This window comes from Rhyacophila brunnea, unplaced genomic scaffold, assembly GCF_057557595.1.
Source record: "Rhyacophila brunnea isolate RB1 unplaced genomic scaffold, BYU_Rbru_1.0 scaffold_11, whole genome shotgun sequence".
Taxonomy (NCBI): domain Eukaryota; kingdom Metazoa; phylum Arthropoda; class Insecta; order Trichoptera; family Rhyacophilidae; genus Rhyacophila; species Rhyacophila brunnea.
Genome location: NW_028232763.1, coordinates 13,457,978 through 14,034,693, shown reverse-complemented (window position 1 = coordinate 14,034,693; position 576,716 = coordinate 13,457,978). Strand labels below are relative to the sequence as shown.

The 576,716-nt window shown below is 34.2% G+C and overlaps 10 protein-coding genes across 17 annotated transcripts in view; 4 read left to right on the top strand and 6 right to left on the bottom strand.

Annotated features, from left to right (window-relative positions):
- The window catches only part of Syn1 (Syntrophin-like 1), a 266,471-nt gene extending 122,808 nt beyond the window's left edge, over window positions 1-143,663 (bottom strand). Inside the window, exons 1-3 of the mRNA XM_085959140.1 lie at window positions 142,786-143,663; window positions 98,552-98,749; window positions 52,498-52,715 (exon numbers count right to left, since the gene is read on the bottom strand). Of these exons, the coding sequence (XP_085815266.1) occupies window positions 52,498-52,715; window positions 98,552-98,749; window positions 142,786-143,278 (909 nt within the window). The 5' untranslated portion in view covers window positions 143,279-143,663. The remainder of the gene's footprint in view (window positions 1-52,497; window positions 52,716-98,551; window positions 98,750-142,785) is intronic.
- Window positions 143,664-149,264: 5,601 nt separating this feature from the next.
- On the bottom strand, window positions 149,265-151,752 carry LOC147078394 (uncharacterized). Its single transcript, XM_085960464.1, has 2 exons — window positions 151,238-151,752; window positions 149,265-149,274 (listed from the first exon to the last, which is right to left on the bottom strand). Exons 1-2 carry the CDS (start codon window positions 151,750-151,752, stop codon window positions 149,265-149,267), a joined length of 525 nt encoding a protein of 174 aa, XP_085816590.1.
- A 2,410-nt stretch (window positions 151,753-154,162) lies between these two features.
- Ent1 (Equilibrative nucleoside transporter 1) lies at window positions 154,163-166,968 on the bottom strand. Its single transcript, XM_085956962.1, has 7 exons — window positions 166,654-166,968; window positions 162,773-162,927; window positions 161,350-161,495; window positions 160,198-160,644; window positions 159,470-159,555; window positions 156,180-156,379; window positions 154,163-155,044 (listed from the first exon to the last, which is right to left on the bottom strand). The coding sequence occupies exons 1-7, from the start codon at window positions 166,861-166,863 to the stop codon at window positions 154,933-154,935; spliced, it is 1,356 nt and encodes a 451-aa protein (XP_085813088.1). The 5' UTR covers window positions 166,864-166,968; the 3' UTR covers window positions 154,163-154,932.
- Window positions 166,969-167,431: 463 nt separating this feature from the next.
- On the top strand, window positions 167,432-183,037 carry LOC147078392 (tyrosine-protein kinase transmembrane receptor Ror-like). Its single transcript, XM_085959132.1, has 4 exons — window positions 167,432-170,246; window positions 171,302-171,444; window positions 173,827-173,976; window positions 177,867-183,037. The coding sequence occupies exons 1-4, from the start codon at window positions 167,715-167,717 to the stop codon at window positions 178,261-178,263; spliced, it is 3,222 nt and encodes a 1,073-aa protein (XP_085815258.1). The 5' UTR covers window positions 167,432-167,714; the 3' UTR covers window positions 178,264-183,037.
- Window positions 183,038-189,146: 6,109 nt separating this feature from the next.
- On the top strand, window positions 189,147-201,549 carry LOC147078391 (cell adhesion molecule Dscam1-like). The gene is made up of 13 exons (XM_085960463.1): window positions 189,147-189,223; window positions 189,799-189,907; window positions 190,362-190,472; window positions 190,983-191,224; window positions 192,738-192,893; window positions 194,257-194,267; window positions 195,343-195,475; window positions 195,651-195,760; window positions 196,090-196,249; window positions 196,392-196,534; window positions 196,928-197,010; window positions 199,645-199,821; window positions 201,002-201,549. The coding sequence occupies exons 1-13, from the start codon at window positions 189,160-189,162 to the stop codon at window positions 201,207-201,209; spliced, it is 1,707 nt and encodes a 568-aa protein (XP_085816589.1). The 5' UTR covers window positions 189,147-189,159; the 3' UTR covers window positions 201,210-201,549.
- A 7,253-nt stretch (window positions 201,550-208,802) lies between these two features.
- On the bottom strand, window positions 208,803-220,764 carry Patsas (palmitoyltransferase Patsas). Its single transcript, XM_085959040.1, has 7 exons — window positions 220,657-220,764; window positions 220,123-220,529; window positions 214,897-215,171; window positions 213,859-214,124; window positions 212,779-213,021; window positions 210,289-210,780; window positions 208,803-209,356 (listed from the first exon to the last, which is right to left on the bottom strand). The coding sequence occupies exons 2-7, from the start codon at window positions 220,239-220,241 to the stop codon at window positions 209,165-209,167; spliced, it is 1,587 nt and encodes a 528-aa protein (XP_085815166.1). The 5' UTR covers window positions 220,242-220,529; window positions 220,657-220,764; the 3' UTR covers window positions 208,803-209,164.
- Window positions 220,765-221,578: 814 nt separating this feature from the next.
- Window positions 221,579-227,297, top strand: ATPsyndelta (ATP synthase, delta subunit). The gene is made up of 6 exons (XM_085956950.1): window positions 221,579-221,648; window positions 222,105-222,228; window positions 224,065-224,155; window positions 224,625-224,731; window positions 225,677-225,781; window positions 227,117-227,297. The coding sequence occupies exons 2-6, from the start codon at window positions 222,112-222,114 to the stop codon at window positions 227,180-227,182; spliced, it is 486 nt and encodes a 161-aa protein (XP_085813076.1). The 5' UTR covers window positions 221,579-221,648; window positions 222,105-222,111; the 3' UTR covers window positions 227,183-227,297.
- Window positions 227,298-235,172: 7,875 nt separating this feature from the next.
- On the bottom strand, window positions 235,173-510,779 carry Dscam1 (Down syndrome cell adhesion molecule 1). 6 transcript variants are annotated; one of them, XM_085959122.1, is made up of 39 exons: window positions 510,667-510,779; window positions 507,803-508,055; window positions 383,281-383,459; window positions 364,971-365,109; window positions 351,661-351,822; window positions 332,548-332,697; window positions 327,466-327,589; window positions 313,343-313,491; window positions 312,170-312,353; window positions 311,296-311,399; window positions 310,872-311,023; window positions 309,557-309,661; window positions 308,436-308,748; window positions 294,936-295,220; window positions 287,807-287,926; window positions 286,851-287,024; window positions 285,993-286,289; window positions 283,763-284,062; window positions 283,196-283,304; window positions 282,631-282,741; window positions 281,385-281,626; window positions 279,275-279,430; window positions 278,733-278,881; window positions 277,881-278,013; window positions 277,599-277,708; window positions 277,105-277,264; window positions 276,226-276,368; window positions 275,763-275,845; window positions 275,187-275,363; window positions 274,091-274,257; window positions 265,115-265,318; window positions 259,930-260,100; window positions 255,085-255,201; window positions 253,430-253,623; window positions 249,916-250,029; window positions 247,822-247,963; window positions 246,563-246,736; window positions 240,193-240,253; window positions 235,173-238,281 (listed from the first exon to the last, which is right to left on the bottom strand). In XM_085959122.1, the coding sequence occupies exons 2-39, from the start codon at window positions 507,879-507,881 to the stop codon at window positions 238,206-238,208; spliced, it is 6,009 nt and encodes a 2,002-aa protein (XP_085815248.1). In that variant the 5' UTR covers window positions 507,882-508,055; window positions 510,667-510,779; the 3' UTR covers window positions 235,173-238,205. The 6 variants fall into 6 exon arrangements, with proteins under 6 accessions (XP_085815248.1, XP_085815220.1, XP_085815225.1 ...); XM_085959094.1 differs by lacking the exons at window positions 265,115-265,318; window positions 294,936-295,220; window positions 327,466-327,589; window positions 351,661-351,822 and adding exons at window positions 265,365-265,532; window positions 291,882-292,169; window positions 328,029-328,152; window positions 346,876-347,037; XM_085959099.1 differs by lacking the exons at window positions 265,115-265,318; window positions 294,936-295,220; window positions 327,466-327,589; ... (3 more) ...; window positions 507,803-508,055; window positions 510,667-510,779 and adding exons at window positions 265,365-265,532; window positions 291,882-292,169; window positions 328,029-328,152; window positions 350,493-350,614.
- Window positions 510,780-518,539: 7,760 nt separating this feature from the next.
- On the top strand, window positions 518,540-545,863 carry LOC147078387 (proton-coupled amino acid transporter-like protein pathetic). 3 transcript variants are annotated; one of them, XM_085959150.1, is made up of 8 exons: window positions 518,571-518,659; window positions 521,473-521,517; window positions 533,350-533,650; window positions 535,084-535,261; window positions 537,173-537,533; window positions 539,393-539,571; window positions 540,759-540,931; window positions 542,308-545,863. In XM_085959150.1, exons 2-8 carry the CDS (start codon window positions 521,485-521,487, stop codon window positions 542,550-542,552), a joined length of 1,470 nt encoding a protein of 489 aa, XP_085815276.1. In that variant the 5' UTR covers window positions 518,571-518,659; window positions 521,473-521,484; the 3' UTR covers window positions 542,553-545,863. The 3 variants fall into 3 exon arrangements, with proteins under 3 accessions (XP_085815296.1, XP_085815276.1, XP_085815285.1); XM_085959170.1 differs by lacking the exon at window positions 521,473-521,517 and having other exon boundaries at window positions 518,540-518,659; XM_085959159.1 differs by lacking the exons at window positions 518,571-518,659; window positions 521,473-521,517 and adding an exon at window positions 526,642-526,812.
- Window positions 545,864-551,788: 5,925 nt separating this feature from the next.
- On the bottom strand, window positions 551,789-568,579 carry fy (fuzzy planar cell polarity protein-like protein). Its single transcript, XM_085959183.1, has 8 exons — window positions 568,343-568,579; window positions 568,125-568,246; window positions 563,936-564,209; window positions 563,036-563,233; window positions 557,493-557,692; window positions 556,018-556,150; window positions 555,005-555,216; window positions 551,789-554,523 (listed from the first exon to the last, which is right to left on the bottom strand). Exons 1-8 carry the CDS (start codon window positions 568,418-568,420, stop codon window positions 554,466-554,468), a joined length of 1,275 nt encoding a protein of 424 aa, XP_085815309.1. The 5' UTR covers window positions 568,421-568,579; the 3' UTR covers window positions 551,789-554,465.
- Between the last annotated feature and the right edge of the window lie 8,137 nt (window positions 568,580-576,716).

Sequence of the window (576,716 nt, the reverse complement as noted above, 5' to 3'; positions counted from 1 at the left end):
GCAGTGCATACGCAGCCTGCGCATTGCATGCCTCTAACCGGTTTTAAAATGGCCGATTTTCATGACGAAGGTACTAGCCTACGTAGCTCCATCACCGATGGATTAGCACCACGTCACAAACAAACAAAATAAGCGACAAATATCATATGTCCCGAAGAATATTCGATACATAGTAAAAAAAAAAAAAAAAGTAATAATGATCGCTGAAAGAAAATATTTTGATGTAAAGAAATACGTCTGAGATTTGGATGTTTTCTTAGTGATATTATTATTTTCAAAACAATAGTCTTCAGAAGAGACATGATATATTGTTGTTGTTTTATTCATATCCGTATCAATATGTACATTATTATGTGCTATTTATTTATTTAGATCAGTGATTCCCAAATCAGACGCTATACATCCAAGGGAGGCGCTAGAAAACAAGGGGCGCGCGACTTCTCGGAAGGGACAAGTAAAAGAAATCGATCTTCAAGTTTTGTTGCTAATATGAATCACTGTTATCTGTTATGAAGTCACGAGGCTTCCAGGTCGAACGACAAGCATCACATTTAAATAGTTTTTCTTAGGCTTATGTCATTTAAGGTGTTTTTTTTATTAATGATACATTCTTATTATAATAATATAGTCGTTATATCTTGTAAACATCATAAATTTAAAAAAAGAGACAGTAAAACTGATAAATTGCTGTTTTATATAGAAATTCAAAACTGAACAACAACGACTCGTGTGTTTAAGTTTGCAAAATTCTCCGTTGTATAGGCGCGATTTAGGAAGTTTTTTCGGATTGATTTTTGAAAAAAAAAAGTGTATGCAAATACCTAAAATAAAAATCGATTCGATAACACAAGCATCGAATTCAATGAACATCTAATCAGGATGGTTTTAAAAACGTTACGTTTGAGTTCTATTAGGTAAACACTAATTCAATTTAAAAAAAAAATATTATTGACAACACTAAGATTTATCAGTTTAGAATAAACATAGCATTTAATATATTCCCAATGTTTCTTTGACGGTGGGTGGGACGAAGGGGTGGGCACTGATGAATTATATTCATATATGCTTTAAAACAGGGGCGGCATCAGTAATCTGAAAAAGTATTAGGAATTCTAATTTAGACGTTCAATATTAACAACACCCAATATACGAGTGGCGGCATGGACGTTTTTTATGCAGTGGGTCACGGGCTCTAGTCCCGTGTGTGGATAAATCACATGTTATTTTTTTAATGTGACCTTGGAGCTAAGTATTGATATTTTGCTTGTGTAAGAAGACCAATCGTCAGATTTTGAATATTTATTATAATTTAATTTACAATGATTTTACCGACTTTACTAATTCCAGACATCGATTTAACAACCAATGGGACGACTTTCATATTATTGCGTTTAAACGAATTTTCTAAATCACCTTAAATAAATGTTATCATTAATAAGTATAATCTTGTATTGCAAATCTAACACGAGTCCAAAAAATAGTCTGACATTATAAAGGTTAACGACACTACGTTTATTTCTTATGGCAACATTCAAGCAACCTCCGAGTGTTTTAATTGAGTAATATTTTACCGCAAGATGTATGGATAACTGTTTACTACATACATACATAATTTAAGTTAATAAAAATATAAACTTTGACATTTTGACAAGTTCATGTGACGGCAAGAATGTACAGATATCGCATATGATTACGATCTGATTTAAACATGAAAAAAATCTGCGTGTATGTTAACATATCTAGTAATATGTATCTACATAAATCCACGCACACTAACTTCATTACGTTACTACAAGTTACTTCAAGACAGCGGGCGTGTTCTAGGTTTGTTACAGTCAGACCGTCGCGAGTAATTCAGCGCATACAGACTGATTCAAAAGTTATTTGTAGACCACGGCCGGGTTAACTAGATATAGTGTGACCGTCGTACAAGCGATAATTCTGAACACCTGGCAAACCGTGATACCGGCTCTTGTAATTCATCAACCTCATTTATCATATCATTTATCAAAAATTTACCGTCAAGTGCCGCGCTCCGGGTAACCCAACAAACGAGTTGTAGTGCAACCAGACCACGGAGCCAGCCTCAACAGCATAAAAGGTCAGCGCCTGGCATCCTAACATAACCCCTCCAGCATCCACATCCACCATCATAAGCATTCCATCAAAACCAATTACAGTTCACTATAAAAAACGCAACCAGATACTTATTCAAAATTTAAATGAATACATCTATCTTTCATGGCAGGCACATATGGTAAAAATCTAACAAAAAGTTGTGTACCTACATTATACATGAACTTTCAGATAAAACTCGCCAAAAACATATTAATAATTATTTTAAAACGCAACGAATAGCAAAACCTGATAAATTATAGGTAATTATACCAATAACTGCCGGCCGATATAGTCAATTTTCCTTTTCTGATATTTATTGCAATTAAGAGTTGATCGTCTGACAAATCGTTTTAATTTCAAAACACAATACGATGTAAAAAATATACTAATATTAAAACTATTTACGCTTGAAATACAATCGTTTACCGCAAATATTCAATACTATATTCTATTCGCAGTAAGAAGTCAGATAGTTAAATCGGACCTGCTGTCCCTGTCTTTTTATTTATGTAATATTCATTGTATCTATATCATAAAAGTAAAATTCCATTGACGATTGTAAAATTTAATGTTACACCATATTGCCGAGTGTTGATATTAGCGCGACTGCGGTAAATTCTACTAACCACTGCGCGAGAGAAATTTAAAAACGAGACAGCATGCATATTCCAGCTAGATGCCATCTGAATTCGCATCGATAATAATAAAATACGTTGTCGTAAATTCCCAATTAGCATTAGGGATGCATAATAAAAGTTAAATCGTTATTCCCTGATCTTAGCTACGTTAAAATCTACAACATTTCGCCGTTTGTATAGTACAAAATATGGCCACGCATACAATTAACGTCATCTCCACAATCAGTCGATTCGACGTGTTTATTATCCTTCAGCACCATTAACATCACTATCCCGAAAGCCAACAAGGCAATTATTGTAATTTTATAATATTACTCTATCACAGAGAGGCAAATGTCGCGCGACGGAGACGACAAATATTATAATTCGCCCTGTGACAACGTAAATTACTCTGAAGATCGTAAACAAACCGTCGACATGTTATTATCATTGTTTTATTAATTATACAAGCCTCAGAATTTCGGTGAAATCAAAAGAGCATCCCCGATATGTTTTATACCTACATATTATTATTCAGTGGCGAAGGCTCCATACTAAGCGATTATTTAAAGCTTACCTTCTATTTTCAAGTATTTAATTTAAATAAATAAATATCTATATTATCTAGGACTAGGTAATATAATAAAAATATTGAGTGTCATATATCGTCAGAATTTAGAAGTAGAGCGTTTAACTTAGTCAAGTTTCGATCAAAAATAAATGACTGACAAAATCGTCCCCGTTTTTTCTACCGCTATTGCGTCGCCACCTTTATATATTATGTCTGCATATTTGTTACAGATCTATAAGCGCTACAGGACAAGCTTACACTCTATGTTGATTTGTTTATTGTCGATGACTATCTTTTTAAGCTAATAATAAATAATAAGGACGATTCAAAAAAAAAAAAAAACTATTGTGTTCGATCACATAGAATTTATAAATTGTTATTAAAAATAAATATTTTTATTTTATAATAAAAAATTCAGTGTATTACTGTGTTTTGAATGTGGATAAATTATCTCATATTGTACCGAAATCATTCGTCAGTGCGTTAAATATATAAGTATTTATTAAATTGTCTAGTGTTCCGATTGAAGTTGAAAATTGTTGTACGATCATTCCCGAGTTTGACGTTTCTTCAAAAATAAAAAATTATCAAACCTTGACCTTCCAAGGATTCATTTAGATTTGAATACAGCAAAAACACTTATATTAGACATTTTCACAACAATTTATATGATAAATATTTGTTTTTAATTGGCAGTTATACATTAAACAAACTTTTTTGTTGGCCATGCGTATTGTTTGCTAAAGAAAAGTCTGCGTGGAATTCTACTGGCATAAGTGATTTAAATAATTTGACACATTCAGCGGTGAAACATATTATGACCAGTGTGTTGTTGTCATTAGTGTGCACCTATTCATCAGTAGTAATATCGTACGTATTATCTTCTTATTTGTGTATAAGTGTGGTCTTTTTCTCTGATAATAGTAAATCTACAACACGTGTGAACCGATATATTATTTGTAATCGTAATTGCAGAGCCAGTTTGATTTTTGTTTGAAAGTGGCGCCGTTTTAGCAAGATGTTCTGTCTCCCGGCGAAAACAGTAACATAAGCGCTGGTGCAATGCATAAGGCGCTCCGGGAACTCCGGGTTAGATTCCCAATGAGGTCACAATATATTATTTATGTGATTTTCTCAAAGCCTGGGTATTTGTGCTTGTTTCACTTATATTACTAAATACACTACTGTTTCACAACACTACTGTCATTGGGCCTCTTGGCCTGTCAGTGTTATATGGAATATATATATAAAATTTTAAATGAAATTATGACATGATTACAAAGGGTCAGTTTTCCTTCTACCATGTTACTGTTAGTACGTAGCCGATTCAAAATTATAACTTCCCTATGCTAGTTTTTTTCGGACCGAGAGAGCGTGTTGCAATCTTCAACCCCGCCAAAAAGTTAAAAAATCAATTCCATAACCATGTATAATTACCATATAAATGTGCTTTAGTTTACATTAGTATCAAAATAAATGTGTTTGGTTGGACCCGATGGTAAAATAAGTACATATCCTTCGAACCTAAATCATAAATACAGTTTCCTGTCATTCCTCGTAAAGTACCATAAGCCCTAGTATCACACTACCCAAAAAGACCTCACGTACCATCACTGAATAAAAATATAGGAATGCATTTTAAAGATTGGCATATTCTCATTATAACAAGTTGAGTTTTTTTATTTTTTTAGTTATTCTTTTAAATTGTTGAGGTTTGGCAACTGATATTTCAAACATGAATGTATGTGCATGTGCTTCTCTTTCTGAGAGAATATGGAACATATTGAGTGTTTTGACCTTTTCCTAATATTTTCCCGTCGTCAATTTTTCTTTAAAAAAATCCACGCAGAATTAAATTTGAGAGCTTTTTTTATTCTCCTTGGCAAAATATATTTTTCCGTTCACCCAGCTTTCCAGTAAAAATTAAGAAAATCTGAACAGAACCCAGTCGAGAGCTTTTTTGAGCTCTTTCTCAAAAAAAATCATCAATACGATCGACATTTGTCCCCTTATTGAAGTTTATCATCATTATTAAATTATATGGAAGTAAATATGCACTACATAATATTGTAAATTTTAATTAATACACTAAATGCGATAAATAACAGACAAGGCCGTGGTGATGACCAAAGCAGCTATCAATCCATATATTCGTACAATAAATTGAACTGTCTAAATTTCATTATCTATAGAGAATAAAACATTTAAGTAAAATCGTCTGAGAAGGGTTCATAGGTACATATTTCAAAAGGTGACAAGCACTCTCTCAGAGTCCATTTACTCGAGAACACAACAGTCAAATAAATCAGTCGGTACAAATTTTCAATCAACATACGGAAAGGTTATTCTCAGGTTTTAGTTCACCCATGATGTGATGGAAATCAAATGTATATGGCTCGAAAGAGTCCGTCAGGACTATCTAGTTACTAGTACAAAGGAGGGCTACTAACAGGTGTCACCACAATCGATGCTCATAAATTCACTGTAAAGTTGCTTTTCAAGTCAATTTATCGAGAAAGTATGGTCGATGCCATAACACCTTTCTGTTTAAGAATATACTGAGTTGCTACGATTCCCCTAACAATATACCTACTCTGCAATAATTATACTATTGACCAATTTGACAACTATGCGATGAGTCTTTCATTAAAATAATTACATAATAAATAAATTATATAGTGTAAACCTTGGTAAATTACTAAATTAAATGAGATTTTTAGGAAGAAGCCCGCTGGGGTAAGGTGATAATGAAAAATTACATAATAAACGAATCTATAAGGAAGCAAAGAAGAGAGTATGTGATGTGACAGAGGTCGCAAATTAATGAAATGGTAATGGGCCGGACATGCTTTAGAGTTATCGCATCTCCACCCGCCGTGATTTGATACGGCCGCCTTCCATGACGCTATAAATGTGTCAGAATGAAAGAAAATTGTGCCACACTTCCTTGTCCCGAAATGAAGCCGCACGGGACTGATGTAGCAACCATGTACTTTGGTGCTTAAAGAGTTTTAGAAAATAAAAATGAATCTTAACTTTCTCTGCCGTCATTTACCTTGAATTACATAAAGTGTCTTCTGTACCCGTGAACCGAAACTCTGCCGAAACAGGAGTCAGGAGTTGAAAGTGATGAATCTAAGGAGAGACCGGAATTAATCCGTCCTCCATATGACGGAGCAAATTTTTCAAATGCCACAAAGTTGGCTTTGGTTGATATCAAGTCGGCGTCGCCAACTTGGTGCGCTCCGCAAGTCGACATTTAATAGACAAATGCAGTCATACACTAGTTCAAGGGCCACTAAACGATCAATGCAGACTTAAAACCTTCTGAATTTAACAAACTCATAAAGTTCGGCCGATGTACGTGGCAGCAAAGTACTAAAGAGGAATTGACTAAAGGAGGCCTTCATCCAGCAGTAGATTTCCCCCAGCTGATGATGAATTATATGCCTATTTAAAACAGTAAATTTTATTGTGTTTTGTTATTGTTTATACTGACTATGAATAGGCAATATAATACTATACGATCACAAGTAAGAATTTAAAAACAAATTTATACTTATCTAAGTTAGTACATTAAGAGGGCGTAGTAAAAAGTAACCTATTGTCAATTACGCTGTTATCGCACCAAGGTATTCGATGTTGATAATGAGGGTGGTGGTACGTCCGAAGCGTTTTTGTGAGAGTTTTCGGTAATGCCATATTTCACGATAAGGCGTTCTCGCATAGTTAGTTAGTGTGGCGCGTACCGCGATGTTTGTCATTTCCGAGGAAATGTGCGTCCCGATAAAGAACGAGGTTTACGAAAATGGGCAATAAAACTTCCCAGACGCTGCGGTAAGTTTTTTATAATGACCACGTCGTGTGCGGCGCACTTGAAAAGGTATTTTCGGAATACACAAGTACATACGCCAGACTTATGGGACAAGACAGCCTAAACTTATTCCGTAATAAATTTTACAAAATCAAGCTGTGATAGATATTTTCGTGCAACAACCTAAGGTATTTACGTGTATACAAACCAACAGGAATTTCATAAAAAAACAACGTATCATTATTTATATACCTAATATCAACTAGGTACCTACTGTAAAAAGAAATTGGTATATAAAGGTTCTATACAATGACGCTATATTGTGATCTGTTTGTGAGTGTCTTCGAAATATCTAGGGAAAATACTTTTCAATAGTAAAGACAAAAATAAACCTTTCAGTGGCATAATGCTATTTATAAATTTCATTAGCATGCAATGATTGTGACCGGGTCTACATCGGAAAAACCCTATGGGCATTTAATATTACCTAGAGTTAATGAAAAGCAATCATCATCATCATTTATGGCACTACAACACTTGGCGGGTCTTGGCCTCCTTCAAAGCTTCCCCAACCCTGGATGATCCAGCGCCGACACTCTACAGTTGCTTTGGCCGAGCATTCTTAAATATTCTGTGGCACGGTGCAGTGCAGTCGGCCGTCCAGGTCTTCTCTTACTTTTAGGGGTTGCGTACATAGCGCGCCTTGCTAGTATATCCTCTGGCATTTTATACACGTGGCGGATCGAGCGCAGTTTCTGCTTTTCATATCCCAAGTGATCTTTGCGCCCCTCTCATTACACCTTGTCCTCAAAATGCCATATTCTTGAACAGCCCCAAAGATTTTTCTGGAAGCTCTCCTCTCAAAGATAAAATAAACCATATTTCTCTCATCCTGTTTTCTGAGTGCCCAGCATTCATACGTATTTGGCGCAGGAGAGTTTTATAAAAGGTGTTTTGGTTTTCCTTGAGAGTACCTTGTTCTTTAGAAGACTAATGAAAAGCAATATTATTCAGAATTTGCTAACCGCCTAATCGAAAATTATCATAAAGTGGTCTAAAAATGAAATAATAAATTTAAAAAAATAACAAATAATAACACATTAATTAACATTTTAAACCCTTAATTTAAATTTTTATTACTCTCCACTCACGATTTTCCCATGAAAAATTCCCACCACTTCTACTTAATTATAACTTCATTACATAGCTCCTTTACTATCCCAACGATACAGTATAGACAGCAATTATTGTATTACAACATTACATAAACTCAAATGCAAATGTTGGTAATCATACTTGATAAATTTCATGTGTAAAGAATCTTAATGGGTGGTACCTAATTACCAAGTGACAAACTCACTATATATATATTATTTAAAAAATGTTTCATTTATTACACAAAAAGTGCTCTCGCAATGCATGAATTGAGGAAATATCCATATCCGAGGTCACGTAAACAAGAAAACCTCTTTATACATCCACCTCTATTGGGGTATATCTGTCACTAAATTTGAAATTTATTTTATCATCATGAAAACTGTACTCTACACAGGCATGTCTAACGCTATTTTGGTCGATCGCACCAATTGAGTCGTGAAAATGTAAATATCTTATACGTTCCGGTTGTAATAAAATATTATTTGAAATTTACGCTTACGTGAAAGTAATTTTCAAATTAGCCATGAAGAAGACATACAGCAGGAGTGAGATAATGAGGAAATGTAAATCTCCGCGCTTTAAACTGAGGCGTAGTCTTATCTTACCGTCACGTAGTAAGCTCTTTGCACAGTTGAATAATAGTTTGAGGGTGATTATGTCAATAATTTTATAGTTTTTATAATTTTATTAAAAAGTTGTAAAAGTATGTGTGTGTGTCATAGTTTTTGACACAAACAATTCAGCGCATCTATTCTATACACAAGGCTGCTAAAGGCGGCTATCGAGAGAAGTTTATCATATTTATGTAAGTATTGAGGTATTATAATAATTGTTACAATAAGTTAGCCGTCTAAACTGTCAAAGCTGTTTATCTCGCTCTAAAAGTTAACAAAGCCAAGAGAGGCGCTGTTAAAACACTTTTTGAGAGTTCAGACGGTTAACTTATTGTAACAATTAACCTCCTCAATACGTACATATGATAAACTACCCTCGAGAGCCGCCGATAGCAGCCTTCTGTATGAATAGATGCGTTGAAGGCATATAGTAAATCAGTTATAACGAGTTATAACTAATAGTTATAAATAAGTGGTCGCCACGAACTTTTCAGGTTTTCTGGAAGCAACTATAATTTGTTATTATTGTTACTATACATATAAATTGTAATAACGTTTGTTTAACTTGAACTATGGCGATGTGGGAGTGTGGTAGATCACCCATAGTTTTGATACTAGGAACTAGATTGTAGATCACAGCGTATTTGAAATTGTACATGTCTGTTCTGTGTGTAGGTATATATAATTCTACCAACTCGCTAAAAGGATGGACGACTACAAAGCCATTACAATATCACATTAAGTTGCACTATCGTCGTCGCTGGAATTCAGTTTCGTCAAAATGAGAAAATCCTCAATAAAAAGCAGATAGACGGTAATAAAAATTACAGAATGCATTCGAGTTGGCGTGCGGTCACGAATATCGCCGTCGCTTGATAAGCGAAATAAACAGACAGACGTATTGAAGAGACGGGAGGAAAAAACAGACAAATAAAACTTTACGATGCACATGAAATGACTACGTGCATCGGAAAACCCAAGATGAGATAATTTCTTGCAGTAGAGCTCGTGTGCCCGTCATATAGCGACGTTATACACTATACATACAGTATCGTCTAAATCAGTGGTTTTCAAAATATGTTCTTAACTGGCCACTGAGGTCGACGGTAAAGTGTCATAGCATTCATCATCTGAAAGGAAGCGACAAGCATTAAAGGCAAACAAACACACATGTTTTCCCAGATATTAAATGCCAAATAGAAATTACTGCAGACTCCGGATCATTACACCAGTCGTCAATTATTGGTAGGCTAAGACAAGAGGTCTTGTCCCCCGTCCAACATGTCCATGTGGCGGAGAAATATACGATGCAAACCACATCCTTTGATAATGTCCTGAAATGTATACGGAGAGGAATACCTGCTCAAGTTGATCCCATCGGTCTGTTCTTCGTGCTCTTCTCTCCCATTGGCACACCTAATTCAAAGTAATTAGTTATAGCACACTTGAATACGTGGCGATTTAAATCTTGGCTAACTGTTTTTGATACACTCATAATCATAAAAAAAATACTGATGCTTCACATCAGACGTAAGACTCAAAATTAAGACTCAGTGTGTAGGGGGGGGGGTGCTTGGTTTGGTGGGGCCGTTCAAATTCAATGTCCGAAAGGTTAACTTTGGGAAAATCGTTCCAAATATGGCGGGTGTTTTCAGATCTAACCAATTGGTCAAACAGTGTCGCTTAAAATGATCTAAGTAGGTATATCTCCCGGTTTCAAAAAGTGTAATTCAATAACAATAAATAGTAAGTGAGACATAGCGTTTCAGTTATTGCTTCGTTGACAAACTACCGCCATATAAAACTTCTGAGAAAATATATTATAAACAATAGAAAAAAAATTGAAAAAAATAAGCCACCCCGCTGGAATCGAACCAGCATCTCTTGGGTTTACGCCCCGTCCGCGCTTTATCCTCTATGCTACGGGGCGACATACTAATTGCGACAAATTTTAACTATTGGCCTTATACCTAATACCTGCTCATCAGCGCTTTTCCAAATCAAGCTACTTTGGCAATCGGTTTTTGTTCACTAAATCAACGTAGGTACCTACTACTTCAATTACTAACCGACGTCACGGATTTCTCCAATATTTTTATGATATAACTTACTTGAACTTGCTAATAATTTTTAAGTAACTATTTCTTTTATTCGACGAATAATTCACAAGATCCTAATATTACCATTCAATAGTACCATTCTAATTATTGAACACACATAATTTTGAAAAACACTTCTGAGAAAATATATATATTATATAAAATAATATATATATATATTTCACGGAACTCTAAAATGCCAGTTAGAGAGATGGGTGGGACCTCTGTTCACCACACACTCATATCTGAAATCTTGTAATCAATCTAGAGCTGGGTACCAATGAAGTTACCCCATTTGCCGATCCATATTGAGTTTACAGCGATGTTTAGTTTTTATTATAGCTACTACGGAAAATCCAAATCGACAAAACGTCCTTTTTTAATGAAACGAAAGTAAATATTGAACATTGAAAGATCCTTGAATCCGTGTGAACTTCCCTATATTTTGAAAGTATTTTTGAAACAACTGGTTTCAAGCTAAGAGAGGTACTTTTCAAAAACTATTTTGATATCGTAAGAGAAAACAACTTAATTGCTTTAATAATTGAGAAAGCATTTCCTTGTGAGAATTCCTAGAGGTCACAAATTTCAAAGTTGTTTCAAAAACCTAGCCTTTAATGGCCGACATTTTATAAGATTTATTATTTTCACTACACATTCCTAGACTACGTTCAATGAAGGACCAAATATACTTTGACGCGAGTGCTTGGTTCCCTGTGAATTATACAATAGATTTTGCTATCGCCTGAAGAAAACAGAATTAAGGCTATATTTATTAAAACTTTCAACCTACTTCCCATTTATTTGTGTCCCCCGGTAATAGATAAAGTGGAACAATTTTATTTAACATTAAACATGAGCAGATACGATTTCTTATGCGCAGAAATTATGCCGGACAAATAAATATGATTATTATAACAGTTGCTATTCTCTTTCTTTTTATATTTTGAACAATACAACAGGCCATGGGGTCAAAAATGACAGTAGCAGTGACGAAGGGTGGAGGTAGGCTATGAAGATCCGACATAAATAGTGCACACCAAACATTGTCAGTCATCCATATTTGTTTTCATTCAACTAAGAATACAAATTCCAGATGGTGTTGGTTAGTTTTTAAAATTCAATTCAAGTTTAGTACGCATTATTTACGTCGGATCTTCACAGCCTACATCCAGCCTTCGTTACTGAACAGTAGTGTAAAGAGAAATAATCACAAACACCCAGGCTTTGAGAAAATCACATAAATATTTTGGAAATTTATCGGTAATTGAACCAGGAGCAATCACGTGGAAAGCCAGCGCCTTACGGACTGGATTATGAGAATATTCATTTTAACACTACACTAACAATTTTTCATGTTCACGCCTTGACAGTTTGAGCCTAATTACGACGTTTTTCTTAGCTCGTATTCTTATTTGTCCGGTGGTTCTTTGTCCAGTGCAAATCTTGCAATCGATTTTTCTTCCTGACTTCCCTTCCTTCAACTTCCCGACTATAGCTAGACATTTGAAACTTTTAGAATATATCAGAACACGATGCCAATGCATTTTTTTAATACTTAAGTAGAATTGAATTCATTTTCAGTTAATTCTGTTTTGTATAAAAAGTTATTTCGACACCATTACTGGTTGCCAGGGCCTGGGGTCCTAGCAACTAAATTATTAATATATAATTATGTGCGTTACTATGGAAATCAATATGAGATGTCAAAATGACATTTCAGTATTATTTCTATCAAGTACAATTTTTTTGATCGTTTAAGCTAGTCAAGTCAAGTTTATATGATTCAACAGAAAATTTAAAAAACGTTGTAAGTATATAAAAAAGTTCTTTTTATCTTGTAATTATTTTAAGCTAAGTCTAAGAGCTGATAACTAACGCCTAAGTAATCCTCGTCAAAAAGCTTTTCACCTATGCAACCTACCTACATGTAATGTACAATGTTATGTTGTGCTGTTTATAAGGAAGCTGGAGCCAGAAATAAAAATATGTTAAAAGCTTTTAGGTACATCATTTGACATTATTGTTATAAGCTTCACACTGTATTCGTCACTCTACAGGTCCAGCGCTACCGTTATGTACCTCTATGGACGAAATCCTCAAAATGGTTCAATGTTATCCGCCCAACTTTTCAGTGGACGATCAAAATAGATCGAGTAGGTACCCACTTAAAATATTAATATACAATATTCAAATTATTATTATTATTCATCTGTTTGAGAGACAAAAAAAACATGTGGTACAGAAAGAATATTACCACTTTGAACTTTTATACAATATGTACGTGACAACTCAAATAATATATGAATTGAATCCCACACATTGTGCATAAATTTCAACCGGCAAACTAATCACGATAATTTAGATTCCTATAATGATATATTCCACTAATTACAGACGAAACGAGTTGGATTGTATTTGGCATCCGGCAATTTACCATCACTGATGTTTCCTTTACAATTATTTAATTTGGCATATATAACGTAGGCACACGAATTTATGTTTCCGGCAAATGTGTACTCCAAATCAAACAGAATATTATTTACATTGTGTAGGTGGAAACAACACAACACGAACAATAATCTGGTATATCTACTAATTATTTAACCCATTCAATGTAGTAAATTTAAAAAAATATATTCTAATGCCGACTAATTGTATGCATATAAACCACATTACGCGATCATATAAGGCCACAAGTACATAATAGCAACTTGAGGGTGCGACAAGTCGCGAAACGTGATTAAGCATCCCAACAGTGGTTCTAGCTGAAGCAGTGTTTCCAACGGTATTGCAGGTCATTTTGATTCCGTTCAAATTGATGTCAGGTACCTATAGTAAAAATACTATAATTTTTATATATACTTATACAAGAATGCTATAATTTGTATAACCGTTTGAGATGTTGTACTATAGTTAAAATAAAAACTGAACTGAATCTAAGCACGAAGTGTTTGGGCATGAGAAATGTACCAGGAAAGAGATGAAGTCCGTTAAGGTAATCGGTGAGTACGATCGGTCCACCGTCAGAATGGTTAGCTGTGCGATTTCCGATTTACATATTGAATTGAATCCGGTTGGAGCATGCAACGAAGTGTGCAGATGTTCCATAAAAACATGGGAAATGCGGTGATTAGTGGTCGTGTCTAGTCGCACTGTAAAACGTATGTACATATTATATGTACGGTGACCACTCGTGAAATCCTTCACTATTGTTGAAAATACTGAATACTGCACATATTATATTGGACACGGAGAAAAAAGTCTTGCATCTAAAGTCGTTACTAAAACTTTCAATTGGCAAGTCTTTCATTTGAAAAAAGCAACATAAATAATTCCAAAAATACAATAGGCGGCAAAAAAAGCTTTAAAAAGCTCTCACATAATAAATTCCAACGAGGAAAACTACAGTTCAGGAAAAAAGCTCTCATCCGCACAATAATCACTCCATACGTCGTCGTCAATGATACAAAACTCTCGGCAATTACACAATCAAATTCAAAATTATTTATTTTATATCATCAGCCCGGGTCAATCCACTGCTGGATGAAGGCCTCCCATAGCTTCTTTCAACTCTCTCGATCCTGTGTCGTTCGCTGCCACGTATTTCCGCCGAACTTTACCAGTTCGTCAATCCAGGCTCAGGCACTCCGGCTTTTAGGGCGACCCTGTGGCCGTTTTGTGCCCCTTGGGTACCACTGTATGACGGCATTTGTCTAGCGGCCGTCCTTTCGGCGAGCAATGTGCCCTGCCCATTAACAAATTCCATATAACAAATTCAAAGCTTTCACGACAAAAAAAGTGTTAAGTATGCACTGTTTAAATTTAAAAAAAACTACATTCGATAAAACCTTCACGTAAGTGGAATATATCAATATACGAAACGATTAATTAAATGTTAATTAACTTTATATGTTCGAAGAAGACAAAAAGAAACGGAAATGACAAATTGGATAGGATTTCATTTAACAGTAAATAGACAGTGATTGTTAGCGCCAATCATCGTATTACTACCCACCTACTACATTAATTGTTGTCATCCAGGTATTTTAATCAGTTATCGAGTGACTGTAGACCACGAGAACGTCAAGACTTGCACTAGTTTGAGCGACAATCGCCGTGCGTATAGGGTGACTCTTCTATCAGTTATCTTTCGACCTTCGTTGCCTCCACATCTGCCATTATAGGAGCGAACGTCGCGTCTATCATAAACTCAGTACCATCTTCATCCCAAACAAGTACAGTGTAACCGTGAGGCCGTGAGAGTGATAAACCGAACCGTGATAATACTAGTTATGTGAGTGCGTGAACCTGGAACCAGGTCCAACCATCACAACATCAAAAGTGCCTGGACTGAATCCCTGTGTATCTGCCCTCCCTCAACATCCAAAACCCGCCTTCCTACAGTCCACTACGAATCGTCACCAGTGACTGATGATGATAATGATGATGATCAACCTGCATTACCTACATAAATATTATTATGACACAGCTACTGAAGAGTTTGGTCCAATATAATATATTGCACGACAAAGTGTGTCCTTAAATACTGTTAGTAAATTATTTTCTTAATACCGGCCGATAGATCACTAATGTTTTTAGTCGGCTTAACTTTCCAAGCCCTCTTACTAATTAAACTGGTAATTTATTGCCACTGTTACACTGACAAAGGCATTTTCAGTTTTGGAGTAATTATTTACATACAATATAGCAGTGGCGAAGGCTCCATACTAAGCGATTATATAAAACCTACAATCAAGAAAAATAAACCAAAAACAATATAAAGTTAAAAAAAATAAACAACCATCTGTCGTTAAAATCTTCAAATATTAAATTCAGAATTGGTATTAAATATAAAAAATATGCGACAGCGCTATTTGTGTTTAACTATTGTATTTATACGATTATTTTGTTAGGAATTCAGATTTGTTTTACCGTCATGTCACGTGACGTCAGCCCCGTCTACCGAAATGTATGCAATACGGTAGGCTCGAAAATCGGAGCCTACAACCTTTGTTTATAATATTATTGTCTATGACTGCAGCTTTGTCCAAAATAATTAATAATAAGATAATTTAAAAAAAAAGTATGGCTTTCAATCACATATAAATATGTGTACTTATTTATCAGTAGGTAGTGATATCGTATTATCTTCTTATTTCCCGTAAGTATACCTGACATGTTTGCTCTTTTTCTGTGATCTCCACAGCCTACCCTCTTTCCAAAAATCACCCTTCGCCACTGCAATATAGCTTATACCTAAGTCAGGTTTTGTTATTAAGTTGCAGCGTGCATTATTTTTATTGGGTTAATCATCACGAATCAAACAAACCAAGTTTAATTTTAAGTAGATTTAAAAATATGGCACATGGTGCTAAAAATAGATCAATATAGTGCCGAAAACATAACGGCCATCTCAATCGCGCCTACGTCGAATTTCAATTTTTTTCGAAAACAGATTTTACGGTAGGGAGTTGATTTCCTCGCATGCCCTTTGCCAACGCCTTCTATAACCTCAAAACATGTATTTGTAATTTTGTTTGAACAAAAATCTTGTGACCACGTGGTAAATTCAATTTTTAACTAGACCTAACCAATCCTAAATATACACTCCCCCGCTATTAATCCTACAAAAATAACCTGAAGTCCTCTAGGCTACAATATGTAATAAGGGTTTGTAATGTTGTTCCTTTTCCTGTTCGTAATTTCGATCCTCGGAAAGAGTATGTTTAATATACCTCTAATATCGTAGGCGTGTGTATGCTCCGTCCAGAGCGGAAATAACGAATTCACCTAACATTATGTTTTTATATCTAACAAAAAACGCTTGGCATTATAAATAATCAATGATAAACATAGTTATAAATTTAGGAACTGGGGATTAAATTAATCCAAACCAAATAATAAAAACCAAATTGAATAACATAATATCATCATCGATATTAAATAATATTCTATTATAAATTCTGCATAACTGTTTTCATAACTGTGCTCTGCCTATGTTACTCCAAACTATTTGATATTTTTAGTAGATTAGCGTTTACTTTTCTTGATGGTAATTCATATTTTTAATGTTACATCATTTTACATCATTTTTTTATTCACCGCACATTAAGATTCTCTAAATTATATAAGACACGTGATGCATGGACATCGTAAGATACTTAACTTACTATTATACAGTAAAACTTAGGCCCGTTTCAGACGGGACACCGGTGTCGCGCTCGTATATAATAAGGAGGCCTTTGTATTCTAATAAAGGGGCCTTTGTATTATGTTTATGAACGCCCCAGAGCTAATGAGTCAACGCGTGTCCGGTACACAAGCCGCCGATACACTTGTTTTTATTACCGCAGCCAGATTTATGGTCTAATTTATAACGCTAATTTATGCGTAGACTCATTAGCTCTGGGACGTTCATAAACATAATACAAAAGGCTCTTTATTCGAATACAAAGGCCTCCTATATTATATCGAGCGCGACACCGGTGTCCCGTCTGAAACGGGCCTTACTACTGTCTTGTGCCGAGTGATAGAACACACTAAAATGTTATCTATACCAGAGATGGTGAACCTTCTACGAATAGGTCCAAGCAACCAAAAGATATTTGTAATACCTAATATTATATTAAGCGTAAGGGGTAGGGTGCCAAGGTATTGTTTTAATGAGGAATCTTCCCTTTTTATTTTTTAACTCTACCATTTTTACCACGATGGCCGCGCGGTTTAAGCCTCAGCCTATAGTGTCGTGGGTCCCAGGTTCGAATCCTGGGTCTGACAAGTACGCATATTGTTTTTCAATTTGTGTATGGACCTAATAGGTTGAGCAAGTGGGTGACATCCATTTCTCGTAAAAACAAATTCTGTTAATACAAACCACCACTCTGTGGAGGCCCATATATGATCTTATCAGGATCGGAAGTGGTCGATTTTTTTTCAGTTTTTTTATTTGGTTGCCAACGAGATTTTTCCTGTCCCATCAACGTTACACATAAAAAAAAATATTCATCGAAAATCCGAATGATATTCCCGATTATACCAGGAGCTTTATATCGCCAGTCCTACAATTTCCTTCATGTGCCAGCAGACTTTTCGCACGTTCAATACGTGGTACACGTACCTACCATAAGTTCATCGTCGCTGAATTCTATACGAATATAACTACTACTTATCTCTCTAACAGAACATTTTTTGTGAAAAATAACTTAAATTTACCGAAAAAAACTACAATATTAACTACGAGTTCAGTGAACTGAAGTTTATTTGCCAAGTTTTTTTTTTACATTATCCTATATCCACTGAATATTGCGCACTACGAAACGTTCTGTGTATGCAAAAATATCGTATGGGATTTTTTGTTTAAACTGTTCATTCGTTTTTCGAGATAATCTACAGACAAAACGACAAACACGACAATTGAAGTTGTGCAGTGACGTCCTACAATTAAAAAAAAACATTAATTGCATTAACTATTTTGAAATATGTACACGCTAACATGAATCTCTACCTAATTTCGGCTATTTATATTTAAATTGCCACTGTTATATTTTTTAAATGCATTATAAAAACCATACTAATCTACACCATATTTGAGCCCAATCAAGTGTAACCGACGTAGAATGTGGACATATTCTAGGTCTAAAAGCGAGATGGTGTTGGTATATTATACATATTACCGATATAATAAATTATCGTCTGTATACGCATCGAGTTGTCGAGCAGAAAAACCCCTTCTGATTTTCCGCTACTGCGAATCGCGAATCAGTGACACACGTGCAGACAGATTATTTACAAAAGAGGGGCAGGTGCAACGGTCACCCACGCAGTTTTCAGCGAACGCCGTTGTGTACTTTCATCGTATATCTTGCAAATATTTTCTAACCAAGGACATAGACATGCTTATATTATGTATAGCAATTACGTTTATAGTTTTTAGTCATATGTTTCATATTATAATATAACGCATGGAAATTTTGACACGGAATTAAACTTGACCTCTGAGCTAAACATAGCATGATTGACGCGTCTGACAAAATTCACGCAAAGGATTCTTTTCACGATAATAGTCCGGGCGAATTGCGATAATAATTTATTTATCAGAGATCTAAGTTCATTGAAGTAAATAAAAAGCGAAATAATAATTTTAATAGTTTCGTAATATTATTATGATATACTTAGTAAGTGTACACAGTAAGAATATTCCTTCAATTTCGTCCATTTTTCGACGGAAATTTTATTGTAAATTGGTTAAATTTTAAAATATATAAGTTATAGCTATTTTTTTAAAACAACTAAGTTCTCTCTCACACACACATTTTTATATATATATATAGATCTTTCAAAAGATTCATATTATTTTGTTTTATTCATTAGACGTTGGCTATTTTTGTCTGGTTGGATTTACGTGAAAATTTATTTTTGTATCGTCATCAGCCAATATAATATGCAATTCTGTAATAAAATAATCATGTACATAATAAATAATCCTAAATAAGGTAATACTGGTCATTAAAAACTAAAAATAATCTGAAAGTCGAAAATTATTTCTTTCAGATTCGGGGAATATGTAAACGGGGGGTATGAAAAAGTTAAAGAAGCTCTGCTCTAACCCACGCTTCATAATATTTCTTTCAAAGCGGTCTTGCAAATATTTGCTTACTAAAGAATGAGATGCCCTGCAATTATCGCAGTTAAAAGATTCACCGGCAAAAAGACTAAGCTAATATTATGCATATGCAACAGAACGCGAGTGTATTTCAGGACGTCGCGGCGCCGACGGCATTATTCTGGCGTCGGAAAATTTTACTCTAAAACGTATGACAACAATGCTTCGACTTATTAAGTGCTTTTTCGAAATTAATTCGTGTTGAAAGTCGTCATTTACAATAATCAATTTCGTACATCACATAAAATAGTCATAATTATTACGATGTACTTGTTCTTTTCTGGCGGTACTGCCTGGACTCGATCTTGGTCATCTCAATCAGACTGTTTCATTCTGCTCAATATCCTGCTCTTCTTAAGTATAATCAATCCATCGATGTCACAATCTTCCTATGGCCCATCTTCCTTCTGGGACACTAAATGTAAGGCGCTTCATCGGTGATGATTCACTCTTGAATCGACTAAAAGTAGAAAGGAACTCAACTTCGTTCGATTCAAGTTACAAGTTGATCAACTTGGTTGAAATATTATGACTGCCGCTTATCAATTTATTTTCAAATGTCATTCGACATATTATAGTTGAACGTCAAAAATCGCTATATGAGAACGCGCCACACGTGGAAAAAATTCATAGATATTTTCTAATTTAACACCAATTAGGTATCGTGTATACTGTATGTAACAAAGTCTTTAAATAGCTAGTTGTATTATTTTCAATAATATGGATCTTACATTCTTAAATCTTGCGCGTATGGAATATTGAATAAAATAATAATATTCAACCGTAGAAAAATACAACACCTTTTTCGCCTCGGGATACGGTTGATTAACGTTGCGCGCATACACGAGAACATATAGAATCTAGCTAGACGTTAGGTATCACAAGTCGCAGCCCAGATTTTTCAAATGACATTTCAGGGACGGGCGTGAAAAATGTGCATCATGTAGGTATTTATCATTTCCCGCACTTCACGCCGCTATACTCCGGATCGCATATCACCACCTCACATACCCATGTACAAACCATCCCGTAAATGTAAACACTGGCTGCGACTGAAAACTTTTACCGGTTTGCATGTGCGCATTCGCCAAGACCGGGTGAGATATGGGGCAGATTTGGTCGGAGGGGTTACATTTTGCGGTGTCATTGAAGACTACTAGAGATGAGGCGGTCAGAGCAGAAGTGGCGTAACCCACAAAAATGTGCAAACCGAGTTAACCATTGGAAGAGGTTCCAGAGATAATATGGAACCTCTTCCAATGGTTAACTCCGTTTAGACATTTTTGTGGGTTACGCCACTTCTGCTCTGACCGCTTCGGTTATACATTACTATTTTTTGTTTTTTAATGGGAATTTCTGGACTTATACGTTGGCAACAGTGTGACAATGAATAAACACCATATAAATTGTTCCAAATATTGGGATTCGAATCCGCGAGCTTCTAGCCGCCCATTCGCAAGTGGTAGGTACCTACTTAAATACATAATTAGCCCTATATCGCTTTAGTCTCGTACAGCAGGGCAAACATAAACAAGCAAGCTAGCATACGTAAAGATAATTCTTTGAACACTGTAAATGTGGAACATTTTAACGGGTATCTGCTCTTCGCTCATTTGTATGTAATGCTTTCGTTTACAGATAAACATCGTTACGTTCATTATATCTGGGAAAATCGATTAGACGCAGCCGACAGTAAAATAACATTATTTATTCCACCCACAAAAAAACATTTCCCTTTGGAACGGTCTTTACAAAAAAAAAAAAAAAAAATACAACTATTGAATTTTATTTCCAGCGGGAAAACATGAAATTCAAATTCATAGCGTCACCAGCATAAAAGAAAACTCGACAATAAATCAACGAATTAAATTCGTATCTGCGAAGGTATATGATTACACATGTAATCGGGGCGGTAAAACAAAATTTCGGTTCCGAAAGTGTGCCCAGGCTATAAATTATTTTTATTGCTAATGAATTTGTGACCCCCGGCCTAACACATAACTGGACAACGGACTAATGGCCGATGCTACAATCATTGTACGTGTACCTTTTGCTCCCGACGTCCCCACGTAGCTCCCGCGGTGACTTGCGAAAGGTGAACCCTAATAACAATAACGGTAAAAGACTTGAATAATAAATAACGTTATGAATAAGACAAATGGAACCCAACACGAGTATGTACCTACTTTGCACGTGTTGCAAATAATTACATAGGAATTAATTCCATCGTTTTCGTATGAGACCGGTAGTTTGTTGGAAAACACTCTTACGAACGTATATTCGCCGAAAACATCAGCCCGACTAACAAATGACAGAAAATATTTAAGTCGAATAGAAATTTGCCAAAATGGTAATTTGTACGAATTAAAAAATAAAAAAAAACATATTTTTTCAAATAATTTTCTCAAAAAGCTTCATTTAATAAGAGATTAGAATAAAGAATTGAACAATAATTCGAAAAACATATTTGATTCTCATTGCATGCATTCTAAAAGCCCCCTTGACTATGGTCTTTATTAAAAACCATGCAATTTTAAATCATTCAGGATGGCAACAAATATGTAAGCAGGTACGATGCTCCCCATAATTATTAGGTATTATTAAATTACCCAAATTAACGTAGGTAAAAATTTTTGGTACTATCTTTACGACAGTTCGATAATGAGGTTTCTATACAATCCCATGTCGGTACTGACAACATATTATCATAGAAAACATCCGGTTCTCAAAAAGTATCGCAAGCAAATTCTTTCGGTACCACGTAGGTACTTACTTTTTCGATATAACAACTTTAGCCTGCAGTATATATCATCGAAAATGATAAGGAAATGGTAAGGAATAGTATTTTTGGGCCCAGACAGCATAACTCAGTGTCAATGTGGAAAAAAGCAAATATATGGTCTTATCAAGTGATTGCCCGCACCTTGATGCTCTTAGGTCCGCAACAGCACTTTTGAGAGGGTCGAGAAATTCGTGAACATGGGGTCCTCCATTAAGAGTGAGAATAGTCTAGAAATCAAAATTATTAGAAGAATTGTGTTAGCCAACAATTTTCGCTTCAGTACAATTCAAAGCCATTGAACTGTTATCTAATTGAAATGAATTTTGTACAAAACACTAATAAAACTAATTTAGGCTTGGAGACCCGGTGCATGACTAAAATCATGGAAATAGTGTCTGGCTCATTTGTGCGGAGCATACTGCGTGGTATCTTCGGACTTATCAATGACATCATGACCCCACATCCTGAAGCGGACCCCAGGCCACGATCTTTGGCGGGCCCTCCTACCTATCACTAAGGTTAAAGACAGTCTGACGCTCTACAGTGGCGTTTTCTGAAAGTGGCGTCTTTCTGGTGTTCGAGGTGAATGTTCAATGTATTTTTAGCGATTTTTAACACATCGAATTATGGAGTTGTCGAGTATCAACACATAATAACCAAAAATTGCATCGCACAACCATATATTTTAAAATAGTAATAATTCTGAAGTAAAATAGCCCCGCAGGCGACTTTTTTAAGCTATTAGAGCATATATTTTAAGATGGGTGCTTATCTCAATTATGAGGTCGACCCACCACGCCGGCCCCCCCACCCCTGAACCCGGGCCCTTAGGCTAGAGCCCTGTAAGCCCTCCCCTTGTGGGGGCCATGAATGACATAGTTGGGATGGAGACGAAGATACAATTAATAGCTGCACAAGGGGGCCACATATCGTACAGTCCATCAAAGGCCGCTTTAGATGGTTTGGCTAATTACATGGACGAGTCACGTATGGCAAATAAATTGACATTCAGGAAGCCGGAGATTTTGGGCGTCCTAAACTGGAGCGGCTCTAGACAGACCTGAATAAAGGCAGCTGCTGGAGGATGCCAATAGACACATAGTGTTATAGCGCCAGGAAGAGAAAATAAATGATTTGATACGACACGTTTTTCGCGCACATATTTTTTATATGTAGTGACTCAAATATGAGATAAATAAATTGTATAAAATCATCATTAATTATTACCAAGTAAACGCTGAATATATAGAAATGATTAATTGAAAGCCTTTATAGATTTACGCTGCTAAAAGTTATCAAGATAATCAATCATAATTATTGAATTTCGGTTCACACAGTAAAATCTTTTAAACCTGATTAGTCGCGTAATTAACCTTTTCAGAGACGAAACATTCTTCCTCTCAAGAAAGTTCGACATGGCGCTCGAAGTATTCAACGTATGAGCGAATCAATCAATCGAAATTATACGAATTATAATGCCACGAATTATTATAATATCAAGAGTACGTCGAACACAGCCATTAACCAGTTTAGTATTTTGGAAAGTTATATTATCATATTATAGGCCTACATATTATAGTAGAGGCTGTTTTAACAGATTTTTGTTTTCATGAAAATTAATGTTAGCCACTTGCTCAACCTATTACCTCCATACTCCGGGATGCGGGATTCGAACCCAGCACTATAAGCCGACACGTTACCGCTCGGCCATCGTGGGCGCATAATATGAAAATATTATTTATTGAAGATTTAACAATTTAGCATTTTTCTTAATACACATAATCTTGTTTTAAAATCATGAATACTCCTGATGCCATCATAAATCAACTTAGTAATGTCGTTATTTTGACGGTAGTCGTTTATTAATTTGAAACATCATAGAGCGTAGTTATTAAGAATTATTTTCAAGAGAAAATCTGTAGCGTAATTGATTAAAAGAACTCACCCGGATAATGAAAGATGAGCTTTCGAATTCCACTTCAAGAAGTAACTAACCGAATTTTTTTTTATTTTTTTTTAACGGTACATGTTCAAACACGCGCGTCAATATCATTTTACTTTCTACTTCAATTATAGTTTGTCAATTTATGGCTACGGCCGTATGTTGTAGCTTAACCACTGGGGAATGACAAAAGAAATGGCGTATTTCAAAAAAACACTACCTTATTCTTAGGTCAATAATTATTATAAAGCAATCATTATACGTAGGATGTTTATCAAACTTGAATAGTCAAAGACATAGCTTATAATGAGTATCTTTAGAATTATCTTCAAATGTGTTAATCTTGCCGATTTTTTGAATAATAAAATGCCTAATTCTTGTCAAATTTGGGATCACAGAGATTATCAATATAATTTTTTATCGTGAATATTTTACTAAAATTATCTCGTCATAAATTATACTAATGGTTTTATAAATGCGTTTAAAAATTAATAAATGTAAAAAATATTAACACCACTGCACAGTTATGTCCCGAAATATGACTATATTCTAAAACATTAGAGCAAGAGGTTTAAAAGAATACTATTTTATGTAATAAAAATACTTTATGCAGTCATCAAATGTTTAAAATAAATATAAAGGATAATAAGGCTTCAAACTTATATAAATAGATTATCTACAACGTTTAAGGAATGTCCAGGATCATGGTTTGAAAATACAATAAAAACTCAATTTTGACCTACGCTGAGCATGTGGGTCGTTAACCATTTTTGAAGTTATACTTCTTTTGGGGCGTTTGGTAGAGTGAAATTGAGAGCTGCGCGCGCACACCGTTACGAAAGTGCGCGACAGTATGAAGCTAGCTGCGAATCAGTCAGCTGTAGACAAACGCAAGTTTGATAGTTGACTTGTTCCGTTGCCTATGCAACGAATTTATTATTGTCGCCCATTTGCAATTCCTTACGTAAACAAACGATTAAACGTCAGAGTGACAGTTATTACTTTAAAAATAAAAACAATTATAAATAATTATATAATTTAGTATCTAATAAAAGTTTAAGTGTATAGAAATAAACCAACGCGCTCCAATAAGTGGCCCTTTTTCTTGGGTGTGTAATTTAACAAGATAATTGAGAGCTAGTCGAAGAATCTAGGTTATCAAAGTTTTGTTTTTGTTTTGTTACGCCAAAGAAGTATAACTTCTAACGCGCGTAAGTACACACACCGATTTTTATATAAGTCTTTCTATATTTTTCTATAAAAATATATTATATTAATTTGTATAATATTCTCAGAGGAAGTCATGATGCATTCTGCACAATATTTACAATCTATTAAAAAATGCAAGATCATAAAATGGTGGAAGATCCGTACAGCGAATCTGCCATGCCCAGTGATGAATTCTTTTTGTTTACTCCCTCACTTTTCATCCCTGGCAAATCACAGGTCATAAACGCGAAGAAGATTAAATGCTTTCCACGCATAACGTGTCAAAACAAGATAAGCAACGCATTTCTAACAAAAATCCACAACAGCGAAATACGTAGATACATGTTGTGAAATACTTCATAATGGTTACAAGAAGTCGCCTCTCATGAATCAAACTTATTTATACGTACACCGTGTTCTCCCAATGTCCCTTACATACCGACATTATTTTGTATACTTATTTTAAACATACAGAAACAGCAATAATTTTAATGAGAGGAAAATTCCGTATAACCATTAACAGATCACGATTCTGCAACAAGAAATCTATTTCGGTCTCAAAGTCAATATTTATTTACTCGGCGAGATAAAAAAAAAACATTTCATTTATATTGTGACAGTATATTCACAAAAGTATCATATATTTATTATATTTGATACAATTGTTGTATTCTTCCAATCATGGGAGAGGTTGTTTTGTGACATTTTTTGCGACGAATTGCTATGAGGCGTCCGACATACATCGAAAAAGCAACAAATAAAGTTGACGATGCGACCAGCGGTCTGTTCACTTTTCGTATCAAATCGGCAAAGAAAGTACTATTGATGACGGCTGGTCACGTCGAATATCCAATGTTTGGTCGAAAGAACAGAAAATGCATTCATATCCACTTACTGGCGTGTAAGTTTGGAATTGCTTTTTATAAAAGCGGATACTTATGTACATATATTTGAATAATTTCGTTACGTAGATAGGGACCTATAAATTTTAACGTAGAAAAAATACACAGATCTGTTGTACGACGTAGCAAGATTTATCGGAAATGGATTCAAGGATTTATTTACATTTTTTAATATGTACATATATTTTCATTGCATTAAGGAAAAGCTTTATATACCATGTTATTTAAATATATTAAAATATAATTCAACTCTCACAACAATTAATTTGTGATGATTGTGCGCGACATCCCTTGTCTATATTCATTAATTTTATTGTTGGGAATTGTGGATTGTTTTGAGGATCGTAAATAAGCAACGTAGTTTTAATATACGATTAACTTTATTTATATTAATCTGCATTTATATTATTATACAGAAGGATCACATTTTATATGCGCGTGTTACAAATAACCGATAACAACTATCAACTATCACGCCACACATACAGGTGCGGCGTAAGAGGGGGAAGAAGAATCTGTCTCCCTCTTACAAACAATAGTCGGTATCTAGCTTCGGCGGAGCGAGCGCTAGATGTCGACACGTACTTCTTTATTCTATTATATTATTCTATTAGACGGCAATATCTCAACATTTATATTGTCCCCTAGTCTTAGTTTATAGGTTTATACCTATTTTTTGGTAAATTACACATGTCGTCTTATTGTTATAGATAAATTGAACCTGTTTTATTGCTAATGACAACGTCTTATATCGCTGGGAAGTTTCGTTAATTTTTGATAATTATTTGATAGTCGTGTGATTGACATTAAATAACATGTTTATTATATCAAAAGTTTTTACAGGAAAACAATATGAAAATATCGGATACATTGCCGGGGCGGTGCCTACTCAATCATTTGCAATGATTTAAAAGTGGATAGCTGGGCTTAACTGTAGAAGGCAGGTTGTTGAAGACGACCCTCGCAGTGGAAGACCGCCAATCTCCAAATACAGTCCAAACTATAAACAGAATAGAGACGGGATAGCGGCTCAACAATCACTGTTTTCGAATATGATTAAGTCAATTTCGTCAGCTGGAAAGGTGTCGGTATAAATTTTCTGGGATTGTGTTTGACTACATATTATGTCATATAAAATAATAACGAAGAATGTACTATAAAAACATGGCGCCCACGGAGAATATTCGATATGCCCTTTACAAGAGCCGCCAACACTCGACAAAAACATACCAAGACATTTAAGACATAAAGCCAATTGAAATGAAGCAATTGTTGATTTCCATAAAATATTTTCTCTTAAATCTTAAAAATCATATTTTTTTAAAAAAGATATACGTATTTTTAAAAATCGCCTGTGGAGCAATTTTGTTTGGTGACTACGTAGGTACCTATATTTTTTAATTGTTTAGTTGATCAAAAAAATATATCATATTATAATATAATATATATCGATTATTTATTATTTTGAATATGAATACACCAATACATTAAAGCAGTGGTATTCAAACTGTGAATTCAAACTCTTGAGGGCGCCACGTCGATGTTCGACAAAAAAGTTTTAAAAAAAGCTCACCGTCTCGATTCTGGACGAAGCGAAGCTCATCATTTTGCGCGGAAAAGTCGACAGCTCTGAAAAAAAATTGCTCAAACGGTGCTCTCACTGAGGCATTATTTTGAAGACCTTGACGAATCCTTCCACAGTCCACAAATAATATTATAATATAAAAAATGAGTTCACTCAGCTTTGTCTTACTTTTAACATACGTATTACCCCAGAAACGACATCATAAGAAAAAATATTACATAGTTACGCAGCAAAAAAGAATATAACAATAATGTGAGAAGTAAATTATCATAAAAGATGCTCTAAACACCGTACTCGTAAAACAGAGAGGTATAAAGTAAAGGTTATACGTGACTGCGCGTCCCACATTTTATTTGCGTACGTATAAACACGTGGAAATATTTAATTCGAATGCAGGACTGCGGATGTAAGTGGGTAGTAATTGAAATCTAAATGATCATTGAGTGCCTAAAACCGCACCTGAAAATACGTTCGGGAATGCGAATAAACCTCGGAATTTATCGGGAACGCTTTATGAAGAGGGAAATTATTTATTACTGAGCAACGGAATTACTAATTTTTTTATTCATGATTGAATATATTATACAACTTATTGAAAATACATGAAAACTAATTAATTGATGGAATTTGAATTTTCAATCAAATTGATTAAAGTTTTGTGCGTATACATTTTATTCTCTCTTAATTTGATAAAATAATATTTTATTAGCTTATAATTACTTCATCTGATGATCGCTATTTCCCCGAACCGGGCTATTAACCATTTACATAATCATTTACGTGCACCAAAAATGTATAACCTTCTACATCTAAAGTACTGATTTTATCGGTTAGCATGTCAAACAAAAATCGCAGATATATTAAACAACCATATTTAACAGTGTTCAAAAGAGAATTTTTAATTAAAAAAAAAAAATCACGTACTCTAGTTACAACCAGCAGGGTTATTCATGGTAATATGTTTCCGTTATTTTTCTTGATCCAAAATTACACGGTTATCACACGTGGCATGTCTGTATATAAAGCGATTATTTATAATAATTGGTAAGACAGTCCAATTGGAGATTATAATCGGATATTTTTGGAATCAAGTAAGACATTTCCATTGCAGTATTACGTATTTATACAAATATGTTGCAGTACTACTCACCGATACTTGAGGCGCTAGTATCGCAATAATTGTAGTAATTTTCAAAGTCGCTGTATCTCAATTCTCAATATGTAACTATTGTCGCACTCTATTTCGTTCTAAACCAGTTAACAAAGTATTAAGCGACCGTGTTAAAAAAAACATAACGCGTGACATTGAAGTTAAATTCCCTCCACCAAAACCCGCCCCGTACCACAATCGGTCTTAATCGAGAGTATCACGGGAGTATCACGAGAGTATCACATCCCGGGATAATTAACTTTCTGAATACGATATTTATCAGCGTATTTTTGACTTTGGAGTGATACGTTAGAATAGCCCAGCCGAAGACTGTTATAAGGACGAAATTCCCGCCCTTCCTCCAGCCAATACCAAAGAAGGAAGGTGAAGAGTGGGATCCACGACCACTTCCCGGGCTGGCACTATGACTAGTCGTGTATACTGTTGCATTTGCGCATTTTCCTTGAAGTAGGTACAGAGTTACAGAGGTGAGAAGCGGGAGCTTTTGGAGCTGGTATCATGATTTTTTGTGTATACTATGGTCGTAGGTAGACGAATTGCAAAACAAACTGTATCTTTCAAATTATGTATACTCAGCCCCACTCAGCACCTGGACTATAAACAGTCGTTGATATATTTACGGTTGCTTGATCAACAATAAAAATGCACGTGGATCTGTGTAAATATTCCTTCTTTCCACAGTCACGCCGCTCATGTTTCATTCATAAACTTTACATGGTATTCGAAGTAAAGGAAGGATTATTATAGTCATGCCAATTAACTAAACTGCCCACCATCATTCACCGAATCCACTGTACTGTACCTACAGGAAGCACGGATGATTATTATTATGACTCCATTGCCACACGCGTCTTTTACATCAGCGATTAAATTAATTGCATTTAATTATCGTAACACCGAATATAAACTAGGCATTATAATATATTAAAAACCTGTTTGACGTACGCCCTAGTCCATTATCTCAATAGGACTGCTTAGAAGTAGAGTAACAATTTAATTATCATTTGGTACGCCACTTATTTTCTTTGTCCTCTCTTTTCTTGATCTCCCCTTTCTTTGGCAGAGAACTTTTCTAAATTAAACGGCGTTGCATTGTCCATCGAACCAATGAAAGTTTTCTTTCGTGTCCGTACGATTCGTCAAAAACTCTTCCCAACCGCGCCATTGGCTTTAAACTGTCATCACGTGATAGTATGACACTGGTGTTTGTGTTTTTTTTACTATACGTGTGTAATCGTATGTATGTGTTGTATGCGTGAAGTTTTTAAAAATAGGTAGGTACATGGAGCTTTTTTTATTTTTTAATGCCATGTACCTGTCAATCTGGTTAGGCAAACGGACAATCAATATATAATAGTATATACCTACTTACAGACGATTATTGTATAACATAATGAAGTTATTATTTAAGAGCATACTTCAGTGAAACGGCAAATAATTTTCAACTATAGGTGCGACGAAATTTCGGACTCGCTGCCAATCGTAGAGCGAAAGTCGAGCTGTGGACACGTCAATTTGTTTTGTGATGGCGACGGAGAAATTAATTCTTAAATCGTGTAAAGATCACTAAAAAACGTCACCCATTTACTTGAAAAAGAAAACATGTCAATGAATATATTATTATTACTAATAGAACAATAAACATAACATTAGATGGACGCATGTTGAATTTTTATGACAAATTATGTTTTGTTCTGCACGCGTCGTTTGCAAAATCTTCGCGTCGCGTAGTCACGATCGTTTTAGACCGTGCCCCAGCCGAAGTATAGCCTTAAATACGTTAATAAGCAATTAAAAATATTTTTTCTTAAAAGGTATGCTTTCAAACTTTAAATAATAGCCACTGGTATTCGTGCTGTGTAAACAGTCATGATAACACCAGCGAAATACGGCCAAAGGATCTACTTCTCTTCGCAAAGAGTTTATTCCTCCAATGCAATTTCCAACGTAGCCACAGTCCACTCGACGTCCTTCAAAATAGCGACCACCATTCACGATCGAACTACATATTATTATATACATAGAAAGAGATAGTAAACGTAGGTACGCAAACAAAACGGCGTAGACGATGACACATGTGATTTTGTATGCCGTGTTCATTAAGATTTAGGAGTAAAACATGTTAACAGTGTTAACACGGTGCTTGCAGAAGGACACGATTCTAAAATAGGTAAATCAGCATGCCAGTTACATGACAGATCAGATGAGCCACTAGTGTGTGCAGATTGTGAACATTAATTTATGTGCCTACTGTTTTTTGTTGCCAATACGTGGATCAGTTTTCTAAAGTATCTACTCGTATTTGGTAAAAAACGTAATCAATAAAGCAGACAGACTTAATTATCGTCTATTCAATTCTAAACTATCCTAAACGCCAAATCATTAAATGTGCAGGAAAGCGAAATTAAGAAATTATGAACCTATACTTAATTCGATTTAGTTCTCTAATATCGAAATATTAAAAAATCATTTTTTGTGTTTCAAATTACAATAAATTTTGGGGAATATTTTCCAATTTCAAATTTATGAAAAATTCAATAAATTGGGAAATAATGTCACTTGGGATACTTAAGAAGTGGCATGAAAATAATTGTTTCTTAAATTCAATATAATTCTATGCATTTAGCTTTATACAGAAATGTTGGAAATTTCATAGAGAATCGATTGATGTAAAAAAACGTATTTCGAAAAATTGGCGTTTAGGATAGTTTAGAATTGAATAGACGTTATTTCTTATTGGTGCTCGGCCAAGACGGTTTTTTTGACCGCCCATCTGGAACGTAATTTCAATATTTGAGTTCCAATGTATTACATTGAGGCTATTTCTATTATCAATTTTATAGTAGACGCCTCAGCGTTCGTTGTGAGAGGAGTCTAATAAAATAAGCAATCTAAACTTCAAATATTGACATTAACAAAGAGCAAATAAAGTCAGGGTCATAAAGTCTCGTTTTTTATTGTCATTTTTTACTGTCGTGTATTTTCATTGCCGCCGTAAAAACATCACCGTTATGTTACCTGTGGAAGAAGAAAAAGTAGAAGAAGAGGAAGGAGAAAAAATCCTATTATTTCGCAAGCGGCCATTATCATTCGCCATCGGGTGACCCACTTTCGTTTCCCCGTCGCGAGAGACAATCTGCATACAATGCAACCACTTCCTCCCACATGACATGTCATTGTTGTTTCGTCATACCAACCAAGCGACTAACTAACTTGCCACGCGAATTCGCCAAAGATTTGATCATGATGGATTGGCCATGTGGCATGATAATAATTCAATTCGATTATCCTGTCTTTGTGTGTTAATTGAAAAAGAAATCTTGCCATTTCGTAAAGTACCCCTTAAAGCGGAGAGTAGGTACCTAACGTTTTTAGAAAAACCTGCAATTTAATACACTTTATTAGGTAATGATAATGCATCAAAAAACATTAAAACATTTTCTAGTTAAAAAATAAATTACGAATTAAAACAAACAATATAATATACGAAAGTCCTAACCTAACCTAACATCGTATTTTATTAATATTACGAGTAGTATGTAATTTGATTTTAAAAAGTAACAAATTTATTTTTGAAAATTGCGTTGTTTTACGTATTCTTTTTTTTAATTAATATGTATCGATTTTTATGTAAATGAGTATTATTTTGTTTTATATTTAGATATTATATTTTGATGGGGTCAAAATACCTCGAATCTAAATACATAATAATTACAAGATAAAAAGAACTTTTTATATACAATGTTTTTAAATTTTCTGTCGAATCATATAAACTTAACGGCCCACATCATGCTCGTCATAGGTCAAAATTGAGTTTTTATTGTATTTTCAAACCATGATCCTGCACTCCACCACAACCACACTCCTTAAACGTTTTAGATAATCTATTTATATAATTTTGAAGCCTTATTATCCTTTATATTTATTTTAAACATTTGATGACTGCATAAAGTATTTTTGTTACATAAAATAGTATTCTTTTAAACCTCTCGCTCTAATGTTTTAGAATATAAGTAGTCATATTTCGGTACATGAATGTGCAGTGGTGTTAAGATTTTTTACATTTATTAATTTTTAATCGCATTTATAAAACCATTAGTATAATTTATGACGAGATAATTTTAGTAAAATATTCACGATAAAAAATTATATTGATAATCTCTGTGATCCCAAATTTGACAATAATTAGGCATTTTATTATTCAAAAATCGGCAAAATTAACACATTTGAAGATAATTCTAAAGATACTCATTATAAGCTATGTTTTTGACCATTCAAGTGTGATAAACATCCTACGAATAATGATTGCTTTATAATAATTATTGATCTAAGAATAAGGTAGTGTTTTTTTGAAATACGCCATTTCTTTTGTCATTCCCCAGTGGTTAAGCTACAACATACGGCCGTAGCCATAAATTGACAAACTATAATTGAAGTAGGCAGGTTTCAAAAATAGTGTAAATATAAATCTTTATTATTTTATTCCAATGTTGATGGTCCGCAAAACATTTTTTGATTTTTTTGTGGTCCGCGGATGTAAAAAGGTTAAGAAACATTGTTCTAGAGAAAACGTATCAAACTACATTTTAATGATAAAAATGTTCATAAAATACGATATACTCGTAGGTACTTAATAATAAAAATCTGACTTCCAAAAACACATATTTTATATACTTATTTACAGTTTTTTCTAAATTTTAAGTTTATTTTTCATTTAAAAAAAAGTTACAATCTTTTTAATGTGTTTAAATACACACCTAAGTATAGATTATTTAAACTGAAAATTTTGCAGACAACGTATTAAATCGAAGTTTTAAAAATCACTCGCAGAGGCATTATTACCATCACATATTATTTTCTGAGTAGGTTTCGCTACTAAGCAAACATTAAGGCCTCCATGTGGAGGTTGTATTAAATAATTGTTAGCCATTCATCGAATCTATTGGGTTTTTTCATGAAATCAAATACACATTTAAAACAACAACACACATTTTTTACCAACCACAGTTTCGTACGTAATATTATACAAACACGTAACTTTTAACATACCATTACCAATGCCAAGAACAGATCATTTCTTTTGAAAAAAGATGAGAATAGTAGTAGCACAATGTGTTCATAAATTGTCCATTCTTGGAATTGGCTCAAATCAATGATACTCAAGATTTTTTTTCTTCGGGCCAAATACATATATGAGTACCTTGGTATCAAAGTGGGACAAACGCCACCTCCCACTAAATTCATGTTTTAATTGATTATGGTAGTGCAAGTGATGCTCTTTTTAAAAAATCCACCAAAAGTATCAAAAACGGTGGTTTTCATAGAGATTTTTGAGTTTAAAGTTGTTATGTTATATGAAAAACGGACACTTTTCACACCTGTTTCTGAGTCTCCTGTAAAATTTTGTAAATGGCTTATGTCCCACTTTGATACCAAGGTACTCATATTTGTAAAGTAACGCGGGTCGCATCACTACTGGTGTGACGAAATAAATCGTGAAACACCTCCTTTTTTACAAAACATTTTTGAGATTTTAAAAATTATGCGTGTTTTTTTTAATTAATCGTGTGCAATAGCTACACTCTTATACCAGATCTGATGTGGACCATAATGACAATCCTCTTCGGGTGTCACTATCTGTGCGTCAAAGTCGAAACGAATCTCAAGATATACGAAATTCCTGATAATAAATGTGTTTCGGGCCGCACATAAAAGCTTAAAGGGCCGTAGGTTGAGTATCACTGGCTTAAATTCTCTATGAAATATTGAATAGTATTTCTGTATAAAAACATTTCATTTGTTTATTTACTACGATCACCACATTAATGCGACTAATAAAACGAATATGTTTTTAACTCAATAATCCAAGTAAATATTAAAATAGTTGATGATACTGTATAGCATTTATAATCGACGATAATACAGGAATTCCCAAAATGTGCGATGCTAAAACCTGTTGAAAGGTCATGGTTATTTTCAGCGTAAATTCATAATTATTTTAACTTGTCAAATACGTTTGAATGTTAATCAAGTTGTATAATCATTGGTAAATTTGTTTAAACAACTAGCAGCCTGACCATTAATTTTCTGTGACCTTTGGGTGTTTCATAAAAGCCAATTCGTCGTGTCATATTAAAAAAAGATATACAAAATGTTAATTATAATTACTTACGATGCATAGTAATTTATTTATATAATGTCACTGTTCTGGCAGAAGACACTAATTCGAAAAAATGACATATTGAGTTAGTTATACCAAAAAATGTTCCTTATTTCAAACTTTACCGTCTGGGAACATTTTTAATAAATAAACAGTCTTTATTTTAAAGTCATCCTTTTTACGATTACTTAATAAACTCACATGATAGACCATTTCAAACATTTTAACAACATCAAAGTCAAATTACTCAAAACTAGTATTCTCCAGTTAGTGTATTCTGCCAGAACAGAGACGATATATTATTACATAAAATTCTCTTGCTGTATTCATATGTGCAATTAATCGCATTTCTGTTATCAAATGAGGAACGCCCCTGAATTTATCATGTCATTTTACGCTTCCGTAGTGTACGGATCTATCAATTTAGGTAATTTGATGTCTGGTATAATAAAAATATGTCTATAACGATCAGGAGTGATAGTAAAGTTAATATTAGTAAACTTTTGGTATATTGCGAAGAAGAAGAGTCGCATCTAAACAGAGGGCCGATAAAGTATTTAAACACGCGTTGCTGCCATGACAGGTACGTCATTGAGAAATCTTCTATATGCGACTACATCGATTTTTTCAGACATTTTTCGGTAATTGGACATATAAGAGAAAAATTCGAAAAACTACCCTTTGGTGAAATGCTTCGAAGAAAATTAAATTCATTCGCAATAGTCTCCTGCATCTGTAATGGGTAGGTACACAATGTTTTCTACCATATCGTACTCGTACAATTGTTTTCGTAAAATTTACATGTAACCGTCCCTGCTCATCAAGGTCTTCCCCTGGTTTTAATAATACACTACAATTCTGGCGCAGTGAATGGAATGTAGAGAGTATGTAACCAGCTAACTAACTACAGGCCGCTGTGGGATACTCAAAAACGCTTTCGGCGACCCATTAATTATGGCCGACGAATTTTGAAGCGCGGCGACACGTCCTATGTCAGTGGTTCTCAATGTGTACACCGCGACGATCATGGGCGCCGCAGGATATTTTAGAAATTTAGTAATTCCGCGCATTGGGATAATCAAAATACACATTCCCGTAGGTACAATATCTTAACACCAAGTGGACACTTCTGCAGAATATGCCATAGACTTCTCTCATTTACTTCAGAGTACTGAGCTACTTTCACCATTGATCAAATAAAAAATAACTTTGTTCGGAGGGTGCTGCTGTGAATTTCAAAAATGGAGAGAATCCCTTTTGCTTTAAACCAACCCAAAAATGGTATGTCCACGGTGAATGTACAATCAAAATGAAATAAATATATCGTTGGAAAACTCTGTTACCAAATATTGAAGATGTCGTAAAGACGAAACCGGTCTCGGGGTGATCTATAAAAATATAAATTTTACTTTAGGTACCCACCTACAGTGAAGAAGAATGAAGAATATGTATTTTTCTAATAAACATCTGGCAGGATAGACGTGGGCTCGTTATCAGAATAGAACAATATTTATATTGTTTAAAAATAAACGCTAATTTGCAAGTTGGCCGTACAAATGTAGACAGAGTTCTTTTTTCAACCACTTTCATCTCTATTGATTTGTTTACGGACTCAGGCAGTGCGTGGTCATATATGAGAGGTATTTTATTTTTCACACAGTGCGTCCATTCAATACATCAATAATACAAGGCAATCATCATTCAATGCGATGATATGCTCTGTCACAATGATATATATTAATTAAAATATTATAATACATATACTTAAAAAATAATCTTAGTTTCACAAGGATTCAAGACTCAAATCTGCAGTTAAATTTGCGTAGGCGGAGGAAGATAGTCTGATTGCGTCTGGATATACGTCAAGGATAAATCAAATCCTGGCTCCATCTGTAACGGCTTAACTCTTTCAACAGTAGTTATAATAAAAACAAAATTAGTACCTATCACTCAAAATTCAACATGAAACGAGAAATTAGTATGATTGTAACTAGTTTCATTGTAAGATTTGAGAAACTGTGAAATGTACTCATTCATTCCAATAATTGGAATTGCGGTACAAATACCTTTATATGCTAAGGGTGTCGTGAAACGAAAGAGTTCGAAATTCACTGGCCCTGGTAACACACGGGACAGGTAACACTGCGCACCTTCCAAAGCGTTGCATATAGTTTTTATTCTTTGTATATACAAGAGTTGATCATGATTTTGACTACAAAAAAGCTTGTTTAATTAGACCGTAGGGGAATCACCGGACGATAGCTCTGTAATTATTAAAAATGGCGGCGTTTTGCAAGCAGCCAACTGTAGCGGCCAACATAATTAATTAGTTCACGACTCTAAATTCTCAATCATTGAATAGGTAGTGATAAAATAGAAATTCTATATTATAAGCTAAGACAAGTGATCAAATTTGATAAAAAAAAAATCTTATTAAGTACCTACTCACTCACAGCACTGTAAAAACAACTATTCAGGTTACTACTCCACCGCAGACTATATATATTTGACACTATATTAATTAACCAATGGACCTGATCATATGTGCTTGGTAATAAAAATATCAATAAAAAAAAATTGTGCAATTTTATTGATGTCGCTCTTTTTAGATAATAATGCAATATTAACTTTTAAAGTGTGCAATAATTCAATTGCCATGTATTTGTATTTCTTTATTCATTTCATTTATCTTTACCGACGCCAACATGACAATCGTTCAATAACTGTCCATCGTCCAAATGGCGTCGCCGTATCGTCCCTAGGAGGTCATGATTATTGTACGATGGGATGGTCAGTATTATTTTGAATCCAGCAACATTAGATCACCGTGTTATATCTATGTCTCATTTGATCACTAAATCATCTTCAATTTCACCTAATTTTTTTAATTCTGGTTTTAAAACCGAATAGTTTTGCGCATGCTGTAGGTTGGAAGTGTGTCAACTGTCTACACTTGTACTTCAAATAGATTCCAATTTTTCACGTAAAAAATATAGTATTTTGAAAAAACTACTTATTGTACAAAGAACATTCTTCATTTTGAATCCTTCAAAATTGTACTATTTTTGGCTTATCTGTCGTCAAATTATATTGAAATTTACTATTAAGTAAACCTTTTTCGGGGAATCATTCGGTGTATGACAGAATCTATTGGTATCATTCATCCTACGTGCGTTAGCACTTTCATCACGAAAAACGGTCATTTTGAAAGCGATTTGAGGCAGACAATGCGCGCAGGTTACGAAAGCACTGCGATGCGTTCATCTAGCGAACGAAAAAAATAATGCCCAAATGCAGAGTGCTCATTAGCAATAATCGCAACAAATCGACATGACGGACTTTGTATATTTTTTTATGATAATCATTCCCCAGTTTGAACAAAAAAAAATGCCGCCTAATTAAACCGGAATTATCAAACAATGGATTCGTAGCGAGTCGGCGAACATGCAAACTATCAAAATATACGGAGAACACAATAGATTATTTAAAGAGGTGTTCACCATTATTTAACGTTACCGCATATAAAAAAAGTGTTCAAATCAAGTTAGATAATTTTGAAACATCAAACAGGGGAACAATAATACGAAGATAAAACTTCCCGTATAACGAATGACCAGCCGGTCTTTTCGTAAACACACGGGGACCATTTTTTTTTTTAATTCCAAAATAAACTTACGATTTGAAAGAACCCCGATATAAAGTGTGTTAAGTTAACCACTCGATTTTTATTTATGCAGGCTGTCCAAATTAAAGTATGTTGTGATCTACTATCCAGTATCAAAACTAGCAGTAATCTACCACACTGTCCCAATGCAATTCTAATTTAAATGATAACTTTTCGTCTTCTTCTGGATGCATAGGTATTGTACTCATCGTTAAACTATTATCACACTTACTGTGCAAAGAGCCTACTGCGCGACGGTAGGGGAAAACAATGCCTCGGTTTATAGTGTGCAATTTATCTGCTTGATTTTAATAATCATGCACAACTCCACAAAATTATGAACCTCATTATTTCGTTGTACCCAGACATCCAAGCATTTTGAACATGTAATAATAATATCTACATATAATATTAATAATACGAGATATATCTAGCTTGTCGGCAACACCGAGTTGAGACCCGTTTAATTGTAGCATTCCTTCGATTAAGAATGGAGATGTTATATAATTAGATTTTTACGGCGCATTGGAAACCTGTGTTATGAAAAATCTATACAACATAATATTAAGTATTCTGTAATATTTAATATTATCTTATTATCTTTTTCCTGAAACGTCATAATTCGATTTATCGCAGTTCTGTTTTGTCACCGTTCTGTTTCTTCATGTTATGTTTAATCATGTTCTGTTTTATCATGTTCTGTTTAACCATGTTGTGTTATATCAAAGTATGTTTATTCATGGAACCTACGCAATGGTATCAAGGAAACGGATTGTAAATAGGCTGATTAAAATTTTGATTATAAAAAACTTGAAATTTGAAAGCAAGATGATAATTGGATAACAAGACTTTTACGCCAAATCTCGGACTCGAAATCAAAATAAAGAAAATTAAGCAAACCGATTCCTTTATTTATAGATTATGAATATGTAAAGCCTCTTATCTAATCTAATGTCTGCAATTATATAGCCGGGCGTAGGAGTTACATTTGACTTAGAATAATGAAACCGGACTTTGGTAATACCACAATAGTTATTTAATGACGACTTTAACATACGACCATTCTTAGAACTACATAAGTGAGTTCTTTTATTATTATTTATTATAAACGAATCAAAGCGATATAAAGCATGACTTAGCAGAACACAAAAAAAAACTATTAAACTAACGAGTCGTAATACCTACGAATTTGATTTATATTATTATGAAATCAGTAGGTATACATTACATAAGTTTTAATGCGTACCTATATGTACATAGTAATACTGTATCACTCTAATTCTAATGTTTAAAAAATGCACAAGAATAAAAACGTCTGTCGAAATGAAAAAGGACGTAACGGACGTAACCCTGAGTTTTTTTCAAAATAGATTTTATTGCATAATAACGTTGTACACGACTAAATACACGTTGTGTCCAAAGGATATACATAAGCTGCAAATGCCGATTTATTATCTAAATTTAGCTGGCAATTTTTAAAAAAAAGTAGGAAAAGAAGTGGGAAAAACGACTTAACCACCATTTTTGTTGGTTTTTCTTTAATTAACTCAATAATAAATATAAGATTAGAAATATTAAAACCAATTATCAATTATTATCACGCACTTCAAGGTTATATGTCTATTTTGTATTTTAAATTTGACTGAAAACCATAACAAAAACGTTTTTGTGTCTCCTGTAAAATTTGATTTGTGTGGATTATGTCCTTTTTCTTTTGTAAAGTCGAAATGTAATAAGTGTTTAAAAATACTTGTTTTTGCAGAACAGGAAATTTACTTTAATTGAATTGTAATATAAAATAATAAACACAAATGACAACATCATAAAAACAGTAATTCGATTAGACTCGCCAATTAGACACTAGAATTTTCCTCGTCTATGCCCCACGTAGGTGTAGCTCACAGCGAAGGGTCGAGAGGAGTGTGGCGGAGCTAAACTCAACGTCTGGTGGTTTGTGTCGGCGACCAGTTTAACTGCCCAAAACCCGCTGGAACGACGATCTTATCTTCGATGGAAATACGTGGCAACGAAGTGGTGGGAACTATGGAAGATTTTAACCCAAAAGGACCACGGCCGATGGTGATAATTATTGTAATATGTAATTAGGGATTGCAATACCGAATAAAAATGTCAATACTTGTTTTTCAGTATTTCTTATTGAATACCGGTATCAATACCGGTATCAAAACCGGTATTTCTTAAACATTAAAAAACAAATAGATGCTTATCAATAAATATAGCTATTAAAATCTGTTTTGATTTTTTTATAGCAAAAATCTACATACCTACATTTATGATGTTGACATTTAAAAATATATAATTGATCATAGAACTAGTGATTTTTTACAATTAATTTGAATATATTGATAATTTTAACTAAAGCCCTCAAAAGTTCATCAACTGCAAATAAGTCCGGCTGCAGGAAAAGCTTCTTAAATTCAATGCTTGTTCAGTCATCAATAATTATAGAATAATTGAACATTTTTGTCACGGATGTTTTCTATTTCAAAATAATATTATGATAATTCATCGCGACGATTACTTATATAAAATATATTTGATGAAATCTGTTTTATTATTTTTTCACCTCTGTTGGATTCACTCAATATATTTGCATTTTAGCAGCACATAACTTATAATTCATTTTCAAAAACGTAAACGAGTGTGCTTTCTTAATACCGAAGATTCCGGTATTTTGAATTTTTAAAATCGGTATTGATAAATACTGGAATACCGGTTTTGAAATACCGGTATTGCAATCCCTATGTGTAATCTATTCGACATTTTTTAAACTTTACTATCCTATGTAGATCTTGACACCTCCTATCGAAGCATTTAACTAAACAAACTTTTAAACTAGACTAACTTTTCCCCAATTCAGTCCAGTACAACAGTGAAAAAAGCAATATGTGAATAATTCCGTGAGATTTGGAGCCATCACCAACGGCATTTTATAAATAGTCATTTTTGTGCCTACTCCAGCGCAGGCACCAAGAACCCTGCTTCAAACAAAGCAATCTCATCTAAGCTAAAATTTCTCGATGTATTTATTTATCTTACACGGAGGTGTTGAAGTTGACGTTGGCTACTTGGTAACTAGTAGGTATCCAATTCATGATATTAAAATAAATCTTGTTGTGTCCGTTGATTAATTTATGGATACAAAATCTCAATATGAAAGTGGGCACGTTAGTTAACCAACGCGGCTTTGCAATGTGCACCAATATTGCAGCGTAGATAAAAAACACGTGACAAATAATATATACATATATTTAATATATACATATATTTAATATATATTATAAAAATAATAATGTAATATCGTTCTGACTTACTTGTTCACATTTACGTCTGCAGGAATATAATGGTTATCTAATAGTGCATGGTTAGGAAACCTTTTGGCATACACATGCCAACATTTCCCAAAAAATATTTTTAGACTGTCTGACGTGCCAAAGAGTCGGCTCATTTTTTAGGAAAATATTTTCGCCGCGGGCCGCAAGTTGGTCAATTTTTCACAGTCGGCTCGTTTTTTTTATGTACTTATATATTTTCGCCGCGGGCCGCAGGTTGCACAATTTTCTCAAATGTTATCATTATGTTTTTCATGTAGGTAAGTACGATATTCATTTGTATACCTTTTTTGAATTTTTTTATTAGTTTTCGTTCGCGTGCCGTGAAAATTCATCTCGCGTGCCATAGGTTCGCTACCCCTGTAACAGTGTATATTCAAGGTCGCCATAATGAATAATGTTGCATTTTTTACAATAATACGTATATTATAATTGAATGTAGTTTTGCAGTATGTGTTATATTATAATTATGTTGTTGAGTGCATAATAGTTACAACACTAAAATATATGACATCTAACTAGCGATGGCTGGCGACTTTGTTCGCGTGAAATGTGGAAATAAAGTGTAGACAGATACACAGAATGGAGAAATAGTATTAAATAGTAATATTCTATTTGAATTATTTCAAACCAGTTAGATAGACGACGATTGGATGAAGACGCGCGCCGCTAATATCTGACTAAACAAAGTTAATAACTGTAAAGGTTCATTACATACAGGTAATGATTATATTATTTGTTTAAAAATCAATGATATATAAAAGAATGTAAATATAAATGCCTCAAAGACTAAGTAATAAATTAGCAAGTGCAAGTACGTTAAAAACTAAAAATTTAGAGTGATCCGGGCGTTGGTTAGTAATTAAGGCATTTAATTGATACCTACCTTTATATACACAAAAAAAGATAACTAACATTATTAACGCAATTTGATAAGAATTTCATGCAGAACTACTAATTGAATTCGTCGTAATTACCAAGGATGCCTGTAGTTTCATTGGAAAAGAACATTGGCGCGTATCTTGTGGTTACATGTCCAAGTCCCGTCGGGTGTCAGTGGGTATATACATCAAATTATGTAAGTGTGTTCAATAAATAATATATTATATTTATTCAGTGGTGGATATATCAGGTTTAAGATTGTTAGATTCTTTATTATAGAAAAAAATATAATTTTGAAAAACCGTTAGAGGCGTAAGTATTCACCCGAAAAGTAAACGACGTAAGTTCGAGTCCCCTCCTCCGCCCAAATTTTGTTGTCAGTCAATGATGTTCAAATAGAGCGCGGCAACAACTACGTTTATCTCGGACAAGATAATATGTCAATCAACTGACACTTAGGTACATGGCAATATTACTAACAGAACCAACCCGGTATGGAGCGCATTTGGCGCATGGATAGTATCTATCTTCTAAAGTGCCCCCTCATCATGCAATGTTCAAGCAATATATGCTACGAGTGACAATGTGAAACATGGAACCGTAATGTATGAGCTATCGAAAAACTAAAGGAAATGTACATATTGGGCATAGCGCAGAAATCCAACCAATAAGACAAGAGTAAGCGTGATGAAATGGCAATGGCTAATAGGAACCTACACGTCACTCTACAAAAATGCAATCAGGACCCCAAATGACCAAATACAGTAAATGGACGTGATAACAAATGTCTAGGGACAGAGAAGATTGAAAGGAGCCAAAGGAGGACTTTGTCCAACAGTGGATCGACCTCAGCTGATGATGATATTATATTATGATATAATGAATAAATAATTTCAAGCACCTGGCTACTTATACTTTCATTCATAATAATTCACCAGAGAAGAGGCCAATTAAAAGTTTTCAGTTTCCGCGCAAGAGGATATTATTAAGTATACTTACATACCTGATTCGTTTATTTTGTTTCCCTTTATTTGTACAAACATACAAAAAAAAAATACACAAGATGATCTGAGCAACTAAAAAAAATGAATGTCACAAAATCTGTTTTGGCACCTGGAAATTGATATATTATTTCTTTTAATCGATAATGTCAGGGACTTCCCACAAAATTTTATGATATAATAAAAAAAAAAAAAGCTTAATGCATTATTTATTGAGTAGTTTTAATTCAAAGTCACGTCGCTCCATAATCAGTTAGTAAGTCTTTAATTTATTTATGATAATACTTGTATAATTGAAAACGATTATGTTTGATGGCGAGTCATTGTAACCACGGCGGCGTTGTTGGTAGAGCTCACGTTCAGAAGGGTGGGTCGCAGATTCGATTACGTGACTAGCAAAACATACATGTACTGTATGGCAATGTCTCTATAATCTGGTGCAAGGATCCAATGAATTCTGTCGTCAAAAAGTACGCGGGGTTTTTTACAATATAAATGAATTAGCAGAGCTTTTAAATGTATGTTCACAATACAATACATTAAGTGCAAGTACGTTATGACTAAAAATTAGGAGTGATCTAGGCATGCGTCGGTTGTAATTAGAGCACTTAATTGACACATTGATTTCATACACAAAAATAGATTGCCAAAAATTAAAAGGAAGTCGTTTTGCCGTAAATAGATAGGACGCCGGTATCTTAATTGATAAAGCACATTGGCGCAAATCCAGTGAATACAGGTTCAAGTCAAGATAGATGTCGTTAAACAGATGAAATGTCAATGGGCTGACATGTCGCTCGGCGAGTCGACAACCGCCGGACAAATGCCGTCAGACAGTGGTACCCAAGGGGCACTAAGCGCCCCTTGATAAACAAACTCATAAAGTTCGGTGGATGTACGTGCCAGCGAAAAACTAGGGAACGATAAGAGTGGATGAAGCTAGGGGAGGCCTTCATCTAGCAGTGGATCGACCCATGCTGCTGTTGACGATGATGATAATATAGTAAGTAATATTCAGTATTTTTTAACACTCAATGTCGGTTTATTTTGCAGTAAAAACAAATTTTCAATATTAGGTAGATATAACAATTTTAGATTATAAAAAATATATTATGCAATATACATATAATATATCATTCTCTTTACCACTACAACGGGCCATGTGTCTGATCACAGTAGTTTAGTAAGTAGTATAACCGAAATCATATACACAGGCTTTGAGAAAACCACATAAATATATTGTGACCTCACCGGAATCGAACCCGGAGCCCCTGGATAAGAGCCCAATGCCTTATGCACTAATCAATAAGAACCGCACATTTATCAAGTAAACACTACACGTAGATTATTATGCTTGTAATACGTAGAACAGCAAAACAATTGAACTCCCGTAGGGTTGTTTTTCACAATATTGTCAAAAATCAATCGGGACCCGCGAAGTTTAATTAAAAAAGACAAATATATTTTGCAACCGGATCAAATTCGTATTTATAAATTATGTTCCCGGCAATAAATATTTTTTCTTCCCGAAAAGGTATTCTCTCTCCCCTCCCCGTATTTCACATTCGAATAATGAATCAGAGGGCAATTTAATTATATCGGAGGGAGGGTGCTTATTTTCCCGAGAACCTCCCACGGAGTTGTGCACCAAGTTGTCGGGATAATAAAATATTTAGATTTACTTTTCGCCGGTCCCGGCGCCAGTCGCATTGTGAAAAATTAATTTTTAATTCGAGACCCTCTTCGCGATTGCAAATTAACGAGAAATCAATGTCTTCGAATTTTCCCGAAACGCTCTCTCTTGGTAAGGATTTTGCTTTGTGAATAAGCCCGGGGCTACAGCAGTGATTTTATAAAATTATTTAAGAGATATGTGCATCTCAAAACAAATCCCAAATACATACTTTGGTACAAGAATATACGGAGGAATTTTATCGATTCTGACACACGATATATTCTCACGGAAATTATCCTACTTCTAGATAGTTATGACTCTATATTAGTTATCTATATGTTAATTAGTTAATCAACATAGATATCAACAAGGTTTGTAGGTATATGGCCTACAGACATGAAGCTATGGCAAGGTTTATTGGCCATAGACTCTTTGCACATTAGCGTTTTATACGCTTCTAAGTGGCGTGTTTATCATTTCCATCCATTTATACGATACAGTCATAATAATTAAACACACCTAGGCACCCGCTATAAAGAAGCGCCACGGTGGCAGTCAAACGCGACGACCCGCCCGCCAACTGCAACGACGTTATTGCATTTCCCGTATACATCTTATGCGCAAAACGTTTCCGCCACACAAATACACGTGAACAATAATTTGTCTGAAACTTGGCGCATGTCCAGATCTGGAAACACAGCTATACAATCTAATGTAGTTTGAACAATCCATATCGTACAAATTTGTAGGCTTTATCAAAACAACTTTCTACAAGACTACGCGTCGCTTCTATAGCCATAATTGTGTGCATGTTTGTCCGTATATAATATGATACATGTTTTCATAATTCAAAAAAACAAGCATTTTAATTTTTTTATAAATATTTTTTTTACGATAGTCTATTAATAAAATAGAAACACTTCCGGTTTTAGAATTTATTCAGAGTTCACAGAGATTAATCAACAATAACAGAGAACACTTCAAACGGTATACGAAAATAGATTAACAAGATAATATGACTCGCTCTACCCAATAACCAGATGAACTTGCCAAAAAATTAGTTCAGGTAGGTATCACATATGACAACTAGATAACCACACTTAACACTAGAAACGTATCTCGATAGTGTAAGGTTCTAAGTGTTAAAATAGAGGACCTGTATGATCAAAAGGGTCAGAGCAAATAAAACAGACTAAGCTATTTAGAGAATTTTATAGAATTAGGATTTAACATATAGGGTTAAATCCTAATTCGTCTACATAACGCTTGCGACATCCAGTCAATGGGAAGCGCCGGCTGTGTGTCTCTTTTCGAAGTCATGCCGTTACATTTTTTTAATACTGACGTATTGGAATCTTTATAAAGTTAATATTTTGAAAACTTGTTTTTATTTTATTTTCTATCTGGTTTATTTTAAGCACTTTATATTGTAGAATTACAAATAGTAATAATATATTTATTGAGACATTCACCGTAAATATATATGAAGGTATTCGGACAATATTTATACGACTACCTTAAAAACAATCAGAGTGAAACGTAAAATTGAAAATAGTCGGAAAAATACGTGTTGAAATTATCGCGTAAAAAAATAATAATGTGACATAAATTTACGTGCATTACTTATTAGAAAGTGTTTTATGTCTGTGTAGTTGTGTATTGTGTAGAACTGGTATACGCCACAATGTATTATTAGCATGAAGAGGTAGAGGGGTCCTCTCTAGGGAGCCATGACGAGTATAGTGATGACAGGCATTTAGAAAAGTTAAGTAGGTGATATATTAAATTTATATTTAAAAAAACGAGGGATTTTCCCATGCCACAAGATGAGACCGTTTTTCATTTGCTCTACAGTCTACGTAATATAAAACCGAGTGGCGATAGCTTTTATACATACATACTTATGATAATATCTGTATTGTTAAGTAAATTTTTGAGAATATCCTACTGATTGTTAACAGCGTTGGGGAAAAGGGAGGCACTATAATATCTGTACCTCAGAGGCAGACGGATGCAAATCCAAATACCCAATTGTTCAGGAGAGCCAAAAAACAATTTTTATTTTAAACGAATACTCATAACTTCTAAGAAAATATACATAGAATGATCATAATTTTTTTTATTCTAATTCAATTAAATTACTTCTGGAATATGTAAGAAAGAAATAAATATAATACAATTTTATATCTAAAAAAATAAAATAAAAAACGTAGTGTGGATTTGCATCCTTCTGCCTCTAAAGATATTTTGTTAATGTGGATTTGCATCTTATTTACTTAGCCAAAATAAAACAATTTATAAGTTAAAAAAAATTAAAGTATAAATATAACAAAGCAAAATACATTTTTTTTTTAAATTGTTATTATGTCATCATCACCAGCCTGCATCTATTCACTGCTGGATGAAGGCCTCGCTAATCTCCAAGCTGATTCCACTTCTCTCGTTCCTGTGCGTTGCGTTGCCAAGTTTTTCCGCAGAACTTTATCTTTTCATCGATCCAGCGGCCTCTAGGTCAGGGGAGGGCAAACTGCGGCCCGCGGGCCGCATGTGGCCCGCCGGGTATTTTTTTGCGGCCCGCCATCATTAATTCTACTTCTGATAACGAATAACTTTTTTATATTTTTTTAAAAAATATTGACAATAGATTAAAATTTGAAGAATTTGTTGTTTCGTTAATGTATTATCTCAGTATGTCTTCCTTGCGTCTCGTCTCACACTATGTAACCACTATTTTCTATGTTGAACATCGTGACACATTTAAATACTTTTAACTCTGCGTTGCAAGGAAAAAAAATATATGCCCACGATATGGTGAAGAGTTTGAATGGATTTCAATTAAAACTCAAGTTGTTCCTTCGACAAATATCGAATAAGAACGTGTACCACTTTCCAACTTTGAAGTTGCTGAATGTACCAGAATATAAATTTGAAGAATATGGTAAAATTATTAAAGCTCTAAATGACGATTTTTTACAAAGATTTGGTGACTTCCGAAAAATTGAGATAAGTTTAGCAACAGTACGCTATCCATTTTCAATAGATATTGATAGTGTACTGACAGAGCTACAACTTAAGATTATTGGTCTGCAGTGTGACACTGATTTAAGAGAATTGCATCGTCGTGAAGATATATCCAAATTTTACAATGCCCTTAATTCAGACAAATTCGAACAACTTAAAGATTATGCAAGGAAAATGTTCGTTGTTTTTGAATCAACCTATATATGTGAACAAACATTTTCGATCATGAACCTCAATAAAAATTCTTTACGATCAAATATCTCCGATGCCCATTTATAAGCAGTTTTGAAAATACCAACCACAAAATTAACACCTGAATTTGAAAAAATGTACAACACTTTCATTCTTTTCATTAATTTTTTTGTAATGTTTATTTTTCGTGATAATAAATAGTGTATATCTAAAAATGGTAGTTTACTTGCGGCCCGCCGCTCATTTTGAATTCTTGAATTTGGCCCTCCATCCAAAAAGTTTGCCCGCCCCTGCTCTAGGTCTACCTTGCGGATGTTTTTTACCTCTTGGATATACCACTGGATGACTAAATTTGTCCAACGATTGTCCTTTCTTCGAGCCATGTTCCAGCCCATTTCCATTTGAGGTTTTTAGCAAACTCTATCACATCATTAATCCTTGTCTGTTCCCTTATCCACTCATTCCTTTTTTTGTCCTTTTGCGTTATGCCCAGCATGCACCTTTCCATACCACGTTGTGCTACTCTAAGTTTCTGGATCTCGCTTTTACTTAGGCTCAATGTTTCACACGCATGTGGTAACGGGAAGTACACACTGGTTGAACACTTTGCACTTTAGGCATTTTCGAAGAAATTATTCAGGCGGCCAAAAGCACTCCAGCCTAGCTTTACTCTGCGAACAATTTCATCAAATATAAATCCATCTATAGACACTTATTGTGTCAGATAGATGTAGTTTTTCACCTGTTCGAGCTGAATGCCATTGATGAGGATCTGTTTTTGGCCCGCAAAGCAGTTTAACATGACTTTATTCTTTGATACATTTATTTTCAAGCCAACTCTGTTGCTTACTCCAGCAAGTTACTGCATTCTGCTTTGGAAGCCTTCTGAGTCTTGCAAACTACTATTTATTGTTATCGGCAAAGCGTAGATGACTCACGTATTCTCCATTTATGGGGACCCGTGTCATTCCAGTCAAGTTGTCTAAATAAGTCTTCAAATGTAGCTGTAAATAGTTTAGGTGAGATTGTATCACCTTGTCGGACTCCTTTGCTGATAGGAAATGCGCGATGGTTTATAGAGATGTTGTTGCGCTACTGTATATATTATTGAAAATATTTATATAGCGCCCGGGGATTCCTCGATTTCTGAGTGCATCGAGTATTGAAAATTTCTTTATAGAATCGAACGCTTTCTCATAGTCTATAAAACTCATGGATAGCGGCAGCTTGTATTCCTGTTACCGCTCTGATTTCTCTGATGACTTGGATAATATGGTCCATAGTGCTGTATCCTCCTCTAAAGCTCGTTCTCCTGGCTGGTTCTCGTCTAGTACATATTGCAGACGGTTTGAGAGAATTTTATCTTAGTGGATTATTGGATTTGCATCCTTCTGCCTCTAAGGTAGGTTTGGCACTTGCATCTTTATTCTATGCATATCTTGGACTAGGACTTTCATCTCTCTGCCACTAATAGATAATGCCTTTAGCATGACGATTCTTAAAAAAACTCATTTTCCCCAAAAACGGAGTTGCATCCGTCTGCCTCTGAGGTACAGATATTATAAGACAATTCCATATGCGAATTGAAATGGGAGATTAGTTTAGAAATGATCATGTTGCAAGTCACTGCCGCGCACACAACCGCGACCTACTATCGAAACAGATAACCGTCATTATACATCCGGCAAAGAAGCAGTGATTAGTATGGGCATTTAATAATTTTAGTATTAGCGGAAATATTGGATACATTCATTATCAGTCAAAAATATGCAAATTCATAGTGCACCAATTGTTGGAAGGATATTTCCTAATCAGGAATGTCATTTAAATATGATCACCGCCATTGTCATTTTCGATACTTACGAGCGATCACGTCTACTAGCTTGGAAGGAACGCGCTGTAAAATAGTATTAACTTTTTGAGCTTCTCACAAGAGACATTCATACCGTGTGCATTCAAATGTGTTGCATACGACAGCAGATGATTTGTTCAACCAACAATTTTGCATCCACGCTGTATACGATGGTACATTAAGTTTTGTGAATGCCAGCAAACATCGACAAAGTTGACGTATTTCAGTAAAGACGAGTTTTGTGCGACGCGGCTAAAAATTCACATAGTAGTCCAGGGTCTCATAGACTTTTCGTGTACATAATATGCGGAACGCATTCTGACAATTGAAATAGGTTCTAGGGGTTGAACACATTGAAATAGGTTCTAGGGGTCACAAATTTTGAACACATTGCACTATCCGCTATTTTAATTTTTCCAAATGGGACAAACCGTTCTACGACCATGCCGATGGCATGGTACAATTATTGCATTTTCAATCGATCCGTGGTTTTATTGAAGAACACAGAACAATTTTTGGTGGGTTTTAAAAAAAATTAAAAACTTAATAAAAAAAAATGACCACTAATATTTCCTGGCAACATCGACATTATATATCTTTGTGACCCCTAGAACCAATTTCAACTGTCAGAATGCGTTCCGCATATTATGTATACGAAAAAATCTATGAGAGCCTGGTCTATAGGTACAAAATTAAATATTCTTTTAGCTCTCCGTGGTAATTTTAACCGCTATTTTTTCTTTCGCAAACATAATTATTTCTAACGTTAATATGTCGAAATATTAGTGACATAGCTATATTTTATTACAATTATCCTATCGATTAGTAGGAAACAACGTGTCAAAGTCACTTATCCGTAACCTTAATAAGTACGTCATAAAGCTATCGACAAAAATAATTACGTTTTTTCTTTTAACATGAATGACTGCTGGATGATATGAATATGAATGAATTTAATATGGGGGATATTTAACATATACCAGGGTATTCACAATTTGAAATATTAAAGTAAACACGATAAAAAAGAGACGCTAAGACTAAGCGCTTGGCCACAGTGACGGGCGGGCAACGGCGCGGCGGCGTCTTGCGAAACTCAAACGTATAACCGTGTGTATTATGCCCCAAAAAAGATACTGTCTACGAACATTTGACACACGGTTATACGTTTGAGTTGCGCAAGACGCCGCCGCGCGACCGCTACGTTCTTGCACGAAGAAAGACTCACTTCACGATTTTATCGAATCCATCGTTAATCCGGAGAGCTACAACCATAATCGTCAGACATGGTAATTCCCTAGAATTCCAGTAGCTACTTGAAGAGATTAGACAGGCGATCTAGTACCTAATAAACCAAATCGAATTACACTCGTAATGTATGTAACATATGGCTACGAACAACTGGTACTGTTTAGCTGGGATCCATACCCACACTTCAATATTAGAAACATACCTGTGAATCAGCGTGTCTTCTAGCAAGCCACCCCATATGCCTGAGGTCGCCAACCAGCGGCGCGAGTGCCGTGCGGGCGTGCGCGGCCGCGGCACGTTGCGCGCGTCGCGCACCCGCTGCGAGCGCACGGTGCCATCGCGCTGCGCCGGCTCCGTCGGCCGCGCGCAACCTTAGCGCGTGCACACCGTCGGGTGAGTGCAGCTCTATCGTTCGGCCCTCTGCAAAAATAAAGAGAAAAATCATGTCAATCACAAGTAGGTGGTAAAAAGTTAAAAGCTTCATGAATAAGATGTTTCTTCCATTCCATTTGTATTCCAATAACTAATAATCGCTCATTCAGCACAGCACCCGGAAAATGTAACGCGCCGACAATTTACCGCAGACGATATATTTTAAATCCATATGTTTTTCCATCATTTATTTGTTTACTTTATGTTTGCAGCATTATTCAAAAAAATACCGCGAGGAAAATTCACCGCAGACCACATATTTTAATTTAAATATGTTTTACCGTATATTTGTTTACTTTATGGTAGTTGCATTATTCAGGAAGTGATAACAAAAAATACACAAGGGTTTCTCAATAAATTGGGTATAAACTCAAAATTCTAAAATAGACAGCCTAATCTGTATTATTAAATGTTGTTTGTGGTGAAAGAAAGTCGTCAATATTTAATTAGTCTTTCCTTACTTACTCCCCCCTCCTGCCTTTGAATATCAGGAAACAGCTAAGAACCAAAGATCATCATCAGGATATCTGTTAACACGCCACAATGGTATTCGCGCCGACGTAACTACAAGACGTTGAGTTTTTACCAATCTATGCCCGCGCAGGTTGCTTCCTACACGTCATACGTAGAAGAATTGAGAGACGTGCGACCGCGACGGGGTAAAACTCTACGTCTTGTGGTTTTTGTTAGAGGGGCATGTTTCGAGAGAAAATTATGTTTTTATACATATTTTATATAATTATACATTTTACACAAGATTTAAGAATGTTAAATTCTTTTTGAAATACATAATTTCAAAATACCTCATAAAACATACAAATTTAGTCGGGACGATAGTAGTTCACAGGCTCGATCAGTCACCCGAGTGAAAAAATGTGAGGTTAGCTTAACACGTAATAACGTAATATTTTTTATGAGGTATTCCAAGAATATGTATTTTAATGAAGAAACGTATAAATAATAAAATATTATTGTAAACCATATTTGATTAATAATTAAAATATATTAAATTATATATACAAAACCATTACTCAACTTTGTTAATTACTTATGTAGGATAAACACTAAATATCATCTTAAATAAACAAATATAAAGATTCGTTTCGGAATATTTTATAATATGTACATATTGTACCCTACGTACATAGAAAATTGTAATTTAATAAAATCAAACATTACGGGCCCTATCAATGTATATACAGCCTTCGCCGGGGGCCAGAAAAGTTTTAAATAATTTCGGGATGCGTTAATTGAAATAATAATATTGATATTCGGCCATGCTAACCACACAAAACGTCTTCGCATCCCCTAATCAGAGCGTATCCCTTTATATGATTAAGCAAGCAAACAAACGCTACGTTCTGATACGCCGAACTTGGCGCCCGGGAAAACTTGGAGGGGAAAACAATTCAGGCCGGCAGCGGTGTTGCCAGATACTTTATTAAAAGAAATGTATTTTTTATGGTGTTAACTGTCTGACATGTCCCTTTGAAGTACACGAAAACAGTCCTAACTAATATTTAAATAAGTGTGTTTTATTTTGGTTGGGCCAAATATGGTGGCCGTCATTCCTTTTATTTCCCCACCTACCTCACATCCTTATTTATTATTGTCACAAGACAAGGCAACCGGAAATTACGGGTCATGAGACGACCGTGATTGCGAATAACATTCAGTTACTCCATACGAAATGAATCTGTTTGACCTTCATTGCGCTAAATCTGATACGATTTGAGCGAACGTCGCGTCTATCTATCATCCATCCTGAACTTAAATCATCATCATTCATCAACCTCATATTATCATTCATCAAAAGTGTACCGTCCGTTTACCAGTGCGTGAGTGCGTGAACTCCGAACCGGCCCCAGCGCGCGCCTCTCCCTCTCAACATAAAGGTCAGTGTCTGGCATCCTGTGTAACCCCCCCCCCCCCTATATCCGTAATCCACCAACCAGCATCACCTTCAAATTATAGTACACTGCTAAAAACGCCACCTGTATTGAACTCGACAAGGAACACAGTGGGTCACCTACTGAGTGTGGCTATAAAAAGGTACAATGATTCTTGAAAATGGAGATATATGAGATAAACTTATACACGTGTTAAAGAATCTGCTATTTTCAATAGTTACGTTTGTATCATAATATTCACTGTCAGGTAAACGGAACGCGAGACGTAATTTTTCACATTTATGTATGTATATTGGCATATTACTGCTACTATTCCATGCCTTGTACAAGATTCGGTGGAGACAGCGAACCTCAAAGCGCAAAAGTGGAGACCGGACCCTGGTACGATGCCATACCTAATCTTGACATATTTATCTCATTTTTATTATAAATTTTAACACTTAAGTATCTCTTTTTTTCCATTCTTATAGTATATCATAATGTACCTACGCCAAAAATGCTAAAAATACTTTAAATTAAAAAAAAAAATACAAAAAATTGTACATATTTTTATGATGTCATCATGTAATCAAAATGCAAAAAGATGGCAACACTTGGTGCGGTGGTAAAGTTTGCTTGTCGGCGGTTTCTTAGGAAATGCGCTTAGTACCTACTCGAGCGGCTGTGTGAAATTGCCTAAGTGCATTATTATTAATCTGTACTACGCAGAATAAGCTTTAGATACAGCTGATAACATTATGTAGGTACTTTTCCGGGAAAACGTCGGATGATGTGAAAATTTTAAATTATTAAGTTGACACTTTACAAGGAAACGTCAAACAAACAGCTATAGGTACTGAATTCTAATATTATTCATTTTACATAATGTGTACTGACAACTCCTCCTTGCTGGATCTTGAGTTATAGAATAGTCAAAGAGTCCTTAATTTTTGGGATTAGAGTGAAGGGTGGTTTTTGTAAGAACTTGGATCACATTATCATATCAAAGTGAAGAAAACACAGGGCTTGATATTTTCAGACCTCAACGAGGAGTTGACTCGGTATTTTTACCACAAAACATTGAATACATTAAAATTGTATAAAGATCTGACAATAAAATAATTATACCTACTACAAGCGTGGTATACGGTTGTTACTATGGTTCTGAGCCAACGAGGCATTGAGATTTCCGGTTGTTTCCACGTTCGTTATTTTACACTCACTAATAATTATAGATAATTCATAACTTTACACATGGATATTATACGATTTTTATTTACTATTATTAATTATACGTTCAACCTACTAGATATTGACGAATAACCGCGCAAGCAGTGGCGCAGTCTCGGACCCCAATTATAGCGGTTCAGGGTACATTTCCTATTGTTTATAATATTAGGTATAAAATAAAAATCTCGAGTTATGTAAACATATCTGTTGAAATCGCGTTACGTTTTTGAAGTTATACTTCTTTTGGCACGTTTGGGTAAACAGATCAGATTTTTGGCGAAGTTGCGCGCGCCGATGTAACACATAATTTATTATTATGAGTATATTCATTTCGGTCACAAGGGTACATGCCCATGCGTAGTGTCATTTAGTTAGTCGTTCAATACAACCAAGTAAAGAGCACGTGTTTTAAACATAACCAATATTGTGTCATAATAAATATATATGTTAATAAACAAATTTCTGGAGACTAACATTCTACACTGAATTTATATTCATAAAAATTTATTTATATTGGAGTGTAGGTATATTTATTTTTCATTGTAAAGATTGTGTATCAAGATTTGAGGCGTTGAATTGGTAAATAATTCAAAAAATATATTAAAATTTGATTTTTGGGCACTTCTGAATCGATTATAACCGCTGTATGGCAAATATGAGTTTTGGTCAAATACAACAATTAAATTACAATATTATCATGTGCTATAATATGAGAGACAAATGAATCGCGTACGTTTTCATCAACCTACTCCACTGTAATATTAATAGACTCAGGTAACGGCTTAGTTTGTTTTGTTACGCCATTAATAGTATAATTTTTGTTCCTCGGTACATCCTCGCACGGAGTAGATAGACAGATCTATATCGCCGCCGCATGCAAGGTCATCGGTTTTTCTCTATTATTATTGTTTAGGAAAATATAGTCGTAGGGTGCAAATATTAATTTTTCTATGCACAAGAGACGTACCTACAGGGGATTGGCGTGTTATTGTATTGAAATTATGACTTCGTTTTATATGTATTTTCGATCTGGTTCTGGTTATGTTTAGGTTTGTGGTGGGGAATTCCGGCATTAATTTCCGGGTGTGGATTTAGTATCAATACATACCTACGTACAACAAAATCAGTCGTAAATAATTACAATAACCATGTACGCTATAACGTCGAAAATTTTTGAACACCTTGATAACTAAACTAAATATTTAGTATCTATTCACAGAAATATCTTTCAAGTCATATTATGTGTTATATCCATTAGACTCATTCGAGGTTTAGACGTTTGTTTTACGAAAAACTGTTTCGAAAACCTACATTTTTGCGTTTCATTGAAGTTCATTCACACGTAATTTGGAAACACCTCAAAAACATAGATATTATAAAAAACCTGAAATAAAAAATGTAATAAAAAAAATTAACTGATCAATAAATTAATTAGGTAGGGTGATATGATTAAATTGTTAAAGCACACACAATCCGATTGAGTATTGTCCGGCACCATTTTTTCCGAGTAAGGTATGTTACCACAGAACAGATTAATAAATGTAATTCGGATAAGCTCAGGGAACTCAGAAATAATGGGAACTGAAATACACAACGGGTAAGGCGATAGCAGGTAACCGACTCGAGTAAGGAAGAATCCGGGTTAAACTTACACACGTGTCTAGAATACGTTTTACGTAGAATACTGAAAACTGCTCTCGGTTTATGAATTTACGCTCATTTAATGTTGGTGTATTACACACACTATTGCACGTGCATAATGCGTGCTTCATTTTCGTAGGACACTCACATATTCAAAAGCCTGATTCACCATGCGGCGTATTGAATATAGCCTATCGGTATTCTATTTATTATCTGTTCTGTGGGTAAGCTATATCCCCATACAGTACATTTTGATGCAGGAGTCTGAATGTGTGAGTGTCCTACGAAAATGAACCACGCACTATAGACGTGCAATAGTGTGTGTTGCAACCTTCAATACACCAATATTAAACGAGCGTCAGTGCATGAACCGAAAGCAGTTGTCAGTATTCGACGTATGACGTATTCTCGACACGTGTTTAAGTTTATCCGGTATTCTTTCACACGCGAGGTCGGTTGCCTGCTTCTTCACACCCGTTAGGTATTTCAGTTTCAATTATTTCCGAGTTCCCTGTATGTCACATTCATTGTATTATTATACATACATTCGTATAATCATCCTTGGAAAATACACTCAACAGATACAAGACAATGAAAAAACGAACGAATCGTCTTGGGTGTGATCAAAACATTTCTTCATATAATTTGGACGACTTTTTACCAGTAGATTAACGAAAAACTCGTGTTTACTTCGTCACGAGGTGAGTAAGCTCCTATATAGTAATATTGTATACGCCAGCGTAAAGTAATGTATGGTAAGCGTACGCCTAGTGGCACTCGAGCGAGGTACGGTCAAGTGGCACGTGAGTTTACGGGCTCGCGGTGAATAGTTTCGTCATTCATAGTCATAACCAGAGCTGTAAACGGAACCGGAACCAAACCCTGAAACCGTCTTAATTATTTTAAAACCGGTTCGGAACTCTTAATTCAGAATCTTGAAAACACCTAACCGTAACAGAATCGATTAAAATATCGGAGATTCCGTTCCAAAGATCGAGAAGGATGGAAAGTCTTGGTCGCTCAAAGGATGGCGAAATTTAAATGTGGTCACGACCCTCAGCCATGAGTGCACGACCAAGAAGAAGAAGAAGAATATTAAAAAATAGTAGACAGATACTTTTTGAGTTTTAAGGGTAAGTAGGAATAAATAAATTTTAGCAGCTCGGAAAAATGCCTTATTGAAAACGATTCATTCCCGCAACGGGTATTGCTAATTTAAATTCGGCCGCCAGGGCCTATGAAACCACCTTGCAAAAACCCTGGAAAAATAAATGTCGCATAGAATTAAACTTCTGAGCATATACTTATCCTAACTATGACTGCAATCACTAGATCTGAAAGGCAAGAATCATTGTTATATGTCACCTTTATTATTTTGATTATTTTGATTACATCAAGACAGAAATTAAAAAATCCATTTTTTCCGGCCTCGTTTGGCATGGTCCCCGGAAAATCTGTGATGTCTGCGCCTACCATTTGATAAATTCTTCTTACGATACATTGGTACGACAGCGTTACAAATACTCGACTTCGTTAGCGGACATGGCAGCCCTCGGTGATTGAATCACGAAAAGGCGCTTGACGTGATTAGAACATGTGCTGTAGATGCCGCCAAAGAGTGCGACACTCTGTACCCTTGTGCCACAACCTCAAGGGATCCGTCGCTATGGCCGACCATCCCTCACCCTGCAGCGGTATTACAAAAGTGATCTATACGCTATAGGTCTGACGGCCAGAGGCGCGAGACGTGGTGATGGACTGAGCAAAGTGGCGCGACATTGTGCTTACCCTATGCCGCAATACTTGGGCGTGATAGGGTGAAGTAGTAATAGTAATTGTAGTAGTAGTAATGAATTGATGGAAACGAGCCACGTTGGATTTTTTCACTACAACCGACCAAAGCGAACCTTTTAAAAGTGGGAATTCGAACAGCTCTGCTCACAAGTTTCCGTCATACATAATAATATATACTTAATGTTATGTTGTCGTACACACATGGTATTAAAACATAATCAACGGCGATTTTCACTCAAATTTTAATGTGCGCAAAAAAATCGGAATGTGCACCGTGAAAAGTTCTTGCGTGGTAGGTATATGACATTCATGAAAAAAGTCGTAATTGAATTGACAGAAAAATTTATAAAATGATTTTATGACAACATTTTGTTCATATGATGAACTTTGTTAACCGGCTCCGGCTCTAGGATGAAAATTATGTAATTGGTTGGGCCAAATATGCTAGCCCCATTCCTTTCTTCCCACGTACTTCCAAATCCATTATTTATTATTGTCAGAAGACCAGACGACGAGCAATTACGGGTCATCAGGCGACCGTGATTGAATAACATTCAGTTATCTCAAGACACCTGGTGCGTGTAAGCCTGTTACCGCTAAACCACAGTTTATTGATTAATTTGATTATACAGACTGATTCAGAAGTTGTTCGTGGGCCACGAGCGGGTCAGCTTGATAAAGTGTAACCGTCGTCCAAGCGATACTTCTGAATACCTGGCAAGCCGTGATACTGGCTCTCACCATTCATACAATCTATCATCATCATTCATCAACCTCATATTATCGCGTCGCATCTAGTGTCGCGCTCCAGGTAACCCAACAAACAATACCGCGCGAGTGATATTGCAACCAGACCACGGGGCCATCATCAACAACATAAAAGGTCAGTGTATGGCATCCTGTTAACCAATCCCCCCCCATAGATTCGGATCCACCACCACCTTAAAATTACAGTCCACTGCTAAAAGTGCCACCAGTAATATATTCTAAAAACATATTTTTTACATAATATACCTATTATTATCTATGTATTTTCTTATTACAACATATTATATTCATACAAGTGAATATAATTTGATCTAATTGTATGCGAGGTAATCAGGCAAAGAGGCGTATCAATGTAGTAATAATGAAAAAAGTGCAAAGTTATAAGGCGTACACACTACTACTCAGACTATCGTATATAAAACATATTAGGGTGCCTTTAAATTTGAAATATACAGAATTAGGCAAGGTAAACCATGTCATAATTATTCTTATGACAGCGTGGTGCACCTAGTTATTGCAAAATGGCTGCTAATAAATTATTTCAGTGAGTCAGTGACGAATCGTATTATTATGAATACCTTATACCTATATCTCGCTTATATGACTACAGATTTGTTTCTATTTTCGTAGGTACGAAGTCTCACAAAATTAATATGTCCGCCATTTATCATAATAAATCATCATAATTTATCATTTTAGGATTTTGAATGAAGCGCGTTTATTTTTTTTATATATGTATAAGCAGTAAGTCAAACCAGGTGATGTATGGAGACCGTCTAGCAAAGGCTTCTCTGCAGAGCACCACGTTATATCATTTCCTAGCGTCTCTTAATAATGAAAATGGATGCCATTGTTACAGAATGTAATTAACCTTGCGCCATCTAAGACGTCCCACTCATTTTAATAATTATCGTAAGAACGCTTCTAAAAAACAATAAAAACAAGAGAAAACCACAGCAATAAACAACTATGTAACACACATTAAAATATGCACATTTAATTAAACAAGATTGTAAAGTGTAATCAGTGAATCACTAATCATACATCTGCATGGTTTGTTGAGTGGGCGATCTGTAGCTCCTACAAACTTTTTTTTATTATTATTATAATTATAATAATATAGTATACCTAATCAATATATTATTATGAAAGTATGTAAAAGAAGACCAATTATTTAAAATAAAATACATTGCCTATGATAAATATATTTTTCAGAGTTTGTATAAATAGCTAAAAAAAAAAAACTTTTTGTATCAGTTGAAAACTACGTGAACGAAGTCGGTCTGTTCAGTATTACATTATGTGGATTAATTATAATAGATATACTATGCGATATCTATAGCGAATAGGAAATTAGTCCTGGGACACTCTCAACACAACTTTTAAAGGCGCCTAACGTATGTTACGCCACGTCATACATCCGCATAACGGGTGTGGAGACGTGACGGGTGAAGCAAGTACGTATACATTCCGTTTTAATATGAACAGTTAAACTCTCTCGTTATGTGATGTCATGTTACAATACACGGGTTCTTTAACATTTTATATTTTAATTTATATGCACTTCATTTGCTTAATATTTAGCTATTGAAAGGATCACCGACAAAACACATAGAAAATAATGATGATGAAATGTTTATAATAAAAAAAATCTGACCAAAATTGACATTTCGTACTTGATATTATACTATCATATCGTGAAACTAACAAAGTAACACAATGCGACGACACACGACAGAACTGAATGTATTGCCAGAGTAAGGGGACAGTTAACATAAATTGAGTGCAGACTTTGATATTTCCGATAAAAACGTTGTGTTTCACATAGATTTTACCTCATTTACAATATATTTAGTCAAAAGTGGAGAACGCTCAGACGTCCGCCGAGAAAACGAGAAACTATGTCCAAACGTAGTAGTTGATATTCTACAATGCAAAAATAAAACTAAGTGAATATAAATACCAAAACCGAAAAAAAATAAGTAGGAAGGTAAATAATAGTCTTGTAACATGCACATGATGACGTGACAATAGAAATCGATTATTTACAGATTTAATTAATTGTGGTGCACTTAACTAACCAGTAACTTGATATAAAACGTCACCCACGCCATTTTTACATCCCACTCTTAGATTTACGAATTCTTAATCAACTTGCGAATAGAGCCGAACTCACAAATGTATATAAAAATGTCGAGATGGGTAATTAATTAGTTTGGCATGTAAATAATTTATCATTTTATTGACCATCTCATATTTTTACAGTAATAAAAAGTTGCCGAAAAACACGAGATACTTGCTCACCTTCACTTTTTATGAAATTTCTAAGAAATCTTTTTAATTATATAATTCTCATAAAACACGTTCCGATCATTATGTATTTTGTTCAAAACAGGGCCCACTCAGGTTATAATATACACTTTTCGTAATATTGTATATTTAGTTAATTAGGTGTCATCATCTTTGACGGCAATAGTTTGTCGCCTTTCAGTGTATCTAATTTAACGTAGAAATCAAAATCAATAAGTATTGAACAACAAACCGAATCCGTAGATAATCAGTAATTGAACATACATATTTATTTGAATACACCTCAGAGAAATATATAGCGGGCCTCAAATCCTCGTCCACTGGATTTGCGCCAATATACTCTACCAACTAAACGAGCTAATTACCACGAAATTATCTAAGTAGTAGTTTTTGAAGCAAGTTTTCACAAGTTTCATTAATTTTGACAGTTTCAACGTCAGCTGAATACAGAACTATTCTAACTCACATTTGAAATATTTTAGGTTCTTTGAAACAACCTACTTGCTTAAATTATGTATTACTTCTATTATTCATTGACGAAAATAATGATACATGAATTTGTCTATATAAATAATAAATAACTTTAATAAGATGTTTCAAAAAACGCTTATGTAAAATATTTCAAATGTGAGTTAGAATAGTTCTCCATTCAGCTGACGAACTTATATATTATTTTCAATGAAGAATGTTATATTCTCAAATCTTGTTGATTATTCGTTGATTAAAAAATAGTCTATTAATCTGTATATTTGTTCTACAATATTTGAATTCAGAATATTCGGTTTATTGAAACCGTGAATTGTTCAACATACCATACGTAGGTATATACCACATGTATATAAAATGCGTTCTATAGTCATTGGGTTTCTATATCACACCTCGAAAAATTGTAAAATAACCAAAAGGATATTTCTAGGAGACTCCTTTGGCCCTTTATGGTTTGTTTGGGATTCTAAGCACGTGCAAAGCTGGCTACTATTGCATACTACCAACCTCCTACGGATATATAATACTTCAAACTGTATGCAAGTTCTACTTAACGCTTATATAGTTAACTCAAACAAACGTAATCAGTGATTGCATCCGAATTCGTAACAGATCGGACGGAAGCGATCCAGTTAAAGAAAGGCAAGTTTATCTACACTGAAGGATTTTCCACTAATGTTACACAAACAATCAAGGATCCGACCTGTAAACAATTGGAATTACAGTATACATAAACAAAAGATACTTTGGGAGAAAAATCAAAGAATGAAACTTATCTTGAATTTAGGCGTAAGAGATAGAAACAAAATAAAGGCGATATTTACATGATTTTCCTATACCGATTGACGTAGAAAAATGGCTTTGATTAGACATCCTCAGCAATTGTTGAAAAAATGATGCCCTACTACCATGAAGACGGTAGAGATTTTAGGTTCCCCATTGCCATCTGGCATGTATGCACAGCGGTGGATATGCAGGACCGTCTTCCATGACCCTTAAAACGCGTCTGAATGAAAAGATTTTACATGCTCACTCTGCTATCCCGATACGGAGCCGCACGGGACTGATGCAACCACCATGCACCGTGTTGATTAAAGCAATAATTTAGAGAGAAAATAAAAGTGTTAAATTGGATCAGCTATTCCCGGCGTCCTCTGTATCCGCATACTGAATATGGAGTTTTGAATTCAATGGTGACTTTACGGAGTAATCGGGATCAACGCAGTTAACCTGCTCTCCATAAGACGCTGCAAATCTTTCAAATGACTCAAAAAATGGTAGAGAGTAAATACACACGAATTGTTGTAAATATGTTAAAACGTCAAATCGTTCGACTTCGGCGACACATTTTTCCGCAAAAAAAAACACACCGCTAGTCAAGGTTCCGAAAAGCAACCGGATATACAATTATTATTGTATGAATCTTGAACTTCACGCTGTAGTCACAGCGATAGTACCCCATAAATACCCATCCCTAGCTTAACCAATGCGTTTTTTCGGGAAGACGAAAGGGTTCGTCATTAAAATCTAAAACTAGGTGACCCAACTGGGAACCAAAACGGTAGGTACTTCTCGATCCATGTCCGCGCCTTAGTTTGAGCATAATATGACTACAAAGCAGCGCCTCCAAGAATCACTGTCTTTTTACGTCTTCTCAGGTCATATGGTCCCTGTGGATCGTATGGGGATGATAAATGCCTGTGCTTGTGTCAAATGTCAGGAGCAGCAAATGAAATCACAGAGCACGCATTTGGTAGGTGTCCAACGTTAACTTGTGTGGACTTGATAATCGCCACAATGGCGTGGCAAATATAATACGAAAATAGGTAGAGAAATTTAAAAAAAAATGAGATACCAAAAATCGTTAGAAGACCATTTGTGGTTTTAGAAGGCGATATAGTCCAAAACACACTAAAAAAACTTAATTAATCTCATATTTGGTCCGCTTTTACTTTTTGGTGACACATTTACGAATAATAAAATATTGGGTTCTCGCACTGAATTAAACACGAATTGAAAAAACCAACATGTGTACTTTGTCAGACGCGACATTCAAACCCCTGATCGACAGATCTCAAGACGGACACTCTACCACTACTCCGCATAAAATACATCTAATTAAATAACCTTTCCCAAATATACCTAATTTTGCAGAAAACGGTTCAAATTATAAATAAAATCGGCAAACCCTTTCCTGTTTCGGTCCTGGTTTGGATCCGTTTAGTGACGTTACAGAGTAATGAATTTTGAATCAATTTACGAAGAGATCTTTTTCTGTTGACGAGAAAACCTGTTTAATGGCATTCCAGGATTACAACAAGGTAAACATAACAAAAATCTTACCTTTAAAGACTGCTTGTACCTATATAGGTGTTTATTTTCTACAGGTCAAAATATTTCCTACAAATTGGTGTACATCGAAATATCACCTAGCTTAATACTGATGCGCCTGAATTAAAAGTCACTGTGGAATTTTATAATAACAAAACGATCAGTAATTATTACAGTTGATATATTAAAGAAAACTCAACCATTTTAAGATTATGCAATTTCAAAAAAAGTATACTTTTATGTTGGTTTTTTATTAACAAAATAATGCATTTAACTCTTTTTAATTGCTAATATTAAAACGCAATACTGTATTGTTTTACAAATTATAGATACTATTAGGTATTCAGAATTATTAAATGAACTTTTCAAAATTGATAATATAAATTATATTCAATTCTAGATATTTCTGTTCACACCATTATATAGACTGTAATTTCGATAACGGTAGGTTATCCAGTAACACGGTTTTAGGAGAGATAATCGAGATTAGTACTCTCGAACCCGACCATTCTGTCCGAACAAAAATTATTACATCATTTGTAACAAATTGCCAAGGTAATGACATAATTATTATAATATGTATTGATACAACAAATAATTTTCTTCTATCCTTGATTGGAATATCTTTCATCCTATTTATTTTCCTAATCCACAACAAATACACGAGTAAAAATAAAACGCAATGGTTCTAAACTTTTCTACATAATGAGAAAAACTAAAAATATTGGAAGAACCGTCTAGTCAAATTTTAAACTATGATAAAGTCGACATTCATCATCACCATCAGCCGAGGTCGATCCACTGTTGGATGAAGGTCTCATCTAGCTTCATCTACTCTTTTCGGTCCATAGTTCTTTGCTCCCACGTACACCCACCGAACTTTATTACTCCGTCTATCCAGCGGGTTTTTTTAGTACAACTGTGTGACGTTAATAATTGTCCAGCGGTTGTCCACTCGCCAAACAACATGTCCTGGCCATTTCATCTGCTTAGCGACCTCTATCACATCGCGTACCTACTCTTGTTTGTTTCCAAATCCATTCGTTTCTTTTGTGATCTTTCCGTGTTATGCTCAACATGCATCTTTCCATGCCACGTTACGCTACTTGTAATTTTTGAATTTCCCTTACGGTAAGAATCCATGTTTCACACGCATACATTGGTAGCACACATTGGTTGAACACTTTACGCTTAAGACCATGGCCCCCACACAATGAAACGGGCCCCCAGTCTAGGATATTTGTCGGGCCCCCTACCTATCGCTAAGGTTAAAGGCAGTATGACGCCTTATAGTAGCGCTTTCTAAATAATGGTGTTCAAAGTAAAATTATGGATAATTAGTGTATTTATAGTACTTAAATCCACTTGAATTATGGAGTTATCGAATACCGACACACAATTAAAAATTGCATCACATTACCACATACTTCGACATATTAACATTGTTAAAGCAAAGTTGCGATAAGACTTTTTTTATTGTTAGAGCAAATTTGTGATGTGTGTTTATCTTACTTATCTGGTCAACTCGCCACGCCGGGCCCTCCATGAGACCGGGCCCCCAGACAAGAGCCTTGTCCTTGTGGGGGCCATGCTTAAGACACAGTGGTAGGTCACTTTTGATGATACTATTCAGGTGCCCAAATGCACTCCATGACAGTTTGGTTCTGCGAGTAATCACGTCATACATACCACTAGGGAATCCAATCCCGAGCCAAAATTCTGATCCCGGGATTTCGGGATTACAATTTGACAATCCCGGGATTGGCATTTTTTCCATTGTTAATATAAAAAAATGATATTTACACATAGCGTTGATAAAATAGATCAAAAATAAATCTAGTATAATTAATAATATTTAAGACATTTATTGTTAATATTGTATATCTACGTTCAATCTTGGAAATACATAAGTTTAATGGAGTAAATAATATTAATTATAGGTATATATATACAAATAATAATGTGAATTTAATACGAGATTGCTGTTTGTGATAGTAAAGACTTAACGAATGGATTAGCGAGATTTAAAATAGTAAAGCAAATAATCATGGCGTACCTACTTATGGCCTTTCCGCTTCATAAATCTAATTAGTCAGCCAAATATGAAATTGCCGTAAAACGTATGAGATCATGGTGGAATTACTTTGTTAAAAGTGCGAAGCATTGTTTTTTCCAATCTTTCACATTTTTAATAATTTATGTGAAAAAATAAAATGAATCGGCAACATACACATGGGTATAAGTCAAACCTCATTCAAACTGAGTTTATTTCTGATGTAGTTATTTTTTATTAAAAGTATTTTTTCTATTATATTTTCGCTTTTATTTTATGTTCCATAAAAATTGATAAAAATCAATCCCGAAATCCTGGGATTATGTTTATCAATCCCGGGATTCATAGGTATCGAAAATAGCTCGGGATCCCGGGATTGGAATCCCTACATACCACCCCACCGTCAATTAACATATGTTGTCGGAAATATGCGTAATTCTTGACCCTCTTGATGTGACTACCATCGATGATGATCGTTTTCGGTTCAGCAAAGCAGTTAATAATCTGTCAAAAACTAAAAATATACGAAAACCCGTCGAGTATTTTTTTTTTTAATAATATGATAAAGTCGACATAATTCTACCCTAAATATCAATATGTAAATTGCAATTTTATAAGCAAGCAGATTTTCGTCGAGCTGTTAAAACCAACGATGTGACATAAAACGGGTTTGTAACAACAAAACTATGGTTACTTGTAAATTGTACGTAAAACATTTCACCGTGGCACAGTTCGCCGAGAGCTTTCTTATCGGAAAGACATGGCCGTATACCAGGGGGGGGCAAACTGCGGCCCGCGGGCCGCATGTGGCCCACCGGGTATTTTTTTGCGGCCCGCCATCATTAATTGTACTTCTGATTACGAATAACTTTTTTTTATATATTTTTTAAAAAATATTGACAATAGATTAAAATTTGAAGAATTTCTTGTTTCGTAAATGTATTATCTCAGTACGTCTTCCTTGCGTCTCGTCTCACACTATGTTACCACTATTTTCTACGTTGAACATCGATTTCAATAGATATTGATAGTGTGCCGACAGAGCTACAACTTGAGATTATTGATCTGCAGTGTGACACTGATTTAAGAGAATTGCATCGTCGTGAAGAAATCTCCGAATTTTACAATGCCCTTAATTCAGACAATTTCGAACAACTTAAAGATTATGAAAGAAAAATGTTCGTTATTTTTGGATCAACCTATATATGTGAACAAACATTTTCGATCATGAACCTCAATAAAAATTCTTTACGATCAAATATCTCCGATTCCCATTTAGAAGCAGCTTTGAGAATATCAACTACAAAATTAACACCTGAATTTAAAAAAAAATGTTAAAAAATGTACATCAGTTTCATTCTTCTCATTAATTTTTTGTAATGTTTATTTTTCGTGATAATAAATAGTGTATATCTAAAAATGGTATTTTACTTGCGGCCCGCCGCTCATTTTTAATTCTTGAATTTGGCCCTCCATCCAAAAAGTTTGCTCCCCCCTGCCGTATACTATATGATCTCCAATTTTATCAGATTCAATATGAACATTAATTCAATTTTGAATGAAAACCTAACCTAACAAATAATCCAGTATATCGGCTATTTAAAAAAAATGCTTCCTTCCTTAACTACCTGTACAGTGTTATCTGACAAGAACTGTGTTTTATTTAGACATGGATTTTATGTCAGTACTATACGACCCAAAGCGGTTGGACGGTCTTTAACATATTATGGCCAAATATTTCCGATACAACATTTCACGGTGAAGTGTGATACAGCAAACTACATACCCACAAGTTTCCGGACACGCAAAACTGTAGGTAGACTTTCAATTAAGTATTTTCGTAAGTACCTGAAAAACTTAACTTGATTTATCTAAACTATCTCTAGCGTGGTGTTTGTCATCATCGAATGTTTGTAATAGCTCCAAGACAATGACTATGTCATTGTAAATATTACGGTCCCAGTAAAATGGGGCATTTTACATCGGAGGTTTCCATAATTAAGTATATATATATAGGTATATATACGTTTTGGTGGTAGTGTATAAAATATTTAAGAGGTTTGCAACTATGTGGTTTAACGAAGAAAAAATACATTTTGAAAAAAATGTCACATTGGAGGTTTTAACACCTCGGCATTAGTTTTAAATTCAGAAACTGACAATCTCCTTAAGTGTCATTGTACATGAAAATACGTTATTTTTCACAGACTCCTCTCTCAAAGGCATCTCGAGATCAAGAAATTGAGCGGTATTCCGGAATTCCATGCCCTAGTCCGCATGCCATAGCTAATAATTAATTCACCGCCATGTTCTCACAAAACAATATTAATATTTAACTTTGAGCTCAAAATCATCAAGCATCCACTTGTGATGTTCTGCGCACCGCTTAATAAATACCTTCACTTTGAAGAGTGATTCAATTAAGTCCGACGCGGATTTCAATGAGACTCCCAATGGTGTGCAACTTTATCCCGATCCCCCTACCCTTCAACTCGCGTCTCACCCCCCATAATGAAAAGGATATTCCAATTTGCCGGCATAAAACGAGCATACCTTTGATTGAGTGCCTCCTATTAATAAAATAAAGAGCTTCGACTATCATGGCCGCCCGGGCTGAATCCTAATGCCCGCGCATAAAGGAAAGAAAATATCGTGGGCCGGTATTCCCCATTCATTTTGCGCGCGGTCCTTTCAAGGCGGATAAACGTCCTGCATTCAGGGAGAGGAGAGGCTGTAATTCTGTCGACAACTTTGTAAATTAATACAGTGTACGCAGGGAGAAAGGGCCTATAAACGGGAAACAGTGGCGGGTTGAGGCGGTAAAATATTTAAATTGCGCTCGCGGCTAGGGATGTCACATCGAAGGATACTGGCATCGCGAAGAGTATCAAAAGATTTTTTTTCTGTGTCACCCATTTTTTTCTTTTTGTCCTGTGACGTTTCTGCTATGTCAGATAAGCAGCGCGTAGATCAATATTGTAGCAAGCAGCGCTGCAGGTTTCGCATATTTCTTAATATATATAATACGAGGACTTATAATATATAATATTATAAGTCCACGATTCTGCGAAGCTATTCTATACGCAAGGTGGCTATCGACGGTAGTTTATCATATTTATGTATTGAGGCTGTTAATTGTTGTAATTGTTGTAACCATCTAAAATTCTAAACTGTCTAAAAGGGCTATGCTCCTCAACAGCCCCTCTCTTGGCTGTGTTAACTTTTAGCGATGGCGCACACAGATCGCGTCGAGCGGGCGAAGTCCGCGTATGCAGTGTTTATTCATAACCATAATCACACGTCTCGTGCCGCGCATTACCCTTCACCTATGTAATAAGCGGCCCAAGCAGCACAAAACAATTATTTTTAAAGCGTCTCTCATAACAAAGCAATAAAAATATTATATTATTTCGGGGCTTGTAATAAATATTTACGACGGCATTATTCAACCAGCGATAAACTTGACACGCAATAAAATTAAACAATGATTCTCTGTTATTAAATAATTGCTTTTCGCCCGTCGATCGACGAGGCCTCAAGCAGCGTAATTTTGGTAGCCGTGTTCAATGAATGGACTCCATTGTATTTTCTTTCATTCGTATCGCCGAGAAGCGGTGATTCGCGAAAAAACGATGATTCATGCGGCGGGCGCCTATAATGCGTCGTGAAATCCAGTGGGCGCTGGCGTATTTGATTACGTTGTATTTTCGTTGATTTACGCGCCACTTGTAGAAATTTTGCGCGAGCGCCGCACTCGCTGCGTCAATGGGCTTTATGCCTTAGAGCGATATAGATAGTTTTTACAGTTTAGGTTTAGAAGATTAACAATTGACAGCCTCAATACATAAATACGATAAAATTATTATATTTATCACTTTAGCCGTCGATAGCCGCCTTGTGAATAGAATAGAGTGAATGGACCCACAGTAACGTGTATTAAAATATACTAAATATGAATTGATATTTTTGGTCCGTAGCTCAAAGTAAAAATATTGCCAATGTTTGACTATGGATCAATTAAATTAAATACATTTTAATAATATTTTGTTCAAGATTTTATATCAACAAGAAGTACATGCATCCATGTTTTTGACGTGTTTCCCAATTATGTAGGTATAATAATATGATTATCTCGAGTACGCCTTTAAATTGGAGGATCAAACATTGGGCAAATAAATAGATAAATTGAACATACATAACTTGAAAACACCTCAGATATATATATACCTACAAGAAAAAATCACATTTGAAAAAAATTTGACGCCCGACGGGTTTGAACCCGTATACTTCTCCACTGGTATCGCGCCAATATGCAATAACCAATTAAGCTATGGGCATCCTACTCGATTACGATCATTTTAATTAGTAGGTCGACCATATCAAGATGTAGATATAGAATTTTACATTCTCAGACTTGTGAAGTATTCGTTGATAAAAAAGCAGAGCTCTTATCATCATGTCGAAATCAAACCTTTTTTTTTTGAGCAGGGTGATGGTGAGATGATGCATGTAAATAAAGATTGGTATGGGATGGTTTTCGGTAGACTCTGTGTCCTAGAGAACCATCCATTTTTCTGATAACTCCACGTCAAGAAATGGTAGAGCTCCATTTTTCATCATAAAACATATCATCTCTTGATTTGCTTCTGCAACGAGCCCGAAACGTCGAGTAAAGAAGAAAGAACACACGGTGAAAACCCAAAAATCTACTACGATAGTCCACTGTATTCAGTAATTTAAAGAATGAATCCACAAAGAAATTAAGTAATCCATTCCTTCTCTATACCCGGTGCTCTAGTTAAGACTACGATCAGGTCACACCGTGGATAAAAGATTTGATACTATCTTGGTAAGAAGCCGTTCGCGACTGAATGTGATATGCTAAAAATTTGAGAAACGCGGAGTAGAGCTTAGACTTGCAGATGTCTTTGATAACATCGAGGAACTGAAATGTACCCTTGCATTGGGTAGGACTGAATCGGTAAATTCGTGAAGTTCTTTAACAGAATTGGTTGCAGGGCCTGAACAGCGGATCCTCGTTCAGAGGAGAAGCGGTACAGCTAAAGATGGGACGATGTTAAAAATGTAATTGTGAATAAAACCGCAGACATCCGTCTACCACATCGCAAAACTTAAATGGCATTGATTGGGAACGTTAGTAGAAGGGATGACCTGTGATGAAGACATTGGCATAAGACGACACAGCATTAAGTAAGGCATGGAATCGGATCTGACATAATTAAGAAAAACTGGAATCCACTCTATCCAACTGTTGACGTCTGCAAGCTGAACAAGAGCTTCAAAATGTGTTTTGAGTCAAAAGAGTTTTAACGTGATGAACGAAAACTGAGAAAAAAATATGAGGTATATTGCCTAACTGTCTAGTGCCCTGGTAGATTGCCTAATCTCGTACAATGCTCAATTTTCTTAATTACCTACTGTTATGCGATCGAAAATCCCAAAGGACATTAACAGCAATCTGTGATTAGGTATAAGATAATCAACCTTTACAATGCAGATTGTATAATATTATCTATTAACTAACCAACAGGATATAGTGAATTAGTAATAATATAATTTTATCGTGAAAATAAAGTTACGGTAAATTGAAACATAAACAGTAATTTGGTTTCACACATAAAATTTACGTATGCGATACACTATAATACAGGTATGACGGTTGCAGAAATTACTAACGTGTACACGGGGAAACGGGAATGCATTATTGTGACCATGTATCAATTATATTACCACGTATGTACATCATTTGAACAGGTAATCAACGATGTGCAGAGTGCAGTTATGAATAAGGCCAAATATATTCAGGCTGTGGCACTTAATTGCGAATTACGGTGGTTGTGCTAGTTTTTGATTATTTTTTAATACAATGCAGTGACCTGTTTCCAATATTTCGTTCAAATTATTACCATTTATTTCAATTTGCATAATCATCATTTCCTATATTGCATTCGAAGTATGTTGAGCAATAACTAGCACTACCATCTATGTTTACAATTTCGTGTCACAGCTTGACTATAGTGGGCCTTGAGTTATGAAGAAAGATACGAACTTCGACATAGTATTTCACCAAGTAAAAGACTTATTGGAGACAGGGTGAATTTTTCAGGACCACTTAAAAAGGCACACTGATTACTAAAATTGATGTAACTTATTTTTTATACATTTAATTCAAATAAATCTTTTAAATGTGTATAGGTATTGAATTCTTCTATTATTTATTTATATGTTAAGTTAACTTTGCGTATCATTGGAAAAAAATGTCAAATATAGTTTTTTGTGTTTAACCTTATTTACACAAAATTCATAGATAAAAAGTCCATGATACAAGTAAATAATAAAATAAATATATAGGTATTAAAACTGGAGCTAAATATAATGCTCTTCAAGATGGCGGAAGATGACGGAGGGTCATAATATGTTTTTTACTATCTCAAACACCTCATACCTACCTACCAAATTGATAATTATTTTGACAAATTTAAATAAAAATAGATTTTATAAGTCAAATAATTCTTAAAAAATATATCGGACTGTATATAACTAACATCTAAAAATGATAGCTACATCTATTAGTAAGTAATTTCAACTTTTAAAAAATCAAAATACATATGGCTAAAATTGTTATTTATAGATTATCACCATGTCTTGCATCCTGAACAGCGGCTCCTAATTGACGCCGATTTGGTCCAACATTGAAGTGACAATATTATTTCATTTAAAGAATAAGTTTTATTTTGAGCTCATATTTATATTCAGGCACTTTTTGTCCCATAATTCACGCAAATTTTTCACCGCACAAATAAATTTATCGTTGTCTAAAATACAAGACATACGGCGAGTTCAAAAGCTGACATGAACGAAAAAACATCGTCGCATACAGTAGGTATATAATATTACCCATGCCCCCCATAAGGGGGAGGGCTGACAGGGCTCTGGCCTGGGGGCCCGGCGTGACGGGTCGTCCTGATAAGTGAGATAAACACACATCACAAATTTGCTCTAATGGGGGAAAAAACGTCACATGCGGCGCATCAAAATGTCTAGTTGTGTGATGCAATTTTTGATTACTGTGTGTCGATATTCGACAACTCCATAATTCAAGTGGGTTTATTCAAAAATACAAAAAAATCGCTAAAAATACACTTAATATCTTTAATTTTGCCTGAAACAACGTTTAGAAAACGATACTGTAAAGCGTCCTACCGCCTTTAACTCTAGCGACTCTAACTGGCGGCTCTAGTCTATATCGAGTATTTCCGTGTAGAATGGCTTCATCTGTTTTAATATAAAATCGGTATCCATCATAGAATACCGGTATCGGATACGACATGTATCCTCCATGTGAAACCGCACTAAACGTGTTCCTACTCAATATTTTTCCGTCGCTGTGTTAGCAATGAGCGACTACTGGTACGCCGTCGCATCTATCTCGCGGACTTTTATTGCGGGAAATGCCTCTTTGTTATTTTCAACGGCGAAGGAAGGCTTGGTGGCGGTAATAAAATAATAGAACAATCGCCCCATATTATTATATACGTACTTCTTTGTATGCAAGACATTTTGATTGTTTACTTGACATTTTGTGTAATTCTCTGCGTCATAAAAGATCCGTAAATAAACCGAAAGGCTTATAGTATCCAACCTTGCCAACTTAGCGTTTTTCCTGCGATGATCTAGCATTTTAAATAATACATCTAGCTTGCAAAATACGCACCTGACGTATGGCATTAAATTTAGCGTCTGTCAACACCGCAAACAACTTAAAATTTCTCACAAAAAATCTAGAATATTACACAAATTTGAGTGAAAAATTAACATGCTGGTCTCGTACACATTATAATGTCCAATAATGTATCACACGATATTTTTAAATGATAACAAAATTTATTACCTAGCTGATTAATTTTTGGTTGAATGACTTTTGTATTAATTATTAGTTGCGATACAATTAAATCCGTCCTCAATATATTTTATTCTCGCAATATTGTGACTTCCTTATTTGATATGCAAGTATCAAGACCATTTTTTTAATACAATAAAATCCAGCGTTATTTTCTACCAACTAACTACTTTTCTTACTCTATCTGGCATATTTTGGTCAATGGCAGTTGGCAACACCGCTTATTTCGGGCACGTCCAACCCGTCCATCGCGTGATGGATTTTCGTAATCACGTGGGAATTGAGTTGTGAAAATGTAAAAAAAATGTATACATTCACGTGTCAAAATATTATATTATGATTTCATTAACTTTTTAAAAGGGGGAGCATTAACCATTCCTAATTTCATTAAACGACATTTTTTTTTCAAATTAATCACGAAGCTCGTGTGACTTCGTCGTATCAATTCATTCGTATTACATCACTCACGGCCTTCCGCAGTAGTAGGATAAAGAGAAGACGTGCTTTGAATTGAGGGGTAGTTCTCTATTACCGTCATTCAGTAGACTCTTTGCACAGTGGAAGATTAGTTAGATGATGAGTGCAATGAATGCCTGAAAGAAGATCAAAACTTATCATTTTAACGATTAATGGGAAATTGTGTATTTTTGTGATGGTGTAAAACAGGTAATGTTGTTGTGTGTGTGTCTTCTGCCAAATATATTTTAAGGTGAATAATAACGATGGGCAAAGGCTGACTATGGCCTCAATGATGTATACCGATGCCAATAGGTATACTTCTAAAAAATGTTGAGACGCCACTGTCCAAGAAAATCAGCAAATCCTATCTCTAGCCTCCGCGTGGCGTCCCCCGGGCAATGCAGATAATGTGCTGTATAACGCAACATAATATCTGTAGCTAATAGAGAAGGGTGCAAGGCGAAACTCTGGCGCCTTAAAACGAGAGACCTTTGGCTACGGGAAGGATCACCCAGACAGAAAAACCACACACCAACCCGTCTGGACAGCGTGGTGTGTTATGTCCAAAACCTTCATATGAAAACAAAAACTTCTAAAACCCGGCCCTCATTCTCCGGAGGCCAACCTGATACTGATCACGGCAGCGATCAGCGAAGGAAGGCAGAGGGTGCTAACAATCCCCGGAGACCCGGAAAAGGCTGCCAACAGATGACCATTGCTACATATAACGCAAGAACATTGTCCAGCGATGCCAAACTTGTAGAGTTTCAAGAAGAGCTCCGGAATATCCACTGGGATGTTGTCGGACTCAGCGAAGTAAGGCGTAAAGGTGAGAGTATTATTACTTTACAAAGCGGACATGTGCTGTACTCCAAAGGAACCGATGAAGGACGCACGAGCGGTGTTGGATTTGTTGTCAACAAAGCCTGGAGGGACCGCATAGTCGAGTTCAACTGCATTTCTGACAGGGTCGCAAGCGCGATACTTAAAATCAATGCTAGGTACCGCATTCAGATTTTGCAAGTATATGCTCCGACACAGAGCTATCCTGATGAAAAAGTGGAAGAGTTTTACGAGGAACTAACATCCTTGAAAAATAAAAGTAAATGCCACTTCAACATCATAATAGGAGATTTCAATGCACGTATTGGATCATACCAAAGAGATGACGTAGCGGTCGGACATTTCGGACATGGCTCAAGGGATGGTAGAGGGGACATGCTTGTGGAGTTTGCTGAAACCAACAATCTTCACATCATGAATTCCTTTTTTCAACATAAACCTACACGTAAATGGACGTGGAGAAGCCCGACAGGAAGGACCAGCGAAATCGATTACATCCTCACTGACAGAAAATATACATTTTTAAACTGTAAGGTGATCAATCAGTTTAACACCGGCAGTGATCACCGGATGGTGAGATGTAAGATAAGATTGAACGTCAAATCAGAAAGATCCAAACTGCAGAAGAAGTCAAATGCTCGCGTATACCTGCAGAACAATACTGAATTCCAAAATGAACTCAAAAATGCACTATCGGCTTTCTTAGATGAGAACGAAACCGTTTCCCTATCCAACGCGGAGGATATAACGAATATTATTCTACAATGTGCAGAAAAAACAGGCGTAAAAAGCTCAGAAGTTACACCTTCCACCAAGCTTTCGAAGACAACATTGAATCTTATGGAGCAGAGAAGGAAAACCAAGAGCGATAGACAGGCGCAAAACGATATGGAGTTTTCATCACTTTGCAAAACCCTCCGAAGGAAGATTAGAGAAGACCTTCGTAAATTCAATGTAAACCTCATACAAGCAATTGTGAAAGCAGGCAGAAGTTTAAACAAAAACAAGCAATGCTTGTCGATAGGAAAACGTCAAATCACAGCACTAAAAGCAAAAGATGGTTCTATCGTCAGAAATTGGGAACACTTGTTAAGCCGAGTTGAAGAGTTCTACAGCGATCTCTACAGTGATGACACTGACAATACGACTATAGACTTAGATCTTCAGAGAAATGGAAATTCGGAAGACCATACTCCCGAAATTACATCCTGGGAAGTAACCTATGCTTTAAATTACATGAAAAGTGGGAAAGCCCCCGGGGAAGACGGTTTAACGATAGATATCCTCAAAAAAGCAGGAAAGGATGCAAATGAAGTACTTGCACAATTGTTCACAGCCTGCATATGCAAAGAGGATGTCCCAGAGGTATGGAAAAATGCCAGCATTGTCATTCTTCACAAAAAAGGTGACAGAGAAGACCTAGCAAATTATCGTCCAATAAGTCTACTCCCTATTCTCTACAAGACGTTCACAAAAATTCTCTCAAACCGTCTGCAAAATGTACTAGACGAGAACCAACCGAGAGAACAAGCCGGATTTAGAGGAGGATACAGCACTATGGACCATATCCAAGTCGTCAGAGAAATCATAGAGCGGTACCAGGAATACAAACTGCCACTATGCATGGGTTTTATAGACTATGAGAAGGCGTTTGATTCGATAAAGAAATGTTCAATACTCGACGCACTCAGAAAACAAGGAATCCCTGGACGCTATATAAATATTTTCAATAATATATACAGTAGCGCAACAGCATCTGTAAATCTCCATAAACCATCGCGCAGATTTCCTATCAGCAAAGGAGTCCGACAAGGTGATACAATCTCACCTAAACTATTTACAGCTACCCTTGAAGACTTATTCAGGCAACTTGACTGGAATGACAAAGGGATCCCCATAAATGGAGAATACCTGAGTCATCTGCGCTTTGCCGATGACATAGTAATTTTCTCGCAAGACTCAGAAGACCTCCAAAGCAGAATGCAGGAACTCGCTGAAGTAAGCAACAAAGTAGGTTTGAAAATAAATGTAACAAAGACGAAAGTCATGTTCAACTGCTTTGCAGGCCAAAAAGAGATCCTCATCAATGGCACTCAGCTCGAACAGGTGAAAAGCTACATCTATCTGGGACAACAAGTATCTATAGATGGATGTATATTTGATGAAATTGTTCGCAGAGTAAAGCTAGGCTGGAGTGCTTTTGGCCGCCTGAATAATGTCTTCAAAAGTGACCTTCCACTGTGCCTAAAGCGCAAAGTGTTCAACCAGTGTGTGCTTCCCGTGATGACATATGCGTGTGAAACATGGACCCTAAGTAAAAGAGAGATCCAGAAACTTAGAGTAGCACAACGTGGTATGGAGAGGTGCATGCTGGGCATAACGCGAAAGGACAAAAAGAGGAATGAGTGGATAAGGAAGCAGACAAGGGTTTGCGATGTAATAGAGTTTATTAAAAGCCTTAAATGGAGATGGGCTGGACACATAGCTCGAAGAAGAGACAATCGTTGGACAAATCTAGTCATCCAGTGGTATCCAAGAAGTACAAAACGTCCACAAGGTAGACCTAGAGGCCGCTGGATCGATGAAATGATAAAGTTCTGCGGAAGTACGTGGCAACGCAATGCACAGGACCGAGAGAAGTGGAAGCAACTTGAAGAGGCCTTCATCCAGCAGTGGATAGATTCAGGCTGATGATGATGAATAACGATGAGAGAGCGTAGTAGATAACAGCCTATTTTGATACTGGATGATCACAGCCTAGTTAAAATTGGATATGCCTGGCTTATATTAATAGAATTTACTTACACTGTAAAAGTTTGTTCGCAATAGAACTTTTTGATTTTTTTTTAAATCTTAGGCTTGATAAATTTGTATATCAGACTGATCAAGTATTATGTATGACATAACGCTGTTTAGAAAAATATCACAGGAATTTTAAGTTATGCGTGATTGTATCGCGTAGTTTTATAACAAGTATTTTAATTGTAGGTGTCAGAACTTGGTTTGACGACTTAATATGGCAATATAACGCAAGCCGGAACAGGGCAAATTTACAGGCAGGGCCCCGTGCTGACAAGGCTCCCGCCAAAAACTGAGGAAGTAAATTGCTCCAGTAAAGTAATTTCAATTTATTGATGACTGTAGAATTATTATCTTCCATCAAAAGCTTCTACTGAAGACCATCTTTGAAATAAAATATTTAACAGGGTCTGTAACAAAGCCCTCCATATTGTGCATTTTTTTTACTATGTTCGATCATATTATTATCCATTCGCTCGATCATATAATGGACCTCCACAGAGTCGAGGTTGCATTAAGGCTATACTTCAGTTGAGGCATGGTCTAAAAAGATCGTGGCTAGGCGATGCGCGGATTGTGCAAATGACGCGTGCAGAACGAAATATAATTTGTCATAAAAATCCAACATGCGTGATGCGTCCATTTAATGATATGTTTATTGTTATATTACTAATAATAATAGTATATTCACTGACATGTTTTCTTTTTTAAGTACATACGTAAAGTTTTTTAGTCATCTTTACACGATTTAAGAATATTTTCATCCGACGTCATGACAAAACAAATTGACGTGCGCACACTTCGACTATCGGTCTCCGATTGGCGAGTCCAGGCGATGATTGAGAAATTTCGTCGCACCTACTTTTGAAAATTATCTACCGTTTCACTGAAGTAGGCTCTTAACAGATTTTTGTTTTTACGAGAAATGGATAATAGTCACTTGTTCAACCTATTGGGTCCAAATACATATTAAAAAAATAGCATGTTTTTTTTGCCAGAACCGGGATACAAACCCGAGACCCACAATATTATAAGCCGACAGGTTACCGCTTGGCCATTATGGAATTAAGAGAAATGAATCAATTAAATAGATATTGGGGCTATTGATTTGCATGACATTTGGTGTATAATAATATTAACGAGATGTAGAAAAGTGAGAGCATTCAAATTAATGGGTAGGTACCTTCTTACTCTGAGGATTTTAAAATTGTGCTTTTAAAAAATAATCAATATAAAATACAGGTTTTTACGCAATTCTTAGGTAGATAATTATTAGTCTCTAGTCTATAACCTCTTCAAAATAGTAGGCATAAAACAAAACTTACATATAATACGATTACAATAGTAATGTTTTGTCAAATATCCATAAATTAAAATTGAAAGAAATGTATTTCGTGCCTAGGTCAATTCACTGACTTAGTCGAAAGTCATGAATGTAGATATTATGATCGATTCTAGTGTCTACGTTTAATCAATCAGTTTCCCGCGGCGTAACGATATCGTGGATTACGACGCGAGCTTCCTGCAATAGATTAGATTAAATCCGAAAATAATTGACATCTGAGTACAGGCTGACAAGATCATTAATTAAGGAACACAGAAAGGAGGACGTGTTGGAAATAACAAGGTAGGCGTTCGTACCTCCGTTTTCCTTTCCCGACGACCCGTCAATGCCCTCACTAACGAATACCGAATCCCACTCTCGCCTCAAATAAACAAGGGTTAATTATCGGGAATAACAATACAATTATGTGCGGTTTTGCCAAGAATGTCGTATCGCCCAAATATTGCTAAAACTTTATCATATTTCAAATACTTCCTACGACACTTTCTATTTTAACATAATCATAAATTCTAATATACATATAAGTATATAAAATATCTATGTTTGTATGTTCCTTCCGATTATGAATTTTTACCAGAAACTATAATAAAGTTTGCATATTATTATTATGGATTGAATTTAAATTTGGTGTTCTTTTGTTTGACTTTTACTTCTGTCATTCATTTTGACATACTGTATGCCTAAATACGGTCATTTTGATTTGAAAAATGTAATTATTATTGTCTTGTTAAATAAGAATAATTACAAGATAAAAAGAACTTTTTATATGCAACGTTTTTAAATTTTCTGTTGAATCATATAAACATGACTTGACTAGCGTAAACGATCAAAAAAAATTGTACTTGATAGAAATAATACTGAAATGTCATTTTGACATGTCATATTGATTTCCATAGTAACGCACGTATATATTAATAATTTAGTTGCTAGACCCCAGCTAGCAAACCAATAATGGTGACGAAATAACTTTTCATAGAAAACAGAATTAACTGAAAATTAATTCAATTATACTTAAAGATGGCTAAAAGTATTTTAAAAAAATGCATTGGCATCGTGTTCTGATATATTATAAAAGTGTCAAATGTCTAGCTAGTCGGGAAGTTAGTTAAAAATCGATTGCAAGATTTGCACCGGACGAAGAACCACCGGACAAATAAGAATACGAGCTAAGAAAAACGTAGTAATAAAAATGGATGTCGATTAAGTGCCCTCGTGAAAAGCCACTTACTTCAGCTAGATAAATACATTTATACCTATAATCTTATTAATAAACTATTTTTTAACATGGATTTTTAAGTGATTATGTAGGTACACATAATTTGTCACGTGCCCAAAAAAAAATGGACGTATACAGTAGGCCGTATGACAGTTTACCGTGAGATGTTTTAAGTATTGAAAATAGATGACCGTATAATATTAAAATATAATTATTGAAAAACACATGATAAAAACCACCTGAATATAAGAGAAAGACAGGAAAATATAGTTACTTATGTAAATTAGAAATACAATCATATTGTAATATATACCTACTTGTGTATATAAAATTCTGGTAGGTGCTCAAGTAAACTCTGTATCACGTCGTGTTTATCAAATATCAAATAAATGTTCTGAATCTAATAAAAATGTAACATTACTGTCTGCAATGCCACACGAACAATCCTTATTTTACAACGTTTTTATTAGCTCGTATTCTCGTCTGTCCGGTGGTTGTTTGTCCAGTACAAATTTTGCAATCGATTTTAAACTAACTTCCCGACTAGCTAGAAATTTGACACTTTTAGAATATATCAGAACACGATGCCAATGCCTTCTTTTAATACTTTTAGCCATCTCTAAGCAGAATTGAATTCATTTTCAGTTAATTCTGTTTTGTATGGAAAGTTATTTCAGAAAAATCCGTAAAAGGTAAAAGACTATTATTGGTTGCTAAGGGAGTGGTCCTAGCAACTAAATTATTAATATATACGTGCGTTACTATGGAAATCAAAATGAAATGTCAAAATGACATTTCAGTCTATATTTGTTTGTTTGTTTTTTATTTACTTCATATCAAGAACAAGTTTGAGCATATTGAGCATAATAATTGAACAGAAAATTTAAAAACGTTGTACTTACATAAAAAGTTCTTTTTATCTTGTAATTATTTTATCTCAATGATATACGGCCATCTTTTTCGGTAAGACATCTCACGGTGAACTGTGCTACGGCAAAATTCAATACGTACAATTCACATGTAAGCGGGCGTCGCAAGTAAGTATGACTGACAAAGTTCAGTGTGTACCACTTTTGTCGGATATCCATAGCCTACCTCCAACCTTCGCCACTGAGTTTGGGTAAATGCAAAATGCATTCAAAGCAATACAGTATTGATAGGCCTTCTTAATAGAGCTCTTCACGTGAAGACTGCCTCCTTCTTACGTGTCGATCATCGATAATTCCGCCGACAAAGAGCCTTTCAAATTATTGTTTTGCCTTCTGGTCAAAGAACTGCAGAACTCTATATAGACATATTTATCCGAACAACGCGTATATCTTTACGAGCAAAGATAATTCATCCTCTTTGCCATCCATGGAATCCTTAGCACACAATGAGGAATAAGAATATGAAAATCCCGTTAAGTGCACGCGCATTCCGTAAATCAACGCAGACGCCCAAGAGAAAGAATATAATATTGTCGATCACTTTGATAGGCCATTAACGGCGGTCGGAGAGGCGGAGGACAGGGCCGGGCGGGCGCCAAGATCGCCCACGCGCTCCACAGTAACACTTTACTATCGATATCTCTAAAAAAACGATCACAATCGAAAATCCAGCGAAATGAGACGGCTATCAAATCTGAAAATAATTGACGCGGTGAGTATTTGGTTCGGCAACTCAAATTATTTTTCTCAGTGTCATCACATCATAAACTCATCCATTGCTAGATGAAGGCCTCTCCTTGATGTCTCTACTCTTTTCGGTTCCTAATCTTTCTTTCGATCACACGTGCTTTTTTTTACCCACTATGTATTTATTTAGGTTTCGCACTCATATATCAGTACTGGAAGAACACATTGGTGTAACGCTTTACACTTCAGGGATGTTACTCTTGAACATTTAATTCTGACGTCCAAACATCATAATTTCGATTTCCCGACAATTTCTTCAGAATCATCGCAAGTGAATGATTTCGGTGTTTGGTCACTCAACACCGTCTCGTTTTTTCGCTCATTGAGCGTTTTCGATGTTTGCGTTACGTAACATGCGAGAACCTACTGTCCAACAAGAAGAATTAGGCACAAGCCGGAAGGCGCTGTCGTCGACTATATGGGAGGAGCTTGTTGGTTCACAGTTTTAACACGTAACCAAGAAGATGTTGTTAGAGTATATATGTATATAGGGGAATCTCTGTAGAAATAAGAAGAAGGTGTTTTAGGAACTCACGTGTGGTTTTTCATTCTGACACTAGATTCGCTCCAGTGTGCTAACAATTGAGCCACGTGCCCCCTATATAATCATGACGAAATTAACTATTAGTAGTATTAAAACCGAACAGCCAGGGGAAAAATGAAACATTAATTTTTGTGGAATCTATTTAGGCTAGGTTAGGTCATTATTTCGTTATGCTTAGTCACCCAATCATTTTGAACATAAATTATATTGATTAAGATGAGACATCCTAAGCTTGCCGGCAACACCGATTTAAGTCCCGTTAATTTGAGGCTTTCTAGCGATTAGGAATGCAGAAATTAGATATATAATTTGATTTATTATGTCGTATTGAAAATCTGTGCTATTAAAAATCTATCAACATAATAGAGATAGGACAATTTCAATATTAAAATTATATTTTTCCTGAACTTTTGTCATTTTCTGTTTTGTCATGTTCTGTTTTTTCATGGAACCATTCAAATTCCCTTAATTTTGGCAATCGGATTTTGTGGTTTAAATCAAGGTACCAATAATAGTTTACCTTTAATTACTAGCCGGAATATCTCTAAATGTCAGTTAAAGCGTACTTGCACTTGCTAATAATTTAATAAATTATTTTTTATTTAACGAATAATTGAACATTCTCAAGATTTGAAAATGTAATACCTATTCATTGCTAAAATTATCAATGAATAATGTTACATTTTTGTTTCGACCATGTCCGATCCTGGTAGGATCATATATTATGGGCCTCCACTGAGTGGAGGTTTGTATTGACAGATTTTGTATTTTACGAGAAATGGATGTCAGCCACTTGCTCAACCTATTAGGTCCATACACTGACACACACAAATTCAAAAACAATATGTGTACTTGCCAGACCCAGGATTCGAACCTGGGACCCACGGCTTTATAGTCAAACGCTTAAGCTGCGCGGCCACCGTGGATGTAATGTTACATTACAAAACCATAATGTAACATTATCTATTTATAAGTAACGTGGCCCTATGGTATCCAGTCAGTCGACCCTTTTCAGAGAGTGGGAAGAAGAATAACTGTAGGATCCACATACACCGGTTAATTAAAAAAGTAAACTTTCCTTCTTCCAAAATTCGACCCCTAACCGAAGGTGTATTAATAAATTAACGTTAAATAGTCATTGGCACCAACTGTTATCGAAAAAATATTAAAAATGTTTTAAGCGGGCCCTTAAAAAATGGATGTATCCTGTTGATATTTCGAATAGCGGTTCATTCGTGAAAACGATAAATTCTTTACTCTATGGCGCGCAGGTATACGGAGGAAAGGGAAACAAGGAAAAATTGGCATAATACCTTTTAGCGGAAGTTTATTTATGTGTACGGATTTGTTATCGCGGTGTCTATTCGGGTGTGCAGCGTTGCCAATTGAAGAGGTGGGGCGCCGCCGTGGAAAGTTTGATTTAATCCCGAACCCAACTCAACGTCGAGCCGAACGGGTTTACCTGTCACTATGAAAAACACAAGAATTCCAAAGTGAGCCACAATTAAAAGGTTTTCCGTTTGGCCAAAGATCGGAAAGGCAATGCCGGACTAATTAAATTTTGTGTTTTATAGCCGACGAAACAAATTGCAATTAATATGGGTTTTCAAAGAGAATAGAGAAAATTGTTTTTCACACACACTTATATAATAATCTCTTCCCGAATCGAATGAATCACGACTTTCTCTTTGGCAGAAGTATAATTATACATGCGTAAGCTTTCCAGTATAAGTACAGTGACCATATTTGTATGGGAATAAGGGATATATTAATAAGTTTTTTGATTATTTCTGATTTATTGAACTAAAGTAAAATTGTCCTTTAAAATAAAGGATAAGGTAAAGGTACTAGGTACCTACCTATTTCTGCAAAAAATTAACGCATTGACTGCGGCATATTTAATTACGTTATGAATTTTATGTCGAAAATGAAAAACAAATCCGTCGGGAGCCGAGGTGTAAGTTTTCGTTGAAAAAATGTTTCCATCCGAAACCGAAGACCTGTTTTCTTTTTTATGCACCTCTGCGCTAAGCCGGGTCGCATATCTAAACTCATTGACATGTAGATAAGTCCCTCTGCGACATTTTAGATTTTTTTTAAACAGCTGGTGTCGCAAGCAACAAATTTTACTCGACATGGGACGCAGGAATATTGAAGTTAATCCCTCCAAACCAAAACCCGCCACGCACCACACTCGGACTTAATCAAGCGTATCACGTGGCCCTACATTGGCGATGTGAAGCATCTAGTTCAGTTTTAGGCCGGGAATGCCCTAGGACAGGGGTCGGCAAACCGCGGCTCGCGAGCCACATGCGGCTCTTTGGGTATTGGCGTGCGGCTCTTTGCCAAATTCCCAATTCACATTTTTTACAAAAATGGTATGATTGTTGTCGTTTTAAATCCGCCCATTGCAAAAGTCGACAAATTAAATTTTTCTCCATTTCATATCGACACGAGCACTTTTGAAATAGATTTTTTTTTGGTGAATTTAACAAGAAAGTAAAAAGTTATATAGCTCCAAATTTGTAGGTCTTGCCACCAAAATTGAGGATTTGGAGAGAGAAAATGCAATTAAATTTCACAACACAGCGGAGCGCTCTAAAAGATCTACATAATAAGGTAGATACTTCGATTTTTAATACATGGTATAGCTTTCCGAACTCATGTTCGAGTCTACACAATATGTACGTGAACAATCATTTTCAAACATGAATATTATAAATAGCATTTAGAGAATCCAAATAAGTCCAAATTTGGAGTCGCGCCTAAAATTGAAAACTTCAAGACGTTACATACCAAACATACAGACCCTCTCCAAAGAAATGCAAGGAAGGTCATTGTTCACATTAGTTTTAAGGAATGCGTGAAAATTGTATGTACCTCATTTTCTGTAAAAATTATATTTATAATTTCAACAATAAAAAAACTTATATTTGCGTTAGTTTTATTCGCAAAATCTTCTTCGCTTGATAAATAAACAATAACATTCATCGAAATAAATCGTATTTATAAAAATATATGTATGGCTCTCGAAAAAAAATTTAACCGTTCTGATACTCATATTTGGCTCTTTTAGTCTAAGAGTTTGCCGACCCCTGCCCTAGGAGAAGATACCCAGGACTAAGGTTGCTACGCTCAAAGTGAGCTTTGACTGAGTTTAAAGAATAAATCAAAAATCTCGCATCATCACATCTGCAAGAGGTGCTTTTTATTTGTTTTGGCTAGTCATGTGACGTCAGTATCCCAGCATGGCCTCGCCATGCGCACGGAAGAAAGTTGCAGCGTTGCGCCCAGTTTTGATTTTTGACTATATTCCAGTCGAGGCGATTTTTAATATGAGGCCGGGCTAAGGTTTGCCGGATGTTTTTGTCAAAAAATAAAATACTTAACAGAATAAAATAAAACACCATACTCAAATAAAGAACTGTGATCTTAAATATATGAAGGATGGTCACCGCAACTATATGAGAAGTGTCTTAATAGACTTTTTAGATCAATGTCTGTCATTACGGAGAAAATTACAAGCCCCACTGACGGATTCTGATATACGGCTTGGGACTACGTATCCACATTTGCGCTACGATGGGCGTATATAAAATACACATTATCGTTGTAAATATGGACCTGAAAATTCAAATTGTCTTTATTATACAAGATTAACTATGGAACTAGGTACCTACATGATACTGTTTTTAACAATATGTGTTTGAAATCAGAATATGTATCAAATAGGTTGAGCGAATGACGAAAAAACATTTCTTGTACAAAGTCAGGATCACACCAGTTTGTAGTAGGTATAGCCAATTTACTAAATATATCATTTCCACATAGGTAGTAGATACCTATCATATTTCTCTTTTAAGTGAATATTACTTTCATCAACCCTGTTCACTCTTCAGAACTATTTTTTTATATAGATAATATTTAACAAATCGTACATTCCAAAACATAAATTTCATTAATAATTGAAAATTGGTGGGAATTAATCGCACATCGCGTTAGTCAAAATTCTCAAATAAACTAAATAATACCAAATAAAAGTAACCAACCAAATTTTAAAAATATACTTAAGTAAACTTAGTTTTGACAATATAAAAAGGAGGAAATTCACAAAGCAAAACAATATTTCATCAAGCAAAACAATCCTTAATTTTTGGTGACTATGGTCGGCTATGGTCACGTTATTGCGCGAGACGTCATGTTTCAGATCTGTCAAATAAAGTATATTACTTTAGAAATTGTCGTTATAATAGCCCCATATCAATAAAATAGGATATAAGAGAATATGGATAGATAATAAATTATATTTTTGAAAATATACAATATATCATTTATGCGCTATATCTATATTTATATATGTATAATAATTACAACCTTTCATCAAATTGATATTTTTTTCTTGAACGAGTTTGTTCATAGACTATTATATCTTAATCAGGGAACTCAGAAATAATGGGAACTGAAATACCCAACGGGTAAGGCGATAGCAGGTAACCGTCTCGAGTAAGGAAGAATCCGGGTTAAACTTAGACATGTGTCAAGAATACGTTGTACGTCCAATACTGAAAACTGTTCTCGGTTTATGTATTTACGCTCATTTAATGTTGGTGTATTACACACACTATTGCACATGCATAATGCGTGCTTCATTTTCGTAGGACACTCACACATTCAAAAACCCTACTTCAACGTGCGGCGTATTGAATATAGCCTATCGGTATTCTATTTGTTATCTGTTCTGTAATCTTAATATACTATGTATGTACAATACTATGAAGTATAGTCATATTGAAATATTACTTTAGTTAGTTTAACCGCAAATAAGAGCAAAATATATTTTCCGTCGATACACTTATTCATTTATGAGTGTTACAATAATCCTTTGACAGGTGAGAACTATTTCTTTCCATAATGAAAATCTACCATTTGACAGTAGTTGTCGATCATTTGTGAAACCATCCATTTCCGGTGTGAATTTCATATTTTTAAATGTTATCGGCACTTTGCGAATACAGTCTATTTAATTATGCGAATATAATATATTCCTTACTGAAAATTACCAATACGCACCATACGACGTTATATAAATCAAAATGTTGGTAGTATTAGTACGTACCTACATCTTCAGGGCGTAGAAGTATGGACACTTACTCTAGCCACTACTTAAAGGATAAAGGCACTCGAAATGCGGTGCTATCAAATGGCCCTGGAAATATCCTCTACATGTGGAGAATCCAAAACCACAACATCTCGATTTACAAATATACGAGGGTGGGTCAATAATTCCTTAGAAAAAAGCATTAAAACAGTTTTTATTTTTGTATTTTTTTTTTATTTCTCAACATAATCTCCTTGGAGCTCAATACACTTGGTTAGACGTTTCTCAATTTTTTTTAAACCGTCAGAAAAATAAGTTTTCGGAAGGTCCTCAAAATAAGCATTTGTCCGATCGATGACTTCTTCATTTGAAAAAAAAACGTTGTCCACTTAGCCATTTTTTTAAGTTTGGGAAAAGAAAAAAGTCACTGGGGGCTAAATCTGGCGAATACGGTGGGTGGTCGACCAATTCGAACTTCAATTCTTCAATTTTAGCCATTGATCATAAACATGTGTGAACACGGGCATTGTCCTGATGAAAGAGGATTTTTTTCCTGTTTAAATGAGGCCGTTTTTCTTCAATTTTGTTTTTTAGCTGGTCCAATAAAGATGCATAATAATCCCCTGTTATTGTTTTTCCTTTTTCCAAATAGTCAACGAAAATAATTCCACGTGCATCCCAAAATACAGTAGCCATAACCTTACCAGCTGATTTTACGGTTTTCGCCTTCTTTGGACATGGTTCGCCTTTCGCAATCCACTGCTTTGACTGTTCTTTCGTCTCGGGAGTATAGTGGTGTATCCATGTTTCATCTACAGTCACAAAGCGACGAAAAAATTTATCCGGATTGCGTTGCATGAGCGACAACAGGGCTTTAGAGGCCACCACCCTATTGCGTTTATTGTCGACTGTGAGCAAACGCGGCACCCATCTTGCAGAAATTTTTTTCATGCCCAATTTGTCATGTAAAATAGAAATGACGCTACCTTTTGAGATCCCTGTAACCTCAATTATCTCACTCAACTTTAATCTTCGGTCACTTAACACCATATCGTGGATTTTATTGATCATTTCTGGTGTAGTCACCTCTACAGGACGTCCTGAGCGTGGTTCATCCTTTGTTGATGTACGACCACGTTTAAATTCATTTAACCAGTTATAAATAGTTGCAAGTGAAGGAGCAGATGTGCCGTGAACTAAACCCAACTCATTTTTTATTTCCTTTGCTGTTAACCCTTTTATATTAAAATGTTTAATAACAGCTCTAAACTCAATTTAACGTAATTAAAAGTAAACAAGCAAATTTTTTTAAAAATGTACGAGAAACACACAACAACCCGACCAATCTGATTGAAACTTCGCAGCATACTGAATCGGTAGTGCCGCTGCATGAAAACAAACCGCTTACAGTACTAGTCGCGCCACCTGTCGGCTTTTCTAAGGACTTATTGACCCACCCTCGTATTATAGTCTAGCTACGACAGAATTCTACAAATATTTTTGCGATTTAAATTTAAAAAAACGTGTTCCGGCAACAAATATTTAACAAACGCACATTCTAGCACGTGTATAAGAATTATGATGGTGTTATAAATGTATAAAAATAAGATAACGCAGAAAGGAGCTTGTTTTTTTTTTTAATCTTTTAATAGAAATACACTTTATCTACAACACGTTTCACTAATTACCTCATAAACCGCCTAAAGTAAGCGACGTTCATTTCGGTGGTTAATTTTTTCGTATATTTTTTTATTTCTGCATAGGTCATGTGTCGGGAAACTGCGACTCTTACATGCCGCGTGTGATTGTTTGATACGCGCGCGTGGTTATCCAGAAATATTTAAAGTGAAAATTAAAAAAAAAAAAAAACAGAACCATAAACACGCTTTATTCGCCAGCATTAGGGAATCCAATCCTGAGCCAAAATTTTGATCCCAGGATTTCGGGATTACAATTTGACAATCCCGGGATCCCGGGACTGGTCCCGGAATTGACATTTTTTCCATAGTTAATATATTTTTTTATATGTATATACAAATAACATTGATAAAATCGGTCAAAAATAAATCTAGTATAATTTATACTATTTAAGACATTTATTGTTAATATTGTGTACGTTCAATTTTGGAAACACATAAGTTTAATGGAGTAAATTAATAATATTGTAATATAAATTTAATAATAATGTGAATTTAATGAGATTGCTGTTTCTGATAGTAAAGACTTAATGAGTGGGTTAGCGAGATTAAAAATAGTAAAGCAAATCATGGTGATGGCTTTTCCGCTTCATAAATCTAATTAGTCAGCGAAATATGAAACTGCCGTAAAACGTATGAGATCATGGTGGAATTACTTTGTTAAAAGTGCGAAGCATTGTTTTTTTCCAATCTTCTTCATTTTATTAATATATATGAAAAAATAAAATGAATCGGCAACTTACACATGGGTAATAAATCAAACTTCATTCAAACTCAGTTTATTTCTAATGTAGTTATTTGTTATTAAAAGTATTTTTTCTGTTACATTTTCGTTTTTATTTTATTTTCCATAAAAATTGATAAAAAAAAATATCCCGAAAGTTTCGGGATTATGTTTTATCAATCCCGGGATTCATAGGTATCAAAAATAGCTCGGGATCCCGGGATTGGAATCCCTAGCCAGCATGTATTCTGACGGTGACACAAAAAAGAAGCATCTAATTGGTTCACAAAATATATAAAAAATCAAGTTCCGTATTTAATTAAAAATATATACCAGGTTATTGTAACAGATCCAGTGGCCATATCCGTATTACGGCAACATCTCATTTATTCGTTTTTTTACACAAAATTCGTTTACGGATAACCGCATACAGTTTAAATTAAAAGCTCGTTTTTACCGCAGATTCCTCTAACTCTCTACAAAGCACGGGTCAATCGATGTGCGTGTTTCTGTGAACTTGAGAAAGAGATTAAGATTATCATTGTCATCGTACATACCATTAAATATAACATAAATCCTTATTAACGTAATATACCTTTAAATATTATTAAATATTTGTGTATTATGTAAACAAGTAAGTACTATGTTTTTGTCATGATTTTATATGTTTTTATTTTGCGAATTCCTCGAAATTGCTCGGGAGCTATTTTTTATACAAAAGTCAATCGCAACAACAACACAGTCTACCGGATACAATCTTTCAATAATGTTGATATTACACGTTTTGCCGCGAGTCAGAACGTCATTAATAAAGGAAACATTCCCAAATAAATATAGCTGAACAACTGAATATCGGAATTAACTTCCCCAATAGTTTTAAGTAGAGGCTGTGAGCGAGAAAGCTTGTCTCGAAAATTCGACAATTATCATTTTTCGAGGAATCGAGAAAATTGTCACTAGTAAAACTGCTAAATCTAAAAAGAGAATTTGCCATAATATGTCTATTTCGAGAATCTCAAGAATCTCAAACAAATCTCGAATTCTTGAGAGAACAAATATTATTGATTTTGAGAATTTTTGAATCTCGAGAAATGAAAAAAGTCAAGAAGTGACAAGCTGTAGCTTTAAAGACTACACTCGTGTTTGGTGTATTACGAATAGTTGCACGACACATATCAATTACATTTATTTTGTCTCTCCAGTTTCAGGTGAACTGACTCCTAACACATCCCTTTCGCGTCCCAGATTTCAAATTTAACATTTTGTTTTGATTTCGGTTTTTGTAAAGGGTTCGTATGTGTGTGTGTTTTTTTGCCTAACATATTCTAATAGAATAATAATTATGTGAGAGTTCAAAATCTGCGAGCGAACTGTAGGCATATTAATAACGTAGGCATGGGCAACATTTGTTAATTAAGCCGTGTCGTATTTTTAGCGGAATTTAATAGCAATATTCGCGGATGCCGCTTTTAATCAGTGATCGTAAATATAAAATGGCGGCGCAGGTAACGGATATGAGCTTTTATTGTGCGGATTTTCAAACAAGTCGCGTCCAGTGTGGACAAAAATAATATGATAATCATGGTAAGAAAACAAAACAAATTCGCAGTGTCAAAATACGTTGGATTTAAAGTCATCATGAGCTATATTCGTTTTTCGTTAGTAACTAGCAACATGATACATTCCTTTAACTCTCATTTCTGTTGAAATTTAAAACAATATACTTATTCTTCTACCTGGCGCTACGACCCTACGTGGCCTTGGCCTCCTCCAGGATGTGCCTCAATATAGATCTGTGTAAAACCAGTTCCGTCCAGTTTGGGACGCCTAAGGTCTTTAAATCCAACTCGACATTATTCCTCCTGTTTTTCACATAATTTTATCAAATACTTTTTAATTTACACAATATAATGGTAACAGTATAAATATCGCACAATAATTGAATAATTATCAATTAATAGTCATTATATATTTATTTTCAATAGCTTTATCTGAAGTTAAATTGAATAATTCTGCCCTGCATTCTTTGTATCTATCATTTAAATAGCAACACGTTCTTCACGCCAAACGATGTCCTAACTAACTAAATGCATACAAATTGTTCATTCCAACGGTCTTTTTTGGTTTTTTTCTTCGTAGATAATTGACACCTACTTGATACAATTTTGATTTGACCGAAACTAGTAAACGACATTTCATACTATGATATTTACTTGATTTCTGTCTACATACGAACTTATTTTGACACCTGTCATTATTGTTTCAATTTTGTCACTAGTGACAGCCAGCCACTCGTTATGTGTAATGCACCCAAAAATCGGTTACATAACAATAATCCCACTCCTTTATATAAACATCACTAAGCAAGCAGCGGGCCCATAGAGTCGCTGTGTCACGCCTGAGCTTTTGTGGAAGGATATGTCTAGTACTATCTTTAGTGCTGACAGCAACGATGGTGCCGTAAGGGAAACGTTCCACTTATGATACGCACGGTTGTATTTAACTTTATGATTAGTAGGTATATTTTGAAAGCCTTAAAAAACAATAAATTAGTACAAATTTGTTATATGTGCAGCATCTCATGATATAAGTGTTTGAAACAGTTTTATATATATTATATAATATGAAAACAAGTTAAATAATTCGGCGAAGAATCGCTTGGGATGAAATGTATCTGAGCGATGTGTTCTATTATTGAAATACATAACGGGAGTATATTTTCCATCAGACATGCGCTGATGTCGCTTTTCGTAAAGCGCGGGAAACCAATTCGAACACTGCAATCTAAATGCACCGGAAAATCAGTCCTTTTGCTGTCACTGATGCATTTAGTGAGTGTGTAAACATCCATGACGAGTGATTGATCACCACTAGACTTCTTAGATCACATTTTGTCGCTCCAGAAATTATTTAATATCAGCTGGATTCAATCCTTATCGTGGATTTTATACTCGTGGATTTTATCCACGATTATAGTATCTTTCTGAATTTGATTTCAAAGTAATAACATATCATTTTAAATACTTCGTCATGTCCGGTTTCTAAAGTGCACGTGATGTCGCACCAGAAGTTGACAAAGGCACACCACTGTCCTCAATGTTTAGGATCTCATTGAAAATATATTTAAGTTTATATGCCTCGCATGAAAATAAATGTACCACATACTTTGCATTTCGCACCATTTGCTAACTAAAAACCCACTAAGTATATTAAAAAAAACCGCGAATAAAATAAAAATTAAGACTTGAAGGAATTTGAATTTAGCTGATTTAAGTTTTGCACTATTCCATTTGAGTTCGTGGTGGTATTCATGCACCATGCAAACATACCGAAATGGCAAATGCACACCGACAAAGAATAAGAGTTATTTTTAATCGGGCCAATGCCATGTGTAAAAACCAAATAATATTAATTTAAGCAATATAAAATTATGTTTGCAATTAACTGATCAATGATCACTCAACTTATGAAAATAGCATCATACTTGTGCTAACTATTTTAAAATATCGTTAACGTTATCCCTGCCGACAGACAGGATACGTGAAGCATTTCAGCAAAAAAAATGGAATGAATTCAAACTGCAAAAGTATTTTATATAAAAAAAAATTAAGCACAGAACGCCAGACTTATGCAAATAATACAAACGCAACAGGAATGGATGAATTACTCGTATTGTACATTCGATATGGCGCACCAACGTCAAAATAATTCCGTAAAATTAATGATGTTAATCATTGATTAGACCTTGTTCGAAAAAGCAAGGACATGGTTATTAATTAATAATTCAAAAAAAATCATATAATTAAAACAACATCCACTAGTTTTATCGACGACAACAGTTGGCCAAAATAGTATGTATGCATGTGAAAAATAAAGTATTTTTATACATCGCTATCAGCAAAATCCAATATTCGAGCCGGTATCCCTGGTCGTAACGATTGACAGATTACTCTGAGCAACGTTTGCTCTTAGCTAATCGGATTCCTCTTGACATTCTTAGAGCAACGTTTACATTCACATACCTAAACTACATTTTAATCATAAAACATATCATCTCTTGATAATGGCCTCTGCAACAAGTCCGAAACGTCGAGTAAAGAAGGAAGAAGGACACACGGTGGAAACCCAAAAATCTACTACGATAAAAAACAACCGTGAAAGTCTCAAACATTATATATGTTTATACATCGTTATTAATATTATTTTTACCATCAAAAGTAGTGGTAATCCAGTAAAGATACATTTAAATTGTAAACAATAAAAATATACATCGTAATTACGGAATCTTCATAGATTATATAAATATTACAGATAGATCAATAGATTACAAATAATTTCAGAAATTGACATACTTAAATGCTTAAATAACGTGTAGTCAAAATGCCCTGAACAAAGAAACTTCGTAGTCTATAGTTTATATTCTAATTGAATTGAGTTTTATACCAGTCCATATGGGTCATTTTTTGCGACCCGGGTGTCGCCTTTCGGCATAGGCACAAGAAAGTAAAAACCTTATTACAAGGGTAAAGGATCAGCGCATCTATTTGATACACAATGCTGTAATCGGTGGTTATCGGTGGCTAGCGAGGGTAGTGTATCACATATGTATTGAGGCGGTTAATTGTTACAATAAGTTAACCGTCTGAACTGTCAAAAAGTGCTATGTTTTAACAGCACCTCTCTTGGCTGTGTTAACTTTTAGAGCGAGATAGACAGTTTAGACGGCTAACTTATTGTAACGATTTTAATACCTTAATACATAAATATGATAAACTACCCTCGATAGCCGCCGATTATGAATATTTAAAGCGTTTGTAAAAAACCCCATAGTAAATAACCAGTGACTCAAAAAAAATACTCAAATAGATTTGTACAAAACTCAAATCAATCAGAATTTAAATTCAAATTCTATCGGGCGATAGTATTAATTGTTATGTCTTTTTTGCGTCGATTTAATGCAACGATTTCCAAACTAGGAGGCGGTTGGAGGAGTGTTACAAAGGGAGGCGCGAAAAGTTTAACACAAATGTAGCCACAGGTTTGCAGTTTGCAAGTGCATAGTTTATAAAACGGCCGCTAGTTATAAACTACATAAAAAAACAGTCCTATAAAAGGTTGTTCGCAAACCTGTCTGCAGTAATGTCTGCTGTGTAGACTAATTTTATTATACCTCACTTTTAATACTATTGTGAAGCGCGCTGACTATCTCGTGAAGAAATGCTATAGAAAGGTCAAATCATAATATTGAAATTTGAAGCAAATTTGTTAAGGAACGATAACTTTGTTGTTAAACTTGTCTATTTGGTTGAAATTAAAAAAAAATGAGTGAATAAATCAATGCAAGGACCACTAATGCATTCCCTGATTTAAAAAGACAAAGTGAAGGCATTCATAAAAAATTGGCACTTTTAAATAATAATGATTTCTGCGCCAGATATATTGAAACAAACAAAAATCTATTTACTGAGTTCTTGGATAGTTTGCTAATGCACTTTTCACATTATTTTATTAATAGTGTGAAATAATCTGCGGCGCTACTTTATTGCAAGGCTACTAAATATTTTAAATATTTGATGATCGTTGCAATTTGATGTGATTTCTACCTATATGATGATTGATATACATAAATGATAACTCACGTGTATAATTTAGGTCATTTAGGAAACACTACTTTAGAGCACCACACTGCCCTTAACCTCAGCGATAGGTAGGTGGGCCGGCCAAGGATCCTGGCCTGGGGGCCCGCTTCAGAATGTGGGGTCCATAATAGAATCCATTTGTCAATTAACGATGATGAATTTGGATTGACTACCATTGAAAAGAAAAAATTGATAGAATTATCATGCAATAATTCATTGAAACAAAAACCCTAGTTCGATTCTGGTTGAATCGAAGTGAAGAATAATATACCTAATACTTTGTCAAGAAAAGCAATGCAAGTTGTGAGTAAAGTACTGCACCATTCGTAACATCATATTTATGCGAAAAGGGATTTTCTGCATTAGCTACAATGGAATCTAAATATCGATCCCGTTTAGTAGAAAAAGATCACTTTGTGCTAATAAACAAGCACATTCATCGCATGAAAAACAAATTAATTTAAAAATGAATATAATTTAAGTAGTAAAACCTTGTTTATTTTAATATTTTTTTTCATTTTTGTATTAGTATTTACATTTTTGACTACCTATTTAAAAAGGTGTCTGTATTATTTCATGAAATAAATGGGGGGAAGGCGCCAAGATTGGATTTTTTTTAAAGGGAGGCGTAATATGGATAGATTTAATGAGTACCTACCTACTTAGATATATACTTATCGCAGTTTTAAAAAAATAAGTTTCTTGCTGTTGTATATAGTAGGTAAGTAGTTGTTTTTTTTTTAATTTGATCTTATTTAATTACCTTGGCGGCGCATTTACCTTTACATCAATAAAATAAAGTACATATTTCAGAACATTTTACTTTATCCTTAGTCACACTACGTGAACGTTTATCATTGATCAGTGATCAGTGATCACTGATGTGCGTATCGTTAAGGCCATGCATTAGTTGAGGCACGGTCTAAAAAGATCGTTGCTAGGCGATGCGCGGATTGCGGGTCGCGGGTTGCAAATGACGCCTGTCAAACGAAATATTATTTGTCATATAAATCCAACATACGTCCATTTTATGTTCTGTTTATTGTTCTATTAGTAACAATAATAATATATTCATTGACATGTTTTCTTTTTAAAGTAAATGGGTAACGTTTTTAGTCATCTTTACACGATTTTAGAATTAATTGACCCGTTGCCATCACGCAGCAAAGTGACGTGTCTCTGGCTCAACATTCTCTCACTGAATGCGAGCGAGTCCAAAATTTCGTCGCGCATACAGTTGAAAATTATTTGGCGTTTCACTGATGCGTCACCTTAAATCACCATAATGATGCCGGCATTTCATAAAATTATTTAAATAATTGATATAATACATACAGCTGATCTAAATGAATGATTCTTACCAGGGTCTGGATGGCGAAGCCCTCTGGCGACATAGGCGAGGAGCAGGGGCACGTGACGGGCGTCCGGTCGCCTAGGGGCGCGTGCGGCGGGGGGCGCGGGAGGCGCCGACGAGAGAAACCCCCGCTGAAGCTCCCAGCCCACTTCGCTGATGATACTCGCCGCTCGGAAGTAAGGGGTTACTTCGCGGAGGTATTTCACTGGAATGAAGAGACATTTTACAATGTGGGTCCCGGATTGGTACCTAAGTTAATTAGATAGGTATTTGTTATAGGTATTACAACTAAACATGGAAGCAGATGACACTGTGATATTTATTAATATTAAGTACTTACATAAAAAAGTCAGTTAAAGTGTTAGAATAGGCAACATAAAACATGGCTTAAATAATTATTTAAAGCGAGTAAAATCAACTATAGACCTATACAGTGCAGCCCTCGTAGTCCAGTGCGTAAGGTACTGGTCTTTCATCCGGGAGGACCGAGTTCGACCTCGGTGAGGTCACAATATATTATGTATGTGATTTTCTCAAACCCTGGGTGTTTGTAATTGTTTCTCTTCTATTACTAAATAAACTATTGGTTCACTACACTACTGTCATTGGGCCTCGTGACCTGTTGTAGTGTTAAAAATAAGAAAGAGAGAACACCAAAGTGTCATACAGTGGAAAATATATTAATGTTTAATCCTTCGTATTGTGATACTTCAAGATTTTCAGAACGTACGATTTTCACACATAAAAACACTATTGATTATTTTCCGACACTTTGACTTTGTTTTATTTACACCCGTGAGACCTTTCGGATGATTTGCATATAATTGAAATATTCAAAGATATCACATGTTAAAAATAGACACCTGTATTGGTCTGTCAAAAAATCAGTTTAAAGTAGCTAACTACATTTTCAGACTATTCCACAAGATATGTGTATGACGTATAATATTATATTTATTTTAATGAACAGACGAGTTAAGAGCTTTTAAACGTAATGAGAGACTGGTTTGGTTTATTTTACTGACATTATCGTTGATTATTCATCGTTGAATTCGGTCATATGATTGGAACAAAGAATAATAATCATGTGACAATCTGGAATCTCCAATTCGGAAAGCTTTATAACTGAAAACTTCACTCCATCAACTTCGGGGAGATAAATCGTTTAATCCCGATTATATTATATGCATGCGCACAATTAACTAGTTAATTCTTACTTCTTATAAAATCGTTGAATCGGCATTGTATGTAATAACTTTTAGTATCTATAATTCTCTAAAACATATTGTGATGACTTTCCTAGGTACCTACCGAATTTGATAACGATACTGTATTTATGGGTCACTCTCTGGCAATTAGTATGTACTAGCAACAATTCTGTATTTTAATAAATTTATAATTACTTCACTTCTGCACGATTTTAACAAAATGATAGATCAGTGACTGTGCACATTCTCATTCAATTTTTAAAAAAGCTAACATTATAATTACTGCTAGAAATTTGGATACGGGCAAGGTGATAGAAGTAGTACACCATTAACTGTGTCCAAAATTTGCTGCGAGCATATTATTATGAATTGATAAGCGTTGGTAACCGTGCGCCATTTATGGATGTGCTATTGAAATTGATGTTCTTTAAAAAGTAAAAGAATGTAAATATGTAGATAATAGTTTTTTTAAATTTTAAAATGGCCAAAACACGGTTTTCCCTGAACACTACACATATATAATTAAAATGTCCGATCCTACGAAGTGGAGGTTGGTATTAACATATTTTTGTTTTTACGAGAAACGGATATTAGCCACTTGCTCAACCTATTTGGGTCATACTCTGACTCCAAAACTGACTGCTGACACTGACTGCAACAACTGACACATTGAAAAAAACAATACGTGCATTTGCCAGAGCCAGGATTCGCACCTGGGACCCACAATATTATAACCAGACACGATAGCCGCTCGGCCACCGTGGGGCTGTCATAAAATAACAATTTCGAATTATAATTACATAACTACATATAAAATTCATATTCCATTTTTTTCGGAGTTGTGTTGTTGACAGGTTATGATTCAAAAAAATATCAAAATCATAAATAGAAGTCTTCATAGTTTTTTTGTGATAGGGTGAGTGTTATGCTTACGCGGTTTCGCTAGTTAACATCTATGTTGTTAAAATCGATATTTATTATTTATTTGAATTGAATTGTTTCAAAGAACCAATCAAGCATCCCTAGCAATAACCTATGAACTATCATTCTACGTCATATTAGTATGTTACAAATGTACGGTAGCATCATAGTGCAATAGCATCCATCAATTATTTCGCACGAATCAGAGACCAATAATTAAATTGGCGGCTAGTGGACGCACTATAAACGGAACAGGACCGTAGCAGGAAATCGCGGCCTGTAATTTTGAGCCGGGCAAATTATTTAGCCCGGCTGCCTGGGTCGGTGTATTAATTAGCGATTCCCGTGGCCGTTTATTAATTCCATGTCGATAGCGTAGCATTTGCTCAAAACACAAACCTGCCCCGTGCCATAAATACCTCCCTGGAATACGCAAATAATTCATCCCCATTTAATTAAATTTTATTTTGATATTAAAACCAAATTAAATTTAATAATGGATATAAGCACGCACGGTGTTTTTGATATCGAATTTAATGAAACGAGAAGAAATTCCTAACGAAATTCTACGGCAGAGTGTGAGATATTAAACTAAGTACCTACTCGATTTTTAAATACCCGAGTGCCAAAGTATATTATTACTCCTAGAAGTAAATTATACTCAGGTGCGTACTTTAAAAATTGTAATTACTTACAATACAAAAGCAGCTAATAATAAAATATGCATTAGGTACTAAGCAGCTAATAATAAAATATGCATTAGGTACTATTTATTTGGGCATAACAAGGTCGAAAATTATATTCAGGCCGTTGCACTGAATTGCGAATTACGGTAGTAGTCCTACTATTTTCGAATGCAATATGGTAAAAAGTTCGCAAAAATTGCATTGCATATTTCGTTCAAATTATTACCATTTATTTCAATATGCAACAAGCAACAGAATATTATACGACTAACCACCGATGTAAAGCAAGTATGATCGATAACTAGCACTACCATCAAAGTTTACATTTTCGTGCCACGGCCTGATTATAGTCGGCCTTGGGTGAATAGCTAGGTGCACACTAATTACAACGGCATGCGAAAACGATGATATTTAAGGCGTTTCTCAAGAGAGTATATCTGCAACGAACCCAAAACATTGGGGAAAGAAGAAGAAATAACACACGTTGACAACCCAAAAATCTATTACATTAACAAACTAGCGTGAAAGCCTCAAACATTTATATAACATAGTTTGTATTTTTTTAATATATCTACAGTAGAGCATCGTTATAACGGACTTCGGATATAACGGACAAAATATGTCAAATGTAAAAATTGTTACTTAATTAAAAACATCTTTTTAATGTTAATTATACATGTTTAAATCCAAGTGTCACCACTTGTAAACCATTTTCTGCGCACGATAATCACGGCATACCTCTCGCACTCGAATTCGAGTTATAATGCCATCCTGCTCGTAGGCCGAACATAACACTGACGTTTGCAACAAAGAAAGGCAGAAAACTTTCCTGTGAATAATTAAAGTATTCATACCTACCTTGTCATTGTTTAAAATCACATAATATTTTCAATCCATTTATGGAAACTTCACTAGCCTTGTATTGTCATAAGTCGTTTATTTTATTAATAAAAAGAAAACGCATTGGGAAGACCTACTTTTATATAACGGACTTTCGGCTTTAACGGACACCTCTCACCCGCATTAGTCCGTTATATAGAGGTTCTAATGTACTTTCGAACTAATCATAAATATGAGGGTCAAAAATAATGCATGTTTTGATTTGAAACGTGATTTATTTATATACATACTTATCTGCTATGGAACGTAAATATAATATGATGTGAATAGTATACAATATATTTTATATGAATGGTATATCAGTACACGTTGTACTAAAGTGCTGCGACATTTTACCTTATTTTACAAAACGTTCAAAGGGTTCCGCCAATCAAAAAAAGGTGAGGAATCACTGATGTAAGGTGTGCAGTAACTAATGAATAATATAAACTATACACGTAATAGCTACGGTAAACAATTTTTATAGTGACGCCAGAATCATGATAAAAATGGTAGAACACACCGCAGGCAGTTAGTGAAAAAAAAACAGAATATAAAAACTATAAATAATACGTGGTACGGCCTCTTAAATGAATTTCATTTTCTACAAAAAAAGTACTCGACCACTTACTAATGAGAACATAAATTTAATTGTAAGAAATATGAATGCCGTTTCGGAAAGATTTATTATGTTGAATGTATGAATTAATTAGACGAAAGTTTCGGGAACTAAGTTATACAAAGAACAAAGTTGCTTACTTACTGGATATAAAATGAAACTAAAAAGCACGAAAGCGTTGTTATTATATGTTACTATTTATAGTACATTGTATTATACAACATGGGAATGAAAAATTACTTTTGTGTCACGTAATGGCGAGTAATTTTAGCTGTCATATTAGGATGTTGATACCTAAATTACAGTGGCAAAAACTCTATAGGAAACAATTATTTAATATTTAATATTCTCATTATAATGTCTATTAAAACGCCTCATATATATTATTAGTAATAGTCGTTCGAAATTCGTTGCTCAAGGGCACGTCGCACAGCCTATCATTAATGACCAGCTTACCTTTTCCAGCAGTCCACTAATTTATCCAATCTATGCCTATGGTCAGTGACGTCCCAAGACATAATGCCGCCCCTAGGCAGCGCCAAAATGCCACCACAGTATTTTTAACCTCCTTTCATGATTTAAATATCTAATAGTATACATTACCAACAAAATATATACCTATCTACCACTAAAACATACAAAATTAAATTTATATATATTTTTTCGCTAAGAGTGGGGATTTTTTTGACGTTCGTAATTTAGTGATTTCTTACATGTCATTTTGCGATACATTAATTTGCTCTGTCTTGAGGAATTACGACGCTCTGGTTAATAAGTCTGACTGTATTTATTCTCAAATCTGCACGGGTCATTTCTGGTTAAGAAGGACGTCGAAGGAAGTATACTAGGCATCGCGAACCCGACAAAAAATTACAGTCCTGTTATACATTTTATGTTAGTTAATACTTTTTGTTTTCGTTATTACTTGTTTAGGTAGGTATTTCTATATATACCAAATGATTCTCCCAGATTTGCCGCCCTTCGAGTAACTGCCGCCCACAAGCGACGCGCAATCTGCCTACCCCTACGGGACATCACTGCCTATGGTAAGCATATTTACATGCGACAGGTGAACGACATAATATTATATAATAGAATATAATACATAAACCATTGTTCTAATTATTTAACTATTATTCGGATAACGCAATTTAGAATGTGCAATAGTGAGAATTGTAAAAACCACTAGTTAATTTTGTCAAAATTAGATACATTAGATACGCACATGCCTACATTGGTGCTTAGAGCCATCGAATCCCGCTGAAAGTCGTATTATTTCAAAAAGGTGGTTATATATTTTCTCGAAGATGTTTTCAAATTATATACATATATGTATAATTAGGGAATCCAATCCCGAGCCAAAATTCTGATCCCGGGATTTCGGGATTAGAATTTGACAATCCCGGGATCCCGGGACTGGTCCCGGGATTGGCATTTTTTGTCCATTGTTAATATATTTTTTTTATATTTACAAATAACATTGATAAAATCGGTCATAAATAAATCTAGTATAATTTATACTATTTAAGACATTTATTGTTAATATTGTATACGTTCAATCTTGAAAATATACAAGTTTAATGGAGTAAATAATATTTTAATATAAATAATAATGTGAATTTAATATGAGATTGCTGTTTCTGATAGTAAAGACATAATGAATGGATTAGCGAGATTTAGTAAAGTAGTAATAATATTATATAGCAATAGTAAAGCAAATAATCATGGTGTACTTATGGCCTTCCCGCTTCATGAATCTAATAATTAATCAGCCAAATATGAAACTGCCGTAAAACGTATGATATCATGGTAGAATTGCTTTGTTAAAAGTGTGAAGCATTGTTTTTTTCCAATCTTTCTCATTTTTATTAATTTATGTGAAAAAATAAAATGAATCGGCAACTTACACATGGGTATAAATCAAATTTCATTCAAACTCAGTTTATTTCTAATGTAGTTATTTTTTATTAAAAGTATTTTTTCTGTTTTATTTTCGCTTTTATTTTATTTTCCATAAAAATTGATAAAAAAATCAATCCCGAAATCCCGGGATTATGTTTATCAATCCCGGGATTCATAGGTATCGAAAATAGCTCGGGATCCCGGGATCCCGGGATTCGGGATCCCGGGATTGGAATCCCTATGTATAATATACTTAATATGCATATTATACCTACCTTCTTAAAACCTGGTATTTATGATATTTTTAATAGGCTTGCTAAATGTGTTATGGTGACATATTATGTGACAGATTGTATCTTTGGTAATGTAGTATATTTCCAAGCACTTTCCAATATTTAAGATTTTATACTTAGGTAGGTTGAGGTACCCACTTCATGTAAGCCGATTAAGGAAATTTAATAATATGAATCGTTATTTTTCCTCTTCAAATTAAATCACAATGAAATCATATAATATTACAACTGTTTGTAATTCCTCGATCGACGCGTTGGATATGCCTGTTTTAATTTGGCAGTGGCGAAGACTCCATACTAGGCGATTATTTAAAGCCTACCTTCAAAAATATTTTTTAATTTTATATTGACATATTAAATAATATAATCACATAATAATATATTCAATATGCCCAAAGACATCTATCGTATAATTGTCATAATAATTTTACGATCTTTTCCACTATTTCAATAAGCACCATTTATGGCATGTCTCGAAGGTTTAAAAAAATAAGCGACATCTCGTTTCGCTTTACATATTGTATGGATTACGTTCGCGTGAATCGAAAACTTTTTTGTATGAAGTTTGTTTCTCATAATTTCAAGACGTCTGCGGCGGTCCATATAAATTGGTAAGCTATTTAACGAGCGCTTACGCTTACATATTACGTAAGTGCACATTTATTCAAAATAATTTATAAGATAATTTAAAAAAATAATTTCTAGGGATTCAATCACATATAAATATTGATTGCTGTTAAAAATAATAAATAATTTATCTCGTGATTTTTATTTGTCAGTTAGTTTATTCATAGCCTAAGACAATTTATTCAGCCAATTATGTAAGTTGAAATCTGATATTGTATCTAAGTCTGTGTTTTAAATATATAAGTATTTTAAAATGTCTAGTTTACGGGTTAAATTATAAATTGTTATGGAACAGATTCACAATAACGGATATTTTCAATATATTTTGAGGGTATCTTGCGTTTATATTTAAGAAAATAATTGCTTAATTTTATAACATCAGTGAGCTTTTTAAATTTCATCGGTTTTTGTGTACCTACTTATTCATCAGTAGTTATGTCGGATTATCTTCTTATTTCCCGTAAATAAATCTAACAAGTGTGCTTTCTCCACAGCCTACCTGTTTCCAAAAGCCACCCTTCGCCACAGTAATTTGGTATACCAATAAACGAGAATTAACTATAGGTATTCTGTGTCCGTCTGCATTCACCATTCGTGAGTGTGCATAGTGCATGAAGATGCCGAAAGGCGAAACCCAGGTCGCAATAAACGATTCAAATGGACTAGTAAATAACTTAAATCAATTAAAACCACATTCTATAAAAGGCGTCGATAGAGGGATGGATTTAAGTCGATCTCACCATAGGTTAATATGAATTGAGTCGTGAAGAGCGTGTGCATTCAGTTGCACTACAATATTATTTCAATGAGATTTTTATTTCATTAACCAGCTTACGTGAAATTGTTTTTTTTAATTAACCAAGAGGAAGCCGCATTGGTATCATAGTATCTCTTTATTTATATTGCATCACCCACGGCCTGCCGCAGGAGTGAGAGAAAGAGAATATGTCAATCACAGCGCTTTAAACTGGATTTTTCACAGTAGGATAATATTTTGACGATGAGGACAATAAGAAGACAAAAACATGGACGAATGGGTAATTGTTGTTTAAGTTATGTCCTCGTGAAATATATTACATTCGTTGAAGTTAAATAATGACAATCATTAATATAGTGTAGTAGATCCATTGCCTCCACAAGGGGGGACTGACAGGGCTCTAACCTAAGGGGCCCGGGCGAAGGGGGGCCCGGCGTGGCGAGTGGATCATATATGTGAGATAAACATCTATTACACGGCATGAAGTTGAGCGGTGCAAGTTTTGACTGTCTTGTGTTGATGCTCGACATCTCCATAACTCAAGTAGATGTATCAAAACTACAAAAAAATCGCTAAAAATACACTGAAGGCCCTTACTTTTACCTAAAACACAATTTTGAAAACGCTTGTGTTGAGCGTCACACATGACATTAAACCTATCGATAGGTCCGCTTTGAGATGTGGGGGTCATGGGTAGAACACTGCCTACGTAATTAAAGTACTACACATGCCAGATTTAATGCAATAATGTCAGTACTTACAAACGTCTGCATAAGTACATACTTCCGAAGATTCAACTAGATATTAGTGGAAACAAAGTCGATAATATCTGTACCTCAGAGGCAGACGGATGCAATTGCCAAATACTCAATTGTTCAGGGAGCCAAAAAACAATTTTTATTTTAAACGAATATTCATAACTTCTAAGAAAATATACATATAATGATCATTATTTTTTTTATTCTAATTCAATTAAAGTACTTCTGGAATATGTAAGAAAGGAATAAATATAATACAATTTTATATCTAAAAAAAATAAAATGAAAAACGTGTGTGGATTTGCATCCTTCTGCCTCTAAAGATATTTTGTTAAATGTGGATTTGTATCTTATTTACCTAACCAAAATAAAACAAATTATAAGTTTAAAAAAATATAGTTATAAATATAACAAAGCAAAACACATTTTTTTTAAATTTTATTATGTATTCATCATCATCACCAGCCTGAATCTATTCACTGCTGGATGAAGGCCTCGCTAATCTCCAAGTTGATTCCACTTCTCTCGTCCCTGTGCATTGCGTTGCCAAGTTTTTCCGCAGAACTTTATCATTTCATCGATCCAGCGGCCTCTAGATCTACCTTGCGGATGTTTTGTACCTCTTTTATACCACTGGATGAATAAATTTGTCCAACGATTGTTCTTTCTTCGACCTATGTGTCCAGCCCATTTCCATTTGAGGTTATTAGCAAACTCTATCACATCATTAATCCTTGTCTGTTCCCTTATCCACTCATTCTTCTATTTGTCCGTTTGCGTTATGCCCAGCATGCACCTCTTCATTCCACGTTGTGCTACTCTAAGTTTCTGGATCTCTCTTTTACTTAGGGTCCGTGTTTCACACGCGTGTGATTACGGGAAGTACACACTGGTTGAACACTTTGCACTTTAGGCACAGTAGGAGGTCATTTTTGAAGAAATTATTCAGGCGGCCAAAAGCACTCCAGCCTAGCTTTACTCTGCGAACAATTTCATCAAATATACATCCAGCTATAGACAACTGTTGTGCCAGATAGATGTAGTTTTTCACCTGTTCGAGCTGAATGCCATTGATGAGGATCTCTTTTTGGCCCGCAAAGCAGTTGAACATGACTTTCTTCTTTGAGACATTTATTTTCAAGCCTACTTTGTTGCTTACTCCAGCGAGTTCCTGCATTCTGCTTTGGAGGTCTTCTGAATCTTGCAAACTACTATTTATTGTCATCGGGAAAGCGCAGATGACTCACGTATTCTCCATTTATGGGGACCCGCGTCATTCCAGTCAAGTTCTCTAAATAAGTCTTCAAGTGTAGCTGTAAATAGTTTAGGTGATATTGTATCACCTTGTCGGACTTATTTGCTGATAAGAAATGCGCAATGGTTTATGGAGATGTTGTTGCGCTACTGTATATATTATTGAAAATATTTATATAGCGCCCGGGGATTCCTTGATTTCTGAGTGCATCGAGTATTGAAAATTTCTTTATGGAATCGAACCCTTTCTCATAGTCTATAAAACCCATGGATAGCGGCAGCTTGTATTCATGTTACCGCTCTGATTTTTCTGATGACTTGGATATGGTCCATAGTGCTGTATCCTCCTCTAAAGCTCGTTCTCCTGGCTGGTTCTCGTCTAGTACATATTGCAGACGGTTTGAGAGAATTTTATCTTAGTGGATTATTGGATTTGCATCCTTCTGCCTCTAAGGTAGGTATGGCACTTGCATCTTTATTCTATGCATATCTTGGACTAGGACTTCCGTCTCTCTGCCTCTAATAAATAATTAGCATGACAATTCTTAAAAAAAATCATTTTCCCCAAAAATGGAGTTGCATCCGTCTGCCTCTGAGGTACAGATATTAAGTACGTACTTGTCACGTTATTTAACGATTAAACGAGTCAACAACCATTGGCGTCAAATTGAAATACTTAGCACTAAGTGAAATTATTCGCAGTTGGCACGCGAGGTGCATTCCTATATTAGGTACAGCGTTGACATTGGAACTGCGGAGATGGCGTGCAACGTCTTGGGTCAATTAGATTTGAATGCATGGTACTAATTGGAGAGGTCCTGGCCGCCGGTGGCGGGTTAACAGGGACGACTCAAATGAGAACTAATTGAAGGAACAATAATTGCTGGAGCATGGAAATAAATTAGCCAATCAATACTATATTCGCATCACGAGTTTTTGTACTTGGCATGCATAAAGAAATCAAAGGATAAATTTTAAATATTATCTGTCACAAATAGTCAATTTTCATGTCTAAAATATGCACGTGGAATAATTATTGTTAAAAAGTGTCTAACAATCTTGAACATGATAGATTGTACAAATGCGGTTTAGATTAGTGGTTAATAATCTTTACTAGTATGAAAAACAGCGACACCAGACACCAACACAAATTTTGTCATTAACAGCGAACCAATCGAACGTGTGACCCATTATAAATATTTAGGTACATGGGTCAATGAGAAATGGGACCAGTCTCAGGAAATACAAGATACTACAAACTAGAATTGAGATCGCAAGGAGCGCCTTTCTCAAAATGAGACGCCTCCTTAGCAATCGAGATCTTAACCTAGGTCTGAGACTGCGTATGGTACGTTGTTATGTGCTCTCAATTCTTTTCTACGGTATGGAAGTATGGACGCTAAACCAAGAGATGTCATGGAGACTTGAAGCTTTCGAGATGTGGCTATATAGACCCATCCTCAAAATTCCTTGGACTCACCGGGTGACAAATGTTGAAGTTCTCAATCGAATGGGGAAGGACCGAGAAGTTCTACGTAGTATCAAAACCAGGAAACTACAATACCTCGGCCACATTATGAGAGGACAAAAATACAGCATTCCCCAACTTGTCATTCAAGGAAAGATCAATGGGAAGCGTAGCAGAGGACGGCGCCGCATTTCGTGGCTTAAGAACCTCCGTGATTGGTACGAGTGCAGCTCCACCGAACTGTTCCGGGTAGCAGACGACACATATAAGATCGCCTTGATGGTGGCCGACCTCCGCTAGGGGATGGCACAATAAGAAGAAGAATAATCTTTTTGTCAAAGGACTAATCGAGGGGTGTGGTCGAAAAACTGGACAACCTACAAAAGTGAGAGATAATCTATACAAACTTTTTAAAAAATGTCTTCAATAAATCGAGTGGCATTTTGCTGAAGTTGTATGTGGTTTTTCAATAAAATGTTATAATTTTGTTCGGGGATACAGATAATATGAGTCCTGTGAGAACAAGCATTGTCAGCAAAATCCGTGACATGCGAATCGATCGCAGAAATATTATTTATACATTTTTCACAGGCCGTCAGCGTATCGGTTAATGCTTACTCAGTGAGAAACGTTGACGGCGAAAATAAGACTGTTCAGTACATACATTTTTAGTATACAATTTTCACATGAATCTAACTACCATTTGCAAATAAGAACTTTTACATAAGTAATATGTATTAATATTTATTATGTAAAAATTATTTTCTCACTGAAGGCATGGGATACTCAGTGTCAGCATTATGCAATCTTGAGTAGTTGAATAAATAGGATATCGCGAATGAATGAATATCTCACTCAGCTTTTATTTTGATCGTGTAACAGTCACTCCATATCAGTCATTCAGTATCACCGAGCCTCGGGCTACGTATCTCGATTATAGTTGTATATCTTATATTATTGTACCTATGCAAACTGTACTTCTCAATCAGTAAATAAACTCGCCATCTTCGCCAGAAACTAAAGTCTTCATACTCCGCTCATGCAACGCTCATCATATCTCACATCATTAATCCTCATCTCCACACATACGTCACCCCCAACATATTATTACCCAGTACCTAGTATTATTAAAGTAGTATTATGTTTACTAAATAACTACCTAATTAGTGATAGATACCAGGCGTACTGTGGTATAACTTAATAGTAAGTATAGTAATGCGGAGATATGAGAGCTGACCAGGTAAACTGGTAGAGCAAGAGGATAGCTCGGCCTCTTGAGGCAGAAAATTTCTTTGCTGACTTAGCAGCGGTTCTTCAAGCTCAAGCCAACAGGATTTCGGCATACCGCTAAACACCATCCGAAGAGTATACATACAGCGAAGCTACGGGATGCAACCATGACCTGGGAAGTTTCAAGAAGACTGAGAGTGGCCGAGATTCTTGTAGTGTTGTACCCATGTGCTCCAACTAAGGAGCGGACATGGCGGAAGAAGAAGTACCTACTTACCAGTGGTGTACGGTTAATTTATACTGTAAGTGCAGAGCATCCCCATAAATAATCGATAAAGTAGGTACCTAATATGTATATATAATATTTATTGTACAATCCATATTATTATCAATATCTCCGCAATACTTGGCATTATGCCACTTCATCGGCATTAGTTACAAAAACATAAGTATACAGATGATGTAGGAAATACTGGTTGAATAAATAGTATGGATATGTATTTTTTCAACAGCAGCCCGACAACTAAATGATACCGCACGCCACTGCTACCAACATACAAGATACTCCGACCTCTCCACTTTGCATTATGTGCATATTAACACGATTAAATTTTTCAGCTCTAGTGACATCGCATCGATATGCAATGAATATGTTGAGGTGGTCAAGTCCACGCAGGTGTTTCACGAGGACAGTTGATGCCATTTTACGGTTTGCTCCAATCATTGGCCACAATGATAAGTACAGCACAATAAACACAAATCCACGGTTGAATAGGACGTCTCACTGAAAACCTAGTTTATTTCATATCTAGACAAGTTAATATTAAGTAACAATCAATTTAACTGCCTACGTATAACATACGAGATTTTTATGATTGTTCATATAAATATTCACAATAAGGTTCGGTTTATCAAAGTGTGTATATGTTACGCCAAATGTGCGAAATCGACTATTACATGAAATGGGCTAAATTTTGGCTAATTCATGTAATAGTCAAGCCTGTTGCCTTATTCATGAATAAGGTAAATTTTCTGCCGAGTACATGAAGTCGCCAGGGCATGGAATTCTTAAACTGTCAACATGACAGCAGAAAAAGTAAATTTAATACGGATGATTTTATTAGTTATAATTGGACATAATATAATATTATTAGGTTAGGTTGGGTTAGTGAAGGCCTCCGACTTCCTGACTAGCTCAGGCACTTGGAAGTGGAGGTTCATTAATGTGGAGGAACAGGCAGGAACCTCATGGACGTGGAGTAACCAAGAAGTCACGGGGCACAAAGTCAATTAAACACCAGATGAAATCTTCAGAACTCGTATTTTATTGTTATTAGAATATGTTTGGCCTTATGGCATTCCTTCATCAAGGATTATAGTCCAAAAGTATCATTCACATTGGTATCGAAAGTCCCAAAGTTTATAATAATTAAAAGAAACTCGATTTATTGTTATTATCCATACACCACAATTAGTAAGAAAAAAGAAAAGTCAAATCAATTAATATTCGAAGTTCACAGTTCGAAGACTCAATAAACAAGAGTCAACTAATATCCGAAGTCACAAAAATAACCACATTTATTACTGATTAATTAAAAATTAATTCGAATATTATTATTTAAAAATTAACTTGATTATTATTAACTAATTATTTAACATTAACTTAATTATTTCTAATTAGTTATGCAGACGAGATCGTAAGGGTCCCGAGGCAACAAGGCGTCGCCCGGAACCCACAAAACAGACTGACTTTGGATTTAATAATCTTGCCTTTTTATCTGTTAGGGGTGGTCGTATTTCTTACCAATTCAAAACCGATACCGCCATATGCTACACATTTATATAAGGTTGACGGATGTCAGACTATCAACCAAACATATAGCGATATCGATGTACATAATATGATTAATATTAATATTACTTAAATTACATTAATTCCTTAATTATCTTAATTATTTTAACTACTATATACTACTAACGCCCATCCATAAGTCCCCCTTTATTACCTCGTTAACCCTTGCATTACATATTAATTTACAATTTACAATACCTATTATAATAACAAATCAAATCTTATATTACATCTAATCTAATTTAATTAACCCCTTTATCCAATATATATCTAATTCAAATTTAATCCTATAACACTTTACCTTATATATACATGGTCCGTGACCGACTTATACATCCGCAGTTCACCCTGGAAAGTAGCGGGACCTGCCAGAGCAAACTGCGGGACTTATACATATATGTCATATTTCGTATGTTTTTGTTCGGCCTTGTCGAGGGTCATCATCATTCCACCGGTGGCACATTGACTACCAGGGTCAGACCGAGCGGCTGGGGAGCACTACTCCTTATGGGAGCGCCCCCCACAGGGGCGGAAAATCATGTGTGTGTCATTAGGTTAGGTTATGTTAGGTTTTGAAATTCTGAATTATTCAACTGAATGTCCATTTTGAGGTTAGCTAACAAGTGTCAACAATACAATCGACCATTGCATGTACGATACCCAAGCACGAATCAAATCGCGAAAATATCTTTTAATAAAATTCATCCGTTATCATATTATAGTTCTAGTTTTTTTGCGCATAGTAAATGGACATGAACGTCATTTTAGTTATTGATTGGTATATTTTTATATTATAATCAATGACATTTGACACAAATTTGGTTAGTTTGATTAGTTGCAAAAAATACCACCGGAGCGCGACCACCTATTTCGACCATAGATAATAAACGTATATTTTGACCAATCCACGAGCATTTCACACATTTAGTTTAGTTGCAAAAAATACCACCGTAGCGCTACTATCTAATTTGTCCAAGACATGAAGTAGGCAGAAAAATTACTGCCGATTTCACGCACTCTCCAGATATTTTGTCTAATTCATGAATAAGACAACGGGCTTGCATTTTTCATGATTTAGGCAAAATTTTGCCCATTTCATGTAATATTCAATTTCGCACATTCGGCTTAACATATATACTATTCGACGTGGGTTGTCTTGTCCTTTCACAGACTACATTTACATTATAATGTGAATGTTTTAGTTTTCGTACAAGTCGACCACGTTTCGTGTTCTAAATGCTCAATATATGGATCTATTATTAATAATAATAGCATCCATTGAAAATAAATTCTAGTTTCAGTGTTTATCTTAATAACATTTACACATTCAATAAATTACTGAATTGACTGTGTGAGTGATTCTAATAATTGTATTGAAATACTTACATGTTTTCACAGATGCGGACGGCAATAGTGTGAAGTTTTTAAATGCATATAAAATTAATTTAATTTTCTCATTTATGTTCCCAGTTGACATTAACAGCTTTAAACGCCGTATTGTTTATGAGTATGACTGACCGTAACTGAATTTTAACATTGTCAATAAAAAAAAGTATTACAATAAATATTATTAAGTGTCCTAAACATTTTTCATAATAATGTAAGGACGAATAATTTAGTATCTACTCTGATAAATTAATTACAGAAGTTGTTGGACAAATCCCAACAATGGGCTGCTCTGCAGGTCCCAGAGTATCGAAACAGCTGAGAGCACGCAGAATCGATGGGTACCTACCCAATATTGCCACAGAGTAAAATGTTTCGATGGCCGACCGTGGGCCTTTGATGTAGAGGGCGGCGAAACCACCTCAAAGGTTCGCAGGCTTAATTAAAACGGAGCAACCCTCCGCCCCCTCCTGAAACAGCGGGAATAACTTGCAAATGAAAGATATTACGGAATGAAAAGCGAAAAAAAAATTGAGGTACGATTCGTGAAAAATATCAATTTCATTGAAGCGGTATCCGGCGGTGTTTGTTGAACGCTTGCATTTTGATACGAATTTCAGATCAATATGAGAAAATAATAATATATTTCAAACAAAAACTGCAAAAAGTAGAAAACTAATATAATTCCATTCTGTCTTCATTTTTATAACCCAATCCAATCAAGAACGCTTATTATCCGACCCTTAAAGCAGTGGTCTTCAAACTTTGTCGACTCACGGAACCCTTAGAATTATAAGTTTTTTCGGGGAACCCTATCCCATCCTTAGAAAAAAATATCTTAAAATAATATTCAAAGTAGATCAATGTGTTATAGTTACTTTATGTAAAGACAATTAAAGAAAATTAAAGAAAATTATTGTAGTTTTAATTAAAAAAATTTAACATAAAATTAATGTAATTCACTCACTAGTAGCATCAACTCGTTCCCCAGCTGTCTCCCACCCTTGCATTATATTTAGTGACTAGGGGGGTATGCTTGCATTTTTTACACGATTTGTCGTGTTAGAAAGAGACAGAATATTCATGAAGAAAAAAGCCGAACTTAGGTACATGTTCAAACACGCGCGTTAACATGATCTTACTCACTACTTCAGTTATCATTTGTCAACTTATGGCTACGGCCGTATGATGTAGCTTAACCACTGGGAAATGCCAATAGAAATGGCGTATTTAAAAAAAATACTACCTTATTCTTAGGTCAATAATTATTATAAAACAATCGTTATTCGTAGGATGTTTTATCACGTTTGAATGGTCAAAGACATAGCTTATAATCAGTATCTTTAGAAATATTTTCAAATGTGGTAATCTTGCCCATTTTTTTAATAATAAAATGCCTAATTCTTGTCAAATTTGGGATCACAGCGATTATAAATATATTTTTATCGTAAATATTTCACTACAATCATGTCAACATAAATTTTACTAATGGTTTTATAAATGCGTTAAAAAATTAATAAATCTAAAAAATCTAAAAAATCTTAACACCACTGCACATGGATGTACTGAAATATGACTATATTCTAAAACATTAGATCGAGAGGTTTAAAAGAATACTATGTTACGAGTATGTAATAAAAATACTTTATGCAGTCATTAAATGTTTAAAATAAATATAAATGATAATAAGGCTTCAAAATTATATAAATAGATTATTTTCAATGTTTAAGGAATGTTCAGGCCAATGCTTTGAAAATACCATAAAACCTACATTTTGAACTACGTTGGGCATGTGGGGCATTAAATGTAATAAATAATATGTATCTGAAGTAAGCAATGATGTTTGTAACATCCATTACTGACTACATTCTTTTTGTTATTTCCAGCTAAGTCAAATAAATGCGTACCTATCCTAGTAAAAGAAACTCGTAAAAGATTTGATATATTGAATATCACTTTTATCACGTGATTGGAGTAGAAATAACGATTAAGCCTAACTTATTTATTTTTAATGGAACCTTGACTCCGCTACAATAAATTTATTTATTTTTGGACAACTTTAGAATATGGATTCAAAGTTTGTCAGTAACCCACCTTTGATAATGAAAAAAACCTAATGCTTATCGCATTAGTAGACCTATTTATATGAGAACGATTTTCTAATTGAAGCAAAAAATCATTCAAGCAATTACTAATATCAGTGGAATTCAAAGTGTGCGGTGCAAGAAATTCCTAAGGGCTACTTAATTAACAACCGCTCTAATAATAACCGCTCAAGCAGGATCACAGTGATAGATGTGCAATGATTCGGAGGCTGTTTTCTTTTTCTCCGAGCAATGCCTAACAACTAAACTGCTGAATATTATCGCTCTGGTGACTATTCAGTAGTATTGTATCCCTGTATTTTCTATCAAAACTCCATTTATAGGTACTTACTTTATTTTCATTGAAATGTTACAAAAAGAAAATATACTATCAAAAATTAGCATTAATTGACTCGAAGAAAAAACCCATAATGCCTGACTCTGGTATTCTTTCAAAATGCACTTTTTTCAAGTTTTTAAAAAAGGCTCTCCCCGAGCATGATTCTGAGTAGAAATTTTTCTTTATGCTGCTCATAAATACGAGCGCAGTGAAATCAATAAGTTTGAAAACCACTGACTTATACATTTCTAGCCGGGTCATTACCATGGCAATGAATTCAATCAGAATTAACCGTCAATGTGAAGATACATGTATATATATATATATAGGTATATGTCTGTTATCTATGATGTGGAGACGATCATACCATACGGCAGAAAATAATTACTTGTGTAATTTAATTAATTCATAAATTGCAAATAGGTACCGTTCATGAATTATAAATTATAACATTTATTAAGCATTCAGTTATATGAGTGCAATTCAAAAAAACACAGTTTAATGAACATCACATCCGTGTAATAACTACATCACCATCAATTTCAGTCGGTTCTAAATTTGCTTAGTTTGTACGAAGGAAAAATGGACGAATTCTTTATGTTAAAGATTGGTTGACAGAAATAAATTATTTCAAATGAAAATCATATAAAAGAGTTTCCAGCATTTTCAATACCGGATTTCAGGATCTGCAAAACGATTGGGATCCCGGGAATCGGGTATAGCAAATCCTAATATGATGATAGGCATTATATTAAATAATATGCAATTGTGTTTATTTCTACAAAAAGATGTGTGTGATAACTAAGTATATGGAAATCTTCCGCTAGTATGAATACAACGATTTAAACCCCTACATGTAAACGGTGAAATATGTAAATACTCTCTTCAAATTTTCTTAGTATAATAGCGCATGCACATGTACATGGACTTACTTGCACCAATAGTCAGTATTTTAAACTATCGCGATTATAATTTACTGTTGACACGTGAAAGTTCTCACCGTCTCGCCAATTTCATTCTTCAAGAGTTATCGAGATGCGATGTTGTTATTTTATGGTACTATTTGACAGGTCGTGAAAATCGGTTAACCTCAAAATAAGTATCTGCGCGGTGTAGTTCGTTTTTTTACCGGCAGGTTTTCCACTATCGTTCTACTGCGCAGGCGCAGATATCGCGCAGTCCGATCGTCGCGTGAAAATTCGTAAGCTTCTGAACTTTTTTAATAAATGCATGCAATCTTGCAATTTGCACGATAATATATGTTTACACGTGCATTGTTTTGTTGTGGCCGCGATAATACGTACTATCAGCAGTAAATCCATGCACGTGTAAACGGTGTATTAATCTATATAAACAATAGATAATTAATATACATGGTATTAGAATTTCGATATAAGTGTGGAGATTTACTATTTTTTATGAACCCTTTCGTTTGTAATTAATCCAAAGTATTGCGATAATATTATTTGATGGTTAGTGCAAAAAAAAATCCGATTGTTTTTCTTATTTTCTGGGTTAACAATGATAAATTACGGGTTTAAAGTCTTAAAATGAAAAAAATATCAGTTTTCATTTACTTGACCAAAGAACATAGCATCATTGGAAAAATAAAACAATACCAAAAAGTAATACGCCTTCTGTGCGGTATTCCGAAGTTTTTGGCAGTTTTATTAAAGTAAAATAACATTCATAAATTATAATCTCACTCCAGTTTTCTATTCCGGCGTTCGGTTCGCTCCATATGTTCCAGAAGCACGGAACGGTAACTGGCCATTTTAAGTGATTTCAAAAATTTATGTACGCTTGAAAATTGTTTTTGTTTATTTATTTTCGCCCTCATCCGACCCTGGGCGAAGCAAGAGATGCAATCTACAAAGACCATTAAATACACGCCGTAATAAAATGCACGTAAAGCATTAAAAAGGCATGAATATAAAAAAAAATGTGTATAAGGAAACGCGGTATCGACCATCCAGTCGACCACATAAAATTATGTCGGTAACTACCTAATAAGATGGGGAACAAATTACCACAAACTCTCATAAAAAGCGAACGAAGTTTCACGAAGTATAACAAATTGCGTAGTTCACTTTCAAAAGCCACCAATTCTAAAATGTTAAGTAGAATCAAAGAGTTTGGATGATAACAATAGGGCTTTTAATACCTTTAACAGTAAAATTATGAAACGTTTGAAGCGTGTTTAAATTAAATTAAATTAAACACAGAAAAATTACCTAAGTAATTTAAAAAACAGACCGCCATATTTGGCACTTATATTAAGTACCTACATAATGTTATAACACGGTTTAACCAGGCTGTTATAATTATCCAAAATTAGTAATTAACGATTTTATCGTATTTAAATACTTTATTGGATTCAATTAATTGACAATTACTGTAAAATCAGGTATTTAACATAACTTATCTGTATGGGGTCGGAAACAAAAGTCCTCCTTTCATTAACTATATGCTCAATATATAGGTCCAACACTGCACAGGCATCTATTACCACATACATGGAATCCTTTTACTGGCTCGGGTCATAGTGGTCTCGGGTGAGAATATAGGGATATAATAATCGGTATATGTGGATATAGCAAATGTTCCAGCAACACATCATAAACTATCGATTTTATGATATGAACATTACACTTCATATTATTACACCCTCTACAACGTTGTGGGAATACAACTAGTTCTTAAAATTACACAATAAATCTAGTCTAATCAGTACTTAATCTAAAAGGTATCCCTTATTTATTTATATAAAACCTCCCTTGCTATAATATTTAACAATGGAACAAAATAATATGAGAATTCGGTCAGTCATAAATTTACTTATTGATTCATGTCCTATATCATTCTAAAAATATTTTATAACAGTATAGTATGTATTACATATACACACATGTTTGACGCGTCATCTAACTATTGGTTATTTAGCTGTTGCTATAATAGTTTTATGTAGATACAATAATAAAAAAATAGTCTGTTCTTCGATGGGAGATATAGCAAAATATAGTGTAGTATGTGATTAAAGCTACATTTACATGGTTGTATGAATGTTTTGGTTCGGTACAAATTATATTATGCAATATTGTCAAAATAAATTAATAAAACGATTTATGATTATTTTCCGACCGCTTTTCTTCAAGGCATGCTCGCTTTTCACTCTGTTGAATCGTGTATGTACTTTCTGCTCTTGGGACATTTTTGCCTGCTTTTACGAGGGATGGTTTCCAATCCTTCCCGACGTCCCAACGAATACGATTTTTTTTTAGAATTATTAATAACCATGTCCTTGCTTTTTCGTACAAGGTGATTGTTAGTAATTTTTTGAACATTCACAAACACCCAGGCTTTGAGAAAAACACATAAATATTGTGGGGATACCGGGAATCGAACCCAGAACTCTCGGGCGGAAGGCCAGCGCCTTACCCATTGCACCACGAGAGCCGCCTACGAATATAAATTTATATGCACCTGTCAATTGTCTAAGTGGTCGTAGCCATGACCTCTTCTAGTTCAGAACCGTTCCCTCGTGTCAGGACTGTCAGGTTTGCCAGGCACGAGACAAATCAATGCGATCGCCATAAAAATAAACATTTTCAGTACCTAATATGCTGTAGGAAAGGCGTTGGACCGGATCTCGGAGCAGTGGTGCATTGGGGTTTTACCCGGGAAAATTTGTAGAGTTCCACCGCTCCGAATGTTTTCTTTATTATTAAATTTTCATCCTAAAATCCAATGAAGTATATAGTGAGTAACGAGTCTAGGTTGTGATTAAGAAATCTCGCCTCGACAATTCTCGAGAAATACCCAGAACTTGTGAATATCGCATATTAAATAAAATAACAAATTTGATCTGAAATGAAAACTTTTAATTTAAAGTAATTATAAGTAAAAAAGAGCACTTGACTTTCAACTGAAACGGATTATCTTTTTCGCCGGTATAAACAAATTAGGCATGGAAAGCTTAAAAACTATCGATATGAAACAAAACTGTGCAAATTAACCGGAACTACATTTTCTAAATTCGCCGGTACACAAATTTGTGGTAATTAAAAATTTAAAAAAAGCCTAGAATCTCTGATGATAGATTTGATTGTTAAAAAAAGACGTAGAGATATTTCGCGAGAATTCTCGACGGCTATCAATAAATCGATCCAACAATCTCGAATTCCCAAGAAAAAAGATCTTGAGTTTGAGAATTATTGAATCTCCATAAAAAAAAATTAAATTGATTAACCACAATCTTTAATCGTTGGTTAAGTATAATAATGTGTATCTTCACAGACGAAGGCTTTATTCAACATCGTCGATATTATCCACACGTGCGTAGCAGAGCAGTAAAATTAATTAACACACCTGACTGGGTAAAGTTTTCTTAGCGTAATTATATTAAATTTACTATGCATATCTATGACATTGTGATGCACTTACGTGAGACTTTTGTTCCCAGCCAGTCATTCGATACGGAGTATGCGGGGCGTGAAATGACTAAGAATGTTCGCCAAATTATGCAAGAACATGATAATATTGTGTGCGGACATAGAATAACAAAAGTAGCGCATTGCTACATGTGTACTTTTGTGAACGTATGAAGCCAGTCATCAATTCAACGAGACATGCAGGGTGTGAAATATATTAACAATTTAACAGTATATATTATGCACCACATTAAAGCACATAAACACATATGTTTATAAATTAAATTTAAGTAGTAAGTTAGTATTGTAATGTTTTTTTTTGTTTCTAGTAAATTGCAATAAATTTTGTATATTTTCTTATTTATTGGATAAAATAATCTTAAGGCTATATTTCAGCTGGGGCACGGTCTAAAACGATCGTGACTACGCGACGCAAAGATTGTGCAAACGACGCGTGCAGAACAAAACATAATTTGTCATAAAAATTCAACATGGGTCCATTTAATGTTATGTTTATTGATCTATTAATAGTAATAATAATATATTCATTGACATGTTTTCTTTTTCAGGTAAATGGGTAACGTTTTTTAGTCATCTTTACACGATTTAAGAATTAATTCCCCCGACGCCATCACAAAACAAATTGACACGTTCACAGCTCGACTTTCGCTCTCCGATTGGCAGCGAGTCAGAAATTTCGTCGCATCTATAGTTGAAAATTATTTGCCGTTTCACTGAAGTCTTATGTAGGGATTCCAATCCCGGGATCCCGAGCTATTTTCTATACCTATGAATCCCGGGATTGATAAACATAATCCCGGGATTTCGGGATTGATTTTTTAATCAATTTGTATGGAAAATAAAATAAAAGCGAAAATATAACGGAAATAATACTTTTAATAAAAAATAGCTACATTAGAAATAAACTGAGTTTGAATGAAGTTTGATGTGTAGGTAGCCGATTCATTTTATTTTTTCACATAAATTATTAAAAATGAGAAAGATTGGAAAAAAACAATGCTTCGCACTTTTAACAAAGTAATTCCACCATGATATCATACGTTTTACGGCAATTTCATATTTGGCTGACTAATTAGATTTATGAAGCGGAAAGGCCATAAGTACGCCATGATTATTTGCTTTACTATTTTAAATCTCGCTAATCCATTCATTATGTCTTTACTATCAGAAACAGCAATCTCATATTAAATTCACATTATTATTTATATTACAATATTATTTACTCCATTAAACTTGTGTATTTCCAAGATTGAACGTATATAATATTAACAATAAATTTCTTAAATAGAATGAATTATACTAGATTTATTTTTGGTCGATTTTATCAGTGTTATTTGTAAATATTAAAATTTTATATAAACAATGGAAAAAAATGCCAATCCCGGGACCAGTCCCGGGATCCCGGGATTGTCAAATTGTAATCCAGAAATCCCGGGATCAGAATTTTGGCTCGGGATTGGATTCCCTAGTCTTATGGTCTTAAAACATACTCTTAAATAATTTGTAATATTGATACTATCGACTGAGGGTATTTGATAGAATTTGAATTTAAATTCTAATAGATTTAAGCTTTCTATTAAAGTCAAGGATCAAAATAAAAGATATAACAAACAAATTAAGAATAGTGTTTGTAAAAAACGTCCTATCGTAATACAATCAATAGGCGTATACATCGTCAAAACCCTGATAATAGATCATTAGACATTAGATACTAATCAATCACACTACATTATATTACTACATCCAAGAGATGTAAAATCGTCAATACTGGGAAAACCATAGCAAATGAAAAACAAAGTTATCAGTGATAAGATCGCATCTCGACGATCTACGAATAACATTTATTGACTATTCGTCAGTAGGGAATCCAATCCCGAGCCAAAATTCTGATCCCGGGATTTCGGGATTACAATTTGACAATCCCGGGATCCCGGGACTGGTCCCGGGATTGGCATTTTTTTCCATTGTTAATATAAAATTTTTATATTCACAAATAACATTGATAAAATCTGTCAAAAATAAATCTAGTATATTTTATACCATTTAAGACATTTATTGTTAATATTGTATATCTACGTTCAATCTTGGAAATACATAATTTTAATGGAGTAGATAATATTGCAATATAAATAATAATGTGAATTTAATATGAGATTGCTGTTTCTGATAGTAAAGACTTAATGAATGGATTAGCGAGATTTAAAATAGTAAAGCAAATAATCATGGCGTACTTTTGACCTTTCCGCTTCATAAATCTAATTAGTCAGCCAAATATGAAACTGCCGTAAAACTTATGAGATCATGGTTGAATTACTTTGTTAAAAGTGCGAAGCATTGTTTTTTTTCATCCTTCTCATTTTTAATAATTTATGTGAAAAAATAAAATAAATCGGCAACTTACACATGGGTATAAATCAAACTTTATTCAAACTCAGTTAATTTCTAATGTAGTTATTTTTTATTATAAGTATTTTTTGTGTTATATTTTTGCTTTTATTTCATGTTCCATAAAAATTGATAAAAAAAAACAATCCCTAAATCCCGGGATTATGTTTATCAATCCCGGGATTCATAGGTATCGAAAATAGCTCGGGATCCCGGGATCCCGGGAGTCGGGATCCCGGGATTGGAATCCCTATTCGTCAGATAATGAAATTCAACTATATTACACGAATTTTCGTAATTTTAGTTGATTATCAAAAAACAGCAGACTTCAAAAGTGCAAACAAAACTTAATTCTTTTTTCAAATCAGGATTACCGGAAGCAAGCGAGTCAAAATCGAACATTAACGTCACTCCACAACAGGTGGGTCTGACTATTATCATCCGAAGAAGAATAAACTGGATTTTGTCTGTGTTTTTATATAACGGACTTGCGGCTTTAACGGACACCCCCTCACACGCATTAGTCCATTATATCGAGGTTCTACTCTACTAAACTGTTCACACTCACGAGTAGGATAATATTAAAACAAATCAATGGAACTAGCAGCACTTAATAACTCATGGTCATTATATCGAAGTGCAGACCTGTTGATACATTTACGAAATTGACTGTAGCTAACCTAATCAGTCGACCAGCGCATTTATTCTATACACAAGACTGCTTTCGGCCTTTGCGGCAGCTAATTAGGGTAGGAAAGTATCGAAATATTAACACTTATTGTAACAATTACAATAAGTTAGCCGTCTGAACTGTGAAAACTGTCTATCTCACTCTAAAGTTAGTTATCACAGAGAGGTGCTGTTAAAACATAGCACTTATTGTAACAATTACAACTAACTTATTGTAATTGTTACAATAAGTGCTAATACTTGGATACTTTCCTACCCTAGATAGCGGCCGAAAGCAGTTTTGTGTATGGAATAGATGCGCAGGGGTCCTTTTTTGCTGTTATTTTATACATTTACTTAAGCTATATTTCTATAGAAGGTTCTTTCGAAATGGTTTAAAATTTCAAATATACATTAATTATAATGCTAGCATGCCAATCATTTAGATTCAATACTTAAGGGGGGACATGCTCGTCGAAGGTCAAAATTGAGTTTTTATTGTATTTTCAAACCATGATCCTGGACACTCCTTAAACGTTGTAGATAATCTATTTATATAATTTTGAAGCCTTATTATTCTTTATAGTTATTTTAAACATTTGATGACTGCATGAAGTATTTTTGTTACATAAAATAGTATTCTTTTAAACCTCTCGCTCTAATGTCTTAGAATATAGTCATATTTCGGTACAGAACTGTGCAGCGGTGTTAAGATTTTTTACATTTATTAATTTTTAAACGCATTTATAAAATCATTAGTATAATTTATTACGAGATAATTTTTGTAAAATATTCACGATAAAAAATTATATTGATAATCTCTGTGATCCCAAATTTGACAAGAATTAGGCATTTTATTATTCAAAAAATCGGCAAGATTAACACATTTGAAGATGATTCTAAAGATATTTATTATAAGCTATGTCCTTGACCATTCAAGTGTGATAAAAATCTTATGAATAATGATTGCTTTATAATAATTATTGACCTAAGAAGAAGGTGGTGTTTTTTGAAATACGCCATTTCTTTTGTCATTCCCTAGTGGTTAAACTACAACATACGGCCGTAGCCATAAAATGACAAACTATAATTAAAGTAGGGAGTAAAATTATGTTAACGCGCGTGTTTGAACATGTACCTAACCGAATTTTTTTTTATTTTTTTTTAAACGGTACATGTTCAAACACGCGCGTCAATATCATTTTACTCCCTACTTCAATTAAAGTTTGTCAATTTATGGCTACGGCCGTATGTTGTAGCTTAACCACTAGGGAATGACAAAAGAAATGGCGTATTTCAAAAAAACACTACCTTATTCTTAGGTCAATAATTATTATAAAGCAATCATTATTCATAAGATGTTTATCACACTTAAATGGTCAAAGACATAGCTTATAATAAATATCTTTAGAATCATCTTGATATGTGTTAATCTTGCCGATTTTTTGAATAATAAAATGCCTAATTCTTGTCAAATTTGGGATCACAGAGATTATCAATATAATTTTTTATCGTGAATATTTTACAAAAATTATCTCGTAATAAATTATGCTAATGGTTTTATAAATGCGTTTAAAAATTAATAAATGTAAAAAATCTTAACACCACTGCACAGTTATGTACCGAAATATGACTATATTCTAAAACATTAGAGCGAGAGGTTTAAAAGAATACTATTTTATGTAACAAAAATACTTCATGCAGTTATCAAATGTTTAAAATAAGTATAAAGGATAATAAGGCTTCAAAATTATATAAATAGATCATCTACAACGTTTAAGGAGTGTCCAGGATCATGGTTTGAATATACAATAAAAACTCAATTTTGACCTTCGACGAGCATGTCCCCCCTTAATAGGTACATCTTACGCCATTTATTCTCCGATGTTTTACGATAATATTACATTTTGAGATAAATACAGAATTATAACGACACCTGACAATGATGGCAAATATTGCCATTCTATCATTTCGTTATTCTATGTGTGCAGAGTAGGTATCAAGCGAGCGAGGCATCAAAACGTAATGGAGTGAAACGAGAAATGTGCGAAGGGAGCTTTCTGATATCACTGTTATTATCACGCTTTAGACGCCTTAGAGGGGGTAACTGATAATCGTGATAATACAACAGTGGCGTACGTGGAATTTTAAATCAACAGGTAAAAGGTGAAAACGAAGATTAATTTTTAAAAAATCAAAAAACCAGCTTTATTATGGGAACAGAGTAATTAGAAACTGAGAAGTTTCTAAGCTATTGGTCATTGTATTTAATTATGTGGCGGCAGTTTGTCGATAACACAATAAACAGACACACTATGTCACAAAGCATAGGTACACAGTTTGATGTGGCAGTTTAATTGCTACTGTTTAGGTACACTGACCGAAACCGCGTGACCACGGAGCAATAATAAGTTATCCTTTAGCATGCGCATATGTGATTTCTTCTAGGACGCAACAATAAGTTAGGGCTAGTGTGATTATTGTTACGGTTACCATTGCTCAACTACAATTACATCAAGTCCATTGCATCGCTTATTCATACTCGTCAAAATATAGAGCTTCACACCACGTAATGTGGTATGTTTATAATACTGTTTGTATCCATCATTTACATGCATATATGACACGTCCACGATGGCCGAGCGGCTTATAATTTCGTGGGGTCTCAGGTTCGAATCCTGGGTCTGTCAAATACACATATTATTATTTTTTTTCAATTTGTGTTTGGAGTCAGAGTATGGAACTTATAGGTTGAGCAAGTGCATACATTTCACATAAAAAACAAAAATATGTGAATACAAACATGCACTCTAAGGAGGCACATATTATGATTTTATTAGGATCGGACATCGTCAAAAAAAATGTTAATGAAGAATACTTGCCAAATGTTAATCATTATGGAGCATACTGTGAAACATGAACGTTGTCGACTCAGTTGTTCGTTGAAATGATGGGTACTACTTAATTACGATAGCAGAATAAGTTAAATAAAATACATTTGAAATATAAAATAACGATAAACCCATCGTAAAACGTAATCGTTATACACGAGGGCTGCGCCTTTATTAATGAATAAATGACATATGTATTAAATACTGAATGGTGTTAAATATAGTCCAAATGAAGTTAATGAAGTGAGTAAAATACGACACCATTTAAATTTTAATTAAATTAACGTTTACCTACACACAATAAATTCATATAAGTACATATTAAAATGATAAAAATAATTTTAATAGTCTCATATTTAAAAGTCAACGCTAAATAATAGATAATAATATTACGCCCACGACGGCCGAGCGACTTACGCATCGGCTTATAATGCCGTGGGTCCCAGGTTCGAATCCTGGGTCAGGCAAATATACATATTGATTTTCAATTTGTGTTTGGAGTCAGAGTATGGACGTAATAGGTTGGGCGAGTGGCTAACATCAATTTATCGTAAAAACAAAAATCTATTAATATAAACATCCACTCTGTGGCAGCCCAAATTTTATTAGGATCGGACATAATCAAAAAAAATACGTGATATAAATCTTCCAACCACGTCTTTCATGCATGTATAGTTAGGTAGACCTAAGTGTAAGTGTCTTGATAATGGCCCCTGCAACGAGCACGAAACGTCGAGGAAAGAAGAAAGAAGGACACACGGTGGAAATTCAAAAGTCTACTACGATAAAAAAATAACCGTGAAAGCCTCGAACATTATATATCGGCGAATACTAGTATGTAATTTAAAATTAAGAGGGTATATAATCAAAATATAGGATGAAAGTATTAAAAAAAGATAGTGTACATACCTACTATGTCATTAAATAGGTGTAGGTATGTAAGTTCTGGTTATTTTTATATTTGGTTGGATATAACGTAGATTTGTTCTCAGTTTGTCTTATCTGATCAATCAGAACCTACCAGTCATTTTTGTGCGTTCTCAGACACTGTATAGTTTCAATTTGATAAACTATTATGGATAATGGTTTTGATGTAGGTACTTAGTTATAGTTGGTTATAAATAGTAATTAATTATAAATATAGATGCGTGATTCAGATGAATTAAGATAATTTTATAATTGAACCGCTTTTATAATATGGCAATGGAACTAGAATATACAGTTTATCTCAAAATGAATTAACACAAGGCGGGGGGGGGGGGCACTCAGCAGTTAACACGATAGATGTAGAGATTGTGACTGAGAAATATCGAGAAAAAAAATCGCCGATGAGATTCTCGAGATTTTTTTACTAGGCTAAGCTACCGACCGTAATCGAAATTTTAAAAATGTAAAATGGTAAAAAAAACTTTTGATTCTGACTAGAATTTATAAAATCTCCCGGTGAAAAAATTGACGAAAGAGCAAAAAAAGCTCGTGTAGGCTTTTCTGAATGAAATTTCTTGAAAAACCCCGATGATTATTTTTTTGCCGAAAGAACTTTTTTTTGTTAATATAAAATACTATTTATGTTACGGAAAAGGAGGTAAATCTAAAAAAACTAGTTAAATATCCCAAATTAATCACAATGCATATTATGCATAAGGGATAAAAATGACGAGTCGAAGCGACGCTGCTAAATTAATAAACTTCATAAATAAACGCTGAAGTTCCCATACATTGTATAAAGTTGTCCAAAACTCAATTGGCCCTCCTAGGAAGTATTGATATTACACTTATCTCCTTTGTTTCGCATACAGATTTACTCATTAGATGTAACTCTATGATCGACTATACAGATATTCTTCTTCTTATCGTGCCATCCCCTATCAGAGGCCGGCTAACATCAAGGCGATTTCGCCCTATAATGTTACCCGGTACAGCGTTCGTACCAATCATAGACATAACTTACAGAAAATATGAGATATTCCTTCTTTTTAATGGCTCTACAACCGGGTGTGGATCTTGGTTGTCTCCTGAAAGTGGTTTATAAACAGATTATTTACGAGAAATGCGTACTTATTAGCCACTTACTGAACATAATTAAGACACATTAAAAAATAACATGTGAATTTCTCAGACGCAGTACTGACACTTAACCCCGCGTGAATCACGGGCGCTATCTTCCTTCTTATCCATTCTAATAATTATTATTTCTAGAATACTGTTATGTTACACCCGCGGTAGCCGCGCGGCTTAAGCGTTGAACTATCACGCCGTGGGTCTCAGGTTCGAATCCTGGGTCTGGCAAGTACACATATTGTTTTTCAATTTGTGTGTGAGTCAGGGTATGGACCTAATATGTTGAGCAAGTGGCTGACATCCATTCGTAAAAAAACAAAATCTGTTAGGTAATACAAACCTCTACTCTGCGGAGGCCCATACCTAATAATGAACTAAAACAATTAATAAAATATCGCCTCTTTATGTAAGTAAAGTACCTACCTACGAATGTAAAAATGTTCACCAACTGTTACAATAGAAATACGCAAGTAACTAAAAACTGTATGTGCAAACATTGTTTTTAGTGTTCTATATATTTTTATACGGCGTCGAATCATGGACCCGAGCAAGGCAACCGAAGGCAATTTATGCCTTCGAAATGTAGTGTTGGTGCTGAATCATTCGTATTTCTTTGGACAGAGCACAGGACGAACCAGTCAATCTTCCAGAGACTCTTGGCAATATGTCTGCGATGCTTTCTGCAGTTTTTTATTAGACGCGGACGAGATAACTTGGAGAGAATCATTTTTGGTAGCCTGGACCAAGTGGAGGAGATTTCTGGGGGCAGCTGTCAGTCTGCCCTGCGAGAAACGGAGAACTGTGAGGGGTTGTATTTCAGGGTAGTCACGATACTCGACCATGAGGGAACGACCGAGAAAAATAACTAAAAAAACTAAATTGTAAAATTGAATATTATATTGTGTTCATTTTAATAATTCTGATAACGTTAGCTTATCAAATAACTCATGATAGTAGTGTAGTGTAGCTTAGGTACTTTCATGAAAAATTAAAAGGCTTGAGTTATTATGCCTTGGACCCCACGCAATTGACACAACCTGCGCGTTACTGTGTATTACACCTGCGAGACATCACCTGTCTAAAGCTTCCTGCAATATCTCCATATGGGAGAGCAGGTAAGTAAGCACCTACATCCTTGGCGGAGACCGAGTAATTAACGCCGCGCCGAGGGGGTGCTTCCCGTGTATCGCACCAGCAACCGCGAATAACGAATTCGTAATATTATGAATAATTATCATTTGCAGCGTACCGAAACGGATGGATTCAAGAAGAGTCGAGACGTATCTTAATCCCTCGCGAGTAAGATGGAAAAATTGTTTGTAGCCTTCGTATACGGCAGAACTAAAACTTAAATTTTCTTTTTTTCTTCTTTCGACCATGTCCGATCCTAATAGGATCATTTGGGTCTCCACAGAGTAGAGGTTTGTATTGACAGATTTTATTTTTTACGAGAAATGGATGTCAGCCACTTGCTCAACCTATTAGGTCTATACCCTGACACACACAAATTGAAAAACAATATGTGTACTTGCCAGACCCAGGATTCGAACCTGGGACCCACGGCGTTATAGTCCAACGCTTAAGCCGCGCGGCCACCGTGGACGTTAAACTTTAATAATAACCATTAATAAAATGATTGTTTTATCATATAATTTATAGCAAAAAATGTCTATGTTGAGACTTAACAATTGCCTAATTATCTGTCTTTAGTCACCCACGATGGCCGCATGACAAGCGTCGGCCTATAACGTCGTGGGTCCCAGGTTCGAATCCTGGGTCTGGTGAGTACACATATTGTTTTTCAATTTGTGTGCGAGTCAGAGTATTGACCCAATAGGTTGAGCAAGTAGCTGACATCCATTTCTCTTAAAAACAAAATCGGTTAATACAAACCTTCACTCTGTGGAGGCCCATATGGTCTTATTAGGATCTGACACGGTCAAAAGAAAAGAATTATCTGTCTTATGCTCGTCAATATAATATCGACATATTATGCAGAACCAGATATTCATGATGTATATTTTGAAAATTAATAATGTAACTTATATTGTTGATGACAAAAAACAATCGCAAACAATACCTTCTGACTAAGTAAGTATGTCAATTAAAAAAATTATTTTAATAATCATTGGGAAATCGAAATTTAAAAATAGATAACCGAGATGTTATATTGCCTTACTAAAAGGCTGTCATCCTTTTTTGATATTATGTATGGTATTTTAAAGTTACTTCAATTTAACGCAAACCTACATAGAATTACAATCTATGCACCTCGGCCTAAGATTATAGCAGAGTAACAAAAATGTATACAATAATAAATAATAAAATTATTATTGTATGAATTCGTCTTTACCAGCGTGAGGCCATAATAATAAAAAAACATGTCTACTTCATTTGAATGCTTGAAAGTTTAAGGTCAGTATGTTTTTATAGAATGATTATGCATAAAGAAATAATAATTTTGTAGTTTTTTTTTAACAATGGTACTTAGTTACATAATAATTAGTCGCCCACTTCTTTGTGTTACGTCTGTTTTGCAGTCGCTAATAATTTTATTATTAGGATTATAATGAAATATTTAAATATTATGATAGACGACAGTCACGTTCAACTATTATAATTTTTAATTCTGTTTAATATTTTATTTATATTTTAAACGTTTAAAAGCTATATTCTGTAAAGTGTCCGTCGTGTAAATAAATAAATATATTTGAATACCGGTGACTATCTGGCCCTCGGGTTGTGGTAATTATAGATTTAACCAGGAAACACAAAAATAAGGGAAGTGTGTTACCTTCTGGGAGTGGCTGTGAGAACGTAAAATTCTCGGGAGTGTATAAATTTGGTCAATAGCATTAAAGCATAGAACAGTTCCCTGCATTAAAGTTTGACATGTAAACAAAATGCGCAATCAATATTGGATATATGTGTGGACATTCTGGATGCTACGTAATTCTTGCATTTATGGCCTGACGAACTGCATTCAAAGTCTTGGTCACAGAATAGATAATAAATAGAATTCCGATAGGCTATATACCAATCCATTAAATTTTGATGCAGGGTTTTGAATGTGTGAGTGTAATACGAAAATTAACCACGCGTTATAGATGTGCAATAGTGTATGTAATACACCAATATTAAATAAGTGTCAATGCATAAACCGAAAGCAGTTGTCAGTATTCGGCGTATGACGTAGTCTTGTGTTTAAATTTATTCCGTATTCTTCCTTACTCGAGATCGGTTGCCTGCTTCGCCTTACCCGTTAGGTATTTCTGAGTTCCCTCGTCATGGTATATTGCGTGTCATATGACATGTTCAAATGTGTTAAGTCTAAATCTAAGTAGCTACAGAATAAAAACAATATTTTCGAGAATAACATAAAAAATTTGAAGTTCATTTGGTCCTCTGTTGTGTAAAAACGACGGAAAGGTCGTTTGTGCGTCAAGATACACATATGACAAGACAGCAAATGAAGTCACTACATAAAATTTCCCACATATATATTTATATATAGGGATGATTTCGACAGGGGGATTTGATATGGGGACGTGTGGTACCTACCACATATTATGTGTGATACAAATAGGTACCTGCGATGCTGCATAATGTAGAATTTCCACAAAACGAATAAATTAATAAGAAAGCGGACAAGTTTAGTATATCATAGAGGTAGCCGAGCCGATGAAATGATAATGGATCGGATATATCGCTCGGAGAGTGAGCGGCTGTCATAAAGTGGTGCAATAATCAACCACACGGCCGACCTAAAACTCACTATAGATCGACATCGTGGTAGCGAAAAACTAGAAACCGAGAAGAGTGGAAGGAATTTGAAAGACTTCATCCAGTAGCGTATCGACCCCCGCCGAGGATATCGATGATGAAATTGATGATAACAAAAGGAAACCTTACTTGAGACGAGCTACCCTGTCGGTTTGGACAATCGTAAAATGGGAAAAGACGCCGCGTGGAGACGGACGTAAATTTTAGTGATCTCAACATAATCTCCTTGGAGCTCAATACACTTGGTTAGACGTTTCTCAATTTTTTTCAAGCCGTCAGAAAAATAAGTTTTCGGAAGGTCCTCAAAATAAGCATTTGTCCGATCGATGACTTCTTCATTTGAAAAAAAACGTTGTCCACTTAGCCATTTTTTTAAGTTTGGGAAAAGGAAAAAGTCACTGGGGGCTAAATCTGGCGAATACGGTGGGTGGTCGACCAATTCGAACTTCAATTCTTCAATTTTAGCCATTGATCGTAAACATGTGTGAACACGGGCATTGTCCTGATGAAAGAGGATTTTTTTCCTGTTTAAATGAGGCCGTTTTTCTTCAATTTCGTTTTTTAGCTGGTCCAATAAAGATGCATAATAATCCCCTGTTATTGTTTTTCCTTTTTCCAAATAGTCAACGAAAATAAATCCACGTGCATCCCAAAATACAGTAGCCATAACCTTACCAGCTGATTTTACGGTTTTCGCCTTCTTTGGACATGGTTCGCCTTTCGCAATCCACTGCTTTGACTGTTCTTTCGTCTCGGGAACTTGGTGTATCCATGTTTCATCTACAGTCACAAAGCGACGAAAAAATTCATCCGGATTGCGTTGCATGAGCGACAACAGGGCTTTAGAGGCCACCACCCTATTGCGTTTATTGTCGACTGTGAGCAAACGCGGCACCCATCTTGCAGAAATTTTTTTCATGCCCAATTTGTCATGTAAAATAGAAATGACGCTACCTTTTGAGATCCCTGTAACCTCAATTATCTCACTCAACTTTAATCTTCGGTCACTTAACACCATATCGTGGATTTTATTGATCATTTCTGGTGTAGTCACCTCTACAGGACGTCCTGAGCGTGGTTCATCCTTTGTTGATGTACGACCACGTTTAAATTCATTTAACCAGTTATAAATAGTTGCAAGTGAAGGAGCAGATATGCCGTGAACTAAATCCAACTCATTTTTTATTTCCTTTGCTGTTAACCCTTTTATATTAAAATGTTTAATAACAGCTCTAAACTCAATTTTCTCCATTTTCCATTTTTCCATTTTTCACAAGCAAATTTTTTTTTAAATGTACGAGAAACACACAACAACCCGACCAATCTGATTGAAACTTCGCAGCATACTGAATCGGTAGTGCCGCTGCATGAAAACAAACCGCTTACAGTACTAGTCGCACCACCTGTCGGCTTTTCTAAGGACTTATTGACCCACCCTCGTACTTCTATACAAACATATTCAAAACTACCCTCGATAGCTGCGCAGTCTTGCGTATAGAATAGATGCCCAGATCTCAGACTCACCATATAATTTATAATAACTATTTTTATCGTTGTACCTACCTACCTACTGGTGAAGTGATATTATGAAAAACCATGTGCGCCATTTTGAAAAAAATGGCGGTGTTATTCGTCATGCGCCAAGATCAAAAACTTGATTTTTTTTTATTAGGACCACAAACTATAAATATATACTTCAAGATCCTTAAATAGAATTTATCATTTGAACTCCAATATTACAATATACTCATGTTGCAAAAATATTTTATATCGAAATGTATTTCGACAGTAGAAATAATGCGCGATGGACGAGTAAATAATATCTGCTTTAGAAGCCGTGGGCTCGGTTCGAATCATGCGTCTGCCAAATTCACATGTGGTATTTGAATGTGTGTTTGGATCAAGAATATGTGCCTCCCTAATAGCTTGAGTAAGTGATTGAGATCCATTTCTAGTAAAAAAAAAAAAATCTAATGAGGTGAAGTTGGATTGTAAGACCCAATGAATAAAAAGTATAAATAATTACATAAGGATTTGTGGTGAAAGAAAACTTTAAAGTCAGTTTTGTATGTGTGATGAATCTTGGATTGTGGCAGTTTAGTTGGGGAGGTAGGAAATACGCTTTCCAAATGGGTAAACACAGCAGGGACGCTATAGAACCGGTCGACACAGACCGGCACTGCCAAAGAAAGTGCCACCGACATTATTTTATTCATTTCATGGTTTATCTTTGACACTATAAAAGGGGTGGAAAAGGGAACTGCCAATGAATTCAGAAAAATGTTGTTGTTTCTCTTACACTAACTTTCAACGGTGATTTTAAATTTCTTTTCAATTGACACATACGCTACTTGTACTGATCTTTAAATAAATACCGCGCAAGATATGAACTTCTGCTTGCAGTGGTTTTCAAACTTTTTCGTTTCACGCCCCCTCGTGGTGTAAAATAAGCACCATGTTTACGATGCATTTTCTTAAATCTTCATTCCTCATTTCTCTGAGATCTTGCAGTCATGTAAACTTATTGAAAATATTTTTGACACCAGTTGCTAAGATGGGATAGATGTTTCATTGTAAGTGACGGATATAACAGTGGTGTCTATCACTGTGGTCGTACATCGGCGCATTCAATTAAGTTTGTCTGGAATTACTATTCATTTTTCCAAACAGCCAGCGGCACCACCGGGAGTTGGTTGAGAAGCACAGTTTGAAAATCAACGCATTAAAGGACCTCTCCTCGGCATGCCACAATCTCGGCGTTGACTGGCTGAAAAGATGTATCAATAGAACTACGTATATTTGTATTCAGAAAATGGTTCGACAGCCGCTAGGTAATGATATCAAAAAAAAATTTACAGTCAAGAAAACAGGCCTCGATAACTTTATTGTGGCAGCCATTTTATGCGCATGACTACGTGAAATCTCAACCAATCCAGACGCTTACGTTGTACTTCGTAAACCATCCATCTCGCTAATTTCGCACAGAACCATCCTGAGTTTTATAGATTAATGAGATATAATTAAAATAGTCTAGACCAGCGGTTTCCAACCTGGGAGGCGCGCCTCCCAGGGGAGGTGCGATCTATTGCCAGGGGAGGCGCCAAAATTTAATAAATTAATTTTTATACCATAATATCTACAAATAAAATATTTGGAGCGGAGAAATTTAAAAAATGGCGCTTTTGCAAACGCTCTGTTTCGGTAATGCACAAAACGACCGCTGGTTGCATGAAAACAATAACCTCAAATTTAAATGTCACTCGTAGCTAAAGTGTCAACTGAAGCGTGTAGGCAGGGTGTGATATTGTTTTTTTAAATTGTTTTTGACGTGATTTCTTTAATATAATATAACAATAATACATGTCTTCACTTTTAAATGATTTCTACGCCAGATATATTGAAGCAAACAAAAATCTATTTCCTGAGTTCTTGGTTAGTTTGCTAATGCATTTTTCATATTATTTTATTAATAGTAAAAAAGTCGCCTGCGGCGCTGCTTTGTTTCAGGGCTATTAAATATTTTAAATATATCGGTGAAAGATCCTGGCCTGTGGGCCCTATTCAGTATGTGGAGCCCATGATAGAATCCATTAATTTTTGTCAATGAACGATGATGAATTTGGTTGACTTCTATTAAAATTGATTGTGGTAATAAACAAGCTCATTCGTCGCATGAAAAAAAAAATTAATTAAAAAATGAATTTAATATAAGTAATTAGTAAAAACTTGTGTGTTAAAAAAGGGTCTGTATTATTTAATGAAATAAAGGGGGGGAGGCGCCAAGATTAGATTTTTTTAAAGGGAGGCGTAGTAACATAAAGGTTGGAGACCACTGGTCTAGACTCTGAACATGTGGATATTATTAATACATTTACTTAAATAGTCAATCACTGAGATTAAAAACGACCGTAATGGTAAGTGAAACGACTATGGTATCAAACAGTAAGTAGATAATTATTCTGACAGGGCAGCCCTGATTGGAGCCCCTATCTGTTCAACGGGGGACGGTTAGGAGAAGGACCCGTGTAATTCGACCCCATAAATAGTCCTAAGACGGCAGTAATGAAACTCTATATAAATTTCCGTGAAATGTGAGGGACTGACGCGATAATTTATCACCCCGGAAAACTGCGTTCAGATTTGTGAACTGAAACGGGAATAAGGTGGGTAGTTTTATAACCTAATAACTCTGTCCATATTTTAATAGGGCTAAATCAAATGCACCAGGTCCTAGCGCCTAGGCATCGCTTGATTTCAAGTAGGTACGCTAAAGGTCCTTTGGTAGAAAGTCAAAAGGCTATAATAATGTATACATATAGGTGCCTCTATTCTTATACCTATTTAAACAAAATTTGGGACATGACAGTAAGTAATACACTAATTCTTTACGCGAATCATCCAAAATGTTGAAAAATAAATAAAAAATCTAAGTACCCCAATATAATGGTACTTTGGGGTTAGTTAGATGGGTTCTTTTAATCGATTGGTTAGTAGAAATTGGCTTGTACTGATATAATTGTTAATTGCACCTATATGTATTTGTATGTCATCTAACAAAGAGCCTCTGTTCTACTTATTAAATGACTTAGCAGTGAAGATTCATTTGAAGAGAGCTTCACACTTCTATGTCATTCCACTATAATTTCGCATTCGTCCAAAATGAAGCAACGAATTCTTAAATTCGTGGATATTTTATTATTAAATTCAACTTTGACAAGTAGGTACATTTTAATATGAATAATCATGTAAAACAAATCATGTAAAGAAATGCATACGAAGGTTATGTAAGCAAATTAACAGACTTCAAACCAGAACACGAGCCGCCGTTTTGTTTTGTTAAAACCCCTATGTAGAATCCAAATCGTTTTACAAAAGTACGAATAAATTACTAAGTAGCTAAATATTATTTTTCAGTTATTTTGTTATTACATTTCTAATATTTATATTTTTATTCATTCCACCAAGAATTTAGAAGAAACGGTAAAAATAATTAATCACTTAATTAATTGCAAGTCACGTATTTGAAAGAGCTGCACTGAGATAAATAAAAAGCCCTGTTTAAGTTTTAGCAAAACGGGTGTATTATAGTTAGTATACAATACACGACCATTCCTGAAAAATTATCACCAAAGCTTACTGCCAGCGGCGAAGTGGCGGAAGGGTACCTACTTACTTGTAAACCATATTCATTTAAAACAACGAATTTATTTTCATACCGGTTATGTCCTAAGACGTTAAAATTATAAATAATACAATTAACCCATATTATGTACAAGCAAATTCGCAAATGGAACCCACTTGACAATAATATTTATATTGAATTTCATACTAAATCCAATAAATACAAGGTGTATTCTAATTCCGACTGAAAATTCTGTCCAGGGTTACAATCTGTACTGACATATTTAAATTTAACCCTGGTTATCATACTATCAAATAAGTACCCTGGTTTCAAACCCTTTCGTGTATGTATACCAATAGCTAGAGCCCGAAACTAATATAGAGCATCCATTGTCCGTAAAGCAAGTCTGTTCGATTGTTAAAAGGATTCCATTCGGTCAGTCCGAATACTTAATTAATGAAAAGTTACATCGATAGTCTAAAAATATCAAAGGGTTTCGTGCGGAGTTAGGCCGTTCTGGTTGTGGCGGGTGGTTTTATTGGAAAGGCAAGCGACGGCACGCAACGGGGTTGATATTTTTAAAGCGGCTAGACATCAACTTTGAAATGAGTTCGCGATAGCAAAGTCGTGTCAACACATACAATACCGCTGATAATAAAAAAACATAAGACAGGTTTTCTACTACCTTCTGCAACATGATAGAGAATTTTTCACGATGAAGAAAATTGTCATTGTTATCTATGAATACTTAGTAGGTACCTTGTAACATATTAAGTATACCTAATCCTGTCGCACATGTAAACTCGTCTCGTCTCGTGCAACACGTCGAATATGTCATGAATATTTACATCGCAAATGTGACATTTTAGATTGAAAAAAAAACCTAGTGTCGCAAGGAAGAAATTACGATGGTATAATACCAAAATGTCGCATCGGCACAGGTGTAGGAGCTGCTTTTTATTCGTTTTGGCTAGCCGCTTGACGTCACTGTCCCTGCCTATCCGCGATTGTTCGGATGGAAGACAGTTGCAGCTTTACACCCGATTTTGATTTATGACCATATCCCAGTCAAGATGTTCCGGGTTAATACAAAATTACTCTGTCAGTGGTGAACACGTAGTAAGTATCGAATGGCAATAATTATGCTAACTATAATTATAACTAACTCACATTTATGTCAAAATGGGAAATTGATAATTTTCTATAGTTTAAAATACTGTTTTCCAAAAATAATACTAATTAGTATCTAAGATTGACGAAATAGAAATGCGAAATCCAGTCACCATAGACAAAGACTTTGAATGCATTTTTGGTTTATGACTTAATTGAGCGTACTTAGTTATGCACAAAGCAGCCGAGCCACACAAACTTCAAACGGAGATTGAAGCACTTTTATGTGAATTGTGTTTTTTTAAATCAGCAAAGCCTCTGTATACTGTTTATACTTTTTGAATGATAGATATTATATATATATATGATTTTGTTTAACTTTTGAAGAGATAAAAGCATATAATCTATGAAATTTTGGTGTTTTAGCAGTCCAGGGTGTTTTGTGTAAAACGATTTTTTTAGAATGTTCATTCTGCAGAATGCAGCCATCTCTTATTTTTGTAAGAAAAGTCTTTATTTTTGATTATTTTCTTTAAAAACAGCCTTCTAAGTTACTAAATTATTATGGGAATTGCAAAATTCTGAAAATAATTCGAAAAACTTGTAAATTATACATCAATATTTAGCTGCCTGGCACTATTTTTTATATGAAAAATCTGTATATTATATCATATGACAATGTTATTTATATTATATTATTATTTATATTATATTATAACATATCACATGAAAAACATTTAATGTAATTGAGAAAATAATGTTTATTAATTGAATGTAGAAAAACACACCTTACAGTCACGATTTTAAAAATTAGGTAAGTACATAATATTATCATTTGGCTGCTTTTTGCAGAACGAATATGGCATATTTTTAGAACGCATTTATATGACATTTTTGTATGACAGCAGCTTGGTTGCTTTATACAAATCGAAAATGCCATATTATGCGATTTGCAAAATCTTTAAAACGCATTTATATGAGATTTTTGTATGACAGCAGCTTGGCTGATTTGTGCATAACTACGCTCAATTGCGGTTAGGTCATAAAACGTCATTAAATACTATCGATACTGAATGTGTGTTTCGGTCACCTATGGAACAAACTTAAATGCATACATAATAATTGAGGAGCAAACATTCAAAAAGTGATTTGTCACACATTTTGAAAAATGCCGTTTATTGTCAATTCTGATAGTCCATATTTAAATCTATGAAAGGAAACCAGAATCAGTGTTCAAAGAACCTTTTATCCTATAAAAAAATATAATGCCTTGATTTTCATTCAAATAGTGTTTTGTCCACAAGTTTCATGCAAATCGTGTTTTGTCCAAATTTCAAATCAAAAAATGAACCACTTCCGCGAATTTTGGATTATACAAAATACCAGGTTTAAAATTCTTTCCTTAAACAGTTTTATAATAAAAAAAACCATTTTGAGTACAATATGTTTTTCTTGATTATCTCAGCTCAACATCTGTGTGACAAATCACGTTTTGAATGTTTGCTCCTCAATTATTAAGTATGTTACCGACGCAAATATTGAAAAAAATCTCTAACAAGTGTTTAAGTTTATCCTATATTTCTCCACATTCAATAATTGTAACTTCTTACAGCCACACCCAGAAGACAAGCCACTTCCTTTATGTTGTGTTCCCCGGTGGGTATTTGCAGACATATAAGCCTTTTAACTCCTAATTACCCAATGTAGGGTTAAGGTTAATTCATTTTAAAATGGTAAAATTGTTTAGTTGTTATGAAGCCATTCGGCAGTAGATACTTAGTGTAATGGTAATAAGCAGTGTTATTAGAACTCAGAAGTGTTTTAATTCCTATCTACTCAAAAATCGGGACCCCAGTTCTGGTGTCGGTTCCACTTCCTGAAAACGTAACTACTTAAGTACTTAGTTAGCTATACTAAGACATAATTTTGATGTCATTACCAGGCGAAGCATACACTTTACCACAATTTACAGGAATTCAACAACCTAAATTAAAAAATCTTTACTAAACCATTGCGTAGATATTATGTATATGTGGTACCTATATCTATTTTAGGTAAGTGGGAATATTTGGTGGATTTCTCCAATACAATTAATAACCTACTTACTACTTATTTATTTACCTATAATTCTAATTGGTATATGTACGGTACTATTTGGGTGAAAGCAGTGACGTCCCTAGATAAAATGCCGCCCCTAGGCAGCGTCAAAATGCCGCCCCATTTTTAATACAGTATTTTTATCATCCTTTCATGAGTCCAATATCTAACATTCTAAGAAATGTGTTGTATGGATCCATTACTAACAAAATATCAGAATGTAAATATTCGCAAATCTGCACGTGTCGTTTCTAGTCACCATGGACGTCGAAGGGCAACGGAAGTAATCGCGAACCCGACAAAACCAGTGAGTTGTTTTTTTTAATGGAAAGGTGTTTTCGTTATTACTAAGTTTAGGTAGCTATTTCTATATATTCCAAATGATTCTCCTCGATTTGCCGCCCTTCGAGTAACTGCCGCCCCCAAGCAACGCTCAATCTGCCTACCCCCACGGGACGTCACTGGGTGAAAGCATCGGACTATTAACTAGACAGTGTGGCATTTCCAATAGTAATATGTAATGTGAATAGGTACCTGGCAATGCAATAGGTAGGTACCTAATTTGTGATGTATGGTCATGGATAATAATAGTATGTAAAATGTATGTAAAATCTCCAGTTCATAAAGATTCTTCACATTCCTATAAATATTTTAATCCCATCATTGACATGGGAAGTTAATTTAACCAAACATTATTAATTGAACTAATTGAAGAAGAGGGTTGGAAGAAGCCATGTGGATTATACATGTGTAACTACTTAATTGATAGTGATGAATAAACACTAAGAAACATTGACAAATTCAAAATATCAAAACTGCTTTTAATTACAAATTAATATCTCAAGGCAATGTTAATTACAAATTTGACGAGCTTTTCCCGATGTGATATCACCATTTTCGTACATTCCCATAATCTAGCTCTGTAACTGAATCTAACGTTTGTAATTAATTACTAAAAAGTTCTAATTATACCTAGAGAGAAATATATGATATTTTTTATTAGATACATTAAAAAAAAAAAGACAAAAAGAGTTATGTTTGACTTATAACGTAGTCCAGCAGATACTTAAACAAAATAATACAAGATTGTCGAAATAAGTAACTCAAGATGAATTTTTTTAAATGACTTCTTTTTAATGTTTTGGTATCTTGCTGTAAAGATTATTAGTAAGGGGTTGCTTGATCCCTTGGGACGGGGCTGATTATACCTAAGCTAATTCTCTTGAAGATAATAATATAGGTTTTTACCCAAGCTGAACTTTTGTAAATATCAACGTAAACAAAATTAATACAAACAGAAGATGAGGTCTAACATAATTTAGTCTTTGCCAGTTTGATAATACTTAATATAATAATAGGTTTGTTTTGAAAACAATATAGGTAGGTAGTCATGTTTTTTAATATTTACCTTCAAGTTGGACAACTTTTCCAGCTCTCTTAAGAGCCTTCACTGCCTCCTCGTGTGTTGCATCCTTCAAGTCCTCGCCGTTGACTGAAAGTATAGCATCACCGACATACAACTGTTCAGTCAAGTCTGCAGCCATACCCTTGAATATCTTGGATATCAAGATGGGCATGTTGTTTTCGACACCACCTTTAATAGAAATACCTAAGCCATTATTGTCTGATTTAACCACCTGCACTAGTCTCTTCTGGTTAGCTACAGAATCTGGTACTTCTGTGAAATCACCATTCGGCGTTTCCACATTGTTATTAAGAGTACCGTTGAGGGTGGTGGATGCATCATAACTGTCGTCGAGGCACACGCTCAGGTAGTCGTCTTCGAGAGAACAATGAACCCTGTACCACGTCCCTCTCACCAGGGTTTCCAGTAAACCCGAGTGGACCACGGAGCCTCCTGGACTTTCGCTCCCCCCGCATTCTACCCCGTTTTCAACCATATTCAGGCTGAAAGCACAACAATTAAACTATGTTAAAACGGATGAAATCGTAATTGCTGCCAATTTCTGTATGATAACATCCTCCGATTTACGTTATCTTTCCTTTTCACTCATCCCTTGCCTTATAAAAACACTTTTTACCACCATTTTGAACATAATCAATTAAAAAACATAATTTCTGAAAGATGTCACTATTTTCATTCTTATCACATTTTACACTTATCGTTTACGCACAATATGATGAACATTTGCATTAATTCCTCACATGATACGATTCACAAATCGGCGATATCAAGACATGACATCTGTCAAACAATTCGCAGTACCGAAAGTGCAACACTCGTCACATCACACGACCGAACGCTGCAAAGCGGGCTGTGTAAACATAGGCGTCAAACAACTTGTACTTAACCGCCCACCGAGCCATCGCGCATGCGGCCACAATGTGAACTAATAACTCATTTTTCTTGTGTTACTCTACCTGTATTTCACAAGTTTTGTAGCGTTAGCACATTTTTGCAGGTTCATAATAATTACTCAAAACTATGAAGCTGAACCGATGAAATTGCAATTTAATTCCAACAGTTTTGTATGCATTATCTTGAGTGAGTCAATCCGTGTTCGAGTAGCGTTCTTGTTTCGATTTGGGTATATATTTTTCATTGCTGGCAACACTATAATCTTTTTTCTTTCTGTTCCTTGTCTGAAGACTCCCGCGAAAATTGACTTTTATTGTGACTTTCGTTTGATCACATTAATCGGTGACTATTGGGTATATTACTCTGAAACCTAAAAAAAATTTTGAAACATAAATAGGTACATTCTTTATCAAATAACTAAATTGCGATATTTAACAGAAAAGGTAAACGTTTCGAAAACTAAGTTATGGACCACATTGCAGTCGTGATGTCACCAAAGGATGGATAACGCCTTTCCAATATTAAATTTGCTTATTTTTCAAAATATTGACAATATTGGGTTCATACGTGGCGAAATAGAGGAAAAGAAATATATCTTATAACATATTATTATGTCTTATTTAAATTTAAATTTGTCGGTGCCTACCTATCGAAAACATATTTTTAATAACTCATTTCTATAGATGGGGTCTAACGGGGTAGTGCATGCGTACAGCACGACACTGTATCCTGATAGTGTCGCATAGCCTCTCCTACTCAATTCCTATCTCTACCTTCACGTGGTGAACCCTGGAAACCTGAGCAACTACACCTAAGATCAGGTAGTGAACCCTGGTGGAAGGTGTAGTCAGGGCTAACGGAGAAGGAAGAAATGGCCCTCCGAAAAGGGGGTTGGGCTTGGGGCTAACAATCTCATCCCGTAAAAAACACATTGTTACGAAACCACAACAACAGCCTCGGAAACCGGACACTAAACTCAAACAACCTGGCAAACGCTTTGGCAAACGAAATACGATTTGGAACATGTATACATTATCACTCTATCGACCAGGAGCACTTAAACTCCTTACAGAACAACTCATAAAATACCAATGTGATATTACGGTCCTACAGGAGATGCGATGGATAGGTCAAGGAGTGATGGAGAAACGAGACTGCACTATACTCTACAGCTGCCATGATAGTAAACATCACTTTGGGACTGGATTCATCGTAAGCAAACGAGTGAAACATTTAATTATTGGGTTCGAACCAGTTAACCCAAGGATCATGCGACTGCGAATTAAAGGAAGTTTCTTCAATTACTCATTTATAAGTGTACATGCCCCCCTACAGAGGATAAGTCGGATGAGGAAAAAGAGGACTTCTACGATGCATTAGAAAGCACGTACAACAGTTGCCCAAATCACGATGTGAAAATAATACTCGGTGATCTAAATGCCAAAATAGGACTGGAAGAGATCTACACTGCCATTGTCGGAAAACATAGTTTTCACAATGAAAGTAATGACAATGGTACCCGACTAATTAACTGTGCAGCGTCACTAAATATGGTTATTGGTAGCACAATGTTTCCCCGTAAAGATATATATAAGGGAACTTGGAAATCCCCGGATGGGTGCACAATAAACCAAATAGACCATATTTTGATAGACAACATGCACAGATCGGATCTAATGAGCGTCCGGACATACAGAGGAGCTAATGTAGACTCAGACCATTTCCTAGTGTGTGGAAAAGTTAGAGCGAAGATCTCAAACACCAAAAAAGAAATGGGAGCAAGAGCAAAACCCTTTGACACAGAGAAACTGAAGATTCCGCAGGAACAAGCTCGGTACCAGGAGAACTTGAACACTCACCTGAGTGACATTATTGAGGTTGGAGACCATGAAGAGGTGAATCAACACTGGGAAGAGTGCAAGACTGCCATAGTATCCTCAGCTAATGATACCTTAGGACGCCGAAAAACAGGTGAACGATCAGAATGGTTTGACGAAGATTGCCGCGAAGTCACTATGAGAAAGAATGAGGCTTACTTAATGATGCTACAGAAGAAAACACGGGCATCAGACGATGAGTATAAAAAGCGCCGGCGTGACGAAAAGAAACTACACAAGAGAAAGAAACGTGATTATTTAAAAAAGGAAATGATTTTACTCCAAGAACACTATAAAGCCCAAGAAAGTCGGCTGTTCTATAGAAAGATAAATAATGTTAGGAAGGGTTTTAAGCCTCGTATCACATTGTGCAATGATGACAATGGCATGATACTCACAGAAAAGCACCGTATTCTTGCCCGGTGGATGGGTTTCTTTGATCAACATTTAAATACCCCCCATAATGATGCCGGCAACACTTACATTAATACTAATGACCAGGAATCAGTACAAAGTGGCATGGATGATAACGAAGAACCACCGACATTAAATGAGGTAAAAGGTGCCATTTTAAGGTTAAAAACAAACAAATCGCCTGGAATAGATAACCTACAGAGTGAATTAATAAAATGTGGGGGAGAAAGCCTGCTCAAACATGTACATAGCCTAATCCGCCAAGTATGGACTTCAGAAAAGATGCCAGAGGAGTGGAAGGATGGGCTGATTTGTCCCCTGCACAAGAAAGGAGACCAACTAGAATATAGTAACTACGGAGGAGTGACACTCCTTAACTCTGCATATAAACTATTGTCGATTCTGATATTCCAGCGGCTGGAACCCATTATAGAAGGAATACTCGGGCACTACCAAGGAGGCTTTCGACGAGGGAGATCATGTGTTAGGTACTCAAATATTCACTCTAAGGCAGATTCTAGAAAAGACCACTGAATTCAATATTAATACGTATCACCTGTCAATCGATTTTAAGGCAGCTTAAGATAGCATTAATCGATACCGGTTATACGAAGCAATGCGAGAATTTGAAATTCCGACGAAAATAATTAAACTTGTAGAGATGACAATGACACCAGTACAATGCCGGGTAAAGCTTCAAGCGGAAATATCCGAGCCATTTGTATCACTGAATGGCCTAAGGCTAAGGCAAGGTGACGCTCTGGCATGCCTTCTTTTCAATATTGCGCTAGAAAAGGTGATACGGGATGCAAAGATCGATGCCCGTGGCAGCGGCACGATATTTACTAAGCCTGTGCAGCTGCTGGCGTATGCCGATGATATCGACATCATTGCCATATCAGAATTGGTGCTGAAAAAGGCATTCACAGCACTAGAAGCCTCTGCCAAAAGAATGGGTTTACAAATAAACGAGGCAAATGTATGAATGACAATGAACCGGCAAAGAGAGTGATGTCCAGCAATCCAATAGGACGTAGAAGAAGAGGGAGGCCAAGGATTCGCTGGTTAGATGGAGCTGCCAGTGACTGCTGTATTCTGGGGGTACCAAATTGGAAAGCGGCCACACTGGATAGGGACAGGTGGAGGGAGCTGTTGGAGGAGGCCAGGACCCACACAGGGTTGTCGCGCCCCTGATGATGATGATAGATAGATAAATTATTGTAAAAGATAGTTTTAACATTTTGCTGTTGATTGATTTTGAAACTTCTCATTTCATTACTTAAATATTATAAAAAAACATTGTATTGTGTGAAAAGTACCATGCGCTACAAGACGCTTTGGAATTCATACCTAAAATGCTCGCAACATTCAGCCAAATCACACATTGTGACACTAGTAGCGCCATACATACATAGTGGTCAGTCATTCATTACCTTATAATCAAATGTGTCACAACTGATTCGTGGCTTAACAGCCATAAACCCATTCAACTACCATTCATCATGATCTGACTGAATGATAAAGTGACTTATAAGGTAAAGGCTGAGGAGAAATTTTTTCACATTGTTCTAATTTATGTCCACAGATGGGGAAGTGACTTGTTACGTGAAGTGTGAGGAGAGATTTTGTTCTTCTGACTCAAATTTAATGACTTAATCAATCAGAATGAGTTATGAAATGTAAATTGAAGTGAAGACGTCTTATATTCTCATTTAAGTGACCATGACGCATGACTGTTGTCTACCTTGTCATATATACCTTGCAGTCAACATAATATTTTTATTGAAATTACTATTTTGTGCATCAAACCCAAAAACAAAATTTATAAAATGCAAAATAATAAGTACCTACCAAGTCAAAAAGAATTTCATTTATTGACGGTTAAGAATTAAACCAATTTTTGTTATACTTTAATAATATGTTGTACATATTTTTCTATTTAGTAGGTACCTACTTAATTCAATGTTTTAAAACTTGATTTTTTTTAAAATAGGTTGTTAAAAAAAACCTTCTAAAAAGAAACCTAAACATATATATTATTATATAATATGAGGCAAAAAGGAGCCCCTAGCCAGGGATTCCCAACCCTGTGCCTGCGGACTCATTTCTACATTTTATGAATTTAAAAAATATCTTTGTCTTTGGCCAAACCGCCCCTTAGTAGGAGCATATGGACACCACGAGGCGCCTCCAAGAATCCGTGTCGCTCGCCAGTCTTCTTGCATCGTTCCATGTCAAACCAGCATCCCGTAGTTCCGCCGTATACACTCTATAGATAGTATTATATATATATAGACGCAGAAATCCGGTTGGCTTGAAGAACAGGCAAGCCAGGTTGAAATTCTCTTCTGTCATCCGCAGCACGTGGCCGAGCCAGGTCTAACGTTGCCTCTTCACTCGCAGCGTGATGAGAGGCTGCTTGGTGTGTTCTCTAATCTCCTAAAGTCATACCACCGCACATCCAGTATCCGTCGCAAACATCTGTTTTCGAAACTCAGTATACGGCAGTGGCGAAGGGTGGAGGTAGGCTGTTAAGATTCGCTATAAATAGTGCACACTAAACTTTTTTAGTCATATGTATTTGTTTTTATTGAACTAAGAATACAATTTACAGATGGTGTTAGTGAGTTTTTAAAAATCAATTAAACCATGCCTAAACGAAAACAAAATAGATTTGGTCTAATTTGGACAATACGACAAAATTGTGCACACTTTTTCATTCATAGTTATTCGTTTTCGTTGGATTAAATATACATATTACACATATTGTTGGTTAATTTTTTTAATTCATTAAGCCCTGGCTAAACCAAACTATAATAAAATAAAAAAAATTATTCTATTTACAAAATATTCAAAGTTATGTATGATTTAATTGCATACTTTTAGATATTTTAGAAATAGACATGTATTTTTTGACTATTATCTATTATGGCTTGGTTTCTAATGGTTTAATTGAATTTTAAAAACTAACCAACACTATCTGTAAATTGTAGTCTTATTTCAATGGAAACAAATATGTATGTCTGAAAAAGTTTAATGTGCACTGTTTATGGCGGATCTTAACAGCCTACCTCCACCCTTCGCCACTGGTATACGGTTGCTCTGAGCCTTCGTAAAGTGCCATGATTCGATAGCGAATCATGGCACCTTAAAAAATATACCAATCGTTAATATTTTAAATCGTAATAATTGTAATTGAATGTTTGTATTGGTTATACATATTAAATTTATCGTCAATATAATAAGGTTGAACAAGCAACCTGGTGGATCGTAAAACTAACCCTCTCTAAAAAGTGGAACATATAAAATGAAATCATACTTTGATACAACTTATTTATGCGAATCAATATTTTCATCATAACAAAATGACAGTTTCTTCTTTCTTTTGACGATGTCCGATTCTAATAGGATCATAATATGGGCTTCCATAGTGGAGGTTTGTATTAATAGATTTTTGTTCTTACGAGAAATGGATATTAACCACTTGCTCAAGATACCAGGTCCATACTCTTGACTACATACACAAATTGAAAAACAATATACTTATATATTTTCCAGACCTAGGATTCGAACCTGGGACGCACAACATTATAAGCTGATGTTTAAGCCGAAAAATAGGAAAATCCGGATACATGAAACTATGAAAAATTGATCGAAGAAATCCAATGCCAAAGATCCCACTAATTACATAAATGGTAATTTATTCTTGTTACCTACATATTTTTTCATAATATGGCAGTCTTACATTTTTTTATTATTAAAAATTACACATTTTTAATTATCTGCTTCATTATATTATCTAATATTTTTAAATAATATTTAAAACGTTTTTTACTATAACTAGACATTGTTAACTCATTTAGTGCTGACACCGCGACTGGCACGTTTGCATTAGTTGGCCATTAGATATAATTAACACGATATTTGTGGTAATTAAATATTAATTAACAAGTCAGCAGTGATTGTGTTAAAAAATATAACTAATATTTAGTTATTAAATTTATATCATCATCATCATCAGCCGGGGTCAATCCACTGCTGGATGAAGGCCTCCCCAAGCTTTCTCCAACTCTCTCGGTCCTGTGTCGTTCGCTGCCACGTATTTCCGCCGAACTTTACCAGTTCGTCAATCCAGCAGCTTTTAGGGCGACCCTGTGGCCGTTTCGTACCCCTTGGGTACCATTGGATGACGGCATTTGTCCAGCGGCCGTCCTTTCGGCGAGCAATGTGCCCCGCCCATCTCCATTTCAGCTGTTTGGCAACGTCTATTACATCGCGTACTCTTGTCTGCTATCTAACCCATTCGTTTCTCTTATGGTCCTTTCGCGTGATGCCCAACATGCACCTCTCCATGCCTCGCTGTGTGACTGTTAACTTTTGGACCTCTCTCGTGTTGAGGGTCCACGTCTCGCAGCCATACGTGAGCACGGGTAGCACACATTGGTTGAACACCCTACGCTTAAGACATAATGGTAGGTCACTCTTGAAGATACTATTCAGACATCCGAAAGCACTCCATCCCAGCTTTGTTCTTCGAGCAATTTCATCGTGCATGCTTCCGTCTATGGACACCTGCTGTCCGAGATAGATGTAGCTGCTGACTTGCTCGAGTTGGGTGCCAGAAATACAGATAATCGCAGGGTCCGAAAAACAGTTCCTCATCACTTTTGTCTTTGAGACATTTATCTTTAGACCGACAGTTTGACTGACATCCGCGAGTTCTTGCATTCTACCTTGGAGGTCTTTCGGGTCTTGTGAGAGTATAACAATATCATCTGCAAAGCGCAGGTGACTGAGGTGCTCTCCGTTAATTGGAACACCTTTTTCCTCCCAATCAAGTTTCCTAAATAAGTCCTCAAGAGTAGCGGTGAATAGTTTAGGTTAGTTCAATATATTAATGTAGCGTCTGGAAATTCCTTGGTTGCTAAGGGCGTCTATAATTGAGAATTTTTTGATGGAATCAAACGCCTTTTCATAGTCTATAAAACCAAGATATAATGGCAGTTTGTATTCCTGGTAGCGCTCTATGATTTCCCTGACGACCTGTATATGATCCATAGTACTGTAGCCTCTTCTGAATCCGGCTTGCTCTCTTGGTTGGTTCTCGTCTAGAATTGTTTCGAGACGGTTTGAGTATTTTCGTGAAAACCTTATACAGAATTGGCAGTAGACTAATAGGTCGATAGTTTTTCAGATCTTCAGTGTCTCCTTTCTTATGGAGAATAATAATGGAGGCATTTTTCCATGACTCTGGGATGTTCTCTTCGTGCAGACAAGACGTGAACAGACGTGCGAGCACTTCGCTCACCGTCCTCCCGGCCAGTTTGAGAACATCGATAGTCAGCCCATCTTCTCCCGGGGCTTTCCTACTCTTCATGCTCATTATAGCATATTCCACCTTTGTGGTAGTAACCTCGGGAAGAGGATCTCCATATTCTCCGTTCACCGGAAGATCTGAATTGATGTCAGTGTCATCTTTGTATAGAGCGCTGTAAAACTCTACAACAGTGTCCAGTAGATGATCCCAGTTACGCACGATACTTCCATCTTGCGCTTTTAGTGTCGTGATCTGCCGTCTCCCTATTGACAGATGCTGCTTGTTCTTATGTAAGCTCCTTCCTGACGCAACAATTGATTCTACAAGGTTCATATTGAACTTACGAAGATCTTCTCGTACGTTTTTACGTAGAGTTTTGCACAGCGTGGAGTACTCGAGATCATTTGCAACTTGTTGCTCGCTTTTCGAACTCCTACGCAGCTTCATAAGATCCAACGTTTCCTTTGAAAGTTTGCTTACTCGTTCAACCACAGCAGCAACTGTCTCTTCCGAAGATTCTATTAAATTTATATATTATGTAATATTCTCTAGGTTATGTAAGTTTTATTGAAAAAAAAATGTGCCCGTTATTCCATTTTTAACTGTAAATTTTCTCCTGATAAAAATAAGGTTGTGAGCCCTTGTTCTAGGCCTTTTTTTATGTTTTTTGCATATAATACTAGTGTGGCACTGGAACTTGCTTTGGCATTTTTGTAAAGCACAGAAGACTCCATCTCGAACTAGATTGAACATCTTTGGTCTTGCGACATATAAATTGTCATTATACTCACCAATCACATACCAATTAAGATGTTCAAATAAAGAAAATTATTTTGTTTCAAAGTGTAATTTATTTCCATTTAAATATTTTTTATCATATCATTATTTTATAATATTTATAAAATTCTCTATAGACACAGATAACTGCAAATAAATACTTAAAAAGCCAACAGACAATACTGCCTGCACATTTTTAATCGTAAGTGGTAAATATATTTTTTCTACTTAAAGGAACATAATGATGGTAACATTCGAGTATAAATTTCACACATCATATAAAATTAAAGCCTTTTAAAATACACGTAAATTATTTATAAGTAATTAATATATTTAATAAAGAGAGACAATGAATTGAAATATTATACATTCTTGTCAATAAAATGGGCTACAATGACAATACTAATTGTTATTTTTTGATATTTGTATTATCAGGGATATATAAATCAGATGTACACTTAAGTCGGCTCGTACATCGGAACTCGGCTCGCCTAAAAACGCGTCAAATACGTCAATGTGACGTCATCGTTATTTAACGAAACAACATAACACGCGTTGCCAAATGGAGCTTCGCAGATTGATCGAATGCAACTGTTTCTTCTGAAAAAAACATCTGGCTGTTGCATCCTTCTCGGGCACCGAGTCGGAGGGTCGAAATCACAAAGAAACACCTACGAATACGTTTCGAAGGCTACGCGCGACTGTCGCTAGATAGATGTGCGAGGTTGTGTCATGCAATACTAGCCAGCTGGTCTCGGAAGTTTTCATTTATGGCTGTCAGGCACATGAGGCGAGTTGTGAAGTGCGAGCGGGCTAAAGGATGGCTTTTATTGAAATATATTTTGGCTATTTTTAAATGCCTTAGACGTAAGATAGGGTTACCATATTCTGGTTATTTGAAAAGAGGACAACTAACGTAGTTGGAAGGTTTGATTTTTAGGCTACAACAAAAATAGATACTTTAAAAATATATATTATATCCTTTTGTTTTGGCATTGTTTATTTAGTCAAACAAAAATTTTAGGTCTCAAAAAAGGACATGTTCGAGAAGAAGAGAATATACGGTAACCCTATTTATTAATAAATTAGGTATTCTAAATATAAGTACATAAATGAGGGTTGGAAATGCAAGAAGTAAAATACCGCCGCAGGCAAGAAATATTAAATTAGGGGGCATAATACCTTGTACACACTTATCTAATTATCAAACTCCTTAAATCCAACCGTATAGAATATACAGTACCAATATTTTTAACCCTGTGGTTACCTTTAAGAACAAATCTCTCTTCTCTTCTTATGTAAAAAAGACAGAGGAGCGACATGATGGTTGTTGCTAATTTTACCATAATATATTATGCATTGCTATTTAAGAAATTTATTTATGAAAGCTATAAATATTTTTGTTTTTGGTTTAGTTTTATACATAATACTTTGGAAAATAATACAAATATTGCGTAAACTTACTTCAAAATAACACTGTAAATCGATAATGACATATCAATAAAACGTTCACATTACTCGATGCAAATTTCAGATGAAGTCGTCGTATTCCCAAATTCTAACTATAGCCTTATCATTATATCATGGCTACGGACGTCTTTTAACCGGTTCAATGCCTTCAGCGAGTTATCTCGCTCTATGAAGCCATGATCAACAGGCCGCACACACAAATTTCGTGAGTTATCTCGTCCGATTTTAAACTCAAATTACTAACTACTGTCAATTGATATGCATAATTTAAAAAAATAAACACATGGTGACATCTGTTTGAATAATTATGAAATACTAAGTCTCAAATTATCGGTATTACAGCAATTGTTGTAGTAAGAGCTTTGCTCTACATTCAACATGTGTCGTTGAAAACTATATGTTTATGTACGCCCCGACCTGAGTCTACCATTTACCATTGCATACAGTGCCATAAAATCGCAGCTGAGATATGAAGATTATAAAATAATATCAATCATATTTACTGCGAACATCAGACGTGGTTTAGTACGGTTAACACCTTATACAATTCACATAAAATTGTCATTTTTATTGCCGAATAAAAATTAAATTAGTAATGTAACAGATTTTTGATGATAATACGTCGTTCAGGTCCTCAACTCTTGCAAAGCGAAAACTAATTTTGAAAAACTTCTTTCATGATATTTGTGTTGTGTTGTGTTGTTAAATGTATCACCCCATCTTTCCAATATAGACCCGGATATGTATGTGATTTCTTATGGCGTGGTTATTCCCTTTCCCCACAAATTTAGCATTGATACTTCCCACCCCCTTAACTCAATAGTAACTTAGTTTTTTAAATTCAATTTTATCAGTTGTTCTTATCTCAGATAAAAACAGCATCTTTCTAAAAACTCATTATCATTTTGTAGTGAGATAAACTTGATAAAGATATAAAAGATAACTTGATAAACCTTACCGTGTAAGTGAAACACCAAGTGATTGATACATTATATAAAATGAACAACTTCCCTTGGAGTTTTCGTAAATACTTTGCAAATATAATAAGTAACCAAAGGGTTGACATAATTAAATTATTATAATAAATTAACATTGAGCAAAATAAGATCATTTGGAGATAATAAATATATTTAACTAATAAAGGCTTTTATAATTAACTCCTAACTTATTTTCTTAGGGTACCTTAAAATTAATAATATATACTGTAAACATATCACAAAAATATAAACTTCTGTTTGCGAACGCAAATTTTACGTTGATAATACGGAATGCATAATTGGCTAAATACATTAATAGGACAGGTACTTTATACTTAAGCACTATGCCCCTGAGATATCTTTACGTACATTTAACACTGATATATATTATCTAACAATTGCATTATAATGATTTCACTAGAACCATTCCCAGAGCAGCACCGACACTGATTCCGATTCCGAGCATGGCAGCCATCATTGAAGAAGCTCTTTCCTTTTCGTGATGTTCAACAAATCTGGTGACAAAATAATAGCAATGAAGGATAATGTTAGAATAACAATGGATATTTATTTAGATAGTATTACTAGTAGGAACAATAATTATATGTAAAACCATATTTATTTCAGATGGCAACATTATTGTATCCAAATTATAATAGTATATACGGGCATCCAACTATTTTGGTGTTAACAGTTACCAAATAACTTGCATCATAACAAGATGCCAATTCTACAATGTTTTTGTAAATTGGTGCATTGAAACGTGGTGACATTTTTTTAAAGCCGTTATCTTTGCCAGGTAAATTCTGATGTTTCGATAATAAACATATTACCTAGTTCGGATCAAGATACATAGATTCGGGAGACATTGACCATTGTATACAAATTTTTTGAAAGTTGTATCAAAAATGTAGATACATTTATAAATTCGATTTTTATTTTCTGACACCGACATATGAATAATTTCTCCCATATTGTTCATATATAGATGTTCTTGGTCTGGACTGGGCTTATGGCATACACCAGTGGTAATCAAAGTGTGTAACATCTAAACGCACCATAAGCTGTTCAAAATTAGTATGTAATAATTTCTGATAATCTTAATTCAGTTTTCTTCTGGCAATTTGTCCTTTATTTTATAGCGTTGTGTTCTTTATGTTTTACTTTTCATTTAAAACCTATATTTATTCTTTATTTTGAAATCTTTACATTTATTACGTTGAAATTTTGAAAAAGGTTATAAAGAATACTGCATACAGATTTGACGCTTAGAAAAAAACCTCTTCGTCTAATTCTGATAGGGATACTTTCAGACAAAAAGCTAAAAAGGAAAGGTCCCGAATATAGTTCTGAGTGGTTGAAATTCAATTGGCTGATCAGCGTTGTGAAAGAATCATTAAGCACTAAGGACGATGAAACGGAAATGTTTGAAAACTTTGACATGGTCTGTAATTGACAAAATACACTTACATTATAACAAATAACATAACTAAATGTGCTTTAAAATGTAAATGTTTTGGTTTCCATGCACTGGATCTAAACATACATTGGGGAAAAAAATTTATTTGATCCGACCACCACCTTCCTCTGAACCCTTGGTGATCAGCTAGAATCTAGTGAATGATTGATTGTTAATATAAATATTTATACCTTGCAGCATTGATCATTGATATGTTTGCGACATAACCATTGGAAATGGCAAAAACAGTCAGTAAAATGATATATTCCCAGTCAGATTGTATGATGACAGGTAGGTGTGAGCGCGGCTGAGCATTGCACATCATCAGCAGTGGAATAGCGACCACCCTCAATAAGGCAACAACAGCAATAATCCACGTCTTCTTGGCAGGCTGAAAACAACAAGCAATAATTATTAACCAAGCAAGCAAAAAACCTAAATTAACCTCATTGACAAATAAATTAGTAAGTATAGATGATTTTTATTAAATGTCATCTCAATTTTCACTTGCTTAAGGGGGGACATGCTCGTCGAAGGTCAAAATTGAGTTTTTATTGTATTTTCAAACCATGATCCTGGACACTCCTTAAACGTTGTAGATAATCTATTTATATAATTTTGAAGCCTTATTATCCTTTATAGTTATTTTAAACATTTGATGACTGCATGAAGTATTTTTGTTACATAAAATAGTATTCTTTTAAACCTCTCGCTCTAATGTTTTAGAATATAGTCATATTTCGGTACATAACTGTGCAGTGGTGTTAAGATTTTTTACATTTATTAATTTTTAAACGCATTTATAAAACCATTAGTATAATTTATTTCCAGATAATTTTTGTAAAATATTCACGATAAAAAATTATTTTGAAAATCTCTGTGATCCCAAATTTGACAAGAATTAGGCATTTTACTTTTCAAAAAATCGGCAAGATTAACACATTTGAAGATGATTCTAAAGATATTTATTATAAGCTATGTTTTTGACCATTCAAGTGTGATAAACATCTTATGAATAATGATTGCTTTATAATAATTATTGACCTAAGAATAAGGTAGTGTTTTTTTGAAATACGCCATTTCTTTTGTCATTCCCTAGTAGTTAAGCTACAACATACGGCCGTAGCCATAAATTGACAAACTTTAATTAAAGTAGGGAGTAAAATTATGTTAACTCGCGTGTTTGAACATGTACCTAACCGAATTTTTTTTTATTTTTTTTTAAACGGTACATGTTCAAACACGCGCGTCAATATCATTTTACTCCCTACTTCAATTATAGTTTGTCAATTTATGGCTACGGCCGTATGTTGTAGCTTAACCACTGGGGAATGACAGAAGAAATGGCGTATTTCAAAAAAACACTACCTTATTCTTAGGTCAATAATTATTATAAAGCAATCATTATTCATAAGATATTTATCACACTTGAATGGTCAAAGACATAGCTTATAATAAGTATCTTTAGAATTATCTTCGAATGTGTTAATCCTGCCAATTTTTTGAATAATAAAATGCCGAATTCTTGTCAAATTTTGGATCACAGAGATTATCAATATAATTTTTTATCGTGAATATTTTACAAAAATTATCTCGTAATAAATTATGCTAATGGTTTTATAAATGCGTTTAAAAATTAATAAATGTAAAAAATCTTAACACCACTGCACAGTTATGTACCGAAATATGACTATATTCTAAAACATTAGAGCGAGAGGTTTAAAAGAATACTATTTTATGTAACAAAAATACTTCATGCAGTCATCAAATGTTTAAAATAACTATAAAGGATAATAAGGCTTCAAAATTATATAAATAGATTATCTACAATGTTTAAGGAGTGTCCAGGATCATGGTTTGAAAATACAATAAAAACTCAATTTTGACCTTCGACGAGCATGTCCCCCCTTAATGCCTATCTATATTACCACATAGGAACTTTTTGCAATGGACATCCTGATTTTTTTGCACACTTATGCAACATAAAATTAGAGGAACATTGGTATACAAAGCCTGAAGGTGACGAAAGTCTTTATGGAAAATTACAAAACTCTTATTAATAATTAGAAAATATATTATTATGAGGAACTCAAAAATTGACCCTATACACATTTTTTCCTTTATGAATAATTATACTCAAAGATTCTATTGGGTAGAGTATTTTTTATTGTGCAAAGTTAAAAACAATATGTAAATTTAATTTAATCAAAACATCGGTTTTTCCAGTTGATTAAGCCTCTAAATTAAAAATTGTATGAAGCATTTCCATTTTATTTTATTTAGATAACCTCGATAGGCAACAAATCATTTATTTGTCTAGAAAACATTAATTTAGAATAATAAGATATCAACATAATATTTTCAATATGATTAAATGTCTTTGGTGTCACTTCTTTATCATGAAATTAACATTATTATCATAGACTGGAACAATATTATATGTACAATGTTATAATATAATAAGTAATTATTAGTGGTGACCTACATATCGACACTGAATTATCAATATCAGCTAATTTATTAGATTCACATTATTTTATAAAACTGTGCAAATGTTATTTGATAACTGCTGTTAAAATATGAAGTGTGTTAAAAGATCTTGAATCTATCACTCTTCTAAATATTTATAAAATGCCAATCGAAAAAACTCTTATGTTTCAAATACATTATCATCACGTTATATACAGTCACAGTAAGCTGACGCTACGGGAAAAGTGTATAATGTCGTTTTTCTTAGTATTTAAAATGTTATCAGAGTGATGATCTCATCCAGTAACACATTTTGAAACTTTAAATGAATATTGCCAGCTAGAAAAATCTGCCGTAATCGCCAGAACAACAATGAGGTCACCTCACACCTCACGCGTTTCATCGGCAACCGCATGACTCAATGAACGTTTATTATTATTTTCTACATGGCTACACATTTTCGACTCATGTGAAAATCGCTTATATTTTGTTTTTAGTGATTTTCTCTGTGGATTTTCTATTAAATTAGTATCTATTTATGGTGTTTATGTTTATTAGCTATGATTTTCAGGTTGGGTTCTGTTCAAAATATTATCTATCGATGCAATATTGGAAGTAGTTTTAATGTACGCATACATAGAAACTGTTAAAATTAATTGAAATTAGCATGAATAATGAATAATAATTCAAAATACTAAAATATTAAAGTTGGCACTCTCCATCATTTAATTTATAGAGATAGTGGTCAGTCAAAATATTCTGCAGAATGACGAAACCATAGACTAAATTTGTCGCCGTACCAGCATGTGACAGTATGTGACGTGATCATAATGTAATTGCAGCATTAAGCACAAATATGATAAAATGACAATGCTTTTCTTCCTCCTATAAAATTTACTTCTAAGAAGTTAAGAGATATTGGCAGTTCACGGTCAATATAAATAATTTAATGAAATTTAAAAAACATTAACAAAAAGACCTATAAAGCAATAAATTAAATTATTGAATTTACCTTTAAAATCATACCAGCCACAACACGTCCGGCATAATCTCCACAGTTGAATATGAGGTAATTGACAACTGGCACAAAGTAGATATCTTGAAAGAAAAACATACATAATTATGATATTTAGAAAGAAATTCAATATTATGTAATGAATTTAAGATTATTTGATTTTTGGGATGCAAAACACATATCTCTTGCTGTGACCCAGTATTGAAGTCAAATTTATGGCCTGTATCCATGGATTGTTCGACAATAGCTGACATTGTCAATGTTTTAACAGATATCCTCTTCCGTGTTCACTCACACGCCTGTATGTCATCCGTAAGATCTGGCCAATATACTTCTTCATACACCCACGACAATTTACCTCGTGCACGCCTGCTGAATCCATTGACTGAATGTCCTTTATTGGTTGTAAAAGCACAGTTTCAATTTCGTGGGACAGTATCCTCGTTGTAAAAAAAGCCAATGAAATACACCAGAACCTTGCTAATATTAATAGGTACGATGGGTTACGTTTAATACCTTTATGGTTGGTTAAAATTTTAAATGCCATTCGTTATCATAAAACAAACTTTTTTTGAGTTGTTTCCATATAAAACTAGGTTATCGATATGCTCTGCTTAGGAGCAAAAATATGCTAATTTACTTTTCTTTTCCTGTAAAATGCTTCACTGATTCTATTCAATGACTTACTGATAGAAATATAAAAAAGTCTTGGACATGGTACTTACTGTTCCAGTCGCCGCCCGCACCACTATGATGGGACTCGATCAAAACCGTGACACTCGGATAAACTGCAGTCGTGACGACAAATATACAACCAACGGAGAAACAATAGATCCAGATCTTCTTCAGTATTTGAGTATTGGAAATAAACATCACTCTATTGTTAGTGGAGATTCCGAGGTCTCGACAAGCGCCGTAAATGTAGAAGGTGAAGAATTCAACTTTGGACAGGAAGAAGTAAGAAAGCAGTGATGCTATCATCATGAGATCACCGATGATGAAGTAAATCATGGCACTGTGCAGAGGAGACACTTTGAACGTGAGCGATAGTATTTGGGCGACAGCGGCGATGATTCCTCCTAGAGCCTGACCATTCACCACGGCGGCCATGTACTGTGTTGAAAATTTACCCGCTATTCCGTATAAGCTTCCACCGAATATCGCTCCAGCACCTAGAATCAATTATTAGGTGGCATTTTTATGTTTGACAGTTGACGTTAGGTAATGAATGGTCAATGTGAAATGACTTGCAGCTAAGAGTAGACCATGAGCATTTGGAAATAAACCATTTGGAACAAAAATTATAAATCTATTTATTGAAATTAAATATTAAAGCGGTAAAATATACTCAATACCCTCTACTGTTTCTGGAGCCGGGAACACTCGCCCTGATCCGTTCCGCGTCCAGTTTGGGAAACCATGATTTAAATCAAACGGTTTACCAATTTTTCAAGAGTGAATAAATTAGTTTGCGGTTAATGGATAAAGGTGTCCACCCGTGAATGTTTATTAAACTGAGACAGGATATGATTAATAGAATCAAATTATGACATTGAAAAAATTATCATGACAAAAAAAACCAATAAAACATTAAATAAATTCTTTAATTGTAAATTTACAGTAAGTATTGTATCTTATACAGTAAGTAGTTATTGAATAAAAAAAATGATCATTTGATTATTTAATTTTTAATGACAATAAACTAAGTTAAAAAAAAATCAGTAATGATTTCAATTCACTTGATTCATACAATTTATTTTAAATGATTAATCTATGAAAAGATATAGGGTATAGGTTAAAATCAAAGTGCATCTGGTCAAGTTAATACATAATAGTGATTCAATTTCATTCATTTAATAAATTTGGGTCATATTTACCATTGATAACAACGACTGTGAGCATGGTGAGAATAAAAAAGCCATCTTGCCAGTCATCCGTGTCAACTTGTACCATAACAGTCGTCACTATAAACAACATTGTTATCACAAGCAATGATCCGCCCATTCGAATAGATAGTGGAATTCTGCAAACATATAAATATTTGATTATGATAATATGAAATTATTCTATTACTTACATAATATGTAACCATTATGCTATTAACCAATTATGATACGAGCCTCCTAACATAATATTATTATGTTGGGAGGCTTGTGGCATAATTGGTTAATGCACGGATTGGCGCGACACCAATGGTTCAAATCCCGTCGAGTTTCATTTTTTTTTCAAATATAATTTTATCTAGTTAAGTTATGTACGTTCATAAAATAATATATGTATGTACTCTTATCACAATCTTTCATCAATAATCAGATTTTTAGTCTAGGATTGTAGGTACCCTGAATGGTTGAATTGTTTTCTCATATAAAATATTTAAATTATCGGTAATTCGCGCACTGTTTGCGAATCATAATAAAATTAGATATATGTCTGTGTGTATATTATAGTATACGACAATGGCAAGAGGTGGAGGTGGGCTATTAAGATTCTGCATAAATAGTTCCCACTAAACTTTGTCAGTCATACTTATTTGATTTCATTGAACATTAGTTCAATGAAATATGCAATTGCAAATGGTGGTGCTGGTTAGTTTTTTTAAGCCCTACTTCTATCAAACCATAATCCATAAAAAATATTCTTCTATCTATAAAATATCTAAAATGATGTATGGTTTAATGGCATAATTTTAGATATTTTATAAATACTAAAACAAATATTTTTTTACTATAATGGCTTGGATTAGGCAGCATTTCATTGAATTTGAAAAACTAACAAACCTTATCTATACATTCTAATCTTAGTTCAATGAACACAAATACGTTTGAATGACAAAGTTTAGTGCACTATTTATGTCAGATCCTAACAGCCTACCTCCACCCTTCGCCACTGTTAAGTATAGTATACCAACATTTTTATAATTTTACATTTTGTACTATTATGTTGTTGGAAAAACTGTCATTTTGGAAATCGGAAAGGTAATTTGAAAATAAATCATTGACACAAGAGGAAAAACCGAATAAGAAACAAAATTTTCAGTTGGCATATAAGTAATAAGACCAATTAAGGGCTGATAATCTGTAGTCATCTATGTCTTTAAAGTGGTACTAGTATGTTGTTAGTTTGGTAGATAATAGTAGGATATAAATGAATTGATAATATAATATGTAGGTATATAATATTGTGAGATGCAGCAGTTTGTTCTTTCGTTTTCTTCTTCTTCTTCTTCTAAAACTCGAAATGACGTTTCGTTTACTGTTAATTTAAAATAATATTTACATTTATTATTGACAGACAACTTACAAATGGCTGTAGAGAGAATTGAAAATCAGACAGAAGGTACTGGGAACGGAAGCGGCTACATTTAAATATGAAGTGAATTCTGCTTGAAACTGCGTCTTCCCCAACTGGATAGTGTAATTATGCGGTGACACATCACGGAACTTGTACATCCAATACTGAAATTATTTAAATACACTTTCAGAAACGCAAACATAAAAAAATGCTGTAAAAAAGATACATTATATCCTCACTAAATAGGATAGCATAAATACGAATAATTACAAGATAAAAAGAACTTTTTATGTACCACGTTTTTAAATTCTGTTGGATCATATAAACTTGACAATTCTATGTATTAATAAATACTTTTCTTAAATTTTTTTGATGAATTATCCCATCAACTTGAAAGAAAATGATCAAATGCGTAATAAAGAGGGCAATTATACGAAATTTTCAAACATTTATTAATTGAATAACATATATGAGATTTTTAAAACATGTACTTAAGTACTTGATATGAAGAAAAAAACAAACAAAACAAACAAACAAAAAACAAGAAAGCGAGTTAATTCTTTTTTCAAAATCGTCAAATGCCGTTACGCAAAAGTGCAAGCATTGAATTCGATCGAAGCGCCACCTTGCGGATTTTTTCCGAACTAACTTTCCATACAAAACAGAATTAACTGGAAATGAATTCAATTCTGCTTAAAGATGGCTAAAAGAATGCATTGTCATCGTGTTCTGATATATTATACAAGTTTCAAAGGTCTAGCTAGTCGGGAAGTTAGTGAAAAATCGATTGCAAGATTTGTACTGGACAAACAAGAAAACGAGCTAATAAAAACGTGGTAAAAATTAGCATTTTTGTTCCTAAGCAGAGCATAATATAGACCACTAAATAAAGTGGAGGTTGTGTTAACAGTTGTTTTTAGTATGAACGGTCGTCAGCTATTCACAACATATTCTGGATCGGACAACTAATAAATTTGATCCAGCTACTCAGGGGCGGATTTAACGGTACTCTTGAGTGTGCGTATATTGATAAGATATGTATTAAATTTTCTGTGAATCAACTTTATAAAAATTCCACAAATAGTTTGACACAACAATGATAATAGCTTTAGTGACCACAGTCATTCCAGATAACATTTAATTCAATAGATACAATTTTTTACATTACCTACTATAATTTTCAACGGATTAGATTTCAAAACATTACAAAATAATTATTACCCAAAGTACTTATTTATACATTTTAAGAAAATAATAATTATATGAATTACGGTGAATGGTGTCATACGCCATTTTAGGAAGGTAGCTAATATTATTATTTTGAATATAAATATATATTTTTTCTATAGGAGGCTCTATTTGTGCTGGGACAGGTTAAATCCGCCCTTGCTGCTACGAGATCTGAACCCGTCGCCATGATGTGATTTAAAGGTGGGTGTACAGTCGGCTATTGCTCGACATTACAGGGACTTTACATACATGGAAGTATAGTCGTCAATATGAACTATGGACAATGTTATTGTGTATGTTAAAATTGGCACAACAGTAAGTACATGTTATTTATATCATAATTTTTGAATCAACAATAAATCTACACATGTGTAAAGGCCCCTATTACTCTCTTTAGCCTTCATTATCATTCATAATGTGCACATGGCCTAGCCAGTGCAGTCTCCCTAGCTTGATTGATTGAAAAACCGTGCAATCTATATCCTCCTTTACAATTGTTGTCATCCCTGCTGTATACAATACATAGGTACTATATTTTTATTACATACAATATCTACTATATTTAAAGAAGATTATCTAGTAATTGGCCATTCCCCCGATATGCAGACATCCTAACTAACTCTCCCTCGAAATTCTGTTGCACAATTTTTTTTTTATTACAATAATTGCTATAACAATGGAGGAAAATTGAATACACTCTTAATTTAAGCATATATCAATTGGCATATTCTATTTGTAACCAGTTGTGTGTTTAGTGATATCAAAATACCAGAATGTTATTCTTCAACCCAATTACTGTAGCTGGCTAATATGTAAAAGTATACAAATCAGGCATGGGCAACCGTTTTTGGTTTATGATATGTATGTGGCCATACGAAAATAGACCGAGCCAGATCTGGCCTACAAGCTACATATTACCCATGATGTATAAGTTAATGTATGATGAGATTGATCGCCGGATTAATTCCACTCTCAACCATTCCAAATGCCATTTTTAAAAGTGACGCCCCGTCGTATGCAAAGTGTAGCAAAGTATCATTCAGCCAAAGTGAGCTACGAGTGATTACATCATGTGAAAGATGGATAAGAGATAAAACTTATTATTAAAAAACCAATAAATAGAAGTAGGTACCAAGCAATAATGTGCAATTATGACACTGCTGAAATGGCAGTGCTCTGGTCATATTGGTCGGAAAGTGGAAAACAGGCAGACAAATGCAGTGACATTGAAAGTCAGTGGATAAAGATTATTCAGTTGAAAATGTCCCTTTGAGGCGGACGAAATCGGTCCAGATTTATTTATTAAAAGTGGAAAAAGTACTAAATTGCGTTTTATTAGATTAAATCAATATTTCAGTGGAGAAGGGTTGACACTAAATGATTATGTAATGTTTACCTTGACTTCTATGGATAATTGTATTAAGAAGATTCATTATTCACATTATATTATAATTAGCGCAATGAATAATGCAAATTAATTAAAAAATTAGGCACAGGGTGGGCCAACTGTCAGTCACCAATTTCCATCCATTAAGTACATAATATATTGACAGCAAATAAGGATAAAATATCTTGGTGATTGTGCCGCAGATGCCGTCATGAGCTTTTATATTTTTTTTTTTACGAAAACAGTTTATTCCATGTAGACAATTAATTATTATAATAATAAAACCTTTTTCTGTCGGCGCATAGGCGTTTCGATCCGATAATTGTTAATTTGAAATTTGAAATTTTCATACATTTTGATGCATCATTATCACAAACTAAGATTGTATTAGGTAATATTAGGTTGGGGTAGGTTAGGTTAGGTCTAAAAAGAAAGTTATAAAATCTCATGACGGCATCTGCGGCACATTTACCAATATCTTGACAGAAATCAGATAAAACATAGGGTAAATGTGCCGCAGAGTTGGACATGAGATTTTACAACTTTCTTTTTAGACCAAACCAAACCAAACCTAACCTAATCTAACCTACCCCAACCTAATATTACCTCATATAATCCTAGTTTGTGATAATGGTGTATCAAAATGTATGAAAATTTCAAATTTTTAATCAACGATTATTGGATCGAAAAGCCGATGTGCCGACAGAAAAAGGTATTTAATATAATTGTCTACATAGAATAAACTGTTTGGGTAAAAAAAAATTATTAAAGCTTGAAATGCTCGTGTCCACCTCTGCGGTACAATTACCAAACATATTATTAAGGACTCTCTTGTGAGGCATAATTTATAAAAAAAATATTAATGACCACACTTCTTGTCATAGTATTTTTATCAGTTTACACAATAAAAAATATGTATTCCAATCATTATCTTACATTACAAATTAAATACCATTAGTAGATAATTTAATCAACATCTAATTAACCTTGTGAATTAATATAATTCAGTAAGTAGGAACTAATAGGTATATATAGTGATAATAATTCTTAATCTCCTTCAAATTCAACAAAATAATTAATGTAAGTGTCAATAACTCTAGATAACAAGATAAAAAAAGAGGTGGGTATAAGCGTGTATAAACAAATTGACTAATTAATTTATTAGTCAGAGGGTGACAGATCTGACAGCTATCATATGGTTGAGTTTTCATTGGATTGTGTTGAGTTTTTTTATTGTTTACGTTTACCGGGTGTATTTGAGCTACAAACTTACGTCATTTGCCGTAATGAAGAAATTCCAGGGCATAAGAGAAGTAACACCATACAAATAGAATAGAAAATACACTATTCTATAGTTATCCACTGGCTCGCATGTTATCGGTTTAGCTGACGGCGATGCATCAACCAACTCTCGGTGTTCACAATCTTCATTAAACACATCTTCACCTTCGTTTAATATATCGTTATTTATTGACGCACTCATTTTTCACATTACTCTAAATCAAATCCGACTGAACGACACAATGATCTATCGATTTACATCTATTTTTATTTACAAGCTGATGATTGTCAACCTCGGACTGCCAGTACAACGGCTCAAATTTTCCAATTCCATTCCCAATAAAATTATATGGATAAATTTCCCTATTATTCGATTCCTGCGGTACCGATAGATTGATTTTGGCAATACCTACAGTTCGTATCATTGAACGTTAAGTAGTAATTATCTTATACATATTACTATAATAATTATTATAAAAAAAAGATTGCATGGGCTTGCTGTTGTTAACCATCTGACCAAATGATAATCAAAAAAAATCACGTCGTAGAAAGTAATATTGGAGGATATAGATAGGTAGGTAGTTTTGTTTTGAATTTAAAAAATCAAGATATTACTGTTAAATAATAATTGTTTACAGTTGAACAATTTACACTGAATTATTATCACTATTGTATAATTTCAATAATCTAATTATAATTCAAGAAAATATAGAAATATCTGTTGCTATTATTATAGTCTATGTATATTTTGTCACCGAAAGTAAATAATAATAATGTTGTCTATTATCTGTAGATGTCTACTCTTGTTTCATCAATTTTGTACAATTTTTATGTAGATTAAATACTTATTATACAGATGAGTTTTAATAATTTTACTGTTGGAAATCAGTTTCGCCGCATCCGTAATGTCCAGTGTCTCCTTTAGCACCGATAATTGTGCTAAAACTAATGTTCCGGAATGTGAACAATACCGGTGAAATATGAAGCAATTTCTAATCCATGCCACAAACAGTCATGTACTAATAATTAATATAAAATTATAGTGATATTAATATGTATCAGGTTTACTTTTTGATTATTTTAATCGCTCTTCAATCCACTATATATTGTGACATCTCAGATAGTGACTACGATGAAAGTTATAATGGGGACTTTCTTTCGAGAAATACCTCCGAAAACGAGTTTCAGTATTCGTTCGAATTTACCAAAGAGTTATCCAATACCACCAGAAAATATTCCGGTAATATCTTAAAATTGAAATGCGAGGCGACTGTGTTATTTAATATTAACGGCAACTCGACATTTTCCAATCTGTCTTCGAGAAATTTTGATTCGGTCAGCCCGAGTGATCAGATATTGAAAGATACAAAAGTTCGTTGGCTAAAAAATGAAGCGCCGATTACCTCTGACAGAACACGGGTGACAATTAAGAAGACCGTACTGAACGGAACCATTTCAGGTTCGCTAAAAATACGAAATTTGGACACGCATGACAAAGCTTTCTACACCTGCATCATTGGCAACGGCAAAAGAAAGATAGAGTCAACAGGAAAAGTAATAATTCAAGAAAAAATATCGAAGGATGAGGACGGCAATATACCGACATATAAATCTCTCTACCCGGAAACTGATATCGGGCCGGAGAGTACGCTGCCGTCCGGAATATCAGATATAATATCCAGCTCCACTTACGGATTCACCAGACCAGACTATGTGTCATCAGAGAAATCGCAAAAAGAAGTCATCATGAAAGATAATCGCATCACAAAGAATTTAAAATATGATCTCTCTCTGGACACGACCGGTCTTGAAGTTCCCGCCGTCGGTATATGTCAACTTTACACTGGCTCTATTTGTGCCGAATATTTAAAAAACCAATCAGTATATATACCGTATCCCGGTACACAGAATTCTTTGGAAGATAAACTTATGATAGCGTTCAAAGTCATCAAGCTTTCAAATGAAATAAGTTCTAATTGCGAGGGATACGCATTACCGAGTTTATGTTTTTCAACGTTTCCTATCTGTCGTACGCCTAATGAGACCAATACACTATTCTTTGAAGAGTTTTTAATATCTAATGAAGCGGTGAATAAGATTACCAAAAGTTCCATTAAACGTCTGCCGGGTGAAGATGAAGATGACCTTGAAATACAGTTCCAAAATTTTCCTCGCGGCGGATTACCCCCGCATCTTGATCCGAGCGTGCAGACACCTGAAATTTCAGAACCTCTGTCGCTACATACTCGAAGCCGAATGCGCTACAAGAGAAATCATAATCTCGATGATGTCGAACTTCACATCAACACGAAAACAAAAAAAATTGTCCCAGAACAGAAGAATCCCAAGTTCGATAGGCACATTCAAAAAACCCAACTCGGTAATCGAATATTTGACCAGTCTCGTTCTTCTATACCGCTTCGCCGGGTGTGCAAGCACGACTGCGAGATTCTGGAAAATGAGCTCTGCCGAACCGAGTACGCTATAGCCAAACGTCATCCTGAAATAGGTCAAAAGCTTCGATTGGAAGAGTGCGTCGATTTACCGGTCGATTCGGACGATTGTTTGGAAATAGGCATAAAAAGAAACATCGGTTCCGGCGCTACGTGCTATTGGGAGACTGGAATCGATTACGACGGAAACGTAAATGTCACAATTTTGGGCCACAGCTGCATGAAATGGTCTCAAACATTCAACACAATCAATCGTGATGAACTATCCGGGCACAATTTCTGCCGCAATCCCGGGGAAAAAAGAAACCAGCCCTGGTGTTACGTTGAAAATAGAGAAATACAAGTCTGCGACGTTCCCAAGTGTTCACAGAAACTTTGGATATATATCATCAGCAGCATGGCCGGGGTCGTTTTACTTTTTATACTGTTCACTCTGTGCATATGCTGCCGACACAGGAAATCAAAAAATAATACTGCCGCAATAAGAAACATAAATCTGCCGAACGCCGATAAAAACATTTATGGAAATTCGAGACTGAACTCTCCAATCGAGCTTACGGATTTGCTTGCCACCCAAAACACCTTGCCGACCAATCCAGGCTCTCGTTCGTACGGAATCTTGAGAGTACCGCAATATACTTTATCTCAGATAAAGTTTGTCGAAGAGCTCGGGGAAGGCGCTTTCGGAAAAGTGTATAAAGGTCAGCTGACAAAAGAAAATGAAACCGTCTTCGTAGCCGTCAAAGCTCTGAAGGAAAATGCATCCCATAAAACTCAGTTGGACTTTAGAAGAGAGATTGAGTTGATTTCGGAGCTGCGTCATGAAAATATTGTTTGCATTCTGGGGGTGGTGCTGAGAGAGGAGCCTCTGTGTATGCTGTTCGAGTTCATGGCTAAGGGTGATCTTCATGAATTTTTGATGGAAAAGGCGCTACCGGAAGGTACCGGTCTCTCTCCTGTGCAGTTTTTGTCTATTGCTCAACACATCGCCGCCGGCATGGAGTATCTGGCCGCTCATCATTATGTCCATAGAGATCTGGCCGCCAGGAATTGCCTTGTGGCTGACAATCTAGTTGTCAAAATCTCAGACTTTGGATTATCCAGAGATATTTATAGCTCCGACTACTATAGGGTATGTATTTCAATATATCAATGTTTCCATATCATTCTCTATAATTTTGTTAGTCCCATAATAAATCTAAATACCTATATTATATATTTTATAGTACATATTTATCTAGATCAGCCTCAAAGTTTCCTAATTAGTTTTAGTGACGACACCATTTTATATTTCATTCAACATAACAGAACTCATTAAATGTTGAAGCATATCAAAAAAGACGCCATAGATATATTCTGATTCTTCACGAAAATCCTTGTGTTGAAAAAGTGTCTTAATTTACAGTTTACACCCATACTTAGCTGAGCTGAAATTTCAACTTATGAGACAATGAAAAGATGTTATTTCTGGAATTACAAATATTTACGTTCATTCCTTGGAGTGATAAACATATTTTTCACATTACAAATTTGTCAATATGACAGCGAAATAATATGCAATTATATGGATAACTATTTATGATCCAGAAAATATATCAACATATCTCGCGTAGTTCAAACATTATAATGAGGACTTGATCGCGTGATGTCCACCGGATTTGCAAAAGATGGTGATTACCGATATCATTTGCGCAGTTTTACCGTTGTATGACGATAAAAAAATACTGTGGAGAAATAAAACTTTTAAAAAAAGCAACAATAATGGTAGCGGAACGTATTTGTAGCTGCCATTATATTTTAGTGTATGCATGTTATGTTGACGTTTATTCGATTCAACCTAACTTAGCATTCTGTGTATCTCAGACTTACCAAAAAAAAAGTTAAATTACCATTTTCACTCCTATCCAAAATATTATGACCCTCCACGGGGAGGAGATAATATTATAATGAGTAATAATTATTAAATATTAGCGTAATCTGTTGGGTCCGTGCATATTGAAAAAACATGAAAATTTTGAAAACTAGTTCCCTTATAAAAATACAATATTATCCCATTAACACTCTAGCAGTGAAAGCACTATTAGATAATATCAACTCTTGAATTTTCACCCATTATTCAATAGATCCTGTTCTCAATTGACGTTATCTTAACATTTTACTAATAATATTAATAAACAAACCTTACAGGTTCAATCAAAATCACTGTTACCTGTTCGCTGGATGCCGCCTGAATCAATATTATATGGAAAATTCACGACTGAAAGCGACGTATGGTCATATGGAGTTGTGCTGTGGGAAATATATAGCTACGGATTGCAACCATACTATGGGTTCGTATTTTCCTTGCAATCTTCAAACACTATTCATTTTGTCACTAATAAATCACAGTTAAGTGATTTTAGCAAAGGTATTCAGTGTTTATTCGGTGGTAAGAGATTGTCCATAAAAGACATTGCACGGTTTTCAATATCCCATAATATCCATTAGTTATTAATGTTCTCAATCTGAATTTATAGAAATATTCAACGAATTATATATAAAAAATAACTTAATATGTAAATAGCAGGGTACAATACTTTAACAATAAACTTCAAAGTCCCCTTTTCCCCAAAAACTTTTAGATTCACTGGAAATTTGAACTCATTGAAACAGCAAACATGCAAACAATGCATTTTTTTTGTCTACACAAAGATTAAGGGTGTCAATATATTTTACAGTTTATTACCTATTTGTCAAAAAATGGTGGCTTTTGCGGTTGGTGTGACAACCATTTCGAGGAAACCATATAAAAATAAAACTCTAGAATCAATCAACACAACATAATATTCATTATTATCAGTATGTCTATTCTTTTTATATACTTAATATAAGTAATTGCATTTACCATACAAAATGCTCAGCTATGTATATGCTTATAATTACAATAATTACAATTATGTAGGTAAACAATTACGTATAAACATTTTTTTATTCAATACTGATGCAAGATTCTTTAATATAAAAAATACTTTCTCTATATTTAAGATATGATGTATCTTATTTATACGAGGGTGGGTCAATAAGTCCTTAGAAAAGCCGACAGGTGGCGCGACTAGTACTGTAAGCGGTTTGTTTTCATGCAGCGGCACTACCGATTCAGTATGCTGCGAAGTTTCAATCAGATTGGTCGGGTTGTTGTGTGTTTCTCGTACATTTAAAAAAAAAATTTGCTTGTGGAAAATGGAGAAAATTGAGTTTAGAGCTGTTATTAAACATTTTAATATAAAAGGGTTAACAGCAAAGGAAATAAAAAATGAGTTGGATTTAGTTCACGGCATATCTGCTCCTTCACTTGCAACTATTTATAACTGGTTAAATGAATTTAAACGTGGTCGTACTTCAACAAAGGATGAACCACGCTCAGGACGTCCTGTAGAGGTGACTACACCAGAAATGATCAATAAAATCCACGATATGGTGTTAAGTGACCGAAGATTAAAGTTGAGTGAGATAATTGAGGTTACAGGGATCTCAAAAGGTAGCGTCATTTCTATTTTACATGACAAATTGGGCATGAAAAATATTTCTGCAAGATGGGTGCCGCGTTTGCTCACAGTCGACAATAAACGCAATAGGGTGGTGGCCTCTAAAGCCCTGTTGTCGCTCATGCAACGCAATCCGGATGAATTTTTTCGTCGTTTTGTGACTGTAGATGAAACATGAATACACCACTATACTCCCGAGACGAAAGAACAGTCAAAGCAGTGGATTGCGAAGGCAAACCATGTCCAAAGAAGGCGAAAACCGTAAAATCAGCTGGTAAGGTTATGGCTACTGTATTTTGGGATGCACGTGAAATTATTTTCGTTGACTATTTGGAAAAAGGAAAAAAAATAACAGGGGATTATTATGCATCTTTATTGGACCAGCTAAAAAACAAAATTGAAGAAAAACGGCCTCATTTAAACAGGAAAAAAATCCTCTTTCATCAGGACATAGCCCGTGTTCACACATGTTTACGATCAATGGCTAAAATTGAAGAATTGAAGTTCTAATTGGTCGACCACCCACCGTATTCGCCAGATTTAGCCCCAAGTGACTTTTTCCTTTTCCCAAACTTAAAAAAATGGCTAAGTGGACAACGTTTTTTTTTCAAATGAAGAAGTCATCGATCGGACAAATGCTTATTTTGAGGACCTTCCGAAAACTTATTTTTCTGACGGTTTAAAAAATATTGAGAAACGTCTAACCAAGTGTATTGAGCTCCAAGGAGATTATGTTGAGAAATAAAAAAAAAATACAAAAATAAAAACTGTTTTAATGCTTTTTTCTAAGGAATTATTGACCCACCCTCGTACCATTACAGTTTGGTATTTTATGCCCATATGCACATCTGTAATTTTTACATACATATCCCTGTCCTGCTTTATACCTATAATACATTAAAAATGTAATTTTACAAGTCCCGACCACAATGTGTTAAGTGGGAGTAGGACAGCAACATTAATAGATGGGATGATAGGTGGAGAAGTAGGGTTCCAAAATGGAGACTTCAAACAAAACATGGGAAGACCCACCACTAGATGAATGGATCACATCAGAGAAGCCGCTTGGACTGCGCTAGATACCTGAGGTACAGGACTGGATGTGATAGAAAAATAAAATTGACCGTTGCTTAGGATTCCTTTAATTGGTTGTCTTTAAAGTAATGTTGTGATTTTTGTTCTGTATAGCTACAGCAATCAAGAAGTAATATCAATGGTCCGCGGCCGCGAGCTTCTTCAATGTCCCGCGGCATGTCCCCGTGCCATCTATAATCTCATGAGGGAATGTTGGCACCAGACGCCTGCCCGGAGACCAAATTTTACAGCAATAACCAACAGGTATAGAATGAATTTCCTATTTAAAATATATACTTTTTATCATTTTAATCAACTTATTTATTTAATTAAATAAGTAGCTATGTCTGCCAGATTTTGTGGCAAATCTCTTTCTAGGCAGGAAAACATATTTACTGTATTTTCGAAACACACTCATCGCTTGATTTAATATGCAGTAATTTGTACCATTTATGATCGTTATTTTAAGTACTTATTACCACAGATACCTTCTCTGTTGAGTATATTTTATTTGTTCCATGTTCAAGTTGGTGATTCATAGGATCCAGCATTAAGTACCAACTTCAAATCTGAAAAAGGAGCCAAAATATTTAATTTTTTGTGATGATTTTCTTATGAACTGCTAACTCTATGAAGAAAAAAATATCAGTTTCTTTAGAAACAAGCACATAACGAAAATGATGAATATTATAGAATACAGTAAAACCTCGTTAGTAAGAACACTGATAATTCGAAATTCGCCGTAATTCGAAATTTTCCTGAAAAAAAAGGGCCTTGAACATTATTTTCATATAAAACCATACCATTATTTCGAATTTCGTAATTCGAAATGATTTCGAGTCCCTGGCATATAAAAATATTCAATAAATCGTAAATAAAGTATCTACACTATTTCATGAGCCAGTCATTGAAAATTGCTTCATTACTTAAAACATCAAAAATTACTTACTTATTTTATGAAGGTAATAAAAATAATCCTGACATTTTATGACCCAATTCGAAATCCGAAAAAACGAAATGAAAGTCAAAAAAAAATATTTTTTCAAAATTTTAATATTTTTCCCCCATACATTTCACATTTCATATTTCGTAATTCATTTTTTTTTTTCGATTTTCGGTCCCATGGAATTCGTATTAACGAGTTTTTACTGTAACAATTAAATTATGCTATGTGGTCCTGGGGCATACATAATATCTGTGTGCGATAGGAAGAGGGCGATAAGTCGAAAATCGATACTTTTCAGGAAAGGCAAAACAAAATTTGCGTTTTTGAGATTATTCTTAAAATTGTAATTAAACCGAAAATAATCATTTTTTTTTGCACTTGTCTATTAAAATTGATATACTATGACATAAATATGAGATTTTCAATAGTTATGGATTTTACTATATTTTTTTGACATATCCCTTTCTTCCTTTCGTATTTTTAAACAAAGAATATAAATTGAAAACTTATCTCTTTTGACATGTTGATACAAAAGTTGTGATTTTATTATTGTTTTATCATTTAGTGACAATTTAAATTATTTTTCCACTACAGACGGAGCATATGGATTGTTATAATGTCAATCATGTAATCTGGCATTTATTATTGCAGGTGTAAGATGTAATAGTTTAGTACTTTCATAGGATGTAGGTAGCTGGATGAAGGTTATTATTTAATAAAAATATAGTTTTATTTTAATACATTTATATTTGAAACAATATGTACAAATTTGATAGACAGTTACATTTACATAGTAAATCTTCATCTTCTTCTTTCACCCTGTCACGACCCAGCGTTGAGACATAGGGCAAGCACAAGTTTGCGCCACTTTCCTCGATCCATCACCAACTCTTGCGCCTCCCGCCATTCCAGACCTGCAGCGCGTAGATCGCTTTTCTAGCACCGCTGCCAGGTTGAGAGAGGGCCGGCCACGACAACGGAACCCTTGAGGCTGTGCCACAAGGGTACGAAGTGTCGCACTCTTTTGCAGCATTACATATTTAACAGCAGTTAGAAATAATACCTACAACATATGATTTTATTAGAAATAATACTTAAGTACATACACAAAAATACTACTTGTCAAGTCTTTCATGAAAACTATCCGGATTCATATACGGTACATTTATCTGGGATTGACAAGCAAAACTCATGACAATATTTATCGATTAAATATGTAGAATACTGAGATCTTTGTTCTTCTTCTTATTAATTTGCACTGGACCACTGTAACATTTAGGAGGTTCAAGGATAACATTATTTGCCTTACCTCGGCGACTAAAAGATATTGACTGGAATTGTTGCAAATCATCCAGGCTATTTTTAAAGAGGATGTTATTAGCGTCGGCACTTATTTTTTTAAATTGAAACCACTTCACCTGCTGGATGGACCCTTCAAGAGACTGGCAAAATCTAAAAACATGTCGTTGTACATTACTTTGACAACAATATTATTATCTTTTTTCTTACAATTTCTAACTAGATTGTACCAGTCTCTCGGTCTCCCGAACTTTCATTAAGTAGAAGTGCTTGTGTATTGATCGATGTACTCGCAGCATGTCTGCAATCAAAAAACGGTTTAGTTATTATAAAAAATATAATAGGAAATCTTTTGTCTATCGATAGCTAATACAACGCCTCGCATCTTAAAGAACTGAATAAACGTTGTGTAAAATTAATACCCTGATTGTTTAATATGTATCATCAAATTTACCTTCATTATCAGCTTCTGAACTGTAATCATGTACAAGGGCTCGTGTCGGGGTCAATATGTTTGCAGCTTGAATAACTGCAATCATAAAAAGGTTTTGTTATAATAAACACACTAAGAAATCATTTATCCATTGATAGTGAATACAAATCTTCGCAACTTAAACAATTGAATAATCCTCTAGTAGTCTTGATATTTCTCTAAAATAGCATAGTTGTTGAATACCATTAAATTTACCTTCATTATTATCTTCTGAATCAGAAAATGGCAATCATGGCTTCTATTTCTTGGGCTACTTTCCACTGTTCTTTCGTGCATTCATTATAATATCATAATTAGTAGCCAATTCAGTACCTGCAATAACACATACACAATCAATAGTAAATAAAGATATATAAAGCAATCTTCCCCGAAATACTATTACATAAGTACTTAAAAAATCAATTCATTTCACCCATTGCATGTCGCTTACTACTAATGGAATATAATAATGTAATTTAAAACGATATAATAATACAAAATTTTTATCTCCTGAATCAGAAAATGGCATCGTGGCTTCTATTTCTTGGGCTACTTTCGACTGTTCTTCAGTAAGACTACTGGTCCGAGAAGCATTCATAATTAGTAGCCAATTCAGTACCTGCAATAACACAAACATAATCAATAGTAAACAAAGATAAATATAAAATAATCTTCCTTGTAATACTATCACTTATCACTGTCGCCTTGTAGCATAGAGGTAATGCGCGGACGGGGCGTAAACCCAGGAGATGCAGGGTTCGATTCCCTACCAGGGTGGCTTACTTTTTTCAAAAAGATTTTTTCTATTGGTTATAATATATTCTCTCAGAAAGTGTTTTTCAAAATTATGTATGTTCAATAATTAGAATGGTGCATTCTTAAAATCTCATGAATTATTCGTTGAATAAAAGAAATAGTTAATTATAAGCTTATTTCTTGTTGTATTTAACGTATTTCCGGTAGCCATTGAGTTTCTTCATTCAAAATCCCACCGGATAACATAATGTGCCCCAGGACTAATATGGGCCAATCATTTTTATTATAATTTCTTTTATCCTTCGTGTTAATCCAATTTTATATGAATTATACGCCTAGATTTACTCCCAGATGCTGAAATGTATACTGCACATAGATCAGTGGAGGATCGTACTCTACTTGTGTGCTGATATTGTTTGAACTGGGATATATTTTCGTAGATCGAGGGGCGTATCAAAATGCAATGAGTTATGAGTGATGATTTTAAAGTTTGGTAATAAATATCAAAAAATAAAACACCCGGTCCCCTTGAGAGAGTTTTGAATCAAGTACAGTTGCATGGATCATACGCATAGTTAAAAAAAAAAGACAAATTTAATCCCAATTTATCTCAGCTTCATAAATATGTAAATTTTAATTGTCATCTGCGTACCTTTTCATTGAATCATCGTTTTTCCATAGATTAACGACCTGGCTGCGGCCTAATGGTGGAGGAACGTGTGACACCACTTCGGATTCGAGCGGCGCCAACTGCAGCCAACGAGCGCCCCCCTCGGCGGGTGACCCCCGCGAGAGAATCCCTCTCATCGGGCATCACTCCTCCTCCAATGGGTCTCTGGCCGGCTCTATGCCCAGGAAACTCAGCACGGCTGGCTCCATTAGGAGTCACGCCTCCGCGCGACTCATGATGTCTAGCTCGGATGTCACCTCCGGGTCGGAGGGTGAGCCCAACCTAAGAGTGAAGAAGTCCAGCTGCGGATCGCTGTTGGATGGGCAGCCTTGTCCAGTCCCTGACCGCCGTTCCCAGCGGGATACCGTCGTCAAGATCGCCCACATGTCGCAGCCCTTTGACATTTGAATTTCATCTATCTCGTCACCCGACAGTAGAAGTTTTAGCTTTTTTATTATACATAAAGTGGGACCCTTAAGTTTATCTTTATTATGTCAGTGAATTTGTCCATTTCTTAAATGGCTCTAGTTGTTCAATTATCCTTTTGATTTAATTCGTACCGATTCGTACCCCATGAATGTCTGAAATCAGCTCGAAGAGAGTATTGTTTATACTTGCGTAAATGTCTTGTTTAATATTTTTTATAATTAAGTATCAGTGGCGAAGACTAATTTAATAGGCGATGAATTATTGCAACCTATTCAATGATTTAAAAATACATAGATGCCGGCGGTGACGTCACAATAGTGATAAAGAATAAATTATGCATCTCTCTATAGAAAATGATAAGCAGACTTCGACCAACCTTCTGTATAACAAAACAATCTACTTATCTTTCTGTTAGTATGGTCAGTCTGGTCCGATTTCTAGTTTAGTACAAAATTCAACTTCAAGTCCTGTAAGTATGACAGTCTTACAACTTCTCTTTTTGGTCACCCATTATTTAACCCACTCCAACAAGAACTCTTCGCCACTGCTACGTATCGATAGTGCTACGCCGAAAAGGCATTTTTTTAACTGACTACTCTGTCAAAAAAATAGTTGTGACTTTGTCACAGAACAACTTACTCTTGCTGACCCATTTTTAGGACGCTGAATTTGACATTCTAAGTAATCTAACCCCGTAAATAACTCATTTTTGCTATACCACCCTTTTGTCGTAGCACCCTCGATGTTATGTGAGTAATAAATACTCTATCGTTTCCCTCCTACCTCTGTCACAAATTGAAAAGTATTTCAAACAATTATACAGTACAGATAACGCAAGAACCTCTTTCATTGTCCGTGTTATGAGGCTGTGTTAATGTGCTATGGTAATGTTTTCATTCTGGGATAACTAGTGCAGGAACGCAGTCTTCTGCACGCAGGCAGTGCAAGAATTATGCACATCTTTTCATTCATACTGTAAATTGTAAATAATACTGTAATTTTTTTATGTGAAGATGTAATTGAAGACACAAGTGGATGAAGGTGTTATGTTACATTTTATGACAGTCTTTTTATTGCGTGGATAAAGGTGTTGTGTACCCATCTTTCAAATGGATGTATCAAACATCTTAAAATAATCATTGGTCTGGCATTACGGCAAGGTATGAAGGGACTATGCTACTTTATTTTTTTTAGTTTTAGTTTTATTTTATTTTCTCTAGTGGATGTAAGTGTCATGTACACGTTTTTATAAATAAATTATACATTTGAAGACTTCAACAAACTATTTCTGACGTTAGTAAAATTGTGTGATCCTTAGTTACCACTTGAATACATCACTAGTTAAATCATCCTCAACTGAAAAAAAATACATCAAAAAAACTTTGACCTCAATTTACTCAAAACTTTGATTTTGTAACATAACTCCTTCATCCACTTGTGTCTTCAATTGTGTAAAAATAAAATACGTACATAATATTGTGTGCTCATCACCATCAAGGATTAATGATTAATGATCGACATACCTTTATTTTAGTTTGGCCAATATTCTATAGGGAAACAACTTAAAAGTTCAAGTTTTTAAGTTAATGTTATCATTTGATGTTAAAAGATTTTTTTCTTATAATTCAATAAAGAAATAAGTCATAAAAATCTTCAATAAATCGTCGCTGTAGGATTGGTTTGTCGAATACACCAAATGTCAAATGTTCAGGAGACGAAAAACAAATTTCATAATCCTATATTTAAATACATGGAGGTATTTAAATTGTTGTTTTTACAGCATATGAATGCTGTTTTCATTACAAAGCAATTTAGAGAAAAGGATGATTCTGGTCCATTTAGATACAAAAAATCATTTTGCATTAAAAGGTCGATTTCGACAAAAACAGATATTCGACAAACCAATCCTATAGCGACGAAATGTCAGATTCTGTTCTTTATTGAATTTCTAATTTCTAGTGTATTCCTTCAGGCATAAATTGTAAAAAAAGTGCACAAAAATTTCAAACATCATTATTTTTGAACAAGTATTGTTGAGTTATTTCCATATTGAATCAAAGTACAGTAAAACCTCGTTAATTCGAATTCCACGGGATTGAAAATCGAAAAAAAAAAACGAATTACGAATTATATGGGGGGAAAATATTAAAATTAAAAAAAAAAATTGATTTTCATCAATATCGTTTATGATCATAAATGTGCCTACCAAATTTCCGGCTCCGTGTGTGTTAATGGGTCATAAAATGTCAAGATTATTTTTATTACCTTAAAATAAGTAATTTATATTTTAAGAAAAGTCTTGTCACAATTTTCAATGACTGGCTCATGAAATAGTGTACTTTATTACGATTTATTGGATATTTTTCTATGCCAGGACTTCGAGATAATTTTGATTTACGAAATAATTTCGAATTACGAAATAATTTCTAATTACGAAATAATTTCGAATTACGAAATAATTTCTAATTACGAAATTCGAATTAAAGGTATGGTTTTATATGAAAATATTGTTCATGGGACTTTTTTTTCGCGAAAATTTCGAATTACGGCGAATTTCGAATTATCTGTGTTCTTATTAACGAGGTTCTACTGTACCTATCTATTTGTCAAAATAAATTTATTACTAATCATAACTTGTATGCACAATAATACTTTCAAAGAATAACACATTTGACAGAGGTTTGTTGCTTTTCCTTCCGTACAAAATGCGATTGAAATCTTACGTTTTAAGTCATAACACAAAGCTGTTAATTATTCTTATATTATGATAATTATAAAAGTGTGTAGATAATAAAATTAACTAACATGTTTATTAAATTGTTTTGGTGTGTACGTGTGAATCTGCCATTCTATGTAATATTACATAAATTTTTGTTGTTTCAAATCATTTACTCTCGTAATCTCGATCGTCGGTAGTTCTTAAGCATCATCTATTTAAGGTTATATTATTATCACTAGTCTGTTATGAATAAATGTTTGTTGTTTTATATTAAAAACTTCATTGTGAGGTTGATTTCCACTCAAAGTATATGTGGAACATATGAAAAATTGACATTCACGATTACCGTCTGTCAAAGCTTTGTAAAAAGTAACTGTCGATTGATTTTAATTGACACTATTTTTGGTATTATAGTAGTGTTTCGGTGTTCGTTTTTATCTTATCGCCTTTATTCATTGAAACCTCTTTAACATACTAATATTTTAAAAGAAATCCGTATTCCAGTATTAGATTTATTCCTTTTTGTATATTGATAACATAATTAAATCGTTTTTTTTACACAATATTAAAAATTAGCGTGGGTTTTTATGAAGCTTCGTCCTTATTTATTTGTCAAGGCAATAATTATATTACATATCGAAATATACAATGATTCTCTAGTTTATCGATCTTCATGATTGGTCGTATTCTGGGAAACATAAAAATTATAATATTTATTATCATTGGTATTTTAAAGATATCACAGTCTTGTATTTATTTACACAGGATATTTACAAAATGATATGGGTACTTTTCTGGTACATTTTATAAGCTTATGATAATACGATTATTAATATAATGTATTAAGTCACTATTCTAATTTTGAATTGTGGTGTTATTGCAAGCCGGTCGACATTCATAATAAATGCAACTCAAAACTTCCATAAAATCATTTCAATTCAATTGTTGATACACATCTCACGCACAGCGGCAATGTTTCATAATAATTGCACATATTGATATCTGTCAAATATCTTAATGTAAACGTAAACGCACTGTCATCAGTCACGGTAGTAATACCATGAACATTTATACCAATTATATATGTACCTACACAGGAAGATGGTTCTATTTAATAAATATATTGTGTTTATCTCCATTTGAAGCTTGTTAATACGTGACAATCGATTGACCTCAGTTGCGACAGTGTTTTTACTACAACCAACAGGTGTACAGTGGAGAGGTCAGTTTTATTGCTAGCATATGGCATTGATAATGTTAACTAAATTATTACATGGATGATATTGATGAGTTGCTCATTTAGTTTCCTAATGGCCTATAAATAATAATAACACTTGAGCAATAATTAACCAGAATTCAAACCCAAATCAGAATTTATCTCTCTCATCTCTTATCTCAAGTAAATGATAATCCGCAATATATTTCTTACCGATCAATCAGTTTTGCATTCCATGTTTCTTCATTTTAAAAGACATTCAGACTTTAAGATACTTTTAAAGTCTTAATTTACATCTTACATATTAGTTTTTTCAAGCGATTGCAAATTCTTTTTGTATTTGCTGTCTATTCTATTGATAGGGACATTAGTGTGTGTATAAATATACTGCAGTATAATTATTAAACAAAATATATTAAAAAGACATTATTTTAAGAATAATAAGTTTATGCTAATATGCCAAATATCTATGTATTTTCGTTGTGATGAACCTTCCCTACTGCTACGACTTTTAAATAGAATTTAATGATTTATTTTTAATTTCTCATTAAAATCTATACTTCAATATAATCATAACGGAAACTCACTTTTAATCGAAACTGAGAAATATTTTTTAATATACACACTGGCCAAGGTGCGAAGGCAATAAGGTATTCGGTAATAATTAATATTTAGTACAAATTAAAAATCATAAGCATGTTTCTTTAAAAAATAAATCACATTTTAAGATTAATCAAAAAGTGTTTTAAGCTTTGTTTTTTGAATTTTATTAATAACAGTTGGGTTTCTCATGTTTGCCGTTTTCAACTAATTTTAGTATATATCGTCACCGTTCAGGCAAAAGTCACCAACCCTGAAAATGGCAGTTTTGAGTTGAGTATGTCACCCGAAGCGTAAAATTATGTTCTTTAGGATGCAAAACTCACCTCGGTACATTAGTTAGTAAAATTTTGCTTAAATCCGAATTATTTGTTTTTCACTAAATGACTTTCGATAAAATCTTAACAAGCAAAAGTCATTATAGGTGAATAGACATTATTGACTCTATAAAAAAAAAATCCTTCGTGATAAATATACAAGCAAAAGTCACTATACTATGGATGGTGAGTTTTACTGATGCTTCTTTTGGCTAACATTGTTCAGATTGTTAACAAGCAAACCATAATTTGAGCTACCTTGCCTCCTTTAAAACCTTCCATATGTTTTAATTAGCATCAAAAAGTAAAAGTACCTTAAAGAAATTATTAAGAAGACATGAGAAAATAATTTAATGTAGATAAAACCTTAAAAACATTAAAATCTGATTTTTCCTGCATTTTCAAACTTTCAAATTGCTATATCTCAAAACTATGTTTTTAGGGTTGGTGACTTTTGCCTGAACGGTGACGATATTATATATGTTTTAATATACTATGTATAACTTATGTATTCCTAATAATATTTTGTAGTAATTCAAGTGCAAAAAATGTTTACATAAAAATAGTAAACCTCGTTAATTCAAACACCCATAATTTGAGTTTTGATGTAATTTGAATTTTTTGCACAGCACCCATCAATTCTGATTTGATTCAATCTGATTCCCATGAAAAATTTCAATTCATCTTGTCGCGTTGGCAATGGCAAGAAATTTATTTATACATTTGGTTTTTGAAATGAATTTATATACTCAATATGTATTTACAGGTGATAGCTGTGGAGAAATATTAAAATTATTAATATACAATGCTCATCTCAATAGTTTGTATTGAAAAGTATTTCTAAAATTGACTGAAGATTTTATTTTATTTATTTGTTTAAAATTTATTTACAAAGAGTAAATCGACGTAATTTATTATTATTTTTAAGTATGGGTCACTGTTTTGAGTGATGATGAGTGAGTGACTTTTTATTAAAACTTTCTGCATAAAGTCACTTAATTTTAAAATGTTATACCGATAACTAAACAATAACCTTGTATGTAGTTAAAATATTGATAAACTGGTTTTTTTTTCCAATTGTATTCAAGTATGCCAGATTATAGTTTATTTTTTATAGTTCCTAATATTGGACATTATGACCAGTAATGTAGACTACATATTTTAAGTCTTTAGAAACTTGAATATTTTTCAATGTGTACTCTGTATGGAATTGATCTTTTCTTTACCATTGACTAAATGCTTGTTTACTATACATTAATTTGTTTCGTTATATACCAACTGTATCGATTCTTTATATTTTACTGTACCTATTTTAAGTGGTCTATATTATGTATTACACAAAGATTTTTTAATTCTATTCAGTTTGTCGTATTATGTACCTAATCATTTTTATACTTTTATATTAAATTCTGTTCCCTCAAATGTGTTATTTCATTTAGATTCTAATATTATTTATATGAATAATTATGAAGATTTAATCATGTGTTTGCTGCCAAAAGTTGGTAAGTCAATAATTTAGGTATTTAGAGTTCTTAGAGTATTTAGAGAACAGCAGAGTATATGTCTATTTATATAGATATAAAAATCAAGGTTATCCAATATATAGAACAGGAACATAAAGCACAAAGAAATTAGCATTATGCCTGATTTTAAAGGGCATGTCAAACTTCAAATTACAATTACTCCATATTTCGAGACTTATCTACTTTTGCCATTAATCCCACAATAATACTTATCGACGATACCTGTATACCTCACTATACAACATATTGCTATAACAGCCCTTTTTAAATCATGGCACAATTTCAATTTACAGCACAATTTTTGTCATATATTTTAGCCAAAAAAATTCTTTTAGATATATTTTCGATATTGCAAAAAAAATGTGTCTAAAAATATATGTAATAAATACACAAACAATAATAAGTCGTGGACATCTACATCCTAAAATAACGCGTGACATGAACTACTAGGCCGACAGGTAACCTCGAAGTATTTGTCAAAAGCACTTTCCCATTTCAGGGAACGAATAAACATCCTACTTCAATTTCAATGACAACTGGATGATTGCCAATTTGGTGATGCTAAAGATAAATAAAATTAGTTAAGGAATACAAGTGAATAGTTTTTTTTACCATAGTCGATCCTAAGGTCATATGGCTTCCTCAGAGTGGAGGTTGTATTAACAGATTTTTGTTTTTACGATAATTGGATGCTAGCTACTTATTCAACCTATTGGGTCCAAACACATGTTGAAAAGCAACATGTAAATTTTCCAGATCTGGGATTCGAACCCAAGACACGGCATTATAAGCCTAATGTCTAACTGCTTGGCCATTGTGGACATCGGTAGAACATAAGTATTAATTCTTTTAGGCTCCCCATCTCCACTCGTCATGTATGTACAGCCGTGGATATATGCAGGGCCCTCTTCCATGATGCTTAAAACGTGTCTGAAAGAAAAGATTTTACGTGCTCACTTTGCTATCCCAATACCGAGCTGCACAGAACTGATGTAACAACCGTGCATCGTGGTGCTTAATGAAAGAATTTAGATAGAAAAGAAAAAGGATGGGCTGGTTCAGCTAGTCTCAGTGACATTAAGTGTCCTCTGTATCCACATACTGAATATCAAGATTTGAATTTGATAATGAGTCTATGGAGGAATCGGGATTAACCTGCAAATGCTTCAAAGTGGGCCTCGGTTGATATCAAGTCTGCATGGCCAATTGGGCCTGTGTGCCGAACAGCTCCGCTCGTTCAGAATTAGAACAAATTTTGAACAAAAATGTGGTGCTAGACAAGACTCGAACCTGCATCCGGTCGATGTGCTTTACCAATATAGCCATCTGCACACTGCCTAATTACGATGATTTATTTAATTACGCCATATTTGTTTCTAATGTTCTATATGTTTCTGAGATTGTATTTCAAATTAAAATTATCAGTTAAAAGTAACTGAATTTGACTTACATCGTGATCGATCATGACCCATGGCTAGTGGTCGCCTGGTCTTGCGATAATAACCAGGAATTTGAGATAGGTGGTAACACCTCCGAAGCACGAGGAAGGGTTCGTAGCTTTTCTCGGTATACAAACCCCGTCTTTAATTTGGCCAGCTCAGTAATGTGCATCCATAGTGGTGTTAAAATTATTAGTCTTCTCGGGATAAGGAGTAGTGTAAATGATATCCCTCTGTGTTATTTTATTAACGTTTATTTGCATATATAGTTTTTTTTTCAAAGTTACAACCGTTTTAAAATATTCTTTCGTAATTAAATTTTACAAGTCAGTCGCTCAGAACATTTCAGTTTTCAAACTCGACGCTAACTGCCTCGCTACCGGGGGTTCCCTTTCAAAATTCTTTCGAACCCACGCCGACTCATGAAAGAACTCCCGTGATTGGCCAAATCCGATCGAACGAAGGACTTTACCTAAGAATAAAACATTAAGCAGTTGAGCAAGGAATCAGATTAGGTGTTTTATTGAGCCGTTTCTAGAGGTCAGGATTACGTTTCGGCTTATAATTACTAAATGATTATTTCACATCGGGAGAAGCCTGCCTGTAACAGGGATGTGTCAGTGGGAAGAAAGGATGAAAGCGACCATAATTGGCCCAACCAAGGTATATTGAATTATATTACACTGAAAAATCGATTTTCGATCCGTTTTCTTTAAACTGGCTTTCAATAATTTATTGGGGTCACGGGTCATTTGGCTTCTATAAAATGAGGTCACGACTCCAAAAAGGTTGGGAATGTCTGCTCTAAATCTTTGAATCGTGGATTTACGAATCCCCCCTCTTGTCTAGTAAATGATGCAGAGCAAGGTACCAATGAGTTGGGCGAATAGTGAACAACTATTCCTCATAAAAGACTCAACATCCTATTAATACTATCGACCAATAGTACTTGATGGAATTTGAATTTAAATTCTAATGGATTTAAGTTTTGTACTATTCCATTTGAGTCGTTTTTTGGGACCCGAGTTTCGCCTTTCGGCATCTTCATGCGCTATGTGTAGTCACCAACAGGTAAATACACAATGACTGGCCGTTTTTTACGACCCGGGTTTCTTCTTTCGGCATCTTCAGGCACTATGTGCACTCGCCAACAGGTAGATACACAATGACAATTCATAGAATAGTACAATACTTAAATCCATTAGAATGTATAACATCCATTCTGCAAAGACCTATATGCCTTGCTTAGGTGGGAAAATGGTATTTTTTTTTATTTTCATAGTAGTTGGTGCGATACTATGCTATTTGATAGACTCAAATGTAGTAATTTTAAATGTATTATCTACAACACAAAAATATACTATGTTATGTAAGATACCTTCACCTTGAGGTTATCGTTAATTTTGTTTTCGTATTTTATATTAGATATTGTTTTAATTGGACTTATGGTGGTTGCTTGATTAAAAGTTCATAGGTGTTATTTTTCACTTCCTTGTTATTACCATACATGTACAATATAATAATAACATGCAATTTATTCATATATCACGTATTATAGAGAATGGCTCTGAAAGTAAACTCCCATTGTGGTAACAAAGTGTAAAGTGTTCAATGAATGTGTACTAACGTATGCGTATGAAACATGGCCTAAAATGTATGAGAAATCCAAAAATTATAGGCAGTCCAATGTTGGCATGAAAAGTTGCATGTTGGGTATAAAGTGGAAAGACACAAGGACACCCTGAAACCGCTAAATTGACAAACTCAAAAGTTCAGTGGAAATACATGGCAGCAAAAAACTACGAGAAGAGTGTAAAGAGCTAGTAGAGGCCTTCATCCAGTAGTGGATCAAGCTCGGCTGATGGTGATATATTTTGGAAGTAATCATCGCGGGTGTACTGAAGTGCGCCAGGTCAGCATCCTGGGACTTTTTATACAGGCTTGAACATGAGCGGCCCTGAGTCCAATTCCAAAGGGATTATGGGAAAATATGTATTGCTTATTCTTTTTCTCTGATCTGGCAAAAAATGGTTACATGAGGAATGAGCAGTGGGTGTGGTGGAAAAATGTGGGAAATAATTTTATGTTTTTCGAAAACTAGTTTCTTTTCGCTTTAAGGGGCTTTATCCGGACTTTAAACGGTACATGTTCAAACACGCGCGTTAACATGATATTACTCCCAACTTCAGATTTAGTTTGTCAATTTATGGCTACGGCCGTATGTTGTAGCTTAACCACTGGGGAATGCCAAAAGAAATGAATATGAATATGAAAAAAGAAAGAATGAAAAGTATTTCAAAAAAACACTACCTTATTCTTAGGTCAATAATTTGTATAAAGCAATCATTATTCATAGGATGTTTATCACACTTGAATGATCAAAGACACAGCTTATAATTAGTATCTTTTGAATTATCTTCAAATGTGTTAATCTTTCCCATTTATTGAATAATAAAATGTCTAATTCTTGTCAAATTTGGGATCACAGAGATTATCAATATATTTTTTTATCGTAAATATTTCACTATAATAATGTCGACATAAATTATACCAATGGTTTTATAAATGCGTTTAAAAATTAATAAAAGTAAAAAATCTTAACACCACTGCACACGAATATACTGAAATATGACTATATTTAGAGCGAGAGGTATAAAATAATACCATTTTATGTAATAAAAATACTTTATGCAGTCATCAAATGTTTAAAATAAATATAAAGAATAATAATGCTTCAAAACTATGTAAATAGATTATCTACAACGTTTAAGGAATGTCCAGAATCATGCTTTGAAAATAGCATAAAAGCTGCATTTTGACATACGCTGAGCATGTCCGCCCTTAAGAGAAAATCCAATTTGTTACAATGATTTGTTTACATAAAAATATTGACTAAACAAAAATCTTTATCATAGGTATTATGAACAACTAAAATGTAATAATTGCTGCAGATAGATTAAAAACATTATAATATTAAATATTATGCTGATTATTTTAATTAGACTAATTTTATTAATATAATAGACAAGCTTTTAATGTTGTCAGTTCAGATTAAACAGTCATGACTGCTACATTGTATTATATTTTTATACTTTCATGTGGCATTCTTCATGGCCATGCACTTGGTAAGTCTCAATATTTTATAATAGCCATTTACTAAAAATACGATGGCCGAGCGGCTATCGCGTTGGATTATAATGTCGCGGATCCCAAGATCGAATCCTGGGTCTGGCGAATACACATATTGTTTTTCAATGTGTGTTTGGAGTCAGAGTATGGACCTAATGGATTGTGTAAGTGGCTAACATTGATTTCTCCTAAAAACAAAAATCTGTTAAAACCTACACTTTGCGTAGGCACAAATAATGATCTTCTTATAATCGAACATGGTCATATAATTAGAAACTAGTAATTGCCCGTGACTTTATCATTTCCACTGCCGACAAGTCGTTATACTTTAACAGCTGATGATTTTTGAGCTATACCATCAACCAGCCATGATATTTTTTGAACAAATGAATTAGTGATTGAAATCAAGTAGCAATGAACTCTTGAAAATCCATCATGAAAAGATTTCATGATGGATTTTTAAGTTTCACTTTTACGCTTTCAACGCTTTTGATAAGATGAGGCATATTATGTCCATATTTTGAGTACGCATGTCAATTTGTAGTTTTCATATCTTTCAATTATTTTATAGCCCCGACTACGCCTCCGAGGGACTTGAAAGTGAAACCTTACGATCAACACAGCCTTATAGTGTACTGGAAGGCTCCTCCAATGCAGGACCGGAATGGAGAAATCCTAAGGTATGGTTTATAATTATATTCTAATAAGACATACATTATTACTGTAAGCAAGTTTGAAGAATCCAAGTATTTCATACGGAAAGCCCTTATGGCCTAGTTTAAAGTTTGCCACTATACATCAGTACATTCACATGGGTAGAAAGGAGCTTTCCGGAAAATATTACATGTTTTTAAAGAAATAAATTCAGCGAAAAATATTGTATTTTCAACACTAACTATTACACTACAATTAGTAATTTTTCTATAAGTTTGTACCTATCTGCCAAAAACTAATTTTTAATTTCGCTTACAACCTTCTTATATTTATATTTGACGTGTGATGACCTCTGGTTGTAATTATAATAATTAATATTATCAATAATGATTCATAAACAAAATGAAATATGATGATGATTTTAATTTCATGTGATATTGATTGTTTCTTCATTTGTATTGTACTATTTTATATTGACAGGTATTACTTTGCCATCAAATTGGCGAACAGCGATGAGGAATACAAAAATGATACCGTTGAAATTGGTAGGGAATTAGAAAAGGAACATGGTATGCTAATCAAAGACCTCAAGTAAGTACTCCAAAAATATGTTGAATTACTTTCATGGTTTAGAAGATTTTATAACTATACTAGTGGCCCACTTTTATCCATATCTTTCAACATCGCGGAAAAAGACAAAGCTGAAAACTTCAAAAGTAAAAAATATTAAAAAGATTTTCTTTTTTTAAGTCATAGATAAACTTACAATTGAACAATAGCTGAACAATACACACTCTCTTTATATTATTACTTTAAAAGGGGCAAGGAATCGGCTTTCTCATACAGCTGAATGAAGCAGGCCAACAATAGCCGATGACTTACGAAAAATAGCGACGCGATAAAAAAAATTCAGGGCATCACAGAGGATTTACTTTAGTCATTATAATGTACCCATATAATATAATGCTAACATTCAAATTTTGCCACAAATTGATTACCAGCCCGCCCCACCATACTTTTTCGCCATACTAGCCGGCGTCACCATACTTTCATATAACCTGCTGCCCCTAGCTTTGAGGTTTATATCCTGTTTGTTTTCAGAACATACACTCAATATACAGTGGTGATGCAGGCAATCAACAAGATGGGGGTGGGTCCCATCTCTGAAGAAGTCAATTCTTATACAGGAGAGGGAGTCCCCAGTATGCCACCTCATGACGCCCTATGTACAACCTTGACCCCTCGGACAATCCGTGTTTCTTGGGTCAGCCCCCCTCTAGCTTCAGCCAACGGCATCATCAAGGAATACAAAGTCATCTATGGACCCAGCGACCGCTGGTATGGTGAGTATTAGATTCATTTTATTTTTAACTTTTAAGGAAATTATTCCATTTGACCAGATCCAAATCCTTCTTTTTTTGATTGGATGCTTATGTGATTATTTAGGACGATATAAGCTGCAGAAACTTATTGCTGTCCATTGTTGCTTTATCTCAAGTCACGTGTACACACAAAATACATCGGCCTCACTTGCCCGGCACTGATGTCGGGTCATACATTGACCAGCAACTGAGATTGAGCGGGCCGTGGCATTGATAAGGCCAAGAAGCGGGGGTGGGGAACAGAAACGTACGGTAGTAACAGTACTATGTCAGATATATTTTACACGATAAAGTACATACAAGGCGGTGAATATAATGTATCGGTAGTTGTGGATTTGGACTCCGAACATACACTGACGGATAATCCGCCCTCAGATCACGACTTTCGCTTCGACGAGCTAGGCTGGCACTGAAGTTAATTGAGCGTAACGGGGCTTGACTATCGTACACAGGCATTAAATTTCAAGGCGGCACTGTGTCTAGGTATAAGTTCAAAAAAAAAACCACCGACTGTCAAAATTGGCGGACTCGTACGACGCAGGTCGTCAAGATGGCATCTGCAAATGCAGTGCGCGGCCAGACAAGATGGTGTCTATGCAATTCAGAGGGCGGCCCGCAAGGTGGCGGCGCGTCCTCCGTGGATTCCGATCTTCCGCGGATGCTGCAAATAGGCGGAGCGTCCTTTTGGGGCTCCAGGATGCGGGGCATAGCGCCGGCAATTCCATAAGCTGCTCATCAGGCGGCTGATTTCGGCCGCGACTGCGGCGTAGATATATTGGCTGTATAGGGCAGATTTGGAGTAGGTATGGCGGCTGATAATTCTTAAGGAAGAATTATTTTGCAGAGAAATTGGCCAGAGACGGGATACCCTCAGAGGAATCCATCCAGTTGAGCACGAGGTGCAACGCGTAAGACAAGTATTATAGAGCTTGAGAGAGATGTTGACAGGCGGACGAACGAAGCTGAAAGAAGGGCTGGTCAGCAGGGGATGGCTGCTTTTATCAACGGCTTATGGGTGGTCGGATCTCCCTGCCTGATGGCGGCGTCTCGAGCGGCGTGTTCTGGTAGCCGCCATTTTTCGGCTTGCTCGCGCTACCTCCAGCTCCCACGTGGCGTATAAAACCGCGTGGCGAAAGACATTTTTATTTAATTTTGTTACTGCGAATCAAGAAATTAAATAACCAAATTTATGGAAAGGCTCTATTGTAATAATATTAATGTTGACTGAATTGAATGCTATACCGTATTTTAGAATAATGAAAAGATTGCTGATTAGGGTGGAGGTAAGCGGCGGTGCTTTTCCTAGATGACAAAGTGGAAGTAGGCTGTCTCTATACTTAAGTGTGTTGAAGTAGGCTGCAGCAGGCTGTGGGTTCTGGGAAAGTTGACGGTTCGGTCAGTCCCTTGCGGTGGTCTCCTGCGGGAGACCTTCACCTGGTATCAGTATAACTAAAAAAAAATAATCTTTGGACAGATGAGACGTCTAAGTATACCGAGATTACATCAAGCAGCGAGATAATCCTTGATCACCTCAAGAAGTTCACCAATTACTCGATGGAAGTGCTGGCCACCACCTCCGGAGGAGACGGCGTTCGATCTATTCCCATCACTTGCCAAACTGAACATGATGGTAATTATAAATATTTAATTTATCTGATATTATTATTCAAAATGGTCTGATTCGGTTTGGTTTTGCTTTACAGTAATGAAACATTTTAAATTACATGCATAGAATTGCCAAAATCAATGAAGGCAATGAGCAGCCCTCACGTAAGGAACTGACATCTTAATTAGGGGCTTCGGGTTTGATTCCTGGTTAGGTCATAATACATATGAGTCGTATAGTTCCTATATACGATAAGTCCACTTTGATAAAATGTTGGCAAACTAAATATTTTCATTTAAAACTACTTCTTCTTATGAAAACCTATAATTGAATTTATATTATGGTGGTGTGTTGTTTTTATACAAATATTCACAATAAAATTAACCATTTTCGTAGCAGTAAAGGAGAAATTGACAAAACAGTGATGGATTTATCGGCATTTGGAACTAACTGTCAAATTTATCGTATTTTGGAACCCAGTAGGTGTGACTTATCGGTCTTTGTTTCTCAACGCTAACGATAAGTGGTTGACAAGTATAGGGTAAATAAAAAACAATTATTATTTCAATAAATACAAAAACAATTTGTTAGAATGATTTCATTCATTGGTGATCTGAGAATTTTCGTCAGTAAAATAAAAATCGTATTTTTTTAAATTTATTTATTATCATAAAACCTAATGCATTAGAACGAATCGAACATAAGTTTTGTCTTCTCTTCACCTAATAGACAAATGATTAGTAAAATAAAATCAAAAAAATATAACATGGTTAGGTAACTTAAAAAGATTTTTTAGGTTAGTGATAGTAGAAAAAGATACACAAATGTAATTACCGTCTTCGCTCCTAAGCAGAGCATATGAACCTCCACAGAGTGAAGGTTATATTAACAGACCCTTTTTTTCGAGGAATGGTTGTTAGCCATTCGCCCAACCCATTGGGCCCTTGCACTGGATCAAGCATACATTAAAAAAACAACATGCACTTTTACATAAATGTACCTATTATGTATAATTTTGACCCTTTTTTACTATCAATAATGTAATCACAATATTTTTTTTTTTAAATAAACGTATTCCGAGTAATTTTTAACAGAAAAAATGTTATAAATTTTTTTTATTAAAAACCATTATTTGAAACGAGGGAAGTTTACATTCACACAGATTTTATTTTGTGCAGGTAGAACAATTACAAAAAAGTACGGAAATAACTAAAAAAAAAACAATTGTTTAATTCGAGAGAAATTCTCAATCACCCAGTGTTTGCCAACATTTAATGCAAAATAGTCGTATTTTAAATACTTTTCCCGATGATCCACGTTCTTTTTCCATAATTCCTTATTAATTAATTGATGAATCGTTTCCTTGATGTATTTCCTTCCACTTTAGCAACATTCTGGGTAAGATTAAATCGAGATAAGATCGAAAAAACGATGATTCATGCGGCGAGCGCGTATAATGCGTCGTCAAATCCAGTGGGCGCTGGCGTATTTGATTACGTTGTATTTTCGATGATTTACGCGCCACTTGTAGAAATTTTGCGCGAGCGCCGCACTCGCTGCGTCAATGGGCTTTATGCCTTAGAGATAGTGCTGAAAGAATAATATTCATGAATCTTTGTAAGATTCTGTGAGAACTGTCAGAATATCACACATTTTTAAATTAACACAGATATAATATATTGCATTTTAAAAAAAACACCTCTATGAAAATTAGTACATTACTGATATTTGTACCTACCTGTCAGAAAATAATAAAAAGTAAAAGTCATTTACGACCTTTGATGGGTAGGTACTTCATATTTACTAACTCTTTGGACTTAAATTTGAAACATCCATAACCACAGAAAAGAAAAATACATATTCAAAAGATTGAATTTATGTTACGATTACAATTAAGAAGTATGACAAAATAATGTAAATCGACTATAAGTGGGCTCGCACATCAGAACTCGCCGCATGCGTCTTACGACGAATTCGTCGATGTGACGTCATCGTAAACCAAGAAACAAACGTTATCGATATGGCGAATGTCGATATCGCTAGGCAGATGTGCGAGGTTTTATCAAGGAACACCGCCTGCCCGTTCTCGGAAGCTTTGATTTATGGCGGTCAGGCACACGAGGCGAGTTGTGATATGCGAGCCGGCTAACAACTTTAACTAGAAGGCCAGCCATTTGGGTGAACTAAAATACTCGAGTCATTGCGATACTAGCACAGCCATCCTCGTTGTTAAAGCTGTCGCGGTTTAATTGTAATTGCCATTCGTTTTATTTTTTAAATAAGTCTTATGAATTATAAAATATTTTGTCATTTTGCAAATCTGCATCAAATAAACCCCTTGTTTTCAATGAATATATATAATATATTCCACTGTGTATATGACTTAAATAATATAATGAAATATCTCCACAATCAGTGATAATATAAGATTATCGTGATTTCCTACAACCACACAATTTTTTTTATTTTTAAGGTCTCGGCTCTTAAAATGAGTTACTCTGCCACTGATTTAAACGGAACCCGCTATGATTTCTGGGTGACCGCTTCTACTGTCATCGGAGAGGGAAACCCTTCACTGACTGTCTCCGCTAGTCCGAATACTACAGGTACACTATTTCGTTCTAAGTTTATCGCACACTTCATTCCAATTTTACTGATTTAATAGTGATTAACATATATAATTTGAATGTTTTGGTCTGTTTTGTTTACTCAAAAGTTTTCTGAAAAATGTACTTTCAGATTGCACCGTCAACCCCTCAATTATTTTGTTATCTGTTTCAGTTCCCGCCAAGATCGCTTCATTCGATGACTCGATCACCGCTTCTTATAAGGAAGATGTTAAGTTGCCCTGCCTCGCAGTCGGTGTCCACCCTTCAGATATCTCATGGAAGGTAATTTATTATTTACCCTATACCAAACATATTGAAGGAACTCGACCCTTTATATACAAACGTTGTAAATAAACAAAATAATAGTGGTTTCAGCAGGCCATCATTTATATTTTATTTGTAAAACAATGTCTAGTGCTGTCAATACAGCATTTTTTTATAGTTATCAATTCTGAAATCTGGTTCTGAAATCACTATAAGTATTTTATTACAAAGAGTTTGATAGGCTCCATCTTTATTAGTCCAAACTGTTGGCCGCATATGCTCAGAGTCGGCTATATAAAGTTTATGCAACAATAATTACGGAGTGTAATGCGTTGTGATTTTTGTAGGTGAAAGGCGCTCCCTTGAAACCATCCCACAGACTAGAACAAATGCCTGATGGTTCACTCTTGATCGTTAGAGTGGCCCAGGATGATGCCGGAGACTACACGTGCCGCGTTGAAAACCAATTCGGAACTGATTCCGTTACACACAAGCTCACTGTTAACAGTGAGTTACTTTAAAAATAATAAATTCGGTTGCAGATGTCTGAATTGTAAATAAAATTATATAATTTATATAAAAAATAATACAAATTAATTATAATATCTGTGCATACCTATGAATTGGGGTGTTTTCTAAATACTTTCAGTACCTCCATTCCCGCCAGCTGTAACACTCTCATCCAGCAGCGAATCTGCTCTCTCTCTCCGACTGCAACCTGTCGATACCATCCCCACGCTCGGTTATACCATTCATTACAAGCAAGAATTCGGAGACTGGGAAACTGTTCAAGTAAATCACAACTTAACTTATTACATATTTGATTCCCACATTTATTATCATAATCAACCGGGGCTGATCTACTCAAGGATGAAGACCTCCTCTAGCACCTTCCACTCCTACATTGAATATCATCAATTTGTCAATCTAAGGGTTTTAGGTCAGTCCTGGGGCTACTACTGAATAATGGTAGCCATTCCATGGTATATTCACTGAGCGATATGATATGTGATTTTACCTATTAATTCTTGTTTGCTTCCTTATCTTTGATTTTCTTTTGTTGTCCTTCTATGAAATGTTTAATAGACTGCTTGCCATAAACCACCATAGAAGTTTTTCTTTCTAAAATATATGATACCTACCTTTATCTTGTCAAAAACTTATCGAAATTTATACAATTTTTAGGTTTCACGCCAAACTACAACATATACTCTGGAAAGTTTGTATTGCGGATCAAGATATCAAGTATATGTAACTGCATACAACAGGTCAGCATTATCTTTGATTTATTATGGCATTATGGTACATATTATAATATCTATTGACATTTTATTTGTCAGATAATACAATACCATAAATGTATGAAAATGAAACAATGTATCACAAAACTGTTGAAAAGTAATTATTATACATAATAATATTACGTAAGTAGTTGTATATTTTATTTACAAATATACCCAAAATAAAAAAATATTTATAAAGAGATTTTTATAAGCTAAAAACAAAAGAGAACAACACAAAAGATGGCGGCTGAAACAATTGAATATAAAAGCCCCTGTACACATGCATGGATTTACTGGCACCAATAGTGTGTATTTTTAAATCGCAACAATAACTGTTTACACGTAAAAGTGCTGACTGTCTCTCCAATCTCATTCTTCAAGAGTAAACGAGACGCGATGTTGTCATTTTATAGTATATGACAGGTCGTATTGAAAATCGATTAAGCTCAAAATGAGTAGTTCGTTGTTTTACCGGCAGGCGCAGATCGAAAATAATCTTACTTTCACGTTGAATTTGGAACCTTCCAAACTTGTTTGATTTATGCACGCAATCTTGCCAACTGCAGGATAATACATGTTTCCCCATGCATTTTATTACTTTGCACAGTAAATCTATGCACGTTGTCACCTCCGAAAGGGGGGGGGGGGGTGATGGATGAGTGCTCTGGACCCCCCTGATGATGTATGTCATGTCAAGGTGGTATCGTCTGCTTCTTCTTTCGGGGACATGTTTATGTTGATTGACAACGCGGAAGTACAGGCGAAAACAGGGCGTTTATTGTTCGGAATATAAATACAGTAAAGTACAGCGTACAAATATTTAACAAAAATATTTAAAAAAAATAAATTAATTTAAAATGGCGGCGGACGCCGGCGAGCGCGACACCACGGCCGACGTCACGCTCCTCGAGAGTTCGAAAACCGAATGAATCCCTTTTTGGAGAGCAGGTCAACTCTAGGCAAGAATAAAATAAAACCTATAAATTCTGTCACTGAAAAATGACAAAAACACTCTGCATATTATGTACCTGGCTTATTTCTGAGAATTTCGCTCACCACAGAAAAATAGTCAGCTAGACCTTTTTTAGGTACCTGCTTTGAAAAGGCTGTATTTCTTTGCTAGGTAGGTACATATTTTGAAATATTTGAACTAGGTACAAATACATATTTTTTTTAAAGTAATCTCAAATCAGATATTCTAGGTGCTAGGTACATTGTATGGCTGGGAACTTTGCTTCCAATATTGGTCAAAATTGGATGAAATGTAGGTAATAATATTAAAAAAATGATATTAATAATTACTATTTGCTTATGGGCTAGAAATTTGCCTCGCAGTCGATCTGTTCATGTTTGCATGAATCAGCCCAATGATGATTCAGGCCTCGTGGCCTTGGATCCTCTGAGGATGCCATAGTTTAGGCGGTATCAACGTGTAAACGGGGTATAAAACTCGCTTTACACGTGCATGGATTTACTGTGCACAGTAAGAAAATGTGTGGGTAAACATGTATTATCCTTCAGTTGGCAGGACTGCATGCATGAATCAAACAAGTTTTGAAGTTTCTGAATTTTCAATGGCGAACCTGCCAGCAAAAAAACGAACATTTTTGACATTTAACATATTTAAGTTTTTTTTTTATATATTGAATTATTAATAACCATATCCTTGCTTTTTCGTACAAGGTGGTTGTTAGTAATTTTGAAGAATCACAAACACCAAGGCTTTGAGAAAAACACATAAATATTGTGTGTGCTAACCGGGAATCGAACCCAGGAACTCTCTGGTGGAAGGCAAGCGCCTTACGCACTGCACCACGAGAACTGCCTACATATTTAAGTTTATCGTAGTATATTCTTGGGTTTTCACCGTGTCTCCTTCTTCCTTCTTTACTCGACGTTTCGGGCTCGTTGCAGAGGCCATTATCAAGAGATATGTTTTATGATGAAATGTACTGTATGTATGTGAATGTAAACGTTGCTCTAAGAATGTCAAAATGAATCCGATTATCTAAGAGCAAACGTTGCTCAGAGTAATCTGTCAATCATTACGACCGGGGATACTGGCTCGAATGTTAGATTTTGCTGATAGTGCCGGAAGCCATGACGTTTTTAACCGTAATCCATCATCCCTATTGATATTTTCAGGGTTTCTGTGGATTTCAATGGCCTCCTTTACCAATCGTGCGAAATATCCTTTATTCCGACCCAATATCTTGGAAACGTCGAGTAAAGAAGGAAGAAGGAGACACGGTGAAAACCCAAGAATATACTACGATAAAAAACAACCGTGAAAGCCTCAAACATTATATATTTAAGTTTACCAACTACACCGCGCAAGCCAATTTGACAATATCGCGTCTCGCTTACTCTTGAAGAATGAAGATTGGAGAGACATTCAGCACTTTTATGTGTAAACAGTTATTGTCACGATAGTTTAAAATAAGCACTACTGTCAACAGTAAATGCATGCACGTGTACAGGCGCTATTATAGAACAAATTTAAACATCAGATAAAAAAAGTGTTACCAACCTTAAAAGCATTTTCAAATAAATAATGAACTGAGAATATTATTTAAATTATAATATTGTTTATAATAACTGTTTACTTTTTTTAACCAGTATTGGAACCGGAGAAGCCAGTGATGTTTTAAATGCTAGCACCCGAGGCTCCAAACCTATCCCCACTAGGGGTGCTGATATAATGACAGTCTCAAGCGGTAGTGTCACTCTTCATTTGTGGAATTGGCAAGACGGAGGTTGCCCAATGACGCACTTTGTTGTTGAAAACAAAAAGAAGTATGTCATTATTATATTGTATTTGAAAAACTTAGTTAAAACTTGTTAATATTATGGCAATAATATGAAATGCAATTATATTATTTATCTCAAACCTTAATATTTCACAGTAACAATCACATTAGTTTTGTGAGTTACCAGTTCTGGGGCCTTATGTTAGAACTTGCGAGATGTAGTCGCCCGGTCGACATGACGTCATATGACATCATTGTGACGTACTACCGGAGTGATACCGAGTATGACCGAGAAATTAACGCTGCTCAAACACTGGCGTTATCCATTGTCCCCATACACAAATAGGTGTTTCAGCATAATAATATTTACGGTGAGCCGTGTGCGTTGGGCGGCTTGCCTCGACCGTGTATTGGCTTATGTCAAAATTACGTCATGTCGTCGGGTGACTTCATATCACTAGTTAGAACATAGGGCTGCTGTTCTGCAAGAGGCAACACCAAAATATATTTTAATTTAGTTTTAGGTAAGAGGTTGCTCATAAATGACATCATTTGATTTTGAGTAGGTATTTCCTCTTCTTCCCAATCCATGTCCGCTCTTTAGTTGGAGCACATGGATACCATTCTGCACCTCCAAGAATCCTTGTTGCTCGCTAGTCTTTTTGCGTGTTTCCGAGTCATGTCAGTATTCCATAGCGTCACCATATACACCCTGTGGATGGTATTTAGCAATTTTTCGAGACACTGAAATCTGGTTGACCTGAGGAACAGGCAGGCCATGTCAAAATTATCTTACAGAATCCGTATAATGTAGCCAAGCCACGTCCAATGTCACTTCTTCACTTTCAAAGGGATGAGAGGCTGCGTGGTCTGAATTCTTATCTTCTTATTACTCCTAAACCCCCACTAGTGTACGACCCCTAATGTATTGTCCAACTAATTGGGATATTTTGCATCAACATTTAAATTCACAAATATGCCTATTCATTCATAACAATAATAATAGGTCTTAGCTAGGTCCGTATGCATAGTCAAATTTATGTTAATAAGTGGGCTTATGTGTTGTGTTTTGGGGAATGGTACTTAGACGCTTTCCCATTCCAAGTAATACAAGGTCACTTATTTACATACGTGTAACTATACATGAGACCCATAAATAATATCTTTATTTATTTTATATAATAATATTGTGTACAAGCTGGCTTTTAACACTTTTTCCTTTCAAGGGGAGCAGAGGAATGGAACGAGATTTCCAACAGTGTGAAACCAAGTGGAAAATTTGTAGTCTCGGATCTCGAACCCGCCACACAGTATCTGTTTAGGATTACCGCCCATAATAATGCCGGCTTCATTGTTTCCGAATTTGAATATGCCACTCTTACCGTAACCGGAGAAGATATTTATAATGTGCATCATACGACTAGGTCTTATTAAAATATTATATTAACCCAATGCTTACGGGCCATTTTAATTAATTTTGTAATTAACGTGTTAATTTGCATTTTGAAAAGCAATTAGCAAAAACGCAATTTTGTGCGGCCTGTAAGTTACAAATTATAAATTTAGATTTTTGAATATTCAGATTTAATTTAACAAATATTATTACTGATTCGCTATAACTACATAATGTTTTTGTGGTTAACTTTTTTATTATATTATTATTACCTAGTTGTATGCATACAGTGTACTTACTTTATGTCATGTCATGAAACCTTTGAATTTATAATTTGTCATGTTCATTATATTATGTAAAATAAATAAATTTGAATTTGAATACTTTGTCAGTCATACTGTTTCCATTAAATTAAGCCCTCTTTCAGACGGGATTCCGGTGTCGAGCCACCGGCGTGGCTCGATTCCGCATTTACACATAACTAAATGGGAGCGTTCAGACGGAAGATACTCGTGTTTACGAGAATCGCACACTTTTCCTTTGCCCGCCACAATTTCAAGCCGCTCGAACTCATTATTATTTGCGAGGGCGGTTTTTATTACCTTTTTTAATTCATTGCCTCAGCCGAAACACCGGTGATCGTAATAATAATAATAATTAATGCAAAGACCGCTTTGATGCGGCGACGACACGTGTGTTATTATTATTATTGAAATTGAATTTATCATTGAAACATAATTAATATTAATAGGCATATTGTCAAATTTAAAAAAGGGTAATGATACACCCCTGTTACAGGCGGGCTTCTCCCGGTGTAAAATAATCATTTAGTAGCTATAAGTCGAAACGTAACCCTGACCTCTAGAAACGGCTTCATAAAACATCTAATCTGATTCCTTGCTCAACCACGTAAGTATTTTTTATTCATAGGTAAAGGCCTTCGTCCGGTGTGTGAAAATCGCATATTGGGCGGAGGTGTAATTAAGATAAATTTAATTTAATTTAAAAAGTAAAAATGATGATGGATGAAAGAGATAATTTTAAGACTAAATATAAGGATTCAAAAATAATAAATTCTGCCGCACTTGCCGGCTGCGTGAAATCCTCGCGCGCCGGCGCCAGGGTCATCCTCGTGATTCGTCAAATCGAAAGGATCACGCGATAAAATTTGGCCAATCACGAGAGTTCTTTTTGCTGAACAGCGTGGGTACGCGAGATTTGAAAAAGAAAAAAAAAAGTTAGTGAGCGTCCTTTTTCCAACATGTACGGACCTGCGAAACTTATTGTTAAAACAAAATATGTAAACGTTTAAAGAAAATGTAAAATATAAGAAGACCACGTTACGAGCACGAAAGACCGTGTTTTATTTACACTCCAATCGTTTATATCTCATCTTCTTCTTTTTTGTGAATCCGGGGTTTGATGTACACCTGAGCTAGCCGCTGGAACCCCGGGGATCTCAGTAAACGTGTAATGTAATATCGTTAGAATGATAATAGAAAAGAAGTTTAATAATTGTAATGCACAATAGTTAAACATTGAGTGCCAACTAATTCAATCGATAAAACATGAAATATTTAGTACTATTAATCTCACAGCGTATAGTTCGGCTTTCTGTTAACTTAAACCTTCTGTAAAGAATGCTTTATAAATCATTATCTACCTCGAATAAAATGTCATTTGTAAACTCGTTTGAAATATTAAATTATAATTTTTGGGCGCCTTAAAAGGTGTGTATTTACAAATTAAATATAACAATATAAAAATAAGAACACAGCTTAATCGTTAAAAGTGTTATTTAATCACACACAACCAATTTACATTGAAATTTAAAATGATACGAAAACAAATACAAATTTGAGAAGCGTTCCTTGGTACGGGACATAGAGTATTTCTTTTAAGATGGTAATGATTACTTAGCTTTATGTGTGATGGCTGGAACTTCATCTTGGCTGGAATTATGAACTGTGAACCCCTTCTTGTCCGAAAGGAAGTAACTATAAATGGCGTTGAAACTGTATCTAAATGTTAACCGATAACGTCCGTGCTGCACTGAAGCTAATCCCGGAGTGAAGATCTTGTGGGCGGAAATTAGTTGTTTGTTGACATCACGCTTTCAAAAAAGCGGGAAGAACCCCCATTGGTTCTTTTTTAACCGTCATTGTTTTAGAAACATGGGTTGACACACACTTTTTAACAAGGTTGTGCCAAATTTTGTTGTTAATTAATTTACATTATTTTAAGTCTGCGTTTGAAATGTAGACATGTCACGTGAAATGTAACATGACAATGTTTTTTAGCAAAATAGAAATTTCTTCAAAATAAAATGCATAAATGAAAACAGTGTTTCATACTGATCCAGATTCTGAAAAAAAAAATTAATATTATTCTGTTTTCAATAAAAAAGACAATTTACAGATGGTGGTGTTGGTGAGAAAATTTCTTACGATCGATTTGATGAAATTCATTATTGACAATAGTTTATAATCAAATAGATCAGTTTGGTCGAGCATCTTCAAAATACCTACTTAAGTAGGTATGTAAAGAAATAAATACTAACAAGTTTTTCTCTCAATGTATTTGCCATACTTTGTCATGTAATTATTTTTATTGCTGAAGCCAGGTCTAATTACCTATTGTCTTTTCATTGAACTCCTCGGCGCTATTTATTTTGTAAATTTTAATTTATCATTGACGCATAATTAATATTAATATGCATCTAAAATATCTAAAATTATGTGATTAAATTATAGGTACACAACTTTGGATATTTTATAGATAGGAAATATATTTTTTTATTATTTGGTTAGGATGGGAATAATGAAGTTTGTATTTATCGAGCGTTCATAACTACAATGGACAATACAAAATTTGTCATTGATAGGGAACCTTTTTTTTAACATACGGTAGGTGAATTTTAAACACAGCAAATTTTTCTATGATAAAATTAGGCAATCTCATAATGTATATAAATCAGTAATTTAATAAATAAGTACAAATATCACCAACAAGTTAGTATTAATTTAAGTAAACAATCGAAACCGACGTTCTCTATAAATTATTTTTATTCAATAATATGTACCTATATTTTTTACTGTTATTCAATTGAAAATTTACGCTAGGATAAAAGCGCTTGTATATCAAAATTATGAAATAAAATGTGGAAAAAGTAAAAAAAATAAAAACCTTTTATTTTCTAAAAGTGTTTTTTGAATGAAATATGTAGCAAGGTACCTGCCGTTGCATGTCATGAATCATGTGTCTTTCCACGTTATATATATTTAAATCAAATAATAATACCTCAGTAGCGAAGGGTGGAGGTAGGCTGTTAAGATCCACTATATATATAGTGCACACTAAACTTTATCAGGTATTAGTATTTTTTTCATTGAAATAACACCACAATTTACAGAAGCTGTTGTTTCATTTTTTTAATTCAATTAAACCCTGCGAAACCAAGCCATAATAGATAATAGTAAAAAAATACCTATCTATAAAACATCTAAAATTATGCAATTAAACCATACATAACTTTTAACATTTTAAAGATAGAATAATTTTTTTTTAATATTTTATAGTTTGGTTTAGACAAGGCTTAATGAATTAAATAAAACAACCAACAAAATGTGTAATGATATTTATTTTTAATCCAACGAAAACAAATAAGTATGAATGAAAAGGTATGCACAATTTTGTCGTATCGCCCAAAATATACCAAAATTAGTATGGTTTGGTTAGGCAGGGTTTAATTGATTTTAAAAATCTAACCAATAATATCTGTAAATTGTTCAATAAAAACAAATACGTATGACTAAAAAAGTTTAATGTGCACTAATTATGGCGGATCTTAACAGCCTACCTTCACCCTTCGCTCCTGTAATACCTAAATACATGATTGAATAGAACGGGCGTGTGTTCTTTTAGAAATTAACGTAAGCCTGTTAAAAGTCAATTTAAACCATGTGAAAATCGTTGACAAAGTTCATTGTTGGTGTAATATGTCGTATATTTCAAAGAATAGAGTTTTGTCACCAACGCCTTCCTAACCAATCGGGGAGCTCTATTTCTCATAGTATGCTGTATGTCTGCAACGTTAGGAGTATTAACTAGTAAAACTTGATTTTTGGAATATGTGAGTTATGATTCTAAGCGACTCAAATATTCTACATCTAAATAAATTAACGTTTAGTATATTTTAGTTAGTTATAGTATTACTTTAGGTATATATTAGTTGGTATTTGTATGTATCTATATTAGTTATAGGTACCTGCGAAAAAGCTATTAGATATAATATAATTATTAAACAATGTATTCTATACGCATTGTATAAAATAAATGGTTTGTTATTGTTTGGCTAGTAATTTCTTTATGATTCACTGTCATAATAATAATACATAATAATAGTATTGTATTCGTCGACCAACATGTGATTATTATTATATTATTATTAATTAGAGATTGTAATGAAACCGCACCATTTAAATTAAACCGCCTAACGCAAAATTGGTTTTACCTTTCACATTTTTGTACTGTGTTTTCGAAATATATTTAGAAATTGAATGATCTTTTGACTTATAGATATGAAATTTTCGGTACATGTAGGAGAAGGGTGTACAAAATGGCATAGTGTTTAGTTTAATGAAAAAAAGAATATCAAAACGTATAATTTATTATAAAAACGGAGCATGAATAAAGTAAAACTACTTTAAAAAAAAAGAAGTAAAAACGTGTAGTTAAAAATCATTTCACCCCTCCGGTTGTACAAAATGGCAAACGACATAAATATTTGTCAAAAATAGAAACAAAAATATATTATCAAATAAAAATTTCATATTTTGACATTCAATTTCCACTGGAAAAGTAGTCATAAATCTTCCAAGATGTTTATCTCCGTTTTTATTGTTTTATTTCTATTTAAAAAATGCCTTCTTTAAGTTCTTCCATTCATTTTCACAGCTAAAACTGCCTGATTTATTTTCATTGTATTTCATGTCTCTTACAGAGTTTTACGTAGGTAATTTCGGAACATAATCTTTCAGAAACAATAAAATCATAAATCACATAATATGCCGTTTTAGCCTACCATAATGTATGCCATTTTATCCCAATCAAATGAATTTGGCAAATTCGTTAAAAAAAATGCAGTTTACACTTCAGTAATTATGATAAATTTACATCGTACATGAACACTAATAACGGCTACTTACGCTGGTTTATATATATATATATATATATATATATAGATTTAATAATATAAAATACATGTAATATTACCTTTTGTCGACAAGCTGCAAAAATATTCGTTTGGTTCACAAATCTTTCCACTGTATCTTCTTGTACGGCTGTTTTGAGTAAACTCAATATGGCTGAATATTTAAAAGAAGAGTCATGCATTGTTACTCAGCTAGTTGCATCATGTTAGACTGCACCATTTCGCCAGTAGAGCAAAAGTTTATTTTTCCCCACTGTGCCATTTTGAACACATTTCCCCTACTATGCATGATAGACTATTAATCCTTACAGCGCTGACAGCACAGCTGTTGTATCCTCATTTGGTGACCATTATATATAATTAGCATGTTATTTAAACGTGGTATTTAAATGGTAATTAAATGTTCCGCGGTGAAGCGATTAAACGTAATAATTAACTCAAATCATATAATTTTGCACTTGTGGCGGTTTAGTTGTGATGGTGCGATATGAATTCAGTGGCTGCCATAGCCACTGCAGTGTAGAGTGGCTGGATTCTTCGGTGGCTCGACACCGGAATCCCGTCTGTGAGAGCTCTAAGAGTAAAAATTCATTTTACCCGCCTAACCAAACCATAAATTTAGATAAAAATATTCTTCTATCTATAAAATATCTAAAACTATGTATGATTTACTTAATGGCATAATTTTAGATATTTTATAGATAGACAAAAAAAAATTGACTACTATCTATTATGGCTTGGTTTACACAGGATTTAATTAAATTTAAAAAAAAAACCAACACTATCTGCAATTTGTAGTATTAATTAAATGAAAACAAATATCGTCATTGAAACTTGAAAAATGTGTAACTCTGTTTTAATCGAAAATTGACTTTGAATGTCATCTAGTGATCGTTGTTAATATCCACCCATGTTACAATAATTAATGATGTAATTCCAAAAAAAATATAACATTGTTAAATCTGGATGATTTAACTGCATAGCCATAGACACAACAACACAAAACTATAATGTTTTTAACTCTCCTGTAAAGTAGTGTTTTTGGAATTACTCAATTTTCTAGTTTCAACGACAATATGGCCTCCTCAGAGTGGAGGTTGTGTTAATAGATTTTTGTTTTTACGATAATTGGATGCTAGCCACTTTTTCAACCTATTGGGTCCAAACACACGTTGAAAAACAACATGTAAATTTTCTAGATCTGGGATTAAAACCCAACACATGGCATTATAAGCCTAATGTACCTTATAATAGCCTAATGGACATCGCTAGAACATAAGTATTAATACTTTTAGGTTCCTCATCTTCACTCGTCATGTATGTACAGCTGTGGATATATGCAGGGCCGCCTTCCATGACGCCTAAAGCATGTCTGAAAGAAAAGATTTTACATGCTCACTTTGCTATCCCAATACAGAGCTGCATGGAACTGATGAAACAACCATGCATCGTGGTTCTTAAAGAAAGAATTTAGAGTGAAAAGAAAAAGGTTGAACTGGTTAAGCTAGGTCTCAGTGACATTAAGTGTCCTCTGTATCCGCATGCTGAATATCAAGATTTGAATTCAATACTGACTCTACGGAGGAATCAGGATTAACCTGCTCTCCATACGACACTGCAAATTTCTCAAATGCTTCAAAATAGGCCTCAGTTGATATCAAGTCTGCATGGCCATTTGGGCCCGTGTGCCCTGGCAAACAGCTCCGCTCGTTCAGAATTAGAACAAATCTTGAAAAAAAGCGTGGTGCTAGACAAGACTCGAACCTGCATTTGGTCTATGTGCTTTACCAACACCTGCACGCTACCTAATTACGATGAATTATTTAATTACCTAGTTACGCCATATTTGTTTCTGAGATTGTATTTCAAATTAAAATTATCAGTTAAATATATTAAATGGCAGTTTTCGCTAGGGGCATTTCTCTCACTCTTCATGAAATAGTTCTGTTTTGAATGTAACATTCTTAGTACTACATCATGTTGTATTTTTACTTCAGTACTTGGCATGGGCATTCTCTACAATTTAATAAACTATTTTTTTTTATTCAACGAACAATTCACAAGATTTGAGAATGTAAAATTCTTTATTCAACAAACATAATTTTAAAACATCACAGAAACATACCTACTTGAAAAAATTTTGCATTATGCGCTGCCAATATTAACATAATTTGATAAGCACTTCAGTTATATTATAAAACTACTAGTTCTCGTAATTAGGTTAAATTGCAGGTGGCTCAATTTGTAAAGCACATTGGCCGAAATCCAATGAATGCAGGTTCGAATCATACCTGGCATTGTATATTTTCCAATACCTAAGTATGTTTCTGAAGAGTTTTAAAATTACGTATGTTTTCTTCCAATTCTTGGTTACAATTTTATTATTTTAGGGTCTTAAAATACTTGAAATAAAACAACTGGACGGAGATTCGTAGTTATTGATTTATTGCTTTATTTTTAAGTTTGATCACTTACAGGCAAAAGCATTAATACTAAGGCGGCTTAAGTGTTAATCTCTCTCTTCTCGAAACACCAGTCAAGCAAAATAGCTCGTAATCATTATTTTTACGCAGTCTTGAAAAAAATAAAGATTTCAATATCGTAGTAACAACACAGGTGTAAAGTCATATCAGATTTTATAAAAGCTTAAATATATTATTATTCTTGCGAAAATTCGTGTAGCTGATGTCATTTGTGCGTCAGGCATTGCGTTTAACAATTTAAACATTGTCATGGTAAAATGAACTCGAGCGTATTTTTAATACTTTGTTTTCATCATAAACATCAAAGTTGGTCTTCCGTCAATACGTCTTGTTCGTCATATTTGTCCGGCAGACAAACAAAGAATTCTATTAAATTTAGAATGGGACCCCTTGAAAATGGGTTCTGATATCGCCCTCTTTTGTCTCGAAGATATGGGTATCTCTTGTAATTGAACATTTCATTTGTTGTGAGATTCATACACGCATGAAGTATCTGAAATTTTAAAATCATTGTTTTATTTATTATTATAATTAAGTTTCTTTCATTCTAACTATTGCACTGCAAAATTCAACGATAATTTATCAGTTAGGTATTCATTTAATTCTGATAATATATTTAACTTAAAATATTAGTTACGCATTTGAAAAAAATCATACAATGTAAGAGTTATAGGGTGAATATAATTTAGCGGTTGTTTATAACTGTTATCACACCAAATCAACAATACAGTTCGTCCCCAGTATGAGAGACAGAGTATGGCACACCTTTTACGCGGATTAGTTAGCAACCGTTTGTTCATCCCCATTCAAAGGGAAGCGATTTGAGAATATTTAACACATTCATGCGTTAGATCCAGTTACACATTTTAAAAAAATATGATGTGAATTTATCCCATTCGATTCGAATCCCAACAATCAGGATCTATAAAGCTTAATGCTATCAACTAGACCACAGCAGGTGGGACTATTTTAAATCATATATTATGGTGTAACTTTTAATCAATTATGTACAACCATAGCCAATCTTTATTTGACAAGCCAAACACAAATTTAGTGCCAAAACTTGGTGGACCTATCTGTCTTGCCTTTGATAGAAGATAGATTATAAGATTAAAATAATATCAAAAGTGAATAAAAACAATTGCAGGTCAATCTAAAATTTTATCAGCACTCGAAATGGGAAATTTTACGAAACGGAGCGCTCGTTAATTTTCTGAAAATATTAACATAGTTATCCAATTTTATGTGTGTTTCACATAAATAAGTGCGTTTGATTTTGTTATATGGCCATTCTAGTTCAAATGGTAAAATTATTTTTTCCACGAGACGGAACGACAATGTTGCCGATTTTACGACCTGGAACGGCGCTCCGGTGCGCTTTGGTCCATTCCGAGCCCTGAATTTTGTGTAAATATAGGTACATACCGATGTACATGTCAATATCCATCCTAACCCGCAGAATACGATTGCCTCTAATAGTCCCAGAATATACAGTAGTCCGAAACCTTCGATCATCACGCAATAACAGGCAAAATATATTGTGAACGAGCAATTGATAGCGATACTCATCACAAACAAGAAAAACCACATTCTATTTCTCAGCCCCACACAGTTGTAAATAAATGGACAATGATGGTCAAAATATGAGACGCATCTATTGCAAACTCGGCAATGTTTCGCTCGTAACGGTCTCAGGCACCGACAGCTGTGGCATAGTCTTGATAAGGTGACATTTCTCTTTTTCCACTTGTCGAAGTAAGGAATTTGCTTTATTGCTCTATAATATGTATCTGAATTGAGAGGAATGTATCCAGGATCTCTTCTATTTGCTATCACCCAGCTTAGCCACATCACAATGTTCCAATATATGAAGCAGTAGTGTGATCTTCGGAGACTGTTCCATGTTATCGGTATACACTAAAAAACAAGCGGTCACTATTATAATAAATCTAAATGAAGGAAATTCCCATTATCGCTCAAATGGGAAGCATATGGATTGGTTTTGAAATTGTGTCACTGCCACTTATGGAAATGCCAATACAGGTAGTTCTCGACTTTCTAATAATTCGTTGGTGCTTGGATTAATTCTTAAAATTTAGGCCCTTACAAGTTTATAAATATGAGTGGGAAACGGAGAAACTGCATTCCTGATACTAAAAAAAGAAATTAAGGACTCTTCATACGGAGACAAATATGGAAATAATTAGGTGTTCTGAAAGCGGTGAATCTTTTACTTCAATCAGCCGTTTGGATGACCTAAGCTGGTCTGCAATGGAAATATATATCTTCAAAGATTGTTTCCAAAAGACATGGTATAGTAATGGATGAAACAGAGATATCTTTGTCATCATGGATTGATGATCAAAATCAAAAAGTTATTTCTCAGAGTTTTTCAATTATTTAAACTAAGGCTCTTAAAGTTTGCATAAAGATTGGAAAACTTGATTAAAAGGAATGGAATTTCAAGAAAGTTAAGACTGGTTCGACAAATTTAAACTGAGGTATTTTTTACATAATATTAAAATCACTGAAGAAGCTATCAGTCTGCGACAAAGATGCTGCAAATGAATTTATTTCGTCATTGTCCAAAACACTTTTTGATCGTTTTCTTATACATTGCTCCATTTTCGTACATATTTTCAGGAACCAATTATGTACGAAAATCGAGGACCGCCTGTATTTGTGTAAATTGTTCAGAACCCACTGTCAGTTTTGACTACCAATGAAGTTACCTGATATAAAACCACATTGGCTACAAACCACCCCATCGATGGGACGACCAATGAATAGCCCTAATTTTCTCATGCCAAAATGTTGAAATCATTCTAAATTCGAGGGTATACTGACAGAAAGCATTAAGTCATTAAAACAAGATCTGAGATAATCGCAAAAAGGACTATAAATTTTTTTTCAAAGCGTTCTCCCACGTAGATTTTTTTATGATTTAAAAACATTTTTTCTAAATTATAAAGACTAACCTTTATGGCAAACACAATATACGACATGTTACAAGTCCTGTATGTTGTATACGTAGAACGCATTAGGTCATTATCATGATTTCTATCAGAATAAAAAAATAACAATATGATTTAATAATGTTTCTATTTTCTCACCATTATATCCTATGCCTTTGTGCGTTTTATCAGGACGTAGAGGGTAAAATTGTGTACAGTTTAGCATTTAAAACAGAAAAACAGCAAAAACTGAGTTAATGCGTTCTGTCAGTATACCCTCGTAAATGTCAAATACGTTTTTATTTATTTACCTTTTTCGATCCTAAGATCATATTATGGGCCTCCACAGTGTGGAGGTTGTATGTACAGATTTTTGTTTTTATAAGAAATGGATGTTAGCCACTTGCTCAACATATTAGGTCCATACTCTAGATCCAAACACACATTGAAAAACAGCATGTGGAATATTTTTCCAGACTTGGAATTCGAACCCGAGACCCACGACATTATAGGCCATCGATGTAAAATACTATGAAGGCGTAAAACCTATGTATAATAGCTCTTTAGTCCTCACAGCGTGGAGGTTATTAAACAAGCCTTTTATAAGAAACGGTTGTTAGCCATTCGCTCAACTCCGTTGATTTCTTGCTCTCGATCAAATTCACATTGATTAAAACAACATGTGAATTTACTGATGCGGTGAACCATTCTTCAGAAACAGCTACTACCCCACTACTCCACTGCAGGCGCGTTAAAGAAGTATAGCTTTTTTAGAAAGAATATGTACAAAAGTATAATGATTCATCATATTTTCTCAATATAATGTAGTGCGTGCACTGCAGGAGATATCTTTATTTTATATCACTAAACTAAATAAAGACCAAATCACTATTTGGTCGAAAGGAAAATAAAATAAAACCCTTATAATAAATCTATTAGTACAACAAAGGTATCATCTCACCCGAATGATATACATGGGATATCCCCATAAAAGTACTGATATCAAGAATAAAAGTAGTGGTCCTTTTGAGTCGCCCGCTCCACCAAACATGAGACCCCAAAGCTCGGATATGGGCGGAAGCCATCTGCTTTTCCGTTTCATTTCTGACTGCAGCATCTTCACCACTTCCGTACGTCTGTGGCTTTGAGCTAACATCAGAGGAGTCTTACCATTTTTGTCTCTTGGCTCTAGCTCGGTTTTAATCTAAAATAATTTGAATAATCTGTTACACCTGAATCCATCCTGATTTGTCAGTATTATGATGTAAATATAATAAATCTAAATGTATTTTAATTATGTTCAGGTCAGGCGTACATTTAAGATTTTGTTCAGGAAACTAAAGGCTTTAAATAATAGTGTTTTACAGTTGCACATAGTTTGATCAGTCAAAATTTAAATTACCTACCTAATTGACTAAATTTAATCAGTAAAAAGTGATGTTTTGTATTTTTGTGAACAAACTAACCTGATCTGAGGAATTATGAAAAAATATTGCGATGGGGTATTATCATATCAACACAACTACCTTTGAAGGATTTTTCACTTGATCTTTTAAATGAATGTTTCAATTACTGTATATTATCGATACTTATATTATGATATTGGAAGATAAGTCTGCCTTAATTACGACTAAGCTAAGTATTATTGATACATAGGTAGCTGATTTTCAAAAATCAATAATTGCCCGTTTTCATTAACCGGTTATAGGTAAGGTTACCCACAAAATTTTTTATAATAAAATTATTAAAATAAGAAACTAGAAAATTATTTATTAAAAATAAAAATAAAAACAAAATTAAAAATGGAAACAATAAATTATTATCAATACACTGTAACCCTGATTTTACGTTTTTAAAGAGGCCGACAAAAACACCTAAATTGGGGGTATTGGAATATTTTTTTTATTAAATCCATACAAATTGGTTTGGAGCATATTATGTCAACGTGTTCATTCACCCCTTTTCAAGAATATTTCTTTTCATTTAAACTGACACTGTTTTTCTTTCCTATGACATTATTTTAATTTGATAATTAGCATACCTTTTCACAGAGTAGCTTCACGCATGTAAGGTTTCCAGAGAGACATGCCAAATGTAGCGGAGTAGAACCAAAATTATCAGTTTTATGCAAATCCACTCCGGAATACATCAACAGTCTAATTAAATCGGCGTGTCCTTTGTATGCTGCCCAGTGGAGAGCGGTGTCTCCGTTGATGTCACTGAGGTTAGTGAGAGCACCCATGCCCAGCAAGTATGCTGCCGTTGCTGTTCTACCATACATGCAAGCTGTCATCAGTGGCGTCAGGCCTGAAAATAGAGACACAACTAATAGAAAATTCATCAACAACTTTTAGTTTGAGATTAAGTAACCCTTGTCCAGCAGGGCGCCAATGCTTTGTATATTCTTTGTATATTATTCCAAGTGGTAGCTACGCCACTACCTCGGGAGCACTTGCCTCCTTAAAAATAGCTGATAACGTACTAAATCTAAATGCCACATAATTAACACATTCGCGGACACATGTTAGTGATATGACACATTTCCATTTAAATATGTAGAAATGAGTTAAAAGTGTTAAGATACGACACTATCTAATGAAAATATGTTCACACCATGCCACAAGTAGTAGGGAACATATTGTTTTAATCCAAAATACGACTTCTATAAATGTATTCCGTTCCACAGTACAGGAAGTCAATGGACGTCCTTCATATCACATCTTCCAAAATACGATGTTTATAGAAGTCATGTCCACGAATGTGTTAAGCCACTCTTGTACATAATAATATAAAATTATATATTGTAGGGATATCATATCAGAAGAAAAAGTATTGATAATGGTGTCATTATCGGAACAAAGGTATTGCTATCAATACCAAATATTGGTATTGTATCATAACGTTTATGACATCCCTAACTACTTAAACAGCTTCAAAGTTAGTGGTCATTTAACTTAAGAATTCCCCAGTTCAAGCACTGCTTATATTAGGTCTTTTATCATAGTGTGTCATGAAATAATTTACTTACTCTGGAGTATATTTAGGAATTTAAAACGCAAAGATGGATATATAATAAGACCTTTAAAATCTGCTGCATTGACTGCCACCCCGGCCTGCAGCAAGACCTGCACCACGGCGGCGTGTCCTTTACGGCACGCCCAGTGAATGGGACGCGGCCCCTGAGTTCCCAGGCAGGAGAGGTCCACGGGGGCGCTTCTCTCAACGAGGTGTCGCATAACTTCCACCGATCCATCCAAGGCAGCCCAGTGAGCCGGTGTGTACCCGTGCTTGTCACGTGCGCACAGTGTCTCCGGACCCAGTTTCTCTACCAGCCTCTCGATATCAGTCACATCCCTGTGAAATATTAGTTATAGATTTTCTTACTAAGTGAATATTGAAATTAATTGATTGATTTTATACATTTATACATCCAGTGATACTTTTACGACACCGAAAGAAGTTTCAAAGTAACCTTCTAAGTTTAATTATTTATAACCAAATATTGAATAAAACTTTCTCCAGATGACAGGATATTACTAATATGAAAGTGAACTTGAAAAACAGACTACAATGACTTGCTACCATCTACCATGTCTCTACACCCGATATGTGAGTATATACCGTGGCATAATGAATGTTGAATGTCCTTTAAAGTTATGTGAGAGTGTCCCAAAAGCAACTTCCCAAGCGTGCATGCACCAGAGTGTACATGATTCCTAGTCTGATATAATTATGTAATATACAATGGTCAATCCTCGATGAGAAAATACCTTCACGCTCACGGTACAATGCCACGAATTGTTTGAAAACTGAGAAATTTTAATCTGTGAACGTGTCATCAAATCCAATAACCTTTTAATTAATAAATGAATCATTGTTCAATTCTATACCTGAAGGTCTGGATTGATTCCTTATTGATCTATAAAATTTCATTGAGTACCTAACTATTGCTAAATTCTATCAGACTAAATCAAAATATCACACTTCCTTCAAAAATCAAGGATTTAATTGAAATGGGAGAACAAGGTTTTTTGAAGTGTTTCTGTATTGAAGTAGAGTATTGTTACCTTTCATAATTTTATAAGAACTGTGCATTTCTATCAGCATGGTTCATTTAATTAAATTAACAGGTAATAAAAAAGTTCATACTATTATACACAAATTTTCCTTAATCATATGTAAACAGTGTAATGTCAAAAAGGTTAAAATTAATATCAGTAATATTTATAATAAATGCGTATAATAATTTTTGCATCCTTCAAAATAGCACATTATTTCCAATAATAATATTATTTGTTTTTATCAGCGATGCATAACATTTTTATTAGAGTACATTCAATTTATCCATCTACCGATTTTACACAGGCCGCCGCATTGGGTACAAGTGTCATAATAAAAATCTTCGAACAACCATCATCTGTGATGTGGAAAGGAAGTGAAAAATACTGTTTTAACAATATGTGAATTGTAATTTGCAATTTGAACTGCAATAATAGACACTTGCTTCATGTCATGGGCACTGAGTTTTTTGAAAATATGTTATCAGGTATCATATCTCGTCTAAAAGTGATTTTCTATTAATTGCCACTTTACATATTATTGAATGGGTCATCTTTTACTGGGCCACTGGACTGATCTATCCAGTGGCGCACCCAGGATTTAATATTGGGGGGGGCCCAAGGAGGAGAATGTAAATTAGTCCCATAGGCTCTTTTTCTTCTTCACAGCCTAATTTCTCGTTGTCTATTGCACTCGGTGTACCTACACCATGATCCCCACATCCTGAAACGGGCCCTCAGGCTAGGATATTTGGCGGGCCCCCTACCTACCGCTAAGATTAAAGGCAGTGTGAAACACTACATTAACGTTTTTCAAATTGTGTTTTAGTTCAAATTAAGGGTACTTATACAGTGAATTATTGGCGATTTTCAATACATCCACTTTAATAATGGAGCTGTCGAGTATCGACACATAATAATCAAAAAATAAATTGCACAATTATATAAGCAATTGAAAATGTTCATGGCCATGAAGTATAATAGCGCCGCAGGCGACTTTTTTAACTATTAAAGCTAATTTATGATGTGTGTTTATCTCACTTATCTGGTCAACCCGACACGACGGGCCCCCCACAGCCCGGGCCCCCAGGCTAGAGCCCTGTCAGCCCTCCCCAGCCATGACCTACACCACTCCGGAATTCGGGTGGACACGAGAATTTTTGACAGTTCCATTAGGGATTGGGTTTCTAAAAAAACCTGTAGTGTTTCGAAATTTTTGTGTTAGAAATTAAAATCTAAGAAATTGTTCTAAAAAGGGTGCTGGAGAATTACAAATCATTTTTTGCCAGTGTTTTTATTTGTCTAAGCCCAAAGGTTTATTGGCTTTCAATTTCAATGGTTAAAATCATTCTGATAATTTTCATGTTTGGGGGGTGTCAGGGCCCCTTGCCCCCCCCCCTGGGTGCGCCACTGTAACCACCTCACTTTAGTGTGAAAAAGCAAAGATTCGTATTTAGCTTCCATAGAAATGCAAAGTTTTTTTTAAAAATTCCTGTTTTTAAAGGTCTGGATTTGATGAAATTTACCATATTGGTCTAGTACAGGTTTTAGCACTGCGGTAATGTTTTCGAAACTATAGATTCCCTATGTAAATAAAACAGTGCGTAGATATAATGTTAGGGTTTCTTGTCTTTGCGAGGGTAACGAATCCTTTAAATGAGCCTAACATTGACGGAGCACCATCCATACAAATTCCTCCATGATATTTTAGATTTTTCTAAATATGAAGAAATAGAATCAAAAACATCTTGTCATGTCGTACGCTCGGTGAGTTCTTTGCAGCATAGATATTGATCTACTATTTTGTTTTCATTTATGAAACGAAAACCTGTGAGGCCAACGATCGATTCGGCAACATCGAAATCACATTAGATCTTTCATCGGCTTTCATAATTTCACGAAGGACTTTTCGGTTTTCGCTATTTCGCGGATTTTTCTCTTTTTATCATTATTTTCGCGGTGCACTTGCAACAAGCCAGCGGTGCACCGGTTAAGAACCACTGGTCTAGAGTCACAATATTTATGCTGAATTCCACCGAAAAAATTGTTTTTTTTTTAAATTTACACCACCACCGACTGTGGTGGGCATGGCCCCCACATCATGAATGTTTGGCGGGCCCCCTTACCTATCACCAGGGTTAAGGGGAATGTGATGTTCTACAATAGTGTTCCCAAATGGTATTCCGTGGATTTATCTATATTGTTAAATAATTCCCTTGAATTCTTGATTTGCCGGACCTCATATCATATTATCGATCGTTATCATACTATGAACCACTGGTCGCGACCCCCTCTTGTGGTAGCCAAGTAGCATTCGACCCTTCGATATTGGATAAATAACCATTTTTATCTTTCTAAAAACACTAAAAATAATTGTAATATAAAACGTGAATTATTATCATGTAGTTACGTATATCATATTTTCATCATACTTCATATATTTTATGTTAATTTTGATGAAGTAGTATAGCACCACATGCGATTTTTTTTTATAATATAACAAATTTCTGGTGTGTGTTTATCTCACAATTAGACGAGCCGCCACGCCGGGCCATCTTAAGCCCGGGCCCCCAGGCTGTAGCCCTGTCAGCCCATGGTGGTGGGTGTAGTCGTACTTTTCACCGAATTTTTATCGTCGATTTTAGGTTTTTTAATAGTGAAGTTCCTAAATATTAATTGAAAATGGAAAAAAAAGTATTATTGCATTTAACTTATAGATACACAAACCTACCCAACAGAACACAGCCTAATTTCTCGTTTATCGGACTTACACGGTGTACACCACTCCGGAATTCGGGTGGACACCGAGAATTTTTTGACATTTCCATTAGAGATTGAGTTTCTAAAAAAACCCGACATTAGTGTTTCGAAATTTTTGTGTTAGAAATTAAAATCTAAGAAATTTTTCTAGAGGGTGCTGGAGAATTTCTAATCATTTTTTTGCCGTGTTTTTATTTGTCTAATATATTGGCTTTCATTTTCAATGTTTTTGGGGGGGGCCAAGGCCCCTTGGCCCCCCCCTGGGTGCGCCACTGGATCTATCACATCTGTCGCAGCACAATACGCTTTAAAAGTTATAATTAACAGATGGAAACATGTTACCTAATCTAGTCTAGGCATATGACGAGTTCAATCGTCTTTCTGATAAAGCCGTCTGTAGTTTCCCTATAAAATCACTGAAGCAAGTTCCAATTCGATGAATGTGGTATTTTTGTATTTAAAAAATCATAGGAGTTGAATAAACCTCGATGTGACGGACTAATTTGCACAAGAGGACGTCTCTTCTGTCAAAGTCTGTTTTATAATAAAGTAGGTTTCTCGAATGCATAATATGTTAAAAGATTGACAAATTATTTTAGCTGTTTGTAGTCATATTATGTATTTATTTAAACAAATAAACAATTTTTTAAACAAATTAATGTTAAAATTATATAAAAACACAAAAAATATCAGAACATCAGCCGGCACGCATTAAAACTGGTACAGAAAATCACACCACATGACAATAGACCAATTTCCTTGCCCGATGCTGTGTAATCATACAGTAGTCATGTGCCAAACATTATTTACGGGCAGGAAATGGACCGGATATTTTGTCCGCTAAATTAAGATTTAACTGTGCGTCGTTATTTGAGAGTATATTGTATGAAAATTATTGATCCCAGAAGTCCTTTTCTGTCTCATTGCAATATGTTTTGTCTCCATCTCTATGCAAAAAAGTTTTCCTTAATATTTTTGAGACTGGCTAACTATTTTAACATGCTACAAAAATGTCATTTAGTCGGCGGGCCGCAGTTTGTGTACCACTATTTTAAATAGAATCAAGCTTAAACCAATTGAAACCAGATTCAGTTTGTCAGAGATATTTTCATGATAATTTCAGTCACATTAACATGCAAAGCTTTATTATATTTTCTAAATGAAGTAATAGCCCGTTTACACAAGCATAGATTTACTGCTGACAGTAGGCACCTATGTATTATCGTGGCCATAACAAGAAAATGCATGGATCAAAAAAATTCAGCGGCTTCTGAATATCATGTGATAGTTATAAATTGTGCCATTCTGCTCACGCCTGCGCAATAAAACGATAGTGGCGAACTAACCGCGCAGAGAATTTTGATGTTTATCAATTTTCCCAACCTATCAAATAGCATCATACAATGACAAGTCTCACTTACACTTGAAGAATGAGATTGGCAAGACAGTCAACACTTTTGCTGAAGAAAGTATAATGTAGTACGTACCCTGACTTGACGGCATCAAATATGAGCTCGGAAGTCTGAATGCTGAGCAGGTCGGTGGAATGAGAACAACTGATGATGGCGCTATCGTGGGCTGCTAGATTGTCAGACTCGGCGGCCATGTTGCATGAGGGCGGCTGCGGCAGCGCCCACACCCCGCGCGCCGCCCCCGGGCTGGGGTGCACCTTGCTGCACAGCGTTATGCCACTCGTGTACTCGTTGGATAATAAGCACGCTTCCAGGGTGCTTTTGCCTGAGGCTTCCGTGGTTTAGCCGGTGCAGCACCTCTGTTCACAGTTTATTCCTTCCGCTTTTGAGTAGCTACCCCGACCCCTCAAGCTGCTGACACCATTTTCTTCATCATCTGATAGTTATTTTTTTAGTGGTATATGAGTTTGAATGGATTGATACTGAAAATATTTAAAAAATTAAAAAAATTATGTACTTAGGTATTTTCTATTGTTAGAATATTTTACTGATTTTACATTGTGATGCTGTCATTAAAGAAAGAATTAAACTATGCATTGCTTTACATACCTGAGGGAATATTCTTTGATTTTTTATAAAAATAAAACTCTTTAGAAAAATAATGTAGAATGTTTACCAGTGCCTATAATCTATATCGACTGGACAAAATACGCAACTTAGTAGGTACTCTACTGACTACATGCGGAAGTGCTTATTGATTTTTACGCGCGCATTCACTATGGCGCACTTTTGACCTCCAAAATAAAAATATTTTCTAAACACACGAAAGATGATTGTATGGAGTTAATCTTTCTTTTAAACAAAATATAATAACATAAATAATCATGATGTCTATGATAAATACGTAGTTCAATGTGCAATCAATTGAATGACCTCTTTTTATTTGTCAAATTACGAATAATAATTACGAAATTAGGATAACAATTCGAAAAGTTTACCATTTGGAATATTATGATGTTTTTCACGAATACAAGATTATTTAAAATAATGATTAGATAATTTGATTAATTGAAAAAGTATTTTGAAGATAAATTGAATTACGATTACAAATTTTTGAAAAAGTTCGTGCTGAAAGTTTTCTAGAAATTTAGCAAAAAATATCAATAAAAATGAAATCAACGTTCCTAAACCCAATAAAGTTATAGTAAACGCTTTAAATAAAAGCTCCAACTGCCAGTCTTCGATAAACTTCGATAAAATAATTCACATTTTTAAACCCAATATTAATAGTTATTTAAATTTACTATAATAATATTGTACGTAAGTACTGTGTTATATTGTATTTCGTGAGTGTCTTTTTTAATCTAGAAATATTTTTCATTTTTAGTTTACATACTTTGACTGGGTGGTATTGGCATAGATTTTATAATTATTTAGTTTAATGTAATTTTGATAAATACTACCTTTATCTAGCACTGAAACTTTGAGTGAGGGAAATAACATTTTGATGTCTGGCAACTCAGGTGTGACCACCTTAACAAAATTTAACATTGTCCGACGTCCATATTTGCTGTCACCCGGGTTTTGACGATCGGCAAAAAGTGGGTACAAATAAACGCTATTTTCTAAATTTACGAGAATTAATAATTGATTCGATCTAATAATTTTTGATACAGTGTTTTTCGACTATAATTTTTTGTTTCGTTTTTAGTGAGATAATCAACATAACCTCACATGATTTATATTACATAATTAGACAAAAATCAAATTTTTTGGATTCATGTAATTTGATAATAAATTATTTTTACATCAATAAATAGAAAATATTGTGTTTACTATACAAACTCAAAGTATTGAGGACAACGTGTATATTTGAAGGGATATTGTTATTCCCTTCATTGACATATTTATTTGCTTCATCTCTGACTTCATCCGCTTTCAACCAATTTTTGTGTTCCCTTATTCTTTCTTGTTCGCTTAGAATTTATTTGGCAATTGAACTCTTGGAATATTGCACAAAAAGCATATAATATAAAAATATAATATCTCTCTTTCAGCTGTACAATGGCTTTCTCAATTCGAAGCGCTCGTCTGTTGGCTGGACGCGTGGGTGCGCTGCGTTCTCTTCAGTCGAGAGGGTTCGCAGATGAGATGTCTTTCACCTTTGCCGCAGCCAACCAAGTATGTAACACTTTAAGTGAAACCTTTTTACGTTACCACAATTTCACCGGTAGAGTGGATCCAACGGACGTCGTAGAATCCATACTTTTTGTTGACTGGCAAGAACGTTACTAAATACATCATTGTGGCTGGGAAAAATGTGAAATATTTTGAGAATATTTAGTACACAGAACTACTTGGAGCTGGTGAATTTCTTCGATTTCAAGTTGGCCGGCCACCCGCACAAATTATTTGACTTTCATGTAAATTTTATCAATAACAAAACAGAAATCTTCGGTTGACACTTAATTTTAGCGCCTTATTTCCTGCGTCAATTGAAGCATCAAAGACAAACCATAATACATACATAATATTATTACCTACGTATGTTATGTTATCTTTTATGTATATGTTCAAATATGTCATGAAGGCTATGTAACTGATGAGTGATTTTGTGAGTATGGAAATAACCTTAACGGAAGTGAAGATGGAAATTTTTTCCAGTCTCCGCACATTGACAATGATGATGTTATTCTATGCGCATTCACCAATGGTAAATCCACACTGACAACGAAAACAGTTAATTCTTGCATAGGTATATAATAAATTAATACAATAAACGGAAGTCAAAACCTTATTACCCACTAAGTAAAGGATCAAGTATAAAAACAAATTTTTAATATTAGAAGATAAATAGTCACTATTAATTAAAACATTCAGTAAGCACATTAAATTGTCATTACTTGTAAACAATGATGATGTTAAAAATTATGAAAATGGAGTTAAACAAAAAATTTCACCTGTTGCATGCTCTCGCCGCGCTCTCTTCTTTTTAGTCAATGCAATGTTTTTGAAAGTACCTGAGGTTTGAAAATTTGTCTATTTTGTGGACATGATTTATGAGGTTTTTGAGGATTGATTTTTTTAATTATTAGATGCGTTTTGTATTGGTGTATTTAATAAAAATCCCAATTTTGGTCATAATAGGATTTACTAGTATTACACGATACACCGATGATATGCGGACTTTTAAATATGTACTGATTATCTTACCCCCTTAACACCCACGATGGCCGTGTGGCTTAAGGGCCGGTCTATAGTGTCGAGGGTCCCAGGTTCGAATCCTGGGTCTGGCAACTACACAAATTGTTTTTCAATTTGTGTATGAGTCAGAGTATGGACCTAATAGGTTGAGCAAGTGGCTGACATCCATTTCTCGTAAAAATAAAATCTGTTAATACAAACCTCCACTCCGTGGAGGCCCATATGATCCTATTAGGATCGGACATGGTCAAAGAAGAAGATTATCTTATTTTCCTACTAGAGTGAATAAGACAGAAGTCCTGGTCTTTTACTTAAGCAGGGATAAGTCGTTTATTCATAGTTTTTCTTTTGATAATAATTATTATTCGGCTGCCCTCATTCCATTCCGGATGAGGTCACAACAGTGACTTTCTCAAGCCTGTGTATTTCTGTGATGTGTTTTACTACTGTAATTGGGCCTCAATAAAATATTATGGTGTCAGGAATGATTGGTCAAATAAAAAAATATTTATTAGATTTCATAAAATATGTATTATGTATACTGTAGTAAAAGAAAATTCGGTACTGTTCGGTTATCAGGAATACAGCGGAAAACATATTTGAAAATAGCCGATAAACTGGATTATTTGTTAGTTTAACCTAACCTAAACTAACCCAAAATAACAAATAATCCAGTTTATCGGCTATTTTCAAAATGTGTTTACCGCTGTATTCCTGATAACCGAACAGTACCGAAAATTCTATCCTATAAATGCTAACTCAATTTGATATTTTTAGTATTATGTATTAATATTTCTGATGCTTTTATTTCAGGTATTTTACGATAAAGCCAGCGTAAAACAGGTGGATGTTCCATCATTTAGCGGATCTTTCGGTATTCTCCCTAATCACGTTCCAACATTAGGCAAGTTTTTCATATTAATAAACAAAAAGTTTTGTCACTAATTCAATTTTCATGATAATATCGTCGCTGTTCTGGCAGAAGACACTAATTCGAAAAAATGACATATTGAGTTAGTTATACCAAAATGTTCCTTATTTCAAACTTTACCGTCTGGAAACCTTCTTAATAAATAAACAGTCTTTATTTTAAAGTCATCCTTTTTACGATTACTTAATAAAGTCACATGATAGACCATTTCAAACATTTTAACAACTTCAAAGTCAAATTACTCAAAACTAGTATTCTCCAGTTAGTGTGTTCTGCTCTGGCAGAGAGACGATATAATACTCACATTCGTGATTTTATGACCTGACGAAAGTGATTAATAATTTTAACAAATTTCCTCAATAGAGAATTAAAAAATAATTTGTTTCAGTTTGTTTTTAACTCAAAATTGTTTTTGTAATGAATTTATTTTTGTTATTTACAGCTGTATTGAAACCCGGTGTTGTCAGTGTTTATGAGAATGATGGCAAAGTAAACAAAATCTTCGTCTCATCAGGAACAATTACCATCAATGATGACTCCTCAGTACAGGTGAAATATAATTTATTGACTGAAGAGTTCAGTATATTAACATACATATTATGTGATTGGTATTCATATTGGAAAGATATCACTTTCATAATATAATTATTGTATTTATTATTATCCCTCAGTTAGATAAGTCATTCAACTGAGAAAAGTTACAAATCTGTGAATCTTTTGTATCTGGTGTCACTGATTCATCAATGATCATAACCTCATGTTTATTTTTGACATTTGTAAATAATTGAGTCTGCAATGATTTCATAATGGTCAATATAAATGAAGAAATAGCACAATAAGGCTCCACGAGTCACGAAACGATTCGTGATCCCCCGGCGACAGAAATGTACGATTGTAAAAATGCACATTATTATATGGTTTTTCTTAATCTAGATTTCTCATCCACTTGCCATTCTTGCCTTTATTTTTATGCTGGGTCAAAAATGCTTTGGAAATGAATTATAAGTTTAGCCAAACACATGAAAAAAATATAATACGGAGTTGATGCCCTGCCGTCTTGCAAGACGTATTATGCTAAAATTGTCTCAGAGCAATAGTGTTATTGAAAATAGTCCCACCAGATTGCAATTATGTATGTATCAACTATCTAATCTCAAGTGTATCATAAAATGAAGTAGTTATATAAACAGTTTTACTTTGATATAATAGGTATAAAAACATACATTTGCTTACTGCTATTATTTAATATTTTTCAACTTTTGACATTTCATTTGGCATTTAATAACTAAAAAATATTCAAAAACATAATCTATTATGTACCTACATGTCAAAAGAATCATGTTTTGTTTTATTCATTTGACGTTTACTGTATGAAAAGTGTCTCGATCCCTGCTATTTCGCTAAACGTCCCTTTGAAATAAATACACTCAAATATAAGAACAGGTAATAAATAATAAAAGGTGATTACATGATGAATCATTGTTGTGTTCGAAGGTATTGGCTGAAGAGGCGCACCCCATTGAAAACATCGACAGAGCGGCAGCACAAGAAGCTTTGACTAAATCCCAGCAAGAGCTCAACAAGGCTTCCACCGATATTGTGAGTTTTGTCCATTTTAGTAGACATTGGTAGACATTTGACAGACACTTGGTAGACATTCCAGCATACATTTAAATCTAGGGATTGCAATCCAGGAATGAATTTTTGAGTCCAGCATCTCATGTCTAGTACCCGACATAATATAAATTATTTATACTAACCAAAAACGTATTGGAAAATAGATTGTCAATAATTTAGTTTTCTTGTTAAAAATACTTGATATTGGATTTTTTTCCTGTGTGAAAAATTAAGTGTTTTTTTATAATTAATGTTCCAAGCGGTCAATTGAGAATTTATCCTTCAGAATCTGATTCGATAGATTTTATTTTCCATTTACTACAAAAAAAAAAAAAAAATACGTCACCTCAATACTACAACTAGATAATTTGATTTTCACTGTTTTTGAGTTAGCTATTGAATATGATTCTACATTTCCTTCTCTGCAAAATGATATATATTATGTAACTAGGTAAGCCAGAAATTAATGGGAACTGTATTAATTTTGTGTTCAAAAATATTAGATAACTTTAACACCATACATGCATGAAATAAATAAAATAATATAATATCTACAATATTTTTTCATACAATTGAATATTATTTAATTGTTCCCAATTATACAAGCACAATTTTCCATTTTTATTTTAAATAATAATTATAGCCTAGATTTATGTTAATCAAGTAAAATTTAAATTTCATTTTCCCAACAATGACCAAATCAGAGTTATCTAGTTGTAGTATTGAGGTGACAATACATATTTTTCTGATCGATACCATATAATGCCATGAATGGTATTCATTTTTTTGGTCACCCATTGAAATATTGATAGTGAATATTTTTTTGAATTTATTAGTTGTTCAAACTCTGCATACTATGCTGTTAATTTTCTTCCGTTGAACATTCTTTTCTTCATACTGATGTAGCAAAACTGATATTTGAGGTACTAAGTATTAATGAGTACAAGTAGTAACATCATTTAATTAAAAATTAGTTAAGAGCGGTGCTCACATCACCACTCACCTATTTATGCGTGAAACGGGATAAAATATATATCTGCTTTGTATGAATATAATATAGGTATAACCATTTTATTGCCAACATTGGAGTATATTCCCACGGGCATAGTTTATAAAATGTCTTCATTATTTTCATAGCAATTATAATATGATTTTGAATGTTTTGCCTTGACTTGTCGTCAAATACTATTTACTTATTTACTTAATACTATGACTTCTTCATTCCTCAGAACCTCTTGTCTTAATCTTTCATTTTCACCCATAATTTTGTAATGATGAATAATACATTTTCTGATCTTGTATGTTCGTTATTTGTAGGAAAAAGCAGAGGCTGCCATCGCCGTAGAAGTTGCAGAAGAAATCGTCAAAGCCGCTTCTAATTAAAACTTATCATCTTATTTGCAATGTGTAATATAACTTCAAAACATTTTATTTAATAAATAATTTAAATGATGCTAGCGTACGATCGTAAACAAATATATTATTGTATTGTTTAAAATTTTGTGTTTTAATTTCAAAGAAAACCTTGTGGATTCCTACATTTTTACAAAATTGCATACATAATATAGGGGTTGCCACAATTTTAGGTATTTTTTGACTCCCCCTCCCCTCACTCTTTCTTCACAAAATATTTTACCAATGATCGATTTCAGTTTAATTGGAGCTTATGATTTCCTGACTATTTTTGATTGTCTTCTCAACAATAATAATTGACTAGCTGAGCCAGCTGGCGGTCGCCAGTCTGTCTCGCTAGGTCTTGCAGACGGCTTGGCGGTGTTGGATTTTAATATAATTGTGAAGTATGCATAGATGGCGCCATAGTTTTCCCTTCGGGATGGGTTTTTTATTCACATCAGACAGTTTGACATTTCGCTGATTTGTCAGTTTTACGATTTGCAAATCCTCACTGCCAATATAAATTTGGGCTCATATGCATAGTCTATTCAGGAGTCTGGCCTTCACAATATCGTCTTATACCACTTTAGGCTGTTATGCCTAGCAGAACACCTGGCAATCGCCGATTGCTACCACTGACATTTTAATTTTAATACAATATATGTGTACTGTACGACAACATTATTTAGGCGACAACAGGAAGTCGCCCTTGTCGCGAATAGAATATTTCACAGTGTTGTCATTTTTTGAGAAAACATATCCCGCGAAATTAGGTTTTAAGTTTATATCAATTCTATTCTCAGTAAGTTTATAAGTACATTAATTTATAAGTCTAATTATTGTTCAATAAATATCAATAGAATTTTTTTTTCAAATAATTTCACCTCTTAATTATTACTATTATATTAGGTTAATTAATACAGCGTAATTATTGAATTTGGAAGGAAATGTATCATTGAACCCACATTAACTGATAATATTGCTGCAGGTATTTATTAATTAAATAACTAGAACACAAATTATGACTAAAAAAGTAGAAGTGAAAGATATAACATATTCAATATTATATTGATGACCCAATCACATGTTTTATAATTTACAAATAATGTCTTTATATCGTATTTTTAGTAAAATTGTTGTAGAAACACATACTGTAAAAATAATTTTCTATAAATTAAATTATATCCACCACCTTACATAAATTTTAAAACAATATGTACCTACCTACTTATCGGTTTAAAAATACAAGGACAATTCATTAACTAACTAATGATCATTTAATTATTATACGTCTTAAAATATTTAATATTTCTTAACTTAATTAATTATACGTCTAAAACTTAATTATTATACGTCTAAAAATATTAATAAAATAGATTACGATACACATAATTTTATAATATACAAACATAATTTCCAGTATTTGGGGAAATATTTCTAGTATTACAACACTGAATTTTGACATACCTGACATGACAGGAACCCGTAAAATGGGCTTGTTGAAAGTATTGATAGGCTCGCCTTTTAAATACGACTCTTTTTCTTCTTCGCAATAAATCAAAAGTTTACTGATAATAATTCGAACATCATTTCGTATTGTTTTAGACATCTTTTGAATATAAAAAGCTTCAAATTACGTAAATTGATAGATGCGTCCAATACGAAGTGTCAAAAATGCAATGAATAATTTGGGGGCGTTCCTAATTTGAAACCGGAAGTTCGATTAGCTGTACTGGATGGGATTGTAGTTCACAGATTTGCCACATAGCCAAGATGAAGTTGCCGGACAATAGGTATGTGCAGTTAAATATGATAAATAATTATACATCTCAATTATTCGAATATAAAGTAATATATTATGTGATCATCATAAATAGCGATCCAATATAACGTGATATTAATCTCCTTCGGGTCCCGTTGAGATAATAGAAGAAGGTTAGCAGTGTAAAAAATAAATTTAAACATTATTTTGTTTCATTGTCTATAAAAAATAAATGCTTGCAGCCATAGAATAATATTTAAAAAATTAAAATTTGAATTAAAAATTAAACGAGGGGACATGCTCAGCGTAGGTCAAAATGGAGCTTTTGTTCTATTTTCAAAGCATGATCCTGGACATACCTTAAACGTTGTAGATAATCTATTTATATAATTTTGAAGCCTTATTATCCTTTATATTTATTTTAAACATTTGATGACTGCATAAAGTATTTTTATTACATAAAATAGTATTCTTTTAAACCTCTCGCTCTAATGTTTTAGAATATAGTCATATTTCAGTTATAAAACCATCAGTATAATTTATATCGACGTTACCTAACCGAATTTTTTTGAACTGTACATATGCAAACACGCGCGTTAACATCATTTTACTCCCTACTTCAATTATAGTTTGTCAATTTATGGCTACGGCCGTATGTTGTAGCTTAACTACTGGGGAATGCCAAAAGAAATGGCGTATTTCAAAAAAACACTACCTTATTTTTAGGTCAATAATTATTATAAAGCAATCATTATTCGTAGGATGTTTATCACACTTGAATGGTCAAACACATAGCTTATAATTAGTATCTTTAGAATTATCTTCAAATGTGTTAATCTTGCCCATTTTTTGAATAATGAAATGCCTAATTCTTGTCAAATTTGGGATCACAGAGATTATCAATATAATTTTTTATCGTAAATATTTCACTATAATAATGTCGATATAAATTATACTGATGGTTTTATAAATGCGTTTAAAAATTAATAAATGTAAAAAATCTTAACACCACTGCACATTTATGTACTAAAATATGACTATATTCTAAAACATTAGAGCAAGAGGTTTAAAAGAATACTATTTTATGTAATAAAAATACTTTATGCAGTCATCAAATGTTTAAAATAAATATAAAGGATAATAAGGCTTCAAAATTATATAAATATATTATCTACAACGTTTAAGGTATGACCAGGATCATGCTTTAAAAAAAGAAAAAAAGCTCCATTTTGACCCACGCTAAGCACGTCCGCCCTTAAACAATATAATTTCCCGGTGCGGGACATTCAAATCGAGACAAATGTTGATAAAAAATAATGAAGCAATACATATTATATCTGAGAGGAAAAGAACAATTCTGATAAGAATAGGAATTTATAAGACATAAAGATGTGGAATCAGCTTAAAGAGGCCTTCATCCAGCAGTGGATTGATACAGGTTGATGACGATATAAATGGGTAGGTATATGAAATCACAAATTAAAAAAAATATAGCAGTTTATATGACCAAGAAGAGTAGAATTAGGTTGGGATAACCTTCATCCAGCAGTGGATTGATCTTGGTTGATGATAATGACGATATTATGAATGGGTAAATATAATATCAGCAATTTTGATAAATATAGCAATTCATAATATGACCGACAGAAATTCAATCAACTTAGAGAGGCCTTATCCACCGGTGGATTGATTCAGGGTCACGATGATAATGGAAATATAAATAGATATAATATAATATCACCGATTTTGATAAATACAGCAATTCAAATGACAGAGAGGAGTAGAATCAGGCATGGGAGGCCTTTATCCAGCAGTGGATGGGTTCAGGTCAATGATGATAAGGACGATAGAAATAGGTATAATATAGTAGTAGAATCAGGTTGCGGAACCCTTCATCCAGCAATGGATTGATCCTGGTTGATAATGATGACGATATGAATATGTAGATAAATGTAATATCACCGATTTTGATAAATACAAAAATTCATATGACAGAAAGGAGTAGAATCAGGCTCGGGAGATCTTTATTAAGCAGTGGATTGATCCTGGTTGATGATGACGATATGAATATGTAGATAAATGTAATATCACCGATTTTGATAAATACAGAAATTCATATGACAGAAAAGAGTAGAATCAGGCTAGGGAGGTCTTTATTAAGCAGTGTATTGGTTCAGGTCGATGATGATGACGATATGAATATGTAGATAAATATAATTTCACAGATTTTAATAAATACAGAAATTCATATGACAGAAAGGAGTAAAATTAGGCTCGGGAGGTTTTTATTAAGCAGTGGATTGGTTCAAGTCGATGATGATGATGATGACGATATAAATATGTAGATAAATATAATATCACCGATTTTAATAAATACAGAAATTCACATGACAAAAAGGAGTAGAATCAGGCTAGGGAGGTCTTCATTAAGCATTGGATTGATCCTGGTTGATGAGGATGATGATGACGATATGAATATGTAGATAAATGTAATATCACCGATTTTGATAAATACAGAAATTAATGACAGAAAGGAGTAGAATCAGGCTCAAGAGGTCTTTATTAAGCAGTGGATTGATCCTGGTTGATGATGATGATGACGATATGAATATGTAGATAAATATAATATCACCGATTTTGATAAATACAGAAATTCATATGACAGAAAGGAATGGAATCAGGTTTGGGAGGTCTTTATTAAGCAGTCGATTGGTTCAGGTCGATGATGATGATGATGACGATATGAATATATAGATAAATATAATATCACCGATTTTGATAAATACAGAAATTAATGACAGAAAGGAGTAGAATCAGGCTCGGGAGGTCTTTATTAAGCAGTGGATTGATCCTGGTTGATGATGATGATGATGACGATATGAATATGTAGATAAATATAATATCACCGATTTTGATAAATACAGAAATTCATATGACAGAAAGGAATGGAATCAGGCTCGGGAGGTCTTTATTAAGCAGTCGATTGGTTCAGGTCGATGATGATGATGATGACGATATGAATATATAGATAAATATAATATCACCGATTTTGATAAATACAGAAATTCATATGACAAAAAGGAGTAAAATCAGGCTCGGGAGGTCTTTATTAAGTAGTGGATTGATGATGATGATGATGACGATATAAATATGTAGATAAATATAATATCACCGATTTTGATAAATACAGCAATTCATACGACAGAAAGGAGTAGAATCAGGCTCGGGAGGTCTTTATTAAGCAGTAGATTGATCCTGGATGATGACGATATAAATATGTAGATAAATATAATATCTCCGATTTTGACAAATACAGAAATTCATATGACAGAAAGGAGTAAAATCAGGCTCGGGAGGTCTTTATTAAGCAGTGGATTGGTTCAGGTCGATGATGATGATGACGATACAAATATGTAGATAAATGTAATATCACCGATTTTGATAAATTCAGAAATTCATATGACAGAAAAGAGTAGAATCAGTCTCGGGAGGTCTTTATTAAGCAGTGGATTGGTTCAGGTCGATGATGATGATGATGATGATGATGACGATATAAGTTTGTAGATAAATATAATATCACCGATTTTGATAAATACAGAAATTCATATGACAAAAAGAAGTAGAATCAGGCTAGGGAGGTCTTTATTAAGCATTGGATTGATCCTGGTTGATGATGATGATGATGACGATATGAATATGTGGATAAATATAATATCACCGATTTTGATAAATACAGAAATTCATATGACAGAAAGGAGTAGAATCGGGCTCGGGAGGTCTTTATTAAGCAGTGGATTGGTTCAGGTCGATGATGATGATGATGACGATATAAATATGTAGATAAATATAATATCACCGATTTTGATAAATACAGAAATTCATGTGACAAAAAGGAGTAGAATCAGGCAAGGGAGGTCTTTATTAAGCAGTGGATTGATCCTGGTTGATGATGATGATGATGACGATATGAATATGTAGATAAATGTAATATCACCGATTTTGATAAATACAGAAATTCATATGACAGAAAAGAGTAGAATCAGGCTAGGGAGGTCTTTATTAAGCAGTGTATTGGTTCAGGTCGATGATGATGACGATATGAATATGTAGATAAATATAATATCACCGATTTTGATAAATACAGAAATTCATATGACAGAAAGGAGTAGAATCGGGCTCGGGAGGTCTTTATTAAGTAGTGGATTGATGATGATGATGATGACGATATAAATATGTAGATAAATATAATATCACCGATTTTGATAAATACAGAAATTCATATGACAAAAAGGAGTAGAATCAGGCAAGGGAGGTCTTTATTAAGCAGTGGATTGATCCTGGTTGATGATGATGATGATGACGATATGAATATGTAGATAAATGTAATATCACCGATTTTGATAAATACAGAAATTCATATGACAGAAAAGAGTAGAATCAGGCTAGGGAGGTCTTTATTAAGCAGTGGATTGATCCTGGTTGATGATGATGATGATCACGATATGAATATGTAGATAAATATAATATCACCGATTTTGATAAATACAGCAATTTATATGACAGAAAGGAGTACAACCAGGCTAGGGAGGCCATTATCCAGCAGTGGATTGGTTCAGGTCGATGATGATAAGAATGATAGAAATATGTATAATATCACAAATTCGTTAAACTGATAGTAGACGAATTAGGTTGCGAAACCCTTCATCCATCACTGGATTGATCCTGGTTGATGATGATGATGATTATGATGACGATATGAATATGTAGATAAATAACATTAGCATTTTTAATAAATATATAATTTTAATACTGTCAAGAATACAATCAACGTAGAGATGCCTTCATCCAGCAGTGGATTTATTGAGACTCGTGATAATTATGGAATTATATATAGATAGGTAGATAATAATATAATATCACTGATTTTTGTGTAAGTAAGGTGCAGATCAAGACTGAGGAGGCCTTCATCCAGCAGTGGATAGGTCAAGATTGATGATGATAGGGACGATAAAAATAGGTAGATATTATACAATATCACACATTTTGATAACTATAAGCAATTCGTATTAATTTCTTTTATTGTTTGTTTCAATAAAAAAAAGAGTGCGTGAACAGCCATAAAGTATTTTAAAAAATCAAATTTGGAATATCACGTTATCTATGAAACTATAGCAGTGGCGGACGCGAATGTCAGAAGATAATTTACGTAGTGAATTCTCACCGGAAAAAAGTGCGCCAATGCCTATATTACGATATTTGAATAAAAATAATCAATTCCGTTTGTCAATAAAGGATTAGAAGGTCTTAAGCGACGAAGACGTCATTCTGTTGTGCGTTAAAAGAAATATGGCGAATCGTATACGGTATATGAGAAAATATCGGATATTTTTCTCAAATTTGGTCAATTCAATTGGTAGATACAGAAAATTTAACAAACGGATTTTTTTTTGTGAAATCCTTTGAAAAAACAAATCGTCCAGATTCATAGTCGAGATCTTTTTTCTTTTTGTTAGCAATACTAATTTCAAATCTCATATTTTGTTCGTATTACATTCCTTTCTCATTGATGATTTTTCAAGAGTTAGGAATCTCAAAATTTCCAAAAAGAAATCCCAAGAAACAAGACTTCTCAATCAACTTTTCACATTATTTCTAGAGATGATAATTTTTGATTAGAAATTTCAGGTATAATGTTCTCATGGAAATTATTTTCGTGACATGTTTTACAACCCCGCCTCCCCAGTATCACCTTCATTACACTATTTCAGATCCCCTCTTGGGGCTTGACGTCATAAATGGACAAGATATTTGACTTTTGGCAAACATTAAACTGCAGTTAATATAAAATTTTGGGCATGGACCCAATGGGTTGACCGAGTGGCTAAACAACGGATTCTCATAAAAAAATGTTGAGAAATCTCCCCGGAATCAACTGACCAAGTTCTACATTAGATTGTATAGCTGCCAATTTAAAAATTATATTCATTGATTAAATTAGTATTTTCACTAAAATGGTATAATATATGGAGGCGGAGATCTGTGGCCTAATAGGCCATTAATTAAATTTTACAAAACAGTATACATTTTAAGGTGCATATACCTGTGTCTTGAATATGGCCTTGTCGGGTTACAGCTAACTTGATGTGGTTTTGTTGTGGATTGTATAAATTAAATTGGGAAAGGGCAAAGAAAAAAGATGTACATTATTTTAATCAATTTATTGACACAAATAAAATTACAAAATACTTTGGTACAAATTACATAGTGGTTTATATTCATAATAATTAAATACTTGACAGCGGAAATGGTAAATTCAAACATCACAAACTTGCAACGGACAATCTATTGAAATAGTGCTACATAGTTCAAATTGAAAAATCCCACAATATTACATTTTTTGTTGTCGTGTATAAAGATAGTTTTCATGATTGATACAGCATACAGAAGTATCCAAAGTGGTTACGTGGTTAGTAGAAGAGCAGTAAAGTATGTTTACTAAAAATATTAAGCATTAATTTAAAAATTACTCAAATAAAAACAATATACAAGTAAATATTTTTAAAAGGGAAATAAATATATAAGATGGCAAATTTCATAATCAAATCAACCGAAAATACTGGTTTTTACTGGTAAAACATCAAGCTCCTTATTAGTTCTATGACAAAACACTCATGAAAAACATTTATTTGTGTATATATGACATATTTAGTAGTATAGTTTTACGTCTTATGTTCGATATCTTAACTAACCGCTAAGTAAGATATATTTTTTCAAATAGAACAGCTCAGGATTAATTATAAAACCTCATTTCGGACCTTCAAGTTATTAGACAAGCTAGCTATCGAGAGCGATCGCATCAGACTTCTTAATTCGTGACGGCCGAGGACGCGCCCGGCCCACGACTCAACCTCCAAAGGGATCTGAGGATACGTCAATATTATATCTATAAGTATATATCATAAAATCCGCCTTGACCCGGACGCCTCTACAAAAATAACTAACCATTACTTTTATCCTAAGACATGGGAAAGGTTCCGATTGACCTTTTCCCTTGGCATTCATTTTGAGTGAAACATTATCAATGCTTGACGGATCAAGGCGACGAATAGTACACAAATTGAATTGAAGATTAAATCTTAAGATTTCCTCTAATATTTATTATAATTAGCGAATATTATTAAAAACATCAAATTCGTACATAACTGATTTGCTTCATCGAATATTTGATATATAACAGAAAGATCAATCTAGATTTTAGAGTTTATTGTTGATTTTCAATATTACATTGTGATCTGATTTGGTAATAACGTTATTTCGTATTATAAAATTAAATAAAAACTAGTTTAATGCTACAATATCAATTAAGTTAATATCATTTCTACATTTATTATTCTAAATATTTAATGCAAAAGAATATTTTTATATAAAAAAAAATCGTCATCATCATCATCGTGACTCCCCGATTCCTGGTTGATATACTCTCACTTAAGCGTTCATGAAATATTTATACAACTCTAGAAACGAAAAATCATCAATAAAAAGCGAATTTCACTTTGGAAAATTCATTTACAACAAATAAACAAAAGACACTACGTCGTCTTACAATCTCAGGATGAAAAATATCACATGTTTAATGTTGAGCTTAATGTAATCATATAGAAAAACCGAGCGATCCGTTTCGTATTCGCAATTCAATTAAGCTGAACAAAATATATTTATACGAGAGACTGTCGCTAAATAAATTTACAAAGAGGATAGTCAACGTCTTGGTAAATAATTTTAAAACCCTATCGTGGAAGATACGATTCAATATCAGTTGGCTTTATTACAGTATTGCCAAATACAAATAAAAAATACATTCAACATTTATCCGCATAATAGTCTCAATATTTAATAGCCATAAATATATTGCACCGCCGTCGAACGACAAATAACAGTTCAGTTTGAAGCAATAATATGACTCCACTTCTATTAGGATTTTGAATGAACAATAAACATTCACACTACAAATTGAGATCAAACACAAAGAGTCATATTATTGTGTATTATTATTTTTTTATAAGTGAATTTTAGAAGAATGCTGTTGCAATCATTTCAAACAGATTTGAATGTACAAGTCATTGGTCATTGAATAAATCTTGGCAATGCAAATATAAAATTTAAATATACTTTTGGATAAATGCGAATGAATTTTTCATCAAATACCTTATTATTATGCATTAGTACATAGTGCATAGTATTTTTTAATAATACATATTAATCGTTAAAAAAAAATCATTGATTATTTTGTCAAAAATACATAGAATACAATAGCTGTATTCCTATAAACATATTAAAAGAATCAGGGGAAGCATTATCGACAATAAATTAATAGACTTAGAAAACAAATTGGCCAAATCTTTTCAATATAATTTATCTAGTTTACACACACATTAGTCGAGCACCTGAAAGGAAAAAAATATGCACAAGCGTATACAGTAATAATAATAATTAAACTTATAAAATAATTTTAAAAATTCTTCACGTAAAATACATAATTATATTATGGCACAACTTTCAGTACGAGTTGCGCTTTCACTGAAAAATGCCACAAGTGATCTACTAAAAATAACGCTAACATAAAAATAATAGTCGAGTTATAAAATATTGCTTTTTTAAAGCCTCACACAACCGACTCTCCGTCAAAACACATCTCGCAGGAATTTATTTAGACTGTTTAAATTTCAAATCGAATCGGACGATCCCGCCCGATACTGACAGGACTCGATTTTAAATAGAGAATTATGTGGGTTACATAACAAAGACAAAATGCGTCGCGCAAAACAATGGGAAAGCTAAAACGCAATGTATTATTTTCCTTAGTTATCTATCAGCTTCATTACACCAATGATTAAATAGGTATCGATTATTAATTATGGGAAATATTGATATTCATATATTATTAAAGTTAGACTAGAGATTCAATAAACAACAATAAATACGGATTAAACACTACGGAAAAGTGACTCGGGATTAATTTTAGTTTTGAGCTGATTATCGTTGAGTACTTAATGCCGGTGTTAAAAGTCAGCCTTGCGTAACGTGCGAGAGGGGCCGCGGCATTACGTCGAAAAGAAAATAGGAAATGATGAGTGGCACGTGTGACATCTCTATGTTGGTTTCGGCGGTCGGTGTCGATCAAGCGGAAGGAGCGCAGGTCTTCGAGGAAGGCTTCAGCCCGAGATGTCGGCCGAAGAGTTTCCTCACAGATTACACTGCCACAGTATCGTAGGTTGTGAGTCCCCCCCCGCTTTGGAATTGTTGGTGGGGGCCTGTTGCTTCGTTTCTGTAAAAGACACCCCGCGCGCCCGGGCAGCCAAACATGTATTACCATTTTTTATAACATAACATCCTTCATTTTTCATATTATACAAAACCAGCAGACCGGTATATTAAGGTTAACTTTTTACATTGATATGTAGAATAAATAATAAGTTTTACAATAGTGTCGCTGAGTTTCAAAACCAGCTATAACACTTTTTCATTATGTTAAGAAAATCAACAAAAACTTTATGAACTAAAAAGGTTTTTGAATGTTTCAGTAGTGTTATAGCGGGATTTGATAGACACATTGATTTTGTTTCATAAATTACAGTTAATCGTAGCGGCTTTTGAAAGAGGCGATAAAATTTTCACGTAGAGATTTTAATAACGAATCCAACGATATATATATCTTAATTATTTCAAAAAAGTGTTATACGGGTTTTGAAACTCAGCGACACAATTCTCATATTATTGACGAAGCAAATTATTCGAAAGAATGTTTTTTACAGACTCTTAACACAATCAACAAAAAAATGAAACATCGTTTTTTTAACAAGCATTATTATTTAACCATGATACCGATCCACGGTTGATAAAATGAAAACTTCTGATGTAAAAGATGGCGGGTTTAATTAAAATAAAGTTTCATACAAGAATGATATCTGATTCTTGAACCGACTAAAAATAATATTAGCATGAAATAATATGAATATTTACAACAAACGCCGTGCGTAGTAATGGATAACAATAAGAATAGTTTAATCTATGGTTGGGTGTTAATAAAAATAACCCTCGTTTAAGAGCGATGAAGCTGCAGTCGTAATGAAATACATTTTATGAATCACATCATTAACATTATTGACTTTTATCAAATGCAATTCTTAACGCAACCCGATCACTCTGAAAGAGGCCTAAAACAGTAGCGTTAAATAATATTATTGTCAAAGCTGAATCAGTTCGTGTTTTTTTTTTTTAATCATGGGGATAGAAAACTAACAATCAAAGCTGGGAGTAACATTAATATATTTTTTTGTTCAGATATCTTGAACGGGTAATAGGAGTAATATAAACTTATTATTGTACATAGGAATATATAAAAAGCATATCCATTATTATGTTTCTGGGTAGGGCAAATAGATTGAAAAATCATAATCAATTCGGGTAATAGTCAATCCTATAAATGAACACAAGTTTTATTAAGGAACGGAATTAAAATATAAACTACCAACATCGATCCAAAGACATACTTTTGTTAAAACAGAAAGCGTTTTTTTAAATACCATGCAACATTCAAACTTACGGTTTCCTGCAATTGATGATTTTCATGAAACCAAAAATAACAGAGAAATGACACAAATATTTTATGAGATATTATTACAACATAAAAAAAACAAAACGTTTGAAGCCATTTTAGATTGTTAGAAGTTAAAGGTCTTTAATCTAAAATCAAATTTTCAAACCCAGTTTAAAAATCTCAATTTATTCATTCCCACAAAATTAACTGTGAAGTATATACATAATAATAATATTATTATTTTGACTTTATTGATTTTATTGACTCCATATTTCTAAAAACTGACATCCGTATTGCGTGAATGGTAAAATTCATTTCATGATTGTTAACGTAATATTAAATGAATATAATTAATCTTTCCTGTTAAATACGGTTTAGCAATTCCCCTTTTGCCAACCTTCTTGATAGTCCAATATTTAAATATCAATCGTAAATTGAGAATGGTGGAGGATTGATAAACCAGGATTAATAATATTGTTTTATTAAAAATCAATATCCAATTTTAACGGTATGTTAGAACCATACATCAAATATAATAATATGAAGAATGTTAGTAAACGAGAATCGTCATATTATGTGTTTAGCAAACGGAAACATAAAATAAAATAAAATAAGGAAAGGTTGTCTCGATTGACTGACCTTTCGATAAGTTTTCTCATTTCCTCGGTGGTCATGCCATCCTTGGTATTGTGTGCTCTTACTGCAATAATTACAACACATCACAAAACAATTTCATAACAACACTATAACAAATACAATTACTTCCAAGTATTAATTGCAATCAAGTATGACAGTCTATTAAAAATATATTTCTATCTTGGTAATAAAGCTACATAGTTTTAAAACACATCTCATTTTCAGTAGCAGATTATTCTAAAAACCTAATAGAATATGAAGTCTAGTTGTAAATATTGTGAGGTGAAGTTTAGTATCAACTAAACTTATCATCCATACTCTTATATGCAGCCCATGTGTGTCGACATTTTCAATAGATTGAAGAATCTAATACAAGTTAAAAAAAATATTACATTATGATTAATTTCCTTTTATTTTAGCCATCAAGGCAGGTTCGGATTAGTCGAGTGGTGAATGATTTAGTTACCACTAAATGATTTAGTAACTTAAAAGTGTCCAAACAGAGTACAATATAACAAAGCAAAAAAAAAAAAACTTCATTTATAATAGGTATATCAGAAGAATTAATTGGAGGAAGAAATTCTATGACATCTAATGAAGTTGACTAAAGATAACTTGTTCAGAGTTGTCTCGTGGCTTGTTTGGTATTTAGTGAGAGGTGGTGTTGGTCGCTACTTGACCGAAAAATTTGAACAAAATGGATTGACTCGACTAAAAGATTTTACTAAATTACTCGACTAAATTTGTCTGTTCATACACGTTTAGTTACGAAATTACTCTTCACTCGACTTAACTACTCGACCAATCCGAAATGGCCTTTAGCTCTGATTTACTATTATAGACAATTTGCTGATTTCGGATGCATGCACAACACATATCTCCCGTTTGAAATCTGTTCCTGAGAGGCAAATGCAAGCCAAACCAGACCATAATGAGAGAAATGATCAGATGCTCAGAGGCTTAAACTGATTTCAAGTGTCTTAGAAAACTGTTGCCCACAGCATAATTTTCTATAGCCTAGCAAGGATTTTTTTATAATAATATGTCAAAGAATGAATAAGATTTTATTGTTCTGTAAAATAATCGGTTTGGATAATTGCAAAAAATGCATTTATAAACGCGACCCCCAAAAAAATTTCGGCATTTAATTTAACCTTCGTGAGAAGAAAGGTTGCTCATAGCATATTATTTATAACTAAATGTAAACATAACGGTGAAGATTGTGTAATGACGTAAAGGAGTAGTCATCCATAAATTAGATGCTAGTACATATTTGCCAAACCAATCTAAATTCGGGTACGCAGATCAAAAAGGACAAATTGATTTGCACCAGTTTGAGATTTGCATACAGGAACAAATAACACATAAGAATGATATGAAAGGCTTCTTATATAGTTATTATGCATTCAAATATCAAACATCATGAACTTCTCACAAACAAATATAATAAGTTTCGATATTGAAATTAAACAAATCGACATAAGATAATGGCAGATTTTTCTTTATGCATGATAATAAAATAAGCTTCAGCATTTATGTACATATATATTATTATTATATATCTTCGCTGTTTTAATGCATATTATATAAATAATGCTCATCATCCATATTATTGTTATTTAATTGAATGCACTCAAAATAAAATAATTGTTAATAGACTTCATACAATCCTATAAATTTAATTTCAAATTGTATTACTTCAAAAAGCATCACATTATAATATTGTAAGAAAACATATAAAATATATTGAATGTATTTTCAAAAAATAAACATTGTATTTTCTCATCGAATGTCTAAAAAAATAAACAAAAAGAAGCTCTATATTAAATGAGTAATATGTGGGCATTTTCGCCAAAGTTTGTACATTGCGTTTTTGGCATGTCCCATGACTTTGATTGATTTTTTCATAGTTATTATATTATAAAATGTTGGAAAGTTATGTACTTTTAACATGCAAATTTATTAATTTACTCTATTCAATCAGTTAAATACAACTATCTGACCTGTATATATTTTTAATTGATTATTTAGATCGAAAGGTAGTGCGTTTTTACCATGTCCCACCCATAAATTCAAATAAACAAAGTCTGATTTCGTCATTAATTTTGAGTGTGTAAAATTAAATTCGTAGTGTTTTCAACAGCTTACATTATATATTTTTGGAAAATATATAGTTTTTTCGTAAATTTGTACCAATATTGAAAAAAAATCACGTTTAAAGTGTGTCCCAGGATATTTGAAAAAGTGGAACTCCACATTCCGTTACCACGATTTTAGCATGAAGGCGAAAAATTTTCACTATAAATATGTTTTTTTTTAATGTAGCAACATTTTTGTATAACACTGATCGCCATGTACACTTTAAATTGTTGGTGTGTGTCGGTATCGCTATCGGAACAGGTTGCTTTCTGGGTTGGTCATTTAAGAAGTTCCACTACTGTTACCACGATTTATAAGGTAAGAAAACACATATTTCTATTTCACATACTACACATATGGAGCTTATCTTTCATACTACAGATATAATAAAACATATCGCAGGTTTAACAATAAAACTAAGCTAAATTTTGGCTTCAAACACTTCTGAAACAGAATCCGTTACTTCCACTCCGAAACTATATTGGTGGTAACGTATATGTGGAATGTAAAAGTAACGAAATGGCATGCATAAAGTTGGGTTTACAGTGTGTGTTTAGTTCTTCATAGATTATAAAAAAAATTATTTTGTCTGTTCGTATGAAAAACAAAAATATTTTCATTAAAAAATATAGAAAATAACCTGACTATAATATAATAATATAATAAAGATTAAAAAAGTATGTGATATGTCTGAATACGCAAAAATAGCGCACATAAAAGTATGGAGATAAAAAAAAACAACAGAAGGAAAAGAAAAAACACCAGACTGAAATAATTGCGAGACAGGCACTGGCTCTGTCATACTCTTTCTGTTATACGCCACCAAAATTTTAAAACTTCTCCATACATTTTAGGCATAGAAATTTATAAAAATGTATGAAAAAGTATTTTTTTGTCACGTTTAACAGAAATGTGTACTCGATTAGATTTAATACCTAGAACTGTAGGTATTCACGAAATGTCAGAAAAGTACGTCTTGATTACAATCAACCTGTATAGCTACATTTTATGTTGATGAATACAATTAAATTTCAAGACAACATAAAGTCGAACTTGGTTATTACGAGGAAGATGGGACCGACTGAATTTGCTTGTTATAAGCGTTACTCGTTATATCAGAGAATAGGTATTTTTAAATGAGCATGTCACATTACACAAAAAGCCGAAAATAAAAAATTTGGAAACCATCGTAAAAATCCCCGAAACGAGCATGGCATTCATAAACTACAAAAGAAGTTGTTTATTGTAATTAACGCTGGTAGGTACCTACGGACTTCACAAACCTTGGATTTTTCAACCATATGCGTGGATACTTTTTTATTATTGTCGGTGAAACACCAATAAGGTAGGTACTTAGACACTTTACTAGTGTCATAAACGTAATCCGACCCCGGCGGCATCCTGTCCAATCGGATTTTATTGCTTAGGGTCGAAATGTTTTAAAACGGTCGACACATTAACAGTATTTTAGCTCGGTATATCCGATAAGTTGCTCGTTATAACAGTGAAAAAATTAAATGTATGGCGAAAATCATAAACCAATTGTCAACAAATGTTTCGTTATTACATCCGAGATCTCGCTATGTCAGAGATCGTAATAACCGAGTTTGACTATAATTATTTTCGTAAAAGTTATATACTCCGTGCCGCGCTAGGAACTCGCGTCTGAATCCCTTGCTGATTTTTTTTTTCATATATTGTTAATTTGCTTAAAAATATTTTTTATCTGAGTTACAAATAATATAAATGCCAAATAAAGTTATGGTAATGTATAGTGTGTCAAAATTATTACCTACCTTATTTTACAAGTATTGTGAAATTTATTATAAAATATGTCTATTTTAGTGATTAAGTTTGATTTGTTTTGTTATTTTGACGCACGTTGAATATTTATCTGTCTATCAAAAAATTCAAATAAATTTCATAAAACAAAAATTTGTTTTTATGGTAACATGTAACTTAAGCTTTACAAATTACACTCCGTTACCATTTCGTTCCATTCCGAAAATGTCCCCAAAAAAGTTGAACGTTAACTATTTTTCATTTGATTATTAAATAACGAAACTTATTTATTTTTCCAATAAAATTTAGTAAAAGTGATTATTGTCTTTAAAAAAATAGCAGAACGAACATTGATTGGTTTTTTCAAATACTAAAGGAAAAATGCTCTGCCATTATAGACATAGGGTAACGGAGGGGAACGAAATGTGCCCAAGAATTAAAATTCAATAATATTTTTTGACTATTTGTAGTTTTATTTTGAAGTGTATGGTTTTTTTAATCTAATAGAGCTCTTTTAAGTGATAAAAAGTGTTTCATTCATGTTTTAAAAGCTAAGTTTCGTAGTCACGGAACGGAAACTTATTATGCCCAATTTCATAATAAAAATGATATAAATATTGTATTAATCAATATTTTGCTGAAAAATTGCTATCACCAATTCAGCAATAGAACAAGGAATCTGCTAGCTATATAAAAATGGTTAATTTGAGTGAAAAAATAATATTACCCAAATTTCAAACATGTACAAACTTTGGCGAAAATGCCCACGTACCTTGAAAAACATAAAAGTTTTTATAGAATACTTAAAATTTTACTTTTAGCAAATTTAAATGTAATTTGACAATAAGTTCTGTAAATAAATAATTTTATTATAAATCCAGAAACACAAGGGTTATAATGAATTATTCACGAAACATGACTATTATAAATTATTTATAATATAGAATAAAAAGCAAATCTTATCGAGGCTTAAACATATCCATTCACAGCATGCAAAATTAGTCACAATTCTTAAAAACAAAGAGAATTTAGTAGTATTAAAAACGGCAAATTAAACAAATACTCTCACAATAGTTATAATTAAAAAATATAAAAAGCATTACACGTAATATAAACATAGAATTTTATTAGAAAAATAAATAGAAATCATTTCTCACGGAAATAACATACCCGTAATTAAATAAGTATGTATCAATTTAACACTTTTAATTTTGAGTTCAAGCCATAGAAAATATTATCAAAACGGATCCAACAAGTGGTAAACATTACTTTACACATTCAAGTTACCACTTTGGTAGGTACTGTAAACATACTGTCTTTCCATATTAAGTTTATATGAGGCATATATTTCCAAAAACCGATAAGTCCACACAATTAACAAATTTGAAAAATACATCATACATAAAATAAGGATAATATAATTTTATAGTAAACTGAACAATTAACATTCATTTTGTTCTGCTTTGCAAAAAAAGAATCTACATGACTACCCTGATTGACCCCTGTCTCCTACTTATTATGTAAAATATTTCGATAACTGTTAAATAATCTGATTGTACGCAGTTGATTTTACTCATTATGATAATTCCTGGCACATGGCATATATCAAAATAAATGCGGGACAAAAAAAATATTAGAAATCGTTCATGATATGTAAGAAATCTGCACTTGCCAGGGTCGCAATGAACGAGGATTATCTGTACAACCAAATGCCTTTACTATATCGATTGTACAAAGCATAAAGGTACGTCCTTTTTCCACACAAATCAAATTTTATTAATTATTGAGTTAATTTAAAAAAAAAAACCAATAAAAATGATAGTTAAGTCGTTTTTCCCACGTCACTTCCTTCTTTTTTTTAATTGATAGATAAATTTAGATAATAAATCGCCATTTGCAGCTTGCATCCTTTGAACACAACATGTATTTAGTCATGTACAACGTTATTATGCAATAAAACTTATTTCGAAAAAACTGAGGGTTACGCCGTTTTTCCTTTCTACAGTCGATATATTATGTATATTTGTATTTTGCTTATATTTATGGAATTGAGGGTTGAGTGACTGATAAAAATGGGCATATTATACTAATTTTAAAATACAATACGATGGAAAAAGAAAAACCAACCATTTACGCTTAAACCTCAAAAATGTTATTTTCCCCAAATATGTAATTGTAGACTTATCAGTATTTAGAAATAGATGCCTTATATATTTTTGTTCAATGAGTGTTCATACAGAATTGCACGCACAATTTTTGACTACAAATATACAGGTAAATTGTGTAAATAAAATGTACTTTAATGAGTATCAAAACTAAACTGATATGATCATTGATGCGAACATAGAATAAATAATGCATTGACTTTAAATTATCGGTGTTAATAACAAACCAACCTTTTTATTAGAGGGGGGGAGGGTTGATTGATAAGTACGGGTTATTGTGTTGTTACCTGAGAGGGCACGTGGTTGGTCGCACTCGGCTTCGGAGATCTCGTTGGAGTCCTTGGAGTCGTTGAAAGAGGATCCGTTAGGGTCAGCGCCGTTGCCGTTAGGGGTTGGGTGCTGGTTGCGGGGAGGGGGTGGTGGAGGTTCGGGAGAGGCGCTCATGTTACGACCAGAGCCCGCTAGAACATTACGGACAACTTATTCTTATCTACAACTATTGATTATTATTGATACATCTATAAAATAACCCATTTTTTACTACTTGCATTGCACAATTATTTATAATATAATAAATTTATTTTATATATGTATGTGTGATTTGAAAATGAATGAATCATAAATGCAAACCCTGGGCAATATAAATTAGGTACTACCAAGATAATTTGAAATTCTATTGCTGCCGATAACGGAGATGCCTATTTGAGAAAAAAATGAACATAGCCCACTGTCAATTTTGACTACTGTGAAATTAGCTGCGGACATACGGACCCATGAATGATGGTGGGGAGTGGAGAATTAGGTACAACACGGAACTATACCGCTTATACCAAGATTCCAAACTCTCCACCTTCATAAAACTCCAGAGGGTAAACTGGGCAGGCCATGTCCAGCGCATGCCTGAGTCACGGATACCGAAGACGATCCTCGAAGGAAGCCCAGGGGGGAAAAGGCCAGTGGGAAAGCCACGCACACGATGGGGTGATAACATTACAAAAGATGCCAACTAGCTACTAAAAATCATGAACTGGAAAAGACGTGCGGAGGACTTGAGCTGTAGCGCCATTGAAGAAGAAGAAGAAATTAGCTGCACGATAGCGACATAAAATCTCATCAGCTGCACACCACCTCATATTAATGAGGGCACCAATTGCCATACATAAAATGTCAAAAACATTCTAAAATGTACAAAAAACCATAGATGCGTAAACCATATGTGAAATTAGAAAAATCGTCTACTTTAAAAAAACCTCATATCTAAGGTTTTAACAGCTCAACAACCAACGATATTATACAGTAACGTGTGTTGGGTAGTCCGTATCAGTCCAGACGAAACCCTGAAGGAGTACGTTGGGTAGGAAGGATTTTAAATAATTAGTAACTCCCTTCCCATGTTTAATCAGTGAATTATGTGTTATGATTAAAACTTTTTAACGGGTTATTGATTTTTTTTCGTTTTTATAGTGACTGTTTTAACAAATTTATTAATTAATTTGTTTACGAGAGTTTGTATTATTTAAATGTGTCTAATAAAAAGTGCACTTACCAAAGCTGGGACGAGATCCATAGTGTTCATAGGGTGTGCCGTATTGTCCAGTGTACTGATCGTCTTCAGGGGCGCATGATGCGGGGTCATCGTATTCGGGTCCTCCGGCACGTCCGTACGATGGTCGGGAATAACGATTGCGCTGTTCCAGTCAAATATATTTTACACATATAAACAGCAAAATTTAAATATTGAAACGCTTACTAGGTACCTATTCGGATTGAAGGCTTTTCTTTTTTCTTCAAATACAAAATGTGATGATTAAACTGACTTTAATGTAGTAGAATTTATTATACAGTTTTGTAAAATTAACAAAATAATTTGTTAATGTTGTAATAATATATTGTTTGACTTCAAATTGATTTAAGTTTTGTACTATTCCATTTGAATCATTTTTAGCGACTAGAGTTTCATCTTTTGGCATCTTCGGGCGCTATACACATTCACCTATAGTGAATGAGGGCTCTGGAAATAAAAATGGCAGTCACCATTTTCGCACTATGTTGACGAGTCATTAAGAATGTCTCACATCTTTCTTATAGGTAAAATTTCTGAAAAAGGTATTTTGAAATGTTGTTTGTATACTAATATGTAACATGTTAAATTATACCTATAAAAAAGACGTAAGACATTTTTAATGACTTGCCAACATATTGCGAAAATTGAGACTGCCGTTTTTGTTTCGAGAGCCCTCAAATATACAACGGGCACAGAATATGGTTATAAGAAATAAACAGTAAGTAACTATACTCTGTGTCAGTTGTATATTTACATGCATAGTGTATGATGCCAGCAAAACCTGGGTCACAAAGACGATTCAAATGGAATAATTCAAAACATACATCCTATACACAAACAATAAAGCTGTAATTATTGTTTCATAATAACTTTGTATCGGTTTTAACTTAATGAGTTATGTTTTCAAACTCATTTAAGAAGGTTTATGAGCCTTTTGTACAAATCGTTCAAACATCAAAAAATCATGAAATTTTGTGATATTAAGATTTAGTTTGAGTATATTACCGAGTAAAAATAACAGCATTAGATAATAGTATACCACTCAATGTGGAGAACATGTCAGCGTGTTGTATTTCTGATAGATGGGTAATGAGTTTGAATCCCACTACTAGGGTTAAAATACACATATTAATATGTTGTCAATATGTGTATATTTAAATCCAGGGCACGCGCTCAAAAACCAATCTTCGTTAAAGTTAGTTAAGACACTAATTGATTTTGAATTTACATCACATTCGGTTTGTAATCTATATTAATTATAAATATGTTCAATCATATTATTCCGTATATTTCGTAGATTCTGCATTTTGTTGCAATTTATTTACGACATGTGCTTTGTGTTATGTGATTTAAGTATATATGATTTGGAAAAATTTTATGTCGAATCTATGTTAATGCAATAAAATGATTGTGACCTTAAAAAGTTCTTCAATTCCGAAATGGTTTATTCATCAAATTCACAACAGTGATACAAAAAGAATATATTCTGACCTTTATTTTACAACTTTTTGTTTTTTAAAAACATTGCATACTAAAAATGGAGTTAATAAAGATTTTTTTTATAAACACTTCAATTATTATTCTCATTACTATTTATTCTCTAATTTTTTATTACATTATTGTTTATTCAAAGACACATAACTAAAATATTTATCGAATATAATTATTACATAATATAAAAGTGGATTAGTGAAGATGCTTCGAAACTTTGTAAGATAAAGGTCGAACAGATAATCCTGACCACAAAGCAGGATTACAAAAACAAGGTATTCAAACAAAAATCATCCATCGGCCGATAAGCAACAATTATTAGTTAAATATATAGTTATAATTACGACAAGTAATGATGCAGGTGTTAAAAAGCATAGAATATGTTTTTACAGACATATATAATAATGTATTTAATAAGCCATTACCAAATAAGGTACAATGTTTTTGAGAGTCTGTATTATATGATACAATCAATGGTAGTGCATCTATTTGAATACCTGTCATAGAATTGTTGTCTGATTAACGTCCAACGACTGCAAAGTATACAATGAAATGAAAAAGTGAAGCCATTAAAAAAAGCCTTACATATTGGTCTTCTTCGGCGCAGTTAGCTGGGTCATCGTACTCAGGGCCGGGAGTGTAGATTGAGCTATTACCACCCTGAGAGTTCTTACGTGCGTAACGATTGTTTTGACGAGGCTTTATTTAAAAAAATATATTATAAGATGGTTTCATGTGCACACGCATCAGTAACAGGTGAGTGTTTTCACCTATGCGTCAGTTGTTATTATACAATAAGTATACAAACAAAGAAATTAAAATCTAATCTCAAATAATTTCAACAGAACCATGGCAAAATTAATATAATGCAATTAAATAAATAAATACAAATAATTGTTCAAACAGTCTCTGTCTTTAACGTATAATCAATGTTATTTTAATTGAATTGTCATCTAAATCTAAAGAAGACAGTCTATACATCTCCCGGACTGTCAAAAATCTAACGCAGTCGGTTCGGTACTGTAAACCTTAAAAAGCCCGTCAAAAATCATGTAAGGATATATTAAAAATGAATGGAATGGAAAATTTTTATTTAAAATGAAACATCCACATAAAAGATAATACATTCTATACGTATACATCAGTGGTTCCCAATAAAGGTGGCACCATATTTACATTTTTCCTAAACATGTAGCCCTGTTGTGAGTGCATCAATAATAAATGCATAATCTGTACAAAGTATGATAAAACTTAAGCAGTAGTATTAATAAATCCCCCAGCGGGGTAGTACTAGGAAATGTGGAAGCAGGTTCGAGCCCCGCACCTGATGAAAATAATATTGTGTTGTTTTTTCAATGTCATATTATCATTTGATTCAGAGCGAGGAATCAATGGGGTGGGCAAATAGCTAACAACCATCATCAGTAAAGCCTCAATTACATTGAGCTTCTTTACGAGCTGTTTGTTGGCGAATCTATAATCTGCCTGTAAAGTCGCCCAGTGTAATCATCGAACATGTTAGCTTGTTCGACGATTACACTGGGCGACTTTACAGGCAGATTATAAATTCGCCAACACACAGCTCGTAAAGAAGCTCAATGTAATTGAGGCTTAAGACTGTTAATAATTATAAACCTCATTCTGTGGAGGCTTATTTGCTCCATCAATTAACTCAATAACAATAAACGTTGTTCAATTTAACTTTATCTAGAAATCTCTTACACTGTAATCGCTGGAATATTTTTAAAAGTTTATTTAAATTGAAAATAAAATTTATAAAAGTATTTTTTAAGTCTATTCATTTTTTTATGAATAACAGTTTTCTTTGAATGAATAGACAAGTGTATGAAACTTTTGGAATTATATTTTATTTGATCACTGTAATAACTAAGAAGTAGTATGTGTCTTATTTTGGCTTAGATTTAATAGATAAAAAAAACCCTTTGTAAAAATAATTTAAACAAAATGATTTAAATTAACAAAATATTCATCCGATAGACTTTAATTAAAGATTGGAAGACATTGGAATACAACTTTATTTTATGTATTGATGTATTTAAAATATTTAATGAATGTTATATTGGTAAGATCGAAAGTAGTATAATTTTTAATTTAACGATTGAAATTTGCTAATTTTAAATCAAACATTGCCAGTACCCAGCGCGATAAGTGAAATGTTTAAAAGAGAAGAGAAATCAGATTATATTTTAACCGCGTATGAATGTGTTTTCGGTTTAATAAAACAAGTAATAATGATTATTTGATGTGGCATTGACTGAGTTGTGAATGTTAATTATTATAAAACAAAACTCAACGTTAAGATAATAATCATAAGTATGACAAACTTAACGAATAAAGCTGTTAGAAAATTTGCTTGCAGTATATAGACACAAAGTAAATGGTTGTCACAAAAGCGTCATTGGGGTGCCACAGTCCAAACAGAAAACAAAATAATCGGGACTCACTGATATAATATTATAGAGACAAATTAAGTTACTTCTGAAACCCTCGATAATGAGTACAGTAGATCTGACTCTATTGAGTTAATATCATTTTAACTCACAAAGAATTAAATAATAGATAAATCACAAACAAAATCATTCATCGTTGAATATTTTACATATTTTATTTTTGGGCTTTCACCTTCCTTGGCTGTACTTCTTTCCATTTCTTTCCTCGATGTTTTATTGGAGCTCGGGGCTCAGTGGTAAGGCCACTACGGTATGATGAGAGACTGTGGTAAAGTGTATGGTTAGGTGCATGTAGCGCTATTTTTTTTAAAAAAAAAAAGACAGGATCTAAAATACTAGTTTTCTGAATCCACTGGTAGTGAGGGTTGGGGGTTGTGAAGCTACAAAAAATATATATAATACCATTAATAAGTACTCAGGTACTGACTATTTCATTAATATTTTGGGATGTACGTTTCAAACGCAAATACTATAATATGGTGATTTTATAATTAAAACATGGTAAAAAAACCACGATATTATACACACATATATATACATATATATATTGATTGATTAGAAAATGTCAAAATATTGAATTTAGAAAAATAAATGCTTATACAATAATGGTGCAATATGATCACGTTACATGCTGTTACGGCGACAAATTTAGTCTATGGTTTTGTCATTCGGCAGAATATTTTGAACGATCACTATCTCTCTATATTCAATGATGGGGAGTGCCAACTCTAATGTATTAGCATTTTAAATTATTATTGATTATTCATGCCAATATCAATTAATTTTAACAGTTTCTACATGGACGGACGTTAAAATTAATTGCGATAGTACATCCATAGATAATATTTCGAACAGAACCCAACCTGCAGACCAAACAAACTTTAAAAGTTTTTGCTTCTAACGAAACGTACCTAATGGAACATCATTCTGATTTGTGTGAAGGGAACTTTTGGAGCATCTTTCCGTCTGAAGAATAGCACTGGATGCATGAATACGAACCTAACCTAACCATACCATACTCTTTATCTCATTATCTCTTTGCAATGAGTCAGAAAAAAATACGGAAAAAAGAACACGATGACAGCCTAAAAATTAAATATGACAAAAAATAACTAATAGTCTCAAGTTGATCATATCGATTTTAGTAATTCTGAATAATTTTTTGCTTCGTTCCGTGAACAATATTATGTACAGGTAGTGTAAAGAATACTAAATTTTTAAATGTAAATTTTAATTTGAAAATGAACTAAACTGCCCATTAATCGAGGGTCTACTGTATCAAGATTACTATTTTATGTGATAAGAACTTAATTATAAATTTAATTGAAATCAGTAGCACGGCAGAGAAAAATGTATAATAGTTGCGGTGGAAAACAAACATGGAATAGGTATGTATGTAAAATATTTACACTCTTAAGAGTAAGCAATTGATTTTTTTATATATACGCCCTGATGACAATTAGTTCAATGGTATGAGTAACCAAAACAAATGAATATGAATCTAAATAAAGGATTTTGGACTATAATAATATAAACTCTAATCATACTATGTATGTATATGAATAATTATTAAGTCGTATATATAAATGACTATGTTTGTATTATGGTGAGTGTTAAAGTATAATCACCATGCTTTGAGATCCGGAGCGGGAGTGAATGTTGTGAGAGTTGTGATGGGGCGGGCCCATGGTGCCGGCGTGGGGCATTCCGTTTCCGTGGGGGAACGTCTGGAAGTTGAGACCGGCTTTGGTGGGGTCCATTTCCTCTCGGAAGCCCAGCAAGTGGAACGTGGCGTACGGGCAAATTTCGTCTTCCATACCTGCTTTAATTTCGATGCAAAAAGACACAATCAAAATACGGCCGAATTAAAGTGTTAAATGAACATTTAGATAAGGTTAAGTTAATCGAAGATTGTCAGCGACATAATTCGATGTTATTTGGGAGAGAAAAAAATGATACACAACTATATAATAATTGTTTATATTGTAATCAATATAAAGATGATTTCAAATAGGATTTAAGTGTGATAATCATTTAATTATTTACATAATAATATGTATTCAATTAGTCAAAGAACATCGAGCTATATAGGGTATAGGATGAAATCAAAATAATAACAGTTACACACTATATTTAATAGATGTCTACATAAAATTAAAAAGTGTTCAAAGGGAAAATATTTATTCTGTATTAAATCAATATTTATTTAATTGTTTTATATACCTTTTAAATCCGCTTACTATTTTGTTTGGGGTAATGCATATAATATATAACAGCGAAGAGATAAAAATAAAACACCTAAATTACAAGAGAGATACAAATTATCATTATTGTATACTCACCAGATGTGACTGAAAGTGTATATCCATTTTCACAAGGCTATTGGCTTGTTTTACAATAAAAAAAGCAGTAAACATAATATTACCATTTGACAAAATTATTAAAATTATTTTTGCAATAATAAAAAAATGCTTTCTGTTTCAAAGTCAATTTTTTTTTAAAGATCACACTATTGATGAAAAAAAAGCAATTTATCTCTTATGTACTAGATTTGACTTGTTTTAGTATTTTCATAGGTACTATCAGTAGCGAAGGGTGGAGGTAGGCTGTTAAGATCCGACATAAATAGTGCACACTAAACTTCGTCACTCAAACGTATTTGTTATTATTGAACTAAGAATACAATTTGCAGATGGTGCTGGTTAGTTTTTAGAATTTAATTAAACCCTGCCTAAGCCAAACCATAATAGTTTAGGTATGCTATGGGTGATCCGACAAAAATAATGCACACCTTTTTAGTCATACTTATTTGTTTTCGTTGAATTAAGAATAAATACATGTTGTTGGTTAGTCTTTCTAAATTCATTAAACCCTGCCTATACCATCAAACCATAGTTGACAAAAAAATATTCTATCTAGAAAATATTCAAAAATATGTATATTTCAATGGCATAGTTTTAGATATTTTATAGTTAGACAATTATTTTTTGACTATTATCTACTATGGCTTGGACTAGGTAGTGTTAAATTGAATTTTAAAAAGTAACAAACACTATCTACACATTCTAGTCTTAGTTCAAGGAAAACAAATACGTTTGACTGACAAAGTTTGGCATGTACTATTTATGCCGAATCTTAACGACCTACCTCCACCCTTCGCCGCCGGTACCTACTATCAGCGCTAACCCAAAAATTCAATTAGTTCTGTTAGCAAACAGTGGAATCAACTTGTTGTTATTAGTTAATACTTATTAGTTTTAAAAGCGTAAATGATAAGCGTCACCTATCCTGCGGGTTTCGCCGGTGCCGTTTCTCTTAATTTGACGGCTGGAGCTTCTAAGATCCTCGTACTGGTGCTTTCGTGGATCCCATGAGGAATGTGAGGACCGCATTGAGTTACCTAACGTCACAATAATCAGCAAAAAGAAACTAACAACAAGCGCCATCGATAAACAATAAAGCAAGGCTCAAAACATATAATGTGTTATGAATCTTGTTTACCACCCGAGGCAATCTTGCATCATAACATTACTTTTACGAATTGTATTAAAAGGTTTTATATACCATATATCCTCAATTATTCTAAAAGGCAAAACTAGACATTCTTTTGAATTACTTGGGAGTCAGTACAGTATTAGAACACAAACAAATGATGGAATTTACCATTCATGTGTACGATTCAATTAATTTTGAATTGTTCTTTGTCAGATATATTGATAAGTGCTTCCTTTATAATTTTGTTATTAACATAATCTGTAATAATAGCATGTAGGAAATGAAACCAGAAATCAAAATATTTTCAAAAGAACTGTTTGTGCAAACAACTTCATACATACCACTACCTGAAAACAACAGCAAGATAAAGTGAAGAAAGTCAATTTTTAAATAAGTATGCCAATTGTTTGCTGAAATCTATACCTACATAATGAAACACTGGGGTTATTTAAAGAAAAATTTCACTGTTGCATTTATTAAAATTATTCTGTACAAAGCAAAAGTGTGATAACTGAGATAACCCATTGTTAATAATTTTATACTAAAAAATCTAACCATAATCATCTATTATAAACCGCAGAAAAAAACAAAATAAACAACTATTTCATTTGTATGACACAAACATTAAAGTAATTAGTTAGTTAAATTAGTATTTTTGACTTATCTCACTGTTGCTTTGAGGTGGCGTATGTACCAAGTATGTTAAAGCTATCTTAATGATTATTAACACACTAATTAGATTTCCATAATTCCGTTTTCATTAAACCTAAGCTAAGTAGATATTTATTATTAGTAAAGTTTATAGTAATGTCTGATTGATTTGTGGTAGCTTGCATCGCGATTAAAAAAGTAATAATTGAGGAAATATGATATATTATACTCGCTACATAGAGAGAAAAGGGAAACAACGAATTTATAATGTCAACATGCTTAAAACATTAAGTAAGTACATAATCAAAATGTAGATAATTCAAAAATACTTTGGACCCATAATGCTACATTGAAATAATGGAATTTGGAGGTTAGCTATTCTAATATGAATACTTACTGAAAAATTCTTTAAATAAGTTTAACTCGTAATCATGTTCATACGTAAGTACCATGTAATGATACTATTATCATAAATGGTCCATACAGAGCCGAATTTTTGGCCCAATACATACATATTCGAAGCCCGAACATTGTGATTTAAAAAAAAATGTTTTAAGAAAAATTATATAATATTTCAACAAAATCTACTATTTTTAATATTTCAGAATCTATTGTCATTAGAGCAAGATAATTTAATTGAATTGGGCCAAATAGTGTTGCTTAGATAAGCTTAATTCATAATAATGTGGAGAATGGCCTTTCGCCTTAACAATTAATTAGTTGAATGACTATAATAATATATTGTTTTCAAGTATTGATTAATACAATTTACAAACTCATCCACTAACCCAGGGTTTCCCAAACTTTTTCTGCAATGGAACACTTCGCAAACCCGGAAATTTTAAGGAACACTTAGTTTATTTTGTAGGTTATTTATTAGCGCAGCTAACCGTTCTGCCAATTTCGGCAACTGTCGTTAAACTGACAAGACTTGTCAGCCGGTCAGTTAAAGATAATATACCCCATCTTTTTCATGCGCACGGTGTGAGAGAAGATAGGATCTTTGGCGGGCCCCCTACTTATCGCTGAGATTAAAGGCAATGTGACGATCTACAGTTGCACATTCCAAATGGTGTTTGAGGTAAAATTAAGGGTATTTTTAGCGATTTTTTGTATTTTTAATACACCCACTTTTATGTTGATATGCACAATTATGGACATGTCAAATATCGACAATAATCAAATGTTGTAAGTATGGCAAAACCACATATTATTACATGTTAGCATGCTTGAAGTGAAACAGCGCCGCAGGTAACATTTTTTTACTATTTGTATATATTTTCTATGCATGTTTGTGATATATGTTTATCTTATTTGGCTGGTCGATCTCTCACGCTGGGCCCCCCGTAAGCCCAGGCCCCCAGGCTAGAGGCCTGTTAGCCCCCCCCCCCCCCCTTGTGGGAGCCATGACCTATCTAGATACTTGACATCATAAACATCAGTGGAGATTGATCATCACTTGTCTTTCAATATGAAGTAGATTCTTTAATTATTTTAGTTTTACTTATTTTACTTCTACTTAGTAGAAGATCTTTAAATGTGTTGCAGTGTATAAAACCTTTCCAAATGTTCGCGGAACACCTATTCAGGTTCGGCGGAACATAGTTTGGGAAACCCTGCACTAACCTATGGGTTCAACAGATTTTTTCTAGTCACTATTCTAGTTGGAGCCCCTAGACTATGGCCACTTTTGCCCTATAATAAATCCACCCCTGGATCGATAGATATAGATAGTAAAATTTGAATAGGTACATAAAAAGAAAATTCCATAATAATGACAATAACACTACTTTATGGTGCATAATACGAGTTCGAATAATAAAATATTATAACAACTTTTAAGCAATATTATATCTATGTATTCAATTACTAATACATAAATAATTTTCTAAGCAAAATATATAAAAATTGAAGAGAAATACTAAACAATAATGGTAAAGCTACATTGGGATCGCATATAAATCTTAATTTAATTTAATTTTGAAAATTTAAAAATGTTAAAGTAGGTACAGGAGAGTCCCGATTATCCATTGAACATTGCATTTGTCAGCTGTTTTCATTTTTGCCAATGAAATATGTTTTAAAAATCGGCATTAAATATTATATTTTCGATTTTGACTTCATCGGATAATCGACATTACTGTACGTACAGTCTACGATAATAATATAATACCTATATTAGATCAAGCCTGAAATTAAAAAAAATTAGAGAATACAAAAACACTTAAAGGAAGACATTATTCAATCTTCGTTTCTTTGCCAGTAAATGGAGGTGGCTTTATGCATTCATGGATGAAGTGACATTTTTGAAGGTCGAAACAAAGTTAATTCAAAACCTCTCAGAGTAACATCAATCTATATTTTAGTTTTTACCGTTCTAATTAGTAGGTAACCCAATTATTTTGAACTATATCTAACAAGAAGGTGTCTTGTTAATAGAATGTATTACAAAAAATGATAGCGATACTGCAATATCTTTAATATATTATGTACGTTTTCGTACAAATCTATCATGTTTCATGTCTGACATGGTCATTGTATGTATGTAATAATTATTAAAACAATACCATCCATTCAAATATAATTCAAGTTTCAGGGTTTATTTTGGCAATATCTACTTAACTAGTTTTTGTTGTTCTTGACAGTTAAAACTCATCAAGTACAATGCTGCATCATTGCACTTAATGAGTTTTACCTCTGATACGACGAATGTTACTCGGTCCATTAATGCAAAAAATGGTCAAAATATGTCTGCATGCAAATTAGTTTACCTGGTGATGATGTGGTTCCATCAACACGCTGAATTTGAGTGATTACAATATAATAACCAAATAATTACTAATACAAGACAAAATTCAATTCTAAGTTTACGTAAAGAAAATAATAAAAAGCTGACTAATATTCAATTATTTTATCCTTACTTTCATAATATTGACATTGGCATATAGTTAAATAGTAATTTTACAATTAATTATGGACAGCTTTCATATAAAATGCATATTATTATGACAGTTGATTGATTGCTTTGGGCCAAATGCAAAGATGTCGATGTTTTGTTTTTAACCTAACCTAACCCATTGCATAGTTTATCAAAACGATAAATAACATAGGTACATGAGTCCCTAGCATTGTATGATACTATTCAAATTGAAACGTCAGTCGACCCATGCGTACACAACATGTCGAACTGGTTTTAATAGTTTGAATAATATAATAAGCCATTTTTAATGAACCTACTATTAGTCTTTCATGTTTGCATAGATAATTCGTATTCACTACATTTTAGCTTTGTCGGAAATGAGTATTGTGTTATGCGAACAAAAATCGGTAACCCCACTTATTTATATAATGACTAAGCACAAGTCCTTTAGTAATATTAGCTAAGTTCAATAAGCCAATATCTGATATATGGAATTCATCAGTGAACTTTTTCTAGTACAACACTAGATAGTGATTCCAGAACGCTTTTACTATGGTTGAATTATTGGTAACAATCTAAAAATTAATATTCTCATATTGGCAACATTGAATACATTGTAAATAAAAAAGAAAGTGGCAGTTTTGTTTACGCATTGCTTTTGTTACTTACTTACACACTGTTATAATATGCAATTGTTTATCTAAATAATGATAGTTAATTGGATAATAAACTGATTTTAGAATTGTAAAATTAATAACACTGTAGCTCTGGCAAATATATTGAAAAATAAAATTATAGTAAAGTTTACCACAGATTAATCTGCGATGTGAAGTTACTTGAAACTAATTTAATCGTTAATCTAAATAATCTAATCTAAGAAGTTTTATTTAAAATTTTTGATTGATGTATGACCCATCAAATCTTGATTTTTATTCAATGAATGTTTATGGATGTATCAACTATCACTTGTTGTAGATGAAATTATTTTCAGTTAGCACTTTTAGCTGTCTTAGAATAGTTAGCTAGTTTTGGCATAATATTAAAATGAATAAGATGGCTTACTAATTACTGCGCCTCGCTTGATCCTATCACAGGTGTTATAGTTTGATCCGGGTACGGGGGGAAGCTTGCGGTTGGGTGGAGCAATGTAGCCGAGCTCATCTCGCAGGGAAGGTCGTCGTTTGTCCAAAGTTCCAGCCGGGTTCATCATGGATTGATTGTAAACCACATCATCTGTTGTATAAAAATATTTTATTATTATTATTACATTCACATTAATTACTCATGTTTGCATGTAAAATATTAGGGCTAGATACAAAGTTTTTGCGATTAAATTGACCTATCTGACATAAGAGGTGCCGTCAACGATCAGTGGCAGACTTGAATAATAAATCTGTCTGAAGATGTTATTTAACAGTTGATTTCAGTCATCTAATTTTGTGTGGCAGTTAAGTATGACTAAGCATCTGGGACTTTTTTAAGACATTTTTAAAAAAGTATGAAAGATACAATGCTTAAATACAATATTATATTATCGCCATAGTGTATGAAGTCATTTAGTAACAGTTTGGTTAAACCTGAGTTTGGAATCTCTAATGGCTAAATGCAGAGATGTCGCCAATAACGTTATATTAAAAATACATCAGTTTTTATAAAAAATAAAAATGTGTATAACTTGAAATCCTTTATATTTATATAAAATCTAATTTTGGTATCGTCACTATATTGAAGTTCGATTTAATATGAACTGTATCATACCAAGATTTGCCACGTTTGAAATCTGCGCATAATTATTTAGTTAATTCAAAATCATCTCTGTAAAGAGTATTTATTGGTCATTATTTGCCTCTTTTCTTACAACGTTTATACTTATTTTTACCATATATCGCTTGATCTTTCAATACATAATGCGGTCGAATTTTGATTTATATATCTGAAGATGTAGTGAGATCAGAATACACTGACTATTTTTTTGGAATCACAACATTTACCGTTACATTCAAACTAACCACATTTTTATTATTACATATTACATTACAATTTAATTGTAAAATTCTCACAAGAAATCATTGAATATACTAAGCAGTTTCTATGAGAAACATATCAGCAATAAAATAATTAATCCTGTACTAGTAAAACATTGCATTTTCTGTTTAAAACTTGGTGAGTTACCTAAACAATAAACGTGATTTATAAAATTAAAATTCATTCATGTTTAAGATTAGTTTTACCTATGTATTCTATCTAAGAGATTCATAATAGTAGAAAAAAATTACTAATTATTCTAGTTTAGCACTAATAAGTATAAAAGAAACACATTTAACATTTAGATTGTATAAAGAATGATTAACTAAACGAGAAAGAAAATTAAAGATATCCAAGGAAAGAAATCAATTATGCAATGTAAAATGTAATGGAAGAATAATCTAAAACACATATTTGTATTTACAATAAATTAGATCTATGTTATGACGGCACAAAAAATATTTAAAACACCTAATGCTAACTAACAGATAAAAACAGATAATTAACGTTAATATTCTTGAAAGAATAATTATAACAGCTATAAATAAAGTAATGACGTTAAAATAATACGGAATGATTAAAGTAAACAAGTATGATGATGTGAAATGAGAAATCCTAAAATGTGTAAAATATATTAATAATTAGTAACCCTACCTAATAATCAAATAATATTTTATAACCATGCTTAACATGTTTCAAAAAGAGCTATTGGAGTTTGGTATAGTATATAACATAAACATGTTATTTTATTGTTTTAAAACTGTTTCGTTGATTGGCCTCATCTGGAAGTCAAAAAAACAATTATATCATTTCATTCCCTATTAATAATAATAAATAGCTATTTTTGAAATTTAAAGAAATTATCAATAAACTAGAAACAATAACATTTATTATTTAAGTCCAGCCCACGTTAATTCAGTTAAGTGCGGTAAAAAATAAAGAATTTTTAAAATAAATGCTTTAAAATTATATAACGAAAACTAATCATTTAAATGTACCTATACCGCATGCCTCTAACGGATGAATGATAAAAAGTTAACAAAAACTTAACATAATTAATAATTAGATTGTTACCATACGAAGAAAATCAATTTACCATTTTTAGGTACAAAAATAAACTTGAAAATATCAGAAAGACAGCTGATTAATTGAACATATGTTATAAATTAGTAAACTTTAACATTTCATCATTATTTTGTATCAATATTTTCCACTTATATACTTAATTAATTAAATAAGTTAGTCTGTTATTTATGTTAATACAAATTAATATTTTAGAACATACATCATTCGAAAACAATTCTCAGAAATATAATATTAACCAATAGAAAAAAATCTTATTTAATACTTTGGACGCTGAAGACGCACCTGGCACGTAATGACCAGGCGGCCGATCGATGTAATTAACGTGCATTTTAAAGGTGGTAATTAAAAAACCATTATCTAGTCAGCAGCGAATGAGAAATATGGCACGCCTTTACAAAAAAGATTTTTTCTATTGGATATAATATTATATTTCTCAGGAGTGTTTTCAAATGTTTACATTCTTAAATCTTGTGAATTATTCATTTGAATAAAAAAAATAGTTTTGATATTTTTGAATTTGACTTGCTTAATGACCAATTAGATAATGAAAGTTTCTTTTGGATAAATTTATAAATAAAATATTTTTTATGAGTTGTATAGAATCAAAAGTAGAATTATCCATAAATCAATATTTTGACATTTCTTCGTTTTAGTAATTATTATTAATGGTCATCACACTTTTACATTTAAAAACAACTTTTTTAATGTGGAAAACACCAAAATCCGAATAGTTATATTATAATTGTTATTATATAATAAGTATTTTTTAGTCACGGTGAGTGCTGCATTTGATATCAATTTGTGGATAGTTCTAATTGTATTTTGTTAAGATCTGACTGACATTCTTTATTTTATCTCTAATAATAATTATAGTAGTGATATCATACTTACCAGTGCAGTATCTCATTAAAATAAAGAGGTAAAAATAACAACACTATAAAGTGTTTTTTATGATTTTAATTGAAACTTACTACTACACTAACCTACATATTTACACATTATTGCAAAAACTCTCATTTAAAAATAAACCGTAAAATATAAGCTGCAGATTAATATCATCTTGAGGTTCACCGGTGTTCACATAGCCCAAATCTTATAAATTACCTATTATAAGAATCATTTTTGTGTGTTCATATTTAATAGAATTTAAACTTATATCGTGGAAGCAAAAAACTAGAGGAATATCACTTTCACTTACTTCAAATAGAGCCCAAACCCATGTGTATGAATTTATTATTTTGTTCAATATACCTGTTGTAAACCGTAAATAATTTATACGTAATTAATACTTAGCTGCTATGCAAATTCATTTTTTTACGTAAATTCGTTGGAATATGTTATGTTGTCCATTATTTATAATTAATATGCATTCCTATTCCAATTAACGCATAACACCTCAGCCCAGCCCACTGGTTGATCTCATTCTCATCTCGATCTCAACATTAATCTCTCATTTGCAATTTTTTTTATTGCATACATACATACATAATAAGTATAATACCCCGTTTAAACGTGCATGGATGTACTGTGCACAGTAAGAAAATGTATGGGGAAATATGTATTATCCTGCAGTTGGCAAGATTGCGTGCATAAATCAAACAAGATTGGAAGATTCTAAAATGTGATGATTTATTGCGTGCAAGTAAGATTATTTTCGATCTGCGCCTGCGCAGTAGAGCGATAGAGAACATGCCGGTAAAAAAAACGAACTACTCATTTTGAGCTCCGATTTTCAATACGACCTGTCAGATAGTAGTATGAAATGACAACCTCGCGTTTCGCTTACTCTTGAAGAATGAGATTGGAGAGACAGTCAGCACTTTTACGCGTAAACAGTTATTGTCATGACAGTTTAAAATAAGCACAATTGCCGACAGTAATTCCATGCATGTGTACAGGCGCTATTACTCTATATTTTGTAATTTTTAATAGCTATAATATTTTGGAATGATTTCTGGTCACCTGGTATTTTACTTTGTACTCAATTCTTAATGGTGTATTTTGCTGAAAAATAAATGGTTTTTCTGTACAGACTTAACAATAATTTTATCAGAAGTCATTCAAAGCTTTATTAACTGTGCAATAGATTTCAAGAAGATAGGATCTTGATGTTTTTTGATACAGAAGAATGAAATTTGCATAAATGACACATGCTTAACATGTATGTTCAGCTGTCATGACCACGTCAACATTTAGTTGGGAGACTGTGTGAAGTACCTGCAAAAATGTATGTACGTGAGTAAAAAATAAATTCAATGTAAAAATACCACTTGTCTATGGATTTTACTCATTGTGTACAGTCATCGATATTTACCTTCCAGTTATCACGATTTCTGCTGCTTTTCATATTTGTCAAAATGACCAACTCAGAGTGGCAGTCCATTTAAGTCGATAAAACTATTTCAATTTATAGTTTAATAAAAACTATTGACAATTTTTGTCATATAAGTTCCACATTACGACTATAATAATAACATACTTGGTTCAATTTCGGTATGTATGGTATGGGATAATTCTGTATTTGATTCTACACAACTCATATCTTTGCATACTTTGTATCTTACAACACATAAACATTTATTTTGATTCACATATAGGAAATATTGATACAAAAAGAATAAAAATATTTACAATGAGAATATTATTTTCATGAAGCTTTAGTTAGCACAAAAGCATAGTTAGTGCATTTAAATTTAATATTGTTAATTTTAATTGATTCTCAAGACAGGCACACACTATGCAAACATTGTTGAACGATAACGGTGAAACATTTAAGTTCGCTCATGTCCTTCTGATGGTCAAATCAAATAAGTAATTAACTATTCCCTCGGTTTATCCATTTTTACTATCTGCCATTTACTAGAGAAGGGAATTGATCACTTATAATATGGGAAAAAATGTTAGGAAACTTAAATAAATGTATATATTCAATCGTAACGTTCAATTATGTCTGCATGGAATATTCTTGTCTTTGTAAACAACTGGTGTTTGACATGAAATTTACTCTTTTGTAGATATTATTGACAACTGTTAATTTGTATTGTGGATAATATTCTCAGTGTTTTAACAAGAAACATGTAGAGAGAATAGAAAGAGTAGAAAGAAGCTTGCAGGCGCCATGCCGTAGCATACATACAGTACACGTCCTTCTGACCTCGGAGGCGGTGCGGTTGATGTCTCCTGGCCAGCGTCACGCAGATCACCACGATACCCACCACCAGCACCACCACGGTGGCCAGAATCGGCACTAATACTTCTGGCTCCAACCACGCCTTCAGCCAGACGGGGATCTCCGCTTCGGATATTCCGATGCCGCCTCCGGGTAATGGCGCAATGGTTCCTACACGTTTAGAAACAACAAGAGATTATGAATGCGATTCTCGAACCTTTGTTGTGATCCCGACCGCCTCGTACGACGCAAACTACGACGATAGCTATTATGATGACGAGAATTGCGGCGACAACGGGCACGATCAGATTGAGGTTAGAAAGAAGAAGTCGGATCGTTTCTTCGGCCGTGAGGGAGGGCGCGTCGCGAGCCGGTGCCACCGTACCTGAAAATTATTCAAACCGAATTACATTATCAATCAAAGCCACGTATTTTTTTTTTCAAATACAATTTTTATTATAGTATCGTTTGAAATTCTTTAGATTAAGAAACCAAAATTGTTTGAAAGTCGACGGATGGAAAGTGTTTGTCGGATGAGATTGCTTTGAATTTCCACCATACAATTCTTCCAAGGTATTTAATAATTTTAATTGGCTTTATGATAAAAATTCGGCTTGAATAACTAATCAGGTATGGTGCGCATTAAATTTATAAAAAGCTAAATACTATTTATATACATATATATATATATTAATTTATTGCTAAAAAGCAAATAATTCATAAATATATTATAATAATATTAATATAATATTTTTATATGGTGCAATGTAATTTTGGTATATTTCCAAGGAATTTCAAAGATAAAATAATTTATTATTGTGTATGGGACATAGTATGTAATCGTAATTACAGTAACACTACATAAATAAACAATACTGAGAGTTTTAATAATATCAAAAAGGTTATCAACAAAAAAGTGTGTATAATAAATGAAAACAAGGTCAATTTAAAGATAATACTAATATGTAAATGGTCTAATTAAAAAAAAATTGTATTCAATGTGTATCAAAGTTTTAAATAATCCAATACTACTATTACCCTAATGCTTGTGCTCCATTAGCACGCAAGTCAGACGATTTACAAACTTTGAACTTTTTTTTCGCATGGAGCACCCAGAATCTGCGGACTTTTAAGTCTGCAGACTAAGTTCGTTGGATTTCAAACATGTTTGATAATTTACTCTCCGAGTTGCCAGAATTCATCTGTCAATCACCATGTAAATTAGATTTGACATTAATACGCAACTATTTGGACCGAAAAAAACATGTAATTGTTCTAAACATTTCTATTGATTAATTTGTTTATTTACACATTAGAGAATGATAGATTTATCAATTTCTTTAAAATTGAATTTATGAAATTTTTAAAAGAAAACCTAACATTTGTGTAGTTTTTACTGGTATATTATTTTATGCAAGTCTACATGTAAATAACACAGAATTTTAGGATTATCGGAAGACAAAACGATAATCGTAACTTATGACATCCCGACTTTTTTACTCGTTCGTTGATCAGTAGCATAGCATAGACAAATCAAATAATTTATTGTCCTCGGGCTTTTGGCTCGCCAATGGAGCGCCTGCATAAGACATTTTGTAAAATGCACTAATTTCTCATTTAAACGACACTTTATTTATATTTTTACATCTTCACTTTGATCTGTGGGCTACCGAGTTTGGGTACATTTCAGAATTGTTCAGGTAGGTACGTGACGTTTATATTCAATATTTTCTTACATACCGTATACATTCGCCATATTTACTGTTCACGTCTAACAAAATGACATTTTCGTCGCTTAAGACCTTCTAATCCGTTATTGACAGATAGAACCGATTATTTTAATTCAAATATCGAATGTACGCATTGCCGCACATCATTTTTTTCTTGTGAGAAAACTATAATTTTGGTACAATTCACAATGCTCACATTGTTTGACAACTGGATTTATTCCATGGACTATGGTAAAGAATATTCTAAATTTGATTTTTTTTTAAATACTTCTTAACGGCTATGCACACACTATTTTTTTTATTGAATAATTACCTAAAGATATATGAGGCTACTAATTTCCATAGATTACAATAGTCATAATTTATGCCAAATTTGAATCTACTGAAGTTGCCATTGCAAATAATGAAACAAATTTAAATCTTTATTTTCTGACATTACAACGGGTGATATTATAATATCTACATATTTATATCAATTCACTACGGGATGAAGGGCTCCGCAAACTGATTCTACTCCTATCGGATACATGAATTTGTGATATTATATAATATCTACCTATTTTTATCATCCTTATCATCATCGACCTGGACCAATCCACTGCTGGATAAAGGCTTCCCCAACCTGATTCTACTCCTTTCTGTTATATAAATTGCTATATTAATCGGTGATATTATATATCCATCTATTTATAATACCATTATCATCATGACCCTGAATCAATCCACTGCTGGATGAAGACTTCTCTAAGTTGATTGTATTTCTGTCGATCATATGAATTGCTATATTTATCAAAATTGCCGATATTATATCTACCTATTCATATCTTCATTATCATCATCATTCGGGATCCATCCACTGCTGGATGAAGGTTATTCCAGACCAGATTCTACTCCTTTCTTTCATAAGGATTGCTATATTTATGAAAATCGGTGTAATCATACACCCTATCTTTTTATAACGCCATTATCATCATCAACCTGGATCAATTCACTGCTTGATGACGGCCTCTCTAAGTTGATTGTATTCTCCTTTCGGTCATATGAATTGCTTTATCAACATTTGTTTCAATATTAACGTCCCGCACCGGGTGACGTATATTGTTTTTACGATAATGATGTGATCGAAGACTAAATTTTAGTGCAAATTTTATTTTTAGGGGTCAACAATAGATGACCAGAGAAGGGCTATGCTCCCACCAGCACCAATGAAGTGGCTATTATATATGTAGCAAATCATGAAGGTTTATTAATTACCTCACAAGATAGATGTAGCTGTTTTCGCAGCGTCTTACGTGGGAGAAGTCGATGCGAACACAATCGCGACGCGGTTTGAAACGATATAAAGCAATACGATGCGAAGCGGCGACATTGTCCAACGTTGCCAGTACCTGTCACCAGTCGGCCGGTCGGCATCGCACATTCATCATGAACGGACGCAAGGGCTTTTTATTTGAAAACTCATATATTAAATACAAAATTTTACAGAAATATCTATCTCAAAGAAGTGGAACTAATATTATATATTTAGAAAGACACGTTCATGGAGAATTTCATCATTTATATGAAGGGTTAAGGAGTCCACACATTTTATTCAAAGAGTATGCTCGAATGTTGCCTACAACATTTGACTACATCGTGGACGCTATAAAACCCGCTATACAATTGACATCCACCAATTTTCAGCGACCTATTTCTGTCGAAGAAAGATTGATGGTGACTTTGAGGTAAGAAATGAACAAAATTTTTATTTTGAGTATTTTATTAAATTAAAAAGTGTTAAAAATTGAATCACTTAATATCAATGTATCTTAATATTATATCTGTTAAAATAACCATTTTAGGAATGAGATGCTTGCGGTGTATTTATTTTTGATACCTCCGTTAATAATAACTCTTGCATATGTGTTCTGAAACGTAACTTATTTAATGGTGGTAACTGTTTCATATATGGCAATATTGATTTGAACCAATGAAAGTCTTCATCGTTGTCGTTCACTTGTTCTTTATGAAGAAGTTTTATTTTCTCTCTCTCAATTTCGAGGAAAGCTTCTAACGCAACTCCTTTTCTTTTCCAACTTTGTGAAGACGCTTGTCTGCCTGGTGCTGTTGTCGGGCGTGACATGGAAGGTAACGATGTCTCACTATAGTTGTTTTGTGCGTCTTCGATAAAAGCACCTTGTGTCATGGTCACATCCAATTCGTTTTCCGGAATACTCGTAGAACTCATCATCGATTCCGACAAATCTGTCATATCGGTTTCCACGTTTATAAAAACTGTTGAATATGGTTCATGAATGCTCCCATCTGATTTTCTGGGTTTTATAATGACTTTTAAAAATGACTCAAAATATGGCCAAGTGCCATTATATTCTGGCTGATTTTCGGCATCAGCTCCCGATCGAGGCTTGTGAATTATTTTGTATTCCTTAGCAAACGTGTTCCTTAAGTTTTTCCACTTTTTCTTAACGATGTCACCTAAAACAAAAATATATAAAGGTATTTCGCCACAGGGATACGTACCGGCAGCTCGCTTTCTCATTCAGAATTTCAAAATCTGCTATTTCCACGATTGTACCAGAAGTTTGCAAAGCTATATGGAAAGCACTATTAACTAGGCACATGCCAGAGCCCACAGAAGATGAGTTTAAAAAAATTGCGCAGTGCTTTTGGGAGTGATGGCAATTCCCTCACTGCATTGGAAATATCGACGGGTAATATATTTGTATAAAAAAACCCAATAAATCTGGTTCCATGTATTATAACTACAAATCCTTCTTTTCGATCGGATTATTAGCCGGCTGTCACTGATGCAAATTATAAGTTTGTAATGAACGTGGGTGCCTATGGTAAAGAAAATGACGCAGGAGTCTTCGAAGAATGTCCCTTCCAGCGTGCAATTGAACTGGGAAGATTGAAACTACCTAAATAAGGGCTTTTGCCGTGGTCTAATATTAAGACTCCAGATGTTCTCGTGGGAGATGCAGCATTTCTTCTCAAAGCATGGGAGGGAAAATTTTGAAAACATCCTATACAGTGAAATGAAAATTAAATAATAAAAGTAATTTACTTGTAGTACCACTTATTTTCGAGTTAATAAACGATTATGATGTCTTTTATTTCTTTTGTCCCACAATGCAGGACGTTCTTGAATGCAACTGATTAAAATTTCTACATCTGACATGATGAATGTATGATAAACGTCACTTTCGCCGCGTCCACTTCGCACAAAGATATCAAAGCAACTGATCGCGTCGCTGAAGCCCTGCCCCACTTCGCAACACTCGCCGGGTATTATCTGCACGTAGGCCACTACAGGTGGCCTTGGCTGTTTGATATTTTCGTACTACACCGCATCACGTTGCATTTGCATCGACTTTGCCCACGTAAGACGCCCAGTTATCCAAAAAAAAATTCAAGGTCACAACGCATAAGCATGTTATCTAAACATTTAGATCCTATGGTGTTTCCACTTTTGTTTCCCCATGGAGAATTCGGCTGGACTCCTGGCTTAAAACATATTCTGGTTTTGCTACAAAACAACGTAACACTGTGACCTCTATGCAATTTTATGCCAGTAAGTCGAAATTTATTTAACCCACTTAATTTTTCGGGAAAGCTATTCCAGCAATATTTAATTCATGGTCATGTTGTTTGTGAATCCGGTCACATTAATTAGCTTAAGGAGAACCAAAAAAAACTTAGGGTTGAATGTTATCAAGGCTTATTAGATCACTCTAGGAACCGTACCGGCGAAGGTAAGGCTCGAATCGGCAATATTGCTATTCTCCGTCCACTTTCATCGGAGGGCCACGTCATATGTTTAAATTATACCATGATTCAATGGCAATGGTTCGTAAATTCGGTTATCTAGATTTATTTATTACTTTAACTGCAATCCTAAGTGGCCAGAGATATAAAATGAACTGGCTACTACTCAAACTGCTATCGATAGACCTGATTTAGTTGCTAAAATTTTACAATCAAAGGTAGAGGAATTCATTAAGGAGTTAACTTATTATTATATTTTTGGCAAAATTATTGCATGGGTATATTATGTTATCGAAGAACAGAAAAGAGGATTGTCTCATTTGCACGGGTTGTTTACTTTGAGATAAATTGCACACATCCACACATATTGATAATGTAGTTTCAGCTGAGTTGCCGCATTCAACTGATGGTATTATGTACAACTTAATTTTAAAGCACAATGTACACGGACCCTGTGGCATTTATAATCCTAAATCTGTATGCATGGTAGATGGTAAAAATTTTCCGAAATCATTTAGAGACAATACCGATAATAGTTTTAATGCATATCCACAATACAGAAGACAGGATAACTCATAGTGTACGCCGATTACATGTGGATATATTGTACCTTACAATTCATTTATCTTAGTAGCATATTAATGTCGAGATTTGTTCTTCAATTAAATGTATTAAGTATATATTATATATAAACATATTTCAAAGGGATTTGATTGTGCTCGCATTAAAATACAAGAAACCGTCGATTCATCTGAAAACAATCAAGGTCAGTATGATGAAATCAGTGAATTTATTAATACTGTAGATATGTCAGCGCTCCAGAAGCCGGATAGAGAATACTTGAGAATCCCATCACCGACTATTCTCATTCTGTTTAATGAGGGTGAAGAGGAATCAGTTCTTAGGCGAGTGGTTACTGTTAATACTACTTTAACTGCTTGGTTTAAACTAAATAGTGAAGACAGTCAAGCGCGTCTAATTTACCATCAAAATATCCGTAATGAATATGTTTTTTCAGGGAAAAAATGGAAAAAAGGACATAGAGGCGGTGATAAAATAATTGGGCGCATTCCATTTATTTCTCTGAGAAATGTTGAACTGTATTACTTAAGATTAATTTTATTGCAAGTTAAAGGCGCTACATGGAAACAAAATGTAGTAATTAACCGGTTAAGTGCCCAAAGCGTCTTTGGACGCCCTAATTACACCAATTCTTATGTTAATTACTATCAATTAACTAATTGCGGCATAGAAAGGATTAACATGAAAGGTTTGACAGGACAATAATTTTTTTAACAGGTTCGCGATGTAGGTATTACCAACGTCAAAAAAATCCCACTTTTGGGGAAAAAATATTTATAAATTTAATTTTGTTTGTTTTAGTGGTTGGTATATATTTTGTTAGTACCTAAATGTATCAATACAACACATTTCTTAGATATTTGATTTATGAACGGATGATAAAAAATACTGGACAAAAATGAAGCGGCATTTTGGCGCTGCCTAGGGGCGGCGGCATTTTGTCTAGGGACGTCACTGAGTATATGGAATGATTTTAAGTCTTCTATGTCAGAAGATTTTGCTTCTGATGAAGTGGGTATTAATCTAGCTCTTTTAAATATTCAAGATACCTATACTAAGTAATGAAAATTCATAGTGTGGTAACCATGGGTTAACGGAACCTGATAGTAGTAGTATTATAGATTCAACTACAGCTTATTCAAATTTTCACTCTAATTTGGGTGAAGAAATGATGACATAATTAAATAATGAGCAATGCATTGCCATGCATTTGATTCAATCTTACAGTCCGTATCCGATGAGGAATGTAGCATTAATAAATATTTTTTTATAGATGGGCCAGGAAGCAGTGGAAGAACTTTTCTTTATAAAGCCATTATACACACATTGCAGGGTGAGGCTAAAAATGTATCATCTCTTGCTTGGACAGGTATTGCAGCTCTTTTGCTTCCAGGAGGAGTGACCTGCCATACTGCTTTTAATTTACTTTTGAATTACACAATAGATAAATGTGATTTGACATAATGATTTTCCTGTGTGTTCGACATTTGATGTCGTCATGATATTTTATTAAAAAACCCCTTTAATATTAAAATTCAAGCTGCGGCATAAATTCACGCAGACTTCAGTTACACATTATCATTCTTTATTTCTATTTCATTGTGTGAATATTTCTTTCTTTATAAATTTATAATACATTAATTAGTTTTTCATTTTGGTGGAAAGGGTGAGAGGAAGTGTTTTAATACTCATTCAATCATGCATGAACAGCAAAATTTGATTTTTGTAATGATATTTATCAGGCTATTTATCTTTTTATTTACAACACCACTGTACACAATAAAGGAATACATCAAATTTGCTATTAAATTTAAACGTTGTTTTCAGAGATGCGGCAAGAGTTGTGTAAGTGCAAACACGTTCAACACAAATATTTACTTTTAATTGTTTTAATAACTATGTATAATGTCTGTTAAATATATTATTGAAATAATTTACAACGATTGAAAGAGGATAGAAAATGTTGGGGTGAAGGGCGTTTCTCTCATTTTTATATCGCCACTGTTCTGGCAGAAGACACTAATTCGAAAAAATGACATATTGAGTTAGTACCAAAATGTTCCTTATTTCAAACTTTACCGTCTGGAAACCTTCTTAATAAATAAACAGTCTTTATTTTAAAGTCATCCTTGATCCAAATTCACATGATAGACCATTATTTCAAACATTTTAACAACTTCAAAGTCAAATTACTCAAAACTAGTATTCTCCAGTTAGTGTGTTCTGCCAGAACAGAGACGATATGTTTTAAATATAATTCACACAAGGAATGTTAGTGAAACACTTCATTGTAACTTTCCTCTAAATCTAGGTAGGTACCTTTCTAACTGATATGATTTTATGTAAAGGCAGAATCATCCTCATGTTATTATCATAGAGATATTATATTATATAGAGCAGCGGTTCTCAAACTGGCGGTCCTGGGGAAGCGGTTCCAGTAGGACCGCGAAAAACGAACGCATATATATATTTTTATAATTAAATGTGAATATTCAAATATAATATAATATACTTAATATGTATAATATAATATTTTAAGGGCCCACATGCGCCACGTAGGTCAAAATAGAGATTTTACGGTATTTTCAGAGCATAAGCCTGGACATTCAGACGTGCGTGTTTTAACATGTACCTAACCGAAAAAAACGATTTTTTTTAAAAAATACTTTATGCAGTCATCAAATGTTTTAAAAAAAATATAAAGAATAATAAGGCTTCAAAATTATATAAATAGATTATCTACAATGTTTAAGGAATGTCCAAGCTTATGCTCTGAAAATACCATAAAACTACTACTTTTAAATTTTGACCTACGTGGTGCACGTGGGCTGTTAATAAGAAGTAAGCGTGTGGTTTGGCCTACCTCCGGTTACGGTAAGAGTGGCAAATTCATATTCGGCAACATTGAAGCCGGCATTATTATGTGCGGTAATCCTAAGCAGATACCATGTGGCGGGTTCGAGATCCAAGACTACAAAGTTTCCACCTGGTTTCACACTGTTGGATATCTGGTTCCATTCCGCTGCTCCCCTTGAAAGAAAAAAGTGTTAAAAGCCAGCTTGTACATAATACTATTATATAACATAAATAAAGATATTATCTATGGGTCTCATGCATAGTTATACATATGTAAATAAGTGACCTTGCAATCACGTGGAATGGGAATGCATCTATGTAAATACCATTCTACAAAACACAACACATAAGCCCACTTATTAACATAAATTTGACTATGCATACGGCCCTAGCCTATGACGTATTATTATTATTATTATGAATGAATAGGCATATTTGAAAATTTTACTGTCGATGCAAAATATCCCAATTAAATAGATGCCTTAGTTGGAGAATAGATTAGGGGTTGTACACTAGTGGGGGTTTAGGAGTAACAAGAAGATAAGAATTCAGACCATGCAGCTTCTCATCACTTTGAAAGTGAAGAAGTGACATTGGAAGTGGCTTGGCCACATTCTACAGATGCTTTAAGATAATTTTGACCTGGCCAGCCTGTTCCTCAGGTCAACCATATTGCAATGTCTCGGAAGATCACTAAATACATTCACAGGGTGTATATGGTGGAGCTATGGAATGCTGACATGACTCGGGAAAACGCAAAAAAACTAGCGAGCAACAAGGATTCTTGGAGGCGCTGAGTGGTATCCATGTACTCCAAATAAGGAGCGGACATGGATCAGGAAATAGAGGAAAAGATTTCGTGACGATTTGGGGAAAGAGGATCATGTCATTTATGAGCAACTTCTTACCTGATACTAAATTAAAATATATTTTGGTTTGCCTGTTGCAGAACCGAACTGGTAACTCACAAAACTAATCTGATTGTTACTGTGAAATATTAAAGTTTGAGATAAATAATATAATTGCATTTTGTATTATTGCCATAATAATAACAAACGACAATAGTGTTCAAGTTTTTCAAATACAATATAATAACGACATACTTCTTTTTGTTTTCAACAACAAAGTGCGTCATTGGGCAACCTCCGTCTTGCCATTGCTTCAAATGAAGAGTGACACTTCCGCTTGAGACTTCCATAAAATCAGCAGCTCTGGGAACGATAGGTTTGGAGCCTCGGGTGCGAGCATTTAAGACATCACTGGCTTCTCCGGTTCCAATACTGGATAAAAAAGTAAACAGTTCAATATTGAAATTAAATAATATTCTCATTTCATTCTTTATTTGAAAATGCTTTTTAGGTTGGCAACACCTTTTTTATCTGATATTTAAATTTGTTCTATAATATTCAATCGTTTTAGCAGCCATTTTTTGTATTGTTCTCTTTTGTTTTTAGTTTAGATGACTGTCATCTCATTGAATTGTTTATAAATATTTTTTTTATTTTGGGTATAAGTATTTGGAAATAAAATATACAATTACATAATATTTATTATGTATAATAATTACTTTTCAACAGGTATGTGATACATTATTTCATTTCTATAGACACTTATGGTGATTTATTATTTAACAAATAAAGTATATAGGTATGTCATAACAAATCAAAGAAAATGCTGACCTGTTGTATGCAGTTACATATACTTGATATCTTGATCCGCAATACAAACTTTCTAGAGTGTATGTTGTTGCTTGGCTTGAAACCTAAAATTTGTATAAACTTCATTAAGCTTTTGACAAGATAAAGGTAGGTATCATAAATTTTAGAAAGAAAAATTAAACTTCTATGTTGGTTTACGGAAAGCAGTCTATTCAACATTACATAAGACAACAAAAAAAATCAAAGGCAAGGATGCAAACAAGAGGTAAAATCACATATCATATCGCTCAGTGAATAAACCATGGAATGGCTACTATTATTCAGCAGTAGCCTCAGGGCTGTCCTAAAACCCTTAGATTGATAAATTGATAAAATTCAGTATGGAATGTCTAGGGAAGATCTTCATCTTGGAGTAGATCAGCCCCGGATGATTATGATAATAAATATCGGAATCGAATATGTAATAAGTTAAGTTGTGATTTACTTGAACAGTTTCCCAATCTCCGAATTCTTGCTTGTAATGAATGGTGTAACCGTGCGTGGGGGTGGCATTGACGGGTCGGAGTCGGAGAGAGAGAGCAGATACGCTGCTGGATGAGAGGGTTACAGCTGGCGGGAATGGAGGTGCTGAAAGTATTTAGAAAAACACCTCAATACATATTATGCACAGATATAATAATTAATTTTATTTTTTTAATATAAGTACCTAAATTATATAATTTTGACTTGTTTTGTATAATCACGAATCTTGTATCAGTATGTCTACAAGAGAGGCGATAACCAGACATCTGTATATTAATGTGTTACAACTTGTTGAATAATTATCTTTGAACATGTTTTTACAAATAAAATTCCATCTGTAAAAATAGTTTTGCAATAGATAGGTACTTATAATTGAAGAATTGAGGATTGAACGAATACACGATGAATGAATGGAATATTTAAATATGGGGATGTAAATACTACATAACAATTTTCAACATACTTAAATAATCCATTATTACAACTCTAATAAAAAATATCTTGATGTTTATTGATGTTTTTGATGTCTGAAGGTGGACAAGTCTGGACAAAACATTCGAACTATATATGTTATGTAATATAATTAGGAAGAGATTCACCGTTTATTTGACACACAGACAAATTTCTTATATATTTTTTTATTCAATACTGAGTTATGCATAAGATTTAATTCTTGTTATTGAAAATACTTAATTTTATTTGTCATTTTCATTATATTATGTAAAATAAATAAATTCGAATTTAACCATAAAAATCATGACAATTAATAATATACCTAGAGAAATTTGTATGGTAATTACTACTAATTACTACCGAATTTATTCTTTTTAAAGTAACTGACCGTGAACAGTGAGCTTGTGTGTAACGGAATCGGTTCCGAATTGGTTTTCAACGAGGCATGTGTAGTCTCCGGCATCATCCCGGGCCACGCCAGCGATCAAGAGAGAACCTTCAGGCAGTTGTCGTACTCTGTCGGATGTTTCCAAGGGAGCGCCTTTTACCTACAAAAAAACACATTACACTCCGTAATAATTGTCCCATAAACATTATAAAGATATCTAGGCCGACTCTGAGCATATGCGGCCAACAGTTTAGACTAATAAAGAGGCAGCCTATCAAACTCTTGGTATTAAAATACTTATAGTGATTCCAGAACCTTTTAATTGAAATGGTAATTATAGAAAAGTGCTATGTTGACAGCATTGAGACATCGTTTACAAATAAAATACAAATGATGTCCTGCTAAAAGCACTATTGTTTTGTTTATTTACAATGTTTATATTTAAAGAGTCGATTTTCTTCAATATCTTTGGTATAGGGCAAATAATAAATTACCTTCCATGAGATATCTGGAGGGGGGACACCGACTGCGAGGCAGGGCAATCTAACATCTTCCTTATAAGAAGCGGTGAACGAGTCATCGAATGAAGCGATCTTGGCGGGAACTGAAACAGATAACAAAATAATTGAGGGGTTGACCATGCAATCTGAAAGTACATATTTTAGAAAACAGAGTAAACAAAACAGACCAACACATTCAAATTATATACGTTCATCACCATTAAATCAGTAAAATTGGAAAGAAGTGTGCAATAAACTTGAAAAAAAATAGTGTACCTTTAGTATTTGGGCTAGTGGAAACAGTCGGTGAAGGTTGTCCCTCTCCGATGACGGTAGAAGCGGTCACCCAGAAATCGTAGCGGGTTCCTTTTAATTCAGTGGCAGAGTAACTCATTTGAAGAGCCGGGACCTTAAAAACAACAAATTTGTGGAGTTGTAGAAAATCACGATAATCGTATATTATCACTGATTGTGGGGATAATTTCATTACATATATTATTTTATTAACAAGGGGTTTAATCGAAATGGATTTGCAAAATGACAAAATATTTTATGTTTAAAAATTAAATAAATATATGAGTGGGAATTATAATTAAACCGTGACAACTTTAACAACAAGGATGGCTGTGCTAGTATCACAATGACTACAGACCTACAAACTTATCTGGAGAATGAGATGTGGGAGCCACTGTCAAAAACTACCCAATCACGACTCGTAAATGGCAAAATCTGACATTCGAATGACGTTTTTCAATATGGCGTCCTATGGGAGTTCGTAGTTCCATATTTGGCCATTCTCTAGATAAATTTGTTGGTCTGTACAGTATTTTTCTATTCTGTGGTTATGGATCTTTGAAATTTACATCCAAAGAATTGAAAAGTACCTACCCATCAAAGGTCGTAAACGACACAAAACTATTTTTTGACAGATGGGTACAAATAATATGAGCAGTATACTAATTTTCATAGTTAAATGCAATATTTTTGGCTGTGTTAATTTAAAAATGTGTGACATTCTAGTGAGGGCTCCCACAGAATCTTACAAAGATTAACATGAATATTATTCTTGCAATACTATCTCTAATAAAAAAAAAGATTAAATTTAATGATCGCAAGCTTGTTACATACCTTGTTACTTGTGGGCTCTGAACCGGGACTTTGAGTGTAAACTGTGTAGTGAGTGACGACTCCGTTGGGCTGAGTGGGTGACCTCCAGGATACAAGGATTGAATCTTGGCTCATTACCAGCGCTTTCACTGCAGTCGGTGCTTCAGGTACTGTTTGTTTTAACAAAATCAATATTTAATCAGTACAATTGAAAAGTTAAAAAAAATCATTACTTTCTCTTTTTAGCACCACAATCGGCCAATGACAGTAGTGTAGTAGTAGTAAAACAGCAGTGTAGTATTAGCAATAAAACAATCGCAAAAGCATCCAGCCTTCGAGAAAATTACATAGATGTATTATGACCTCACCAGGAATTAAACCCGAAGCTCCCAAATAAGATGTCAATTCCTTACACAAAGGACTACGAGGGCAGCTCATTGCCTTCATTGATTTTGGCAATTCTGTGCGTATAATTTTAAATATGCCGTTCCTGTAAAGCGAAACCTAACCGAATCAGACCATTTTGAATAATAATATCAAATAAATTAAATATTTATAATTACCATCTTGTTCAGTTTGGCAACTGATGGGAGTGGATCGAACGCCGTCTCCTCCGGAGGTGGTAGCCAGCACTTCCATCGAGTAATTGGTAAACTTCTTGAGACCGTGAAGAATTGTCTCGCTGCTTGATGTAATCTTGGTATCCTTAGACTTCTCATCTGTCCAAAGATTATTTTTTCTTAGTTACACCAATTTATAACTGTTTTGTGTTTAACATTGGGAATACAACTACTATTCTATGATAGTCTATGATACTTGTTGAAATAATATTTCTTTCTCTTAAGTCATCTATGCGAAAGAAAATAGAGATTAGCAGACCGTCTTTCATTTTGGCAACAAATATTCATACAGGACAAGCAAGTGAACATCATATCTTTATAACATTCTTTTGTTCAACTGGTGTCATTTAAATACCTCAAAAGAGGCCCGTAAACGAGCATCAAAAGTTGCAGATTGCCGGCACTATTGCCAGAAAAATGGTAAAACTATTGCCCGGTTGCTGGGCAATGTATGACCCGACATCAGTGCCGGGCAAGTGAGGTCGATGCATTTTGTGAGTACACATGACTTGAGATAATGGCTGACAATGAAGTTTCTGCAGCATATATCGTCCTAAATAATCATATAAAGAAATCAAAAAAAAAGAAGGATTTGGATCCAGTTTTACTTAAACAAACATGAAACAATAAGTAATATAAGCCAGGAATTACATAGCAATTAATAATTATTTATTTAAAAGTGAATAGATTTGTCTAGAAATTATTGCCGTATTTTCGATTGCGTTTGATATTCGATAAATCGACCAACCTTGCTGCCAGAAAGTATGGGCAATACATGGAAAAATTCGGCAGCCTAGACTACTATTTTCGTGTTTTGCAGACATATTAATGGCAACACAATTTCCGTGGTAAAAAGTTTTTCATTTATGGGCCCCTTTAGACAGTATTTCAAGATTCAACAGGCATCTGACATCCTAACTGTTGCACATTAAAACAAAATACATTAAATGTCTTTTCTGCATTCTACTACTTAACTGGAAAGATGAGAAGTTTGAGTTCTGTTATTTAGATGTGCATTTTTATTATTACTGACGTCTGTTGTATTTTCAATGTACTCGATTAATATCTTGTATGGCAACAGATGCCATTTTACGAATGAATTTGGTTACCGATACAAACCTAAATATTTATTCAATACATGACAAATGTACAAGAAGAGGATAATATACATGGTGATAACCATATGATACACCCATGTTACAGGCGGGCTTCTCCCGGTGTAAAATAATCATTTAGTAGTCATAAGACGAAACGTAACCCTGACCTCTAGAAACGGCTTCATAAAACATCTAATCTGATTCCTTGCTCAACTATGTAATTTTTTTTTATTCATAAGTAAAGGCCTTCGTCCGGTGTGTGAAATTCATATACTGGGCGGAGGTGTAATTAAGATAAATTTAATTTGATTTAAAAAGTATAAATGATGATGAATGAAAGAGATAATTTTAAGACTAAATATAATGTATAAAATATAAGTATTTAAATCTAATAAATTTTGCTGGCAACGTTAAAATCTCCGCGCGCCTGCGCCGAGGTGGTCCTCGTGATTCGTCAAATCAAAAGGATCACGCGATAAAATTTGGCCAATCACGAGAGTCCTTTTTGCTGGTCGGCGTGGGTACGGGGAATTTAAAAAGAGAAAAAAAAAGTTAGTAAGCGTCCCTTGAAAACTATGTACGGACCTGCGAAACTTATTGTAAAAACAAAAATATAAGAAAGACTACAAAAATAACGTTGTCCAACTAAATATTAAAATATATAACACTAAGACCCGCACAAGAAAGACTTAGTATTTTATTGAATTTAACAAACATAAATATATCCTTTTTTTTGTGAATCCGGGGTTTGATGGACACCTGAGCTAGCCGCTGGAACCCCGGATATCTCACATAGTACCAAAATAATACAATAGATAGTTATACAGTTATATGCATCTTTATATCCCAACCTAAAAAAATGTTGAATGTGTTTCAAGTGCAATAATCTCCTTCCACGAATTCTAATTAACCACAAGTCATAAAATAGTTAAAAATATAATTAATCTAATACTCACCATACCAGCTGTCGCTGGGTCCATAGATGACTTTGTATCCCTTGATGACGCCGTTGGCTGAAGCTAGAGGCGGGCTGACCCAAGAAACACGGATTGTCTGAGCGGTCAAGGTTGTGCATAGGGCGTCATGAGGGGGTGCGCTGGGGACTCCCTCTGCTGTATAAGTCTTGATGTCTTCAGAGATAGGACCCGGCCCCATCTTGTTGAATGACTGTACCACCACTGAATATTGAGTGTATGTTCTGAAAACAAACAGGATATAAACCTCAAAGTAATAATATAAAGAGAGTGTGCATTGTTCAGCTATATGAAGCCATGTTTCTTGTTTATAACGCACGGTAGAACCTTAATTTTATTATTATTAACTTAATTATGAAACGTTATATCATGATGCTTTTCAGTATGGCTACCAAATTTAAACACAACATAGTTAACCATATTTTCTACTAAATTAACTAAAAATAATTACCACTAACTTTATATTTAAGGCTATACCTCAGTTGAGGCATGGTCTAAAAAGATCGTGGCTAGGCGATGCGCGGATTGCGGGTCGCGGGTGCAAATGACGCATGCCGAACAAAATATAATGTGTCATATAAATCCAACATGCGTCCATTTAATGTTCTGTTTATTGTTCAATTAGTAAGAATAATAATATATTCATTGACATGTTTTCTTTTTCGAGTAAATGGGTAACGTTTTTAGTCATCTTTACACGATTTAAGAATTAATACCCCCGTCGCCATCACGAAACAAATTGACGTATTCACACCTCAACTTTCGCTCTCTGATTGCCAGCGAGTCCAAAATTTCGTCACACCTATAGGTGAAAATTATTTGCCATTTCACTGAAGTATCGTCTTAATACAAAAATATTAAATTTCAGCAATACATGCTCGCAGTTTTTGAATGAATGAAGTCATTCAAAGTAGACGTGTACAAAAAATATTTAATTCAGCTGTAGAAATTATATCTTACTCTACCGCATATTGCGGAGAATATAAGCGTGCCGAATGCTTTCTAACTCGCACTTATGTTTTGTTTTTGTTCAGGTCTTGATATAAACGCATTAAATAGAAAAATAAATCTGTCTTACATTGACTCAAAAACATTTTTATAATAATCACATAGTGATCAAACAAATTAAGCCATGTTGAAAGATATGGATAAAAGTGGGCCACTAGTATTATAGTCATAAAATCTTCTAAACCATTAAGGTAATTCAACATATTTTTGGAGTGCTTACTTGAGGTTTCCGATTTGTAAATGGCGTTCCTTTCCTGTTTCCTTTGAAATATCAACAGTTTCAAATACATATGCCTTGTCGCTGGATGCCAGTTTGTAGCCAACATAATACCTGTCAATATAAATAGTACAATACAAATGAAGAAACAATCAATATTATATAAAACTAAAATCATCATTATATTTCATTTTGTTTATTATTCATTGTTGATAATATTAATCATAATTACAACCAGAAATCACCACACGCTAAATATAATTATCAGAAGGTTATAAATAACTTGAAAATTAATTTTTGACAGATGCGTACAAACTTATGGAGAAATTACTAATTGTCATAGAAATTTGGTGTTTAAAATAGAATATTTTTCGCTGAGTTTATTTCATTAAAAACATGTGATATTATAGGGAAAACTCCTTCCTACCTATGTCAATATACTGATATATAATGACAAACTGTAGAGTAGGTCGTAAGGGCTTTACGTATGAAATACTTGGATTCTTCAAATTTGCTTACAGTCATAATATAAAAGTTTATCTTATTAGAATATAATTATAAACCATACCCTAGGATTTCTCCATTCCAGTCCTGCATTGGGGGAGGCTTCCATGTCACTTTGAGGCTGTGTTGATCCAAAGGTTCCACTTTCAAGTCACTGGGAGGCGCAGACGGGGCTATAAAACAATTGAAAGATATGAAAACCACAAATAATTGACACATGTACTCAAAATATGGAAATAATATGCCTTATCTTGCCAATATCAATAAATATACATAATTCATCAGTTTGAAGCAGGCTTGAGAGTGGGTCAATTGTTTGGGACCTATATTCGTTGAAATATGGCCTTTTGGTGAAAAGGGGCTCAAAAAAGTATTTCTATGACTCCTTTACTTGAGGCTGTATGAATTCTATCCACATCTTTGTACAACTAAGTGTCTCTTGGACATAATAATATAATATGTAAGTACTGTAGATTAAAAGTTAAAACAGATTTTGATTTATTTATATATTTATATATTTATAACTTCTACGTGGTGTGAAGGTGAACTCTGCCAGTGTTACTGTGTTAATGTTAATATCATGTTTTCTACGAAATGAGAAGTATCAAATTGTTTGGGTAATGATAGTGACCTTCTTCAGCTGTAATAATGGTAACTGTGTCAGATGGCTCTGATGTTCCCAATTCATTCTCGGCAACAATTCTCAAGTGGTAGGTGGTGGCAGGGTGGAGGCTGAACACTCCGGCCTCAGTGGTGCTGCCGGGAACCAAGACGCGGTCGATGTCCTTCTCCCAGGAGCCCTTGGATCTCTTGTATTCGATCAGGTATTTCTTGATAACCGAGTTTCCATCGTAAGGCGCCGCCCACGACAGCTGAACCGATCGGCCAGATTTGTCCAGAACTTTGAGACCGTACGCTGCTTCAGGCACCTCTATAATGGTAAAGATTACATTTAAAATACCATGTACTTATTATATTATTTACAATGTAATATGCAATGACATATTAAATGGACAACTCACTTCATACCCGGCGCGCACGAGAAATTGTGCATGAAAGTCATTCACAGATGTATAGGTAGATGTCACGTGACCATATGACGTATCCGTTTCCATTATGCGATATAAGCTTCGAGAATTTATAGTAATATAACCTTTATTGTAATGGCGTATTAGTGTCATGACTCATTGCGTTAGAAACAGATTCTCGGTTACTTACGACTTCTCGGAGATTAGACGCAAGTGAGCCCAGCGCATCACAGGCGACTGTCCAATGGTTTCTGTCATTCAATTGCATTGAATAAACATTCATCAATATCTTAAAATGGCATTTTATAAATATTAAAAAATACTAACACATGAAAAGTGATATCCCATCTTTCTTGGAGTGTTTAGTAGATTTTTTTTAACAATTTTTAACTAGGCACATTGGCATTTTGTAACAAATAATAACGGTGGAGTCGAAACCTGACAGTCAGAAATTTTGTATGGGCAGACCCAGCAGTGTCGCCAGACCGCTTGCAAGCAGAATGTTCATTTGAGCGTAGGATACCGATATTAAAATATGAATTTCGCCATCCGGCAGACCCGACACAAAGTGAGTGTCATTTTATTTTCTAGATGCTTCGTCCATATTAATGTCATTGGTAATATGCATAATTTGATGAATGACAATATGAATACGAAATGACAATAATTACATAACTTGGGGTTGCTAAATCGATAGTTTAGGTATTTAGAGTTAACAACAGATTATGTGTCTATATATAAATATGTATGCTACCAAAAAAAATTCAAAGCCATCCGATATATATACAAGACTTACCAACTTTTGACAGTAACCCCACAATATAAATAAAAATCACAGTTGATAACATAAGCGTTGAAAGCGTAGAAGTGAAACTTACAATTATTTATATAATCATGAAATCTTTTCGGGTCATAGCTACTTGATTTCAATTACTAATTCACTTGTTGAAAAGTATCACAACTTGTCGGCAGTATGGAATGGAGGTATATGCTCTATTGATTGTAAAATAATACTCCTTGGAGGATCACACATTGTCAATGATACAGCTAAAATTACACATTGAATATTATGATGTTGCTCACACATGCGTCTAGACCAGTGGTACTCATGTTCGGCCACCACCACTTTACAGAATAATATTTCAAAAATTTATTTATAAACTTATGAAATTTGTTGAATACACATGACTTAAATTTCTTTCCACGCTCAAATGATCCATAATGTGTTTTTGTGATGAGAGCACATGTGAAATAGTCCGTTTATGAGAATAAAGTCAATTCAAAGAATTGGCAACAATAGCTTTATTAATATTGTCGATTTTTTTCTACTACTGTATACTGTGAAAGATCATTCAGTGTAATGCACTTCATAAAAAACAAATGGGTATCGAAGCCAGTTGACAGATGTAAACTTAGAAGCAGCCATGCGGCTCGCATTAGAAAATAGGAGTATTGAGGAATTTCCATTTGCATTATTTTTAAATAAATAGATATGTACTAAAATGTTCAAATGTCTTTTATTAAATGGACTTGTCTTTAAATAAATTGATCTATTTATTTAGTAAATAAAATTTAGTTTTAATTTTTGCAATCACAAAAAAAGTGAAATTTGGTGCGGCCACCACACGTTTCCATAGAACTGTCAATGTCAATTGTGCGGCCACAGTTAAATTGCACGTGAAAACCACTGGTCAAGACTCTGTGAGAGAGACAGAAATATGTTTTGTCACATTATTTTATGCATATGCATACACACATTTACGTTCCACTTTTCCTAGTAGTTACTTCTCCAAAACGCCTGCAATTAGAAATAAAGTTGGGAGAAGTCATTACCCTGAATAATCATGTTGATGCTAGTGTCATCGGAGCCGAAAGCGTTAGTAGCGACACACGTAAATAGGGCGCTGTCTCCTCGTTCGGTTCTCTTGATGGAAAGATCAGACAACACTCCTCCGGGCAAGATCTCTTCACGGATGGTGTAGCGGTTATCACTCTTGGTGTCCAGACGGTTATTGTTCATGTTCCATAGGATGCCGATAGGTTTCTCGCCTCGTGCTTCGCACTGCAGGACTGCGGGTTCGCTGCGCCGTGCTGTCTGGTTTCGCTGTTTGATTTCAAACTGGGGAGGTGCTGAGGGTGTGCAAATTCAAACATATCATATTAAAAATGTCATTAATAAAAAAATGTATGGCCTCCGCATGGCAGAAGTCTTAAGAAAATTTAATTATGACTAATTATACTATCAACTGAGGATACTTGATGAAATTCGAAACAATTCAAATGAAATAATACATAATTGAAATCAATTAAAATTTGATAATGACCATTAAAATGAAAATTCACTGATTGAAATATTATATTAAATTGTTAATATTAAGAAAATTACAGAAAAATTCTTTTGGGGATCTTTAGGAGATAGAAATCGTCTTCTTGTCACACAATAGAAAGTTTATCACAATAAATATGAGAAAACGTATTATCAATCATTCATGCTCCTTACTCAAAAATTTTCTATTTTTTTTTCAGATCCATTTATCTCAGAAACAAACATCTCCTCGCATATCACGCCGCCCTGATACACTTATTTATGACATTCCTGTCCTTCAGGTGAAGTTTTATTGATATACCATTTTGAAAAACCTCAGAAACATACCTATTAGGAAAAAAAAATCCTAGAAAAAAATTGTTTACCTTGAACACTGATCAAAATGACAGCAGATAATCCGGAGCCAATTCCATTGACAGCTTCACACAAATAATATCCTTCGTTGGTTTTCTGAATATTAGATATGGCCAGAGTGCCGTCTTCAACTTTAATATTAGTGTTATTGGGTTTTAAATCTTTATAATCTCCAGGCGTATCTCCTACAAAGACAAATACAAATTATTAAATATAACACTGCTCCAATTACAATAAAATATATATCACAATTGTTTCATCCATGTTTTCTACTATTTCGATGTCTCTGAATTTGAAGTTCGTCTTATAATCAATGGCCTTAGAATCGCTGCCAAAAAAAGCATCTTCACCAAAGCTTGGAGAATAAGTATCAGTCACTTGGAAAAAAAAAATCCTAGAGTCAATAGTGGAGTACTATTTTCAGAAATGCTACTAGATTTTGAGTAAATATGACATCCAATGTGAATGTGAACTGCTGGATTCCTATCTAATTATGACAAAATTGACTATATAGTAGTTTTAACATGAAATACTTTTTATTAAATTTTAGTTTTTGTGTTTTAAATCAAGGTGTCAATTAAGTACCCTAATTACTAACCAACGATCACTCCAAATTTTATTTTTTGTGTTTTAAATCAAGGTGTCAATTAAGTACCCTAATTACTAACCAACGATCACTCCAAATTTTAGTTATAACGCACTTGCACTTGTTAAAAATTTAATAAACAATTTTATTCAAAGAACAATTCACAAGATTTGGAATGTAAAATTCTTAAATCTTGTGAATTATTCGTTGAATAAAAGAAATAGTTTGTTCTCGTGTTTATTTTAAAAAATGGGTTCGTCTTATAGTCGGTGTCTTATAAGCGATGCATTATGGTAATTTACTGCTTCATTTTTCACTACAGTTTTTATAATAATGGAAAAATTCAAACACCTACTTATGTCATATTGAAAATGATATTACCTTCGGCCCTTTTCCATGTGACTTGGGGCCTGGGGAAGCCATCAGATTTGCATTCAACTTGAGCGTCAGACCCTTGAGCAAAAGCTTTATCGGTCGGCTCGAGAATCCAACGTGGGGGAACTGAAATGTCACACGACTTTATAATACGAGTCTCGGTTTATAATGTGCGAAGTAAGTGAGTGAAAGCATGCAATTACTGGTGATTTTTACAAAGTTAATAGATCTGTTAATTTCTTTTATGCCGATTGTTAAATGACAATTATCTATAAACTCTCATAACACAGGGACAGTGTACATAGTACAAATTTTAAAATCAAATAACTTTGCAAAAATATTAGAAAGATTTAATTGTTTCGATTCAAATTTTAAGAAAATGACTTGACAGTAACATCAAACACAAGTAATACCATCTGTAGTGGCAAAATGCAAAACTAGATTTTCTCATATCTCATTTCTTGACAAACAGAGAGTTGGTAAGCAATTTTAAATTATGTCTGCTTCATATATCTAATTCATTGATAAAAAAATGTTATTTTATTATAATCAGAATTTAATTTTCCAAATTAACCAAGGTACACATTCTGCCACTAAGATGTTTTTTTTGTACTTTTTATAGTGTAAACAATTAATTTTTATGAAAGTGAATTTAAATACTTCATTCCACTATTCTAGGTATAAGAAGTAATCAAAAGAATGTTTTTGAATATATTATTATGTTGTTACCGAGCATTTTTCTGTGAGCATCCGCCACCATTTTTAATATGATTAATTTTATTGAATTAATAAATGGAACCATTTATTCAAAAACCTCCTTTGATTCTTCACATCTAATTTATTGTGATAACATCGAAATTAAAAATAAAACTCATTTTATTATGTGGTGCATTATTAAACAATTTAGAAAATAACTAACAATCTAACGAACATTATGTACAGAGAAAATGCGGTGTATTAATTTAATAACATCAATAAGTGTAATACAGAAATAGATAATTTAGAAATTATTCTACAAAAAAATGTCATGAATACTTTTTCAGAGCAACTTTTATCGCTGTTTGTCTATGATGAATCTATAACATTATTCAATTAAGGTGGAGGTTTTTTTTTAAATTAGGTAATGAAATAATCTAGTCAATTTTTTATGGAATTTTATAGCAGCTTACAGGCAACATAAACAATGAGTTTTATTTATAATATTTTGGTAAAAAATAAATAATTATAAAAGGACGAAACAAAAAAGGAAAAATAATAATACAAACACCTTTAAATTGTCTATAAACTTACTGCATTTTTAAATAATTAAAAAGATTTATGAAACAGTATCCTTGATGATAAAGTGTGATGAATTTTTAGAATAAAAAACGTACATCTGTGCAAGTCTGTTGATAGACAATGAGCATGCAAAATAAATAATATAAAATTAAATGAAAATATAGGAATAGAAAGGAAATGGAAGCCCTGACATCACCTTTAGTGTTTTGAAAGTAATGAATGATCGTATTAGATTATTGAAGAAAACAGATGACTGATTAGTTAAGACAAAACAGCTCTAACTCATAGCAAGCCATGATGAATCTTCGCTCGGCAGATTGCAAAGGGGAAGAGTACTTAGAGGCTTGCAAGCGTACGTACACAAACATTCTTAGAATTCATTACCGAGGCGTCGTAAGCTGACGGTTTAAATAGATTAACCAAAATATCAAAAACAAAAAAATCTAACAACGTTTGCTACTTTCAAGAATACAATGTTGCGCATGTACAGAAAGGCAGTTGTTACCCTTCACAACGAGAGAGGCGGCGGAAATAGAAAAGCCGGCTTTGTTAGACGTGCGACAAGCGTAGGAGCCGGCGTGACGGGACGTCACATTCTGGACTATCAGAAGACTGGTCTGCTGGCCCACGCTCACCGTACTGACCCCGAGCGAGGGAGCGATTTTCTTATCGTTCAGAGACCACTCGAAATTCAATGGGAAGTCCCCTTTCGTCACGATGCACGTCAGTTGCGCGTAATCGCCTTCCGATGCGTAATCAGACGAAAAAGACATGGGCTGCGTCTGAGGCGCTTCTGTGAAGGATAAATAAAAGTCTCCCAACGTAATACACATTCAAACGGAAGTCTAAAAAAGCTAACAAGCAAATTGAAATCGGTGCAGTTATAAAGCGTAACAGAAAGCGGTCATATCACGAACCCTTCACTTTTAGCAGAGCGGAGTGACGGGTTTCCCCCGCGCGATTCGACACGACGCAGGTGTAGTTGCCTGCGTCGGCAAGGGTCACGCGCCGCAGCGACAGAATGGACGTGTAATCGTCAACGCGCTGCGTCACTTTATCGGCCAGAGGAATGGTCTCTTCATTTTTGAGCCAACGGACGCTGAGAGGACCGTCGCCCACGAGAACGGTGCACATTACTCGCGCCGATGCCCCTCCGTTGACGCCCTGGGCGTGGAAGCTAAACGGTTCTATCTCCGGTAGTACTGATTTGCAAAAAACGTTAACACGAAATATGTAATAACTATGGGTACATGTGTGTGGAGATCGCTCTCCGCATAATTTTTATAATCGTACGGAACATCGGGTATCGAGTAGGTATCTAAGATTCTAAGCGGGGGATTGTTTCACTTGATTCGTTTAGTTTTTGTAAAACATTTTGATGCATAATTATTTCTCACATGCGTATGCTAAGCGCGCAAGAATGCCCCACAATAAATAATACTTCCGCGCATCGCGGGACATGTACCGTGGACTTCCAGCGTGGCCGTGAAATGGACAGTCCCCACCGGGTTTCTCACTGTGCAAGTGTAATTTCCGGCGTGGCCCCAGTCGGCGGGGTCCACCAGCAGCAGACTGGCGCGGTCGCCGATTTTGTTGGTGGTGATTCCCGTCTGCGAGCCCCCGCGGGCCGCCTGGAAACTCCAGCTGATGTTCATAGGGCGGTCCCCCTCGGAAACGAGGCAGGTCACCTGGGCCGCCTGGCCCGCGAAGATGGGAGACTCAAAGTCAAACGGCACTATACGAGGCCTCACTGGAAATAAAACCTGACGCTGCACGGTTATCCCTCGTCAGACTGCTGAACTGAGAGTGCGAAGTAAACAATCGCGAATTTGAAAACTTGAGAAGTTTCGAGGGTGAATAGTGAATTTTTGAGTATTAGTTACATCAGTTTAGTTTAGTGTCGGTGCCAGTTTGACTCTAAAATAGATTCAGAATGTGAATGTTAGGTCAATCTGAGAGAGGTTACAGTACAAATGAGAGTATACAGTGTTCATGAATCGAAGTACGTGCCGTTTACGACCAAGGTGGCGGCGTACTCCACCCTTCCGGCTGAGTTTTTGACAATGCAAGTGTAATTCCCCTGGTGGTTGGCCGTAACAGAGTCTATCATGAGGGCACTCGAGCGTGGACTCATGGGCGCGGTCAGAATGTCCTTGGGGAGCGCCGAGTCCATCATGTCGCTACTGAACGTCCACGAGATATCTAAGGGGGGGTCTCCTTTGGTGGCGAGGCAGGTTATCTGCACGGCATCTCCGGGGTTGAATGGGGTTTCGCCAAAGGTAAAGGGGACTATCAACGGAGGTACTGAGAAAAATAAAAATTTCAGACAAAAAATTGAAAAACTAATAAAAAGATGAATCAGCAAAACAGTAATCGGCATCGAACCGTTGACAATTAAATCGGTGGAATGTGTAGTCGCGCCTGCCACATTTTTTCCGACGCACGTATAGTTGCCCGCGTGCTTCGCCCCGATGGAGTCAATCGTGAGCACGCTGCTCCTCGATCCCATCTGACTGACGGTGACGCCTGCAGTCTTAACGATTATCTCTCCGTTTATCAACCAATATATGTTTATGGGCTGGTCTCCGTGGATCATGGAACACTGAAGAGTGAAAAAGTCCCCCAGGAATGCGGGATCCGTGCCGGCCGCGAACGGGGCAATCTTTGGCGGAACTGGAGGACATAGGAAGTTTAAATAGTGGGTCAGAAGAGGGCCGGAAATGGGACTGAGGAATTCGAAAATTGGTATATGGAATTATCTATCAGTAATGATGAGTAAAATTTTGAAAGCGCGTCGACGAACCGTTGACAATCAGAAGAGTGACGTGAGAAACTTTCCCGGCTCTATTTTCACCCACGCATGTGTAATTTCCCGCGTGCTCAGCTGAGACCGCGTCAATTATCAGAGTACTACTTCTTTTCGAGTTGGTGATGGAATATGCGGGGTTCCGAGGTGATATTATCACATCGTTCAAACTCCACGTAATAGTGATCGGGACGTCTCCATGGGTTATGGTGCAAGATGTTTGTAAATACTCCCCCAGATGGGTGGGCTCGTCTCCGAAAGAAAACGGAATTATTTTCGGAGGAACTGGAAAATAGCAAATTTTACTTTATGAATATTCTCATAACGGTCAAATATTTTTAAGATTATTAACTCCCGATTGTCTTGAAATTATGATAAAAAAATCAATTTAAACACTTATTATTTCCAGCGAGTTCACAGATGTTTGCTAAAATCATTTTATTGGAATAAATATGTAATGAGACTGATTTATTCATGGTGGGATAAATTATACATAATTAAATTTAAATATAGAAGAAAAGTATATAAACTAGAAACGAAATCTGTAAACCTTAACTGAAACCGTTCAATGGTAAGAACAAAATTGTTTAAAACTAACAAATATGAAGAATAAAAAAAACCATTGTGTGAACTATTGATGTACCATTAACAATGAGTTTGGATGCAAATTTAGCTTTTCCTGCTACATTCTCAGCGACGCATGTATAGAGGCCGGCGTGCGTATCCGAAACAGAGGCAATAGAGAGAATAGCGCTACGGTCTCCTATATGTATAACCGTCATTCCCGAATGTAGTTTAAAGGCGCTGCCGTTATACAGCCAACTCAGTTTGAGAGGAACGTCGCCTTCAATCACAGAGCACATCTGCGTAACCACCTGTCCCGGATTTAGAGCCTTTTCTCCGAACGAGAACGGTTGCAACGAGGGAGGTACTGCATCGGTAATATTGAAAGAAAGGTTAGGTGATAAACAAACACAGGAAATAAAAATTTCAACGACCTGGGAGGACAAGGGGGTGTATTGACTGTACCGTTAACATGAAGATAAGCCGTGTGTTGAGCCGAACCGGCTGCGTTTGACGCTAAGCATGTGTAATTCCCACTGTGACTGCCGCTCACAGAGTGTACCGAGAGTAGTGAAGTCCTTTGACCGGATTTTGTTGTGTTAAAAATGACCTGACGCGTTGACTTCGCATTACCGCTGAAGATCCAAGTGATGTTAAGAGGGGTATCCCCTTTGGAGACGTGGCAATTCAACTGGATGGACTCCCCTGCGAATACCGATTCATCCAGCTCGAAGGGCATAATGTGTGGTGTAACTGTGTAGGCAGTATAAAATATGAATCAGGACGGATAAAAGGGAATACCAGTGTGCATTTTACTAATACTACCGTCAGGTTTGCCTCGGATGATTACCGTTAACGTGTAGAGTCGCCGTGTACCTGGCCACGCCTGCACCATTTTTGGCAATGCACGTGTAGTTACCGCTGTGGCCGCCCATTACAGAAGCTATCGAAAGAAACGATGTCCTCTCCCCAAGTTTGGCCGTTTTAATTCCCAAGTGCGTCCCCATTTCCTGTCCGTGGAAATTCCAAAATATTTCTAGAGGGATGTCGCCTTTGGTCACGTGACACGTCATCTGAACGGACTCTCCGGCGAACACGGACTCTTCGAGCTCGAACGGCATAATGTGTGGAGCAACTGCCATCAGTCAAAAAATATATTACGGCTGATAAGGAAGGATACTTTAACGGGACGGCATTCGGGAAGAGAAAAACAAACATAACCACTATTGCATTTAGAAACGGGTACCGTTGACACGGAGAGTGGTGGTGTACGTCGCCTGGCCAGCGTGATTTCTAGCGATGCACGTATAATTTCCGCTGTGGCTTCCCATAATAGATGAAATAGCGAGGAGAGATGTCCTGTCGCCCACTTTAGTGGTTGTTATCCCCGAATGCGTGGCCATGTCTCGGCCGTGGAAATTCCACCCGATCTCTATCGGAGTGTCTCCTTTGCTAATGTGGCAAGTCAATTGGACTGACTCTCCGGAGAAAACGGATTCGTCGATTTCAAAAGGCATGATGTGCGGTGCGACTGGATGATGGCAAGAAAATATTACAAAATTATTCAAGGAGTTCAAGAATAAACGAAAATTAACAAAAACAATATGCAACAAAATAAAATGAAACATGATGTGGAATGATAGAAAAATATCCGAAGTGTACCATTAACTTTCAGAGTCGTGGAATATGTAGCCGATCCGGCATTATTTTTAGCGACACATGTGTAATTTCCGCTGTGACTTCCCATTATCGTCGATATTGTCAGAATGGACGTCCTACTTCCCATTTTCGTGGTGGAAATACCCAAGTTGGAGGATGAATCGAACCCGTGAAAGTTCCAAGTAATATCTAACGGCAGATCTCCTTTGGAGATGTGGCATGACAGCTGAACGGATTCGCCGGAAAAGACGGCCTGGTCTATGTCGAATGGCAATATGTTCGGTGCGACTGCGGGAAATAGTAGAGGACATGTAGAGGAAGGCGAAAAAGATACAAGAAACTAAACAAAAATCACTATACACAAATACATCACGTCGGTAACAATGCAAGATAGATATCTTTTATACCATTCACATGTAAAGAAGTGGTATAGCCGATGAATCCGGCTTTATTTTTTGCAATGCACGTGTAATTTCCACTGTGACCGGCGGTGACGGACGAAATCGACAAATAAGACGTCCGATCTCCCATTTTAGCAGTGGAAATGCCCAAATGCGAGGACATTTCCCTGCCGTGGAAGTTCCACGATATCTCAATGGGCGTGTCGCCCTTGGACACATGGCAATTCAGCTGGACAGACTCCCCGGCGAACACGGAGCCGTCCGCCTCGAACGGGACGATGTAAGGTGCAACTGCGGTGAATAAGAATGAGACGCATATTGCTGGTGATACATACAGGGAAGTAAAGGAGGTGAGAAGCGTGCGAGTGCGGTCGACATAGCAGAGGTCGGTTAGTACGACGCCCGTCCCTAATCTCGACGTCAGTACCATTGACTTGGACGGTGGCGGCATGCGTAGCGGATCCGGCCGCGTTGTTGGCCGTGCAAGTGTAGATCCCGCTGTGAGCGGCGGTCGCTGACGCTATGCTCAACAGGGAGGTTCTCTCCCCGACTTTCATGGTGGTTATGCCCAGGTGAGAGGAGAGCTCGCGTCCGTGAAAGTTCCACGAGATCTGCAGAGGGACGTCGCCTTTGGACACGTGGCACTGCAGCTGCACGGACTCTCCCGAATAGACCAAGTCTTCCTTGTCAAACGGGACTATATGCGGTAGTACTGACGACAGATAAAAGGATACCGCATGTTATTATTGTTATCCTTCGAGTCCATTATTATCTTCGTAGAATTAATAAATGTGAGATTTATTTTAAAATGGCGAATTTTCACTAATCTTACTGTAAGTTTGATACAGAATCATTCCTTAACTAATCAGTGAGTAGGTATATTTCTGTTATCTATTATATCATACCACTTTATTTAGATACCTACCTATTATTTTTTCTCGACCGAAGAGTGTGCCTGCCTAGCCTAATAATCGAGGACGATGACGGGATGGGAAGAATAGTGATGTGGCTCACGACGAAAACAAAAGCATAATCGAAAGAAACACAAGACAATAAGAAGCGGCGATAGGAGGGTGCGCTTGTGTACCCTTGACATTTAAGCTGGCGGTGTAGGAGACGGCGGCCACGGAATTGGCAGCCGTGCAGGTGTAGTTGCCGCTGTGGCCGGCCATGACGGACGAAATGGTCAGAACCGATGAGCGGTCACCCACCTTGGTGGTGGAGATGCCCAGGTGGGATGACATCTCTCGCCCGTGAAAGTTCCACGTCAACGTCAGCGGCCGGTCCCCCTTGGATACGTGACAGGTCACCTGAACCGACTCCCCGTAAAAGACGGATTCGTCGAATTCAAAAGGCGAGATAATGGGAGCGACTGTGAACGGTTACAAATGACACTCGGCGTTAGAATAGATGAGTTTTTAAGCATGTTCTGAAGCTGCAGTGGCCCCGAGGAAGAATAAGAATGAAATGGAAACAGGGTGCGATCTGACCGGTCACTTTTAGCACCGCCGACTGATTGGACTGGCCGGCCGCGTTCTTGGCGGAGCAGGTGTAAAGGCCCGCATGTTCGGCTGTCACGTCGCTGATGGACAGGAGAGACACTCGCCGACCCATCTTGGAGGTTTTGATGCCGACGTGCGACGACAGATCCTGGCCGTGGAAGGCCCATGACAGCTCTAGGGGCAAGTCCCCTTTACCCACGCTGCACGTCACGACGACGGACTCGCCTGCGTTCACCTCTTCCGCAAATTCAAATGGCGTGATGACCGGTGATACTTGTTTTCATTGCAAATTGTAATAATTAATTAGACAGTGAAATTGACTGCGAGTGTCCCACCAAAAATGTATAAGTAGTAAAGTAATTTGTATAAATTTAGACACGACTGTTGATAATGCCTGTAAATGCCACTGGTTCTAATATCTAATTATGCGGTAATTGACTTTTTAAAATAAACAAAGCAATATAATATGCCTGAATGGCATAAGCTCTAAGCTAAGTGTCTATTTTACTTGCCAAGAATATAAAAATAGTTAATTACATTGAGGACAAGGACAGTTTGTGGAAGATTATTTCCTTTAAGTTAATAATCACACAGGTACCGTAGAGGGTTGTTAAAAATAAAAATACTAGGATACTGGAAGGTCAACAGTGCAAGATATTACAATATAATATATAAATTACAAAAAAAGCAAAATATAATATATGTATGTGTACTAAGAATCTATTGGTGATGATCTACCATTGACATTAAGTTCTGTGGTTTGAGTGGCTTTCCCTGCGTCATTTTCAGCAATGCAAGTGTAATTTCCTCTATGGTTGGCTTGGATTGAGTCTATGCTTAACATAGAAATTCGTTTGCTATTCCTGCTAATAACTATTCCATCTCCCGTCGATAGAGTCTTATTATTGAGTTCCCATGAAATTTCTAACGGAAGGTCTCCTTTGCTCACAGTACAAGTCGTCGAAACCGTGTCCCCCGCATTTACGGTCTCATCAGCAAAGTAGAAAGGTGCCATTTGAGGACCGACTTAGGATTAAAATAGGAGAAAAAAAATTAAATGTTATGTATATCAATATGACTTATGCAAAAGACTATCATCCAACTGAATTTTGGCATGATTATTTACATTTTTATTTACAATATAAACCCAAATCGCATGCAATGTTTTGAGGTCATTTTGGTTTTGCTTATTTGCTCAGATGGTTTTCATTTGTATAAGTCAATTCGTTCTAAATGTGAAAATAATGAATAAAAAAAACTAAAATAATATAATGCTACATTGAATAACACTTTTGAAATACCATTCACAACCAAAACCGATGTGTGGTTTACGAAACCGGCTCTGTTGGAAGCCACGCAAGTGAAGGAACCGCCGTGCTCGGCTTTTATGGATTCAATACTCAGAGCACTCATTCTTGGACTAATTCTATTCATTGAAATCCCATTTTTCATTGGTACTATTTCTTTTCCGTTGAAAAACCAGTCAATTTTGACGGGTTGATCTCCTTTTGTAACGGTGCATTGCGCAGAAGTCATGTCGCCAGCGTTTGCGGGTTCATCGCCAAAAGTGAATGGCATTATTTGAGGCGCAACTATCAACATTCCATAAACCATTATTGCAGGAAATTCCGGGACATCCGGGAGAAATTTATACAGGACGTAATAGGTTGGTAGGAAATAAAAAATAAAACAAACATTACAAGCAAAGGTGGAAAACATAAGGATACCCAACGTTATAATAATGTTATGGCTGCTATATTTTACAATATTGCATGACGTACCCGGGCAATAATTGATCACGCAGATAATTTCAAGTGTGGACCGATTCACCATTAGCTACTCACTGTGATATTGAATAAAAATAAATTTAAGAATCATAATGACGTTAGAAAAAAATAATTATCTGTTGATCTCTGTTTCACCATAAATAGCGTTCAATAATACTATAGTGATTCCCAACTGAGTTCTGCAGAACTACATACTTCATTGTAATAATATAGTGCCTTTAACTTTAGTTATAACGTTATTTCATCACTATTTACAATCCCAAGCTGCACTTCTATGTAGATACCGTTAATGTAAAGACTAGCGGAGTGTTCGGAAGTCCCGGCGCTGTTACTCGCAATGCAAGTATAGTTCCCCCTGTGATTAGCCTGGGCCGAGTCTATACTCAACACCGACACTCGAACGGCGTTTCTGTTAATTGCAGTCGTGCCTCCGGAAGTTATCTTGCTGCCGTTTAATTCCCAGTCAATGGTCAAGGGAAGATCACCTTTATTCACGGTGCAAACCAAACTGACCGCCTCGCCGGCGTTCAGAGTTTCGTCCCCGAAGTTGAACGGCGTGATTTGTGGAGCCACTGATAACAATACAATAACTAAATATGGAACGAAGGAAACAGAACAACTCGGTTACTAATGATATGACAACTCGAAAATCGCAGTCTAAAGATAATTATTATAACCTCTATAATTATTATTATTATTATAATAATCTAAGCTGACGTGACATAGTAATATATCAAAAATAATAGTATGGTAGTAGAAGATCACAAACAGCTCTATCAGTAAGAACCTAACAACCTTACTATTTAGTGTTTTTGAAACAATGTTTTTGGTAATTCCACAATTTTTGGGTTGATGATGATTGGTATTTAACATTCATTTTTAAGGGTTAAAATTACACCGACAATGACCGCGCGGCTGAAGCGTCGGCCTATAGCATCATGGGTCCCAGATTCGAATCCTGGGTCTGGCAAGTACACAATTGTTTTTCACGTCAGAGAATGGACCTAATTGGTTGAGCAAGTGACTGATATCCATTTCTCGTAAAAACAAAATCTGTTAATACAAACTTCCACTCTGTGGCGGCCCATATGATCTTATTAGGATAGTACATGGTCGAATAATAAAAATAATATTAAGGGGGAGTGCTAGAGGCATCTGGCGGCAGAATACTAATGATGCAATTTAGTACTAAATTATTTTAAATAATCAATAAGTATCTAAAAACTTAGTTTAAAAAAATTGTTGCAAAATGTGCGATAATCGTGAAACTGTTATCTTTATATTAAATATTTTTTAAAATATAGTTCAATAAGTTATTTTGGATACCAGTGAGATTTTTGAAAAATTTATTATTTTAAGCGGTGATTTCGCTAAAGCGATGATCGCTTAGCAGGTAGGTAGGTACATTTGTTAAAAGTGTATGGTACAATGATCGCATGCAATCATCATTTAAGTAAAAACGATCTCATTTGAATGCACATATTTAATTCGGTTGCGATCAATGACATTAATATGGACGAAGCATCTGGAAAAAAAATGACACTCACTTTTTTGTCGGGTCTGCCGAATGGCATAATCTGTTCTAACGCCATTACAATAAAGGTGATATTGCTATAAATTCCCGATGCTTTTTGTTGGGTCTGCCGAATGGTTCGATTCGAACGGGTTCGCTCAAATGAACATTGACACTAGAAACACTGTTCTAACGCCATTACAATAAAGGTGATATTGCTATAAATTCCCGATGCGTGATATCGCATAATGGAAATTGCGTGATGTCTACCTATACATGTGCGAATGTCGCTATGCACGAATTTACTTGCTAGCTACTGTATTGAGTGCGTTGTCCATTAATAATGTCATTGGTTGCGATCAACGTATAAGTAAAATCACACACAGATTTTTTTTAAATTTATAAATATCGATTTTTCTAGAAATTAAAAATGTATGTAATTTAACTTGAAATCCTTTTTATTTATATTGAATCAGGCTTTGATACAAACACCTTAAGCCTTTACAATATGGGGAAGATGGTTATAGCCTGAAAAAGCGACCAACATAATTAACTCAAAAATTGTAGAGTATTTAACAAAAAGTTTGTTTCGAAACCATAATACTAACGTCTTCATAGATAAACGCCGGTTTAATTAATGAGTTATGTAACCATTAATATGAGATAAATGCCTAGACTGAAACGGAGAAAAAAATATCTTCTTTAAAACAAATTCTAAGCACCGACGCTTTTATTTATTGAAGATACCACATCACATCAGGAGTAAGGTATGGTATAAGGGATGTATAAAAAAATGAAATTAAAACCAAAAATCTACAAAAACCATTGAAATAATTTTGCAATCAATGTGTTAGCGGTCTCTCTACCATTGACGTTGAGGCTAGCGGTATGATTGACAGTCCCGGCGACATTTTTCACCGTGCAAACATAGTTTCCTCGGTGTTCCCCTTTGACGGAATCAATACTCAACGTGGACAACTTCTGATTGGTTTTCGTAATAATGATTCCATTGTTCTTCTTGTTGTCGATTATTTTTCCGTTGAGGCTCCAATATATCTCCACGGGCAGATCTCCCTTGTTGACCGCGCACGACACTGTCGTCATGTCTCCGGCGTCGGCAGGATCCGACCCAAACTCAAACGGTAATATCTGAGGCGGCACTGTTGCATTCGCATAGTAAATAGTAACATAAAGGAATAATTTTTATAACTGAACTATACATAATTAAATTATAATCCATTAATATGAATTATGTGTAGAATTGCGGAATACCATAGATAATCTACAAAAATATATAATAAAGAACTATTTGTTAATATGCTATAATTATTTACCGCCAATATTAATTAATAATAAATATTTTGTGAATATAAATATTGAGCCCTAATTTATTATTATTGACACAATTTATGAGAATATAGCAAGGAGATGGAGAGGTAAAAGGAAATAATTAAAATACCACTAAAACAAAACACTAATTTACCTATTAGAATGTTTAAATTATCTACCATTAACATTTAGCTGTGTCGAATGGAAAGCTATCCCTGCGCCATTTTTAACAATGCACGTGTAGTTTCCCCGATGTTTTGCTTCAATAGAATCAATACTTATCATGGATATTCGTTGACTATTTCGGCTGATTATTATACCGTCGCCTGACACTAGAGCTTTATTGTTCAGTTCCCACGAAATTTCCAACGGTAGATCTCCTTTACTCACAGTGCAAGTACTCGAAACGGTGTCCCCCGCATTTAAAATGTCCACGCCGAAGTCGAAAGGTATCATTTGGGGTCCGACTTCAATATAAATTATAAATTATAAATAACTACAAATATGTTTATCGAAAAGACGACATGGTGAATGCATTAAATAAGGAAGGAAAAACATAATCTAAGAAAGAATAAACATAGAGAATATTTTTTTTATATTGGTACCATTGACGACAAATTTGGTCGTGTAGTTTACATAACCGGCTCGGTTGGACGCTACACATGTAAAAGAACCGCCGTGTTCAGCCCTAATTGATTCAATACTCAAAGCGCTGATTCGTTTACTCATTCTGTTGATTAATATTCCACTTTTTTGTCCGTTAATTTCCTTTCCATTGAAATACCAGTCGATTTTTATCGGCTCGTCTCCTTTGTTTACTGTGCATTGGGCGGATGTCATGTCGCCGGCGTTCGCAGGCTCCTCTCCAAAGTTGAAAGGTAATATTTGGGGTGCCACTATTAAAAATGCAGAAGAACTTTCAAACTATCACCCAAACAAAGAGTCGGAAGGAAGGGATGTAATATCTATGAAGGAAAATTACGGGAGGAACCAAAATATGGACTATAATACCAATTATACAAATAAAAATGTATATTTTTTAAAAGTACCATTAATATAAAGACTAGCCGAATGTTCTGCCTTTCCAGCGTCATTGCTAGCTATGCAAGTATAGTTTCCTCGATGTTTAGCTTGAGCGGAATCTATACTCAAGACTGACACTTTTTTGGCAGTTCTACTTATTACAATAGTATTCCCCGAACTAATAATGTCTCCGTTCAATGCCCACGAGATCGTCAAAGGCAGATCGCCTTTGTTTACCGTGCAGATCAAGGAAACGGCTTCGCCGGCGTTTAAAGTTTCATCTCCGAAGTTGAACGGAGTTATTTGAGGAGCAACTGAGCAAAATTTTAACAAAAATTAATGAAAAAAAAGATTTAGATCCCTCGCACACTAACATTTGAGGTGACCGAATCTGAATTCAGAAAAGTAAACAGAAGTGGTGTTTCAATTAAGCACACAGTCACGTTTTAGTTCATAGAACCAAAATATCAAACTCAACTGTGAAACAATTAAAACTTCACCCTTACGAAAGATGCAGTGATTTTATATTGGTGGTTAAAAAATATATGAAATATTTGGAAATATTGGGTTTATCTGTCAATTAGATATAAATACTGTTGAACAGTGTTGCAATTGATGGAACGTAATTTTTCAATTCCTTGAATAAAAAAGATGTTATTACATCATTGGCATTGTTGTGCTATTTGATTTGACAGGCCGATATAGGCAAATACAGGAATTATAGCTGTTTAGCAATAGTTGAAAGCAACAATTCTGTGTACCAACTAGTTGCAAGCGTCAACTATGTCATATCAGGTTGAGTCAACACTGTGTGCATCAGTACATTAAGTTAGGTACATATGTTTTGTAAATGTCAACTAAATCGATTGGATAAAGTTGGCGAGTTGCGGTCACCTTATGTTTGTATGTGCGAGGGGTTTAGATGCTTTTTCAATTCAAAGGTACTGTAAAAAATATGCGAATTGGAAAAGAATCAATAATACATGGGGTGTAACATCACAAGGTGTGCGGGTTCCTAAGGGAAACTGAAGTCTCTAAAGAGAGTAATAATAACTATTAACAATTTAAATACATAATATAACTAAGCTCATATACTTAATACAAAATAAATATAATATACATTATAATAGATATTGAGAGAAAGTTTAAAGGAATCTTCAATACCATTGACAGATAATTCGGCAGAATAATTAGTTTGACCGGCCGAGTTTTGCGCTACGCATGTATACACGCCACGGTGTTCCGCCGACACCGATTCCACACTAAGGGTGCTAAGTCGGGGGCTCATTTGCACAATTGAAATTCCAAATTTGGCCGAATTGAGCGGACTTCCGTTGAGGAACCAGGTGACGTTGATGGGGATGTCCCCCTTAATGAGCATGCACTGCACGGCCATCATGTCTCCCGCGTTAGATGCCACATCACCGAAGGAGAAAGGCATGATTTGAGGAGTGACTGAGGGAATATCAAGGTCAATAAAAACTGAATAATTGCTAAAATAAACTCTATGTGCTGTAAAAAGTGTCTAGCTATCGTGACAGATTTTCGGCTACCGTTGACATTGAGACTGGCACTGTGATTGGTCGTTCCAGCGACATTTTTAACAGTGCAAATATAAATTCCTCGGTGGTCGCCTCTGACAGAGTCAATACTCAATGTGGAAACTTTTTGACTCGGTCTCGTGATAACTATTCCTTCGTTGCTTCTGCGAGTTATCAGATTTCCATTGAGGCTCCAATATATTTCTGCTGGTAAGTCTCCTTTGCTGACCGCGCACTGAACAGTCGTCATATCTCCCGCGTCAGCGGGTTCCGAACCAAACTCAAACGGTAAAATCTGAGGCGGCACTGAAGATTGAATTTTTTTGAAAAACACATCCATAATTTTTTGAAAAAACGCTATTTAAATGAATTCTTTTCGAATATTTTTATCTAATTATTGAAAGCTAAATATACACATTTGGCGGGACAGTTTTTGTGCTATATTGTTGACAGCAGAATGGCGAAATCAAACGAAGAATACGATGTATGTACAAATTCAAGATATCACCTTTCCTGTACTTAAAATATGTAAATCATTGTAGAAAAATTGATGACAAACCCTGAAATAAATGTTTTATTATGGCACATGGTTACATAATACATAAAATATTATTGAAAGAAATGAATATTGTAATTTATAGGCAATCTTTAAATCAAAAAATGTATGTTTTCAATAAAATTTAAGACTACATAAAATATTAATTTAAATTCAGTATTATCTATTGCACTGGGTATCATTTTAAAATTATACAAAATACTATTTCGAATAAGTACATGCAATGTAATATTCCTTTCTTATGACAAATCTGTCTAAAGTTGATTAATCACATTATAATTAATATAGATATTGATACAGCAATTAAACACGGTTTCACTGTTTTTAAAGTTCATAATATAAGTATGTAGTCAAAAAATAAATATATCGTCACTGTACAGGCCAATTGGCGTAACCCTCAAATATCAAATTGCTCAGGAAGTGAAAAAGAACTGCAGGCATTCTGCACAGATTTACTTATTATTTTATATAATATTTATTTATTATTTTATATTAATATTATTTTATTACAAATTGAGAATTTTCTTTTATTTATACACCAGTGGCTTGCATTTAGAAGATTTACAGCATTTGGCTGGAATATTTTTTGTCAAGTTACAAATGGCTTAAAAAATAGTTTTGAATTATTTTGATATGAAATATTTTTATGGGATTTATGATACCTGGTGATACACCCCTGTTACAGGCGGGCTTCTCCCGGTGTAAAATAATCATTTAGTAGCTCAAGTCGAAACGTAACCCTGACCTCTAGAAACGGCTTCATAAAACATCTAATCTGATTCCTTGCTCAACCACGTAAGTAATTTTTTTAATTTAAAATGTATAAATGATGATGTATGAAAGAGATAATTTTAAGACTAAATATAAGTATTTAAATATAATAAATTTTGCCGCGCTTGCCGGCAACGTAAAAATCCCTGCGCGCCTGCGCCGAGGTGGTCCTCGTGATTCGTCAAATCAAAATCAGGCGATAAAATTTGGCCAATCACGAGAGTCCTTTTTGTTGGACGGCGTAGGTACGCGAGATTTGAAGAAAGAAAAGAAAAGGCAGTAAGCGTCCCCTTTCCGATAGGTACGGACCTGACGACTACCACTGTAAAAATCCCAAATATAATTTGTAAAACTAAAAATTAAGAAAATATAAGAAGACCACGTTACGAGCACGAAAGACCGTGTTTTATTTATACTCCAACCGTTTGAATTTCTTTTTTTTTGTGAATCCGGGGTTCGATGGACACCTGAGCTAGCCGCTGGAACCCCGGGGATCTCAATGGCGCCCAAGCAACATGAGGCGTGAAGAATCGCATTAATTCTTCCGAACCCGCGAACGCTAAATAAAAGTTTGAGATCACATACTGTGTATTAAATGTTAACGAGATCCAGGAGCCGGAACAACCAAGAAATGGCTAACGAAAAAGCGGATTCCGACGTGACCCTCATCGAAGAAGAAGTGCTGTCTCCAACATCAAACCGGGAGAGCCCTCCTCTGGTGTTCGAAATGAGGCCGCACGAGGACGTGAATTTGCCGACTGTAGCGTCATCAACAGCCCTGAAGCCTACGTCAGAAGCAGTGCCGGTCATACCACAATTGTATCAACCTTGGGGCTTGAAGCCGGAGCTTGAAGTCTTCTACACGGGACACCCACTATATCAGGTGTCAGATTTTATCAAAGGGTGTGAGACGTACTTCGCCGCAGCTAAGAGCCCGCCCGAAAGTTGGACAGGACTCGCACTAAATAGATTAAGAGATGAGGCAAAAATATGGGGGAAGACGATATCTTCGAATACCTGCTGGCAGTCATTTATTCACCTGCTGCGCCAGCAATTCGAATCGTCCCTCAAACGTCGCCAACAACGGACGGAACTGCAAAACTTGGTACAACGACCGGATGAAGATGTCTTCGGGTTTCTGTTGAATAAGAAGGATCTGGCGACCATATTGCTACCATATATCCCCGGGAAAGAACTTGGCGAGTTATTTTTCGACCTGCTTAGTGAAAGGGATCAACTGCGAGTGGGCCAAGCAGGCTGGTCCAACCTGGACGAACTACTGGTGGTGGCTCAACGCCTTATACCAACTACGATTAGACCTCCCGTAGCGATAGCCACGCAACGATCGGGACGAAAAGAATGCGGCTGCCTATGCGACTGTAATCAAAATTTAGAACAGTCGAGCGCACGCCCGAAACCACGTCAACAAATATTTAAGGCTGAGACACGCCCTGAACCGCCTCCGCAACCGCGGGAATCGACAAATAATAATCAGGCCAGAACCCCAAACGGAGCCTTTCTGGCTCGAGGAGGCCAACAACGCAGAGGTGCCTTCCATGGCGGAAACCGTACGCCACTTTATGACGCAAACGGCGTTCGCAAGTGTCAGTACTGCGAGTTCGGTTACCACCAGAACCATACATGCCCGAACTACCCTGCATGGAGACGCAACCAAGAATGGAGTCCACTGGAAACGGAGCAGGGACATTGATGGGGCGCCGCAGAACCGAGAAGTCGACTTGGGCTCTCGAGGAGACCTCGTGATCCTGCGGATGCCACCTACAATGGCATACGAAAAAATGAAGAAAATAGTGACAAGTGCTTTAATCGGGACCCTCTTAAAGTGCCCGTTAAATCTAGTGATAAGTTTATAGATAGTGACTTTCTTATAAAGCCTATTGTTGCTAGTGTTAAGTTAGATAATAATTGTAAAAATGTGTCGTCAAGCAACACCGATTTTCATTCAGGACAATTTTTCGAAGTAAACTTTCCGGTTAACCATAAAACGAGAGTATTTCGCTCTAAAAATAAAGTTGATGGCATAGGATTTAATAGTACGCCGTACGATAGCGGAGCAATTAATTTGAATCCTGGCCTTAACGATATTCCGCAAAGAGAGAATGAAAATCAGCTGGTGTTGCTCGTCGAAGATATAAACTGTTATCATGCCATGTATTTAACGGATGAACAAGGAATTGGATGGGTGGCCGATGAGATCAGGGCGTACCTTTCGACTTTAATCCAGATGGGGCGAATGATACACCCCTGTTACAGGCGGGCTTCTCCCGGTGTAAAATAATCATTTAGTAGCTCAAGTCGAAACGTAACCCTGACCTCTAGAAACGGCTTCATAAAACATCTAATCTGATTCCTTGCTCAACCACGTAAGTAATTTTTTTAATTTAAAATGTATAAATGATGATGTATGGAAGAGATAATTTTAAGACTAAATATAAGTATTTAAATATAATAAATTTTGCCGCGCTTGCCGGCAACGTAAAAATCCCTGCGCGCCTGCGCCGAGGTGGTCCTCGTGATTCGTCAAATCAAAATCAGGCGATAAAATTTGGCCAATCACGAGAGTCCTTTTTGTTGGACGGCGTAGGTACGCGAGATTTGAAGAAAGAAAAGAAAAGGCAGTAAGCGTCCCCTTTCCGATAGGTACGGACCTGACGACTACCACTGTAAAAATCCCAAATATAATTTGTAAAACTAAAAATTAAGAAAATATAAGAAGACCACGTTACGAGCACGAAAGACCGTGTTTTATTTATACTCCAACCGTTTGAATTTCTTTTTTTTTGTGAATCCGGGGTTCGATGGACACCTGAGCTAGCCGCTGGAACCCCGGGGATCTCACTGGCCAGTTTGTGTAAGAGTATGCAATAAGTCCATTGCCATAAAAATGTCACTTCGGTGAAAAGTGAGGGTTACGACAATTGTCCTGTACAGTGATGATATGAAACACCCTAGTATTTGTTTAAACACGTTATAGTTACAGTTACATTACAGTTATAGTTCAAACTGAAACACTGGGTATGTATATAATCTGTCTACATACTGCCTTATATGCCATTCCATGGGTGGAAATATTACTGTAAAGTGGAATGTACATATACAGCATTCAATTGTATTTTCAAATTATGTAAATACTAAGTTGGATTATCAAAATTTAATTAGCAATAATTTTATTAAAATCTGTAGCAAATAATCTGACCTCAACACTTCATGATTGTAACACCAAGCATCCGCATAAATTAATAAAGAAAATAATTTATTATTCACTCTAGTAATTATTTCTATACTATGTACTTAGGCAACTGATTTAATGTGATTTACTTTAAAATAAATTATTATAGTATTATTTGTCAGAATTGACGTGTATTCAGTTTATTCAAATAAAAACCACATTATGTAGTAAGAATCAAAATTATCAACTCGGGTTCTACTTGTGAAGTTTTATCTTGAATATCATGGAATGCATTATGAGGTTTTCATTTGTATATAGTAAAACCTCGATTTAACGAAGAAAATTTCCGGTCTGTATTTCACTCGTAAACAATGTTCGGCACATCATCACATAGTAATTAATGCACAAGGTAATTGATTCTGTTGTCGTGTGGCATAATTTTCTGCAGCAATTGTAGGTAACGCATGCCAGCCGATGTTATGATTTGTAAATAGGATGATGGTGATCTTATTTGAACATGGTTTATTTATTAAATGTCATTTATCACAAATATTAAGATGTGGACCAGTACATATTTTGAAATGGACACTCTAACCAAATAAATGATATCTCAATTGACTGTATACTTTCTTCCAGATTGTAAAGACGTTGTGGTATTACAATCATCAAGTGTAACATCCTCCTAAAATAAAAGAATATAAAACGTTTGACTCACCCATAACTTTAACGTCTAACGATCCTCTCACGCTGTATCCTTGAGAATTCTTAACGACGCAGTTGTAGGTGGCTTCATCGCTGTTTCTTTCCACGTTTTCAATGACCAGGGTTCCATTGGGGAAGACTTTCTGTTTGCGGTTGATGGGGAGAACTCGATTGTCTCTTTCCCACACAATGGAATCGATGGGATATCCGGCCACGGGACAGTGCACAACTAGGGTATCGCCGGCGACAATATGGTGCTTGTCCATGGTTCGAACGAACGGAAGACCGTAAACATTCAATCTCCCTGAATGTGATGCACTTCCGACCTAAACCGATATTGGAAAATTCACTAGTGAATGATGGTCATCATCAAAATAATTTATTAATTACGTTTAAGTGAGAACTGTCACTAAAGGTTTGTATGAAATAATAAATATACAAACATATTTGTCTGTGAAAGGAAATGGGAATTAAGTCCAAAATCACTATTTTTCAAGAGGGCCCAAAGAAGATATAGATTACCACTGTATTTGAGTGAAATTTACTAGTTCAAAGTTGTTGCTCAAAAACATTGTTGAAAACAACAAAACCTGATCAGTGCCACGGACGAGTTAACTCGCCAAAGCATGTATGTCGCGTCAGGCCACGAACGAGTTAACTCACGGGTTCTTGTAAACATCATAACTTTTGAATGAACTGTTTGTGTATATTTTCCAAACAATATTTATCATTTTAGTGTGATAATATTCACAATAAACTCGAGAAACATGTTGATTTGGTAAATTTTCACAAATATTTATCATTCTGTTCCTAGTTAATATATTTTTTAAGGGATTTATTTTATTCCAAAAATAACTGGCCTACAAGTGTCCACCTAGTAAAAATTGGCTGGCAGTGTTAAGGTTGCATATATTATTATGTATTATGATGCACTATGGATAATTTGGCATAAATTCCGCTCATTTTTTCAATTTACAACCATATCCCTCTATTCCTTTTAGATGTTTATAGCAGTACCATCATTTCTCGCTAATCATTTCTCGCTAGTCAGTGCTCCGTCCTGACTATAGTACATAAACATAGATAAGTATGTGCCTAACATAATATGTAGAGATGTATTATGATTGTATTTACCTTGCTAGTAGCAATACATCTGTAGAGACCTCCATCATTTGTGTGAATTGAAGAGATATTTAAATGTGATACAACATTTCCATCGACAGTTACGTATTGTCCAACCTGAAAATTAATAACAGTACCATTAATAAATGGTCCAAAAGAAAAATAAATGTTTTAAAAAAAGGGGAAGAATACTAAAAAAACTATTGGAGAAGGTAGAGTGTAAAATAAATTTGATACTTTTATGGTCTTAAGATATTTTATTTACAGTAAAACGAAACTGTAATAAATTATTATTTATTTTTGTATGACCATTTAACACATTCGCGGACATGACGTCTATAAATGTCGTATTTTGTGGGATGTGATATGACAGGGCGTCCATTGACGTTCTGTACTCTGGAACGGAATACGACACGACGTTTATAGAAGTCGTATTTTGGATTAAAACAATATGTTCCCTGCTACTTGTGTCACGGTGCGAACATATTTCCATTAGATAGTGTCGTATCATAAGACTTAACTCATTTCTATATATCTAAATCGAAAATTTTAAAAATTAAAATTTATCTGTCATATCACTAACATGACATATTAGCTAACATGTGTCCGCGAACGTGTTAATAATGAAATGCTTTCCACACCTAATAGCATTGTTTTATTCATATTTAAAACAGATTTTTCTAGAAAATAAAAAGGCCTTTTACATGAAATACTTTATATTTATATTCGATAGATCGACTCACTTTTGACAATGTTATTTTAGTAATTTTTGGAATACTTTTATAAATATTGTCATTATATTCGATCCGAATTACGACAGCATGTAGCTGGAATATAGTGCTGTCCCACTGAAATTTCTCTCAAGCAGTGACTAATAGAATTAAGTGTAGTACCATCTGATATCTGATATCAATATTTGTCAATACAATATAACCTATTACATTTGTTGGTAGCATTTTAATTTTAGCGTTTTTGTTTATGATTTGTTTAGATGTCAATTAAAAAAATATGCTATCAAAGGACATTGTCACGAATTCATACTTAAACTACGTGATTGAACGATTTATTAATATGTTATATACGTCAAACACACGTAGATACAATGTTACATACATCAAAAAACAGGGAGTGCATGTCCGTTTTACCTAGCTGACTTCTTACGGCATACAGACTACAATATCTATTACAATATAACCTAACAGTAGGTAATATTATTGAAATGAAAACATGGACAATATTGAATATTTTTAAACTACATTTTATACAGACATTAAATTTGGTTTTGACAACTTACTGTCAAAGAAAGTATTCATATAATATTATTTACCTGGAATCTTTCAGTATTTTGTAGTCTTTTTCCGTCGAGTTCCCAAGAGAGTTCAGGAGTGGGGTTTCCGGAGGCAATACATTTGAGAACGACAGCTGGTCCAGGGTTCAATGTCTGCTCAGCAAAACTGTGTCTGATTTGGGGAGGTTCGACTGTAAATATTTGTTCAAAACCGTTTAACCAACGATATAAAATTAAATACTGACAAATCAGATTCAAATGAATGAGAAGTAGAATGGTCTCAGATTCTTCTAGCAGTGTAGGCGACGCGACGAAGTTGGTATCGTTACATTTAAATGACACAACACCATTACAAAGTGATTTCGTCATGGCCATAATACCAGAAGAATCTGTCTTTCCTCTACATATCATGTGTATCGAAAGATTTAAATCTGGTAATTAAATTTAATAAAAATTTACTAACATCTTCCACCGAGTTTGAGTTCTGCACTGGCTCCAGCACTCTCTTGATCGTTTCGAATAAAGCATTGGTACATTCCTTTGTCTTCCTTCTTCACAGATTCAATCCTATAATAAATTCAACATCCCGTTAATAAATAAGATAAATGACTATTTCCACTCCAAGACTGAGTTTTTCTATACTTCATCGCATCAATTTTAAAGACTTTTTTCAAGCAGTAGTTAACCATTCACTCAAATCCTTGTGCCCATACCCTGGAGACAAATTGAAGTACTGATTGAAAAACCAACATGTGAAAGTTATTAAGCCAGTGGGATTCGAGCTCATGATTCTCCGATCAAAAGGGTCACACGATAACTACTGCCCCATAGAGTGAAAAAAAAAAAAAATTTATTATTAAATTTGTTATAATAGCATCATGGAAAAAATAAATCAATATAACAAGCAAAAGTTATACAATTAATTATTAATTGAACTGGCGTTTACATATCTAATTATTTTGTTAATTCTATGACAATATTTAAATTATCTATGTTGACAATTGTAAATTCATCCTCTATAGAAGAATTTATATAAAGATAACAAAAAAATTAATGGTGTATATGACATATACAACAGTTATGCACAACCCGGACCCGTGCATTATGAGACAAAATGACATATCTAATATGTAACTATTAAATTTAATTAAAAATAATACAATGTATGTCTATATAATAATATATCATTATTTTTCAAAGCTTTTACTCACTGCGGCCTGTGAACAATTATAAAATGGATAAATTGGCCCTTCTGTCAAATAGATTGTGCATCACTGATCTACGCATACCCCATCAAATATTTCTATGTATTTATTGTAATGTATGTATGGGAGAACCTTAAAATAGCATCATGATGGTTGAAGTCCTTTCCGTCTTTTAGCCAGTTGATAGTCTTGATTGGGTTTCCTTCGAATCGGCAAGTGAACACGGCTGGTCTTCCAAAGTCCACTGTTTGTGTGGCGGGTTCGATGGTCGTTTTTAGCGGAGCCGTAACAGTCAAAACAGTTTCAACAGATTCACCTTAAATAAATGAAAAAAGATAAATATTCAATACAAGAGTAAAAATGGAGCGAACATGTAAATTATGTCATCAACTGAGTACCTCTTTTTATTATTATTATTTTTTATCTTATTATTATTAAATTTTATTATTATCTAGTGAAAAAGCATGATAGGATTTATATCTGGCAATTTTAGATTTAGAAGAACTATTTTTTTAGATGCAATTAAAGTGTCCAATTTTACGAAAATAAGCCCATTAGCTACAACCGGCTCGTAGAATTATAACTAAGGGCCGGATGTAAAGATTATGATCAGTATGCATAGTTGACAATTTGGGAAAATGATAAATTTACAATTAGTTTTTTTAAATGTTTTAAATTGACGTACAATGATAAATGTGTGAAATCTGCATATAAATTGAATAATTAATTAATGATTACTTAAATGCATTTACCGCAGATACAGTCGGTGTCTTAGGATCACAGGGACCTAACTAAAAAAAATGCATGTTTCGAGTTAGCCCCGGTTTCACAAAAACCTCTATGTCATACATATCCATTTTCAAGATATAGTTGAGTAAAGTGTGCTTTATTAGAGGAATTTCATAGTAGCAAAATCTTTATTTGCCATTATCTTAAAACTGTGTTATTGTAGATAGGCCCTTGTGATCCTATACACACGTGAATGTTCCTAGCATTTGGATAACACTACTTGAACTGCGAGTATTGCATCACTAAGTAAGTTGATACATGCATACAAAAAATATCAAACTGGTTTGAATAGTTTAAATAATATAATAAGACATTTATTATTCAAAATGATATAAACCAGACTGACATTGATCATACACATGCACCAAATGACCAGTGTCGCAATACTTGGAAAATATTGTCGAAATATTAGGGACACTTGTATTTATTAAATTAACCACTGATAAAGCAGCCATTAATAATGTAAGATTCCTAGCCACTGAAGTACTGAGTGTACATATTAGGTTTTATGCTTACCACCAACAGAGTTATTGACAACGCATAGATATTTGCCAGAGTCTTCAACTAAGGCCTCCTTAATGATAAGGGTTCCGGAGACTTGCTTCACTCTATCGTCCAACATAACTGGCTGCTTTCTGGCAGTGCCTTCGATAAACTTATACCATCTGAAACAAAGAAACAAAAATGTCAATAAGACTTCAGTAAGTTTACAACAACTTTTAGATAGAATTTTGAATGGTTGAGAGCAGTTTGAATTTATAAGCAAGATGACAATAAATTTAATAATTTGGAATAGTATTAGATCTGAAATTTTTCTTTCTATGACAATGAATTAATAATAAATAAAATATATACACAATCTTCCTTATTATAATAATGAGTAGGTACATTATGTACTCAATTAATTTGTATTTTGATGTAAATTTTAAAGTGGGTTTAATTCACTGGTTCTCAAAAACAGCATTTTGAAAATATTTTAATAGGTTTCAGGGTTATGAAGTGACAATAAATTTAATAAGTATAAAAAGGATTTATTAAACTTCTGTAATATTCCTAGATAAAGCCGCGTTGACACGATACAAGTACGATCCAAGTTGACTTGGACCGAGCGCACTCGTATGAGACATCTTCATACTAATTATTCCTATCCAAGCTTGGATAGGAGTAATTTGTATGAAGAAGTCTCGTACGAGTGCTCTTGGATGGCTCTCGGTCCAAGTGGACTTGGATCATGTTAACGCGGCTTAACATGATATTTAAATAATACCACAATTTATTGAGTAATTAAAAAAAAATAATTACCTTTAGCACAATAGAATGTGTAGGTCGGTATCATTCATTTAAATTTAAATTTATGTTTCATAACTGTCAAAATTATATGAGAGCAATGGATCTAGGAACATTCTCCACCCACAATTTATTCTCCGATCATATTTCATCCCGTTCACAATTCTTCGACTAGAATATATTGAAACAATATATTTGATATAAATAGCATTTACAGATTGTTTTATACTATTTATCAAATTTGTATCGTGTAGGTACAATTTTAGTATTTTGTGAAATTGAATTTGAAATGATGTTTTAAATATGTTATTCTTTAAAATGGTAACCGCATGACATTCGTCTTACTCGGGCCATTGTGAAGGGCGGCATTACATAAATAGTGTGTTTTAGATATGTTTAATTAAGTAGGTAGGTAAGTATATAATATAATGATCACATTTTTATCAATATATGGGGCATAGAATTTTCCAGTCGAAGATATGTGGGTTAAGTATTGTGGGCGAAGAATGTTCGAGACTCAGAGAGCAATAATAAATATTGAATAAGTTGTATGTAAACGTAGTCTTCCATGAAATGAAATACGAAATTAGGATTTAAATAACATACCTGTTGTTGATGTTGTTTGTTTCCTGACTGAGCCATTAAATTGTGTGACGATTCCAAATAAACAAAATGTACTTACATGAAGGTAGGCACAGGAAAACCTTGACTTAAGCATAGAATTGTGCCCGATGTATGCAATACGAAGGAGACTTCTTGCAAACGATCGCCGGACAGTTTCGGTCCCACACTGCTGGTGGGTTCTTCAATAATAACCATAATACATCATGTCACATCCATATTAAAATGAAATATGAATGTGTGTGGAAAGGGTACCCTGATTTCATTAATTTTTTTATTAGTTTTTTCTTCACGGATATATTTGTTTTATTAACAATAATTATTGTGGAATCAAACCGCATTTTTTTCAATGGTGTCAATAAAAATACGCTATATATTTAAATACCTGAAACTGGGAACGGGGAATGCTTGGCTGAGACTAAGAATTGCACCGGAAGATGCCAGCCTCATGGTTACATCTTGCAGACGTCCTCCAGAGAGCGTTGGACCGACACTACTTGTGGGCTCTTAATTATAATAAACATGAAATAAATAAACTTTATTTGACTATGTTAGTATACGTTTAAAGAGTATAATAAAAAAAATATATAACAATATTATGCCGTGAATGTTGAGAAACCAGCTAAATTTAAAAGCGAAAGACAATGCCTTCAAATTAGAATATAAATGTTTTAAATTCTTTCTATTTTACCACTTCATGAAATAAGTTTCTAATTAATATCACAAAGCTTTTGTGACAAGGGGCCTATCAAGTATTACATAAGCACGTTTATGTTCATTTTTATTTATTTTTGCTGAGGTTAAAAAATTTGTGTTATATTTTAAATAAATTGGATTTATTAAACACAATATGGGTGAAAAATATAGTTTTTATTTTATTGTTGAACTATAATATAAATTTATGAAAAAAATTTTCAATATCTTATGGCTTGGGGTGGGTGTACACGTTTTACTTATTTGGTTGATTACAGAGGGGAGGGGGGTGTCCAAAATCAACAGAAATGTGATGGCGTAATTTCAATGGCCTCGAGTAAATAATATTATAGGTAATATAGTATTGGTAAAATACAGCAAAAAAACATCTTTAATTTTAATGCTAAATAGACATATACATATTATTATGTCGAATCTATGGAAAATAAATGAAGAAAATCTGCCACCAATAATTAATGATGTTTATAAAGGAGAATTGATTTAAGAAAAAGTCTAGAGATGGATGAGACGAACAGGTTGATTGGTTATAGATACATTAACGATTGATACAATTAGATGAATGATTAATAGAATCAAATTCTGTATGGTAACCAGGCGCGCAACAAGGACCTATTTGACAGTACTGATGACATAGGTCAACTTTATTTTATCAATATGGTATTTTACCAAATAAAACCTTCTTAAAGGGCCGTTAAGCAAAATAGAACCCTTATAGATCTACTAATTTTCATACAGACTCTGAAAAGAAATTTATGTTTCATTGTTTGATGCATAGAAAAGAGCAGTTATGACAGACTGAAACTTGTTTCAGTGATTTTCATAGCGAAACCACAGAAGGATCCATCTGAAGGATAATTAGACGTCTTTAAGTTATATGTTGTGAAAAATTGGCTTATACACACTGACAAATACTTCTACTGACGAATAATTCAGCTAAAACTGATTTTCAGCACACATATTATATGTTGAGATAAAAACGTCTTGCATTAGTATTACAAGTCTAAAAAGAGTGTATTATATAATGAACTACTATTATTTAGATGAACAACCACATGTAAAATCGTAAATAACATTACGTAAGTAAGTAACTACGACAAGACGTCAACAGTAGGCTGCCATTATTTTTTTTGTTTACAAACACATACAATGCTGCCAACAATGAGGGTTTCGGGATCATGAAAAAGTATTGCAAACTATAGTGCGCGCCTGATGACAACACTGATAAATATGTGCAATTGAAATTATCACTACAGGATTGTTGAGTAGTACACATAAAGCATGAAAAGATAATAAGAGAAGTGTATTGACATACAAAAAAATAGCCCATCGTAGGGAAGCACAATTTGCTAAAAAAAAAGCTAAAAGCGTCACCCGTTCACTTACCAGGGGTGAGCTCTTGGCTGTGAAAAAGATCTGTCTATCTCTAGGTGGGAAGAGGATCACCACGCCTTCATCTTATCTCACGGTAGTGTCTGTAACACACCACACAAGATTTAATTCAATTAATTATTACACTTCCTTCAATGTCTTATTTTAATGATTGTGTTTCAAATTGAACTAATACAATTAAAATGAAACATTTCAAAATTTACTTATGTAATAAAATTTAAATATAGCTCCATCATGATAATTTATTATGTATTAATCAAAATTATATGTATTTTATTAAACACTACTTTAGTCTTACTTAATTAAAAATGGAATTCATTTATTGTTTTAAAGTTTATTAAGATAAACATTCTTAGTTAGAGAAAAACCTCCATATACTTTAAGATAATTAAAGATTTCTTGTGTTCAATTAAATAAAAAAAATGGTTGGAATATTAGAGATACATTTATTAAAATGAATACATAATATTAAAATTTATTATAAAGTAATTAACACATTTTCAATAGAAAACTGTTAGACTGCAATAGTTCAATAATGCAAGGACGTTCTTATATTTACAATAACGATTGTTAATATTGAAAATGTGAATTCAAATGATAAGATGAATGCGTGTGATATTAAAAGGGAAAAATAATTATGCTTAGACGGGGTGAAAGGGAGGAATACAAAATACTATCAATAATATATACACCACCTTTCATGTTTTGGATGTATACTGTGCCGTAACAAAGGTTATGCGTCTTGAAGAATTTTGCTGGCAGTGTCCCTCGCTTGGTCAATATGCAGTGATTAGAGTCCGAGATATTTCTATTCTGATTTAATCTGTTATAGTCAAACCTTGATGAGATGTAACCTTCTCGCTACAATATGGAGTAATTTTGTTGAAAGCTGAAGAGTTGTATCCTGTAGAAATCAAGTCATAATATCTGATCTATGGCTAGACATGTGGAACTCTTCTTTTTTAATATATGAAGACCCCCCCCCCCCCGCAGTTCACCGCTAGATAAAAAGATACCATCATTAAGTCAAGTTGACATAATTTTGTAAAGTAACTATTGTATCTGACAACTAATGGTTTGAAGTCAATTTGGTTACTTCCATGTGCAACTTTATATTATTTTATAGTAAAAAATACTTACATTTTGTTCTGCTCATGGATTATTATTAACTACGGTTATTTAAATTCATTTTGAAATATCTTACCAATTTTGTCAGTGGCATTAAAAGTATCTTATTTTCTCCTATTTTCTATAATATTCATATTAAAAATAATCTACGTTCGATAGAATACTTTTGGTTGACATATCATGCGGTCTGCAATAGTCATCTGATATGTCATGAATATTGTTTAATTAACTTATAAACCAAATTATAGCAGGTACATATAATAATAGCCCTCCATAAGCTTACTTAAAAACTATGACTGATATTATTTGAAAACTCTAGTGAAGTAGAAAAGGGAAGAAGAGACGATTGTATTGGAATACCTCATGTTAGGAGCGGGGAAAGCTTGTGCATCGCATAGCATGACCAGCGGTTTGGTGGAATGGCCAACATTCTTATTGAGGCCGTCACCTGTTATTCTTGGTGCCGTACGACCAGTCGGTTCTGCAACGAGGAAACCGATGGTCTTTCGTTAAATAATCAACAACAAAATATCTATTCATCTTATTTATTGACCGTCCACATGTAAACCTTGCAGAAATGAGGATATAAGCAAAAGAATTCTGTCTCTAGGGCACAATCTACGTGTTACAAAAACAACAAATTAGTTGTTGGGCATTTACTCGACTTGTCAATCCGAAATACTTATTTATTGAAAAATAAAATGGTAATTTGACACCGAGCCATACAATTCAAAGCCACAACCCATCGATCAGGACTTTAACATGTTAAATCCTGCTATATAAAAAACCAATAAATCCCACTTGTGGTGGAAATATTCAAGTATAATTTACTGTCAAATATAATATGTAATATAAATATATATTAATATTACATAAAATTAATTGCAGATGCACCAGCTTTAGAAAAATAAAATAAATAAATACTTATTGCGAGAAGTTGAAAGGCTAACTCAAAAATTTATAAGGTTAGTTTGCTTGTCAGTTAACTAACTAATTGTGAATATTATGTACGTTGGATTAACGTGAATTTACACTAACCTAAACAATGGTGCAGGGTAGCTGACAACTTCGCAAGTTAAATAAACAATGCTGGCACGAGCTGCACTCAAAATTTTCCACCCTTGGAAGACTTCCCCCAACTGTTTTTTAGGCGGAATATTATTTGTTGGTTCTGTGGAAAAATGCTCTTTTAGGGTGGAATTCCTCGGACAAGGATAAATAAAATTAATACTATTAGGCCAAATCAACATCAGAATCAACTTTGTTCTGAACATTATGCAGTTGATTTACCACCGAGATAAAGAAACCAGCTCGTTTTACAATTTGAATGTAGGGATAGGTACTCATATATTAGTATTTTATAGACTAGCAAATAAAATTATTAGGAAAGAGGTTTATGAAATAAATATTGAAGGGATCAAATAAAAAAGGATATGAAAATAGTAAAATTGCCAAACATCAGTCATTAACATTCTTCCTATAATATGTATTTTAACCGGTTCTATGCCTTTAGCGAGTTATCTAGCTCTATGAGGCCGTGATCGACAGACCGCACATACAAATTTCGCGAGTTATCTCGTCTCGACTTTAAACTTAAATTACTAGCCACTGTCGATTGATTTGCATAATCTAAAAAATTAAACACACAGTGACATCTGTTTGAATGATTATGAAATACGAAGCCACAAATTATCGGTATTACAGCGATTGTAGTATGAGCTTCATTGTGTCATTAAAAATCTGCGGCCTGTCAGATACTGCCATAGTAATATCGTGAGGCATAGAAAAGGTTAAACCACAAATAAACAAGCCATCACCAATTAGGGCCGCTGTCAAGATTTACATACTCACATGTGGATTGTTCAGTACTACAGCATATGCCAATGATGCAAAGTTGTCGAGTGCAAATTTACCTCCATCGGTGCAAAGTTGACTGATGTAATTGGATAAAAAAATTGTAGCACAAACCTGAAGATAGGAGATGGATATCCGACTACTTGACACAGCATGAAAACATTTTCACCCAAATATGGACTGACAAGTTTTCCACCATCGTATTTGTCACCGATAGCTTTTGGGGCTATATTTGTTGTCGGTTCTGTTCACCATTTAACATCAGGATAACAAAACAATTCGATTATTAAAGGAATATATTTAAAAATACCTTTAACATTCCTGAAGAATTTTTATAGGGTACCCTTTTATTTAGTTCATTAACTTATTTATCTGTTCATGTTTACCTATAAATGGGGGCGGGATATCCAATTACTTGACATAACATGTAAATGTTACTGAAGAGTTTGGAAGACAAGATTTTTCCAAGAGATTTCTCGCCAACGAGTTTGGGCGCAATATTGTTAGTCGGCTCTGAAAAAGTCCACATTTCTAACTATATATTGTCAGACTAAAGTTAAAACTCAATAAGTACCTATATACTAAATGAGTTTTAGTGCAAAAAAAGCAATACACTAATATACAGATACATAATAATAAATAATGGTTTTTGTGGGTACTGTGAGTTTTAATTTTCAATTGACAAGGTACGTTATAATATGCCTATAAATGTGGTGGGCACCTTACAAAATGTTTCGTATAGTAATCTTTACGGTCCAATTTATAATAATAATTCACTAACCTGTATGAAGGAACGGGAAAACCTTGAGCCGGGCAAAGCATAGCGAGCCCTTCTTTCACCAAAGAAATTGTGCTCCAGGATTTAACGGTTGTAGGGACCTTGGGAGACGTTCCGCTAATGGGTTCTATGAAATCATCACAAAGCTAGTATGCAACTTGTCACTGTCTTCACAGTATATGAAATCGCCTGACAAATCAATTGACTTGCCTGAATAATGGGACGGGGAATGCCTGCGCTTGACATAATAAACCGAAAGATTGTCCTATTCCACGAATAAAAGTGCTGCTTTTGGAATCGGTTGAAAATGCCGGTGCTTTTGCTCCGACGGGTTCTGTACATTAAATTTAAATAATAAAAAATAACATCCTTTACGATTCTGTCTATTAGTTCCAAAAGGGTGTATCTGCAGAAACATAGTTTTTAAGTAGAAAACATATTGTCAGCAAATGCAAAATTGTGAGAGTTCACGTGAGAACATACCATGTAAAATAAACATACATTTGGATAGTATTGTGTATTTATAACTGCCAAACTATGATAGTTTTCAAGGTTGGTTGTTTCTTTCGCACGTAATCAGAGCAAAATGAAAAATTCTCGGCCTAACTTTATCGATCAATGAGTTTGCCTATTCAATATTTTCATTATTTAAGTTGGAGGTTTTACTAATAGATGGCACCCATAATTCATTTTTTTCTATAATATGTCTACTGATCAATCAACCATGACTGTTGAACTGCATAAATATTTAAAAAATAAATATATTATGTATTGTTGAAACTGTATTTTTGCCTATGGACACCCTTTTGACACTAAAATTGACTTGCCTGAATAATGGAACGGGGAATGCCTGCGCTTGACATAATAAACCAAAAGATTGTCCGATTGCGCGGACAAATGTGATGCTTTTAGCGTCGGTTGAAAATGCCGGTGCTTTTGCTCCGACGGGTTCTGTACAATAAATTTAAATAAAGAAAAGTAACATCTTTTAAGATTCTCTCTATAATTTGCAAAAGGGTGTATCTGCAGAAACATATTTTGTTATTATCAGCCTGTGCAAAATTGCAAGAGTAATTGTGAGAACATACTGTGAAAAATAAACATGTGATTGGATAGCATTATGCATTTAATCAGAGCTAAATGAGAAAGCTCTCAAACTACATGACATATCAATCAATAACGTTACCAATTTAATTGTTTCATTATTTAAGTTGAAGGTTTCAGTAACAGATGGCATTCATTACTCATATTATTCTATATATTATTGTCTATTGATCTGTCAATCATGACTGCTGAACTACAAAAACGTCTTTAATAACTATGATATGTATTACTCGATACACCCTTTTGACACTAAAATTCCAATATGTAAATATTTGTCAAAGAAATTCAGAAATTAATGTCAGAATGATAATGAAATTCAATTTCTGTGTCAAAATGAACCTTTGCAAATATTTATAGATTGTTTTTGAATTTTGTTGGAATGGTAACTTGCCTGAAAAGTGGTACGGGAAACCCTTGCGCTTGACACATCAAACCGAAACCTGAGCCGATGACACGGACAAATGCAATGCTCGTTGCGTCATTTGAAAATGCGGGTGCTTTAGATCCCATTGGCTCTGTACATAACAAATGGGTGTGTAGTTTCGTGCCTCAATGGATAATAAACATGTAGGGATTACCAATGAAACATAGCAATTCAAAATATGATATAATATTAAACAGAAATCTATTACGAACCCTTTCAAAGGTTTCAATCATTTTTTTTTTGTTCATTGAATGTATTTTGTAAAGATTTTTTTATAACCAACAGGTTTATATAGCTAAAGCAGTTCAAATTGAATAATCATTTTAATACATCACACATTACTCAGTGTAGATATTAAAATTAGAATTAGAATTATATTTTTTTAACTAAAAATCTGTCATTATAAATATTAATTTATGATTTATTTAATAAATAGACACAGTATGTATCTTTTTTATTTATTTACTATTCAACTCTAATCACAATAACCACAAACTTGCGGTATTTAATTTATATACTGACAGCTGAAAAGACATTACTGAACAATTTTATAATATTAAGATTTGTCTATGTTTTTTTTTTCATATTAAACTAGAATGTTATTCCGTTGTGTATTGTTTCTTTGGTAACTTGCCTGAATGAGGGAGTCGGAAAACCTTGAGCCTGACATAGAAGGCCGAAGCCTTGTCCGGACGACTTGCGGAATATACTTCCCATAGACTCAGTTGAGAACGTCGGCACTCGCACACCGATGGGTTCTAAACAATCAATAATGACACTCCATCATTGAATAGGGATAAATAATAAAGACACTTGCCTGAATATCGGTACAGGAAATGCTTGCGCTTGACACAGCATACCAAAACTCTGCCCGATATTTCGCTTTATTCGGGAAAGAGACGAATCGGTTGAGAATGTCGGCGCTTTTGCTCCTACGGGCTCTGAGTGAAAACAAATGGAATTTGTAGAAGATATTAGTCAAAAGGACTAATTGACAAAATACAGTTACCTATGAAAGAATCAGATACCCTGTATGTATGAAACTAATTTAAGATCCAAACGCTAACTTTGCTCTAATTTTCAAGATTATTTTTGGAAGGACAGAAAATTTAAAAGGATAGTGAATCTAAAATTATTTGTTATTCAATGAATATGTAAGAATATGGCATTCGTTATTGAACATACATAATTTGGAACACCTCAAAAACAAAACATATTATGCTTTTCTAATATGCATGATTCTAAGGCCAAAATATGATAGTAGATTGTATAGAATACTTCATTCCTTGCATTTCTTTCATTTTTATTAATTTTAAATTATATCTATATGGTTCGGTTTGATGTGCTTGGGGTGTTGGTTGATAAATTAGATATTTTTATTATAATACTTACTTAGTGTATATTATTAATATTATGATGAATCAGGTTAACTGTCAGAAAATGTTGTAAAACATTAATAAGTATATCTGTGCATCTTACCATAACTTTTGGTTCATTATTGTTATGAATGATTTGTACTATTTTATATTATGGTAGGTATATTTGACCATTCTGAATATCAAATAATTTACCTGAATGCGGGAACAGGAAATGCTTGAGCTTGGCATAACAAAGCAAATTCTGAGGCAGCTTCAAAACTGTATGCAAATATTGTTGAAATACTCTGAAAAGCTGGCTTTTTACTGCCCATCGGTTCTGTCAAAAGATTGTACAATTTAATAAGATGCCTGAATGTTTAGTTCTTACCTGAACACAGGAATAGGTAGAGCTTGCGCCTGACAAGAGTCTTATAATATCTTATACTATGCATCTTACCATAACTTTTTGTCCATTATTGCCATCAATGTTTTGTACTATTCCACAATAATATTATACTTAGTTGATATATGAGAACTGTCCAAAAAGTATCCGACTTTTATTTTTCAGATAGAAACAAATGAAGCACGGGAGGTCTCCTCCATTGGGGAAGGTGAGGTGAAGTGGGGATAAGCACTGGTTCAATCTATTTTAAGAGAGAATGTCCATGCAATTCGTGTCGAAGATGGAATAGAAGCAACTCCAACTGAAATTTTTGGAGGGCAAGCTACACTCCGCACACATCCAACATGGTTACTTGTGATATTTAACTCTTCCTTAAGCCGAAAATGTCACTGCAAGGTATCCGATTTGAGTCACAAGAAGATATTATGCGGAACACGACAGCCCAGCTGTACTTATGAGGCATACCAGATATGCTATGACAGGACCACAGAAAGAAGTGTGTAGTATCCTAAGGACAATATTTAGAAGGTGTTTAGGGTTGCAGACTATCATGTAAATAATTGTATTATTCCCGCCACAAGACGGATACTTTTTGAACAGACTTCATACTTAACCGTTTTGATCCAATATTTGCATAAACCATTTACCTGAATGCGGGAACGGGAAATGCCTGAGCCTGACACAACAGAGCAAACCCTGAAGACGTTTCAACAGTATACGCAAATGATGTTGAAATACTCTGAAACGCTGGCTTTTTACTGCCCATTGGCTCTGTCAAAAGATTGTATAATTTGTGAGTGACAATAATTTAATAAGATGCCTGAATGTTTAGTCCTTACCTGAACACAGGGATAGGTAGAGCTTGCGCCTGACAGAGTAAAGCAAAACTTTGACCCTGGTCTCTAACAAAAATGCTTCCTTTAGAATCAGACGAAAAGCTAGGAGCTTTTACTCCAACCGGTTCTATAAAAATGATCAATAATTCAGTTGGATAAACTGAAAATAGTTCAATACCAAGAATTCTTAGACATACTGAACTATCATCATCTGCCAAGTTCAAATTTGTTACCAAAATGTTGGAATTGTGTGAAATAACATAAAAATGGTCTATCAATAATTAATGAAAATTTGGTGGATGTTTAAGGATTATACACCACCAAAAACTAATAGAATGTAGAATGTTAACACAACTCAATGCTTATGTAACAGGAAGGTAAGACACCATTTTTTGTACATTATATACTATAACTGACCTAAACATGGGTTGTGGGAAACCTTGTGCCTGGCACAAAAGTGACATCTTACTGTGACCCTTTATTGTCTGGGCATAAGTGCTAGCCAATGATGAAAATGCTGGTGCCTTTGCAGTGACCGGTTCTAAATAAAAAAAAACAACAAATACTTTAAAAATACTTTGGAAAAGCTCACCTGAATCACTCATCCGTACAGGCCAAATATGTAACAAAATGTTGGAATCAGGTTTATAATGATATTTGAGAAGTATTTCTTATTATTTTGTCGCATTAACATTACACTTGCATCGTTATTCGTTGTATGTAATCGATACCAACAGCTAGTAAACATGTACATTACTGTAACTAACCTAAATAAGGGTTGTGGAAAACCTTGCGCCTGGCATAAAAGAGACATCCGACTATGTCCTTTTATTCTTTGTGAATAACTGTTAGCGAGAGACGAAAATGCTGGTGCCCTTGCAGTGACCGGTTCTGAACAAAATAATTAAGACATATCTCTGTGTACAAGTTTCAAGGCACTGGAAAGGTACTTTCTGTGCACATCACCAGGAAAAACTCACCTAAATAATGGTACAGGATACCCTTGAGCCTGAGATAGGAGAACAAAACTGTGACCGGCTTCCTTTGATAATGCGGTACTTTTGAACTCAGAGGAGAAAGTAGGAGCCTTTGCGCCAATAGGTTCTAAGATAAAGGTTTAAATTAAAAAATAGAAAGGCATTATGTTGTGTTACCTGAATGAGGGAACTGGGAATGCTTGCGCCGGACAAAACAGTGCAAAGGATAGGCTGAGAGGACGTTCTATCCAAGATCTTTTCACATCGCTTGACAGAGTCGGTGCTTTGCCACCAACAGGCTCTATTCATATTAACAATATCTGTATGTCTCAAATATTTTTGTAATATTAATGTAACATTAAAGCAACACTTACATTACATTGATGTAACCTCACTAGTGATAATGTAACCAATATGTTAATTGAAGATTGGGATAGAGAACTGCTTAACACACCTGAATAGTGGAACAGGAAACGCTTGAGCTTGGCACAATAGGGCAAAACTCTGACCGAGATATCTTGAGATTCCAGAAAACTTTACATCACTTGAGAATGTCGGCGATTTAGATCCTACGGGTTCTATGATGGAAAAAATAAAATAACTATTTGAAATAGTGATAAATTGAGTATTACCTGAATAATGGTACCGGGAAACCCTGAGCAGGACACAAAATAGCGAAACTCTGACCGAAATCTCTTACAAACCACGAGAACTTATTATCGGTGGAAAATGTGGGAGACTTAGATCCAACAGGTTCTATAATGAATAAAATATCCTTAACACATTTAAATGAGACCATGACATTTTACCTGAATAATGGGACAGGGAATCCTTGCGCCGGACATAACAATGCAAATCCTTGGTGCACGTTTCTCACAAACCACGCGAGTTTATCGTCAGTTGAAAAAGAGGGAGATTTCAGACCAACTGGTTCTGTAACGTTACGACTTTGTATGTTTCGGCGTTGTTATTTTTGGATGAAATTTATAGCCATAAAAAATGTAGTAAATGTCGGGAGAAGGTGTTTTTATATTAGTTTGAATTTGTTACCTAAATAACGGAACGGGGAATCCTTGAGCGGGACATAATAAAGCGAATCCTTGTTCCACATTCTTCACAAACCACGCAAGCTTGTGATCGGTTGAGAAAGTGGGAGATTTGTAACCAACGGGTTCTGGAAGAGTAGGAGTTTCTTGCCTTTGTTAACAGTTTATTGGTTACAGACTAATACTAAAACTGCATTTTTTTGTGCAATTAAATGTCGGGAGAAGGTGTTATCAGTATTTTTTTTAAATTAATTACCTAAATAACGGAACGGGAAATCCTTGAGCCGGGCACAACAATGCGAATGCCTGGTGGTTATTTTTCTCAAACCATTGAAGTTTGGAATCAGATGAAAATGTAGGTGATTTAGAACCTACGGGCTCTATAAAAGAAAACATGGGGAAAATATGAATTCAAATATTATTCATGGTCAATTATCTTTGATTCAATGAGTCAGACAATAGACAATTTTTTAACAATGTAAGTGTAGAATGAATGGTTGTATACTACGAAAAATGCTGGGAAGGAGAGCAAAATACTGACATACCTAAAAATTGGAACAGGAAAAGCCTGAGCCGCGCAGAGTAGAGTGCCACTGGAATGTACCGTCAATTCTACCAAATCAATTGTTTTCGAATGAACTTTTGGGGCAGCACTGCTTACGGGCTCTAAGGAGTATAATTATTATATTACTAAAATTGCGTAATTATAAATTTGGTTACCTGAATGCCGGTACGGGATACGCTTGAGACGGGCAAAGCAACGTTAGGCTGGCATTAGCGACACTTTCAAACGTTCGACTTTTATCTCCAGTGGGGAACTTTGGAGGGACGCGACCGATTGGTTCTATATAAAAAGAAATATAATCAAAATGTCATTGACTGTTCGTTACCTAAACATGGGTACGGGATACGCCTGCGCGGGACACAGCAGGGTGAGACTGCTTCCAATCAACGTATCGAATCCACGTGTTTTATCCATCGTTGGGAATTTTGGAGATACTCTTCCAACGGGTTCTGTATTAATTACACATTAATTTAACTGTCGAACATTGGGAATGTCGGGATACTTTTGGTAATAACAAATTTGAACCAACCTGTATGCGGGTACTGGAAAAGCTTGCGCGGGGCAAAGCAACGTTACACTTTTACCATATTCATAGATAAAGCTTCTCCCAACTTCCATGCTCGCAAATTTCGGTGATACTCGACCCATGGGTTCTATTAATTGTTAAAATAAACTCTTGTTAAAGTTTTGGGTCAAGTGTTATGGGTTAATTTGCTACCTGAATGCGGGAACTGGAAACGCCTGGGCCGGGCACATGATTGTTAGGCTGTCTCCTGTCATGCTACGGAATGCTCTGCTGGTATCGCCAGTGGGGAATTTAGGAGGAACTCTGCCGACAGGCTCTACAGAACAAAATTCAAAAGAATTTTGAATTCGTTTCTGAATGTTATTTCATATGTACTTGTGCCAATGATGGGATTTGGTAGCTTATAATGCCGTGTCTATATGTAATAGATTTTTTTTTAATCTAACCTGTGTGCCGGAACTGGGAAGGCTTGGGCTGGACATTGAATGCTCAAACTGTCTCCACTCTTTGTATCAAAGCCACTCGTTTTCAAAACAGAAGCGAATTTGGGTGGCACCTTGCCAACTGGCTCTGTGGCACACAATCCATAAACAACAAAATTAATGAAAGATCCGACCACAGAGAAAATAACTAGAACGTCTAAACTTTCTTATGGTAGGATGTACAAACTAGTTTTGGTGATAACTCTTACCTGAATGCGGGTACAGGGTATGCTTGAGCAGGACAAAGAAGTGTTACGCTCGAAAGATAGGGATAGTCATATAAACGACTTTTCTCCTGAGTAGGGAATTTTGGTGATACGCGTCCCATTGGCTCTGGAAAGTTTTTAAAGAAGCATACACACTAAGAATTTCTTACATAATATTGTAATGTGGGTATACTTTGCACCAATGGGTATACAATGCACCGTATGTTTTTAAAGCTTTGTTTAAATGTGAGTATAAATTCATAAATCGGTAAATAGACATCCTCAGTTTTGACAATGATTACGCACCAGCAGCCTAGTATACCACATCGGTGCAAAGTTAACTAACTTCATGTTAGACTGTAGACTAGTTTCGGTGGTGAGTCTTACCTGAATGCGGGCACAGGGAATGCTTGAGCTGGACAAAGGAGTGTGACACTTGAAAGATAGGCATAATCATACAAGCGACCTCTCTCAAGTGTCGGAAATTTTGGTGATACCCGTCCCATTGGTTCTGTGAAGTTTTTAAAGAAGCAAATTCACTTAGAATTCTATATTAGCTCAACCCTGGCTGGTGGTCAACAGATGGCCCCACGTTGGGCGCCATAGGTTGAGCCAGCCGAGCCTGGTGTATCACAAAATTATATTAGCATAATGTGGATGTACTTTGCACCAATGGAGGTCTATACAGCACCTTATATTATAATAATTGTTAATAAAAAGCGAAGAAGCCATATTATATACAAGGCACCGCGAAAATTGGGATTATTGAGAATATCTTGACATTTAAAATTGCTCAGATTGACAATAATCGTACATCAGGCGCAAAATATGCAAACTTCAGTGCAAAGTTCACTCACTTTTAATATTATTAGTATTTACCCTTTGTATGACTATGAAGAAAAAACTAATCCATTTCCATCTGGAAATAACATCATCTTAAAATCAGGGAAAATGTAATCTGATGGAGATTTACTTAGACTTGATGCGTTTACCTGAATGCTGGAACAGGAAAGGCTTGTGCCGGACACTGCAAGGTAAACGATTCGTTCAGCCTAGTACTGAACATCATTCCGGTGAGGACCGAAGCAAATTTTGGAGGAACACGCCCCACGGGCTCTAAAGGAAATAATATTACGGGAGCCCATTTAATTCAACAGCTCTGTAGAGCACTGGAATATGCCCATTGAATGATTACGAAAACAAAAACACATTCTTACATACTTAAGTCATAATTTGACATGTGTTGAAATTTTGACTAGGCACTTGTTTATTGGTAATGTTAAATTGAATATCTTAGTATTTATGAAATATCACAGGTTATTATATTAAAAATATATTAAAAAAAAAAGCAGCTGGTGGTTGAACAAATCACCAACTGTTTTCGATGCATACTAATCTCCGCATATCGCCACACACACGTCACGCGCGGACGGTCTGTGTGACTTTCTTGGGCATGTGAGGTGTGCAGAAATATCTAGAGATCGGTGTACAATGACAACAATTGGTGGTTTGTTCAACATGAAGATGTTGTGATGCATCACAGTGTAACGTGGTTGAATGTGCGGAAACACTAAAATGATGACACCAAACTGTGAAAAGTTCATAAACGTCGGGATATTCAAATCCAATAAACAATGAAAAACTACAGAATTAAGTTAATGTAGAACATGTATGTAGATAATACGGTCATATTTTTTTAACAAAACTTGGCATGCGGTTTATCCGATTAACTTGAAGTTGGATTTGATAAAAACAATTTAACACAGTATGTATATCAGTTTTTGTTTTTTGTAATAACCAATGAACGGGTGATTTATTATTAGTTTGAAAATTACCTGAATATAAAGATGGGCTGCAGTCTACCATTGCGTATAAAAATAACTGTCAGTGCCTCTATATTATAGTCTTACCGGGACATGGGTACTGGAAATGCTTGGGCCGGGCAAAGTAGCGTCAGGTTATCATTGATCCTTCCTCGGAAACCACTTGTCGTTTGGGCGTTGGGAAATTTTGGAGATACTCTGCCCACGGGTTCTGTTTAAATGTTGGGAGAGGGCATAAAGTAAGTCCATACTTATAACAATCGCGACTAAGATGAAATATTCTACTTACCTTTGGCCAATTTGTGATAGAATATTCCTCAAGCCACTCACCTTACTAATAATAATTTCTCAAATAATGTGTGAACCAAATTGGGATGGAGGATTCAATAGTTACTTGGAGCAAGAGGATTGGGAAGCGATAACAATTTTTCAACGCGAATTACCGTCTCGATTCTGAGACGCCATCTTTTAAAACGGTTGAGTTTAATTTTTAAATGACTGGTGTCAATTTTGCAGGGTACCCTATCCCAACATTCAGGCAACGTTTGTATACAGATGAACAGGTTTGAATAAATAAAATATCCACATCTTAGCAAATATAAAAATACGATTCAATTTACAAACTGTTATCTAAATATTATTTGATTATTATTTGTTCAAACCCATCGAAAACAGTGATAAAACATTTATAAAACTAAGAATATTGATTTACTAATAATTGTGCTTAGAAAATTTAATTTATTCATGATTTGAATGATATTAGTTTAATTCAAAAAATGACCAGTAGAGAGATTTCAGGCTCTATGCATGAGTGAAACAACCAAAACATATTACAATATAACAAAACAAAAAATATTATTATGACACTCTTTAGCAAATTTTGAAAATATAACAAGTAAGTACATTGCTAAAATCAATTTTGAATGAAATTAATCATTCAATAAACATTTTTGACATTTCAAACCAGAAGCATTGTAAAACTTCTTCTTTATCAATAATGCATAAATAGTTGCGTTGATTCTTTCCTTCTGTTATAGAAACTGTAATCTCTCTACAGTTTTTGCCAAAGTACACTGTACATGTTTCATATCATGGAAATAATTATTAAGTATAATAAATGATATTGATTGAAATTTCAAAGAACAGTTAAATCGTATTATGCACTTTGCCAAAAACTGTCACGTATATTTTTAAAACTTTAAAATTTTTATGATAATCCATTTAATTGTGATTTTATAATAGAATAAAAAGTAAATTAAATTTATGAGTGAAGATTCAATTTCTCAAAGTTATTTAGCACAATTCTATGAAAAAGCAAAACTACTTCAATGCATTGGTATTTATATGAAAATAATACAAGAAGAACAATATTATGTGTACATAATAAAAGCTACAAAAAAAAATATTTTTTAAAAATCAATGAGTTATCAAACAAAATTGTTGCAGTTAATTTTAAAGAGGTGTTTTATAATATTAATCTATTTTGTTTTTTTTTTATTCACATCATCATTTTACTAATTATTTAATAGGTACAATGGAAATTGATATTTGATTAAAATCGAATTCAAATACAAATATAATAATTCGAATTATTTATTGCTAATCTATTAAAATAAATCATAAATACCAATGCACTTCTAAAGTAGATTGAAACAAAACACATTAATAGAAAGGAAAACATAATTGATCATATTTTTTAAGCCTAAATTTTTTTCTGTATCTATAGGGTAAATTGGAATGAATATCTGACATGAATATCTAATATATGACGTACTGTGGCATCTATGAAAATATTGACAAACCACTTTTGATTCAACTACAATAAAATATTTACAGAGCAGAGTCAGTCGCTGTTGTTTTAAACTAAAATGGTTTAATATTTTCTAAATCAAGATGGCTGGATATTTAACACCATACATACAAATTGATCTTTGAAACATTATTATAATACATAGGATTAGTCATATTATTATCTTTGTAATGAGCACAACGAATCAATGAGTTACTTTTCAACCCCTAACCCCAAGACATATTCTACGTTCAAACACACTCCTGCCTCCGCGGCGCAGGCTATCACCATCTTCTTTGCTACGTCAAATATACTGAATTTAATTAATTAAAGTAGGTAATTAATAGTAATATGAACAATTTTGTTTTCCTAATGGTTGAAAAGAATGTCAAATTTCAATTTTTTTCTTACCAGTGATGACGAGTCGGCCTTTGGTTGCGCTAAGTCGAGTTTCTCCAGTGAGACGATGGCGAGTGCGGCATTGGTATGACTTGTAACCGTCTTCGGGTCCAACATCTCTAATATGTAATTCTCCAGATGGCAATACTAAATATTTTCCCTCTGTACCATGAAAAAAAATTAACATAATTATTAGTATATTCTGACATTGGCGCCGAGATACTATTTCATTCCGAATTATAACCAAAGATTTATCATAGAAAATTTAATAATTTCTTTTCTTCTTTCTATCATGTCCGATTCTAATAGGATCATAATATGGGCCTCCACAGAGTGGAGGTTTGTATTAACAGATTTTGTTTTTACAAGAAATGGATATCAGCGACTTGCTCAACCTATTAGGTCCATAATCAGACTCATACACAAATTGAAAAACAATATGTGTACTTGTCAGACCCAGGATACGAACCTGGGACCCACGACGCAATAGGCCAACGCTTAAGCCGGGCGGCCATCGTGGGTGGCGATAATTTAATTTAATTTAATAGATGAATTAATAACCATACAAAATTATGCAAATATTAAATTAAATAATGATGGTTATATAATATAAAAAAAACTTCTTTCAGATTTATGAAAGGATGCTATTTTTAAATTGTAATAAATAAAAAAAGTCTAGTATTAATATGAAACACTAGTCATTTCAAAAAAAATTACGTAAAATATACGTGTACGTTTTACTTTTGTCTATGATAAATTCTTTGGTTTTAAGTTTATGATTTAATTACAAATGAAAGTATAAAAATGGGTAGGTACTGTATTATAATATTTCTAACATAATTTGATGGCATAAGATGAGCTTTTTTGACAGTTCCTAACCAATTTTATACATCCATGATTATTTATTAAAAAAATGGCTTTATTTTTTGGGTCACATGATAAAATAGTTACAAATTTAAAATTGATTATACTTAATTGCAACTGAATTATGAAATTTTATTTTATATGTTATCATAAATTAGATGAGATTCTTAAAATATTAATATGTGACCATTCAATTGATTTGATATATTTCATGGCATGCATTTATAAACTAAATGAAGAAAGGAACATTTGAGGAAGAGGTAGGCTGTGAAGCCTATGGAGCCACAGGATTGTAATAAATAATAAAAAAGGGTAAGATAAATTATAAAGGGGAGAAAAGTATCAATGATAATTTGATGAAATAACAGCCAAGAAGATTGTGAAGATCTGCATTTTCCAGTCATACATTTCAGCTAGAAAATAATATAATATACAGTCAATAAGATAATGTATCATTAATTTTAATTGCAGAAGGAATGATAATTTAAAATTATACATAGAGAAAATATGTTGACAGGACAATGAATTATAATATGATTATGTACTTAATTGTAAAAAAAAACATAATATAATAATATAGGTAATAATAATAATAATTATGAGTAAGTCAATAATTACATAAGTTAATAATTACAAAGATGCAGACAGTACATTGATAACGTCATTATAAAAACGTTGTTTATAAAATAAATGACAATATGTATTTTATATTTTAACGATTTTTAAAATATGTAATTAAACCTGTGGGAACACAATATTTGTTTAATTTGTGTACAAGAAGTGGAAATTGTCAGCTTATAAGTAAAAAAACGTAGGTATATACTTTGATTAGATTTGTTTGTCTTGTTAAGAAAAAACAATGCAAGAATCAACACAATAAATGAAACATACTGGTTGAACTCAATCGTTGATTAGTTAAATGTCATATTTCTCTGTAAAAAAAAATTTTAATACTAGAAATCAATACAACATTACATAGAAATAGGTATACGATATATTTAAAATATAGACAAGTACATATTTCAACAGTCCTGGTCTGAAAATGCACAACAAGAAAATACCAAAAATGATAATAATATTCATAGATGAATTAATAATATATGTAGCTGGTAGAGACGATCACCTACTCCAATTAATATTTCTCAGTAATTATGTGGGTACCACCTGGTAACCTAAAATAATCATATTAGATAAACATCAAATAGGCAAACATTACAAAAGAATAAGCTTACCGACTATATTTTTAATTTGAGGATATTGGAATTTATAGGACTCTGTTAAGAGGAAGTGGGACATTAACTAAAAAACCAAAACTTCCTAAACCAAGGATCTTAATTAGATTTGATTATTATTTAATCTAAACTTAAATATTTCTAATGATTGCGTATATGTTCGTATATTCAGTGATTTTAGTCATTTGATTTCGATGATATATACTTATATATTTGTTTTATTATTAACTTTAATTGCATGTTTACTTTGAGGGAGATTTATTACAGTAAAGATTGTTTTATGAAGTTCCGAAATTTTAATTAAATGTTAACTGTCTGAAGGAAAATGATTTTAGAACAAACGATTTACATATGTCAACAAATAATAATGTATAATAACATTACAATAACAATATCAGTTCTTATCATTCTCATAGTATAGGTTATAGGCATCTGTGGCTATGTCATGATTTATTGTTTATTATCTCCGGAAACAGTATAACATTTAATTAGCCATTCAAAAAACAACAAGAATTCCAAAAAATGGTTTATTGGTCGCTAACTTATTATGCCATTTGTCGGTTAGCCTTGACAACGGGGTGACAACCGAAATGGCTACCTAGTTACCGATAAATTCTATTTTCTGGAATTTAATAATATTGCATATTGTTAAATGGGACTCTACAAAGTAAATCTACGAAACCGAATGAAGTATTTTGATGTAGGTCTACGTATTTGTATTCGGCAATATAAATCGCCACCACTCAGTGATAATGTCCACAAAAGTGTTACATTAGAATCGCTCATGAAGTTTGTAGAAATAAGCATAGGAAACAAAAATTATATACAAAGGAGTCCCCTAACGGTTTGTTTAATAATTAAACCGGTCAGACCCTAAAAGTTGGAAAGATAGGTCAGGGAAAACAGGCCGAAATAACTGCGTTACGGCGGCCGTTTTATGCGCATAGCTCCGTTTTGTCCTACGCGAACTTTACATTTTCATTGTATTTTGTAAATTATTCACGCATTCAATAAATAAAACAATTTAAAAAAACATCTATTTTGCTCATTTCACCCAGAATTGTCCTCACTAACAAACGTAGTTCTATATTATCCATAAACTTTCCGGCTTACTTCGATAGTAAGCCACTATGAAGTATGTGTACTTATTACATTATAGTCATTACATCCACGATGGCCACGCGGCTTAAGCGTCGACCTATAGCGTCGTGGGTCCCAGGTTCGAATCCTGGGTCTGGCAAGTGCACATATTGTTTTTCAATTTGTGTATGAATATGGACCTAATAGGTTGAGCAAGTGGCTGCCATCCATTTCTTGTAAAAAATAAAATCTGTTAATACAAACCACCACTCTGTGGAGACCCATATGATCTTCTTAGGATCGGACATAGTCGGGATTACATTCTGGTATTTTTTAATATTAATTTGCAAATCGCCCCACTCAACCGCAAATAAAATGGCATCAAAAAATAATGCAGTTTAAAAATTGTTTTCAAAACCTTTGACAATTGAGCTACAATATCAATAATTGAAGATACACAGGTATTTTTATACATCCCTGCTTATGTAGGTGTATATTATGTATTAATATAATCAAGAACCGTAAAAGAATAATTAATAAATCATATTGAGATCCTGGTTTAAAACACAGATAGCGGACAAACCTTTAACATTATCTATATACATATAAATTACTGCGTTTGTACACAACGTTACCAATATTATCGCGGGATAACCAGTAGACGTATTTGCACTATTAGAGCATTGCGATGTATACAGACAATGAAAAAGTGTTATGTAACCGCTATACATTAAGAACATTGCGTGGGTACCGTTGGGATCTTCTTTAGGGTTAGGCAAAATTTCCCTCGAGTCTTCCCCTTCGATTTCAATCCAGGAGACCACGGCCACATAGTCTGCAACGAAGCTGGGAATATGACATTTTAAGATGGCTGCATTACCACGAAGGACATACTCCTCCATCAGACTGACAGCATACGACTGCGCGACGACTGGAAAAGTGGAAAGCAAACAGGAGAAATTGAATAAATACTTATGTATTATTTGATAAAGTGTTATTCACAGAATCAGTCCACGAGTGATTTAAATACATTCACCTAACGTTTCTGGGATAACACAGGTAAAAGATAAACATAGTATCAACTATAATTACTTACTTAAATTAACAACTTTTTTTAAATATTTTACCGAGGCTTTGACTGCTACCCGCTGTCATATCCACTCCAAAAAATTGTTACAACTTATTAAAGATTATTAATTAATTATACATCGAAATCGCCTCATATAGGTTACTTAAAACATAAATCCAATTGTCACAATGTATTAATATCAACGACTAAATAGTCAATAAGTAGATAAGTACATAATATAACGCTATCGAATATTCTACTAGATTAAAAAAACAAGAAATGCGTTCGGGTCTTCTGCTCAGTTCCAATTATAAAAACATTATTTTAAAATCTATGATAGGTGAATAAAACAAACGACGATAGCGTTGCTGTCGATATCATCATGCACTGAAAAAATGTTATTAATTAATAGTTACATGTGTATAGTATAAATATTGTGGTGTTTCTTTAAAATTATAGGGTACACTTTGCAAAGCACGAATAAGATTTGTTGAAAGCTTTTAGAAAACTTTCTGACCATTTGTATGACTTCATTAATAATTAATTGTAAAAATAATACTTTTAATAAACATAAATAATTTGAAAACACCTCGGAAATATATAACCGCTAGAAAAATCTTTTTGAAAAAAGTACGACGCCCGGCGGGATTCGAACCGACGCCAATATAATATATCAACCTGTGTGCGTCCTATCTAATTGTGACGAAATTAACTAGTATTCTTTTTACAATACTCTCTGAAGCGCTTTCTAAATAGCGTTTATTTTTTTGGCAGTAAGCTTTTGTATTTCAAATTATTTTTTGTTGGATTAAGAATACATATTACACATATTGTTGGGCCATTTTTTAAATTCATTAAACCCTGCCTACACCAAACTATATAGATAAAAAATATTATTCTATCTATAAAATATCCAAAGTTATGCATGATTTAATTACATAGTTTTAAATGAGTATTTTTTTACTATTATCCATTATGGCTTGGTTTTGCAGGGTTTAATTGAACTTTAAAAACTAACCAGCACCATCTGTAAATTGTAGTACCTATCATTTCAATGAAAACAAATACATACGACTGACAAAGTTTAGTGTCCACTATTTATGCCGAATCTTAACAGCTTACCTCCACCCTTCGCCACTAATATAATGCATGTTTATAACGTCAAACGAAACTTAATATGTATATTTTATTATTACTTAATATACAGAGAATATTAATAAAACATAATATTATGTTTCAATTTCAATTTTTTTTCAATTTCAATTTATTTATTTTTACATATTGTGGACATTACAAATTATAAGTTTAAGACGTTCACAACATGACATAAAAAAGAGATAGATAATATGTTATTAAACAAATATGTACATACAAAAATATTAATTATATAGGTACATGGAAATACACCGGATGAGTTAAGCAGACCCTATTTTAAAAATTTATAAAATAACGTCCACCTATACTCATCCTCACGTAGGTGGAATATATCAACACCCGAAGCAATTTCGTTGAACATAGTTATCGCCCTCCCAATTGGCATTACCAGTGGCAGGTTGGTTCTGCACCTTGGGAGAATAAACAACTGATGTTCTCTATTTCTAAGATAGTTATCAGGGACACACAGGTCAACACTGCCCAGAATGGCAGAGTTCTCATTTATACCTCGTATAAGTCGAAAAAAATACATAGCTAAATAAAGATTTCTTCTAAATTGCAAACTGCAGTATGTAAGCATGCCTAAGAGAAAGTCAGTTGGATAAAGCCACGGATAGTATCCGTACAACCTCAAATAAAGGAGTCTCAAGAATTTCTTCTGAACCCTCTCCACCATAAGGCCATACTTCAACTGATGCGGTGCCCAAACAATAGACCCACTCTCAAGTCTGCTTCGAACTAAAGAATTAAATAAAAGTTTTAATAACGTAACATCCGAAAAGACCCGGGAAGTACGCATGACGAAGCCCATTATTTTAAGCGCCTTGTTACAAATGGTAACCAAGATCCCTTACAGATGATATTCGTGACAGAACTCTGCCATGCATCGAGTATTGGAAAAACAACACTTTTGAGGCTCTGGTAAACGACAAAAGATTGCATTTATCAATATTGAATTCTAGTTTGTTACGCCTGCCCCAATCTAATATATTATCTATATCAAGTTGGAGCTGACGACAATCGTCCAAGGTGACAACTTCCAAAAAGAGTTTCAAGTCATCAGCGAACAACAAAAACATAGCATTTTTTATTACCAATGCTATGTCATTTATAAAAATCGTGAACAGCAACGGCCCTAAGTTTGAGCCCTGAGGGACACCAGAAAATGTGTTAAAGGTCTGTGACTGATAAAGGCCGTACGATACGTATTGTTGACGGTTCCTAAAATAACTCCCGAATAGCTTCAAAAATCGATCAGACAATCCAATAAGTTGGAGTTTTTCCATCAGGACATCATGATCGACTTTGTCAGGTCATGTTAGGAATATATACTTACCAAACAATGTAAATACTTGCCATGATAATTATAATACTTGTCAAAATAGTTATAAAATACTACCCGATGAAAATACGCTTAAAGAGAAATGCTATATTTTCCGCAATCGATTTAATCTCGAATACCTGTGTAATATTGAATTGCGATTCGATATCGAATGCAACAAGTGGAAATGCTGCCGGTAAAATGAAGCAGTCAACTTTACTATAATCGACGTCTGTCCGCGTCGAGTTTAATAACCGAATTAGCGTGGAAATAGAAAAGTCGACGCCACGGCAACGCGCGGCCGGCGTCCCTGTGAGTCTGGCGAATTTTCTAGTTTTCAGTATTTCAGTTGTCATCGGGCGGTCGACCGAGACAGGCGGTAACTTCTGATTTCTCCGCAACTTTCGTTTTCGATGCAGTCTGCCATTACCAATACAGTGTACTGTCATGACACAACATTGGCAAACCAATTTAATTAAAATATTTATATTTCTCTATTCGTAAGATGTAATAAAATGAATTCTTTTATTGTTTGTTAATTCATGAATCGTGTTAAAACACGTGTTTCACAAGTTGCTAATGTCGTCACTTAAACGGATTAAAGTCATGATAAATAGCTTAATCATTAGTAGGTAAACTACCAGTTCCTCATAAACAATATAATAATATAAGCATAGCTCCTCTCCCCTTTATAAAATATAGTGTGGTTAGAAATTTTGCAATAGTTGATTGTTGGAAGATCGTTGAACTCATTGGGTCGATGAACTGATTTAAAAATAATTACAAGATAAAAAGAACTTTTTATATACAACGTTTTTAAATTTTCTGTTGAGCCATATAAACTTGACTTGACTAACTTAAACGATCAAAAAAATTTATACTTTACATGTCATATTGATTTCCATAGTAACGCGCGTATATATTAATAATTTAGTTGCTAGGACCCTAGACCCCTAGCAATCAATAATGGTGTCGAAATAACTTTTCATACAAAACAGAATTAACTGAAAATGAATTCAATTCTACTTAAAGATGGCCAAAAGTAATAAAAGAATGCATTGTCGTCGTGTTCTGATATATTCTAAAAGTTTCAAATGTCTAGCTAGTCGAGAAGTTAGTTAAAAATCGATTGCAAGATTTGTACCGGACAACCACAGGACAAATAAGAATACAAACTTAGAAAAACGTTGCAATTACAACACACAAAGCGGCGATTTTCTTTGGCGCAGATTTAAAAGGGGGCCTCGAAACAATCCAAACTAGTCATACAATAAATAATACCAAAATCGTAAAGCTATGCGTATTTATCACAAGTTTATTAGGTATAAGTACAATATTACCCATAGCATAACTAACATCAAACAGGTAGACAACCACTCAAACATATCTAGAATGCTCGAGAAATGATCAGAAAACGCTAATTTCGAATCTCGAGCAATTAATTTTCCGAAATTTTAATCAGCTATGAAATTCTCGAGAAATCGAAAAATTATCACTAGGCTAACTGCCCATGAAAATTTGATATATCGCTTATATTGGTCGCAACAGCCAAAAAGAACCTCTCGATTTGATTATGACTTCCCCGGCTAAAGAATGTAGAGAATTCTCGAGACATCAAAAAACCAATCTCGAATTCTCGAGAAAACAAATATTCCTGAATCTCCAAAAACGTAAAAGGCCGAGAAATAACTAGCTCTACATATACGTAGGCACTTATACACAAAAAAGTAAGCAACTAATATTATTATGTACCATCACTGTCATCTTCAATAAGTACCAATAGATATTTTTAGTAACGGGATGTGATTCTAGGAAAGAGATACATTGATATTTTTATTACGTACGTCCGTAGTTGAAATGGGGGCCTCAAAATCAGTCAGTGCCTCGGGCTTCGGGCTGAAACCCGCTACTGAACACACGTGAATTTAACCCATTTACGGAATACGAAACCTCGATCCTCCAAACAGGAAGGGAACTTGATATACTCTGGCCCGCGGTGCGCGAAAATAACAGCACAATTTTCTTTTTTTTCTTTCTTCGACCATGTCCGATTCTAATAGTATCATATGGGCCTCCACAGAGTAGAGGTTTGTATTAACAGATTTTGTTTTTTACGAGAAATGGGTGTCAGCCACTTGCTCAACCTATTAGGTTCATACCCTGACGAAAAACAACATGTGTACTTGCCAGCCCCAGAATTCGAACATGGGACCCACGGCGTTATAGTCCAACGCTTAAGCCGCGCGGCCACCGTGGGTGTCAAGCACTATTTAACGTAAACTAAAAAATAAATTGTAGGTAGAATCAATTGCCGATAGGTAAATTAATTTAAATATCTATGTATGTATATCTATCGCAGTACCTAATTCACATCTGGATAATGCATACCTATTATAATAGATATCGAGGCAAAATACTGACATCTTACGGTGAAAAGTGGAAGTATCAATAACATTACCGATTGATGGATTTTCCTCTCTATAATAATAATAATAGAAAGCCAGTGCCCAAACATTGCATTTTGCATTCTAAAAATAATCTTCAGTTCAGCACATACTAATGGTTTCCGTTTCAACAGTCGACTCTTTTAAGTCCAGTGTTTATTTTCTTCGATTGAATTGATATTATGCATAATATAATAGATCTACGGTTTTTTGACCTCTCAATTCATAACTCCCTCTTCAGAATCAGATTCGAGAGTTTTCCATAACTTTGCTGAGCTGGTAATCGAAGTTTTTCATTTAAAAACGATTTGTGGGGGCAAAATAAAATAGGAGCGAGTTTCCAAATAAAGCAAAAAAAGTATTTTTTTAAAAGAAAAATTAATCTAAAGGTCACCGTGCTAAAATGAGGGACTCTGAACTGAAATCTAAAATAAAGAACGGCTGGATACCACATGGATAATGTAATATAAATAAAAATGTTGATCACTATGAATGACCTCAGTGGTTCATTATGTAGGTATAGCTTTCAGTAATCGATCATACGATCACAATAATATATTCATGTTATGATGCTATAACATAATTATAGGTACGGTGACTATAGGTTTTTTTAGACTGCGTTCTTTGATTTAGCAAAATCTTTTCAAAGTGGAATTATAGTACAGAGCCTCCAAAATTATAGTATTTGGGGAAAAAATATAATACGCGTTGTCATCTGTTGAAGATGTATAGGTATTTTGTTTCTCAGAAAAAAAATAACGGAGAATTTGTGAAACTCCGAGACTTCTTTTTATTTAGGTATCTCTTCCGACTAAAAATGCTTACCGAAGAATTCAAGGAATTTCGTTTTAAACCAAAGTCAAGGGATTTTTTTCGTTTTTCGAGCACTTTTTTCCCAAATTCTCCAAATCTTCTTATATTGCAAAATTATAGTATTTTGGGCGTACTATATCTGTTTTATATCGCACATAGTACGCGGACCAAAATTATAATACAAATACTATAAATATAGTACGGTTGGCAACACTTGTGTCTTTTTTTTTTTTTAATTTTTTTTTAATTTGTCCTTAAAACCATTTGACCCACACTCATACTGAATAGGGATCCCGAGCTATTTTCGATACCTATGAATCCCGGGATTGATAAACATAATCCCGGGATTTCGGGATTGATTTTTTTATCCATTTTTATGGAAAATAAAGTAAAAGCAAAAATATAACAGAAAAAATACTTTTAATAAAAAATAGCTACATTAAAAATAAACTAAGTTTGAATGAAGTTTGATTTATACCCATGTGTAGGTTGCCGATTCATTTTATTTTTTCACATAAATTATAAAAAATTGAAAGATTGGAAAAAAACAATGCTTCGCACTATTAACAAAGTTATTCCACCATGATACTCGTATCATACGTTTTACGGCAGTTTCAGATTTGGCTGACTAATTAGATTTATGAAGCGGAAAGGCCATAAGTACGCCATGATTATTTGCTATACTATTTTAAATCTCGCTAATCCATTCATTAAGTCTTTACTATCAGAAACAGCAATCTCCTATTAAATTCACATTATTATTTATATTACAATATTATTTACTCCGTTAAACTTGTGTATTTACAAGATTGAACGTAGGTATACAATATCAACAATAAATGTCTTAAATAGTATAAATTATACTAGATTTATTTTTGTCCGATTTTATCAATGTTATTTGTAAATATAAAAATTTTATATAAACAATGGAAAAAATGCCAAATCAAATTGTAATCCCGAAATCCCGGGATCAGAATTTTGGCTCGGGATTGGATTCCCTAATACTGAGTATATATTCACATCATTGCTCAGAAAATATATGAAAAATGTGCCGAATGTTCTTCCGGGTGGAATATTTTCAATTGGCAACACAGAAAAGCTTAAAAAATCACGTAGGTATCTGATTCTGACATTCAATCGCCTGTTAAGAACATTGATTTTGTAGAGCGCTGTAAAAGTGTTGAAAAAACACACCCGATGCCTGTGAATAGGTATGTACAACTAATTATTTCATTTATATAAAATATATGTATCCACATTATTATGCCATTTTAATAATTACAGGTGAGGTTAATGTCTGACCTCATAATTCCAAAGCCTGCACTCTATCCAACGATAACAGAATAAAATAATTATTTAAAAAGCTAGAGATGACATAAAACACAAAACTACAGCAGTTAATATATTTTAATGGCGACATAAAGCAAACCGCGCCCATATTATCTTCCACGTGGAACATAGCGATCTGATTTATTTCACACTTTCATAAAGGGTAAACTATAAATCGGCCAAATATATGTCATCATCATCATCATCAGCCGGGGTCAATCCACTGCTGGATGAAGGCCTCCCCAAGCTTTCTCCAACTCTCTCGGTCCTGTGTCGTTCGCTGCCACGTATTTCCGCCGAACTTTACCAGTTCATCAACCCAGCGGCTTTTAGGGCGACCCTGTGGCCGTTTCGTACCCCTTGGGTACCATTGGATGACGGCATTTGTCCAGCGGCCGTCCTTTCGGCGAGCAATGTGCCCCGCCCATCTCCATTTCAGCTGTTTGGCAACGTCTATTACATCGCGTACTCTTGTCTGCTTCCTAACCCATTCGTTTCTCTTGCGGTCCTTTCGCGTGATGCCCAACATGCACCTCTCCATGCCTCGCTGTGTGACTCTTAGCCTTTGGACATCTCTCGTGTTGAGGGTCCACGTCTCGCAGCCGTATGTGAGCACGGGTAGCACACATTGGTTGAACACCCTACGCTTAAGACATAATGGTAGGTCACTCTTGAAGATACTATTCAGACGTCCGAAAGCACTCCATCCCAGCTTTGTTCTTCGAGCAATTTCATCGTGCATGCTTCCGTTTATGGACACCTGCTGTCCGAGATAGACGTAGCTGCTGACTTGCTCGAGTTGGGTGCCAGAAATACAGATAATCGCAGGGTCCGAAAAACAGTTACTCATCACTTTTGTCTTTGAGACATTTATCTTTAGACCGACCGTTTGACTGACATCCGCGAGTTCTTGCATTCTACCTTGGAGGTCTTTCGGGTCCTGTGAGAGTACAACAATATCATCTGCAAAGCGCAGGTGACTGAGGTGCTCTCCATCCAATGGAAATATATGTAATTAATTTTAAATATCTACCTAATTAATAAACCGTAATAACTAATAAGTTATGATAATGCCTGTTGTATTTTTAGTTATGTATGTATTTCACGATGGCGAAGGGTAGGCTGTTAAGATTCAACATAAATAGTGCACACTAAACTTTGTCAGTCAAACGTATTTGTTTTCATTGAACTAAGACTACAATGTATAGATATTATACACAGCTTGTTAGTTTTTAAAATTCAATTAAGCCCTGCCTAATCCAAGCCATAGTAGATAATAGTCAAAAAATATTCGTTTATCTATAAAATATGTAAAATTATGCTTTTACACAATACATAGGTAATTTTAGATATACGAATATTTTTATCGATTATGGTTTGGGTAGGCAGGTCTTAATGAATTAAAAAAAACTAACCAACACCATTGTATTCTTAGCTCGTTGAAAACCAATAAGTATGAATGACAAAGATTAGTATCCACTCTTTATGTCGAATCTTAGCAGCCTACCTCCACCCCTCGCCACTGGACTATTTTATTCCCAACGGTGGATAAGTAGGTTGAGCACCCGTCTCTAAGGATATGAGTGCGGGTTCGAATCATGCGTCTGGCAAAAAATATTATGTCGTTTTTTCAATGTGTGTTTGATCCATAGCAAATACCCAATAGGTGGGATGAATACAGTAGCGAAAATCATAATTTACTTTTTTATATTGATTAATAAATATTCTCTATCAGCGGTTAAAATTGTGGTTTGATAAACCCGAGGGTTACAAACTACTGACATTGTATTAGAGCAGGAGAGGGCAAACTGCGGCCCACGGGCCGCATGTGGCCCGCCGGGTATTTTTTTGCGGCCCGCCATCATTAATTGTACTTCTGATTACGAATAACTTTTGACAATAGATTAAAATTTGAAGAATTTGTTGTTTCGTAAATGTATTATCTCAGTACGTCTTCCTTGCGTCTCATCTCACACTATGTAACCACTATTTTCTACGTTGAACATCGTGACACATTTAAATACTTTTAACTCCGCGTTGTATGAAAAAAAATATATGCCCATGATATGGTAAAAAGTTTGAATGGATTTCAATTAAAAGTTATTCCTTCGACAAATATCGAATAACAACGTGGACCACTTATAAATATACCAGAATATAAATTTGAAGAATATGGTAAAATTATTAAAGCCCTGAATGACGATTTTTCACAACGATTTGGCGACATCCGAAAAATTGAGACAAGTTTAGCAATAGTACGCGATCCATTTTCAATAGATGTTGATAGTTTACCGACAGAGCTACAGCTTGAGATTACTGATCTGCAGTGTGACACTGATTTAAGAGAATTGCATCGTCGTGAAGAAATCTACAAAGTTTACAATGCCCTTAATTGAGACAAATTCGACCAACTTAAAGATTATGAAAGAAAAATGTTCGTTATTTTTGGAAAAACCTATATAATATGTGAACAAACATTTTCGATCATGAACCTCAATAAAAATTCTTTACGATCAAATATCTCCGATGCCCATTTACAAGCAGTTTTGAGAATATCAACTACAAAATAACACCTGAATTAAAAAAAAAATGTTAAAAAATGTACAACAGTTTCATTCTTCTCATTAATTTTTTTGTAATGTTTATTTTTCGTGATAATAAATAGTGTATATCTAAAAATGGTATTTTACTTGCGGCCCGCCGCTCATTTTGATATCTTGAATTTGGCCCTCCATCCAAAAAGTTTGCCCCCCTCTGTATTAGAGCATAATAAAGAATGGCAACACGCTCTGACAATACAAAAGACACGGTAAGTTGATAAACATTAGAAGAACAATCCATCCTCAGGATAAAGAAGAAATTCCAACCAGCAGCGTTTCCTTTACAAACAAACAAAAAAACATCGAAAACAAAACAACATCGAATAATGAAATAAACCGTTCCATGTTTGAACGAGAGGATAGACATTTGAATACGAAAGGGAGTGTGGATAAAGGAAATATGGATTTGAATCGTTCTCTTTGTCTGGAGTACCATATTCAGAAGGGTACAGGTACTCTCCGCCGTTGGTGTCGTGCCAGGATGCTATCTCCACGTGGTCGCTGACGAAGGATGGAATATGACACTTGAAAACGGCCGCGTTGCCCTTTATGACGAAAAGATCGTAGACCTGTGCCTCGTAATATTGGTTCACGGCTGAAACGTCGAAATTAATCAATAGTAACAAATAAAAATATATTATAGTATCGTCCTGCAAACGTAGCAGAATTACACATTTTCAAAACAAACAATAAAGTACATACATAATGTTAAAAATGTAAAACAATACGTCAACAATCTTGATAATTATTGAAAGAATCAAATTGAGTTAATGTATCTATCACATTGATGGAATTGCTCTTATTTGTCCACTGCCTTGGCGAAGGAAACTTTTTCCAATAGACTATAAATAATATGGCCAAAAATACTATCACCCAAAAAAAATATTGTAGAACTAGTAGTTTTAGAGATATGGATGTTATGAATTCAATATAAATAATGGTAAACTGAATCAATAACTAGTACTTACATTTTTCGATTTCAGAAAAAAGAAAGATTATCGTAAATTGATAAGTTTGAATAGATTCCATAGTTTTTATCATAATGTAGGTAATATCTTATTTTTCGAAATCCGTAACAAAAATTATTAAAATCAATAAAAAGAAATTGAGGTGGTATTAGTACCTACCTAGGTAGGTACCTAATAGAAAAAAAACATAATATTAAGTATGTAAGTGGGTAGGCACTTGTTGCCCTTGTTGGCTATATAAACTAATAATAGGTGCGACAAATATATTTTCTGATCATATTTGATTGGGTATCTTTAGTTAATTTTTCAAGATTAAAATGTCAATTTTATTTGTGATACATGTCAATTTGATTCTTGCTAAAATATCATGAATAAACTAGACAGTTCGGCTGTCAGTTCGTGTTATCATATCAGCTGAAAAACAACAAAATATGCAAATAAAACATGGACATTTTATTATTTACAACAACGTCACGCGAATTGTCGTGTCCTAAATACGTCTCGGAGATTTCCTTCAATCAACAATATTGATTATATTAAAAACATTTTGAAAGGACGTGAGAATACATTGGACAGGGAGAAAGGAAATTAAATGTAACAGCTGATGTGAAGTCGCCATATTGTTTTACCGCTATCTGATAGTCTGTCAGTAGAGAATGAAGGAGTGTAAGATTGGCCATCGTCCATTACCCACTCGATGACCTGAACGTAGTCCGCTACAAATGATGGGATCAGACATTTCACGATGGCTGCGTTTCCTCGGAGGACGTACTCGTCAATCACGCGAGGTTCGTACGTTTGATGTACAGCTATAATGATAGAAATTGTAAAATAATAATTTAATGACTGAACATCTAGGCGTTTTACGGATAGTCTTTGAAATCTGTAATTGTAAAAACAGCAGAAAACAAGTACATAAACACAAAGAACAATGAAAATTATGTGAAAAATGTCGGTACACAATTATAAATGTATAAAGAAAGATTGTTAAAGGCGACTAAATCATAGCTTGCGGCCAGCATCACTGCGTGAACACGCGTGAAACTTTTTTTGATAATTCTACAATACCGTCTTTGGTGCGTTAACAAATAAACTTAGAACTACTAACGTCTTGATCATTTAATAAACAATTTCTTTTGTGCAATGAATAATTCACATGATTTAAGAATCTAACATTATTTATATTGAACATAGGTACATAATTTGTGAAATTAACTAGCAGTTTTTACATGAAATGCTCATCAAACTGCGTTATGTTTGGCTATCGGTTTTTGTGTTTTAAATCAAAGTATCAATTAACTGCCCTAATTACTAACCGACGGTCTAGTGCTTACAGGTTCAACTCCCGTCGGGCGTCGTATTTAAAAAAAATCTAATAGGTACCTATTAGAGATATTTTTAAATTATGTATTGATTATTATTTTTTTATTATTCAATAAGTACTGAATATAGGCAGGTACATAAGGTTAAGATTGTTACATTCTTTACTATAGAAAAAAAACATAATTTTAAATAACTTCAGAAACATACATAAGTATAATAGTTGAATCGAGCGTTACTCGACCTCATGTGTTTCACTTTCCGGTAAGTGTTTTCGCCTCTAAACGAGTCCAATTTTTTTTAGATTTATTTTAATATGTAGATATTATGTTTCTGAGGTTTTTCAATATATATATATATTTATATATATATATAAATATATTGTATCAAACTTACAATGGAATTAACACAAAATATTGTATCCACCATTATAATTCAATACTTCGTTTATAATTGGAAAATAATCATTACTAGCTAAATTTATTGTCGAATACGTATGTAGGTATCTACTTGTATCATAATTCTAATAAATTATACAAGTAGGTATACGATAAAAATATAATACAAAATACGATATTATTATGCCACGAGTGTAACCCGTTACCCTGAAAAGAGGTTAAAAAAGATAACTTAATGTTATTTTAATAAATATTTTGCTTCTATGAAGACAGTGAAATCGCAGTTCATTCATTCATTATTCTTATCGCAGAGTCATAAGTATAACTAAATACGATGCACCTAACATATATGAAAAAAATGTCTGCCACACTGCTGTTTCTTCGCATTGAATAAATTTAATATGCTACGGATATGAGGAAATGGATTGGAGTGGATGGAAAATACATATAACTGTCGTTGTGAAGCAAAATTATTCAAATTACCGTCATTTGCATTGGTAATATTAGACAAAAATGTAGCACCGTCGTCTGTATGCCAGCTAGTGACCTGGACAAAATCTGCCACAAAAGAAGGGACGATGCATTTGAGGAGGGCCGTGTTCCCACGCAAGACAAATTCATCATTGACGCGGGCTTCATAAAATTGGTGAACGGCTGTATGGAAATAAAGACAAAATTAAATGTAACAATGGCGATTTCAGCGACAACGAAACAAGTTTCATTTAAGACAATTCTGATTCAAACAAGTATTAAAAATATTACCCAATGCTGGAGCTGAAATACAGAAAATACCGTAAATTGGGTTATTAATTTATATTAGTTAACACGGGAAAAGACAAAATTAAATCGATTAAAGAATATACAGTCAAAGAAATTGATGCAATAATACTACAGAAAATATTGGTGCAGACAGCCATAGAGAAAAATCAGACGAAGATTGAGCTGAAATAGAAACATGGCATTCAACGACAAGCAACAACGGAACATAAACGGTTTGAAGGAGAAAGGGTTTGTTTGTGGTTAGTACTAGGATTGGCAGTTATTACCGTTGTCACCGCCAGGGTAGTAAGTTCCTCCCTGAGAATCAGTCCACATTTCCACCACGACAAAATCGGAAACGAAACTAGGAACTTCACACTTCATTATTGCAGCGTTTCCTCTTATGACGTATTCGTTATCAGCTTCTGCCTCGTAAGACTGCGCAACCACTGTGTACGGATAATAAGATTAAAACATTTTATAATTAAGTAAAATAATTATATAACGTTTCAGCTTCACCTATAATATGTGTATAAAAAGGATCGAAGGATTCATAAACTGGAGAGGATTCGGAGAAATGCTTTCCATATTGTCGTTGACATTACCATAATCTGTAATGGAATCGTCGGTTCTGGTGAAAATTTCGTTTGTATCTGAAATCCAAGCGTCAACGTAAACGAAGTCGGCGACGAACGAAGGTATTTTACATTTCATAACAGCTGAATTCCCTCTGATGACATATTCATTTTCAGCTTCAGTGACGAAGTTCTGCGATACCACTGAAATATAAGTTTTATTGTGAATATATCAAGGAATTTACATGGATAATATTGGCGTTGTTCGGAGACGGGTTAAAGGACATGGAACATAATATATTTTATGGATTTTACCAAGATGATCAGAGACTTGTAAGATCTCTCCTTTTTCGTCTATCCAAGATTCAACCTTTACAAAATCAGCGACAAATGAAGGAATTGAACACTTCAGTACAGCTGTATTCCCTTTGATGACGTACTCAGTCATAATCTCTGCTTCATAGAATTGATTAACAACTGTGGAGGTAGACAATACAACATCAGTAATAAAATACGAGTTTCAAAGGATAATGTTTGACATGGGATAATCAAAAGGTGAAGGACAGATGAAGAACGAATACATATTTGGCAAGAGAGTTTACCGATGTCTTGCGACGGCAAATATTCCGAAGTATCAGAGCCAACCCACGCTTCAACTTTTACGAAATCAGCCACGAAAGATGGAATATTACACTTGAGAACTGCGGTGTTACCACGGATCACATATTCAGATACCACCTCAGCTTCATAGTACTGGTTAACAACTAAAGAAGAAAAATAAACACAAATAAAGGAGCAAATAGAAAAGTGATTACAACATCGAGGATTTATGTTGGATTTAGGATTGAGTGGACCAAACGCATCGATTGTAATCATTTAGTGTACCGGGTTCAGCTGGGGAAGACGCAGTTTCGATGGTAAAAGTGTTCCCTGCTTCATCTTGCCAAGATAAAACCGACACGAAATCAGCAACGAATGAAGGAATGGAGCACTTTAACACTGCAGCATTTCCACGGATGACATATTCATTGTTCACCTCGGCCTCATAGAATTGCTGTACGACTATATTATCAAACAAATAAAAAAGGACAATCAATTAATAAACCTCATCGTTTTTGAGTTAAAAATATGGAAAACTAGGATTCGATGGGGTAACTGGAAAAAGGATTCACGAAAACAAAGAGATAAATAAACAGACCGTAATTGTCTCCAGGATATATATCCTCTTTTTGGTCAGTGTGCCAGGATAATACTGTAACGAAGTCAGCTACAAACGATGGAACTTGACATTTCAAAACGGCACTGTTCCCAGTGATGGCATACTCCTTATTTACGTCGGTATCGTAATGCTGGGATACAACTAATGATAAAACAAAAGCATTTATGTATACACTGTTATACTCTGAAGACCATAAATAATAATCAATTCAATCAATCCGACAATTCAAAATAATAGACAAGCCGAATCTCTGTTTAGACATGTTACAGTTACAGGAGAAAAATCTATCGTATTGATATCTACCCTGTCAATTGAGTTATCATTCAATTCAAATACTTGTATAATCAAACGAACGAAAAAATACAATTATCATTATATTACGAATATCATTAACATTATCGGTATGGATCCATCTACTGCTGATGAAGACCTCTCTAAACTGATTCCTAAAACTATCTCGTCGATTTTTAAGTTTACTATTCGGACATTTTGTATCTTTGGGTGGTTAGATTTGTTCAGTTCGTCTTCGATTGCGATTCCAATCAAACATTAATAGATAACCCATTTTTTTTATTCAACGAATAATTCGCAAGATTTGAGAATGTAACATTCCATATATTGAAAATACTTCAGATACCCACTAGAAAAAAATCACATTTAAAAAAAATACGACGCCTGACGGGATTTGAACCCGTATATCCAGTGGTATCGCGCCAATATGCTTTACCCAATTAAGTTATAGGCTTCCTACTTAATTGATCGAAGCATATTGGCGCGACACCAGTGGATATACGGGTTCACATCCGGTCAGGCGTCGTATTTTTTTCAAATGTGATTTTTTCTATCTGGTATATATCTGAGTGTTTTCAAGTTATGTATGTTCATTAATAAATATTTCTCTGTTCCCTACCCAGACTTATCAAAGATGTTAAAAATACAATAATTATGGGATTTTACTGATATTTTCGTTTTGATTGTCCATTACAGCCCTTCTGAAGAGTTGTTTATAAAACGTCAAATGTTAGTTTAAAGTCTCAATTGTATGGCGTGCAATTATAGCTATCAATGACATAATATATGTCTGTCAAGTATTAGATCAAGTGTGAAAACACATTGCATCGAGTGAAACTGGTGTAATACACGGTGATAATGACCTAACGCGACCTGAAAGAAAAGCGAATTGATGCCAGTAAACAAAAGTGAAAAAGAAAATAATGCTTCATCGCGCAGCATTCTCCGAGTTAATTAAAACGGCGGAAGAGGGGAAATAACTAACTGCTTGTAACATTATAAATGCCAAGGCGTGGTGAATTAATAAATTAAAGATGCTCAGCGAATCAGCGACAAAAACTGCAATCCTGTTCGGAAAAATGCATATAATAATTATTAACTATCTATTATGAACAACTATTATGGTGTTGCCATAAAAACAAGAGCTATATCCGGATACAAACGTCCTTTTCGTGAGAAAGATTGAAATAATATTTAATATTATTGTAATAACAAAAAACAAACAATTATTAAAGTAATACAATGGTTAACTATTACATTAATTAAGAAAATACAAACATGTTTCCTGGGAATTTCAACAATATTCATACTTCCTTGAGATTCATCAGTATAAGTTGTCCGCCGAGTGAGGGCGCCGCATGCTAACATTTGACATATAATTTATTAGCTTAGTTCTAAATTCGAACACCTGACGATTTATGATGGTATACCCATATAATACCTACATAAATAACATCATAACGATATAATAAATTGATGTACATAAATACATATAATAGTAAAATACTATCGCACTTACCTAATTAATACATATAGTAACATAATATACTATGACTTATAAAACCGCTAAGTTCATAATAATTAATAATATTGTGAATATGGTTGAATCATGTAACTAGAAATTGACCAAGTGTTTACTTATCTGACAGCTCAACAAAATAAAACCAATTAAGTATATAACTGAAATACTTAGTCATTTTTCGGCTCTCCAGGACAACTCGCTGTGTTTATAATAATATTATCTTCTGCTTTTTGTGTGATGACTTATAAAAATTATGGAAACGATTTGGACATACTTTCAAACAAAACAATTTGGTCAATTTCTAGTTACAAAACTCGGTGACTGTATTCGATAAAATGTGATATTGTTATCACTTATCAGTCTTATCACTATCAGAACAATGTCTGAAATTGTTATTTGCTTGTAGAATAGACGGTGGTCACCGTAAGTGCGACATGCAACCATCAAAAATGTTTGCGTGGAAACTATGATAATTTAATTGTTATACCGATCAGTATTTATAAGTGCGTCTTTTTTGTGTCACCCCCGTTTCAAAGAAAGCGGATATTATCGCGCGATACACAGTGTGAATTTTCCGTCAAGTGATTGCAGTGGAACGTAGAACTGTACGGAAGCTTTCACACTACACGTCGGCGAACAATTTATTATTATCGCACGATAATATTCGCTGCGTATTGAACGGAGGTTACAGATCGTCCATACGGAACCATCAACTTAGTCATGAATATTTTTATTATTTGTGTTCTGCGAACGAATGTCATACGTTTTACTATTCAACAATTGAGTTACCATACAAAACTAGATGGTTAGTCACATCAGGCCTAATACTAATTCTTTCGTTTATCAGAATTAAGGACGCAAATTTAGGCGTTTAAAAAATAATAACAATGCGTCAGTCAAATTGGGCCACATCATTAAACAAGTGTTTACTGTAGCTTGATAATTTTCTATACTTACTTAAATTATAATAAAAACAACTGACTCAGTATTATCTTAATTAAAAATATTAAAGTAAATGTAACAACTTTTGTTGGTCTGTACCAAAATTAGCGTATTAACAGATTATAAATCTTATGTCATCATTGAGCAGGTTGAGATGTTAAAAACTCCCATTTGACATTCTTAACATTTTTAATATAGGTACATACGTATATTTTTCTGTTCGTTTTCGTTCAATTTTGTCGTTCGTTTTGTCGTTCAATTTTGTTAATTTTCGTTCAATTTATATATATTTAATATTTCCAATTTATGTGAACATCGCATTAGAGGTAATACAAATACTCGATGAAAACGAGCTCCCACGTTCTCTTATTTATAAGAATCTAGTTATTAAGAAATCTGTATAATAGCAATTTTCAAAATTCTACTTTTTTTTTAATATACACCTACCAAGTACACTTTACAAAAAAAAAACAAAGAAATTGCACTGAAAAAGCAAATAAATAGAAGCACTGCTAAAAATACAGTAAATATTATAAAAAGTATAGAGAAAATACAAAAATTAAAAAGTATAGGTATACAAATAAAATTACAAGATAAAAAGAACTTTTTATATACTTACAACGTTTTTAAATTTTCTGTTGAATCATATAAACTTTACTTGACTAGCTTAAACGATCAAAAAATTTGTACTTGATAGAAATACATTTCATATTGATTTCCATAGTAACGCACGTATATATTAATAATTTAGTTGCTAGAACCCCAGACCCCTAGCAACCAATAATAGTGTTTAACTTTTTACGGATTTCTTCCGAAATAGCTTTTCATACAAAACAGAATTAATTGAAAATGAATTCAATTCTACTTAAAGATGGCTAAAAGTATTAAAAGAATGCATTGGCATCGTGTTCTGATATATTCTAAAAGTTTCAAATGTCTAGCTAGTAGGAAAGTTAGTTAAAAATCGATTACAAGATTTGTACTGGATAAACAACCACCGGACAAACAAGAATATGACCTAATAAAAACGTTGTAATAAGTACACCGATTAAGCTAATTAAGCCCTATTAACAACATCAACTAAAAATTCATCCTCACGCAGACGATTTGATTGAACACAGTTATTGCCAACCGAATTGGCATTACCAATGGCAGATTAGTTTTGCATCTTAGGAGAATAAACAACACTAATGTTTCCAATTTTTTTTAAATATTTTGTCACTTCGGAGGCATAACCAGCTCATCGATGATATTATACAAAATCTTATAGGTACAGAAACAATACGATTAGGTATATTAAAATTAGACTTGAATATATTGTTATATATTCGATCAATCGGCGAGCAATACTGTGGGTTTTGGGCTCGGTATTTTTTTGACAGTTGACTATGGCAAACCCGCGGAACACAATATCGACGACTGGACTCGACGGATTTTAAACACTTGATTTTTCCTATCATGTTCCGCGGGTTTTTTTTATCTTGAATGAATCTTTCACCGCGGTCTTGTGGCTCATTCGTGGATCACCCGCATTATGATTGATATGAACAGTTCAACTTTAGATTGTATTAAGATTCTTCGCATAAGAATGCATGACTGTTTGAACGTTCGCTTATTCAAATTTGAAAAAAGAATAGATTCTTTGGAATTTCTTTTATGTCGTGTCGACCAAAACATAGGCGAGGCTTTTAAAGCATTTTCCATTCAATTTACTAAGACCTTTTAATAATAAGTAAATAGCTTCCGCATAGGTGTTAGTCATGCAGTATCTATGTATATCCTATGATTCTAACACACGCAATCTACAAATGAAAAAAATATATTTCCACTGAAAATTAAGTATAAACTAACTATCCATAATAAACGTTTAAGTGGAATCTAATTCCAATGCTGGTATAACTATTTTTACAATCTACTTGATAAGATTTTTCGCTATATTAACTAAACAGGTTACATGTAAATTGTGCGTATTACATTTCGCAGTACCACAGTTCACCGTGAGCTGTCTTACCGGAAAGACGTGGCAGTAAAGCATTGAGATAATGATTGCAAGATAAAAAGAACTTTTTATATACAACGTTTTTAAATTTTCTGTTGAACCATATAAACTTGACTTAACTAGCTAAAACGATCAATTGTACTTGACATGTCATATTGATTTCCATAGTAACGCAAATATATATTAATAATTTAGTTGCTAGGACCCCAGAGCCCTAGCAACCAATAATGGTGTCGAAATAACTTTTCATACAAAACAGAGTTAACTGAAAATGAATTCAATTCTACTTAAAGATGGCTAAAAGTATTAAAAAATGGATTGGCACCGTGTTCTGATATATTATAAAAGTTTCAAATGTCTAGCTAGTCGGGAAGTTAGTTAAAAATCGATTGCAAGATTTGTACCGGACAAATAAGAATACGAGCTAAGAAAAACGTTGTAATAAAAAATACGCGCTATTCGTGGATCTTTTCAGACTTTAATATACCTACTAATTGTATTAGATTCATTAAGAACATTTATTTGATAGGTATGATTTGATACTTATGAGCACCTACCACAATTGAATATAAATTATACGATATGATTATATTTTTAATTTACCTACTTATTTTCTTATGACTTTCCCTTGAATTCCAGTGGTTTTTATTACATATTTTTTAATTAATTTATTTAAACATGACTTTGATCTACCACTATACAGCCGTATATTTCCGATACAATATCTCACGGTAAACTGCGAAATAGTCGACTGCATAGGTACCTACGTACAAATTTCCGGTCATGAACTAAATACATATGTACATATTATTATGTATAATACAGTGATATTCATATGAATTTTAATTCCACGAAGAGCCACTAATAAAGAGCACGAAATAAAAATTCCGTAGGTATTCATTGTTGATTATAATCTTTAATAATGGATTATGTCTGATTTAAATAGATTATAAATGAAATTATAATAGTAGAAAGTGATTCCTTCCTTCCTTCGACGAACCGAGGTTTACGAATAGTGTTCACGGGTGCAGAAACAATAGACGAAATTAACTAAATAATTTCGAAAATTACGAGCGAAAACACAAAGGAAAACACGTAACATTTTTTATAAACATATTTCTAGGTGTAAATTTTTTTTTTCAGATCTAAACCTTTACAGGAATAGCTTAATAATAAATTGATAATTTTGATTTATTGTTATAAAATTGTCTTATTCTTCGAATTCAATTCAAAACAATAATACTAGGTACACTGCACAAAACGTCATAAGGCTACTACATACTCGATTTCTGTAGAGTTTAAATGTCACGCTTTTACAAACACGGTGTTCTTACCTTGACTCTTTTGAATGACTTTAAATATTATATTTTAGCGCATGAAGTACCTAGCAAGATGGTGATGTAATCAATTGTCGGAGAATATTAAACGTTGCATTTAGCGTTTTTATTTAGTTGAATAACAAATAATGCAGAACTATTAATCGCCACAATTCAAAACAGGTTACTGAAATTATTTAAAATTATTATTTCATACTAAAAAATAGCTTGTTACGTCAACTCGTTATTCACGTTGTTATCTAGTCGAAAGCTATGACTCTCTAACATTAGTCAATCCGTTACACATACAATATTCTATAGAAAGACATAATATAATATTAAATGTAGATATTTATGTTAACTATCCCGAAATGTTGAAATGCTCTATCATTTTTACCATATTATATAATATAGTATCTATAACCTCTATAGGTATAAGTAATTGATTAAAAGATACATTTATTTTTAATTCAAAGAATATAATAATACTTGAACATATTACATAATTTTGAAAACGTTTCTGAGAAAATATATTATAACCACAAGAAAAAATCTTTTGTGAAATAAGTAAGACACCCCTAAGGAATCGAACCTGCATCTCTTGGGATTCGCGCCCATACACATAGACCAATATGCTAAAGGCGTCATACTTAATGGCGGCAAATTTTAACTAATGGGTCTTAGCTCTTAATACCTGAAGCGCTTTCCAAATAGAGTTAATATTGGCGATCGGCTCTTGTATCTTAAATCGAAGTAGGTATTACTCACCGACGCCACGGATCACTCCAAGATTTTTTGTTGTAACTTATTTGAACTTGATAATAATTTAGAATGATACATTCTTAAATCTTGTGAATTATTCGTTGAATATAAAAAATAGTTAATTCTACATGGGTTCTTAATACTTATCGACATATATTTCTGTACCCTAGAACCGAACTGTATTAACTCCAAAATTTTCAAAAGTCACTTTATTGCACTAAACTTCATGATTTTGCCTCTTCTTTCCCATGGTAAACAGTATTAACTCCTGTATCAATTATTTCCTGAGATATTGCGTTTTAAATAATATTAAGTGCACCTTGATTTTGGAATCAAAGAATACTAAAGTCTTTTAATACTCTTTAGTTGTGGGTGTTTTGTTATTTATTGATATTAAGTCCACTCAGTCAAAACAACCAATACAATTAAACAGTATTAAGTGTTATCTTGCGGAGTTAGTGCGAACAATGTTTGACACTTGACAGACGACCGCACATTTTTGTTGTATTAACTCCTTTGTGCAAATGTTTGAAACAGTTTTGCATTGAAAAATTTATTCCAAATAAGATGAGTTAATTACAATTATGTCGGAGAGAAGTAAACGTATTCTGGACTTAGTGAAAATACAAACCAATAATATTATTGATGACTGTGATGAACCACTAGGTACCGCATTGTCAAACAACGATTCAGAAACGAAAGGTAGGAATTTATAATCAGTTTTATGAAATCAAACAATGTTATTAAATTATATGTTAAACCTGGCTGATATTTAAGATAATAGTGTAGCTCGATTATTCGAGTTTGGAAATAGTATTGTTTAATTTTGTATTAGCCGAATGTCATAGTATTAAATCCATTAATTTGATTTGACAAAAGATCCGTGAAACAAAAATACAGTATTCATATTTTTATTTTTTAAGATTGATAATGGGTCATTTTCGTTTTAGATGCAGGGAGTTCATCAATTGAAAGGCAAATAAATGCACCCCTAGATGACTGGATTTATGTCGACAAAACTGTGGCTGATTATCAAGAAATAAGCCATAGTGATATTGTGTGTGATGATAATCTGTATACATTTGGTCAGAGTGGTAACATCGTTTACTATGAAGTGTTGGAAACATCGGTTGAAACAATACAACCCACTCTCGCTTCCGAGACTTCAGATCTTCTCCAATGCGATAACATTACTATTGTACATGAAACATCTATACATATCGATGAAGATTGTATAGCTGACGATCCTGATTACCATCAAAGCGAGAATGGTTCTGAATCAGATGTATCAATTTCGGAAATTTCAGATACAGATAATCAAAATTTGACTAATATCGTGGACGAAGCACAACTGAATGTGAGAAAGGGAAAAAAAAGAAAGAGAAATTCATTAAATTGGAAAAATAACATAAGAAAACAAAAAGTAGCAGCAGGAGAGGAACGTACGACGAAAACACAAACTATCCCAGCACAAAGAGTTCTTGCACCCTGCAAGACAGAATGTCGCCTTAAATGTTCCATACATTTTTCAGCTCATCATAGAAATGAAATTCACAAGGCATTTTGGAAAAGTGAAAAAATATTGACCACAAACGGCAATTTGTTGCGTTAAATGTAAAGTCCGTACCGATAAAAAGGAAGAAAATAACAAATGATAAAAGGGTCAATAAAAGAAATCATACACGTCAATACTACTTTGAATTAGATGGTCAGTCTATTAAAGTGTGCAAAGTATTTTTTTTAAATACCTTAAATATTTCACAAACATTTATTACTACTGCACTATCTAAAAAGTCTGTTGGAGGAAATGTTGAACACGATGAAAGAGGAAAGCAACCGCCATCAACAAAAATACCAGAATTTATTAAACAAAATGTTCGAGATCATATTAATAAATTTCCAGTTTTGCAATCCCACTATTCGAGATTATTATTAAAACATACATTATTTTTGTAATAGTATTAATTAATATACATTTTTAAATCAATATTGAGTGTACTTTAGTCAACATAATATATCCCTTCACTGAATGTTAATGGCACATAATACTATTTGAAGCAGTACTAAAAGTAACATAATATTTTTTTCTGAAAGCTAAATAGTATTAAGTGTTTATTTTCTATATAACTAAGTTAAAACACTGAAATATTCACATAGACTGTGATAAGTATATAAAATAATCAAATGTCTTCTCAAAAAAAATAATAACTATAAAACTTTTGCCAAAACTTTAATACAGAAGAAAAAATACATTTCAATAAACTTAAAATGGCTCTACTGAGAAATTTTGGATATGGCACTTAATATAGTTCAGTTCTAGGGTACAGATTTATTTATTTAGTTGACCATGAAATTTAAGCTAGTTCGACAATCATAAATCCGTGAGAACGTTAGAACACGCTATCTACCTCTAGCTAGAACCTATATCAATTGTCAGAATGCGTTCCGCATATTATGTTTACGAAAAGTCTATGGGAGCCTGGACTAATCGTGGTATTTTTCATAACGATTGATTGCTTTACAGCAGTGCTCCGCAACCTTTTCTCACCCACGGCACACCAAAGGTCTTCCGAGAATTCCACGGCACACCACACGTAAAACAATTTATACACCAAAACATGGACCTCACATCCTGAAGAAGGACCCCAGGCCAGGATCTTTGACGGCCCCCTTACCTATCGCTAAGGTTAAAGACAGTGTGATACTCTAAAATAGCGTTTTTCAAATGGTGTTCGAGGAAAAATATTGGTATTGATTGTATGTTTAGCGATTTTTTATATTTATTAATACATCCACTTGAATTATGGTTAGCTGTCGGGTTGATAACAATTTTATTATTTGTCGAGTATTGACATAATAATAAATTGTATCTTACAATCACATGTTTTAAAATATTAATATTAGCGTAGTAAAATAGCGCCGCAGGCGACTTTTTTTACTTTTCGAGCAAAATTGTAATTTGTGTTTATCTCACTGATCTGGTTGACCTGCCACCCCTGGCCCCCAGAGAGCCCTGTCAGTTCCCCCTTGTAGAGGCCATGCACCAAAATTACATTAGTTTATGTTTTTTTTATTTGATAAATAATTAAATATACAAACAACATAACACACGACGAAGACCTAAATGTACAGATTGCCATGTATTTGTATTATCAATAACTAATTAATGTGATAACTTAGCTTTTTTCAATGAACGTAAAAGTTTTATATATTTTGACTTGATATTTGAAAGAGTAACCCGAAGCCGTCGGTCAAGACCCTTCAAGCAAGACTGCTTATTATTTTTAATTATAACTTGAGTTGAAAAACTTTGCTCACCTAGATATGTCGTATAAAATGGGAGCTGAACTGCGATAGCCTTGTCAGAAATCGGAGGACATTCTTTATTAACCGAAATCCAGAAAATAGCCAATGGAACATCGGCGAAGTTCAGTTTTAGCGTTTCGTCGTTTCTCAATTCAACCAATTCTTTTCGAATTTATAGGGAAAGCGCTTCTATCGAATTTTCGGCATTGTTTGCAAAAGGGTTTCGAATCCAGTCGTATTGATTGTATGAAAGTAATGATGAAATTTCTTTTGCAGGAAAGTTAAATGTTTTTAAAACGGATCCAATTTTTTTTTTTTTGTTTTCAGTGGTGGTCTGGTAGGTCCTTTGGTACATTTGTAGAGATCCTTGTCTTAACTCCTTCTAATTTATCAGATCACGTCAATATATTTTCATTCTGACCTTGCATTGTTTTATTAAGTTCATGCAGGTGCTCAAATATAATATTACTAGCCATGTACGCAAATTTGGCTATTAAGTAGGTAAGTAATGTATAATATACTATAATGCACCGCGGCACACCGGTTGCGGAGCAGTGCTTTACAGTACCCATTATGCCAGTAAATGCAATCGGCATACTAAAATTTGCCTCATTCTCAATTGATGTACCTATAGTCCGAGCTTGCCTGCAAATAATTAAAGTACAACGCCATAAACTAGCACCACATTAACACTATAAAATTATTGAGTCTGTCGTCATAATTAATAGTAAATTTGTATGAATATACCGACATAGTGTAGGGTTCGTCGAAAAAATACGGCATACGATTCTCGCTATTTTTTTCCCCTTTCGTTCCTCTCCCCATCGGCACACTTGGGTCACAAAATCGTTTACGTTCCTATGTAAATTAGGTAGCATTTTAAGCCCCCCATAATTCGTTAAAATATTTTATTTTCAGAAAAAAATAAGTTGACATTTTGTTGTTTTCTGATTGCTCTTACATTTTGCCAGATCCCCTCGAGAGCGTGAAGTCATATATAGACTAGCCCTTATGAGCGCAGTATGAACGATCATTTTCAATGCAAACATATCATTTTAATTAACTAGTATATTAGTTATACTGAATATAATATAGTTACTACATTATATTCAGATAAGTGTATTATAATACAGTGAGCATTACTCATGTATAGGTAAATCGTTTTACAGTGGCACCATGGGTACGGCAAATGCGGCATGCAGTTGTAGTGGTATTGTTTGCTAGCATTGAAACAGGCATTGTCACAAGTAACTCAATACACGCGCGAATCGCCTATGGTGCCACTGTAGAATGATTTACGTATACACTGTGTAGTGAATACCAATCATATAGATCAGTGGTCCCCAACTCCCGGTCCGTGGATCAAATGGTACCGGGCCGCCCAAGGAACATTAAATTATCTCAATTTTATCTACTTTTAATTAATTAATTAATGTCCGCGGCGATAAAAAGGTTGGGGACCACTGATATAGATCAATATTGGCGTAGATACCTACCTATTTTTATGGTTTTAGTGTGTTATATTGTTTTATATTAAATGTTTAATTTATGTTCTCTTAAAGTAAGGTTTGTAATATGAAAAAAATATTCAATGAAAAGTGTTTGTAGTACGTTGAATTTCCAATATTACGTTGAAATTCTGGCAATCCATTAACCTCATCAAATCAAGATGCTTTACCTGATAGTATAACATATACTTACATATAAAATTAAATTGGTCGTTATCATCTGCATATAATAATAAAATTTATGTAAAAATATTCAAACCAGTTGCCGATTCAACGGTTTTTTAATAATAAACAATAAATCTACGTTCGCTATTAATACGAACATAATCTAACTTGAAATTGGCTTTGGATGGTAAAAAAAATCATGGCGTCGACAAATTTATTTGAAATTTCCAAGACGATAACGAAAACAAAGCAAATTAACCATTATATATATACAATAATAATATACAATAATAATATACAATAATAATATACAATAATAATATACAATAATAATATACACTTAATATATAAATAACCATTACATATAGTAGTAGGCTTAAAAGAGTAAATTTAATGCATGGAGTTTTTAACCTGTGAGAAAAATAATTACAAGATAAAAAGAACTTTTTATATACAACGTTTTTAAATTTTCTGTTGAATTACTATTTATTCCTATCCAAGTTAACTTGGATGGCACTCGTATGAGATATCCTCATACTAATTATTCCTATCCAAGCTACTTGGACCGCGTCCTACTCATCCAAGTGAACTTGGATAGGAATAAATAGTATGAAGCTGTCACTTGGATGAGACATCTTCATACTAATTATTCCTATCCAAGCTACTTGGACCGCGTCCTACTCATCCAAGTTAACTTGGATCGTACTTGGACCGTGTCAACGCGGCTTTAACGCCTATTTTTCATCCAAACGTGAATTAATCTAATAATCAATAATATATTATACAATGTGATTTACCCAAAACTTTCGTTGAAAACGTATGACATTCGTGAAAATACATAATAACGCAGAACTTATTATTTTATTACATTTACATAAGTATATAAAGTAACTTAATTTGTTGACGAATTGACAGTAGGGGGTATATAATAATCATATTATTTCACAAGCCGTATTCTAAAAAATACGTAGATATAAACAACTACAAACTTTGTTCTAAAATAATTAATACGAATTCTAGTAGATGTAGGCTTTGTACACTTATACAAAAATCATGTTTAGCGATCCAGTGTTTGTAGATATTACGTTAATTTATCATAATATATGAGGTAATTGGTATTCACCTTATACCTACATATTATTAATATTGTTTTTAAGGCACGTGTTTCGCTTACGTGGGGCTTTTTCAATTATGAGGTGAATGTCAAGGAATAATCCATTTCTTTTTTTTAAATATTTCATGAATTACCTACCACCAAGTACTGCTGAATCTCTTAAAAATAGAGTATTACTGTTTATATACCAATGTTACATATTAAAAAATTAGAAAAGTGACATTATGATTCATAAAAAATGCATTCTTTATGAAATTACAAATTCTGAAGTGTTTTTTTAACATTACTAACCTAACGTAACCACCCCTACTGTCAAAATTTAGATTTTTTAGTACTAGTAATTTCCTCGTCTCTATTTCCTTACCAGCTCTGACATTAACGTCTTTCGAATGAATGGATCCAACGGTGCTTCGCGCCAGGCAAACGTACACCTGGGCGTGAACTTCTTGGCGATAATCCTCAGCTCGGAAGGGCGGGAATACCAGATTTCCGTTCGGCAGCACCTTAACAGAAGGAAGTTTTCATTTAGCAATGTCAACATAAATACTCAGTTAAGTATGGATTTCTCGGCGACTTATAAGTATTTGAAATGATAACATTTGCGCTTCGTTCGTAGACTTGTTTGGTATATTTCTTATAGGATAGTACAATTTTGTATAATTTACTAATCAGCAAACTGGTCGCTCTCACATTTTGAGGGTCGTCAGTGAAAATGGGATTAAGCACCATCATCGTGTACTCATATTGTGTAATTTACATAAAAAAATAATTACTTCCTGATTAAGTAGGTACCTATGTGCTTTCTTTCGCGGCAAAAGTGGAAGTGGAAGGCGACCACTAGATTTCAGTAATACCAAGATACGAAACGCCACCATAATTTACGATAAATTCAATATATTATGTAGTATAATATATAGAATTAGCTATTATAACAAACAAAACAGTTGACGTGTTGATTTATTATGCCAATTTTAATTGGTCCACCTCGCAAACCAAAAATGTGAATTCTAATTCTTTGCTCTCTACAGACAGACACCTGTTGCATTTAGAAACGGTACTGAATTTTCATGTCCCATGTTAAATAGACGAATACAAAAAACAAGGATAGGTATATAAAATATTTTGCCAAAATATTATATAACTAAATCAAGTACAAAATGTCGCGTTTGTCCAACGAAGGTACTAAGTTCCGTAGTCCGGTTCCAAGGCACTGTTACCGATATTTCAAATGCATCTTGTATAAAACATTAGTAGTCATGGTTAGCTCAGAAATCTGATGAAAGACTAAATAAACATTATTTAGCTCATTTCAGCAGAGGGTTGTCGCGCGGTATCTATGAACCCATCAATAACACGATCCGCAATAACGCCTTGTACGCTTTTCGTGAACACCGTGTAGTCAAACGTGATAAATATTTTAAGTGTTAATTAAAAATTAGTTTAAGGGGACGCTCTACAGAATCGGCCTTGAGAATTGAAAATATGATTATTTTACATGTGGTCCATAATAACTGGTCTACTAGTTAATATAAAAAGGATGCCGCCAATGTTTGTCTCAATAAACTCCCTTCAAGTGAAGCTTGTGAAGTGAAGCTATGGGGTGACCAAGAAATAGTACTTTCTAATAAATGTTACTAAATTCAATATGTTTATCAGTTGTTTGGTGGGAAATATTGCAACTGATATGATGGATATGATAACTTTTTTGATTATGTGTTAGCCACGATATAAACTTAATAATATATTAATAACTTTTTAACCTGAAATTGTCCGAGAACTAAACATACGAAGGATGTTGAAATACATATCTACCTACATTTTTATTTCATGTGCTATCCAAAAAACATTACTAATGAATAGTGTTTATTAAACTACCGCCAAGCATACGTTGATTATCTTTTAAAAACATCGTTTATGGAAAAGGTAAACTACTTTCCCACTCATGGAACACATATTAATGGGAACTGAAATACCTAACGGGTGTGGAGTAACAGGCAACCGATCTCGAGTGTGGAAGAATATGGAGTAAACCTAAACACGTCAAGAATACGTCATTCTAAGCTTGTTCTTCGTTCTGACAACTGCTCTCGGTTTATGCACTGACGCTCATTCAATATTGGTTTATTTGAAGGTTGCAACACACACTATTGCACATCTATAATCTGTGTTTCATTTTCGTAGGACACTCATACATTCAAAGCCCTGCGTCAAAATGTAGTGTATTGGAGTATAGCATATCTGAATTACATTAATTAATCTGTTCTGTGTTCCCACTACATACATATTGACAAGAATGTTAATTGAAAAAAATTTATTAGGTACGCGATAACTATCATAATATACCAAGGTACATGAATTGTATAACTACAAACCACAGAACTTCCGAGTTCCCTGCTACAAACCAAAGAATTACAGTTAAAAATAATAAATTGCATAACATCTCAGAAACATTAAGATACCTACCTACCTACAATATAAAAAAACTTTGTTGATTGGTTTAGTTGGCATAGTTGATTTCGTTTGGGTTTTCAATGAAATAATCTTTATTGTAAAACTCTTGTGTTCTAAATATGGTTCAAATAAACATATAAAAGCAATTATTGTACTGTTCTTGTAAAATGGCATTCAACCAACTATATTAGTGACTTGCCTCCACGCTGCTTCAACAACAACAACAAACATAAAATTGATGCCCACATCAAATTAGGTACATATTATTAAAGCATAATTTGTTATTCCACCAGGAGACAGCTTCTCATGAGGTGATAAATAAGTAATGCTAAAAGTTGCAAATGGTACAAATAATACAATAAAAAAAACCATTTTAAAACCATAGTTTGGTGTATCTCTTCGCGTCCCTACAAGCGATTATAATAGATTATATTATACCATAATTTTATACGAGTTGAACCACTTTTAGCGGATTAAATTGATTAATATGACCTGTTTCCCAGACAATGCATGTACAAAAAAGTATTTAGACGAGTTGTAAATTTATGTGGTCAAACATTCTCGGCCAACGTTGATTATCTGAAAAAAACCTGAATACTAACTAATCACTGAATACTTACAAACATTTTATTTTCTCTATAAACGTACTAAGAATAATATGTTGATAATGTTAATAAATCCAGTAGGTACTAAAGACTTCTTAAGGATGTGATAGTTGTACTTTTTACAACGTTTTTCTTAGCTTGTCCGGTGGTTGTTTGTCCGGTACAAATCTTGCAATCGATTTTTAACTAACTTCCCGACTAGCTAGGCATTTGAAACTTTTAGAATATATCAGAACACGATGCCAATGCATTCCTTTAATACTTTTAGCCATCTTTAAGTAGAATTGAATTCATGTTCAGTTAATTCTGTTTTGTATCAAAAGTTATTTAGGAAGAAATCCGTAAAAAGTAAAAATATTATTGGTTGCTAAGTAGGTCCTAGCAACTAAATTATTAATATATACGTGCGTTACCATGGAAATCAATATGACATTTCAGTATTATTTCTATCAAGTACAAAATTTTTTGATCGTTAAATTCTAAAAAAAAAAATATTGTCATATTTCATTTAAATATGCAATTTGCTTTTCACGATTCGGGATTCGCTTTGCAGCATCTTCATGCACTATGCACTTTCATATGTGGTAAACCACGAAAAAAATAGAATTTCAAAACACTTAGCAATCCAAAGGTTAGCGAAGGATACGTCTATCATGGCCCCCACAAAAAGGGGGCTGACAGGGCTCCAGCCTGGGAGCCCGGGCTTAAGGGGGGGGGGGGGCGGCATGGCTAAACACAGACCGGAAGTTTATTGTATTATAAATTATAATATAGCTACATGATAATTAACGTGAATCATTTTACATCATAATTATTTTTAGTGTTTCCTGAATCTCATATCGAAGGGTCGAATGCTACTTGGCTACCACAAGAGGGGGTCGCGACCAGTGGTTCATAATATGGTACCGAGTGCCAACAACTCAATAATTCAAGAGGATTTATTCAAAACACTACTGTAGAACAAAACACTGCCCTTAACCTTGGCAATAGGTAAGGGGGCCCGCCAAATATCCTGGCCAAGGGGCCCGCTTCAGGATGTGGGGGCCATGCGCCTAGTTATAGTTATGCAAACCATTTACTAGACGAGAATCACACGCTCGATATCGAAAAAGGTGCAAAATTTCTCACGGGTGATAAACATTAGACATAAATAGAGCGCAGTTAAACCTAACACATTCTTTGACCACCTTACTTTTCCTAACATAAGCATTTCCGTTGGAATAAATAGTACAAAACTTTATTTTAAATTCAAACCTCATCAAGCATCGTCAGTCGATAGAATTGATTTGGTTAATGCTATCGATTGAGAATGGTAACGTTGACCTTTTGAATATCACACGAATTGGAAAAAAAAATGGATTTCTGTGAATAGTGTCGGAAATTCGAAAGTCTGTACAAAATGTTTTATCAGCCATGATCAAACAATGAGTAGGGATTGCATTACAAGTATCTGTAAAACCGGTATTCCGGTTTTTAAAAATACCGAAATATCGTTATTAAAAAGCAGTAAAAATGAACGCCCACGGTGGCCCACGCGGCTTAAGCGTTGGACTATAACGCCGTAGGTCCGATGTTCGAATCCTGGGTCTGGCAAGTACACATATTGTTTTTCAATTTGTGTATGAGTCAGGGTATGGACCTAATAGGTTAGGTTGAGCAAGTGGCTGACATCCATTTCTCGTAAAAAACAAAATCTGCTAATACAAACCTCTACTCTGTGGAGGCCTATATGAACCTATTAAGATCGGACATGGTTAAAAAAATGGGGGGGGAAAAAACTACAAAATGACTGAATCAACCGACAAAATATGTGAAGAAATAACAAAACGTCCACCATCCATTTGATCCCAACTTATCAAGATCTAAAAAAAGCTTTCGACGTTAGTTTTGAATGAAATTTGACAAGACTTTCAAAAAGCTCTTTCTCAACATCCAATTTTATTATTTATTCAAAACATATTTTTCTTTCATCTTATGCGAAAAAGCTGACGCTCGGCGCCGTCTTAAAATTAGGGCGCATTGAACATTTTTCTCAATATGTTTTTAATGAATACCGTTCGATACATATTGTTACCGGCATTCATATTTTCATTCAGTATTGCAATCCCTAACTATGAGTAGATAGCAGTGAACCGCAAAACTAGACATAATAAATTTAATGAAATATTTTTTTATGTACCTACCGGGTGAATCAGAATGATCTAAAAGTAGGTTAGTCGTTATTACATATTATATTTATTATAAAAATATTATTGTTATAAATTAATGTCTTTTAAATAAATTTCTATAATCTCTTCTTAGTATTGAATTTGACGCCTACGATGTCCGAGCGATATCGTGTCGGCCTATAATGTCTTGGGCCCCGGGCTCGAATCTCGGGTCTGGAAAAACATCACATGTTGTTTTTCAATGTGTATATGGACCAAATAGGTTGAGCAAGTGGCTAACTTCCATTTTTCATAAAAACAAAAATCTGTTGATACAACTGGAGGTTGAAATGGTAAAAAATATTGAAAATAACATATTCTTTAACACGTGTTTAAGTTTATCTCATATTTCTCCACATTAGAGAATTATTCTTTCCGACTACACCCAGAAGGTAAAAGCACTTATCATTTTTTGTGTTCCTCAAATTCGAGTGATGTTATGGCTACATCATTCAATCTAAAATCTACATTGAAACTCGTGTAATAAAAGTTTCAAATAAAGCCACTTTTTGGTGTGCCGTTATTTACCTAAAGTTTGTAAACTTGCTCCAGTGAAAACACAATAAATATAAAATGTGTTATCATCAGTTACTTGTTTATAGGCGCCGATCGACGCACATCAAGCCAATTAAACCCGAGTTCATGAACCGAGTCAAAATTCATTCAAAATTTGAATTCCGTGAGTCATTCCATTAGCGCGAAGAGTCACAGCTAGGAACTCACAAAAATTGGCTAGATCAGGGTTGGCGAACTTTTTTACGTACGCGTGCCAAAGCTTCCCAAATATTATGTTTCAACTGTCTGACATGCCGACGAAAAAATAGTTTTTTTAAAAATTCTATAAAAAAATGACGATGTTCTGGATACCACTCACAGAACATCATAGCTGACATGTAGCTTTTTCACTTTTTTCAATTACGCCATACATTTCGGTCCACTTTTGTGGGTAGAAATGAAATTGTTTGTTACAGTATTAATTAGGTTGGTTCTTTACGCACAAATTGACACCATAATCGCTCCCATCAAATGAGGCATTCTCTCGCTACAGTGGTCTCAAGCATTGTAAATCGATCAAAATTAACAGTTCGCGGCGCGGCATTCCCGCCGCCTGTTGAGGTTAGTGTGATAATATTATATGTGACGCATAAAGTCTAAGGACCGACCTTTGCATTTGTATTTACATTAAACGTAATGCTTATTCTTGAAGAGTATTTACCTGCTATTTTCTATACAATGCGATCTGTCATTTATTATTATTATAGGGATGTTTTTTCTCTTAAAAGAGGGCCATGCAAAATCATCTCGCGTGCCATAGGTTCGCAATCACTGGGCTAGATGGTCTATCCATCGGGCTGTATAGATATAGCAAAAAAGGTTAAGAAATATTGTCTTCTATGTAGATGGAACCGTGATAATATTATGAATGTGATGCAGAATAAAGTTACTAAGGCTGATAATTAAATTACCTGTCAGTAAAGCGAATTGCGTTTAATACGAATACTCTACCTACCAAAATAAAAATCGGTCATGAAAATTGGCGCGGTTCCCGCCTGGCTTTTTGTAAACCGACTTGCACCATTTTTTTATGTTAAGTCTAAGATATACTAAAAATTGTAAATGAATTGGACCCCATCTTATTATTACATACCTATATTTTATGGTCATATTTAGTTTTTTAAGTTTTCTAAGCACCGCCTAAGAAATTTTTGACTAATTCATAGTTTTAATATTTTTTATATATTTTTTTAAAAAACATCGATTTTTATAAAAATATAAGTGTGTATAACTTGAAATACTTTTAATAATAATAATTTCATCTCAGGTTAATCCCCCCCCCCCCTCATAACATTGTGTGCCTACACGACATTCAAACTAACTAATAGAGCCCCTTCAACGCGAAAATAACCATTCGCATACTGTAACCAAGACGCTAAACTGTATAAATTATAGTTTGGCTCTCGTGTTTAATTGTTTAAATTAAATAAATAAACGTGTCCGCGGGCACGATTTCCATAACCGCTGTGTTTTAATACCTACGTGATTTACACGGCGCAATGTTAAAGTCATATGTGGCCCCTTACCAAATCCTAAAAATGAAGGAGCTCCTGAGCTCCTCCCAACCAATCCAGCTAATTATTCATCATCACCATAATTATATAATAATAATAATAAATAGTGATGACAAATCACGTAGAACCGTTAATATCCGTACATAGAAAGTACCTAACCAAAGAATGGCGCCAACCGCAGGCCTCCATTTTATTCTTTATTAATAAATTCAATGTTGCGAAATTTTTCAATAGCTACCAATTCAATAATACATAAAGTTCTAGAATCGCTATCAAGTGTTTTAATACAGAAGTTTGTATAACTCCATATTATAGCAGTTCATTTTTTTTTGCATCAAACGATGTGTATAAGGGATTTGGCCTCATATGGGGACAGGTAATAAAAGTATATATAAATTAAAAAATACTTCTATATCCGAATAGGTAGTCAAACATATTGATTGTAGAACCATTTAAGTATCTTATTCAATCAATGGATAGAGGTAAGACAATATGGTATTTTTATATTATTACCATTTACATTCAGATTTTGACTTAACCCGTCACGAGGCTAATTGCGTGCAACAAATTATCATTTTTTCTCTGAAGATCGTATTTTACTCAAGTAAGTATTTTTTTTATATGTTATTAACATGTTTATCACATAACTGTTTATCTGAATTTTGTTGAAAATTTCATTTTTTCATATAAAATCTTGTTTTATCCATCTGTCCTCATATGGGGACTCAGAGCATGAATGGTAATACCTGTTCAAATGAGCTGAGTGCACATATTATGAGGACAGATGAATTTCATATTACAAAAAATCCTATTTATTTGAGGAATACATACCTATATATTGTTATGTGAAATGTTTGCAGCTATTATTTATCTATTTATTTTTGTTATTACATGATGTCCTCGTGTTCAGTGAATCTGTGGGCCCGAGTTCGATTCTTGGTGACGTCACAATATTTATGTGATTTCTGTTTGTGATTGTTTTTCTTACTATTACTAAAATACAAACCACAAACTCACAACTCAATTCACAAACCTACTGTCATTGTGCTGTAGAGTTAAAAGGAAGAAAAAAAGTATATTGTAGGTATAGACCTCTAACATAGAGTAAGGATGAAGAGATTGTTATGGTACGTTTACATTTGACACTAATATCGTCATATTTATGTATGACACCATATTCACTTAAGTGTAAACAGTAAGTATATTTGTATCTGCCACTTATTTTGCATGTGTCGACTCTCACCTACCACTTATTCAATCTACTTATATACGCAAATGTAAACACCGCGTATTCGACAAGTTCGAACTTGGAGCGATATATCACCGAAGTTGGACCACCGTCTACTTTTATGTCAAGTACCTGACACAATATTCGTAGTTTGACAGGTACCTAGTGAATTTCATATGTATATTTCTAAAACAACGGACAATCAATAATCATAGGTAAACCATGAATGTATGCCCAACGTTTGCGTTAATAAATGTACTGTAGCGATCTGTCAAAAATCATAGACAATGAGAAATAAATCGGATGTGCCGTGTTCTATGGATTTTGTTCGAAAATAAAATATCGCTTGTTCTCGGCACATACGATTAATTCTGATGCACTCTGTGAAGAAAAAATGCGCTTCAAATGGTATTACCTAATTCATTTTGGCCCACACCTGCACTCGTATTAGGTACGATAATATTATATTGAATATGCAATGACGATCAAGTGCTAGATATCGCAATGTTACTGTTAATCGTTCTTCTACGCATTTCTGAATTGTGTGTCTTGTTTTTTGGCAAAAGGTCCAATCTTGCAAACTAAAGTTCACAAATTGAGTTGGATCTTCGATTTTAAACTCTGACATTAAACGGAAGGCACCTAGTTCTTCTCGTCGCTGAATCCATTCCCGCACCCATCTAGACCATTTTTTCCTCCTTTTTGTTGCCAAAAGATTTAAAATAATGACACTCGCTGCTTTCTTTTTTAACATTCCCATATTGACAACTGACATAACGTTTTTGAGAAGTATACAAAATAAGTGTCCGAATAAATTACAATATCATATGTAAACACCGCATATATTTATTCCAATGTTGCCATTGAATAAAGTGTCGAGACTTTATTTCAACGAGAAGTATACCAGAATTTTATGTCAGATCCATGCAGGTGTAAACAGTAAATGAAATTTTATGTCCGACACATAAAATAAGTATAACGGTATACTGCCCTCATAAGGAAAAAAACAGCTTTTCGACAAAAATCACAAATTGAGTTAGTGTACAGATAATGCTCTGCGTAAAATTTTGAACCATTTGACATAAAGTCAAAAACGGTATAGAATTTATTTCAGTATAATAATCGACATATTGTTTTACGTTTTTTTCACGAAACAGTAGTTATTCTAAGCAAAAATACATTATAACGAGTTTCACAAGCAAAAACACAGCATCGATTGAATATATACTGGTTTTTGCTTATACCATATATCAAATGATTCATCCACATTATTTAAAAAAAAAATATTAAGAAAAGCTGTAAAAACGTTAATGTCTCATTATCTCAAAATGTGACTTTGGCAAATAGCTGCCTTTTTGCTTATGGGGGCAGTATAAGTGTCAGATGTAAACGTACCATAACCCTGAGAACTCTGAGGGTGGCAATGTGTCTAATGACGACTATATCATTGATCATGACTGGAAAGTTGTAATATTATGTTATTATTGATACCGATTAGGAAGTTTTGATAGAATAAAAGGAGCATTACGTTATGTGGTTCATATTGTATCAACGTACTGTGGAATCGAGCCCATGCCCCCCACATCATGAAGCGGGCCTCACACAGATGAAACTCATAGATAGAGTATTGTAAAGTACAATAAAAATATGGGAGGGTAGACCTTTTTGATTTCTTCATTACCTTGTACAGTACCTACCTACGCCATAGAAGGAAAGATGGTACTTGCGCATTTTGTATCATATGTTAAATACCACTATTGCAAATGCTTGTCTAATGGCGCTTTGCATAACATGATAGTAAGACATATTTGATGGAATTTCGAAGTGAAGTACCAATGTTTCTTATTTGAGGCGTCTAATTCCAAAAAGCGATAACACATTTGGTCAAAATCGAGAAAAAAATACGCATGTATTTTTTGTATAATTTTACACAATATGTATTGATCTATAAACTCCAAAACGCGACATAACCCTATGAAAAAAATTATTTTAAGTCTCGATTTATTACAAAAAGCGCCAAGTCCGTGTTTCATATTATTTAAAGCTTGGTTGATTTCGCGCGTGTTTAAGTCAACCAATAAGGGAACGTTTAATATTGAAAAGGGCGTCTCCCAAGCTGTAGCATCTGATAAACTCATGACAGTGCCACGGAAATATGTGCCTTATGCGGAGTAAATTAAAAAATGAATTACAAATAGCTTGCTAGCTAAAATTTTGTTTTGCCTATATTTATTACATTTATGAGTTTATCGGCTGAAACAAATTGCCATTTGGTTCTAATTTCGACATACAATACAACGGAAAATATAATCTCAACGTTAATACAAATAATTGAAGCTTGAAACATAAAAACGTTGTTTCCCGAAAATATTCAATTGTGGACTTGTCGCTTTTTGTAATTAGACCCCTCATTTACCTGGTCAAGCACATACTGAGAAGTAATCGGGGACGTTCAAGTTTAACCACTCCACTCCATATAAAGCGTTGTCATGTATTGAAAACACCATTACATTTAAGGTGTGATGATAAAGGCAATTACCCTGGAAAATCCACTGTAAATTTTGCATCAATATGCTTTGAGAAAAATTGCAAGAAGACTAGGTACAATGGGAAAAAATAAAAGGTTGCTTTCTGCTCAGAATGTGTAGAACCTTTTCAGACAGAGTAGACTCTTTATTTCGTTCCAAATATATTATTTTTAAAGATTAGAGAGTATTCTTTAAAAATAAATATAATCCATTAACGTTGTTTACTATTTTAATTGGATATAACTTTTTTACATACAAATACATTACAACCTCAGATGCTCTGAGTCCCCATATGAGGACACATCTTTTTCCAGATTATCAAATGTTGAAAAAAAAAAAAAAATTTTTGTCTTATTCATCCACCAAGCAAATAGAAAAAGTCATGACAAAAATATTTTCTAACGTATTTCATAATTTGCCCCTGAAAGGGATAATATAGAATATATTATTTGTTATTATTTGCGGCTTACACTTTTGTGAATACAATTAATTAATGAGGAATATTATTAAAAAAAAATATATTAATGACACGTTTATTTATGACTTATGATGATGATCTTACCACGCTGCTTTTTAAACTTTCGAGTCGTAGGCGTTCGATAAGATAATAGCCTCGTCGTAAAAGAAATCGAAATAGTTTTAACAGCCGGCATATATGACCCATCATTTCAAGATGTAAACAACCTTAGTAATAAAAATCTGAAAACCACGAACTCACGTTGATTTGAATCATCATCGTAGACAAGTGTTTCCATCTTTTTCTATGCTGATTATAGTACAAAGGTGTAAAAATAATAGTATTTCTGAAAAATATATAGTACAGGAACATTTGGAACACTCCTTTAAAATTGGCATATTTGGCGTTAAAACTATAGTATTTTACATTTTTCGCGAAATTAAAATTATAGTATTGTACTATAATTATAGTACGGTTGGCATCACTGTCGTAGACACGGACATATGAGTACACTCACTCACTTAACCCATCTGTTACCGTATAATGTTACTGTAGGTGACGTAGGTGACGTCATTGATTACAAATATTTCAGTTAATATGCACTTCGTCATCTTCATATTTCAGCTATTCCTATACACCTATACACTATTACTAATACTAAATATAATAATTAAAATGTTATGATTTTGAAAATCGATGTAATTATCCATTAAATAAATACATATAGTTGATAGATAGATATCCGTCAGATTTCAGTTGGGCTTGTAACCGGGCTACTTGTAGGCTGCAAGATTATTTGGATATAATCGTGTGGTTATAATTAAGTTTTGATGCCTTTTAAATCGTTTTATAGATAAAATGAATAACGAATAATGACGAAGAATCTTTATTAGACTTAGATATGTTGGCAAAATACATATTCCCCGCTTACCTAATGTAATATTGTCAATCTCGTATGGTAACCGATGATGTCATCCCCGGAACGGATGGAGTTTTTTATAATCGTAAAGGAAAGGTTAAATAACATATTCTTTAACTCAACACGTGTTTAAGTTTATTCTATATATTTTCCACACTTGAGATGTGTAGGTACCCTGTTATACTACACCACCCCATAAGGTAAGCATTAATTCTGGATTTCCTGTTTTGAACATAGTATATTCCATTGATTAAAAAAAAATCCTTTATATCAAAAAATGAACAGAAAATTTTCAATCGGCACGTCACAATACATAGAAAAAATTTTCGATTGACAGCTTGAAAAAAACTAAAAAAATACTTAAATTTTGTCTGTCAACAGTGGCAATAACAACTGGAAGAAATTTGTTACTTAGAAAACCTGACAACAATGTAGAATTGAATTTTTAAATACACAATTATTAACAAAAACACATTCTTAAGATTTCGTTATTAACTATTTTAACCAGAACTTTAATCAGTTTCGAGAACCTAGTTTGCTTACCGACTTATCTTAATTGTACAAACAAAAAATTAGGTAAGTACGAGTAAGTTTACCCAACTAAAATACATGTCACGTAAAATGCATAATGCATAGATAAACGCGACACTGCGTTTTATCAAAAGTCTTAATAGCGGTTTTTTTATCGTTCGTTCCCTTTTTTCATCTAAGTTATCTTCTTTTCTGATCACGTAATAAAACTTTTCTAACAAGTTTGTAGCTCTTTTAGGATTGTTCTTTCTTTTCAAAAAATAGAACATGTGTTGCCAACGTGAAAGAAAATAAATTAACACAATTACTTTTTAACTCTACTTGGATACAGCGCCGTTTACAGTCAGGCCGCGGCGCTAAATGTCGAGTGCAGATGGCAGTGCTAGTTATTACATAGTTACGAAAGGAATGTGGTAAGCTGTCTGCAATAAAGATTTTCGATTGCATATTTTATTCATATTAATTATAGTATTTCCATTTTTTTTAAATATGAAACAATCATCGCTTTCTTTAAACAGTTTACCATACTGCATTCAAGTATAAGCAATAACTAACGCCACGATCGAGAGTCATAGTTTCGTTCCGCCTGAATTATAGTAAGCATTGAGTTAGTTAATAAGTCTATTGTATTACCGCACACAAATTTTGAAGAATATTGGTGATATGTACCAGATTTTCGGTGTACCTGATTAGATTAAACAATGACTAACAATTTACATAACAATACTTACTTCCATTCACAGAATAATAATTTGACAAGTTTATTTATCTACGCAATGTATTTGCGTACTTTTTTCTATACAAAATTTACTGCTTAGATGACTTTAGGATCTGTACACACAATAGAAAAAATAGAGGGATCGTTAATTAGAGTGAGTTCTGGACTATATCAGAGGCTTGTTATTTTAATCCCTTCCCGAATAATGCAGCATCTATAAAGTAACAAAGAAATGGTTAAAAATCAACGGGCAATTTTCCATGAACTGTTGGATAAAAAAAAAAATATGAGTAAATTACCCATTACCACATTACAAACTCCCACCCCCCGCCACTAAATTATTACTTGAAATTTTACCAACTATCTCATTCTCACATTACGTAACTCTCTTTCTTTCCCTACCACACATAATTTACAATAATTATATTTTTTTTACGTTTAAACTAATACTGGATAAAGCGCACCACTTGTCTCGTCGCGTACAACATTCTTTATACGAGGCGAATCATCCGAATGAATGTGGGTCTTAGGCGTAAAACCCACTTAACGCAGCAAGTGTGGCTCTCGCGCAAAATTTCACAAGTGGCGCGTAAATCAACGAAAATACAACGTAATCAAATACGCCAGCGCCCACTGGATTTGACGACGCATTATGCGCGCCCGCCCCATGAGTCATCGTTCTTTGGCTTCTCGGCGATACGAATGAACGAAAATACAATGCAGTCCATTCATTGAACGCGGCGAGCAAAATCACGCTCTGGAAGCGTCGTCGATCGACGGGCGAGAAGCCATTATTTAATAACAGAGAACTCATTGTTTAATTTTATTGCGTGTCCGATTTTAATTACAAGCCCCGAGAAATTTAATAATATTTTTATTGCTTTGTTATGACTGTTATGAGAGACGCTGATAATAATAATTAAATTAATTAATTTAATTATTATGCTTAGTCACAAAACCATTGAATCACTCACCCTCGACTGCAAGTTGACTTTTCACACACAAAACGTTACTCGAACTTGACAATTCCTGACTCCATGTAGATTTATGATATGGTGTGTGTATCATACGAAATATCCTAAGCAAAGAGTTAAAAAATGAGAGGCGGAGTCTGTATGACAAATGCGTGTGATCATGACTTCCAAGGAAACTGACGCGCTGCATACACTATGAGACTGTCACAGATTGACACAAAATAAACGGATACCAAATTGAGAAATATTTGTACTTTTAATTGTTATATGTCCAGGCTAGGGCGGGCTAATAAAGCTATGATCATGAATCGACCAGACTGGAAAGTTTTTGTTGGAAAACCGTAAGTCACGCTGGTTAGATGGCGTAACCAAGGATGCAAAAACACATCTCGGATTGGAGTAGTATAATGGAAAATAAACCAGAACGGCAACTAAAGGAATCCATCGGGCCACCCCCCGCGATGCTGGGCCACGCATGATGATAATGATTATTTATAACGTAAATAATAATCTTTTTCTAGTGCTGTAAATTGAATAATACAACATGCATTATTCTAACCGAATACTTTGTGAACTATATAAATATCTGCGGTTTTTCATAAGTGCATACTATATAGTGTAGAGATAAGTATACAGTTTTACTAAGCTTGCCTCATTAATTGGGTCAATTTTAACTATTTAAGTAAATGATGAGTATATTTCAAGATTTTTTTATAAAATTTACAATTATTACAGTTTCTATTTTCGGATTTGAGGGAGAAAGTAAAGCTTGAAAAAGCTGTTCTAATGAAAATGGTCTGTTTGGCACTTATCATAAATTGAACAAAGACTATCTGCCCGATATTACTTAACGTCGGTGGTCGGACGAGAACCGGTGCTTTCACAGTAATAATGATGTAACCGATGTAACGAAATGTATTAATTATCGTGTCCGGAAACTTGTACGTATGCAGTTCACCGTGAAATGTTGTATCGGAAACATATGGCCGTATATTAAAGACCGTCCAACCTCTTTGGAGCGTATAGTACCTACTGACATAAAATTCGTGTCTAAATAAAACACGGTTCTTGTCGGTTTACACTTTACAGGAAGGAAGCCAGCAGAAAACAAATTTTGAAAATGGCCGATATACTGAATTATAAGTTAATATAGATTTTCATTCTTGAATTCATGAATTTTGCCAAAATCTGCTATGAAAATTGAAATAATGTTGATATTGGATCTAATAAAATTGGATACCGTACCTATTGTATGCGGTCATCTCTTTCCGATAAGAAAGCTCACAGCGAATTGTGCAACAGTGAAATGCTTTACATACAATTTACACGTAACCATTAATAATTATTGCTCAAGTGTGTATGATGTTCCGTGTGCACTCTGTACAACAAGTGAACACGTAATGTGAGAATTCCGACACAGTTAGCGAGACGTAAAACTAGACTGAGATTTGGTATAAACTATTCAAAAACTACCTAACGATCGCATGTGACAGTTGAATTATCATAATACTACCTGAGAAGCGTTCCTGTGATATATTGAATAATCCATGAGGTAGAAATATTAGTAGGTACAGCAAGAATAGACGTTATTGTTAAAAAAACAATAACAACGGCGATTTTCTTTGACGCAGACGACACAGTCGATTCGTCACAGTTCGTACCACAATACAATTATTAAATTATACCAAAATCTTTAAAAAGTACGAATTTCTCACAAATTGAATAAGTATAAAATATTACCCAAAGCATAACATAACCACTAAAACATACTCGTATACGGACTTGTACACAGAAAAACTGTAATAGATAGTATTATTGTGTCACAACTGTCAATGGGTTTATATTTTATTTTATTGAACGTGATGGTAAATTATACAACAACAAAAAAGTTGACTGTATAGTTTTTTATCGTCGGGGGCCTCAAAATCACACAGTGCATCGGGTCTCCACGTCCCGAAGCCCGCTACTGAACACCAATATAATTATAATTAAGATATTATCTGTCTTTGAAAAGGTAATCATAATAAATGTGATTCGCGCCCTGTACCATGGGACCTCCACTTCCTAGCACCAGCCCTGTCCCTATTTAATAATTAAAATCAAAAAGGTTTCTCCCCATTTTACATTCATAACAGTAATTCTTTGAAATGTTGAAATTAGACTAAACAACAAACTTATTTTTAATTTAATCAATTATCCAAGTAGCTCAGTATACTCTAAGTATTATACTATTATGTAATAGAACTTGTATTGTATCTAAAAACCTCGTAGAACTTACTACTTATATGTCATTTTTATTCGCAAATCTCGATGTGTAAGTAAGTGATAGAAAGAAACCTTTTGCTCTTGCCTACTCATATAATATAATATGAGGAAATGAATGGTTTTATTGCACAATTATTAAATAAAGTAGTTGAATCATAGAAATAAAACGATACTTTAAAGTCAGCATTAAAATTATTATTCAAGGTTACCAATGTCACCATAATGAGGGTAGCAAACCTTTTCATAGTTGGATGCCAAGAAACTCAAAAATAGTTGTGATAACGAGTGGCGTTCCACAGTCATAATAAAATGTTTTTTTAATTACGCTCGGAATCAGAGTTAATACAGTTTTTTTAACTCTTCCGGCAAATATTTTTCCTTCCGTTTTTAACTCATTTGCCGCCAATTATGAAAACTCGGACCAAAGTCCAAAGTCCCAATTTTAACATGGTGTGCTGCGTTGACTGGGAGTGGGACGTTCTGCGTGCCAAGTGGTTGAGGTTTTACATGGTTTTTCATTTTTTTCGCCTGTCAACAGAATTTCCCCGCATGTCAAACATGGCACGCGTGCTATAGATTCACCACTGCTGCCATATACAATCTTTAATTGGGATTTACTTGTGATTGTTTAATTACTAGTTTGTAAAAATTTATTGAGGAAGTATTAAAAACTTGCAATGATTATTTGAATGCCAACAGTGTTTAGTTTTTAATTGTTTTTTTTTGATCAGATACTAATAGCTTAGTTAAGGTATATATATTATAATTTATAATTCTCTCTATAATAATGACCACAGAATATACAGTGAATGCATACGACATCTTTAGAATACAATTAAAGTAATTATATATTGAAAATATTGCTAATCAGTAATCACAATCACGTCCACAGTACAATGCTTCTGTACCGGTGCATTGAATGTTGCCATTCAAAATACGCCGGGAAGGATTACTAGTTTATTAATTAAATTAAACGAACGTTTATAATGTAAAACAACGTTACAATGTTTGGCAAGATTATTATGAGAATGAATGAACTTTTTTTTTCACTACCTACTCATATTTTAAGTGGATGGACTATTACTAAGTCTCTATTTTGTAGGTAAGTAGTAAGTAAGTACTAATGCATGGTACCTAGGTATTTCAACATTTTCAACTATAATTAAAATTTAAAATCATGTCCATTTTGTTATTATAATAATAAAATGTGTAGACATTTTTGATGACAAGTGAGAATATAAATCTCAACCTAGCTTTCTTGAAAGGGTCTAGAAATGCATTAAAACATTATCACTATTAATTAAATTATACTAACTTTGGTTAATTAATGGCTTTGGACAGCTCTATATCTCTATAAAGAGAGAGAGGGAGAGACAATTATTAGAACCATTTATTTTCATACTTTAGAATGAGCTTTTATGTAACCAAGTACAAATATATCCTCATCATGACTCACATACACACACACTGAGGAATGTTAAAAGAGCTGTCAAGAAAAATTATCTTAATTGGACTCTCTTTAATTTCATAGTTAAAATTAATACACTCAGAAGCTATCAGCGACTTTATTCTGACGTTCAATATAACCAGAAAATGACTACAGAAATGGTGAAATAACTTTTTAAGTTCGGACTTAGCGGTAACCCACTTATCACCGATTTGTTTCAGCCAGTCTGTATTCGCAAATAATGCAGTAAAAAAATGAAAACCTAAGTTATATACCTGTCGAAGTCCAGGGACATCTCCAACGGCACTGCCATCGGCGCGGACCCAGATGAGATCGGGAGCCGGAGACCCCCGCGACCTGCATTCCACCACGGCTCCGGTCGTATTCGAGAAGTCCACCCGGTTGGGTGGTTCCTTCACGAATATGGGACCCACCGTTTCGTCGTCGGCATAAGCTGAAAAGAAAGAAGATATTTTATTAGCGAGATAGTTCGATATTTTGAAATTCAATTCCACGAATACTACTACCATTAAAAAAACCGTAATTATGTGTAGAAATACAAAAGATTTTTATGTATAGGTAGCTAAGAAACCTTGAACATCCTCAAAAATGGAGAAATAGTAATATGCTCATTTGAATGGCGTGTGCCACGTGGTATTCCAGGACCCGTTAATAAGACAAGTCGGGATGGACATAGACTATAGAGATACAACGCGCGGTAAGTTTGCATAAGAGTTGTATAGTTTATCAAATTGGGGACATCTTAAACGGCTGAATTCTTTTATAAGCTCTTTCACACTAACAAAAAAAATATTGGGAAATTTAAACAAATTTAGTTCAGAATCAAAGTTGGGAGTTTTTTCGGCGATTTTTTTTATAATTCCAGTTGCGGTCGGCAGCATTCTTATTCCGTTTCAACTTACCTTCCTATGCTATTTTTTTCTTAGTAACAATTTTTTCGATTTCGGGTAAGCTCCAATCGGATTCCTGGACAGGGACTTCAATTACGGGACAATCCTGGTCAAACTGAGACAGTTGGCAACCCTAATAGTGATCTTTGCACCTAATTTACTATTTGATGGAGCCATTTTATATTATGATGTGTGTATTTCCATTATTGTATTACTAAAATCTACCATCACGATAGATATAAATAAACATGTTAATAAATTGACAAATTGGTATGCCTAATCTTGAAAGGGTCAGTACCCACGATTTCGTAAGTTTCCGCATATATGCTGTAACAAGAAGCAGACGTTCAACAAAAAATCACCGCAAGATATCGTGTGCTGCCTGCCGCAGTCTGCTTGCAGTGGTGTGCACGAGAGATGGGAAAACTGGTCGATTTTGAAGACTAGTATACTTACTACCAGTATAAAAAACTACTTAGTATAGAAACTTGTTCCAAAACACTTACTAGTATTTGGAATACTATAGGTATAGAGCATTTGGCGTGCGTATGCGACAAAAGTTTCATACTCGACTGAAACTAAAACCAACTAAATAGTAGTACTTATTTGAAATACGTATCGGCTCAGGGAGCTCAGACTGTGTATCGGCTTCAATAGAATCGCTAAAAATACGCTGAGCTTCGCTTGTCGAAAAGTACAAATTTATTATAAAATTTTAAACATATTTTAAATTTATGAGTTGTTTTTCTGTTAGGTTACAATATTCTTGTTAACAAAAATGAATATAACATTGTTTTTTTTGAAATTTTAAACATGTTTTGAGCGGTCATAAAACAAGCCTAAGCCTGTGCGTCATCTCACCACTGTGCTGCGACACAAAATTTATGACCTATTATTCATACATTCGAACGCAATAGACTAATACATTAAAATATACCTATATTCAAGTACTATCTCGTTCGCGCGCATTTAATGTCAATAGTGTTGAAAGTCTACCAACTGGAGAGTGCACAGAACAGCGACTCGCGATGATATCATCACAAGTTTTTTGGAATAAGTTTATTGGACCATACAAACTGAGTAAGTATGGGTAGTTTCATCCGAAACTTGAGTACACAAACTGGTGACAGTATTTCCAACTCACCTCTAGTGTGGACTACTATGGTATTTTTTAAAGAATTAATTTAGTTATTCGATGATAATAATTAACTTTGGCTAAATACCTACCCACAAATATGGGGAAAAGATCATTTAATTATATACGGACATAGGAAATGACGATTTTTTTAAATTATTATTACGCATGTTTCCGCTAACAGACTTTTGAATGAGCGAGTGCAGCGTAAAGCAAAACACACAAAATGCCATGCGATGCAAGGGGTAAAAAGCATTGTCCTTTTTATTATAAAGCCAAATGAGCATTACGGAAGGGCGCACATAGGCGCCTCAAATAAGTAAGCGGTACTCGGCATTATTGTACGCTTATGACATTTTAATTTGATGAATAATAAAGGTGCGCTGCTCATATACAGGAGCACACCACTTTGTAAACTGTAAACTTTCTATAGTGTTAGTATCCTCGTGCGGTTTTGTGTTTTGTATTTAAATACAATGTGGGTTTGCTTTGAATGATTTTATCTAAAATTGACAAAATAATGAGTATTTTTAAGAGTTTATTTGACCAAAATCACGTAAGGAAACATACCAAGTTTCACATCTAGTAAATTTAGGGAATACATGATTGAACGAACACAAGTGCACAGTTACAATTAGAGTTGGGTATTTCCCGAGAAAATATCAATCTCGAGATTGGGGATTTCCATAAATAATTCTCGGGAATTCTCGAGATATCGGGAACTTTAAAAAAACCTGTAAAAATCCTAAAATCAGTGTAAAAACAGACGAATTCGAAAAAAAAAAATTTATTATTTATGTAAGACAAACAAAATAGATGTAGGAAAACAAAAATAATTCAAAACACTACTTATTAAAATAGACTTTCAAAAAACACAGACTGTCAATCGCTGCGTCTGACAATCGCGTACGCTTTTGAGGCACAAAATTGCCTGATGTTGCAAAAATTGCGCTCATTTTAAGTCGACTAACGGGTAAGGAAAAGCAGGCAACCGATCTCGAGTGCGGAAGAATACGGGATAAACTTAAACACTTGTCAATAATACGTCATACGTCGATTACTGACAACAACTGCTCTCCGTTTATGCATTGACGTTCATTTAATATTGGTGTATTACACTAACTTACACACACTATTGCACGTCCATAATACGTGGTTCATTTTCGTAGGACGTTCACACATTCAAACCCCAGCGCCAAAATGTAGTGTATTGAATAATAATTATATCCTATTTATTTATTAATTTATTCTGTGGATTTTACAAAAGCGAAAAATTCAGAAGTAGGTACCACACTTTTTTCAAATGTGAAAATTTATAATACTATCAATGGTCTAACCCAGCGGTTCTCAAACTTTTTAAAATTTCCTGCGTGGCAGTCCCTTTAAAAAATTTTCGATGGCTCGCGAACCTCTTCAATAAAAAAAGAAAATCTATATTATTTTAAAGAAATTGGGGGCGCCAAATACTTTGCACAAATGTGCCATAACTACAGCTCGGCACTGCTTATAGGCTGTTGTGGATAAAACATTTTTTTACAGACAATTATGTATTCAGAAAATATTACGTGTTATAGTCATTAAATTTAAATAACAATTTTAATGGGATGGATGCATCTGATTTGCCTGAACCAGTGTTTCTATGTTTGGCTTTGTTTTGGCCAGTGCAACTCTCATGTCATTTTCTTGATAGTAAGTAGTATAGAAAAAGCTGTCTCACACTCATAGGTGGTTGGGAATGGAATCAGCAATCAAATCAATAAACTGCTCCTGAATTAAATTGTCCTCCAAAGGCAGATCACTAATGGAGAGTACAAACGGGCTATTGAAACGATGGTATTTTTAAATTCTCGTAGGTCAAGAAAATAGTAAGAAATTTCTTCTCTAAGAACAAATACATGCTGTTTCATCATCTCAAGGATATCGCTATCGACTTCAAGCTCATTTTCATCAATATACCTGTTCAGCTATGGAAATGGGGCAACATTCTTCTTCTGTAACGTTACAATTCATAGTTCGGAAAGCTGTCAATTTATCGTAGCAATCGAGCACTATGATATCTTTTCCTTGCAGCGCGAGGTTGATAGAATTCACAGATTCAAATATAGCGACGGAGTTCAGTCACTTACTTTCCCTACCTAGAATAAATCCAAATCCAAAACCCAAGAAATGATACATGCTATACATATAAAAATATAAATAGTATAAATATGCGTTCTTTTTCGCGGTCCTGCCGAAATCGCTTCGCGGTCCCCTAGGGCTAGGCTAGGGGACCGCGAACGCCATTTGAGAACTGCTGGTCTAAACTATTTGTTCGTGAAACGTGAATTGTGAATTCAATAATATGTAGGTAGACCAGACCACCTACTGCCAATATGACATAAATTTCAACGTAGATTATTGACTTTTAGAATTGTTGTTATGGCATTTTTTTATTGTGTTTTGGCTTGAATTGCTATTATTACACTTAGGTCCTAGAACACACGGGACGTTACCACCGCAAATTGCACTCGCGTGTAAATACAAAATAACATATTATGTGTATAATGTACATGCACTACGATTTACACCAGGGATTACAAAAATTATTCCGTTCTGTCATTTCCATAGAGTTTCATGAGTTTTTGACGTGTGGATTTTGTTCGCCGATAGCAATGCTATAAGTCAAAAAATCATAAAAATACCGACCCTTTCTGCGTATATTGTGAGGGTGGAAGTAGTCCGCAGACAGTGCAATGTGTAGATAGCAGTTAAAACCTAAAAATTACAACATTTTAATAATTCAATATTTTTAATAATCAGCAAAACACTGCCGTGAGAACGGACATATGATCACCTCCCGCCGGCTGAAGAAATGCTTAAGTGCCGGGTGTCAGTTGTCCATCACAGGAATGAACGAGTAAACAGTGCATTCCTGTCATTGTGTCGTGTGAAATCCATTGTTGGACTGATAACGTTTGTACCTTAATCAAATTTCGCAGACAAAATCCCAGGAATCTATCCGCAATGTGGGAACAAAACAATAAATTTACCCACGCTGTGGATAGCATTTTCTTTGTCTACTTTCAATATAAAAACAGACGTGGCAATCCAACAAGGACTCAGTACCTTAAATTCGCTCGTCTTAATAACACGCCGCTCGCTTCAACGTTAAAATAACTTTTATCACAAACACTATCGTCGTAATCTAATTTATAAACTTTGTATTATTCAAGCTGTAAATTGAATCTGTAATTTGTGTTAAGGGATAATAAATTTGGGGAATTACTTTTATACGCATCAAAACCTTCTGATTTTATTCATCACCTACCCCTCATCACACCATCCCGGGCAACAGTGGTGACCCGTAAAGTAAAATTCAATTCATTCATTTTCATTTTACAGACTTCGTTTAATTTTTTATTAACTACTATTTTACTGCGTTTGTGAGAGAATTATTTTTTCGTTGGAGCTCGTTTTCCCGCGCAGTTTTCAACATCCGTTTTCCCGCGTTAATTTTCTTAAATTCACTTGCCTTGTCAAGATGCCCAATGGACAGTTCTCCAGCGGGTATGGCAGCAATGCCGGAGGAGAAACGACAACACCAGCACCAGCCCAGCAGACCACACCTCAGATCAGCCGCGTGGCAGTGAGGATCCCACCATTCTGTCCAGAAGACCCGGAAATGTGGTTCTGCATGGTGGAGCGAAGCTTCGAAGCAGCTGGCGTCACGACTGACGCGACCAAATTTGGATACATCCTGGGAGCTTTGGAATCTCGTTACGCGTCAGAGGTTCGAGACATCATCCTTAACCCACCTCGTGAAGGAGCCTACGAGCACTTTAGGACGGAGCTGACGAGAAGGCTGAGCTCTACCCAGGAGCAGAAGACCAGACGACTACTGGAGCACGAGGAAGTTGGTGATCGCAAACCATCACAGTTCTTGCGCCACCTACGTTCTCTCGCAGGAGCAGCCGTTACTGATGACATCCTACGCACGCTTTGGATGGGTCGCTTACCACATACCATGCAATTGGTACTGGCGACACAGAAGGACGCGGATCTCAACAAGGTTGCAGACCTAGCTGACGCCATGGCAGATTCCACATCAAAGGCATCCATTGCTGAAACCACGATGGAAGACCTGTGCGGCATCAGCAAGCTGGTGATCACCTTGCGGGAGGAAATCTCAACTCTTCGCGAGGAGCTCTCCAAAGAGCTCGCAAGAGGAAACCGACCATCAAGGCCACGTCACCAGTCACGATCAGCCAGCCAAAGGAGGAACCATTCCCGACCGCGAGACCAAAGCCACAGCAAACCTGGCATGTGTTGGTATCATCGTAGATTCGGCCAAGATGCGGAGAAGTGCGTCACACCATGCACCTTCAACAAGGGAAACGCCACGGGCAGTCGCTAAGCGCGGCCAGCGATTACAGCCCTACCTCCAGCCGCCTCTTCGTCACCGACCACGCCACGAAAATACAATTCCTTATCGACACCGGAGCGGACCTTTGCGTTTTCCCACGCACGAAAGTACAGGGGCGCCGACCAAAATCACAGTACGAACTTTCAGCAGCAAACGGATCTGTCATTGCTACGTATGGCAGTATCTCACTGACGCTGAATTTAGGGTTACGAAGAGAATTCACCTGGAAATTCGTGATTGCAGATGTCACCAAGCCCATTATTGGTGTTGACTTCCTAATCCATTTCGGATTATTAGTCGATGTCAAGAATCGCAGACTGTTGGATCAGACGACTCAACTTACAACCTCTGGACGCCACAGCAGCACTGAGATAGCAACTGTCAAAACTGTCGCAGGTAAATCCCTTTATCATGGATTACTGCAGCAGTTTCCGGATCTCACGCGCCCAGATGGAGCTGGTAGAGAAGTCATCCACAACACGAGACATCACATACGAACCACCGAAGGACCTTCTGTAGCTCAACGTCCTAGACGCCTAGCTCCCGACAAACTTCACATCGCCAAAAAGGAATTCGAAACCATGACCAGACTTGGAATAGCACGACCATCTGAAAGTTCTTGGGCGTCACCCCTTCACCTGGTGCCCAAATCTGAAGATCAATGGAGGCCATGTGGTGATTACCGCGGATTAAACGCTCGAACCGTACCTGACAGGTACCCCGTGCGTCATATCCAAGACTTCACACAAACATTGCGTGATAGGAAAGTTTTCTCCACGATCGACCTGGTGAGAGCATACAACCAAATCCCAGTGGCTGAAGAGGACATTCCGAAGACTGCCATCACAACACCCTTTGGATTGTTCGAGTTTCCATTTATGTCGTTCGGCTTGAGGAACGCGGCCCAGACTTTTCAGCGCTTCATTGACGAGGTTCTGCAGGGTCTGGACTTCTGCTACGCCTACATAGACGACATCCTGGTAGCCTCCACAACAGAACAAGAGCATCTTCAACACCTGGAAATTTTGTTCAAACGCCTACAGGAGTACGGCCTGGTAGTCAACTCCACGAAGTGCCACTTCGGAGTATAGGAAGTTAAATTCCTTGGCTACCTGGTTTGCAGCACCGGAACTCGACCACTTCCAGATCGTGTCAGCGCTATTCGCGAATACACCCGCCCAGACACTCAAAAAGGACTACGACGGTTCTTGGGAATTTTGAATTTCTATAGGAGATTCGTCCCCAAGGCCGCAGAAACGCAAGCTCCACTGAACTCACTCCTGCAAGGAAAAACTTCCAAGAAAGAACCTATCATCTGGACACCAGAAGCAATCAAGGCCTTCGAGGAATGCAAGAAGAGTTTGGCGGAAGCAACGCTATTGAAACATCCGAAAAGTGAGGGGACTCACTTAGCGATAATTAGTGACGCATCCGATACTTCCGTTGGCGCAGCACTTCAACAACGAGTTGACGATCAATGGGAACCGCTGGCATTCTTTTCAAAGAAGCTAAGTCCAGCGGAGAGAAAATATGGCGCTTACGACCGCGAGCTTTTAGCTATCTATCTAGCTGTCAAACATTTTCGACACATGATAGAAGCTCACACGTTCACCATATTTACCGACCACAAGCCCATTACGTTCGCATTCCAACAAAAATCGGACAAGTGCTCACCAAGACAATTCAGACACCTCGATTTCATCGGACAATTCACGACCGACATACGTCACGTCGCTGGAAAAGACAACATCGTCGCTGATGCCTTGTCTAGGATAGAAGTCGTTGAAGACACACTGAATTATGCCAACCTCGCAGCCGACCAGGAAACTGACAACGAAATGAGTACATTTTTACGTGACGGATCGGTACTTCAGTTGAAACAAGTACTTATTCCCGACACAGACATAAAAGTATTCTGTGACTTGTCAACACCTATCGCAAGACCTTTCATAACCAAACCGCACCGACAAGCAGCTTTTAATCATATCCACAGACTTTCACATCCCGGAATTAATGCGACCGTCAAACTTGTCACACAACGATTTGTTTGGCCGTCGATTAAAACGGATTGTCGAAATTGGGCCCGCAACTGTCTTCAATGCCAGAAGAACAAGATCACACGTCACGTATCAGCACCACTCGGAAACTTTGCACCTTCAGGACGATTTGAGCATGTCCACATCGACATCGTCATCCTTCCTATGTCTGAAGGCTGCAGATATTGCCTCACCTGCGTTGACAGATTCACGCGGTGGCCGGAAGCATTTCCGATTAAAGACCAAGAAGCGGAAACGATCGCCCGTACATTCTACAATGGTTGGATCGCCCGTTTTGGAACGCCTTTGAGAGTGACAACGGATCAAGGCAAACAATTTGAGTCGAACCTTTTCAGACAATTAAATCGTCTGACTGGTACGGCGAGGATTCACACGACAGCATATCACCCAGCCGCAAACGGTATGGTCGAAAGACTGCATCGTCAATTAAAAGCCGCTATAAAATGCCACGAGAATGAGAGATGGACTGAAACATTGCCGACAGTGTTAATGGGAATCAGAGCAGCTTGGAGAGAAGATTTAAAGACGACAGCAGCTGAGCTTGTGTACGGCGAACCCTTACGCCTACCAGGGGAATTTTTGTGCCATCAAACCAGCACAAACCAAGACCCAAGCAACTACGTCACGATCCTAAAAAAACATTTCCAACAACTGCAACCTGTGAAAAGCCAGCAACACGGCGAAAAACGCGTTTTCATTTTCAAAGACCTTAACAAATCGACACATGTCTTCTTACGCGATGATACAGTCAAAACTCCGCTAAGATCTCCATTTACCGGACCATATGAGGTCATCACGCGCAATACGCGAACATATGTCATTTGCAAGAGAGGAAAAAACGTCACCGTTTCCATCGACCGTTTAAAACCAGCGTACATTCTCAAGGAAAATAAAACAATGGAACAGCCTGAGAAAAATCCTGACACCGTGGGAGCTCGTGTTACCCGATACGGCAGACGGGTCCATTTTCCAGACCGTCTCTAGGTCAATAGGACAAATATCGGTCAACAACATCAGGCACGAGCCGAACAATGCAATCGGGGTCGTGTTTCAAAACAGCACGCGGAGTTTCCGATTTCAAAACAGCAACGTTAGCGATAGCAAGAACACACATCGACCTAGAATGTAGGTCAGTGGTGTACGCAATATTTAAAATGCAGGCATAAACAATTTATTCACAATAAATGCGGATAACTCAACTGGATTATTCAGTATTTTACCATCATCATCACCAAGAGACACCAGCATACGAAAATGGGTGCACAACAGACAAAGGAAGAGATCATCGTCGCACAGACTGCGTCGGGCGGAGCAATTGTCAACGACACGTCGACAGGCCAACTGTCGTGGGCAACGCTTGCCTTGATTATCGTCATCATTGCCGCAGTTTCCAGCTACCTGCTATGGACAAATTGCAAAAAGCACATCACCAAGAGAGTCATCAAGGACATGAGAGCAGACGTCCCGGGATGCAGACCACCGCAGCATCCACCGAGACAGATCTGATTGGACCTTCAAGCGACCACCTCTACCTACTTTCATCGCGATTTGCGTGCCACATTTCGCTGGAAGGGGGGTATGAGGGTGGAAGTAGTCCGCAGACAGTGCAATGTGTAGATAGCAGTTAAAACCTAAAAATTACAACATTTTAATAATTCAATATTTTTAATAATCAGCAAAACACTGCCGTGAGAACGGACATATGATCACCTCCCGCCGGCTGAAGAAATGCTTAAGTGCCGGGTGTCAGTTGTCCATCACAGGAATGAACGAGTAAACAGTGCATTCCTGTCATTGTGTCGTGTGAAATCCATTGTTGGACTGATAACGTTTGTACCTTAATCAAATTTCGCAGACAAAATCCCAGGAATCTATCCGCAATGAGGGAACAAAACAATAAATTTACCCACGCTGTGGATAGCATTTTCTTTGTCTACTTTCAATATAAAAACAGACGTGGCAATCCAACAAGGACTCAGTACCTTAAATTCGCTCGTCTTAATAACACGCCGCTCGCTTCAACGTTAAAATAACTTTTATCACAAACACTATCGTCGTAATCTAATTTATAAACTTTGTATTATTCAAGCTGTAAATTGAATCTGTAATTTGTGTTAAGGGATAATAAATTTGGGGAATTACTTTTATACGCATCAAAACCTTCTGATTTTATTCATCACCTACCCCTCATCACACCATCCCGGGCAACAATTGTAATGCCCCGTTCATACAATGTAGATAAGATAGTATGTACTGACCACAAGAACTGATTAAAAAATGTTTTTTTATTACTAGTAATGTATACTTTTATTGTTGATAATTACGTAGCAATTACGACATGCATGGATAAATTTATTCAAACCCAAGGTTAGAATCATCTTCACATATTATGAGTGTTGCTATTTCAATAAAAGTGTATTAAAACAATAAATCATTCAAGCATGGATTTAGTAACAATAATTCTTAATATTTCATTTGACATAATAAATAAATAAATTTATATGTGAGGTTAACTTTCTTTTCAACATTGTGTAGAAAAAGCAATAATAAATATGTTGTTAAAATTAAAGATTATTGTCTATCATACGGTGTACCTACTAATCATCAGAGCCGACATAACCACAAGACGTTGCGTTTCCCCCTTTTTTACCCTTGTAGGGAGTTTTGCGCCGGCTGTATCCCACACTTCCTACGGGGGACGTGTTGGGGTAGCGCGGCGGGGTCATTCAAACGCGATGGCTAGACGTTGTAATGTACGTACGTAGATTATAATAGTACAACAGAAAATTTTCCGAAAAGCAATTTCAAATTTTAAAACTGTGTAAACTGTCAATAAGTCGTTTATTGTAATTAAACAAATTAAATACCTAGGTACTGACCTATTTATTATTAAAATTAAAAAAATACTGTCCGCTTAAAGGAATCATCATCCGATTCATTTTATATAAATTACTTCTAGTCCCATAAGAAGATTAAGTATCTCAGCATATCACAAACAAAAACTTTAAGTGATTTGTAAGTATCATTGTAGATGTATGTTTTTTTTATAAGATGACAAGATAATAATTTAATGTACAATTTTCTATAAATCCTACGCAGCGAATATTTATGAATCCTCTTAGAAAACCATTAACAAATATATTTTTTCGAATCAAAACCAAGGTAAGACGTGTTGATAGATTAATATACGAACGCGATTTAAGGTGAAACACATTTTTAAATAATTACAAAATAAAAAGAAGTTTTTATATTATATCACGTTTTTAAATTTTCTGTTGAATCATATAAACTTGACAATTCTATTTATTAATAAAAACTTTTTGTTGTACTTGATAGAAATACTGAATAAATATAGAATATTGAAATGTCATTTTGACATTTCATATTGATTTACATAGTAACGCACGTATATATTAATAATTTAGTTGCTAGGACCCCTTTAGCAACCAACGATGTTGGGCTTTGTCTTGCGTACTTCCCGGGTCTTTTCGGATGTTACGGTACTAAATATTCTCTATAACTCCTTAGTTAGAAGCAGACTTGAGAGTGGGTCTATCGTTTGGGCCCCGCATCAGTTGAAGTACGGCCTTATGGTGGATAAGCGGCGTAAATGTGAACTCTGTCATTCTTGGTGGTGTTGGCTTGTGTGTCTCTGATAATTACTTTAGGAATCGAGGGCATCCGTTGTTTGTTCTCCCACGGTGCAGAATTAACCTGCCATTAGTAATGCCAATTGGGAGGGCAGTAACCATGTTTAATGAAATCGCTTCGGATATTGATATATTCCACGTACGTGAGGGTGAACTTAGGTGGACGTTGTTTTATAAGTTTTTAAGATAGAGTCTATCAAAGTTCACTCTGTGTGCTTCCATCTACTTTTATTTTGTTACTTATTTTATTTATTTTCTTGTTTTATTACTTATTCTCTGTATTTTTATTTTTAAAAATTATTAACACTTATTTGTCATGTCATGAACGCTTTGAATTTATAATTTGTTATGTTCATTATATGTGAAATAAATAAATTTGATTTGAACAATAATAACTTTCCATACAAAACAGAATTAAATGAAAATGAATTCAATTCTGCTTAAAAATGGCTAAAAGTATTAAAAGAATGCATTGTCGTCGTGTTCTGATATATTCTAATAAAAGTTTCAAATGTCTAGCTAGTCGGAAAGTTAAAAATCTTCAATCACAAATCTTGGACAAACAAGAAAAAATTTATACTGGACACATAAGGAAAAATCTGTACCTTACAAACAAGAATACGAGCTAATAAAAACTTGGTAAAATACCAAAATCTTTTCAAAATCATGTAAAATGCTGATTCAACTATGTACTTATATATTATAAATTGTTTGGATAAGAGATTAGGTCAGTCGCAAAAGAGTTGAATGCACTTTTGTAATCTGCGACAAAAATAAAGACCATTTCGTCTGATAATAATAAACGATAACATACAATGAAGAAATTATTACAAAACCAAAACTATGCAAATTGTGGGCTACTTTCTCTGTGAGGTAGATACGAATATCTACAACTATTTGAGTGTTTTTAGTCATTGAAAGTTGCAGTTCTCCTGGCACTACAACTAATACCCCGTTTATACGTGCATGGATGTAATGTACACAGTAAGAATGTATGGGGAAACATGTATTATCCTGCATTTGGCAAGATTGCGTGCATAAATCAAACAAGATTGGAAGATTCCGAATTTCCAATGCGACAGTAAGATTATTTTCGATCTGTAGCGAACCTGCCGGCAAAAAAACGAACTACTCATTTTGAGCTCCGATTTTCAATACGACCTGTCAGATAGTAGTATAAAATGACAACATCGTGCCTCGCTTACTCTTGAAGAATGAGATTGGAGAGACAGCCAGCACTTCTACATGTAAACAGTAATTGTCATGACAGTTTAAAATAAGCACAATTGCCGACAGTAATTCCATGCATGTGTACAGGCGCTATTATTGTCATGACAGTTTAAAATAAGCACAATTGGCGACAGTAATTCCATGCATGTGTACAGGCGCTATTTAAGTGTGTAATTCGCCTCCTCAATACGCATCCAAGAATCCTTTCATTCAGTTTTCTACATACAGTGCCTCGAAGTCGGACTAAACATTATTCATCCATGCTATATGTGATCGAAAAATATTTTCAGGCCATCTTTAGAGCGTTCACAACAGGTTTTTTTATGATGAATATATATTTAGTCACTTAATTATATTAGTTTCACGTTCTGAATATAAACACACATTGGAAAACAACATGTGAATTTCCTAGATGCACTCGTTCATTGTGGAAGCAGTCTCCTGCCACCTGGCTTCCAAGATGTAAGTTGTTATCCTGTACACATGGCCCAACAATATGTGATGTATCATCTTACTGGTTTGACAATATGCAGGTCTTTGTATAGTAAGAGTTGTCATAAGAGTTATTTATAGTGTCTCCTTCTCCACCCTGACTACCATTAATAGGTCCTAAAATAAAACGGAGCACCCCTCATTCAAGGGAGTCCAGCATTATCTGTATATTTTTGTTCATGTACCTACCAGGTTTGCGACCAATACACGAAACAACTAGCCTTATCAGTGTCTTGTAGTTACAATATGTATATCATACCTATAGCTGCTATATTATAGCAGATCAAGACATTAAAGAAATGAAACAAGGTTGTGGGGACATTTTGTCACTAAGCGTTTATTAACCGACATTTTATGAATTCGTGCTGTTGACTACTTTGCGAGGCTCAGTTCTGCATCCTATTTCCGTATCCTTTGACACTCTTACATTTGATTTATTCTCATTAACAGATATATCTAACGTATCTAACCAGTTAGTTCTACGAATACATCCTCCATGTCACTTCCTGTTTTACCTATGATGTCAATATCACCTGAATACTGCTGTAATTAATTAATTAAACACGTATCGGCTGTAGAGCAACCATGCATCTTTAATTTAATTTTGCGTGGGGCGATGGCGCTAAGGTCACCTGCGAATAAAATTATATTAGACGTCATAATTTAAAACAGCTTCCGACAAAATGCATTAGTTCAGTGTTGATTAAAAATTACTGTAGGCAGGACAAGTAATATATGCTTTGATGCAAGGATTCAAAAAAAGAATCGTAGTAAGTATAATTATTTTAATCATGGCCCCCACAAAGGGGGGGCTGACAGGGCTCTAGCCTGGGGGCCCGGGCTCACGAAGGGCCCGGCGAGTCGAGTCAACCAGATAAGTGACATAAACATACATCACAAATGCTCTGTAATAGTAAAAAAAGTCGCCTGCTATTTTCCTTCAATAATGTTATTATTTAAAATTATGTGGTTATATTATATAATTATGTAACTCCATAATTCAAATGGATGTATTAAAATATACAAAAAAAAAACACTAAATATACCTACACATTAATTTTAACGCGCACCTACACCATTTGGAAAACGCTACTGTAGAGCGTCACACTGTCTTTATCTTTAGCGATGGGTAGGGGGCCCCGCCAAAGATCCTAGCTTGGGGGCCCGCTTCAGGATGTGGGGGCCATGATTTTAATATCCAACTGCAATATAACAAGTATTAGGAGAAATACAGATTCGAGTAAATTAGAAGCTATAAAATAATTATTAATTTGTTTATCGTTAATACCATATTTTTCTAATGCTGACTGTGAAGACTGACATTTTCATATAGTATTGTAGATATTATATAATTTCTCAATTGCATTGTGTTGTTTTTATGATCGATGTCTACAGTGTTTTGTGGATAGTGTGTCCCAATCCTTATGCCTTATCCGGATTAGTAGTTTTCTCATGAAGTAGATAAGGCGAGCGGAACGTCAGAAAATATGAAAATTTTAAAATAAAATCTGTGTGGAAAGTCGTGGAGGAGGGACCAAATAATCGTGACCACGACCTTAATGAAGGTGTAAAAAATCGTTCAATAATGAAACAACAATTGTGTAAAAAAAGACTATTATAATTACTGTGTCATATTCGTAACGCTCAATGTCGGTTTATCTTTCGGGTATCCAACCCTGTCAACGCCTCAGGTATCCGCGTACCTTAAACCGCCACTAGTTCGGACATTATATGAAAGCTGTTTAAAAGTTTTATAAAAACTATTTACAAACATGTAATTATAATATGTTTGGCCAAAGTATTTCGTATTCCGGCACGATATATTGTTATTTTATTTCATTCTTGAAGTTAGCAGTCAACCACACAATAAATTTGACCATTATGGCAGGAAGCGCACAACGGATAAAGTCTTTTGGAATCCAACCGTGACCTTCAACAAAGAAGAAGCAACACAAATACTAAATTAACTAAATGGTATGTTAGTACTATGCCGCGAAGACTCACCTCAATCTGAGTCACACAGAATTAGTATGGAACGTGATTCAGTCTTACAAAGTGGCAACTACAGCAAGGCTAGGATTGGCGAGGTACTAAAACTAAACACAATTTTAGTCAATAAAGATTGAGTCTTTCTACTGAGTGATTGAACGATAGTATTATATCATGCAATATAATATCTACTAAATTAAATCAAAACAGTCTCGTGGTCTAAACGCCCGACAATTTTAATTTAGTTTTACTTTTTAATATCTATTTTAATACCGTTTTTCATGTAATATAAATATTATAAAAAGCTAACATATAACATGTTTTGTTCAGTAATATACTGAAGATGAAAATATGGCTATGCTATGATTTTTTTTTCAGTTATCAACCACAGCCTACATCATGGCCCCCACAAGGGGGGGGGGCTAATGGGGCTCTAGCCTGGGGGCCCGACGTGGCGGATCGACCAGCCAAGTGAGATAAACACACAAAAAATTGGACTAATAATAAAAAAAATTCGCCTGCGGTGCTATTCCACTCCATACATACTAACATTTAAAATGCTATGCAATTTTTGATTATTGACAACTCCATAATTATTCAAGTGGGTGTATTAAAAAATATAAAAAAATCTATAAAAATACCCTTAACTATACCTCGAACACCATTTTGAATACGCAACTGTATATAGTCTCCACTGCATTTAACTTTAGCGATAGGTAGGGGGCCCGCCAAAGATCCTAGCCAGGGGGCCCGCTTCAGGATGTGGGGGAAATGGCCTACATACCTTCAAGAGGCTGACATCGATCGCTGTGACTTGAGTAACTAGGTATGTACTGAGAAATACAAAATACATAACTTTACTATTGGTCTAAATCAGTGGTTCCCAAAGTTGACCGGGCTTCGACCCATCTAACAAAAATTTCCAATCTTGGGACCCACCTCTTAGCTTACAAAGTTATTTCAATGGGAAGGATGTACTTGTTTCTTATTTTTCTTCATTAGCATCAACTTCAACTTTAGTTACTTTTAATCGCAGTGAGTTTGATATATCCAATTTATTTCGGTATTTAGTTTTAATGTTAACCATAGCCGAAAATCCGACATCACATAGATATGAGGTAGTAAAGAGGAGGAGGACTTTCATAGCTTCATCGAACAGGCAAGGATAATTATCAACAACTGAGAGCCAGAATTTCGTTAACTGTTTACGATTGAAACTATTTTCTAGTGACGTAAGTATCTTCTGTTAAATCAATCAATCGCCACGCTGTCGCCGACTGAGCTGTCAGTATGGCTGGCGCTAGCTCCGGCGCTAGCTGGCGATATTCCGCGACTGTGCTGCCATCTGTAGTGCATTGGCAATTCAAATTATTATTATTTTATCACAACATTTTCCGTAACTTAAGTTTATTTCAATTTTTAGGAATTATAAATAGCTGAATGAAATATATAACTTCCTATTTTTTTAAATTCATGTATACAGTGGCGAGGGCCCACTCAATATTCGCTCGCGACCCATAGTTTGGGAAACCATGGTCTAAATTATTTACATTCTCTTATGAATCATCTCTTGTTATAAATGACACTGTGCCAATAAGTAATTCGCAAATTCGAGAGAAAAAAACTGATCTGTCGACCTAATGGAATCCCACACAACTCCCTAAGTAGTTCCATCCGAAACAATCAAAACGGAAACTTAGCATAATCGAAATTCTGAAGAGCGACTTTACATATTTTGAGAACTGGACAATGGAGTAACCGTAACGGGATAGTTTTAGGAATTAATTCATAAGATGTTTTTAGAAATCCATTGGAGGCTTGTATTATATCGGATAACAGTGATTGCATTTTGAATGCAACGTGAAGTATTTTCTTTGGGAGATTATAATAACTCCGATTCTAATATTGTAAATTGCTGACTCACTGTTGCCTATTAAAATATACATAATGCAAGAAAACACTTTATCATTATTTGAATATACATATACAATTTGAAAACACCTCAGATAATATCGTCACTGTACAAGTAGCGTAAACCCTCAAATATCAAATTGTTCAGGAAGTGAAAAAAACTGTAGACATTGGATTTACTTATTATTATTACAACGTTTTTATTAGCTCGTATTCTTGTTTGCCCAGTACAAATCTTGCAATCGATTTTTAACTAACTTCCCGACTAGCTAGACATTTGAAACTTTGAGAATATATCAGAAAACGATGCCAATGCATTCTTTTAATACTTTTAGCCTTCTTTAAGAAGAATTGAATTCATTTTCAGTTAATTCTGTTTTGTATGGAAAGTTATTTCATAAAAATCCTTAAAAAGTAAAAGACTATTATTGGTTGCTAGGGGGTGGTCCTAGCAACTAAATTAATATATACGTGTGTTACTATGGAAATCAAAATGAAATGTCAAAATGACATTTCAGTATTCTATATTTGTTTGTTTTTATTTACTTTATATCAAGTACAAGTTTGAGCATATTGAGAGACTTAATAATTCAACAGAAAATTTAAAAACGTTGTATATAAAAAGTTCTTTTTATCTTGTAATTATTTTATATAATTTCATTTATTATTTTATATGTATTATTTTATTACAAAATGAGTGGCATACGTTTAGAGAGGGTTACAGCATTTGGCTGGATTTTTTTTTGTCAAGTTACTAATGGCTTAAAAAATAGTTTTGAATTATTTTGATATGAAATATTTTTTTAGGATTTATGATACTTGGCCAGTTCGTGTAAGAGTATGCAATACGTCCATTACCATCAAAATGTCACTTTGGTGAAAAGTGGGGGTTACGGCAATTGGCCTTTACAGTGACGAATAATAAATATATCTAATTACTAGTAACAATATTTGTTGAAAAGGATACGACGCCCGACGGGGGTTGAACTTGCAACCATTATGATTCGCGCCAACGTGCTTTTGCTTTCAAATTGTGCATATTCATTATATTAGGTATATATAATATCACATTCTCAAATCATGTGAATTATTTGTTGAATAAAGACTTAGGGCCGTATGTATGAGATTCCGAAATTCTTTATAAACTATTTAACCGATTTTCCACCATATAGCGTATAGCACTGTTTGTGACGTAAGCAATCTGACGTCACACGTCATTCAAAATGGCTGCTTTATTTGTCACTTTCAAATGTCATTTTATTAATGCATTCATTACAACAAACGTTTGCTTGAAACCCTCGTTGATTTTGTAGACTCTGTAAAACATTTGCGAACTTTAAAAACAGTTCCTAGTCGTGCTGTTTATTCATTTCATTCATTCATTTATTCTTATTCCGTTTTGACATCTCATAATAGAAGTGATTGAAGTGAAGTTAGTCATCATATAACTGTATGTATTGCCACCAAATTGAAATGTTTACTGGGAATACTTTATCATTTCGTACAGTATAATTATAAAATAAATGTGATAAAATAACTAATAAATTATTTAAGTTCATAATAATTATTCATTTAGAATTATTAAATTTATATGGTACCGTTCGCACACTTTCAGACAGATTTACAATTTCAAAATTTTAAATTAATGATCGGGGAATGAAATTTTATAAGCTTTCCATTATATAGATGCCATGACACAATATGACGTCACATCGTGACGTCACCAACCAACGGATTACATTTGCACTCATGCATACAAATGAGCAGTATTTAGCCTATAAAGTATTTGGGAATCTCATGCATACGACCCTTAATGGTTTATTACTTTTCGTTTATTATCCATGGCACTACAACCCTTGGCGGGTCTTGACCTACTTCAAAAATTTCCTCAATCCTTGACAATCCAGCGCCAATACTCTCCAGTTGCTTTGACCGAGCATTCTTAAATTTCATGTAGCGCAGTTCGGCCACCTCGTTTTCGTCCGTCCCAGGTCTTCTCTTGCCCTCGGCGGTTGCGAACATTACCCGCCTTGCTGATACATCATCTTGCCTTCTATGCACGTGGCCGATCCAGCTCAGTCTATCATATCATTTGCCTACCTACCAACATGCAATTTTCGATTTTTTTATCTGACTACTTCTTAATTAAATGAACCTCTTTTAAGAGGAAACCTGGGTGAAATTGCATTGCAAACGACTCCAATGACTAAACCAAAATACATATAAATATTTTGTAAGATAGATGGATAGATATATTTTCGTGAATGCTTAAGTAGGTAGGTATATATTAAATATTTTTTTCAAATTTTCGTTCAAATGTTCAGAAGTTACGAGGGTGGGTCAATAAGTCCTTAGAAAAGCCGACAGGTGGCGCGACTAGTACTGTAAGCGGTTTGTTTTCATGCAGCGGCACTACCGATTCAGTATGCTGCGAAGTTTCAATCAGATTGGTCGGGTTGTTGTGTGTTTCTCGTACATTTAAAAAAAAATTGCTTGTGGAAAATGGAAAAATGGAAAATGGAGAAAATTGAGCTTAGAGCTGTTATTAAACATTTTAATATAAAAGGGTTAACAGCAAAGGAAATAAAAAATGAGTTGGATTTAGTTCACGGCATATCTGCTCCTTCACTTGCAACTATTTATAACTGGTTAAATGAATTTATACGTGGTCGTACATCAACAAAGGATGAACCACGCTCAGGACGTCCTGTAGAGGTGACTACATCAGAAATGATCAATAAAATCCACGATATGGTGTTAAGTGACCGAAGATTAAAGTTGAGTGAGATAATTGAGGTTACAGGGATCTCAAAAGGTAGCGTCATTTCTATTTTACATGACAAATTGGGCATGAAAAAAATTTCTGCAAGATGGGTGCCGCGTTTGCTCACAGTCGACAATAAACGCAATAAGGTGGTGGCCTCTAAAGCCCTGTTGTCGCTCATGCAACGCAATCCGGATGAATTTTTTCGTCGCTTTGTGACTGTAGATGAAACATGGATACACCACTATACTCCCGAGACGAAAGAACAGTCAAAGCAGTGGATTGCGAAAGGCGAACCATGTCCAAAGAAGGCGAAAACCGTAAAATCAGCTGGTAAGGTTATGGCTACTGTATTTTGGGATGCACGTGGAATTATTTTCGTTGACTATTTGGAAAAAGGAAAAACAATAACAGGGGATTATTATGCATATTTATTGGACCAGCTAAAAAACAAAATTGAAGAAAAACGGCCTCATTTAAACAGGAAAAAAATCCTCTTTCATCAGGACAATGCCCGTGTTCACACATGTTTACGATCAATGGCTAAAATTGAAGAATTGAAGTTCGAATTGGTCGACCACCCACCGTATTCGCCAGATTTAGCCCCCAGTGACTTTTTCCTTTTCCCAAACTTAAAAAAATGGCTAAGTGGACAACGTTTTTTTTCAAATGAAGAAGTCATCGATCGGACAAATGCTTATTTTGAGGACCTTCCGAAAACTTATTTTTCTGACGGTTTAAAAAAAATTGAGAAACGTCTAACCAAGTGTATTGAGCTCCAAGGAGATTATGTTGAGAAATAAAAAAAAAATACAAAAATAAAAACTGTTTTAATGCTTTTTTCTAAGGAATTATTGACCCACCCTCGTATTTATAAGCAATGTTAAACAATATTGAATAAGTATATCAAAAGTTAGCGTCCAAATATTGAAGAAATAAAAGCAGTAATCATATTTTTTTATACCTAAGATTTTGTAATAGCACTAAACTATTGAAATGGGTACCAATACTACTACACATTTGATTAATTACTTAGGCCTTGTCCACATGGCGCGTGTCTCATCGCGATATACCGTAACTGCATGTGGACAGTTCAATGAGGTCACATGTACCTCGACCGCGCGCGAGCAGTGGCACTCGGCGATTACATGTGGACGGCTCAATGAGGTCCCATGTACCTGGATTGCGCGCGAATTTTTACGCGCGAGTCAAAACGCGCGTAAAACTAGGCATTAGAAACTAGATCGCAAATACATACATTATTGCACGTGCAGGGACTATTTACAATGCCTTACAATTTAAGAAGTTACTCCGCGAAACATTTATCAGGACATTCACTCCGCAGCTCATATATTTTCACGAGTTTGGTTATAAATATATTAACAAAATGTATTAAAAATAGACATTAATTAGGTATGTACAATTAATATTTGTGAAGACACGAAAATAATGATAGAAAACTTTAATTTAGTAGGAATTTAAATAATCAAAATTTAAGAAATCATAATATAATATCGTGTATTTCGCGACTACCTACTGCTACAGTAAAGTTTGTTGAATGATCGTTCAATTGCGTACCTACAACCTACTAAAGACACACTATTGAACAATGGAATAATAAATGAATGAGTTACGAAAACAATACACATTTGAGCCATAAATAAGAATAAATGTATTCTTTTCCAATATGGACACAAAGGTGAGTACGTTATGGATTCAAATTACTTGCTGCTTGTCTATATGCAGGTAACAAATGACATCGCAATGTACCTATTGAAACTTTGAAACAAGTGAATACGAGGAACATACCTGTTTAAGTTTCTTAAATAATAAATACACTCAACGATGTGAATATTTTGATATGCAATGAGCGCGAAACAATTTAAATATCTGAAACAATTTAAATATCTGAAACAATGACATACTAAAATGGAATAAATACTCGCTTCCCGGAAAAACAAAGACTTTTTATAAGTAAATCATCACCTTTTTAAATCACCGGAAAAGAGTTTAGGCGATTACGGAGATTATTATAGGTACACTCATTAGAATGCCATAGAGTTCTAATTAGTAAAAATAAAATAAGAGAAAATATCTAATCACTTGTATAGGTAGGTTTTGTAAAATATAAATACTGGATTATTTATTTTTAATATAATTGGCCGTTTATATAACTTAGGAATTTAGTATTATTCTGCTACAATCTCACGATAATAATAATAGTTTAAATGTAAGTAGATACTGTTACCAAGTAAGTAGTTCCTGTGATAGTTAAAAAAACTCTTAGGTACTCGTATCAAAAATACTCGCACGGGATTATAAACTAACGTTTGAGTTTTGATCACTTATAAAAAAATCATATTAGATTTCTATTCATTGAAACCTTCCTTCTATTATTATGGTGAAGGAATTTCCAGGTCTCCTTCGAAGAAGCCAGTTAGGAGGGTGTCAATACCAACATTGTGAGAGTATGCTACAGGAACACGCAAAAGTCGCAGCTTTTCGAGATCTCTTCCTAGTTCTTGTGTAATAAACAGGGGTACACACAATTTGTGCTTCGTTTACTAATGTTGGCTCTCCTCATTTATTAATTGAACCATAATTCACAAGGCGGCTTTCATGGTGCTGTGCGTAAGGCGCTCGCCTTCCACTAGAGAGTTCTGGGTTCGATTCCCGGTAAGGACACAATATTTATGTGTTTTTCTCAAAGCCTGGCTGTTTGTGATTGTTCAAAATTACTAACAACCACCTTGTACGAAAAAGCAAAGACATGGTAATTAATAATTATAAAAAAAACATAATTCACACATAGACCCGTATTGGTGCGTCCGTTAAAATTGTTCCGAAGTGTATTCTTACCATGATCAATAATTATAATAAAGGGGGTTTTAATGTCCAGAGAGTTTTTCAACTCGTCAACTCCTGATCAGCGGTCACAATGTATTATTAATTGTATTCCAATGAATGCATTAAATTTGTGCATTATTAATATTGCCAGTTACATCCAAAGACAATATCACCTTGATATCAGTGGCGAAGGGTGGAGGTAGGCTGTTAAGATAAGCTATATATAGTTCACACTAAACTTTTTTAGTCATATGTATTTGTTTTTATTGAACTAAGACTACAATTTACAGATGGTGTTAGTCAGTTTTTAAAAATCAATTAAACCCTGCCTAAACGAAGCCATAATAGTTTTGGTCTAATTTGGGCAATACGACAAAATTGTGCACACTTTTTCATTCATAGTTATTTGTTTTCATTGGATTAAAAATACATATTACACATATTGTTGGTTATTTTTTTTAATTCATTAAGCCTTGCCTAAACCAAACTATAATAAATAAAAAATATTATTCTATTTATAAAATATTCAAAGTTATGTATGATTTAATTGCATAATTTTAGATATTTTATATATAGACATGTATTTTTTGACTATTATCTATTATGGCTTGGTTTCTCAGGGTTTAATTGAATTTTAAAAACTAACCAACACTATCTGTAAATTGTAGTCTTATTTCAATGAAAACAAATATGTATGTCTGAAAAAGTTTAATGTGCACTGTTTATGGCGGATCTTAACAGCCTACCTCCACCCTTCGCCACTGCTTGATATAATATACATATATTATATACCGATCAAATTCTACTACTTATTAGTTTTTCTAAATGTCTGATGATATTTTTTATATATTCAAAGTGCTATACCTCAGCTGAGGCATGGTCTAAAAATATCGTGACTAGGCGATGCGCGGATTGCGGGTCGCGGGTGTAAATGACGCAAGCCGATCGAAATATAATTTGTCATAAAAGTTCAACATGCGTCCTTTTTATGTTATGTTTATTATTATATTCGTAATGATAATAGTATATTCATTGACTTGTTTTCTTTTTTAAGTACATACGTAAAGTTTTTTAGTCATCTTTACACGATTTAAGAATATTTTCATCCGACGCCATGACAAAACGAATCGACGTGCAGACATCTCCACTATCGCTCTCCGAATGGCAACGCGGCTGTAATTTCGTTCCACATACAGTTGAAAATTATTTGCCGTTTCACTTATGTACGCTCTTAATGTTTTAGTACAAAATATTGTATTTTATTTATTTTATTCAATTTATTCATTCCCACCATAGAGAGTAAGCCCATAAAAGAAAATAAACATCCTCAATAAGTTGATTAAGGATCGGGAAATAGATAACATTATTTTCTTTGCCCTTTTCCATTATTTTAGCTTACACTAGTGACTAGAAACATGTATTCTTTTCAGGTAATAAAATAACAGTGTGAATAAACCTTTGCTGGTTCCGGAAAAATATATCTTAACAATTTTGTTTTTTGGAGATTCTGTTGATGAAATAAGTACTTATAAAGAAAAAAATAGTATTACCTAATACTACTTCTAGGGATGTTCATGTATACAGTATCTATGGACCGCAAGCTACTGATGGATATACTTTTTTAATAAATAAATGTTGAAACATATTGTTATTGGCAACATTCGTGACTCGATGCGTCAATCGTCCCATAGGTTAGGAACCTCTGTGATAGAATATGGTGTTCACGTCTTTGGTCGTGACTATGTTAGAGGTTAAAACATCCGCGCGTGGGTGACTGAAAACTATATTATATTTATATACATGAGTAGTGAATAGAAAATACTATTATCTTTGAAACTGCAGACGTAGGTCGTATATACGATTGATTATCACTATTATTCTTAGAAACCTGTCATAATGGTAGAATATCATCGACTATAACAGAATGATTAGGTATGTTATGTTATAATTTATAATATAATAAAGAAAACCAGTACAAATTGATAATACCTAGTTGGTAGTATTCTAATATTCAATAAGTGTGTTCCAGACATACACTGTACCTATTAGGTACATAATATAGTGAGTCTATGTATGTATTTCAAAAAAAAAATATTCGTAAAATAACAACGTAGGTATTAGGTATTTTCTTTACAGAGGGAGAATTATAATATATAAATTTAATTTTGATTACAGTTAAATACGTACGACTTTTCCGCGTACTGTAGTTGTTCGTTATGGACTATGGTATTACATCCAATACTATTAATTTGGTAATTTTACGTCTATTGGGGACACAGTATGCGAGGAACATTATGCAAATGAGTGATTATTTTGTGAACTGCTTGATTGAAAGGTTTGATATCGACTACTACTTATAATCTATATATAAATTAAGTTAATGTCAGTTTATGTCAACTGTTTTTGTGAATAGTAGGTACTTACTTACTTCATTATCGATTGAGAGCGTTAGTTATATTATAATATGTCGATAGATGTTACTATAGTACATTACAAATTTTCCCAGATACTCCAGGGTTTGGTTTTAGGTGGCAGGTTACAGGTGGCTGGCTATGTTGTGCGTAACTGCGTAGGTAGGTATGTCTCGACGGTCCTAGCCGATATATGTGCAGAAATTTAATAGTGACTATGTCTCTAAGGCGTTGCCATCTTTTTATATGCTAATTATAATACGAATGTGTAAAAAAGTAGAATATTTTTTAAAAAACCATAGTACAGGAACATTTTTCTTTTTCAATCTCTCGAAGTTTATACTATAGGCATTTTACATTTTACGCGGAATCAAATTTTAAATAGTGTACCTACTTACTATAATATATTAATTTAGTACAGTTGGCAAGTGGCAACACAACTCTAAGGTGTTATTTCGAATTTCGCCAATCACGTTTTATCATTTCTAAATCAAAGTAACACTGAATCCTTGTTAAAACTGTTTCAGTAAGACTGATAAAAGTATTTCTGATAAAAAAAATGTACTTAATTGAAAAAATTAACAAGTGCAATTATCTAGCCAGGTCAAAGTTAAAATTGCGAGAGCTCCTGATACCGCCATACGAATCGAAGTCATTGATTTCTAATATTCCAATATATATATTCAAATAAATCCAATATTGACGAAATTTTAAATAACATCTCAAAGAAATACTTAGGAATTTCCAACTTGCATATTACTGTTATTAGTTAATTGATAGGCATTTAATCGGTAAGGTGATCACCCGGATTGCTATGGATGTGGGTTATGTTATGGAACGGCGGGATCAACTTCATATACCTACACACCTTTTATATTTAAACTGGCTTTATTAGAAGGTAATCAATATAATATATATAGTAGATTATGTTTTAGAGTTTAAACCAGGGATAGTCAACCTTTTTATACCTACCGCCCACTTTTGTATCTGTTAGTAGTAAAATTTTCTAACCGCCCACCTGTTCCACAGTAACGGTGATTTATAAAGTAGGGAAGTAACTTTATTTTATAAAATTTATGAAGGTATGGAAAGGTATCAATAAACGGGTGATGCGCGAGCTATTCTGGGATGAGGCTCTTTTGATTGCGGTCGCATTATAGCGCCATTCAGTTTTACTTACGTAACGTAAACTAAACTTATGCGAGGGCGATACAAATACCTACGTAGTATATTTTCTGAAATTTAAATTGTCACGGGGAATTTTATGAAATCATATTGAAAATATTTTTAAAACACCTATCGCCCACCATGACAGCTGGAACGCCCACTAGTGGGCGGTAGGGACCAGGTTGACTACCCCTGGTTTAGACGATAACTTGTTAACAGTCTGATTTGATACAGAGGATACAGTGATTGAATCCAATCGATGCGCCCTTCTTTAAGGTTAAATTTAAACTAAACTGAAAAGCTATTTTGATTCTGTATAAAATAAAGGCATTGGATAAGAAAACAATATTCGTTAGAAGGAAGTTTGAAACAAAAAGCGATAAAGATGCATTGTATCCCAGTCGATTAGAATGATAAGAACAAAAGTGCGGTAAAACAAATCTTTATGAAATCCATTATCAGCCATTCATTATGCATGCTTATTAATACTTGATAAGCATACAAAGATAGGCCCCAAGTTGTGGGGCCATAACATTTCAAGTCTCATCTTAATAGGTATTATAGATTACGTATTATAGTTTAATTGATAATGTTATATGTTATATGAATCAAACTTGTGAATTATTTATGAGTCTCGAATAATTACAGAATCCAATTAAATAATGTTCATTATCTGTTTAGTTTCTAGATTCCACAATACACCCACAACGCATCAAGAGAAACGCAGAAGTATAAATTGATATTTCGTGATAGCTATTCTCGCGTTTAGCCTCTTGGTGTTGTGATATTGTATTCAAATCCGAAGAATTTCAGGATCAAAACTAACAATATGCATAGTTATTTAGCAGACCGTAAATTAATGGCAGAATATGTTACTCGTTGCTTCAATTCTGATTAGGAAATTCCAGTAAATGAATGAATAAGGCACATAATAAAACTATAATATGTGGGCAGCTTGGCATACATTTTACTGATTCAATCTAAGTTTTAGATTTGCAAGTGGTGAGCTATGATCATGGGCGCCGGCAGCGTGGTACAAGGCAAGTGCACCACCTTTGGTTCATACATTTTTTAGATAATTATTGAATAATAATAGACGTTGCCAAACAGCTGAAATGGAGATGAGCGGGGCACATTGCTCGCCGAAAGGACGGCCGCTGGACAAATGCCGTCATCCAGTGGTACCCAAGGGACACGAAACGGCCACAGAGTCGCCCTAAAAGCCGCTGTATTGGCGAACTGGTAAATTTCGGCGGAATTACGTGGCAGCGAACGACGCAGGACCGTGAGAGTTGGAAGAAGCTTGGGGAGGCCTTCATCCAGCAGTGGATTGACCCCGGCGGATGATGATATAAATATAACAATATTATTTATTGGAGAAGTTCTACACACAAAAAATCAAAACATAAACTTAAACAAATTATAAACTGCGACGCCTGCGCGAAATATCCAACATTTGGTGGAATAAAAATAAATGTGTTTTCATACATGCACCACCTTACACAAAATCCTGGCGGCGCCCATACCATGATCATGATAATATATTATATGATATACATAAGCGATTGTATGCAGTGTATGCAAATATAAAGTCCCTCATATATTACAATACCCATAAAATCTTTCTCTGACTGGATCCCTAAACATACAAATCTCAGATTAAATTAAATAAGTGGCTATACTTATACAAAAATACTATCAAACAGTTTCCCCGCAGTACATATTAATATGATAGAATGCAGACAGTCGCCATAGCCCAAAATTTTGAAACGATTTTTTTTATGACTTAATGACACTAAGGCCAGAAATTTCTTTTATTTTGTTAACTGTTAATAAATTCACGGTTGAACTGCATTCTATTATTGTTTTATTTAATAAAACGCATTTTTTGTAGTACTTATTCAATAGATTAGGACCAGTTTCGTCCGCCTCAGAGGGACATTTTCAACTATAAGACCAGAAATGCTTGAAATACTAAGTCTCCGGATGTCCTTAAATATTGACAATGTTGAATGCGCGTTTCGATTATATGACAAACTTTAATGAATACCTAGACATAACTATTGACAATAACATATTCGTTAACGCGTATCTAAGTTTATCGGATATTTCTCCAAATTCCAGAATCAAACCTTGTCACTACCACATCCAAAAGGTAACGCATATTCTATTCAACATAGTTCGCCCGAGAATTTTAGCCATTTCCGAGAATTCTCACAGCACTAGTTTGGAGCCACACGTTTACTTTTGTACTAAGCGTCCTACGATTGTACCGGTTAATGTATCTATGATCAGAACTCGATATAAATACAAGTAAAGTAAATTCTATTGGATTTAAGTTTTGTACTATTCTCTATCTTCTTTGTACTGATTTTGTATCTGCTTTGTACTATCTACTATTGTACTCAAATGGAATAGTACAAAACCTAAATCCATTAGAATTTAAATTCAAATTGTGATAATTGGGTAATTCAAGTAGTTGAGAAATTAGCAATAACTATAATATAATATGGGTCAATTTGAAAATCTGCGTTATTTCTATACTTGAACAAAAAACACCGTCAATTTATAAATTAACACTCGCTTTTGGAGCTCTCTGCTCTCGTGAATTGGCCGTTACCTACGCAGAGATTAAGGCACCTGTGTGCAACGAAGTACCTTTATTATTGAAAAACGGCGGGCGGATATTCGTCCGCAGAACAGATGTTTTGAAAGATGCAGGCCTCCGATTGGTCCACTCGGACGACAGCTGCAATGCGCCGGCGCGTAGGTATGTACCTTCAAAATAATAATATTAAAAGACCCGCCAAATCACTGGGATAAAAATAATAAGTAAACGTTTTTAAAAATATTTTTTATTTACGTATGTGACATAGAATTAAATTCTCCATACTTGAGTATTTCAATTCTTAGCCGTCATGTATTATTGTATCAATAAAATTTGACAGATTACTATTATTATAATAATTATGCTATGCTGAATTCATGAACTTGACTAATGAAATAACTAACATTGATATTCTTTACATACAAAATCTGAATATTATAACAATTATAATATATCAGCTGTATATTAAATAGGTACCTACCTATACCTATAGCAGCTTAAAATCTGCGTAATTATTTGCATGTGTTCTTTTTGGCAATAATTATGATACACTGGCTCTCATCTATAAAAAAAATACACAAAAATCTTGGTATGTAGTAGGTACTACGAACAATAATTTACGTAGGTATTACAATGCACTTAAAACAGGGAACTCAGAAATAATGGGAACTAAAATACCGAAAATACCCAACGATCTCGGGTAAGGAAGAAAACGGGATAAATTTAAACACATGTCAAGAATACGTAACACGTCGAATACTGACAACTGCTCTCGGTTTATGCATTGACGCTCATTTAATATTGGTGTATTACACAGTCTATTGCACGTCTATAATGCGTTCGTTCATTTTCGTAGGACACTAACACATTCAAAACCCTGCGTAGTGGTATTTAGCCTATCGGAATTCTATTTATTATCTGTTATGTGGTGCAAAGCGACAAAATTCATAAAGCATATTCACAATAATTAAACGAATAAAGAAATACATTCTTAATAATTATAATATAGAAAGCTCTCAAAATAATTATAAGGTAAATGTGCGCCTGTTATTTTTGTCAATTCAGTCAATAATGATTGTGTATCTAAAGCGAACGGAAAAAGCTTTTGTGAAGCTCTCAGGTAAAATGCATAGAAAAAACATAACACCAGGTGTTCAGTTCCAAACACCCAAAATACGAGGGTGGGTCAATAAGTCCTTAGAAAAGCCGACAGGTGGCGCGACTAGTACTGTAAGCGGTTTGTTTTCATGCAGCGGCACTACCGATTCAGTATGCTGCGAAGTTTCAATCAGATTGGTCGGGTTGTTGTGTGTTTCTCGTACATTTAAAAAAAAATTGCTTGTGGAAAATGGAAAAATGGAAAATGGAGAAAATTGAGCTTAGAGCTGTTATTAAACATTTTAATATAAAAGGGTTAACAGCAAAGGAAATAAAAAATGAGTTGGATTTAGTTCACGGCATATCTGCTCCTTCACTTGCAACTATTTATAACTGGTTAAATGAATTTATACGTGGTCGTACATCAACAAAGGATGAACCACGCTCAGGACGTCCTGTAGAGGTGACTACATCAGAAATGATCAATAAAATCCACGATATGGTGTTAAGTGACCGAAGATTAAAGTTGAGTGAGATAATTGAGGTTACAGGGATCTCAAAAGGTAGCGTCATTTCTATTTTACATGACAAATTGGGCATGAAAAAAATTTCTGCAAGATGGGTGCCGCGTTTGCTCACAGTCGACAATACACGCAATAAGGTGGTGGCCTCTAAAGCCCTGTTGTCGCTCATGCAACGCAATCCGGATGAATTTTTTCGTCGCTTTGTGACTGTAGATGAAACATGGATACACCACTATACTCCCGAGACGAAAGAACAGTCAAAGCAGTGGATTGCGAAAGGCGAACCATGTCCAAAGAAGGCGAAAACCGTAAAATCAGCTGGTAAGGTTATGGCTACTGTATTTTGGGATGCACGTGGAATTATTTTCGTTGACTATTTGGAAAAAGGAAAAACAATAACAGGGGATTATTATGCATCTTTATTGGACCAGCTAAAAAACAAAATTGAAGAAAAACGGCCTCATTTAAACAGGAAAAAAATCCTCTTTCATCAGGACAATGCCCGTGTTCACACATGTTTACGATCAATGGCTAAAATTGAAGAATTGAAGTTCGAATTGGTCGACCACCCACCGTATTCGCCAGATTTAGCCCCCAGTGACTTTTTCCTTTTCCCAAACTTAAAAAAATGGCTAAGTGGACAACGTTTTTTTTCAAATGAAGAAGTCATCGATCGGACAAATGCTTATTTTGAGGACCTTCCGAAAACTTATTTTTCTGACGGTTTAAAAAAAATTGAGAAACGTCTAACCAAGTGTATTGAGCTCCAAGGAGATTATGTTGAGAAATAAAAAAAAAATACAAAAATAAAAACTGTTTTAATGCTTTTTTCTAAGGAATTATTGACCCACCCTCGTACTACAGTAGAATGAACTTGCACAGCACCGACTTGTTATGTTATGAATCCTTTGAATTATTGCTATGCGTAGGAGAGTATTATCTACTACACCACAGCTAGATAATTATTTAGCCATTTAGTTTTGTTAATAATTATATTATTTTTAAGCAATATACCTAACCATCTTATATGTATACCATAATTATCATCAGCCATTAGCCTATTTACGCAATATGAAAACCTACACATAATGTACTTAATTTCAAATTTATCACCAATCACATCTTCGTTAACCAATATAGGTATTATAAGGTATTGCGAAGTGCTAAAAAACCTTCAAACTGGATTGACGAAGTAGCTAGTAGTAGGTACATCAGTCCTATAGGAGTAATGACCAAGAATAGTGAAATTAACTTGAAGGGGCATTCGTCCAGTAATTTGTTAATTCAGGCAGACGACGATATCTAAGCTACTTTACGTGATTTTGCTTATAAGGACTATTCATCACAAATACGTTGAATCCACAACATGGCCCCCACAAGGGGGGGGGGGGGCTGACGGGGCTCTAGCCTACGGGCCCGGGCTCAGGGGGGCCCGTCGTGACAGGTTGACCAGATAAATGAGATAAATACACATCTTAAATTTGCTCTGACAGCAAAAAAAGTCGGCTGCGGCGCTATTTCACTTCGAAGTTATGACCATTTTAAAATATACATAATATTGTCGGTGTGACGTGTTGAGTGATCCTCGACAACTCCATAATTCGATGTGTTAAAAAATCGCTAAATTACACTGAATTTTATTTGACTCTCGAACACCATTTGAAAAACAACACTGAAGAGCGTCAGGTTGCCTTTAACCATTGCGATAGGTAGAGGGGCCCGCCCAAGATCCTTGCCTGGGGGCCCGCTTCAAGATGCGGGGGCCATAATCCACAGAACAGATCCAGAGAACAGAACAGCGAATAATTCTGAGTAATCTCCTTCCTTATATTAAATCTATGCTCCTTCCATAATATTATTTTATAAAATATACTTCGGTTTTTCATTCGATTAGTTATATATTATAATATTATATCGATTTAAGACACTTTATATTATAATTCTCAATGTTAAATTATATAATAGTTGTTAGGTAGGTAAGTACCTATATACTTTGATGACAATAAGACGATTGATTTAACTTTTCTTTGACTTCTATCATATTTACATATTTTTAAATTATTTGGAATGGGGCGAATATTTACGGCAGGCACCCGGGCGGCAGTCACCCTTGGCGCGTCTTTGCACTCTTTGATGTATTATGATTTATTTTATATATTACAAATATATTAACCAAAATACATAATAATTCCTAATGAGGTACCATATTATCTACTATGAGAAGTAGCGTACGGACGTTTACAGTGTGGAAGTACGTATCTTAAAGTCCCTCTATGTACTCTACGTGGATTGAATGTTACCAATATGCTCAAACCACACTATTATTGTGTTCCCTGTCTCAAGCTCTTGGATCCAAATACATTGATTTATATTTTATGGAGAGACAAAACTGAATTTGAACCAGCAGCTCAGAACATGAGTATGACCCACCGATTAGAAGCAAAGGCGGTCGTGCCCACTGGACGATTAGGCTTCGGCCACATAGGTAGGTGCTTCGCTAGTGCTAAGCTAGGTGCTATGCTTGTCTACTAAAAACGCTACTGCCACATAGCACGCTACGTGCTTAGGGTACAAATTCATTTGACATTTGGGAGCGCTCAAGTCAACAACGATATGTCACTCTCAAAACTAACCAGAAAGCTACTTCTCACAGAAAATTTAAGTTTAAAATTTCGAAAGTCTCAAATTCGAACTTATTGGGTGCATACTGTCAATTCATCCCATGCGTCATTATTCATGACCTCAAAATATACGGTGTTTGACGTTTGTCATACTGAAGAAACATCCGCCATCTTGCAAAATCACTAGGTGACACAATAAAAATAGCCAACACGTTTGTTCGCCGGGAGACTCACAAGGTGACTAATAATCACGTAGCGGGACGCCAGTGTTGTCATCTTTTTAAAGTGGGATTATAGTATGGAGCCTCCAAAATTATAGTATTTGGGGGAAAAAATATAGTACGTGTTGTCATCTGTTGAAAATGCATACGTTTTTTGTTTCTCAGAAAGAAAACGAAGAATTTAAGAAACTTCGAGACCCCTTTTTATTTAGGTACATCTTCCGACCAAAAATGCTTACCGAAGAATTCAAGCAATTTCATTTTAAACAAAAGTCAAGAGATTTTTTTACGTTTTTCGAGCAATTTTTTCCCAAGTTTCCCAAGTCCCAATCTTCTTATATTGCTAAATTATAGTACCTTTGCACCAATTTATCGAACGAAAATATCGAAATTATATTACTTTTTACATATTTTTTCCGATATTCAAAATTATAGTATTTTGGGCGTATTATACCTGTTTTATATCGTATATAGTACGGTTGGCAACATTGCGAGGCGCGAAGCGTGCAGTGTCGCCATTGCGATAGTATAGTGTGCGTCCGTTCGCTAGGATATGTCACCTAGCACGTAGCCACCAAGCAAGGCACCTGCCTATGTGGCCTTAGCCTGAGAGATATATAGACGCTTTGTTGACGATTAATAAAAACATTGTATAAATAAACAAAGCAAAGAATAAAAAGAAACATTAGATGAGCGAAATACTTGAAGGCATCAACGACAAGGATATAAATCAGCCTGGTCATAAAAGACGTTAATCTGGTTTTCGGTGGCGTGACGGTAATTGATCCGCCCAAGTTTACATCAAAATAATCAGGCCTTGTAGATTGTCCACGGCAGTTCAGGTGTGTTATTATGAGGTGTATTACCTCTGGACCCCAGAGGTAAAGTGTCGTTCCTGACAAGTTTGGCTTTGTAAGAATCCGTGTGCTTTGTTTTGTTTTCTAGTTCTACGGAATAATATAATAAAAAAACTTCAAATAATAATTTCACGGAAGACCCGTTTTTGCACACTAGCTTTTGGCGATAAACGGTAAATTTGATAATGGAATTTCTCTTCAGTCTTCACGCTCACATACATATTCACAACTACACACCACCGACTGATTTGACAACGTATACACTAATAATAATATTATTATACTACTTATATTCAACAATTCGCCAGTCGCCAGTTTTACACACCTTCTATATTATTATTCAAAATGACATGATATCCCGGCAAATTTGAAACACATACACACTTAGGCCCGTTTCAGACGGGACACCGGTGTCGCGCTCGTATTAATAAAGGAGGCCTTTGTATTCGAATAAATGGGCCCTTGTATTATGTTTATTAACGCCTAGAACTAATGAGTCAACGCGTGTCTTGTACACTTTTACGTCGGCCGCTACATTCTCAAGCCGCCGGTACACGCGAAATTATGCGTTGACTCTAGCTCTGGGACGTTCATAAACATAATACAAAGGCCCCTTCATTCGAATACAAAGGACTCATTATTATATATGAGTGCGACACTGGTGTCCCGTCTGAAACGGGCCTTAATGCCAAAAACATTAATTTATTAATTTTAAAATTGTGTTTTAAATATTTAAAACACGTGAAAAGTTTGCATTGACAGACAAACTACCTTTTTATACAAGGTTTACTATTAAAATTATAAAAAAATATTATATCAACTATATATTTTTAAGTACATACATATTATATTGTCCTATATTATACGATTTTTAGTTTAAAACAGCAGATACATGTCACAATTTTTGAATATCGTAAGAATCGATATTTTACTCTTAATACCTATAACGGGTCTTAATAATACAAACGCTATTATTGGGACTATTGGGAGTAGATATTATGTTATTATTATATTAGATCGCGATTTGGTTTTACGAGAGACGGTTGGTAGCCACTAAACTTGGTAAACTTATTCGGTACATAGGTACTCTGTGTCCAAATACACATAATTGAAAAGCAATATATGAATTTACCACACCCGGGATTTGAATGCGGGACCGACACGACATTATAAACCAAACTATCTGCAGGATTTCGTTGCTAACCTTTACCGACGACGTAATAGGCTTACACAAACTTCCACACTGAACTAATCTGAGTCGGTCGATACAAAGTTCATTCTTTCAGATACATACAGATGAATATAGTTGAAAAATGAGCTCTGACTACTTTGTAATAAGGGTAATTTTTCAAATCTGCTTTTATTGGAATACACTATTGTCATATTTTATGTGTCTACATTCTGCGAAGCGTGCCAACGTCGATGTTGAGATTTTGTATTATTGATCCTGTATTATCGTATATCAATGTGTTATGCTGAATATTCCGGTCTTTCTCAGCCATTTGAGCTATAACATTTAATTATTTAGTCACCCTGTTGCTCCAAGGAATTTGGACGATACGTCTAATACCAGGCATGTACAACTTCAAGAAGACTCACCTTTGGTCATTCATCACTCAAATTGGGAAAATTTTGCCTAGGCACTTTTGTACCTTTTATAGAGTTCTCCTGCGTGGCCTTCGGAAAAATGACATTTTCAGAGTTACCATCTAATTTTCAGTTTAAAGAGCGGAGATTCACAAGTTATCGTTCTCTCACCCCTGCGGCAGACCGTGTATGATGCAATGCGAATCAAGAGATACAATGAGGTCACGCGGGCTGCATCGTGGTTAATTTGACAACAATTCAGTCAAGGAAAGAAAAATACGAATGGTTAATGCTTCCCATATAATCATATTATAATATTAATACTATCGACCGATGGAATTTGAATTTAAATTCTAATGGATTTAACTTTTGGACACAAATGGAATTAACAAATGGAATACTACAAAACTTAAATCCATCATACTATATTACAACTAAATGACTACATCAAAATTTATCCGCCGTTGAACATGCCTATTGCCTGGTCTATGCCAATATTTCTAAAACCCTCAAATTATACAGGACTGAAAAAATCAGAAATATCCATCGACAAATCAGCGAGTCACGAAAAAAACGACCACAGTATTTCATGTTTCGCCTCTACTGGAAATTTTTGCTTCTGCAAGTACGACACATTACCTCTGAGGCCCAGGCGTATACCTACATCACTACATGATAATTATTATTGCCGTGCTGAAAATGGCCCGCGTGAGATTTCCGTAATATGAAACCACCTTCCCACTGACATGCATGTTGTCGTCAATCTTCTCTAGTAAGTTGTGTCTCCAAACCAAACGGTAGGCACATAGTCAATGGCGCACGCACACAGCCTGCATGCTAAAACACCGTGGGACACAGTCCGTGAGCGTGAATCCGTGACAAGTTAAAAAAAAAAAAAAACAATCTTCAATCACAAACATTTCCTACAAATTAAGCTAAAATTGAGACATTACATCTAATGGGAAGATTGACTTACTAATTAGCTAACTAACTAGCATGTTAAGACATCTGGATTTATCATCATAATATTATCCCTAAATGCTGATGAGTGTCGTTGGAAAATGAGCTATACCCACATTGAAATAAGGATCACCTTTGAAAGACTGCAATATTTCCACACATAAATTCAGGCGAATGTAGTTTGTATTAATTTTGATTTTGAAATTTTACTTAGGTAAATGTCATGGTATCTGAGTACGTACATAATATCATTTACATAACGTCCGATTGGGTGGTCATTTACTACAATATTACTCATATTAAAATAAAACAATGTATACCACATCATTTTATATCAGGACCGGTTTCGCAAGTCTCAACTGATATTCACATTGTTCATGTTCATTCTCATGTTAGCAAGTAAAATATTGTGTTTTATTTTAACGATCACGTGGCCATTAGATGTAATTAGCATGCTATTTAAATGTGGTAATTAATTACTAATTATCTAGTCAGCAGTCAGTGTATTAATGAAAAGTCTTTCAACTAATAGCTGACAGGTAACAATATAAAATTGACTATATACGATTAATGCATTAAAATTAAATTAATTGTGTGCTTCATTTATTTCATTGATAAAACTGTAAAAAATCAGAATGGATAACATGATCGCCAATATTAACAGAATCTAAGATAACACTTCGGACGCATGGTTGCTATTTCGATGTTATATTATTATACCGGTTGCTTACGTTGGTTGCAAAATCACATTTTTTTTGAATTATTAATAACCATGTCCTTGCTTTTTCGTACAAGGTGGTTGTTAGTAATTTTGAACTATCACAAACACCCAAATTTTAAGAAAAACACATAAATATTTTGTTCTCACCGGGAATCGAACCCAGATCTCGGGTGAAAGGCCAGCACTTTACGCACTGCACCACGAGATCCGCCTGCAAAATCAAATTGCCCGAAATGTGCACAAGTCCTGCTTGGGAAACAAATATTGTTTTAAAATACATAATATATTATGTTTGAGACGTTTTCTAAATGATGAAATTAGAACGCATTAAAACTACAGAAACATTATTTCAATGTTTCAGAAAGCTTTTTCAATTTAGCCATTGGCAACTCTCCTCGAATTGGTAAGGTTTAATCTAGGGATAATAAGTCATATTTCCACCGCATCGGTGATCATGAAAACAATCACGTGCAAAGAAATATTGACTTGGTGGAGTATGTGGATAGTTGCTCGTATAAGGTCATAAGTCATCAATCAACGATGTGTGAAGTCGATTAAATTATAAATTCCGTGTCTGGTAAATTGTACGTCTGCAGTTCACCGGACACATTATCGCCGTGAGCTTTTGTACCGGTAATATTTGGCTATATGGCAATGAGACCAAATGACGCGTTGTTTGTGGACCATTTGACCGAACGGTCATTTTTTACGCACTTGAGCTTTTTAGATACAAAGTGTATTTACATGAGAGTGAGCGAAATAGATAATTTAACATTAGTTTGAAACAAATGTTTTATGATATTCATGTATATAAGGTACCTACTTTTATTTCATTCATACGTATTCCGGTACACTTGCATTTTTATAATATTATAAATATATAATTTCGTGACATTCCTTAGGTGCTACGTAATGCCGGGTCCACACTGGCAACATGTTGCCGGCAACCTCATTAAATTTTACGATAAGTATGATAATTACCGTAAAATTTAACGAGGTTGCCGGCGACATGTTGCCAGTGTGGACCCGGCATAATATCCACATCCGTTTGTTTTCCTAGTAAGGTATATTGCAGTACTTAAGCGCGTGTTTTATATAGTAATGTGCCTGAATGGCAATAATCAAGGCCAACTATGTTCAGGCTGGTTCACTAAATTGCGATTTACGATGATAGTACCAATTATTGATATCTTCAAATGCGATGCGGTAAGTTTTTCGCAATAAATGAAGATTTTTTGAATACTTACATATTTCATTAAAAATATTACCATTTATTTTTAATACGAAACGATCATCATTTTCTACAAACAGTTGGCCATATTATTGTATTCGAATTATGAGCAATACTAGCACTGCCATCGAAGTTTACAGTTTCGTGTCACGGTCTAACTACAACTATATAGTGGGCATTGGGCGAACTGTATACGTACAATTTAACCAATTAATTCACCAAATGGCTTTGCTTGTGTTTTGCTAAAATAATATATAATTCAAATTGTAATGATGTTATTTTACTCAAATGTAGGTCGGAAACAAATGTAAAGTCTCAGGCATCAATTAATATAGCCACATACTAGTCGTAGGGTAACAAAATCGTTCTGAATTCTGAATAATAAATAATTTATTCAGTTGTCAATCAATCAAAACGACATTTTGACATACCGAAACAACAATGTCTCCTTAATTATTTACCGCGTGCTCGAATTCCAATAACATTTTTGGTCCGAATTGCAACACTGTAGAAATGTCAATAAAAATATAGGTGGAAAGCCGTTTGTACTTACTTAGTTGGCAGTATTACAATTTTCAACATGAGATGTTTGGCGGAAACCGATGGCCGTAGGTATAGCATTGAGATCAAATTCATGTCAAAATAAAATACAAAAAAAATCACCGGACTTCAAGGGAAGGACAGAAGAAAATATTGCCGCCAAACCAAATCCGCCCGTAGCAGTGCTCGTCAATACCGTCCGGACAAATCCGACTAGACAAAACCGCCCGCAAAAAATACAAAAACATACTATTATAAAACAAGTGCTTTTTTGTTTTTTCGAATTGCGTATCGATAGAAATTTACATACCTACGATAATCAGTGTAATTTGAGATTTAATCCGTTGCAGCTGTTAGCAGAGAAATAAGTTAAAATCAAAAAACTATTAAATTAAATTTTAAATACCAATTTTATATTTCTAATATCTTTATTTTTATATAAGTAGGGCAGAGCAGTGTCATTTGAGCATACAGCTTGTAAACATCGTTTTTGCCACAGTTTTTTGATGGAGTTACATGTTCAAATAAACAACTTAAGTGTTTTAAAAGATATCATTTCTTATTTACCATGATCAAGAGGCGCTGTCCTACTTATCTTTAGTCGTATGTTGTTTTATTTGTGTATCTAAAACATAATATTATGCAATAATAAAAATTGTCTCATTTCTAAATTGTTTTGGTGGTAATGTCTAGACGGCAATGTCAGGGCGGTTTTGGTTCGGGTGGTTTTGTCGGGACCCTAGGCTAGTAAATTAGAAATACAATCTTATCAATCATAATATTTTTATATATAATTATGAATGATCCAAAAGTAGGTTAGTAAGTAGGTGCTCATAAATATCAAGCTGTACATAATCTCCAAAGCGTATTTGTTTGATGTTAATGCTATACGGCCATCTCTTTCTGTACAACATCCCACGGTGATACGGCGAAATGTAATAAGTATCTACAATTTACATGTAACCCGAAATATATCTTAATCCTTATTAATAATCAGAAACTTTATGTGGATATCTATAATAATTTAGGAACGTGCCTCATGTACATAACAAGGAGTAGGTAACCGTATAAAGCAGTGGCGAAGTCCATAGCCCATTTATAGTCCATGCGTGAACCAAACTGCATTGCTAATAATGCATGTACATATCAACAATGTAACCTACCTACAACTAATCAAAAATCTTTAAACAATAAATAAATTTTACATGTATCGCACTTATGGATTGGATTACGTAGAAGCAGGGAACACAAAGATAACACACAGTGATAAAAAATGATCATGGGATTTAGTACTAACTTTATAGCAGTGGGAAGGGATGAAGGTAGGCTGTTAAAATCAGACATAAATAGTGTACACTAAATTTTGTAAGTCATACATGTATTTGTTTAAATTAACAGAAAAATTGTAAAACATCAATATATCAGCCGCATTTATTTGTCCATTAAAGACCGTCCAACCATTCATGCCTAAATAAAACACGGCTCTTGTCGGTTTACAGGAAGCCAGCAGCCAACAAATTTGGAAAATAAGCCGATATACCTACTTACTGGATTATTTGTTAATTAAGTTTTCATTCTTGAATTCATAAATTTTGCCAAAATCATCTATGAAAATTGAATTAATGTTCATACTGAATCTAATAAAATTGGAGACCGTATAGTATACGGTCATCTCTTTCCGCTAAAGTCACAGCGAACTGTGCCACGGTGAAATAGTTTACGTACAATTTACATGTAACCACTAATGAGACCATTTGAACGTATCTTTAGAAACTTTTTACAATTTTAATTTAGGACTTGAATAGCTATATTAGAAACACGTTGTATCTATTAGATTCCCCGTGAATTCTCTACTGCACAAGGGTATCGTGTTTTACCTAAGTACATCTTTATTTAAAAAAAATATTAATATTTAAAATCAAAAAAAACAACTTTAACATTAATCAATTATAGCGCGAGGCCCGGTTGGGCTCAATCGGTCCCATTGACATGAGACCGGGCCTGCTTACCAGTGTTGCCAACTGTGGTTGACAAAAACATGCCAGACGGGGTACGAAAATAAGCTATTTGGCAGGAAAAAAGCTAGATTTTGTGATAATAAACTTCCAATAGGTATCTACTTTTTTTACCTATTGTAAAAAAATGCAACAAAAATCACACCACATTTTACCAGAAACCTATTTCAAAATTGACAAAAAATAATTAAATCAATCTAACAACCCACGATAGTAATAATTAATAAGTAATAAATAGGTAATACACGAGAGTGAAATCTCCGATAATCATCAATCCGATGGCACATGCCTAAGCACACTTTAAATTAAAATGTATATTACCAATATATCACTTTAATGCCAAGAATGCTCGTATTGTTTCATTGTGATGTTTTATTTCTCAAGTACCGACATAATTTCATTAAATATCTGAATAAACAAACTAATTATCAAGCTTATTTTCACCACATTTAAAGCTGTTGAAGGCATCAAAGAACACTAATAAAAACGCCATAAGCTAGATGCATTCTTTGCAAGCTAGAAAAATGCTAGATCTGGCAAAAAACGCTAAGTTGGCAACGCTGCTGCTTACATGCCAGCGCCCCCGATTACCACCGCGATGGGAATCACTGTTATATTAGGTAGATAGCAAATACAATCATTCATCAAAAAATGGCGAACACAATTTTATAAGATTATAAAAGCGGTTGCAGGATGTAGAAAAAACCATGCGCCTATTAAATTAATTTCGAGAACATTGTGTATGCCCGCATATCGCTGAATACAAAGCGATGCACGCGAAGCAGGCTGATGTCATTGATGTCATATGTATCTTTTTTAATAATATTAGAAGAAATCTTTCCATATCTGACGGGGTCGGAAACGTGACACTGTAGCAGTGTGTGGTGTCATGTATAATAAAATAATCAATTAGAATTTAAATACAAACACATTTGCAGGGGTAATGAATGAGAACTGTGAATGTGTGAATGAGAACTCTGCCATTCTTGGTAGTATTGACTTGTGTGTCCCTGATAACTATCTTAGAAATCGAGAGCATTAGTTGTTTGTTCTCCCGAAGAGCAGAACTAACCTGCCATTGGAGATGCCAATTGGGAGGGCAATAACTCTGTTCAACCAAATCGAATGTTGATATATTCCATCTACGCGAGGATGAGTATAGGTGGACGTTATTTTATAAATTCTTAAAATAGGGTCTGCTAACTCATCCGGTGTACTTCCTTGTACCTATATATTTTTTTTTGTATTTACACATTTATAGTGTAGAATAACTTAATACTGATCTATCTTGTTGTTTTTATTTAATAAAACGCAATTTTTTTATAGTACTTATTCCACTTTAATTAATATATTAGGACCGGTTTCGTCCGCCTCAGTGGGACATTTTCAACTGAATGAAAACTGATCTATCTCTTTTGTTATGTACCTAAGTAATATTGTTTTAATAATATTTCTGTGTTTCTAAATGTCATGTTGTGAACGTCTTAAACTTGTAATTTGTAATGTCCACAATATGTAAAATAAATGAATTTAATTGAATTGAAAATGCTGAACGTATTTTTGAACGCGTGACAAATTAAAATTATCGACTCAAAGTATACCTAATTAATTAAACCGCATTAATATAATACAGGCCCTCCAGTCGTTTTTATTTGTTTGGCCCTACCCAATGACATTTAATATGTCATTGGCCCAACCGAATCGGATGTTGCATCCATCCATATGATGTATTTTAACGTTAATGTGTTAATTAATATAAGGAAAAGCATAACGTAGACCATGGTTTCCCAAACTATAGCGAATATAGAGTGGGCCCTCGCCACTGTATACATGAATTAAAAGAAATAGGAAGTGATAATTTGATATTTCACTCAGTTATTTATAATTCCTAAAAATTAGTAGTTTTGAAACACTTGAAACTTTTATTATTGAAAACCAAGTGCAGCCTAAGATGAACGTACTGTCTGAAATTTCCAGTCATTTATCAGTTTATCACTGTTGATAAATAACTTTGACGACTATTTTGGGGAAGAGATGAAAAAGTTTGATTCATTGCGTTGGATTTGTAACCCATTTCAAGACGACTTACCAACTAGTATGTCAACATAAGCAAGTGAAGAACTCATTGATTTATCAGAAGATACGTCACTGAAAAATAGTTTTAAACGAAATTCTGTCTCTCAGTTGCTGATAATTATCCTTGCCTGGTCGATGAAGCTATGAAAGTCCTCCTCCTTTTTACTACCTCATATCTATGTGAGGTCGGATTTTCGGCTATGGTTAATATTAAAACTAAATACCGAAATAAATTAGATAAGTATATCAAACTCACTACGATTAAAAGTAACTAAAGTTGAAGTTAATGCTAAAACTCTAATGAAGAAAAATAAGAAACAAATACATCCTTCCCATTGAAATAACTTTGTAAAAAAAACCTTGCAGGTGTAGGTATTTAAGTAATATATTTTTTTTAATTTAAGTTGTGTTTCTTATTTCAACAGTCTTTCATTCATATTGGTAACACTTATAAAAAAAAAATTTATTTCAATTAGAACAAATAGACAGCATTAAGTAGTTCCACGACTCGCCACTAGGGAATCTGAGCATTGCCAATATTTATGCCCTCTTTTCTCTAAGACAGCTAAGAGGTGGGTCCCAAGATTGGAAATTTTTGTTAGATGGGTCGGAGCCCAGTGAACTTTGGGAACCACTGACGTAGACAAACATGGCAAATGGAACGAAAAAACGTCCTCACGTGCACTGACGATTCAGTCCGACCGATGATAGAATGATACCAACGTGGAAAGCTCAAATTACATCGTGACACTCTCAGGGCGATTATATGCGACGATCGCCCCCCGATCATCTGCGCCGATTGTCTCCGATCATGAAACGTCATTTTGGATCGTTCCCTAGAGTCGTGGCCAAAATAAAAAAAAATCACGCATAACTCAATAGATGATAGTTGATGATAACAGTTGGGTCGACGATTAGCGAGAATACATGGTACAGCTATTACCGATCTTTGTTTGAGTTGTTAGCGATAAATAGTAAGTAAATATTCAATTTTGGCCACGACAACAGCGAAAGATTCAAAATGACATTACCTACATGATCAGGCTCAATCGGTGCAGATAATCGGGGGACGATCGTGAGAGACAATCGACATGAGGACTTGTCAGTGTAATTTGACTTTAACGAAAAACTACAATTTATTATTATCAAATCACAAAAAGGTGTTTATATTTCACATTTTATATTTCGTGGGTGTAAAAAAAACATGATTATAATAATTGTTTTTGTGTCAATTCACGACACTTATAAGTGAAACAAGGCAAGTAGCGTGTTTGCTGCTAATTCTCCTAAGCGGGGTTTTTATATAATACGGACATCCACGGAGTGAAGGTTATGTTAAAATATGTTTTACTTGGATTGATTATTATCCATTCGCTCAACTCAATTGGTTCTTGCAGTGGATTAAACACACATTGAAAAATTTGTTGTGCCCAGCCACGGGATCGAGAGGTCCCCCGCTTTAGCAAGCAACCTACCGCGTGACAGATATAAAATCATGGCCAATTGATAAAAATACCAAATACAAATAAGTATAACAAATTTTACAAAAACATATGTCACCGCACGGTAGAGAGCATCACATTAGAGAACATCCGACGGTGTACTGTGGGATCAGCGTTGCCAACGTAGCGTTTTGCCAGATCTAGCATTTTTCGATAAGCATCAAGCGTTCAAAAAATCCATCTAGCTTATGGCGTTTTTATTAGCGTTTTTTGATGCCTCAACCGCTGAAAATAAGCTTGATATGTAGTTAATTTATTCAGATATTTAATGCAGGTAGGTCGGTACTTGATAAATAAAACAGTGGGAGCAATCAGATATTATAATTTAATGTATGCTTAGGCATGTGGCATTGGATTGACGATTATCGGAGATTTCACTCTGGTATTAAGTACCTAATGATTACTTATAGTAGGTTGTTAAAGTAATTAATAATTTTTTGTCAATTTTAAAACGAGTTTCTGGGAAAATGTGTGATTTTTTTGCACTTGGTCATGCTTTGCGATCGGCAAAAAGGGTGATGAAATTTTATTATCACAAAATCTAGCTTTTTCCCCTGCCAAATAGCTTATTTTCGTACCCCGTCTGGCATGTTTTGGTCAACAACAGTTGGCAACACTGTGTGGGATACTAACCTCATTTAAAATTGCATCCACTTAAGTGACGATGTAGAATGTTAAAAAATATTACTTCCTAGTCTCGATTGTATTAAAAATATAGGAAGAAGAATAAAAAAGACTGTTAAGGAGCGACCAAGAATAAACATAGTACCCACTCACTAATCAATTAATTATTAATTGATCCGAATATAAAAAAAGAACATTATTTTTAATTTTAACAAAACAAACGATTCCGAATTACAACGACTGCGTTAATTGATTTCGTGCGAGGGGAACAATTCTGACCATAACTACTTTCAATTAGTACGTAGGTACAAGTACATAGTACTAACATGCCATACGACCATACATTGTCAACAGTAAGTACACACTAACTGACAGAAATAGTAAATCTATATCAATAGGTACCTACACAGTTGTGTCATGTCATAGGACAACTAACATAAAACGTGCGACAAGAGGATTAAAAGGTTAATGGCATCTGCTTCACAGACACGACATTTTTTTAATTAATTTATTAATTGAACAACAAAAAAAATGAGAAAACATAAAACGAGTTCACAATATCGTGCGAATTATTCATCAACATCCTCAGAATACGATTAAAAAATATATCTCAACATCACTAAATTATAATAGCAAGTTGTAAAATTACTAAGTACTTACAATACCTATTATGTTTTGTCAAAATATTATTTTATATTAAGTGGTTTCTTACATAAGTATTTTGTTATTTATATATTTTAAAAAGACACATTGAGCACAAAACACATTATTAATTCAAGACGTTCACAACATGACATCTAGAATAAAAAGTACAGGTTAATCAAATTAGTAGAGAAAAAAACAAACCAAAAAATAATTTTATAGCAAAAAGAAATTTTTAAAAAATCATGAAAAATATAAATTACTTATTTAAAAAAAAAAAATACATGGCGCATCACTAAAAATGTTTATATCTCTCTAGGGAGTGCATTGACCAGCCGCACAGCCCTCGCTATTGCTGAGTCTGACATAAGGAAACAGTTTCCACCCAAAATAGGTCATGGCGACCACGCGTGTAATTGACGGGTGGTGCATATAAATTCAGATTTTCCAGAATATCAGGATTGGAAACTATAACGACGTGAGAGCAGGGAGAAATGCTTTAAGAGCTGAAGTGACCTACGAGCTTCAAGAGAATGAAAGGCGAGCATGCCATGACGAAAGCTAGTCGGAAAATACTCGTTTGAGGCATTGACAAAAGGAAAATATTTAAGTATAAGCATACATTAAAATAAAGATGTCGAAGAAATTTCTACTGAACACGATCTTATTATTAACTTAACTACGTTTTCGAATCCGAATTTATTTATTTACATTTTGTCAACTTTACAAATGCAAGACGTTCACAACATGACATAGAAAAAAAACAAAGATACCTTTAATATAACTTTAAACAGTATTAAAAAAACAAATAAATATGAATAAAAGCAGTAGGTATTATAAAAACAGTATATATAATAAGAATATAACTAGTAAATAAAAAAATTATAAAGTAGGTAAGTATCTACATGGATCTAACTATTTTAATAATTTATAAAACAGCGATTTGGTTGAGTTATTGCCATCCAAATTGGTTACACTATATATATATATATATATATAAGTATGTCTAAGGGCAGTTAGTGAATCAAACCGTCCACAAATTACCGGAGTTACCTGATCATTTCGACTTATTGGCTCATTTGTCACTTACTTGATCATTGTCAGGTATAGATTTATATGCAGTTGTGACCAGCTCGACGAGCTGGTACCGTAGGTACCTATAACTCAATTTGATAAGGTAAGTGATAATTTCGAAGGCAGTAAATAGGCTCCTATATACTTTTTTATCCCTGAATATAGAACGTGACTTCGTTGATTATTTCCGTTCATTATTAATCGCCTTTAGCTGATCGGAGAGTGCGACGTTGCCACTGCAAGGAAGAGGTGATGATATGCGAAAATATCCTTTGCGTAAACTGCATAAGAAATATTTTTTACTGTAGGTACAGGTGCTGGAGACGGGTCCATTGTTTACACCTGAATGAAGTGACACCATTATCAAGACTATTCAGATAGGCCGTTTGCCTTTGCTTAAATATTATACGTATAGATGAAGACAGAATACATTTTCTTATTCGTTGAAACAATATTATGACTTTGTATACTTATTATTAATTGTAATATTATAAATACTTTGAAAACCCTAAGTGGGTTTTTAATGGATATCAAAATACTTTTAGTATTTTGATACTTTTTTGTTTAGTATTTGGACTAGAAGTCATTTCAAGCAACGTTTCGATTCTGAATTGTTGTCTTTCACGATATTGAGAGTATCCACCGCTCCGGAACTTGCCGCAAGTATACTATACTATATTATTTTATAGTAATTAAACGTAAAATAACACATATGAACTTAGCACGCCGCGTTCGAACACGCGATCTCCGGATTCGTAGACGAGAATCTTAACCGTTCGTCCACGGAGGTCGTCAAATGATTTGAATAGCAAAAAAAGTGCGTAATAATTGTATAGACTACATTTTAGTAGATATGTGCTTAACTATAAGCATACTATTAAAGTTGAAATAAATGGCACGACCTACCAGATGTTTTATTTTTTGCTTGCTTGTATTGATCCAATATGAATACATAAATACACTCAATAAATAAACATCTTTAAACTAACCATTTCTTTTATTCAATGAATAATTCACAAGATTTTGAGAATGTAACATTCCATATATTGAACATACATAACTTGAAAACACCTCAGATATATACCCACTAGAAAAAATCATATTTGAAAACAAATACGAAACTCGACGAGATTTGAACCCGTATAACCATTGGTTAATGCATTTAATGCAACTTGGCGCGACATGGAAATTTCGAAAATTATTTCCGACGAAAATAATTACATATATGTAATCAAAATAATACCAATCACTTTACTTACACACACGCATCACTAAAAAGGTATTTTGTTTTTCACTTGAAAAAACAAAATTTTTGCAGTTCGTGCACTATTGAAAAATGATGTGAAAAATGTTTTGTTTTGGTACCTGTAAATTTGACTGTATTTAGGGTTTTTAAGAAATTTTGGCTCTCATATTTTTTCAAATGTTGCATATTGGTTAAAATAACAAAAATATAACTATTGATAAATAATATTATAATCTCTTGTTTTTTAATGATTTGGGTTCTGTAGGTAGATACATAAGCTAGATAACATTAAGATCTTCGTTGTTTTTTAGGTTTGCATTTATCAACAAAATAATAGTACAAAACAGGCATAATCTTCACTGTCTGGAAAGCCCACGAAAATACTCTTGGTATTCCTCTGGTATGTATTTAGCGTTGTCACTAAATCACGATATTTTAATTTAGAAATATGATTTCTTTGGATTCTTAATTATTATAGGTATATCTGGAACAATAACAGGAATTCTTTCTATATTTCGTCGTTAACCAACTACCATAAAATCATTTTCTTCAAATGATGTTTATATAAAAAGAGTCTCTCAAAGTCATCTCTTCAAACGTGAAACCACGCCATATTGTATATGGGAACTATTTTACCACACAATGTTTTTTTGTAATATAAATTAAATGGTGCGTTGGGTTATCATATTTAGATGCGAATGATTTAAAAACCTGAAACGTCATTGATACAATGAATTTCCGCATTCTTTGACAAAATTACACCAGTCATTGAATGTGAAAATTCTCATCGTAGACAGTTTTTTTTTTGCTTTATTATGCTTTGGCCATGGTCCCCACATCCCGTACCGGGCCCCATGGCGTGCCCCTTTACCTATCACTGAGATTAAGGGCAGTATGATGTTCTACAGTAGTATTTCCCATATTATCCCCAAATGATATTCCGTAGAATCCCTGGGTTTGGCGATGTAAAATGAATGGTATTCTGTGTATTTTTTGTAATTTTCAAATAAATCCACTTGAATTATTGAATTGTTGGCTTATTATGAACCATTGATCGCGACCCCCTTTCATGGTAACATATTAACATGCGATCCTTCTACATATTGGATAAATAGCCATTTATATTAGTCAGGAAACACACTACAGATAATTATAAAATAAAATTCCAAATGTGAATTATCATCAAATTTAGATAATTTATTATATCACATAAAATTGCATCACATACATACAAATATTATAAAATCTTGGGTCAAGTTGACGCTAAGATACAGATTTGGATTTCGCGTTATACACATTTTTATGTATCTAAAAAATCAAAAAATGAATTATTCAAAATCATTTGAATTTGTGCTGCACAAGAGAAAAACCAATAATCATAGGGTGAAAAACATAACCATAAAATAAAAATTAATAATAAGATGGTATCATTTCACAAATTCAAATTGTATGGTTATTTTATTAATATGTACCTTTTAGGTGGAGAATTTATATTAATAAGTTATAAAATAGTTGGAGTGCATCGAAAAGATTAACAGTAGGCATAATAACAGAATGATTTAAAAAACGCCAAATATAAAATTTAATACAGTTCTAAAATCTAAAAAGTTTTTATGAATAAACACGGCATAAAATGAGAATCTCGTAAAATGAGTAATTTTTCAATTATTAGTAAACAAAAAAAGGTAGCCATTGTTTAGTGGAAAAAAAAATAAGCCCAAGCAGTACAGTGGTCATAATGATATGTATTGTTTTTACATGCACTTCACAAGATAATTTTATTCATACAAAATATTATTTGGTAGTATGGGTGCCACTGGCACTGGAGACATATTTATAATTGCCGAAAAACTAATTAGAATTATTACAGTTCACACCTTCATCTGTCTTCTCCAATAGTATGTACATATCCCTGGTGTGGACGAATTATTTTTTTGCATGTACCTACTTACCTTAATAATTAAGGTACACCACTCATGTAAATCATTCATTTAGGTACAATACCTATCGTCTTAATCATTTCTAAATACTTTTATTCATGATTTTATCAAGATACCGACTAAAGAGATATTTTTCTTATCGATAGTCAAATTTCATTTTTCAAAGCAACAAACTCATTCCAAAATAATATATCAACTTGATTTTTTTTGTAATTGTCAAAATACTTATAATGTTAGTACACAAATTTTAATTTTATTTATTTTTCTAATATTATTATCTTGTAATTTATATTCAAATATAAAATGGTCTTAAAAACTCTCATCATAACAATACAACAGCTGTAAACATTAGTTGAACTAAGCTAGCTCTCAGTTCTGTGTATTCTGAATTCAAGATAATTTGGCAACGTTGCATGAACGAACAAGTGTGTTGATCAAAATGATCAATGTAGAGACATTAAAAATAGACGATATTTTTTTGGGTATAAACATAATATTAATAGTTAAGTGATAGCTGACCATGTTTTAAATATAACGAAAAAGACAGCAAGTTGCTACCTCATCCATGTCATTATATATGACATGTGAAATAGTGATCGACGAAGGTCGTCTATTCACACATGAGCCGCTAAATGTGGTCGGATATAAATATATATATATATATATATATATATATATATATATATATATATATATAGATATCTCTTCTCGTTCTAAGTTGATCTTACGCGACGGCACACCAGGTATTTGTTGAACATTTTGTAATTGTTGATCTACCCTGATTTGTTGCTCCATTGCCAAAGATGACATACGAAATTGATCCATTTGGAGCAACAAAAGTCTCGATCTATTAATAGAAGCCCCGCCCATTTTCCCCTCCCATATACATTTTACTCTTTTAGCTTCTGTTGATCCAATTTGAATGAACCAATCAGAGGGCTTCTTGTTCGGCATTGGTTTGAATGCATGTGACGCATTTGTTTACTCCTAAAAGATTCGTTCAAGAACATTTTTATGATTTGCACTCTAATGAAATCAATACAACCGCGCAACTAATAAATAGATATTTGCGATTGCAATTTTCAAGAGAATCTTCGCTGAGATTTATTCTATCAGGGGTCATCCATATATTATGTCACGCTCTAGAAGGGGTCTAATTTATTATAATGTGATGATTTCTGACGAATGTGGCGGGGGAGGACATAATAAAAACAGAGTGGTAAAGGTTGTGACGATAGGCGGGGGGGGGGGGGGGGGTGCTAAAATAGCTAAAATCATGTGACGTCGTATATGAACGGCCCCTTACAGTTTACTTGATAATTTGACTTGGTAATTGTTCTAAGAATAAATGGGAAAGGCTGATGTGGGTTGACACCAGTAGCGAAGGGCGGAGGTAGGCTGTAAAAATCCGACATAAATAGGACATATTATATTAACTAATAATTGTTCTAAATATAAATAAAGTAGACTGATGTAGGTTGACACCAGTAGAGAATGGTGGAAGTAGGCTGTTAAAATTAGCCACAAATAGTGCACACTCAATTTTGTTAACTAATAATAAATTGTTCTTAATACAAATACGGTAGACTGATGTGGATTGACAACAGTAGCTAAGGGTGGAGGTAGGCTGTTAAAATCCACCGTAAATATTGCACACCGGTAGCGATGGGTCGAGGTAGGCTGTTAAAATCCACCATAAAGAGTGCATACCAATAGCGATGGGTGGAGGTAGGCTGTCAAAATCCGCCATAAATAGTGCACACAATTTTTTTTTAACTAATAATTTTTCTAAATATAAATAGGTAACAAATTGTTTTGAATGTAAATAGGGTAGATTGATATGGGTGGACAACAGTAGCGAAGGGCGGAGAAAGGCTGTTAATATCCGCCATAAATAGCGCATATTAACTTTTCCTAAACTAATAATTGTTAGTTATGGTGTAGCGATGGTTTCAGGTAGGCTGTTAAAATCCACCATAAATAGTGCACACTGGTAGCGATGGGTCGAGGTAGGCTGTTAAAATCCGCCATGAATAGTGTACACTAAAGTCTGTTAAACTAATTGTTCTAAATATGAATAGGGTAGACTGATGTAGGTCGACATCAGTTGCGAAGGGTGGAGGTAGGCTGTTATTATCCACCATAAATAGCAAACATTAAATATTGTTGAAATAATTGTTCTAAATATGAATAGAGTAGACTGATATGAGTTGACACTAGAAGCGAAGGGTGGAGGTGGGCTGTTAAAATCAGCCATGAATGGTGCACACTAAATTCTGTTAAACTAATTGTTCTAAATATGAATAGGGTAGACTGATGTAGGTCGACACCTGTCACAAGGGGTGGAGGTAGGCTGTTATTATCCTCCATAAACAGCACAATTAAATATTGTTAAAGTAATTGTTCTAAATATGAAAAGGATAGACTGATATGAGTTGACAGCAGTAGCGAAGGGTGAAAGTAGGCTGTCAAAATCCACCATAAACAGTGCACACCAATAGCGATGGGTGGAGGTAGGCTGTCAAAATCCGCCATAAATAAATAGTGCACACAATCTTTTTTTAACTAATAATTTTTCTAAATATAAATAGGTAATAAATTGTTTTAAATGTAAATAGGGTAGATTGATATGGGTGGACAACAGTAGCGAAGGGCGGAGAAAGGCTGTTAATATCCGCCATAAATAGCGCATATTAACTTTTCCTAAACTAATAATTGTTAGTTATGGTGTAGCGATGGTTTCAGGTAGGCTGTTAAAATCCACCATAAATAGTGCACACTGGTAGCGATGGGTCGAGGTAGGCTGTTAAAATCCGCCATGAATAGTGTACACTAAAGTCTGTTAAACTAATTGTTCTAAATATGAATAGGGTAGACTGATGTAGGTCGACATCAGTTGCGAAGGGTGGAGGTAGGCTGTTATTATCCACCATAAATAGCAAACATTAAATATTGTTAAAGTAATTGTTCTAAATATGAATAGGGTAGACTAATATGAGTTGACAGCAGTAGCGAAGGGTGAAGGTAGGCTGTTAAAATCCGCCATAAATAGTGCATACTAACTTCTGTTAAACTAATTGTTCTGAAATATACCCTATAAATATAAATACCCTATAAATAGTGTAGACTGATGTGGGTTGACACCAATAGCGAAAGGTGAAGGTAGGTTGTTAAAATCCACCAGAAATAGTGCACATTAAATTTTGTTAAACTAATCGTTCTAAATATAAATAGGGTAGACTGATGTTGGTGGACACGAGTAGCAAAGGGTGGAGGTAGGCTGTTAAAATCCTCCGTAAACAGTGCACACCAGTAGCGATGTGTGGTGGTAGGCTGTTAAAATCTGCCATAAATAGTGCACACTAAATTCTGTTAAACTAATTGTTCTAAATATAAATAAGGTATATGAATGTGGGTTGACACCAGTAGCAGAGGGTGGAGGTAGGCCGTTAAATCCACCCTGAATAGTACACACTAAATTTTGTTAAACTAATTCTTCCAAATATGAATAGGGTAGACTGATATGAGTTGACACCAGAAGCGAAGGGTGGAAGTAGGCTGTTAATTCCGTCATAAATAGTGCACACTAACTTTTGTGAAACTAATTGTTCTGAATATAAATAGCCTAGACTGATTTAGGTTGACACCAGTAGCGAAAGGTGGAGGTAAGCTGTTAAAATCCACCAGAAATAGTACACATTAAATTCTGTTAAACTAATTGTTCTAAATATGAATAGGGTAGACTGATGTTGGTCGACACCAGTCGCAAAGGGTGGAGATAGGCTGTTATTATCCGCCATAAATAGCACACATTAAATATTGTTAAAGTTATTGTTCTAAATATGAATAGGGTAGACTGATATGAGTTGACACCAGAAGCGAAGCGTAGAGGTAGGCTGTTAAAATCCACCAGAAATAGTGCACAATAAATTTTGTTAAACTAATTGTTCTAAATATAAATAGGGTAGACTGATGTTGGTGGACACCAGTCGGGAAGGGTGGAGGTAGGCTGTTGAAATCCACCGTAAATATTGCACACCAGTATTGATGTGTGGTGGTAGGCTGTTAAAATCAGCCATAAATAGTGCACACTAAATTCTGTTAAACTAATTATTCTAAATATTTATAGGGTAGACTGATGTAGGTCGACACCAGTCGGGAAGGGTGGAGGTAGGCTGTTATTATCCGCCATAAAGAGCACAATTAAATATTGTTTAAGTAATTTTTCTAAATATGAATAGGGTAGACTGATATGAGTTGATAGCAGTAGCGAATTGTGAAAATTGGCTATTAAAATCCGCCATAAATAGTGCACACTAACTTCTGTTAAACTAATTGTTCTGAAATATACCCTATAAATATAAATACCTTATAAATAGGGTAGACTGATGTAGGTTGACACCAATAGCGAAGGGTGAATGTAGGCTGTAAAATTCACCAGAAATAGCGCATATTAACTTTTCCTAAACTAATAATTGTTAGTTATAGTGTAGCGAAGGTTTGAGGTAGGCTGTTAAAATCCACCATAAATAGTGCACACCGGTAGCGATGGGTCGAGATAGGCTGTTAAATCCGCCATAAATATAGTACACTAAAATCTGTTAAACTAATTGTTCTAAATATGAATAGGGTAGACTGATGTAAGGTGGAGGTGGGCTGTTAAGTTTAGACATAAATAGTACACAATAAACTTTGTCAGTCATGCTTATTTGTATTAATTGAACAAATAATACAAATTGCACATAGTGATGGTAAGTTTTTAAAATTCAATTAAACCATGCATATACCAAACCATAATTGGAGGTAGGCTTTAAAGATTTGAAAAAATAATGCACACTTTGTCAGTCATTTTTATTTGTTTTCATTGAACCAAGAATACAAATAATTACAGATGGTACCTACCTTTTGGTTAGTTTTTAAAAATCAAATAAACCCTGCCTAAACCAAAACATAATAGATAATAGTAAAAAATACTCGTCATATGGACAGTGTGATAAAAGGTTGTGACAATGGGGGAAGGGGGCTAAAAAATAGCCCCAATCATGTGATATCATAGGATGGACGGCCCAAGAGCTGTAAAAATATCCCGATCACTTGATAATAATTTTGTAAAAATAATTGTATCTAAGTACTACTTAAATATAAATAGGGGAGCGTGATGTGGGTTGACACTAGTAGCGAAGGGTGGAGATAGGCTGTTAAGATCAGCCATAAATAGTGCACATTAAACTTTGTTAGTCATACGTATTTGTTTTCATTGAACTAAGACTACAAAGTGTAGATAGTGTTTGTTACTTTTTATTATCTTTTCTGTGGTTTTTAATATTCAATACATTCCATACAAATTATTACGTATTACAGAACAACTCCAATGGTACTGTTCGGTTATACGGAATACAGCGGAAAACGCATTTTGAAAATAGCCGATAAACTGGATTATTTGTTAGGTTAACCTTAATTAACCTAACAACTAACCTTTAATATTACATTATTGTAATGAATCTGTGATCTACCTACATTGACACAGAAACTTAAACATGTGAGCTAGAATAGATTGGTTCTAAACAGGCGATATGTACCGATTCTGTATTCAACGTAAACAAACATGTATGACTGAAAAACTGCAGTATTTTTGTCGGATAGCCCATAGCATAATTAAACTATTATGGTTTGGTTTTGGCAGGGTTTAATTGAATTTTAAAATCTGACCAGCACCATCTGCAATTTGTATTCTTAGTTAAATAATTAAAACAAATACGTTTGACTGACAAAGTTTACTGTGCACTATTTATGTCAACTCTTAAAGCCTACCTCTACCCCTCGCCACTATAATACACCCATGGTAGCTGACTTGGTAGAGTGGTTGTATGTAAAAAATGGGTTCAATTCCGTGACTGGACAAAAAATACATTTTGTTTTTTAAATGTGTGTTAATCCAACGTAAAGACCAAGATTGGCTAACAAGTAGTAATATTCATTATTCGTTAAATGTTTGTGGATAATCTCCATTCTGTGCAGCCAATGTGTTCCGGACTGGAGCAATAATGTTAAGTACTAGGTACCTATATAAATAATATGCTGTTTATTAAGAAATACACTCAGTTGTATTATTAATAGTTAAGTAATAATATTTTTTTAATGTCTAAGAGGTTTGTTAAACAATAATTTTTGTGCACATATTAATAGAACTAAGTGAAAGTGGGTAGGAGTAAAAAATAGCCAAAACATTAAATTGTGCTTACAAATCATTTCTTGTCTACAAAAAGGTCGGCAGTAGGTATAACACCTAATAATTGTTTATGTTTAATGAGTTTTATGACCCATTTATCAAAAATGGTCCGCTTTTATGACAGCTCGGACATTTCAAGGAACCATAAAATTAAAATAAAACCAATGAATCAATCGACACAAAATTTGTATAACTTTATTTATTAGCATTATATTCTTCATCATAAAACATATTATTATTAAGTGGTTGTATACAACATGTTTATGCTTATAACTACAATAATTAAGCAGGTAAACACTTATTAACATATTTTTATTGAAGACAATAGATAAGACCAATAATTAAGAATCCAAGACTCTGTATGTATGATACACAAATTTATAATTTATAATTGTAACTGGACTTAAAAAGGAAATGTTGTTGAAAAATTATCGCATGTAACTAGACTTGCCAAGATGAAAACTGATAAATTTTGTTTATAGGTACTAACTTATTTGTTTTAATCAACATTATTTTTTAGATAGCCGTTAAGAATATAATACTTATTATAATGGTAAAAAAACAGCAATTACCTACTTACTACATTGTCATAGAACATAAAATATTATTATAATCAAGCTTTATTTTAATTTGTTTTTGTAAATGTTATTGACATAAGTATTTAACTGCTCCCAGGAGCGTTTATGTAGTGTAGGTTCTTTCTTCAAAACTTCTAAGCATTTTGCTTTTCCTGGATTTTTTTTCTTTAAAATATTTTTTCACAATTTGAATTTCTTCTTCTGTCCATTTCAAGTGTACCTTTTTCCTTCTCTTCGGTACTTTTTCTTCTTCTTCAAAGTCATTGTTTTCACTTGTGTCAGAGATCAGGCGTAGACGTTTTTTTTTTATTGAATTAAGTCTACAATTTACAGATGGTGTTGGTTGTTTTTAAAAACAATTAAACCCTACCCAAACCAAATCATAATAGCTTTAGTATAGTTGTTTGATTTAATAAAATACAACATTTTTTTGTAGTAAGTACTTATTCCACTGAGTTTCAAAATGTCCCTCTGAGGCGGACGAAACCGGTCCAAATTTATTTATTAAAGTGGAATAAGTACTACAATTTTTTTTTAAAAACAACAATACAATGCAGTTTTACCATGCATTGACAGTTAACAAAATAAAAGCTTTAGTATACTTTGGATGATACGAAAAAATTATGCACATTTTTTCATTCATACTTATTTGTTTTCGTTGGATTAAGAAAACATATTACAGATATTGTTGATTAATTTTTTAAATTTATTAAGCTCCGCCTAAACCAACCTATAATAGAAAAAATATTATTCTATCATTAATATTAAAAGTTATTTATGATTTTAATTGCATGATTTTAAATATTTTATAGATATACGAGTATTTTTTGACTATTCTCTATTATGGCTTGGTTTTCGCAGGGCACCTATAACTGAACTTTAAAAACAACTTAACCAACACCATCTGTAAATTTTAGTCTTATTTTAATCAATGAAAACAAATACGTATGACTGACAAAGTTTAGTCTGCACCATTTATGGCGGATCTTAACAGCCTACCTCTGACCTTCGCCACTGCTAGGTAGATACTTCTTAAGGCCATGCATTAGTTGAGGCACGGTCTAAAAAGATCGTTACTAGGCGATGTGCGGATTGCGGGTCGCGGGTGAAAATGACGCCTGTCAAACGAACTATTATTTCTCATATAAATCCAACATACGTCCATTTTATGTTCTGTTTATTATTCTATTAGTAACAATAATAATATATTCATTGACATGTTTTCTTTTTAAAGTAAATGGGTAAAGTTTTTAGTCATCTTTACACGATTTTAGAATTAATTGGCCCGTCGCCATCACGCAGCAAAGTGACGTGTGTCTCACTCCACGTTCTCTCAATGAATGCGAAGCAAGTACAAAATTTCGTCGCGCGTACAGTTGAAAATTATTTGGCGTTTCACTGATGCGTCACCTTAAGTGGAGGGATCGTGTGTTTCATTGACAGTCTGGTGAATAAGTGTGTTTGAGATATTGTTTGAAATAAATAACAATACGTATTTAATTTAATTAATGAATATAATTACTCACCTCATTTTTTTTTCATTATTGCTCAAAGTATCATTATTCATTCATTATCATTGCCATTGGTTTTGAAGTTCGGCGAGGATGTTTCAGCGCCTTGATACGGCGTCATATTTCGAGTTAGAATAATAATCATGTACCTACCTAATAGATCTAATATCTATATTGTCGTTAATTTTCTACAAACACGTATCTCAAAAAACACAACTTTTCAGGAGAGGCAAATAAAAACTTTATTCACTCAGTTTTTAATTCAGAAATAAATTTTCTTCTATGAAATATCCATCTAGAATAGTTACAGATATTTTCCTGAAAAAAAATGTTATGTTTCTTCAATCTATCGCACTATACTTTCGACCGATCAGTCATATTGTCGGAGATACGAGAATGCTTTGCAAATTTACTGTGAGTCATTCCACAATATTACTGCAGTAAACACGTATCTTGACGAGAAAGTGCTTCTGTATAATCATCTGTCGGAGTTCAGTATTCTGTATAGTTACAAACACCTAACTCAGGATACGAGTTTATAATATTTATAAAAGTCTTGTATTGTGATACGAGTTTTTTGTCATTGCTTCAATCTATTAGTTTATAAATAAAGTATGTTTTGAGATAGGTACGTGTTCGTGGAATATGTACGTATTCAAGTTCTGAATTCACTGCATCAAATAACTCAAAACTGAGATACGTGTTTGTAGAAAATTGACGACGATAGTATGTTATTCTAATTATAAAACGCGCGTACGGGAGTTCACCGCGATAAAATAGCATTTGAAAAAAAACAAAAGGGATTTCCCGACCGAATTGCAGATTTCTTGCCGTAACCCTTTGTCTGCTACGATTTATTCCAACGTGTATGTTTCTGAGATTTTTCAAAATAATGTTATTTCTATAATAAAAAACCTTGTGTGTATTCTATATTGATTAAAAAATATAATTTCATCATCATAAGTAGGTACAATAACGTATGATTGTTCGACATGAATATTGTAGGTTAACCGAAATTAAAACACTAATATATTATATTGTAAATAAATAGTAATTACATTATATTTACAATTCCTTGTGTATACTATATTGTTATTTTGAATTGATAATATTTATAAGTAAATACCTATGTCTGACTAAACTAAGTCACCCGCACGCTGTGAATGGCTTTGAACCATGGATTGAGGAAAATAATGATCCTAGCTAATAAAAAATTCTATACATAAGGGTTTTGGCTTTAAACTTGTATAAATAAAATGCTTTTGGGTTTAATATATAGACATAATTTAAAAGTATTTTGGAAATAGTGTAAATAATTATAATTAATTGTTATTCGAGAAATGGATACAGTTAAGAAGGTTCTAATAATTGATAAACTGTAAATTATTCTCATCATTAATGTTTGAGACTTTCATGGTTGTTTTTTTATCGTAATAGATTTTTGGGTTTCCACCGTGTGTACTTCTTCCTTCTTTCCCCGGCGTTTAGGGCTCGTTGTAGATAATGCATGATAATGGCTTCTGCAATGAGCCCGAAACGTCGAGGAAAGAAGGAAGTACACACGGGGGAAACCCAAAGATCTATTACGATATTCTCATCATTGACCGGGTTATCCTTTACTACATTAGTATCAATTGAGCTAGCTATGAATAGATTTTGATGTCCGCTTACAAAACCACTATAAAGTTTAAGCGATACCTATAAAAATTAAAAAAAAAACATTTTTCAGAATTAGGCTTTGTCTAAAATGAAAACCTGAAAAATGAAAGTGCGGAAATAATTTTTTTATCGTTTTTAGGTAAATTGCACTGCAATACAATTGCAGTGTATTCACGTTCTTTTAATGCTGAAATTTTGGGAGTCCAATGTCACATAGTTTTCGAAATACATACTTCTTAAACGACGGTAGACCAATTTATACTTTAGACCTGAAAGAGTGGATGTCCATTTTAAGTCATTTTTGCTTTGAGCTATAGCAAAAAGACTTGCAAAAGTGCGGAAGTCCAATATACGGAGTTTTAGTCCGAATGCGAGGGAGTATTTTTTTAAAATAGATTAGGAATGCTGAAGTGACACTTGGACTGCATTATTGGCTAACACCCGCCTCGTCGAATATTGTAGTCTGTTGAAGGTTTAAAAATTAAACTACAATCAAATATTATTTGGCTTGGTTACGCAGAGTTTAATTATTTTTTTCAAAACTAACTACCACTATCTGACAATTAATGGAAACAAATTCTTTCGTATGGCTGGCAAAGCTTAGTGTCCACTATTTATGTCAGATTTTAACAGCCTGCCTCCACCCTTTGCCAGTCTCAAACAATATTATTTCAAGAAGGGCATCCCTTATTCGGGAAGTGAGGGAAAAACTTAATAAAGGTAAGTTATCGCCAAGAATTCCTACATTTTCAATCATTCGTTTATTATCATGTTCCTAACTTTTGTTTACAGATAATGCTAATACTAATAACCAACCTAAAAAAATGGTGTAATATTTCATGAACTAATCAATAAGGATGGTTTACTATGTTATACAAGTTTGATTAATCAAGGCTTGATTCTATATTATATAATATCATACACCTTTGTCTTTCTATAGTGGTGAATGGTGAATTTAATTTGTAGCTAGCATCTCAACTTCGATGCAGACTAGCGATTTGAATGACAAGACTACATTGCTCATTGCAATGATACTGAAAAGAATTATCAGATTCTACGTAGTCCGAACTTATTTTTATTTTTTTGTTTTATAATACTAAAGCTTGTTTTTACGTCTACTGATAACTTGCACTTACAGAAAATCTTTCTTCTTTGACACCATCTCTCAAAATTACTAATGGATTACTATGCTTAATTCAAATGAACATGAATCGATGGATTTATAAAAGTGTTTGCCAATACCACTGCTAAGCAATAGTTAAAGTTTCTACAAAAGAAAGCTAATAAATTCCCAATAGGTACGTTGATATTGTTCACAGTATTGACGATTTCACACCTCTTGAGTGAAGTATTTTTATTGAATAAAATATTATAATCCGATATCTGATATTATGTCCGTGGAGACAAAACATTTTGGTTGAAAGCACAATACAATAATATGTCCTATACCTAAACTTTATAATGCAAAAAAATTCTGCAAATCAAAATAAATCAAATTTATACAATATTACACAAGTGTTTTGTTATTTTTTATTATTTTTATATTTGCATTGTGTGTAATGGCTTAAAATATACCTATGATGATTATTATTACAAAAATATAATTTTAAATGATATTATTTTATCGTTTTATTACATATTCAAAAGCCCAAGTCTTAGTATAGAAATTATACAAAAGACAACTTAGAGCAGCTGAAGATAATTTCCCAATTATGAATTAAATAATTAAAAAAAGTCTAACCTTGAATGGCCTTTACAATTTACTAATTTAGCAAAATAATCAGAGATATCTGAAAAGTTTCATTTGTAGACATTAGACTGATTTTTTTGTTTTGTTGATTGATTTGTTTTTGGTTAAAACTGCTCTCCTGGAAAATATTGAATATGTGATTTCCAGACTTTCAGCTCTAATTTACAGTTACATTATGTATCATAATATGCATATAATTTTCTAACGTAAATGAAACGCGCATATTTATAAAGTATGTATGTGTTACTTTGTAAACGAAATACAGTAGGTAGCTAAAATAAATAACATTTTTGCTCCAAACTGCAACACATTGGGCTAAACAGAATAGAGATTTCATTAACAGACCTTTTACGAAGAATGGTTTTAACTTGTTAGCCATTCGCCCAACCCATTTTGTATTTTCGTTGTATTAACAAACATTTAAATTGATTGGGTCCACTTTTTGATAGACAATCGCTCCAACAACTCGGGGTCACCAAAACACCAAACACAATCACTGCTGAACTTTTAATTACCCTTTAATTATCACATTGAAATAACACGTTAATTATATAAATATACCTACCCTAAATAACTGGATAACTGCATTTATTTAATTCATTTTGGATATAATTGACGTTTTAAACTTTATAGAAAGGTACGTACTATATGTACAACTTAAACATATTCTGATAATACACCGGTGGCGAAGAGTGGAAGTATACTGTTAAGATCCGACATAAATAGTTAAGACTAAACTTTGCCAGTCAAACGTATTTGTATTCATTGAACTAAAACAACGTGTAGACAGTGTTGGTTAGTTTTTAAAATTTAATTAAACCCTACCTAATCCAAGCCATAGTAGGTTTTAGTGGAAAATATTAGTTTATCCATAAGACATATAAAATTAAACCATACATAATTTTAGAAACTTACCTATTTTATAGATAGAAGAATATTTTTTTATCGATTATGGTTTAGTTTAGGCAGGGTGTAATGAATTAAACCTGATTGAAATGAACTAACAAGCACCATCTGTTCCTAATATGTATTCTGAATTCTACGAAAACAAATAGTAAATATGACTGAAAATGTGTGCAATATTTTTGTCGGATCTCCCATAGCATACTTAAACTATTATGGTTTCATTTAGGCAGGGTCTCATTGAAATTTAAAATCTAACCACCTCCATCTGCAAATTGTATTCTTAGTTAAATTTTTAAAACAGATAAGTTTCACTGACAAATTTTACTGTGCATTATTTACGTTGAATCTTAACAACCTACCTCCACTCTTCGCACTAGTGTCAACCCATATAGGCCTACCCTATTTATATTTAGAACAATTAGTTTAACAATATTCAGTGTGTACTATTTATGGTGGATGTTAATAGCTTACCTCCACACTTCGGTACTGACATCAACCATCATCAGTCTACCTAATTTATATTTAGAACAATTAGGTTAACAACATTTAGTGTGCACTATTTATAGCGGATTTTAACAGCCTACCTCCACCCATCGCTACTGGTGTGCATTATTTATGGTGGATTTTAACAGCCTACCTCCATCCTTCGCTACACTACAACTAACAATAAGTTTAAAAAAATAATAATAAGCGCTATTTATGGCGGATATTAACAGCCTATTTCCACCCTTCGCTAATGGTGTCAACCCATATCCGTTGACCATATTCATATTCATAACAGTTATTAGTTTAACAGAATTTAGTGTGCACTATTTATGGTGGATTTTAAAGTCTATCTCCACCCTCCGCTACTGGCGTCAAGCCACATCAGTCTACCCTATTTATATTAAGAACAATTATTTAACAAAATTTAATGTGCACTATTTACATATATTTAGTTTAACAAAATTCAGGGTGCACTATTTATAGTGGATTTTAACAGCCTACCTCCACTCTTCGCTAATGGTGTCAACCCATATCAGTATACCGTATTCATATTTAGAACAGTTATTAGTTTAACAAAAATTAATATGCCCTATTTATGGTGGATATTAACAGCCTACCTTCACCCTTCGCTACTGGTGTCAACCAACATCACTCTACCGTATTCATATTTAGAGCAATTATTGGTTTAACAAAATTTAATGTGCGCTATTTATAGTGGTTATTAACAGCCTACCTCCACTCTTCGCTACTGGTGTCAACCCATATAAGTCGACCCTATTTATATTTAAAACAATTAGTTTAACAGAATTTAGTGTGCACTGTTTATGGTGGATTTTGACAGGCTACCTCCATCCATCGCTACTGGTGTGCACTATTAATGGTGGATTTTAAAAGCCTTCATCCAACCTTCGCTACACTACAACTAACAATTAGTTGAGGAAAAATTAATGTGCGCTATTTATGGCGGATATAACCAGCCTACCTCCACCCTTCGCTAATGGTGTCAACCTATATTAGTCTACCGTATTCATATTTAGAATAGTTATTAGTTTAACAAAAATAATATGTCCTATTTATAGTGGAATTTGACAGCCTACCTTAACCCATCGCTATTGGTGTGCTCTATTTATGGTGGATTTTAAAAGCCTTCATCCAACCTTCGCTACACTACAACTAACAATTAGTTGAGGAAAAATAAATGTGCGCTATTTATGGCGGATATAACCAGCCTACCTCCACCCTTCGCTAATGGTGTCAACCCATATTAGTCTACCGTGTTCATATTTAGAATAGTTATTAGTTTAACAAAAATTATATGTCCTATTTATAGTGGCATTTGACAGCCTACCTTAACCCATCGCTATTGGTGTGCACTATTTATGGTGGATTTTAAAAGCCTTCATCCAACCTTCGCTACACTACAACTAACAATTAGTTGAGGAAAAATAAATGTGCGCTATTTATGGCGGATATTACCAGCCTACCTCCACCCTTCGCTAATGGTGTCAACCCATATTAGTCTACCGTATTCATATTTAGAATAGTTATTAGTTTAACAAAAATTATTGTCCTTTTTATGGTGGAATTTGACAGCCTACCTTAACCCATCGCTATTGGTGTGCACTATTTATGGTGGATTTTAACAGCCTTCATCCAACCTTCGCTACACTACAACTAACACTTAGTTTAGGAAAAATAATGTGCGCTATTTATGGTGGATATAACCAGACTACCTCCACCCTTCGCTAATGGTGTCAACCCATATTAGTCTACCGTATTCATATTTAGAATAGTTATTAGTTTAACAAAAATTATTGTCCTTTTTATGGTGGAATTTGCCAGCCTACCTTCACCCATCGCTATTGGTGTGCACTATTTATGGTGGATTTTAACAGCCTACATCCAACCTTCGCTACACTACGACTAACAATTAGTTTAGGAAAAAATAATGTGCGCTATTTATGGTGGATATTAACGGCCTACTTCAACCCTTCGCTAATGGTGTCAACCCATATTAGTCTACCGTATTCATATTTAGAATAGTTATTAGTTTAACAAAAATTAATATGTCCTAATTATGGTGGAATTTGACAGCCTACCTTCACCCATCGCTATTGGTGTGCACTATTTATGGTGGATTTTAATAGCCTTTATCCAACCTTCGCTACACTACAAATAACAATTAGTTTAGGAAAAATTAATGTGCGCTATTTATGGCGGATATAACCAGCCTACCTCCACCCTCGGTAATGGTGTCAACCCATATCAGTCTACGGTATTCATATTTAGAATAGTCATTAGTTTAACAAAAATTAATATGTCCTATTTATGGTGGAATTTGCCAGCCTACCTTCACCCATCGCTATTGGTGTGCACTATTTATGGTGGATTTTAACAGCCTACATCCAACCTTCGCTACACTACAACTAACAATTAGTTTAGGAAAAATTAATGTGCGCTTTTTATAGCGGATAATAACAGCCTACCTCCACCCTTCGCTAATGGTGTCAACCCATATCAGTCTACGGTATTCATATTTAGAATAGTTATTAGTTTAACAAAAATTAATATGTCCTAATTATGGTGGAATTTGACAGCCTACCTTCACCCATCGCTATTGGTGTGCACTATTTATGGTGGATTTTAACATCCTACATCCAACCTTTGCTACACTACAACTAACAATTAGTTTAGAAAAAATTAATGTGCGCTATTTATGGCGGATATTAAAAGCCTACCTCCACCCTTCGCTAATGGTTTCAACCCATATTAGTCTACTGTATTCATATTTAGAATAGTTATTAGTTTAACAAAAATTAATGTCCTCTTTATGATTGATTTTGACAGCCTACCTTCACCCATCTCTATTGGTGTGCACTATTTATGGTGGATTTTAACAGCCTACATCTAACCTTCGCTACACTACAACTATAAAATAGTTTAGGAAAAATTAATGTGCGCTATTTATGGTGGATATTAACGGCCTACTTCAACCCTTTGCTAATGGTGTCAACCCATATTAGTCTACCGTATTCATATTTAGAATAGTTATTAGTTTAACAAAAATTAATATGTCCTAATTATGGTGGAATTTGACAGCCTACCTTCACCCATCGCTATTGGTGTGCACTATTTATGGTGGATTTTAATAGCCTTTATCTAACCTTCGCTACACTACAAATAACAATTAGTTTAGGAAAAATTAATGTGCGCTATTTATGGCGGATATAACCAGCCTACCTCCACCCTCGGTAATGGTGTCAACCCATATCAGTCTACGGTATTCATATTTAGAATAGTCATTAGTTTAACAAAAATTAATATGTCCTATTTATGGTGGAATTTGCCAGCCTACCTTCACCCATCGCTATTGGTGTGCACTATTTATGGTGGATTTTAACAGCCTACATCCAACCTTCGCTACACTACAACTAACAATTAGTTTAGGAAAAATTAATGTGCGCTTTTTATAGCGGATAATAACAGCCTACCTCCACCCTTCGCTAATGGTGTCAACCCATATCAGTCTACGGTATTCATATTTAGAATAGTTATTAGTTTAACAAAAATTAATATGTCCTAATTATGGTGGAATTTGACAGCCTACCTTCACCCATCGCTATTGGTGTGCACTATTTATGGTGGATTTTAACAGCCTACATCCAACCTTTGCTACACTACAACTAACAATTAGTTTAGGAAAAATAATGTGCGCTATTTATGGCGGATATTAAAAGCCTACCTCCACCCTTCGCTAATGGTTTCAACCCATATTAGTCTACTGTATTCATATTTAGAATAGTTATTAGTTTAACAAAAATTAATGTCCTCTTTATGATTGATTTTGACAGCCTACCTTCACCCATCTCTATTGGTGTGCACTATTTATGATGGATTTTAACAGCCTACATCTAACCTTCGCTACACTACAACTATAAAATAGTTTAGGAAAAATTAATGTGCGCTATTTATGACGAATATTAACAGCCTACCTCCACCCTTCGCTAATGGTGTCAACCTATATCAGTCTACGGTATTCATATTTAGAACGGTTATTTGTTTAACAAAATTTAGTGTGCACTATTTATGGTGGATTTTAACAGCCTACCTCCACCCTTCGCTAATGGTGTCAACCCATATTAGTCTACCGTATTCATATTTAGAATAGTTATTAGTTTAACAAAAATTAATGTCCTATTTATGGTGGAATTTGACAGCCTACCTTCACCCATCGCTTCACTACAACAAACAATTAGTTTAGGAAAAATCAATGTGCGCTATTTATGGAGGATATTAACAGCCTACCTCCACCCTTCGCTTGTGGTGTCAACCCATATTAGTCTACCGTATTCATCTTTAGAATAGTTATTAGTTTAACAAAAATTAATGTCCTATTTATGGTGGAATTTTGACAGCCTACCTTCACCCATCGCTTTTGGTGTGCACTATTTATGGTGGATTTCAACAGCCTATATCCAACCTTCGCTACACTACAACTAACAATTAGTTAAGGAAAAATAATGTGCGTTATTTATGGCGGATATTAACAACCTACCTCCACCCTTCGCTAATGGTGTTAACCCATATCAGTCTACGGTATTCATATTTAGAATAGTTATTAGTTTAACAAAAATTAATATGTCCTAATTATGGTGGAATTTGACAGCCTACCTTCACCCATCGCTATTGGTGTGCACTATTTATGGTGGATTTTAACAGCCTACATCCAACCTTTGCTACACTACAACAAACAATTAGTTAAGGAAAAATTAATGTGCGCTATTTATGGCGGATATTAAAAGCCTACCTCTACCCTTCGCTTATGGTGTCAACCCATATTAGTCTACCGTATTCATATTTAGAATAGTTATTAGTTTAACAAAAATTAATGTCCTTCTTATGATTGATTTTGACAGCCTACCTTCACCCATCGCTATTGGTGTGCACTATTTATGATGGATTTTAACAGCCTACATCTAACCTTCGCTACACTACAACTATAAAATAGTTTAGGAAAAATTAATGTGCGCTATTTTTGACGAATATTAACAGCCTACCTCCACCTTTCGCTAATGGTGTCAACCTATATCAGTCTAAGGTATTCATATTTAGAACGGTTATTTGTTTAACAAAATTTAGTGTGCACTATTTATGGTAGATTTTAACAGCCTACCTCCACCCTTCGCTAATGGTGTCAACCCATATTTGTCTACCGTATTCATATTTAGAATAGTTATTAGTTTAACGAAAATTAATATGTCCTATTTATGGTGGAATTTGACAGCCTACCTTCACCCATCGCTATTGGTGTGCACTATTTATGGTGGATTTTAACAGCCTACATCCAACCTTCGCTACACTACAACTAACAATTAGTTTAGGAAAAATTAATGTGCGCTATTTATGGCGGATATTAACAGCCTACCTCTACCCTTCGCTAATGGTGTCAACCCATATTAGTCTACCGTATTCATATTTAGAATAGTTATTAGTTTTACAAAAATTAATGTCCTATTTATGGTGGAGTTTGACAGCCTACCTTCACCCATCGCTATTGGTGTGCACTATTTATGGTGGATTTTAACAGCCTACCTTCAACCTTCGCTACACTACAACTAACAATAAGTTTAGGAAAAATTAATGTGCGCTATTTATGGCGGATATAAGCAGCCTACCTCCAACCTTCGCTAATGGTGTCAACTCATAGCAGTCTACCGTATTCATATTTAGAACAATTGGTTTAACAAAACTTTATGTGCGCTATTTATGGTGGATATTAACAGCCTACTTCCACTCCTCGCTACTGGTGTCAACACATATCAGTCGACTCTATTTATATTTAGAACAATGAGTTTAACAGAATTTAGTGTGCACTGTTTGTGGTGGATTTGACAGCCTACCTCCACCCATCGCTACTGGTGTGCACTATTTATGGTGGATTATAACAGCCTTCCTCCAACCTTCGCTACACTTCAACTAACAATTTGTTTAAGAAAAAATAATATGCGCTATTTATGGCGGATATTAACATCCTACCTCCACCCTTCGCTACTGTCCACCCATACCAATCTACCCTATTCACTTTGAAAATAATTTGTTTAACAGAATTTAGTGTGCACTATTTATGGTGGATCAAAATTTGCGCATATTGTTTCATGAGATACACACCTACAAATTAACACATTGGCATTTATTGCAATATCAACTAAAGATACGAGATAAGAACTAGTCACGCATGTATTTTTTTCAAATCGCCTTCCACTACTCACAATTAGGTAGGTACCATCAATTTCTGATTAGCAAAGTTCATATTATTGTTACTGCATTCTTTCGGTCGTCGCAATAAAAGTGTCTAGTTACCAATTTATTTTGTTGTTGTCTACCTACTACACACACATTCCATTCTGGATCATCTTTAGTTTGGTTTTGTGAGAATATAAATAGAGCCACGAAATGTCAACCTTCATACCAGATACATAATAAATATATTCATTTCTGGATCATCTTTAGTTTGGTTTTGTGAGAATATAAATAAAGCCACAAAATGCCAACCTTCTTACCAAATACATAATATATATTAACTTCTGGACCAACATTAGTTCAGCTTTGAGGATATAAATAGAGCAACAAAATGGCAATCTTTGTTAGAAAAATGGCCGTTTCTAGAACAATTTGAGCATATTTTTATGGCGAGTACATCGACTGGAATTAGTGGCAAACTGGCAACCTAGGAAACTATTGAAGCGATGTTGTCAATTCGCGCAGACGTATTCTATTTCAACGAAGATAAATGGCTATAAAGGTGGATCAACACCTCCTCTAACTTCTTACACGATCAACAAACAACGGGAAGAGTTGATTATATATATATATATATATATATATATATAGTACCTATAGTATTATATAAACCTACCAGTGGCGGCCGATGAGGTACTCGTACAACGGTTATTTTGGTGGAAGTGCACTCAAACCATGCCCTTTTTAATGGAATTGTATTAAATAATAGCACATTGCTATTGCGAACGTTAGGGTATAAGATGTATTATTCAATCAATTTAGTGATCATCGACAATTGAGTGATGTTTTAGAATAAACTACAAAGTGTATTGCACTTGCAATATGTCGGAGAACCTATCACTGATAACATACATATGCAATTTTTCATAAGTTCACGAAGATGTCTGTATATATGGATATAATTAATATAGTAAGTAGGTAAGTAAGTATAGAAAGAGAAAACAGTATTTTCTTCTTGGATACGTTGAGTAATAAAATACACTGTTTGATAATTCGATATTGTGTTGACTGTGTGTATACATCGCTATTCGATAGATAAGAAGTGTTAACAATTTTTTGTCTCTTAATTAAATGTACTTTTTGCTTTTGTCTGTTATAAAATGAGGACCTACCATTTTTCATATCGCATTGAATGTAATCGTGATTTAAATTTGCAATTGTTCAAACCCTTTTATTGATTGATTTTTCCCCATATGTACTTGTATGACAGTGGTATATAACCCGCGACCTGCCATGTTACTTATTGCGTGCCATCGACAAAAATAAATCGTTTTAGTGAATTATGGTAAAATGCTGTCATTCGTTAGTATCAATAAAATTATAACTCGTAAAGTTTATTATTGAACCTAACCCGCAACGCTTGCTGCTAATATGCAGTGGCAACGATCTCACTAACGCTGACACTGAATTACATCTTGTAAATACATGTACATAATACAGAGTGAAGAGTGACCGGGGTATCCGGTATGTACCTATATAATGTAATACAAAATAAGGAGTATATAATATAATGTGCAACACTAATAATTGTTCTACCTACTCTGCATGGCCCCCACAAGGGGGGGGGCTGAAAGGGGTCTAGCCTGGGAGCCCGGCGAGGCCAGTCGACCAGATAAGTGAGATAAACACACAACACAAATTTGCTTTAATAGCAAAAAAAAGTCGCCTGCGGCGTTATTTCCATTCCGTAATGTTATTACTTAAAATTTTATGATTGTACGATAAAATTTTTAATTGTGTATCGACACTTGACAACTCCTAAATTCAAATAGATGTATTAAAATATACAACACAAAACACCAAATATACACATTAATTTTACCGCGTACACCATTTGGAAAACGCTACTGTAGAGCATCACACTGCCTTTATCCTTAGAGATAATAATGTGGCTTTACTGATAAAAAAAAGTTGTGTATCACTGTATATAATCATGGTCTCGCTAACTGCAAAAACAAAAGGTGAAAATTTGATTTATTCGTCTTCAAATGTGATATTACTTTTGTAAGGAGTGCGATCATTAATCAAACATTTCGTGGGGGTGCGGAAAGTAAAAAAGGTTGAGGACCCCTGGCCTAAAACAACCGCCACTTTTTATTTTGTCTGATAACGTGATCATCGACAACGCAAACTGCTGTCGGCATTAATGGATACAAAAATGACGCTGGCCAGAGAGAGCATCAGCGGCTGCCGTGATTGGAATTGAAATGAATTGGCGCACTGCTTGTTTGGACGAGTCACTTAAATTCTCATTGAGCGGCAAATTATTGGTGCTGGTGACCTGTTGGCGAAAAGCGAATCTCATCAGGATGATAATAATTGGCAATTGTCTATCTACATCTACATTCTACGTGTTCTCTGTGTCCTTACTTTAAAATTTTAAATATGGAATGTTTTTCTTTTTTCATAGACTGCACTAGATAAAAAATGATAAATGCAAATGTTTCAATGCCGTAGAAAACCTTTTTATAAATATAATTATAATAAAATGTTTTTAATTTCTTTATAAATTCCCCGCTGTTACTATCGAGTTTCTTTTAAAGACTCTTAGTAGGCTCACTACTCTATGTGATACTAATTAAAACAAAATACCTATGTGCAGACTGAAAAAAATGCTTAATGGGGAGTGGGGACTCATGTACTTATCTAACCCAAAGAACAGATAAATAAGATATAAATGCCATTCCAGTGACAGTTTAGACGGCCAACTTATTGTAACAATTAATTATAATCTCAATACATAAATATGATAAACTACCGTCGATATCCGCCTTGTATATAGAATAGACCTACATGTATTGATATTTTTACATAGAAGAATTAATTATAGATAATGGAATATTAAACGGTATTGTATATTTACCTACAAATGTAAGATTTCTATTACTCTACGTATACCAGGGCTCGAAATGGAGCGGAGTGTACCGGAACGCCATTCTGGTTCGTGAAATTGGTGAAACTATCGCTCCGTCTCGTGGAAAAAGTAATTGGACCGTCTAAGCTAGATACGCCATATAATAAAAAATCTAATGAGTCCCACAGTTATTTTTATAAAACACATAAAATTTGATAAATATGTTAATATCGTCTGAAACTTATTGACTCCGGTTCGTAAACTATTCCATTGCGAGCGCTGACTTCTACATTATAAAAAATGGTTATTCTTAAATAGAAACGAAAGTGGGTACTCTCATCGTATAGGAAAGATTATTATTATTCGTGTGAGCTTTGTGTTATGTTGCATTCTGTTGACCAAATACCACTGACATACAAAAAATAACCGACCAATTCATCTGAAAAATATTTCTTCAATTATTTAGCGAAATCTATTGATAAAAGAAACATGCATACATTATAGACGTTCGTCGCATATTAATAATAGTACCTAGAAGCTGTGATCCTTGAAAAATGTAATGACAACATAATTATTCTAAAATCCTACTACAACGAACTCTCGTATTATTTGAATTATGACCGTTATTTTTAAATTTTGGTGCTTTGTAGTGTGCGAATACAAGCCATCTGCTCATTAATAAAACATATCGTTACTTACTTACGCGTTGATATAAACAAAATTCAGGCAGTAAACAAAATTAATTTTAAAATCCATACAGCTGAAACTGTCTCTGGCTTTTCGGTAATTTCGTAAATACATCAAGCATAGTAGGTGTGATTACAAAACTATTTTGGAACAGAATGGCATGGCCGAACATCTGGTCTCTCATCTCTTGAGAAAAAAATAATAGTAAAAAATATTCGTATATCTATAAAATATCTAAAATTATATAAGTACTAGGTATGATTTGATGGCATAATTTAAGATATTTTTTAGATAGAAGAATATCTCTTATCTAAGTATTATGGTTTGGTTGGTTTAGGCAGGGTATAATGAATTTTATAAAACTAACAAACACCATCTGTAATATTATGCATTTTTAATTCAACGAAAACAAATAAGTATGACTGAAAAGGTGTTCACTATTTATATTGGATCTGAACAGTCTACCTCCATCCCACACCACTGTAGTAAAACAGGAAGGAAGAAGGATGAAATGAGATTGTTTTGCCATGTCTCTAAGTTTAGTGATCTACCATCCTTAGCAATGAGGCAAAGGGTACGAAGAGAGATAGATGTACATATCACATATTATAATGAATGTTTTTTAAACATTATTGAATTAGACTACCATATACTTTAGGTTAGGTTAGGTCAAAATAAGGCAAACGGTTGACGAGAGCCTGCCTGGAGTCACCATGGTGACAATTTATAATGTCGATTAAAGCGCGACCCAAATTGAGGTGCATGACATGGTGCATGTCGCCTACTGTCACGGGCTGCCGCTACGGGAAAAAATTGTGTAATGTCGTTGTTCTTGATGTTTAAAATTTTATCAGACTGATACTCCCATCCCGTAGCACATTTTGAACCTTTAAATTAAACGAACATTGTCAGTTGGCAACATCGGCCGTAATCACTAAAACAACAATGAGGTCACCTCACGTTGAACTGCACTGCATCGACACCTGCATGACGTTTTGAACGTTTTTATCATATTCCACATGCCTACAATTTTCGAATGTCATGTCAAAACCACGATTTTATGTTTTTAGCGGTTGGCACTATGTATTTTCTATGAGAATGTTGTCTATTATCTATGGTGTGCAGGTTGGGTTCTATTCAAAATATTATCTATGGATGTCATGTCAAAAGTAATTTTAACGTACGCACACGTAGAAACTGTTAAAATTAATTGAAATTAGCATGAATAATGATTCAAATTACTAATGCATTATAGTAGGCACTCTTCATCAGTGTCATTCTTCATTGAATTTACGGAGATGGTGCACGTTCAAAATATTCTGCAAAATGACGAAACCATAGACTAAAGTTTCGCCGCGACAGCGTGACAGTAGGCGACATGCACCTCAATGTGGGTTGCGCTTAATTCCTTTTAAGATTACGCTTCAATGAAACCGATAAATTGACGAACCATAGAAAAGATAGACAATATGGCCACGATAAATCGAAACGCTACCGGATAAACTTCAAACAATACGTTCGTATTTTCTGAACCAGAGACAACGAACCCAAAATTTGACTTGAAAGTTAACGTTTAAAATAAATTATTTGTCATGGCAATAAATTGCTTCCGCCGAGTCTCGGATTATTACAGCCAGCAACGTTTTGTATTTGTTGCCAAAGGGGGTTGGCAATGCTGGGAATGGGAGAGGGACAGAAAGAAAAGATGGTGAGAATGCTTGAAATTAATTGCTTATTTTATTAAAAACAGCTTTTATACATACTCACATAAAATTGCTCTACATTAAATATATGTAATTAATGTGTGAGACGCTATTCTTAAATTAAAACATATAGGTAGGTAAATACCAATGGCGAAAGGTGGAGGTAGGCTGTTAACTCTAAACACTAAACCTTGACAGTCAAACGCATTTGTTTTAATTGAACTAAGACTACAATAATTTATCGACGGTGTTGGTTAGCTGTTGTTTAAATTCAATTAAAACCTGCGAAAACCAAGCTATAATAGATAATAGTAAAAAAACACTCGTCTATCTATAAAATATCCAAAATTATGTATGATTTAATGGAATAATAATATTTTTTATCTATTAGTTTGGTTTAGGCAGGGCTTAATGACTTTAAAAAAAATAACCAATAATAATATGTGTAACATGTACCTATTATTAATCCAACGAAAACAAATAAGTATGAATGAAAAAGTATGCACAATTTTGTCTTATCGCCCAAAATATACCAAAATTATTATGGTATGGTTTAGCCAGGCTTTAATTGATATTTAAAAACTAACAAACACCACTTGTAAATCGTAGTTTTAGTTCAATAAAAACAAATACGTATGACCAACAAATGTGCTTGATCTTAACAGCCTACCTCCACCCTTCGCTACTAGTAAATAATATTAATTATACTTTCAAGACTCGAGCGTTTATTAACTTGGTGGTAATACATAATAATTTATAAAATATATTGATCACTTGGTTGATGGAAAATAAACATTTGTTGTAATTCGGGAAAGAGATGGCTCACAAAATCAACAGTTACAACCAGTTCTACCACACCACAAGTATCGACAATAATTATTACAATATTACATAATCTGAAACGTAAATAATGTTGCCTACTCACACATACATTTTATAATAATTGTAATATTATATTAATAAAATTGTATCTACGAACTAGCCCCGCCCCCTCTGAAGCTTTAGAATCCTTGGGGGATCGCGATCAAAAATAAACTTTTAAAAAAAACCTCTATATAACATTATCAGTGGGACATTATTTCGACGTTACATAATTAAATTATTAGCTCCGCTATGAATTTTCTATTTGAATAGTTCGACACCGCGAGCTTGAAGATAGAAAGTTTTGCAATGAAACAATACCTAACTAAACGGGCGGTTATGAAATTCCTATAATCCGTTGAAAATAATGTTAATTAGTTCATGGGATGGGTTCATGATATTGGAACATGCAAGCTTCCCACATAATGTTATTATTCTAACGCATAGTCGTAATACTCTTTTTCTCAGTGGCGAAGGGTGAAGGTAGGCTGTGGAGATCTTATATAAATATTGCACACTAACGCTCTAACTAACACCCGCTTACAATACCTTTGTTTAATACGCATTCTGCAATTTTTCGGTTGTCGTTGTTGATCAGATAATCTGGAGACTGGTAGTTTTGGTTCAGTAAATCAGAGAAAGAAGGTTTTTACTGGAGACAATTTGACTAATGGGGACTATACTGTACCGGACTATACTGGGACTAATTGAGACGGATGGTTCCGCTGCTTAGAGAATACACATCTCTGTTGATATTTTCTTAACCACGAAATGTCTTTAAATTTATATTTATTTCATAAGAAGGTCAGTCATACTTATTTGTTTACATTGAATTTAGAATACATATTGCATATGGTTTAAGTTAGTTTTTAAAATTCAATTAAACCCTGCCTAAGCCAAACCATAATAGATAAAATTATGATAAAAATATGCCATTAAATCACATATCGTTTTAGATATTTTATAGATAGAGGAATATTTTTACAACGTTTTTATTAGGTCGTATTCTTATTTGTCCGGTGGTTGTTTGTCCGGTAAAAATCTTGTAATCGATTTTTAATTAACTTCCCGACTAGCTAGACATTTGAAACTTTTATAATATATCAGAACACCATGCCAATGTATTTTTTAATACTTTTAGCCAACTTTAAGTAGAACTAAATTCATTTTCAGTTAATTCTGTTCTGTATGAAAAGTTATTTCGGAAGAAATCCGTGATACAATCCACTATTATTAGTTGCTAGGAAATTATTAATATATACGTGCGTTTCTATGGAAATCAATATGAGTGTCAAAATGACATTTCAGTATTATTTCTATCAAATACAATTTTTTGATCATTTAAGCTAGTCAAGTTAAGTTTATATGATTCAGTAATAAGTTCTTTTTATCTTGTAATTTTTTATCTATTATGATTTGGTTTAGGCACGGTTTAGTACAATTTAACAAACTAATCAAAACTACTGCATTTTGTATTCTTAGTTCAATGAAAACATAAGAATAAGTTTGACTGACAAAGTGTGCACTTTTTTGCCGAATCTCCATAGCCTAACCTCCACCCTTCGCCACTGATATTTTTTATAATAATATCCTAATATACTCTGAAGCTAATACTCTCCAATATCAAGAAGCAGTGGACGAATATGTGTACCTGGTTTCGATCATTAGTGGAAAGGCGGATGTGACGCTGAAATAAGAATCTAGCCACAAATGTAACAGTACTTGACTGAATGTAAAAATCGAGGAATCTCAATTAGGTATCACGACATTGATATACTACTGGATGAATCATATGCTTCTTAAAATGACGCGCGATTTTCAGCGAGTCGGCCTTTGTTAAAACTTACTGAGTAAGCCCGGTCTAGCTTGCATCTTACTCTAACTAATAGTCAGCGCATGACGACTTGCTCTGTCTGTTTTGCGTTGCAGCACCCTTAGGTTCACTATTCCAAGAACGCAAATTTAGTTTTACAGCCAGGGCAATACGGGTGAAATTCGGGAATCCATGTTAACGGTCTTAACGCATTATACCTACAAGGAAATATTATAAGACGATATTCGTTATATCTTTTGTGGTACATTTTTAAAATGACACTTGTATGGGAACTGCTCATCTAGTAGTATATCAATGTATCACGATAACTATGCTTATCAAAGTATTATCCACTGTTCTACATTATTCTGTACGATTTTGAGTCAGAAAGAGAACGCGCGGGTTTCAGACGCCCTTGACCTATGTACAATTTATACACAAGAACGGGATGTTGAATTGGTAGCAGAAATACAGTGCTTATAAATAATTCTTACAAATCTTTCAAAAAATCATCCAGGTACTCGAAATAAAGATACCCCCGCTGACAATACCTTTGTATAATACGCATTCTGCAATTTTTCGGTTGTCGTTGTTGATCAGATAATCTGGAGACTGGTAGTTTTGGTTCAGTAAATCAGAGAAAGAAGGTTTTTACTGTGGACAACTTGACTAATGGGGACTATACTGTACCGGACTATACTGGGACTAATTGAGACGGATGGTTCCGCTGCTTAGAGAATACACATCTCTGTTGATATTTTCTTAACCACGAAATGTCTTTAAATTTATATTTATTTCATAAGAAGGTAGGATTTAAATAATCGCCTAGAATGGAGTCTTCGTCACTAGTATGAATTTACTGAAGATGTAACTTTATTAACATTAAAAAACAAGATCATCTATTCATAGATTAAAAATTCTGTGCAACAGATATTGTATGGAACGTATTAGCGTTCTCCGCCTTGAAAAAGTCATTATATGACACATTAACACACCCGTTACTGTAATGTCATCTGAGGTTACCCCGCTCATTAAACTGAAACTATTTCAGTTAATATGCACTCCACCATCTTAAGAGGACGTTCTACAGAATTGGCCTTGAGAATTGAAAATATGATTTTTTAACATGTGGTCCATAATATCTGGTCTACTAGTTAATATAAAAAGGTCGTGTGAAAGTTGTTTGTGTCAATAAATTCGCTCTATGACTGATCAGACTCATATTTCACATTTATTTCATCAGGGCTGTCGAAGACATAAATCATAAATAATTATAATTTTAAATTTTTATTTATAATATCTATTATTTAAGTTTTGTGCATCTAATGCCGGGTCCATACTGGCAACAAGTTAAGTTGCTGGCAACCTCGTTAGATTTTACGATAATTATGATGATTATCGTAAAATTTCTTAAGCAATTATGGTAAGTATCGTAAAATTTAATGAGGTTGCCAGCAACTTGTTGCCAGTGTGGAAATGGCTTAATATCCACTGTGGTTCACGTAGTGGCATGGACCTGGGGTTAACTAATTCAGGAAGTCAACACCCATGATAGAATTTTTTCCAGTTTTGGTTGCATTATACCTATTCCAAAACTCTTCTTTAAAATTCGTTTCCGATTTTATAAATAGAAATTTCTCGGTGTACATAGTAAACAAACCTACGAATAAAAAAAGACAAGAAGGAACATACTGATTCATCGCAGTAAAATCTGGCAATCAAATTCGTCATTTTGAAAAGCGACGATTTTGCGTAAACAAATATCACGTGGTCTGTACGTGTGCGGCAAACTTCGAATGTGTTTGTAATTTTGTGTATTTTATGATTGTGTATCACGCATTGTCGGCCATATTTGCCGGCCTTTCTGATTGCCGTGATTTGTACACATCTTCCTTCCTGTCTTTTTTTATTCGTAGAAACAAACAGTATTTTTTATTAGTTATATGAAGTTGGCATTGAATTTGTTATAAAATAATACACAATTAAAAGATTTTGATATAGAAAAAAACACATTTCCAAGCTTTCAGCCGTGCTCACTCATGCATGTCATTCGTCATTTAGATAAGTATATACACATTTTGATGTTATCTTTGCAAAGTGCGAATGTAATGTTTTCAAATAATTGATATGGATTAATTATACCATCGTATTATTTTCTCGAAATCATAAACATACTATAATAGTATTTGAGTATCATGAGTATCAACCTATGTTCAATTTGAATTGGGTTATAATACTAATATACCCGTATATATATCAATAGTATGTTTGCTACAAAATCCACCCAAGTTATCAGTACGTACTTGCACAGGTTTGATTAAAAACTATGATGAAATTAACATTTTAAAAATATTAATGCTTAATATTATTTTGACAGCCCTGTTTTCTGATCGGCTTCATCTCGCAGGTGTTCATAAAATAATAATAATGCTCCGCGCGGCAGACAATATCAATATCTTGAAATAAAATCTCCGATGATTAGTGATTTTTGCGAAAAGATCGATATAAATTAACGTAGTTACGACGCCGAGGTCCTTTTCATACTGAATTATATTTGAATGTCGAGCTCTTCAGCGCCCCCTTAATATATTGTCTATTTCCAGTATTACTAATATTTCACCTAATTAAATTGTTATTATTTTCAAAATCGATAACATTATCCAGTAGGCACATACATAAGAATTCGTCAGATTTCGTTTGTCTGTCATAAATTATAAATGCGCATTACAAACAGAGCATCGCATTCCACCGTATGAGACTTATTTATGTTGCCAAAATTGGCATTTCCCTTTTACCGACAGTACTCAATATTGTCAATATTTTACGGTAACCCAATTTGATATAACCGCAACGGACGGAATTTATTACCATCGTTAAGAGAACGTTACAGTAGTTTCCTATCTACATTATTTAAGTATTATTTTTTTAATGCACGTAAGTGTTGGCAATATTTTACAACGAAATCCTGCCAATGCACTGATATAGGTAGGTACTGCACCTGTTTGAGAGAATTAAAAATGCATCACCGCCATTAATAAAAAAAATTGTGTTGGAATTCAAGAATTAATACGTGCATGCAGTTTTGCACTGTCATTTTTATTATGCAAGGAATAAATACTTTTAAATATCAAATGTCCACTTGCGTTATTTTCTGTACTTATGTGTTCAATTGGAATGAACAGTGTTTTAAACGTATCTGTTACATATTATTGATATTACGAAATAATACTACCTTGTATGTAATTTAATATGCAATCAGTAACACACATAATAGTGCTACATTTCAGTATTAATCCTATTAAAATTTCCGATTACTGTATTATAATATCAAATATGTATGGTAAGATCATCTCATATAACAGCGATTGCTAAAGCACATGTGTTTAATTTTTTCTATAAGGCATAAAGCCCACCAACGCGGCGCTCGATGCGCTCTCTACGAAGTAGGCCCCCTCCCACCCGCGCATTACCCTTCACCTATGTAATAAGGGGCTCAAGGAGCACAAAATGATTATTATTATCAGCGTCTCTTATAACAAAGCAATAAAAATATTATTAAATTTCTCGGGGCTTGTAATTAATATTCACGATGACATTATTATACCAGCGAAATATCGGACACGCAATAACTAAACAAAGAGTTCACTGTTATTAAATAATGGCTTCTCGCCCGTCTATCAACGACGCTGCCAGGAGCGTGATTTTGCTTGCCGTGTTCAATGAATGGACTACGTTGTATTTTCGTTAATTCGTATCGCTGAGAAGCCAAAAAACGATGAATCATGGGGCAGGCGGGCACAATGCGTCGTCAAATCCAGTGTGCGCTGGCGTATTTGATTACGTTGTATTTTCAATGATTTACGCGCCACTTGTAAGCCTAAGAATTAATTAATTGTAATAGTTAATTAACGACTGCTAACATCTTGTATCATTCTTCATAAGTAACTTCGCGCCATTTTTTGTATCGTTTCAGTGAACAAACCATTCAACACTAGCGGTTAAATTATTGTACACTTTCAACTTGTGAACGATTCATTAGGTAGTACATACTGTTATAAAATATTATTAGATATAAGATGCAAATCAATATAATCACATATTATATAATATGATTTAATGTAAGTCAATAACTGACCAAATTCCCAAAGTAATAATATGTTATATTGCAAACGGATGTTTTTCTATCAATAAATAAGGGATATCATTTAGATTAATTACCGATTATAGATTAGATGTATTGGGTGGTTTCAAAGAGTATGTATGTTCCCATAATGTTGTCGAAAATAATAATATAAATTGTGATGTATCATGGGGTCGATAGTTATGATGTTATTGTGTATAATCTGTTGATTAGGGGAATTATTAGCCGTGTGAATTATCGCAAATACAACAAATGTCTATTCCGTATTCAACCTATATATTGAGCACCTAGCCAATATAACGGGACTCTTGTTAGAGATCTCATACGGTTAAATTATGTATGTTATACTTGTTTATACAAATTTTCTAATAAATAAAGTATTTTAATAAGATCAGATCGTTAATTACTAATTTTGGACTAATTATAGCAGCCTCGTCAAAGCATGCTATAACACATATCATCATATAGGTAGCTGATCCAGCGCAATCTCTGCATTTTCATATGCTAAACACACTACTGTTAAAACTACACTACTGTCATTGGACCTCTAGGCATATTTTAGTATTAAAAATAATACTTATATACATGACCCCACAAGGGGGGGGGGGGGCTGACAGGGCTCTAGCCTGGGGTGCCGAGCTCAGGAGGGGACCGGCGTGGCGAGTTGACCAGATAAGAAAGATAGACACACATCACAAATTTGCTTTAATAGCAAAAAAAGTCGCTATTCTCCTTCGATAGTGTTATTATTTTAAGTTATGTGGTTGTACGATACAATTTTAATTGTGCATTGATGCTCGACAACTCCATAATTCAAATGGATGTATTAAAATATACAAAAAAAACACTGACTATAGGTACACATTAATTTTACCGCGTACACCATTAGAAAAACACTACTGTAGAGCGTCACACTGCCTTTATTCTTAGCGATAGGTAGGGGGCCCGCAAAAGATCCTAGCCTATGGGGCCCATGCTTATATATACCCTAAAGATGCAGATTCGATTCCTGCGGGGTGTCTTACTTTTTTCAAAAAGATTTTTTCTATTGGTTATAATACATTTTCTCAGAAGTGTTTTCAAAATTATGTAATATGTTCAATACTTAGAATATTACATTCTTAAATCTTGTGAATTATTCTTTGTATAAAAAAATAGTTACTTATATAATATATATGACGTATATATTTACTGTCAATTGTGACAACTCACGTTGAACTGTGCTAAGAGGAAATGTAATATGTACATACATACAATTTACATGACGTAACCGATTACAAACCACAGATATAGTAAATTATTCAATTTTAGGATTTATATAATAATATGATAGATACCCTAAAGTTATAGATGGCGGTTTTAACTTCCAACACTACTATTTACCTACGCCAAAGCGACACGTGGTAATTCGAATTGAATTGAATAGTTATTTCTTTGCACACCGACATTTTTATTCTTGTGAATCAATTTAGACGTCAATGCTTAGGAAACTAGACATTGAAAATAGGAAATGAGGAAGTAGAGAATATGAATATTAATGAATTTTACGATCGCCCATTTGCATTAGTACATAATATTAAAGTGTCGATAGGGTTGTTGGCCTCGCGTCACGCACGTCACTTTAGTAGATTCGCTACATACAATGAATATAATAAAACAATTAGGTAAGTATGTTCGCTGTACAATGATATGTACAATTATTAGCAGTAATGAAAAAACACTGTCAAATTATAACAAATTAGTTAACATGTAAAACCGTTTAAGGGCTTAAGCATTCAAAAGTCCGACAATTATAATGTTTGGTTGCAGTGAATGGCCATGGTCACGCAAGAATGGCCTGATTACGTTACGGAAATGGTAAGTGTATTGAGAATGTCCTATGCAGGGAATACAAACTTAATGGGTACTGGCTTACCAATAGAGGTATTAAATAAAAAGAGGGGCAAGGTATCGGCTTTCTCATACAACTGAATGAAGCAGGCCAACAATATCCGACAACTTACGATAAATAGCGACGCGATAAAAAAAAAATGCATGGCATCACGGAGGATTTCCTTTGGTCATTATAACGTACCCATATAATATAATGTTAACGTGGAAATTTTGCCGCAAATTGATTACCAGCCTGCCTCACCATACTTGCCTGCTTCAGCATACTTTCATATAACCTGGCGCCCCTAGGGCTTACCCATCCAGGTGTGATACAGCAGACTATGCATCTCGAGAGTGGAGAAATATGGGATAAACTTAAGCACGTGTTAAAGAATACGTTATTTTCAATGGGTGCACCTGTCTCATAATATGCATTAAAATTTGTCACGTATTCTTTGCGATCATTTAATAAGTATTTTTAGAACTGTCTCTGCCGTGCACTTTGTGTTCTTTGGGCCGGGTCATAGAATAATAAAAATAGCCCGGCTTCAAAACCTTGGTCCGGGGCAACAAAGTTTCACATGTTATGTGTTAAAGCCAGAACTTCCCAACAGGTGTAAGTACCGTTAGCAATTATTAGGTGCTCTGCCAGATGTATAAAATTGTATATTCATCATTCTCAATATTTTCGTACGCTTTTATTCTACCCGTATAAAAATATCGCATGCAGCGCAATTTTTTTGGATATCATTTCAAAAATATATCGTTTATTAAAAACTTTTTTTTTGGTTTATTACATTTTATGTTGTGAATTCATTGTTTTGCTAATCGTCGGGAGACTTAATATGGCACATAAAGAAAAGCTATGGAAAAGGTTCAATGATAATGCAGTACGTCAATACCAGGTAACACAAAAATAAGGGAAGTAGGTTACCTTCTGGACGTGCCTGTATGAAGATACAATTCCATAAACTTAAATACGTGTTAAAGAATAATATGTTACGTCTGTGGCTATGGATTGAAGTTTGTCATGAAATCTAAACGCGCATTCAATATTTCAGGACATTTACGAGGCTTTGTAGTTCAAGCACTTTGTGGCCTTACCGTCATCAAGTCATAAACAAAATTCGGCTCCAAAATCTTTCTCTATTGCGACTGGCTTTGCATTTATTTCTATGTTATTAATCCGTTTTGTGGAAAATGTCTACAATAGAATCAATAATTTTCTAGATATTTAATATAATACAAAGTCAATAGCCATATAATATCTACACTGAATTTCCTGTAGAGTGTCAGTACTGCTACTGGGTTTTTAATATACAATCTATAAATGTACCACGTACGATTGGGTATTAAATAATACACCTCATAATGTCTATTTCAGTCATGACTTAAGAAACGTCGATACAAAAACTGCCTAGATGTCTACCCATTTCAATAAAAGGGTATGAAATGAACGATTACGTGTCTTGAGCAGACATTTTAAAATTTCCCGGCGGAAGAAACCAATTATTTCGACGACTTTTTTCTTTTACGTCGGGAGAAAAAGATTGCGCTGAGGTTGGTATAACTTCATGCAATCGAAGCCAAAGCGGATGTACAAGTAATAAGAGAGAGACCAATTCGGCGGGAAATTCTAGATATTTTAGCTATTCTAGTATGTTGCATGCCTGCAAGTAACCGTGCATCTGTTATTCACAAAATTAAACTGCATAAGTAGGTAGGTAGTAAAATAGGGAATGGTTAGTGTAACAGTCGTGAATCACGCATACCAACTGTTAAATTTAATAATATAACATGTTACAGATATCAATTAGAATAATTAGATCATATATGTTAAATAAAATAACCATACCAATTAGGATGCGACTTCTTTAAGTAAATATTTTTCTGATGCTTTAAAACAGTCATAATATTTTATACTTACCAATACGTCGACTAAGGCCCGTTTCAGACGGGACACCGGTTTCGCGCTCGATAGAATATAGGACACCTTTGTATTTGAATAAATGGGCCTTTTTATTATGTTTATGAAAGCCCCAGAGTTAATGAGTCAACGCGTGTCTGGTACACTTTTCCGTCGGCCGCTACGTTCTCAAGCCGCCGATGCACTTGATTTGATTACCGCAGCCAGTTTTATGTTCTAATTTATAACGCGAAATTATGCGTTGACTCATTAACATAACTTAACTAAACATAATACAAAAGCCCCTTTATTCGAATACAAAAGCCTCCGATATTATATCGAGCGCGACACCGGTGTCCCATCTGAAACGGGCCTAATACTTACTATTAAAAAATGTCTGATCATTAAATTTCATTCGATCACCGAATGAGTCAAATCGCATATAAGCATTAATTATTGTATATACACTTAATCTGTAGAATCTAATATATTATGTTAGGTTATCATTTTTACGGAATCCTAAGTATATGCTAACTTAATTAACAGTTACTTAGTTATGATAAGGTAAAGATACTAGAACTAGAGAAAGGTACTAGATATTGCAAAAATGAATATGCAAGAAGGTTGCACGTGGACCCTGGGGGGGTGGTGTGAGGGGAACGGTCTGGCATAATAAGGCTATGCCGATGCGTCGCGCGGCGGAGCCAGACGTCGGGACGACCCATTGCAAATTACTTATGAAGTACTTGCTCAGTAGGCACTGCGCTTTTCATAGCGGTGTATAATATTATATTACTGCATACTTGTACTTACACTTTCAAGATTCTGAAACATGCGGTCGAAGTAAATAATATGGAAAAAAAACCAAACTTACGACAGTGTCTCAGTTTATTGTCAAACCCACGACGACAGTTTACTGTCAAACGAACTGCCAAGATCTCATCCAAGCCTTCTCTGCCAATATGCCTTCTGGGTTAGGCTGAGACAAGGTTTAATTATCGAGTGTGAAGAAATACGAGATAAACTTAAACATTGATCATTTGGTCTGCTCATAAGCGAAAGTTATACGAATAATACATAAGTGTTGACAGTGGATTACGCGAAGATGGACATCTTTTTCGCCAGCGGCTCTAAAAAAGCTATCAGTATTTATGGGTGTATTTGTTACACATAACCACGCAGACATATCAAATATAGGTAGTAGGTAATGAAAAATGATAGCATTTTCTTTAATTATGTCACTATATACTTAGTGTTTTTACATCGTTTTTCTTAGCTCGTATTCTTATTTGTCCGGTACAAATCTTGCAATCGATTTTTTAACTAACTTCCCACTAGCTAGACATTTTAAACTTTTAGAATATATCAGAACACGATGCCAATGCATTTTTTTAATACTTTTAAAGTAGAATTGAATTCATTTTCAGTTAATTCTGTTGTGTATGAAAAGTTATTTCGACACCATTATTGGTTGCTAGGGGTCTGGAGTCCTAGCAACTAAATTATTAATATATACGTGCGTTACTATGGAAATCAATATGAAATGTCAAAATGACATTTCAGTATTCTATATTTATTCAGTATTTCTATTAAGTACAAAAAAAGTACATATTTATACATAGAATTTTCAAGTTTATATGATTCAACAGAAATTTTAAAAACGTTTAATATAAAAAGTTCTTTTTATCTTGTAATTATTTCATTTATAATTTACCCCTCTAACTTTAATATGTGGCAGATATCTAGAGATTTTATAAAATGTATCAAAGCAAAAGCGGTTAAGAATCACTGGCAAATCGTTGATAATATTAATAAACGACGTCCCTGAACTACAATTATGAAAAATAAAAATACTTACTAAAAGAATGACATAATAAATTAGATATAGTACAATAGGATTATAATTAATAATACATTATCAACCTATTATTACTATTAAAGTAATTATAATATGTTGTATCTATTAAAACGTTTATAGCAGAGTTTGGCCTTAATTACTTAGGCAATAGTAAAAATATATTGGCAGCAGTGTTGCCCAGCGATACCTAGTCATTATGTCATTTAGTCCGATTAAGAGTATTTAAAAAAGGGCTCTTAAAAATAATGGGTAGTTTGGAGAAGCATTTAATTCTTTCACAAAAGAGTATTAACATAAATTTACGATAAACCCATAGTTACGGTAGTATGGCAGGAGTTTCCAAACATTCTGTTGGTCTATCATGATTTTTCCACGGCACCTAAAGAAGCCCGGTCGCACATAGAAAATCGTTCTGACCGGCATAGTCATAGAATCATAGATCGAAACCGCGCGCAATGTTGCAACTCTCTTCAGCGAGTACGTGTGAGACCATTCCGGGAAACGACGTCATGCAGCTAGCTGAAACGAATGCCGGTGCTATGTGCGGTAGTAAATTAAGTAACATGTATTGTGTGAATGACAACAAAATCACATCGATATATTGGATGTGTTGCAGTTGAGACGAGTTTCTATGTGCGACTGGGCTAACGGTTATTAAAAAAAATACAAAAATCCACCCTCGTTTCCTTTCCTCCGTTGATACGCATATGTACAGGGAATTGTCTGATTTTATTTTTAGAAAAGCAACTGGTCATGTGATAAGTTATAGGTACGTGTAAAACTATAAGCATTTAACCAGTTCAGTGAAAATACATATTGGAAATCACTAGGTAACCTACTATGGGTGATATATGATAATACTTACGTAGCAAATTAGCTGATTCTTTGTAACATCATTGTTGTATACTGTACACCAGGGGTAGTCAACCTTTTTATACCTAAGTACCGCCCTCTTTTGCATATGTTAGTAGTAAAATTTTCTAATCACCCACCGGTTCCACAGTAATGGTGATTTATAAAGTAGGGAAGTAACTTTACTTAATAAAATTTATAAAACCGAGTTACAGCAAGTTAAAGCATATTAATAATAATTACTTACCAAATACTTTATGTCAGACTTTCGCAAAGTTTGGCACAATAAATCTTTATAAAACAACTTACTGTTGTTAAATCTATCTTTTTATTTATACTTTGCACACATATAAGCGTGAAGTCTGACGAAATTACATTTATTTAATTAAATTATTAATGAGATCCCTGAGGCTGATGCTGCGAAACTAATACTGGATTCCACAAGATATGAGGTAGGGAAAGGTATCAATAAACTGAAAATCATTTTCCACATATTTAGATATATATGTTTTTAAAACCCCTACCGCCGACCATGAAAGCTGGAACGCCCACTAGTGGGCGGTAGAGACAGGTTGACTACCCCTGCTGTACACGATTGACGAATTTCGGCCAAGCATGGCTTTCTGTCATGCGATATTACGCTATTCCGGATAAAGAAGTTTCAATTAAAAAACGAAACTAAAGACAACTAAATTGAACGATACTTAGTAAGGTAATGTATACACATACAATTAATCATCAATTAATTTTTAGTGGCCAAATAATATCTACTTGATATTATTGTTATAGACACGCGTAGAATATTTTATCAGTTCCATCGATGTATCTATAGTCTATGGTTCCATCTAACCAACCATATTTCGCCGACATGTTACACCAGTGGCGGCCAAACCGTGCCGTTACTTATTCTTTTAAAGTAGGCGCCATAACTGGATCCATCTTCATATTTCCAACACCTGAGTGCTTTCAGTTCAAGTCATTTGGTAGTAGATGGGCCGCGTTGTACCTGCGGGCATAACCACCAAGATGTTGAACACATCCTCTGGGATTGCCCGCTTATGGAACTCGAACGAGCAGAGCTGTTTGCCAGGGTCCTTCCTCACACGGGCCCAATTGGTCATGGAGATCTGATAGCATCCGAGGCCAACTTTGCGGCATTTGAGAAATTTGCAGCGTCGTATGGGGAGCGGGATAGTCCCGAGTCTTCTGTAGACTCATCCATTTCAATTCGTGACACTCAGTATGCGGGTACACAAAGCGCTTAACGTCAGCGGACAGCAGAGCCAATCGAAAAAACAAAAAAAAAATATCTTAACTTTCTTCTTTAAGCACTACGGTGCATGGTTGCAGCATCAATCCCGTGCGGCTCCGTCTCGGGACGGAATGAGCACTTAAAATCACTTCTTTCAGACACCTTTAAAGCGTCATAGAAAGCGGCCGTGCATATCCACGGCTGTGCATATATGACGGGTGGTGGTGGGAACTTTAACGTAGCCTTCTTACTCATCAGTTCGTCCCATTTTTTGACAGTTTACCCATTTTCACTTAGTGAACAAAATGTAATGCAGATGCCTAGTAACATACACACGGAACTGATTGATTTAAAAACAAAATCGAAACTTGATGAGCTTTTTCCAGATCAAAATACTTCTAACATAATTAATTTCTAGCGTTCATTACCCTGTGAACATTTCCCAGAGCGAAGAAAATTTGCAAAAAGTTATATGTCGCTTTGGATCGACATACAGATGTGAATAACCATTTTCATCCATGAAATTGATCAAAAGCAAAACACAGTCGCGAATATCTGATTCATATTTGAAGAATTCTCTGCTGCTCTCAGTAACAAATTTAACACCAAAAATTGGAAAACTAGCGAAATCCAAACGCTCAAAAGCTCTCAGTGCTCCATCCCGCTCAAAGCTCTTTCTCTCTCTCTCTCTCTCTCTCTCATCACATCCAACAACTGTGGTTCAGAGTTATCTTCACCAAACGAGACTCTCGGGCAACTGTAGCACCATCAGCAGGGTCCACAACAGCGATCACCCTCTCGTCCAAGAGATCATTTCTGACTATTGTAGATTGGTACTACAATAAACGTGTGTTTTTGGAACTGGCATAAATTAATTAATTTAATTGCGTGATTGAGTTATTCCTTTTCCTCCCCTAAGCGAAGCAGATCTTACCCCTATACCTATTTTCCAACCCCAACCGTGGACGTAAGAAGGTAAAAAAGGTGCTTGAGTTGTAAAGCGCATCTGAACTCCTCTGTGAAAAAAATTACGCATGGTATGCAAAAGGTTGGCCACCCCTGAAAGTTACACCAAAGCCAAAACACCTACGCACTTGTAACATAACAAATAAGGAACTATAGCTCTGATGAGGGCTCAGTTGAATTTTAATTTGACGGTTCATCATCATATTATCAAGGATATCCGGCGTCATCTAATGGTAAGTGTTTGATGTTTTTATGCCTTGAATAAATAACGCATACTTTCAAACGCGCCAACTAAACAATGCAGAGTTAAAAAGCGATAACTGATATTTTATAATAGAACTTTAAAACAATAAAGAACTGCATAAACTATAATATTATGAATATTATGATTATGATTACGGCGTACCACTTATATTAACTTTCTACTGTTCTAATGTCATTAATGGAGTAAAATGTTGTCTACTGCAGTTTACTACACTTTTGATGCAGAAACATGCTAACAATAATTTCGAGGGAATGTTGCAATGTCAGAAACAATCCAACGGTAAAATCCAATTTCGCGGTTTTAGGTTTTTTACTTACTTATAAATTATTAAACCGTTAACTTGAAATGAGCGCATGCTCAATTTGGAAGTCGGAAAATATTTCATAGAAATTATGAGCTTGAAGAGGAATGAGGTAAGTGTCTAGGGTGAGGAACTCCCATCTAATGGTATGGTAATAGATCGAGGGAATACCCGATACGTATACGTAAAATATTATATTAGTAGGGTTTAATCCGCGTACGAATATATCCAAAGTCAAACCGTTGAGCATATCGTTGATACCTATATGCCATCCCCAAGGGTCTTTCTGGCACTACCTAAACCTAAACTAATGAAAACTCAATGGTACAAATTGAGGAGACTCTCCTGGTGACTTTCTAGTGAGAACTGTTTCTGATAATGTGGATTTGTTTTAATTTATTTACCGATGTATAATATTATGTTGTCTTTAATACCCTGCCGCCATGATGAATTAATGAATTTCGAAGTCTATTCTTACATAATAATAGTAGATATATCTACCATACGAGGAATTTACTGAACATAACATGAAGTACCAAAATTCCCTGACTTATATGGGCTGGTTATGTCCAACTAATGGATTTAGATCGATCCGCTAGGAAGGTTTTTGACGCGAAACCGTCTGGTTAGAGATAGGGAGGCCAAAGTTGCGATAGGTACATAGAAATAATGCATTTTTACTAGCAAAACCAGCGACTTCGTTCGCGTAAAATACGGGAATTTAAAAAGGCAGTTATATATGGTAGAAAAAATAGACTGATTAAATCTGATTTTTCAAATTAATGACATACACAACGGTTGCATCTATGTACGCGCTCATCTACACAGCCGTTCTATTTTTATGAATATTCAATGGGTATACTTTAGATACGTACCTAAGTTAGCATCACACTTGTCTGAGGGGTCGAGAGAACTGGCGCGGTCGACAATGATTGAATGAAGACACGCGCCCCTCTTCCCGCATATATCTAACCACTTTACAAACTCGTGATGAATTGTTGCAAGTGCGTTATTTTCGAGAAGTTTTATAATATCCTAACATCGGAACCTGGTCTAGCAGTTTTTGACTTTCACCCAATGAAACAGACACACAATAATTAATAAAAAAAAACTATATCTTGTGCTTAAGTAGGTACTTATCATGGAAATATTCAAAGCACCGAACAAAGGACATATTTCGAAATTATGTAGTTGACTAGATTTTTAAAATCAGAATGAAAAATGTTGTAAGTTTGTGCTCATATTATAATATAGGGATTGCAATACCGAACGAAAATGCCAATACCGGTATTTCTGCATTTCCTATTAAGTAAATAGCGGTATTAGTGAAATATATAAAAAACAGTATCTACCAATATATATATATATATATTATAAGTATATAAATCTTTTTAAAATACTAATAGTTTAGAACAAAATATCTAAATCGGTACATGTATGTAAAAGTAAACCCTCAAATAATTACAAGATAAAAAGAACTTTTTATATACAACGTTTTTAAATTTTCTGTTGAATTATTATGCTCAATATGCTCAAACTTGTACTTGATATGAAGTAAATAAAAAACAAACAAACAAATATAGAATACTGAAATGTCATTTTGACATTTCATTTTTATTTCCATAGTAACGCACGTATATATTAATAATTTTGTTGCTAGGACCACCGCCTTAGCAACCAATAATAGTCTTATACTTTTTACGGATTTTTCTGAAATAACTTTCCATACAAAACAGAATTAACCGAAAATGATTCAATTCTGCTTAAAGATGGCTAAAAGTATTAAAAGAATGCATTGGCATCATGTTCTGATATATTATAAAAGTTTCAAATGTCTAGCTAGTCAGGAAGTTAGTTAAAAATCGATTGCAAGATTTGTACCGGACAAATAAGAATACGAGTTGTAATAAAATAGGTAACGGTAAGATATGGTAGAGATGCTGATGTTTCCAGATACCTATTTGTTGAACTATTGGTACTTTCTTCTTCGAATAATCTTTCAATCAATTTATATTATGAAGTATTCTTGTTTATATTATGTTTTTGAGCCACTGGTAATTCCACCTGTTTTATTAGTTTATTGCACTTTTTATACTTAGCAATATCTTTACTTTTATCCCGTAAGAAGTAAAACCAAACAATGTTGTTCAACAATGTTGTTCACTTTTTTGTCCAACGAAATCATATTTATTTTTTATTATATAAACTACTCTTTACTTATTAGTAGATAAAAATCGAAAAATTAGGCATGAAAGAATATTCGCTCTATGGCTGAGGTTACTAAACGAATGGTATTTTACCACGATTTCATAAATATATATCTAAAAACACACACCTGACAACTTCTAAAACCTGCTAGCGACTGGCGAAATATTAGGATAAATTTTAAATTAAGGAAGTAGGTAACTATCTATAATGCAAATATATTTCGCAAATCTGCACGTGTCATTGCTTGTCAATGATATCCAAGGGTAATGGAATTAAACTAAAAAGAATAGTCTTGTTCAACCTTTTATGTTAATTAATACATTTTGTTTCAACTTTCAGTAGGTACCGAATATTATATTGGTATTGTCTGATTTTTAATACCGGTGTTGCAATCCCTACTCATGGGTATTGCATCTAGTAAATCTATCGCTGGTTCGCAGAGATAAATTATTTTACAAATGGCTATTAAAATATCTCATTTGTGATGATGACGACATCCGACATTTTTCTGCGGAATATTCTTTTTGTAAAATCAATTCCAGAGGTATGTTGTAACGCCAATATTTCACTTGAAAGGCATTTTGGCAAGGTGCCTAAAACGCCATTTTCATTTTGCTGATGGAATACAAATTTCGATAGTCGAGTGAACAACCTTTTAATCGGCAGACGAATCCATCTCTTGAACGACCCGACGATTTAATCCGCCGACTATAAAGCGGATGGACCTAGGATCGAGTGTTTGTTTTGTACCAACATGTACGATGATTAGGTACCGTCCATAAGTTATGTTATTTAGCAAGTCACAGTGAAACGCGAAAAATGCGACATTTCGAGAGCACTTTTTGTTAATTAAAATAATACATTATAATATCTACAATAATAAATTACTAATAATTTAACAACGATCAGCACCGTATTCGTCCACCCCCACTCCTATAGGACATTGTGTACTGGTACAAAAAAAATATTAGTGCTGAGGCAAATTAATTATACTTACTTCAAATATGTATCAGAATGTTAAAGAATATATAAAGTTATTATAAAGTAAAAGACATAATTATTATTATGATAGTTAGTGTCCGTTTGTGTCGTCCACGCCGCCTTGTTCATTTAGACACACCTACGTCATAATTTAGAGCAAATATTGGATGCCACAGATAATTGCATCATCCCGTTGAGAAGGCTGTTCGACAGCCAAATCACCCGAGTCACGATGAAGTAATATTCCATTCACCTAAATAATTTGTTTTTTTTGTTCCTGGGTGGGCTGGGGGGGGGATCCGAAACCGAATATCTCCCCACCCGCTTCTTGTGTGCACGCCTGTAATGTTTGCCCAATCACTTTAGCACTATGAATTTATTTAAGTAGATACAATAAGTAGCCATGACCTATTTTGGGTGAACGCTGTTTCCTCATCCCATGCTCACCAGGCACCAATAGCGAGGGCTGTGCGGCTGGTCAATGCACCCCCTAGGGATGTAGACATTTTTAGCGATGTTGTTTTAATTTATTTTATTTCTTTGCTAAGTTGATTTACCTGTAGTTTTTACAACGTTTTTATTAGCTCGTATTCTTGTTTGTCCGGTGGTTGTTTGTCCAGTACAAATCTTGCAATCGATTTTTAGCTAACTTCCCGACTAGCTAGACATTTGAAATTTTTGCTATGCCAATGCATTCTTTTATTACTTTTAGCCTTCTTTAAGCAGAATTGAATTCATTTTCAGTTAATTCTGTTTTGTATGGAAAGTTATTTCAGAAAAATCCGTAAAAAGTAAAAGATTATTGGTTGTTAAGGGGGTGGTCCTAGCAACCAAATTATTAATATATACGTGCGTTACTATGGAAATCAAAATGAAATGTCAAAATGGCATTTCAGTATTCTATATTTTTTTGTTTGTTTTTTATTTATTTCATATCAAGTACAAGTTTGAGCATATTGAGCATAATAATTCGACAGGAATTTTAAAAACGTAGAAAGTTCTTTTTATCTTGTAATTATTATTCTAAATGTCATGCTGTGAACGGCTTGAATTAATAATTTGTTATGTGCTCAATGTGTCTTTTTAAATAAATAAATAAGTAAATAATACATACATTACGTTATTTCAGTAGGTATCTAAAAGCTACCAAAATATTAGAAACGCGTGATTGTTTATTTAAAATGGATGAATTTAGACTCAATATCTGACCGCACGCTGAGCGATGATCAAAAAGAAACCACAGAATCATAGTTTTAAGTGCATCGGTTTACGAATATCCGCAGATTATAAAAACGGATGCACCGAGTGCTCTTTTGATGCATGATAACCATTACGGTTTTTTTCGAAGTGCATTCGTGAATGTGTGAAGGGCGCCGTAAAATTATTTACTCCGGCCTGCTTGGCGTTCATTAAAAAGAAAAAGGAAAGCGGAGCTCGCTAAATATAGCACGGCCACTGGAAGATAGGACAGCAAACTACTCTGCGATATCGTCATGGAATGATAACCGTATAACGAATATAATACATGGCAATGGTACGAATTAAGTCGTGTGTATTAGTTACATCCTAAGATCCAAAGATAATTGGTTCCCAACAAGGCCTGAACAAAAACGATGCATAAGTGCGAGTGAGAAAGTATTCGGCACCCTATAATCTCTGCGACACGCGCTAGAGTAAGATAAATGGTTTACAGATGTGTGAGATGATTTGCTGTAGTGTCGCCGCCAAATCGTAGTTTGTTGCTTAACTAAGCGTCGATAACCTGCGAGCGCGTGTTGCTAAAATTGATTCTTTGTGTGTTAACATAAAGTCAGTGGTAAATATTTTTAGTTAATTAAGTAGAAAAGATGGTTATGTGTGTTGTATTAAAATGTGGTAGCTGTACTGATAAGCAAGAAGATAGTATTACGTTTCATAGGTAAGTTGATACATGGTCGTGATAATTTATTTGTATATTAGTATATATTTTAATATCAGTGACCTACTGTTTCTTTAAAATAACTTAAATTATGGATATCTTTACCTAATGGTTGCATTTTCACCGCTTAAAAATACTATATAACGTAAAAAAAAAATAGAAAATTATATTTTAATTCTGAGCGTCTAGTACGAGCACTTTGGGCGAGCACTAGCGAAATGGTTTATGGTCTCAAACATTTGTGTACGAATGCGTTCGCTCGCCCACAAACCAAACACACGACACGCAGCTTCATTTAGCAATGCAATGTGTGGCGTCTAGATGTATCTATAGTCTAAGGTTCCCAACCTTATTTGCAGCCAAAAATGGAATGGCGGCCACATTTTTCCCAAGGAAACTTACATAACTTATACAGAGAATTACTACATAGTTAATGTATGGCGAGTTGCTCGCAAAATCAAACTGACATAGAGTGTTGTGAATTGCATTGCGCATATACCAATGTCTCGTCAGGAATTTTCGACAGTATTTGGGAGGTGTGAGTTGTCAAAAAATCGTGTCGACTATCGAGAATCATTAGTTTATCGTGACACATTTTTTGGATTACACATCAGCGGGATTTACCCTACTGCACGTAAAAAGGTTTCATTCCAAAAATATAATCAAATGAGAAGGTTGAGGTGCGCTTTTCAGATGAAGTGACACCATGAAAAATGCGACTGGATTAACAATAACTGAAGCACCAAGATCAGCGCAGGATCGCTCTAGTCTAGATGGAAGAATATTGTTGGCAACGTCTGTAAATTCAGTGATCACTGATCAGTCAGTGATCACTATACTCAATAATGAGGCAAATGATATGAATAAGAGTAGAAGAACATAAATATAGCATGGGTAGCCAACATGTTTGTTATTGTGCTTTACTTTTGCATAAAAATATAGCCACAAGAGACCCATTAAAGTATTGTTATCGCCAGTATAATACGTTATTTCATATCTTTTAGCCGGCTCGCACATCTAAACTCGTCCGTCTGCAACGTGTCGAATACGTCGATGTGACGTCATCGTTATTCACAAAACACACGTTGCCAAATGGAGCTTCGCACATTGGTGGAATGCCATTTTTAAGTTTAAAAAAAAATTTAATGCTGCTAGTAACAAATGGTATGCGTCTTGGGCTGTGAGTCGAAGCCGCCTGTACATACATACCTACACGCTACGAATTGGCAATTCCTTTACCGGCTCGCCGGTCACCGTATCCCATATAATTATCCACGTTTCGAAAGGTTACGCGCGACTGTCGCTAGGTGCCTATGTGCGCGGTCTTCATATGCAATACCGGTGAGACGTTCCAAGGTTTGATTTAGGGCTGTGCAGCAGACGAAGCGAGTTTAGATGTGCGAGCCTGCTTAGACATGCGAGAATTTAAATGAGAAAACATCGCATTTCACTAGTGTGTATCATTGTACCTTGTACCTATGTGTTTTGAGAACTGAATAGAATATACAAGTGAATCTTGTTCATCGAATTTTATCTGGGGATTATTTTTTTGACTATCACTAGTAGTACTTTGTGTTAATAACTGAAGAAGAAAAGCTACATGATTCAACAAGTAAGTACTCAATATACGTACCTACTAAGTAATTCGAAAACTTTTCTATCTATGTATTAAGTACCTACTATATTACATTAAATAACTGTTGAAGAGATAGTAGTTAATCCTAAACCGAATATTGTAAGTGGTTTTATATCCTAAGGGGAATGATAAGGACGCGCCTCGAAAAGGACCAATAAGCCAACAAACAAAATATTGATTTTTATGGTTGTAACTAAGAAGTATAAGAATTATATAGATAAGTATATGTATTGCAATACTTAATGTGTGTGGTACTGAAGCAGCAATACGATAAAAATAGTATAACCAATATGAACTTTTGTGGATTAATTACGATGTTGCTAATTGAAACATTGTGTTAGTCTTCACTGGACTCATCTTATATAATAAGCCAAAATCATTATTAGACTGGATCAATGCACTTCTGGATGAAGACCTCTCCAGACTTCTCGGTTACATGCAATGTGTTGCCATGCCACGGAGTTTCGCATAACTTATTACGACGATCAAGAGGCCTCTAGGTCTACTATTCGTCTGTTTTCTTCGTCTTCGATACCACTGGATGACTAGTTTTGTCCAGCGGTTCTCTTTTTCCGAGCCGTCTACTGCCCAATTATATTCTTTTTTTTAACTGTTGCATCGTATAGGTACCAATTCGCGTTTCTTATTATGTCAAAGTATTTAGTTTTTTGTGCGTTATATCCACCATGCACTTTATCATTTATCATGTTGTGCAATTCCGTGTACACTAAATACGTTAAAGAAAACCTTTTCTACTTCTAAAACCTTATACTACTTACTATTAGTAGATTTGGATATTTGGAAATTACAGATTTTTACGATAGAGATAATTGATCTTAAACATTTTCACAAATGCCCATGCTCTGGCTCTTATTAGACACACATTAAAAAACAACACGTGAATTAGCCAGATGCGGTATTCGAACCCTAGATCTATGACCTATTTCATTAGAGGACCCTGCCACACATCCAGTGCGATTTTTAGTTTTAATAAAAATATGGAACATCATTATCATATCACTATTAATGATTAGTTAATTTGTACGCGTATTTATAAAATGCACCTTGCCCACTTTACGTCAATGTGAAATTCAAATGACAGTAATGCTATATTCATTTGTTTTAAAAATCCAGTATAAAATGAGTAAATTGGAATTTGGCATGACAAAAATGTATAGATATCGTCTATTCAATTCTAAACTATCCTAAACGCCAAATCATAAAATGTGCAGGAAAGCGAAATTTAGAAATTATGAACCTATACTTAATTCGATTTAGTTCTGTAATATCAAAATATTCAAAAATCATTTTTTGTGTTTCAAATTACAATAAATTTTGGGGAATTTTTTTCAATTTCAAATTTATGAAAAATTAAATACATTGGCAAATAATGTCACTTAGGATACCTACTAAAGAAGTGGCATGAAAATAATTGTTTCTTAAATTCAATATAATCCTATGCTTTTGTACAGAAATGTTGGAAATTTCATAGAGAATCGATTGATGTAAAAAAACGTATTTCGAAAAATTGGCGTTTAGGATAGTTTAGAATTGAATAGACGACTATTTGAAAATACACCTTACTATTTTAATATGTATGCACACGTTATATGTTAAATATTCAAGGACATAAATGGCGTTTACCTTGTTTAGCATTCAGAGTGTTGCAGCCTGTGAAAGACTCCCAGAGAATGTTTTCTTTTATAGATGCGGGCGAGATGGAACCGCAAAGCCCTCTTTAATCTTTGATATAACGATACAACGCGTGTGTTTTACAAAGAGGGACATTGCAACAAATAATTCTTAAAAATCTTAAGCATTTATTATGTAACACTATTCGTCGACTAAATCTATCTGATTCGACTCTGTCTGCTATACAAATACTGCACATGCTGTAAAGAAGTTGGTCGGCCTGAACATAATAGATCCCCTTGTAAGTTGTTCATTATCAAACTGCCATGTCTTCGTAATCACAGCAGTTCAATTTAAAAAAAAAACGGTTAATCTGTAAAAACTTAAAGGAAATACCATTTTACCGGTAAATATGTTAAAACTCATAAAATGTATTACACTATCACACATATTAAAAAGGTATTCATTTATAAGTGTAATTGGAATAGGCGCTTAAGAAACATAATATATATATATATATATATATATATATAGAATATTATATTGTAATTTAAGGCGTCATCAAATGAAGACGTCAAGATCGCTAAAACTCTAGATTTAATTTTACAGCAGAACACTTCTGCTAAAGAAAAGTCCGTCTCGGATTCTACAATTGATTCTGAATTGTCCATGAAAAGATAGTTTCCTAATAAGAGTGTAGAATTACATTAAAACGTAAGTTCTTTTTCAGTTACCGAAATATCAGTATTTTTTTCATCTGGAAAACGGTATTGAACTACAACTGTATTAACCGATAAACCGGTTAACAGAAGACCGGTATTGCATGCTCTTGTCTTTACTTGTCCACCATGTTGGCTCTCAATTTTTCTTAAACCATTCAAATATATAAATATAAACCCGTATATTTTGGAATAAGTACGGTTTATCGCAGATATTTCTTACATGGATAACAATATAAAACTATTGATGATATACCTACGTGCGTACCCACGTCCTATTCTAGAAAACGTTATCTAAAAATATCTACTGTCACAGAGCATGTAGGAAAGAGTGTTATACCCCGTTTACACGTGCATAGATTTACTGTGCACATTAAGATAATGTATGGGGAAATATGTATTATCCGGCAGTTGGCAAGATTGCGTGCATAAATCAAACAAGATTGTAAGATTCCAAATTGTGATGATTTATTGCGCGCAAGCAAGATTATTTTCGATCTGCGCCTGCGCAGTAGAGCGATAGAGAACATGCCAGTAAAAAAACGAACTACTCATTTTGAGCTCCGATTTTTAATACAACCTGTCAGATAGTAGTATAAAATGACAACCTCGCGTCTCGCTTACTCTTGAAGAATGAGATTGGAGAGACAGTGAGCACTTTTAGGTGTAAACAATTATTGTCATGAGAGTTTAAAATAAGCACAAAGCACAAAAGTAATTCCATGCATGTGTACAGGCGCAATTAGGTACCCCCTGAACGAATAAGAAGTTTTAGTCGGTGTGTAGGTATATAAAGACAATTAATAAATAATTGATTTTTCAGGGGGAAATTCCCATATTATTATTATCCACTTCCATATTATTCATACACGTGATGTTAGAATCTATGAGGAAAATCGAAATCTAGGGGTTTCCCCCACAGTCACCATGAAATCAAGTTAGTGGCACCCGGTAATTTCAAATCATTAAACTAGTGACCCGCCTTTCCGTAAACAAAAGCAATATGGCGTCAAAAACAGGAGAGATTTGAGATTTCACAACATGCAATCTGACAATATATTACGCCTATTGTGCGGTACAATAAATCAGTCGATTATAATTCCTAGATAGAGATTAAAAACATTCAAAAACGTAATGCGAGAGACACGCAAAAATGTAATCTGTATTCATTAGCTATTAGAGAGAGAAAAAGATTTTCGTTTGTTTTTCAGTGTTGGCAATTTAACGACTGCACTGTTTCGAAATAGATGAAAGCATTCGACATTGCGATGCAATTTCGAATGCAATTTCAAAAATTGATTTGCTTTATAAAATAACGACTTGCAATATTCTGTGGATGGTAAAAATTGCTAAATTTTCGTCTGTGTGCATTTTTTTAAGCATAAGGATATTAGGTACTTACCGATAAAACTACAAATAAATAAAATGCACCTGTTTATGATAGATAACTAACTTAATATATATGCGCGATAAAAATAATATATTTAAATATATGCGTATGTATGTATTACTAAAAATAATCAGAAAACCCACGTCGTATTTTAAGGTGGGATCGCGAATCTAAAAAAAACAAACCATAGAGACTAGACGGGAGTTGTTTATTTTTACAAGATGAATTTAGTTCTCCATAGAAAAACACTAGAGACGCTAATCATTAACATAAAATGTATATAAAGTAATCAATGTAAACACTACATCTTTCGGTACACATAATGAAGCGATCTTGAACCTATGTAAATATAATCAAGTATATATTCATATATTTCTATATATAACCTAAAATAACAATCCTAAAAATAGTTATTTATAAATTTATAATGTATGTAAAGTGTATATAAAAAAGAAACTTTTAAGATCATTAGTTTTTGTGTTTTATTAGTGATAAATATATAACGATTATTTTACATTGTAATGTGTTTAAATGCCAGTTTTTTTTATTATTTGTAATCATACTTGGGAATGGGATGACTGGGCGCCGCCAACTGGACGTCCAGATATTAAGTCATCCAGCTGTCCTGTAAAGATTTTGGTGTGTATCCTGACATTCGAAAGCACCTCTGTTTTTGAGTACTCGGGAAACAACATCTCTCAAAAGAATGATATGAAATTCGAGCTCAGAGTGGAGATGCAGCATTCTTCGCACTGAAGAGCCTATTCAGATCCAAGATACTATCCAAAAAGACAACATTCTGGGTATACTGGTATACAACATGACCGTCAAACCAATCGCTCGGCATAGGTGTGAAACCTGGAACCTAAAAGGGAAACAAAATAAGGCTTTCCAAGTAGCTATTCTAAGACATTTTTTTTTTGATTGGTTCAAGATAACCGAACATGGCGTATCCGTACAAATGCTGAAGTCTGCGAACAATTTAATCACAATATAGTTAGTATGCTGGGGGCGTGGAGATTCAGATGGGCTGGTCACGTTGTTAGATGAGATGGATCTAGAACTCTCCATCAAGTTTATGAAGGAAACCCTGTCCACAAACTACCAACGGAGTGATCGAAAAAACCTTTGGCAGTTTAACGGAGAGATGTATCGTCAGTGAAATAGCCATACTGCTAGTGAATCATTTTTTCAAATGCTCTGGAAAAGCAAAAAACTGTATGACTACACGAGCTTGCTTTGAAGAATTTCGTCTCTCTATAATATTATATGGATTATATGGCACGTCCGTGATATAGAATTATTGGTCGATTCTGAAACAGTACAAAAATCAACCAAATTCGGCAGACATAGTTTCTTTTTTATAAATTTGACTGTTTCACGGCATTGCAATTACACAGACAATAATATAGGTATTATAGTATTTAATATGTTAACCATGTGCAAATTTGTTAATTAAATCGCACAATAAACAAGATGTTTGATACTTTTTTTAAGTATTCGATGACAGGAGTCATAAAAGTCCTAAGTCATAATGTGTTATATAGGCACATAGAGCACGATGAGATCAAATAAGATCAAACACCAAACCCTCAGAGGTTAAATGACTATTTGTGACATTTACTTACTTGTAACAATAGAGATGAGAAGAAGTAAGTATAATTTATTAATAGATTATAGAGGTCAAACATTGTCATGAAGTAATAGTGATATACTATCGCTATGAGGGTTTGATAACTCAATGTGACTCTAGTAATCGTAAGGAGATTATTAAGTAGTTACTATATTACAATACCATCACGGAAGAAATGAATGTATTCGTGACTCACACAGTTAAATCTAGATAACGTATTGCTTACTTAAGGAGTTCAATGCAATAATATTGATACCTAGTAAAATACATTGCAGTATGATATCTATCCACTAGTGACTAGAAGGACTAGATAGTCAAGAAGTATGAAAGTCCGCCTATATAAAACATTGTCGATAATGCCAATTGCGCGGGTAATAACTGTGTCCAACTCACCCAAATCGCTTCGGAAAATTGATAGGTAAGTATATTCTACTAGCATGCGGTGAATTTAAATTTATATACGAGGGTAGTCCCAGAAGTACCCGACCTAACAAAGAAAACACAAAAAAATTTGGGAAAAAATAATTTTATTTCTCTACGTAGTCTCCTTTTAGGTCGATACACTTTTCCCAACGATGTTCAATAGCTTCGATACCCTGTTTATAGTGAGAATCGTCGAGCTCCTCAAAATAACCATCAACCGCAGACTCCAGCTCTTCATTGTTGGCAAATCTTTTACCACCGAGCCATTTTTTCAAGTTTGGAAACAGAAAATAATCCGAGGGGGCTAAATCTGGCGAATAGGGTGCGTGAGGAAGCAATTCGAACTTTAACTCATTGATTTTGGCCATCGCGATAACGGATGTGTGAACTGATGAATTGTCCTGATAAAACGAAACTTTCTTTTTCGCCAAATGCGGTTGTTTTTTCTTGATTTCATCACTCAAACGCTGCAATAAGTTTGCATAATACACGCCGTTGATTGATTTTCCTTTCTGAAGATAATCAATGAAAATTACCCCACGCGCATCCCAAAAAACTGACGCCATGACCTTGCCTGCAGATGGAACTGTCTTCGCCTTCTTCGGAGCCGATTCTCCCCTTTCAGTCGATTGTTTTGGCTGTTCTTTCGTCTCAGGTGTAAAGTGATGGACCCATGTTTCATCTATGGTTATGAATAGACGCAAAAACCCTGCTTTATTGCTGTGAAACTTCGCGAAACACTCAATTGAAACATCCTCACGATGCTGTTTTTGTTCCATTCTGAGTAATCGCGGCACCCACCTTGCGCACAGCTTTCTCATGTCCAAATTTTCAGTCAATATGTGATGTACAGCACTCTTTGAAATGCCTACCATGTCTACTAGCTCGCGCAATTTCAGTCGACGTTCATCCAATACCATTTCTGGCGTGGTCACCTCATTTGGTCGACCACTGCGATGTTCGTCTTGGCAGCTCGACCGAACTCGTTTAAACTCACCCACCCAATATGTTACCATTGTAAACAAAGTAGCAGACACCCCCAGAGTAGAATCTAGCTCCGCTTTGATATTGGTTGGAATGAAGCCTTTCAAATGAAAGTATTGTATCACATGACTATGACCAATTTTTTCCATGTTTACAAATTCAGTGAGAGCGTTCACTGTTGATGGCTGACAAATAATTACTGAAAAACGTAGCGTCGCCAAACTTCAAACTTAGGCTTTATAAGGTTGGTACTTTCTATCATGGTCATTATTTTCAAACAACAACTGCTATCTATACATCAGGTCGGGTACTTCTGGGACTGCCCGGTATTATGTCAAAAATGCTTAAAACCTCCATAGATAGATATAGAGCAAGGCCTGAACAAAAACGATGCATGAGTGCGAGTGAGAAAGTATTCGGCACCCTTACAATCTCTGCGACACGCGCTAGAGTAAGATAAAAGGTCTACATAAATGTGTGAGCTAGTTTCCAAAAGTATCGCCATAAATTCACATAGCGTCGATAACTTACGAGCTCGTGTAGCTAAAATGTATATTTAAGGCGAATTCTTTGCCTCAATTTACGATCAAATGTGACTTCAACGCCATCTAAAGGCATCTACAGGCATCTACCATGAATTTCTAAAAATGTGTTACTAAAAACTTTCGTCGATCACAACCAGATGGCAATAAAATATAAAATAAAATATTGTGTGTCGCCACATATTAAAAATTATAAGCTTGATAAAAATGCATTTAAATTTATTATATATTTATTTACCTATGTAAAAATATTTACAATTAATATTTCCACATAAAATATTTACAATTCTAACATGTCGATTGTGATGTTTATGATTTTTACATTTTGTTTACCGTAGTTATTTTTACAGTGGCAATACAAGGGTATCCTGTCCAGTCAATGAACCAGATTTTTTTACGTTGTCAATACGAATTAATATAAATATTTTTCTACAGTAAAATTCATTTATAGTAGTAAATGAACATTTAAGTACAAATGTTTATAAGATTGAGTTTAATCTTGTACAATTGACAATTACATCGAATTTCTACTAGAGGTGGAATAAAAGAATGATATGAAATGAATAGCAAAACAAATGCCATTCGAATTATTATTAAACAAAATAAGGAATATACAGTTGTACTTGGTTATTACTAGGAAGGTTGGACCGGCTGAATTTGCTCGTTATAAGCGGTACTCGTTATATCAGAGAATAGGTATTTTTATTGTCGGCGAAAACAACAATTAGACACTTAACTAGTGTCATAAACGTAATCTGTCCCCGGCGGCATCCTGTCCGATCGGATTTTATTGCTTAGGGTCGAAATGTCTTTAAACGATCAACACATTACCAGTATTTTAGCTCGGTATATCCGATAAGTATCTCGTTATAACAGTGAATAAAAATGTGTGGAGAAAATCATATACCAAATGTCAACGACTGTTTCCTCATTACATCCGAGATCTCGCTATGTCCGAGATTGTAATAACCGAGTTCGACTGTAGTTATAATTATGACAATGTCGATATTATATAGACATCCCAATTCATTTCGTTTCAACCATGTCCGATCCTAATGGGTTCATATGGGCCTCCACAGAGTGGACGGTTTGTATTAACTAACTAACTATATCTGAGATAAGAATAAAGTAAGACACGCAACGAATTGAATAAAAAAGAAGTTGGAGGTAAGAAAAAACGTAAATAAACATGCGAACAAATCTTGATAAGCAAACCCAAGGACAAAATAAGTGACAAATTAAAAAAAAAATTGTAAAACGTAAGAAAAAAATTTAGAATTTGAAGTAAGTGCACCACTGATTACATAATATTCTAAGAAAAAGACAGAACGTTATTTCTTTGAAAAAATCTAATGTCGATTTTAAAGAACAGTGCAAGATAAAATAAAAGATAGTATTATTTATTTCACCTATAAATGTGTAAGTGAAATGGATTTGGAGATATAAAAAGAAACCTTATTGGCCCAGTGATTTCTAGGTAATTCCCTGAAGATCTCGAATAAATAATTAAAAATTATCAACACCTATACCATATTCCTAGGTATCTACTATGATTGAAAAGTAGATCTTATTTTTTTGTATTTATGATTGCTTCATAAAAAAACAATATTTACGACTTTATGATGTAGCAGATAAATGAGCAACTAAATAGTGATCCAAATATTATGAAAAGTTCAACTATCAAAGCATCACGGCATAAAATTAGTAATACCACGGTTATACACAATTTATTGTACCTACCTATTGTTATAATTTTCTTAGTTCATTTAATCGTTTTTAATTTAATTTATTTTCAAATTCACCTCTTATGTGTTCATTCACTGAATTGTTTACCCTATATTTTATGGAGAATAATAATAACTTCTATTTTCTACATACTAAATTATCAACCTCCACTTTTTGACAGGACGGCATACAGTTATATAGGCACGTAGATAATAATTTTAAGGCCGTAGACAGGAATGAACGTTTGATGGCCCAAATATAGTATAATAGTATGTATGTAATTAAAGTTAGGGTACAAGTCGGTTATCCTGGATACAGCGGCAAAGACATTTTGAAAATAGCCTATATACTGGATTATTTGTTAGGATTACCTAATCTAACTTAAACTAACCCAAACTAACAAATAATCCAGTATATCGGCTATTTTCAAAATGTGTTTGCCGCTGTATCCAGGATAAACATATAGAACAAAAGTTAGTGAAGTGGAAGTTTGTCGAGGCTGTTTTGATCGGGTTAATTTGTCTTTGAATAATATTGTGACTAGAAATTTTAACAATTCTTATTATTTTTAACATTGTATATTGTTCATAATTTTCGCGACTACCACGTGAATAGACGATTTTTTTTTTACTTATAACATTTTAAACACTTAACATAAATATGGATAAATTGTACAGTTACTAGACAAAGATTAAATTTGATGTGTGTCAGAAGTATCTTAGGCATTTTCGCTCGTATGCTTTCTTTATATTATTATGAAACTATATTTATTTTAAAATCGCTTTATAAAAGGTAGGTACGTCAAAACAGTAATAAATATCTGAAATAATTACACAACACTATTTCAGAAAGTGGAGGTTGATATATGTAGTCCATTGACATATGCTCCAATATCGCAAACAAAAATTATTGACAGCAGAATTAACACAGATTTTGTCTTCGTACCTGGCGAACCTTTATTTTCAATGTATGTGTGTGTGTATGTATTTTTTAATCTATGCAAGTACTGTTTCAAAAATAGTTCGATTTATTTCCGCGTTAGCAGCATATGTCGATAAAGTCTTGTCAAATATTCATTTTATTTACAATCGATTCGTTAATATACAAAAATACAAGATTAAATTTAAATAACTAGCCTAAAAATTAATAAATAATATTTTTAATAGAAACGCTAACCGTTTTTTGCGATAAATTATGTCTGAACCGAGATGTTTCGATTTTAATTGCATGCTTTCTAACCTCTAAATCGATGTTTTTTAAATTTGAAAAAAAAGATATAAGGATATAATAAATTCCAATTAACGTTTAGCGTTTCCCTAGGTAATAGATTTACGTACATTTTTATCGTAATTTTGATAATAAATCTTATGTCATTCATTCTTACCACCCGATAGAAATGTACCGAATTTGACACGTATTTTTGGTATATAGAACTCCACGATACATCTTAATTTTTTATTTTATTTTTCTCATTACTTTTGAATATATATTTACCGATTAATAAACTTTTCTAGCTATTTTTCGATAACAACTTTACATAGAGACATCACCTTAAGTCAATGGTAAATATTTTTAGTTAATTAAGTAGAAAAGATGGTTCTGTGTGTTGTCTTAAAATGTGGTAGCCATACTGATAAGCAAGAAGATGGTATTACGTTTCATAGGTAAGTTGATACATGTTCGTGATAATTTATTTGTATTTTATTATATATTTTAATATCAGTGACCTAGTGTTTCTTTAAAATAACTTAAATTATGGATATCTTTACCTAACGGTTGCATTTTAACCGCTTAAAAATACTATATAACGTAAAAAAATAGAAAATTATATTTTAATTCTGAGCGTCTAGTGCGAGCACTTTGGGCGAGCACTAGCGAAATGGTCTATGGTCTCGAACATTTGTAGACGAATGCGTTCGCTCGCCCACAAGCCAAACGCAAGGCACGCGGCTTCATTTAGCAATGCAACGGGTGGCGTCTAGATGTATCTATAGTCTAAGATATAGAGCCTAAATAAATGAAATTGAAGCAAAAAAGACGACTGGTATATTAATTTTGAAATTAGCTATAAGTGACTTCGTATTGCAAGTTCATTTTAAGAGAACTTCACACTACCTAAGTACCTACTGCTATGACATTTATTTTCAGATCGTATAAAAGGACAACCGTCACGATGAGTAGATAAGCAACCAATAATATTACACTATTTAGTTGAAAAATCATGTAATCATAATGAACATAAAAATGGCAGCCATTGCACATGTAAGAAAATCGGAATGAGCGATCTGACTATTTAAGGGGGGACATGCTCGTCGAAGGTCAAAATTGAGTTTTTATTGTATTTTCAAACCATGATCCTGGACACTCCTTAAACGTTGTAGATAATCTCTTTATATAATTTTGAAGCCTTATTATCCTTTATAGTTATTTTAAACATTTGATGACTGCATAAAGTATTTTTGTTACATAAAATAGTATTCTTTTAAACCTCTCGCTCTAATGTTTTAGAATATAGTCATATTTCGGTACATAACTGTGCAGTGGTGTTAAGATTTTTTACATTTATTAATTTTTAAACGCATTTATAAAACCATTAGCATAATTTATTACGAGATAATTTTTGTAAAATATTCACGATAAAAAATTATATTGATAATCTCTGTGATCCCAAATTTGACAAGAATTAGGCATTTTATTATTCAAAAAATCGGCAAGATTAACACATTTCAAGATAATTCTAAAGATATTTATTATAAGCTATGTCTTTGACCATTCAAGTGTGATAAACATCTTATGAATAATGATTGCTTTATAATAATTATTGACCTAAGAATAAGGTAGTGATTTTTTGAAATACGCCATTTCTTTTGTCATTCCCCAGTGGTTAAGCTACAACATACGGCCGTAGCCATAAATTGACAAACTATAATTAAAGTAGGGAGTAAAATGATATTAACGCGCGTGTTTGAACATGTACCGTTTAAAAACAAAATAAAAAAAAAATCCGTTAGGTACATGTTCAAACACGCGCGTTCACATAATTTTACTCCCTACTTTAATTAGAGTTTGTCATTTTATGGCTACGGCCGTATGTTGTAGCTTAACCACTAGGGAATGACAAAAGAAATGGCGTATTTCAAAAAAACACTACCTTATTCTTAGGTCAATAATTATTATAAAGCAATCATTATTCATAAGATGTTTATCACACTTGAATGGTCAAAGACATAGCTTATAATAAGTATCTTTAGAATCATCTTGAAATGTGTTAATCTTGCCGATTTTTTGAATAATAAAATGCCTAATTCTTGTCAAATTTGGGATCACAGAGATTATCAAAATAATTTTTTATCGTGAATATTTTACAAAAATTATCTCGTAATAAATTATACTAATGGTTTTATAAATGTGTTTAAAAATTAATAAATGTAAAAAATCTTAACACCACTGCACAGTTCTGTACCGAAATATGACCATATTCTAAAACATTAGAGCGAGAGGTTTAAAAGAATACTATTTTATGTAACAAAAATACTTCATGCAGTCATCAAATGTTTAAAATAACTATAAAGGATAATAAGGCTTCAAAATTATATAAATAGATTATCTACAACGTTTAAGGAGTGTCCAGGATTATGGTTTGAAAATACAATAAAAACTCAATTTTGACCTTCGACGAGCATGTCCCCCCTTAAGAGTTGTGGAGTTAACCAACTTAACCAAAATAATTTCAAATGTCATAAAACGTATGACACTCCTTCCATGAACTATAGTCAAATTCTTTGACACATGTAATTGCCTACCTACTTTTTAAAAATAGGATCCACTTAGCTCACACGGTTTACCTACATCCATGTGTTTTATGGTGTTTATATTTACTTTTCATATTGTGCAGTTACTTATTTCTATGTTTTTTGCATGTCATGTTGTGAACGTATTGAATTTATAATTTGTAATGAGCTGAATTCTTGGGTCGAGTATTTTGCTACGATCTACAGACATGGACATCAACATCAGTCAGGATCTGAGATATACCAGTCGTAAAACGCGGGAATTGTATGAAAACGACAAATCTGCCGACAGCGGTAGTTTTTTTAGTGGTAACGGTAACGTTTCACGAACGGTGTGTACCGTGCCTAAGGATTTTTTAAATTGTATATAATAAATAATGTAGGTATCAAGAATGCTAGTACCGAAGTAATTATCCTTGCTTAGACAAGCAGTAGTAAAAACAGGTAATTGAGCTGTCCGTTAAAAATTCAAGGAGTGGTGCAATGGAAGATAACATCATAATTAGTCATGCTACTTAGCCAAATATGTAAGCACTTTAATTACAGAACAAAAAGACACGTGATAATTTAATCCAGCTGGATTTCGAATCTGTGCCATAGATTATTAGCGGGCTCGCACATACAAACTAGATGTATGCGCAACCCATCAAGTGCAAGTTTAGTAAGCGAGGCCGCTTAGGGTGCAGTGTAACATTCAGTTACAATAACCAAACGTATATGCGGAATCATTATTTTCTCGTAAGTGGATTAACTACGATTTATCGAAATCTATAAATAAATGGGATTATAGTAGGCTAAAATAAGGAGTCACTGTCGGAATTTTGATTGATAATGGTCGGCCCATTGTTTCCACACATGCCGCCTCTGCAGAAAAATATCGGCTTAGCTAGTAACTATTTTTATTTTTACTATTACAATAATACACACAAGCAGTTAGTCAAATGTTTTTAAATTGGCAGATCATATTCCATGTCAAACATCGCGGGGTCAATCTCGTGTGATGCGATAAACAGTGGTGGCAGATGTTTATCAACCCGAATTTATAAAAATAATAGTAATTCGTAAAATCTTACTAATAACTACCATACTAATGAATTCATATTTATATATAGAGTCACGGACTCTAAAAACAATAGAACACTTTACAATTTATGCCTTTGAAATGTGGTGTTGGCACTGAATGCTAAGAATTCCTAAGACAAGATCCAGAACGATCACATAAATCAACCAGCGACTATTTATACGGCTTTGCATGTATTACGATGGCTAAACTCCACCACACTATATAGCAGAAAGTCGCCTATAGCAGTACCTACTGGACGGTTTGGACATGGGGATTTCATGAAGCAATGCGCGTCAACCAAACATGGGGAAATACGGTATACAGTCAACCATACGCCATGGTCACCGAACAGATTAATAAGATAAATATGCGAAAGACAGTCGCCATATACCATGACTTTAAAGACAGTTTTGGTTTATGACTTAACGACGATCAGACAGGTATTTTTTGACCCCTCTCCATCAAAAGGCCGTACTTCAACTGATGCGGGCCCCACATAATAGACCCACTAGCCTGCTTCGAAGTAAAAAAAATATAAAGAAATTTTAATATCTTATCACCCGAAGAGACCCGAGAAGTTGCAAGACAAAGTCCAACTTTTGTAGCGCCTTTTTACAAACGGTAACCATATAGCCATTATACGTCAGTTTACTGTCAAACGTAATGCCAAGATCCCTGCATCGGCATGCATTGAATATTGGCCCTTGCCCTTGAGGCAAGAGTAAACGACAAAATATTCTGCCCTTCCATGGAAGAAGGTACTTAGTAACTCGCTAAATTTGTGAAATTAAGTTTTGAATGCCATCCGTTAGGTAATTTTGAAATCTATAAATGTTCGTTTCACTTTAAAATCAGTATTATCACTAAAATACCGTTAAAATCCTTTGTGAAAAAAGTGACATCTGCTAAAATGATACACATTTCTTAGCAAAAAGGCAGTAATTGCACCTATTTATTGCAGTTACTGCTTGTTTATTATTACTTTATATTTTAACATTCCACTAATAAAAAATATAACCGTTTTTTTTTATTAATTCACAGTACTAAAATTTGGGAAAAAAAAACACATTATGTCGTTTATCTCGAAAGTGTGTGAGAGTCAGTTACTGCCTTCTTCCTTAAAAGGGAAGTATTTCTTTTATCAATATTGCAGTAAAATTTGATAAAGGTGACAACCTCCAGGAAGAATCATCTCGAACGCTTATAATATGCAACGGTATATCACCACAATAAGTAATATATCGTCTCTGTTCTGGCAGAACACACTAACTGGAGAATACTAGTTTTGAGTAATTTGACTTTGAAGTTGTTAAAATGTTTGAAATGGTCTATCATGTGAGTTTATTAGGTAATCGCAAAAAAGGTGACTTTAAAATAAAGACTGTTTATTTATTAAAAAGGTTTCCAGACGGTAAAGTTTGAAATAAGGAACATTTTGGTATAACTCACTCAATATGTCATTTTTTCGAATTAGTGTCTTCTGCCAGAACAGTGACGAATGTAACATATAACTATCGTTTCATGGCATCTTCCGCAATGAAAGAGGCTCGATCGTTTAGCTTTATCGTCATGTTTTATTTAGCACCCCACTGGTCGCAGATGACGATGTGTCAAGTTAGGTCGTCGAAATTGAGCTCACCCACGCCCTGCCACTGAATTAGTTTCATTTCGAAATCGGCCGAAGCTTCCTGTACCAAAGTCGGGGGACGAGGCGGGAAGAAAATTATCGATCGCACCGCACCATGCTGCCCCGTTATAATGTCCTGTTCTTCCAGTCGACGGCTTTTATTTACCTCTGAGATGTTGGCAGACAGTGCTTTTATCGACGGTGCGCCAGAAATTGAACGTTGAGTAATACACATCGAAGTCATATCCAAATACATCATCAAACTACCAATAAGTAGTGATTATTAGTACAGTCGAACTTGGTTATTACGAGGAAGATGGGACCGACTGAATTTGCTCGTTATATCGTTATATAAAATTTTACGCGCCACGTTCTATTTAAGCATAGAACATAAAAAAATCTGAAAACCATCGTAAAAATCTCCGAAACAAGCATGGCATTCATAAACTACTACAAAAGAAGTTGTTTATTGTAATAAAGTGCTGAGCCGCCGGCGCTGGTAGGTACCTACTGACTTCACAAACCTTGGATTTCTTACATGCAATTTCAACCATATGCGTGGATAATTTTTCAATGTTGTCGGCGAAAACACCAATCAGGTACATGGACACTTAACTAGTGTCATAAACGTAATCCGATACCGGCGGAATTGTCTAGTTCAGCGATACTCAACCTGCGGCCCTTTAAGCTTTTATGTGCGGCCCGAAACACATTTATTATCAGGAATTTCGTATATCGTGAGATTCGTTTCGACTTTGACGCACAGATAGTGACACCCGAAGAGGATTGTCATTATGGTCCACATCAGATCTGGTATAAGAGTGTTGCTATTGCACACGATTAATTTAAAAAACACGCATAATTTTTAAAATCTCAAAAATGTTAGAAAATGGGGGGTTTCATGATTTTTTTCGTCACACCAGTAGTGATGCGGCCCGCGTTACTTTACAAATATATGTATTTGGCCCGAAGAAAAAAAAGGTTGAGTATCATTGGTCTAGTTTAACTGCCCGGTCGGATTATATTGCGTAGGATCGAAAATGTTGTTTTTATACGATCGACACATTAACAGTTTTTAAGTAGCTCGTTATAAAAGAGAATAAATGAATGGAGAAAATCATAAACTAAAATGTCAACGAATGTTTCCTCATTACATCCGAGATCTCGCTATTTCCGTGATCTTAATTACCAAGTTCGACTGTATTAATCACTGACAAAAAAATATTTAATGTGTACGCTAATACTAAAATAAATAAAGCACAAAAGTTTTCCAAACATAATCCCTACACAGGCCAATAGCCATTCGTGCGAATTGATTGATTATTCCACCCGTAAGTAATGTTTGTATAAACAAAAATAATCGGCGCCGCAGTTTGGAAAAACAATAACGATTAATTTATATTAAAGATTATTGAAACGGTGGAATCAATAATAACAACAATTAATGGTCAGAAAATACTTACATAACTTAAGATTCGCACATGATACTCGTACTACGCTAATCGGTGCTGATGACAGAGAGCTCACAGAAGCTAGAGGAAAGAGTCGTAAATATGGCCTCTTCAAGACGGTAGGTACTTCAGTGAAACGGCAAATAATTTTCAACTATAGGTGCGACGAAGTTTCGGATTGGCTGGCAATCGGAGAGCGAAAGTCGAGCTGTGAACACGTCAATTTGTTTTGTGATGGCGACGGGGGAATTAATTCTTAAATCGTGTAAAGATGACTAAAAACGTTACCCATTTACTTGAAAAAGAAAACGACAATGAATATATTATTATTATTAGTAATAGAACAATAAACATAACATTAAGGTGACGCATCAGTGAAACGCCAAATAATTTTCAACTGTACGCGCGACGAAATTTTGTACTCGCTTCGCATTCATTGAGAGAACGTCGAGTCAGACACACGTCACTTTGCTGCGTGATGGCGACGGGCCAATTAATTCTAAAATCGTGTAAAGATGACTAAAAACTTTACCCATTTACTTTAAAAAGAAAACATGTCAATGAATATATTATTATTGTTACTAATAGAATAATAAACAGAACATAAAATGGACGTATGTTGGATTTATATGAGAAATAATATTTCGTTTGACAGGCGTCATTTTCACCCGCGACCCGCAATCCGCACATCGCCTAGCAACGATCTTTTTAGACCGTGCCTCAACTAATGCATGGCCTTAAATGGACGCATGTTGACTTTTTATGACAAATTATGTTTTGTTCTGCACGCGTCATTTGCACAATCTTCGCGTCGCGTAGTCACGATCGTTTTAGACCGTGCCCCAGCTGAAGTATAGCCTTGGAATAAGACCAAGTTAATAGTTATCTATCGGGCCAACCTTCTGCCCGCAGCATTTATATACTCTAAAATGAAATCGAGAAACCATGAACGAGTTCGTATATCTGCGATCGACCATTAGTGGAAAAGGTGGATGTGAAGCAGAAATAAAAAAGACAGATTGCTAAAATGGAATTTCAATTACTACGAAAATTATGCTTGTGAAAAGATTAATGTTCTCCATATTCGTGTATGGTTTCGAGTCATGGATCCTGAGGGCAAGGGAACGAAAGCCAATCGATGCTTCCAAAATGTGGTATTGGCGCCAAGACCAGGGAACTGAAATACCTAACGGGTGTGGATAAGCAGGCAACCGATCTCAAGTGCGGAAGAGTACGGGATAAACTTAAACACGTGTCAAGAAAACGTCATACGTCGAATACTGAAAACTACTCTCGGTTAATACATTGACGCTCATTTAATATTTGTATATTGAAGGTTGCAACACACACTATTGCACATCCATAATGCGTGTTTCATTTTCGTAGGACACTAACACATTCAAAACCCTGCGTCAAAATGTAGTGTATTGGAATATAGCCTATCGGAATTATAATTATTAATCTGTTTTGTGATATAAGACGCACACAGAACAGATAATAAATAGAATATCGATAGGCTATATTCAATACGCCGCATATTGATGCAGGGTTTTTGAATGTGTGAGTGTCCTACGAAAATGACGCACGCATTATGTACGTGCAATAGCGTGTGTAATACACCACATTAAATGAGCGTAAATGCATAAACCGACAGCAGTTTTCAGTATTCGATGTACAACGCATTCTTGACACGTGTGTAAGTTTAACCCGGATTCTTCCTTACTCGAGTCGGTTGCCCGGATATTTCAGTTCGCATTATTTCTGAGTTACCTGGAAGACGCATTAGCGAGGAAAAAAACAAATACAAATTAACGTAGTTTTGAAATTGATACTTTTGCAACGCATATATTATAATAAATAGTAAAATTTTCCGTTATTTTCACAGGTATTACGTTTATTACGAAAACATAAAAAAACATATGGGATGATTCTGGCAGACTAAAATTGTGGTGTCATTTTCTTTTTCCCACACTTCGTCTTTAATACGTCAATGTCTGACATTTAAAAAACCCTGATATCCCTGTTATGTTATCAAAAATGATAACAAAATATTTCCAAAATTTCAAAATCTGACGTGGGAATGTATTCAATGAAAGGCTTCAGTACCTACTTCAATCATTTGTATTTATATACTACTATTATATATTTTGTGTTACTTTTATTACGGCATGTATGACTTTTTGAGTATTTTTAGCAAGTAATTCTTGAACAAGAGAAAAAATCTTTCACGACCCCAGATGTATAATATAGTACATAAGCACCTTCTCATAATATAAGTATCATTGAACATATCTTTCTGATGAATAATCAGAATCACTGATGTGACGCCAGGTTTTATCAATTGGCAGATATGTGTAGGTATATTATGACATGACAATAAGTATCCATATCTCTTACTGCGAATAGATATCGAAATGACAATCCAAGATAAAGAAATTTTATTTATCAAGAGGTTAATTATCTATTTTAAGCGATTTCTTCTATGTAAGTATATACTTACGGGTAAGTTAAACAATAATAATTTATACTGCGATGGTCAAGGAATACTAACATAAGGGAAAGGTGTTGTGATACCTTTTGGGTGTGGCTGTGCTGGCAAACCGCGAGTCAGAGTATGGCCATAATAGGTTGAGCAAGTGGCTAACATCCATTTCTCGTAAAAATAAAAATCTGTTAATACAAACCTCCACTTTGAGAAGGCCCGCAGGATCAGACATGGTCATTTTTGGTGTTGTGGCTGTAAGAAGGTGTGTACATGTGTTATATTGGTAGTATTTGAAGACATTGAGAAGGTTTTGTATTGCTTGCGTTGTATGGCCTGACCGTGCTTAAAGGCCATCCATGGGCTGCAACCGTATGCGGTTTAGATCCGTGTGCCATACTAAACTAATGATTTTTGTTCATGAAAATATATTTCCACTAAATTTGTAAGTGTAAGTGTATGGTATAAACGGATACGATCAGATGCTTATAATATACTTTGTGGAAATATATTTCCATGACTAGAAAAGATAAGCTTAGTATAGCACACGGTTCGAAACCGCATACGGTTTCAGTCACCTATAAGTTGTAAACCAAATCTAGTTTTGGTGTATGGTGATTGGACTTGCATGTCCACCTCATTAATCTGTTTTGTGGCGATGGTAACAGGCAATTACAGTGCCACAAATTTATCTGAAGAATTGATGGGGGAGCCACAGTCGAAAACTACCCAATCAAGACAGAATCTGAAGTACCCAATATAGCATCGTAGTTTGTCCGTTCTACAGTGATAAGTTTGTGGAACTGTAACTTATACATTATTGGACGCAGCATGGTGTGAAGAATAAAAGGGACGTTTTCATACAAATTTCATTCTTTCGTAAACAGGTAAATATAAATGAGTGGTTACAATCACTGGCGGCCCCCTCTATAGGTCATTCGGTCATTGACCTGCCAAAATAAATACCCTAAAAGTGCGGCCACACCGCGCAACAAGTCGCGCGACAACTCGTTAAATTTTACGATAATTATCATAATTGCTTAAGAAATTTTACGATAATTATCATGCTTATCGTAAAATTTAACGAGTTAGTCGCGCGACTTGTTTTCGGTGTGGACCCGGCATTACAATCGACATAATAATATTAATAATATTGTGCAATGTCATATATAATAATATTAATAATAATCGGTGGATTTGAAATTATATGGGGCGCGCGATATTGTGTCAACCCAGTCTATTGGGCTTTTTTTGTTTGGGCGATAATTCCCCGAACAAAAATATTTGTGTTCGCCGGCAAGTCTGAAAATTGACCAAATTGAATATTTTATAAAATTTTCTCTCTCGTTTCTCATACATAAGACAGAGATCGATATAACACAAAATACGAGATCGAAGCTTGTAACGGTGCGTGAATTACTGTAATATCGGCAAATGCTCCGAGTGTGAGACAAAAGATTTTTTCACCTAATTAAATGAAACAGAATGATAACACTGACTAGATAATTGGTCTCAAGACGCAACTGTGTATGCGGTTCGGATTTGTTGACAGGTTTTGACGCGAATGCCTTTGGTTATTTTAATAATATATAAGGAGTTTTTGGTGATTTATAACATTTTTGTGAAGCAGTTAGTACGCACGCAGTAGCAATTGAAGTCTGTGATACAATTATAATGGAAATGGAAGCACGATTGTGCATCAACGATCATCTCATTATATCCGATTTGTTCAATAAGAAAATTACACTGATTTTAAAAAATAATTTTCCCACACGTCAAGTAAATTTGGTAAAAACTGTTAGAAGAAATAAACATAATCAAGTTAAAAAAATGAATTATTGGTGTTTGTATCAACGAGATGATTTGCATGGCGCTATTAGTGCAGTTTCTCTTCTACATTTTTTACTCAGCAATAATTTCAACGAAACATTTTCCGAGTTCGATCAAAGTTCTCCAATTTATTTGCGTCATACCAATGACAACAGTTGAAAGTGAAAGATGTTTTTCCACTCTCAAAAGAATAAAAACCTTTCTACGCAATAGGGCCAGGATAGACTGACCGCTCTTGCAATGCTCAGTATTGAAAAAAAATATGTGGGAAAAAATAGACAATTTTTATAATCGTGTGATTGATGATTGTTCAAAAAGCAAAGGAAAGAAAAGTGTGGACCTGATTTACAAAAAAATTATTAACGCCGCTTGTGTGCAATTTCGGTTAACGATGGGTTGGCGTTATGAAAAACGGACATTTTTTGAGAAGGGTTAGTAGGTACCGACCTATAACAATTTCTAGCACTTATTCTATAATGTATAAAAAGTCAATTTGCAATACGTCTTTTCAGTAAGGCAAATTAAAATAATATATTCAAAATTGACCTGCTATGTGTTTTTCCGGATTAAGCCGCCAATGGTTACAATATAACTCAGAGATTGTTAGTACACTCGGCTAGTTTACTCAACCGTGGGTTGCAAGTTCAAATTCTACCATCGGTATCAAATAATTAACGATGACATTGTTCTTTTTCAATAAATATGTATTTAAAATTTAAATCCAGTGCAGTAACTAAAACGGCATGAAATCGATGACTTACGACACTAAGTACTTACTACCTCCAAAATTGAAGGTCCATATTATGCGCTCTTGGGTTCCTTTAAAAGGAAACTTCTAAGGAAGATTTTGGGACGCAAGCAAGAACGAGGTCTGGGAAAATAAGCCACATTGAAAAGTTATACAGTATGTACGATGCACAAAGGCTTTCCATTTAAAATACTTAACACGAATCACGTGGATATGACAAGTCCCACCGAACGTCAGATACACGGATATTCGAAAATAATCCATACCGAACACACAAATGGGAAAACCGTTGTGGGTGGTGGACGCGTTGGAGCTGCTAGAAATCACGATGCCTATAACTGAAGAAACGAGGAGCGTGGAGGAGGTCAAGGCTCTATTGGAGAACGAAGACGAATTTTAATAAGATATTAGATAGAATAGTAGCAATAATTTATAATAGCGCTGTCTTGCACTATTTCAAATATTAATCAATTACTGATGGTTCATTTTCTGTAAAGAATACAAAAAGTACGAATGTCTGCTAATCGAAATGAATAAAATGCAATTACATAGTTTCCCGGGGATGAAACTTTTCCGCCCTCGAAATGCGCCAATGTCAATAAACTGCGGATCTATAAAACAGTCTGTTGGCATCACGTTGGTTTGCGTACGTAAATGTTTCGTGAGCCTTGACTGTCTGGATCATTTCTCCAGACAAGTCTATCAACGGGAAAAACGAGTTGGTTGGTTGGTTGTGACAAAGAAGTCCATTCATTGAACACGGCTACCAAAATTACGCTGCTTGAGGTGTCGTCGATCGACGGGCCAAAAGCAATTATTTAATAACAGAGAACCCATTGTTTTATTTTATTCGTGTCATTATATTTCGCTGGTTGAATAATGTCGTCGTAAATATTTATTACAAGCCCTCGAAATAATATAATATTTTATTGCTTTGTTATGAGAGACGCTGTAAAAATAATTGTTTTGTGCTGCTTGGGCCTCTTATTACATAGGTGAAGGGTAATGCGCGGCGAGAGACGTGTGATTATGGTTATGAATACGCCGACTTCGCCCGCTCGACGCGTTCTGTGGGCACCATCGCTAATATTGGCCTGCAGCTAATGGCTAATCCATTCCGAGGATTCAGCCCTCTCATACTGTTATACTTAATTCCTAAAATAAAAATTTAATGCAGTGCAATGTTCCCGGGGAATTTTTAGAGTAGAAATCGTAAATAGTGAACGAGGAAATTTCATCTCGAAGTTACCAGATTGTAGATAAAATAATCCTTCCGATAATTATGATGAAAATTTTTTCATTCGCATATCGCAGATATAAGACCCATTTTTATTATCTATAAAAATAGTTATCCATTAAGTAATGTTTATTAAATATTTAGCACCTTCGTCTGGTTATTATAGGTACCTACTTTGTGTGGAAAATTCACAGTTTTTCATTTATCAGCATGTATGAAGAGATCTGTGATTTTTAACCAAGCAAAAACAAAAACGGAGGTCCTTGGAAATTTGGTTCAGTTTTGAGGGGGCTATAAGGGCTAACTTTTTGTTACTGCCCTGGCGCTAAAATGCCTTTCTACGCCCCTGTATACCTACTAAGTACAATAATAATTTGTATTTATTCATTTATTATTAGTACTTATGCATATTTATTTCTCTAGACAGCAAAAAAGTTCTTGTTATATCGTGTTTAAATTTCGAGTAATTAACTAGACCTATAATTTGAATTTATACTTCGATCGTATTGTCTATGGTTTGGTTAACATGGCCTGTAGTCGACGACACGACGCTGCAATAAAATACGCCTTCATCTGCAACGTCACGCTCGCATTTGGCGGGAAAAACGATTTTCATGCTTTCCGTTCAAGCTTCTCGCATGTGATACATACATAGGTTTTCAATACCTACATAACGAGTACCAACTTGACGACGAGAAAATTTAATGACGGTACACTTGAACAGAAAAACTACTTCACTCGGACCAGTTACTTAGTGATATTTTTTTTATGAATATGTCACGTAATCTACAAAAAGTAACCACGAAGAGTAGGTACTTACTGATTAATATATTATATTATTTATGAACATAACTACTTTTTAATTGAGTCTTATAATTTATAATGTATTTGGACGTTTGGATTAGAATAACCAATGGCGTATCTGTAACTACATTATTAATTAATGAATGTTCGTAGAACGATTTCACAATCAATAAGAACTGTCTGCTAGTGAACGCCAATGACTTCGTCCGCGTGAAACACGGAAAAAAATATAGTAAGCATACACAAGAAGAAATATACGGATTCGTATTAAAAATTGTTCAATTTCTAGGCGCGCACTTCTCAACCCGCATTTCATATCATATTGTTAGAAATGCATTATTTTCTATAGGTTTATCAGAATTACTACAGTCTACACTGCAAAGGGCCATGACGCCCGATGACAGTAATGTAGTAAAACAGTAATGTAATGCAAGTAGAAGTAAAATAATCACAAAAACACCCAGGCCCCGAATGAAGATCCAGTGCCTTACGAAGGGGGCTGCGAGGGCAGTCCGACGAATGTAGTCTATCTATCTATACGCTCAGCAAGGTTCATCAATATCGGTCCGTTTTTTTTTTTTTAAATTACAACCGAACACACGGACTGACACATATATACACTCCAATTTTCTTATTAGTACAGTACTTTCTTGTTGTAAACTTCTAATGGATAATATTAGTTTACGTCGAAATAGCGAAGAAATGAAAGTGGCCAACGTGTGTTATTTACACATATTGTTTACGTAAATAAACTTTTTTGTTTCATGTAAAAATTAAAAAGTTGAAACATTATTTTGTTATTGCAACTTAGCCTGATATTTGCCATAATGTTGTATGGTTATGTTATAATACTGCTCCGCGTGAATTTTGACAGTTCCCTCCCCTCACCCCCCCCCCCCCCTGAAAACGGCAATGCGCAAGACAAGGTTTTAAAAACATTTGAGATAGTCTGAACATGTCCTATACCTATATTCAATTGAAAGCACAACGATTGGACAGGTAAGTACTTAATTATGTTATTAAAATCATGACAGGAAATAACAACAGAAGAATCAAGGGCCGTCAATTTTGGGGACCATTTGCGCGCGTCCGTTGTTTATCAGACGAATTATTTCGCTTTCCTGAAAATAACAACTGAGCTAGTGCTGTTCCACTGCGGTACGCAATGCACGAATTTCAAAAATGCACTACCGGAAATGGTTTTTTTTTCAACAAAGGGCGGTGTGTCCGTGACTGCTCTAATGCAGTCTACAATCTGCGCGACATTGCTCATTTTTAGTTTCATGCATAAATAAAATACTCCTCTCCTGAAAGTAAGAAGGTAGATATTACAGTTTGTAATCAATATTATTTATTATTAGATTATTACATATAAATATGTTGTCCATATAACCCTGCAAATAACATTAAAGGAGACTATAACATCACCACTCAAACAGATACGTACATATATACAAAAATAAACCAATAATATTAGCAGGTACGTGTCACTGTAATCATCAACAATACTAAGTATATTTAGTTAACAATTATACGATGTGATACCTATATGTTTTTAATTTTTAAGTGGTGGCTGCTCAAAATCAGTCGGTACGTCGGGCATCATTACACACTGTTGTTAACTGTCAATTTTAGGTAGAGAGATATTGTATTAATTTAAAATAACATTCATTGATTGGCTGGCAAAACAGTGCTACTGAGCTCAGTACCCGAGAAAGCTAACAAGCATCGAAATTCAAAGTAGTAAACATATATATATTATTTTATAACATAATGATCATGGCCGTTTTCGTCCGCTTCAATAGAACATTCTCAACTACTGATCTTTACTAATACGCTGTTCATTGTAGAGGTACTTTTCTATTGACAAAGCACTTGACTGTCAAGCAATATTGTCCGATTTCTGACCGCTCCTTGATTCAGCCGCTCGTATGCGATGCACACATTGCGTATTATATAGCGTAGCGCTCCTGGTACTACAAACTATTCTCAAAACAAACGAAATGTCATTATACCCATGTTACCGCATTTCCAATCTATCTGGCTCCAGTTTTGACTAATAATAGACTTGTAGGTACTTACACCAGCCTACTCATAGACGAGAGAATACTCTTTAATTCATCTCAATTAACGACTTCGTGTATTCAAATTAACAGTTAAAATATCTCACCTCCAGCGAGTATGATAGCCATAACGATGGCGGACATCCACACTACACTACTCCCACACATCTTCAACTTCACCCACATGATGACACTTGTACACCAGAAACACTGATCACTGAACTTGGCACGAAAGGATTTTTACTGTAGCACCGGCAACACAGCACGGACACCTGTGGAAGGCTTAGAACAGGCTGGAGCCTGCGAAGGCTGAGCCACCAGAGCCTGATGATACAGGAAATACCACTCGCGGTCACGACACTGAAAGTAAAATAAAAAACATTTAATTCATATGAACATAGATAATAATATTATACTCTGCTGAAGATCCAATGAATGAACCATTATTAGTAGTAAGTACTGACATGTATCCCTGAACTATCTTAGAAATAGAGAGCATCAGTTGTTTATTCTGCCAGTGTGCAGAACCAATCTGCCACTGGTAATGCCAATTGGGAGGGCGATAACTATGTTCAACCAAATTGCTTCGGGTTCAACCAAATTCTTAAAATAGGGTCTCCTTAGCAAATTCGGGGTGCTTCTTTGAACTTTTATAGATGTATAATAATTGTATTTTCACTGCTTTTGTATGCTTATAGGTAGATATTATGTTCTCTTTTTATATTATCATTTTTATCGCTTTTATTACTTTTTCTTCTTCTTTATAATAATGTTTCATGCAATGATGTTATGTTTCATATCATGATGTGAACGTCTCCAACTTACAATTTGTAATGTCCACAACGTGTTAAAAAATAAATTGAATTGGATTGAATTCTATATTATTATCCGATATCTTCGTCTTATTAGACGAGCTTAGGTAATTATTCAACCTAGGGTATTTGATAGAATTTGAATTAATATTCCAATGGATTTAAGTTTTGTACAATCTGTAAAACTCAGTTTTTAAATTATTGTCATGGCCTCCACATCCTGAAGCGGGCCCCCAGGCTAGGATCTTTCGGCGGCCCCCTCTACCTATCGCTAAGGATAAAGACTGTGTGACGCTCTACAGTAGCGTTTTCCAAATAATGGTGTAGGCGGTAAAATTAATGTGTATATTTAGAGTTTTTTGTATATTTTAATACATCCATTTGAATTACGGAATTGTTGGGTATCGATACACAATAATTTACATAATTTTAAATAATAATATTAATGAAGGAAAATAGCGCTGCGGCGACTTTTTTACTATTATAGCACATTTGTGATGTGTGTTTATTTCACTAATCTGGTCGACTCACCACGCCGGGCCCCCAGGCAAGAGCCCTATCAGCCCCCCCTTGTGGGGGCCATGATTATAGTACATACAATAAAATTAATCCTCGGCACATAAATTTGATTGTATATTTTTATAGCAGGTCTGGTCAAATATTCTAATACAGGGGTGCACAAATGATAAGTACCTAATTCCAAATAATAATTATTGTAAGAACGTGCCGAGAATTAAATTCAGATTTTTTTAATGCCTCAAGATAAGAATAATATTTCCGCTAACGGTGCAGACTGTTGGCCAATGTGCTCGATCGTGGGGAAGAGGGTGGTTGCACGGGCATGCGCATGCGTATCGAGCTTTTCACACGTGGTTTGCAAAAGCTCGGTCAACGAATTCTAAATGATGAGGGGAATAAATTTGGGAACTTGCATAGAATAAACGTGACTCATTTTTATATGAGTAAGTATGTCAGTGACAAAAGAATCAAATAATTATTATATTATCAATAATTTTATTGCATTCTCATTCAATATTTATGGTTTTTTTTATTTATTATTATTATAAACCGGTTTTAGATTATATCGATGCTCACGAAAATAGTGATCGATTTAGAATATTTTATTAAGCATAGAATTACTAGGTAATAATAATATATGGATGAAGAATGACGGAAAACATGGCAAAGTTTTGATGTTGCTAACGGATGTAAAATCTTGTCTAGACCAATTTATTGACAGACGCAAAAAACAACATAAATTATCATGCTTTTCAGGATTTTAAGTCTTCAATTAAGGAGCTACAAATCTCGTCGATAAAATGGAGAAATACCTACCAAGGAAAAATTATGATATCACTAAGTATTCTGCATGCGAAAAAATACTTAATAAACATTCTGAAACTCGTACAATTAATTACGGGCTACTAAATTTTGATGCATCTCAATACACTGCATAATAATATTCTTTATTTTATTATCTAACCAACACAACTCATGTAATTCATGCTATTGTTTTAATTAATTGACATCTTGTCAAAAAAGGCGAATTAATTACCTAAATATTTCTTAACTGTAAGTAAGTACTTAATTGTTTTAATTCGTCAATATAAAAAACCTACATGTGTGTTTATGTTTTAAAACTACTTAAATCTATCAATGGACAGTGACAGGATGTGTGTGTCTAAATGGGCGTTACTTGCAGACAAATTTAGATTTAATTAAAAATATATATTCAAATTGGTGGGGATTTTAGTGGGCGTGAAAAAGCTGTTTCGATTTTATTTTTTTTGACAGCATAAAATGTGATCTGTAGATATTATGTCGATGTAAACACGGAACTCATTCAAGTGGAACGAACGATAGCATGTCTCGCGGTTTGGGTAATATTATCGGTGTTATTGAACCAAAACAAAAAATATGAATGACATTAAAATTGTATCAGTCATGTTATTTATTTTATAAGTTGACAGATGCACGCATTTATGCTGGGTACAACGACTTGCCCGAACCACTTTCGTTTACCCCCTTTTATCGATTTTGGTAACTCGATGACAGCCGGGCGTCTCCACGCAGAAATACGCAAAAAACACTTCACTGACATAAAAACATGACACATTTATTTCAATGGGGATGTACGGAACAAGAGCTAATACACAAACCTGCAATTAATCCAAGTTGTTACACTGTGCACTAGTAAACACAATCGGAATAGTACGCGCGTGCAAAGAACGGCGAACACACCACCAACCAGCTCGGCGCTTGGCTGATGAATGATCTACGAAATTAAACGAATATTTACCGAGCCCCTCCGAGTGACCGCGAACCACCCTTTTGTTTACTTGAGGAAGCGTGCGTCGACAACCATTCTTTCAATGATATAAAATTAATAAACCGATGTTACTTTGTTGTATTTTTAGCTGCATATAAATTAGAATATCGTTCATATAAGCACACATTCCATTTTTCTTAACCCATTGGAGGCAACTTGACGCCGCTGTTACAAGATGCAGGACATGATGAAAATCAAACATTTTGAATCATATTTTGATTTTTTTAAAAGTTGAAATTACTTTATATTATTTGTATCTATCATTTTATGGTGTTAGTTATATAGAATCAGATATACCTATTTGATTTTATATAATCTAGTTTAAATTTGTCAAAATAATGATCAGTTCGGTAGGTAAGACGTGTTTGAGAGAGTGAAAAAAATAAAATGGCCCTCCATCTTCTAAATATAGTATTATATTTAGTTCTAGTTTTAGTATATCTTTCTTTTATCATATTTTTTTACCTTTATAATTCTGTATAATATAAAAAATACAAAAAAAAACTATATTTGACACGTTTTCTTGATTCCACAAAATTAACTTAAAATATAAATTAATAATAGATGAAAACAATACCAATAGATAGATATTTAAAGAATTTATTTGAATTAAATGAATAATAAATTAGTTATATCAATTTTAGTAATCACTGTACCCTTTTAAGTGTTCCTGCAGAATCCACCTTGTCTCAAAAGGGTTAAAAGACCTCAGACATCCCGTTTTGTTCGGACGTTTAGTGCGCATATTTTTTATGGTACTTACCTACTTAAATGCCTTTATGTTGTTTTTAGTATTGAGACACCTTAAAGTCTACCCGCACCAGCAAACGTGCACATGTGTCATAAGGCGCACAATAGCAGGCCGTTACACGAAACTGTAAAATTTTATGGTTGTGCTAGTTATTCCTAATACTTTGAATGCAATACGGTAAACTGTTTGTAGACAATGATTCTGTTGTATATTGAAATAAATCATAATAATTTGAACGAAATACGCAATTGAAATCTTTATTTATTGCTTCTTAGGTACCGTACCGTACTGCATTCAATGATAATCAATAACTAGCACTACTATCATAATACGCAATTCAGTGCCACAGCCTGAATATAGTCTTCTTTGACTTGCCTTGCCTCTCCTCTCAGAAACGGAAAAATACCAATTATTTGTGTAAATGGGAAATTACTTCTTATTCACCGTCAAGACTTCATGACAGCCTTCAAACGGATTGACCCCGCTTCTTTCGGCATTCTACTACATGTACCTAAGATATGTGGCCACTGTAAAACCCGTGGCACTTACGGACACCAATGATCCTAATATGACCGCTAAGTCATTCTATTACGACTTATGGATACCAGAGCTCGCAATAACTCATTGGTGAACACCCTTAGTTATATCTGCAGACCTGGTGTTTATCGTAATATGCAGTGTGGAGTGTCAGACTATGGGGAACGTATCAGGAAAAGTGCTATATTCCACGGTTAAAGCGACTATTAGTAGGTGGAGTAAATGTAGAAGTAACCCCGCCACCCTCCGCCGCCTTATAAATCAATTAAAAATATGATGGATACTTTTTTAAACGGATCCTCCCCAAATCATTTATTGGTATGCGCACCTGACCAGTTGGGAATCTCTGGTCTATATGCAGTATGACAAAACCTTATTCATTGTATACAAACGAAATTTCCAAAATGGTAAAACCGTAAAAATAGTCGTGAAACATTATAGATAATCTTTTAAATATATTTAAACGTGGTGCGTTCGTTTTACAACCTACAATATACATCTACATTCATTTCGTGTGCTCATAATATATTTTGTGGGTTAGGTTACATTATTTATAATGCGTCATATTATTTGCTCGGTCTTATGACTGTAGACGCTGTGTAAAATTACACATATTTTTATCAGCATTATTATACATATTACCAGTGGCGCACCCAGGGGGGGGGGGGGGGGCAAGGGGCCCTGGCACCCCCCAAAAATGAAAATTATCAGAATGATTTTAAATATTGAAATTGAAAGCCAATAAACTATACCTTTGAGCAATAGCAATGGCAAAGCCAATAAATAAAAACACAGCAAAAAATGATTTGTAATAATTCTTTTTAAGCACCCTTTTTAGAAAAATTTCTTAGATTTTAATTTCTAACACAAAAATTTCGAAACACGAATGTCAGGTTTTTTTAGAAACCCAATCCCTAATGGAACTGTCGAAAAATTCTCGGTGTCCACCCGAATTCCGGAGTGGTGTAGGTCTGGGGAGGGCTGACAGGGCTCTAGTCTGGGGGCCCGGGCTGTGGGGGGCCCAGCGTGTCGGGTTGACCAGATAAATGAGATAAACACACATCATAAATTAGCCTTAATAGTAAAAAAAAGTCGCCTGCGGCGCTATTATACTTCATGTCCATGAACATTTTCAATTATTTATATAATTGTGCAATATATTTTTTGATTATTATGTGTCAATACTCGACAACTCCATTATTAAAGTAGATGTATTAAAAATCGCCAATAATTCACTGTATAAGTACCCTTAATTTGAACTAAAACACAATTTGAAAAACCTTAATGTAGTGTTTCACACTGCCTTTAATCTTAGCGGTAGGTAGGGGGCCCCCCCAAATATCCTAGCCTGAGGGCCCGCTTCAGGATGTGGGGACCATGGTGTAGGTACACCGAGTGCAATAGACAAAAGACCGATAAACGAGAAATTAGGCTGTGAAGACGAAAAAGAGCCTATAGGACTAATTTACATTCTCCTCCTTGCCCCCCCCCCCCCCCAATATTAAATCCTGGGTGCGCCACTGCATATTACATACAGGAAGATTTAAAAATATCATAACCCTAACTTATTCCTTTTTTCTTTTTAGAAGTTTTCTTAGTACACAAAGCTTCGTACAGAGATCTATAACAATAGTAATATTTTGAAATCAATAAGGCTAACATTAATATTATCGTTTTTCCAATAAATTATTGAATTGTTTGGTATTTACACTGGTAAAGGATAATAATATCTTCTAAATGCCATTATAATTATTAATTAGCACATGTTTGTTTATAAAAATAACGTGTTATTAAGAAGAGAGTAACATTTTTTATCTGTATCTGAAAAAGCTTATTTCAAAGAAGCAGTTTAATTTAAAAGATTCCTTTGATTGTTGTAATTGATTATATTTTATACAGTTTAGCGCCAAATTATTAAATCTTTGGTGTTTAAACTCTTTAAAAAATTCATTACCCGATCCAACCGTTCGACACGATATTTTGATCAAACAAAGCGTAAACGTGTCAATTGACGGAGTTATATTATATTATATTATTTAACTTCTAAAACATGATGATAAATAATAAAATTATTAGTATGTCAATGTCAAATTATTATTCGAATTTGACTTTGAAGTCTTTGAGATAAGGTTTGCTCTTTCTTCTTCGCGTGAGGTTATATTCTACTAATTTATTTTCCTTTTTCTTGTCGTTGGTCATTCCTCCGTTTTTATTTACTGTTCATACCCGCGCGTCTATTTTTTATGTATAGAGTTTGGGATCCCTTTGTCTTCATTAAGGATTTGACTTTCTTATTGTTTACATGTTACGTCTGACAGTTCATTCTAACTATCAAAAAAATTATCTTGGACGAACGTTAAGTGATAGTTAAGTGAACGTTAAGTGATCAGTGATTATGACGCAACATCTGAATGACCGTGAGGAGGATATTTTAAAAGCAATGGACACCAGGCGGCGAAGCAGAACTGCTACAGGAGGAAAAGTTCAACGTACGAGCGTCGATTAAGATGCTGATGTTTGAGGTATCCTCATTACGAACCTTATTTCGGCAGGGGGACCGGCAAGGAGTGGCACAACGCCCAAAAAACAATTCTTGGCGGCCCCTACGGTCGTAGAGTTAGGTCTAAATGACAAATTGCGTCGGTGCGACCACTCGTCATCAGCTAACCATCTGACGGAGAGGACCATCGCGGCCCTCCAGAAAGCGATGTTTTCCTAATGGGACAGCTTCTGAAAGGGTATGCAAGGGTTAGTGGATTGGGCAACGAATCCTCAAAACATCATAACAGCGATGAGCCTGTACCAAAAAATCGAAGAGGGTTTTGGGGACAACGCATAATAAAATTTGCGAGAACATGACTCAGATCCTTAACGGAAGGATACCTTCACTCGGGAGGCACTATCAAGGATTCCTCCAAGCTGAGAGTTCCGGAAGGCCCTCGAACTCACATTATGGCCGGGGTTCTCCCAAGGGGCGACCTCCTGTGGGAAGGGAGTTCTCCATCGGAGGTACGTGCTCCACCAGGGATCCGTACTCTAAGCGAAGGTGACCACATCTGGACGACCAACAACATTGGGGGCCGCCTAAAAGACTTTCGTTGAGTCTGGATGGCGTAGTGTACCCCCCCCCCCCCCCACATTGGTAAAAATAATAGCCGTAGCTCGCATATTGGTAAGTCCTTCTTTACTTTTACGGAAAGAATTAAACGCAACAATCAGCAGAGGTCACTCTCGAGATCGAGGACTTAAAGAACTCAGGGGTTCTAGAAGAAGCGGGTCAAACCCCTAGTTTTTCTCTCAACCCTGTTTCTGATCAAACAAGAAGACGGGGCCCTATGCCCTGTTTTCAACCGAAAGCGTTAGAATGCGTTCCTACAGCCAAAGCCATTCAAACTAATTCACCATTACGAGGTTCCAGCCGTCTTACAAACAGAAGACTGGCTAGTAATAATAGATCTAAGCCAAGCGTACCTCCAGGTACCAATGGCTTCACAACATCGTCGATTCGTTCGACTAGCCTACCAAGGGGTGATCCTACAATTCACGGTCTCCCGTTCGTGCTGCCAACCGCTCCGATTATGTTGGCATCCCTGACCAATTGGGTCGCCGAACGCCAACAAAAGAATGGCTGAGAATATTCACTTACCTAGACGACTTTTTAGTAGCCAACCAATCCGAGAAACAGTCTCGGTTCAGGTGGAATACAGGATAACCTTCCTACAGTCTTTAGGGTTGTTAATAAATATTAAAAGATCCTGTCTGAACCCAAGCCAACAATGAGGGTCCCTGGACATCACGTAGAACACACACAACAAGTGGAGGTTTCTGTCGCCGGAGAAGTGTGTAGCACTCTGTCACCATCTGCTAATGCAGGTACAAAAAGGCAGTTGGTCCCTCAGACAGGCACATATCCAATCCCTTCTGGGGTGACTCAACTTCACATCCTACCTCCACGAGGAAGGTTGTATTGCTGACGGCTACAACGCTCCAGTCATCAATATGGCCGACGTCCCATCCTCGCTAATTGATGACAATCCCACCACAGGCCCAACAGGACATCATGTGGTGGCCCTAGGCGATAGGATCCTCAGATTTGACACAACGCAGGTACAAAAAGGCAGTTGGTCCCTCAAGCAGGCACATGTTCAATCCCTTCTGGGGCGACTTAACTTCGCATCTTACCTCCACGAGGAAGGTTGCATTGCCGACGGCTACAAAGCTCCAGTCATCAATATTGTTCAATACATTCTCGCCAATAGATGACAATCCCACCACAGGCCTAACATGACATCATGTGGTGGCTCCAGGTGATAGGCTCCTCAGAGTTGACACACATCAATCACTTCCTGACGACAGACGCAGCTGACACAGGCTAGGGAGCCCAACTGAATGAATACCACCTATCAGGTACGTGGGAACAAGACCAGTTAGCATGGCATGGCATTCCAACAGGAAGGAAATGTTTGCAATTCAATCTCAGGTACAATCAATCATAGGATCAGATCTGCTTCTGCAGACAGACAACAAAATAGTAGTGGCATAATTACGTCAACAACGAGGGCGGCACAAAATCTGTCACCCTCCTAAACCTATACCGACAGATACTAGCACCTCATCAACACCGCAACCACCCCCCTGTTTCAAAGATGGGGTGTTCCCAAGGTGGATTTATTCACAAGCGAAACAGCACATGTCATTGCAACGTATGTGTCACGAGACGTTACAGACAGTGGCGCGCTGTTTCACGACGCCTTCAGCCGAGTGTAGGACTTCAGACTGGCATGGATATTTCCCCCACCAAACATACTTTCACGAGTCCTAGCGCACCTGAACTCAGCAAAAGGGAAGTACTTACTAATGGCACCGAGCTGGAACCAATGCTTTTGGGGAGTGGACTTACGAAAAAGGGCGATAGTACCTCCTTATACAATGCCTCACCTACATACGATACTAGTAGGTATGGAGACCAACCGTCCACCTCCAAGGACCCAGGGCCTGTCCCTTTGTGGGGTGGAAATAACATCAAATTGAATGGTGGAAGAAAGGGCACTCCTTACTTCCAGATGGCGGCCTTCGACTCTAAAAACTTACAAACCAGCTTGGAATAAATGGAAGACAATGACATGGGTAACATGAACCTAATGGATCATAATGGCCCTCAACCAATGGAATTGGCCAGATACCTAGGCTACATGCACAACATGGAGGGTTTGTCGTACAACACCATCCTGGTGCATTAAGTCAGCCATAGCCACATTTTGCAAACCGATTATTATTGTAGATATCAGCATCAACGTGGTAGTACAATACAATGTGGTACAGGCAATTTCGGTACATAAAACAACACCGGTGGAGTACAACCTATTCGAAACCTCTCGCAGGACAGCTACTTACTCGGCTGCTTCTCGCATCGGGATGAAGGGTTCATGGATTAGTGGAAAAAAGTGACCACATAATTGTATGGCCAATGTTTGGCTCAAATACAGATACCGCCAAGGATCGTCAATCGGAATGGAAGCTAAGCGCTTCCACGTGTCAAAACATCGACCCAGTATTCTGGTTACGGAAACTTGTCTGCATGTTAAACCCATGGAGAGGGGAAGGTGGGGATATTTCGGAATTATTTATATCTTCAAGAGGATCACCAAAACCAGCCACCAGGACAGTTATAGGGAATTGGATAAGGTCAGTACTGTTGGAAGCAGGGGTACAAGAACCACAAGGCACTGTCCGCTCAGTGGTGGCTTCCTTAAACTGTAAATATACCCAATAGATGATATCTTAAAGAGAGGTAACTGGCGTAGTGAGCCGACATTTCACGACAACTACCAGAGAACGATGGATACACCACCATCATAAAGGGAAAATAACCCATTAACTTCTCTATTCAACCATATACATGGAAAGTCACGATGGTCTATACCTCATCAATGAATCATTGTCACATACAGGAATTTGGCATACCCAACACCAGGTGATAACAAACAGATATCTCAAAGACTTCAAAGTCAAATTCGAATAATGAAAAGAGTTTTACCTACCAATAAAACTCTTATTATTCATGTTGACTTTGAAGTCCAGGTAACTTCTACCTGGTTCCTTGAGTCATATCATAATGAAGACAAAGGGATCCCAAACTCCATACATAAAAAATAGACGCGCGGGTATGACCAGTAAATAAAAACGGAGGAATGACCAACGACAAGAAAAAGGAAAATAAATTAGTAGAATATAACCTCACACGAAGAAGAAAGAGTAAACCCTATTTCAAGGACTTCAAAGTCAACATGAATAATAAGAGTTTTATTGGTAGGTACAATTCTTTTCATTATCATTGATTATAGTTATTATAATATTTTTTTGTCTATGGGCATACGAGCTATTAGTGAATTAGTCTATGGGCGTACGGTATATTAGTCTATGGGCTACGTACGTCAATCGGAGGTGTCAAATTGTGTCTCGAAAATTTTTGTACGTCCTTTGTAGATTGTATATTGTAGTATTGTAGTTAAATTTTTGGCTGTCGCTGAAAGATGTAAGTATTAATTGAAATATTCAATTTGGATACCTAGTCAATATTTTGTGTACACACGCCCATTGAATGATGATTCCATGTTTTTGATTGAACGGAATCAAATCTGTCAAACATTGTCCAATAATAACGAATAGTGGATCGAGATCATGAATCTCTATTGATTTTAATTTATATATAAACATACCAACTCTGTTTCTTTTAAATAATGCACTATGAAAACTATGCAATATTCATTGGACATCTATCATATTGCACATAAATTGTCATATGGTGACTCAGTAGTTTTTATCTACTGACATCCATTGTTATGTTATGGAATTGTAACCTTGTTATTATGTCATACTGCTAGGATATCTGATATCAATGCATTAAAATGAATCACCGTAGATGCTTCAATTGGAAATGCACACATTCATATTATTATTAAGCTTGATTTCATATGAAATGTTTGACATATTGTTGTGCATTTTGGGAAAAAATAAATATGAATGCATGTAATTCTTTTACATTTACATGTATTATTTTGAATATGAAAAGAGCATAATCTGCTCTCAGCTACAGTGACGTCCCTAGGTAAAGTGCCGCCCTTCGTGCAGACAGACTTCGAATGGCGTCCTCTTTTATTTTTAGTTTTAAATTGTGTTCAAATTTGTCAGCTACCTACTTAGCTAACACATTTGAACCGAGAATCAAAACATTTCCATGAAACCTACTCTCAAACTGTTGTGGTTTTAGATTCGTAGAGGTCTGTGATGCTGACAGGTTTGGAGGCACCCTTATGATCCAATTGGTATTATAATACAACAATAGTTATGTTGTCATGATTTTTCATGCTTCGATTATTTTTTAAACTAAGATGTCGAATACTTTCATGGCAAACAGCCATTGTTCTCAAAAGTTACAATAGTTGTGTTTGTTTCTTCATTCGCTGTCCTTTATTGTGTGCCGCCCTATGTAATGCGTTACCTGCCTTACCCCACGGGACGTTACTGTCTAGCTATGCAATGAGATTTTTATAAATTAGTAAATGCACATAGGTACAGCAGGATTTGCAATACGCATTTTTAGATCAAGTGACAAAGCGTCACCTGCTTTACCCCACGGAACGTTACTGCTCAGCTATGCAATGAGATTTTTATAAATTAGTAAATGCACATAGGTACCTATAATTATTGGATTTGCAGTATGCATTTTTAGATCAAGTGACAAAGAATAAAATTTTGAACAAAACCTTCTCTAGAAGACAGCCTAAATATATGAAACTGAAGCTAAAAAAAACAAGACTAATAATGAAGAGAAATCTTGAGTGAAACACAAAAAAATCGCAAGTCTTCGAGACACTATTTTTATAATACCTAGGTACTTAAATATTATACGATTAAAACAAAAATATGATTATTTTGAAAAATAATATTTACTTAAAGTATTATATTTCGCTGAATTTTAAGAAAATATTTTTATTATCCAATCTTAAAACATTTTTTTATAAGCTGTGGCTAATAAAGCAGCAAGTTTGCTTTGAAATATCCTTGAAAATTGAGGATCATTTGTTTTTTTTAACATATTATCACGGTGATATTAAAATTATCTATTGTTATAGATATTTTTTTTTGGTTTTATTATTGCAACATTCTGGGACTACATACTCTTGTGTAGCAATTCGCATGACGCCGCCCATTTTCTTCAATCTGCATAAATTTTTGTCAAGCATTTCATTGCAATTAAAATTACATAAATATGACTTAAAAAGTCTATGCTTGCATTCGAAAAAGGAATCATTTCAATGAATATATTTCGTCATACCAAAATTAAGATTTAAGAATCTATATAATATATTTGATGGCAATACGTTTTGGTTGCTGGTGAATTACTGATAATTTCGTGACTAGTGTACTACCCCAAATTAGCTGTAAGTCATTTTAGATTGCAAACTTCAGACTATTACTCAAGTATCACTTGCATTTGTAAAAACTGCAAGCATTTCAACACAATTTTAGATGCACTTAAACGGTAAATTTCATATGAATTATTAAATGTACAGATATTGCCTAGATAGACCTCGAAACTTTGTCATAAATGGATTGTATTAGTCTATTTACTAAATACATCGACCATTTTGAGCATATTTGACTTTTACTAGAATGAGAACATTCAAATTAAAGCAAATGTAGCTATAACTGTCTGTAACTGGACACCGCATTGGATAATTCCATAGCCGATAACTGAATACACCAAACCGAATGTTTAAAATTTGATAAATAATCACAAAAATCTCATTTGTCATGCGTACATTATACTGAAATGTCAAATTAGCTCCCAAAGATGGCAGCTATAGTTTATAACTGCCATGTTTCAATGTGCCAACATACAGAATATTATTTTTTCTATGGCTACCAATTTGATTACTCTAAAAATGTTGCAGAATTGCCATTAAGTGTTATAATAATATTAAAGAATCATTAGCTTCCGTTATGGTCCAAACTATAAAATAGTCAAGTGATGTTTTTGAAATCCTGAGATATTTAGATTTAAAGTTTGATCTGATAAAAATATCTTTTAATGAGCCCAACAGCGCTTAATTTAAAATCCTCTCAAAGCAACAGGAATTAAAATATGTATGTGTTTAATTTAATTCATTTATTCAAGGTTTTTTCAACAATCGGTATCCATAACTCATTATTTTGGATAACGTGTTACTTGATCTGTTAACACATAACTCAATCCAATTATTACATAAATATATAATACACATACATATTCATATTAAACACTACCTTTAAAATATATATTTTATATTAATGTATGAATTTCAGTAAAATATTGAAATGGTTGATGGTACCCCACTTCAACTAATTAAAGTAAGCCAAATTCGATTTTAAATTGTCTTGCTAAATATTGTACTTGTAGAAATGTCAAATTATAAATGTTGTGGTCATTTATTGTAATATTTTGTTGTTTGTAAAAATACTCTTTTATATTATTTTATATATTTACCATTTATTATTCTGGTTTCATAGAAATGGTAAGGCTCAACTCACATTTTTGTCAAATTGGAGTTAATGTTGGCAACTTGTTTGTTTTGTACAGTATTACAATTAATACTGCTTGACAAAAATATTCATATATTACATACTTAGGCAAGAATTTTCTAAATCTGTTTAAGCTGAGAGCAATGTCCTAGTTGAACGAAACCTATCCCGATAATTTTTAAATTATTTGGATTAAGTACTCGGATACAGTATACATAATATTGTGTTTTTACAATTAATAAAAAGTTTGATCTTACATACTCCATCTATTAATTATTTGTTTTCATAGATATAATTTTTTTTATATCTAATATATTAAAGCCATATTATATTGTTCAAACTGTGGAGTTAAGTTCATCTGTTTTTTGAGTCCAGAATTGATGAATTATTATTGGCATGGCTAATATAATTATGTGTAGTTGTTATTTTATTTTTATTTCAATCTTGTGATGTATTAATTAGTGGTACATATTTAATGGTTTCTTTAAAAGCTTTTAACGTGGTGCATAATATACATGTGCATATTTGAACAGCTATGTTATATTTATAACGAAATAATGAAATATAAAAGGACAAAAATGGGAAAGAAAACATCATAGCAAATATAGATCGTGAAATGTTGCGATTTCTCTAAATTTACATGTCAGTTGCAAACTCCAAAAGAAAGTTTTAACGAATATATTTTACTATAAAATAAGTTATTGAAACATTAAATTAAATGTATAATATGTGTGGGTTAATAAGAGAATAATTCGAAAAATTGTTACAATAACCACGGATACTTCTCTTATGAAATGATATATGGCTTTTTTGTCAATTTTAGAATAAATAATTGTGATTTAAATTTTTTTTTCCCTTGTTATCTCAATGTTGCCCGATAATTTCTTTCATGAGAGAAATATGAGATAAAAAAAGGTCTCCGAGGCATATTTTTTTGATACGATCAATCTTTGAAAAGTCTGAAGGCAAGTACGGAAAGACCCTCGGTGAGTGAATTACGCCATGATACTATTCTCTGGTAAATGTGTAATGTGTGCCTGCTCATACAACCGATAAAGAAAATTTATGTAGTGTCTATTGTAGGTATATATTACTGCTACATACACTGCACTTCCACAGGAGGATGGTTGACTTATTGGTAGAGTTTATTTTTTCCTTGTTTATAGTATCATATTAAAATTCATTGTAGTCCAATTAAAATTGCGGATGTCGCTTTACCCCAAAACCATTTCATCCTGACTCCGTTCAATCTGACAAGTTTACTTTGTAGTCATTTTTAAAGGGTTGTACATACTACTACCCAGTCTCGAGCTACTCTTTTCAGATATATGAGTAATATAATATCAGTGTTAATACTTTTCTTTCGATGGGAGTCATTACAAAAACATACATACTTCCGATTACAACGGCATTTAACAGTTGTCAGTCAGAATGTCTTTATATTTGTGATTATTAGAAGATAATTGAGTTAATAATCAGCCACAGGTCAATGAAGAATGAATGAACTAAGCAGGCAGATGTCTTTAATTCAATGAACATATTTTGTGTTCTCTAAGTTTATTACTATTTAAAATTATGTGAATGTTTATCGTTCTTCTAAAATGCATTCAGAATGCTTAATTTGTTATTAAATAAGGCATAATAAATTTAATTAATTGAATGCATAATTAAAATTTTGTTCTTCCGTAGTTATATAAATATACCTGATGGAATTGAATTGCTTATTCCGATAATATTAATACTTCAAGGCCTATCCTATCTGATGTTTGTTTGTTTTTTGAGATTATTAATAGTTACCTTGCATTCAATCAATATTTAATTACAGTATTTTGTAAAATGGTGCAGTGGAAATGAAGACCTCGCTCTTGACACCTGACCTATTACCTCACCTATCAAACTTACATACGCAAGTAATATAATGAGAGGTAATCAATGTGTGATGATTTTCTATTTTATTTTTATGAATTTATAAAAAATAAGAAATTTAAATTTAATTATATCATATAATATTTATACAGCGTAGAAGCTATTTTTACCTATGTTAATTTCTCTTGTATCATGTTTTTATGATTTGTCTTTTCTTCATCAAGTTTTATATTATTTGTTGTTTTCTTTGGTGGGATTTGAATAAGCACCTTGTCTTTTAAAAGAAAGAGAAAAGAAGTTCAAGTGAAGACCGAGCATATCGTAAAACAGGAAACTCATAATGAACGGCCAGTACAGCACTGATTGGCTCGTAGTAAACTCCACATGTTTTAAAATCTTCAGTATCATTTGCAATGGAGAGTTCATCCGAAGAGGAGCCGATTGTGGCTGGAATTTGTGTCGAGGAAGAAAACCGGGAGCAACACCGGCAGAAACATATATTTTGGATCATGAGTTATTTAAAATGAGGAGGGAATTTAATACCCCCTTGCATATTCAATCAGAAGTTCGTGTATGGCAGGGGTGGCCAACCTTTTGCATACCATGCGCCAATTTTTTTCACAGACGAGTAAAGATGCGCCGTACTACTCAAGCACCTTATCTACTTTCTTACGTTCACGGTTGGGGTTAAATATGGATATGGGGAAAATAGGGATAGGGGTAGGATCTGCTTCGCTTAGGAGAGGATAAGGAATAACTCAATCACGCAATTAAATTAATTAATTTATGCCAGTTCAAAAAACACGTTTATTGGAGCACCAATCTACAATAGTCAGAAATGATCTCTTGGACGAGAGGGTGATCGTTGTCGTGGACCCCGTTGATGGTGCTACAGCTGCCCGAGAGTCTCGTTTGGTGAAGATAACTCTGGACGACAGTTGTTGGGTGTGATGAGAGAGAGAGAGAGAGAGCTCTGAGCGGTATGGAGCACTGAGAGCTTTTGAGCGTTTGGATTTCGCTAGTCTTTCAATGTTTTACAAAGTTTTTCCATACATTGCTTCTTGTTGTATAATGCAGTGATGTTTGAGTACAGGACGATTTAAAAAAATTTCAAGCAAAGTTGGCAAAGTAAAGGCTTAGGTAAGGCAAAGGTAAAGGTAAAAGGCTGAACTGGGAGCACTCAGGTGTTGAAAATATGAAGATGGCTTCAGTTATGGCGCTACTTCAAAAGAATAAGTAGGTGCAAAGATGCAATGCGCCACGGTTTGGCCACCACTGGTCTAGGGTTATTCCTGCACATGAAATCACCAAAACACAAGAAACACGTGGACGAAACTGTCCCTACCGCGGTTTGGGATGGACTGGCCATTTGTACGGAACGAATTTCATTCTTATGGAGCTGGGCTGAGCGCTCTATATGGGTTATGTTTCATGGAAAGAAACATGAAAAAGAATACAGCCGGTGCAATGGGGTTTCTATAAATAAATACTTAACATAAGTCCAAGACACTAGGGCTTATGGTTTTCTACATGGAATAGCAGGAAACTTGATATGATTTCGATTCGAGGGATATGTAATTGATTATAGGTACTTCATTGTGAGATCCGACAAAACATGTTTATTTTAATACTAATTTACATCAAAGCACATTAATATGGTAATTATAGACGGTTATGGAATTGATTTTTAACTTATTGGCGGGGCTTGAGATTACAACAAGCTCTCTCGGCCGAAAAAAAAAACAAGCCTGGGGAAGCTATATTTTGAATTCAATCTTGTTTGTCTTAGCAAGGGTGAAAGACAATGGATCTTGTCATGTATATGAATTAGAGAGCGCTTATATTATTCGCCTTTGCCGTAAGGAAGCGTTAAAACAGCGTTAAAACAGCACAGATTTCAAAAAAATAAGTTTTGGTCAATTAATCACGATTGTAATAATACATCATTTCACACATGTCACTGATGTATTATTACGATGATAACAGTACCGATTAGAAAGAATGTGGGACTGAATGGGATTTATACCCACATATCGCATGCATAGAACAGATTAATAAATATAATTCCGATAGGCCAATACACTACATTTTGACGCAGGGTTTTGAATGTGTGAGTGTCCTACGAAAATGAACCACACATTATAGACGTGCAATAGTGTGTGTTGCAACCTTCAAATACACCAATATTCAATGAGCATCAGTGCATAAACCGAGAGCAGCAAGTTGTCAGAACGAAATACAAGCATATTATTGACACATGTTTCACTTTATCTCATATTCTTCCACACTCAAGATCGGTTGCCTGTTACTTCACACCCGTTAGGTATTTCAGTTCCCATTATTTCTGAGTTCCCTGATTGCATGCCATGTGATCAGCGTTGCCAATTCAGCATTATTTTTGCTAGATTACTAAAAAGTACGTGGGTTAATCAATGAAATGTATTATTTCACGCATTTCTTTCATACAATATATACCTGCAAAACTATTATTAAGTTCAACATCCATTGTGGCGTGACAGTCGTTTTGGCCAATTTCGAAAACAGGACCCGACTATTTGTCATTTATTTTAAAAAGTAAAGCGATTCAGAAAATTTTAATGACACAAAAAGATTTATTTGAATATTATTTATTAGATTTTAAATAAATAAAGAGTTTATTGTGTATCAGTTCGTTTTAAACGTGCTTTCTATTTCCACGATTCCGAGAAGACAGGAAAAAACGGGTCCAATGGCCTTAAATTTTATTGTTAGTGAAGATTTTTTAGAGAGACTATCTCTAATGTGCCTATAATAATTGAAAATTAATCTCGCGTATTTTAAATTATAAGTATTACGCACATCGACAATTAAAAATTATGATTAATTCCAATTACAATAAAAAAATATATTATATATTGAGAGATTTATCTCCTGAGCATGTGTCATTACTCATTATAAAACAAATTAATCGCTATACGGCTATAATGTCAAGAAAGGGAATGATTATAATAATTTATCTCTTGACCTAATAATTTTCCACTGCTTACAGAGTTGACCGAAGGCAAATATTCTTACGTAGTGCAGTTCAATGTTTGGTCTGCATTAGTAGTGGTCGATTGCTTGAATGACAGACCACAGCCTTTTCATATTTATTTTTTTAGTTCGTTTGTACTGATTGAGTCAGTTGTGGTTGTGCAAATTGAAATCGATATAGTTGTTGTTAGTTCTGTTTTATTTCAAGTGAATACAAATTAGTTTCTCACCATGGGTTACGGAATCGTAAGGATAATTTCTTTTTTTATAGAAGTGAAACTTTTTACACAGTAGAGTATAACGACAAATTATCACTAGTTGTTTCTAAAATCGAAAAAGAAAAATCGCCCCCGGTCAGCATCGAACCACCAATTTTTTTGGTTAACAGCCGAGAGCACGGTACCAATGCACCAATAAGGTGGTGGAAAATGTGAAATTTTTTGAGAACACATGACAAATTTAGTATTAAAAACAAATCCATAATACATATATTATACAAGATTATAAAAATGTACAGCAAAACAAATAGTTTCAACTCTGTCACGTGTGACACGCAGACTCATTTAAGAATGCAGTATTCTTTATTGGAAATACATATAACTTGCAATAGTCTCAGATTTATACATACAGTACTGTCTCAATAATCCGCCACCCCAAAAACCAGACAAGTGTCCAATAATTAGTGAAAGCGGCGGATTATAGTGCATGCATAAAAAATATGGTAAAAATCAAAACAGGTATTTCGTAAAAATAGTTTTTTGTACATACTAGCAAATTACAGCTTTATTTATAATCAAAATCAAGTATTTACTAAATTATACATATTTATAAACTAAGTTTATTAACTGAATATTAAACAGTAAATCACTTGACACAACCAGTTGTTCAGTGAGGCAGATATTCTTGAATGGCTTAGGATTCCTGGCTTTCCCTATGACCAAAAGCTTCAGTTTTCAGTTCCTGGTTGCACTGGAGCATGACATAATTGTGATGCGATCCTTGGGCACTTTTCTCCCTGGTACATTACTTTCTTCGGGATGAACGTACATTTTACGAAGGAGAAGTTTACAAAATAAACCCGTCTCATCTGTGTTGTATACTTGTACGCGGCGGACTACTGAATTTGACAATCGAATATCGGCGAATTATAGAGTTTGATTTTGTGCTTTCAACTAGTAAAAATAACGGCGGATTATAGTAGTTGTCGGATAATCGAGCAGCGGATTACCAAGAGTGTACTGTATTAGATTGTTATTTGGACCCAGTGTGATTCAAACACATCTTTCGCTTGTTTATTCACTCGTCAACCACAAGATGTGTGTTTGAATCCCACTCCGTCCAAGTTTTTTTAGTTTTTGTCTAATATTTCTTAGACTTTTCAATGTTAATATATAATAAATTATCGACTACTTAAATACTTTTAAATTTTATTTTCTTTTCTATATTCCATCATGGGTGGTCGCGCGGCTTAAGCGTTGGACTATAACGCCGTGGGTCCCAGGTTCGAATCCTGGGTCTGGCAAGTACACATATTGTTTTTCAATTTGTGTGTGAGTCAGGGTATGGACCCAATAGGTTGGAAAGTGGCTGACATCCATTTCTCGTAAAAAACAAAATCTGTTAATACAAACCTCTACTCTGTGGAGGCGGCCCATATGATCCTATTAGGATCGGACATGGTCGGAAAAAATTATATTCCAAAATTTTAATCAAGAAATTAATACTTCAAATTGTTATCAATTAAAAAAAAATAATTGTGGCGATTATTGTTCTGCCTGGCAATAAAAAATATTTTATTGAGGTATTTATTTTATTTTTACCCATCATCATATTAAAATTATGCATCGAATATTATAGAGTCAGCCAAGTTAAGCCAAGAACTTAATTGTAAGGGATATTTTGTTGAGAATAAGTTATTGTTTTCAATGTCCTTTTCAGCGTCCTAAAAGTGTGTCAGCAAGAAGCATTCTACACCGAAGCCACTAGTTTTTTTTGGTAGAGCAGTTGGTGAAAATTATATACTGAAGCTGACGGAATTTTATTTATATAGCTCTTGACAATGAATACACTCAGTTCATAATATTAGCCAATCACTGCTTAGAGCAACACATCTACTCGGTTACGTCACAAACTTTACACAATTAAATATTGACCAAATATTGTGTATCTGTGTTGTACTTACTTATTAACTTAATCCCTTCAACTTTTTTTCTTCATAAAATTGTTTTTGCACGTTTTCACAACACACAATGGCATTTCTTTAACAGTTTCTCAAAATTATGACAAGAGTCCGTCGGCATGAGGAAACCACGCCTGCAGTATCAAGATCAGATTTGCCTGATAACCCACTTCTTACATCATGCCTTCAATAAGGTGAAGTGTCTGTGGAAACATGTGTTGGTATAGAGTTGTCCCAACTAAGTTAAACAGTGCTCCGCAACCGGTGTGCCGCGGTGCATTGGTTCAAAAAAAAAAAAACAAATAATTTTACATAATATATACTAATATAATACAATACTTGCATAATAGCCAAATTTGCGTACATGGCTGGTAATACGAGGGTGGGTCAATAAGTCCTTAGAAAAGCCGACAGGTGGCGCGACTAGTACTGTAAGCGGTTTGTTTTCATGCAGCGGCACTACCGATTCAGTATGCTGCGAAGTTTCAATCAGATTGGTCGGGTTGTTGTGTGTTTCTCGTACATTTAAAAAAAAAAATTTGCTTGTTTACAAAAATGGAGAAAATTGAGTTTAGAGCTGTTATTAAACATTTTAATATAAAAGGGTTAACAGCAAAGAAAATAAAAAATGAGTTGGATTTAGTTCACGGCACATCTGCTCCTTCACTTGCAACTATTTATAACTGGTTAAATGAATTTAAACGTGGTCGTACATCAACAAAGGATGAACCACGCTCAGGACGTCCTGTAGAGGTGACTACACCAGAAATGATCAATAAAATCCACGATATGGTGTTAAGTGACCGAAGATTAAAGTTGAGTGAGATAATTGAGGTTACAGGGATCTCAAAAGGTAGCGTCATTTCTATTTTACATGACAAATTGGGCATGAAAAATATTTCTGCAAGATGGGTGCCGCGTTTGCTCACAGTCGACAATAAACGCAATAGGGTGGTGGCCTCTAAAGCCCTGTTGTCGCTCATGCAACGCAATCCGGATGAATTTTTTCGTCGCTTTGTGACTGTAGATGAAACATGGATACACCACTATACTCCCGAGACGAAAGAACAGTCAAAGCAGTGGATTGCGAAGATAAACCATGTCCAAAGAAGGCGAAAACCGTAAAATCAGCTGGTAAGGTTATGGCTACTGTATTTTGGGATGCACGTGAAATTATTTTCGTTGACTATTTGGAAAAAGGAAAAACAATAACAGGGGATTATTATGCATCTTTATTGGACCAGCTAAAAAACGAAATTGAAGAAAAATGGCCTCATTTAAACAGGAAAAAAATCCTCTTTCATCAGGACAATGCCCGTGTTCACACATGTTTACGATCAATGGCTAAAATTGAAGAATTGAAGTTCGAATTGGTCGACCACCCACCGTATTCGCCAGATTTAGCCCCCAGTGACTTTTTCCTTTTTTCAAACTTAAAAAAATGGCTAAGTGGACAACGTTTTTTTTCAAATGAAGAAGTCATCAATGTCACAAATGCTTTTTTTGAGGACCTTCCGAAAACTTATTTTTCTGACGGTTTAAAAAAAATTGAGAAACGTCTAACCAAGTGTATTGAGCTCCAAGGAGATTATGTTGAGAAATATAAAAAAAAAAAAAAAAAAAAACTGTTTTAATGCTTTTTTTCTAAGGAATTATTGACCCACCCTCGTATATTTGAGCACCTGCATGGACTTCATAAAACGATGCAAGGTCAGAATGAAAATATATTGACATGCTCTGATAAATTAGAAAAGTTAAATTAGTTAAGACAAGGATCTCTACACATGTACCAGAGGACCTACGAGACCACCATTTAAAACAAACAATTAATTTTGGATCCATCTCAAAAACATTTAACTTTGCTGCAAAAGAAATGTCATCATTAATTTCATACAATCAATACGACTGGATTCGAAACCCTTTTGCAATCAATGCCGAAAATTCTATAGAAGCGCTTTCCCTATAAATTTGAGAGGAATTGGTTGAATTGAGAAACGACGGGATGCTAAAACTGAACTTCGCCGATGTTCCATTGGCTATTATCTGGATTTCGGTTAATAAAGAATATCTTCGGATTTCCGACAAGGCTATCGCAGTTCAGTTCCCATTTTCTACGACATATCTAGGTGAGAAAGGTTTTTAACTCAAGTTATATTAAAAAATAATAAGCAGTCTTGCTTGAAAGGTCTTGACTGAGAACTTCGTGTTGCTCTTTCAAATATCAAGTCAAAATTACCTATATAAAACTTTTATGTTCATTGAAACAAACTCAGTTATCACATTAATTAATTATTATATTGATAATACAAATACATGGAAATATGTATATTTATTTCTTCGTCGTGTATTATGTTGTTTGCATATTTAATTATTTATCAAATAAATAAAAAAATTAATGTAATTTTGGTGCATGGACCCCACAAGGGGGGCTGACAGGGCTCTAGCCTGGAGTCCTAGGCTCAGGGGGGGGGGGGCGTGACCGGTCAACCAGATAAGTGAGATAAACACATATTACAAATTTGCTGTAATAGTAAAAGAAGCGCGCTATATTACTAAGCTGGTATAAATGTTTCAAAGCATGCGATTGTAGGATACAATTTATTATTATTATGTCAATACTTGACAAATAATTATTCTTCACCCGATAACTAGCCATAATTCCAGTGGATGTATTGATAAATACAAAAAATTTTACCTCGAACACCGTTTAAAAAACAGACTATGCGGGGTCCATGTTTTGGTGTATAATTTGTTTTACGTGTGGTGTGCCGCGGAATTCTGGGAAGACCTTTAGTGTGCCGTGGGTGAGAAAAGGTTGCGGAGCACTGCTATATAGTTTGCAAAAATGCCAGTTACATTAGATATTGCAACACTTATTTATTCTTCTTTGTTTATTACCAATGTTTTGCACACTCATTTCTTGGCTTGGTCATCTGTATTATGCCAAAGCAGTCATTGTTTTTATATGCTATCTTATTTCAACTATGCTATGCACTCTTATTGAATGTCTATAAACTTAAAAGTTATTATTTTTTTTTCATATATTGAACATTTTTGTGTCATTCTTCAATAAATTGTTTATATATAATAATGTATAAGATTTGTAGATATATTATAAATATTGTTAAATAATGTACTATCGCATGAATTCTTACAGTTTTTAAATATATTTTATGTGAAGTTGAAAAAAGCTTTTTAAGGCTTCTTCTTATTGTGCGATCTTAGCTTTGTCATCCGCTACCTGGAATAGTTCAGTGGAGCTGAATCACGGAGGTTCTTAAGCCATGAAATGGGGCATCGTCCTCTGTTACGCTTACCGTTGATCTTTCCCTGGATGACAAGTTGGGGAATGCTGTACTTTTGTCCTCCCATAATGTGGCCAAGGTACTGTAGTTTTCTGGTTTTGATACTACGCAGAACTTCTCGGTCCTTTCCCATTCTTTTGAAGGAATTTTGAGGATGCCTCTATACAGCCATATCTTGATAGCTTCAACTCTTCATGACATCTCTTGGTATAGCATCAATTCCATAAATAATTAAATGTGCAGATATAACAGTGAAACTTTTTTAATTACCATTATTTTATCATGAAACATGGTCGACTTGTATCATAATCAAAACATTCACATTATAATGTAAAATAATCTAACTATAACTGCCTATAAAAAGACAGACCATCATCAATTTATTGTACATAAATACAACAGTAATATTTAGATGAAAAATCACAAAAAATTGTAAACATTATGTCACCATAACAAAATGTCAAAACAAGCCATGATATTATTATGTGTCAACACCAATGACATTAATATGGACGAAGCATCTAGAAAATAAAATGACACTCACTTTGTGTCGGGTCTGCCGGATGGCGAAATTCGTATTTTAATATCGGTATCCTACGATCAAATGAACATTCTTCTTGCAAGCGGTCTGGCGACACCGCTGGGTCTGCCCATACAAAATTTCTGACTGTCAGGTTTCGACTCCACCGTTATTATTGTGTTACAAAATGCCAATGTGCCTAGTTAAAAATTGTAAAAAAATCTACTAAACACTCCAAGAAAGATGGGATATCACCATGCATGTGTTAGTATTATTTATTATTTATAAAATGCCATTTTAAGATATTGATGAATGTTTATTCAATACAATTGAATGACAGGAACCATTGGACAGTCAGTCGCCTGTGATTTGCTGGGCTCACTTGCGTCTAATCTCCGAGAAGTTGTAAGTAACCGAGAATCTGTTTCTAACGCAATGAGTCATGACACTAATACGCCATTACAATAAAGGTTATATTACTATAAATTCTCGAAGCTTGTATCGCATAATGGAAACGGATACGTTAATGGTCACGTGACATCTACCTATACATCTGTGAATGACTTTCATGCACAATTTCTCGTGCATATGAAGTGAGTCGTCCATTTAATATGTCATTGGTCAACATTCAGAATTTTAGTATTTATATGGTTACCAATTCAACGACACGAAAATAGTTCTGAAATCGTTATCAAGTGTTGCAATAAAAATATATGTGCGTATTACTCTTCGTATTACAGTAGTTTAGTCTCATTGGACATATCAATATTGTGTTGCAGAGCAAAATGAAGGAAGAACGGCAGCCGTTGCTCATTGGGCCGAGCGATCCTGAAATTCCTGACGTACTGCCGTTCGATGGCCCTACCACGGACTCTAACAATACTGACAACAGAACCATCGATGACTCCGACACGGAAGCCTCAAAGAACTCGCAGAAAAACAATTACAATCCACTTATGGAGAGGAATCTCGAACACCCCACGTCAAATCTAGATACACTTATACATTTGTTGAAGGGAAACGTGGGAACTGGTATTCTCGCGATGCCTGATGCATTTAAAAACGCTGGATTGGTCGTAGGTATGAATTTTATGTATGCATTTTAATAATTCATTTATTCTGTAGCTTGAACAGCAGAAACAACGATGTGAAGGTGTAGCTAGCAAATGCTACATATATATAAATAGACGAAAAGATACAAAACATTTAAGATCCCCATGCTACTTGCTGAAATGATATCACAACTGCCAGGACTAAATGTAGCTACTCTACCTTGCAATAGTAAGAACTATAATCTTCAGCTTGAGCAATTTTTAGGGACACTGACTTGAAATTAATGACTATTAAATTCTCATAACAATATTATAATGAACTGATGTCAATTAAAAAACATAATATATATTGTTATTATGATATTGCCATATTGATAAAAATAAATGATGTTTACATATTTTTTAAAAAAAAAAGAAGGCAATAGAAGCAATATAAAAAAACAAAATATAAAATATGACATGAAAATAATATTGTTGAATGAGTAAAGTTTAGGTAATGAATTAAATGTATCCAAAATTCGCTGCAGACATGTTTTAGTTCACCTTTTTTTTTTTTTAAATAAATGTTTGTGTAATTCCTTTTTGCATTGCCCTGCGAGGCTATTCTAACATATCACTTAACATCGAAAAACAGTTAAAGTGATAAAATATGTAACATTTAGCACATTGCGCATTCCGGTTGTTAATTATGTATACAAGTTAGCCGCGAGGAATGCGAGAAAGTGTTAATAATTAACGGCACCTAAATTGGCCATGCTAGTGCGAAAACGAGAGAGAATACATCTATTTTACATATTGAGAATTGAGATGCAAGACACGTAACTTTAAAAAATCATCGCGTGTCGCTGTCTCTTGATTTGCGGGTTCGATTCTATGGTTTGCGCCGTTGCAATTGACATGACTGGCAAAATTGTAGGTTAAGTTTGGTTACGTTTGACGTTTGACATTTAATATAAACAAAGCTACCAGAGACAAAGCGGCTCGAGTCAGAAAATCATAGATAATATACCAGCAAATAACGTATGTACTTCACACCACATATTTACCAACTCCATTCTTTATCATATTATTAGTTAGCCCGTTTAACCGGAGATGAAAGTTAGCTGCGCTAAAGTGATACTTTCTGACAATGTCCATGAATAACAAATGTGTTAACTTGGACCAATGGTAACATCGGAAATGTGCTAAAGTGATAACTGTTAAGAATAGGCCCGCTGGAATGGATAAAAAATAATCTATACTTGTGACAAATTTAATTACTTAACTGCAACTTGATACACAATAATTAACTATTGTTTTATAATGTCTTATTGACTTAAGTTTCTTCAATATTATAACAAATTATATTTCGGTCGGCATGCGTCATTTGCACCCGCGCATCGCCTAGCCACGATCTTTTTAGACCATGCATCAACTGAGGTATAGCCTTAAGTCTTCTAACAATGATTGTTTCCATTACAGGATTTATTGGCACACTTTTCATGGGGGTTATATGCACTCACTGCATGCATATGCTGGTCGGATGCGCTCACGAACTGTGCTACCGGTGTCAGTTACCGTCTCTTGGCTTTTCAGACGTCGTCGGAACGGCTTTCGAAACTGGACCTCCTAATCTTAGAAAATACTCCAAAGTAGTCAAGTATGTATTCTTCATTGAAGCATTATACAAAGAAAACAGAAGTGCTATATTTATTTAATTACCTACTTCTTCATTTCTTGCCGCAATATGAAACATGCACTTGGGCCTGATGTGTAGAATGTAATTATATAAAACTAATTAATTAAGGGTCCACCTACCCTGTAAAGGTAAAAAATTAAGAGTTTAGGGAATCTTGAGGAGAATTCAGTACGAACAATCTGTAGATTTTGTAGGAAAGATGTAAAGGCCCACTCCACTGTATTCAGGCTGCGGCACGAAACGGGAAACTTATTGTAACAATTAACTTCCTCAATACATAAATATGATAAACAACTGTCGATAACCGCCTTGTGAATAAAATAGCTTTGCTGATAGGCTAGGAAAAAATGGTAGATGTTCACAACATTAAAAAAATTTAAAGTATTATTTTAAAAAGATAGTTATAATTGTGCACATTATTTTCATGAGACCAAAAATATTGAAAAAGAATTCAATGTTTCATAACTAAAAATAATCAATTTAACTAAAAAATAATGCTGATACATAATTATTTGGACATCATTTACATTTATTTTATTGTTAAATTAGGCCAGCATCAAACAAATATGGTGTAATATTCTAGCTTTTTTGTGATAATTTTAAAACTGTTTGAGGTGATGAAAAAAATTAGACTTAAGGCGAAGTCTTCACTGAGCCTTTTTTAAAGAGGCACCTAGCGGAAAAATACGAAGCTTGCAATTTGAGACATTTTTTTGATAATTTACAATTTCAACTGTATTAATGAATACATATGTATCTGAAAACATTAAAAATAAAAATATTTTTTATTTTAAGTCAAAGACAAACTTACAATTGTAAAAAATGTAATAAAATGTGAATTTGTTCTATCGGTCCGCACCCTATTATTACATATATTTTATGGTCATATTTATTATTAAAATTTAGTTTATTAAGTTTTCTAAGCATCACCTAAGCGATTTTTGACAAATTCATAGTTTTAATATTTTTTATATCTATTTTAAAAAACATCGATTTTAATAAAAAATATAAATGTGTATAACTTGAAATCCTTTATATTTATATTAATATAAATATTTTATTTATATTTATAAAAATAATTGATTTGATATAAATAAAAAGGATTTCAAGTTATACACATTTATATTTTTTATAAAAATCGATGTTTTTTAAAATAGATATAAAAAATATTAAAACTATGAATTTGTCAAAAATCGCTTAGGTGATGCTTAGAAAACTTAATAAACTAAATATTAATAATAAATATGACCATAAAATATATGTAATAATAGGGTGCGGACCGATAGAACAAATTCACATTTTATTACATTTTTTACAATTGTAAGTTTGTCTTTGACTTAAAATAAAAAATATTTTTATTTTTAATGTTTTCAAATACATATTTATACATTATTACAGTTGAAATTGTAAATTATCAAAAAAATGTCTCAAATTGCAAGCTTCGTATATTTCCGCTAGGTGCCTCTTTAAAAAAGGCTCAATGAAGACTTCGCCTTAATGCTATATTATGCCAGATGCGTATTTTGCAAGAAAAACGACATCATAATTTATTAATATCAGCTTGTTTCTAAGGTTTTTTCAAAATTCATTTTCGGTAAAAAGAATCTTTTATTCTCAAATCTTGTATAATATATTCAATGTTAAATAAAAAATAGTTTCAGTAAAATTTATCTTTTATTATTCTTTTGACGTAATATTAGTTTTATGTATACTTACATATTTTTTTTTATTAATTATCATTACTATTAGTATATTACTTATCATATTTTGATTTATCAAACTATAAAACCACATAACTCGTATTTATTAATGATAATAACCATTATTGGCATGTCAACAACGATTTAAGATATTTTATTACTTGATTTTCAGAAATACAATAAACATATTCTTGTGTGTGACTCAGCTTGGGTTTTGCTGTGTTTATTTCCTGTTTGTGGCGGCTAACATCCAAGATGTGGTTTCCCATTATCTCGCGTATGAAATCAGCGTGCATTGGTGTCTCTTCATAATTCTCATACCGATGATTCTGCTGAACTTGGTGAAGAATCTGAAATATCTCACGCCCGTGTCGCTGATAGCTGCTATTTTGACTATCTGGGGTCTGGCCATAACGTTCTACTACATGCTGCAGGACCTTCCTCGCGCTAGTAGTGTCAAGCCATTCGCTACGTGGAGTCAGTTGCCGCTCTATTTTGGAACTGCAATGTATGCTTTTGAAGGAATAGGGGTGGTAAGTAAATTAATACCATATTTAATTATTTTTTTTAATTAATACAGAATATAGGCAAGAATTATGAATGTAGTTTTTTGAAAATACATCATAGCCAGACTTGAATCAGTAATTTAATTGGTTAAAACACTCATCCGGAAAGCAATAGATGTGTGTTTGAATCCCATTCGGTCCAAGATTTTTTCTATGATTTTTCCGATACGTCGTTCAATAGGTGGTCCTGAGAAAAGATATTTCTATATGCCATTTTTATTTATAATTTATATATGACTAATATAAAAAAAAACAAATTTTGCTCTCTTTTAAAATCGAATTCAGTATAACCAAGTCAGTATAACCATTATTTGCCATCACTGCCAAATGAAAAGAAAGCTATTCAATATTTTACTTTATTAGTTCTCCATCAAAGAATCTATGTTATTTGAAGACATTCAAAAAAGAATATTGTCAAAGGGGGAATAAAGAAATTTCTACTATAAATTCGATTAGCAGTTTAAGCTAACCACAGGTTGAAATTATTCTAGCAGCAAAAAGTCCCGTTTCTCCTTAAAAATATTAATTATTTTTTACACATTGATTGCAATATGGTGATTCATGCACTAAGATAGTTTCTTCAAAGTTGGTTGTATGTGAAATGCCAATATACCCAATTGTGGCATAACATATTCTGGCGTAACTTCATCAAGTTCTATCATTATTATCAAATATAATAATTACTTGCTATTAATTCTATCATATAAAAGTTTAGGTGGTGTTGACTCAATTTACATCATGTATTAGTCAGTGGCGGCCGGTGATTTTTTGGATTGTAATTTTTGAGGGTGCGCTGGAAACTTACCTTATTGAAAAATGAAATCAATTCGGCGTTATTTTTGATTTGACAAAACGTTATTGACATTTGGGAAATTACCTGTATATTTTATATTTTTAATAAAACATGTTGCGAGTTACTTAAATCTTTATTGGATTTTTTTTAAGAAATGATTGCACCTCTTATAGTAGATAAATACCTCTTACTTTTAACGTAAGCCATCTTATTCTATATACGTACATTATCTTTAGCAATTTGTACACTGTATGAATAATGATTATTATGAAACTGCACTTTGTGAAATAGTATTAAGATTTATTAGCTTATCACTAGAATTCATGAATTAATAATTTTCTATACCTATTATAAATAACCGACATCATTTTGCATTTAGTCAACACATAGGATAATGAAATATTAATTTTCCAGAAATGCGGTAGGTACTAAAATTATCTTTATCTTCACTGATTTAATTTGCAGTACACTTAAATCAAAATATCTTACTGACATTGTAATATATTTCTTACCCATTTTAAATTTAGAAAATAATGAATTCTATTGTATTTAGTTTAACAGGCATTTTACATACGAGATTGCTAAATATGATACTAAACACAATTCAAATCTGTAATTGCTCTCTACTCAGAACAATATGATGTCATTTTACCTGGTTGTCGGTAAACGATTAGCACGGTTTCTGTTGTTTTATAATGGCTTTAGTTAATACTAAGCTTTGGGTTCATTTTAAGTAAACAAAATATATTACCGGGGCACAAACGATTTCAGTGAAGATGACGTATACGGTGCATAGTGCCTGTATTATCGCCGATTGGCAATATGGGCACATCGGTTTATGGTTTGCATTACAATACGTGAACGATAATATTAAAAACCTATGAAGAAAAAATATTATTTACGATGTTGAACGATGTTTCATAGCAATGCAAGCAGTGCAGTGCACTTGCATGATATTAGACCAGCCGCCGCTGGTATTAGTATAGTGTATATTGATATTTCACTTTTTCATAATGGCGGTTTCTTTCCACAGGTGTTACCATTAGAGAACAACATGAAGACGCCGCAAGACTTTGGCGGATGGAATGGAGTTCTAAATACGGGCATGGTCATCGTGGCTTGCTTATACACGGCTGTCGGTTTCTTTGGATATTTGAAGTACGGGAATGCTGTCAAAGGCAGTATCACCCTCAATCTACCACCAAATGAATTGTAAGTATGACTGCGTGACTCAGGCAGAGGGTGGACTCAATTAAATGGAAAACCCATCCGAGGATGTACGAAAAAATATCAAAATTCTTGTTAATTATTAGGAACTTTATGCTTCCATTGATATTTTAGTATGTTTTATATAAAATAACAGAAAAAATTGTCTGAATTCCCCCATGGTAATACCTAATTAATTAACAAAGTCATCCAAATGGCCAGAATGTCTTAAAATGTAAAACCTTTCAATAAATCTTTTTCATGCTTTGCAAATGTTTCCCATAATTTTTAGAAACTACCACAATATATCCGTGTATGGTGTGAATATGTTAAAACTTTTGGCTTTCTGTGGTAAATCAGATTATGTATATATTTTTGGTTGTTTTTAAAATTTAGTAAAATTTTTGTAAATTTTCAACAAACTAAAACGAAAACCGCCCTCACAAATAGCTGCCCTAAGAATTGATGTTTTTAGACTCCAATCAATGCGTAATGCGAATAACAGCAGCATTTCGTCGTTTCCATTGCAAAATTGTATATCTGCAAAAACTCAAGTTTTCAGGGGATGATAAAAACAGATTAAAAATGTATGGCACTTGAATCAATTCGAAAAAGGTTTTCATAATTTCAACGAAAATGCAATTTTTGTAAATTGTGTTATTTTGCATGTGTGTAAAGGCGATTCTTATGGTTTTAATTAAACAAAAATGACAAAAACGCATATTTTGCAGATATACAATTTTGCAAAGGAAACGACGATTTGTTTTAATCATCCGTCATCGACTTCAAAATAATGTTTTTTAAAATTCTAACTAAGACCCCTGCGCATTTCAGGCATCATTTTTTGATAAATATAAAATTATAAATAATATGAAACTGTATCTTTAATCCTTTCAACGCGGACGGCACACCTGTTATGCCCTCATTAATTGGCCATTCGATATAATTAGCATGTTATTTATATGTGGTAATTAAATAGTAATTAAATGCTCCGTGGTCAACAAGTTAAGGTCATACTTGAACATGCATCTTCCTAATACGTATTGAACAGTGGAGATATTAAATTGTTTTTATAATGTATTAGAGGAAATAATGCTGCATACTATTTTCTAATCTCTTACCGGAATTTCATAAATGTCAATCACCAACATTATCCGATTGACGTACTTACAAAGATTCTGTTCACATTTTAGCATGGCGCAGAGTGTGCGTGCGATTATGGCTGTGGCCATCTTCATGTCTTACTGTCTGCAATTCTACGTTCCCATGAACATAGTTTGGCCACTTCTCAAACCAAAACTGGAAACTGAAAAAGCTCAGCGGATCGGAGAAAATGTTTTAAGGATCTCTTTGGTCATGTTTACATGTAAGTCATAGATAATTATTTCTATAATACATTTTGATCTTTGGTGTGGTTTAAAATACTACCAATTACGCTGTTGATTATAGACTTACCATTATATTATCATTTCTGCAGATGTATAATAATTGAGACCTCCCCTGCAACAACACTGTATATCGATTTTGGGCATTTCTGAGTTATGAATGCCATAATGTTGTACATCTCCTTGGGCATCGAATGATGTATTGAACAACCACATAAGTACATGAAATTTTAAGTTGCCGTCTTTTTTTTCCATAGTAAGAAATGATGTGCAAAGTTTTGACCACTGGGGTGATATACAGTGTTATTGCAGGGATATCTTTCTTTTTTGTATGTAGACCACTAAAAATAATCTAAAAAATAAAATAAAAATGCTATTTGCATTTACTTCTTTTTCCTTCAAAACGTTTTTTTCATTTTCCCATCATCTGTTAAAATCGATTTACAGTCTTGTTGCAGGGGAGGTCTCAATTACAAATTCACACAACCCCCGAAATCGCAGCCATGGAATAGAGTTTTTGGAATGTTTTTTTTTTATAGACTACAGTAATTTCGCTGGTGGAGTGAATATAGCTGATGTGTTAATATTTTTTACATAGGTTTTTAAATTAAAGGTTTCACCAGCAGATAATATTTGTAAGTTTTTTTTTTAATTGTTGCCTGATGTGTTAGTATCGTATGAATGATATTGTGCGAATAAAATATATCGGCAGTACAAGTCAAAATGGTTTATAGCAGTGGTGCAATGGGGCTGGAGCGCATCGGGTCAATGACACGGGACGTTTTTTCCAGGGTGGAGCGTGCTCCAGTGCTTCTTCAAACAGTTTTCATCAATATTATTTTGTTACACAATAATTTTGAATCATGTTAAAAAAGAAAATTATATCGTTATTTTTTTAAATATGGATAAAAATCATGAACTCAAATAGGTATATTCATACCCTGGGAGAGAAGTGATAAGTCAGTCCAATTCAAAGATGAGGTGAAATTCTAAATTTTCACTACCTACCTACTCAACAGAAATATTGAATAATGTGTTTTGTGGAAAAGTTTTATGATTATGACCTGGCATTTATTTATTAAGCACTCGCTGCCCACTGGTGTATAGGACATGTTAGCAAAAATGAGTTATATCAAAATATCATCTTCATTTTCTCAAATGTCAGTTAGAAAGAGTTAATTCTTCGTTAGTTAGTTAAGTTAAGTCGAACAAAATTCTTATTTTAAAGTGCTCTTCTATAAAGTAGCAAATCTCCCTCAAGACAGCACTCTCGATACATACTTTTATTTCATTATTCTTAAAAAATTTAATTGATCGGCAATCTAACTACATACTATTCGAAAAATTTTATTCACAGTTGCATTGGCAGCAATGATACCGAACCTCGGCGCGGTGATATCTCTGGTTGGGGCTGTGAGCAGTTCCGCTCTCGCCCTCATATTCCCTCCCATCATTGAAATCGTCACCTTTTGGCCGGACCGGCTGGGCCGCCACAATTGGGTCCTCTGGAAAGACATACTAATCATCATCTTTGGAATATCCGGCTTTGTATTTGGGACCTACGCCAGTGTGGCAAATATACTATCACCCCCCGAAGAGTAGGCCTACAATGATTGTAGCTTTTAAACATTCCTCCGAAGATTAACTGAATTGGGTTATAATTATTTTGATTAAGTAGCCAATTATTTACTTGATGCCATGTTATTACATCTAACAGATTTATTTATTATGAAAGTTATATTACATATTATATCTAGTTGAAAATATTCAGGTAGAAGTACTGTGTATCTTTCAACTATAACTACATCCTATGTACTGCGCTTTTTAAGAGCTGATTTATATTTAAGTTACCAATCATGTTTATACCATGTTTTAGTACATAGGGCCAAATGCATAGTCATATTTAAGTAGCTAAGTGGCCTTAATAATCGGTGACTTAGTAGAAGTGAAAAAATTAATATCTTGTTATTATTGTTACCCTTATTAGAGTGTCTTAGTTAAGGCTAACTTAACGTCGACGTCTCTGCATTTGGTCATATGTACATTATATGTATATTAATTATGTTCGTATAGTGTTACATTTATCTCTACTTGTATGCCAATTTTGTAATGTTTCGTGTCTAGCTTATGATCACAGTGGAACTCTATCTATGATTCTTGAACGAAATCTCATTTAAACTAAAATAAACAAGAATGTGTATATCAAAAGGTAGAGGTAAAAACTTTCACGGAATGAAAGTTATAAGACCTTTTTTACAAGGAATGGCTATGAGCTATTCGACTGACCCATTGGGTATTTACTGTAGATGATTGAAAAAGCAGCGTGTGAATTTTGGCAGATGCGGGATTTGATATTTTTTATTTTCTTGAAAGTAAATTGTAAAAATCAAGTTAGTTTGCAGGTGGCTCGACTCCAGAGCCGTGTGATATTGTTTGTATGAAGTTCTGTTGAAGGTCAGAACTAATTATGGTATTGAAGTACATGTTAATTATGTGATTGAATTGATATATAAGTTACTCTAATTTCATTTCTATACTGACGGGCAGACAGAAAGTGACATTGGCAGAAACTAATGTTTGCCCTTACCAAATTTCAAATCCGTTCTATTCATGACGGTGATGTCCTTGATCAGCATAAAGAGTTATTCTGAATCCAATGGCATATAACTTAACTGAAAACCGCTGTTCTTGCTGATATGGTGGCATCATGGTTTAAATAGTTGTTGACGCAGTTAGGAATCGAATCCAATACTTTCCACATGAAAAATTGCTATATATATGCACGAGTTCTAGTACTGTTGTACTGTAGTTGGTTGTGTAAAAATAATACATAAATTATACAACAATTTGAACGCCTAGTATGTCGAAATAGTAAAATTAATTTAACGTGGTTAATGTTATCAATTTTGGATGTTCATTATGAAAGTTTGCTGTAGATAATGATAATGAATGTCACTTCACGAATGGTAGTTTGACGTTCCACTGTAATAATGTGATAAGATCATTTTAAGCCAAAGACTTGACACGTACATTAATTCTTTTACCCCATATCATCTCCAAGATAGCATATGGCTACCAAATTGTGGTAATTTTACCTGTTGATAATCTCATGTGATCTCTGCATTTTTTAATTAGTGATTCACAATTAAATAATGTTTGCTGTGCATAATGTTCCAACGTTATATTAATTAAACAGTCAGTTAATTTAATTACGATTGACAGAGATTAGGTAATTTTTATTAACTATTTATTTAGACAATTTTACCTTTGAAAATGTACACACATGTAAATTAATTTGCATTGTATTTTTATATTGAATTTTTTTTTATTGTAAGATGAACTTTTTCTTCAAGGTTTCTTTAAGATCCATTTTCTATACAGTAGGTACCAGATTAATATCCGTTCGGTTATTTTATATTTATGAAGTCTTTATGCGTCAATTACATTGAGCTTTTTTACGAGCTGTTTATTGTCGAATTTAAAAGTGGGCGGTTCAGCTACTGCGATTTGATGATTACACACAAAACTTTCCATTCGCTGAAAAGCCACTATTTTGACGGAACGTAGTTTGTTTTTTTACCGGGAGGTTGGTACTGCGCTCTACTGCGCAGACGCAGTAGGCCCACGCGCCGGCATGTAGGGTATAACGTTGACCGGCTTTCAACTTTTCTCAGTAGAGTGTTTACAACCTGCTTATTAGCTTATTCGATGATTACACTGGGCGTCTTTACAGGCAGATTATAAATTCGCCAATAAACAGCACGTAAAAAAGCTCAATGTAATTGACGCTTTACTGAACCGTACATAAGTTTTGAGGCACTAAATACATATTTAGCAAAGTAAACATCTAATGAATAAGACAAAAAATATTACTAGTTCGAAAGATACGTATATATTATGTTTCGGTGAATAATAACTATAAATATTTTTTTTAAATTTACATATAAAAGCCAAAAAATTTTGATTTTTTCATTCATTTATAAATAAAATCACCGAGACATTATTTCCAATCTGACAGGACTATTTCCTTTCTGCAAAGTAATATTTGAATCTTTACGAAGATATTGGTGAATTAATTGGCTCTGCTGAGCATAAGAGCATGTAAATTGCTAAAAATAAAGAAAAAACCGCAAATCTCTATGCTTGCACTCGAAACTGAAAACACTCCAATGAGTATATTTTTTATCCCAGCACAAAAATATTGATGTGACTGTGATTCTATTGGATTTAGTATATGAAAAATCGTGATTAAATAAATCAAATGTTATGAATTTTTAAATTCATACAATTGTATCATCAATTTTTATTATGGATCATTTTAGTCGCAATAGAAACTATCGGGGGATTTATAAAATATATCATAATGCAATACCTATTGTAAATCTTCAAATACACTTTTGTTAAATATTACGTAAACATTTCAATGAAATCACTGAACAGATTTGGTGGGTACTGTATTTATAAACGGATCTTGAATGTTTTGTTTAACAGTGGCGAAGGGTAGAGGTAGGCTGTTAAGATCAGACATAAATAGTGCACACTAAACTTTGACAGTCAAACGTATGTATTTGTTTTCATTGAACTAAGATTACAATGTGTAGATAGTCTTTGTTAGTTTTTAAAATTCAATTAAACCCTTCCTAATCCAAGCCATAGTAGATAATAGTAAAAAAATATTCATTTATCTACAAAATATCTAAAACTATGCCTTTAAACCATGCATAATTTTATAGATAGAACATTTTTTATCGATTATGGTTGGTTTATTTAGGCAGGGCTTAAGGCGAAGTCTTCACTGAGACTTTTTTAAAGAGGCACCTAGCGGAAAAATACGAAGCTTGCAATTTGAGACATTTTTTTGATAATTTACAATTTCAATTGTATTAATGAATAAATATGTATCTGAAAATATTTTTTATTTTAAGTCAAAGATAAACTTACAATTGTAAAAAATGTAATAAAATTTGAATTTGTTGAATCGGACCGCACCCTATTATTACATATATTTTATGGGCATATTTATTATTAAAATTTAGTTTATTAAGTTTTCTAAGCATCACTTAAGAGATTTTTATAAAAAATATAAATGTGTATAACTTGAAAATATAAAGGAATCGTATTTTTCCGCTAGGTGCCTCTTTAAAAAAGGCTCAGTGAAGACTTCGCCTTAATGAATTTAATAAAACTAACCAACACCATCTGTAATACATATTCTAATCCAACGAAAACAAATAAGTATGACTGAAAAAGCGTGCACTATTTTTTTTGGATCGCCCATAGCATACATAAAATATTATGGTTTGGATTAGGCAGGGTGTGATTGAATTTTAAAAACTAACCAGCACCATTTTCCAATTGTATTCTTAGTTCGATGAAAACAAATAAGTATAGTGTGCACTATTTATGTTGAATCTTGATAGCACCATCCACCCCTCGGCACTGATGTTTAATAGTCTCTCTGTTGTGATCTCCGTAATGCGGGGATCAAAATCGATCAAATTGCATTTATATTTAGTTATCATTATTGTAATAAATGTCGTACTATCACAAAGAGGGCCTCAATGCTTAGGTAAAAATATATAATGGGTCCTATGTTGCTTTATGTCCTGTGATAAAACTCCTAAGAATATGAGCTTACGTTGTCAATGTTTGGGTATTAATTATTGCTTGATTTTTGAAAGCTTTGTTTTTATTTATTCAATTTCAATAGTCTTACACAAATATATTTTATATTCATTTATTATGACCTGACCTTAACAGCTTAATGTCCGCATGTTTTTTTATTGAACTACACCTGGCGGCCGGACGATTTTGCAAAAAATTTGCAAAAAACTGCCATTTCACTAAATTCACTATAACTTGTAAACCAATTGAGATATCTTAACCGAATTTGATTTGATGGCTTCCAGATACTTCGCCGCATAAATCAATGCCATTTGAGCAGTGGTTCTATATCTGTGGGTTGCATTTTTATGTGGTGTAATGAAAAAAACTTAAATCTACTGAAAGGTCTTTTTTTTAAATATGTAAAATCTACTTTTTCACATTGTTTTCTTTGTTTTTATGTTCATATGTGTGAGAATTGAATTGGATGAACTCTTTCAATACAATTGTAGAATACAAATATTTTAGAAAATCATAAAAAAATAAATTATGGATAATAACAAATTCTACCTATCATTTATGGGTTGATTGGTAAATACACAATTGCAACTTGTGTTTACGTCATCGATAGACCTATATTGAATCTGAAGATGCTGAAAGGTGAAACCCAGATAGTTAGAACGATTTAAACCATGAAAAAGTACACTATTCTCAAGAATTTAGCTGTAAATAGATTATTTTACTTGAAACCATATTTGTTTTGATGAATCGAACAAATACGATAATGTTATATCATATTATAAATACCCAAAGTTTATAAATCCCTGCTTCTCAAATCAATCATCCCTGTTGCAGATTCACCCCCATCCCCATGTAAGTTTGTTTCCTTATTTTTTTCAGTCATTCTGAGAAATAATAGGTTCATATTACTCTTATTAGTAGGTATTAAAGAAATCTGGGTAGTGTCTTATAAGTTTTTATACAATCTATATAAGTAAATTGTATTCAGTCTCTTCTGAACTATCGGTCAAAACGTCGCGAAAATTGCTCTTCTCTTGCTAATCTTTTATGATTGTAATCTTCATATATAAATTTTATTTTTATTCACCTCAAAATGGGCGGAGGAGATGAAACATATTTAGAAAATTTTATAAACAATAATATGTGTTTGTTATGTGACCCAAAAAACTGGATGCCAAATGAGTGGTAAGTACAAATTATATTATAGTTTAAATGGATAGATTCTATCTTTACCGCAATAAAACTTACGTAACCTAACAGTTATGACCCATAAATTTATATCTGCTATGTAACATAAAATAATATATTTCAAAGAAATATTTTTTAATTTGTTTCGTAAACATATGTTGAGAACCTCTGCCACGTTTGAATAGGTCATACGATACTATTATCAACTTCCCCATAAACACGTCAATAATTGTTTTCGGAATGACTCGGAGCACCATAAAAAATTGCCATATGGTTCGGCCTAGTCATAAATCACTACGCAAAGTGTTGCTAACCAATACTACGATGTTGCGTATGGGGCCCCTAGGTGCACGCTATGCATATGCATCGTATGCTTGTATGTATTACGCATATTATTGTGTAACCTCGCTAAGCAGTGAACTACACCAGCAAAATTTAAAAATACAAAAATATTATAATGAAAAGGCACGTGTTATTCTCACACACGTCAGTGTACCATCTAGCATTATTTTTACAAAACTATTTAGTAAAAATAATATTTTATTTTTTGTTAAATAATACGTTGATGTGTACACCACCATCTCTCATCGACATTTGAAAGCAAACTCAATTATAACCCAGTATTTTTTCAATAGAATGTAATGTATGACGTAGGACGCATATACGCGTCCACGGACAGTAACCCTATGTTTTTCAAGGACTCAAATACGAGTCCGCGGACGTTAAGCTGTTAACACTCAAGCACCTGGTCCCGCACTAATGCGAAAATTATCATATTACATTTACGCGTGGTTCTGCGTTACTGCAGCTTTACACACCAAACACCGTTTGCCCGAGTGTTAAGATCTACATCAATAGTTTGTATAATATTTCCCATATTAAACAAATATGTAAATTATATCACAAGTAAAATTTAAACATGTTACCAATCAATCTCTGTAAAATTATATATTTGGATACTTTAACAGGCGTTTTATGAAATTGTAGGCATATAAGAAGTTTTATTATTCCTAGAAAAATCTTATAACATTACAAATGACAATTAAATATTATATTAATTAGCTCTCAGTTATTATATTTGAAGGGCAGGCGTTGAGTTAATGATGCCATCTTGTGGAGGATATTGTAAGCTATTAGATAGCATACTTAGAAATAAATAATAAAAACCATTGTCCAAACACTGAGCTCAGAAAGAAAACATTGAAATTGAAAATATCAAAAGAAGATTGTAATTAATATTAAACTGACATGTAAGAACTTTTAATTTTGAGTGTAATAAATAATATAACAAGGAAGTAATTAAGTTTTTTCAGTTTATCTGAAAACTGAATTAATGTGACATGATCTTTCTTTCCGCCTACCATTCATTTAGTAATTATTATATTATTTAAATGTATTATAGTGTATTTAGTACTATTTATTGTTAGAGAGTTGTGTAAAAAGAGAATGGTCCAATGTTATAAACCAATGACTTTTATAGACAATTAAATCTTCAGTAATGATTACCTTGTCATCTCGAAAGTTAGACATTATCAATTTGCTTACAAATTATAGTGAGACTTTTATATAGTGGCCGACGTGTCATCACTGCCATCAGGGAAACTAAAGATTTCCACACACATTTCTATACCCCAGCTTCTATTCTTTCACACTACTTATATAATAGCTGTTTAACGTGTCAGTCATTAAATAGAAACAATGGTGGTTTCCACAGAGCAGATGAGGCGGTCACTTAGTCAGAAAATGCCAAAATATTGAAAAGATGCATAGATTTAGTAATTTGAGTGTAAAAAAATCATTCAAATTTTTTTAATAACGCAATGGTGGTTTATTGTGCAGGGAAAATTTTTATCAAGGGGGAATTCAACCTGTCAGCGCCTTGGGATCTCCGTGTACTTAAAGCTGTAACTGAATTGTAGTAATAGTGCATATTGCTACATAAAAGATTGCCAAACTTTATAAAGAAAGTTTTATAAACATCCTCAAATAGCTCCCAAAAATATTAAGCCTGATTGACTATGCACAATCAATATAATATATCTTTTTAAAAATAGAACTGTCAAATGTACAATAATTTTGAATAGCATAATATTTATAACTGTGTATTTTATTATGTATCACTATGCACAATAGAAGCTCGATTACAGACATACAAACTTATCATAGAATGGCCAAAAATGGAACTACGAACTACCATAGAACGCCATTTTGAAAATGTCATTCGAATGTCAGATTTTGTCCAGTGATTGGGTGGTTTTTGACAGTGGCTCCCCCATCCCATTCTTCAGATAAGTTTGTAGGTCTGTACTTATCTGGAGTTGACAATGACCATCGATTTTGTATGATTATCGGCAAAAGGTATGGACGAATAATTTTTAAAGTTTTTCATATTTTTTTATTGTTCGAATTTATCATTACCATTATTGACAACGTACATACCTAATTAGTTCAGATAATCAATATTCTACTGTCTATATGTAACATAAGGACACTCCCATTAGTTTTATTCAACTGTTTTTTTCTGAATTTTATTGTACACCCAAAGATTTTTCTAAAGAGATATAAAATAAGAGTGTTGTTGGTGTGTTATATATTTCATTTATATTAATGACTGATAGCATCTATAATATAGATCAGTTAATAATCATGTTGTCACGTACCGTTAAATACTATAACAATCTTGTGTTACAGACTTTAAGATTTGGCAGTATTTTAGTGATAAATTAAATTTAAATAAAATGAAAAAAATCACTTGATTGATTGTACCTATTGTATTATGTTTTTAAAATCGGAATTTATTTTATTTTCAACTCGTGCATGTGGATCAATTTTATTTAACAATGTTTTAATTATGATTGCCAAAGGCTACATATTTCTCAATTGCAAACATTCCTTACACAGATAGTATAATATAATCTATTGACTTTTTTTATATTACAAAATTATACGTCTCTCTCATAGTGAGCAGATACCACACTTGTATCAAGATTCCTATTTCACGGGTTCGAATCCCGTGGCTGGGTGAAATTCAAATTGTTTTTTCAATCAATAAGTACGAACCCAACACTTTTAATTTAAAATTAATGAAATATATGTTGCCATATCTCAATAAAATATTTACCTGTCTACCTGCTACATAATATGTATATTACGATCAAATGAATTTGTACATTACACAAATATTGTTCACAAAAGATTAAGTTTATACAACGGTTTTAACTCCTTATTTGTGAGGTTAGATTAAAAAACAAAAAGCATTTAATTATCTATTATAGCATGAAACTACCAACATTTTTGAGCCACTAACCACCCGCTTGAGAATTTTTATCATTTCTTTCATTTTAGAAATCATGTTTATAAATTACGTTTTTGTAAATACAGTTGACTCTCGATCTATACGGGTAAATGGAAAAATTTATTCCCCGGATAAATCATTTTCCAGCTTATACAAAAATGAAGATTCTTATTTATCTAATTTGGCTGTACATGTTGTACATTTAAAAAGTCATCCATAAAAATATAATAATACCTAGTAGATCACATCTTAATACTTCTCAGTAAGGGTTGCCAGTAACATAAAATTTAATTCAAATGATCCAGTATTTTTACCAGTGAAAATTAATTTTTTTGAAGAGCTAAAATTTTATCATGTTTAATTTTTCCGACTAGGGTAAACCGAGAGTTAACTGTATATAAATCATGGTTTATTTTAAAATATGCATCCACAATGTATGTAACTGTGACTGATGGGAGAGTACTGTAATCTAATAACATACAATGTATCTAAAATGTTAATTTTACAGACGTGTATATATTGTTTTTTTTTTTGTTTTCGAATTAACTGTTATTTTGTATACATTTTCAAAAATGCGGTAACAATTTCCTTGTTTTCCAGTTGAGAACCCCTGTAGCTATAACTCTACTTGGCTATTTCTAAGTGTACCAAACAGTAGGCATTATAATACAATTACCTAACTGATTTTTTCTAAGTTAATTTTTCTAACCACGACATAATAACGTATATAGTTAATCAGTTATTTAAATTCTATTGAAGTGTATGTATTACTTCTGAAAATCAAATTGTTAATATCATAACTATCAACAAGTGATACGTATTATAAAAAAAATATTGATCATAGTATAATAAGGGTGTTATACTTGCGTAGATTTGCTGTCGACAATACACATTGTCAGTAAAAAATAAAATGTGTGTGTAAACATCTGTCGCGACTATTATAGTTACATTGCATGCATAGATTGAACGATGTTAGAAGTTTTCTAATTGTTATTGTCGCGAAAGTTCAATGTATATTATTTATGGTTGATTTTGTTGACAATAAATCTATGTATTTGTAATCGCAGTATTGATAACGTTATCATTGCACATAAATTTATAGAATAGGTACGATTTTTAGTAAATTTATTGAGAACCATGGCTGGCCCATATTTGTCAAATTAAAAAAGTTTTCGTTATAATATTGTATGACAATTTTCTCAATACGGTTTATTAAAATTAGCTTTAAATAATATGGATTATTTGAGTGGTGTGATCAGCATTAAAATTATTTAGTTTATGTAATATTATTATGAATGTTCAGCTTTTAAAAAATATTCATTGAATATTTTCTACATGTGTTATACACAACAAATAATTATTCAAAACAAAGGCATTGAAGAAACCCTTTTCTAAAAGACGGAGCCTTAATATTATGAAAGTGAAGCTGAAAAAAGACTACTAAGACTAATATTTAAATTGGCTGCAAGTTTCCGTTTGCAAATTTGTAATAAACTTTACACTTATCACCTTGTCTATCAAAAATTGAAAGCATCACAGCACAATTTTTGGTTCACTCAAACAGTCAATAACCAACGGTAAAATATTAAATGTACAGAACATATTGCCAAGATAAACCCTGTTATGAATATTATACATTAACCGTTTCGAAAATGAAACACATGTTTGACTTGTACTGGAACCAAAACATTCACGGTATAATGCAAAAATGTAGTCTGTGGAAGATAGACTGATGGTGTATGTTACATATACAGATGTCAAAAATATATCGATATATTATTTCGATATTATAGCTTCTCAATATTTTTCTTCCAAAACCGATAAGTGTCGATAATTTTCTTTCACTATGATATCCCTAGTTATACGTTAATTACCGAAACTTTCCAAAGATGTTTCAATGCGGCAACTCTATTTGTATTAATTTTTCCGTGGCTACATATTCAACCACACTAAAAACATGCTGTAATACTAAAAATTCACAAGGCTCCCTCTTGTTATAGTCGAAGCACTTTGAATCAAACTGAGAAATATTTTGTAAAGTAGTGATGGACTCAAATAAGTACACTGATTTTTGGTCGTGAATGCACTTCTCAATCAGCCAAGTTTTGCCTGCTAATTGTTATAATTGTGTTTGCTTTACCCACTAAAGTTGCATGCATAAAATTATTTGCTATGAAGCATAAGTTCTGTGACAATAAAAATAAAATGACAATAATCTTTAAAAAAAAATGTATTTAATACCTATTTAAGAAAATATAATATAAAATATTCTATGTATACATGTATAAAGATGTTCAAATATTTTGTTCATTATTAAACAACTATAAAAAATTACATGTTTATATAATTATTATAATGTCATTGGATTATCCTTGGTCCCTTAATCGTGGTCAAATTCAGCATTACAGATCACATTTTATTATATTATAATAGGTAAGTACTAAAGTTGCTAATTAAAAATATCACATTGTCGTAATTGACCTGCGTTCCATAATTAATTAATACTGATTTCTTTCATTAAAATAAGTTCTATAGGTAATATTAAATTCATGATTAGTTGGCAAATCAGATCTTAAAGCAAAATTAATATGTACATAAAGTAAAACTCACGAACAAGGTTAATTTGACGAAATTCACCGTAAATCAAATTATTTGAAAAAATTCATAAAATCTATACGCTGATTCCACTGGGTAATTCATTTAACCCAGTACATGCGGCGATATTTCCGCACACATGACAGCGTCTTCTGGGCTTCTTATTATTTGCCGTCCGGCAAATGATCTGTTGAAGTTCTAGGCAATAACCTCAATAGGTTTTCACTAGTTGATGGCCTGGGTTGTGGAGTTTTTGTAATTTTCACAGCATACTTAGCAACCAATTATTGTTTTATCACAACTAACTGAAATTCTCCTAGAATTTTTTTACTACGCGGGCACCGGGTGAACTATTATTCTTTCTTTCGGCCATGTCCGATCCTAATAGGAACATATGAGCCTCCACAGAGTGGAGGTTTGTATTGACAGATTTTTGTTTTTACGAGAAATGGATGTCAGCCACTTGCTCAACCTATTAGGTCCATACTCTGACTCATACACAAATTGAAAAACAATATGTGTATATGCCAGACCCAGGATTCGAACCTGGGACCCTCGACTCTATAGGCCGACATTTAAGCCACTCGGCCATCGTGGGTACTATTATAGTCACCACTAATAATAATCTAAAAGAAATTGTATCGGAAATGGAAACGATGTTACAAAACTGAAAAAAAAACCTTTTTTTTTCGATTTTCGGTCCCGTTGATTTCGAATTAACACGGTTTTACTGTACTAAAGCGTTACAATTGTCTAATCAATTTAGCATATTATGATGTCTATAAACTTTAAAACTATGTGAGGAATTCCTGTCACCACGATATGTTCTTGTCTGACAGAATGTCCTGTAGAATTTTCTTCGTTATTAATCTGAAAATAAAAAGTACATTGTAATTTAGTAGCATACACATAGAAGTTGGTATATACACGTAACTCTATCTTTGATGTATGTAACATTCATAAATCAATCAAATTATATAAACAGTTTTTATCTTAATTGATGACATTATCAGAGTAACAAATAAAAATTAGAAGCTATTAAAATACCATTAACACCTGTAAAATGATACATCATACTACCCAATGTTTATATTAGATACTATGTGTTCAGCATGTTTATTCAAGTTAACTGGCATCCTAAATCGGATCGAGTATAGTGGACAAAGAGTATTCATTCAAGTATAACCAGTTACAAGTATTGTTATATACATATTAGAGTACAAATGGTGGTGACTTTTCTAACAATGAGTAGTCTATGCAATGCCTTTATAAAAAAATTAACATATTAGTAAAAGGCCGCCTTTGAAAATAGTAAAAAATTAAGCTACATTAAAAATAGATGTGACCTCACCTCATTGTAGACATAGGAACAACGGAAGCATACAAAACACAGCAAACATTCTCTTCGAGCCGGTACGCATGGCATTTATGGTATTCCGAACACCAGTACGTTTCCATCATGCTGCTCTCATTTTCTGCTTTCTCTTTGATATTGTTTTGATCATTGGTGGCTTGTTCAGCTAGATTTGATTCAGTCACTTCGATGCTGTCTATACAAAAGTCCTAAAAAGACAACACCCTGGTACATTATTTAGTATGAAATTTTAGTTTGGTAGAAAATGAAGTTATAGTAGGAAAGTTGCCAACATGTTGTTTCATAATCCATACACTCTCAGATGCATGTGAAACATGGACCCTAAGTAAAAGAGAGATCCAGTAACTTAGAGTAGCACAACGTGATATGGAGAGGTGCATGCTGGGCATAACGCGAAAGAACAATAAGATGAATGAGTGGATAGGGGAATAGACAAGGGTTTGTGATGTTATAGAGTTTGGAAATCCTCAAATGGAAATGGGCTGGACACATAGCTCGAAGAAGGGACAATCGTTGGACAAATTTAGTCATCCAGTGGTATCCAAGAGGTACAAAACGTCCGCAAGGTAGACCTAGAGGCTGCTGGATCGATGAAATGATAAAGTTCTGTGGAAGTACATGGCAACGCAACGCACAGGACCGAGAGAAGTGGAATCAGCTTGGAGAGGCCTTCACCCAGCAGTGGATAGATTCAGGCTGATGATGATGACACTCTCAGATTGAGTATATTCACCATCATCATCAGTCTGGATCAATCCGCTGCTGGATGAATGCCTCTCCAAGTTGATTCCATTTCTTTAGATTACGAATGAGGGTCCATGTCTCAGATAGAAAATATGAGTATGGAAAATATACATGTACTGGTTGAATACTATGCATTTTAGACATACTGAGAGTCACTTTTGAAGATATTTCTGCATATTACGATATACACATATTATCCGTGAGGACAGTTTAGTCTTTTGAAATATAATGCCAAGGTAAGTTACCTGTACAGCTTGTAGATAGAATGTTCTTAAAATATCAAGACGGTGAGCACCGCTCAATGCCCGGCGTCCTCCCGCAGGCTGTACGCTTCTCGATATCACATATTTTTGTTCATCACAATTCACCACCATAACACTGAAATTGTATAGATTATAATGTACGAATTTTGAAATAAAAGACAAACATGGGTTTTTAAAAAAAAAACCTCCAGAAAAAAACTAATGCGATATGGTAGGAACAAGAACAAGAGATGGTCCAAAAGTCAACCTTCTTTTGGCTCTCCTAAAAAGTAGTGATTTTTGAATTATGTATCTGACTATTCCTTTCACACACGAATTATTTGATTGAGTTTGCTTTTGACAATAAATACAGTCGAACTTGGTTATTACGAGGAAGATGAAGAAGCATACGAATCTATTATTGTGATTATGCATTGAATTAAGATTGTCTGCAATAAAATTATTGTTTTACAATTCACGGTGCCCGAGAGTACTGTGCAAAAGGAAAAGGAAGATGTTTCAAAAATTAAAAAATGAGTGTGTCAAATGAACCACAATACATAAATGAAAATAGGGAAGAGTCGAACCAACGCCTCTGAATTACTAAATTCTATACAGAAACATGAGTTCTCATACAAAATGGTCCAAAATTCAACCTTCTTTTGGCTCTCCTAAAAAGTAGTGATTTTTGAATTATGTATCTGACTATTCCTTTGGCACATGAATTATTTGATTGAGTTTGCTTTTGACAATAAATACAGTCGAACTTGGTTATTACGAGGAAGATGGGACCGACTGAATTTGCTCATTATAAGCATTATTCGTTAAATCGTTATATAACAATTTTCGCGCCGCGTTCTATTTAAGCATAGAACATAAAAAATCTGAAAACCATCGTAAAAATCCCCGAAACAAGCATGGCATTCATAAACTACAAAAGAAGTTGTTTATTGTAATGAAGTGCTGAGCCGCCAGTGCAGGTAGGTACCTGCTGACTTCACAAAGCTTGGATTTTTTACATGCAATTTCAACCATATGCGTGGATACTTTTTCAATGTAGTCGGCAAAAACACAAATTAGGTATTTAGACACTTAACTTGTGTCATAAACGTAATCCGATCACGGCGGCATCGGTCTAGTTAACTGCCCGGTCGGATTTTATTGCTTGGGGTCGAAAATGTTCTTTTTAAACGATTGACACATTTGCTCGATATACCCGAGAAATAACTCATTATAAAAGTGAATAAATGTATGGAGAAAATCATAAACTAAAATGTCAATGAACGGTTCCTCATTACATCTGAGATCTCGCTATTTCCGTGATCGTAATAACCAAGTACGTACTTAATAATTTGAATGTTGCAACATGGTGTGTACGCTCTACTAATTACCTATCACAGTTTGGTAAAGTTAAATGTTAATGTTGACCATTTGTGTGTTGTTTTTGCAAACGTGTACAATGTAACATAACTTCTTACCCTAATACGCCTGAAGGGAACTGCACAGAAGAAGGAAAGTTTCTTGGGTAGCACTGCCTGGCGGTCTTCAGAGTATCTGAATGCTGTTGCCAACAATTCAAAACAATGTCATCTACCTCTGGAAGTGCAGGTGTCGGACCACAAATAACTATCACGTGTACATCTGATAACAGTTTGCATATAACAGCTCGAAACGCCACCTGAGAATGCATATTTTTTTAGACATATTATTTCAAAAAAGAATAAAATTGATACTAAATTTTGTACTTAAAACCAATGTTCCCTGTAAGGTGTGCGCGTGTGCTTCCAAAATGTTTTCATCCCCGCAGTCCTCACAAAAAAATATTCTAAAAGAAAGTTCCCTTTGCCAGATTTTAGTTTTGCTCGAATGCTCGAAACCATCACATGCACAATTCTTCGACTTATTTCTTGTAAGGCAAAGGTCAAGTGCGACTAACGCGAGCACGCAAGTGAAATTTTACGTCGAGCGGGATCACAATATCCGTCCTGTTCTATCGCGGGCCAAAGTATACGAAAAGAAGATACGTATTTTAGTGTTTATCAATGACCACCTATATTCCGGGTCATCTACCTTCTCTTAGTCTTTGACATGTTTCAACTTGCAAGAAACATTGTCAGTACAGTCCCATAGTAGTCCTTATTATAAAAACATCACAGTTCTTACAATATTTTTTTAAACGGTAAAAGTGTTTGTGGCAAATAGCAGTTTACTTAAAATATTTATAATACAAAATGGCTCTATGTTACGACCGTACTCCCTGGATAAACGTCGGATTTTTTTAGTCAATATTTGAAAGCATCTAAATGGCACTTTTTGAGCATAGACAATCATTGTAAAATTGCTATTATATGGATAAAGCGCTATTAAAAGTACATATATAAAAATCTTTTACAATGAAAAACAGAATACAAAAATCAGTATAGCATATTAGAGTTCGCCAATGCATTTCATAAAATTTAAATAATTATAAAGTAACCTTTGACACAAAGACACTCGTGCTTAAACCTTCGTATAAAAACGCTCTAAATAGGTAGGTAAGTATGCGAAAATAAGGATCATTTTTCAAAATAACGTTATGATAACTATATTTTTTATATAAAATTTAACCGTGTTAACTAAGCGATATTGTTATTATTTCAGATTATTCCGACACAAATTTAATCAATAAAATAAGAAATACGAGTGAGATGAAATGAGCCATTGAATGGCTTTTATTTTCTCTTTGATTAGTGATTGTTTTTATAAGATAATAATATTTATCCATAGTCAGTATTCCGTATTTGTATTCATTTAATTAAATGTATAATAAATAAAACAGGCTCCAGTTTATGAGCCCCAAAAACATTTCGCCTCCACAAACAAATGGCCCGGTCAAATAGCCTCGATAAAACGGCTCACACTGATTGAAATTAAACGTCACTGGTTTTCATTAAAATGCCACTTTTCCTACTTAAAACTTACCTTTCGGCATAATATACCTATCATAAATATTCATGAAGCGTGTTTTCATATTACATAATATACCAAACTAACCTCGTAATTTTTTTAAATCTTAATTTTCTCGGTTATGCTTTCAACCTAGGGGTAGACTACAACTTAATATATTAAAACTACTATCTTATTACTTGTCTTGAAGGCCGACGAAAAAACTTTGGAATATGTAAATAAGTGTTTTATGAAACGTATCTGCATTGCAACTGCGCTTATCGTCGGCTTTCGTGGATGACATTAATTATTATTGTTTCAAAATTAGCCATTTACAAGGTTGAAAAAGACGTAGCTTTATTTAAAAAGAAATAAAAGCCAAAATATAATCAACGCTCGAAAGAAATAGGAACTTGCATATTTCATTACGCTTCGACATGATAACAAAATATTACTATATATTATTATTGAAACGATCAATCGATAATAATCGGCCGTGGCCGGCGAAGAGTTACATTGTTTATATTATAATATTCTGCCGATAACTTCACGTCGTGGCGGAGGCCAACCTTAGTCTATGGGCCAACCTATCAATATTGAACAGTATTGCAAGCTGTCAAAAATAGCAACTTATCGACAGAATAATAATAAGTATACAATGCCGGATTATGAGTACCAATTTCAATTCCACTCATCAATCCAACCATCTCCAGAGTGAGAGAGAATTCTCGTGAACGTGATTCAATAAGGTAAGAGAAATAATTTATCTATCATATGTTACGTTTATTGATGGAAGAGAGGAGAAGACAACTAATTTGCGAGCATCTATATGAACATTCATCGCATTTATAAGGTTTTTTTTATCAGTATTGCCATTCCATAATATGTTTTAAGCTTACTAGGTATTTTTAAATTACATATTTGATTATATTGGAAATCACATTCATCACACGCAAATGGGTCTTCTCCTGAATGTGTAAGTTCATATTATGAACTTACACATTAGAACTTTAAGTTCTTTCATTGAATAAGTTTATGTAATTTGATAATGTTTCTGATATTTCTTCGATATACCTTCTGTTGAAAATAATGTAATTACATTATTCTATATACTGTAAACATCTCTACAGTCTTTTAATGTTGGGAAATTGAAAAATCAAGAGTTACGTATTTTTATCAACATAATGAATAGCTAAAAATACAATGTTCTAAAAATCGGATGATCTTGATTTTTTTTTTCTAGCAAACGTATATAAGTATAGACATCTTATCCGTGGTAAGCTCAAAATACCTAAACTATCGACTTACCAACTTTTGGCAGCAATGTATTGAATACGTTGTTTAAGAACTCATAAACTTACACATTCAGTAGAAAAACCAGTTGCGTGTGATGATTGTGATTTGAAATGTAATCAAATATGTCATTTAAAACACCTTGTAGTCTTAAAATATGTTGAATGACAATTAATACTGGTGCACACCCTCACAAATGCGATCTGTGTTCATATAGATGCTCGCGAATTAAATTTTAAAAAGACACAATGACGCATTCTGAAGAAAATCTAATAAATGCAATGTATGTTCATATAGATTCTCGCGAATAATATGCGTACTTGCTAGACCGAGGATTAGAACCTGAGACCCTCGACGCAATAGGCCAACTCTTAAGCTGCGCCGGCATTTTTGGTGACTGGTGAAAAACCTTATAAATGCAATGTATGCTCATATAGATGCTCGCAACTTAGTCATCTTAAAAACAAACAAATGACCAATTCTGGTGAAAAACCTTTAAAATGCCATGTATATTCATATAAATCCGTGCGACTTAGTTGTCTTAAAACACATGAAATGAATATATACATATATAGAACATACTCGTGAAAAATCTTATAAATGCAATGTATGTTCATTTGGATGCTCGCGACGGAGTAATGTGTCATTTAAAAACTCATAAACGTGATGAATTTAAATATAAATGTAAACAGATATGTAGGTCGGTACGTTGTTTAAGAACTCATAAACTCACATATTCAGAAGAAAACCATTTGCGTGAAACAATTGTCGAAGCCGTCAGAGGCAATAACTTTATAAAGTACCTACAAAACTTCATTTGATATCGATTCTGAAGAGCATAATATGAAGTATTTGTCTAACACTTCTCTCCTAACATAATACCTACCAGAACTACAAGCATACATTGCAACATCTGGAGAAACAGAGAAAAAGAAAAAAATCATAATACCTATGCAAATATTATTAGGAAGAGTTAAGTGCCTGCAAGGTAACTCCTATATACAAAATAAATATAAATGTCATTCCAATATTATCTTTTGAAGAAAATATCGTTGCATAAAAATATATTGCATTTTTCATAAATATGCATACCTAATTGTATTCTAATAACTTATTTATTTTTATTGCGGATCATATTGTTAAAAAACAGTAGGTACCTAAGAATAATTATTAATTACTGCTTTTCCCGTATGCAACTGACATTGATATATTCAAAATCATAAATAAAAAGATAAATGTTAAGAATGTTGAATGTTTTTGTAATTTTGACACTTTTGTGTACCTAATCAAAATATCAATTTTAAGGTAGTCTATTATAAACTAATAGATACGTCACAAGGTAATAATTTAATCACCAAATATAATTTATATAAGTTAATCGAACGTTTTGACAATGGCCGTGTTTCCCAAGGATTAAATTCAGTTTACTAAAGTGGAATATTGTTTTGATTCCAGCCTGTTTTCACGCTGAAATGGAGGCCTTTGGAACAGATGATCAGAGCAGGATTAGGTACGCATTCGTATGGACTCGGGTGTCGACACGCCCGAGGACCCACTTCCTGGTCCATCTCGGACACAAAGGAGGTCAAGGGGTGACCGGTGTGGAAGAAGAAGTAGGTGAGGTCGTTCGTGGTAGGCGAGGACATGCAAGGTGTACCTAGTGCTCGTGTGAGTGAATCGTGGTCAACAGCAGAATAAACTCCAGCACCTGGGCAGTTTACAGTAGTGTCGGGTTGGCTGGTGAAAAACATTAGTCTGTGGGACTATTCGCAAAAATAGAGGTCTTCAACTTGAGTCCAGTCTTTGAACGGAAGGGCGAGTTGGTTATCTGTATAAAAGGAGATATTAGGTATCTTACATTCTTGGAGAGATAAGCCCATAGTGAGGATATCATCTATCCATTTCAGCGACATCATTTGGGCCTCAATTACAGAAATAAACGACAAGTATTGTAGCCAACGTAATAATAATTGTATTGTTAATTAGGTATTAAGTTAATTAATATTTCACTGTTCTCTGTGACCGTAATTATTGTCTTCGCTTATAATAGCGGTTATTTTTATTGTCTACGATTATAATAGCTGGATAGCCATGGTTGTCTATGCTCAAAAAATGGCATTTAGATACTTTCAAGTGTAGACTAAAAAAATATGACGTTTATTCAGGGAGTACGGTCGTAATATAGAGCCTACAAAACTAATAATCAATTTTTGTAATATAACTACATATTCTGTATTCAGTGTACGTAACAAATAATTCAAGTGATCGATACGATTGCTTGCACAGTTACATATACATATTGTACTAATTAGTTATTATAGAAATCTTATCTCCTAATAATGTCCAAAAGGAGTGGATTTGATATTTCAAATGCGATCATTAAGAAAAAAAAAATTAAGAATAAAAATATTTGTTGCTTCACCCCATTCCTCAGGGTGAAAAGAAACACATTTTTTATAAATGTTTATTTTGCATTTAACAAAAACAACCCAACATACAAATATATAGATTTAATATAAATATAAAGAACGTTTTGCAAGTTTAGTATTTAATATATTTTATCAACGAATACTTTTTTCTTTTTTTCTATTTTTTTTATTACTTCAAAAATTATCGTTGTTAGTGTTATTATTATATAAAATCGCTCAGATGCGTTGATGATCCGTACACACAATATAAAAATTAGAGGGAATGTTGCTTAAAACTGTATATTTATGAAACTAGAGATAATAGTTTTATTTTAGTCAAGAGAATGTCTTAATAAATACGATATTATTAATTTTAGTAAATGTTTTTTATTTACATTTGGGCTTCTGTGACAGAGATAGACGGGCGTGTCTCGCAAAGATGCTTCGGTATCAAGAGATATGAGTCGGAGTAGTAACTGCCTTTCCTGCGGAGATAGCGATCGCCACCCTGTTGTCCCGCAAACATATCGTCCCCAGACGCATAAGCAGCCAAAAACACTTCCCATTCGTGATGTGAATGATTCTAATACGGCCTAGAATACATACATAAAAGTAACATTTTAAACTGTGGTGTGTATTTTAAATATTATTAGACATAATTTTTTTTAGATTTACATCACTTTAATGTTTAAAATGCATTTTCCTTATCTTCATAATCTAACTCTAATCAACAGAGAAACATCCTTTATATCCACTTCTGTTGCAATTCTTTTTTCTCTGCATAATATGGCTGAAGTAAGCACTTATTCTGTGCTTGATAACAACTATCCGTTCACTTAACATCTTTACTGGTCTTAGCATCGGTGGCTTGGTCAGACAGTGGTATTTAATTTTTGTGACATAACATTCCCGTTTGATTTCCATTAGGCACCGGGCGAAAACCAAAATGGCCTGTGTTACTCACTGTTATTCTAATCATATTGTTTTTAACAGTTGTGTTCTCTGTATTCTCTAGTAATGTTAAATTTGAAATGTTCTTTAAGTTAACAATCTGTCTACAATCTACATGAACCTTATTGTTATCAAAACAACAACCCCTCAAGTTGAAGTTATTTATTGCCTGATGGCTCTCTTGCTGTTGTAGTGGAAAGTAACCAGAAGAGGGGAAGTTATAATATTGATAGCTACAAATCTTGAAAATAGAGTTATTAATATAATAATAATGTAAAACCTAGAATAAATTAAATTAATTCACGTGAATTATTCAATAAATACATTTATATAAAATAACCAACCTCAAGAGATTGACTTTCAGGACAAAGAATGGCTTCAACTGCATTTAAAAGTAGTGTCGGATGAGGGGCAGAGGCACTCTGCGAGTCGAGAGACTCCATCAGACGATCCACTAACGGATAGCAAGGCCGAAGATCTCTCTTTAGTCGTTCCAGGTTCCGAGGACTTTTTAGTTCATCCATGCCAACGAACATCACCATAGCGTTAAATACGGCTATCAACAGTGACTGTAAATCACTTTCGAGACCGCCACTTGCTATTCCAATCAGAGTGATACTGCAATTAAAATATTGTATCATAACTATAAATAACAATCAAATTAGTAGGTACCGAAATGTTTTCACTATAACTGGTAGCTTTAAAGACAAGTCACAATACATTCTCCCTACTTCGGCTATTTTGTCTTCTATTATAGGATATCTATTTAAATCAGTATACAGTGGCACCATAGGCAATTCGTGGGTGTGTTTGAATTGTTTGTTGCAATACCCATTTCAATGCCAGCTTCGACTGTACGATGACTGCTGATGGCTCTGATCATATTTTTTTTATAAATTATAGTACTTATATAGGTGCTTATAACCAATGTTCAAATACATTATCTAAGACACAGTCAGTGACATCCCGTTGGGGTAGGCAGGTCATGCGTTGCTTAGGGGTGACAATTTATAAAGGGCGGCAAATGAAGAGACGAATACGATCATTACACTTTTTGAAAGCAGTGGTAGACAATGCGGTCACTTCGTTAGAAAGTACCGGCATCTTAGTTATAAAAAATTAAAAGGGGGCAATCCAACTTGTCAGTGCCGCAGATTTCCATGTCCATAGATTTCATAGAAATGCTCTAACCCTCAGTAGATGGGATATAATAATTTTTCCAAAATTTCGATTGCATTTGTTTAAGATTATAAAATAGATTGGTATGTACAATTTGAGATTAAATAATTAAGGTAAACGTACCAGTAGTTGACCATTTAAGAAAAAAATTCAACAAAAATAACGGTTAACGTTTAGCATTACACCGAATGTTGGCAAAGCAAGTCTACTCATAATGGATCAAATGTCTTAATTAATATGACAAGACAAAAATTAAGAAAGGGTCTGTTACAAAAAAATTGTGTTCAATTTTTCAAGACCATGTTTTTGTTCCAGTAGTTGACCATCCAAAAAATTGAAAGTTCCAGTAGTTGACCACTATATGTTTCAGTAGTTGACCATGTCTAATCAGAAGGCTTTATGGCAAATCTGTCATCAGAGTTGCCTCAGGGCTTCCTGTCAGACCACTCTAGCCCATAGCTACTTGAATCAACTTGGTAGCAATGGGCGGTTCAGTAACAATTTACATAGGAGAGGATTTTGTTTGACAGCCAATCATCAGCTTTGTTCGGGTAACAAAAGGTGCAAAATTAGTTACTTCAAACTAAAAATACAAAAATATATTTATTTTAGCAACTAAGTACATACAATACTACATAGTAACGCATAGGCTCAGTACTTACCAAAATAAAACTTAACATAAAAATCCTTAGATATTCCAAATAAAGTCCAATTCCAGAACTAAATAAACATTACGAGTTTTGCTTACTTGTGTCGGGTCATTTATGTGGGATACTACCGCCTTCCATTCATAGCTAAGTCCATCGGGTCGCTCTGGCCATTTCCATAGTCTCCTGCACTTTCGCATCGATGAAATAGTAGCTTTTACTTTAGAAATATGGACGATTTTCCTCGGGAAGTATTATAATATAATGTTCATTAATGACTTTCATAACGGGCAGCCATCGAGTTTTAGGCTTACTAGACTTATGCCATTCACTCTCCGCTGAGTCTGAAATGTCAACACTTGGGTTCGAAGACTCGGAAGAAAAACGCATTTTCTTCTTGACTGCTTTCAATTCCCCCATTTCTTTTCTTCCTTTGCTTGCTCATTTAGTTCTTTCTTTCTTTGCCTCTCTGCAGCTCGCTGTTTTTCAACCGTTCCATTTCTTCTTTCTTCCTCTTTTTGTTTAGGAAATACTCCTGGCAAGGTTTACCGGAAACACTGGTGGGGGTTTTTTCCCTTTTTTGCTTTCCCCTTCACCGGGGAAGAAAAAATGTCTCTTGAATGGACTACGAATATTTGATGGACCAGCCACGGGTTCACTGGCGATTGGAGACGAAGTATCATTACAAATCCTTATACCGGCCTTAGGTGCACTGGCGATTGGAGACGAATCACCATCACAAGTTGTTAGACCAGCCACAGGTGCCCTAGCGATTGGAGATGAAATATCATAATAATTCATAGTATTCCAGGCGGCCAAAAACATCATATCATCGGATTCCTCTTCTTGCAATGCCTCATCGATGAGTCTGACCGGGTCAGGTAAAGTGATATTTTCCAACTCATTTTTTACTTTTCGTCACAGTGCGAACAGTGACTTATCATCTTTATCAGGTTCGTTGTTTTTGCGGAATGATTCAAGATTTTCCTCATCAATGTTTTTACTCAGGAACTCTCTCTAAATACCGCTTGGGTTCCTCTGATGTAACCATTGAAGGCACACTTTACGATTCTCCTGGTACTGTTACAGCTTAATGGCTCCATGGACAAAGTCTACATTTTCGGAAATTTCTTGAGGAATTCTTTTGTACTTGTGTGACAGCCCCACCGACACTCCCTGTTACTATGACGGTTATGCATTCTTTATCGTCGGCATTTACCTGCTGGTACACTGTCTCGATTCCTTTTTTGGCTAAGACCCTGCTCCCCTAGGGTGGCAGATTATATGAAAGTATGGTGAAGCAGGCAGGTTATATAAAAAAGTATGGTGAGGTAGGCTGATAAACAATTTGCGGCAAAACTAACGTTAACATTATTAATTATATGGGTACGTTATAATGACCAAAGTAAATCCTCCGTGATGCCCTGCATTTTTTTTTATCGCGTCGCTATTTCTCGTAAGTTGTCGGCTATTGTTGGCCTGCTTCATTCAGTTGCCATATATTCAGGGCTATAATACAAGAAATTTTTGTTTTCCGAAGAAAAAATACTCAAACCCGTTGCTGAAAAAATAAAAGTTGACACCTAGGTCATCTACTGGACAGAACCACCCTAGACACTTCTAATTGATAAATAATCATCGTTCCATACTTATGAATGTAAGAATTGTTCAAAACTAAGTGAAATAATTTTATTTAATTTATCTAGTAGTTTACCACCCTGGTCAACTACTGAAAAAGTATTAAAAAAAGTTTGAGTAGTTGACCCCCCCACAAACTTGCTTCCTTGTAAATATAACTTAAAAATTACAAATGATATCGATACTTCAATATTATGACTGCCCGTAATGCATTAACTTGATATTATGAAGTCAAAAACATTAAATTGCCATATGCTTACATCCACTGATATCCTTAACAATTTACTTAAGAAATTAAAAATAAAATGCTTACGGCGTGATGTGTTGTTTTCAAATAGCTGCTATGACGCTCCTATGACAAATGGTGATGTGTTAGTTCCTCAATCCGACCACAGATGGCTTCACTTGTCTCAACTTTACAATTTAGAGCAATCCCGTGTCTACGTTTCTTATTTTGGGCATTTTATTGAAAAAAGGTCAACTACTGGTACATTTACCTAACAAGATGAAAATTTTTTTTATATACTTACTTACAGCGTTTTTAAATTTTCTGTTGAATTATTATGCTCAATATGCTCAAACTTGTACTTGATATGAAGTACATAAAAAACAAACATACAAACAAATATAGAATACTGAAATGTAAGTTTGACATTTCATTTTGATTTCCATAGTAACGCATGTATATATTAATAATTTAGTTGCTAGGACCACCCCCTTAGCAACCGATAATAGTCTTTTACTTTTTAAGGATTTTTCTGAAATAACTTTCCATAAAAAACAGAATTAACTGAAAATAAATCAATTCTGCTTAAAGATGGCTAAAAGTATTAAAAGAATGCATTGGCATCGTGTTCTGATATATTCTTAAAGTCTCAAATGTCTAGCTAGTCGGGAAGTTAGTTAAAAATCGATTACAAGATTTGTAGTGGACAAACAACCACCGTACAAACAAGAATACGAGCTAATAAAAACGTTGTAATGTAAAATGAAAGGAGCCAGCACTTAGAGATTTCATTGGACACAGTGGTATCCTAGAGTTTTTCCATCCATATATAATTGCACGTACCTTCCGAGGAATTCCTTCCATTGTATAACACCATTCTGAACTCTTGTATTTTGCAAAATTACATCCTGGCATTTACTGAACATGCTAACACCGTTCAAGGAAGCCACAGATGAAAATGGAAGCTGCAAACAAGAATAATATTTAAATAACGTATATTGTTGTAATATTAATCAAGTATTAGATGCAGACTTCATATAATATAGTGAAATATTTCTTACACTATCATTTTCTCCCCTTTTCCGAGTGAATATAGGTAGTCCACTGTTGGTTAATAAAGTTATTATGTGAATAGTCATAACTGAGCAGCTTTACTTATAAATCTAAAAGCAGCTAATTTACACAACCTAATGCATACAATTACGAATATTAGTTGTATTATTGAATATAAATAATAATACTCTAGTGACAGTTCATTCGAGTTTAACCATATTTATTATTTTGACGTTTCTTTATTTGAAAAACAAAACATAAAATCTTTGTTGCCAAGTAACAAAAATAGATTCCCGAAAATCGGGTAGCCGGTAGGTATTCTTGAGGAAAATTCGGCGAATTCTATTTAGGTAGGTAGTTTATTAGTTTGTCGATAATTGCAAAGATTTTAAATTTTTACTGATTCTTTAAAACTTTTGATGAAATAGGGTTGTTACATTTTAAGAATGTTATAGGTATATACGATTTAGACTATTTAGAGCCACAATAAAATTGACAGACAAGTCGAGTGTCAAGAGCCGAGTCAGATATGCAAAGAGGGCTGATCCTTGTACGCATCGATATGAAATTTGACTCAGCTTGTGTCCTTCAAGGCTTATGAACATCATATTATGTACCTATGTACCTATATGATATATAATATGAGGCGCCCTCAGGGTACCTAATGATATTGGCGCCTTTCATCCTCGACATCAGCTGTAGTAGGGAGTTTTTTTTATACTCACGTTCGTTTAGGTACCTAGAGCATGGCCCTTCGTCGTGGGTCTGAGGGAGGAGGTCCTCTAAAGTCTAAAATATTATACAAGTTGTATAATACAACTGTAACACAATGTAAATGGGTACAATTTTAACCAATGAGAATCATTAATATGGATGCGCCAATGTGAAATAATTGCCATGACCAATATAGTATTATTATTATTATTGTTTATCACTTAAAATTTTTTACCTAATATATTTACTGAACCATTCATTATACAAAAAGCTCCGCTACCTGATAAAAAATATGTTATCTAGGCACCTACTCGATACCTAATATAAAATTGATGTACCCATCTTTTGTGATTATAATATTGTATACACAGGCACGTTTTTGCTACCTGCCTCGATTATTATTTTTTACGGTGGGATTTTTCGAGTGATTTCATAAAACGTGAAATAATATTTTTTGAAATGCGGAAATCAAAAAATGAGAATAGATCAAGAAGTACAACAATACTAGTATAATAATAGCATACTACACCTAACTATTTAATGTTAGGTATTTTTCCAATGGTGGAAAGGTATTATTAAGAGCTGGCGCTATATCTATTAACATTGCTTGGCAGGTGCTTCTGATATTAAATTTTATTGTAGGTATGATAAACATGAAAAACATATTATTATTTAAATATTCCAAGGACAGACATTTCCACTTAGTTCCAAGAATAAAACCAAAAGAAAATGAATTAATTATTCTTTGAATTTTGATTCGTTCATCCAGTGACATCCCTAGACAAAATTCCGCCCCTAGGCAGCGCCAAAATACCGCCCATTTTTTATACAGTATTTTTTATCATCCTTTCATGACTCCAATATCTAAGAAATTTAATGTGTTGTATGGATACATTACCAATAAAATATGATTGCTATCAATAGACAATATTGCGAGTCCACGGTTTCAGATACATTTAAAAATACACCTGACAATATTCAAAACTCGCGAATGAATGGCAAGAATATCTGGATAAATTTAATTACGTACTTGAGTACCTTCCTATGATTCGCAAATCTGCACGTGTGACTGCTGGTCATCAAGGACGTGACGTTCAAGGACATCGGAACCTGACACAAAAAATACAGTCCAGTTAAACCTTGTATGTTATTCTCCTCGATTTGCCACCCTTCGAGTAACTGCCACCTCCAAGCGACGCTCAATATGCCTACCCCCATGGGACGGCACTGCGTTCATCTATTCTACACTATAGCGTTCTTCTCCTTGCAAATAATATGCCTGGTGGTAGACTTTAGGACGTTAGGTGATCACCATGCTATTGGATACATCCACTTTGGATATCTCGTCACATCTTTTTCTAAAATATGATAATAAGTATCAATAAAAGTTGATATCTACTATCTACCTATCCAAAGTTTATTTTCAAAATATTGTAAATACTATCACTGAGTTAAATTTGATAGGTAAGTGAAATATCAAATTATGAAGGATTTGAAAAACATATAATATGAAGAGAGGACAGACAATTTATAAAAAAAAACAATATAATACAAATAAGCCATGACGCTCCATAGGGTGTTAGGGGTGCAAAACACCCGGACGGCAAGATTCAGAGAACAGAAGAGTCCGAAAAAAAACATTTTTAATGATAAGTAATATTAAAAAATATATATTATTCAATTACATAAAAAGAACTTTATAATGAAAAAAGTCGCCTTGGGCGCAATTTTATTCTATGACAACAAATATATTCGTATAAATTGTGCTTCATTCGATACAAATATTTATCAATTTAAGACACTTTACACTATAATACAGAATATTATATTACTTAATAATCATTATGTAAAATATATATGATATTCATTGTTATATAATATAATATAATATCATGTAAAATTCAACCAACTTTGCCCGCGAAAGTCTCAAACATTATACATAATATCTTAAGGGGGGACATGCTCGTCGAAGGTCAAAATTGAGTTTTTATTGTATTTTCAAACCATGATCCTGGACACTCCTTAAACGTTGTAGATAATCTATTTATATAATTTTGAAGCCTTATTATCCTTTATAGTTATTTTAAACATTTGATGACTGCATGAAGTATTTTTGTTACATAAAATAGTATTCTTTTAAACCTCTCACTCTAATGTTTTAGAATATAGTCATATTTCGGTACAGAACTGTGCAGTGGTGTTAAGATTTTTTACATTTATTAATTTTTAAACGCATTTATAAAACCATTAGTATAATTTATTACGAGATAATTTTTGTAAAATATTCACGATAAAAAATTATTTTGATAATCTCTGTGATCCCAAATTTGACAAGAATTAGGCATTTTATTATTCAAAAAATCCGCAAGATTAACACATTTGAAGATGATTCTAAAGATATTTATTATAAGCTATGTCTTTGACCATTCAAGTGTGATAAAAATCTTATGAAGAATGATTGCTTTATAATAATTATTGACCTAAGAATAAGGTAGTGTTTTTTTGAAATACGCCATTTCTTTTGTCATTCCCTAGTAGTTAAGCTACAACATACGGCCGTAGCCATAAAATGACAAACTATAATTAAAGTAGGGAGTAAAATTATGTTAACGCGCGTGTTTGAACATGTACCTAACCGAATTTTTTTTTATTTTTTTTTAAACGGTACATGTTCAAACACGCGCGTCAATATCATTTTACTCTTTACTTCAATTATAGTTTGTCAATTTATGGCTACGGCCGTATGTTGTAGCTTAACCACTGGGGAATGACAAAAGAAATGGCGTATTTCAAAAAAACACTACCTTATTCTTAGGTCAATAATTATTATAAAGCAATCATTATTCATAAGATGTTTATCACACTTGAATGGTCAAGGACATAGCTTATAATAAATATCTTTAGAATCATCTTGAAATGTGTTAATCTTGCCGATTTTTTGAATAATAAAATGCCTAATTCTTGTCAAATTTGGGATCACAGAGATTATCAATATAATTTTTTATCGTGAATATTTTACAAAAATTATCTCGTAATAAATTATGCTAATGGTTTTATAAATGCGTTTAAAAATTAATAAATGTAAAAAATCTTAACACCACTGCACAGTTATGTACCGAAATATGACTATATTCTAAAACATTAGAGCGAGAGGTTTAAAAGAATACTATTTTATGTAACAAAAATACTTCATGCAGTCATCAAATGTTTAAAATAACTATAAAAGATAATAAGGCTTCAATAGTATATAAATAGATCATCTACAACGTTTAAGGAGTGTCCAGGATCATGGTTTGAATATACAATAAAAACTCAATTTTGACCTTCGACGAGCATGTCCCCCCTTAATAGATTTTATTAGTATTTTTCAATACAATATTGTGGCTCATTCTGTACTCTATCCACGCTACTGATGCATATTATAAGTATATAATATATTATATATTATTAACACTCTACTGGTTATTACCGATATATATTTGATTGAATAATTTATCTCCACATAATAATCTAATGTCGTTTTTTTATTCTCTAAGTTTAAAACATAACGTATTATTATTTTTGTACTATTAATATAATTGAATTCATGAAAGAGAAACAAGGTGTTTTTTTCCTAAAGATTAAGTAAATGCATGCTTGAAAAAATAATCACGGATGGTTTTTAGCAGGTCGACATATAAAGATAAGTCACGATTGAGCGTACAATCCGTGCCCCGATATGAATATAAATCTATTAGAATATTTTTTTATGGCACCCTTCTAAATTCTATCCCGACCATTTGAACATATTTTGTTATTCAATGATTTTACCCATAAAAAGCTTCATCAATTTTGTGTAGGTTTTAGATTCGTCATGCAGTCCGGAGATGCTGCCAGTTATAAAGGGATTAGCGATAAACCACAATTGAGTTGTAAAATACCTAAGTGTTGCTATTATAATATATTTATAGTTTGATTGCTTTTTATGTTTGGTGATTTTTTACATTCATACTTTGAAAAATACCCCCACTTGATGTCAATGATAGTTTCAAGGCACTAAACCAGAGATTAGCAATATTTTCTTTTCTCTTCTTCTTCGACCATGTCCGATCCTAATAAGATCATAAAATATGGGCCTCCACAGAGTGGAGGTTTGTATTAATAGATTTTGTTTTTACGAGAAATGGATGTCAGCCACTTGCTCAACTTATTAGGTTCATACTCTGACTCATACACAAATTGAAAAACAAGATGTGTATTTGCCAGACCCAGGATTCGAACCTGGGACCCACAACGCTATAGGCCGACGCTTAAGCCGCGTGGCCATCGAGGGTTAAATTAAATACCAAAAAGTTTTTGGTATTTATAGTATTGTTTATTTTACTTAACAACACAATAATTTTAATCTTTATTCGACATGTAGGTATCCAGAAATGTTACAACCCTCAATTTTTTAAAGGTTCGGTTCCGGATTCGATTAGAATAGAAAGATTGAATGAGGCTTGGTTCCATTAAGTTTGGTTCCAAGGCTCAGTGCCAGTTCTTTAAAATCCATATATTCTTACCTATGTTTAGATAGGTTATTTATATTATAGGTACATATATTTTATTTCAGTTTAAAAACTCAAACATTAGGTGTGTGTGCATTTTTTTCAAGATATCCCTACCAGGAGGATCATATTGATATCAAAATATTACGGCCTAAAATATATTAAGACGGTACTTCAGTGAAACGGCAAATAATTTTCAACTATAGGTGCGACGAAATATCGGACTGGCTGGCAATCGGATAGCGAAAGTCGAGCTGTGAACACGTCAATTTGTTTTGTGATGGCGACGGGGGAATTAATTCTTAAATCGTGTAAAGATGGCTAAAAACGTTACCTATTTACTTGAAAAAGAAAACATGTCAATGAATATATTATCGTCACTGTTCTGGCAGAAGACACTAATTCGAAAAAATTACATATTGAGTTAGTACCAAAATGTTCCTTATTTCAAACTTTACCGTCTGAAAACCTTCTTAATAAATAAACAGTCTTTATTTTAAAGTCATCCTTTTTACGATTACTTAATAAACTCACACGATACTTTTACTCAAAACTAGTATTCTCCAGTTAGTGTGTTCTGCCAGAACAGAGACGTTATTATTATTAGTAATAGAACAATAAACATAACATTAAATGGAGGCATGTTGACTTTTTATGACAAATTATGTTTTGTTCTGCACGCATAATTTGCACAATCTTCGCGTCGCGTAGTCACGATCGTTTTAGACCCTGCCCCAGCTGAAGTATAGCCTTAATTAGATAGATATTATAGCTTTCAGGCTGCAGCGTGAGTGAATGATGACTAAAAATAATAGAACCTTCAAAACTCCGTCATTTTAAAAGGGTTTCGATTCCGAATCTGGGCTCTCGTGATTCAAAATCAAGAGTTCCGGTTCCAGTTTCAAAATGATTAATATATTAACATGGTTCTGGTTCCATTTACAGTTTCGCATGTATCATATACTATAAAATACTCCTTGCTGAACCGCAGAAAACCACCTCAAAATGCGTATCGGTCTGCTGACTTCATAACCGCACTAACTAAACGTACTAAATCAATCATAGCTTTGTTATAATATTAGGAAAGATAAACATCTTATATCTAAATGTAAATCTGAAGACATATTGTGTACATTTCGTACAGCGTGTCTCCTATTAGTTAATCACCAGATTTATCACGTAACCTAACTTAAAAATTCTGTACAAACGTAAAATTTTTCGGCTGCATTATTCAAAAGTCAAATCTTAATAGTTTTATTTAATTACGGTCAGTGGCAGATTTAGGTACGTGGAGGCCCGAGATACTCAACGATTTCCAGGCCCACACGATAAAAAATAATAAAGAGCATTAATTCTAACAATAAACCTATTCAAAATATCAATGTATCTCTTTCCTACAATCATACCTGTCCTGTAACCAGAAAATATTATTATTGAAGATGACATGTTATATTATGTGGGCTGGTACTCAATTTGTAATAAATACGCATCTTTTTTCGATCTTGATATAATTAATTGATTCGAGGCCCCCTTTTAAATCTTCCGACGAATCGATTACGTCATCTTTGTCAAAGAAAATCACCGCTGATTCCGCCTTTGTCATCTTTTTCCTTTATGACGAAACATTATTTTGAAATAAACACCCACACGTAGGTATTCCTGAATAATGCTTTAACGATAATAATTTGTTCAAGAAAAGTTTGAAAACTATTTATATATGTATGGGTTTTGATGTATTTCACTACCTAATAGGTAACGATTCGCATTATTCTCGATTTTGGACAATCTTCATCCAGCTTTGGTTTACTAATCTAAATAAATTAATATATGGTTTATTTAACCTTCGCTATATACATATTACAGTCAAACTATTTAAATTATTTTTTAAACTTACGACATATCGCTTACGACACAATCGTATATAATAAAACTTATAAAAATTTAAACAAAACCCTTCCGTTGTCTTTGGTTTACTAATAAATTCATGATTCATTCAATCAAAACTTTAATTTGTAGATCGGCTTGACTCATAGACGACGTTTAATTCATAATGACATATTATATTTAAAGCAGCCAACACTAATAATAAGTAATTTATTGATTTTCTACCGCTTATGTAAGAAGTTTGTGGCTTGACCTACCGTTGATCTCTTTTCTCGTAATGAATGGAAAATAAACGACAGCGTTCATAGTTTCCGCTTTATAGATTTTAAATTAGATCAATCAATACTCGATAGTATTGCCACCAATAATTATTAAATTACCCAATATGCTCAGGAGGGGCCCGGCGAGCCGAGTCAACCAAATAAGTGAGATAAACACACATGGCAAATTTGGTTTGCTAGTAAAAAAATCGCCTGTGGCGCTATTTTCCTCCGATAATATTTTTTTTTTAAATTATGTGGTTGTACGATACAATTTTTAATTGTGTATCGATACTTAACAACCCTATAATTCAAATAGATGTCTTAAAATATACAAAAAACATTAATTTTACCGCGTACCTACACCATTTGGAAAATGCTGCTGTAGAGCGTCACACTGCCTTTATCCTTAGCGGTAGGTAGGTTACGCCGCCGCCGCCGCCGAAGATCCTAGGCTGGGAGCCCGCTTCAGGATGTGGGGGCCATGATCAGTATCCATGGTATCGATTTGCTTAAGATCACATTCCATCTTGATTAGGATTTACTGAGTGGTTCACAACCATAGTGAATCAAGAACCTTTAGAGAATAGAAAATACTCAAATATTATGTTTAAGCCTAGCTTAGTCAAAAATAATTACAAGATAAAAAGAACTTTTTATATACCTACAACGTTTTAAATTTTCTGTTGAATCATATAAACTTGACTTGACTAGCTTAAACGATCAAAAAAAATTGTACTTGATAGAAATAATACTGAAATGTTATTTTGACATACATTTTGATTTCCATAGTAACGCACGTATATATTAATAATTTAGTTGCTAGGACCATCCGCTTAGCAACCAATAATGGTGTCGAAATAACTTTTCATATAAAACAGAATTAACTGAAAATGAATTCTATTATACTTAAAGATGGCTCAAAGTATTAAAAAAATACATTGGCATCGTGTTCTGATATAATCTAAGTGTCTAGCTAGTCGGGAAGTTAGTTA

What these genes read in the sequence shown, in the direction of transcription:
- Ent1 (XM_085956962.1), bottom strand. Translation starts at nt 166,863, where the DNA reads ATGAGTGCGTCAATAAATAACGATATATTAAACGAAGGTGAAGATGTG. An exon ending in TCTTCATTACGGCAAATGAC is followed by an intron (nt 162,928 to 166,653) that starts GTAAGTTTGTAG and finishes AAATAATTTCAG; the next exon opens with TATTGGATGTACAAGTTCCG. An exon ending in AATTCTCTCTACAGCCATTT is followed by an intron (nt 161,496 to 162,772) that starts GTAAGTTGTCTG and finishes ATATGTTTGCAG; the next exon opens with AATTCCACTATCTATTCGAA.
- LOC147078392 (XM_085959132.1), top strand. Translation starts at nt 167,715, where the DNA reads ATGTATCAGGTTTACTTTTTGATTATTTTAATCGCTCTTCAATCCACT. An exon ending in ATAGCTCCGACTACTATAGG is followed by an intron (nt 170,247 to 171,301) that starts GTATGTATTTCA and finishes CAAACCTTACAG; the next exon opens with GTTCAATCAAAATCACTGTT. An exon ending in GGATTGCAACCATACTATGG is followed by an intron (nt 171,445 to 173,826) that starts GTTCGTATTTTC and finishes TGTTCTGTATAG; the next exon opens with CTACAGCAATCAAGAAGTAA.
- Dscam1 (XM_085959122.1), bottom strand. Translation starts at nt 507,881, where the DNA reads ATGTGGGTGAAGTTGAAGATGTGTGGGAGTAGTGTAGTGTGGATGTCC. An exon ending in AGACGTTAATGTCAGAGCTG is followed by an intron (nt 351,823 to 364,970) that starts GTAAGGAAATAG and finishes TTTTATCATTAG; the next exon opens with TTGTATCCCAGCATTACGAT. An exon ending in CGGCGAAACCCGCAGGATAG is followed by an intron (nt 253,624 to 255,084) that starts GTGACGCTTATC and finishes TCGAAATTAAAG; the next exon opens with CAGGTATGGAAGACGAAATT.
- LOC147078387 (XM_085959150.1), top strand. Translation starts at nt 521,485, where the DNA reads ATGGTTGATGGTACCCCACTTCAACTAATTAAA. An exon ending in AAACGCTGGATTGGTCGTAG is followed by an intron (nt 533,651 to 535,083) that starts GTATGAATTTTA and finishes TTTCCATTACAG; the next exon opens with GATTTATTGGCACACTTTTC. An exon ending in AAATACTCCAAAGTAGTCAA is followed by an intron (nt 535,262 to 537,172) that starts GTATGTATTCTT and finishes CTTGATTTTCAG; the next exon opens with AAATACAATAAACATATTCT.
- LOC147078391 (XM_085960463.1), top strand. Translation starts at nt 189,160, where the DNA reads ATGACTGCTACATTGTATTATATTTTTATACTTTCATGTGGCATTCTT. An exon ending in CTTCAGATATCTCATGGAAG is followed by an intron (nt 195,761 to 196,089) that starts GTAATTTATTAT and finishes TGATTTTTGTAG; the next exon opens with GTGAAAGGCGCTCCCTTGAA. An exon ending in GAGACTGGGAAACTGTTCAA is followed by an intron (nt 196,535 to 196,927) that starts GTAAATCACAAC and finishes TACAATTTTTAG; the next exon opens with GTTTCACGCCAAACTACAAC.
- LOC147078394 (XM_085960464.1), bottom strand. Translation starts at nt 151,752, where the DNA reads ATGAAGCTGCGTAGGAGTTCGAAAAGCGAGCAACAAGTTGCAAATGAT.
- fy (XM_085959183.1), bottom strand. Translation starts at nt 568,420, where the DNA reads ATGACTATTCACATAATAACTTTATTAACCAACAGTGGACTACCTATA. An exon ending in AAAGGGGAGAAAATGATAGT is followed by an intron (nt 568,247 to 568,342) that starts GTAAGAAATATT and finishes TCTTGTTTGCAG; the next exon opens with CTTCCATTTTCATCTGTGGC. An exon ending in TCTGTCACAGAAGCCCAAAT is followed by an intron (nt 557,693 to 563,035) that starts GTAAATAAAAAA and finishes ATGCATTCTCAG; the next exon opens with GTGGCGTTTCGAGCTGTTAT.
- ATPsyndelta (XM_085956950.1), top strand. Translation starts at nt 222,112, where the DNA reads ATGGCTTTCTCAATTCGAAGCGCTCGTCTGTTGGCTGGACGCGTGGGT. An exon ending in CCTTTGCCGCAGCCAACCAA is followed by an intron (nt 222,229 to 224,064) that starts GTATGTAACACT and finishes CTTTTATTTCAG; the next exon opens with GTATTTTACGATAAAGCCAG. An exon ending in ACAAGGCTTCCACCGATATT is followed by an intron (nt 225,782 to 227,116) that starts GTGAGTTTTGTC and finishes CGTTATTTGTAG; the next exon opens with GAAAAAGCAGAGGCTGCCAT.
- Patsas (XM_085959040.1), bottom strand. Translation starts at nt 220,241, where the DNA reads ATGGCCGCCGAGTCTGACAATCTAGCAGCCCACGATAGCGCCATCATC. An exon ending in TGAAGCTACTCTGTGAAAAG is followed by an intron (nt 213,022 to 213,858) that starts GTATGCTAATTA and finishes AAATTATTTTAG; the next exon opens with ATTAAAACCGAGCTAGAGCC. An exon ending in GGATATTGACATGTACATCG is followed by an intron (nt 209,357 to 210,288) that starts GTATGTACCTAT and finishes TTAAAATTTCAG; the next exon opens with ATACTTCATGCGTGTATGAA.